This window comes from Rattus norvegicus, chromosome 10, assembly GCF_021556685.1.
Source record: "Rattus norvegicus strain SHRSP/BbbUtx chromosome 10, alternate assembly SHRSP_T2T, whole genome shotgun sequence".
NCBI classification, from domain to species: Eukaryota; Metazoa; Chordata; class Mammalia; order Rodentia; family Muridae; genus Rattus; species Rattus norvegicus.
The window spans coordinates 112,952,170-113,425,275 of NC_141543.1; the positions used below are offsets into that span (position 1 = coordinate 112,952,170).

At 45.4% G+C, this 473,106-nt stretch overlaps 8 protein-coding genes and 4 long non-coding RNA genes across 40 annotated transcripts; 5 read left to right on the forward strand and 7 right to left on the reverse strand.

Moving 5' to 3' along the window:
* Positions 1–1,109: 1,109 nt before the first annotated feature.
* On the reverse strand, positions 1,110–2,952 carry LOC148003221 (uncharacterized). The gene is made up of 3 exons (XR_015632357.1): positions 2,903–2,952; positions 2,570–2,652; positions 1,110–1,927 (listed from the first exon to the last, which is right to left on the reverse strand). It is a non-coding gene; the product is annotated as an uncharacterized LOC148003221 (long non-coding RNA).
* An 846-nt stretch (positions 2,953–3,798) lies between these two features.
* On the reverse strand, positions 3,799–33,892 carry Wdr45b (WD repeat domain 45B). Of its 4 annotated transcripts, none has more exons than XR_015630833.1 (11): positions 33,726–33,892; positions 28,327–28,401; positions 17,282–17,383; positions 15,009–15,096; positions 13,624–13,718; positions 11,783–11,973; positions 6,850–6,901; positions 5,946–6,047; positions 5,407–5,528; positions 4,939–5,063; positions 3,799–3,996 (listed from the first exon to the last, which is right to left on the reverse strand). XR_015630833.1 is itself a non-coding variant. In NM_001039587.1 (11 exon segments), coding segments are annotated over 10 exon segments (1,035 nt in total). In that variant the 3' UTR covers positions 3,905–3,996; positions 4,939–4,956.
* A 2,066-nt stretch (positions 33,893–35,958) lies between these two features.
* Rab40b (Rab40b, member RAS oncogene family) lies at positions 35,959–63,549 on the reverse strand. The gene is given in 6 exon segments (NM_001107076.1): positions 35,959–37,141; positions 37,606–37,828; positions 38,511–38,588; positions 39,302–39,362; positions 42,317–42,377; positions 63,295–63,549. Coding segments are annotated over 6 exon segments (840 nt in total). The 5' UTR covers positions 63,440–63,549; the 3' UTR covers positions 35,959–36,869.
* LOC148003222 (uncharacterized) lies at positions 43,480–46,531 on the forward strand. Its single transcript, XR_015632358.1, has 2 exons — positions 43,480–45,575; positions 45,682–46,531. It is a non-coding gene; the product is annotated as an uncharacterized LOC148003222 (long non-coding RNA).
* Positions 63,550–92,939: 29,390 nt separating the features above from the next.
* On the forward strand, positions 92,940–101,786 carry Fn3krp (fructosamine-3-kinase-related protein). The gene is given in 6 exon segments (NM_001107077.3): positions 92,940–93,119; positions 96,657–96,808; positions 97,317–97,408; positions 98,430–98,512; positions 99,611–99,733; positions 99,980–101,786. Coding segments are annotated over 6 exon segments (930 nt in total). The 5' UTR covers positions 92,940–92,978; the 3' UTR covers positions 100,319–101,786.
* A 3,532-nt stretch (positions 101,787–105,318) lies between these two features.
* On the forward strand, positions 105,319–120,684 carry Fn3k (fructosamine 3 kinase). 2 transcript variants are annotated; one of them, NM_001109051.2, is given in 6 exon segments: positions 105,319–105,533; positions 107,917–108,068; positions 109,881–109,972; positions 110,897–110,979; positions 119,277–119,399; positions 120,312–120,684. In NM_001109051.2, coding segments are annotated over 6 exon segments (930 nt in total). In that variant the 5' UTR covers positions 105,319–105,392; the 3' UTR covers positions 120,651–120,684.
* A 1,490-nt stretch (positions 120,685–122,174) lies between these two features.
* On the forward strand, positions 122,175–281,337 carry Tbcd (tubulin folding cofactor D). 5 transcript variants are annotated; one of them, XM_087569203.1, is made up of 40 exons: positions 122,175–122,415; positions 123,847–123,897; positions 129,497–129,594; positions 130,576–130,677; positions 131,261–131,407; positions 131,776–131,831; positions 140,475–140,533; positions 145,538–145,670; positions 160,330–160,375; positions 163,220–163,352; positions 166,072–166,214; positions 167,449–167,509; positions 168,443–168,517; positions 171,943–172,037; positions 208,901–209,057; positions 217,774–217,831; positions 224,392–224,421; positions 228,463–228,548; positions 239,175–239,255; positions 240,728–240,801; positions 241,566–241,683; positions 244,195–244,255; positions 245,329–245,351; positions 249,780–249,811; positions 256,258–256,320; positions 257,068–257,144; positions 258,448–258,529; positions 260,627–260,745; positions 262,891–262,985; positions 263,614–263,754; positions 268,660–268,743; positions 269,660–269,818; positions 269,892–270,030; positions 270,276–270,397; positions 271,903–271,980; positions 274,679–274,768; positions 275,441–275,528; positions 276,094–276,203; positions 277,742–277,826; positions 281,089–281,337. In XM_087569203.1, exons 8-40 carry the CDS (start codon positions 145,572–145,574, stop codon positions 281,104–281,106), a joined length of 2,922 nt encoding a protein of 973 aa, XP_087425329.1. In that variant the 5' UTR covers positions 122,175–122,415; positions 123,847–123,897; positions 129,497–129,594; positions 130,576–130,677; positions 131,261–131,407; positions 131,776–131,831; positions 140,475–140,533; positions 145,538–145,571; the 3' UTR covers positions 281,107–281,337.
* Znf750 (zinc finger protein 750) lies at positions 179,403–188,357 on the reverse strand. The gene is given in 3 exon segments (NM_001430277.1): positions 179,403–180,947; positions 181,062–182,673; positions 187,747–188,357. Coding segments are annotated over 2 exon segments (2,133 nt in total). The 5' UTR covers positions 182,489–182,673; positions 187,747–188,357; the 3' UTR covers positions 179,403–180,241.
* Qtgal (queuosine-tRNA galactosyltransferase) lies at positions 280,379–340,870 on the reverse strand. Of its 20 annotated transcripts, none has more exons than XR_015630848.1 (14): positions 340,716–340,819; positions 338,802–338,918; positions 338,615–338,714; positions 321,637–321,701; positions 315,009–315,074; positions 309,961–310,056; positions 295,905–296,000; positions 295,018–295,142; positions 290,363–290,437; positions 288,467–288,602; positions 288,282–288,350; positions 287,863–288,096; positions 283,893–283,986; positions 280,379–282,042 (listed from the first exon to the last, which is right to left on the reverse strand). XR_015630848.1 is itself a non-coding variant. In NM_001443686.1 (14 exon segments), coding segments are annotated over 13 exon segments (1,149 nt in total). In that variant the 5' UTR covers positions 340,764–340,828; the 3' UTR covers positions 280,379–282,042; positions 283,893–283,905.
* A 1,111-nt stretch (positions 340,871–341,981) lies between these two features.
* LOC134480642 (uncharacterized) lies at positions 341,982–348,847 on the reverse strand. Its single transcript, XR_015632359.1, has 4 exons — positions 348,601–348,847; positions 348,214–348,283; positions 345,497–345,682; positions 341,982–344,223 (listed from the first exon to the last, which is right to left on the reverse strand). It is a non-coding gene; the product is annotated as an uncharacterized LOC134480642 (long non-coding RNA).
* A 20,800-nt stretch (positions 348,848–369,647) lies between these two features.
* LOC134480728 (uncharacterized) lies at positions 369,648–370,980 on the reverse strand. Its single transcript, XR_015632360.1, has 2 exons — positions 370,836–370,980; positions 369,648–369,890 (listed from the first exon to the last, which is right to left on the reverse strand). It is a non-coding gene; the product is annotated as an uncharacterized LOC134480728 (long non-coding RNA).
* A 132-nt stretch (positions 370,981–371,112) lies between these two features.
* Positions 371,113–385,230, forward strand: Metrnl (meteorin-like, glial cell differentiation regulator). Of its 2 annotated transcripts, NM_001014104.1 has the most exon segments (4): positions 371,125–371,490; positions 376,471–376,856; positions 383,610–383,669; positions 384,684–385,230. In NM_001014104.1, coding segments are annotated over 4 exon segments (936 nt in total). In that variant the 5' UTR covers positions 371,125–371,320; the 3' UTR covers positions 385,004–385,230.
* Positions 385,231–473,106: the final 87,876 nt, after the last annotated feature.

The following is a 473,106-nucleotide window of genomic DNA, read 5'->3' on the forward strand; positions in this document are numbered from 1 at the left end:
GGCAGAGGCAGGTTGATCTCTGAGTTGGAGGACAGCCTGGCCTACAGATCAAGTTCCAGGAATAACCAGTGCTACATAATGAGACCTTGTCTAGAAAAATTAAAAGAAAAAAAAATAACACTAAGACCTTGGCTGTAACACTGTGAGATACAATTTGAAAGTAAGTAAGGAACCTGGGAGGCACAGAAACGTGTGGCTTCATTCCACACAAGCTACTGAGCTCCTTGTGAAAGTGCTCCTGACATACATAATAGCACCCAACCAGGTCAGAGCTGCTTACCAATGCTGCTGCTTTACCCTGTCCTACCCGCAAAGCACTGGAGAGCCAGTGAGAAGGCCCATCATTTTTACCTTCTAGTACAGATTCAAATTCATTCAGATGTAAACAGTTTATGAACACATAAAGTCAGCAAGAGTCACATGCATTGGTGTTTTACCAATGTATGTCTATGGGTGATTGCCGGTTCCCCTAGAAGTGGAGTTACATACAGTTGTGATCTGCCCTTCGGGTGCTGGGGATTGAACTTGGGTCCTCTGTTAGAGCAGCCAGTGTTCTTAACTGTGGAGCTATCACTCCAGCCTGAGTCAGTTGTTTTCTAGAGTAGTGTTTTGGGTTAGCAAGAAAACAATGAATGAAGTGACAACTGGGTCACTTACTGTCTTATTCAGGACCGGTTTTTTTTTTTTTTTTAAAGGAAAGCATCTTTTTTTTTTTTTATTTTTATTTATATGAATACACTGTAGCTGTCTTCAGACACACCAGAAGAGAGATGGTTGTGAGCCACCATGTGGTTGCTGGGAATTGAACTCAGGACCTCTGGAAGAGCAGGTCGGTGCTCTTAACCACTGAGCCATCCCTCCAGCCCCTCAGGACCGGTTTTTGAGGGGTTTTTGGTTTTGTTTGTTTTATGTTTGAGACAGGGTCTCATAGCCTAGGCAGGCCTTTTACTTCCCCAAAATTACAGGTATGTACTCTGCCTGTAATCCAGGGTACCACCAAATCATTGTACAGCACTAGGACTTGGAACTCAGTGCCTTGTGTGTTGTGTGCTGGCCATTCAACCAACTGAGCTACATTTCTAGCCCCAAACCAGAACTAAGAAAAGTGGGGGTTGGGGATATAGCTCAGTGGTAGAGCGCTTGCCTAGGAAGCGCAAGGCCCTGGGTTCGGTCCCCAACTCCGAAAAAAAAGAACCAAAAAAAAAAAAAAAAAAAAAAGACTAAGAAAGTGAGCCCAGCAATAGTACATTCCTGTGATCTCAGTGTTTTGGAAACTGAGGACGACTGCTGGAAGTACAGGCACGTTTAAGCTAGAGATCAAGAGTCCGTCTCAAAAAAACTGGGTGGCTACAGAAGGAAGGTGGGTATGGTGCAATCCCAGCACTGAGGCATCAAAGGCAGGAGAACCAGGAACTGAAGGTCAACCTCTACTACGTAACAGCCCATGCTATGTGAGACAAAAGCTATGCAGTTAAGAAACAAACACCCAACTATTTAATGCAAAGCCTTATAAAACAGGCACAGAAAGCAGTAAATACTTAAAGTTCACAGATGGCTACCATTCATGTTCAGACAACCTAACCTATTTACACATGAAGAACTTACTCTTCAAAGACTGGAAGTGGACCAGGCTAAGAGCAGCGTCTGTGGTCTCAGGAAAGGCAAGAGGGAACACTGGCTTTGGGGCTGAACTACATAGGAAGACTTTCAATAAATACAGTTTAAAAAAAAATGTTTCTGTCCATAGTCTGGTCCTACTGTTGAGGTTTAAAGGAACAAAAGAAAGAAGCATCAAAGTTAAAATCCCCTCTGGAGCCCTCTGTGGTGCACACAGCCTTGATCCTATTACTTTCAACACTCCAGAGGCACAAGTGGAAGGTTCCGAGCTGGATATCAGCTTGGTCTACACAGGTTTCAGGACAGCTTGCTATAAATAATAAAAACAAACATGAATAAATAAATGTATAAGAAAGAATCGAGTACCTTCACACCCAGCAGTTACAGATCCTTTATTACAAAAATAAAAAAAAAATAGCCAAGTGTGTAAGTCTTTGTGCACAAGTATTTCCATCTTAACATTGGTCATGCTGGCAAAGTGCAAATATCTTTGTGCAGTCACAGTATTTCTAATGTCAGAACTTGCTTTTTTTTAAAGCAGTGTTTGGAATGTGAAGGCTCAAGGAATTCATAGCCATCTGTAGTCACATCATAGTTTAAGCCCAACCTGGGCTACACAAGACCATGTTCTCAAAAAATCAGTACATAATTAAAATTCTTATATTAAGGTCTTGGGTCTCTTCAAGTGGTGCAAATATGGGACAATTCTACAACATTGTATTTCTCTTTGTTCCTCTCTAGTTCAAAAGACCTTCATATAGCCAGGCATGGTGGTACACACCTTTAATTCCAGCACTCTGGAGGCAGAGTAGGGTGGACCTCTTGAGTTTGAAGCTAACCTGGTCTACACAGTGAGTTCCAGGACAGCAAGAGTTACACAGAAAACCCGTCTTTAAAAAACAAACAAAAAAAACCCTATATACTTTGTGGAAGTCAATCAAATGTTTCTTACAGGCAACTGCTTCAACTGTATTATGGACCAGGACTATGACCACCAGGCTATAAACCATTTTTCTTCTTAGAGGCATCCTTTGCCTGCAGAAAGAAAACATTAAGCAAGAACCTTGGGTCCCACATTGATGTTGGCCAAAAGGGCAGGAGGAATGACCAAAGATACACCCAGGGCCAGTGTCACATAATGGGGAGGTTCACTCAGCCACGTGAGTCTGTGGTTTCTAAAAAGGTGAAAGGAATGACTTGGCAATTGTGGCGGGGTGGGGGATGGTGGGAGTGGGGGTGGGGGTGAGGATACTTGCTAAAAGGACCAGTCAAGGCAGAAACCAACCGCAGCTTTGCACATCCATGTCCTGGAGGACCTCAGATACTAAGCCACACCTAGGAAAAATAGCCAATCAGGAGCGTCTGGAATCCTTGGAAAGGCATTCACTTCTTTCCCTTTTTGGGTCAAGGCCTACATAGCAGTGGAAGTTTGAAAACACTGTCTGTTAAAGCCCTAAAAACCTACAGAACCTAGCAGTCCACCACTTTTTCTGTCTTTACCTAGAGACAAGCTCAAATCTGGGGAGCAGGCAGTTCTAGGAGTCTCCTCTTAACACTTGCTCTGCCACAGGGAGCAAGGGCACTCACTGTCGCTACACAAGGAGTAGGAGCCTGGAAGATTCCTTACAAGGTGTGTCCAAGCGGATACCAACTTCAGATATTGAGGGAGTCCCAGGGATGGTGTGGTCACCTGCTGTCCACCCCGCAGTCCTAGTTCTGAAGCACCAATTCACATTGTGGGAAGACCCACTCCTCTATGGATTCTCTCTGAGTACCTTCAGGCACACTGCCTGCCTCCCAAAATTGCAAAATATAACACAAAGCAGTGACACCAGCCAATGACTATAGATGACTGTCGTACAGTATCTTCTAACAGGGCAGTATGCTGATAGGGTGCACAACAATAGCAGGGGGAAGAGATACCAAAGACAAAACAAAACACCTAAAAATCACGAGTTGTTTCATCTGTACCTGCTCCCTGGCTGACCCTAAACCTTACAAAACCATCCAGCTTCTCTTTTCAGTGGCTATGCTGACAAGGCACCCACATAACAGGACACTCTCCTACTAGGTCATCAGCCTATAGGTCTTGTCCTACAGCAAGTACAGGACCCCCAACCCCATTATATACAGGAGGAGAGAACATGGGGTTTCATTACACATGGCTCTGCTCTTTACAGATAAGAGTACAACAAAATTAGTCACTTTTATTTCAAAGAAAACAGTACAAACAAGTGTGCAAAATTAAGTTTCATGATTAAATACACATAAGGTAACATGCATACTTGACGTCAAATCCACAGTTAGCCGATTACAGGAGCATAAAGGAACTGGCAGAACTGAGAATCTGCTGCTGTGCACAATTTAAATGTTTGCAACCTGAAATCAAAACCGCAAAACTGAGCTTCTTAGAAGATACGTAAAAAAAAAAAAAACAAAAACAAAAAAAAAAAAACTAAACATATACCTCAAGTGGTACAGAAACACAGAATCTATAGTCTGTGTCAGTACCAGGATGTGCCTGCCATCCCCAATGTTAGTGTGTTCCTATGGATGTTGGAGAGATGAGACAGGACAGACGCCACAGGCCAAGGTAGTACCCTCCACACCAACGGGAGCTAGAGGCACATGGACACTGCATGAGAAGGCCCCTAGGTAAAGTAATGCTTTCTTCTGGGACTAATTCTTAAAGACTATGTGTTACTCTGTTCCGTAAAGGTAGTGGGAAAGTTCTGTTTTAACCCAAACTAAGCCAGGAGACTCTGCCCCTCCTTGCAGCCTGAGGACTGTGCCTCAAATGGGTGCCACAAGCATTCTGCTCTCTGGAGGTCTGGGATGTGACGCATTCTAATGGCCAAAGTCAGAACACCCCAGTGTGTGCTCTGAACAGCGCTCCTCACGTGTGGCAGAGGGTGCTCTACCAGACAAGCTGGTAGTGTTCTCTGATTGGAATTGTCTAGTGTGTGAGCTCTGACACACTCATTCCTACAAGCTTCCGTTGATTCATGCTTGGACAGTCCCCAGGGATGCAGGGAGCCTACTGGCATGAAGGTGTGGTGCCACTAATGCTAGCATCAATCACAGTTGAACTAAAGGGTAGTGGCCAGCAAGGGCACAGATGTCCACAGCCACGGAGTGTCTGCAGAACCATGATGACGATCCTTTTAATATGGGAATGAGAAGCCTTGCTCAGGAAGGCAGACAACCACGTATGGCTTCGAGACCAAGGTCCTTGACAGGGTCCTTGAGCCCCTCACCCACAGGCCTGGGGCACTGGCACCAGCCCCAGAAATCCACAGGGCAGCTGGATGGTGGCATCACCTGCACTCACAGGTACAGTCACAGCTTGTCATCGGTCATCTCCAGGAACTGTGCACACACGTCCCGGACACACTCACCCTTAGGACTGAACAGGAACTTGTAGTAGCTGCCATCTGCACAGATAGCTGGGAGAGGAGACCAGATTGATACATAATTGTTACCTCCCACAATCAAAACCAAGCTAGACCCAAGAATCCTAAGCACAGGTAGCCAGGAATTATAGCCTGCCAAGATACATGCTCATCCAATGAGGGTTGACTTTGGAAAATAGCCTTGGGTCATCTTTACAATGCCCAGATCTGCTCTTGAAGCATTCCTGGAAATCTGGAAGGCAGGTACTAATAGCACCCTGACACCTGGAGGCTTTGAGTAGGACCCAGCCCAGCCATAGAAGGAAAAAAGGGAAATTTGAGGAGTTGGTGCAGCCTGAACCACATGCTAAGGCCACCCACAAGATGGACCACTTACCAATGACCGCATTGGGCTCTGTTCCAAAGGCACAGATGCATGGAGATCCTGAAGGAACCTGAAACTTGGAAAAACTCCACTTGGAGCTGAAGTATTTTGGAAGGAAACTGGCTGATGCCAAGCTATAAAAACAAGAAGAAAAGAAAGGATTTACATTCACAAAGACAATAACACAGAAATCAGTGGCTTAATTCCAGAGTGCTGATAAAAATTTTAAAAAGTCTTTTACAGTTCAGAACCTTTTTAAAATATATATACTAATTTATGTGTATGGGTGCACATGTATCTGTGCAGCACATGAATGACAGGTGCCCAGAGAGGCCACAAGAGGATATCAGATCCCCAACAGTAGAGTTACAGTTGTGAGCTGTCATATGGGTGCTGAGATTAATCTAAATTCAGTTTCAAACCCCACAAACACCAAATTAATAAGATATAATAGACTTCAACCTTAACCGACATTCGATTTGTCCTTGTAAGAAGGCCAGATAATCCTCTAATTTTGGGCTGTCCCCTACTACAACATTCCTAAAACCCACCTAGACTGTTTATTCCTTTTTGGATCTTCAGCTGCAAAAATGTGCACAGTGCCATGATCACTGGACACACAGATGAGAGAAGCATCCTGATTGAAGTTGATGCTGCAGAGAAATCAGATGGGCTTGGGTCAGATAGAGAACCAGACATCTACCTCTCTCGCCCTGAATACACACAATGTACTAGCCCACACCCCTGGTCTCAGCATTGCCATAGCAAAAGCAGTGACTTTAAGCATCCTTTGTGGATCCAGGATCCAAGCCAAAAGTCCAGAACAATCTGTTCACCAGAGCCCTACAGGCACTACAGCTGATAGCTATGTGCCAGTGAAAGGGATGGGGTTCCTGAGATGACCTCCATGCCAGTTTCAGGAGGTTCAGGTAAGAAAGGCATACACTGCCATGAGGAAGTGGCTATCAAATGTATTGTAGTAGGCCATGGCCACATGCATTCTGTACTGACAACAGACATGCAGGAGAGGGCACTGCACACAAGGGCCAGGGCACACAGGTTAGTCAACCAAATCGGCTTAATACCACAGGCCCGGGATGGCCAGGGTGGTGTCAGGCTCTTGCTGGACACCTGGAAGAAGAGCTCGCCTGGCTGGGCTGCAGCACCACAGACAATGTGGGACCTCACAGACAAAGCATTCATTCTCGAAATCAACTGGCTACAATAATTACAGACAAATCAGCAAGGCCTCTACCATCAAATACCACAGAGAACAAGCTGGAAGAGGAGAGATGGACAGAATGTGGCTGCAAAAGGAGAGGGAGGGCCACAATGTTCCACCTTTGTGCACACTTCCCAAAACACAAAGTAAAGTGACTAATAAAAAGATGAGGCCCAACAACCCAACAGGCTGCACCACCACCCTGGTTTTACTATTCCGAGTGAAGTCCTTACCAATAGATATTAGCTGCTTGAGATCCTCTTCGTAGCTCCTGGATTAAATGCCCTGATGAAGTATCAAATATTCTTATAAGGGTCCCCTTTGAAAAACAGTGAAGTGTTTCATTATCAACAATTTATAACTCATCAGTCTGAAATGATTTATATTAAGACCCCCTGACCCCATCAGCCCTTTCTTAATTCACCCACATCACCTAAACTCAGTAAGCTTTTCTCTGCTAACTCAGGCACTACAGAGGAGTCAAAGACGTTTGTGAGGAGGCCTCGCCCATCCCTGCCTCCTGGCTAATGTCATCTCAGACAGGAATAAAGTATTCCTCCTCTCAGGAAAGTAGGCAAGACAGAATAAAAGGCCAGAATACCAATGCATTAACCTGCCTGAGGAAAAATTATACTCAGCTCAAAACTTTTTTTAAAAGTTTCATTAAAAGTGAAGACTCCTTAGTCAAGTCTGGTGTTGGGATAAACATGAGTAGTCAGTTTTTGTTGGTAATGACTTGGTAACCCTGTATTATATATAACAAGCACATCTGCCAGTCCCACTCCTAGAGACGCAGCAGCATTCCCGTGCAGAACTAGAAGGGAAGCTCCCCTGCTCTCAAGCTGACTAAACTTCTAGATAGTGTCCTAAACAAACCATAACCCTGAAATTCACTCGATCCATCTGACCCAGCAGACATACTGCTCAGTCCTAACAGTGATAATGCTGTAAGGACCAAGTTTAACAAGATAAAGCCGAAGTAAGTCCTGGGAAAGAAAGCATTATTTCAGAAGCCAATGTCAAAACAGTGTTTGTTTAAAATAAAGTTGTTGTTTAAGAAAAAAAAGCCAGGTGTGGTGGAGTGTGTTTTTATTATTTGGAAAGCAGAGGCTGGTAGATTCCTGAGTCTGAGGCCAGCCTAGTTTATGTAGTGAGCCCCTGTCTCAAACAAAAATGAAAACAAACCCCCAAACAACAACAATCCCCACTCCAGAGAAGTCAGAACAACAACATCCTTGTAGTTTACTAGTTTGTTACAGCTAGAGCATAGTTCATAACAAACAGGTGAACATCTCGTGTATTTACTGAATTTTTGTGTCCATGAAAAGGTTGGAGCCAGGTGTGACACCAGGTACAGAAGACCCCAAGTTCATGGCATGCCAGGGTCACACTCAGTAACTCTTGAAATCAAAACAAAACAAAACGCTCCCCCAAACGACGGAGTTCTAGGTAAGTCTACACAGTGAGCCCCAGGAAAGCCCGGAATAGATACTGACACCTTTTCTCACCATAAAACGACTCTGGCAGCATAGTTCAGTGTGGAGCATCAAGTTGTTTTTCCGGACAGGTAGCTGTGGCTTGCTGCCATCTAATCATCCATCATTACAATTAGGAAAATACCAAAATTCAAAGTAAAGTTTGTAATGAACACGTCATTTTATTATCATTAACCATCGAGTTGGGAAGGAAATACAAGTCAGACCATCCGAAGCCGGCACTGGCAGTTCAGCTCAGTGGTGGAGTGCTTGCCTGGTCTGCATGAGGCCTGAGTTCTATCTCTATCTATCACTGAGGAAAAAAATATTTAAGTTACACTGGTAAATCTCCAGAGCACTTCTGAGTTGAGGAAACAAAGAGAAAAGGAACACGTATATCCCGTCTCTAATGAGATCCTGACTGGCGTTGCTAGTGTGGCTGCGCTGATTAGGCGGGTGTCCACACCTGTGTGGACACTGGGAGGCCTGAGGTCGTTAGTTGCCTTCTCTACCACCCTCAACCTTAGTGTTTTTAAAAACATTTTTGAGATTTATCTCTATTTTATGTTATTGTGTTTTGCTTGCATGTCTGTCTGTATGAGGGTGTCAGATCTCTGGAACGGGAGTTACAGACAGTTGTGAGCTGCCATGTGGTTGCTGGGAATTGAACTCAGGACCTCTGGAAGAGCACCCAGTGCTTTTAACCGCTGAGCCGTCTTTCCAGCCCCCTCAACCCCATTTTCTAAGCAGATTTCCCTCACTGAGTGTGGGCTCATCATTTCAGCTACAATAACTGGCTAGCAAGTTCCAATAAGGGGCTGGGGAAACAGCTCAGTTAGTGAAGTGATGTATGAGTATGAAGGCGAAAGTTGGATCTCTAAAACCCATTTTTAAATGTGTAATAACACCAGGGATGTAGAGACAGAGGGATCACTAGAGTTCGCTAGTTGGTCAGCTTATCCTACTTGGTGAGTTTCAGGCCAATAACAGACCATCTCAAAAAGCAAGTATCTTAGGGTTTTACTGCTGTGAAGAGACACCACGACCAAGGCAACTCTTATAAAAAAGAACATCTAATTGGGGCTGGCTCAGTTTCAGGGGTTCAGTCCATTATCATCATGGCAGGAAGCATGGCAGCCTGCAGGCAGACAGAGGGCTGGAGGAGCTGAGAGTTGTACATCTTCATCTGCAGGCAGCAGAAGGGGGACTGTCTTCCACAGTCCCCACTGAGGCTCTGATTCCCCACTGAGGGGAGCTTGAGCATAGGACCTCAAAGCCTGCCTACACAGTGACGCTCTTCCTCTAACAAGGCCACACCCATTTCAAGAAGGTCACACCTCCTAATAGTGCCACTCCCTATGGCCAAGAATTGAAACATATTAATCTATAGGGGCCATACCTATCAACCACAGCAAGGTTACTTGGAGAACATCTAAAGTTGACCTGTAGCCTTCACACATGCATGTGCACAAGATCACCTACATACACATGAATAAGGTATGAGAAGTTGAAAATGGAGAATCTAAGAAGAAAAAGGATATGAAAAAAACCCTTTGCCTGATGAGTCATCCCATCCACATCAGTTTTTTCTTTAAAAAAAAAAAAAGTCGGGCTGGAGAGATGGCTCAGCGGTTAAGAGCACCCGACTGCTCTTCCAGAGGTCATGAGTTCAATTCCCAGCAACCACATGGTGGCTCACAACCATCTGTAAAGAGATCCGATGCCCTCTTCTGGTGTGTCTGAAGACAGCTACAGTGTACTTACATAAATAAATGAATTAAAAAAAAAAAAAAAAGTCAGGGTCTTATATGTACCAGTCAAGAACTGGTTCTCTTATTTCCACCTCTTAAGAACTGAAATTATGAGAAAGGGCGTCAGTATGTAGCTCTTGGCCTGGCCAGTCTAGGACTCAGCAGTACAGCAAACTAACCTCAGACTCATCCACCAATGCTGAGATTAGAGTGTGCCACCATACTAGCCATTCTTTAAAAAGATGACATCCTATTATATAGGTCAGGCTATCCTAGAACTTTTTATAATCTCACTGCCTCAGCCTTTCAACTGAGTGATGAGAAATAATGGGGTTGTAAACTTGCAAACTTGGCATTTTACTTCTCTCTCCTTTGCTTTATTTCTTTTGTTTTGGAGACAGGGTCTCATTACGGCCTGAGACTTGCTATATTTAGACCAGGCTGACCTTGAACTTCTTAAGCTCTATCTGCCTCTGCCTCTAAGTGGTGGGACTAAAGGTGTGCACTACCATAGCTAATACAGTTCTGGAGAGCACAGTCAGGGATCTGTATATGTCAGACAAGCATTCTATCAGCTATGCTACATCCCCAGCTTGAAAAATCCTATTTCTAAATTTAGGTAAAATTCTACCTTGTCACCAGGTGGTGGTGGTGGTGGTGCACACCTCTAATCCCAGCACTTACTTGCAAAGCAGAGGCAGGCAGATGTCTGTGAGTTTGAGGTCAGCCTGGTCTACAGAGTTAGTTCCAGGGCAGTCAAGCCTAACAGAGAAATTCTGTCTCAAAAACAAAATAAAACAAAACCCATGTCTGTGACTCTAGTACTCAGGATGCTGAAGCAGAAGAACTTCAGAGCCTAAGTCACCACAGACATCTATAGTATCTGAACTTCACTTTGAGTAGCAGTATTTGCAGGTACCCAGGCCTCCTGTAACCAGAACAAGCAGCAGGACTTGCTTTTTCTCTGCTGCTGGTCTATCCGTCAGCAATAGCTTAGGAAACAACTAGACAGGGCAGATCACGACTGCGACCTGTTCTCCCAGTAGGCTGTCATCGATACACAATTGGCATGTAGGCTTGCTCCAATTAATTTCATACAAAGTGAAAGATACTTATTGTCAAGTGGAAACCACAGTAAAAAGATGCCAATTTTCAGAGACTTGTGCAATAGTCAGCAAGTAAAGCAAACTTGGCAACCAGAGTTTAATTCCTGGAACCCACACAAATGTAGAAAGAGAACCAACTTCACAAAGTTACCCCCGAGCTGCCCCCCAACCCAGCCACATAATCTAACAGCAGGTGTACATGACCAGCTTTCACTTCAGACAAAGTGAAGATAACACAGTTGCAGGGGCTTGAATAAGCACCACCCCCCCATAGGCTGGGATATGTGAACACTTGGCCCTCAGCTGCTGTTACTATTTGGGGGTATTATGGAATCTTTAGGAGATGGAGCCTTGCTTGAGGAAGTACCACTGGGATCTGTCTGTGATCTCTCAGCTTTCCGGTCGAGCCGTCTGCTGCCAGGCTTCCCCTATTACTATGGATTCCCACCCCCAACCCCCAGAAGTAAAAGTAAAAAATTCTTCCACGTTGCTTTTGCATATGGTGTTTTATCATAGCAACAAAAAGTGACTAATACTTCCGATTTTAAGGTTGTGATAATTCAATGAGGTAATACTCCTAGGCAGGTGTGAAAGATACTTCTGAAGTGTCATCAGACAACCAAGACTAAGGCACTAAGTGGCCTTGAACTTAATACCCTCTCTGTCTCGGTCTCCAAGGGCGTCACTACACATGCCCAGGTCAGCGCTCTATCTTCATCATGCTTTAACAACAAACTGGTTTGTAAAGAACAGGAAGTCAAGCAGACTGTCTGAAGGTCTGGCCTAGTCCCTGTCCCATGATCAGATCAGATTCGCAGAGACCCCTGCACTTACTTTTTCAGATGCGGTGGCAATCCTTGTTCCCTGCAGGTTGAGAGCAATACAGCTCAGGACACCCTCGTGTGCGGGGATGTCCACTGGTGGCTTTTCAGTGCTGGCCAGGTCCACAAGCTGTACATGGCCAGTGTGAGTGCCAGGGAAGGCAAGGAGGGAGTTGTTACTGTTGGGACACAGGACACAGAGGCCTATGCAAAGACAAAGAAAACTGGTTGGGAGATGACAATGGCCAAAGCTTGATTTCCACTACCCAGTCACAACCTGACTATCTGTGGAGTGCATTTGCCTTGGGATTGTTGTCACTGGAAAGAATATCAGGGCTGACAAGCTGCTACTCATGAGACCTGTTTAAAACTGGGAACATTTGCTAAACAATTTACTACTCAACTTATTTATCTGGTGCCTGTCTTTCGTAATACTATCTACTGAGAATACAATAAAAAAATTACAAAGTTTAAAAACTATTCCACTAGCAATAACAAAAACCCTTAAAATACTTAAGCGTCTAGAAAGAGATGTACCACAAGATGCAGAGAGGTCCAGACACACCAGTCAAGGCCATGGCTGGAAAAGCCTGCTTTGCCTATGTCCATCTCACCCATAGTCTTCTTTTTTTTTTTTTAAAGATTTATTTATTTATTGTATATAAGTACACTGTAGCTGTCTTCAGACACACCAGAAGAGGGCATCAGATCTCTTTACAGATGGTTGTGAGCCACCATGTGGTTGCTGGGATTTGAACTCAGGACCTCTGGAAGAGCAGTCGGGGCTCTTAACCACTGAGCCATCTCTCCAGCCCTTTTTTTTTTTTTTTTTTTTTTTTTTGGTTTTTTTTTTTTTTTTTTTTCGGAGCTGGGGATTGAACCCAGGGCCTTGCGCTTCTTAGGCAAGCGCTCTACCACTGAGCTAAATCCCCAACCCCTCACCCATAGTCTTCGAAGAGACACAGCTAAAACTTCAACACACAGGCTGGCAGGGAGAGTGAGGAGGAAGAATAGAAGTACTAAAAGACCAAACATTTTGTAAAGACTGGGAGGCTGACAAGACATAATTTAAGATTAACTTTAAAGTTTCAGCAATCAATCATGGCATATGGGTCATTGGAAAATAATGGAGAGGTCAAAAGAGACTTTTGATTCTCACAGAACAAAAGGGAGTAATGTAACACAGAACAAACACCACACGGAATCAGACACAATGGTCCTCAGTAGGGTGGGGCACAGTCTTTGTAAAAATCCCTCTACTCAGAAGGCTGAGAGGCAGGGGGAATTTGAGTTGGAGCCAGTCTACGTTGTGTATTCAGAGAGTTGAATGTGTGCTTTCTGACTGGTGGACCAGCTACTCTGGAAGATGAGTCTCAAAGGTCAAAACTGGCCTAAGCAGCCTAGTAAGACTTTATTCAAAAGGGAAAAAAAGGGAGGGGGGGGAGAAGAAATAAAAATATAGAGAAAGAGTAATGCAATTTCTCACAACATCACAGAGAGAGAAAAAAATCCACAGTTTTTACAACAGTATGAGGATGACAACTGAATACACAACTCCAAAGAAAGGAAGCAAAGGCCACAGCTCAGTGGCTCCCAGTGTGGCTAGAGTTGGCTCAAAACTGCTGGGGAGGAAAGGAGCAGAGAGAGAATCCCTCCCTCAGACTGTAGCAAGGCTGTGGCTTCAGAACTCTCACTAAGGGAGCTCAGGCAGGCAGGGAAGCAAAGTGTGTACACGACAGAACCAAAGTTCCATTGCTCACATCAGGGTCCACTAGGGGACAGGTCCCCCGGGGCCTCGCCTTTATCCACATGGACCCATTTCCCAGTGCTCGTCATCCTCTCCAGACTTCTCACCTTTAGGGTTATAGCAGGTTTCAAAGACGTGCAACTGATGGGGATTGTGTGTAAATGTGAATACCTTAATCATCGAATCCAAAACCACCACAATTCTGAAAAGAAAAATATAATCAGAGCTCCTCTTTGCAAAAGTAAAATGAGCATTTTTGTGATTTCCATTCCCATTAACACAGGAAGTACCCCATACAACAGGAAGTGCCTCATACAACAGGGGCTGAGCTTTTTAGTATTTTTTGTTTTTGTGGTCAGGGTCTCACTCTGTAGCTCAGCTAGCTAAAATCTCAAACTTGCCGTGGTCTTTTGCCTCTAATTCCTGATAGCTGGGATTATAAATGTATACCAACACATCTGCTGTATTTTTTGAGATAGGATCTCACACAGCTCAAACTGCCAAGTGCCAAACAAGCAGTTGAGGGTGGCCTTGAACTCCTTATCTTCTTGCCTTTATTTCCCAAGTGTTGGAATTATAGATGTGTATCATCACTCCTGTTAGAAACAGATTCTAAATATGGCCAAGAAGACCAAAGCATAAGGGCTGAGCACAGCCGAGTGGGCCTGTCACCTTGCAGAGGTCAGCCTCAGAGGAACTTTGAGTTTAGAGAAACATGATATCTCACCAAGAACATTAGCATGGTGAGTGAGACAGGTCACAGAAGTGCCCTCTCATACTCTTTTTTTTTTTTTGGTTCTTTTTTTCGGAGCTGGGGACCGAACCCAGGGCCTTGCGCTTCCTAGGCAAGCGCTCACATACTCTTAAAACATTTTTACAATTAAGAAAATTGTGCCAGGAGTAATGGCGCATGCCTGGATTTCTCTTGACACTTGGGAACCTGAGGCAGAATAGCAAGGCCAGCTTGGGCTACATAGTAAAACCCTGGTTCAACAAAATAAACAAAGAACAAAATACCACCCAAAAGGTTTTCCCGTAGATCACTAGTTTGGGTCAGTTGGTTGGGCCTTTAGGCACTGCTCTAATGAACCTGAGGATGCCTGAGCAGCAACAGCGCTTACATAAACTTAGAAATCTTAAGACCCAAGTGATGAACCTCTGCGTCCTCTCGGTCGGTAAGCAAACGGGGCAAGCTGGACACCGCACTCTTAAGATCAGTTTCCAAGTTCTCCTCTACTTTCAACATGGGACACCCACATTTGACACAGTTTGCCTGATACCTGAGGTGGTGGCTTCACATGCAGACCTATGGACATCCCCCAGAATATCCTCGGAAGAGTCTAGAAGCCAATCAAATTTCCAGCCTTCCACAGGGCAAAAGAGAAAAACTTTTCCCTGCTCTGGGTCACAAGCTACAGTTACTAACATTTTAATACACGTCTCTGTTTTTAAAGAAATGAAACTGTTTTTAGAAAAGTAACACCAAACCCACCTATCTCTCCGCAACTTGACAGCCTTGACCTCTGTGGAGAATTCTATCTCGATGACTGTCTTCTTCTTCAGATCATCCCAGATCATCACTGAAACACCAGAAGAGTGCATGTGCTGTCACAAGTAGCCCACAGGGCCAGCCTGCATACAGCACGTGACACATATAAGCAAGCACACCCAGAAGATATAACCGGCAATGGTGGGATACCATTGGCTAGGTGGGGCTCACCCTTACAACCCTCTCCTACTCACTTAAGCCCCACTCCTAATGCAACAGACACAAGCATAACTAAGATCTTAGGAAGCCAACCTGTCTTACACGCTTAAGCACAGCTTCACCTGATTGAGCTAAAAGCAAACCTGACTACAGTTACTAAGTGTTTAAATGCCAGAGAGAAACCTGTGTCAAAAAATGAAAAGTGGGGCTGAAGAGATGGTTTATTGTTAAGAATGCTTTCTGCTGGGGTTGGGGATTTGGCTCAGTGGCAGAGCGCTTGCCTAGGAAGCACAAGGCCCTGGGTTCGGTCCCCAGCTCCGAAAAAAAAGAACCAAAAAAAAAAAAAAAAAAAAGAAAAAAGAATGCTTTCTGCTCTTCCAGAGAATTCAAGTTCAGCTCTGAGCACCCATGTCTGGCAGCTCATAATCACTTACAACTCCAGCTCCAGGGAACCCAAATGTTCTGTTCTGGCCTCCTCTGACACCCACAAACGTGGTGTACACTCTAAACACATACAAATAGATTTAGAAAACTTGGCTGGGAACATACACTGTTGAGTATTGTCTAGCATGCTTCTTGAGGCCCCACGTTCATTCCCAGCACCAAAGAAAGGGAAGTGTAGGGGAGAAAAATGAGAAGGGAGAAAAGGAATGGCAGGTGGCAAAGAGAAGGTTCAGCTGGTAAATGGTCCTTGCCACTAAGTCTGATAACCTGAGTTCAATACCTGTAATCCACATGGTGGAAAGAGAACCAATTGCTGAAACTTCTCTCTTCCCCACCCCATGCATAAATAACTAGTAATTTTTAAAGCCTTTAAAAATCATGACAGGTAGTTGGGATGTAGGTTCAATTCCCTGTACCGCACAGAAAAGGGGAAGGGGTAAGATCTCCAACTCATAGTTACACTACTTTTCTGTTTTCATTTCTCTGCTCCTGATTCTAAAGGCAGAACCGCAGGGTCAACCTCACTTGAGTGCTGAAATTTCCCATATTCACAGAGCCCTACTGGGAATGTTAAGCATCAGACCCAGAGTCACCTATGTCTTGTACTCGGTCCACTTTCTTTTCTTTTTGGGTGCTTGGTAGTGGAACCAGAGCTTCAAGAATGCTAGGCATGGGGGCTGGGGATTTAGCTCAGTGGTAGAGCGCTTACCTAGGAAGCGCAAGGCCCTGGGTTCGGTCCCCAGCTCCGAAAAAAAGAACCAAAAAAAAAAAAAAAAAAAAAAAAAAAAGAATGCTAGGCATGCATGCACTACCCCTGTGAGCTACCCTCACAGACTCACAATCCTTTCCATTGCTTTGACATCAAGCCTGAGCTATTCCACTTCTCTACTAGGTGCCAGCTTACCCTCCCAGTACACCCTCAATTGACACTTAAGTCTCCACCATCCCTAAGGTATGTTACACTTCCTTCTCAAACAACCTTCCACCTTCCCTGTGCTTTTCCTTCTTTCTAGGCCTCTTTCCCCTCAAGCTTTCTTCCTTTAAAGGAGATTGGCTATGTCCACTTCCTCCTTCAAACAAACATCAGATTAAACCCAACTAAGGGCATGACGTCTACAGTGAAAAGAAAGAAAAGAAAATACACCTCTCGACTATAATTTCCTCCACCATATACAACGACAAATCCACACCAATACTGCAACCCATGCACCCTCGGCCAACCTGGCTCCTTGTCCTATATGACCAATGAATTAATCTCACTAAGCCTGTGGCTTTCAGCAGGGGAAAGAAACACCATTTCTAGACCTTGGTTTACTCTGAACCTTGACTTTCAACATACCTGCCTACAGGTGAAGCACATCCACACACACTCAGGAACAGCTGACATCCAGCCTTCTCACCCCTCCACACTTTGTGGAAGCTTCTTTCCCAGTGGTTAGCCCGCGACATCTCAAAGGACTCATAGAGAGGCTCTCATATGAGTGCAGACATGGGATGTTCTATCATGGTCAGGATACTGCTGTGTACATGACGAGGTCTTTAAAGACGGACTACTGTACCTTTGTTGGGAGGGTATTTCGGGCTACTGTACCTTTAAAGACGGACTACTGTACCTTTGTTGGGAGGGTATTTCGGCTTTTTTCCACCACCAACTAAAGCTAAATAGTTACAGCGAAATAGCATTTCCACGTGGCCAACTCCTCCTTCTAAAAATTCTGAAATGATAGTTTTTAAAAGAGATAATTTAACAAGTTAGAATGTTATCAAATAGAAAATGTGAAACCATACAATATTCAGCATTTCATTATCTTATTAGTCACTTATTTTCCAGATAAGAGTCCCAGTGTAGTAGCCCTGGCTGGCTGGAACTCACCAAGTAAATCAGACTTGCTTATAACTTATGACCTGGCTGTCTCTGCCTCTGAGTGCTGAGACTAAAGGTAGGTATCACCACACCTGACCTAGCTAGCATTTCATTCTTAAATTACTTTATGTGTATAGGTGTTTTGTCTGCATGAGTATCTGTGCACCACGTGTGTACCTATTGCCCACAGAAGCTGGAAGAGGACATAGAAAACCCTAGAACTGGAGTCAGACGGTTGTGAGCTGTCATGTGGTGCCAAGAATTGATCCTGAGTCCTCTGGAAAGGCAGCAAGAGTTTTTGACTGCTTAGCCATTCCTCTAGACCAGCCTACCTCTGTACCAAGTGCTGGAACTAAGGCCTGTGCCACCACGCATAGCATATTCTATTCTTCACCATCAACTTGTAGCCAATACCATCTGAAGTAGAGGACTTGAGGAAACCAAGTAGCCTACAAAGTAGACTTTCTGACTTCTCTTAGCTTTTGTCAGTGCAAGCATTAGTCTTTGGAGAGTTAAACAGAAACTCCCCAGAAACTAACTCAGTAAAAGTGGAAAATATCTAAACTCACGTGTGTACGCCTGTGTGCGTGTGTGTGTGCAGGGGTGGGGGTTCAAAAAACAAAACAAGGGGTTGGGGATTTAGCTCAGTGGTAGAGTGCTTGTCTAGGAAGTGCAAAGCCCTGGGTTTGGTCCCCAGCCCCGAAAAAAAGAAAACAAAACAAAACAAAAAGGGCAGGGTGTCACCTCACAGTCCCTGAACCTCACACTATGTAGACAAGACTGGCCTTAGAACTCAGAGATCCATCTGCCTCTGACTCCTGAGTGCTGGGGTTAAAGGCATATATCACTATATCCTGCTCCCAAATCCATATTTTAAGATGCAACAAGGTCTATAAGTGAAGAAGCACACAATTGTGGTGTACACCTGTAATCCCAGTACTCAGGAGGCCGAGGCAGGAGGATTAAGAGCACAAGATAGATCAGCTGGTTCAGAGTTTGCCATGCAAAGCCTGACAATTTGATCTCAGAGTTTGAGCCCCAAATATACATAAAGGTAAAAAAAAATAGAACCCACAAAACTCTCCTTACATGTACACCATGGTATGCATGCAAATGAATACTGGCATGTGCATGCACACAGTAAGTAAACGTAAAAGAGTAAGAATGAAATGCAAAGCTAGCCTGTACTATATGCAAACACTGTTTCAAAAGTAAGTAAATAGCAAGTGAAAGCAGCTAAAAGCCCTAAGGCAAAGGCTGTCAATTAGTGACTTCATTGTAGTAAGAATTCTGCAAGTTTGGCTTCTTTGAAAAAAAAAAAAAAAGCCACACAAATATTATAAGCCTACACCTTCATTTTAATCTAAGGAGTGGGGAGATATAGGACTGCTTCAAACTGTCTGCAGCAGGAGACTATGATTTGCCTCGTGCTCTAGCAGAGGCATGGTTTTATACCAGCTGCAGACAGTTTCTGCAACTGAATTCTGGGAAATTTTCAAAGGTTATATAAATGATAGAGCCCGGATTTGGGGGCGGGGGGGGGGTCGGCTGTGGTTTGTTAGTAGTAATGCTCAAAGAAACAAGAAAGGCATTAGATTCACATACCTTCCCCACCCCTCATCCTCCATTTTCTCCTATCTAGTAAAACCAGGAGGATAAAGGGTAGGGGAAAGAAGAACCAACAAAGTAGCTAAGATTGGCTACACTTCATGTGTTGGGATGTTAATGTGCAAGAGAATTCTAGCCATTTGTTCTATTGAACATGTAATGTTCAGAACATTCCAAGGGCTAGATGCAGCTCAGGGAAGAATGCCTTACTTTGTATGCAAAGGGCCCTGAGTTGGGAAAAAAGTCGGGTCAAGGAAAATACCACAGAATTTCCCATACTCTCTTCTAGTACCCAGAGCCCTGGGGACAAACTCGCTCCTTCTATGGGAACTCATGTAACTCAGTATGATCACTAGCACAGGTCTCTCTAGTCTGTAACAGATTATAGCACTTGAGACAAGAGAACACACTACCAAGAGCAAGTCAGGAACAGTCAGTTCCCTCCAGTCAGTTTCCAAAAATGAGCTAAAAAAACAAAAACAAAAAACCCCCCAGCTCTCAAGTTCTAGTAATAACGCCAGAAAGGACTTACAGTTAGTATTATCCACAATAAAAAGCATCTTTTCTCAAAGAAAATTTAATTGTTCTCTGACACAAGCTCCTTCAAAGTAATTTGGGGTCTACTAAGACATGTGTGCTGTGCAGATTCAAATGGCAACAGACCGGATCCTCAAACACTTGAGAACAGAACTACTACTACTACTACTACGGTCGTTCATACCTTTAGTCCCATACTCTAAGGCAGAGGCATGTGAATCTCTGTGAGTTCAAGGCCAGCCTAGTCTTCATAACAAGTTCCAAGACAGCCAGAGCTACATAATAGACACTGCCTTAAACAAACAAATACACACACAAGCAAGAAAAAAAGAGTCCATCAATCCTGCTTTGTAGTATATATCCAAAAGGACTGAAACAAAGAGGTATTTGAATGCCCATATTCACAAACATAGCAACACTGTTCACAAAAGCCAAGTATTAACTCAAAGTCCACTAATGAACTGTCTTTTGACAGAGCTACAGCACAAGTGGACTTGGAGAGCATTTTGCTAAGTGATAAACCAGGCACAAGCTAGTGCTGCAACTGCAGGATTGCCTACAGGGAGCCTCTACAGAAGTCAGTCAGAGACAGAATTGTTAGCCACCAGGGAGGAGAAAGTAAGATCTATTCTTACTAGATGAAAATGTTAAACAGATCTCTAGAACACTGAACACTTAAAAAAAAAAAGACTAATTTAATAAATTTTAAGATCTTTACCCATGATACAAACAATAAGATGTTCTACTTAAAAACTTATTAGTCCCAGGGCACCAGGAGAGTGACTCTCTCCTCAATGCTGACTTTAGAAACAAAGCAAATAGCAGCAATCTGAGAATTTTATCAAGATGGAACCAGTGTATTCTTTAGTTTCTGTTCAAATGGAAGAGAAGTTTAATGCTGTGTGACCTTAAACTCATTGGTAACCTTACTAATGCACTTCTCAGCATAAACCTGTTCAAGGGCTAACAATACCAAGTCATTCGGTAAGACACGACTCCATCCAAGGATAAAATGCAGAAGTGCTGGTGAGTGCAGAACTTCAGAGCAGTGACTCAGAGTAAGACAACTCTCCAGACTGCAGTCTCAAAAGCATGAAAGCTTCCTTTTGGAAGGAAGATCTTTACTAGAAGCTTGTAAGAAGTTCTTTTTAAACACTGTAAAAGTATCTTTTATTGCCTGTATTAATTGTCATTTCAGAGGTCTACTGCCTCCATCTGCTAACCTGAGCCTAGTCCTGGAAGCTTCTAGCCTCCACGCAATCTTATCTGGGTCTAGAATGTTTCAGCCTCAGACTTACAACTGTATAAGCTTCCTCTTTCTAGCTCTCTCGGAACTCTGGCTGGCTGGTCAACTCAAGTTGTTCTGTCTCACACTCCTCTCCAAGTTCACTGATTCAATCTGGCTTCTCTCAGCTTCTTCTGAACTGCTCTGGTTGGCCTCGAACTACAATCTGTTCCAATCTTCTGGCTCCTCTTCTCTGGCTCCTTCTGTCTCCATCTGTGTCCAGCTTGTCCTCTCTCTGCAACTTGTCTCTGAAGGACTGTCCCACCAAAACTGCCTCTTTTTTCTCCTCTATGCTACTCTCGGTTAAGTAACTTGTTTTCCTTCTCTTCTTGCCAGAGTTGGGCATATCCTATTCTGTCAAACCTTTCTCAGATTTGTCACTTTGTCTGCCACTCAATTAGACATCACTTTCAAATTAGATGCTTTCTTCTTTCTTCTACAAATTAACTTTACCTTCATTGTTTGGGACTAAAGGTGTGTGCTAAGAGTGAAGTTGCACCAACAACTAGAAACAGTTTTTTTTTTTTTTTTTAAACAAACAACATAATCCTGGGGTTCACAGTGTGATCATATGTTTTGCAACAAGACACATTTTTACTTTTTTTTTTTTTTTTTTTTTGAGCAGGCTCTCACACTGTAGCCCAGGCTGGCCTGGAATTTACTATGTGGTGCATGCTCTCTCAAACCATCACAACAACCTAAAAGTATTTTTACTTCTTGCAGATCAATCTTGGCATTTCTACTTCAGGAACATACAACTGTAAAGGCTGCCACAACCAAGGTATTTAATGTTTTAGTGAAGGTCATTCAGCAGCTATCTATCTCAATTTTTTTTTGGGGGGGGGGGGTTCTTTTTTTCGGAGCTGGGGACCGAACCCAGGGCCTTGCGCTTCCTAGGCAGCGCTCTACCACTGAGCTAAATCCCCAACCCCCCGATTTTTTTTTAAATTAGAAACTATTCCAGGTAATATCTTCATAGAAGTGTCTTAGTGTCTTTCCCCTACTTTTAGTGTCATGAACCATCATCACATGCACCCTAAAAGTATTTTTAATGTTTTAAAATTTTGGGCTGGGGATTTAGCTCAGTGGTAGAGCGCTTACCTAGGAAGCGCAAGGCCCTGGGTTCCGTCCCCAGCTCCGAAAAAAAGAACAAAAAAAAAAAAATTTTTTATTGGCAGTTACTTTCTCCCTGTGCCTTTTCAGAAACAAAATAATCTTAACAGGAGTATTTAATTAAAAGGTAAAGGGATTGGGGAAACCTGAGTTTAATCCCAGCACCTATATAAAAAGCCATGTCTTGTGAGGGAGAGAAAGAAGAATCCCGGGAGGTGGTCAGCCCGCTAGACTATGCTAAACCCCAGATATCACTCAAAAGAGCAAGGTGAACAGCAAACTGAGAAATTTGACCTCTGACCTCCACAAGCATACAAGCACATATGCACTACCCCACCCCTTTGTGTGTGTGTATGTGCACTTCTGGCTGACAGATGGAATTTAAAACATCAATGTTATCTTAGTCAGGGTTTGTATTCCTGCACAAAACCTCATAACCAAGAAGTAAGTTGGGGAGGAAAAGATTTAGTCAACTTACACTTCCACACTGCTAGCAGTTCAGTATCAAAGGAGTCAGGACAAAAACTCCTACAGGGCAGGAACATGGAGGCAGGAGATGATACAGAGGCCATGGAGGGGTGCTGCTTACTAGAATGCTTTCCCTAGCTTGATCAGCCTGCTTTCTTACAGAACCCAGTACCACCACAATGGGCCGGACCCTCCCACCCTTGATCAATTGAGAAAATGCCTTACAGCTGGATCTCATGGAGGCAGTTCCTCAAGGAAGGTTCCTTTCTCTGTGATAACTCCAGCTTGTGTCAAGTTGACACACAAATTCAGCCAGTACAAATGTTAAGTCACCAAGACCTCAGACCTAAGAGTTAAAATAAGAGGCCTGGGAAAGTGACACCAGCCTGTTTGAAGCAGAAGGATCAAAGTTCAAGGCCAGCCTTAGCTATATACTCAGGAGTCTGAGGCCATCCAGGTGTACACTGTGAGATCCTGACCAATAGATAATAATCAGGGTTGAGGGTGTGGCTTTGTAAAGAGTTAGTGGTGCTTTATATGTAATGCGCGATCTCCAAATCCACAAATAGACTGCATAAATAGCTGTATGTTCACTGTACTTGGGGGGTGGGGGGAAGATGGGGGAATAGTGTTATATGGCCAATTCCAGAGGGCAGCAAAAGGGAAGTTAAGGATTTTTGTGGGACAAGTAGAAGCAATTTAAGCTGAAGCTTCATCTACCCAAAGTTGAGGAAGATGAGTCCTTGTCACAGAAGATCTTTCATCTGACCCTACTGTCCCTAAAGTAACAGCATGAGGGTCTCCCAAAAGAAAGCCTGGGGGCTGCCTTCTAAGCCTCTAGGAGGCAAGATCCAGAGACAACACTGAGTATTGCCAAGAGGTACTTCTGCTTAAGAACTTAAGGTACAGTAAGAGACAACACTGAGTATTGCCAAGAGGTACTTCTGCTTAAGAACTTAAGGTACCAAGAATCAGGATCCCTATCTCTAGTCACCAGGGCATGGGTTGCCTAAGGACATGCCACAGAAGTTCCCAGTGACCAGAACTCAACACTCAGGCAAGAAGTGTCTGAGGTCTAGACTCCCAATAGCATCTACTTTGGAACAAAGTGCTGGGATGAGAAGTGGACGTCTGTCTGTACAACAATCTCACTTCATCTCCTACTTCACTACTTTTACGGAGTTATTTTTTTAATGGAAATTTTAATTTCTCATCATGAAAATTATCTCTGAAAATTATCTCTTATTCCTGTTCTCATAGAACAGTACTGACTGAGACCTGTATCTCCCTTGAGGTGTCATGGCCACCTCTCTTCAGGTCAGGACGCAGACCAATCTTGACATTTCTACTGCAGGCACACACAATTGTAAGGTGGGCCATACCCAAAGTAATTAATGTTTTAATGAAGGTCATTCAGCACCTACCTATTATCTTCGATTCTTTTTAAATTAGAAATTGCTCCAAGTAATATTTTCATACAGTGACTTAGTCTTTCCCCACATTTTTCTTTAGTTGAAATCCTTTAAGTAAAACTGTAATATCAACCAGTTTATATAAAATGAACCCACACCTCCAAACTAGAAAAGGTTCTACAAATTGAAACTTTTACCAGGTTACAAAACAGTCCACTCTACCACCACCACCTGAGTTGTGAACCATCTTCACATCATTCTCAGCTAAGCAGTTGGCCCATGGCCTTTGCTTCTAAACTTCCAATTTCTCTAGTACCTTCCTTAAAACATTGGGGATCTTCATTATGGCCCAAGGTGAGAGCAGGTGCACTGGGTACTATAGTTAGCATAAGGTCTTATAACAGGTAACTGAGTTGGGCAGTTTATGCATCTTCTCCATGTATCTCCAGCCCTTAGCATCCAAAGACCAACAGATACCTGACAACAGAATTAGTAGTCCTCACCTGTATAAAGAGAGAAAGTGACAACAACAGCATGCCTCTGACTGCTTTAGCTAGGAGAGGCATGTGTCACACACATTCCATTCAACTTTGCATGTTGTGAGAGAACTGAACTTGCTTCCTTTCTTGCTTCATTTACTTGGTTTTTCTTTTTTTTTTTCTTTTTTCTTTTCTTTTCTTTTTTTTTTTTTTTTTTTTGGTTCTTTTTTTCGGAGCTGGGGACCGAACCCAGGGCCTTGAGCTTCCTAGGCAAGCGCTCTACCACTGAGCTAAATCCCCAACCCCTACTTGGTTTTTCAAGACAGGGTTTCTATGTGACAGTCCGGGCTGTTCTGGAACTCACTTTGTAGATCAGGTTTGGCCAGAAATCTGACTGCCTCTGCCTCTAACCCTAACCCTGAGTGCTAGGATTAAAGGCATGTGCCACCACACCTGGCAAGAATTGTGTTTCCTCAGGAAGAATTTTTTATAGTTTATAGTTCGACAGCTAATGGACACAGTACTTCACATCTATCATCCTCCAGTGTCTTTTTTTAATGTTCTCAGTGCAAGTGTGATCCTACAACATTAAAGTGGGAACAGGACAGGATCTGTTTATAAGCTCCAGGCAGCCCTTCCCTGAGCTTCTCAGCCTTCCTGAATTAGACAGCTTGCTCAGATGGCTAAGCATCTCTTAATCAGAAGACATAGGACTAAAGCCTGGAGTAACATAGAAAATGCTGCCCCCAACTTGAAGAGTTGTGATTTTCAAGAGTGCTTCTCTTGCCCCTGCTTCCTGTGTGTGCAGTGGAAAGAGTTACACTGGGAGACAACACAGGGCTCGGACAGAGGACAGTTCTGTACCAGGGCTCACTCCCACACACTACTCAGAAGACTGTGCCGCTGAAACCCCCAAAGCACTATAGGGGGGCTGAAGAGATGGCACAGCAGTGAAAAACACTGGCTGCTCTTTCAGAGAACCCACATTTGCTTCCCAACAGGCACATGGCAACTTACAACCATCTGTAATTCCAGTTCCAGGGTCTCCAACACCCTTTTCTGACCCTTGCAAGCACCAAACACATGGTAGATACACATATATAAGAAGGAAACAGTAGTATGTGAATGCATTATATATGAAGCAACACACTACATGACTGTGGATCATACTAATCTTAATTTTAGTTCTGGTGTCTACGCAGAGCTAGTTTTATGTCAACTTGACAGAAGATAGAGTCACCTGAGAGGAGGACACCTAAATGGAGAAAATAACTCCCTAAGATTTGGCTGTAGGTTGGCCTGTAGGTCAATTTCTTAATTAGTGATTGGTGAAGAGTGGGAGGTCCAGGTCCAGCCCATGGGTGGTACCATTCCTGGGTTCTATAAGAAAGTAGGCTGAGCAAGCCATGGAGAGTAAACCAGTAAGCAGCACACAGCCTCTGCACCAGCTCCTGCCTCCAGGTTCCTGCCCTACTTGACTTTCTCCCTTGGCTTCACTCAATGGACTGTGCCTTGGGATACATAAGCCTTTCCTCCCCAAGTTGCTTTGCTTATGGCGTTTCATCACAGAATAAAAGACAGTAGTTTTTTCATTTGCTTATTTTTGAGACAAGGTCTTGTAACTTCAATTTTTTTCAAAGTCTATTTGTAACGATGGTTCTTCAATGGTTTAACCTCCCTTCTAGCCCACCACACACCAGAAGTAGTGGAAAAAGAAAGGATATGGGGGAAGTGGACCTGTTTAGACAGGGTTCTTTGGAGTGAATCCTATCTGCGTTGTCAGGAAATCAGTGGTTCAGTTCACAGGAATCAGCAGCTGTGCAGCTCGATCCACTCACAAACGCCTAACAGACACACCAGCAGTCCAGGATAGCAAACACAAAGCAGCAGCTATGGCACGACCTAGCAGAGACAGCCAGGTCTCAGCCTTGGCACAAGTCAGCAGGAGGGACCAAAGCCAATAGGAACACCAGGAAAAGTACTCAGCTATGCCTCTTTCAGTGAAGCAAAGATCAGAAAAGACTCAAGACCAACAAACATTGAGAAGCTAGCTCTATAAGCAAGCCTAGTTCAGCTTTCTCCACTGTCTGTGGTGTCCTATTTATATCCTTCCAAACATCACATGTCCTCCACAGGTCTTGTCTCAGCACATGTGTCCATCTCAGCTGACATCACTGACAATCAGCCTGAGTCCAAAGAAATGGTAATACCACCACCAGACATTTTTTAGTGCAGCCCTCTTCCTCTCTATGGAGTCCCAACAAATGGAGCACAACTATGCAATGTAAGGCAGACCAATACATGTGTGTTGTTAGCAAAGAATCCTTCATCACATGTCCTTTCACGTGTCTGCCTCAGAAGAACATCCTTTCCTCCGTGTCTACTTTAGTGAAACATTCCTTCGTGAGTCTGCCTTAGCCTCTCACCTATGTCCACTTCAGGAAAACACTCCTTCATGTGTTTGCCCCAGCAAAACACCATCCAACACAACTGACTGTCCAAAGAACCCTCAGGTTTCCACTTCAGGGTTTCACTATATCCTTGCCTGGCCTGCAATTTACTATGAAACAGCCTAGCCTCAAACTCTTTAAGAGATCAGCTGTCTTCTGCCTCCTGGATGCTGGGATTATAGATATGTGTGACCTCAGCTCAATGGTGGCTTCCTTTTACAGAGTTAAAATAGTTCTGGAATTAGAAAACTTGAAGCCCAACTGTGGGGAGAGGGGTTGTTCCTGTTCACTTTCAGCGGCTTACGTGACATTCGTTCACTTATAATTAGTGCTCTACTATTCCAGTAGGCGAGAACTAGAAACTGCCAAGTGTTAAAGAAAAATAAGAGAAACACATTGAAAAGACTCTACTTATAAACAGTAATCATAAAATTGAAAAGCACAATTATTTTACTCACGCACACAATTTCTGGTTCCAGTTTCAAAATTTTTTATTTTATGAAAACTCATGTTAAGGAGCTAAAGAGATGGCTTAGTAGTTAGAGGACTGGCTGCTCTTCCCAAGGAGCCTGGGTTAATATCTAGCATACATATGGCTCATAACCGCCTACAATTCCAGTTCCAGGGGATTTAACACCCTCTTCTGGCCTCTTGCACACCAGGCAAGCATTAAGTACACAGACATACACATGCAGGCAAAACACCTTTTTTGTTTGTTCTTTTGAGACAGGGTTTCTCTGTACAGAGTTCTGGCTGTCCTAGAACTCATTCTGTAGGCCAGGCTGGCCTTGAACTCACAGAGATCCATCTGCCTCTGCCTTCTGAGTGCTGGGATTAAAGGCGTGTGCTACCCGGCCACTTTTTAGTTTTAAAGATTGAAAAACAAAACAAAACATAGACACTGAAATAAGCAGGAAGAAGTATAATTTATTATAAATAAAATTTTCTTTTTTCAGACTGTTTTGTTATGAAGCCCTATTTGGCCTTGAACTCAAAATCCTACCTCAGCTTCCTGTGTGCTAAGATCAGACCACCAGGGTTATAGATATGTGCCACCATACCCAGCTATTAATGTTTTGTGAGCGCTGGACATTTTAAATTCATTTAAGAGTCCCATACACTGAAATGAAGCCCATGATCTAGTTTTTCAATAATTTTACAATCAGCAAGAAAAGCATGAAAGAAAGTGCCTCGCAATAAATACACCTCATTCTTCCACAGAGGTAGCAGGGGCTGAAGATGTGAAGGAGAAACATGAGAATTTACTGAAGAATACAGTCTGGCCACACTTGTCGCCTAACACAGCCAGCACACAGAACTCCTGTAAAGACCCGCACATCTGCACCAGCAAAGGGGCAAAATCTCCTTCCTTCTCAGTTAAGGCCCTCTCTCTAGACTAAGGGCTACTATGGGGACCCAGGAGATGACCATCATTCCCTTACCTTGTTTCTCCTTTTCTTTGAGCGGATCGGTGTTATAGACTCGGAATCCATTCTCCATTCCACATGCAAAACACCCTAAAGCAAGAAATATGAAACAAACATGTTAATCCCCCACTGCTACCAACAAAAGGAGTCCAGGAAAGCTTCCGTCACATGTTCAAACCATGCAGTGTGCTGCATACTAAGTCAAAGCTAGTTCAGAATATCATTCCCTGGGATGTACTCTGGACGGTCATTTAACATGCAGCTTCACAACTGAAGGATCCTGTTCTGACATTCCCATGCTCCAGGTTCTGCTTAAACACTGGGCATAGATAGCACCTACTTCTCACTAAGGACAGACTCTCACCAGAACCCCCTTTCAGTCAAACACAGTGCTTGAGAAGTGTGTCAAGTATAATGAATGGGTCCTGAAGAGGCAGTGACAAAGTTCATGTGTAGAGGTTCACAATAAATACACAGTCCTGGTTACTGTGGACACAACGTTAGGTAGGGACATGTGTCATGGGGACTCTAAACTGGGGAAGGAGACAAAGGCTGCTCTTTTCCACCTCCACCGTCATCTCTTAGAAGGCAGTCATGTAGTCTCTCATGACTGCATTCTGGGGTTTAAAGGATAGAAAAGCCATCTGAGGTGCTATTGCTCTGCTCCACCCCTTCACCTCCACAGCCATTTTATATCCTCACTCTTCCAAATGGGAAAAACACATCCAATTCACCCCATGAATTGCTCAGATTCCTCAAACTTCTGTCCTAGTCACGAGCAGTAACTGACTTAGTGACTGGGAAGTGACTGTTCCTAGTCACATATTCAGACTGTCAAGGTCCAAAGAAAAAGCATTGCTAGGAACTGGAAAATCATGCAGCTTTCAAGATAATATGGTGGTGCTTATAATCATAGGACAGAAACCTACTTCTGTTCGTATTTGGCTAAGACAAGAAAAACCAAATTCTGCATTCTTTGTTTTGCTTCAAGTCAATGTTTACAAGGCTCGGCTTCTCCCGGCAGTTGTACATCAGCTTTTAAGGAACACAAAGGCCCTCTGAGGTGCTCTACCTCATCTCTTGACCTCTACAGACAGGTTTTGTATTCTCAGTCACTTTCCAAGTCACTTATAAAACAACAGATAGAGATCCAAAGACTATAACATTTGTGAACTGAAGACTAATTTTTAAATCAACTCTTGTGCTCTAAAATGTAGTTTATCTGGCCCAGAATCTTAAACTCTTAAGTACTATGTTATCAAATTGTACTAGCTTATAATATCCTCTTTATGTTAATGGATCATGTAACCCACAAAGACAAAAAGGAAAATAGAAGAAAGGAGGAGAAAGTGAGAACAGAAGAAAATGTGGACATCTAGATGAGAACTCCTCACCGGAAGGCAACAGGAAGGAATACAACAAGTACCTCAGAAGCTAAACACACGTTCACCCAAACACATGCTCTATCAAGTGCAGCACTGACACCGCTATACCCATGGAGGGTGAGCCCACAAGTACCAACACCAATGGTAAAACAGCTAACTGCACCATATTCTGACAAAGAAACATCATGCACTGATAAGAACGATTTACCAACAAACTAATCAATTCAAAAAAAAAAAAAAAAAAAAAACCATACCAAACCAAAAACCCTCACTGAAAATACAAAAACAAAACCCAAAAATAGACTGGAGAGATACCTCAGAGGTAAAGTAATTTCAACAATTTAAAATTATAGGCAAATAATTTTTTAATGTGTCTGTGTGCTTGTCAATATGTGCGTCATGTGCATGCACTGCCTGGAGAAGCTGAAGAGGGCATCAGATCTCCTGGAAATGGAGTTAAAGAGGGTTGTGAACTACCTGATGTAGGTGCTGGGAACCAAAACCCCCATTCTCTCAAAGACCAGCAAGTGCTTTCAACAACTAAGTCATCTCTCCAATCCTTGCAAACGTATTTCACAGTGATTTCTGGGGCTAGAGAGGTATCAATAGTAAGAATGCTTCTGTGCAGGTATGAGAAACTAAGCTCATAGTCCCAGAACCTACATAAAAGCCAATACAGTCCCATGTACCTAAAATCCTATCATTGAGGGGCAGAGATAAGTGAGTCCCAGAAGTCTCAGAAGCTCCCTAGCCAGCTAGAATTGAAAGGGTAAGTTTCAGGTACCGTGAAAGACCCTGTTTCTAGAGATTAAATGGTACTGTCCACCTTTGGTCTGCACCTGAGTGTGCCTGCATGTGTACCTACACACATTATCATATATAAGGACACGCATGCATGCATACACACACACACACACACATACACACACACCACACACACACAGTAATTTCTAAACTCAATTTTGTAACAGGTGTTTAAAACACCAACAGAAGCCAATCAGTGGTGGCATAAGCCTTTAATCCTAGTACTTGGAAGGCAGAGGCAGGAAGATCTTTGTGAGTTTGAGGCGACGATGCTGGTCTACAGATTGAGTTCTAGGACAGCCAGAGCTACAGAGAAACTCTGTCTCAAAACAAAAACATCAAATCTAAAAATCAATATACACAAAACCAAATTGTGACTGACTCAACTGTTTTGATGATCATTCATACTATAAGGCTTAACTATAGCCAGAAATGTTAATGCAAAGTCTTTGTCTTTTTGAACTGGGTCTTGTTTAGTCCATGATGACATTGAAACTCCTGATCCTCATGTCTCCACTTCCCCACCATTCCTAGTTAAGGGAAATACTAGAGCCCAAACCTATGACCTCATGAAAGCCAGGCATGCACATTCCTGTGAATGTCTGAGTAAGGCTGGCCCCATCAGCTTGTATGTTTGAATATCTGTTGCTTAGTTGGTGAAACTAGGAAAGATTTAGAGATAAGACCTTGTTAGAAAAGGTGTGTCACTCAGAGCATGCTCTGAGGCTCCAAAAGTTCACACGATTCTGTTTCTTGCTGGTGAACAGATGTAAGCCACTGCTCCAGTGACATGCTTGCTTCCTCACTGCCATTATGGCCATGGACTCTAACCCTCTGAAACTCTAAGTTCACAATAAACTCTTGTATAAGTTGACTTGGTCATGGTGTCTCATCACAACAGAAAAGTAACTAAGACAATTTGCTGGCTCGAGAGCTATTTTCTTTCTTTCTGTCTGTCTGTGCTCCCCTCCCTTTGGTTTTTGGAAAACAGGGTTTCTCTGTGTAGCCCTGACTATCTTGGAACTTATTCTGTAGACAAGGCTAGCTTCAAACTCAAAAGAGATCTGCCTGTTTTTGCCTCCCCACATGCAAGGATTAAAGGCATGCACCACCACATCTGGCTAAAAGCTCATCTCTTATGAAATTGTGTGGGGCTGGGGATTTAGCTCAGTGGTAGAGCGCTTACCTAGGAAGCGCAAGGCCCTGGGTTCGGTCCCCAGCTCCGAAAAAAAGAACCAAAAAAAAAAAAGAAAAAGAAAAAGAAAAAGAAATTGTGTAACAATTCTGTAAAAAGTTTGACTATCAAAATTTATTCAGGGTTGGGGATTTAGCTCAGTGGTAGAGCACTTGCCTAGCAAGCGCAAGGCCCTGGGTTCGGTCCCCAGCTCCGAAAAAAAAGAAAAAAAAATTTATTCAAAGAGTTACTGATACTGATCTTCTCCTGCTCCTGAAAATTCAGAATGTTCAGTTAGATGATGCCCCTGGGCATCTCACCCCTCGAATGCTAAATATAATTGTTCCTTTACAGTCCCCACAATGGGACCAAACCTAACACTGCACTCACCAAGCCAAAAATCCCATACTGCTCAAGGCCACTGTTCTTGAATCTAACTGCTCTCTTCCAAGAACTGTCTGTGCCTTTACAGGACAATAATACTTTTGCCTGTCTCCAATCTAAAGGAAGGCTCTCCACACTTGTCACAGGATATGTACATTCTCTACCTCTTACCTTGGTTTACCTTGGAAATGTTATAGCTGTCCTACAAGTTTTAATTATATTGAATGCATCCCTCAAGCCTCAAATGCCTAGCACATGAACTCCAAGTAAATATATACGGATGAGATACACAATAGCACTATCACTTAAAATTATTTTTTGTATGCCCCAGCACCTCAAAATAAAATATTTAAAACTATCCTGAGAGGGATGGCATGAGGATGGTTTGGTAGTACAGAAGCAGGAGAATAAGCAAAGTTTAAGGCCAACCCCAACTCAAAAATCAAAACAGCTTGGTGGTGAACATTTTTAAGGAGGTATAGGAAATTCCAGGCCAGCCAGAGATACACAATGCCAGTTGTCTCAAGAATGAAAATAAACATAAAAAAAAAAATCTTCTCAGCCAGGGGCAATGGAATCAGCAAGTAAACCCACCTGCTTCAAAGGCTGTGGCAGAGAGATCCCTGGAGCACAGCTCAAGATAAGCCTGAACAAGAGCAAGATCCAGTCCCAACAAGAACAAAATTCAAGTTAAGTTCACTTTCAGAGACAATTAGTCTTACACTTGCTTAAGTCTCTCAAAATCTTATATATGAAAGCTAAGATGTTAAAACTCTTAGAAGCCCAGAGTATCAGCCTTTACACTTTTTCCTCCGCTTGGGAAGATTTAGAAAAGGGAAGTTAGCCGGGCATAGTGGCACACTCCTCTAATCTCAACACTCAGAGTCAACAAGAGTGAATTGCAGGACAGTTAGGGTTACGCAGAAAAACGGCTCGGAAAAAGCAATAAAATAAAATAGAAGGGGGGGGGGGGAATTGGACATCTGAGGCGGGGGTGGGGTGGGGGAAGGTACAATCCCCACCATGAGGGGTTCCCGCTCACATCTTGGAGCACAGAACTCAGCAAGAATACCTTCTCCAAGACCCAAAACTCAAGAGGCAAGAGGCAGTTCCCGAAAACGCAAATCATATAAGTCCTTTCATTCTACCGAACAGAAGAAAATACTAGAGGGAGGCGGGGAGTGGGTGGCGAGGTGTACTGCTAGGACACGCAACAAGATGAAGAACCTACACTTTACGAAGATGACGGCCCACAAGAATCATGACAAACTGCCACCCCACGATGGGCAGGACCGGCTACGCCACCCGCTGGCAACGTAATCGCTAGAGACCCTGACGCTCGGCAGTAAGCCGGCGGGTTCTAGGTACCCGGTAAAAAAGTGACACTGCCCGCCGACCCCGGTGGCCGTAGCGCGCGGAGGGGTGGGGCGGGTGGTACTCCCCATTTTGGATGCCCGGGCTAGAAAGGAAGGTCTCCCCCAGGGTGGTTAGGAGATTTCCTGAAAGAGCCGCCAGAGTGAGTCTGAGATCTCTGGGCGTGACCGAGTCTCCGGTTAGGGCTCAGGGGACACTCGCGACAGCTCCGGGGCCCTGTGGTCGCGGCAGCGTCTGGTCCGGTTTCCCGGAAGGGCTGCGGTTTTGCCACAGAGCTGGGCCCGGGGTCTCACCATGGTCCTGGTTGAAGCCGGCGTACAGCAGCCCGTTGCCGTGGGGGTTACAGGGCAGGAGGTTCATGGCGCCGTCGTAGGGGTCCGTCGCTCCTCAGCACCGCATACCGCTCAAAACCAGACGATCTATCCGGTCGCGCGGCGCTAGGGCCGCCGCGGCCGGAAGCGAGGGTCCTAGGGGCTTGCGTAGTGCGTGTGTCGTCAGTGCTGCGTCGTCAGTGCTGCGTCGTCAGTGCGCGCGGACCCGTGGATGCGCGTGAGCGTAACTAGCAAGCGCCGAGCGCCAGGCACGTCCAACCCTGGGTAGTAGGCGGCGAGAACGTGCCGAGCATTAGGGGCGGGGCATGACGGAGAAGAGAGGAAGCTGCAGAGGGAGGTGAGTGCCCAGGCACTCACACAAGCAGGGAAGGTCTGACAGGACCAAGGACAGGGAAGAGAAGAGATCTCGCCAACACTGCTGCCCACAACAAACAATCTTCCGGAACCCTCGCCACGTTCCCACGATTCACATCTTGTTCGACTAGAAGCAGCCTCCTTGTAATGGTATCTGCATTTTCCAAGGGACACAGTTTCCCCAAGAGACAAACACAAGACAGTCTATCCCCTATGTCTTCCCGAGCTTTCCCAACCATCTGACACGTTTTCCCACAGACGCAAATTCCCCAAGAGACATCACCCTCTTTTTTAAGACAACAGTTTAATAGGACACAACCTCCCCGCCCCGAGACTGTTGTTTGGGGTGCCCTGGTCACAGAGGTCCAGACTCCAGTTTGACCAGAGTCAAACTGAATGACTGAGGAAGCTAGTGCTTCCCTCTCTACTACCATTCATTCTCCGGTTCCCCTCTCTCCTCACTGGCTTCTCCCCTTACCTCTTTACCATCCTTTCTCCCAACTGAAGACATGTAGCATCTTAGAAGTATTCAAGAAGCTGAAACAGAAGGACCTATCTGGCCTGGCTTAGTCCCACACAGGCCACGATCCATCCCAACGACATTGAAAAGGGGAGGGAAAACCACTTCAGGGACTGTCCTTAGTTATAAACCTAAGAAAAGGCAGCTAAAGCTTGAATGTTCAAGCCCTAGATGTTCTCACCATCTGTGAGAACATTTGCATAACATGGTAGCTGTAAAGGTCCTGGCAGGATGTCTTCATAGTTGGCTTCTGTCAAGGAGGCCTTGTTCCTTCAGGTTTCATTGGCTTACACACTCACCTGCTTCTCTGTGGATTCACCTCATCGCCACAGAGCTGGATAACCCCAGCTTCCGGCCTTCAGTGGCCCAGATGGCTACACTCCATCTTCTCTAAGGACATTGTTACTATGTATCTTGAACCTCAGAAATTTTTTTCTTTTAATGTATGTCTTTTTTTTAATTTGAACTTTAGATTTATTTATTTGTTACTTATATGAGTACACTGTAGCTGTCTTCTGACACACAAGAAGAGGACATTAGATCCCATTACAGATAGTTGTGAGCCACCATGTGGTTGCTGGGAATTGAATTCAGGACCTTTGGAAGAACAGACAGTGCTCTTAACCGCTGAGCCATCTCTCCAGTCCCAGAAATTGTTAAAATGTTTTAAATCACTAGTAAAAAAAAAAACTTAGAATATCTGAGCTTTACCTTATTTCAGTTTTTGTGTTGTTTAATTCCTCATATTGTCTAGTTTCCTAAGCAGCAGGACCAGAAAAAAGACCTGTACTTGAGCCTTTGTAATGCCACCAACGTGGTGGGGTTTTTTTTGGTTTGTTTGGTTTTTGGGTTTTTGTTTTGTTTTTGTTTTTTGTTTTGTTTTGTTTTGTTTTGTTTTTTGGAAAGAGTGACAAGGACTTCATCTCTAGAGAAGTGCCTGTCCACAGTTCTAACAAACCTCTGACACTTACCAGGAGAACATGAGAGAGTGTTGTCTTTTAGTACTTCCACTTTATCTTGTTGAGACAAGGTCTTACTCTCTAACTCTGGAACTCTCTCTCGGTGTAGTTCCAAGTTGGTCAACATATTCCAGCAATATTGTTTCAGCCTCTGAAGAACTGGGATGATAGACATTAGTCATGACACCCAGCATGACTGCTTTCTTTCTCTTGCATTTCCTCTCTGGGAAGAAATCCTTTCCAAAGGTGACACAGGACAAAGCTTAGCTTTGTGGTAAACATCATGAAGCAGACAAGGAGACAAGTGGAGAAAAGAAAAGCTGTGATGTACCTGGATCTAGAAAGAGATACCATGACTCTGTCCAGAGAGGAGCAAGTATCCACTTTATTGAGAAATATTTCCTTAAATAACTGTTTTTACTTCTCTGTTACTGAAATACCTTTCTCCTTGCTAATCCGTTGAAACAATGCTGGTTGTGTTCAACATAATTGGAGATATCTTTGGCATTTTCTTCCCATAGTTTCACAACTTGTAGGATACTTTGTACAAAATATGTAGTTTACAGAAAAATATGAATATAGATTACTTATTAATCTCAAAATGTAGTAAACAGCATAGCAAAAACTTTATCAAATCCATGTCCTACCCAAATAGGACAGACCTGTTGTACACAATCTGTGCAGTGGCAGCATTTTTTTAATAAGTTGGGGCTTTTACATTAAAATGTTTACAAAAGGCCCCCCTTGTAGTATCAGTAATGCTAGACTATCTGATTATCATTGCTTCTGAAATTTCCTTGAACATCTATTCACTACACACATTTTATCAGCCATATAAAAGCGGAAAAAAGTTGCACAACAATCATGATTAAAAAGTAACATCCATAATTTCATATTATCAGGAGTAGAGCAGAATACTAATTTTTCCCTTTGCACACACAAGTCTAGAACAAGAGCTTCATGCACATCCACACAAAAGTGTCAATCACAGCGCACTGGGCATTCATACCACATTGGTGGCATAGGCATTCCAAAGGAAGCAGCGTTGTTGCTGTTAAAAGATAGAGACTGTGTTTCTTGAGTTTGGAAAAGTCTGTCTCCAGACTCTCCCAGAGAGCCAGTCCACTTTTAAAATTTTGAGGCAGAGTCTCAAAATTGCCCAGGCTGGGCTAGAACTCACTCTGTAGCTCAGATGGGTCTTGAGCTTGTGATCCTCCTGCCTCAGCCTCTTGAGTAGCTGGGATTACAGGCCGCTGCCACCAATTCCAGTCTCTAAGAAATTTTGCAGCTGTTCCTGGCACAGTTTCTGGGTGGACTCTGGGGTGGGCGGATGGTCCTGACTTTTCGGAAGCTGTTCCTCTTATGGCTGGAGTTGGCAGTGAGGGAGTAGGAGCGGCCATGCATCATCCTGGTATTCAGGCCGTTGGCCATAGAGAAGGACTTAAGGTGGCTTCTTAAGGCAACAGGGAGAGGGAGCTTGTCTACCAGGTGCACAGGTGTGCAGGATACCACAGCACGGCAGCAGAGGTCTTGCAAACTCAGTACTTGGAAAAGAAAAGAGAACTGCTTACTTTATGTTTCCTATGATTAGGGATGGCTACAAGGGGGAAGAAGCCTCACATCTGATTGCCTCCCTCTAGGAACTAGGAACCTCAAACAGGAAAAATCTTATCATGAGCTTTCTTCCAAATCTGTAAAAGTTATTCCTTTCAAATATATTTGATTGTTGAAGTGAACATTTATTTAGTGCACACACACGTGTTATAACTATACATATGGAGATTAAAAGCCCTCCATGAAGGTTTCAGAGATCAAACTCAGGTTGAGACATTGACAGCAAGTACCCTTACCCACTGACCCATCTCATAACCCTTACATACATTTGATTTCTGAGAATGGCCACAGAAGCCTTGAGATAGGCCCTAGGAGGCAGACAATTATGCAGGATATAGAGCCACCTCACATCTGATGGGGCTAAAGGAAACTTATACTGGCCCTCCTATCATACCTTTGCTTGGCCTCCAGAGACGGTCCATCCCATGCCGCAGCAGCACTATCCTTGCCAGCTCCGTGAAGGACTCTGTAATGTTGAAGTTGCACAGAGGGCTAACTTCAAAGAAGGTGACACCCAGGCGCTCAGCGTAGGCCTGGGCCTGCTCGGTGGGTACCTGCCGCTTGAATGCCAGGTGTAGCCGGTTTCCCACCAAGATTTTAGGAACCCCAGGGGCATGCTAGAGCATGAGAAAAGCAAGGAAAATGGGTTGAGTGGTATGGCCCTGCAAATTCATGCCCACCCAGAACCTCCGAATGGTACTTTATTTCATAATATGGTCTAGTAACGTAAGATGAACTGACTTACTGAATTGGAGGGGGAGTTATTCTAAAGACTGGTGTCTTCATAAGGCGAGGAGAGGACACAGAGGGGGCACAGGGAAATGTCGCATGACAACGATGGCAATAGAATGAAGTGACTGTCAAAGATAGCTACCACTATCTTTGGGTCATCTACCACTATCGCTGGGACAGGCAGGAAGAGCACAGCCCTGAAATCAACTTCTGTCCTTGAACTTGAAGAAAATCAATGTTGTTTTAAAACACTCGACCTGTGGCCCTTTATTAGGAAAGGCACAAGACTCTAATCATCGCGCCTGATGCTCCCCACTAGGTCTCCAGGAATAGCTGGGCAAGCAGTCGTCCCATCCCTGCCCACCCAACATCCCACCAAATGGGGGAGGGGCAAGCAGAAGAACCCACACGCCTGAGCAGAGGCACAGCAGAGCCCAGTTTCCTGAGCCTTGAAGGTCCTGTGGTCATGCTGCTGGGTCCACCCATGAGGAAAAGCATCCTCTCTACTGTTGAACCACTGGCCAACAGCCACGTGGCTCAATCCCTGGTCAATATCATGTATCGTACCTCATCAATCTCCTTAATCCACCGATTAATGCCATCAAAGGACCATCGGTTGGCAATGTCATAGACCAGGATCACACCCTGGGGGAGAAGTCACAAAGGTCAGCACATGAAAGCAAGCTTGATCCAGAGACTTGGCGAGACATAACTAACCAATCGTTATTTTTAAAAATCAAAGCCAACATCTCATTGTATAGATGAGGCCGGCCTGGAGCCCAGTTAGATCCATCTGCCTTTCTCTCTCTCAAGTGCTGGGATTAAAGTCTTGCACCACTGTGTCTGGTCCCTAACTAATCATTTTACTTATCTCCACAAAAGCATGAAATGTTGACTTATCTGTTCTCTGTGGGAGCTACATTATTATTTCCAATGATGTTTCATGCACTCGCTGATAGATTCTCAACTATCAGATTGAGCTGGAGGCTGGCACTCATCCACAAGCTGCTCCGGGGCATAGGATGTGGGGACATTGCCACCTAATGCAGAGTGAGTCCCCCTCTCCATAGAGTGGACACATGGACATGCGTACACATATTCAAGAAGCTCAAGTACACATATGCACATGCACGTACACACACATGCAGGCACTCACGGGAATGCATGCCCACACACAGCATCCAGGATGCTGAGAGAACGTAAGCCACCAGGTTACAGTGTGTGATTACACCCACGACAGTTTATATACACGCTTAACTGCCTCACCCTCCAGCTAGCCATAAGGGAGATTGCTAAGTAAAAACTTATAAACTTATTCTTCAAAATCAACTTGCTCCCAGGTGTGGGATGCTGTTTACCTGTGCACCTCTGGAGTACGAGCGGAATATGGTACAAAATCTCCCTTGCCCGGAGGTGTCCCTGAAAAAGATGTTGGAGACTGTTAAGCGGGAATTGGTGTTTCTTCCCAATAACTACCTTCTCACTTTGGAGCCATGGCCTCATTTTACAGCCTTAGAGTTGGTGGCCCTCACCTCCCAGTCCATGACAAAGCCACAAAGCCATCCTGAATCTTCTGGTGTGATCCACATATCCTTCTGGGCTCGTTGTTGTTGTTTTGTGTGTGTGTGTGTGGTGTGTGTGTGGTGTGTGTGTGGTATGTATGTATGTGTGTGTGGTGTGTGTGTGGTGTGTGTGTGTGGTATGTGTGTATGTGTGTGTGGTGTGTGTGTGTAGTGTGTGTGTGGCGTGTGTGTGTGTGTGGTGTGTGTGGCATGTGTGTGTGTGGTGTGTGTGTGTGTGGTGTGTGTGGTGTGTGTGTGGTGTGTGGTGTGTGTGTGTGTGTGGTGTATGTGTGGTGTGTGTGTGTGTGTGTGGTGTGTGTGTGGTGTGTGTGATGTGTGTATGTGTGTGTGTGTGATGTGTGTATGTGTGTGTATGTGGTGTGTGTGTGTGTGTGGTGTGTGTGTGATGTGTGTATGTGTGTGTATGTGGTGTGTGTGTGTGTGGTGTGTGTGTGGTGTGTATGTGTGTGTGTGTGTGTGTGGTCATGTGTACATGTGTGCATGCAAGTGTACATGTGCTACCATGCCTAGCTTTTTTTTTTTTATGTTTTGGGTTTTTTGTTTTGTTTTGTCATTTTTGAGACAGGGTCTCTCTGTATAACCCTGAATGTCCTGGAACTCGTTCTGTAGACCAGGCTGGCTTCGAACTCAGAAATCTACCTGCCCCTGCCTCCAAAGTGCTGGGAATAAAGGCATGCACTATCACACCTGACTCCCAAGCCTAGCTTTAATATTTACTTACAAAAGTCTTTGTTTTTATTTATGTGCGTCTGTGTGTCTATGTGAGTTTTCAGGCACTGCGTGTATGCTACAGAGGCCAAAAGAGGGTGTCAGGTTCTCTGGAACTGAGTTACTGGTAACCTTGAACCTTGTGTGGTGCTGGAGACCAAACCCAGGTTCTCTGGAAGAGCACCAAGTGCTCTTAATACTAACCTATCTCTCCGAGCCCTAATATTTAAAAGTCAAACTAGAGCCAGGCAATGGTGGCACACGCCTTTAATCCCAGCGCTCAAAAGGCAGAAGCAGGATGATCTCTGCGTTTGAGGTCAGCCTGGTCTACAGGGTGAGTTCCAGGACAGCCAGGGCTACACAGAGAAACCCTGTCTTAAAACAAAAACAAACAGACAAAAAACAGAATATTTTTCCAATGATAGGGAAGATCCTTCCTTGTCATCCAGTTGCATCATAAACAGATCCTCCAGATATGCCCCTAAGTTGATCAACACAAGGAACTGGCAGGACTTCTGCTCTGCAGATGATGACACACAGGAGTATGGTACTCAGAAGGCTAGATCAGCATGCCAAGAAACTCCCAGGGAAAAGGAAGGTTCCCAGGGTGGGTTCCCGGCATTGCACGATGATGGTGGTAACTCTCTGGAGGGTAGATTGATATACAATCTGCCCATACTGTTAACACACACACTTCGGCATTACTCTTGGGAATGAAGAGTTTTCCCCACCATGTATACCAGGCATGTCTTCACAATGCCCATGGAATGGATATTTGTTTGTCGTAAATCATCTCTGCTTGGTAACTAACTCAACCCATGAGAGGAGTGCTGCAACTCAGGAAGGGCAGCCTGAGCCGGAGGCACTGACTTTTGTCACAGACACGGGAAGGACCATCCCACCGTTCTGAGAAGTGAAGTAATCAAAGATTTCAAAACCACAGGAAGCCATTAGAAAGTCTGTGGCAAGACAGTACCATGGAGTTGTATCTGCTGACCTTGCATGATGCTGTTAATCACATAGGCCCATGAGAGCCCTGCACATAGCCACAGCGCCCTCCACAGACATGGGAGGATGCTGGCGGAAGCCTGGCCTTGGATGTTAGGAAACTCAAGTGGAAGTGTTGACTGCACAGGGGTCAGTGTGGATACAGCAACTGATACCACCTGAGAGAGGCCTCACATCATACAGGGATTGCGTTTTGGTTTTGTTTGAAATTTTATTTATTTTTATTTTATGTATATGGATTTCTGCCTGCAATTGTGTCTGTGTACCACATGTGTGCAGTGCTCACTGAGGCCAGAAGAGGGCATCAGATCCTCTGGAACTAACGGTTGTGAGCCACCATGTAGGTTCTGGGAATCAAACCCAGACCTACTGGAAGAGAAGTCAGTATTCCTAACCACTGGGCTACCTCTCCAGTTCCTGGGATTGTTTTTGAGCATTTGAGAGTTTCTGAGGCCTCTGGAACAGTAAAATGGGCCTGGCTTCCTTAAAAAAAAAAAAGTCATCAGGAGCTGGAGACCCAGGAGAGACCAATTCCACAATGAAGTTAGGCCATGCACACAGCTACAGACTCAGCATCTTTGGGCAGAGCCAGCAGAGCTAGAGTCACAACCTCAGAGGTATCTCCCCACAGGTCAAGGGGGCTCCGGAGGGAGAATGAGCGCCTAATTCCCAGGCTTAGGGCAGGCGTAGAAGCCAGAGCAGAGGGAGTGGTAGCCTAGGTGGTCAACAAACCCTCTGCCCTTGGCACTAGGGCACTCTGAGCTCCACGTGGTACAGTGAGAACTAGAGGTGGGAGAACTGGGCTGTCCTGGTCACTCTACCTCTACCAACACCAGGTGAAGTGAAACAGGAAGCAGGACAATGAGGTGTCGTCTATCAACAAAGGCTCTTTCTTGGACACAGCTCAGCCCTGGGTACACATCCCCTTGAACAATGGGGTAATGGGCTTCAGTGGACCCAGACAACTGTGTCAACACCTTTTGAGGAAAGCCACCCGCTCAAGCTGGCGCCAAGGGGCATGGCTCCAGGGCCATGGCAGGACATCCTGACTAGAATAGCCCCCGCCCAACTCACCAAAGCTGCAGTTTCACCCTTCGGCCATCTAGCAGGATGGTGGTCGTCTTGTGATCAATTCCTGCAAAAGGGTTGAGGACACTTTAGGTTTTGGGCTGGATGTATCACCCATAACAGAACTGTGAAGCACGTGAAACTCTTGCGCTGATAGAGAAACAGGTTTCCCACTGCTTTGCTCCAAGTTGACAAGCAGTCATGTGAGACCCTGAATATGTATCTCTGAAGATTCCCTTGGACGCCAGACTCACCCACCAGGGGATAACCACTCAGATTCAAGCACTGTGGCATCCACGTTGGCTGCATCAGCTCAGTGTGTCCCAACTGGTTATGCTGGGCCTTCCTTATCCCCTACTGCTGTCTCGAAGATGGGCTCTGACCTAGTGGGCCTGCGCTCATCCCACAATGCTGACTTGGACTTCCATTCTCAAGAACTACACTAAGTCTTCACAGAGCTGTGTATGGCCTGGTGGCTGATGGATTTGCTGTAGTGCTGTAGCCATTTGGGCTTCGTATTCTTTATCTGTCCCTCCTCACCTCTGCCCTCTGTTCTAACCACCCCACACCACACACAAAAGCTCATCTCAGCTATGTCGGAGGGAACAAAGTTAAAATAGCAGCTCTGGCGGCAGCAGTGTGTCTCATGTAGTCCAGGCTAGCTTCATATATTCCTTAGCTTGCCTTGAACTCCTGATCTTCTTGCTTCCCAAGTGTTGAAATTATAGACGTGTCCCACCATAGCCACAAAATTGTTTTGGTTTTTTTGTTCGCTTGCTTTTTGAGTCTTAGTGTGTTGCCCAGGCTAACTTCGAATTTACAGCAACTCCTACCTCTGCTTTCTGTGACTCTAAGCATGTGTCTAACCACATTTTAACTTTTATTAATCATCACTTTACTATATTTCTCCAAATTTCTAGTAACATTCTTGTGTTCTTGATTTCTGAGTTTGCAGACTTAACTGACTTCCCACTGTGAGAAGTAAAAATGTAATCTTCTCCACGCCTCTAGCTATAATTCTGTCTCTTCTCATGCATTTGCACAATGACAAACATGTCCCCTAGAACAGTTAGGCTGTTAGGCTAGCGCTAGACCAGTGAAGCAGTCCACACTCTACTGTGCTATTCTTCATGCACGAGCTTTTGAGTTTTTGCTTATTTTTTTATTTTCATTTATGTATGTGTCTGTATGAATGTCTCCTCACCCACAAAGACCAGAAAAGAGGTGGAAGGTTGAGAACAGCCTAATGTGGATGTAGGAACCGAACATGGATTCCTTAGAAGTCTTCTGAAAGAGCACCACGTATTCTTAACTGTGTCATCTCTTCGGCCTGAAACCTTTGCTTGACCTAGAGTTAAACAGTGTCTCTGGATCAGTGAGATGACTTTCCACACAGGCCCTGGGTCTGATACCTGGATCTGATGTTCATACACACACATACTCAACTTCCTGCTTACTTATATCAGTCATCAGAATCTTCCTGCTTGGCCTAGGCTAGGAGCCTCGCTGAGTTTGGAGTTCTTTATGACTTCCTTGGATCTTCTTTGAGAAGGATGCGCAGAAAGTAAATGTGGAGCTGTTGGGAATATCCTTAGTTTGTCCTTACTCATCTTTGAACTCGGTAGGGATTTGAATTAGGTAAGGAATACTTTCCTTTCAGAAGTATGTTTCTGCTGATGTACAGATGTCAAACTGGTCCTCCATTCTTCAAACACAATCTGATTTCCTCTCAGCCAGAGTGCAAGACTGATCTCTCCTCCAGCACTTGGTAACTTCACACTTGTGCTTAGAGGGAAGTTTATCATGTTGACTGTTCTATGGGTTATTTTAATCGCAGGCTACAGATCTTTCCACTCTGAGAAGCATTCTGGTTATTTTTAATTTTTTTTTTAATTTTATGTCTGTGTGTGTTTTGCCTGTGCACCACACACATGCAGTACCTATGGAAACCAGAAGAGGGCATTAGATCCTCTGGAACTCAAGTTCCAGCTGGTTGTGAGCTGCCAGGTGAGTGAGGGAAATTGAACCCAGGACCTCTGGAAAAGCAGCCAGTTCTCTTAACTGCCCCAGAAACATTCTGTTTTTTGAGTCATTGTTTTTTGAGACAGGGTCTAAGGTTGCTCTGGCTAAACTCAAATTCAAAATGTAGTCAAGGGTGATCTTGAACTCCCAATCCTCCTGCCTCTATCCTCCACGTGCTGGGATTGCAGACTTCTGCCATGCTTGAATTAAGAAGCTTTCTTGGACTGTGTATCTGTATTTTCCTTCTGGAATATCATCAAGAAGATGCTAAACACTGTGAACTTGTCCAATAATTTTTTTCTTATTTTTCACATTCCCCCCCTCTTGTTCTCAGTCTTTCTCAAATTTTCAGTTTTATCATCTATCTTTCCTTTGAGATAGTTTTCTTTCCAGCTACTACTGTTTTCAGTTTCCAATATCTGTCTTGATTTTTATTGGACACAAGAGAAAAGCCAGATACCTACGAGTTCTGGCAAAAGACTGAAGAGAGGGACACACTACTTGTTACATGGTCTATGTGCCGCCATCACTGACAACATCCACCAAGTTTAGAGGCCCTGGATCGGCTTCCTCCCTAGGTGGGATACAGGAAACATGAGAGGCAGCACAACACCCAGGCTTCCTGGGATCCAGCCACTTCTGGATCAGACCTGACTTGCTTGGTGGATACATGATGTAGGAATATCTTTTTTGGTTTAAACTACTTTAGAGTTAACTTTTCTGTTCACCAAAAATGTTCAGGGCACAATTCCTGGAAGGAGGAAAGGAAAGAAGAAGATATGGGGAGAGAGAGAGAAAGAAGGGGAGGAGTGTGGGGAGGAAGGAATGGGAGGAAACTCCTAAGCTGGGAAAACCACCAAAGATACACTGGAAGATTCCCTACATAAAAGTCCACTGACCTCCATAAACAAGAATTTAGAAGAAAATCTGTCTAGGGGGCCGGGAGGTGGCTCAGCACTTCAGAGTGTCTGTTTTAAGTCTGGCTCCAGGATATCTAACAATCTCTTTGTTTCTGGCTTTTGTTTGCTTGCTTGCTTGTTTTGCGGTTTTGTTTTGAGATTGGGTAGTTCTGGATGGCATAGAACTTGCAGGCCAGGTTTGGCCTTGGACACGCAAAGATCCACCTGCTCTGACTCCTCGAATGCTGCGTAAAGGTGTGTACCGTCACAGTTAACCTCTGACGCCCTCTTCTGGTCTCTGTGGGCATCCACACTTGTGTACACATCCACCCACATCCACATAAGTAACATTTTTTTTTCTTTTTTTTTTCGGAGCTGGGGACCGAACCCAGGGCCTTGCGCTTGCTAAGCAAGCGCTCTACCACTGAGCTAAATCCCCAACCCCATAAGTAACATTTGAAATAAGAAACTTTACTACAACAACAAAAACCATTTAACCCAGACTTCCATTATTAGGTTTGCCTGAACAACCTGCTCCCAGATGACCAGTTCTCAAAGGGCAGGGGACAGCAGGCTTGACCCCAGAGCTCTGAGGACCGTGAGTGACTTTCCCAGCATCTGCGTTCTGGGGAGGAGGTCCCCATGGACCCTGCACTTCCTCTAAGGCAGTGAGTGATTTGCTCTTTCTTCAGAGTTATTTTATCCTCACTCTGGATGCTGTCTGTTTTTCCCACCCTCTCCGTAGCTAGGACAGGGCTAGGTCGAGCAGGACAGGGCTAGGTTGAGTACTTTCTCAGAATACTGTGGTTATTCATAACGGAAACACCATAATGCTGCTTCTGAATAACTGAAATCTACATCTCACAGCTCTGGAGAAGGGAGCAGAAGATCAAGTACCAGGGGACTCAGGTCTGGAACGTGTGGCCTCCTGGTTCCCAGCGGTAGTGTCTCTCAGCCCAGGAAGACAGGGCGTTTTCCAGATTCTGTTTGTAACTCATCAGGGTGACTTCACGCCCACCACCTAACCTCCCTACATCCTACAATCATGATTTGAACATACAAATCTGGGAGAAGGGACACATTCAGTTTGTTGCCTGTGGGATGGGGAGATTGTGAGCTTTCACCCCACTTCTACTGCACAGAAGCAAGCCAGTTGGTCAGCTAGCAAAACCCACCCATCAGGGTTTGCAGGTCCTGCTGTAGTATCATAATGACCAAGGCGCAAATGTAGCCAGACTCTCACACCAGCAGCTTCTTCTTTTTTTTTTTTTTTTTTTTTGGTTCTTTTTTTCGGAGCTGGGGACCGAACCCAGGGCCTTGCGCTTCCTAGGCAAGCACTCTACCACTGAGCTAAATCCCCAACCCCCACCAGCAGCTTCTTTACCTTCTCCTGGGTTCAGTTTTCCTGGCTAGAAGTAGAGACACACCTGCCACAACTCAAAGGTCCTTGTCTGGGGTGGGTACAGCCATGTTTCTTCAGGGCCTTAGGTAACACCTAATATAGGTGGCCTCTGGTGGTCTCCATATTCTACCCCGTGTGCAATCATGTCTCCTCCAGGATGCTCCTGGGGTGTCCATCATCCCCTGTGCTCTGATTGGTTCTCACTCATCGTCTCTGTGGGCTTGTCACCACATCCTTGGCTCTGCTCGCACCTAACAATTCATGTCACTTAACTTTTTCTCTGACTAGGAAGTGCTATAAAATACAAAGTCATTAGGATGAGTCACAACTTTTATTTTGAACATATAAGGTGCCCTTTAAATGTTTACATGGCCAACGTTGGCACCTATGCCTTCTGGCCTGCCTTTTAACCTTCACAGAACCCATTTTCTTAATAAAAAGAAAAAGGAAAAATTAACATCCGACTGTCTTTGAACTAATACTTGAGGTGGACTCTGGATTTGGCATCAGCCTTGGTTAACAGAATTGATCACAATGAGAGTTTCACAAAAAAAGATCTCAAGCCAGTAACTGTTGCCATCACAAACTAGCGGGAAGGCAAAAGGCCATTGACCAAGGCCAGGGAGGGAAGTTCCCCAATGGGGGCTGCTCAGGTGCTACTATCTGAGGTCAAGTTAGTCTACCTTGATGCTCTATCACGCTGTAGACCTGTGCCCTATGGGTCCTGTGGTATCTAGCTTGGGAGCACTCTATCAGCATTCCACAGCTCTCTACACCCAGGGTCTCATCCACACGTAGGGAAGAGGCAGAGGAAACCTAGGCTGCAGGTTTCCTGCCCAATCATCCATCACTTGAATCAATCACACATGTATACTGGACTTCTAGGGTCAGAGGCCTGGCCCCTGAGAGCGCCTGAAACCCCTTTGCGTAGGACACACCTACCTTTTTCAGAATCCCTGATGCTTTGATGAGGCCTTTGCCTTGCCGTGGTGCTATGCCTGCTTAGATCCTGGCACCTGACAAGGGTCTGTGGCTCATCTATAGCACCTCCACAGAGTCTGGATGTCAGGCCCTGGGAGAAGCTACCAGTCCTCTGTTAAATACTATGCATTTCTGTCTGTCTGTCTGTCTGTCTGTCTGTCTGTCTCTCTGTCTCTGTCTCTGTCTCTCTCTCTCTCTCACACACACACACACACACACACACACACACACGCACACACGAGACACTAATGTTTCTGATTCTGTCATCGTTCAAACGTGTTGAACGTGACTAATGCACTCGCCTATCAGAACATGATGACTCAGTGAGTGAAGGTGCCTGCCAGCTGTACTTGATCCCTGGGGCAGCACTGGTGGGAGGAGAGAACTGACTCCTGCAAGTTTTCCTCTTACCTCCACCAGTATGACATGGCATGCAAGAACAAGTGTGTGTGGACATATATAATAAATACTAATAAATAATATGATTAAAATAAGGGGAGCTTCTAAAACAAAGCATGTCAGAGTGTTCACGGAATGAGCCAGAATAATAGGGTTATTAAGAGAAAGATAATGTTAACCTTAAAAGAAAACCCCTCCCTCTCTCTCTCTCTCTCTCTCTCTCTCTCTCTCTCTCTCTCTCACACGCACACACACACACACACACACACACACACACAAAAAACCAGACTATTCTCTACACACTTAGATAAGTAAGTGATTTAGTAATCTATTTTGACTTCTCCTCCAGCTGCTTCCTTCTATTTCTGGAAGTGAGCTGCCAGGAATGTGCCCCTTCATACAAGAAGATCACTTATGGTGAAAATATTGATTAAATGTAATTTATAACATGTTTATTTCTGAGCACCTTACCATTTTTTTTAATGGTTTTTGGAGACATGGTTTCTCCATGTAGCCCTGACTGTCCTGGAACTCTGTAGACCAAGCTTTGAACTTACAGAGCTCCACCTGCTTCCCCATAGCCCTGAGTGCTGGGATTAAAAGACATGCCTGGTTGGAACCTAGCTCAGAGGATGTAAAGGAAGCTCTGGTGGCTGTGACTACATTCAATCCAAGGATAGCATGTCACCGGTCTGTTCTATAAGATAGGTTAGGAAGGCCTGAACAGGGAGCCACCTTCCCCATTAACCTAGAAGATGCTAGGGTCTAACTGCAGAGAATCATGATGTCAGGACCCTGAACTTCAAAAGGATCCTGGGATTAGGAAGGTCAGGTGACTGCAAGTATAAACGCCTGTCTCTGTCTTGCCTTTACCCTTGCAGATAACTAGAAAACACGAAGGAAATGGGCTCCCATAGAGCACACAGGAGCAGTTGTCATGGTGTTTGTGAGCTGTGAGCTGACCCTAACGGGCTGAGAGCTGTGTGATCCAGAGAACAAACATGAGCATGAAGCCTAGGGAGAGAAATCCTCACAGGAGAGGATTTCTACAAGGCATAGAACACCCCCTTCTCTGGTACTCTGCTGGCCCCTTAAGGTACACTAGTTCAGTGTACATCCTGAGTCTCTGTGCTGAGATGGACATCCTGTGGCCATGACTTCCTAGAACTAAGACAAGTCATGGGCTAAGTTATAGTGCTCCAGGCTTGACACAGCTCAAGTTGATCAATTTCCCACCACTGTGCTTTGGCCCTAAAGTGAGATGAACACAGCTGCTTACCTCACAACACCCAAGAAATAGGGAAGAGGAGGAGCCCAGGAGAATGTGTAGCCTCCAAGGGCATGTTCCCATGTACCTACTCTCTTTAACCAGGTCCCACAGTCTCTACCACTTCTTAATAATGCCATCAAGTTATGAACCCATCAAGGGGTTAATCAATCCATTGATGAAGTCCAACCCTTCAAAATCCAGTGACCTCCTCAAAGCCTATCAGCAGGCAAACAAGCCTTTCTCAATGACCTTTATAGGACATTTTGCAACTAAACCCTAACAAGGATTTGAGCTCAGTCTTGTCCAGCATCTTAGTCAGCAAGGAATCAGTTCCTAGAGCTGGGTGCTCATGAGGACCTCAATGTCTTCAGGCTCTAGGCCTGGTGTTCTTCCATGGTCTACACAACCAGGGACACACTTTCTAGATAGGGTAAAATGCTTCTTTATGACCAATTTCCCACTAGGCTCCCAGGTCAAGAAGTACCTTCATTTCCACCGACTGTCATCTCCTCAGGGAGAGGCTGTGAGGCTTGGCCATGTGGAGGACCAGACTACAAGGCTCCACCCTTACTCCAGCTCCTTGTATGTTTCCACAAGTGTCTATCTAGTAAGCAGAGCTGGCCAGTCATTGGAGTACCAGCCATAGGAGCAGGGGAGAGCCCCAGCAGCTGCTTCCAGCCACACAGCCATCTTCTGGAAGCAACAAACATATAATGAGTGTGGATATTAACATGGTGGTGCACATTTGAAACTACAGCCACTGGGAGGCTGAAGCAGAAAGCTCTTGAATTTGAGGTTAGACCACAGTCTGTATAGTGAGACTCTGTCTCAAACAGCAAAAACAAGAGCTGAGGATATATCTCAGTGGTAGAAAGTTTGCCTAATATGGAAGAGGTCCTTGACTCGGTCTCCAAAACACACACACACACACACACACACACACACACACACACACACACACACACACACACACACACGGGCACTATGAAAAAGCTACTTTGAAACAAAGTAATATTTTTAAAAAATTAGTTAAGTCACCAACAATGTTACTTCCCACAGACAAACCACTGGACCTTCTAGACACAATGTTATTTCCCACATACCAACCATTGGGCCATCTAGATATTTTCTTGCACTTCCACCCCATTACCTCTCTATATGGTCTCCCGGCCACAAAGTAAGATTATATATAGATTATTATATAGGAGATGCAATTTTTAACATTACAAACATAACATTGTAAGAAACTGATACAACTTGTAGTTCTAAAATATACTTTCTTTTGTTTTGTTTTTGCAGACAGGATTTTTCTGGGTAGCCCAGGCTGTCCCGGAACTCTCTCAATAGACCAGTCTGGCCTCCAAATCAGAGCCTGCCTCAGCCTCCCAAGTGCTGGGATTAAAGATGTGTGCCACCTCTGCTCAGTTTAAAATATACTTTCTTATAGTTTGGGTAATATTCTTCAATTTTTCAAGGCAACAGTAACTTTATAATGCAATTAAATATGTGTTTATATGTAGATATACATGTGATTGTGTATCTGCATATATTTTGTTTTAATTTTTAAAGGTTTATATCTTTATATATTTTATGTATGAGTACTTTGTCTGCATGAATGCTTGACCACCAGCAGTATATATCAGACCCTATTATATATATATATGGTTGTGAGCCACCATGTGATTGTTGGGACTTGAACTCAGGCCTCTAAAGAGCAGAACTTCCAGTGTTCTTAATTTGTGAGTCACCTCTCCAGCTCCTCTCTATATAAGTTGAATTTCCTCTAATGTAGTGAAGAGTAGTGAATGGGTAATAATGTCAATTATTAGAAATAAAAGGCTATTAGAGATAGTAGATAAAACTGCTTTCATGTGGGGCTGGAGAAATAGCTCAATGCTTAAGAGCCTTGGCTTCTCTTATGGGGGACTTTGGTCCAGCTCCCAGGACCCACATGGTGGCTAAAAAATTACTAACTTTAGTTCAAAAGGCCTGACACCTACTTCTAATCACCATGGTCACTGGATACACACAGTGTACAAACACATGTACAGGAAAAAGACCCATGCACATAAAATAAATATAAATAAATCTTTTATAAAAGTTATTTGCACATCTATCTTTCTTCTTTGCAGTTTAGAAAATGTTACTGGAAAGACTGGATAAAGGCAATGAAAACAGATGACTGTGGCTAAGCTCCTGTGTCACCTGAGGTGACACAGTCACCATATGAGCAGGAGAGCCTAGCAGGAACACTCCAGTGGTGAGAGCCTTAAGCATGAGGCTTACTCTGGAGAAGGTCCTGGGAGAAGGAAATCCCTTAGTAAGGTCCTGGTCAGCGGAGAACCACCTGGCCAAGGGGTCCCAGTACTAAGCTGTAAGAAGAAGTGGTCTTTTGGGGATCCAAGTTCTCAGTTCTGCTTTCATGAGAGGAGTAAAACCTGGCTGAGGGTGTAGCTCAGTTGGCGAGGTACTTGCCCCAGCATGCACAGAACTCTGAGTCTGATGCTCAGCCCTGCATAAACCAGGAATGGTGGTCTATGTCTTATGCTTCCAGCGCTCAGGAGGTAGAGGCAGAAGCATTCTCAGGGTTCTCAGGCGTGGTACACATGCCTTTGATCCCAACACTCAGGATGCATGCCCTTAGCTGCATAGCAAGTTCTTGGCCTGCCTTGTATAACTCTGTCTTTTAAAAGGGGGAGCAATATCCCTTTTCGGGGTATTTCCACATGCGAATGTTACCACTCTAGATTTCCTGTCTTCCTGGATTTCCGGAATGTAACCTTATCTGGAAATGGAAAATAGGGCCTTTTCAGATGTAGCCAAGGTAAGGCCATGATGAGTTAATGTGGGCCCTGCATCCAGTGCCTGATATGCTTAGTAGTATAAGAGTCGTAGAGATCTGGGAAAGCCATATGACAACGCAGGCAGAGACTGGAGCCAGCCTGCCTTATGCCAAAGAACTAAGGATTAACAATACTAAGAAGTGGGGTAGCAAGGAAGAAGGGTCCTCCCCTCAGGCTACAGGAGCAGGGCTATCTGACACCTTGATTCTTGGCTCTGCTTTTAGCTCTTGGAGAAAACCATTGCTGTATTTTAAGGCCTCATTAATATCACTTGTCACAGCAGCTCGGGAACCCTTCCTCCACTGGCAGCACGTGAAACGCCCACCTCCCCCCCCCCCCCCAACTCCTTCAGCAGCCTCAGGCTCCAGGGAAGACATCACAGGCAAAGGACACTGAAAACACTCCTTTGCAGGTTCCTCCCACACCAGCCATTTGGCCTCCACATGTAGTCTTCTGGTATTGATTTCTGCACCATGCTGAACTGACTCTACCCAAACCCCACAGTCAGCAACCTCCCCAACATACACTCTGACTGGAGAAACCAATTTCATCTCTGGTTAGATGTCATTAATCTAAGAGAGAACTGTGTACTATTCATAGTAGTCAATGAATATTTTCCTGTCAGGATAACACACTTTTGTATTAATAATTAAAAGTCTACATGTCAAGGCCAATTACTGCTTAATATGGGTATTTATGAGTCTTTCTCTCTAAGCCTGCCTTTTTATTTTTAATTAAGCCAATCAAACCAATCCTATCACAAGCCACAATATAATTAACAGACTGTTAATTCAAATGTCATGTTTGGAGGAGGGTAATTAACCAGTAACTGCAAGAGGTTGGAATGCACAGTACATACAATGTAGCAAACGTTTGAGATCCATTTTACCTCAGGCCCAAAGCTGGAGGAGCATTTGTGAGGGCCTATGTAATTCTTTACCAACGACATTATAGGATTCTTCCTAAGACATGACCGTCAGCATCTAGTATCAGGTAGACCCTGGTGAGACCATAGCATCCTGGACTTTGACCTGGCTGTCAAGCTCTGGTACTAACACACCAAGGGAGCATCTCTCTACTTGGGCCCCTGATGGTGCAAGTATACTCTTGTCACCCTCTCAGCTGAGGCTAGCGACAAAAATTATATGTCAGTGTCCTTGTTAGTAAAGGGTTCAGGACTCAACTGTGACCTGGTGGAGGTTTGAGTTGTATACAATATGTTAAGAGTTTAAAATCAGTGTGCTGGAGAGCTGGCTCTCTGGTTAAGAGCACTGGTTGTAGCTTGGCAGTGGTGGTAAGTACCTGTGATTCCAGGACTCAGGAGGGAGAGGCAGGCAGATCTCTGAGTTCGAGGCCAGCCTAGTCTACAGAGTGAGTTCCCGGACAGCCAAGGTTACACGTAGAAACGAAACAAAACCAAACAAAACCATACAAAGCAGAGGATCTGGGTTCAATTCCCAGCACCTGTACGGTAACTCACAACCATCTGTAATCGCAGATTCAGGGGACTCAATGCCCTCTTCTGGCCTCATCAAGCACTGCATACTTGTACACAGACACACATTTGATGTCAAACACTATTACCCACCGAGCCATCTAGACAACCCCAAAGTCCAAATTCTTATTTCCTGGATGTAAAATGTCTAAGATACCACAAGATCACCACAGTTCTGGCCATGTTCAAACAGTGGTTCTTCGTGTAGATTGTTACAGCATATAGGAGGAAAAGCCAGACTTGCAGGAGACTGTCCATTTAGAAGAAAGCAACACTAATGATGCCTACGTACATGCTGCATGGCTGCACCCTCGCAGAAAATCTCAACTCGAGTTCAGTTACTCTCCCGAGACATTTTGGTAAGGTACACAATAATGGTTTCCTGTCTGGGTGTCAACTTTTCAATGAAGTTTTAATTGTGGCGAAGAAGGGAATTTAAGATCTACACCAGCCGTAGTGGCACATGCCGTTCGTTAATCCTAAAACTTAGGGGACAGATGCAAGCAGATCTCTATGAGTTCAGGGCCAGCCTAGTCTTCACGGTGAATTCCAGCCAGGGTTATGCAGTGAAATTCTGTCTCAAACTAAAACAGCAGCAACAACTTAACCCTCGACAAGAGTTTAATATCACAGAATGCAAACCCAGTTAAGAAAAAAAAACAAACCCAAAGCATACGGCCATATTCACCCATAAAAGAAAAATAATTCTGTAGGCTGGTAAGATAGTTCAGTGAGTGAAGGCGCTCGTCACCAAGCCTAATGCCTCAGAGTCCATCCCTGGAGTCCACATGGTGGAAGGGACAGGATCAACTCCCATACATTATCTAATGTCCTTAACACACATGCCCTGGCATACATGAGAAGTAAATCAAATGTCAATAAAGAGTCATGCTGTGGGAAAACAAAGCTAAAACCATCCTAATTACCCCGAAGACCATACACATAGTTCCATCCTGATGAACCTCTGTAAATGTCAACAAAACTTTTTAAAAATTACTTAGAGGGTTGGTGAGATGGTTTGGTTAGTTACGGGTATTTGTTCTTCCAGAGGCCCCAGCTTCAGTTCTCAGCACCCACATGGTGGCTATACAACCCCGTGTAACTCCAGTTCCGGGAGATCCAATGCCCTCTTGTGATCTCTGGGCACAGCAGGAATGTGGTACACAGACATACATGCAGGCAAAATGCCCATATACATTTTTTTTTAAGAAGAGAAACCTTTTGTCCATTCCACAGGGGTCAACAGTATACCAGGTATACTAGACACCTTGCTGCTTACAAAACAAAGGGAAACACTCCACTCTATCAACCTCACTGTCCACTATCTTGGAGACGGTGTAGGCCGGGTGGAGATGAGACGACATGATGCGGACACCTGGAGATGGTTTCCTGGATTCCCTGCACTGATGCTTTGCCCACACCTCCAAGTGATAAAGAAAAGGCCGGTGGTGAGGCCCAAAGTTCATCACAGAATTCTAAACAGCCTTAAAAGGGTAAGACCAGACTGAGACAACACAAAACATGGAGACATTCCATAAACATTTTTTAAAAATAAGACTTGGAGTCTCATCATCTCAGGCTACCCTTGAACTTCCGATCTTCTGCCTCTACCGCCTGAGTGACAGGAAGTGTGTATTAGTACGTCTAGCATACGTAGTGTTGAGGATTGAACCCACAACTTCATGCATGTTTAGGCAAGCATTGTATCTACACAGCCAGTCCACATACCAAGTCCCATATAAACTCTTTGGACATTTATTTTGAGGCTGGAGTGATGGCTCAGATAAAGACTTCAATGCCCGAGTTCCATCCCCAGGATTCACATAGTGGAAGGAGAGAACTGACTACTAAAAGTTGTGCTATACATATGAGATGTCGCATGTGTACACACTCACAGGCATACGCACACACACATGGGAGAGGGTGATGCTATGTTTGAGCACTGCCTAACACTCAGGAGGCCCTGTGTTCAATACCAGTACCACAAAAAAGACGCAAAATGCAGCTTTATTGTTTCTTAAGCACACAGAGGCATTTCTGAACGTTAAAAAATTGCATTTAAAAAATTCATTTTATGCTTATAAGTGGTGCCACTGCCGGTAAAGCAGTAGGAAATCAGCCTCTCCTCAGGGAGCTTCTCCAGAGAGCATGGGCTCTGGTTAGAACTCTTGAGTTCACGCTAGGAGGCAATGACTTTATACAACATGTTTTAAGCCTTAAAGAGGTTGCCATGGGAAACCAGCAGGGTAGCTCTTTAAGTGAGCTAATGTACGGTTGCTGGCGGAACAGAAAGATGAGGAAACACACGGGTCTGGGAGGAACATTTGTCAGGAGCACAAAGAAAGGGGAAAAGGTTACAATTGAGTCACAGGGTATAGAAGCCTTAACTCTCCTTGCCTGGCGGAGAGAGGACTTTCCTGAACATTATCTCTTAGAGACAGAGGTGGGGACCTAGCACAGCCTGCTGAGCCAGCCTGCCTACCCACATCCTTTCTCTTCCACACGCCATGTGACCTTAAGGGCATTATTCACCCTCCGATAATATAACTTCGTCTCGTGAGATGACTCTTGCACACTTTCAAGACACGGAAATTATTATTACCTCTGTATTATTACACAGAAGTGCTTCTGTGTGCTTGAAAACAATAAAGCTGCATTTTGCATCTCTGTCTGTGGTACTGGTATTGAGCACAGGGCCTCCTGGGTGCTAGGCAATGCTCAAACATATACACGGAGATTTTCCTGAGAAAAACAGCTAGAGATGTAACCAGGAAGATAGGCAGTCAGAAAACATGACATGCCTGATTGGTTGCCTGGAAACATTTGGGAAGCAACAGATGTAGTATCCGGGTCTGTTTAATCTACTACCCTTCCTCACCTCTAATGAAATTCACGAAATGCAGAAAAGCCCTCAGAAGGTCACAAGCTGCTGTGGGAGGTGTCACCAGCTGGGACAATGAAGAAACCTGTGTTGGGATGGGTATGAGAAGAAACGTGTTGTGGATACTGACCCTCTTCAATTCCATGCCTGCTTGGAAAAATGAAGAACATTCCAGAAGGGCTGAACTGGAGACATGTTTGCTAGACCGGACTGAGAACCCTGGGCGGGGGGCCAGTGCAGGAGAAAAATCACCATAGTCACTACAGGAATGGAAGATAGCTCCCCCAGGAAACAGACACCATAGTAAGGCTAAAGGACAAAGGATAGTAAAATGTCCAAGATGACAGATGGGAAGGTTTATCCACGCACGGTTAGGATAAAGAGAACATGCACCTCACAGGAATCCTTCAGCAAGACAGGAGGAGATCGCATGACTGACACGTGCTCAGGGGGAGACAAATGGACTGCTGTAGTATGAATGAATGTCTGCAGTGGCCTACACGCTTAAGGTTTGCTCTCAGGGTGACAGTTTGGCAAATGGTGGAACCTTTGAGAGGGCTGCTGTGAAGCCTTAGGTCACAGTGGGACCTCAGCCCCATCTTCGTTCTCTGTTCGAAGAGCTACAGGGCTTTCCTCCTTCCCCTGCTCACATCATGATGTATTTGCTGCCTTGCACCAGGCCCCAAAGCACAGGATCATGAGTAAAACCTCCAACACTGTGAACTAAATAAGCTTTTTTTCCTCCCTAAAGTGAATACCCCAGATATTCTTCAAAGAAACGGGAAGTTGGCTAACATAAAGACCAACTGCTCACACCCAGAGGGTACGTCAAAGGCATGCCTGTCAAAGATGTAGCACAAAGGAAGAGAGTCGTCTCTCCAACTGTATAGCTGTCAGAAAAGTAAAAGCTGGATGTTGGTTCCTGTGTTCGTTGTTCCAGGTTTTTCTGTTTTTGTTTGTTTCGTGAGCTTAACACGAGCTTGAATCATTTAAAAAAAAAAGAGAGAGAGCCTCAACTGGAAGAATAATTCCATTCATTAGGTTGGCCTGTAGGCAAACCTGTGAGGGCATTCTCTTGATTGACGGTTGATATGGAAGGGCCCAGCCCACTGTGGGTAGTGCCATCCCTGAGCAGGTGGCCTCTGTATATACAGAAATCACATTGAGCAAGCCGGTCAACAGTGTTCCTCCATGGCGTCTGCCTTCATTCCTGCCCTAATTTCCCTTCATCATGCACTGTAAGCTGTAAGATAAAATAAAACCCTTCTCAAATTGTTTTTGGTTGTGACGGTTATGACAGCAAGAGAAAAATAAACCCAGGCCACATTCCAACCGGAAGGCAGCCATCAGTATCAAAGGCAGAAAACAGAACTTTCAGAGGGGAACATAGTCATTGTTTGGCAATCGGAAGGCACTTGTTACACGCGACTCCGTTCTAACCGTGAGACACCGGCAATTTGAATTATGTTAAAATTAGAGTCTTCTGTTTGTCCAAAGTCACTGCTAAAGACTGACAAACTGGTACACAGAAGAGAGTCGCTATGTGCAAGTACCTGACAGAAAGACTCACGGGCAGATTATATTTTTAAACACAAGACCAAGACCAAAGCCAGACAAGAAAAAGACAAAGACTTGAATATTTTATTAAAGAAGAAATTTAAAAATAGAAATGTGTTCAATCTCACTAGCCATCAGATAAATTAAGAATCCTAAACAAATGCTTTAATTTTTTTTGTTTGGTTTTGGAGCCCTGATCTCATGTAGTCCAGGTTGCCCTTAAACTTGCTACATATCCAAGGATAGTCTTGAACTCCTAACCCCCGCCCCCCACCGCTCCAACCTGTTCTCTCAAACGCTGAGACTATTGATATATGACATCTAGTCTTTAAAAATAATGAATCTTTTTATGTGTTTGGGTATTTTGTCTGCACACACACACACACACACACACACACACACACACACACTACATGCATGCCTGGTGACACAGATCCCCTGGACCTGCAGTTACAGACAATTATCCGTTGCCATGTGGGTGCTGGGAATTGAACCCAGGACCTCTAGAGGAGCAGCCAGTTCTCCTAACCACTGAGCCATCTCTCCAACCCCTTGCTTTGTTTTTTAATATGGTGTTGAGGAGCAAGTCTATGGCTTCATGTGTATTAGGAAAGCACTCTGCTAAATGAGCGACATCCCCAGCCCTTCCAAAAGAAATAATAAGAGGGGCTGGAGAGAGGGCTCAGCACTTAACAGCTCATGGTGCTTTTGTAAAGAACCTGGGTTTGGTTCCCAGCATCTACATGTAGCTCACAATTTTCCATAATTCCATTCCTAGGAGATCCAACATCCTCTTCTGAAATCTAAGGACACTGGCCATGTATGTGGACTATCTACATACAAGAAGGCAAACTACAAAAAAATTTTTTTTAAATCTAAAAAACTAAACAAATTGGAATAGCTAAAATGTAAAAGGAAAGTAGTAAGTGTTGGCAAAGGTACAAGTGGTAATTTACAGGTACAAATGTAAATTACAAAGTATTTAGGAGTAAGTACCAAAGTTAAATGTATGTGTAAGTGTCCATATCTGTTTCTGTGTGTGTGTGTGTGTGTGTGTGTGTGTGTGTGTGTGTGTGCGCGCGCGCGCACGCTTATGGCAACATAGATGCACATATGGTAAGCACATTCTGTCTGACTAGGCTACACACTCAGCCCTATACATGTCTCAAGCTCAGCACTGGTAGCATAAATAAAAAAGACATATATTATGTGGGTACAGCAAAGAAAACCACTGTAACCAGTAACTGGAAACCACATAAATTCCCATAACCAGGAGGATCAGCAACCATAGTGTGGCCATACAAGAGATTTACAGATAATGAGAATAAACAGCAATGACCACATATACAGTGTGAGAACCTCACAAGCATACAGGAGCAGGAGAGACACTCGGAGGAGCACACACTGTGAAATTCTCTTCTCCACAATTCCACCCAGGCAAGAGTGATCCATTCTGTCAAAATCCAGGACTGTGATTATGCTGAGGGTATGCTGTGACTGGAAGAGGAAACATGGGCTTCAGGAGCCTGGCGGTGTCATGTCTTAATCTGGACTCTAGTGACATGATATGCCAGGTTTGTGGAAATCCACTGAACTATGTAATAACAGAATGTGCACCATTCTACATGTATATTTCACTTCAAAAAGTTAAGAGGAGGGCTGGAGAGATGGCTCAACGGTTAGGAACACTGACTGCTCTTCCAGAGGTCCTGAGTTCAGTTCCTAGCAACCACATGGTGGCTCCCAACCATCTGTAATGGGGTCCGATGCCCTCTTCTGATGTGTCTGAAGACAGCTACAGTGTACTCATATACATTAAATAAATAGATGTTTAAAAAAAAGTTAAAAGGGAAAAAAAAAACATGCCAAAGGACCAAGGACCAAAAAAAAAAAAAAAAATCCACTCTGACCACTTTGACAACAGAGCAAGTTAATAAAACATTAAGTTGGTATAGTACGAATTCAAAGAGGTTTTCAAATCTTGGAGTTACAGTTGTGAGCTGGCATGTGAGCGCTGGGAATTGAACTCCAGGACTCTGGAAGAGCAGTCAGTGCTCTTAAGCACTGAGCCATCTCTTCCCCTCCCCCTTTCCTTTTAAAGACTCATTTATTTTTAATTTCTGTTTATGAATGATCTGTCTGCATGCATATATGCACAGCATGTACATGTATGGTGCTTACAGAGGTCAGAGGAAAGCACCAGATCCCCTGGAACTAAAGTTATAGGCAGTTGTGAGTTCCAAGCAGCAAGTGGATGCTAGAAGTCGAACCCAGGTCCTCTGGAAGAGCAGTGAGTGCTCTTAACTGAACCGTCTCTGCAGCACCTCAAGGAAATTTTTAATGAAATGTAAAAACTGAATGAAAAAAGGAGAAAATGCCAAAGGATCTGAAATGATATCATTCCTGAATTAACAACTACAGAAACAACTGTACACCGCTTACTAAAATCAAAATGCTCAACAAAGGAGGACAAGATACTCATGAAAAGCCAGGTGAAAGAGACAAAAACAGAAAGAGAGAGAGAAGACTAAAACAAGGAGAAAGAGGTGAGTGCTTACGGAAAATACACTGTGATGTCTACCATAAACGTGCAGGGCAGAACAGCAGACCTCTTGTCAATGTGCATGTTGAATCCTCACGATGTGTGAATGTTAGGGTACTTGGCAAGGAACATTTAAGATTGCAACGGAATGAAAGGAGATACTGTCCCAGATTGTTGATGTGGACAAAAATTATCACTGTGTCCTCTGAAGTGGAAAAAAAAAAAAAAGGAGGTAAGAGAGCTCATGCTAGAGAGAAGGGACCTGAGAAAGATCACTGGCTACCAATGTCTCTGAAGACAAAGAAAGGGGCCAAGAACCCTGGAGTGCAGGGAGGTTCTGAAGGTTGGAAAAGACAAGAAGGTGCTTTCCTAGAGTTCCATGTAGAAATGAGGTCCTACTTACACCAAACCGTGTAAAGAGTAAATTTCTGTTGTTTTAAGCCAGTTTGCAGTCATTTTTCGTGTAAAGAGTAAATTTCTGTTGTTTTAAGCCAGTTTGCAGTCATTTTTCGTAACAGAAATGAGAAATTAACACAAAGCAATGGGAGATATTTTGTGGACCTAAAGCAAATTCCTCAAAACTAAGAAAGTATTCTTTTATCTAGGAATTCAGAATATATATCAAAATTTTTGAGTCATGGCCTGATTGAGCAAGGTAAGGCAAGGAAAAACAGTCTTCAAAAGATTCCTAAAGAAAAGGCAAATCGCCCATTTAGAAAGTCAGATGACATGATGTTTTCACCATGACAACATAAGATACCAGAAAGACAGTGAACGAGTTACCAGGTATTGAGGGGAAAAGAGCAGTATAGTCTAAGAACACTGTGTGCAGCCGAAGACAATGTGTTTTCAGAGCAAGCAACTTGAAAAGGTTTTTAAATTGAAAGGTGAAGCAGCATTGTAAGGAACTCAGGAGTAGCTATAGTTAAAAGAGTTAGCCAGGGGTTGGGGATTTAGCTCAGTGGTAGAGCGCTTGCCTAGGAAGCGCAAGGCCCTGGGTTCGGTCCCCAGCTCTGAAAAAAAGAACCAAAAAAAAAAAAAAAAAAAAAAGAGTTAGCTAGCGCTGAATTCATTTAAATACTGCAGGAGTACAGAGCACTGATCTAATATCTACAAAACAGAATTAGTGTTTCGAACCTCTGCAGTATGGAAATTGCAAAGTGGGTTACAAAACCCGGACATGGATGAAGAGAGTGGAGCATGAAGCTGTGAACACCTCACTACCAGAGCACGGAGAGACCCTCCCCGTGACACGTCACAAATGATGACCCAAGCTTCTTAATGTTTGTCTCTCCTCTACTTGTTTATTTTCCTGCTCTTTATCTCTCCTCCCTATTTTACTCCCTTCCATTCGGTTTTGTTTTCCCCAGACAGGGTCTTATATTGTAGCCCAGGCTAGCCTCAACCTCACAGCAATTTTCCCCCCTCTGCTTCTCGAATGCCATGTTTACAGGTGTGAGACCCATACCTGGCCTGCTCTTCTCATGGTCTTTTCTTAGCCCTTGAAGAAATAGGTAGTAAATCAAAGGCCACAAGTACGGCATCAGTCCCCTGCGATCTCTTACACCATGTTGACAACAGAATACATAGGAAAGCAACAGAAGTGCAGTGGCCTTGCTCAAGCCAATCAGTAGCAAGTCTGTTCACACGTCATTAACACCTTTCTCTCTGCCCACATCAGTCATCTACTGTGAGACTCACCTCCCCTTTTGGAGCTTGTTAAACATTTTACTCTTTTGCCTCTGCTGAAGCCCGAGCGTCATTGAGCACCGGGACCTGGAGACACGACTGTGTACACGCCCTTGCTCTCTTGTCCAACAGAGCTACACCCTAAAGGAAAGGTCTAAATCTGTGCTGTCCAGGCTGGCAGTTACTGGCATTGGACCACACAGTTTTAGGCCCTTGCTAGACCTTGTGGCATTGCCAGGGGACTGGAGATGCAGGAAGCAGTCTTTAAGTCCGGAGAACAGAGGGTGGCAGGCATCTGGACAGGGTCTGTATTAGAAAGGTGGGTTGAAACCCCCACAAATGACACAATAGGGAGTCATAGAAGTCTGTACACAGCCACAGTCTGAGGGTTGGATCACTACGTGACTATTCTTGGATGTTATGCTCAGGATTCTGCCACTCTGTCTCCTTCCTCTGGGGTGCAAGGTCTCAAACCTCAAGCTTCTAGGACACACACAGCTCGCTGCCCTGGAGCCTGAGACACTTTGGTCTCACCTGTGTCCAGTCTCCTGGACTCTAGCCTTTTAACTGGGTTCCTTCCTACACCCTAGCCAACTCTACAGGGTCACTTAGACTCCTCCTCCTGGAAGTCCTGTCCATTAGGACACAGAGCTTGGTGCTTGGAATCAAAGGCTGGAGTCTAGTCTTTCTACTCTCTGCTTGCAGTCCCACGCACCAAAGGTTATAGCCTCCGAGACTGTTGTCTCCTCTGCTCCATGGTCCGCTGCCTCTCTGCCCACGCCTCCCGTAATCCCACGCACTTCTCCCAAACACGTCGCTCGCACCTGCGATCTCCCTTAACGCCCACCCTGAGCCGCTTTGCGGACTCCGCCCACAGAGCGCAGTCTTCCCCAGCATGCGGGACCTAGCTCTACCCAGCCGCTCTGGAGACTAAACCCACGCTGGAAAGGCCGCTCGCACCGACACCCCAGCGCTGCAACTCCGGGTGCTACAGCCGCGCTCACCCGCCGGGTGGCCGTAAGGAGATTCGGCTGCTCCGTCCTGCAAGCTGGCCAGGATCTCTCCCTTGCCCACGTCGCTGTCGCCCACCAACAGGAACTTAAGTAAAAAATCGTAGGCCCGCACCGGGCTGCCCAAGGAGCTCATCATGCCGGCCCAGCCACCCCGCCCATGCCGGCCCCAGGCTGCGCGCAGGCGGCGGAGGGTCCCCGAGCGCCGCGGGTCCCTCGAACGCCCCACCGGCCGGGGGCGCTTGACAGCTGCAGAGCCCCGCCCACCTTACCTCGCCATTGGCGAATCTCAGTTGCTGAGGTGTATACACATGCTCATTGGTTAGCAAGCTCGCCCATCTATTTCTTAACGCCTCCGCACCACGCCCACCGCCACTCTTGGGAGGACTTGTTGCCTAAGCCAATGGAGGTCCTAAGGCCGAGCCAGAAGAAACAGAAGGCGGGAGAGGTCTGCTTCTGCAACCAATAGAAGACAGGCATGGCGATGAGGGGCGTGGCTAGTGTTTACTCCCTCCCCTGTATTAGTGCATAACAGGAGCTGGCTCCAGATTGGTGTGGGAAGTGTTTGAGTCCCTGCCTGGTTACAAGAGCATACAAGAGCAGCTACACAGAGCTCCGAATGCTAGTGTGAGACCTTAGGTTACATGTGCGTGTATCCATGTAGCCATCGGATGTAACTAAAGTTACAGGCAGTTGTGAGTTTCAGCACAGTGGACACATGGATAAGTGCACCTCTAAAGGTGTCTGCTAGTGGGCGCCTCGAGGTCTCTACGGGTTTTTGTCCATACATGTCAGTGTGTGTGCATCATGTGCCTGCGTGTTTGTCGGCAGAGAGCACATGATAGGGGCCTACCTGTCTTTGGTCTTTTTCCCGCGGTGAAGCAGTGGACCATCAACAAGGCCTTCTCTCTGCTCAGGAGCATCTCACCAGTAGGAACTAAGTTATTTAGATAAATTGTAGTTTAGCATCTCTGCTACCTACATCTTTTTGCAATCTGAAGTGGAAGCACCTCTTACACTGGTACCCTCCTCTCTGTTAAGAAGCATATATTTCTGTATAGAAAAGAAAAAGCGGGGTTGGGGATTTAGCTCAGTGGTAGAGCGCTTGCCTAGCAAGCGCAAGGCCTGGGTTCGGTCCCGAGCTCCGAAAAAGAAAGAAAGAAAGAAAGAAAGAGAGAGAGAGAGAGAGAGAGAGAGAGAGAGAGAGAGAGAGAGAGAGAGAGAGAGAGAGAGGAGAGAGAGAGAAAGAAAGAAAGAAAGAAAAACAGTGGAAGGAAATTATAAAAGCATTTGTGAACATTGTTCTAAGAGTCTTGGCTGTGCTGTGATTCAGACATGGCTGGTTTGGCTCAGAACAGGTTGATCTCAGAACAAGGTGACTGCTGCCTCCCAGAAGGACCATTATCCTTTCAAAAAGAGTTGATGATAATAAGCCCTAATTACAAGATACGGTTGCCAGTTTAGAATGGGTAATTGAGATAGGGTTTTTCCAGACAGGATTTTTCTGAGTAGCCCTTGCTGTCCTGGAACTGGCTTTGTAGACTAGGCTGGTCTCAAGTTCTATCTGCCTCTGCCTCCTGAATGCTAGGATTGAAGGCATCAGTCACCACTGCCCAGATAGGATGGATGATCTGGCTAAGCCATTTTTGACCCAGAAGGAGACTGACTCAAAATTACACTGTTGCTAACCAAGATTAAACCTTAGCTGTAATTATTTCAGAGCACCACATCGCAACACTGCCTGAGAGCCCTTTAAAGTGCCTGTGCCCAGATGCCCAGATAGCCTCTCCCTACTGTTTTGCCAGCTGAAGTTGCACCAGAGCATATTAGATTCTACTTTGCCCTTTTCTTTTCCTTTTTTTTTTTTTTTTTTTTTTGGTTCTTTTTTTCGGAGCTGGGGACCGAACCCAGGGCCTTGCGCTTCCTAGGCAAGCGCTCTACCACTGAGCTAAATCCCCAACCCCACTTTGCCCTTTTCTGTCACAACTCATATCTCACCAGCCTGTCAGTGTCAGCTACATGAGATGACAGCATTTGAGGTAAGAGTTTAGCCAGGTAAGAGTTTTGCCTGTAATCCTGTGATTGGTAATCTCAACTTGGTAGGATCTGAAATCACCTAAGAATTACACTTCTTGGCATGTTTGTGAGGGTGTTTCCAATGAGTATTGAGGGAGAAAAGATTAAGTAGTTGCCATTTTACAAGAAGATTTACAGATATTAAGAGGTACAAAGAGAAACAGTATCACTTGACTGCCTTCTTTTCATCCTAAGTATATACATTGTTACCACTGCTACCTCCACTACCATCTACCAAACTCCAGCTTCCTGACATGGACTGAATACTGGTAGCTTTCCAGGAATCTTCCAGGTCTTCAGCATTGGCCCTGGAGCCGAGTCATTTTGCTTCCTGGGCTGATTAGCTATTAGGTTCTCACCCTCTCCATCATGCAAGCTCTATTGTATAAGTCAGTCTTATAACTCACTCCTTATTAAACACACACAGAGAGACACACACACACACACACACTCACACACACAATTAGTTTTGATCCTTTGAGAATACTGCCTAATACAATCCAACGGTAAGGAGGCTGAGGCAGAAGTATTGTGCATTGAAGGCTAGCCTGGGTTAATTAGGAGGCCAACCAAGACTACACAATGTGACTCTGTGGCAACAAAACAAAACCAACCCCAACACACAAGAATTTTACCTTTTCTACTTGCATCCATTCTGGTATTATTTTTTATTATTATTTCTAAATGTATGTGAATGTATATCTGTGTGAGTGTACATTGTCATGTATGTAGGTGCCCACAGAAGTCTGAAGTTGTCAGATCTCTTGGTGACGGAGTAACAAGTGGTTGTGAGCCATCTGATGTGGGTACCAAACTTGGTTTCTCTGGAAGATCAGCAAGCGCTCTTAAATGATGAACCATGTCTACAGCCCCTAATTTGGACTTCAAAATGTTCACTTTGGTTTACCCATTTATTTTTCAAAAAGTATCAGTAACTGACTGGTTGGTTGATTCAGGTGTTGGCAAAGCCACTATTTAAAAAAAGAAGAGAGGCCCAGGATGTAGCTTAGTTAGTAAAGAGCTTGCCTATGGTGGTGGTTTGAATAGGAACAGCCCTCATAGTCTCCTGTATTTGAATGCTTAGTCACCAGGGAATGACACTATTTGAGAAGGATTAGGAGGTGTGTCCTGGTTGGAGGAAGTGTGTCACTGGGGATGGGCTTGGAGGCTTCAAAGCCACACCCAGCTTAGTGTTTTGTCTCTCCCTGTGTCTGCCTGTGGATCAAGAGATAACGCTCTCAGATACTCCTCCAGTGTTATGTGTGTTATCATACTTCCCGTCATGATGATAATACACTAAGTCTCTGAAACTGTAAGCAAGTCCCCAATTAAAAGCTTTCTTTTAATAAGAGTGGCTTTGGTAGTGATGTCACTTCACAGTGATAGAACAGTGATTAGCGCGCGCGCACGCGCACACACACACACACACACACACACACACACACACACACACACACGGGTTTGATCCACTGTTTACATGCCTGTAATCCTAGTACTCAGAAAGTGGAAGCAGGGAGATCAGAAGTTCAGGGTCATACTTGGCGACGTATAGATTTTTAAGCTGTCTTTGACAGGGTCTCATGCCAAAAACAAAACAGAATTTTTTTTTTTTTTGGTTCTTTTTTTCAGAGCTGGGGACCGAACCCAGGGCCTTGCGCTTCCTAGGCAAGCGCTCTACCACTGAGCTAAATCCCCAACCCCAAAACAGAAATTTAAAAGAATAGAAGATAGTAGAATTTTGTTCCTACTCTGAATCCCCCTCACAAAAACAAAAAAACCAAACACAAAAAAACCAAACACAAACAAAAAAACCCAAAACCTCTCTGAAAATAGTTGGTATTTATCTTCCCATCTTTCTGAGTTCTCATATTCCATTTTGCTGTGGCTCTTTGCCATCTCAATAAAATGGGGGCATTCTCCTGCTCTGAGTTTCTTACCCTGCATAGCTGATTTCAGGGAGGTGCTAAAGACATGGTTTAGTGATTCACAGCACTGGCTGACTTTCTAGGGGTCTTAATTCCCAGCATCCACACGGTGACTCACAACTCTTTGTAATTCCGGTTCCAGGGGATCTGATGCCCTCTTCTGGTCTTTGTGGGCACAAGGCACACACATAGTACACAGACATACATGCAGACAAAACACCATTCACATATAATAGAATAAAAGTCCTCAGCTCACTTCTAGGACCCAGTGACCTCTTCAACCCTTCCCTGCTGTGGCACAGCACCAGAACACTTGCCTCCTTTTCTTCCCGTGGTCCATGTCATAGCAGTCACTTTGAAGCAGGTCTTTACTCAGCTGAAGCGTGGAGACTACCACCTGAAGGGAAAATCAAAGATACCTTGATATACTAAAGGACAGGTTCTGGGCCACATATGTGTTCGATATTTATGGTTTATATAAGATAACATTGAATTTGGATAGGTTCGATAAATCTCCTATATGCGTAAAATTATCTTTAGATTACTTGCAACACCTAGTACAATGTAAGTGCTAATATTAATATCAGCTCGATTATTTGTAATAGTTGTTCTTACTGTTTATAGAATAATGGCAAGAAAAAAATATATATAAGCACATTGTAGCTGTCTTCAGACACACCAGAAGAGGGCATCAGATGCCATTACAGATGGTTGTGAGCCACCATGTGGTTGCCAGGAATTGAACTCAGGACCTCTGGAAGAGCAGTCAGTGCTCTTAACCTCTGAGCCATCTCTCCTGCCCCATACTTTTTTTTCATCAACTATTTTTAGGCCACGGTAGATTGAGTCCACAGGGCAAAATCTACGGATTCAGAGGTCCAGCTGAAATGCCGGAAAATGTGTAGCACACCTAGATGGCCATTTTTCACCCCGAGATACTTATGAGGCCAAACAGCACACCCACCGAACAAGGAGGCTTATATCACACAGCAAGCGTTCCCATCCAGGAAGCCCATAGCTTCATGAAGGGTGCCTCTGTAACCCGTAATTTCGATAACTGTATAAAGCCCAGGCAGAATATAGAGAGATGGATTATATCACTAGCAAATCTGTTCAATCCAAGGCTGGGCTTCCAGCTCTGTACACCTCTGGTTACTAAAAATATTTTTTCTTGAGGCCAGGGTGAAATCTCCCTGAATTTCTGCCTGTGTCCTAGTCAGATCTGAGAACGTAGGCTCTAAGTAGCAGGAGTTACACAAGGACGACAGAGCGAACAACAGAAAAGGGTATTTTCTACTTCTCATGGATGAAATATAGCAAGAACATACATATGATGTTGACACTTTGGAGGTGAGGGGAGGGAAGAATGACTAACACAGTATTTTAAGTTTAAATTTCTGTGCTCGAGAGTTCTATAAAACAGAAATGCCTCTAACCTATGGGCACTGCTTGTCCAAGGATAAGTAACTTGCTAGAATGCTGGGGGCTGTTCTCATATTTGCCTGGTCTTATACAATTTTTACAAAACATTGTTCATGTAAGAAAACAAACCGTGTATTTTCGCTTCTGTAACCAAGCTTGCTTGCCCCTGATTGGACGTAGTCAGGATGTGTGGTTGATTGCACACAGGTGGGACATGTGCTTGATTACACATAGGCAAGAAGTAGGTCAGGCAGTGTGCTTGCTCTGGTAGCACAAAGGCAAGAAGTAGTTAGCCCTGTGAGTTTTGCTTTTATAAGCTCCTGACTAGTGTAATTTGGTATTACATGTTGGGAATCCTGAATCTCTGGGGCAGACCTGGTGCCAGTACTGAATAAAGCCTCTTCTTTGATTAAAATGTATTCATGGTCAGACTGGGGACTCTGAACAAACCCAGACCCATAACAGTTTGAATAAGATATCCCCCAAAGTCTCTGGCATTGCACACTTGGTTCCTAGATGGTGGCACAGTTTGGGAAGGTTTAAGAGGTATGGTTTTAATGGAGAAGGTACGTCACTGGAACAGGAGGTCTCACGCCATAATGAATTTGCTCTCTCTGCTTCCTGCTCAAGGTTCAGAAGGTAGGCTCTCAGCTCCCAGTTCCAGCTGCCTTGCTTCCCCAGCATGTCAGATTTTTATCTCTCTGGAATGAGTTGTAATCCCAACAAGTCCTTCTTCCTCTACATTGCCTTGTTTACGGTATTTTATCATAGCAGTGGCAACTAATGAGAGTAAATAATACAGTCATTGGCCTTTTTTGTTCGTTTATTTTGTTCTGCTTTTTCAAGATGGGGAGTGTTTGTTTATGCAGCCCTAACTGTCCTGGAGCTTGCTCTGTGTGGATCAGGCTGGCCTCGAACTCATACACATCTGCCTGCCTCTGCCTCCTAAGTGCTGGGATTTAAGGTGTATGCTACCATCACCATCACCCAGCTTGCTTGTGGTTTTCAATATTCACCTTCATCAGAAGCTCAGAAATCCTAAACAATTCACTTAATAAAATCCCTAAAGTTAGCCTGTTAGGATTATCAGCCTCAATAAGCCCTTGACAGAAAGTTTTTAGAAGCTAGTTTTCTGAAAGCCAGGAGAGTTCCTTCTTCACGGCAAGTAGAGGCAGGAACAACCCTGAATTATAGGTGTCAAAAAAAATCAACCGATTGCATCATGGACCCAGGAGAATGGGCACCATGTGTGCCATTTCTAACTTTATTAACTACTTTAGGCATCTTCCTGTGTTAAAAAAAAAAAGGTCATTGTTTATTCTGAAGCCAAATAATCTTGTCCGGCCTTGCCTATGATGGTGAAAATTTTGGATTTAAGACTTACCCACCATGGTGGATTGAATATGCTTAGCCCATGGGAAGTGGCACTATTAGGAGATGTGGCCTTGTTAGAGGAAGCTGTAGAGGTAGGCTTTGATGTCATTCATATATATATATATATATATATATATATATATATATATATATATATCATAATGTAGAATTCTCTGCTCCTCCAGCACTATGTCTGCTTGCCTGCTGCCATGCTTCCCGCCCTGATGATAATGGGCTGAACCTTTGAAACTGTAAGGCAGCCCCAATTGCATGTTCTCTTTTTTTTTTTTTTGGAGCTGGGGACCGAACCCAGGGCCTTGCGCTTGCTAGGCAAGCACTCTACTGCTGAGCTAAATCCCCAACCACTGCATGTTTTCTTTTATAAGAGTTGTCTTGGTCATGGTGTCTCTTCACAGCAATAAAATCCTAAGACACACACCACGTCTAAATGGACCTCCCAAGAGAGACACTAGTGTTTTAACCTTCGATATCTGTGAATGTGATGTTATTCTGAAACAGTATTCTTGCACAGCAAATGAACAAAGATGAAGTCATGAGGGTGGACTCTAATTCAAGTCTGAGCGTGAAATGATTTCAGAGGCCTTTGTAGTTCATGGACCATACTGAGCACTAAGCTACCTACCTACCTTTCCATCCTCTGGGTATGGAAATGCATGTACTGAGATTCCAGCATAGGGGCTAGGAGCTGGAGCTTTTCAAGATCTTAGAATCCAGGTCTCTCCTCAAGGTCTGCCACTGTTCTACCGCAAACTTCCCATCATAGGACACAGAGAAGCTCATCATTGCCTTAGCCACCTCTAGCTGAATTTTTCTGAATTTTGCTGCTCCCAAACACATGTATCAAATAGCCTTATAATTTCCCTGGGAGGGAAAAAAAGTGTTATTATTTTGTTCTTTAAAATTGATTACTAGGGCTGGAGAGATGGCTCAGTGGTTTAGAGCACCGACTGCTCTTCCCAAAGTCCTAAGTTCAAATCCCAGCAACCACACGGTGGCTCACAACCATCTGTAATGACATCTGATGCCCTCTTCTGGTGTGTCTGAAGACAGCTACAGTGTACTCATATATAATAAAATAAATAAAATGTTAAAATTGATTACTAAATGTTAATGTGTTTTTCACTTTTAAAATTAATTAATGTAGGCATCAGATTCACAATCAACTTAGCTTAAGGACATTTTTTTTTTGTCATGCTAGCCCAGAGCCTCACAACATGTGAGGCCACCATTTTGCTACTGAGTCACATACCCAACCAAACAAGACTCACTTTTTATAAGAATGTCTGAAATCCAGTTAGACCAGCACCATTTGTTGAAGATGCTTTCCTTTTTCCATTGTATGGCTTTGTGTGTGTGTGTGTGTGTGTGTGAAAATTGAGTATCTGTAGGTGTGTGGGTTTATTTTTGGGTCTTCAATTCAGTTCGATTGATCAACCTGTCTGTTTCTATAGCAATACGATGCATTTTTTTTTTAATTTTTTTTTTTGTTCTTTTTTTCGGAGCTGGGGATCGAACCCAGGGCCTTGCGCTTCCTAGGCAAGCGCTCTACCACTGAGCTAAGTCCCCAGCCCCTTTTTTTTTACTGTTGCTCTGTAGTACAACTTGAGGTCAGGGATGGTGATACCTCCAGAAGTTCTTTTATAGCTATCCTGGGTTTTTTGTTTTTCCATATTAAGTTAAGAACTGTTCTTTCAGTGTCTGCAAAGAATTGTGTTGGAATTTGGATTGTAATTGTATTGAATCTGTAGATTACTTTTGGAGCAGAAACTGAGGGAATGGCCAACCAATAACTGGCCCAGCTTGAGACCCATCCCAAGGGCAAGCGCCAATTCCTGACACTATTAATGTTAATCTGTTAGGCTTGCAGACAGGAAGCTAGCATAATTGTCCTCTGAGAGGCTCCACAGAACAGCTGACTGAAATAGATGCAGAGGCCCACAGCCAAATACTGGATGGAGCTGAAAGAGCTGAGGGAAGGACTGAGGGCCACGGAGCGGATAGGAACATCACAGGAAAACCAACAGAGTCAACTAACCTGGACCTGTGAGGATTCTCAGAGGCTGAACCACCAATCAAAGAGCATACATGGGCTGGACCTAGACCACCCCACACATATGTAGCAGATGTGTAGCTCAGTCTTCATGTGGGTCCCCCAACAACTGGAGCAGGGGCTGTCCCTAAAGCTGTTGTCTGTCTGCGGATCCCTCTCCCCTAACTGGGCTGCTTTGCCTGGCCTCAGTGGGAGAGGATTCTCCCAGCTTTACAGAGACTAGATATGCCCAGGGGGGCCTTCACCCTCCCAGAGGAGAAGGGGAAGTGGTGGGGGGAGGGACTTTGTGAGATGGGAACCGGGAGAAGGCAGTACTTCGATCTGGATATAAAGTGAATTAATTAACTAATCAATCAATTAATTAATTAGTGGAGATTAAAAAAGAATGACTGAAATGTCTTCTGATGGAGAAGGCTGAGGGCTACACAATGGGAAGGTTTAGGAGTGTCAGAGTCTTGCTTGCTCCTCCTGCCGTGTCTTCAGATACTAGATCCCTCTTGGAAGAGACAGCACAGCTCATAGGTTTGTGTTGTGAGGACAAAATAACTTGATTTGCTCAAGCTCCATTTCCAAATACCCATTAAAGATCCACTGCACTGGTGGTTTTCCTGTGTGCCTCCAAGCCAGTCAATGGCACTGGGTCGGGAGGAGGTAAGTGGTGCTGGTCATCAACCAAAGGAAAAGACTTTATTAGGCTCGAATCCTTGCATTCTCTGAGTGCATATAAATGGAATTCCCACCTAAAGATATGTTCAGGGCTTGGCTGGTTAGGCCTAGAGAGGAAGAGGCTCACTGCTGGGAGAGACTGGGTGGCTATGCTAGAAGCCTTTCCCAGACTGCCAGTACCTTTGACATCTGCTGTCCCCTCACGAGAGCTCCAGGTTATCTCTCTCTGAGTGTCCCCCTCAGGTACCACTGAAGGAAAGCCTAGGGAACCAGGAAATTACCTGTTTCCAAAGGGCCCAGGTTGCTCACGCTGCAGGTCTAAGAAGACTCCACTTTCAGACTCTGAGCCTAAGTGAGGAAGTCTCATCTCTCAACTCATGTGCCTCTCGGTGAGAGAGAGCTTTGTCAACCAGAACGCTTGAGAGTGGTGCTTTGCTCTGTCCACTCACAGTTTTGAGAATGTGAGTGTGATGGCTAAAGAAAACACATTTTGTGCTAGGTATCCATCTTGGTTTCTAATAGTCATTTGTCTCTGACAGATACGTTCCCAGCAATCCTGACTCCTTGACGGCCATGACGATCTGCTTGTCATGCTATGACAAACTGCTAATTATGGCTTCTGTAACCTGCTTGTGCAGACAATCGAGGACCATTTTGAGGTGACCTTGACAATCTATTCTTGGCAGAGCAGAACAGGATTTTTGTCTTTAAAAGCTCTTCGTACGGTGGCGCATATCTTTAATCCCAGCACTCAGGAGGTAGGGGTAGGTAGATCTCTGTGAGTTTGAGGCCAGCCTGGTCTACAGACCTAGCTCCAAGACAGCAAAGGTTACACGAAGAAACCCTGTCTCAAAAACAAAACAAAACAAAAATAAATAAATAAATAAATAAATAAATAAATAAATAAATAAAAAGAAATCTTTACAATCATCCGCACAGCACATCTCTCATTTGGGTTAGAGATTGTGGCCCTGCTAGTAGCTTTAATAAATTTGGCTAACTATAATTTGAATAAGTTTGAGCATGGTTTTTGTTTGTTTGTTTTTTGTTTTTGTTTTTGTTTTTTTTTATGATCTTGAACTCCAAACAGTTAGGATCTGTTAGCTCAGACTCGGGAGCACAGCATGGATAGTGAAGGGAGGACACTGTTGTGTGCAGCTGGACTAAGGCAGAGCCTCCACCACTGTTGATGTCCTTACCTGGTTCTTATTCCACTGCACCTATTCCTTACCCTTAAGGGATCCTTATACCTCCATGTCCACTGAAGCCGACCAAACTGTGATCTTTCCACTCACAGGCCACCGCCCTACTCCCTGAAACTGGGCTCGTTGGCCTGCTTGATGCTTCAGCCCCATTCTTCTTCATTGACAACAACATGTCGAGGATACCAGAAAAAAATGTGTTTCTGGAACACTCTGTGTCAGTTTAGTACTCCATGCATAATAGGCCAGACTCTTGTTTATAAAAGCTTGGCCTTTTCCACCAGGTCCATGCCCACGTTAGGGTCTTTAGGAGCCTGAATGCAGTGCTTGTTCTAGGAAGCCATACAAGCGGCATCAGCATACAGTGCAACATGTGTATTTCCAGAGGGCTAGCTTGAGGACACACGATTTTCCTTGGGATAAACCTTGACTTGTCCTCCACACTGACTGCACAGCTCTGAAAGGTTTGAGGTTTTGCTTGTCTATCAGACTCAGCTTTCAGATTCTGTGGGTCTTAACTGCTTACGTGCGACTTGTGTCTGACTTACCAGTGTCGTTTGTGTTCCTACCCCTACGTACCTCATGAATGTAGGGTCTCAGAGGCCTTTCAAGCCAGCCCTTGCACCTTTCTGGATCTCTTAGTGAGCTGAATGAAGCATGTGTTGGCTTCTATTTATATAAGGGTCCAGGAACAGGGTTATGAGTTCTGGGTAATGGTACAGAACATGAAGCCAGAAGCTCTCAGCACTGAGAAGGGGAAGTAGCAGTGTCTCAGGCTAATCAGAGCCCAAACTTTAGAGGTACTGTATATAACATACCTAATTTTACAATTAAGCTGCTTTTTATTGAACTCCAGACTATGGGATACTTAGAAAAGTTAAAAGCAATTTGTGTGCATGTGTGTGTATGTATGCATGCATATATGTGTGTATGCATGCATGTGTGTTTGTGTGTATGTATGCATGCATATATGTATATGCATGCATGTGTGTGTATGAATGCATATGTGTGTGCATGCATTGTGTTTTGTGTGTATGCATGCATGTGAGTGTGCATGCATGTGTATGTATGCATGCATACATGTGTATACATGCATACATGCGTGTATGCATGTGTGTGCATGCATGTGTGTATACATGCATATGTGTGTGTGCATGTATACATGTGTGTATGCATGTGTGTGCATGCATGTGTGTATACATGCATATGTGTGTATGCATGCATATGTGTGTATGCATGCATATGTGTGTATGCATGCATATGTGTATGTATGCATGCGTGTGTGTGTGTGTGTGTGTGTGTGTGTGTGTGTGTGTGTTGGGGGAAATATCTTGGCAATGGAACCCTGAGTCTCAAATGTGCTAGGTAAGGCAAGTACTGTACTACCAAGCTACAATCCTATGCCAGTAAAATTAACAATCAAAACCCATACAAATGTCTCTTTTCTCTTTAACCAGTCCCCCTTCCTTCTCATAGGAACCATTCTTAGGGGCACATCAGAATGCCACTGGAAATATCTAGTTTGAGAGCTTTCTTATACATCAGCTATTTTCATTCTATTTTTCCAGGGGCTGTGACTCCTTAGCACTGTTGGAGATTACTTGACAGGGTGGAGGTTAATATCCGATACTCTGGGGGAGTTGGGTAGGGTCATGGATAAGGGCCATGTCCTCTCCCAGGACTTATACAAGTCTGCTTATTATTAACCATAAAACCTCTACAACATCTATAGTTGCCTTTACTTTCAAGACTAGAGACAACTGTGGACACCAGGGCCCCAGTCTGTCTAGGGACTCCAGGAGAAGGTAGATGACATATTAGATTTCTCTAGCTAAAGGATAGAAAAGGTATCCTATTCACCTTATCCTGGCCCCTTGATGCTCCTCCAAGGTGCTGATTGTCCACTCTGTCAGTCCCTGTGGAAACAACAGTATCTGCTACATCTATTTTTGTCTATTTGCATAACCGGTGGTTGGCTTTTTGTGTGAAAGATTTGCAATATTTTCTGGAAATAAAAGAGAGGTTTTTGTCAAATTTGTTCCTGTTGGTGTTTCCTTAAATGAATAGATTCCATCAGATGTGAGGTGTCAGGTCCCAAGTGAGTTCTACCAGGTCGAGATGCATGGCCCACAGATGTAGGCATTCCAGGAAGGTGCAGGGTTTCTATGGGTGATAAAAGCCATTTATAGAACTATTTGCTGTGCAAGGAACTTGTGATGGAGGAGCTAAAGAGGGTCATGTCCTCAAGAGTTTTTCCCGTGGTGACTGAAAGAATTTTCCATAACCACTTCCTGTATTAGAGACCTTGTTTCTGACACGATTCCAGAGCTGAGCCCTAGGACTTGTCTTCTCAGGAATAACCCTGGCCAGTTTTGGCACGACCATAGTGGGTGTCCCCAAAGACAGTTCAGGGAAGGTTGAGATTCCTGAGACCACAAGCTACTGTGATCCCAAACCCACCCCTCATAAAATGTACTGCCCTCCCACGGTCAGATCGTATGAATGCCAATGTTCCCCCAGCAAGAGGAGACGACAATTCCACAGATATCAGAGTGGAGAGCAAAGGCGCTTGCTTCTATGAAACCGTGGTAAATTTACAACGTTTGCAAGTTTGAGGGTAACGGATGAATATCAGAAGCCTCTGTTAGGGCCACTCCTGGTGCTGGGCAGCTTGTACACAGCAAGCCATCATTTCTCACCGATCTGCAGGCTAGAAGCTCAAGGTGAAGGCAGGCTTGATTTCTGGTAAAGCCTGTCCTATCAGCTTTTAGATGGTGTTTTTTCTATTTTCTCTTTACAAGCCTCTCTCTCCCCTTTCCCAGAAGCTTCTCTTTCTTTTCTCCTCAGTCCCCTTCTATTCTTTTTCTTGTTTGGGTTTTGCCTTTTGAGATAGAGTCTTACAATGCAGTCTAAATTTGCATGAAACTTTGTCTTCTATCTTAGCTTGCCAAATGCTGGGATTTACAGAAATCTGTCTCCTTGCCTAGTTTCTCTTCTTCTTCCTGCAAGGCCACTAATCCTATAGGATAAGTCTTCACCATCAGGACCAAATTAACTCCATTTTTTTTTCTCAAAGCCTCCCTCTACAAATACACTGAGGTTACAGCTTCAATCAGATTGATTTTTTTTTCAAGACAGATCTCTTCATGTAGCGCTGGCTGTCCTGGAACTCTCTCTGTAGACCAGAGTGGCTTCTAACTCACAGAGACCTGAATGCTTCTGCCTCCTGAGCACTGGGGTTAAAGGCGTGCACCATGTCCCCCACCCCCAGGTACTTCAATGTGATTTCAATGAAACGCAGATATTTTGTCCACAGAGAGGCTAATGGTGTGAAAGGATTATGAGATCCACTGAGAACAGGAAAGGTTATGGAGCCTGGAGCACATCCTACCAGAGACCCTGGGCTGGGAGGTATATGCCACTGTCCAGTCAGCATGCCTTTCACAAGGGTACTCTTTAGCTTTTGGGACTATCAGAGGGCATCTATTTGAATCCCAGCTTTTTTTTTTTTTTGACAACAGGGGCAGATGATTCTAGCTGGATGAGGGAGCTGAACTATGCAGGAAACTGAGTAGCAATCCTGGCCTCCATAGTATATCCCCTCTCATCAGTGGTAACCACCAAAAATGTTTATATAACTGTCAGGTGTTGGGAACAAGACACCAACCATCAGTGGAGAACTGTAGGATGATGTCATCGTGCAGGTGTAGGCAGGTACAAGATAGAACAAGGTCTGTCATTGGATGAGAAGGAAGGATGGGTGGGAGAAAAGTTTTAGAGAGGAGGATACCGGAACCAAGGTGAGGGAAGAAGCAGCTGAGAGAGAACATGGAGGTTGATGTTAAGATTCCTCTCTGCACATTTACAGGTTGTTATGAATATTCTTAAGGAATGAATGTGTACAGGATTCTGTGTGTCTAGGTGGGCAATTATATCTTATCAATTGGATCAGAGGTTGTTGTGTTGTGTGTTCTTTCACGTGGTGATTTAAGTTCAAGAGAGCATGTGGTGGCTGGAGACACTGGGCTGCCACGGAATTGGGATGTGTATGTCTGGCATGGTGACAATTGCCTTGGGAACTAGATGAGTAGAGAGATTATTGCCAGGCTCAGAGAGAAGCCATCGTAGTGTGATATGGGATGGAGCAGAGTGGGTGAGACGCTTTGCTGACTGAGATGAAGGTATCTACCAGATATCTTGGGGCACTGTAGTGCTGGATCTAGTGCAGGATAAAATACAGCATTTTTAAAAATAATTTTATAGTAACAGAGAAACGCTGGTTGAGAACAATTTGATTTGCATATGACACTCCCTTATCTAAAAGGCCATTCCACCCTCACAGCACAGGATCTGTTCCAAGTGTAGGCTTTTACCCTGGTGGCTGTTGGGGAGGAGTAATATTTACTTTCTCTCTCTCTCTCTCTCTCTCTCTCTCTCTCTCTCTCTCTTCATATATATATATATATATGTATATATACACACATATATGTGGTATGTGTATGTATATATACATACATACATACATACATACATACATACAATGATGTATATATTCTTGCCATGGTGTGTGTGTGTAAGTCAGAGGACCATTTGAACCACCAGTTTTCTCCTACCATTGTTTCATGAGTTCCAAGAGCGGAAGTCAGGTCCTGACTTGAGGGTAATGTTTTATGGTGACAGCTTCAGTTTGAGAAGATGGGAAAGTTTTGGAGAAGATGGTAGCAATGTTTGCTCAAGGATGTGGATGTACTTAATATCACTGAAAAGTATACATAAAAATGCTAAACTGTCAGATTTTCTGTTTCATACATTTTGGCTCAACTTTAAAATAAAAATAAAAGAAAGCTGGGATTCTGATGGCTGGAGAGTTGGTCTGTTGCTTGTATTCTAATGCTAAATACTGGCCTCCAAGGCTTGGCTATGAGAGAGTCTGTGAATACCCAAGTTCAAATCCCAACCCCCCAAGTTATTCCTGATTGGTGAGTAAAGATGCCTACAGACAATAGCTAGGCAGAAGAGAGATAGGCAGGGTTCTTGGGTTCCCGGGCTTGGGATCTGGGATCTGAGGAGATTCCGAGTGGGAGAAGAAAGAAGAGAGAGAGGAGGAAGCTGCCATGGGATAAGTGAGTTATGAATACAGGGCCATGAAGGCTTGCCAATGTGAGTTAAGAGCAGCCCAGATGAAATATAGCGAGATATAATTCGTGGTTATTGATGGGGAAATAGATTCTAATCACATAGAGGGTAAATATCTGCCCAGCCCTAGTACAAATTAAGGCTTATTATAATAATAAAAGTTGAGTGTCTTTTATCCAGGAACTAAATGATCAAAGGCAGGGCAGAGCCCCCCATTTAGATTAAGTATTTTCTACAACAGGTGGCCACTTTCTTCTTTTAGTTTGTACTAAGTTGCAGAGTCTGTAATGGCTGTTTGGGGTGGAAAATAGAGTGGCTAATGGACAGGGTATCCTGGCCTGGATCACCCTTTGTACCTCTAAACAACCCTCAGGGTGGGGACAAATTACAATTCCTACTGACACCAGAAGCAACAGTGGCTCAGAGAAGCCAAATGGGTAGAGGGCCACCAGGGTTCCATTTCTAGAACTGGTTGATATAGCAAGTTAGCTTTGCCTTGCATGATAGTGCACACCATTAACCCTGACACCCAAGAGGCAGATGTGTGCAGGTCTCTGTGAATTGATCCTGATATATATATCAATTTCAGGGCCAACCAGGGCTATCTAGTGAGATTCTCTCTAAACAAATAGCCAGGATAACTTTAGCTTTGTAGCAAAATATATCTAACATGAAAGTTTACCAGTCAAACCTTATTTTTTCTGTGCTGGGGATTCTATCCCAGGACTTTGCATATCCCAGGCAAGTGCTTTATCACTGAGCTACCTCCCCAGCACATTTTAACACTGTTTAGTCATACTAAGCACATTGTGCTATTATGTAACCATTACAACCAGCAGTTTCTAGAACTTGTCCATCTCCCCAAGCTGAAACTTTGTATCCACTAAACACTAACTGAACAGTTTCCCTGCACCAGCTCTAGTAGCCCCATTCGACTTTTCACCTGGAGTGAGTGCTCACTCCAGGAACCTGTATCTGGCATTTTGGTTTGTTTGTTTGTTTGTTTTTTTCCGGAACTGGGGACCAAACCCAGGGCCTTGCGCTTCCTAGGCAAGCGCTCTACCACTGAGCTAAATCCCCAACCCCGGCATTTTTTACTTAGCATGATATCCTCAAGGTTTATACAGGTCAGAGTTGGCTTCTTCATATAAGTATGTTTGTCCATTTATCATGCATTCAGCTGCTAGGACTATCTTGTATAGGTTTCTGTATGGATGTTTTGCCTTATCATTTATAGGAAGGGGTGGAATTCGAGCTCACACAGGAACTATTTGGCTGTTTGAGGACCTTCAAGATGTGGGTTGTATCTCTGGAGAAAACTTGCTCTGTAATTTGCAGAGCAGTGTGTGTGTGTGTGTGTGTGTGTGTGTGTGTGTGCGTGTGTGTGTGTTCTGACACCATTCCCCCTTCTCTGCCTAGAGCACAATTTCAGGCAGGAGGTCCCTTATTGTAGAAAATGGAGAAATTCCAGGCCATGTGCAAGAAATACCTTTGCATAAAGTGAGATTTTCATCTCCATTGACTATAAAAAAAAGTATCCCCTTTGTAGTTTTCTCTGGTGCCAAAATAAAAATGTATCTAAGAAGTGCAAATACGGATTGACCATATTTATCTCAAAGGGCTTGTACAAACAAACTCACTCTATTTTCTCTTCCCTTCTGAAGAGAAGTAAATAGAAATTAACAGCTGGGCGCAGAGTGGGTGTGTGCTGGCTGATGACTCACCGAAATTCATCACCATACTCCAGTTGCTCTCTCGCTATAGAAAGAACATCTATTTTAGGCAAAACTAACCTGTGGATGCCCTAGAAGTACCAGAGCCCTGCCACAAGATCCATTTTAATGTGAAGCTGTTTTCAGAACTATTGCTCCCTGAGCCCCATCCTGCCCCTGCCAACACTTCTCATACACAGCTAGGCAGCCTACCCCAACCCTGCATTACCAGGGCAACCGATCCTCCATCTGAAAGCCTACCTTCAAGTTTTCTCTACTTGGTTTCTGCCCACAGTTCACCCTACTCCACCCATGCTCCTTTCAAGCAGAGCAGCCCAGGTGGGTCCAGAGCCTACTAAAATTGCCCAGTGCTCTGAAAGCTTCTCCTATGCCCCACTGTACCTCTGACTGACATTCTGCAGCTACCGGATAGGGACTGCCCCTATGTGGCCCATCCAGATGTTGCTGATATCTGCTGTGGACCTCATAGTAGTAAAGGATTGGCTGGAGCCCCACTGCAGAACAATTATCGAGTGTCCATGATCCCTACAGCCAACATGATGTCCCCAGATAGCCAGAGTAATGAGGTAGACACTGGATGAGATCTCTTCTCTATAGATTTGCATGGTCAGGGAAGAGTCTGCTTCAAGCATGTGTGTTGTAGTGCTTGTACTACATGCAAGCCCCTGTCCCCAGACTCCATTATGTATCCTCACAGTGGCTGGCTTTGCCCCTGGTACATGGGCTTCTGGCCAAGTGTTCTCCAGCATCTCCACTATAATCTAACTGAAACAGTGAACAGTTTTCTCTTGTGAGAAAATACACTTGGGGGACCAGCAAAACAGCACAACGGTTTGGTAAAGGAGCTTGCTGGGAAGTTGATGATCCTCAGAACCCATGTGGTAGAAGAGAACTGACTTCAGAGAATTGTCCGCTGACCTGCATGCACATGCTCACCCACTCTCCCACACCCACCATAGTTAAAGATATGTAAAAACAAAATGTATCTTCAGTACATTTGGTGTAGAGACTCATGGCAAAAAAATAATTAGCCATCCATTTCATACCATATTCTCCAAGGCCCAGGGAACATCAAAGAACAAGACACGGAAGAGTCAGAGGAAGCAGGGAGAGTATTGTGTAGTTTTCTATCTTAATTAAAACATTCCCTCCTGGAAGAAAAGAATGGGGAATCCCAAGACTCATGAAGTTCAAGAGGTTTGAAGACCCAGGAAGCTCATGAAGATTGAAAGCGTCACAAAGCCCCTTTCAAAGTTACCTAAGCAGCTAGCATTTCTTAGTGGTAGAAGAGACTCTTCTGTGGAGCTGCCTGCTTGCTGGGCAGGGAACGTCACCGATACAGCTTTATACGTCATGTGGAGTAGCTGTCTCTGAGACACCCAGGCACCCATTAGCACTCCACGTTGCTAAGGACAGCAACAACCTCTTTGTTTCACTAAGCAAGACATGAGAGGTATGGAAAACTCTATTAATTAAGGTCAAAGTCCACCATGACCAGATAGCCTCTGGGCTCGGCACAATATTGGAGACTCCTTTCATTAGTGGGCTTTCCCTTCTCTGACCTTGTCTAGGGAATTCTAAACCCTGACACATGCCTCTACGTGAGGCATGTCACATAGTCAGTTAGATTACAGGGTCAATTAACCTGTTCAGTCAGCACCTGAGATGCCTGAAATGCTCTCCCATGTTAAGTAGCCATTTTGGTATTCTAAGCCCTCAGCCAGTGACTTTTGCCCATCCTGGATGTCCCTACACTCAGTCCCCCAAAACTGTACAAGTCTTGAATCACCTCAAGTAAGGTTGATCTGCCTACTAACAAGCTGGTCCTGGTGTGGTCACTGCCCCCCATGCCCTCATGGACCATATCAGCTGATCCACGAGAGAAGGGAGACCCATGGTGAGGAACCGCTGTTTTGGTCTTTTAGCACCTAATGTTGAGCAAACAGACATTTGTTTACATCTCCTGGGAAAGGTCACTCAACTCCAGATTTGAGAATGTTCTGGGGCACCAACTGGAGCCGGCCAAAGTCACCAATAGTTTGAGACTGGCTGTTTGCATGGAACTTTTTAAAATTCCCAAACAAAAGGAAAAACTCAAAACAATAGAGATGTCTTTACTCAAACAACTGTAAATTTTTTTCCTCAGGAATGAATAAATACAAATGATTTATCTGACAAATCATACACAGTCTGGCTATGCATAAGTGTTTGAAGATAACATCGATGAGAAGCACAGGATGGATTTGCATATTTAGGTTGGTAAAGTGGCTTAGAGGGCAGTTGCTTGCTGCCATAGCTAATGACCCATCTTTGATCCTAGGACTCACACAGAGTGAAGGAGACAACCAACTCCTCAGTAGTTGTTCTCTGAGTTCCACATACAAGCCACAGCACTAATGCACACATGCATACGCACATGCTACACATAAATAATGTGATAAAAAACTTTGAAAGGAGCCGGAGAGATAACTCAGTGGTTAAGAGCTTGTATTGCTCTTGCAGAGGCCCTGTTACATTCTCAACATCTCTGTAGTACAGCTCACAACTGCCTGTAACTCCAGCTCCAGGGGTTTGGGACAGCCCCGACCTCCATGGGCACGTGCACTTACATGTTCCTACACAGACAGATACACGCAGCTAAGATAAAAATAAATGATCACGGGGGTTGGGGATTTGGCTCAGTGGTAGAGCGCTTACCTAGGAAGCGCAAGGTCCTGGGTTCGGTCCCCAGCCCCGAAAAAAAAAAATAAAATAAATGATCACAACCCTTCTTTTAAAAATTGAAAAACAACTTATAAGGAAAATCTGCTCAAAATATATTGCATGACATTTTCTTTTCAATAAAAAATAATTTGGGTTGGGGATTTGGCTCAGTGGAAGAGCGCTTGCCTAGTAAGCGCAAGGCCCTGGGTTCGGTCCCCAGCTCCGAAAAAAAGAAAAAAAAATAATTTATGAGCCAGGTATGGTGGCACGTGCCTTTATTCCCAGGGCTAGGGAGGCAGAGGCATGATCTCCATGAGTTTAAGGCCAGTCTGGTCTACAAGGAGAGTTCCTGCACAATAAGGGCTATTACACAGAGAAAATTCTATCTTGAAAAACAACAACAAAAATGCAAAGAAGCACAAAGTATGTGTGTGTGTGTGTGTGTGTGTGTGTGTGTGTGTGTGTGTGTGTGTGTGTGTGTATTTGTAAGTTTCTTGAGACAAGGTTTCTCTGCATAGACCTGGTTATCCTGAAACTTGCTCCTCAGACCAGGCTGGTCTTGAATTCAGAGATCTGCCTGCCTCTGCCTCCTGAGTGCTAGGTTTAAAGGTGTGTTCAATTGCCACCTGTCTAGCCTTTTTTTTTTTAAATGATGAAATGTACTATGTACTTGGGGAAGCACATGATCACACATATATGTATCATTTTTTTTAAAAAGATTTATTTATTTTATGTATACGAGTACACTATTACTGTCTTCAGACACATCAGAAGAGGACACCGGATCCAGTTACAGATGGTTGTGAGCCACCGTGTGGTGGCTGGGAATTGAACTCAGGACCTCTGGAAGAGCAATCAATGCTCTTAACCATTGAACCATCTCTCCAGCCCCATATGCATCATTTAATAGAGAGTTATAAAGTGGCAACTTCAGTGATAAATCTCTGTACCAGGTCGAGAAATACAAAGCCAGAGCTGCTGGATGGTTCAGTGGGTAAAGACATCTGCCACCGAGCTTCATGGCCTGAGATCCATATGGTGGGAGGGGAGCACCGATTCCCCCAGGCTTTCCTTTAGGATGGTAGGAAACAGCATCATTAGAGATAAAGGCAGTTAACTTCATGATGGCCAATATCTCTGTTAGTCCTTTATCTTTTGGCTTCCAGAGCAAACAGATGTTAATGCCTTTTGACATCTTTGCCATTCATATTACAGACTTCCTTTGCTTTGGGTATTTTATTACTTTGCTGCTATTTGTCTAAGAACGGACATCTTTTAATTTGCTTTATAATGTTTCTGTAGGGCTAGAAAGAAAGCTCAGACATTATTTGGATTCATTTCCCTGTACCCACTTCTGAAGGCTCGAAAAAGCTTGTAATTCCAGCTCCAGGGGCACCAACAACTCTGGCCCCGGCAGGCACTGGCTCTTTTAAGCACATGTGCACATACCTCCACACAGATTCTCTCTCTCTCTCTCTCTCTCTCTCTCTCTCTCTCTCTCTCTCTCTCTCTCTCTCTCTCTCTCTCTCCTATTATCCTTGCACCTAGGAGACTCAGGCAAGGAGGATCAATGTCAGTTTTTTTCCCCCCGAGGGCTTAAACTATGAAATGTTCTATTTTAAAAGCAAAGCAAACGCACCAACACACATCCAGACAGCACAGCAAGCATCTATTGGGTTTTATAACTGTCAGCTAAAAGCCAGAACCGATTTTAGAACTCCCACTGCTCATGGTGACGTGGGAACAGTCTGTGTTTGCAGCTGAGTGGAAATGCATGGGAAGACAGAGTGACCGTAGACCGCACTTTGAGACCCTTTTACTCACTTTGTGTGCTCTTGTCCTGACTTTCTGAATTAGCCAGCAGGTAAATGTACAGAGAACTTAACATCAAAGAACACTTTCAAAGGCCAAAAATAGATTCAAGATCGGGGATAAAGTTACCCTCGATTTCTGGGGGTGGGGTGGCGGTGTTCTTAAAAGTCAGACCTCACACATTAGCAGACACTAAATTTAGTCACATGTGCTTTTGGTAGAAAGAGGAACCCTGATTTACAGAGGCTGGTTCTTCTTGATATATGGGAATTCTCACAATTTGCCTTGCCATTTTCACCTCAACCGGCTTCAGTCATATTCTGCAGGTCCTCCTCAGTAAAGTTCTCCCTGAAGTCCTTGGCCACACACTTCAGATTTTTGAATGATATTTTCCCAGTCTCATTATCATCGAAGAGTTTGAGGACTTTCAGGAATTTTTTTTTTTTTTGGTGCTTTTCCCTGAACATTTTCCAAGTCATCACTGTCAAGAAGTTACTAAGGTTCATTTTTCTTGTTCCTTCCTTATCAATTTCACTGATCATTTTCTGGGTTTCATCTTTCTTGGGTTCAGACTTAGGGCCCTCACGGCCACTCTTACTTTTCGATGTCTATAAGTCCAGGTCAGTCAGTATCAAAGAGATCAAAAGCTGTCCGAATTCTCTGTTTCTGCTCTTAGTAGGTTCAGGCTTAGGGCTCATCATTTTCCTCTGGTTACTAGATGTCATGAAATTCGAGACTGTTAACGGATTGAACTTCACGACCTGTTGTTAAGGCAGTGGCAAACGTGCTATATGCTACGTTGGCTCTTTTCCCACTGCTCCATGCCCCGACTGACTTCCTGTTCCATTCCAGTCATTTTCAGTTTGTGTCTTCCTTCCGTTTTCTGGAAGTCCACTTACATCTTTACAAAAACCTTCGTGTTCTGTTCTTCATGTCTTTTAACCTCTCCCTCAATTTTCCTTTCAGTTTCTTTATGCCACGGTATCAGTAACTTTTCTCGCCTCTTATTTAGTGATTCTCTCCTCTTCTGTGTTTAATTTACATATAGGTCTATTAAGATTCCATTCTGAGCTTGGCAGTGGTGAACAGGCAGAGACGGGCCAATCTCTGAGTTCGAGGATAGCCTGGTCTACAGAATGAGTTCCAGGACAGCTATCTAGAGGAACCCTGTCTCCAAAAACTGCACCAAAACAAAACAAAACACCAAACAAAGAGCAACCAAACAAAACCAAGCCTGCCCCACCCCACAACAGCCATGGATTTCACTCTGAAGCTGGGCATAGTGGCACATGCCTCCAATACCACGTTCAGAAGCAGAAGCAGATGAATCTCTGTGAGTCTGAGGCCCGCTTAGTCTACGCAGAGAATTCCAGTCCACCCGAGATCAGTCTGCCCCCACCTTGAGATTTCATTATGCAACTGTTGTTTTTAACTTAGACAAGCTTCCTTTTCATCGCCTGTACCAAGTGTCTTTGGCCCTTCTTCCTCCCTATAGATATTCTCAAGCTTGACTTTAAAAAATTATTTATTTTTATGCATATGAGTGTTTTTCTAAATGTATATGAAGCACACACAGGGAGACAAGAAGAGGAGGGGGTGGATCCCTTGGAACTGGGGTTACAGTCTGTTGTGAGCTGCCATATGGCTGTTGGGAATTGAACCTGGATTCTCTGACACAGCAGTAAGTGACCTTAACCGTTGAACAATCTCTTAAGCTCCCAGTTTCTCTCTCTCTCTCTCTCTCTCTCTCTCTCTCTCTCTCTCTCTCTCTCTCTCTCTCTCTCTCTTAACATTAAAGGCACAACTGACAACTGTCCCATTCTGCCCATGTGATAATGCCAGCACCTGTCACTATCCATGACCTACTCTCTTTCTTTGCTGTGTTAGTTGACTTGAGGTGCCATTCTACTGCCAGACTTAAACAACAGAAAGTTGATTTCCGAAATTCTCGAGAGCGAATGTCTGAGATCAGAGCAAAAGGGGAGTTAGGTTGGCCAAGGGATCTCATGTTTCTGGCCTGTGGAGAACTGATTGCTTGCTATGTCTGGCCATGGCTTTTTTCCCCTGAAATATGAAACACTCATATACACTGAGAGTAGCTTTCTGGTGTCTCTATTTATGGAGTCACTCGGTAATCCTCTTGGAGTATGGCCCCACCCCATGAGTTCATTTAATATTAATTACATCCTTTAAGGCACCATCCCTGAATCGGTTATGCTGGGATTAATGACTCTATGAATTCTGAGGGAACACAAAGCATTCAGTCTACAGCTCTTCGGTAAGTCAGTCTCTTGAATGGTTTTTCAACCCCCATGTGGCATTTAAGAATGGACTTTGGGGGGTGGTGGAGAGATGGCTTGGTGATTAAGGCTGCTCTTCTAGAAGACCCAGGTTTGTTTCCTAGCATCCTCATGGAGGCTAATAACTGTCTGTAACTCCATTTCCTGGAGAACCTACCACCTTCTGATCTCCATGAGCACCAGCCATGCACATGGTGCACAGACATATATGCAGACTAGACACACATACATATAAAATTAAAAAAAAATACAGTTGGGTGTGCTGGTGAGTGCCTTTAATCCCAGAACATGGGAGACAGAAGCAGTTGGATCTCTGTGACTGCAGGCCAGTCTGGTCCACAGAGTGAGTTCCAGATCACCAGGGCCACACAGAGAAACCCTGTCTTAAAACACTAATAAAAAAACAAATTAATGAATAGACTTAATTGGATAAAAAAAGGACACTGGACCTGGAATACAAACTGTTCTGTGATTATCACTTTGGGCCAGAGTATCTCTTTTGAAAGCCCAGAGCTGGCTCCTTTATTCTGCGTGTACATGTGTGTACATGTGTGTTCCATGGCACTAGGGTGACTCTATTGAGTGTCTTCCACAAGGCGGGGACAGAGCAGTTTTATTTCAGCAGTACAAGAGCAATGTATGTAGACAGTTGCCCTGAATTTGCTGCTGTGGTGGGATCTGCTGGCCAGCAGGGACTAACCAAGGCTCCTGCAGTTGAGGTCGCTTCCTTTCCTGTGTAGTTGAAATACTGCTTCATCCATCATTCAGCCTTGTTGTCTTGCCCATCATGACTCTGATACCAAGAACAAAGGGCAGAAGTGTTTAGTGCCCTCCTCTTGGGCTGGCAACCTGCATATAATATTCTGCTTAATAGTAACAAACACTCCAATTTAGGCATGTTGGCACAGTCCTGTAATCCCAGCACTTGGTAGGGACAGGAGGAGAAGGAGTTCAAGGCCATAATTGGGTATAGAGCATGTTAGAAGCCAGCCTGGGATACAAGAGAACTTGTTTCAAAAATATATTAGTATATAAAATTTTAATAGTAACTAATATGAACATATATATGATATATTACACACACACACACACACACACACACACACACACACACACACACATATGGGGACAGGTTCTTGCTATGTGCTTTCAATTTACTGCAATCCCCCTGCCTCAGATCCTAAATATTGAGACTAAAGGAGTGGACTATTGTGCCCAGTCAGCTCTGTCACTTTGGAGTCACTCTCCATTTTCGACTTTATTGTCCCTGAATTATGTAAAGGATTTCCACGAGGTCTAGTGTTTCATTCTCTCTGTGCCTAAAATTTAAAGTACAACTTGTGTTTTTATAAATGTTAATCTAAGTAGTAAGAGTCTAGGTTGCAAATCAGGTTCAGGATTGCACTTTACCTTCTTATTGCTCACGTAGCCTTTTGGAGTCCTAGATTTATGGGACAGTTGTTCTCCCGCCATGTGGTCACCTCGAACCCATCTAGTCCTGTACTCTTACCTAGCCCCGTGTTTGCTAAAAACAGAATACAAAGAGACCTAGCTTTAAATTTTTAAAAATCATTTTATTAGTATGAATGATTTGTCTACATATATGCGTACCCCAATCGTGCCTGATGCCCACAGAAGCCACGTGTTGAATCCCTTAAAACTAGAGTTACAGTTGTGAGTTGTCATGTAGGTGCTGGGAGTAAACCCGGGTCTTCTGGAAGAGCAACCAAGTGCTCCTAACAGCTAAGCCATGTCTCCAGCCCCCTAAATACAGCTCTTGTCCCCATGGCAAGAACAGTCTTTCAAAATTTTGACATTTTACTCTGGGTTTCTATCACCCAGATACTAAACGTTCATTCCTCTCTGTTCTTGTCAGCTCTTTGATGGGACGTGTTTTTAACTATTTCAGCCAGCATTTCTAGATGTTTTCAACAGAAGGTTAGATTAAACAATCTGCACACTTTCTTCAATTGTTCTTATTCCTTTACACTTTCAAGGTTTCATTCATTCGCTCATTTTACCACATCCTTATTGAATGTCCACTTTCTATTTTGCTAATCATTGGGAAATGATGGGGAACAATGTGGTTAACTATGTCCACTTGATTGGGCACCGTGGACCAGGTATTTGGGGTCTTCGTTGGGGTTTTATTGCTGTGAAGAGACACCATCCAATTCTTATCAAGGCAAACATTTAATTGGCACTGGCTTACACTTTCAGAGGTTTAGTCCTTTATCATGATAGCGGGAAGCACGGCAGCATGCAGGCAGACATGGTGTTTGAGAGGCTGAGAGTACTGCATCTTGATCCAAAGGTTTCCAGGAGGAGACTGGAATTCCCACACTGGGAGGGTCTTGAGCATAGAGACCTCACACACAGTGACACACTTCCTCCAACAAGGCCATATCCCCTACTAATGCCACTGCCAAAGCATTCAAACACATGAGTCTGTGGGGGCCAAACCTATTCAAGCCACCACATTTGGTTAAGCATTTTTCTATTGGGGGTTGTCATCTACCGTCCCAGGACTTGGAAGGCTGGGACAGGATTTCCCTGACTCTGAGGCCAGCCTGGGATGTATAGTGAAACCCTATCTCAATAGTAATCTTCCCTATTCTACCCCAATCCATAACCAAAACCCAAAAATGTATGTATGTTTGGATCCTGTTAACATTTAAGTCAATGGGTCTGGAGTAGGCACATTTCCTACCACAGCCGTAAGCCAGCTAGAGGTCTTAACAGAACAAATCAACCTTCCACGAGAAGGAAATTTTTGGGAGGAAGGCAGTGACTCAGACAACATCTCTTTATCTCCAGCCTGCCAGAAGATCCTATTGATTTCAGATTTGCAGTTTCTTAAGTCTCTTTCTTTTTTTTCTTTTTTTTTTTTTTTTTTGGTTCTTTTTTTTTTTTTCTGGAGCTGGGGACCGAACCCAGGGCCTTGCGCTTCCTAGGCAAGCGCTCTACCACTGAGCTAAATCCCCAACCCAAGTCTCTTTCTTTATATCTATACACACATACACACATCCTGCTGCTTTTTTCCCCTCTGAGCAAGACAGATTATAATCTGCCTTGGAGGAACTGAAGTCTGGCTGAGACCCAAGCTAATCTGATAATCACATACAATTCAAAACTCCCGTACTGGAGGCAGCATGCACCAGGGCTTGCACACTTAAACAGTCTGAGTCCTGCACTGCAAATCATTGTCACAGGCCTGGAAGCTTGGACAGACTGAGAGGGGAGCTGAGCTGACAGACTGTAGCATTGCTCCTGCCGGGGCAGGGGAGAGGTTTCCCCAGGGAAAACATTGTAGCTCTGCTCTACCAGGAAAGTTTCCTCAGGTTTGCTCCACAAAGCCATACTGCACAACAAACCTCATAGAAGATACTTATTGAGAGGGAAAACCCAGGAGGGAGGCTGCCTCTGCTTGAGTGAGAAGCAGCAGGGAGCTGAGCAGAACACAGGCTTTATATGGTGTTTCTTGGGGCAGGGGTGGGGGCTTTTCAGGGTGGCCTGGGGATTGGTGAAATTTCTGTGACCTAATCTTGGGGCAAGTTTAGAGATTGGTGTGACTTCATGTTCAGGGTTTGGTGTTTCTGTTTCTTGGCCCTGGTCTTGAGCTTGGAGTCAAGTCAGGGTCAAGGTATTTTTCCCTTTGACTGTGGTCCTTTTATTTATTTATTTATTTATTTATTTATTTATTTATTTATTAATTATAAATACACTGTAGCTGTCTTCAGACATACCAGAAGATGGCATCAGATCCCATTACAGATGGTTGTGAGCTACCATGTGGTTGCTGGGACTTGAACTCAGGACCTCTGGAAGTGCATTCAGTTCTCTTAACCACTGAGCCATCTCTCCAGCCCAACTATGGTCCTTTTATTTAGGACAAGGGAGGGTTCAATACTTACTACAGATAGCAGAGTCAGGACAGGCAGCTAGAGGCAAGAAGGCAGTTCTGTTCAATAAGACTAGGCAACTAGTTGTTGGTTCAAATTTCAAGTCTGACCCTGTGTAATTTATTTAGGCATATTTTAGTAACAGCACAATTTAGTGAAAATTTCCTGGTGACTAACTCAATCTTGTGTGCACAATAAAACTCAAGATATGAGTATGTTGAAACTCTTTGTCTCGTACATGTGACGTTGTGAAAGTCAAAGTTATGTTTTTTCCAAAGTTATGTTTTAAGTTTTAATTACTATGCCTAAGAGATCCATGAAACAAAAATGCATCTAAGCCCCTTGCCCAAGGACAAATACTTCTTGAAATATTAGAGGCTATTGTTTATGGGAGATAACAAGTTTATTTGACCCAACTATACCAGATCACACGTGGAAGGGAGGTATGTCAGAATATATGCTTGCCACTGATTGGATCTGACAGGAAATGAGGTGAATTGTGGGTTTTTGCCTTTTTAAGCCCCTGCAAAATATGACTGGGGTCATTGCCCTGGGAACCGGGGCAAGGATCTGACTAAAATACATGCACTGGGGCAGTATTTAAAAGCATTAAAGCTTGCTTGAAGTTTGGCTTTAAATTTTGGCAGTGGTCTTATTCTTGACCTGTGAGATTAACATCTTAAAGATAGGCTCTGTAGATTGACAAACTCATGAAAAGGATTTGGGGAAGGATTCGGTGTGGTCTCAGACACAGATAGTGCAAAGGTCACCGGGCTATTAACCACCTCTGTTCACAGGCTATGCATTCTTTTCTGTGAAGGAACAACCCTGTGTGTTACATTCCTGGTTCCACTAGTGCTTACTTGGAAGCACAAGGACCTCCATACCTCCCCACAGGAGGGCAGGCCTCCCTCCGGGCGAGGGAAATTGTCCTGCGACCAGCACATCCCGGAGAAGGGATGCGTCATCCTCTGCAAAACCCTAGAGGCTCAGCTTCACCTCACTAATGCTTCCACAGACAGAACCCGGAGGGGCCGGAGCAACGTCCCTCTGTCTACACAGCTGTCTGGGAATTGTTTTGAACCGGTTTGAATTGAGAGTTTAGCACACCAGAGCCGCAAGGTTGGGCGCCCCACCCACTCACCCGGCTCCTGCCCCCTAGCAGCCAGAGAAAACTTGGCAGCAGTCGCTGTGCCTCTCAACCAATCCTAACCTGAAAGGCCACACCCCTCCAAAGGTTTTCCCGCCCCTTCCTTCTTGTCACCCAATCCAGTCACTGGTCTGAGTCTGCCCCGCCCCTCAGCGGTACCCGCTTCTGTTCCAGGCCTGAACTGGGTTTGCTGCGGAGCTGCTTTCATGGAGACCCTGCTTAAGCGGGAGCTGGGCTGCAATTCAGTCAAAGCTACGGGCCACTCAGGAGGCGGGTGCATTAGCCAGGGCCAGAGTTATGACACGGACAAAGGACGCGTGTTTGTGAAAGTGAACTCCAAGTCAGAGGTAGGGCCATAGGGACTGGGTGAGGGTCCAGCTCGTTGGCCCGAGGCTAAAATGGGGCTGTGGTTTGGGATCAGGGTGTGTGAGATCCTGAGCTGGCCCTGGTTGGGTAGAGCTAGAGACTCAGTCTTCAACGACAGTCTCTGGCCGCCGTCCACGCGTGACCGCCACAGCCCGGCGGTTTCACTCTGGCCTCAGGCTTCCCTTCCCTTGCCCGCTGTACCCGCTATGGCAGGTGCGGTGCGTGGTATTCAGAGATTGCGATGCCCACTTTTTTTGAGAAAGCCTTCAGGTTTGGCTAGTTTTGAGAAACGTCAGAGTACACGTGTATATCTGGAGTATATTTCAACTCGCAGAGACTAAAACTCAGATCCAGGATCTTAAAGGATCAGGATAGTGCACTCACCCCACCATGTTCAGTTTGAGCGTGAACTTTTTCTGAAGCGCCCAATGGAAGATAGGGTGAACGCCAGGGCTTCAGTTGTGTGCCTGGTTGCTGCTGTCCCTTTGTCACTGTAAAGCTGTTCACTCCAGGTTTTTGTTGGAAGGGAGGTGGATGGCTTCTGTAGAACTTGGCAAAATCTTTTTAAACGAGACTGAAAGTATTTATCTTCTTGTCAAACCCAACACCTCACACACCTTCCAAGTTAGAATTGGTTTCTGTCACCAAGGCTGACTTCCAAACTTAAACTTTTTGTTTCTGCCTCCTGAGTGCTGGGATTACAGGTTTTTAGCCACGAGCCTAGCTTGCATTTCTGGTCATTTTTCTTTCACATGTGAGTCTTTTTCATTTGCCTCTCACATGTGTGTTAACCTTTGAAATATCATTATTTTCTCAGGATTTGCCTCAACCCCTATTTTCAGACATCAGTTGAAATCTGTCAACTGCCCTTGAATTTATACTAAAGTGCCTTCAGCAGCAGACTTCATGGTCTCCTCCATGTTCTACAGCTGGACTTCTCTGTTCTGGTTTTGCTTGTTGTTTTTTTTATATAGTATCCTTCCTTTACATACTCCTTGGTATTTCCACCTTGTTTTTAATTTGAGATGATCGTTGAATCCGGGGTCTTGCACATGGTAGGCAAGTACTGTGTATCATGCTACCTTTCAAACTAGTAGTGGTTTTTTTTTTGTTTGTTTGTTTTGTTGTTGTTGTTGTTTTGTTTTTTGTTTTTTTAAGTGTTTTCTGTTGTTTGGGGTTGAGTTCAGATTCTTTTCTTTTCTCTCTTGTTCAAATTTACTTGTTTTTTGTTTGTTTGTTTGTTTGTTAATTTAATTTCTTGAAACAGGATCTCACTATGTAGCACTAGCTGACCTGGAATTTGCTACATAGACCAGAATGGCCTTGAACTCAAAGAGATGTGCCTTCGTCCTGTGAATTTACATTTTCTCTCTCAGGAAGTGGGCTTTGTTTGTTTGTTTTGAGGCCCAGTTTCCATCTATATGTAGCCCAGGCTAGTCTGGAACTTAATCTGGAATCCTCAGCCTCTGGAATGGTAGGATCACACACATTAGCCAGTATGAACTGCTGGGTTTAAAGACAATACGAGTGCATGTATATGTGATGTAGGATGGGAGTGTGGTACGCATGGAGACCAGAGACATCAGATCCTCCTGAAGCTGGAATTACAGGTGGTTATGACCTACCTAATGTGGGGGCTAAGAATTGAACTCAGGACCTCTGCAAGGGCAGTGTGCACTTTTAACCACTCAGCCATCTCTCCGGCCCTACTGCTGGGTTATTTCCCATTCAAAGTCTGTTTTCTATTTTTCAGTCTTCTTTTTCCATGTGGTCTTTTTCTCGCTTGCTCTGGGCTATATAGCATGGGTTATGCAGGTGTACTGCCCATAAGACGATCGTCTGCTGCTTGTTAATAGAACCTTTGTGCTAGAAACACAACTTTTCCGTGCTCTAGCTTCTATGAGGTAAGACTTTGAAGACTACCTGGCTTCTCTTTTATGCCTTGCTAGATTCTACCTGGCTGATTGTTCTTATTAGACTCTTGCGAACTTATATACTTGAATTTTATCTCATTTTTAGATTGTTTCCTGATTTTTTTCCCCACAATGATCCATCTGAGGCTTAATTTTCCTGTAAGTCTATTTAGGAATAGCTACTTTCTTAGCTGGACTCTTCAGACCACATAAGCAGTAAACGACTTCTGTGAAGGGAGCCGTGCTTCTTAATGGCTGCACAGTTTCTTTATAAGACATTTCCTGCATCCTTTTTTTTTCCGTGCTGCCTTTTTTTTTTTTTTTTTTTTTTTTTTGGTTCTTTTTTTCGGAGCTGGGGATCGAACCCAGGGCCTTGCGCTTCCTAGGTAAGCGCTCTACCACTGAGCTAAATCCCCAGCCCCCCCGTGCTGCCTTTTAATGTAGTCTCTGTCACCAGTACCTTGGCAAAAGTCTAGCTTCTCCTTCATATTCTAAAAGAGGTCGGTGTGGAAGTTCTGTCAAGGACACAGTTCTTATCTTCCTTCTCGGAAACTTTGGCTCTCTTAGTGAGCAGTTATAACATTTGTAGCATGTTTAGAATGGGCTGTGTGTTCGCTGCTACCTCAGAAATGTAGTTTCTCTCATTTTATAGGTGAGCCAACTGAAGCAAAGAAAGCTTAAGTAACTTGCCTGAGACCACAGAGGTAGTAACTATGGGTGTAAGTAGAATCTCCCTGGCAGCACCGTTCAGTAGGACGGGTGATTACATTTTGGTATGTTCACCCTGCCAAATAGTATACACGATGAAGGTATAACAGATACACCAGACCCCAGATCCCACATGACTGCTGTAAAATGATCACTCAGCATTCAGAAGGCTGAGGCAGGAGGATTATGAGTTTGAGGCCAGCATGGACTACATAGCAAAACCCTGTCACGTTAAAAACAGCAATAAAACAAAACAACAAAAGCCAGGAACACAAAAAAGCATGTCCAAGCAGGCAGAATAGCTCTGTGCTGGTGGAAGCCAGGGTAGAGACATATGTCTCTGGGGATGGGTAATGGCTGAACTCTTTCTGTTGGTATGTCTCAAGGCAGGGTTTCTCTGTATAGCCCTGGCTGGCCTGGAATTCACTCTTGTAGACCAGGCTGGCCTCAAACTCAGAATTGCGTGCCTCTGCCTGCCGAGTGCTTAGGGTTAAGTTGCTATTACCACTCAGTGGTATCTGGACTCAATCTCATGATGGTGATGCTTCAAGATTGATTGACTGGTGCACACAGGAGGCAGAGGCAGGCAGATCTCTATGCGTTCGAGGCCAGCCTGGTCTACATAGCAGTTTCAAGACAACCAAGGTTGCATAGAGACCTGTCTCAAGAAAACAAAAACCAAGCCAGAAAGCAAGCAATCAAGCAAACGCAGCCCCACACTGCAAAGTATAAGCTTGCTTATGTCTGCGTGACTTCAGCACTTACGGCCTCTGAGAAGTCCTGACCATTTCTGTTGAGTCCTCTGGCTAGCATAAATGTGGCTTGAAATTGTAAGGCCAGAGGTAATCGTGTTCTCTCTGGTGACCTTGGTCTCCACCTCCATTGTTTGACTGACAGGCTAAAAGAATGTTTGATGGCGAGATGGCGAGCTTGACCGCCATTCTGAAGACAGGCACAGTCAAAGTACCAAAACCTATCAAGGTTCTGGATGCCCCAGGAGGTGGGAGCATGCTAGTGATGGAGCATCTGGACATGCACCATCTGAGCAGGTCCGTCTCACCCCGCCCCTTCTGGTTAAAAGCAAAGGCTTTATTTCTTCCTCTGTGTGGGTCTCTTACTTTGAAATCTTGTATTGGGGTGGGGTCCTCTTGTGGGTCTATTATTTTGGAATCTTGTATTGGGGTGGGAGGCAAGATTTTGAGGCATGGCATAAAGAGCCCATGACTGCACAGGTGACGACTCTATATTATGAATGGCACACACTCCCTGCCAGATAAAAGCCGGAGAGAGGACGCTCTCAGGGTGGGATGATCACAAAAAGACTCAGCTGCAGAGTCTAAAAGACTAGGAGAGGTGGTCAAACAAACAGAATCGAATCCTCCTGCCTCCTCTTCCTCCCAAGGATTCTTGTTGTGTGCCACCACGCCCAGTTTCCCCTCTTATTTCAGTAGAATGAACTTCAGACTCTACGTATGACTCGATTTATGTGCCTTGAGACCTTTCAGACGGATCTGTTAGCTGTGTGTCATCCGTTGAGTTCCTGCATTTTGATTTTAGCCATGCCGCCAAGCTTGGATCCCAGCTTGCAGATCTACACCTTGAGAACAAGAAGCTTGGAGAAAGGCTCCTGAAGGAGGCTGGCACTGTGGGTAAGGGGCTGTGTGAGCCCTAAGGGACCCTGTATGGTAGAGGGCTCAGGGATGGGGTAATGGTGTAGCCTGTGCTGATGCCAAAGCCAAGGGTGGTTATCCCAAAGCTGCACATTTGCAGTGCAGTGAACACCATGGGTTTGATTGGTACATCGTGTCCTAGACATACTGAAAAAAAAAAAAAACAGGAAATATTGATGGGCTGGAAGCCATGTGATGTTAGGGTCGTTTTGCATCTTACTCTCCAGAAGGGAATCTAATCAAAGTTGTTTTGGCATTCACTACAAAGTGACTCCTTTAAACATGTCTTCTCGTCCATGTACGCAGCATTCTCGAGGCTCAGAATGATAGCCATAATGCCACCCATCTAGAACACAGTGTGGTGCTAGCAGGCTGTGTACCTCATGTCCTGGCTCTGTTAGACAGAATAGCTGATAGTCAGAAAGCAGGTGATCCAGAATCTACTGCGTGCTGTTCTGCCGAAGGGTCCTGGTAGCCTGTCCATCCTGTGATCATATGCTGGTGGTACCATCAGCCTATCCTCTCATCCTGTGAGGATTAACTAATAGACCCTGTCAAACTGGCTTTAAGACCTATTGCGTGGAATTCACATGATTGGCATTTTCTTAATTTGGAGGATATACATGAAGTTGAGGCTGTTTCAAAGCATTATAGTTTTATTTGTCAAAAATGGAATGACATTGTCACTGGAAAACATCCTTTTCTGATGGATTATAGGGTTGATTTTTTTAAATTTATTTTTGACATTGTTATGAGTCCCCTGACCCCCATGCATCCTCTGGTATTTGGTTCTGCTTCTAGAATAGCTAGCATCTTGGTTATTGAGTCTGAAGACAGTGTTCTGGGTGGCCTGGGGTCTTGCTTATTTATGCGCAAGCATTAGGGGGTAAGGGCATACTGATTGCAAAACAACAACTCTGAGCTGCAAGAGTGAACCCAAGGGTCTCCTAGAACAAGGGAACAAACAAGTCACCTCTCTTTGTTTTCTTTTTCATGAAAGGGAAAGGAGGTGGACAGGCGGAGCGGCAGTATGTGGACCAGTTTGGGTTTGATGTGGTAACATGCTGTGGATACCTCCCCCAGGTGAGTGGCGCAGAGCTCACTTCTGTTTCACATGGAGAAACCCTATCTTACAAAACAAAAGCAAACAAAGATGTCAGCCTAGAACCACCTAGGAGGAAAGTCACAGTGAGGACTTACCTGAATTGGGTTAGCCTGTGGGCGTACCGCTGAAAGATCTTCTTACTTGGGTTAGTTGATGTACGAAGACCCACCCTGGATTTGGGCAGTGCCATTCCTTAACTCTGGATGTGAGTAACAGCCTACATTGTCCTCCCTGAAATGGAATATAACCTGGAACTGTAAGATTAAAAAACCCACAAAAACCCTTGGGTTGGTTACGCAGTAACAAATAGGAAAGCTCTTTGCCAAGAGGAACGCAGAATCTAGAAACTTCTAGATGTTTTATGGTGGGCACAGGGGCCATAGATTTAGAAATGTGTAGGAGGTTATTTGTAAACTTACCTCATATGGCATCTTCAGGCCCTGTGTGTTTAGGGGGTGTGTCAGCAGGCATTGGCCCTTCCCTTTTTGCCTGTAACTCATGATACATTTGTGTTCACATGTAGATATATGCACATGCACATGCGTGCTCATGTGTATGTTGTTTTGTCCTCCTGTGTCATGTCCTGCTCTGAGCTGATTAACTCTCACGTGCCTACCTTACTTCCCTCCTGGGTGGGAAGCACCCATGGCCTGGACGGCCTTCCTTGGGAGTTCTTTTGAAAGAGGTTCCGATATGACTCTTCTCCTCAGTCTCAGAACAAGGTAGAATGTGGCCAGATGGCTGTGGGAAGATGATTGGAAACAAGCCATGAGATCCAGAGGGTCAGCCAGCTCTGGCCTTTAATCCTCAGTTGTTCCAATTAAATTTGCTTTAGTTGATCTTCAGGCTTGGAGACTGCAAGCAGTCACCTAGCATACTCTGCTGACCAGTCCTCCTAGGACACAGGACCTGGCCTCATGTTGTCCAGTCATCTGTCACGTCTTTAACCTCCTGTGGCTGCTACCCCACTTCGTGCTTCCTGCAGCCCATTCTACTTTGGGATTTCTGGACACGTAAGCTCCTTCAGTCCTGATGTTTTCTGATAAGGTCTTTGTCCCTTACTATCGCCTGTGCAGGTAAATGACTGGCAGAAGGATTGGGTCACGTTCTATGCCAGGCAGCGCATTCAGCCCCAGATGGACATGGTGGAGAAGAAGTCTGGGGACCGGGAAGCTCTTGGGCTGTGGTCTGCTCTGCAGGTGAGCAGGGCCTCTGCTACATGCCCAGTGCCAACAGCGTGCCCCCTGAGCCCTGATAGAGGGGAGGCACCAAGTCCGGGATGGCATCTGAGCCTACTTCTGGATAGGAGGCATAGTGTTTGTCAGTGTCCCCATCTGCTCTCTCCAAGTCAGGCACATTTGAGTACCTGCTCAGATATGTGCAACGGCACTTAGGAAAGCATACGATTGGCCACTTTGTTTAAGGCTCCATCTTCTTCCCTGCAGTTGAAGATTCCTGACCTGTTCCGTGATCTGGAAATTGTGCCCTCCTTACTTCATGGAGACCTCTGGGGAGGGAATGTAGCAGAAGATTCCTCCGGGCCCATCATCTTTGATCCAGCATCCTTCTATGGCCACTCAGAATATGAGCTGGCAATAGCCGGCATGTTTGGGGGCTTCAGTAGCTCCTTTTACTCTGCATACCATAGCAAAATCCCCACCACCCCAGGATTTGAGAAACGCTTGCAGTTGTATCAGCTCTTTCACTATCTGAACCACTGGAATCATTTTGGATCTGGGTACAGAGGCTCCTCTCTAAACATAATGAGGAATCTTAGCAAATGAACCAGCTTCCCCCTAGAGGGAAGAGTCTCTTATGAGCGTGCGGGGTCTTCTAATAAGACAGCTCTACATCCAGATCAAGTCTTACCATCATAAGCATCACTGTGAACTGAGAGAAGTGCCTCGGGGTCAGGTGACCTGATTCCAGCTATTGGTTGAGGAGCTCATGATTCTCCACAGTCCCTTTCCTCATGAAGTCTTCCCATTTATTCCATGGCAGGACTTGCTTAAGATCTCTTGTTTCTTTTTTTTTTCCCCCTTTTTTTCCTATTCTCTCATTCTGACTGCAGTTTCCCCTCCTTCCTTCCCCTCCTCGGAATCTCCTCTGCCACTCCCCCCAGGGACATCAACCAAGCACAGCGTAACAAGCTACAATAAGATCAGGCATATAACATCACATCAAAGCTGGATGAGGCAACCCAGTAGGAGGAAACGGGTCACACAGTAGACAAAAGAGTCAGGGACACCCTCCGTTCCCATTGTTAAGATTCCCACAAGAACACCAAGCTATTCAGCCATAACGTATATGCAGAGGACTGAGGTCAGACCCCTACAGACTCCTGATCACTGCAAGCCCCCGAGTACAGTCAGTCGATTCTGTGGGCTGTAAACTTTGTGAAGTACGGGCTCTCTCAGAGGAAGGGCTATGTCATTCTGTTGTGTACATTATAAGACTGCCTGGCTAGATCAGGCCTCCCTGATGGTGTGAACAGACTTACTGAAGTTTAGGTATAGTGAGCCACGCTCTACTGCCAAGGTAGAGAACTGGAGTGACTGTTGGCGTGGTGAGGGGTGTTCCCCATGCAGGGAAGTGGCCAATGTGTCCACCTCCCATCTCTTCCTTGCACATTATTAACATTTCTGAGCCATTCACAGTGATGCTTTGTGATGAGTAGACCTGATCTAGCATGGAGTCACCTTATGAGAAGATTTGAATGATGACCAATTCTAAAATCAATGGTATTCCATTTGCTTATGTAGCACTTCTGGACCCTGCTGTAAGCTGAGCAGTCTAGAGATTGGTTTGGGGACTGACCAAGCTACCAACCTTAGGGGTAACTTGGTCTCGATTTAGGAGCCTGGAAATACTCCTGTTAGACCAACCTTGTGCTCTTTTATCTCTCTCTTTCTTTCTTTCTTTCCTCCTTTCCTTTCTTCCTATGGTTTTTTGTTTATTTGCTTGTTTTGTTTTATAAGACAGGGTTTCTCTGCATAGTCCTGGCTGTCCTGGAACTTCCTTTGTAGACCAGGCTGGCCTCGAACTTGGAGATCCACCTGCCTCTGCCTCCAGAGTGCTGGGATTAAAGGTGTGCGCCACGACCATCTGGCTTTGTGCTACTTTCTAAAGTTGTCATTCCTTTGTAACATATGAGCATCAGATTAACATTTTTTTTCTCTTTCAACATTGTAGAAATGGAAAATTTCATGAATGATGTTGATGTTAATAAATCTTTTTGCCTAAGAACTTAAATAAAATTGCAGTTGTTTCAGTGATGCCTAAAACTAGTATATTTCCACATGTATGTACTCACCATTTACCTTCGCTGTCTGCTGTGAAGAGACATCATGACCACAGCAACATTTGATTGGGGCTGATTTAAGCCTCAGAAGTTTAGTCCAATGTCATCATGGCGGGAAGCATGGCAGCATGCAGGTAGACATGGTACTGGAGGAGCCAAGAGTGCTACATCTTGATCCAAAGGCAGCAGAAGGAGACTGTCCCACTGGGTGTTGTTTGAGCAGATACAAGACCTCAAAGTCTGCCTCCACAGTGACACTAATAACGCCACTCCCTATGGGCCTATGGGGGCCAATAACATTCAAAACTTCCACACATTGCAATGCTATACAGTGATAATAAATAAGTAGAACTATGGTTTCTTTCTTTTTTTTTTTTGAAAGGTTGTATTAGTTGCTTTTCTATTGGTGTGATAAAACATCATGCCCACGGCAATTTATAGAAGAAAGACTTGGTTTAGGCATACAGTTACAGAGAGTCAGGCTCCATAATGGAGGGAACCACATGGCAGCAGGTGACAGACTTGGCTCAAACTGGAAGCCGAGAGCTCACATCTCAAACTGGAAGCACAAGGCACAAAGAGCGAACCTGGAATGGCCCTATAGCTTTCCAACCTCAGAGCCCACCCCCCAGGACTTACCTCCTAAACCTACCCAAAAAAACACTACCAACTGGTGACCGAATATTCAAACATCTGAGCTGAAGGGGGGCATTTCCATTCAAACCACCATGGGATCTCATGTAGTCTATGCTAGCCCTTGAATTCCTGGTCCTCCTCAGCCCTCTCTTTACCTCTTCTCCAGTTTGATTTCTGGTTTTGTTTACAGTATTTTCATTCACACCCATAAAGTTGACCCCAACCATCTTGCCTCTGAATTGTCAGTGCCTCTTTATAGCCCTCCCTATCCACTCGTCCTATTCTCACAGCTTCTGTCTGTCTCTCATTTGTAATCTGCCATGGCTTGCATGAAGGGAAATTCAAGGCGCTGTGAGAGGACGGGCTTTCTTTTTGAGATGACCTAGCAGTCTGTCCAGAAACCGGTGAGATATTCCCCTGAAATACATCCTTGGGACTCTTTAGACACCAGTGATACAGAATAGCATAGAACCTTCCAGAAAGAAGGGAGATCCTACAAAGAACCTACACATCCCACCCCAAACTCCCAACACTTAAAGAAGCCGGCAAACAATGGAGCCTTCTTAGTTTGAGAGAGAATGGTCTGACCAGCCTGAGATCCCACAGATAGTTTGCCAGGCAGTTACAAAGACGTTTCTGGATGGACTGCTAATGCTTCATGCTAAGGTGCAGTGGTAGGAGGGACCCCAAATGGAGACACCAGTCACATTTCCAGTAGATGGCTGTTCTGCCCCGTTCTTTGTAGTGAAATTTCCATGCTGTCAAGTCTGTTTATTTAGTGTGGCCTTGAAGAATGATAACCAGTAGTAAGGGGAGCAGAGAAGGCCTGAGTGGGTTTATGTTCGACTTGAGCCTGCAAGTTCAACTCCAAAGCCTCAGATCCGTGAGAATTTGGTGACACAGAGAGATAACAAAGCTTTCCTCTGGTCTGAGTGTGAACGCCGATGATGCATGCAGAAAATGTCCGCTGTAGCCCTTTTCACACAGATATTACTGCCTGAAGACTGCTCCCCACAGAGACTGCTCCTACTGAGATCAGTTAAGCCTGCTTTCTCCATTTAGCTGCATACCACAACCCTGCCTACTCGTTCAGCTGTAAATAATAAACACACTGATATTCTGGGATCCATCAGAGAGTCCAGTACACCCTTCCCAGCTTTTCTGTGTATCTGTTTTTTCTTCTTTCCCTCACTTCCCTAATTAGGTCAGTCCCTGGAGCCATGGAAGATCCAGCACAGAGGGAAGACATGGAAATGGTGCTTGGCTTTAGAGCCAGGTTTAAAAAGACCCTTGGGGTGGAACCCTGGCTCTGAAGATCGCCACTCTGGCCTCCATGATTGGGAACAATCAAACCACCTTAGGAGGCCGTATCAATGTTCCTTGCTTGACAGTGGTCGCTGAGCCCCAGTCCCAATCATCCCACATAGGTATCAGATACAGGAGTTATTAAAGAGCCTCCAGGGAACCCAGTCTCAGTTTGAGCCAGGGACAGGTCACAAGGACCATGGGGATGACCAGCATGGACAGGTTTTGCCCCTCTGAGGTATATCGGAGCTCCTCAGATAGGCATGTTTAACCGCAGCCTCATGCATATGTTATCTCCTCAACGTGAGGGCGGCCGACACAGGAGCAGTTGTGGAACCTTTCAGCTGGCAGGCCACGAGAAAAACATTGAGCAGCATGGTACAGCCAGGTCTTCTATGACACGTGCTGGGAAGAGTCTTGTCTCACTAGGGCCTGAGAGTAGGATTCACAGGATGGAGCCCCAAACCAGACTCGGTTTCGTATATTTTGAGTTATGTCTCAGCACTAGGTCCGGTGCAAGTTAACTCCTCTATACTTTAGTTTCATCATAGAGAAGGCAGGGGCTAATTATAGAATCCTCTCAGGATATTTGTGAATTTAGCTGACATTTACTTGTGCCCTGGCGCATACAGAAAGCTCAGCAGCAGTGGATCATCCACCCCACTAATCTTCCTAGTCCCTCTATAGTCAGCTGGAGACAACACAGGACAGGAGAGCGACCAGCAGCTCATGGTGGGGGCTGGGGTTTGAGGTAACCTCTCCTGAAACACTCGAGGGTTAGCCCAGGTTGTCTCCTATGTCAGTCTGTAGATGTGTTCTTACATGTATATGTGTGTCTGCCCATGTACCCATGAGCATACATATCTGCTTCTTTCCTATCATGGCTGTCTGAGATCCAGAGTCCCACCTACCCTGGGTGGAGTAGGCTGTTGCTATCACAACTCCCAGAGTAGCCTCTATCACTCAGCCCTGTGGCATTAAAAGGTGACACTAGGGCCTAGCCAGAGCACCCCCATGGCTAGGACTCCACCCTTATCTGGACAGCTAGAGCTTCTCCACAGGGTATCTGAGTCTCTAGGCTATGCCTTGTGTTACAGGATAAAGAAGCCCTGACCCAAATCTTCCTGTGCTCACTTCTGATTCTCCCAGTTGTGCAGAGAGCACAGGGTGGACCCCAGGTGGGCACAGTTGTTCTGAGACTTCACATGTGCTCTGTGAGGACACTCACTTTCTGTCTCGTGGCTTTACAGAACACCCAGGACATGGTCTGGGGTCCTGTTTCTCTAGGGTGAGTCGAGTTGGAGGAGAAATTCTGGAATGAGCCTAGTAGGAGGATGTGGAGAGCTTTTGCACCCCTCCTTCTCCCACAGCAGGTGGAGATTGCCTTGGAGAAATAGCAATTCCTCCCTCTCTTTCTCCTCCCGCCCCAACCCTGGAGCCGGAGAAGCTTGCAGGGATAGCGCGCACCCGAGCTAGCTAGGAGCCAGTAGGCTGTGTCACACAGTGTTTTGACAGCGCTCCGCCCCGCCCCCCGGCCCGCCTGCCGCGTGTTTCCTTCTGGTCCCCAGCACCCCTCCTCTGCGTCATCTCTCCCGCATTCTGGTCCTCAACTCTCCATGGAGCAGCTGCTGCGCGCCCAGCTTCACACCAAGACACTGCGGGCCTTTGGAAGCTCCGGAGGGGGCTGCATCAGCGAGGGTTATGCCTACTACACTGACACTGGCCCCGTGTTTGTCAAGGTCAACCGCAGGGCGCAGGTACGCTGCTGGGTATACAAGGATTAAGTCTGGGAAGGGGAAAGAGGACTGGGAAGTGGTGGGGGAACTAGACCTGGTGTCCTTACCTTCTGCTGAGGGGTCAGCCAGCACTTGCAGGCAGACTTCCTCTTGGGACCAGAGGATTTATCTTTGCTGCATGATTACTTTCTTGCTTTTGCTCCCACACAGGGGCTTTAAAATTTCTGTAATCACTGACCGTGGGGGAGATGAGTCTCAGCTGTAAGCTGCTTCTGCCTATGTCTGGTCTGTACTCTGACCTCAGCTCCTGCATTCTTCCAACAGGTGAAGAGAGACAGGATTCCCAGGGCTAGGCTAGCACCGTTCTCACAGGCTCTGTTGGTTTTGAAGATGATTAAGATATTCCTGTTTAAGTATGAAGCCAGGCATGCATCTATACCCTATCCATAGTGACAGCCTAGGAGGTTGAGGCAGGCGGATGATGAGTTCCGTGTTAGCCTGGACTAAATGAGGAGAAGCTGACTCAAAAACAAAGACAAACAAACAAACAAATTACAACAAAAGAATGCATGACCCTGGGTTCGGTCCCCAGCTCCGAAAAAAAGAACCAAAAAAAAAAAAAAAAAAAAAAAAAAAAAAAAAGAATGCATGAGTAGCTGTAAGACAACTGTTGGCTAGCGTCCCGAGAGCAAGCTGTGAAGGTGTGACATGGGGCTCCCCCTTCTGTGGGGGGAGGACTCCAGAGGTTCTATGCTGAGTTCTGGATAGTGGTTGTAGTATCTAAGATGGCTGTGGGGCAGAAGAGAATCCTAGAGTAGCCCTTCTCAGTCCCTCCTGGTATCGTTAGAGATGGTGAAGCGCCCCATCCCCCTGCTTTCTGTGCACTGCTGGCCTCCTTTGGAGGTTTACCCTATAAGCATGGCTGAAGTTTGCAAATGCCCTCCCACAGCAGGGCGCTCAGCACATACCTCTGGGGGGGGGGGCCCAAGTGCAGGTTGGCAATTTGAATATACCTGTCTGACTTCCCATCTTGAAAATGAATGAAAGGGGAAGAATTATTTCCATGTGTGATACGTGTTTTGACTTCAGGTTTCATTTTTTAATTAATGATATTTGATTTATTTTGTGCGTATGTATGTGTGAAAAAGCTCTGGTTTGCACATCCATGACGTGTGTAGAAATCAGTGGATAACTTTTTGGGAGTTGGTTCTGTCCTTCCAACGTATTTTTGTGGCGAGGTTTTTCTTGTTTCTGCTGCCACACGGCATGTTCTAGGCCAGCTGGCCTGAAAGATTCCAGCTGTCTGCCTCCCATCATGTGGTGGGAGGGCTGGGATTACGGATGCACACACTGCCACATCTAGATTTTTATGTGAGCTCTGGAGGTCAGAGTTGGGTGATCAGGCTTGAATGCTTTTACCCACAGCCATCGACTTTTGATTTTTAAAAATGTATGATTCTATATGTAGAAGTATTCACAAACCCCGTGAATAAATGCATTTGGGGGGCTGAGGATAACACTCATAATAGAGCATTTGGGGGGGGCTGAAGATGTTTATCGTTTATAGTAGAGCATTTGCCTAGTGTGGACAGTCTCCTGGGTTCAATCCTCAGCGCCACAAGTAAACAAATAAATAAAATTTATGTTTTTAACCACAGTATGGTGAACAATATGAAAGTTTGCCTAAAAATAAATGGGGTATTTGTAGAAATAGCATAGAAACAAGCTTCTGAGTCCCAGCAAAGGCCGCATGGACAAGCTGGGCATATGGTTCTTTTGTAGTTTCTCTGGTCCTTGCTAGAACTGAGCCAGGCCCTTCTGACCTCACTACTCTGCCTTCTCTGCCTTAAAAATGACCCCAGGTAACTTCAACCATGCCCAAGGCTGCCTGCCCCCACTTAGAGGCAGAAAGGAAAACAATACCTCGGAGGACTCAGACCCAGCCTCAGACTTTTTTTTTTTTTTTTGTTCTTTTTTTTCCGGAGCTGGGGACCGAACCCAGGGCCTTGCGCTTCCTAGGTAAGCGCTCTACCACTGAGCTAAATCCCCAGCCCCAGTCTCAGACTTTTTGTCAGTTCACACTCCACTTGTGCCCATTCCTCCCATCCCCCTCCTTCGCATCCCCTTGTGACCCATGCATCTTCCACAGCAAGGCTTTGCTTGTACAGGTCTTCCCCAAAACCCCTTGAATTCTGGCATCAGGCTTGTCCTTTCAGTTCCCTCTTACCTGAAGGGGTCTCTTTTGAACCCTGGTCTCGAGGGATGGATGTGATGCTGTTTTTCAGCAATTGAAGGCATTTGGTCTTCCGGCTTGTGTTAAGGGCCATGAGTACTTTGGTTTGGCCAGCAAACCTGTTAGAGTCCAGGTTCACAGAGCTGACAGAGCTCATGGCATTGGATGCAGGCCCGACAGATGTTTGAGGGAGAGATGGCGAGCCTGGAGGCCCTCCGCAACACTGGCCTGGTGAGAGTACCTAAGCCCATGAAGGTGATTGACCTGCCAGGAGGTGGGGCTGTTTTTGTGATGGAGCATTTGAAGATGAAGAGCCTTGGCAGGTGAGTGCATTTGTGTGTGTGTGGGGGGAAGGGGGGTTGAGGGCTGGGGGGTGAGAGCCATGCACACATGCAAAGATAGGGAAAGACTGACACAAACATAGAGAGACATACAGACTGAGAGAAAGACATGCTTACACAGAAAGAGGCAGGAATAGATAGACACAGGACACAGAGAAACAGACACAGACATAGAGAAGACAGGTGAAACAGGTGGAGAGAGACTGAAATGGAGAGAGAAGGGGAGGAGAAAGAGGAAAGAGAGTGAGGGGAGAGAGAAGACTAGATAGCAAGTGAGCAAGCAGAAATGGCAGAAATGGACAGTGAGAGGGAGAGAGGGGGGAGGGAGGAAGAGGAGGGGAGGGGGAGGGAGAGAAAGAGAGAACAACACTAGGTAGCCAGAGAGCAAACATCCTTGCTGAGACAGAAATGAGAGAAATGGACACACACACACACACACACACACACACACACACACACACACACACAGAGAGAGAGAGAGAGAGAGAGAGAGAGAGAACATTCATTATTGAGCATTCTCTGCTGAGCTGCTTACATAACTCAATCCAGTTGCCAGAGTCCTTTTTTTTTTTTTTTTTTTTTTTAAGGTCTAACAATGTAGTCCTGACTAGCCTGGAACTCACTGTGTATAGCATGCTGGCCTCTGCCTTCCAAGTGCTGGGATTAAAGGCATGTCAGAACTCACCCTCCATCCCCTAGCCCCCCCCCCTCCCGGAGCTGAGGACTGAACCCGGGCCTTGGGCTTGCTAGGCAAGCCCTCTCACTGAGTTTAATCCCCAACCCCCCAGAATTCAATTTTTAAAGATTTATTGTTATTACATTGTCTCTCTCTATTAAAACGTTTAAAGATGACTTTATGTGTATGGGTGCTTTGGCAGCATGTATGGTTGTGTGCCACATTTGTATATTACCCCCCGGAAGCCAGAAGTGGGGGGTTGGATTCCTTGGACCTGGATTTTACAGAAGGTGTGAGCACCCTGTGGGTGCTGGGAATTGAACCCGGTTCCTCTAGAAAAGCAGCTAGTGCTCTGAACTGCTGAGCCATCTCTCCAGCCCCCAGAGTCAAAGACAAAGATAATTATTAATTATCTTGAGACAGAGATAATTGCTGTTTTTTTGTTCGTTCATTTCGGTTTGGATATTTTAGTTGTGATGAGGCTGTATGAAGTAAGTGACTTCGAACAAGTCCCTTGCTTTATGCTGTGTAGCGTACTAGTCCAGTTTGAGCCTAGGGAGGCTGATCAATTATCTGGCAACTTAATTATTTCCTCTACTACAGTCGTGCACGTCCATTCATTGTATAAAATATTGAAAGACGAACTCTGGTAAAGACGGCATCAGAATGTTATCAGCAGGGAGTTGCCACAGGTCATATCTCTGTGTGACTGTGGTCTCAGGGTCTCTTCTATATCCTTGTTAAAGGTGAGAGCTGAGGTTTTTTAACTCACTGGTGGAGGCTTTGTGCCACATGGCCAGTGTCTGCTGAGATGCTACAGAAAACAAGGGCTCTTACAATACTTTGGGCTTTTTTTTTTTTTTTTAAAGAAAAGGGTGGGGGTTGGGGATTTAGCTCAGTGGTAGAGCGCTTGCCTAGGAAGCGCAAGGCCCTGGGTTCGGTCCCCAGCTCCAAAAAAAAAGAACCAAAAAAAAAAAAAAAAGAAAAAAAAAGAAAAGGGTGTATTATTGTACTGTTAGAGTGCTCTTAGAGCATTTAAAATGTCCCTTATCAAAGCAGAACATGCTGTGTGGTGTTACTTGTTTGCTGTTGTAACTGTTGCTGCCTTATTTCCCCAGTCAGGCATCAAAGCTTGGAGAACAGATGGCAGATTTGCACCTTTACAACCAGAAACTCAGGGAGAAGTCCAAGGCTCAGCAGAACACAGTGGGTAAGTCCAGTTCGTTTTGTTTTGTTTTGTTTTAAACCTGGACCCAGACCACCACAGGTTGCCTTCTTGGTGGCACTTAAGTGATGTGTCGAATGGCGTACCCGCTCCCTTCACAGTGCATTAAACAGTTTTTTAAAATCTGTGTGTGTGTGTGTGTGTGTGTATGTGTGTGTGTGTGAGAGAGAGAGACAGAGATAGACAGAGACAGACAGAGAGAGACAGAGATAGACAGAGACAGAGAGACAGAGATAGACAGAGACAGAGAGAGACAGACAGAGACAGACAGAGAGACAGAGAGACAGAGAGACAGACAGAGACAGAGAGACAGAGAGACAGACAGAGACAGACAGAGAGACAGAGATAGAGAGACAGAGATAGACAGAGACAGAGAGACAGAGATAGACAGAGACAGAGAGACAGAGATAGACAGAGACAGAGAGACAGAGAGACAGACAGAGACAGACAGAGAGACAGAGAGACAGACAGAGACAGACAGAGAGGGGGGTAGATATTTGCTGGAAATAGAAGAAGAGGACATCTGATCCTTTGGAGGAGCTGCAGGTATTTGTACATTTGTTCAACCTGGTGCTGGGCACCTTTAGAAGAGCAGCAAGTACTCTTACCTTTTCGGCCATCTCTCCAGGCCTGAGTACTCTGTGAAAATGAGATGATTAAGCAGTTTTAATGGCACTGGTAAACAAGTAGAATGGACTCCTGACCAACCAGTCCTGCAGTCTGTCCATTCTTTGTCTAGGGCACAAAGTCCCGGCAAGTCTGTGTGCTGGCTAGTGCAGTGAACTGTGTGTAGTGAGCCCTCAGATCGCCTACTGTTTGAGCTATTTGTGTACGCAACCAGGCATTCTCCCAAGATCTGGTTTCCGTGAACGCTGAGTAGTTTCATGAGATCAAGATTTCTGTTGACAGGCTGTGGGGTGGAGGATGCTGAGCCCCGGGGTGTGACCAAGTTCGGCTTTCACACAGTGACGTGCTGTGGCTTCATCCCACAGGTGAGTGTTAGAGTTGGGGCCTCCCCACTTAGTGATGAACATTCCTGAAGCTCTGGTGCTGGCCACTGACCCCTTGTGTACCACTGACTCCTTGTGTGCCAGTTCTCCAGACACCAGGACCCTCGACTGTTGTTTCTGAAGGTAGAGTGCAGGCTGTGGCACTTAGGACAGAAAGCTGAAGGGAGGGCTGTTTGAGCCAAGCTTGGAGGTAGTAGACACTGCAGTCAGCTGATCAGCGTTCCAGGAGGGCACAAGAGTGGTGCAAAGTCCGTGATACAGGAGGGAACCTGGCCCCTTTAAGAATCTGGAGAGGGTAGAGTGGACCAAGCTAAGGACCCAGCCCTTATCATGCATGTGCTCCTACAGGGCTGTCTTATTGAGATGTAATTCATGTAACACAACACTCTCATTTTACAGTGTACCATCCAATGGTTTTTAGTACAAGCACACGTTAATGCAAACATCACCATTGTCTTGTGTCCAAGTTCCAACCAGGCCTGATTGCTTAGCCTCTGAGATCCAACAGTGTGTTCAGATGATATGGCTATAGGCTCATTATTAGGTCTCATTCCAGAATACTTTCACCACCAACGGCAACTCCCACAAGCAGCTACTCTCCTTTCCTTACCCTCTGGTGATCACAAATCTACTGACCATCTCTGTGGTTGTGCCTGTTCTGGACATTTTGTGTTGGTGACATTATATAACACGTGACCCGTGCACAGCCTGTTTTACTTACCACAACATTTCTGAGGTTAATATACATGTGGCATGTGAAAGAGCATTTTTTTTTTTTGGTGTGGTAGAATAATATTTCACTGTGTAGTTGGACCAGATTCTGGACTGGAATTCACAACCTTCCTGATAGTCTCTCAAGTCTTGTTATTATACCTGGTTTCATCCATTTTTAAAAAAAACGATTTATTTTATTTATGTGATGCGTGTGAGAGAGAGAGATTATATGCCCCCTACAGGTACCTGAGGAAGCTAGAGGATGGTGTCTTGGAACTGGAATTACAGGTAGTTGTGAACCACTGGATGTGGATGCTGTGAACAAAACTCTGGTCCTTTGGGAAAACAGCAATTACTGTTACCCACTGAGCCAAGTTTCCAGTCTCCATTCTTCATCATTATGGCTGAAAGACACTGCAGCCTTTTGAATCACCATCTTAGAAACTTCGGAAGATCTAGAGAAGTCTTATCACTGGGGCTGTCTACCAGCCCTACACCTACCTCAAAGAAGCCATTACTAGACCATATTTTGCTTTGTTAAGAACAATTCTGTGTAATAGTCATCCCAATTTACACCTGTTACTGCTTGAAGGGCCAACATTTCAAGTCTTTCTCTTCCTTGAAGCCTTCTCTGACTAGTTGGGCCATTGTAGGTGACGGCCAAGTTCTCCTTGGCATGGGTTGGAGGGTCAGTCTCTTGTTTGGAAATGACTTCTGGCAAGATTTTTATGAAGTCTAAGTCAGACTGGGGGATCCCAGCCAATAGGGAGCTATGAATCTAGGTCCCAATAACTGTACACAGAAGGCTTTTCAAGACTACCTAATTTCAGCCAAATCTGACTTTCCAGGTGACACCTGGCTGGAGCTAGGGACTAGCATGGCCCCCATTTCTATAGACAAGCACGGCTTGTCATCTTGAGTTACATGTTGAGTTTAAGGGCTTCTCATGGCAATGAGTCTTCAAAGATTTGGCTGATGAAGCATAGTATTTTTCTCAAATGTTCATGAGTTAAGAAGTGAAATCGTCGGGGTTGGGGATTTAGCTCAGTGGTAGAGCGCTTGCCTAGGAAGCGCAAGGCCCTGGGTTCGGTCCCCAGCTCCAAAAAAAAAAAAAAAAAAAAAAAAAAAAAAAAAAAAAAAAAAAAGAACAAAAGAAAAAAAAAAAAGAAGTGAAATCGTCTCTAGAACTTGTACATGGAGCTGTTCAGAGAGACGGAGGGCCTCTGAGTTCCCCTCAGACTCGAAGATCCTGAGGCAACTGTGGTCAGAAGGGAATCAGCACACTGACCCTCCTCATGTCTTTTACAACCCCTAACCCAGCCCTGTCCCTGGGTCACCACAGGTCTACTCCTTGTCACTGTAGATTTTCTTGTGTTTTGTGAAGTTTTGTATGAATATGATAATATAGTATGTCCCCCTTCGCCTTTTTTCCCACCTGACATATTTTACTCGGTGTCACCGTTCTGATGTGCGTCCATGTCAAATCTTTCGATGTTTATACATTGCATCCATTCGTGTCACAGATGTCAAAAAGTCCATTCCACCATATAGACAAACCATGGTCTCTGTTTATCCATTCGCCTGTTTATGGATGTCTGGGTTGTTCCTAGCTTCTGTTCTTACAAATAAAGCTGCTACGAACCTTTGTGGATTGATCTTGGTTGACTGCGTGAGACCTGAGACAGAAAACCTGGGTTGTACAGTAGGTTCTTCCCTGAGGTTTCAGGAAGTGTCCCATGGGGCTGAGAGGTGACTAAAGAGCACATACTGCTCTTGCAGAGGACCTGAGTTCAGTTCCCAGCAGCTCATGACTACCGGTCACTCCACTTTCAGGAGATCTGAGGCCTTCTTTTTGTCTTTGCAGGTACCCATACATCCATGGCACACTCTCACAGAGATGCACATGCATAATTTAAAAACAATCTTGAAGGGGTTGGGGATTTAGCTCAGCGGTAGAGTGCTTGCCTAGCGAGCGCAAGGCCCTGGGTTCGGTCCCCAGCTCCGAAAAAAAGAAAAAAGAAAAAAAAAACAATCTTGAAAACAACAATAAAAAAGAAAAATTGCCCCACGCTTCCAAAGAGGTTGTACCAGTTAAATTACCATGAACTGATATAAGAGTTCCAGTTTTCCCCACTCTGATGTATACTGGATGTTTCCTGAAGTTGTTTGTTTTTAGTTGAAGCCATCACAGCTGGAGAAAAGTATTCACTCTGAGATTCCATTTTGTATTCCCGTCATGACAGATGATTCATAAATGCACACTTGCTAACTGTATGTCCCCCCCCTCTTTTTTCCCCTTTTGAGACAGGGTCTCACTATATAATCCTGCCTGGCTTGGAACTTGAGTTGTAGACCAGGCTGGCTTCGAGCTTGCTATGATCCTCCTGCCTCTCTGCCTCTGCCTCCCAAATGCTGAGATTATAGGGGTATATTACCATGCCTGGCTAAAGCCTATTACTGCTGCTGCTGCTGCTGCTACTACTACTACTACTACTACTACTACTACTACTACTACTACTACTTCTTCTTCTTCTTCTTCTTCTTCTTCTTCTTCTTCTTCTTCTTCTTCTTCTTCTTTTTCTTCTTCTTCCTCTTCTTCTTCTTCTTCTTCTTATTATTATTATCATCATCATCATTATTATTATTAACAACAGGATTTCACTGTGCAGCCTTGGCTGTTCTGGAACTTGCTCTGTAGATCAGGCTGGCCTCAAACTCATAGATATCTGCCTGCCTCTGCCTCCTGAGTGCTGGGATTAAAGGTGCGTGCCACCATCTCCTGGCCAATTACTATTTTTTAAAAATTGAGCCTGATATGTTGTATACCTGTAACCCCAGAAGTTTGGAGGTAGAGGAAGAAATATTGGAAATCCGTAGGTATCCTTGGCTACATAGTGAGTTCAAGGTTGAGTCCTTGTCTCAAAAAAGTTCTCTTTTTAGTGTCTGGGGAGATGGTTCAGTTGATCAATTACTTGTCATAAAAGCATAAAAATGCTGGCCACAGTGTTTTGTCCCTGTAATCCCAGATCCATGGGGGCCTTGTTGTCCAGTGAATGTAGCCAAACCTTGTCTCACAGAAGAATAAGGTGGGAATCAGTAGAGGAAGGTAAAGGACGTGAATCTTCCTTTTCCACATGTGCACACATGCATGTACAGTTGTGTGCACATGTTTACATACATATGCATACACACAATAGAGAGCAACTGAGGAGGATTTTACATCAGTCTCTGGCCTTCGTGCAAGACTTCATACACACACACACACACACACACACACACACACACACACACACAAAACTACTCCCCTTCCCTCCATTGTGGGTATGATACTCAGCACCCGTGCATGCTTAGCTGTCAAAGGTTTGGCCTCACAGAGTTAACCAAGGCAGGCGGTGAAAAGGGGTATGGCAAATTGTGGACATGCTGATAGCAGCCAACAATTCCCCATCCCCTGTTGATAGAGGCGGGTGATTTGCTGGTTCAGTGCTACCGGTGAAACAAAACTTAACTATCTGGGGCTGGCAAGAATGCTCAGGGAGAAACTATGAATTCTTTTAACTCCTAAGTGTGCATACATATAGACAGACAGGTAAACATTTATATATTTGATGGATGGGGCAGAGCCCCAGCAGCCACATTTTTTTTTTTTTTGGTTCTTTTTTTCGGAGCTGGGGACCGAACCCAGGGCCTTGCGCTTCCTAGGCAAGCGCTCTACCACTGAGCTAAATCCCCAACCCCCAGCAGCCACATTTTATATCGTTTCTCTGGCAGTTCACACCTTCTTAGGCAAAAGTTCTTTATAAAGTTACCTTATAGATAAAATGTTACACAAAAGGGAAGTTACAGAAGGATGTTAATAGTAAGTTTAAAACAATGTTTCATTCTATAAGTTCATTATAAGTTCAAAGCAACAGTCTCACTGGCCTTGTTTTATCATAGTGTACACCTGTGGCCTCATCCTTGGACCCTAGAATGAAAGTTTTTCCTTGATCACAAATCTGTCCCAAGCCTATTTTTCTTCTTAGTGCAATTTATGAAAGCTCATTGTTTTTCTTATTATGCAACCTTTGCTTGCTATTCTATGAGAAGTGGGCACATTCTATTCTTCATTCTAACTTTATTATATCTTTCTGGAAAAACAACTAAAACAATCTCCTTAAACATTCCTCTTAAAATTATTTGAATCCAATCAAAATGCTATAAAGTAATTAATTCAGTTAAACAGAATTAATTCATGAAAGTTCATCTTCATGTTGATTTGCAAGAAATTTGCCCAACAGGGTGGGCTGATGCCCAGGAACCATTAGGCCATGTAATAGAGCCAGGAAAGGCATATCAGCAGAGAGAAGCAATCCTGGGGTGAAGTCTCAGGGGCTGTACCTCTCCAGAGTGCACTTATCACAGTCATGCATAACGGTGGGACATCCCAGTAAACTCCTTTCCTTGCTGTAGACTTTCCTAAATGGCGCCTGTCACTTAGCAACTCTATTGTGCTTAGCAACTAATCCACATCTGAGTCACATCCCCATTCCAAAAAAAAAAAAAAAGAAAAAGAAAAAGATTTTTATATATATAATAGCTTGTATTTTGAAACATTGCTAAATCTAGTAAATTTTGGTTGCTTTGTATTTTGGTGAGAGTGTGTCTGTATTTTCTTTTTCCTTCCTTCCTTCTTTCCTTCTTTCCTTTTTTTTTTTTTTTTTTTTGGTTCTTTTTTTTTCGGAACTGGGGACCGAACCCAGGGCCTTGCGCTTCCTAGGTAAGCGCTCTACCACTGAGCTAAATCCCCAGCCCCTTCTTTTGTTTTTTGAGACAGGATCTCTTTCTGTAATCTTTGCTGGCCTGTGGGTTGGGGATTTAGCTCAGTGGTAGAGCGCTTGCCTAGCAAGCGCAAGGCCCTGGGTTCGGTCCCCAGCTCCGAAAAAAAGAAAAGGAAAAAAAAAATCTTTGCTGGCCTGGAACTCAATATGTAGATCAGGCTAGCCTCAAATTTATAAATCTCTGTTGACACACACACACACATACACACACACACACACACACACACACGTATGTATGTATGTATTACTATTTTATTGGTTTTTTTATATCACCTTTCTTTCCAATCCTTATTCTACCCTAATCCTTTAAAACTAGGTAGGAGAGGGGTTGGGGATTTAGCTCAGTGGTAGAGCGCTTGCCTAGCAAGTGCAAGGCCCTGAGTTCAGTCCCCAGCTCCGAAAAAAAGAAAAAAAAAAAAAAAAACCTAGGTAGGAGAGAAAGAAGGTTAGAGGGGAAAGGGGGCATAGAACTCTTTTTACTGCTTCCTGCTAATTAAGGGGCATTGAGTTTCTTGGGGTCAGTCCAGTCTTTATCTTCAGGATATCTCCACCTTCCTGTCGAACTGCAACAACAGCAACCAGGAGTAGCAGAGGGAAGCAACAGCAGAAGCAACAGCCTCCACCACCTTCACCTCCTGCACCATCACCACCACAACCTCCTCCTCCTCCTCCTCTCCCCCTCCCCCTCCTCCTCCTCCTCTTCCTCCTCTTCCTCCTCCTCCTCCTCCTCTTCTTCCTCCTCCTCCTCCTCCTCCTCCTCTTCTTCCTCCTCTTTTTCCTCCTCCTCCTTCTCTTCCTCCTTTTTCGGAGTGCCTCTGCCTCTTTTGGGCTCTGGCATTGATACCTACTCCAGAATCCCACAGAATTAAACTATCTGCAGCTGGCAAAGATCACGCCCCTCATAGAGCAGGGGACAACCGTAGTTAATGGTTGTGGACAAAGTGAAGTAGCCCATCTCCCATACCTGGGATCAAAACAGAAACATATTCACACAATATGACGGTTTTAAAATAAACCAAAATTCTCACTGCAGAGATCTGCCCGCCTCTGCCTCTTGAGTTCTAGCATTAAAGGCATTGTCACCACACCTGGGTGTATTCCTCTTCTTATAGGGCTTCTAGTCCTGTCATATTGTGACCTCACATTTATGCCATTTAACCCTAATTTCTTCCTAAAAGCAATATGTCTGGACTGACCTTGAGTTCAAATCCCCGCTAACCCTGCCTCAGCCTCCCAAGTGCTGAAAGCCTTATTTCTGAAAACAGTCATCTTCAACATACAAATGTCATGGTGAAGACATAATTAAGACCTTATCAGGCTGAAAGCGAGGCTTCATCTATTTCCCCTTACAGTTCTAGAAGTCTTGTTTTCATGTATTTGAAGCTCTGTTGCAGAGTTATAAGAATTTAGGACTATCACAGAGGGTGGTGGCATATACCTGTAATCCTTGCATCTTGAACCAGAATTCAAAGCCAGCCTGGGATACAAGGTAAAACCCTAAACAACAATAACAACACCCCCCACCCCGGCCAGGACTAGTAGATCCCCTTTATTACGTGACCACATTTTCAGTATGAAACAATTTTCTTTGTATTTGATGGTTGTCTTTGCTCTGCTGTAAGTGTTGCCTGACACGAATTTCCGCTCATTTTTCTTTTTGTATTTGTCCTTTGACTATTGTGAGCAAAAATGTATACATTCTCTATCTTTTTAGTGTACTTCTGTTTTTGTGTATAACCTGATTTAGATTTAAAATTTTTATGAGTGTTCATTTGCATATATATATGTGTATATATATTATATATATATGCATGTGTATGTGCACGATGTGCATGCAGTGCCCACAAAGGCCAGAAGAGGGCATTGGAACCCCAGGAACTGAAGTTACCAATGATTGTGAGCAACTGTGTTGGTGCTGGGAACCTACACCAGATCCTCTTCAAGAGGAGCAGGTGTTCTTAATTGGTGAACCGCCTCTCCAGCCTATAGTTGGGTCTTGCTTTGATGTTCCAAATCTGTTTATCTCTGCCACTTTCTCTCTCTCTCTCTCTCTCTCTCTCTCTCTCTCTCTCTCTCTCTCTCTCTGTGTGTGTGTGTGTGTGTGTGTGTGTGTGTTGTGTGTGTGTTGAACTTGGGACTCATTCAGGCTAGGCAAGCACTCCATCCTTGAGGTAGTTTTAGTCCAATCTCTGTCATTTAACTACGGCATTTGTTTCTGACCATTTGCTCTTACATGTTTATTGTGTTTGATTTGATTCTGCCACCTTAGTATTTGCTTTATGCTTTTTTCTAGCCCCTTTCCCCTTTTTAAAAAAAACCCTGGTAGTGGTTTGAGTAAGAAAGGCTGCCATAGGCTCAATATCTGAATGCTTAGTCACCGTGTTTGGGAGTGAAATTGTTTGAAAAGATTAGAAGGATTGGGAGGCAATTGAAGAAAGTGTGTCACTGCGAGTGGGATTTGAAGTTTCAAAAGCCAATGACAGGTCCAGTCTCTTTCTCTTGGCCTGTGGTTCAGGATGTAGCTCTCAGCTTCTTCTCCAGCATTGTGCATTCTGCTATGTTCCCCACCTCAAAGACAGTGGACAAAGGCTCTGAAGCTGTAAGTAAGCCCCCGATCAAATGCTTTGGTCATGGTGTCTCTTCTTTTGGGTAAAGTGTTTCATGATTCCACTTGTATTTTCAGTTGGTTGACTACTAAGCCATCCTGGGGCCATGAGTCACATGGCCTCTCTTCTTTTTGCTCAGGTGAATGAATGGCAGGATGACTGGCCAACCTTTTTCACTCGACATCGGCTCCAAGCTCAGTTGGATCTCATAGAAAAGGACTATGCTGACCGAGAGACACAAGAACTGTGGTCAAGGCTACAGGTAAGTCCAACACTTATTTCTCTGGGAAGTGGTTGTCTCTTATGAGTCTACAACATGCATGTGACTGAGTCAGAATAGGAAAAACTGATGTTAGAATAGGCTGGTCAAGTTATAGGTATGCCAGCCAATACCTTCTTATCCTGTAGGTGGGTAGGTGATGAGACAGACCCCGGCTCGTGGATTTCAATCATTTCACTTGTCCATTCTTACCCTTTGTTCTGCTGCCAAAGACCCCAATATGTCACCCTTAATGAAGGTGCATGTTCTCGCATCACTTGTTTCAGAATGGAACTCCAAAATATTAGAAACATGATTCATCTATCAGTCCGGGGTTGTGGTTCTCAACCTGTGGGTCGTGATCCCTTGGTGGTGGGGAGGTCAAACAACCCTTTCACAGGAGTCAAATATCAGATGTCCTGCATATCATGTATTTACATTACAATTCACAACAGTACCAAAAATATAGGTATGAAGTGGCAACAAAATAATTTTATGGTTGGAGATCACCACAACATGAGGAACTGTGTTGAAGGGTTGAAGCATTAGGAAGGTTGGGAACCACTGGTCTAAGGTGAGCATGCGTCAAAGAAACGCTATTTAGTGGAAGAGGTGCATGTATGAAATAAAACAAAAGCACGGTTTACAGGGTAGGTGCCAAATTAGCTCATATTCTACAGCATAAAACCCAAACAACTCTGAGGTTTTCTATACAGCTTTCTTTTGGACTCATTTGGTAGTGACCAGAATGCTAGACAAAGTTACATTCAGGAATCAGGTGAATTTCTTCACTGGACCTGGTGGATTATTTGGTTGGACTCTGGATGAATCCATGGCTCTCTGGTTTATTTCCAAGCACTGGATAATGAGCCCATGGGTCTCCAAGTCCCATATTTACAATAATTTCTCTTCTAGGTGAAGATCCCAGAGCTGTTTTCTGGTATAGAGATTGTCCCTGCCCTGCTCCATGGAGACCTCTGGTCTGGAAACGTGGCTGAGGATGAGCAGGGCCCCATTATTTATGACCCAGCCTCCTTCTACGGCCATTCTGAGTTTGAACTGGCAATTGCATCGATGTTTGGGGGGTTCCCCAGATCCTTCTTCACTGCCTACCATCAGAAGATCCCAAAGGCTCCAGGGTTCGACAAACGCCTGCTGCTCTACCAGCTCTTTAACTACCTAAACCATTGGAACCACTTTGGGCGGGAGTATAGAAGCCCATCCCTGGGGATGATGAGGAAACTGCTCAGGTAGCAGAGGGCTGGACCTAATAAAACGTCAAACTGGATCTCTAACTGGGCTACTTTTGAGTCGGCCTCCAGAAATTCATCAAGAGGCTGCGAGGCTATGGCAGTGTAGCACTTCCCAGGGAGCTATGTATGGAGCTCAGGCTGATACCATAGGATCACTGTTCCTGGCAAGCTCCCACCTCAGCAGCTGAAGCCCCAGGTACCACAATTGAGTAGAGAAAGAAGGGTCATGCTCCTGTGGCTCTGGTCATTCAGTTGCAATCACTACCAGATCCTCCCCAGCACTTCACTTTTTTTTTTCTATTTTTTTTTTAGATATTATTTTGTGTACTCATGCATTCAAATACGTGCGTACAGGTCAGAGTACAACTTGTGGTTCTCTTCTTCCACTGTGTGAGGACCAAACTTGTCAGCCCACAACATATCTGAGAAGACTGCTCTGATACAGATTTAAGACAATAGGAAGTCTTTATTCGCTGGCCAGTGACTACACTGGGTATTCTGGATCCCAGCATAACAGTGAGCCTTCTCAGGGTGAACTTTTAACCACACACACACACACAAAAAGTTCTGGATTGACATACCTCAGTTATCAACAATAGATAGCCAGAAGCAGAACCAGAGAAGCCAAAAAGCAGTTAGCACATTCAGTGACTTTTCTGGACTGATGGACTTTGAAGGATCAAGTCTTTGTTTTCAATTTGGCTGGCGGGTGCTGAGTTTTATAGCCTAAATGGCACTTTCATCATGAAGTCAGCTGTGCTAAGGTTTGGGGGCCTACTGTTACATATTCAAGTCCCGAGGTTTAGTGCAGGAAACTTTGGACACTAAACTATCTAACCACTCCAGTCCTCCACTTTCCAGGGAGGTTTGTTCTGCCGGTGAACGCAGGGCCAGCAGTGTGCAGCCCATGCCTTTTGTCAGGACTGCTTTGGGTGGCCGTAATGGTGCTGATGTTTGAGAGGTCATGGCAAAAGCCTTCATCCTGGAGCAACACCCTATTGCTTCCTACACGCTTAAAGCATCCCTCCAACCCAACACTTGGAGGCGCTCCCAAGAATGGCGTTGCCTCATTCTTGCCCCCACACTCAAAACCCACTCCTCCCCTGCGTTCATACAACACCCTTCCATTCTGGCTCTTTCTACTAGCTCAGCTTTCATGCACTTTCCTGCGCTAGCTCAAAACCTTCCAGGTTCCCGCCCCCAATTTCAAAAACAGTTCTTTCCGTGACCTCGTCGTCAGTACGCTAAGATTTCCAACACCCGAATCCATTCTTTGCCCAACTCCTTGTAAAGAGCGGCCCGGCCCACTCCTCCGGCCACACCCTCCTTGGCCACACCCCTTTTGGGTTCCACCCACTCCACGTTGAGGCTGAAGACATTGGAAGTTTCGTGTTCCTGGTCCTGCCCTCCACTCACGTAAGCATTATTTGCAGGCTGAGCCGACTTCGCGCGAGCTGTTTTGTTGGCTTGAGCGGCCCGTAGTTGGGGTCGAAGGTCTCGGGGCGGGGCTGGCCGCTCTCGCGCTGTATCTCCTTTCTTCCCGGTTGCCGGTAGGGTTCTTACGGAGCCTGCTACTGGCACGATGGTACTGAGCAACGAGCCGGCTGCGAGCGCCGCGGAGGAGGAGGTGGAGGATGATGCGCTTGTCCGCGCCTCCACCCTGGAAGCGTTCGGCGAGAGTGCGGAGACCCGCGCGCTGCTCCGCAGCTTGCCGGCGGTGCACCGCGAGCGCGCGGCCCGGGAGGTGGCGGAGGAGCGGTTCCGCGGTGCGGGCGGGGCCCCGAGTCTCTATCTTGAGGTCCTTGCATCTGGGAGGAAGGGACTTGGGGAGCCATACCTCCTGCCTGCCCTGCGGTGCCCAGGAACTGAGCAAAGCATACTTGAGACCTCTCTGTGGATAGGGAGGGAACGAGCAGATTTGCTGAGGAAAAACCTACCAGTGCTTCAAGCAAGCAGAGAAGCAGCCTGGCATGGGGGTTTTGCTCCTATGGGGCCCCGCTATGAGACCAAGGCTCTGCAAACTCAGAGCATCAGGTTTATTTAGGATCTCCGCTCCAGGCAGGGCAGGAGAATGGGCAGTGCCGTTAGGTTCCCTTGGTGGTTCTAAATCCCCCAAGTTTAGGTAGTCGTTTGTAAAGGATACTGTCTGTCATCATTTTTGCCAATCTTACACAAACCTAGACGTATCTCAGAAGAAATCTCAAGTGGGTAATTTCCACCACCAACCAGATTGGCTTGTGGGCATGTCTTTGTGACATTTCCTTAATTACTAATTGATGAAGGATGGCCCAGCCCGCTGTGGGATGTATCATCCCTGGCCTGTGGGATGTATCATCCCTGGCCTGTGGGATAGCTGAACTTGAGCCTGAGAGCAAGTAAGCAAGCAACACTCCTCCGTAGTTTCTGCCTGTATTGCTCTAATTCATCCCTTCAATTTCCTCAATGATGGGCTGTGTAAGCCAAATAAACCGTTTCTTCCTCAAGTTGGTTTTGGACAGTTTTATCACAGCAACAGAAGACAAACTAGGACAATGTCCAAATGAACCTTTTGATAATAACAGTTTTGTACCTGAACAAAATCATCTTTGTGAATTCTTTAGCCAAAAAATTCTCTCCATAATGTCTTTTTTTTTTTTTTGGATGGCGCTCAAGGTTTTGGGAAAGACAGGGTGGGCTTAGTGGAAGGAATCTGATGTGGCAGGCGAGAATGCAGAAGCAGAGAAACATTGGATTGGGTGTAAACAGATTAATTTCTGGTAGGGGTTGGGAAGCAGGTGACCAGGGTTGGGGAGGTTGTACAGCTATTGGTTTGGTGATTGTTGGAATGGGAGGGTATCATGGTTAGCAGGGGAGGACTCAAGAAGTGGAAGAGGGTTTAACGAGTTGGGGAGGTGGAGTTGTAGAAAGTGAAGAAAGGGCTGGAGAAGAAAACCAGTCAGCATCAGAGGATGTGTGAGAAGAGGATCTGAGGGGAAGGAGTGCAGAGCAAGAGAAGAGTAGGAGGCGTGGTCACACTGGTCCTCAAGAACCTGACAGATGTTGGGCAGCTGTGTTGCATCTGTCAGCAAGAAGTCAGGTGTGTCCCTGGGTGTCCCAAGGACTAGGAAGATGCTAGCTGTCCCATTAGAGTGACTGAGAGCCAATAGGAGAGTCTCTGAGGTTCACCTGATTTGATTTTCTTGTTATTTTCCTTTTAGTAATTATGGACAAATACCAGGAGCAGCCCCACCTCCTGGACCCACACCTCGGTAAGCATAGAGACTGGCGATTGGTGGTTCAATGTCAGACAGTTGGGAAGGCCTGTGTGTACTGCTGGCACCTGCGTGTGCTATCGGCAGAAGGTGTGAGATGAAGTGTCCCCAGAGCTTTGTGCTTTTATTTTGTCTGTGATAATGAACAGCTTGGAGTTCAGATATCAATCTAGATTGTGTGCAGGTGTGTCTAAGCTGCTTTCTGCTTGTTGCTATTGAAAGAACACATCTTCTCTTCTTATGTGCGTTTTAGTCTGTTAAGTGTGAACAGCTATTATCTTCCTGGTAATTGTTACGCAGGGTCATGGGCTTTACAAAGCTCCGATTTTACCTACACAGCAGTGGATGAGGTCATCTGTCATCTCCGTTTTGTAGACAGAGCCACTAAGGCTTGGTTTCAGGTATAAGAGTGTTGTACAGGACTAATCTCAGCCACCATCTGTGGAGTTCAGCTGGGCACACTCATTGTCCCAGCTGGGCTTGTTGACTATTTACATCCCCTCACATGGAGGCAAGAAGCATCACTAGGCCCTCACCTGAGTACCCATGGCTCTCTACCACCTGTTATATGCAGCTTTGCCCTAATTGCAGTGTCCTTGGGAAGGGCCTAGACTCTAGGTTTCTCCTGTGGGTTGTGACCCCCACAGGGGTCACATATCAGATATTATGATTTATTAACAGTAGTAAAATTACAGTTATGAAGTAGCCATGAAATAATTATGGGATCACCACAACACAAGGAATCATGTTAAGGTTCACAGCATTAGGAAGATTGAGAACCACTGTAATGTGTGTGTGTGTGTGTGTGTGTGTGTGTGTGTGTGTGTGTGTGTGTGTTTATGTGTATGTGTGTGTATGCCAGACAAGATTAGGGGATGGAGGAGAGAATCCCATCTATGTTAGTGTCATCTTAATAAGCATGTTGACGTTTTTCTCTTACCCAGCTAGCTCCCAAATTGAGGCAGAACTTTTTTATTTATTTACCAGCTTTAAGGCACAACAACTGAGCAGTATTAATCTATTTTTAATCTTCTTAGCTAATCCTAGGGTGCTTACATGTACCCCTAGGAAGAAATTTTAGCAACAGAGAGAGACTTTTGTTTGCTTTTCATTGCTTTTGTTATATTTGAACCTATTTCACATTAATTACGTTTTTTGTTTGACTTTTCTCTTTTTCTGTTTTGAGACAGAGTCTTGTAGTGTAGCCCTGGCTGGCCTTGAATTCATGGAAGTTCTCCAGCCTCAACCTCCCAAGTGCTGGGATTACAGGTGTGAACTACAACTCCTGGCTTGTTTTTTTTTTTTTTTTTTTCTTTTTGAGGTAGGATCTTGCTAGGCAGCCCAGGCTAATTTCAAGTACTCTTGATAGTTTTTTTAGTCTTGTTCTGAGTTTTTTTTTTCCCTTTCCTTTCCTCTTTCTTTCCTTCCTTCCTTCCTTCCTTCCTTCCTTCCTTCCTTCCTTCCTTCCTTCCTTTCTTCCTTCCTTTCTTCCCAGGAGGATCCAACCAATTTAACCATTGTAGTAATCTCACAGTTCCTGTGTAAGGTCTGTTATCATAAGCTACATGATACAAACGGGGAAATCGAAGTACAAGTCTGAAAGGTTAAGTAAGTCGTTTCACGCCACATAGTGAGATTGCTGGCAGAAATCTGTATATCTCCTCCTCCCCTTAGCCTCTTGAAGATGAGTCCTTAGAGGGACCAGTTGCTGGCAAGTGGTTGCTGTCAGGCTGAAGGGCTGGCTATGCTGAAGGTGTCAGAACTGTAGGTGCCCTGGGGCTCTTCTGATAGTTTTGGATTCCTGGTTGTCCCCATGTAACCGATGTAGGCACTGTTCAAGGGGCGGAAGGAGCTGTTTGACCTCCTCAGGTGACAGCTTCGACCTGCTCTTATTGCCAGAGCCTCTCTGCTGTGGGGCAGAGTGTGATGCTTTCTATATGTCATCTGCTCAGTAACTGTTACCGTTCATTATCTTTTGGGAAGTAGAAATAGGTCCCTTTCTGAAAAAGGTGATGCTCGCCTGTGCTGATCCTTTTCTGTGGGTGACACTTTTTATGCCTCCGCTTTTGCCTTTCAGGGTTATGTGCAGTGTGTTAGCCATTGAGGTTTAATATATTTGAGTTTGAATGTTATCAGCCCTTTCTTTTCTTTGTTTCTGAGACAGAGTTTCACCATATAATCTAGATTGGTGTTGAACTTATAACTTTTCCTACCTCAGCCTAGTGTTACGATTATAGGTCTCTGCCACTAATTCACTCTCCTCCTTTGTGTTTGATCTTTGGTGGTAAGTCCATAATCTAATTTTTTTTATTTTATTGGATTTTTTAAAATTTACATTTCAAATGTTATCCCCTTTCCTGAGTTCCCTTCCAGAAACTCCCTATCCCATCCCATCTCCCTCTGCTTCATAATCTAATTCTTAATTGATTATGTAAAGCTTATTTATTAACTGAGAGATCTAGTAACCCTTCTCCCTGTTTGGAATACAATTTTTTTCTTTTCTTTTCTTTTTTTTTTTTTTTTCGGAGCTGGGGACCGAACCCAGGGCCTTGTGCTCGCTAGGCAAGTGCTCTACCGCTGAGCTAAATCCCCAACCCCTGGAATACAATTTTTAAACATAATTTCTATTTTTATGTTTATGTGCATGTGTCAGAATTCTTGGAGTTGAAGGATGTTGTTAGCTGTCCAACATGGGTTCTGGGAACCAATCTTAGGTCCTCTGGGAGCACAAACACTTCTAACCACTGAGCCAGCTCTCCAGCCCTGAGATACCATTTTAAGTCTGTATCCAGTACTTATATATACTGTATCCAGTACTTAATTAGCTTGGATTTTAGACCTTCAGTCCTGATTCATTTGTCCCTGTATCATTTGTTTTTGTTAGCTGCTCTGTGGTATATTCTCTCTAGCACCACAGTTGTTTATTTTGCTATTTTCTAGTCCTTTCCTCAATGCAGATAAACTTCATTGTTTCTTCTACTCTCCAGACCTGACATCTCCTTGGAGCTTTGCTCAGTACACAGATTCATAGAGAGGAGATGTTTTTGTGAGATTCTAATTTGGTTGTTATGAATAATACTGCTTGAGACCTGCATGTACCATCTGTGGGTGGATATTTTTTTTTTCCCCTTAGGTGACTCTCAAGAATGGGATTTCTGGGTTGTGTAGCAAAGGCGTGTCTTCTAATAGAATGTCTCATTATTCTGTAAAGGTTGAGTCGGTAACAATGTAAGTAGATCCCTGATACTTTGTAGCTTCTCTAGTCAGTGTTTCTGGTTTTAGTGAGCAAGTAATCTTACCCCACTGTGGTCTTACTTTGCATTTGTTAGGTTCAAATTATACTCTTTACGGTTGAGAGCCGTGACACAGCGCGGGTCTGACTTACTGAGTCTCCCATGTGTGTTTGAATGAGGCTGTTATACTGTTGGAATAAGGTGGACGATCATGTCGTTGGTGCCCTTACTGATTTTCTGTTTACTTGGTCCTGTTTCTGCTCTCAGTTTTGGCTTTGCTTTGGGGTTCTGGCATTTGTTGTACCAGTAACTGAATTGTTTAGTCTTCACAATGAATTGATTTTTTTTTTTTTTTTTTTGGTTCTTTTTTTTCGGAGCTGGGGACCGAACCCAGGGCCTTGCGCTTCCTAGGTGAGCGCTCCACCACTGAGCTAAATCCCCAGCCCCTGAATTGATCTTTCTAATTAGAAACGTCCTCTAGGTTTTGTAATATTTTTTAAGTCTCTCATGATAGCAAATACTCTGTGTTTGTCTTCTTTTTGTCTGGATTCACCCTGTCAGTCCTCATCTTTTAATAGCTAGGAGGGTATTTTCACTTAGTAATACTGTCGGCATAGCTAGGTTTAGTCAACTCTATTGGGACTTGCTTGCTTTTTCTTTATTCTGTTTCCTTTTTGGCTCTCTACACCATCACTTTATTTTATATTAATTTAATAGTTTTTGGTGTTTGTTTATATATTTATTTTGAGAGAGGGTCTTATTATGTAGCCTTGGCTTGTTTAGAACTTGTGTAGGCCAGGCTGGCCTTAAGCTCACAGAGATTCATTTGCCTCTGCCTTTGAGTGCTGGGGTTAAAAGATGTCTGTAGCTAGCTTGGTACTCTATTTTATCTTCATTATATGCTCAGTGTTTTTTTTCCCCTCCTCCAGGATTTATCATATGTACCCTGAACTCACTGCAGTCTACCCTTAAATAATGTATATTTCATGCATGGCGCAGAAGCTTTGAGAGAAGATTCTTTTGTTTCTTCCTCTTGATTTCTGTGCCACCTTGCTACCTTTGTCACAGAACTTACTTTCATATTTGTTATATATTTTGCCTTAAACACTCCATTTTTAAATAAAAGATTTACTTTTATTTTACGTGTATGGGAGTTTTGCTTGCAAGTATGTCTGCGTATCATGTGGGCAGTGCGTGCAGAAGCCAAAAGAGGGAATTGGAGCCTTTGCAACTGGAGTTACCTAATGTGAGCCACCATGTTGGTGCTGGGAATCAAACCCTGTTTGATAGAAGAGCATCTTAGCTGCTGACTCATTTGATTGATGGAAGAGCATCTTATCTGCTGACTCATCTTTTTAGTCCCTCAAAAAATTTTTTGAAGATTTTTATTTTTAATTTTGTGTATATGCGTGTGGGTATGTGTAGTATATGTGTGTGGGTATGTGCAGGTCCTTGTGGGGGCTTGAAGTCTGGAGCTGGACTTAAAGTGGAACCAAACCCTGGTCTTGAGTGAGAGCAGTGAGTGTTCTCAACTGCTGAGCTATCTCTCAAGCTGACTGATCTCATGCTCAGATTTTTTTTTAAAGAAATAAAAACTGGGGCTGGGCATAGTGGTGCACTCCTTTAGTCCAAGCATGTGGGAGGTAGAGGCAGGCAGATCTCTGAGTTCAATGCCACTGTGATCTACATAGGGAATTTAAAGCCAGCCAGAGTTATATGGTGAGATCATGTCTCAAAAAACAAACAAGACCCTAACCAAACAAAAAACCAAACCAAAACAAAGAGAAAAAAAAATGAGGAACTCTAATCTTTGTTATATATCCTTTAAAATAAGTCCTTTATAAAGCAAGGATTATGCCTTTTAACTCAGGGTGACTAGCCAGCTCCCCAATACCACCTGAGGTCCATGGTGCCCTAGGAAGGCTTATAGGACACAGCACAGAGTCTTGTTTGTGGTGAGGATATGGTTGATATAAGTGTCTCTTGGGCATTAGATTGGCAGGGAGGCCAGTAGGATAGTCAGCAGGGTGTGGCCAGAGCTGTTGTATTGCATGTCTAACGGCTTCTTTGGACTCTTCTCTCCCTGTCTGCTCTCCTGTAACTGCTCCCTGTACTGGGGTCTGAACATAGTCTTTGAATGGACAGGAGAAAGCTGTGCCCTGCATGACCCTCTCTTTCCTCTTCCTGTCTTACCGCGTTTTTCAACCTAGCCTGTTGGTAAATCAGAGCAGTTTTAACAGGCAGCATCTGTAAAACACGGTGTCAGATACCAAATTTAGATATTTTCCTGTATTAAAAACAGGGACATGTGCTAAGGTGAATTTTTTTTTTCAGAGATGGCTTTCATATCTGTTTTTCCCTAGAGTGGATGATGAACTCACTGTTGGACATAGTACAGGATGAGACATCTCTGCCCGACCTTGTACATCTGGCTTTTAAATTTCTGTATATCATCACCAAGGTAACGTCTGTATAGTGCTGCAGAGTGGACAGACACTTTCCTCATCCAGTTGCGGTAGAAGTCAACACCTTAAGTGTTATTTCTTGGGGAATGTGGTTCTTCAGCACAAGTTGTGGGTTTTCATTTTCTGTTTAGCTTGGGTTGGGTCCTGGGTCTTAGTGATCTTGGGGTCCCTAGTTAGACCAAAAAATTTCTTATACAGAAAAAAACAAAAAGTCTTGATGAAAGTGGAAGTATTTTTGCTTCTTCATTTTTTTAAAAAAATTTTTATTTTTTATTTTTTTTTAAAAAACAACAGGGTCTTACTCTGTAGCTCTGATTGTCCTAGAGCTCACTCTGTAGACCAGGCTGGCCTTGAACTCAACTTGCCTCTGCCTCCCAAGTGCTGGGATTAAAGACATGACGCAGCAATAGAAGTGCTTCTTAAGCTATAGTGTAAGGATGAATTTACTGGGGGAAGAACCTCTGGGGCTGATGGTCTACTTTCTCTAGACTTAGAGATTCGGGAGTGACTCTGTAAAGTTTGTGAGTCTCAGGGAACATGTATTAGCACTCTTACTATGTAGCAGGGCGAGCCTTTTGGCTGTTGATAGATTGCAGCTTGTTTTATATAAGTGTGAGTGGGTCCATTTGAGGTGCATAGGGGCTTAGTTTTCATAAATGTCAGAGTCGTTTTTGGACAGGGTAGAAGAGAACTTTTTAGTTTGTAGTGTACTGATATCTCTGATGCAGACACATGACTCGCTGGCCAAATTGGAACCAAGCATATTTAATGAACAAACGAGATAAAGATAGGTCTCCTGTCCCTTTGGTCTTGCTGAGTTGTGTCACTGCACAGTGACAGGATCTCCTTAGTCACTGGGGGGGCATAAGAGGATGGGCTTTGATGAAGGTATCAAGGTAGTTTTGCTGCTCGTTCTGTATTATAATTATAGAGTGTACTCCATAGTCTGTCAATTCTAATGTCTTTCTGTTTGGCAGGTTCGTGGATATAAAGTATTTCTGCGTCTGTTTCCCCATGAAGTAGCTGATGTTCAGCCTGTGTTAGATATGTTCACAGGACAGAACCCTAAAGACCATGAGGTGAGTCCTTCTCAAGCCTTCCCTGATGGCTTCCCAGGCACTGGTAACTCCCATCTTCCGACTTTCTTTAGTTTTATCTTAGGCCATTTTTTTTTTTTTTTTTTTTTTTGGTTCTTTTTTTTCAGAGCTGGGGACCGAACCCAGGGCCTTGCGCTTCCTAGGTAAGCGCTCTACCACTGAGCTAAATCCCCAGCCCCATCTTAGGCCATTTTTAAAACCATCTTTTTATCTGCTGACTAATCTTTTTGGCTGCTTTTTTCTTTTTCCCTTCCTCCCTCTCTCCCTCCCTCCCTCCCTCCCTGTCCCCATCTATCTATCTATCTATCTTTCTTTCTTTCTTTCTCTCTCTCTCTCTCTCTCTCTCTCTCTCTCGCTCGCTCTCTCTTTCTCTCTCTCTTTCTTTCTTTCTTTCTTTCTTTCTTATCAGGTTTTATGTAGGCTGGCCTGGAACTATGTGAATCAGGCTGGCTTGGAACAATCCACCTGCCTTGCCTCGTGAGTGCAAGGATTCAGGGTTTGCACTATCATGCCCAGCAGCTCTGTCTAATATTGGGATCATTCTGACTGTGATTTAACTCCGTAGACATGGGAAACTCGCTACATGCTTTTACTGTGGCTGTCTGTGACCTGCTTGATCCCTTTTGATTTTTCACGCCTTGATGGGAACCTGCCCACTCAATCTGGAGAAACACGGATGCCCATAATGGACCGAATTCTGCAAATAGCACAGGTAACAATGGTCACACAAACCTTTGGCAGTTAGATGTGCACTTGTCCTGAGACGAGAGGATAGCTGGATAAACCTTTGGAGCACACATTTACATTTGTTTCCCTGACATCACTGCTTTTAGTGATACCTCAGCTTTGAAATTGTGATCTTATGTAGAGGTCATTGCTTTAGCAATATCATTTCTCTACAGGTAATACAAATATTTGTCAAGTGTAGCAGTGATATGTAAGGGGCCTTTGGGGCAAGAGATGGTTAGAGAAACTTCATTTTACATTTAGTTTTGAATATTGCGTAACTAATGCATAATTGTAGGAAATCTAGAAAATGAAGATAAAAGTGCTAAATTGAAATTTGTCAAATTCTTGCAGTCTTACTTGGTGGTCAGTGACAAGGCGCGAGATGCGGCTGCTGTCCTTGTGTCCAAGTAAGTCTTACCTACTGTGCAGGACTGTTGACTGAGATGTGGTTGTCTGTTATAAGCCTATTCTTACATTCTGTTATGTGTTTTGTGTGTGTGTGTGTGTGTGTGTGTGTGTGTGTGTGTGTGTAAGATGAATTATTTTTAATATAAATATTAACAGTGAATTAATCTGGTGGCTATATTTCTTACCTTTGCTAGTCCCCACTAACTACACAGAGAAACTAAGATTTATTTTGAGCTGGACCTCCGTACTGGGCAGTTAAATGATTTATAGTAACCCCTCTACTAATCTGGCTACGTCTCAGCCATGATCCCAAATACTTACATGTTATTATTGACCTGGCTCATTGGGCTTCTGATGTTTTTTCTCATGGTTTCTTCTTGGACCCTCTCCTCCTCATGGCTGATCTCAAGTTCCCTCTCTTTCTGCTCCCTTGGCTGGCAGAAGCTTTCACTGTATTCTCTCTTCTGCCCAGCCATATGGTGATCAGCACTTATTGACAAGGCAGAAAATAAATGGTAAGAATTGTTTTCACAAACTTGAAATAGGAGATTCTAGATATAAGCATTGCAGTGCCGTGTCCAGATTGAAGTAAGATATGAGAGCAGAGAAGTCAGCATTTGGATAACACAAGGATAACCTTTACAGGGTGCACAAAAACCTTATGCCTACATTTCTGTTCTCAGATGAAGTTTCTTTAAGATCTTTATATATCATAGATCCTTTTGCCCTCTCTGAGGGAACAGGCAGCTCTGGTTGGTTATAGAAGACATTTGAATCAAAGGTATTTATGCTGCTTTGAGCTTGTGGGGCTGACTGGTACTGGTTTGTGGCACTCACAGGGGTCACCTGGCACCAGTTTAGGGCTTGTAGCATTCCTTAATATGCATTTGGGGCTTGGGTAGCCTGGTGGTGTTTTGGGACTCACAGGGATACCTTATAGGCCCTTGAATAGTCCAACTGGGCTTTCCTTCTGTAGTGTGATGGTCCCTTGAGGCAGCCAGCAGGAGTTATGTGTTTTTGAGAGTCACCTCCGAAGCAGTTTATGCTGGACACACATGGGTATGATCTGGAGATAAAATCCTCAGGCAGGGTTATATTGTAGTTCACTGGGTAAAATCTTAACCAGTGTCCTGTGTAGTTAAAAATGCAGGTAGGAGATGGTTTCTCTGGTGAGTGAAGGTGATCAACACAGCCTGCTTGAAATATCTCAGACATGCCAGTGGTGCATATAAAGACTGAATGAACTTGTTCTGTGAATTTGAGAATGTTAGGGTTCTTTAAAGAAATATTCTTGGAGGATCTCATACATTGGACTTCGGTCATATTGATTCCCTATTCCGCTCTCTAATGCTTCCCAGAGCCACACTCTCTTTCAGTTGTATGACACTGTTTCTGGGGAGACCTGAAGAATGGCTACCCACCCCAGATAGGGAATTCACAGTGACAGATCAAAGTACAGATCCAAACTCCAAATCGGTGAATTTTATTGGGATCATTTAGAGGAATATGGGTGAGGTGTTACTTACAGGCGTAGAAATGGCTCGGTGATAGCATCATCATCAAAGCCTACTCCAGCATGGTTGACTGCTCAAGAAACTTGGAGCAAACTCCACAGTCTGTAGGCAGCTCAGCTTGTCTAAGAATGTCTCTCAGTAGTCCTTGCTCATGTGTATGCTTGGGAAGGGAGGGCCTTAATGAATCAGGTCGCTTTCAGGGCTTCCTGAGCTTACGGAGGTCTTATGGAGGGCATGGAATGTTCACCTTCCTGTAGAACATCTTGTTGTTTTACTCCCTTTTGGCATCCTGTGCTCTTTTTTTGTTTTAGGTTTAATCACTTTTCTTTAAAACAAACAAACACCGAAAAAAGCAAAACCCAAAAATAACAACAAAAAGCCCCAAGATTTGTTCAATTTGTATTTTATGTGTATAGGCATTTTGCATACATGTGTCTTTGTACTATGTGTGTGCGTGTGTGTGTGTGTGTGTGTGTGTGCGCGTGTGCATTGTTTGTGGAGGTCAGAAGAGGTGTTGAATCCCTTGGAACTAGAGTTACAGATGGTTGTGATCCACCATGTGGGTTCTGGGAATGGAACCCTAGGTCCTCCAGAACAGTCAGTGCTCTTAACCTCAGAGCTATCTCTCCAGCCCCAACACCCTGTGTCTTGAGATACATGGTTTTATCTGGGAGGAAATTGATAGGCAAAACCTATCAATTTGTATCCTTTTTAAAAAAATAAACGATGACGACGATGACGATGACGAACCCGTGGAGTCCAGTGTGTTGGTAATCCCATGGGAGCAGGGTCCACACCCGTAAAGAGGACTGATTTTTCCCTCATCTAGGAACCATCAGCTGTCTATAGCTCCTCAGGTGTTGGTACTCATGAGCCCCTTACCCCTTCCTGTTATAATGTTGACTGGCTTGATTTATGTAGGCAGCCATAGCTACTGTGAGTTCATAAGAGGTGTGGTCCTGTCATGTCTAGAAAACACAAACACTGTGTGTGAGCATGGGCTGGGGGATCCCATCTGTGGCTGAGCACGCCATTGACACTTTGCACTTTGATCAGTTGTGAGTTTCTGTATTAACTACTGTCCATTGCACAAAGAGACTTCTCTGATGGGGTCTGAGAGCTGTATGATATATGGGTAGAGATGTGAATCTAGAGGACAGTCTGATAGTCCAGTTAGCAGGGTCATCCTTGGGCCCTGTGAGCTCGCTAGCCATGAGTCCTTGACCAGGTTTACAGTGCTAAGCATGTGTTTCCTCTTGTGCATTAGGCCTTAAATTCCACTCAGAGAGCAGTAATTCATGCCACTATTGTACCTATGTGGATAGGTTGCTATTCTGGTCAGTGTTAAAGTTCACAGGGTTCAAAGCTGGGTAGATTGTTGATGACTCTCCCACCAAACCCCACAACCTACACAGAAACTTCTAGTGCTATAGGAGCTGGCCAACAGTGGGGAAACTTCCTGGTCAATACAGCCTTAATTTCTTTATGTCCTGTGATCACTGTGTGTGGTGTCTTCAGCAATAGGGTCTTACCTTCAAAGTTTAGGTGGACAGCCAAGAGCAATGACAATAGCTTGTGTTGTTCTTACGGTCTCTGGGATACCTCTGGCCATCAACTCAAGCAGAGGCATCCCACACTTGGTATTGGGCTGTCCTAGAACTTGATGTGCAGACCAGGCTGGCCTTGTACTCAGACATCTGGTTTTCTCTAAGTTAGCATGTAGGCAGAGGGCAAATAACTCTTTCACAGGGGTCACATATCAGATATCCTGGGTGTCAGATATTTGTATTATGATTCATAGCAGTAGCAAAATGACAGTTATGAAGTAGCAACAAAAATAATAATGGTTGGGGGCACCACAACATGAGGCACTGTACTAAAGGTTCATAGCATTAGGAAGGTTGAGAACCTGAGAACCTCTGCTCTCAGTGCTGGGATTAAAGGCATGTATTGTGATTTTTATTTAGCAACCTATGACTTCTGGGAGATGTTAGGATTTTTAATGATGTGATTTTAATTTTATTTTATTTAAATTTATTTTATTTTATGAGTACTGATGAGTGTCTTGCCTGCATATGTATCTGTGCAAGGGTGTTAGATCACTTGGAGCTGGAATTATAGACAGTCGTGAGCTCTCACGTGGGTGCTGGGAGGTGAACCTGGGTACTCTGGAAGAGCACCCAGTGCTCTTACCCACTGAGCCATATCTCCAGCCCATGGTGTGATTTTAAATATATGCATAGTTACCTAAGTTAGAAACCTCACCAATCCCATCTCCTGAATTGGTGAGAGTTGAAAATTGGCTGTTAAGTCTTGTGTTGTTTCGATTAGATATTGGTGAGGTGTACTGTAGCTTTACAGGGCTCATCTCTGTAAAGTGAGGAGAGACACTTTTTGTGAGCAGTTCACAACCTTGGATGTTACGTTAGAAAGCATGACTCAGTGATGAGGTGTGAGTCCTTCAAGGCAAGAGAGGAGCCCTTTCCTCCCTTGGAATTGGCAAGGCCAGAGTCTCACTGTGCAGCCCTGGCTGTCCTGGAACTCATTATGTTGAATCAGGCTCAGATTAAAGGTATGTGCCACCATGCCCTGCTAAGGCCTCTTTCTTTTTTTTTTTTTGGTTCTTTTTTTTCCGGAGCTGGGACGGAACCAAGGGCCTTGCGCTTCCTAGGCAAGCGCTCTACCACTGAGCTAAATCCCCAACCCCATAAGGCCTCTTTCTTAAGGGCTCCTCACCTGGGAAGGAAAATCTCCAAGGGAGTCTGTGCCCCGCTTTACCAAGGCCTGAAAAGAGGACAACTTTCCAACTATAAAAGTTAACTTTTTCATTGCTGTCGGGATACCCGAGGAAAGGAAAAGGAGGAAAGACTCATTCAGACTCACAGTTTTGTAGGCCTTACTCCATGGTAAGTCCACTTTAGTCATTGGTCCACCTCTATAAAGTAGGAACAAACACTGTGGTCTCTGCTGTGTCAGAACATAGCTGAGAGGGTGGGACAGAGTTGCTGACCTCATGGTATCTGCTAAGTGGAGAAGGATGGACATAGAGACAGAACAGAATACAGCCCTCTCAGGGAATGTCCTAAGTGTGTATTTCCTCCAACTAGTAGATTAGTCTCCATGGAGCTTAGAGCTCTCATGGTCCAGACAATCACTTCTGAGACGCCCCGTCAGCTGGCGAGCAGCTTTGATCACATGATCTCTCAGGACAGTTTAGATTCAAACCTTAACAAAAGAATCCATACATTTTGAAGAAGGTAACTCATACCTTCTTTCCTGCTCTGGGTGGTGTCTCTGCGAGTGTTCTGTGTCCAGTGACCACACGTTCTGTTTGGCTGAGTTACTGCACCCTCGACTGTCCCTGGAACCCTTTATCTTTTCTGACACGGGTGTGGATATATTACTGTTACGTATGTAGATGGCCTTTTTCCTAATTGGTCACCAAGATTAGTGTGGACATTCCTGAATACTCCACATAAAACTTCACTATTCTGATTGATTTCTTGGCATGAATTCCTGTAATGGGGGGGGGGTAAAAAAAAATCAGTGTTTTTTAGGGGTTTAAAATATAGTCACTGCAAATGTTAAGTAAATTAAAGGCTGCCTTTTCAGTATTTGTCAGCTGGGTGGAACTTTGTGTTCTTAACTTTGTCAAATGAAAGTTATTGTCTATTTGAAAATTAAAAAGTTACTGTAGTAAAAATAGTATATTTATCACTGCATGTTTGTGCATGTGTGCTTGCTTGCTTGCTTGTGTGTGTGTGTGTATGTACATGAGTATTTTTACCACCTGAGCCATGTTACCAGCCTTACTGTCAACCCTGCATTTGCTGTTTGTTCTTGCCAAACATACTAATGGTGATAGCTTTATGCCAAGCTTTACTCCACAGAGTATCTTTAGGCCACAGAAGATAAAACTCAAAAACCTTTGTTCACATCTTAGGATCCTACAGGAAAAGCCATAACCCATGTAAGGCTTGTGAGTCTTAACTACTGGGAGACCCCCCCAAGTGAGGCACGAGAACGTAGTTCGATGCAAACACAAGAGGTTTAATTTCAGGCGTGTCGGGGTCGACCTTCAATCAGCCCCTTGTGACAAGGGACTGGAAAGTGACCCTGAATGGCTATAAACAAGCAGTTTTTATTCTTTTAGAGGTACAGGTTACATCTGCAAGTTTACAGTTTAAATTTATATGACATGTCTTCGAGCTCTGTCTGGGACCAGAGGGTCAGGTGACTACCAGTCAGTACATTCTGTGGATTTTCAAGAATGTCCCCACTCCTCCCAAGAACTGTGGGTGGAGAATGGAACTTGGCCTAGCCTTGACCCGAGGCGGGAACCTGGTACTTGGCCTAATCTTGACCTGAGATGTTGGGTGTAAAGTTGGCCAAAGTCCTCATAACCTACCTACTTTCTACCAGGCCAAGCCTCTTCATAGCTCTTTTACTTCAGTAAGAACTAGGGTCCTTCACTTGGAGCACCAGAGCCTCAGTGTCATTTTGTCAGTTGAGGTGAACAGAATAAGTGTTTCATTTGGTGTAGCTGGTATCCACCCTGGAGAGGCTATTGCCAGACTTTGAGACTGCATGTGCAGTGCAGCCCCTGGCCTGAGTGAGTACCCAGGGTGTTTGAGAAGACTGACATGGTCACCTGGATGGGTCCAGAGGTGCTCAGTGACTGTGTTCTTGGTTCTGAGTCACCTGTATTCCATAGTCACCTTTTTGATGGGGTAAGAGTGGCAATGTACAGTAGCTTGCTGTTCCCTGTGGAGATGCTGTCTGCCCCACTACACTAATTGCTGCCAGTGTTTTGTGCCCTTCTCTGCCTGTGGCTCTGGAACCACATGTGCTTGGTTTATTAGCTGTACTTTTAAGACTGAGCTTCCTATACACTTCAGTTTTCAAGTTTCTGAGACAATTCTGCTCATTAGCTCTTGCCTCAGTTTCCTGGTCTCTTGCTGGAATGACAAGTGTGAGCTTCCATACTTGACTTTCTCTATAACTTTTTGTCTTTCTTAATTATTATTTTACTTTTATCTTAAAATTATTATTAAAATTATTTAATAGATATTATTTGGAAATTTCGCACAAGAACACAATGCTTTTATTTAGATGACATCTACCATGCCCTCGTTTCCGCCCCCAGCTTCTCTGGGAAACGCCCCACTGCCCAACCAACCCTTCACAACTTCATGTCTGTTTTTGTTTGTTTGTTTTGTTTCTAACCCACTGAGTCCAGTTAGTGTAGCCGGTGTGTGTCTGGGTGTAGGTCGATAGGCACTGGAGCGTGAGTGACCCACCATGGGCCACGCTCTGAGAGTGGTGAGACCCTTATCTCCAGCAACAGTCAAAAGTTCCTCAGCTAAGGGTGGGGCCCCATGAGCCCCTTTCTCCTCGGTGCTCTGGTGTTGAGGAGTTTGATCTTTAGGTCTCAGTCTGACCACCACAGCTTCATGAGTACCTAACCTTGTCACGTCCAGAAGACTTTCTTTTTTTTTTTTTTTTTGAGACAAGTGTCCACGAGGGTGCTGAGGGTACCTGGAAGAGAATGGGGGACAAGAGACATGAAGAAGGACGCCAAGACAAGAGTCTGATCAAGGCGACAATTTTATTTTTCCCGAAGCCTGGATTTATACCATAACAGGGGTAACAGAGGGAGGGGGGAAGTAAGAAACATTTACCCACGCCAAGGACACAATATTCATGTGGTCAGGGAATTGACTGATGTTGACAGGATGTCAGAAAGGTCACAGGTTTGTCATATCTATTAGTCAGCAGGATGTTGGTTTTTCAGAAAGGTTACAGGTCATCACATTGGGTATCTTAACATCAGATGTTATCATATGATTATTCATCTTAACCACCACAATTGTATTAGTCTTCTGCAGCTGGCTGGGGATTTTCCATGAACCCAGTCATACTTAACGCTAACCATAATAATAACATCAATAATGGAGGGCTTCAAGGGCATCGCTCCCAACATGTAAGTGTACCACATTTTCTTTATTTTTCTGTTGTCTTATTGTTCTAGCTAAGACTTCAAATACTATTTTGATCAGGTGTGGAGAGAGTGGACAACCGTGTCTTGGTAGTGGAATTGCTTCGAGTTTCTCTTCACTTAGGTTGACGTTGGGCTTGCTGTGAACTGCCTTTGTTATGTTTAGGTAGGTCCCTGTATCCCTGATCTCTCTAGGACTTTTATCATAAAGGGGTATTGGATTTTGCAAAGACCTTTTCTGTGTATGAGATGATCATGTGTTTTTTTTTCTTTCATTTTGTTTATATGGTAGATGACATTTATTGATTTTTGTGTATTGAACCATCCCAGCATCTTTGAGACATAGCCTATTTGATCATGGTGGGTGATCTTTTTAATGTGCTGTAGGATTTGGTTTGAAGTTTTTATTGAGTATAGTGTCTATTTTGTGGAATAATTTGGGGAGTGTTGGTATTAACTCTTCTTTGAAATTCTTGTCTAATTCTTTGCAAAAGCCATCTGGCCCGAGGCTTTTACTGGTTTGCAGACATTTTTCAAGACAGGGTTTCTCTGTGTAGCCCTGGTTGTCCTGGAACTCATTCTGTAGACCAGGCTGACCTCAGACTCAGGAGATCTGCCTGCCTCTGCCTCCCAAGTGCTGGCTCTAAAGGCATGTGCCACCACTGCTGCCCAGCTAGGTAGGGAGAGTGTCAGTGACGGCTTCTGTTTCACTAGGGCTTATAGGTCTGTTGAAGTTGTTCATGTGATCGTGATTTAACTTTGCTAAGTGGTAGCTATTGAGAGAAATGTCCATTTCTCTTAGGTTTTCCAGTTTGGTGGAATACAGGTTTTTAAAGCATGTCATTGATGGATTCTCTGGATCTACTTGCTGTCTGTTATGTTCCCCTTCCATTTCCAATTTTGTGAATTTTATATTTTTTCTCCATATTTAGTTAATTTGAATAATGTTTTGTTGAATTATTGCTTTTTCTCAAAGAACCAACTCTTTATTGATTTCAGCCCCGAGTTTCATTATTTCTTGTCATCTACTTCTTCCAAGTATGATTTCTCTTTTTTTTGTTTTAGAGTTTTCATGTGTATTTCATGTCGCTAGTCTGAATTTTCTCCATTTTTTTTTTTTTTAAACATAGGTGCTTAGTGCTGTGAACCTGCCTCTTAGGACCACCTTCATTGTGTCCCATGAGTTCGGGTATGTGTGTATTCATCACACTGGATTTTAGAAAGCCTTTAATTTCTTTATTTCTGTCTCGACCCATTTTCATTTAGGAGAGAGTTGTTCAGCTTCCGTTGGGTGTTGTTTCTGTTGGTGCCTGGCTTTAATCAGTTGCTGATGGTCTGGTAGGATTCAGGGAGTTATTTCACTTTTCTTGGATCTTGGATGTTGAGACTTGCCTTGTGTCAAAGTATTTTGGAGAAAGTTCCATGAGGTAAGAGAAGGAATATATATGTATGCATGCATGCACACGTGCACACATGCACATGCACACGTGCGCATGTAAAACAACTAGCTTTTTTAGAATAGTAACCAGTTTTCTTAACTCCCTGCCAACCCTCCTCGTAGTTTCCAGCCTAGCTACGTTTTTGCTTGGATGGGAGGGTATCCTGGGACTCAGAAGCCCAGGAACCATGCAGCTCTGAGGGAAGGTGTCCCAGTGGAAGGGGAACCTGAGACATTGGGGGCGGGGGTTGAGGTGTCTGCCCACTAAAAGCCACACAGCTCTTAGGAAGCCTCAGAGGCGTTGCAGCTCCCAGGGGAGATTATGCCAGCTAAGCTTCAGAGCTTCAGAGCTTCAGCCCTGCCCCTTCTCTTCATTGCTTTTCTTCTTGGCTTTTTCTGACTAGAGAGTTACATCAGGCAGGAAATCTCAGGAAGGAGATTTATTGGAGGGTCCAGGGTGTGGAGGGATGAGTCGAGGGATGGCTGCCCTCTGATCCTGGTAGTGGACAACAGGGGGACTGGACAAGAGTCAGTGCTTATATAGGATATCTAAGGGATAGGTCTTTTCGGGGCAGAGATTTCCAGATTGAGGACTGGTGGACTTCCTGCTCAGGACTTGGTGGCTTTCCCCTTGCCCCCTTTTTCCTGTGTTGGGCCTGTGGGTTAGGGTGGGAAGTTCTTCCGGTTTCAGTCAGCTCTTGCTGAGGCAACCTCTCTGTGGGGCTGCTGTGGGGAGGCTGGAGAGGAGGAGCTGCCACTGTGGACAGCTCCTGTGTCACAGCCCCTGCAGTGGTGTTTCACCAAGCTGTAGGCTGAGGCAGGAAAAGAAGGTGTTGCCACTGTGGACAACTGTGATGGCTGCAGGCTGGGGAGATGTGGTGGTGTGGCTATTTTGACAGGAGCTGTCAGCTCCTGCTGGGGCATCTTACTGTGGAGGGAAGGAAGGGCTGGGGTTCCAGGTAAAATGTGTTTGTGGTTATTGGGAACTGACACTTAGGAATGGAGATAGGATAGGGGTCCCAAGAGGGAGGAGAGCATAGGTTCAACCAGGATCTGCTTATTTTGTCTCCTTGGAATGGGGTAGATAATGAAGAAAGGTCACCAGAGAAGGTCTACAACAGAGCTGGGGATGAGATGGAGAGATTGGATCAGGAGGCCACAGAAGGAGAGGGACTATCTGCAGACACCCTGCCTGGTTCCCTGGGAGGTGTGGGTTTTCATGGAGAGCCTGTTGGAGTTGGGGCCTGGGAAAAAGCGACAAAGGGAGGGATGGGGGTTAGGAGGGGAAGATCCGTGGGATCTATTGGAGATAGGCTTGGGAGGGCAGGGAGACTGCTGCAGGTGTTCTGCTGCAGAATTTGGGAAGAGACTGGGGCATTGGATCGGGGGTAACAGGTAAGAGGTGAAGATCTGCTTCCAGCCTACTTGGTTCCCTGGCAGATGTGGCCTTTGGGTTAGCAGGGGGTGCCTGCTGGTTGGGGGGGGGGGCTGGGATAAAGCGATGATTCAGGGGACAGAGGTTAGGAGGATAAGATCTGTAGGGTCCACCGGATATGGGGGAGGGGCAGGGAAAGCTGCAGCAGGGGTTCTGTTGCAGAGCTGGAGGTGAGACTGGGGGATTGGATCTGGAGGAACAGAGGGAGAGGTGAGAACCTACAGTATAGTTTTTAACTTTAATGCCAAACAAATCTTTTTTTGAAATTTGGTTGTTGTTGTTTTTTTTTTAACTGTTGAAGTTCAAAATCTTAACCTAAGAGATTTAACAAATAGTCATTTATATTTTTCTGCTTGTCATTGTTGTAACACAGAATTAATTTTACCTCCAATTTCTTTTGGTATAGGGCAGAGGTTCTTAACCTGTGGGTTGTGACCCCTATGGGGGTTGAACAACTCTTTCACAGGGGTCAAATAGCCGATATCCTGCATGTTAGATATCTATATTATGATTCATAACAGCATGTTATGAAATAGCAACGAAAATAATTGTATGGTTGGGGTCACCACAACAGGAGGACTGTAGTAAAGGCTCAAAGCATTAGGAAGGTTGAGAACCACTGGTGTAGAGTTTGGGTCAGGAGGGGTTTCCCTTCTAGTAGCTAACTACTAGTTCCAGAATAACTGTAGATATTTTGTATTTCCACAGACCTTTATTATTGTTTATTAGTTTGAAGTGTACATATACACTGAATTTTACAGAGTGGGGATTGTTACTTCCCCTTTGCTGTTTCACTCTGAGGCTGTGTCCCAGGCAGTCCAGCCACTAGGATTCCTAGTGTAGCTGGCTGGGGATCTCTTTGCTCTTCTTAGGTAGAATTCACAGGTAGTCAGTGAAAAAAAAGTCACGGCTGGTCTTGGTATCTTTTGCGTATCTTAGCATTTGGTAGCATCAAATTTCAGGAATAAACAGGCAGAAGCAGGAACAGGTGGTGTCCTCTTGTGCAAGCTTCTGACAGTAGTGTCGTTAGTCCTACAGGTCTCACAGTTCCTGAGAAAGCCAAGGTACTAGACCTTTAGTTTTATGAGTATCCTCACTCCTTGGCAGCAGCTGGTGTGCAGGTGTAGGTAGGTATTGGGATTCCTAAGCGCTTAGGTAATGTTCAGTGTTAAAGCTCTCTGGCCTGGGTAGTTTGAGACCCTAGGACTAAAGCCATGATGGTTCTCAGGAACACTAGTGCTTGTAGTTTTTCATTTCTGGCTCTAAATAGCCTCTGTCTTAAAGTCTCAGCTCCCCGCTCTTGTCTTCTCTCTACTTTTGCTGTCATTCTTGCTCCAGACGCGTGCTTGGCCTGCTCTGCTGCCATTTACTGTGTGATGGCCCTGTTAGAGTTGTTGCTGTTCAAAGGCAGCCATCCTTTGTTGATTCTAGTTCCCACCGCTGGCCGTCACCAGTCTTATGGCTCCACCTCTTTTGTAGTTGTCAGTGAATCTGGATGCTCTGCCACTTTTACAGCTTGGCCTACTGATGGCTGGCTCCACGTTGCCTTTTCTTTAGCTGTCAAATTGGTAGCTCGTAGCAAAGCAAGTGTGCTCTTGTTTTTCTAATCTTTAATACTGTACTTTGCCATGGGAGTAAATCTGTGCGTGTGAGTCCTGGCAGGATAAAGGTAGAAAACAAATACTAGACTGTAGTTGCTGCTTAGGGAAAGGATTTGGTCATCTCCCACTAGAGTGAAAGGTGACCACTGAGGTTAGGCAAGCATTGGACCATGTTGTGTGGAGATAGGGAATCTAAACCCTGGAGCGTGTCTTACGAGGTATGAACTGCAGGAGGTGAGTCTTTACTCGTGGGATGGTGAAGGTGCCAGCTGTCCCCTTGTGCTTGGCTGTACCTATTCTGGGAGTGGCTGGAGCGCCTTATACTAGTACCAATCAGTATGTGCTGAGAGGGTTTGTTACCCAGAGAGTGGATGTAGCTCTAACCGGCCCTCTGGGCGACTGGGTTTAGGTCCTGGTGTAGGTGGTCAGGGCTCTAGGGGGCGAGTGGATGTCATCAGAATCCTAGTCCTGACATTTCTCTGGCTGGTGCCTCATATGACTCCCTAACGGGTATTGGATGTAGAATACCCTGGAGTGAAGCCCTCTGTTCCCAGGACTCACAGCCTTCCCTTCTCAGCCTGCAGTTCCACTACTCTGAAGGAACTACCTTAGACTACCTGCTGACAGACACCGCCGTGTCCGTGTTCCTGCCTGAGACTGAGAGTCAGGGCATTCATCAAACATGCCCTGCCTTAGGTCCTCTGGTTCCTGGTCCCTGTACTCAACAGTTATGCGTCTCCTGTTAGCTCCTTTTCCCCCACACAGAGCTTTCCCACTTGACTCTGTTCCTTCTTGTTCAGCTCTCCTGTTCAAGTCCCCTTTGGGGAGGCAGCACTTTCTGTTCCTATTCTTCGATTTGTCTTCCCGTTCTTCCGTTCCCTTCCGTTCCCTTCCGTTCCCTTCCGTTCCCTTCCGTTCCCTTCCGTTCCCTTCCATTCCCTTCCGTTCCCTTCCGTTCCGTTCCCTTCCCTTCCCTTCCCTTCCCTTCCCTTCCCTTCCCTTCTTCTTCCTCTTTCCCTCTCCCTCTTTCTTCCCCTTCCCTTCTGTTCCCATCCCTTCCTCTCCTTCCCTTCCCTTCCCTTCCCTTCCCCTTTCCCTCTCCCTCTTTCTTCTCCTTCCCCCCTTTCCCCTTCCTCTTCTTCCCTTCTCCTTCCTTTCGTTCATGTATTGTCTCCATTATAGGATCTGTCTGGAGTCACTGAGTCAGAGGTCTGGGTTCACGTTGTCAGCTGGATGTTGGGTGGAAGGAAGCAGGCTTGTGCAGCATGAGGTTGTGTGACCCATAGAGGTTGTGGTAGAGAAAGGTCCTTGGGTAGGGGTTGGCTGTTGGATTAGGTTGTTGAGGATATATCTTGAGATAAAGGGATATACTTGGAAGTAGTCGGAGCCGAGAAGCAGGTAGATGTTCCCTGCTGTGGTAGGGTAAAGATGCCTATTGATTTGTGAAGCTGCCGATTAGTTGGGACCCAGGAGAGAAGGAGGTAAGGTGGTTGAGGTCTGTGAGTAACTTCTTGAGAGATCCTGATAGGCAGTCAGCTGCGGGACCATGGTGGTCAGGGACTTGATTTCCTAGAGAGAAGGAGAGTCATGTGTGCAGGCAGCTGACCTGTTCGGGGATCTAAGATGACTGGAAGGAAATGTGTGTGGTAGGTGGTGGGATGTGGGTGAGCTTTACCATTGGAATCTATCGAGCATCTCCTGTATTTGCATTCCCCGTAGGTTTATCACACGTCCTGATGTCAAGCAGAGAAAGATGGCCAGCTTTCTGGATTGGAGCCTTTGTACCTTGGCCCACTCTTCCTTCCAGACCATTGACGGTGTCATTACCATGGATGGGATGTTGCAGGCCCTGGTAAGTAAGTGCTGCCCCAGGGACAGCTTGTGGAGCTCTGGAACTGTAGGAATTGGTCAAACTGATGGTTTGTCCCCAAATCCATTCATTCTATGTTCGAGTTACTGGGACATGGTGGGATTGAATTGCATTACAGGGTTGTGATTTCATTTTCCACTGCTGTGTGCTTAGTGTAGGAGGCTGGACTGGAGTGGTGGCTCCCAGGAGAAAGCTGAAGTACTGTGTCTCACCACTAGAGGGCAGTGGTGCCCACAGAACTGCAGCCTTTAGTTTTGTTGTAAAGCAGTTCGTGAAACTAGCCCTAGTGAAAGAAGGCTTGAAACCTGTTTGGATGTGTGGGTTACAAAGTTCTAGTCCCTAAGTTTAAGGACAGACACTGGGACCCATCTGGAGATGCCCATTGTGCCCATCCTGCCTATTGCTGGTCTTCTCTGCCTGTCTGTTGTGTGGCTTTTTAGTACTGACAAGAAGAAAAGCTCTGGTGTGAAATCACAGAGGACATGGCCTTGTTAACAAGGCTAGGGCTCCTGGACCAGCATTCAGGAGTCACAGATGAACCCCTAAGATTTTGTTTGGTTTTGATGGTCAGTGCTCAGAAGGTCATGGTGCCTCTCGAGGTCTATCTCTAGGGTTAATGTTTACAAGGTTACAGACGCTCTCTGACAGAGGCCATGGTATTGAGAGTCAGTATATTTGGATGAAGGCATGGATAACTCTGTAAGGCCCTGGTCTCTAGGGTTTGGCATTCTGGAGGGTGCAGATAACCTGAAACGGCAGACTCCAGGGTCAGAAACCTCTTCCTTGTTTTTCTTTTGATTACACTGGATGAGATTTGAGAGGAGTTTTTGTCCTTGTCTTGAAGGCAAAGGAAACTGACAGGTCACTTAGAAGTAGGATCCTTAGGAAAAGTTTGAAGCCAACCAGTCATACTGGCCTCTTGGATTTGGCTTTCTGCACACCTTAATACAGGTCCTGCTGCAGGGTGGGAGGTGTCAGGGCCATGTGCCCGTAACCCTGGGAAGGGGGCATGCAGCCTGGGGTGGGAAGGCAGACACAGGCTCTGGACCCACTCCACCTGCTTCTGAGGCTGTGTGTGCATCCTGGCTGTGGGAATGAGAAATGGTTGGTATCTCTGTTTTCAGTGATAATTGCCGTTGCCTTCAGAGGTCTTCATCAAAATATGTAAGAAGGATACCTGGGAAAATAAGATGTTTCATATGTCCTGTGCTTCTACTCAGCTCTGTTAATAACAGTTTAAAATCAAGGGATGATTTGCTTGCTATGAAGACTTTGTCCCTTCAGATAGATAGTTCATTTTGTTATGTCCATAGAGTTGTGTAGCCACCATTGTCTCTCCTCAGTATGTCCTTCCACATACCGTGTAATACTCAATAGGCCAATGGCCACCGAGCTGCCTCTGTCTGGAGGTGACTTGTATGAACATTTCGCATATACAAAATCGGGTAGGATAGGCTTTTTACAGTGAACACAGAGCCTATAAGGTCTGTCCACCCTGTGGCATGTATCAGTTCTTTACTTCTTTGTTTAGGGCCAGAAAATGTTTCATTATGTGACTGGTTTTGATAGTTGTGATTAATGCCGCTGGAGAACATACAAGAGTTTACTGTATTGTTTTAAATTTATGTTTACAGTTATTTTGGGTATGTATCAGTAGGTGTTTTTCTGTTTGTATGAGATAATAGATATTTAACTCGGTGGATAGTACTAAGAGGTGTTTTGTATTCCTCAGCTCATAGTCCCCCCAACCCCCACACCTCTTTGGTAGTGCTGGGGTGGTAAGTCAATACCCTTAAACATGATAGTTCAGTTCCCGCACCCATGTTAGGACACAACTCCCTGTAACTAGTTCCGGGAGATCTGATGTCATCTTTTGGCTTCTGAGGGCACTTAACACACACGTGTGCATATACACACAGATGCACACACATATATCCACAACTAGAAATAAAGCAAAATAAATAAAATAAAAATTAGAAATAAAAGAAAGATGATGGTTGCCTCCACTTATCAGTTGTAGTAAGCACATGTGCACATACACAGAATAAGTATGAAAATTTTGTCTATTTTGTCATCTTGATGAAGTGTGAGGTTCTGCCTGTGGTAGACATCTTTGGGGTTTGCAAGTACAGCTGAATAGCTCACACCTTGGGAGGCTTTTGTTCCAGCTCTGGGGAGAGGTGACTAAAGCGGTTTTATTGTGATTTTCATTTTGATTGCAGCAGTAGAGGTTGCTGCAAATGTGGCTTACCCTGAAAGATGGTGTGAGGAGGGACGGGGGAGGACTGGGGCCGAGGTCACAGTTGTGTGACCACCATGCTGTTGGTTTATAAATCATGGTAGGTGCCGTACATCTGTGCTTTAGGCAGCTCTGGTGAGGAGGTAGATGCAAACAGTTTATTTGAAAGATTTGGGTTAAGTAGGCACTCGATATTTTGACAAAATCTTTGAAAAAAATGTTTTCTTCTTACGTTTGTTGCATGTGTAGAGACTCAAGTGCATTGTTGAGCCATCTTTTGAGCCCAGCAGCAACAACAACAATAAAGACTTCAAAACAACTTGTTGAATGTTTTCTGTGTCCCTCATAAGGTAGCAGGGATTGAACTCAGTTTTCAAACTTGGTGACCAACTGACCCAACTCTCTGCCTCTCTGCCTGACCTGCTGTCTGCTCTCCACTCACCCACCCTTACCCACCTCATTTGTTTGTTTGTTTGTTTGTTTGAGCAGGGTTTCTCTATGTACCCCTGACTGCCCTGGAACGCCCGTAGACCAGGCTGGGCTTGAACTCAGAGGTTCACCCACCTCTGCCTCCTGAGGGCTGGGATCAAAGGTGTGCGCCACCACACCTGGCTTTCTGCCCATGTACTGCACTGCGTAGCCTTGGTTTACCTGGAACTTGTAGCCCAGGCTGCCTTGAACTTGTGTTAATACTTCTGCTTCTTCCTCCAGAGTGCTAGGATTTCAGGTGTGTGCCAACACCTCTGGCTTGGCATGAGTCTTGTTGAAAGTTTTTACATCAAGAGAATACAGAAAGGTCTGACAAATGTAGCTACAGTTTGTTAATCCATGGTCGTGCTTGAGGGAAGGGTGTAAGACCTATCTAGCATGTTTTTGGGACACATGGGAGGTCAGGCATGATTAATCTCAGGGGATTGATTTTAGGTTGTTTTTGTTCAGCTGTCTGCATTCTTTCTGGGGTTAGGGATGCTGAGAAGGATCTCGCTTTATACTCAGATTAGCTTCTGTTAGCAAGGGTTATGCGTGTATCACTGTACCTACTAGCAGTCTGCATTTTTGAGGGGATTTAAGGTTTGCAGCGAGCTACTTGCCAGCCTGGTCCAGGAGTTCTGCTCTGCACTGCCGCCCATGGCAATAGAGATTGTGGCTGGCAGGGTAAACAGGCTTCCTGTGTAGGTGAAGGAGGCTCCTATGGGAGGTGGTGATAACTCGATAACTCGTGGGGCTTTAACTGACCTGAAGGCTGAGTGGAGGTCCTGGCCAAAGTGTCTGGGGTTTCCTCACTTTTTATCTGGTTTTACATTCTTTGCCTGTTTGTTCTTTTGGTCACCTGTATCTGTGTGTAGTTCCCAAGTTTTCTGTTTCTCCTTATCTGGGAGGTGCATGGGGGCATAGGCTGGGCTCAGACGCCGTAGGACAGTTGTTCCATTCCTTCCAGTTATACCAGTGGGTTGAGATTCCTTTTAGTGGCTTACACTAGCCAGGCATGTGTGCCTTTTATTTGGACATCTTTAAAGTCCTGTGTAGAGGAGAGAAATTCTTTTTTCCCTTTCTCCTAAGGTGTAAAAAAGGGTTCCCAGAGGCTTAGAAAGTTGATTCTCCTACCCCCCCAGCTGGGTGTGTTGGCAAGGGAGGAGAAGAGACCCAACTCTCTGCCGTTGGGGCAGAGTACTTTGGTGGTTTGGCAACAGCACCTCTGCTCTATCTAGATTTGCCCTGAGGATGGTGAGCAATTGTCTGACGCAGACAACTGAAATCCTGGGAAGTGGATGGATGAAACTGCTGTGGATCAACAGCTATGGTGGTCTCATCTCCTAGGGCTCAGTGCCCGGCTAGCCACCGCCCTGCCCCCCAGGTCCCCAAGCTTCCACTTGGGGCAGCGTCGTCTTCCCAGTCTCCCTCTTGGCTTCTTTTTCTCTTTTGGAGGGTCACTTGGGTCTGCTCTGGCTTCAGGGCAGGAGGAAGTTACGCTCGGTGGGTGGAGCAGTTTCACCATGGGCTTGTCAGACCTGAAGGCAGAGGGCTGGGTGTCCTGTGCATGATGAAACTTGCAGGTGCATTGTGCTTTGGGATTGCTTGTTTCCTTTGATGCACTTGGCTTCATTTTTATCCACCTGTTCATTAGTGTGGGTTAGGCGAAACAGGTGAACTCTGAACAAGTCACATCGAAACCAGGATTGATTTTATTTCCCTCGAAGCATAGTCCTCTCGCAGCACTGATGCTTAACTCTTGTGGGAAGGAAGCAAGTGTTTGGCAACTTCGTTTCTCTGGAGGCCCCTTTACTCCTAAGCGTTAGTATTAATGCAAATGGAGGAAATCCAAGGATGGAAAACATGTTTTAAAATAAAACATTATCGCTCAAATGTGCTTTACTTCTGCTTATTGGTTGATGGCATGCTTGTGCTTTTCCTTCAGGCTGGAAGCTTCCGACCACGGTGGCTTCTCTGCATTTCTTCCATGGTCTTCATGGTGGTGAAGGAACATTTGTTCCCAAAGACAGGCTGCTGGTAGGGAAGGCACTGCCTGCGTTGATTGGTGGCGGGAGGCGCTCTTTTGTTTACCATCAGTTAACACAGCATCTCCCCTTCACAGTTACTTTTTTTTTTTTTTCCTATTTTTTAAAATTTCAAAATTTGCCAGGCCTGGTAGCACACGCCTTTGATCCCAGCACTTGGGAAGCAGAGGCAGGAGGAGCTGAGTTGGAGGTCAGCTTATTCTACATAGAGAGTTCCAGGATAGCCAGGGCTACATAGAGAAGCTGTGCCCAAGCCAAAAACAAACAAAATTCAAAATTCAGAGTTTATTTTATCATTGACTAAAGGTAGAATTCTTACTGAACTTATGGTTTGGGGATATAGCTCAGTGGCAGAGACCACTCGTCTGGCATTCTTGTAGCTCTGGGTTACCTACCACTGAGAAAACCAAAAAGCCACAAAGTTCCAGCAAACCCCAGAAACCTCACAAACACAGTATTAAAACTGAAGAGAGCAAAAGCACCAGGCCCATCCCAGGCACTGCATGGCAGTCCCCACTAGACATATGTTGGAGTGTCTCTTCCTTGCATGTGGTTTAAAGGATGAAAGGGGTCAGGTGCCTCGGTACAAGTGACTGTTGACTGGACTACCTATGTGGGTAGGCATGAGGAACCAGTATCCTGGACTTGGCTCTGTCTGGGCCTTCAGCTGCCTGGCCAGGCTGTTCTGGCTTTGGCCTCTAAATAGGCTTTAGCTAAACTTGGATTTCACCTCTCCTGGTGGCCTGAGGCATAGGTGTGGTACCTTGCTCTATCTGGAAGAGAAGTGACAAACCTCTCTTGCCTCAGAGTGTGTGGAGACTAATTAATCAGCACTGGTCATGCTCTTTAGACAGAGCTTACTTAGCCTGTCATGGTCTTGTGGACTTTGGCCTCTCTTTTCGTGGGCTCTGTGGAGCCTGGTTTCTAGAGACGCTCTGGCTCGGTGTGGCAAGGGCAGAATGTCTGGGTGGTTGTGCCGTGGTGCTCAGGACAGCCCTTCTTTTCACTTTGTGTTTATACGTTTTGTAGGTACGGTGTGATGTATGCGCTATAACATTCACGTGGGGGCCAACATGCAGAAGTAACTCTCACCTTTCACCACATGAGTCTGAGGATTGAACTCAGGCTTGGCAGCAGCAAGTGCCTCCACCCAGAGCCATCTTGCTAGCCCGAAGAAGGTTTTGGGTGGAGAGAGTGTCTGACAGAATGGGGATGAAGCACTGTCTGTAGAGAATGCGGTCTCCATGGATTCAGGGAAGTGAGTTCCTGAGCCAGGCTTTGAGTAGACTCTGAACAGCCAGCTCTGGCTGTTTCTAGTTTCCTGTAGCTCAGCACTTTACCTAGGTGAGCCCTGTAGGAACGCGTATGTACATGTATAGTGCAGGCTCCACAGTTGGCAGGGAAGGGACTTTGTAAAGCACTGGCCTCATCCTCCTCTCCCCTCTGAGTAGAAAGACCACGCTATCTGCCTACCTGCTGATGTAAGCTGGGTAATAGAGGCCGAGGAGGGGAGGCCCCTCCACCTTTAGCCTTGGCTTGTGGCTTTTGCTGCAGGCCATTTGAACGTCTCACAGCTCCACCTCCCTCTTCTCTCATCTGGCCCATGGGCAGGTGTTGATACCTGGTTGCCTATACTTTCCTTGGCCTTCTCACATGCTTCCCTCAGGCCTTGGCTGGTGACATCTCATCTCTCATTTGCCCTTGATCTTTGTTTCCTGCTCTCTGTCCTTGTTCTAGAGCCCTCATTCTGTGGGCCGTGGGTTTGCTTGTGACACCTGAAGTCACAACTTTACCTTGTGCTTGTTGTCCTACCACTTGTTTTCCTTAGCCTTGTGACTATAGAAGCCTGATATGTGTGTGTGTGTGTGTGTGTGAGAGAGAGAGAGAGAGAGAGACAGACAGACAGACAGACAGACAGAGACTGCATATGTGAGAGAGACACAGAGACAATGTATGTATGAGACAAAGACAGAGACTGCATATGTGAGACACAGAGACAATGCATGCATGTGTGAGACAGACAGACAGACAGACGAACTGATCGAGACAGAGCCTAAGGCTGTCTCTGCTGGTGTTCTCCATGCCTGCTATGTTGTCTGGTTCTCATGTTTTCCTTGTCTTATCCAGATCGTCACCTGGCTTTCTGGCTATTCCTCCATGGTACCTTCTTCTTATCCCACAATTCTTGACTCTAAGTATGGTTCCTTAGTCTTTTTGCCCTCACTCAAGCCTACCTCATCTGCTATGCTTGGCTTTCATCTTCTCCTAGACGGATGACTGAAGTACATCTGTGGGGCCCTTACTATCATCATTTTTGGTTCCTTGTAGTTGTGTGCTGTCCCATGGTCAAGAGGGAACAGGGAGTGAGAAGCACCAGAGGGAGGACCTGCCAAGAACAGGTTGGGGCGTCTTTCTGCCCTCTGAGCCCAGAGGATGGCAGTGTGTAATTAGTAGGCCAAGTTTTCTAAGCCATCTTTATGCTTGTATGTGGACTAGGAAACTGGACTGATGAAGCTTTGAACATCTGTGTGGCTGGAAGCCAATGTCTGGTCATTGGAGAATCTGGGCCCCTTGTGGCCAGTGGGTTGACCACCTATATGTTCTCCTGTAGGTAGTGGGTTGGTCAGCTGTCTGTGGCTGAGTCATTCTATCACTGTGGGACAAAAAAATGTCTGTATCAGCTCCCTGAAATAGTTTCCTTTCTGTATTTCAAAAAATTTGAGCAGTTGACATTTTGTTCTAACAGTTGGTTCTTTTCCCTGTCCTGTAGACTCTGTGGTTCATGTGTATAGATCAGCTATTCTTTAGACTGGATCATTCTGCCAGTCCAGGAGAATCCTCCATCCCAACTCTTTCCTGCTGTCTTGTGTTATGACCAGGGGTCTGGAACCTGAGCATTCTGCCGAGTATCCCGAGCCATTGGAAGACCTTTGTAATCCTCCCACCCCCCGCCCCGACATAGGGCCCTTGTGTGATCCAGGCTTGTTTGGTACCAACTCAGCTTCCTGTCTCCAGCTCTGGAGTGATGGGATTATTGACATGAATCACAATGCCCTTCTTTCTCTGTCTCCGATTTCTTAGCCAGAGGCTTCGCTGTTGGCTTTATGGGTACTGTGTGTCCTGCTGCCCCTGCCTCCACGTGTCATTGGTACTGTGCTGGAGACATGGTCTTTGGTACATCTCAGCCGTTCTTTGCCTATGCTTCCTTTTGTCTCCCTCACTTCCTCACTTCCTGTGGGGCCAGTACTGACTTTGCCTGTACTGGGGAAGTTTGGGGTTTTGTCTCTGACTTCAAGTTCCTCAGCCATACTGGGCACTGCTCCATGTGCAGAGGTACTTGGTTCTGTACACATGGCTCCTGCCTTTGAGCCTGGGAAGCTCCATGTTGTTGGGATACCCTCAATCCTGGGCTCTCATAGGAGGAGTGTTACCATACCTTTTCACATTTATCAGTTGATCGAGAAATGGTTACCTTTACTTAAGAAGCACAAGAAATTGAAATAAGTAGTCATAACACAAACTTGAGGTGCTAGAGTTATCTGTCTTCAACATTTGTCCTTTTTTCTATTGTCTAAGGTCTTTCCTATTGGTGAGTTTTTTTCTTTACACTATGGTGGAGGCTGCAGTAAGTGAATGTGTTTTTGTTATGAAGACTTCTTGAGCTGGCTATGCTGGTACATTCTAGCACTCAAAGGCAGGAGGATCTCAAGTTTGGGGTCATTTGGGCTGTATAGGGAAATCCTGTTTCATATAAATGAAAACAAATCTGGACTTGAAGTTTTAGGTTTCCAATATACAAAATGCTTCGGTTAACGGTGTAATTTCTTTCATTGTGTGGTGGAAAAGGGTCTTGCTTTATTTTTTTCTAGTAAGGAAGAAACACCCTTTTTCCTGGAAATCTTGCCTCTGGCATATGGGTCAAACCTGAAACTGCCCAGTGGGTGGTTTATATCCTGAGAATTTGGCCTGATCCAGGAGTTCAGAAGTGGCCCAGAAGTAGTCAACTGTGGAGCTATTCAAACTAGAAATGTTCAGTGCAGCTTGTGGAGGAAGGGCATTGATAACCGATTTCAGCAATCTGCCTGTTAGGCAGGTGATGTCTCTGGCCTGGATGCTGCTCGTGGAGCTGGGTCCTACCCCTTATCTGAGCACTCCCTTTCCAGTGCCCGCTTACTGCTCTTCTTAGGACAGACAGCTAGTTCTTCAGGATGTCTCTCACCATTATTCTTTATAAGCCAGTAGCAGTGCTTGACCTCGATTTTCAAGGCTCTACTCTTGAGAAAGAGAGCCCCCACAATGCTGGAGGAAGGGGTTCAGGAATGAGCTGTTGTAGGTGCCTTTGCATCGGTGAAGGCAGCAGGGGAGGGTAGATCCTCTGGCCTAGGTGCGAGCCTGGCTTTGGGCCCTCAGCCTGGGGTGGTTGTGTGAGTTTTGGCAATCTTTTCCTGCCTGGGTTTTGATCTCCTGAATGACATGTTTAAAAGGGTCTTATAGTTCCATTACCAGTGGTTTGGTAAGCCTTTCATGTGGAGAATTTTCTTAGTGTTAAGACAAAGTCAAGGAGAATTGTTGTTTGCCGCATCCCATTTTGATGGCATGGGTACAACAGTGTCTTCATGAGAGACCAGAACAGGATCTGTAATAAAGTGCTCTGGTAACCTGCCGTTTTAATGCTAAGGTTTCTGAGCGTGGTCTAGTGCTGGTCAGCGAGTGCTCCCAAGGTTTCAGATTGGTGAGCTTCTTAGAGACCTGGCATTTCAGTGACAGCCACACCTGGGCTCCAGTGCAGGACCTTTCTCCAAGGGCCTGGGGTGGAGTTGCTGTTCTTGGCTTGAATTTGGCAGTGCCTTCAGGGAGCCTCAAACCAGAACCTCTTGCTTGGCAGCAGGGTGAACTCGCTTCTGTGTGGCTCTTCAGCCTGTGATTTACAGGGCTTGGAGAGCATGCCCCAGGGAGGGGAAGCTAGCTTGGGTGGGTAGCAATGGAAAGGTGTGGTGGTGGTTTAGGATGATTACTGGGAAACTCGTTTGTTTGCACCTTGCACTGGGCTAGTTTCTAGAACAACAAAAACAGACAGGGTTGCTCCTCCTGTGCCAAGAGGTGTTTTTTCCAAACTGTTGGTGTAATTGCCTTGGTGCTGCCTGTGCTTTTTAGCAGGTGGCTTTAGGTTGGTTCCTATTTCATGCGTCCACAAAAGTGGGGTGTGTGTATGAATCAGTGTGACTGTTCAAGTTCCTCTGAAACTGAGAGACGTTCTCACTGATCAGCACTGGAAAGGGGAAGTGTTATGAAGAAAGATTTTTACAATGAAGTATAGCCCATGCTGGCTATAGACTTGTGGTCCTCGTACTCCAACCTTCTCCATGTTGTGAAGATGCCTTTTATGTAAAAAGTAAAAATCCTATATTCATTTTTTCCCCCCAGGGGAAGGGTTCCCTTTCGTCAAACTTTTTTCCTGGGTGCTTCAAGGAGAGTTGGTATCTTCCTGATTTTCTCTGAGCGTGTGCTCAGAACCTGTACGGCCTTGGGAGTGACACCTGAAACTCCTCGAATGGGTCAGGGTGCAAAGAACTGGTGCTATACTCATGAAGATAAAGATTGTCTTCTGGGCCATGCTGCTTGTTTGGTTTGTGTGTTGGGGTGGTGGGGTTGGGGATAGTAGGAGGCCGACTGGGCATTTGCTGCTGGGGAGCCTGCTACATGGCTATGTGCCTAGAGTCAGGGCGACATCTACCCACTGTACCCACCTGGCCTGCTGTCTTGCACGTTGACCCCCTCTTCCCCTCCCCCGGCCCCAAGATGGGGGGCTGTAGAGGGGCAAGCTATTGATGTCTGAGGTCTCATTTCTCTTTTGGCGTGGTTTGTGTCTCACACATGGTGAGACTGTCTTTATTTACCCACTGGCTCAGGAACTGACTATGTGTGACACTTTCTGAGCCCCCTACCTGTAGGCTCCAGATTTCAGCTTGAGAGATGTTGATGGTTTAAATGTATGACTCCTGTGTAAACTATATGATGTATGATGTGTTTCCTACCTACCCACCTTTATGTTCTCTTTTTCAAAACAAAACCCAAAGACTTGCCATAAAAACACAAAAATGGAAACCATTACAAAAAACAAGCAAAAGACCAGTAAGACAGGGAATTCTTACACAAAACGGAACAAAAAGCTCATATAAATCAGCAAAACCCACATGCTGGGCATGGGGGCCTGCCCTGAAGTGTGGTTGATGTGCCCAGCGACACCTTACGGAAAAACTAATTTTTTCTTTGTCAGCGGGTATCACTTACAAATAGTTTCGTGGTTAGGGCTGGAACTGCGTCCACTTCGCCTGCTCAGTGATGGGATCTTATTTGGCTTGAACCTGTGCAGGTCTTGTATATACTGCCACAGTCTCTGTGCATTCATACGTGTGTACCTGGAAGACACAGAAATCAGCTCTGGCTTTAACTGTCTTCCCACATTGATTCTCTGTCTTGAGGGGAGGCGTTTGATAGAGACATCCCACTTAGGATCAAGTACTCCAAGTCTCTCTGTGCACGTTGTCAAGTTGCGGGCCTCTCTGTTAATACCCATCCACTGCAAGGCACTGATCAGTGTTAGAGCCCAGTGTGGCCTTAGGGAACAATTCCTAATTAGATCTTGCACAGGGAGCATATGCCAGTATTCACTCAGCAGCCACGTGGGTAGCAGTGGACCTGTGCGCTGCTGTAACTGGACAGCTGAGGAGGTGACTCGGCAAAGTGCCCCTGACTTACGTCTGTAGCTGGTGGCACAGTGTTTCATGGTTTTTGAAAAATTAGGAACATTTGTTTTAGCAATTTTTTTTAAAGCTAAAGACAGTCAGGGTTTTTAACTATTACTTTGAAAACTGGGGCTGGAGAGATGGCTCAGCGGTTAAGAGCACCCGACTGCTCTTCCAGAGGTCATGAGTTCAATTCCCAGCAACCACATGGTGGCTCACAACCATCTGTAAAAGAGATCCGATGCCCTCTTCTAGTGTATCTGAAGACAGCTACAGTGTACTTATATATAATAAATAAATAAAAATCTTTAAAAAAAAAAAAAAAAAAAAAAAACGAAAACTGGTTGAAACCTGAATGGCTTTTATAAAAAATAGGAAGCCTGTAATGTTCAGGTATATTTGTAATATAGGTAAACTGGCTCATTTTAGTTTTCTTGTTTTTGTAAGTTGTCTTTTGTTTAAGATGGCTCTGGTTTTTTTTTTTCCCTACCCATGACTAAGAAAGGGAACAAGGGCGGCCTGCACCTTTGGGAGGTGGGTACATCCCTGAAGGGGTGCTTTGGGGATTCTGGGATGCACTAGCCCTGTAAGGTGCACTGAGGCCAGTCCCATGGCTGTTCCTTGGATTTTGTTCTGCCTTGTGTTTCCAGCCATGGTCTGCTTTGCAGGGAATATGTGATCCCTAAAGCCTGTGGGGGGAGGGTTCTCTGGAGTTACAGGATACACAGCAGTTTAGAGGTAAAGGTTGATTATGCATGTGAAGCTTGACCCTACTTTTTCTTTTAACTTAATGTTTTTATTGATTCTCATTCACTTCCCAGTCCTTCCATGTCCCCCGACCCCCAACCCCTTTACGACTTCCCTTTAAACAAAGAGGAAAAAAAAAACACCAAGTCCAATTTGTGTTGCTCATATACTCACTGTAGCATGTTAACCTAACTTTTTAAAAGTGAAAAGTATCTAACTTACGTATTTTCACCCATGAGCTTATGATCAGAGTCTGAACTAATTGAATTCACAGTTTGCAAACCTGGACTGGCTTGGGGCTAGCCAACCTCTGTCCCAGATGGTCAGATTACCCAGCAGACCATGCTCTCTCCTTTCTTAATCCTGGTGCCAGAGCAGCTCCAAGGTTACAGTGTATAGTGTATTGTGTGTGTGGGGAGGAGGGAGAGCACTCCCTTCTGTTGAGCTGCTTCTCATCACTGGCCGCTCAGTGGGGTAGGTATAGTTAGTGAATGGGAAGGCCCAGAGCCCAAGGGCCCACTGATGGGTTCCTTATGGCCTGCCCAAACCAAGGCTGCCCTTGGTTGGACCTCTCTGAGGCCTATACAGGTTTGTAAGGGAGCAGTGATGGGGTCCAGAGAATTCTCTTTCTATGAATCCTGACTCACTAAGCATTTTGGGAATGACTTTCCAAACTGTGACATGGTATTTCTGAAGTGATTATGTCCTGGCTGGCCATTCACTGATGTTGAGTACGTTAAAGTGATGCAGTCTATGCCGTTGGGTCTGGAGTGATCACTTACAGACTAGGGTTGAGTTGGTTGAGAAGAAGTATAGTGTGGTTTCTGCTAAGGGGTTGTGACTGCCAGCATTTTGAGTCTGTGGTTGGTTAATCTCAGTTCCCAGGTGGGAGCTGAAACAATTGGGTTCCTTTGTCCTGCCCAATAAGACAGAGGCCTACCATTGCTCTAGTGCCTGGCACAGCTTGCACTGTAGAACCCTTGTTTCGATAGATTTTAGAGTTTGTGCCTTGTGGTGCCCCAGCTTTCAGATGAGGTTCCCCATTGTCACTACCAGTGTCCTCCTGAGTACCGTGGGGTTTGGGGACCCAACAAGCATCACAGACTTTTGTGGGTTCTCTTAATAGGCACTGGGTGGTGCTGGGAAGGGGTGTGTGTGTGTGTGTGTGTGTGTGTGTGTGTGTGTGTGTGTGTGTTTGGTGGTGGGAACTAACAGGAAGGCTCCAGTGCAGATGATAGGACCTGGTCTTGCATTTGGTGCATATGTATATATGTGTTCTTTAATGCCATTCCATGTGTCTATGTCAATTTTAAATGCTTATAGCTTGTGTGTTTAAGCTTATGTTTTACTTGCCCATTTGTTTCATGAGACAGGATTCTTCCTATGTAACTCTGGCTCCTTGGAACCTGCTGTGTAGACCAGGGTGGCTTTGAACTAGTGGTGATTCTCCTGTCTCTGTCTCTCAAGTGCTAGGATTATAGGCATGTACCACCATGTCTGCTTGTGTTTTTCCTCTGTGTAAATGTTCGGGATCAGTGTGGTACCAGTGTTCTAGTGAAAGAAAATTGGTGTTCCTGTGAGAATTCTAGTGAGGATCAGTGTTCAGTGAGGGCTAGTGTTCTAGTGGAAGAGAACTAGAGTTCTTAAAAAAAAATATATATATATATATATACATATATATATATATTCGTGTATATGTGGTGTGTATATGTGTGAATATGGGTGCATGCTATTCACAGTACATGTACGGATGTCAAGATCAAATTCCAGGAGTTGACAGAAGCGTTGTTATAATTGAAGGAGGACCAGTGTTCTAGCGACGACCAGTGTTTTAGTATGCTAGTGAGAGAGAATTAGTTCTAGTGAAGTTCAGATAGTTTTTTGCCTGCTGCCCTCCAGATGAATTCATAGTACCGTGTACAGAGACTGCATGGTGTGCAGCTACCATGACAGGGAGGGAGAGCTTGGGAGGAACTAGATCCAGTGGTAAACTGTGGCAGGGGGTAGAAGTCAGTTCTGTGAGAGTTAAGGAGGGTAAGACCCTCCTCCTGGTTTGATTAAGGTAGTGAGTAATAAGGAAAAAACTTCCGTGGCTTCTCACTTTTGTGTGGACCCTTTGATCTGTAGCTCTTGATGAGACTTTCTCATTTCTTTCCAGTTCAGTCTGCACACTACAGGTTAGGATCTAAGCTCCTCAGAGGACTAGACTCCATTGATGTACTCTTGCTATGAAGGGACCTGACAGAAGAAGATCCCTTTTCTAGACTCTCCTCTATCACGAACTGAATCTGTTGGTGTCTGCTCAGCAAAAATTCTGGAAGCTGCAGAGTTTGTTCTGATAACTTGTGTACGTTTTAAACTTGGAAATGAATTTAAAACATGCTATTTTTCAGGCTCAAATATTTAAGCATGGAAAACGTGAAGACTGTCTACCCTATGGTAAGATTAATTTGAAGGAGAGTATGTTTGTGCTGTGAGTTCATGGGTTTATAGTCACGTGTGCTGCTCTAAGAACCTGTAGCTTTGTGCATTGGACACTGTCATAGTTCTTTGACTTTGTGTTCTTTCATATAACTTCAATAAACTATTCTGCCTATTTGAGATATAGAAAATGTGTGAGATCTGGGTCTTGCAACACTCCAAGTGCCCCGACCTAATCCTAGAGGGGCCTGGTAATAGTAAGCATGGTCCTAGGTCACCTGGGAGCCCATAGCAACGGTGTTTTCCTGCGACATTCCCCCATTGCTTTTTTCCCCTCCACTTCATCCTGTCTCCTCTCACCCCATCATTTCTTCTTGATACCCTTCACTGTTTCATTCCCCGCCTTACCTTGTTCTCCTTAACCTGTCACCTCATCTCCTCTCCATCATCAACTTCCCTCTTATCACCACATCGCTCCCACTTCCTCACCTTCCTCCCATTTCCTCACCTTCCTCCCACTTCCTCAACTTCCTCCCATTTCCTCACCTTCCTCCCTCTCCCTCACCTTCCTCCCTCTCCCTCACCTTCCTCCCCTCTGCCTCACCTTCCTCCCCTCTGCCTCACCTTCCTCCCCTCTGCCTCACCTTCCTCCCCTCTGCCTCACCTTCCTCCCTCTCCTCACCTTCCTCCCTCTCCTCACCTTCCTCCCTCTCCCTCACCTTCCTCCCCTCTGCCTCACCTTCCTCCCCTCTGCCTCACCTTCCTCCCCTCTGCCTCACCTTCCTCCCCTCTCCTCACCTTCCTCCCTCTCCTCACCTTCCTCCCTCTCCTCACCTTCCTCCCTCTCCCTCACCTTCCTCTCCTCTGCCTCACCTTCCTCCCCTCTGCCTCACCTTCCTCCCCTCTGCCTCACCTTCCTCCCTCTCCCTCACCTTCCTCCCTCTCCTCACCTTCCTCCCTCTCCTCACCTTCCTCCCTCTCCTCACCTTCCTCCCTCTCCCTCACCTTCCTCCCTCTCCCTCACCTTCCTCCCTCTCCTCACCTTCTTCCCTCTCCCTCACCTTCCTCCCTCTCCCTCACCTTCCTCTCTCTCCCTCACCTTCCTCCCTTTCCTCACCTTCTTCCCTCTCCCTCACCTTCCTCCCTCTCCCTCACTTTCCTCTCTCTCCCTCACCTTCCTTCCTTTCCTCACCTTCTTCCCTCTCCCTCACCTTCCTCCCTCTCCCTCACCTTCCTCCCTCTCCCTCACCTTCCTCCCTCTCCCTCACCTTCCTCCCCTCTGCCTCACCTTCCTCCCCTCTGCCTCACCTTCCTCCCCTCTGCCTCACCTTCCTCCCTCTCCCTCACCTTCCTCCCTCTCCTCACCTTCCTCCCTCTCCTCACCTTCCTCCCTCTCCTCACCTTCCTCCCTCTCCCTCACCTTCCTCTCTCTCCCTCACCTTCCTCCCTTTCCTCACCTTCTTCCCTCTCCCTCACCTTCCTCCCTCTCCCTCACCTTCCTCTCTCTCCCTCACCTTCCTCCCTTTCCTCACCTTCTTCCCTCTCCCTCACCTTCCTCCCTCTCCCTCACCTTCCTCTCTCTCCCTCACCTTCCTCCCTTTCCTCACCTTCTTCCCTCTCCCTCACCTTCCTCCCTCTCCCTCACCTTCCTCCCTCTCCCTCACCTTCCTCCCTCTCCCTCACCTTCCTCCCCTCTGCCTCACCTTCCTCCCCTCTGCCTCACCTTCCTCCCCTCTGCCTCACCTTCCTCCCTCTCCCTCACCTTCCTCCCTCTCCTCACCTTCCTCCCTCTCCTCACCTTCCTCCCTCTCCCTCACCTTCCTCTCTCTCCCTCACCTTCCTCCCTCTCCTCACCTTCTTCCCTCTCCCTCACCTTCCTCCCTCTCCCTCACCTTCCTCTCTCTCCCTCACCTTCCTCCCTTTCCTCACCTTCTTCCCTCTCCCTCACCTTCCTCCCTCTCCTCACCTTCCTCCCTCTCCTCACCTTCCTCCCTCTCCTCACCTTCCTCTCTCTCCCTCACCTTCCTCTCTCTCCCTCACCTTCCTCTCTCTCCCTCACCTTCCTCCCTCTCCTCACTTTCCTCCCTCTCCTCACCTTCCTCCCTCTCCTCACCTTCCTCCCTCTCCCTCACCTTCCTCTTTCTCCCTCACCTTCCTCCCACTGTCTCCTCTTCCTCCTCCATCACTTTACATCTCCTTCCCATTACTTCATTCCCTCTTTGTAGTGGGCTTTCTTGGACCTGCCAGAGGAAGAATAATGAATAAGAGAATAGGCCTAGCTTAGGCTGTCACCCAGAAACCTAGCTTAGGCTAGCTCATCTAATTAATTAATCTGACTATCCTAGTCCATGTTCCATCTCTGAGACCTAGCTCTATGATCCTGTCCTAGGCTTTAGTTTTGTCTCCAGAATGCCATGATCATATTCTTCTGCCCCACCTTACTCCCTGAATGGCCTTGTAACCCAGGGTCTCATGCAGGAGATCTCATTATGCTCTCTTGGGTCAGTCTCCTGCCCCACCATTGCCTCCATTCCAGCACAGTGCTGAGTTAGCAGCACCGGTTCACTTGAATGATCTCTTTTGCCCACACTTGTCCCTGTGTCTCTCATGCCTTATATCAGGCTTGCAGCAAGATGGCTTTCCCTGTGCTCTGGGCCTTTTCTACTTTTTGCTGCATGGTGAGGACAATAAATAGGCTTCATATTAGCTGTTCTTGGCAGATAACCCGGGGAGGAAAGGGGTCCTGTGGCCAGGACTCAGGAATTCAGTGTGGTTTATCTGCCGCAGTCCTGGGCCTGTGGGATCAATGTGTTTCAGGGAAGCTGCCTCCTGACACATCAAGTCGCATGTTCTCATCCGCAGCCAACACTGTGCTCCAGTGCCTTGATGGATGTAGACTCCCTGAGAGCAGTCACACCTTACTGCGGAAGCTTGGTGTGAAGCTTGTCCAGAGGCTGGGGCTGACTTTCCTGAAGCCAAAGGTGGCCACGTGGAGGTAAGTCAGGCTTAGGACCTTGCTGTTTTCCCAGGAGGAGGGGGCTGTGTAGGCTGAAGACCAAACACTGTCTTCTGCTTTCATTTTCCCTTTGGTGTCTGAGTGTTTCTGGTTTCGAAGGGGGAGTGGTTTTCCTTTTGGCTATTTTCTGACTCAGTGTCTTCAGTTAGAGTAGCTGAAGCTAGAGTGGAGCTGGAGAACCTTTTCCCTAAGGTGCCGCTCTGTCGCACCTGCCCCTGGTTGGTTCTGGCTTTCTCTGCGAGAAAACCTACCTCACTGTTGAAGGTTTATTCTTCAGACATCTCTTTTCTGCTGGTGGACACAGACTCTTCTAATGTCCTCACAGAGCAGTCTTTTTTCCTTTTGAGACAGAGCCTTGCTGTGTAGCCCAGGGTAGCCTTGAATTTGCACTCTTCCTGCCTCAGTCTTAAGTGCTGAGATTCTAGGCCTGTGCTACCATGTCTGGAAGGTGCTGCCGATGTTGCTGTTGGTGCTGTTAATATCATTTTTGTTGTCCTGGAGCTTAAACCCAGGGCTTAATGCAAGTGTTGTGCTACTGAGCTGCATTCAATTATTAATGTGTGTGATTTGGGAAGAATTAAGTTTAGTTAAAACGTTTTCCAGTGTGTAGCAAATCCCAAAGAAATATGCTATGATTTAGAGATGTCTTACTGAAATATCCCTCACATGTTCAGTACACACTTCAGTCTAGGTCATTTTGTAGGCTATGTTCTAGCAATTTATTATCAAAACATCAAGGAAATTTTCCAAAGAAACAAAGCCAGTAGGATGTGGACACAGTGTGGAAGCCAGTGAAACCCAAGACCTAGAAGGTGATCTGGTTAGAGGCTGGCAGGTTGGAGAGGCAGCCTTCTGTTTTGCCGAGGCAGTCGGCTGATTGGACAAGACTTGCCTGTACTAGATCTGGTTTATGTGTTCGGAGGTGCTGTCAGAGACCTATACCAGATGTGTTCAATTAATACTCACAGGTAGTACAGGGAACCTTAACCTAAGGAAAATTAATTTAGTCTATATTTTTTTTTTATCACATATAATTCGGTAATCATTAGTAGAATTAGGTTTTGCTAGGCATGCTGACACACACTCCTGATCCTGTCACCATGTGAGGCAGGAGGAAAGTTCAAGGCTGGTCTCTTCTACATGGTGAATTCTAGGCCTACTAGAGCTATATATAGGAAGACCCTGTTGCTCAAAAACAATCAAACCAAACCAAAATATGACTGAATTTTTGTTTTGTTTTGTTTGAGACAGTCACTCTATGTAGCCCTGGCTATCCTGGAACCTGCTTTGTAGAATAGGCTAGCCTTGAACTCACAGAGTTCCCCCTGTCTCAGCCTTCCAAGTGCTGGGATCAAAGAAGCGAGTGCTGGCTAATGATTGAATTTTAAATTCACCCTCTTCCTAGTATTTGTTTTCTCTTCCATTTTTTTCCCTTCAGATTTTTCCCTCCCCACTTATGCATAACCCAGACTGGCCTTGAACTCCTGATTTCCTGCTTCCATCTCAAAGTGCTGGGAGGGCAGCATGTGTTACCATGCCCAGTTCCTCTTTTTATCGCTTTTATTTTTCGGTTCTTGTTACATTTCCTAGGCTACTTTCTACAGGTTTTTCCCATTGCACGTGTTGCAGTTTGGACCTCATAGGCTGTGAGTGCTAGGTGCATCCACTTTCCTGTCTGGTCTTGGCTTTAGTTTTGTTAGTCAGGTTATTTCAGTTTTCTCTGAGGCTGCAGCTGCCTTCTGCAGGACATGTTTCGCTTCTCCTGTGGATCTTACATGAGAGCGGGAGCTTCTGATCTACTGGTCTCACTTACCAGTGACCCCAACATCCCCTGAGCTCTGCATTCTCCATGCTGCTTTCCCTGGTCTTCTTGGGTCCTATCTTGTACTTTCTCATTGTGGGAGTTACTCAGGGTGTGCAGGAGACTGTGTGAGTTTTGTGTTCTTTTTCAGTAGCTGGTGCCTCTCTAGTGATCTGTGTAGCGCTTCACACAGTGACTGCTTGCACTTTTGTGCCGTGTTTATGTTGCAGTCTTGACAGTGCCTGTGGGGCAGAGGTGAAGGTGGTGCACATGATTTTCTGTTTGGGAGGGAAGCACCCTGTCTTGGTCCACATGGGGCTCTTCACAGGGTAGAGGACCAGGCAGAAGCTACTTGCCTCTTGAATTCACTTTGGAGGTGAGCTTTGGTTACTCTAGCTGACTCTTAGGAGTCTTGACTCTTGGTCAAGGCTGGGGGTCAAGACTTGAATCAAGGTGACAGTGTAGTGGTGACCATGAGTTGGGTTTTCTTGGCACTCCTTTTCTTGTTCCCAGGCAAGTGGGAGACCTGTTCAGAGCTGTAGTTGGCCTACAGGTAAAATATAGGCCCTGTGGTCTGGTCTGAGGCCAGAAAGCCAAGCAGCTGGTGAAGGCAGCCACTTGCTTGTGGACAGGGTGAGGCCCTGATATCTTTCATGTGCACCGTATGGTCAGGCTTTGCATTGCCTTCTGCAGTGAAGCTTTGCTGTGGAAGTTTCTGTAGAATCAGGGCATGTGCCTGGCCTAGGTTGGCTTTCTTTGAGGTTTGTATGGAGTGAGATTTCCGCAGGCATCATGTATGATTCTGAGGGATGCTAACTTGATGATACCAGTTACCAAAAACTTTATTTTTAGGGCCAGGTTGAATCTACCAACTTGAGATGGTTTTGTTCTGCACAGGTATCAGCGTGGCTGTCGGTCTTTGGCTGCCAACCTGCAGCTCCGTGCTCCGGGTAAGAGTGAACAGAAGCTGCTGTCTGATAGTTTGACCTCTGATGGTGATGAAGACTATGATGTCCCAGAGGGGGTGGAAACTGTGATAGGTAAGTGGAGCCTACCTGTAGCAGATGCATGCACGCCTCCCTCTGTAGTATAGTCTGGGCTTGCCGTAGGCAGGCTGCTTTACACTCAGGGCTGCTGACTTGTTTCTTCCCACCCAACCCTGTAGCTGTATATCCATGCCAACATGTTAGCTCTATTCATGTCAGTTCTTCTGGAGTCTTCCCTCTGGCCAACATTGGGACCATACTGGGCTTGCAGGGATGTGTGACCTGGGATAACCTTCTGACCACCTCTGTGCTGGTCCCCCCCAAATCTCATTTTTCTCTGTGGAGGCCTTCTCAGATGTTTGTTTCTTTTGACCGCCCCTTCTATTGGCTAACAGAGAGAGGCCTTTGCCTGGGGAGGTATCTGTTCCTTCCTGATTGTCCTATCGGGTTGGCTCCACTTGTTAGAAGAAATGCCCTTCTCTGTGATTAAAGCAGTCATTGTAATTAAATTTAAGGTCCAAGATTGAAGAGATAGCTCAGCTGTTTAGAACTCTAGCTGGTTTGGTTCCTAGCACCTATAAGATAGCTCACAGTCATCTGTAACTCGGGTTCTAGGGGATCTGACCCCTCCTGCCTCTGCAGGTACCCGTCATGCACATGGTACGTATACATACATGAAGACAATATGCTCATATACCGAAGATAGCATTTAAGATAAAAATAAGACCTCTTGGGCATGTGAGATGGCTCAGAGGTTAAAGGGACCAAACTTGACAACTCAGGTTTGATTCCTGGGATTTATGTTGTAGAGGAAGAGAACCAGTTCATAGAAGTTGTCCTCTCCTCTCCACATTCATGCAGTGGCATGCCCACATCATACCCATTCCTCCACTAATGTGAAAAAAAAATACAATAAAGACTTATTTTTCATAGATAGGGTCTCACTGTGTAGCTTTGCCTGGCCTGGAACTCTGTGTAGACCAGACTGGCCTGGAACTCAGTTGAAATCTGCCTGCCTTTGCCTCCTGAGTGCTGGAATTTCCAAAGTGCTTTGAAGAGGTTCTCCTGCCTCAGCTTCTCAGGGACTGAGGTTATGGGCAAGTGTAACCTGTGGCTGGCTGAAATTAAGATTTCTCAACACTATGTCTTCTTTGGCATACATAGAACACACAGTTCTACAGTGCATTCCTACATAGCGAAGTGTAGGATTGGTGGGATAGTTTATTTATAAGCAAAAGGACTAATATTTCATCCAGGTTGATGGTTCTTTGTGTCCTGGTTCTTGCAGAGCAACTGCTGGTTGGGCTGAAGGACAAGGACACGATAGTGCGGTGGTCTGCAGCTAAAGGGTATGTATGGATGCCCTGGGTGCTGAGGGGCAGAGGCGAGGGGCAGGTGTCGCCTCTTCATTCCTTAAGAAACTTTATGTGGGTTTTAAGAGTTGTAAATACTTTGTAGATTCTCAACTGATAGAACTATTGTCTCCTATAATGTACACTTGAAGATAATTATTGCCTGTATACATGCCTTTAATCCCAGCACTTGGGAGGCAGGGGCAGACAGATTACTCTGAGTTCAAGGCCGGCTAGATCTATATGAAGTTCCAGTTCCAGGCCAGCAGAGCTACATAGTGATATCTTGCCTAAATAAATAAATAAATAAATAAATACTGAGGTTAAGTTCTAGGCTTCCTAAAGTGGTGTGAGGCCAATATTATCAATAGTTGATTAATAGAAATTAGATGTTTAGGTTGTTGAAGAGACTCTGTGTGGTAACTGTAAAGTGAGGCAGTGCTGTTTCTTGCTCACAGGTTTCCCTGGCATCACAAGCGAAGTGGACTGCCATGGGAATTTGTATTTATGCCAACAGTAGATGTATTTGGGCCCAGTCTTTCCTGCTGGGAGGGATAGACTAAGGCATGCACAGTGAGACAGCTGGAAGGATCCTTCTCTTGGGCCTGACTTCAGGCCTCAGGCTTCCCTCTGTGCAGAGCCTGGGCTATCCAAGTGCAACAGTCTAGGTCAGTGAGGGGCCAAGGTTGGAGTTTGTGCATCTGTCTAGTAGTACTCAGGGGTTCTTATCACTAATGAGCTCAGTGTCCAGACAGATTATTGTGCAGAAAGGTGACCACGTACCTATTCACATGCCTAAGGAATCACCTGCTGTGTCCTGGGCACGGTTGGTTGCTGGGCCATGTTTGAGGCTTGTCCTACTCTGGGTTAATAGGAAACTTACTCAAGGTGGTCATGTACAGCTGATGGACTCTTGCTTTTCTTTTTCAGAATTGGTAGGATGGCTGGAAGGCTTCCCAGAGAGCTGGCAGATGATGTGGTGGGGTCCGTGTTGGACTGTTTCAGGTGGGTTATCACTCTCAAAGGCAAACCTGCAGCCTTTTGTTCTTGTGTATCAATTGAGCTATTTATTAGAACCCCAAAATCTAATTTTTCCTTGTTAAGTTAAATTTGACAATTTCAGTTATCCGATAGGTTGTTTCAATATCATTATATATCTGAAACCTTTAGAAAGAGAGAAAGTCAGTGTTGAACCCATGCAAATGAAGGTCTTCATCTTCAAGTGAAGGTTTTAGGCCTTACTGTGAGTAGCAAAGCTTCTTAAAATGAGGGGACTCTGGATACATGACTCATAGTTGCTGCTAGCCCCAGTGGTTACTGAGACTCTTGAGTGACAGGCCTGGATTTTGAGTTGTATTGTAATGAACTGACGTGTAGCCTTTCTGGACACAAATGGTGTGTGTATATGATGGCATGTGGGTAGGTATAGTCCTGGGGCCTTAGACTGGTATTGTGGACTCATAGACAGGAACACTGGTTTTGTTCCCTTGCCAGTGATTGTCCCTATGGGTGTGATAGTTTCTTTCTGGGCTTTGGAAGTGAGGGGCCATAGGCCTTATCCTACAGTTTGCATGGCCACTTGTTGCCTACTGTTCTGGGCCTGCTATTCTGTGTGGCTGTGACAGGCTGGCAGGAAGTCTGTTATCATCACTTATCACTTTGAGCCCTCCAACACTTGGTCCTTGTGTCTTTAGAGATGGCCCACCAACAGCCCAAAGTACACCTGCTTCTGAATCGGGCCTTTCATCTTGCCTCAGGCTGCTTAGTGACAGTTTGCAGTTGAGGAGAGTGTGTGTCAGAGACGGTTTTCACATGGCAGCAGTCTGTAGTGGAAGTACGAGCAGAAAACATTCTTACTGCTTTGTAGAGTGTGGAGAGAAGACAATGAGCAGAGCTTCTTTTCTCAAGGCGCTGTAGATTGTTTTAGACCTTGTGCCTGGAGCTCCTCCCTGGAAGTCATGGAATGGATGCTCTCCCTGGGCTTTGTGCTGGCACATTTAGGAAGGGCTGGGATGCCATCATTTTCAAGCCTTCCCTGTGTTTCAGGCACTGTTTTCTCCATCCCCCTTGGAATGTTTCTGCATATTCCCTCTGGTTACTTAGAACTTTTCATCCAGGTGCCCCTCCTCCCCAACTTTTTTATACATTTTCTTGCCTCCAGTTTCCCTGGCATCCCGAGCCCATTCTCTTTGGAGTGCTGCAGGGTTCTAGTGTGTACAGCTTCTCCAGACTCAGTTTTCTTCTCCTGGCTTGTAGTCTTGGTTTAATGTTGGACCCTAGCTCATTTAATCTTATGGGTCTGTTTTAATAGATGGCAGATACAAAAGTGTATCCTGTTTTTGTGTCTGTGTTCTGGAAGGAGGAAATGTGTTACTGCTTTTGAATCCTTAGTCCATTGTGGGGCAAGTATCCTGATGGTCAGGATATCGAGTCTGTGCAGAGTCTCCCAGCCGCTTCCTCCAGCCCATTGCCTGCATCCCAGCATTCCGTGCTTTCTCTCTCTGGATCCCTAGGCATGGAAACCTAGGCTTAGATTTGAGATAATGGCTTGCCTGGAGCACTTGGCCACAGTTTCTTTCTAAGCCCCTGTTGTATCAAAGGCTGGGCTTCATCAGACATGAATCTGTAGTGCTGATAGCAGCTTTCCAGGTCCAACTGCCTGAAGCCATAGTGATACTCTTGTAGTTTAGAAATGATACATTTGAGTCATTATTGTGTCGATACTGTATCAAGTTCACCATGATGATGAATCTTCATGAAAAGTCTGAGGAACCATCTCTCTCTCCCCATTTGAAATCCTGAGAGACATAACGATTTAGAAATGGAAAAAAAGATGGATATTTGGAAATGGAATCAGATACCAGCGCTTGAGCTTAGAGGTAGGAGAATAAAGAGTTTAAGGCCAGCCTCAACTACATAGTAAGCATAGTGAGCTTGAGGCCAGCCTGCACTCCAGGAGACTCTGTCTCAACTAATAAAACAAACCCTCCAAGATTTGAAATGATTACAAAGCCTCTGAGCAGACACCTGGTAAGACATCTGGCACTTTAAAAAATTGTAATTATGAGTGAGTCATACCAGTTGTGGTGAGTGGGAGGACAGCTGTATCTGACAGAAGGCCTGTGGTGTCCATTTCAAATATATTAGTGACTTCTTCCTCTCTTAATAGTTTGTGCGCAAAGTGGCTGTTGACCATACAGTTTAGTGATGATTTTCCTAAACATTTTTTTTTAAACTTTCAAATTCAGCCAGAATAGGTAAAAGCGTGTCGTTTGATTTGCTTTTTTGTGATGTGCATTTCCATGTTTATGTTGGCAACAAAATACAGAAACCTCAGAGCAGCCCTGACCAGTCTGAGAACAGTCACTCACATTGTAATAACCATAGGACACACCCTGAAGAGAACTTTTGAGTATATAGGTACATTGATTTTAAATATAAAATGTTACTTGTGAGACCCAATTTAGTTGGGTGCAAAATTGGGTTCTTGTAGTCCCGGTTACTTGGAAGGTTGAGGTTGGAGGATTACTTGAGCCTACAAGTTTACAGTCAGCCTGGGAACATAGCCAAACTTGACACCTCCACGCCTTTGATAAAGATGTTTGAGTCCCCCCCTCCCCCCTTCCTCCTTCCCTCCCTCCCTCCCTCCTTTCTTTCTTTCATTGGGATCACATATATCTTAGCAGTCTAAGCTTAAACTTCTTCCCTTCCTGTCTTTTCTTCCCAGGGGATTAGAGGCACGTGACACAGTGACCATTTTATTTTATCAGTTTTGTAAACTTGAATGTGAACACTCAAGTAACAGTGGTCACCATTTAAAGGCATCCACCTGTTTCTTTTCTATTAATGTCCTCTGAGTTGGGTAGAATCTCTGTTGACTCTGCTGTCTGATGAGAATAGGCAGAGGCTGGAGCATTGTGGTCATAGTGGCAGGACACCATCACAGGCAGGTGACTTGACTTGATGTTGTAGATGGTTGAATGTCTCTGGTCTGGTCTTTTTTTTTTATTCATTTTACGTCTTGTTCACTGCCCCCCTTCCAGCCCCTGCCCCCACAATCCTTCCCTCTCCCCTTCTTCTCTGAGCAGGTGGGGACCCACCCTGGGAACCCCCCCTACTCTGGCGTTTCAAGTCTCTGTAAGGCTAAGTGCATCCTCTCCTACTGAAGCCAGAGAAGGCAGCCCAGCTAGAAGAACATATCTTCTGGACTGGTCTTGCATTGACCCAAATCCTTTTGTTATTATTAGGTGTTGTAAAGAGTAGCATTGATGTGGCAGTTGTGTTCATATTGGGTTAGAGTGTCTTATTTGTCTAGCCAAGAAGTAACATAGTTTTAGTAAGGCTCATGGGCCCAGAAATATGAGCCAACTGTGTTTCTTGCAAAATTGTGGGCTTTAAATTTGGAGTTGACTGTAGAACTCTGGTTTCAGCTTTCAGGAGACAGATAAGGCATGGCATGGTGGATGTCTGGCACTGGCAGAGCTGGGTAGACGAGGCCTGTTGCTGCCATCGAGACTCTCAGAGGGTAAGTAACTGAAATGCATGGATCTGCATTCTCAGGGCTACTGAAACTTGGTGGGGTTCCTCGGTGCGGCTATCTGTGGACACCAGTGCTTCTGTGGAAGGCCAGGGTATATGCATATTTCTTAGGCTTCCTTCTCATGTTAGCCTTTATAATGTACTAATTACCTCTTTAGCCTATTGTAACTGCATGGCTGTATAAATCCTGTGTGATGATTTGGAGGGTCATGGACCCTGGTAATATTTGAATTTCCTGTCTCTAGACTCTTGTCTCTGTCACTCTTGAGGGGAGCCATCACCCATTGAGAGCACATGAAGCTGTACTGTCTTGATGGTTGACATAGCTGTGGCAGCAGTGGAACTGAGCTGAAAGTTAGGGGACACAGTGTAGCATGAGCAGAAAGAGCATGGACCCAGGCTAGCTGTAAGGTCCTGCTGAGGTGGAGTCAGAGACTAGCAAGACTATGGCCATGTGCCATCATCTGGTTGGCGGGGACTGTTCTTGTTAGTGGCTGGAGGTCTTGCCTTGTGTGTGGAAGGGAAAGGAGTAAAGAGTGTGCTATGGAGATTGTGCAGGGTGTGGCTTTTGTCTAGAGCAGTGGTTCTCAACCTTTCTAATGCTGCCTAACTTTAATATAATTCCTCATGTTGTGATAACCCCCAGCCATAAAATAATTTTGGTGCTACTACAAAACTATGATTCTGCTACTGTTATAAATTATAACTCACTAATGCCCAGCTGTAGTGTCAGTAATGGTACTGGGACGTAAGGGACTTCTAGAAAAGCATTCTCTTTAGCCTTTCAGCTTAAAAAAAAAAAAAAACAAAACCAAAGTTTATTGCAATAATTTACATACTTGTATAGTCTACCCACTTACACTTTATAGTGGTCTCTGACATAGTCGGAGTTGTGCAACATCAGGTAATTTATCTTCAGAACATTTTCTGTGCCTCAGGCTGAAATTCTGCATTACAGAGCAGCCACTCCTACCCTATTCCCAGCCCTAGGCACTCTGGTCCCCTGGTCGCTCTTCTATTTTGCCCTTTTCAGACATTTCATTGGACAGGTGGGTATGTGTTCTTTTGTGTCTGAACTTTGTGTGATTTTTCTGACGGTCACTGTGTGGTGCCCCATTCCTTTGCTGCCTGCCGATGGGGATTTCACCGAATGGAAGAAACCACTGCTTCGTCTATAGTCTTATCAGCTGAAGTAACCATTGTGGTTGCCTCCACCTTTGACTTTTTGAGTAATGCTGCAGTGAACATTTGTTTGATTTTCTGCGCAGACATGTGTTATTGTTTGTCTTGAATGTAGATCTGGGAGTGGAAACGATGGATCGGTTCAAGACGCAGACCAGGCTCTTCTGTTTTAAACTTTTCTTCTTCCATACGTTACATCCGCAGTTTTCCCTCCATCCACCCTTCCCAGTCACTCTTCCTACTTCCCCTCTCACCCAGGTCAACTCCTCCTCTGTTTCCTTTAACAACAAAGAAAGGAAAGGAGGAAGGAAGAAAGGGAGGGAGGGAGGGAGGGAGGAAGGAAGGAAGGAAGGAAGGAAGGAAGGAAGGAAGGAAGGAAGGAAGGACAGGCCAGGCTAGGCCTCCCAGGGATATCCACTGAACATAGCCTAATTCGACATGTTGCAAGAGTCTGGCCTATGGGGGGTGTCTCTGACTCCTTTGCCTATGCGTGGGACTCTTCGTCCTACTGGGTTGCCACAACCAACCTTGATATGAGGGTTTGGGCCCAGTCTTATTATGTCGTATGAGGGTTAGGGTTAGGGTTAGGGTTAGGGTTAGGGTTAGGGTTAGGGTTAGAGTTAGGGTTAGGGGGTCTATGTTCTATGTTCCCACCAGCCATGTGTGAGACCCCGCTTTCCTCACATTCTCATCAGTATTTAATTTTGTCTTCCCTCTTTTAAAAAAGTGTAATTACCGGGGCTGGGGATTTAGCTCAGTGGTAGGGCGCTTACGTAGGAAGCGCAAGGCCCTGGGTTCGGTCCCCAGCTCCGAAAAAAAGAACCCCCCCCCCAAAAGTGTAATTACCATGGTATTTGTTGTGGAATGCCAGTCACCTTACCATGGCTTAGTTTGTGTGTCCCGATAACCAAGGAGGAAGTCTGAAACTATTCTAAGGTCTTGCTAGATGGTGGCTGTTTTTATAGCTGGGTCTGCCTCCTTTGTTAGGAAGGACTGGACGTGGCCTTTGGGGGGACTGGGAAGGTTTCCTAGAGCATTAAGGCCCATGTGTTGGTTTAGCTCATTTCCTGAGGCAAGCAGGTCTTTGCAGATAGCTCAGCTGTGGAAACCTAGTTAACCTATAACTCGGCTGTGCTGTGGAACCTATACTAACTAGTACTGCTTCTCTTTGGTTTCCTTCTGTGGGACTAGCTTGTATAAATATCACTGGGCCATATTTCAGGACCTCAGACATCAGTGGTCCACCAGCTGGAGTGAGGATAAGCGTGTTATTGGTGTCATGAGTGAGAAGTGTCTAGCTGCTGTTTAAAACTGTAAAACATGATGTGGATTACGTTAGTCCATGATCTTTCTGTTGGGAGTTGTCCTTCTGCCCTGCATTGCCTCCATGTGAACTGAATCTCATTGACGTTCTTTCTGTGCCGGGGGCATGCTGTATTGTGTCCTGACGGGGGAAGCATCATGACAAGGTTGACAGGGGCTCTGGAACCTGTGTGAAGATGGTAACACTAATTCTGAGCATCTTAAGGATGGTTTTATGATTTTACGTTAGACCTCACACTATTCCTCTGAGAGTGGTCTTATTTGCTTACGGTCATAACTGAGGGTACCAAGCTGAACACTTGGCGTCTTTTCATATCCACCGTGTAACAATTTTTGCTAAATTGACAGAAAGCAAAAATACTACAATTCCAACCTTTGGAAATTAGAGGCAAGAGAATCAGGGATTGAAAGCTGTTCTTGGTTACAGTGAATTTGAGGTCAGCCTCAAACTTTTTCAGTGACCCTGTCTCTTAAGAAAAGCACGTATCGGGGTTGGGGATTTAGCTCAGTGGTAGAACGCTTGCCTAGCATGCGCAAGGCCCTGGGTTCGGTCCCCAGCTCCGAAAAAAAAAAAAAAAAGAAAAAAGAAAAGAAAAGCACGTATCTGTGGTAAGAAACCTGGATAAATGTGGTCCAGGAGAGGATAAAGTGTAGACAGATGAGCATGATGGTAGCCAGAACGTTGGTTTTTGTCCCAGAGGACATGGCAAGCTTCCTGGTGCATGCTGAAATTGGGGAGGAAGTGACTTTGGGGAAGTCAGATTGTCTTTACCACAGTCATACGGACAGTAGACTATATTATTGGGCTGAGTCTCAGAAGGAGCAGCTTGGCCATCTTTTAAAGAGTTGTGCCAGGTTATCTTCATGTACACACACGAGAACATTTCCATACATATCCCCCGCATATTGTGCCTCAGTTTGTTTTTTGATCTTTGCTTTGGTGGATAAAGACTTGGGCCATTATCAAAGGACCACTTAGCTTTTATTTCAGGTGACCCAGATGCTTTATTGGTCCTGGTTTTATTCCTTCTGTTTCTTTGGGGTCAGGGTTGCTCTTTGAACCATGTGCACTGTGAATATTCCATAGGGTATCATGATTAGCCTGGGAAGGCTTGTCTAAAGTTTTGGCTCTATTTTCTCTGTGGTTATATTTGATTGGTGTTAATATTCTGGTAGAGTGTATACCTGTAATCCTAATTTTGTGGTTGATTTCCCCCCCCCCTCATTTTATGTTTTGAAATTAAACCTTTTTATCTCTTTGGATGTTGGGTTAAAACCTTTTATCTCCTTTTTGCTGTTTTGCTCAATGGAGGATTTTGTGCTTGTGTGTTAAGTGCTTCTTGAGTGTGTAGATCCCTATTTTTCCTCCAAACTTGTGATGTGCTTGGCCTTCATTTCATTCTCTTGTCTCACTCTGGGAGCTGAATTTTAGCTGTGTAGTTGTGCTCCATTGTGTTCCTCTAGTCTCTTAGATTCTATTCCTTTTCCTTTATTATTTTTGTTCCTGCTCCTCATATTGGATGATTTTAGTTTCTATGTTCCGTGATTTTGCATTTTACTTGTGCAGATCTGACTATAAGCCCCTGTATTAGTTCCTTTCCCTAAAACTGTGACCAGACGCCTGACAAAAGTACATCTTAAGAGTACAGTGCATCTTGGTGGGGAAGTCGTGCCAGCAGGAGTGAGTGTGAGGCAGCCGGCCATGTTGCATCCGCAGTTAGGAAGCAGAGACAGTGTTGGAGCTCAGCTCACCTTTTCCTTTTAGTCCGGGACTCCTGGTCATAGAACTATGTGTCCCACATTTGGATGGGTTTCTGTCTTCGTTAACTCAGTCTAGAAACTCCCTCATAGACACACCCAGAGACTTGTCTCCTAAGTAATTACGGACCCTGTCAAGTTGACAGTCATCGCCCCTCTAGAGAACCTGCATTTCAACCGTTGACTTTCAGCTTCAGAACTTCTGTCTCTTTGTTGACATTTTGAGTTTGTTCAGATACGATCTCCGGTTTCCTTTCAGCACTTTAAAAGTCTTTGCTAAGTCCAAATGTCTAGGCTGTTTCAGAGTTGTCTTTTCCCCTGTGTTTGTGATACACTTTTCAGTTCTTTTCGTGCCTTACAATTTTTGTTTCCGTTGAAAACAGAATATTTTGAATATTTTAATATTTTAATAGGTCCCTCCACACAACCAGGCAGTTGCTCTTAGGATGTACAGAGGCCCATTGTGTCCACAGTCCTAGTGACTACAATCTGTCCCATATCTCAGCATCATACATGATATGATAGAGTATCTGTGAGCACTCAATCTAAGTAGCTTCCTTCCTCTAGCATTCCTCTGGTTGTGATACATATTTGATTAGTATCCAGGGTTCTGCAAAAGTTGATCCTATCAGTTTTGGCCAGCTTAGCACTTGAGCCCAGAACTCCTTTTTGCCTCACTGCATGACATCATTCAACAAGGACCATTCGGATGGCGTTATGGCATCTGTTTGGTCCTCTTAAGTAGCAAATGCCATATAGAATTAAATATACAACAGCTTTGATAGGAGCACGCTTGTGAGAGAGATGGGGAGAGGAGACAGGAAGGCTGGAGATCCCCTCTTGCTCTGATAATAACACATGTGGGATATCTGGCATTTCATGTCCCAGGCGAGCAGATCCCTGGGGCAGGGCCGTGTTGACCAATGTCTAGAACAGGTGGGCGGGGCCATGTTGACCAATGCCCAGAACTGCACTGTTTAGTTTTAGCATATGTGCCATTTTGAGCTGCCAGACACCCAAGTTTGTAAGAAAATGGAGACTTATATAGTGGTGTCTTTGACTTTGCTGCTGGGTGAATTGTCCCCTGTACTTTTTTTCTTTGAAGGAGTGTCTGTATTTTGTATCTATCTATTCTTTCCTGCCTTGTAAAAGGTGATATGGGAAGAGAACAAATCACAGTTGACCACTGTTGGGATTGTTTAAAAGGCTTTTTGTTTTAAAATATAATTTGAGATACAGTTTACCTACCTTACAGTTTGCTCATATAAAATATAATTCAATGGATTTTGGTATGTTACATTTTAATTTAAAAAACCCTCATGTTAAAAATATATAAAACAGAAACTTGTCATTTCCAGGCATTCTGCTCAATGGTATGAACTCTGTTAATGCCGTTGGGCAACCATCTCATACATTGGGTTCTAAGTCATCTATTGTTCCAAATAACCTGTTTCCCACACCACATAATGCCAGTCTACTTCCTAGTCCTATTTTTTTTCCATTCTTGGGTCTTCATGTAGGTACAAAGTGTGTACAATATTTTGCCATTTGTGGCTGGCCCATTTCATAATGTGTAAAGATCTCAAGACCCGTCATCATCGTAGCATGCCTAAGAATGTCCTCCTTTTGTAAGTGAGTGATACTGCAGTGTGTTTACTCTCCCCATGATCCCATTTGCTGACTGCTGTGGGGAGGAGGTGAGAGTGCCTCTTTGTTTTAGGTCTGTGTAGTGTGTCTGGCAGGCACTAGGATTGCTACTAGGTCATGTGTTGGTTCTGTTTAACTCATCTTGAAAGCTTGCTTTTAGTTTTGTCAGTAATGTGAATATAGAGGTAGTACTTGGGAAACAACTAAGACTCTAGTGTGTGTGTGTGTGTGTGTGTGTGTGTGTGCGCGCGCGCTCATGTGTTTTAATGTATTGTGGAGATTCCTTTTGTAGGCAGATAGAATGCCTACTCTAGCTGCCATGAGTATGCTGTCAAAGTTACCCTTGGAGCAACTGTCCATGGAGGACGGTGTTTTTCTGCAGGCTGATCACCTCCTGTTTGGAAGAGAGGTTTCTCATGCTTCATCCAGGCATGGAGGCAGCTGGCTAGGTTCTTCCTGTTTGCCATTTAAAATGATATAGGCAGTGGGTAGGGTAGCCATCATACTTCAGAGTCTCGGGCCCGAGTGGAGGGCTGAGTTCTTATGTGGGTTAAGCATGCCAGGAAGACTTCGTAAGTGCCAGGCATGGGTCATGAGCATGGGCCATAGTGTTCGGTTCCTCATTCCTCTCCTTCAGGTCTTTATTGTTTGCCAAACATTAAAAAAAAAGAGTCAGTCTGGATAATTGCTGATTTTTTATCTTAAGAGAGTAAGTTTGGATTAATATATGTGGTGGTTTGGATGGACCTAAAGGCCTTTCCTAGCTCCTTGGATGGAAAGGGCTCCTCCTGTCTTGCCAGGTTTAGCAGAGGTTTTTCCTGCTTCCATAAGTGGGAAACCTGCTGCACCGTTAGAAATGGTTTGCAGCACTGGCCTATGTATTCCATAACTGTTGGGAAAACCTTGCATCCCTCTTTTATGTTGGTATTTGAAGTTTTATATGCATCTAAGCAGTTTCAAAGTGTTTATTTCTAACAACATCTGAAGGTAGAAAGAATATTGGTAAGCTTCTCAGGGCATCCTCTGTTGGGGCTGGCTAGGAGCTGGGAATTACTGGCTGAGCAAAAGGATTTCTCAAAAAGGAATCATGAGCTGCTCCACTCAGCGCCTGCATCTGGTTCTAGCATGTGGAGTGAAAGGTTTGCCTCTGTCCAGAAGCAGTAGAAGGGCTGTTGGAGAGTGAGAGGAGTGGAGCTCCTCACATGCAGCATTAGTTGGCAGGGCTCCTGATCTTGTCCTCCAGGCACTCTGAGACTCAGGACTCCTGGATGGTCTTTGAAAAGCCCCACGGGAGATGATTACTGCATGCCTGGACTCTATGACTACTGACTTATTTACGAATCCCAGAAGCACTTTCTTCGTTTCATTGCTGTCTCAGCTGTCAGCTCTTTCTTGCTGAATACTAAGGCAGAACACTCTAAAGAATACCATAGAGCTTATGTTGATTTTTGCCTTATGTGTTCTCAACATTCACACATGAGTTTATTGGGAAATTAACATGTACAGCATTTTAGGGAGTGGAACACAGGCCTAAGTGAGAAAGTTTGCTGTGACATCGTAAGCAAATAGAATAAAGTGATCATACCTTTACCAGAAGTACACTTCCCTGGTGGAAATAAATTACTCATAAAATCGGCCGCTAGATATTTGTGGACGGTTCAGTTAGAACTAATCATAACATTTCTTATATGTAACAGTTGATGTTTAAACTGAAGATGTTTCTGGCATCAAAACACATAACTATATTTAAAAGGAACACAGTAAAACAGTATACGTTTTAGTCCTGAAAAATAGTACTTGTAAAAGGTCTTTTCTAGAAGTCTACTCAAACTGCTGAGATAGTTCTGTGTATTTCCCTGATGTGTCACAAAACAGGAAACCCCAGTTTAATTCATCCGTCTCGGAGAGCATAAGCCATTCAGTTGTTTTTTTTTTTTTGTTTTTGTTTTTGTTTTTTTTTTACAACCAGAAGTAGAAACACCTTTTAATATTTATCTTAATGTTAAAAAAAAAACAAGATTACAGTTTTTTGTCCTTTTTGAGGAGAAAAGAAAAAAATATATTTATAAAAACTGACTTGATAAGAAGTGAAGGTAAACTGTGGAAATACTGGTTGGCTCAGCACTTTGGAAGCTGAGGCAGGAAGACTACAAGTTTAATTCAGCTTGAGCAACATGGCAAAATGGTACCTTCTCCAAAAAGCAAAAAAGTTGAAGCTGCTGCTTGGAACGTGGTGTGAAAAGCATCTCTTTAGCCACAGCACCAAGCGCACGTGAGGCCTCAGGATACCCGGGTTCTTTTGCGTAGAGTGAGCACTCTCGGTACAGTGTCGTTCAGCTTTGGCTTTTTAGTTCCTTGTTGGGATTTTCCTGCATCCCTTTGACTTGTCCTCTTTTGTCCTTTGGGTCTGAGGTCACACTGAGCCTCCTGGTTCTCTGTAGAACTGAGGGTGGGCACCTCTCGATGGGTGGACTCCTGGGCTAGGCTTTCCTCATCACCCACTCGGACATTCCCTGGGCTGTAGGCTGCCAGCTGACAGAGAGCTACAGCTGCTGTCTGCTTCTGTTCATCACTGCTGTCTACCGTGTGTACATCTGGGGTTGTCCTGCTGTGGGCCTCGTCTTGCTCTGTCTCCACATGGCTTGTCCTGTCTTCAGAACCTTTTGTCTCAGTCTTTGGAGGCACAGGAGGTTCTGCACCTTGTGGTGGGCCAGGGAGGGCAGGCCTTGGAGCCCAGGCATTACAGGGATCCTTTACAGACAGATTGAGTGGCAGGTCCTGCAGCCCTGAGAAGCCCAGAGGGTCTGCCTGGGCATTGCTTGCATACATGGGTCCATAAGTGGCTGCAGGGTTTGTTTCCGGCTTCTTGGAGAGATTGAGGGGGCCTATTCTGGAGTGGTCCTCTGGGCTGGAGGGTGGGGCCTCCGTGATGAAAGAGGTACTGCTCCCTGTCTGGGCCGGAGGGTCACTGTTCACGGCCTGAAGGCTAGAAGAAATGAAGAGAAATCTTAGGAAAATGATCATGTAAAGCATTCTGAGCAAGGTCAACTTGGTGTTGAACAAAACTACATTGGAGATTTTGAAAGAGAAATTTTCTTACCTTTTTGGAGACTCTGTTCTGCTTGCAGGCGGTTGGGAGTGAGGACTTTCTGAGCCCCTCTGGACAGGTTTGAAGGCGGTGGGGCTCTGCTCAGGCTGCTGGAGTCGCTCCAGGGCCCCCGAGGAGGCCGCTTTGTTTGAGAGGTCACACAGGCCTTCGAATGTTTGGCTTGTTTGGGTGAAGTTGGTGGGGCTTGGCCTTCCTGGAGAGCCTGTGGCAGCGCTCCCTGCTCGGGGGCTCATTTTGGCCTCTTCTGCATCTCTTTGCCCATCTGTAGAAGGATCTTTTGCCTCAGGAACTGGACTTTCCTTCTCAAACTCTGTGTGTTTCCTGTGGGAGTTTGAAAGGTTTAACTCTGTGGGACTGGAGGCTGGGTAAGCCAGGGCTGCATCTTCAAGCAAGCGAGGGTTCTGATCTCGTGTGATGCCAGTGACTGATGGGAGCCTGAGACTGTAGGAAGGAAATGCAGACTCTGGTCTGTAAAATCCGTAAGGGATTTGCAGGTTAGAGTGATATTGCTGGAAAAACCTGTAGTGGTCGTAGGCTGATGGAGATGTACTCAAGTGTTTGGGGATTGGCCCAGGATGAGACAGGAAGTGTCTTTGGTCTTGGGCTCCATAGACAGACAGCAAAGTGGTCTCACACTCGGGTGTGTTCCCAGTCAGGAGGTAGGGGGAGTAGAGGGCAGCCAGCCCATGCTCTGTGTAGAAGGGAGGGGGGTACTCCGGGATTGCAGGATGCATATAGGGGGAGATGGCACCAAACCCCTTTGTAGGTGGGATTTTATGTGGAAACTCAGGAGGGAGGAATGGGGAGCCAGCTTTCCAGGGATAACCAGGAGTATGGAATGCAGACTTGGCATGGAATGAGGTGGCTTTGGTGGTAGAGTTGGTTAATGCCAGCATTTCAGGAGCCTCTGTGTCTTCTGGCCCCCTAAGTCTGTGCTCCCCAACTGGAACAAATGCTGAAGGTCTAACCCCATTGTCGAGGCTGGGCTGGGTGCTGAGAATGGCTTCTGGTGTCATTTCTTTCTGTAGGGCTGGTTTCTGGGGACCCTTGTGGGCTCCCCGAGCCTGCATTTCTAGGTTCTCTTTGGCATCCTCCTTTGCAGAGCCCTGTTGAGACTTTGGATCAAAGCTGGAGAGTCCATTTAGGAGAGACTTGGAAATGGCCGGCTTTGAGGTGGGCTCTGGCTGGTGGGTCTGCTTAGGGTCCAGCGAGCTAGATTTGGGACACTTGGGAATACGATCTTGCTCTGACACTAAAGTAATGGAGTTTTTACAGAGACCGTACTTCATGTGATTGAAAAGATGCGACTTCTCATTGCATGTAAAAGGACACTGGAAGCATTTGTACTTGAAGGGCTTTCCTGGGGGCCGTGGAATATAGTGTGGCTTTTTTGGTTTCCGTTCCTTTAGGAGGCTCATTATCCTTTGTGTTTGGACTCTGGTCTGCTCAGTGTGTGGTCACTGCTGTCTCTTCTTTGACCAGGATGTGGTGGCTTTGAAGGAGGTGAGTACTGTCTTCTTTCTTGCTCTTAGTACTTTATTTGAAGCCAGCTCCATGTGCTGAGGGCCTAACAAGGAAAGTTCCTTCCGTCTGGCACCTACATCTGTGAAGGCAGACAGAGACTGGTGTCAGGCGCAGGATTAGAGGGTCAGAGTCTACACTGTCACACTAAAGACAGACTAGGAGCCTAGTACCTTTAGAAAGCAGGTGCTACCTGCACCCCTGCTAGTCTGCTCTCCTTGCTGCCAGCACCCTGTGATATTTTTCTTAAGCCTGACCTGCAAGAATTACCTGGGGACCAAGAGAGCATAGTGTTGAAGGTGATCCTTTGAGTTTTGGGGATCTATACCCTGCAATCTGGACTTCCCCTTGGTCCATCTGTTTGGGGTTTCTGATAGGATTCTGTAACCAGAGCCTCCCTTTTGCGTGCCCTATGGGAGCAGACCCTTAGTGATGTACTATGGCATTGTTTAGCTGAAGTGCTTCAAGGCCCTGTTTATCTATGCTGCTGCTATCTATGCTGTGTGTGAATATTTAAAATTAAAAATATTTAAGACATAGGGCTTACTCTACTGCTTCTAAAAACCACAAAAGCTGATTTTATGAGCAAGTATTGTACTTTTGGGGTGGTGATGGTGGTGATACTCAGGTCCTTAGTTTCATCACTGGGTAAATGTTCTCCCACTGAACTACACCCTTAGCCCTAGTAAGTAGCATTTATGTTGGCTCAATACAAATGTGAATGCTACATTTAGGTCAACTCAGTTTGCAGTGCTGTTAGGATGATTTGCCAGTCCCCGAGTGGCTTTTATGTCCTGCCACTCACCAGTGTTTGGGAATAACTCATAGATTTGCCCCTCCCTTCCTTGGATTAAACCTTCTCAAGAGACCAGAGCAGCCGTACCCAGGTAGAGGGAGGAATTCATCCTGCCCCAGGTGCCCCTTGTGCCCAGATCTTATAGTGTGATTTCTAACCCAAAACTGAGCACTTGGTGAAGCTGCCTCCCTGAACATCTGGGGTGACTCTGGCTGGACCTTGGGTAGAGAGTGAAGGTCGAGGCCAGGTTCCTTGATTTGTACAGGATATGTGAAAAGGTCTTCTTCAGTGGAAATTATTTAAGAAAAGTTTTTTTCAGCTACAAAACTGAGTTTGTAAAAAACATGTAAAGCCATGCCCTCTAAACCTAGACAGACATACTCATCTGTAAATCTTATCTTTAGAAACGGAACTAAAGTTTTATGATTAAGTCCTCACTCCTGTGTATCTCCCCTGTTCCCAGTGTGCATGTGTAGTGGGCAGTGGGGCAGAGTGGCTCTCTAAGGAACAGTCTCTTTACTTCTACCTACATGCTTCATTCATACATCTGAGGAGGTTACCAGGTCTTATTTGGCTTCTCTCCTAATTTATTTATGTGTATTAAATATATCACAAAAGAAAACTGTATCTGGCACTGTGGTACCAGCAATTCCATCACTTAGGGTAGACTAAAGCGGAGGGTCTTAAGTTCTCAGGTTCAAGGCCTGCCTGTGCTGCTTAGCAAGTCTTTTATCTTAAAACAAGAAAAAGACCACAAAGAGCTAAAGTGCCCTGCTCCAGCTACCTTATTATCAGCGCTTAGGGCTCGTAAGTAGTCGTTTGGGAGAACAGTGAGTGGCTTAGCTGTAGTCTACTCTGAGAGTCTGCATGGCAGCGAGAATGAAGTACTGATCACAGATAAGAATGTCAGGTGCCTGTGCCGGGGAGGAAGCTAGGATCCTAGGCTCTTTTGGGAGAGGAGTATGGGAGACTGAGCTGTCAAAGCGGGTCCTGCCTGGACTTCACTTTTGCTGCAGAAGCTGAAGTGAGGACAGACGTCCTGTGTCAACGGCTGATCATATTAACACTTAGCAACAGCCTGGTGACTTTTCTTTCCCTTCTTATTAAAAGGAAAAGTGTAAAGAAAGTCTCTGTGGGTCCAGCTTATACCTGGAGTGCATTTTCCCTGCCTGTGTCAGGGAACCTGAGAAGCCTTGTCTGACTAGCTGATGAGGGCAGCTCGATAAGTCAGTGGGACCTGTGCTGGCATGCTCATTACACTCTTGATTCTGAAGGCGTGAGAACCTCTGCAAGTCAGGTTCCCATGGCTGTATAGGATATGTCATGGCACAGATCTGAGAGAGATGATTTCATCACTAGCTGGGAGCATCATGATCAGAATGATGACACTTGCAAACATTTGCCGAGTGTGAGCTGCTTCCCAGTTCCTGGGGACAGACATGGGACAATACCCCGAGTATACTGGACAGGCTAGAAGAGCCCCTCAGGATGTAAGGAAATAATGATGGGCCTTCAGAGAAGCAACCATAGTAAACGTTACTGATGGTTTTGGGCAGAAGACGTAAGCACATCACCGTGGTTAAATATTAAACATCTACAGTGTTAAATAAGTACATTGTCGTGGAAAGGTTTACTTGTCTTACAAGAGACAGGTAGTTTACAGATCACAATATGCTGTCCTAAAGAATAACTGAGAAAATGATTATTACTGAGTGTGTGTGTGAGTGTGCGTGCATGCGTGTGTGTGTGTGTGTGTGTGTGTGTGTGTGTGTGTGTGACGCTACCTGAAGTTTTGGTTTCAGCCTTTGCCTTTTTATTTTTTGGCTGCTACTACCCAGGCTAGCGAGCAGGCTGGGTGGGATAAGCAGCAACAGCTCTTGTTCCAGAGTGAAACTATTCCCGAGGTTTATTAAAACTGAAAGGGAATGGATATAGAAGCAGAGGCTCGACTATAATCGTTTCAGTAACTTTGGATAAACTGACCCCTCAGGATTTCACAATTGCTAATTAAAGCAGAGAGCTCACTGCTTGGAGGCAGGTGTAAGGCGGGCATAACTCATCTATAAAACTACTGTGTTAGAGAAGTAAGTGGGATAAAATTGATGCTTTTGTAAGCTTTTGAATGATGATGTCAGCCTGTGAGTTCTCTGTCCTAACCAAGTGAGGTTTATGACTATGAAGAAATTAACCCACAGCCATGACCGCACACAGGCACATATGTCTGTGGGCACGGAGGCTTACAATAAGTCCTGTTTGGTCAGTTTATACCTGCTGGACTTTGTACTGTCTGGCAGCTGCTGGTGTTAAATATTCCCACAAGTGCACATTGTTGCCAAAACAGGACAGCCAAGAACTTTGACTGTTTATAGTAAGTTTGGATTTGTATTCAAAGGTGAAGCTTTTCCTAGAGGCATAAGAAGGGGACATTGCTTTCCCTCTTTTGGGGTGGGCCTGTTCCCACTGTGGGAATACATCCCTGGAAGGTGCTGTGGCCGTCTGAGAGTTTGCTGCTGAGACAGTCCCAGAGGAATTCTATCTGGCACCATACCCTCCTCCCTTCTACTTCCCATATGATGGTCAGGGAGTTCATGAGGCTGTCTTTCCACAGTTCTCAAATGTGCCTCCCTAGACCACCTTGGCCCCAGACTTCCTTCTCTGAATCGTACAGTAAGCAGCTTAAGGTCTGTCAGATGTGTCCTTTTTTTTTTTCCCCCCCCCTGAAATACATCAGCTGTATGACCTGAGACCTCATTATCTCTTATATTCAACTACTTGACTTTGCATTCAGAAATGGCCCTGGACTGAGAGCGCCTGCCTCCTGCCCACAGTGTGCCATCCGGGATACCTGCCCACACACAGTGAGCACTGTGTAGTTTCGATTGGCCACAGGGCTCTGTTTGTCTTTAAAGCACTAAACTTCAGCAGTCCCTGAGTTTGGACATGCAATGTAGCTGCTGGTATCAAGGCGACAGTGAGTGGCTGGCATGTTTTAAAAGTTTCTAAGGGCCTTGCACTTAGAAATCAGACAAGAGAAACTAATTTAAAAGAACTCTGATAGGACACAATGGAGGTAATTACAGCTTTGCTTTATAGGACAGCGATGTGACGGGTTAGGCAGCTATGTTTGTCCTGTGAATTGACCTGCAAATCAAGACTGTAATATTCCTCCTGGTGGTGTCCATCTGTCTGGCACAGAGCCTCGCAGGTGGACCGTCGTGAAGGGCATGCTATAATTACAGCACTGTGATGTGGCGTTCACTATTGCGCCACTCAAGGGCACGCCACTGTCGTCTACCCACTGTGGTGTCGCAAGAACGAGATTTGTGAGTTTTACTTCATTTGAGCTTTTGCAGTAACTGGCCGCCACTCCCTCCCAAACTTTCTGTTCTTTAAGATGAAGGTGAACTTAGGACGGCCATAGCCTTAGAAGAAAGCAGTTCTCTAGAGTATGTATGTGTGGAAGAGTATGTGTGGAAGAGTATTGTGGAAGAGTATGTGTGGAAGAGTATGTGTGGAAGAGTATGTGTGGATCCAGAAAACAAGTGGGTCCTGATTGTTGGCTCACAGAGTGCACACGGCTTCCCGACCGGCATTGCACCAGAGCTCACCTAGCCTCATGCTTCTTTAACAGACCGTTTAAATTGTCAGAGCCTTTTCTAATGCTCAGCAAACGCTAGGGTAACAACTGTAGGCGTTTCTGCTTAAACGAAATCTGATTTGGTCAGATTCGCCAGATTAGTCGGTCAGTAATTATTTTCATACATATCCCCCCTCCCCTCCCCCACACATTTATAACCTTAACAACCAAACAAAACTTAAACTTTGTTGCTTTCTTGTTTTTGAAAGGTTTTGTCAAAGCAGCAGTTACTTTAAACTTGAAAAGTTTTAGATACTTAACTAGAAATGAGACCAAGCAGTTGTATAGTTATAGCTATACATAGGTGATTTTTGCCATTTTCATGTCAAAATTTATTGTAATTTCTTTGAAAAGTAGTGAACAATTAAGCAATAGTATAATTTCATCTTTTGTTTTTTAAAATAAGTTTTATAGCAGAAAGGAAGGTTTGTTTTCTAAACAAGCTTGCTCATATTCTTGGAATAATATCAGCCCCATTAGGAGTTCTGTAATTGTGGTCTGCATCCCCAAGATGCACCTGCCGGGTCCTGAGTAATCCTTAGGGAATGGAGAGAGAAAGAGAGAGAGAGAGAGAGAGAGAGAGAGAGAGAGAGAGAGAGAGAGAGAGAGAGCGCGCGCGCAGGAAAGAACAGACAACAGCAAACGATTTACCCAGACAGATTCCTCAAGACACATTACAGAGTAGTTTTGAAAGAAAACTTGAAGGAATCGTGAGCACTTACCGAAGGTGGGCAGTGCTGGGATGTGGAGTCCTTCTTCTGTGCAAGGTGCTGAGGGCTGAGGAGCAGGATCTGTTCTCACGCTGGCTCGCTGGCTCGGTGAAACTGGAGCCGGCTGTTCCAGTGGGAGGGATTTAAGTGTAGGAGTTGAGCCCTCAGGGCGTAGAGATGCACCTGATATTCCTCCGCCTGCAGCTACAATTCAAGTGTTTGCACCCACTGAGCTCCACGTAGCCTCACTGAGCAGGGACCCAGAGAATCCTCTGCCACTCCAGGTGCCCCATAAGACTCTAGGTTCACTGTGTGTGGGGTCTTGTGAGGGCTGCCCAGTTGTAGAGGAGTCAGGATCCCTGGATGCAGAGTACAGTGCTGATGTACTTCTCTCACAAGCGTTTGATGATGTTCATTAAAGATTCAGGTGTAGAGTTCGCTTCAGTACTCCAGCATATGCACCTAGAAGCAGAGAAATACAAATGTGTCTCGCCCGATACATGTCACCAAAGAAAGCATTAACAGTGTTTCACAGTGTTTTTGCTGTGAGGCCCAGAGAAGCCTCTGGCCCCTTTTGTGATTTTTTTACCCTTCTTCTCAAGGATTTCTGTCGAGGTCACCGGGAGAACTAGGGTGGCAGAGAGGGTGCTAACCTTGCTGCCTTGTCCCGGGGACCTGCCAGAACATGCCCAGGGCCTGTACTGGTTATGGAGCTGACATGTGCTGTCTGTCATTTGGGCGTAGGTAGTGTGTTCACCTTCACACCCCCTCTTTAAGCAATAACTTAGATTTTTAGTTTTGGAGCCATTTTACATGCTGCGCCCCCTCCCCCCGTTATTTACTGTAAGGCTTGTGCGGGCTGCAATGAAGGCTGGGATGTGATGTGCTGTCAGTTTGGGAACAGGGAAGGGACAGTGTGATAGTTGGCTGGGCTCTTGGTCATACCCGAGGTTGCTGGCAAGGGCCAGAGCACTAAAACACAGGAGAGGCTCCCTAAGGTTGGAGCACTGGTGCTCTCCCCACATCCATTTTAAGACTTAAGATTTTACTTGGCTTCACCTTTATGTTTAATTCTTTAAAACTTAATTTAGTTACTTTGTTTCATTTCTATGAAGAGTCAAAACCAAAGGCACAGTCTTAAAAGAACAGCAGTTCCCCTAGGATTTCCCACATCTCTAGCTGAGCAGCAAGTTACCTTACATTCTGGTTTGAGGCATTCACCAGTTTGTTACGTCAGTGGTGGTGGATGTGGTCTGTACTGGGTTCCTGGGGCAGTGCTTCTACTCTGTGGGTGTTTACTGAGGCTCCCCAGTATGGTGAAGTCTAGCTACTCTGCCACTTTATGGGACTCCACAGAAGACGATAGTCTTTGGACGCCTCAGGACTTGGAGAAAGGAAAATGGAGAGGCAAGGCTGAGAATTATCTTAGTGCCATTTCTGATGCACCTCTCTTCTGGAGCAGTTGGGGCAGACCGGCTTCTAGGAAGGTGGGCAGGAACTTACTGAATGAATGTCTTACCCTTTCCACTCCACTCTCACTCACCTTTTGCTGAGTATTTTCCACTCCTTGATTTCAGGTGTTTTTAACTGACCTCCCTCCCCCACCGCCCTTAACTCTGCTTCTGTGTCACCTCCCACATCCTCTTGGGGGCCGACTGTCCCTTCTCCCTGTGTGGGGACCAAACTCCTTGAGTCTATGCTGCCCTCTCACTTGGGCAAGTCCTATCTTTGCTTCTACATTTCCTTCCCTCTTCTCTCTAACCTCCTGTGTATCTTCTTTTCTGCATTTCGTAGTCGGCGTGGACAGAGCTACACTGACACCCAAACACTTGAGCACACATTTGGCTGAATGTTACGTTACAGTGCTTTCTTCAAAGGAGAGACCTCACTTAGCAGGTATTCTGACCTGAAGAGTGGCATTTAGTGAGCATTGTCTCTTTTGAGGCCCAGCCTTGTCACCATTTCCCTACGTGGCCTGGCATCTGTGGCCTGATGGTATCCACATGCTCTAGGTTTTGATTAGGGGCAATCTGTAGCTTTATTAGAGTGTCTTTCTCCTTATATTCTCAGTTTCCTTAACTGTATCTTCTGGCATTTCCACGAAGCATATTCCACAGTGAGGATCTCTGGTTTCTGAGGGTTTTGAGTGGCCCTGCTTTGATACCTTGTTCTAACTGCTCTGAATATTTCAGTGAGTTTCTCACAGGATAGGAGGGCTTGGGGACTCTATGTAGGGATCCAACTCTGTCTGCTTGTAGAGTGGGGCTTCTTAACTGCTGCTGGTTGAAAGAACTCTCAGAGTTGATAATAGCCAAGACCTTGGGCTTTTGATGGGTTCTGTTGTGTAGGCCAGGGAGTGGCAGTGCTTTGGTCCCTCACAGAAGGTTCATATGCTTGTAGCCTCCTAGTGGTTCTTTCTGTTGCTATGTTCCCTGTCCTCTTTGACCTCTTCCCTTATGCCTTAGAAAGTGAAGGATGGGGCTGGAGAGATAGCTTAGCATTAAAAACACTGGCCGCTCTATCAGTAGACCTGGATTCAATTTCTAGCACCCACACGGTGGCTTGAAACTACAGTTCCTGTCCCATGGGATCTGATGCCCTCTTCTGGCCTCTGAAGGTACCAGGTATGCATGTGCAGGCAAAACACACACTGATTTAAAAAAAAAAAAAAAAAAAAAAAAAGAGGAGCTCTTTTTTATGCCGTTAGTGAGGTCTGAAGCCTTATGTTTGGTCTCAGTCCTCTACATGACCTAGATGTCTTGATGAAGTTTCTGAGGAGTAAGTAAGATCTTAGGGGAGAGGACTGGGAGTGGCAGTTGGTATCTCCTGAGCATCTCCCATGTGGGTCCTTGTGCTGAGTGCTACTTGCATCATTCCTGTAGTCACGGGAACTGCTGAGCACCTGCTTCATAGAAGGTCAATGAGCACAGAGGGGTTAAGTAACTTGACCCAGGAACCTAGTCTGGTAGGTAACAATTTCATCATGTGACATGTGAGGTAAGCTGGGGTATAGAGTGGGTGTTTGGGGCAGCTGGCCCCACTGGACAGCAGCATCCCAACCGGATATGCAGACAGGTGCTGTCGGGTATGGGTAATGCCGTGACTCTGCTCAGCTGCATCAGAGACTCCTTTCCTGGGTCCCTGCGGGAACCGCCTGTGGCACGCTGTCCTGCAGGGCATGGAAGGCAGAGCAGTGTGGTTAGGTTAGCCTGGGAACTCCTCCACAGCACGGCTTGGCTCTTACTTCCCTTCCTGTCCCTTCAACATCGTCTTACCTGTGCTTGGGCTAAGCTGACAGTCCCCTGCCATGCAGTGCAGGGCTGTGCAGTGTGGAAGCGGGTCAGCAGTCTTGCCAGGTCTGTTGAGCAATTCACCCAGCAGCCTCTCTCACAAAACGTCTTTGAAGGAGGAAGGGAAGTCACTTATATTTCCAACCTCCTTACAAATAGTCACAAGGTGATTTTCCTGCAACTTTTTGTGCTCCTTTTTCGAGGAACATCTGGAAAGTAAAAAGGAAGTGGAAATTGTTCTAGTGATGTCACAAGCCTGGCTTCAGCTTCCCAGTGCTCTATAATGCCCCAGGGGCAGTTCTAGGCAGCAGGCAGCTCACTCTGAGGCTCTCTACTCTGGCCTCCCCTAAACTTGAGCTCTACGCTGGTGACATGATTGGGTCCTTGGGTGATAGGAGGACAACAGCAGTTCCATCCTGCCCAGTTCCAGATTCCTAGGGAGTGCACATGGTTCTGGGGTTTGTAGCAGCCATGTACTCCAGAGCTTTTTAAGAGGAATAAAGAGCAGAAGGCCCAGGGCCTGTCCTGAGACTTAAGAGTCTGTCTTTGGCCTTGCCTCCATGGCTTCCTTCCCATTGAAGAGGGTATCTATATTTTAGGGTTTCTTAATTGGAACTTCTTTTTGGTTAGGATTGTAGTAGTGAGAGACTATCCAGGGAAACAAATTATTTTGCTAAGCCCCTAATAGTCCTGGTCTTGAGCTAGCTCTGAGGTGATGGATGGCCCCCATCCCAGCTTGCCTTCATCTGCTTCCCAAGCCTCTCTCCTATTCCATTTGTGTTAAGGTAAGTCCGGGCTAGACTGTGGAAAGCTGTTCCTAGTGGTCTGGACACTTTCCTAGACTTGGGTTTGGCCTTAGGCACTGCTCTTGTTTTGCTCAAAGCCACAGGACAGACATGGAGCTGTAGCCTAGGGGGCAAGTGTTGCCGTTCAGTAGACAGAGCTGTTCAGAGCTTCTGTAGGCCCAGCAGGGCATCTGGCCAAGATGGGGATGGTCCACTTTCCTCCCTCTGTGCTCTTACTGCCTAGAACCTCTCCAGGATTGGCCAGATGTGGGCTGTGATCACTGATTACTGACCAATGAGGCCTGTGTCCCATCCCACAGCCTTACGGGTCCTTACCTGCCACAAGGTAGAAGGTAGTGGAGGTCAGTGGAGCCCTTAGTGCTGCCACACAGACTGCAGGACTCAGGTCTGAGCAACCTTTTGACACTGGAACACAAAGTTCTTGTCTACAGAGTTTATGCTCAAGAACCTGCAATTGAATTACCAAAAGCAATGCAAAACAAAACACCAAAGACCACCCCCCTCCAAAAAAACACCCCCAAAACCCCAACCCAAACCCAAACCAACAAAACGTCTCAGTGTTTTAAATAGGGCTGGGGCTGCACTTATCATTCTCCCACCTCCGTGGTTGTGTGTACCCCATGGGCTGCTGTTGCTTGAACATGCCTGGTGTACTGGGTTCCTTATTTTAAACAAAACTAAGACTGTCCGTGGGCTTTATTTACACTGTCACCTAGTTTGTCAATTCAGAATTAGCTGGGCAGTTCTAGTGAGGTAGGGCCAAAGTGTGTGAGAAAGTTTTACTGTTCATGTGTTCCCCGGAGAGGGCGATTGTAGAGTTAGGGAACCTGATGGCTGTGACACCACCACTTAAGTTTTAATTTCTTGATTAAGGTGATGCCACTGTAGGCTTTTACAGACTGGAGAGACTTTATTTTGTTGAGTCTGATGTACTCAGGCCCATGAGGGTGAGTGGTGTCTCGATGAATGGCACCCTGTGGTGGGAGGCCTGGCTGCACCAGAACGTGGCCTGTGGGCAGCTTGTGTAGGGCACATGCTCTCCGGCTCTTCTGCCTCTGAGCTGTGTGCAACCAGGTTCCCGTGGCTCTTCAAGAGCCCTCTGGGCGAGTGATTGAGGGTGAAAGGCTTTTTGTTTGTGTTTGTGTAAACAGTCCCTTGTTCTTCCCGTCCCTCCTGGTGTTGGTTGGCACTGATGCTCTGTGTCTAAAGGGAAACCTGAAACTCTGCGCAGCGCAGCGGCTGGCTTTGTCTTTGATTGGGAAACTCAGTTGGGGTTTGTGAACTTGGGCCAAGTCTTGAGGATTCCCACCGTTTTCCTCACCCGTCTGTTCTCCCAGGCCAGCAGTGCAGCTCTGGGGCCTTGTTTTCTGGCCCTGCCTGGGACTTGTTGGTCTTCCAGGTATAGCTCGGGACTTAGATGTCCTGGGCACATTTGCTCTGCTCACAGCTATGCACAGAAGTTAGTTAAACTGAACGGGGACAGGTAAAGTTAAAAATTGACACAAAGATTTCCTTTTTTCTCCTCGTGCTACACATACTATCACTGTAAGAAATATGATAGTAATACCCTCAACCCTTCTTCCCTGACTGGCCTCTGCAGAGTGGATTATCTGCTGTCTGCTGTGTCACTCTGTTCACCAAGCTTTATCGTCAAGGTTATTCTTTCTGTTTGGCTGCGTCCTGAGCCTCTCACTTTCAGTTTGTTGCAGTGAGAGTCTTTTACCTTTTACCTTTTTTTTTTTTTTTCAAAACATTCATTTTGATCTGCCTCCTCTTCTGTTTTCCTATGTAATGTTTTTCACTGCTTCCTTTCTTAACTTTGTAGACCAGGCTGGCCTCAAACTCAGAGATTCAACTGCCTCTTAACTCCTGAGTTCTGGGATTAAAGGTGTGTGCCGCCAAGCCTGATAATTTCATCTTTTATTTAAACATTTCATTTAGTGTTCTACAAAGTTGTTCTTTGTGTATATATGTGTGAATGCACACGTGGGTTTACACGGCATGTGTAAACACAGGAGTGAGGAGGCCAGAGGCCAATCTCTGGTGTCATTCCTTGGGCACTTTTCACCTTTTTCTTAAAGATTTTATTTTTAAGTTGTGTATATGTATACAGGTGCCTGTGGAGGCCCAGAAGAGGGTCTTGAATTCCCACCCAGCATGGGTGCTGGGAACTGAACTTGAGTCTTGTTCAAGAGTCATAGGTGTTTTTAACCACTGACCGGCTCTCTGGCCTTCCACCCTGTGTTTTGAGACAGGGTTTCTAATTGGCCCGGAGTCTCCAGCAGGCTAGTGTGACTGTCCAGTAGTCCCCCAGCTTTCTGTCTTCATCTCAGCACTGGGATGACAGCACGTGCCACTATGCCTGCCTTTTTCTTTTTAATATGGGGTTCTGGGGATTGAATCAGGTTCCCTCACTCTCTTGCAAGGCTTTCCTTTACTAATCGGACTGTCTTCTAGACCCACTGAATCAGTGACACGTGGGGGGTATAGGGTGGCTCAACCATTGCTTCTCTCTTGTTCCATCCCAGTCACAGTCGCCTAATTTCCCCAACACCGCCAGCAACTGCCGTTTACTTTCTGTCCCTGTGAGTTAGTAAGTTAGAACTTTTGAATCTGGCTTCTTTCACTGAATACAGCGAATCCAGAGCCCACCCCCATGTGTCAGAATTTCATTCCTTTTTAAAGATCGGGCACAGTGATGTTTGGGTTGTTTCCTCCTCTTGGCTGTCATAAGTAGTTTTGCTGTGCGCACATCTACAGCAGTATTGGCCGAGTGACAGTTCCCCCGTCTTCCCGCTTGGTACATACCAGATCACATGACAGTCCTGCCCACCAAGCTACTTTTCACAGCACTGGGCCATCTTACGCCTCTAGTAGTGGTGTGCCAATGTTGGGGCCTTTGGAGAAAGGAAGCCAACGTTTATAGCCAATTCGATGGGTATGGAGGAGTATGTTGATGTGATTTTGGCTTGCCGTTTTGCCTCAGTGACAATGATCTTGAGCATCTTCTCACATACTTGTGGCTGTGTATCTGTTTAGCCAAAAGTCTTTTCAATAGATACATTTCGTTTTGGCTGGATATAGTATAGTAGCCCATATGTTATCATCTCAGCACTCAGGAGAACACCCTGGTCTACCTAGTAAGATAATGTCTCCAAAGAAACAAACCTCGAACAACTAAACAAACAAAACAAAACAAACAAACAAATAACAGCCCTTACTTGGTGTATATGTATGGGTGGAGGGGATGTTGAGAGACATTTGTGTTTTGAGAGAGGGTATGTTTCTTGGATGACCTTGAACTTGTGATCCACTTGCCCCCGTCTGCCTAGTGGTAGAGTTTCAGGTGTTTACTGACATTCCTGGGGAGTGTACATAGTATGGATATAAACCCTCACTACATACATGATTGCATGGCCACTGAGGAGGCAGGACATGGGCAGCGACTTGGGCTTACCCCATGTTGTCACCAGGCAGGTGTTAGGCCATAGGGAAGCCCGGGGACACTGCTCCAGGGGGTGGGTGGGGGGGTTTGGGGGGGGGTGGGAAAGTGCAGTCTGAGGTGCAGGACAGCTGGAGTTGGTTCCAGAATCCCCAGACCTGCAATAATGAGGCTGGGGCTGTGGGGTTCCCAGGTTCTTGGACTCCCAGAAGAGCTGAGAACAGAATCTGGGCCTGAGGGCTGGATCTGGCTCAGGGGTGGGGGCTGGGGGTGGGGGAAGGCAAGGGGGGAGGAGCTCCAACTGGTCCCATGGGGAGAATCCTAGGCTTGACCACAGGAGTTTGGCTTGAGCTTGGTGTCTGTGGCTGGGCATGCACAGAGGCCTTTTATCCGAGACTAGGAAGGTGGCTTTGTAGGGGAAGGCCTTCTCCATGGCTCCCCATAGCAGATCCCTGTGAAAAGAGGCAGTCCATGGTTTTAAGGTATTTATTATTATGGTTGAAAATGGATGAGTAAAACCATACCCACTTCTCAGGGTGGGCCTGAGATTAAATACCTTTTGCAGGGAGGAGTCTCTGGGAAGGAAAGCTTATTGGCTAAGCCCTCCAGGGCTTTAGGTACCTCATTAAAATGGAGATCTGTCTTGAGCCTACAGGAGCCCACAGGTCAGGTCCTTTCCTACCTGTGGGGGTTTTGGGGTGTTACCCTTACATGACCGATGGCCACAGATCTATTGGGGGGCTGCAGCTAGTGACAGGGGCCTGGTGTCTGGGAACAGGCAAACTTGTTTGTTTGGTTCCCAGACACCAGGCCCCTGTCACTAGCTGCAGCCCCTACCATCCCTTCAGGGTCCCTGCAGCTTCTAGTCTTAGCTCAGCCGGGAACCAAGCTACCTTTCACAGCCCCACACCGTTGCTTTTATTCCCTTGACAGTATCTGTGTTAACTTCAATATATATTTACCATTCTCTGTAGTGTCTTTTGCTTGTCAGTATGCATATGAATATCTAAATACATGCACAAACGTATTAAGAATGGGCTTTTAGTTGGGCAGTGGTGGCACACACCTGTAATCCTAGCGCTCGGGAGGCAGAGGCAGGTGGATCTCTTCAGTTTGAGGCCAGCCTGGTCTTCAGAGTGAGATCTAGGACAGCCAGGGCTATACAGAGAAACCCTGTCTCAAAAAAAAAAAAGGGGGGGCGGCTTTTAACTGGGATTGGTGGTTCACACCTTTACTCTGAACAATTGAGAGTCAATTTCTATGAGTTCCAAGGGTTACATCGTGAGACCCATCTCAAAAACAGCAAAGCAGCACTCCAGACCTTTAGAATGTCTCTAATCCTTTTGCTTTTATTTGGCAATTACATAGTCAGAGTTGGTATTTTGTGTGAACTAATGTATCGTCCAGTAAGGGAAAGTGTTAGCATGTCAGGGTGGTATATGCTCCAGTTTTTACTGCTCAGGCGTCTGTAGGAGCCATGTGCATTATAAAACCTCCCAACTTGTGTTACACGGTTTGTTGTATTTATTTTCCAAAGTGGAAATCAGCTTAGGGCCAGACCTGACCTGTGATATCTGAGCATGAGTGACAGTATCTTGGCTTTGCAGTGCACTCAGGGTGCCTAACTACCCACATCTTTCTGTTATTTTAGACACTGTGGTGGTGTTTATGCCGTTGGATGAAAAAATTTAAATCTCATTTATTTTTATTTTGTATGTCTTTCATGCATGTCCTAGCACACATGTGGAGGTCAAAGGACAACTTTTTGGGGGTGTTTTCTTTGCTTGTATCATGTAGATCCCTGGGCACACATCTTTACCTACTGAGCCAACTTGCTGACGCATTGATGAAAAATAATTTAGTGAGAAGTCTTGCTACCTGATCAGAACCTTCCACTCCCTGAGCTTACTTTCACACTATCCAACCCTGCCTCCCGTGTTTTCCTAGCCAGGCTTCCTGGTGGTGGTGGTGTGTGGCCTACTGCGTTTACTGGGGAGTTGTGCAGCCGATTTTGCTGGAAGGAGAACACAGGTTCTAGCACGTCAGGCTAGCTGTGGCAGCAGGACACTGAGACTGGGCCACAGTTCCTGGTGCACTTGACAGTCATTCTTCATGTGCCCTTGTGGTAGTTCCGTGTGTTTTGTTCTCTGATCTCATTTTCATGCTTGCTGGTCTCTGTTGTTGTGCAAAGGACTGATTGTGAACAGACCGATTTAGTTCCTGATACCCAGTTGCTTGCTTTACCCAGACACCTTGGGCTTGTGGGGGTAAGGGGAGGGACTTGAGGTACATCTAGCCAGTAGATAAGAGTGGAACTCAGCTTCTACAGGGAATCAGGGCTTTGTGTTTGATCTTGAGCCCAGGTGTAGTGCACTCACATGTGGCCCCATAAGGTGATAGTGTCTCCAGGGCTGTGTCTTCCATGTACCTCAGTCATGTGTTACTTTGACAAAGTACCTGACATAAAAGATTGATTGTGGCTCAGATTTCAGATATTTCAGTCCAAGGTTGGCTGGACCCATTCCTTTGGCTCAAGACGAGACAGAATGTCATGGTGGTGCAAGTCTAAGGAGGAGGAAGGTATGGCTTGCTTCATGGTGGCCAGGAAGGAGGAGGAAGGGAGAGAGAAAAAGAGAAGGGTAGGAGGAGGCATTTGACCCTTAAAGATCTACCTCCTCACTGACCTATTTTCTCTAAAAGCTTCTACCTCCCAACGTTCCTCTTCTTCCCAATAATGCCATTAAATTAAATGTCCATCAGTAGATTAGTTCGTTAAGTCAGCACCCGTATGATCTGGTCACCTCTCAATGATTGGCTCCACTGGCAGGAAACCTAGTCTTCAACACATGAGCCTTTTCATTTGGTTGTGACACTTCTAAACCATAGCCATCCTCCTGCAGTGACTTTAGTTTTCCAAAGAAAATGAGCGCTGTGGAAAATGAGTGTTGTGGCTGCCTGTGTGCTGTTCCTGCAGATGGTAGGCATTTTCTTTTGTTTAATCCAGTCCCTGTGGTGAATACAGGTAATGGGGGTTAGAATTCATATTTGCAGATACCAACTGAGCATCCTTTGGAACTGGTAACCAAGGCTGAGTGCCAGGCAGTATGGTGGCGGAAAACCTGAGACCTACTCAGTGGGGCTCTACCCACCAGGTCATGACCAGGAAAGCTGTAGACACGTGGAATGATGACATCAGAACCTCTCCAGTTCCTTAGTTAAAGATGGGTACCAGGCTTGAGATTAAACCATGTTAGGTGTGCCCTCCATGATCCTGGGCCACTTGCTTCTCCTGGAGTCCTGTGTGTCTCTTGCAACATTGCCTTGAGTTAGGTAGGGCCCATCTCTGACACTTCAGTCTCCTGGGATCCTGCTGTCCCTGAAATACCTGTGATACTCCCAGAGGCTAGAGGCAGGGTCACTGTCCTGGGCCACTGGTGGCCTGGGCCTTAGAGCTGGGGACCCTGACTGAAAGTCAGGTAGGACTGGTCTCAACTTCCTGTGTTCCTGGTTTAGCCTTTAATCCTCCGGGACGCTGCTTTTGCTTCTTTCATGCAGCTGGGCTTGACTCTGTCATTAGCTGTGGGTGTATCTGTGCCAGCAGCACAGCATCAGCAGAGGAGCACACCCTTAGTCCTGGAGGCACCTCCTGCCTCGTGGTTATGCCATGCCATGTCCTTCCTCTGTGGTGACCTGCGGTGGTGGTTGTAAGCAGGAACTGATGGGCCCTTGCCTCTGTGGCAGCGGCTAGGGTGATAACAAAAGGAACCAATGGCAGAGATAAAGGGAGCCAGTGCTAGGTCTTGTTGGAAATGGTCACTCGGGGATTCTAGGAGTGTTTAATTGGCAAAGAACCAATAGGATCACTGGAAAAAGGACCAGTGTAATACTGAGTACTAGCCTGGAGGGGCTTGACTTGGCTGGAAGTCAGCACTTGAGTGGCTTTGAGAGCCAGTAGTTAGAGATGCTGGCTGACTGATGATGGAGAAGGTATCGAGTCTTTTTTGTCAGCCTGGTGTCTTTTTGTGTGCCTTTGGTGGGCACCACTAAACTCCTGTCAGGAGCCCTAACCACACCCCAGTGGCCATGCTTGTTGAGGTACTTGTGTTTTTGGGCAGTTGTGAGAAGCATATTCCTTTGACCTATGTTGAGGAGTCTGTGTTCTGTTTCCCTGAGAGGCTGCCTTGACCTTGCTTGGATATCCCAACTTGATTTTGCTTGGATAATACAGGATGAGGTACATGGGGGTGTTGGCGTGTTTAGTAATGGAGATCATAGAGAAGAGGAGGTGCAACTATGGATTCCCTGCTCTGGGCATGTGATATGGAGCTCATGGTGGGTGTGCATGTCCTATCATGGGCACATGAAATATGGGGTCCATGGTACTGTGTATCCTCAGTCATGGGCAGTTAGTTAGGATGGGGTCTGTGGGGGCTGTGTACATGCTCTGACATGGGACAGTATGCACATTCTGTCGAGACAAGTAGGATGGAATCCAAGGGAAAGGATGCCTTGGAAGACTTAGTCCAGCATGGACGGAAAACCCCACATGAGCTTATTGTCTTGTCTAGACCCTACGTTTAGGCCTCAGTTGTCCTATACTGGTAAAGTGGGGTTTGGTGGGAAAGGAATCGGGTGTTCCATGGATGTCTGACTTTCCCCTCCAGCTCATCTGTCATCTCTTGTTAGTCAGTTGCTGTCAGAGCACCTGACAGTACTTGGACACCATATTTCATTTGTGTCCTCTTCCAAAGACCCTTGTGCTGTAGAACAGCAACTTGCATTTGAAGATGACTCTCCATTCTGGTGAAAGGGCGGACAGCATAGACCTGTTGTGCCACTTTGGTGGTAGCTGTTACTTCCAGGGTGTGGAATATGGGTAGGAGGTGGCTACAGTCTTGAACTGAGAGATAGGCACTGCTGCCTTTGGTTAGCTGGTGTTAGTAATGCCTCCAGGTAGGGTGCTCCTTCTGGAGAGAAGCACACACCCCTGGGGAAGGTACTGGTGTTCTTCAAGGGACAGAACACTTGACTTCCCCCTTGTCTTGAAAACTCGCATGGTCACTCTTGGTATCTTCTGCCAACTCCCTGGAATATGTGGGGGCACAAGTGAACTCTTGCTGCCTGTCCTGTCACCTTAACCGTGTGTGTGGGCTCTCACAGAAGCTGTTTGATTTGCTTGGTTTTGGTTTTGTGTTTTTTTTTTTTAAAGATTTATTTTATTTATTCCATGTATGTAAGTACACTGTTGCTGTCTTCAGACATACCTGAAGGGGACATCGGATCCCATTATGGATGGTTGTGAGCCACCATGTGGTTGCTGGGAATTGAACTCAGGACCTCTGAGTGCTCTTAACCGCTGAGCCATCTCTCTAGCCCTGGTTGTGTTTCTTAAAGACAGGGTTCATTCACTGGCTCAGGCTGAACCAGAACTCACAGAAATTCATTTGCCCCGGCTTCCTGAGTGCAGGAATCACAAGTGTGAGCTGTTAAGCCTGGCTTCACGTGGAAGCTTTTCTGTGCATGCTGGGACAAAGCTGTGTGGCTGGATTCTCCCAGACATCTTTGAAATGTAGCCTAGTGGATGTTTTCTTGTTGTCCTAGATCCCTAATTGCTCACTGATGCCGTCTTCATGTCTTCCTGGTAACATTTGGAGAATGGAGAAGCAGGGCCTTTGGCCTTTCCATTCAGGCAGGTGCTAGACTGTGCTTACTCAGTATGGCTTTTCAGAGTTCTGTGCTTCTGTGCTTTTCTGGACATAGCGTCAGTTCTTTTGGGCTCCTATAACAGAACACCTCATACTGAACAATTAATCTGTAGACATAAGAAACTTACTGCTTGTACCCAGTTTGGAGCAACTAGCACAGTTGCTAGTTCAGTTCCAGATGAAGCAGCTAGCACATTGTGAGTTAGACAATGTCCCCTTACTCACACTTGGTATGTCCTTCTGTGAGGATGGGCTTAAGACCTTTATTAGGCTGCCTTATCGTACACTATTCCATTTTTTGGTGGGTTCTTTATAACCTGATCCTAGGTCACATTGTACCAACACTTCAGTGCTCATAATTCAAGACACTCTAAGGGGGATACTCTAAGTGCAGAACATTGTTTCCTCGCACCGCTTGTGTGTAGGTATTTTGGGGTACTGGGAGGGACATCGTTGTCATACCTGCACAAATACAGCCTGTGCTGGGGTCAAGGCACTGCTGGTGTATACAGGTGGTATTCAGGCTGCCCTTTGGCACTTCTTAGGTGATCTCTGTCTTGTACATCCCAGGCTTTTGCTTGGGTCTCAACTTGCTTTGACTTCAGTACTAGTCACTCTTCATTGCTTTGACAGTTTACCTGAGAAAAGTTAGGAATGAAGGGTTTTCTTTGGCTTATGATACCAAGGTGTCAGACTGTGATCAGGTGTCCTGTGGTGTGATGCAAGCCATCATGGCAAAGGAAGCTGTTCTGCTATGGTGGGGGCCAGGAGGCAAGCACAAGAGAGAGTGAAGCAAGATATGTAATCTTTTAAAGCATTTCCTCCTGACCGTGCATTGTGGGGTCTTCAATATCCATTGATAGAGTTAGCACCCTTGCGATCAGTCCTTTGATCTCAGTATGAAGCCCTCAGCAATCTCTGGGCATATACTTCATATCCAGACTGTAGCACCTTTTTTCTTTTTCTTTTCCATCCTGAAGCATTTAACAGGTTTACAAGATTACAAAGAAATGTTTAGGAAGGCCCAGTGGATTTTTCAGAATTACAGTGTTGGCTTGGGCACAGACTGTAGCTAACAGAGATTCCCAGATGAGTGCGTGTGCGTGTGCGTGTGCGTGTGCGTGTGCGTGCGTCTGTCTGTCTGTCTGTCTGTCTGTCCAACAGTCCTGGCATGCATCAGTCCCAGTTGTAACTTTGCCTAACCTACCCCCACAGCTGAGATTTTAATATAGTATCACCATGAGAATTGCATTCCCTCAGTACCCCTCCCATGTCTCCCCTCTGTCATCTACTTCCAGTCACACCCCTCAGGAGTGTTGTGTTTATAGGTGCCCATACTTCTTACCACCTGCTTTACGGATTTCGTCTAATTCTCCTGCTGATAGGGATGGAAGTGGTTATGGGCATTTCACCAATGTGTTTCTTGTCATTGTTCCCAACAGAATCCGTTGTACCAACCAGGAAGCTAATGTTGGGTTGGGCTTAGAGTTTCTGAAGGGTCCTTCCCTAGTGAGACTTCATCTAAAGTGGAACTGTCTTCTCCCGTGACTGGATTTCTTGGGTGGAAGCGTGTTTGGGATGAAGGGCACCGCCTAATTGATAACTGTGTACCTGCCTGTTGGAGTTTCTCATGCGATCTTCAGGACACCTGGCTGCGTTGTGTGAAAGATGGGCCTTGGCTCTTGGCTGTAGTTGTGGTGTTGCTGGGGCCCAGATGAATGTAGAACCTTTTTCTGGATTAAGTGTGGGCTTAATGTAATGGCTGCTTTCTAGGTAACCCCTGAAGTGCCTTTGGAGGGTACACACCAGGTGACATCTGAGACTGTGCCTTGCAGCACTGGCATGGGGTGAGTTGTCCCACAGTTGAGGGTTCTGTAGCCATAGGCCAGATGCTGCTGCTGCTGCTGTAGGTTAGGAGGCTTCTCGGGCCATTCTGACATGGTCTGTGGGAAATCAATCCAGAGGTCTATGGAGCTCGGTGTTCTATAGATCTTTCTTTCTGTCTTTAGCACATTCAAGAGGCATTTTTCTTGAGCCAGTTGAACTACATTCTTAAGGATAGTATGATGGCTGTTGGTACAAGGGGCAGGTCCTGCAGCCACACCTGATCCCGGAAGCTGGACCTCTGAGGCTCAGGCTCGGTGGGCAGGCTTCTGGGTCTGAGTGTGGCTCCACTCATAGGATGAGGTGCCTCAGAACAGTGCATGAATTTGGGCATAGCTTGGGAGACACTGCTCTCTGTGGTGTGTTTGTCTGTCCATGGCCAGCATTTTACCTATTGTTGGCCTCCTAGACTGCATTAGAATAGTTGATATTTTCATACTGTCCTCTTAGGATTGGTCACACCACTGTATACCTTCATCTCTGCAAGTTCTTTACCATCGAGTTTGAATTGGGAAGGTCGAGCAAAGCCTGGGGTTTGCACTAGACACACCTCAGGAACCTGTACAATCCACAATTGCCCAATGCATTAACTTGTTTTAAATTAGTATGGCTGAGTGGCTGTCAGGAGATGTAACCTTGTGGTGATTTTATGGGTTGGTTGTTTCTGCTTATGTAGATGATAGCTGAATCTTTGTGTCCCTGGCTTACAGGCTCTACGGACCCTGCAGTGAGAAATGTGGGGCTCTGGGGGTTAAATCACTGCTCTCACCTGGAGGCTGCTGCTTCCTTAGGCAGCCTGTGTTAAACAAACGACATGCTGTCTAGGGTGAAGGGTGTTTAAATTACCTTGCTGGACTCCCAAGTTGCCAAAAGGAAGCCCTCTGGGGTATGATATATATATTTGACATGCATTTGCAGTGTGTAATTGGAACCATGAGAAAGGTTTTTGTTCAAAGCTATTGAACAGTTTCCTTATTTTAAACCTGTTGGATCTGGAAAGAGCTGTTTCGGAATTTCTGTCTGATAATGATTATGTAAAGGTTGAAGGCAAGGAGTTTCCTGTTCCAAATCACCATCCCCCTCCCCCGAGCCCAGCTTTGTGAGTGCCCAGTGCCCTTGTAGCCACTAAAGATACTCTGACTTCTGTTTCCTAGAGCCCTGAATATCAGAGCTGGAAACTCAATGCCTTCCTTTCACATGGAGAGGCTGGACAGCTCTATAGAGCTCCCCCGCCCCCCAGAAGCAGCAGAAGTGGGCCAACCTGTCTGCGCATGCCCGGCTGCTGCTCTCACCACCTTAGGATGAATCAGAGGCAGCAGTCTGGCTTCCCTATGTTTTTGTTACAGGCTCAGTCATTGCTGTCTTTCCCACGTTGTCCTTTCTACAAATCAGTTCCTTTCCAGTGATCCATAGCATAGCATCCTGCCCTTACCAGGCCAGCCTCCGTTTAGCAGCCAGTCGTCGGTGCCATATTCTTTGTTAGCTCCTGTGTTTGCTGTGCATTTGTGGAGGATGTTTTTAAGTATCGCAGTACACGAAAAGCCAGGATGCTGTCCCTGAAGACTGCTGGCTGGGCTGTGGGCCAGAATAGGAGGAGGACAGTCAAATGACAGGCAGCATTGGCATCCATAGGTGGCTGTGGGGCCTGAGGCCCTGATGAGCTTTACGTTCTGCCTTTCTAGCCTAGAACTGTAGAAGGACACAGGCATAGGAGTCTCAGCATATTTTGACATCTGAAGGTCCTGGCTCTATCTGGAGATAGGCAAGAGGTGAGTGGGTTCTTGGAACCTGCAACTCCTGTGGCCTCTCGGTTGGGATGGGCAGTTGGAACCAGCAGATATCCTCCCAGCAGATACCCTGAACAGTAAACAGGATTACACTCTGAGAAAGTCCATCAAGACATACTGTTAGTGGATTCAGACCCATCACTTGATTTTCTTTTTTTTTTTTTTTTTTTCACTTGATTTTCTTATGTCTGCCTATGTCACAAGTTCCTGAGAAGGGATAGATTCCAAAATTATCTTACTTCAGTTTGGGGACAGAAGCCTGGGTGCCCTGGCTGGGGTGGGTACTGTGGTGTGGGAGATCTGTGTCTGGGGTTGCTCTTGTGTGGCACCAGTTTCCTGGCAAGGTGTAGGAGAGTGTGAAGTGGACATTGAGAATGCTGACACTGCCACTCGTAGTTGTCTGTCTGGAAATTGGTTTTGTCCTGTGGAGTGATAAGTTGACACTTAGAGAACACATTCAGGTTTCCCTGAGGCCAGAGGCTTGCTGGCTGGCCTTGCCCAGAGCATCTGGGCTGTGGTGCCTACTGAGCTCCAGGGAGTCCAGCTGGCAGTGACACTGCGCATATGGACACTGCCCTCCCACAGGTGCCACAGCCAATTTTCTTGACATTGTTTGCTCCCTAGTGGGCAACCCGTTAATTAACAGAGTTGTGAATTTGAGCTATATACTAGCAAACTTGGAGTAATTCCAGGTCAGCTAGGCCTGTTTCAGTAGAACAGAGGACCTTTTCAGCATAGCAGATTGGATATAGTTCTAGTGGAGATAATTGTAGTTATAATTTCTAATCTGTGGCACCCAAGGTGGTTTGCGTGTGCCTGTTTCCTGGGGTGCAGAGAGGCCTTGTAGGATAAGGGAGTCTCTGGGACTTACTCTGCAGTGGGAGTTCTGGCAGAGAAGGGGACTGTAAGGCCAGTTGGGAACTGGGTAGGAGCTGTAGGGATCTCAAGAATGATGTGAAGGAGCTAGCCGTTGTGATCACAGAGCGCCTCTGGAAGGATGGGAGGTGGGGCTGGGGCCCAGCTGTTGGAATGGAGGAGCTGCTTCTGTGGATGGGGCTGACTCAGAGCTTGGCTGTGGAGAGGCCAGGAATAGCTGGCCCTTACTGGGCCCTAAACTATGCCCAAGACTTCAATGTGGCCACTTATATGAGAAACTGCTAGGAAAATGGGCTCTGTCTTAGACATCTAGAAGCCACAATCACATTCCTAATGCTGCAATATTCAGGGACTGAGACTTGTCAGGGGATAGGCCTTATTTGGGGTTCTTAGCAGGGCCAGGCTAAACAAAGGATGTATATGTTCATTCCTCTTGCACTTGTCCTGTGCACATTTTGCAGCCTCTGTGAAATACCACAGGTATGTGAAATAGATTCCATTGAACCATAACTATTTCATATTTATATAGAAAAATCCTTAAAAGCAAAAAGGCAGGATTTGGTTTTGTAACATTAATAGTCCTTCAGAGTTTTGTTTGTTTGGTTTTTTTCTTTTTGCCTATATATTTCTAGGTCTATTTTCTGGTGGATAATTGCACATGCAGGAGATGGGCACCTCACATGCACACACCTAAGTGGTACCACTCCTCACACTGTTGGTGGACACAGGGTTGGGACTTGTGTGTGGTAAGGATATAGACTACAGGCTCTGAGGGCGGCATGCATGCAGTCCTAGAGTCAGTGTGCTCCATTTATCTTGCTTTTGGAGTCCCTGGACACTCACATGCCTTTTGTGTCTGCTGCTGGTATTTGACTAAATTCCTTGATTTATCTGTCAGCTGTGAATCTTCCCTTTATGGCCTTCAGTGCTTGTGGCGAACTCCTGCCAGTAAGGTTAATCACGTGTGAGACTCTGCATTCAAATTCCATTGTCATATCTAAAGGGACAGAGGAGCGTCCTGCTCTCATCATAGCTCTGGCAGAGTCTATAGCAATGTGTTCCTTCACATGACAGGGGCTTCCATCTTTAGTAAGCAGCTCTTCACAAATACAGAAATATACAGAACAGAATGCACAGTAACATTGGTTTTTATTATTATTTGTGTGGTATGCATTCGTAGGTGTCACTGTGTGTGTGTGTATGTGTGTGTGCGCGCTCGCGCGTGTGTGTGTGTGCGCGCGCGTGTGTGTGTGTGCGCGCGCGTGTGTGTGTGTGCGCGCTCGCGCGCGCGTGTGTGTGTGTGTGTGTGTGTGTGTGTGTGTGTGTGTAGGCCAGGGGTCAATTTTGGGTCTCTTTTATCCCTTTCTACTTTATTTTTAATACAAGGTTCCTCACCGAATCTAGGATTGCACCTGTTTGGCAAGATGAGCCATCCAGCAAGCCACGGGGCTCTTCTCTTCTCTGCCTCTCCGGTGCTAGGATTACAAGCATGTAGCACTATGTCTGGATTTTTTATGTGCGTGCTGGGGATGTGAACTTAGGTCTTCAAGCTTACGTGGCAGGGACTTTACCAACTGAGCCATTTACTCAGCCCTGATTTCACCTTTCGTCGGCATATAACTGCTGTACACAGTACTGGGTTTCAAAAGACCATTTTCATAGAAGTGTATAGTATACTTTTACTGAGCTCCTCATGGTGTTCCCTCTCCCTTTCCCTCCTGTTAGCCTCCTTCTGTTTTCCCAAGTGCTTTTGCTTCTACTTTCATGTCACGTATATACATGCTTTTTTCATGTCACGTATACACATGGTTTTTCATGTCACGTATATACATGGTTTTTGCATGAAATCTAGGATGTACAAATGAGAGAAAAACGTGATATTTATCTGGCAAGCTATTTTGCTTAATGTGTAATAATCTCCAGTTGGATCCATTTTCCTATAAATAGCATGATTTCATTTGTGTTTGTTTTGTGTGTGTTTGTGTGAGAGTGTGCATGTGTGTGCACATGCGTGTGGGAGTCAGAAGTCAATGTTAGATATCTCCTGTTGATGTCCATCTTATTCTCTGACAGGTTCTTTCACTGATCTTGAAGCTCATGGGTTTGGCTATGCTGGTTGTCCAATGAGCTCCAGAGAGATCCTCTTGTCTCCTCATTTACCAAGAGCTGGGGTTACACACCCTAACATGCTCGACTTTTATAGGGGTGCTAGAGAGCTGCCTTCAGGTCTTCATGTTTGTATTACAGACACTTTATTGACGAAACCCCTGACTTGCTTTTACTTGTGGTGGAATCAAACTTAATTGTTTAGATGTGCTATATTTCTTTATCCATTCTTCTCTTGACAGATATCTAAATTGGTTATATAATTTAGCCATTTAGAACAATACTGCAAATAAACATTTATGAATGTGCTGGGCATGGTGGCACACACCTTTAATCCCTACACTTAGGAAGCTGAGGCAGGGAGAGAGTTCAAGGGTAGCTTAGCCTGATTTACATAGCAAATTTGAGGTCAACCAACAAGAGCCACATGGTGAGACACTGCCTTAAACAGAACAGAACTCATTGATGAGCAAGTGTATCTGTGATGACTTAGAGCCCTTCAGGTAAACACTCAGGAGTGCTATAAATCCCGTAATAATTTAATGTTCCAGTATTCTTGCACACATCACCTCTTTGTGTCAACTGCTGTGTGTGTGTGTGTGAGTGTTTGTCTCTGTGTGTGTGTGTCTCTGTATGTGTGTGTGTGTGTCTGTCTGTCTGTCTCTGTGCGTGCATGTGTATCAATTGCCTGGTTGTATACTTTCACTAGAATCGGAAGAGGGATTCATGTGACTTTATCTGTTGGCTAATATAGACACTTTATATGATCAAACAAGCAGACAATCCTGTTACATAGGGTAACCTAGGGCTGGCTTTCTGCGTCTGCAGCCTCTTCAGTCCTGGAACTTCAAGGACCCCTCTCTGGTCCAGGTCTGGTGCCTCCTCCCCTCTCTGAGGTTGTTGAAGTTGAAGTAATAAGATTTGGATGGTGTCCTGTGGCTTCACATCCATCTGTCTCATTTGTGGGTGTCACCAAGACTCCCCATAAATACAGAGTCCTTTTCTATGCTGGTGTGGGTCTCTAAGGTTTGCACTCTGTTGGTATGGCCACAGGTTTGGCAGCCTAGCTGTGTGGTTCTTGTTTTGAAGAACTGTTATTTCTTTAAGTAATTCTTGGGAAACTCAAGAAATGCCCTTTCACCTGTGAGCTGGTGGACTTGTTTTCCTTTCAGGGTTTGTTTGTTTGTCTTTGTGAGTAGATTTTAACTCCTGTCTGTGATCCTGCCTCATGGTATACCATCAGATGCTCATTGTTTTTGTCTCCTGCTAGTTGTCACAGTGATCCTGAAGGCCCTTACCTACGATGAGAAGCGGGGTGCCTGCAGCGTGGGGGCCAACGTCAGGGATGCTGCCTGCTATGTGTGCTGGGCTTTTGCACGTGCCTACGAGCCTCAGGAGTTGACACCTTTCGTGACTGCCATTTCAAGGTAAAGCCTTTTGGTTGTGCTGAAGGGTAATTGTGTCACGTGGCAGACATACCTCAGATAGACATACTATTTGCCCAGAACCTGTTGGCCTTAGGTAAGCCAGTCTGTACAACTGCCAATGTAGCTGCGCCCCTCCCCTCTAAGAGGTGGACAATAAAGGAAAAGACTGCCTTATTTTGTGAAATGGGACAGGATCTGCTATGTGGGGAGATAGAGTTCCAAACATAGCTGTCCAGGGAAGCAAATGGGTTCCAGATCTCACTTCAGACCTTTCCAAATGTCAGAAGAAACTACTTGCATGGGACCAGAGTAAAGCTCAGTCACTAGAATACTCTGGAGCCATTAGCAGCTCCACAGTGTGCTGAGGACAGAGCAGATCACTGGTCTTGCCCTAGTGAGTATGAAAAGACTCAGACAGAGAGGACCCATTATCCTGTTCATGCCATGATGTGCATTTAGCTATTTGGTGTCCTCCTTTGGCTCCTCAGAATGAAGCTTGAACTCTAAGAAAGGTTACTGCTACCCCCGCCCCCCAAATTTTATGTGCCACTTGCTGAAAAGACATCTGTGCTGAGGACACACTTGTTCTGCATCCTTCCGAGGGAAAGGAAAAAGAAAAAGAAAAAACCTCTAGAAATTCAGGTAGAAGAGCTCTGGTACCATGCCTAAGCTGTGAGGTCTCTGAGGTCACTGAGCTCCTGTTAAGAGCCTGCAGACTCAGAGCTACTGCCCTAACCTGCGACCCTGCCTCTCATTGGCCAGAGGTACTGGAGTCCAGTGACTGGGCACCTGCCACACCACCTCTGAACACCTCCCTGCTCACAGAGCTCTCCAGCGCTGTTTGTTCTGCAAGTTGCTGAATGAAGGTGAGGTGGAAGTGTACTGGCCACACAACTTGGGAAGTTGAGACAGACAAAGCCTCAGGAAAAGCAGATATTTCAGCACTTCCCAGAGTTCTGAAAGTGTGGGCCAGATGCTAAGTTTCCAGGATCCCCTAGAACATCCTTATGGTGCTACTCACACCCTCACCTCATTTCAAGACTCAGCTTCAGAATATTCCCCCTGGATATCTGACTGGAACCACCTGCTCTCATAAAGGAGCCGCCCTGGACCTGTTTGATCCTATGGGGCATAAACATAACTGACGGGGCACAACTCACGGGGACATGACACATGCATGGTTGCCAGTAAGCTGTGCTGTTGGTTGTAGACTTGGCTCTGGGTGAGAAGGGGCAAGAGCCCAGCTTTCCAGGGCCTTCTGCTGAGCCTCAGGCCTGGTCCTTAGCTGTGACCTCCGTTTCCCACTCCACTGCCATGCAGATGCACCTGTTTGCTGTTTATGTGGCTTTGAGGGAGGTTCTTGCAACTGTTCCTTGTCCTCATCGTCAACTTTCTCGCTGTATATTGTGTAAGTAGCAGAAATGTTTTTCTCTTGTTCACAGCTGTCCCAGAGCAGTGAAGCTCCTTTACATTGATGGCATCCTGTTCAGTTCCTCAGCTCTGTCTGGTGGGGAGCTGCAGCCCTGAAGATGAAAAGAGGATACAGTGTTGAGTAGGAGATAGGCGTAGAGCTGGCATGGCCCTGACTTGACCCTGATGTGGCCCTGGGAGATTGTGAAGGATGGGAGGACGCTTGGCTCTGATGTGCATTTGCTTTCTGTTTCAAAGTAGAAACAATCCGGACAGATTCCATTCAGTCTAACAGTTTTGTTCAGAGAGCAGCACCCCCCCAGGATGCTATGCCATGTCCTCCCTCCTCTAATCCAGGATGTAGGAAGGCAGATGGCCTGAGGGAGGGAATAATAGAGTAAAGGGAACAGGAGCTGGCCTGCTGGCCTGGGAGCATGTGGCTAACTTCGTTTTTGTTGAGTGTGGGGACTCAAAGCCTTTCTGCAGGTTTTGAAGGCAGGAGGTACGGAGGAGAGGTCCTCATGATTGGAGGACCCTGTGGGGCACCTGGTCCTGAAGGAAAATGCAGGATTACACAGTTCCCACCAGAGTGCGTGTCTTCACTCCATGCTATAGAACTCGTGTCACAACAACGATTGATCTCTGGGTGGATTTTGCAAAGGAAACAGTCTGCGAAAAGCTTGGCTCTGAAGTTGGCTGCTGAGTCTTGGTGTTACGGTGGTCTTTGGACTCTGGTCTGTCTTCTCTAGCTCCAGCTTTTCCCACACTTAGAACAGTATGTTGAGGAGCTTCCATAGCTGCCGAAGGAACATGGTACCTTTTGCTTCAGGGTCACCATTTACTACTCAGGGAAGAAAAGGCAACTGCACATCAGAGCCAAAGGTCCTTCCCATTCTTCCCAGGTTCCTGGCAGGTCATTGCTGCCATGTCAGGGTCACATCTGTCTCCATGCCTACTTCCTACTCAACACTCTACTCTCTTTTTATACTGGGGGGGGGGCACAAAAAGGCTCTCTTTGCTGGCCCTGCACAAGCTCTTGGTCATGAGGTTTCTGTCTGAGAACTGTAGAAGGTGGCCCAGGTTGGGCTTGGCATGGTCTTCCCAGGACTTATGTGAACTGAGCTTGCTCTGAGTGTGGCATGTGCCACGGGGAAGTAAGAGGTCCTCTTCATGTTGGGTTGAAGTGTTGGGTGTGCTGTGGAGAATTTGGCTTCTGTTGAGACTTAGTGGGTGAGCACAGATGAGCCCTTCACTTTATATACAGCTCAGTCTCTGGAATGACCCTGAATTTCCTGGCCAAGGAGAAGTTGTTATACAGCCCTCTCTACCTGTAGTCTGTAAGAACTCCTGTGGGTCCACTTGTTTCTTTGGGCTTGGAGGGTTTGGACTTGCTGGCTTGTGGGACAAGCCTGAGGGGTTGCTGGGGAACTCATGTCTGTATGTTGTACACGGAAAACTGCAGCTGTCTGTTTGCAAGGCTGCCAGCCTGTGCTTCACAGCCGCCTGATTCTAAGTTGGCAGCCAGCAGATGGGCAGCAGTGCCCTTTGGAGCTGAGCTGCTGCAGATTTCTAGCTGGTTAGACAGGTTCTGAGGAACCTGTGCCTGCCCCTTCCTGGCCCATCTGACTCCAGGCATCAGCGGGGGAGGGCATCTGGTGAGTCAGGTGCGCCAGTGAGCTTGGGGCATGCACTACCTCCTGCCTGAAGCTCTGTGCGTCTGAGTATCGGTCGGGTGTGCCCTGCAGACCTGCTTGTGAGGTTCGTCATGAGTGACCATGCTTTTTAATTATCAGCTCTTAAGCCCATTATTTCTAGTACATGATAAAATCTTGGTATCTTTACTTTCACAAACTTCTCTGCGTATCTTGTACAGTGCAGTTGAGATCCAAATATAGTTCCCAGAATAAAATAGAAAGAACCAGGGAGGTGATGTGAGGAGTCTTGCTGTACCCTGGTGCCTGATACAGTGGAAAGCCACTAACCTTTGGTTGAAGAAACTGGATGAGTTGTTCTTACTCTCACAGTGTCAACTCTGCTTTCGGAGTTTTAAAAGATTTTCAAGGCATATTTTTATCTTTTTGCAGTGATTTTGATTGCCTTTTGAAGCCATCTTTCTCTGTCTTTGAGCAGAGAGGGAGAGCCAGAATACTGTTTTGTGGCACAAACCTGACCCCCTGACAAGCGCAGTGCAAGGCAGGAGTAGTAAGACGTGATGTGGAAACACGATGGGGTGGCTGTGATTCCTTCTAAGCAGAAGTCAAAATCTGATCTACAGGAAGGAAAAGAAAGCAAATTGTGTGCTGCTGCCAGAGCACCCAGCCTGTCACCTTCCAGTGATTTCCTCACCTGAAACTCTTTTGTAAGCTGAGCTCCTGTTGACGTTCACTCCGCCCAGGCACAGACCCACCTGTGCCAGGGGCAGCTCCTGACTCTCACCTCCACTGTGCAAACCGGCAGGGCAGCGTGGGCTGCCTGTGAACGGCCTGGGATTGGCTCTGTAGGATCTCTTCCTCCAGGGCAAGATTGTCCTGAAAAAAAAAAAAAAATAAGGAAACAGCAAGCGTTGCTCAAAGCTATGTCTTATTCTTCTCTCTGGCCCAGCTTTCTGAGAGGACAACTGTTGAGGAGAAGGCCAGCAATTGGAGATAATCTTGGTCTGCCAGGTCCAACTTTGTGCTGGCTTGGCTGTGACCCCAAAGCACATGGTGATTCTTATCTTAGAGAAATTCAGTAAAAATGCAGGGCTTATATTTTAATGTGATTTGAAACTAAAAACAAAACTAAGAAACCATGGAGTTTCGCAGTGACTTATTCGTCTTCTCTTTAAAAAGTTACCTCAGAATGGAAGTGCTGTTGTCCCGTGTACAGGCAAGTGTGCTTTGAAGTGCCACACAGTATCACACAAATGAAAAAAAATTAGTTTGTGGTGAACGCTGTTCTCACCGTGTATGCTGAGCCAAGGTGTAAGACTGTGGGGAAGGAGGGGGGCAGGCTGAGGCATGCTACTCACTTTCCCTAGGTTTATACCAGAAAGAGGATCCCTTCTGTGTGGTTAAATCCTGGTGAGCTATCTCACAGCTTCCCCAGAGAAACTAAGCAGGCAGACACACCCACCAACACCTCACCTCACATGGTGGCTTTCACTGTGGTGCCAGGCATTGCTCTTTAGGTTTTCTCTGAAGTGAGAGGAGTAGTGACTTTTACACAGGGTAAAAGTCTGCTATGGATGAGTGAGACCCAGGTGAAGGTTAGTACACGTACAAGCAGTGACTTAGGAAGATACTTTCCTGTTTCTATTTGACTAATATCATTAAACCCCTTGTTCTGAAATATCAGCCTTGTTCTGAAAGTAGGAAATGAGTTTTAAGGAATTTAGTCTAAAGCTAGAGAGATGGTTTAGTGGTCAAGTGCACCACTGGCTGTTCTAGAGGATTGGGTTCAGTGCAGCCCTCAAAGGGCAGCCTACAACTGTCTGTAACTCCAGTCCCAGGGACTCTGAAGCCCTCTTCAGGAATCCTCAGGCTTAGCACACATATGGTACACAGACATACATGCAGACACACACACACACACACACACACACACACACACACACACACACACAAAGTAAAAAGTTAAAAAAAGAATTTAACCCAAATCAAAACTCTTAAAACCTGTTAAAATTGGGAGGTGGTGGCACATGCCTTTAATCCCAGCACCCTGGAGGCAGAGGCAGGCAGATCTCTGTAAATTTAAGGTCGGCCTGGTCTATAGGGTGAGGGTGCTACACAGAGGGTACACAGAGAAACCTTGTTTCAAAAAAAAAAAATAAACATTATTGTATCACAAGTACATGCAGATTTGTTTTTAATTAACGTAGAAGTTTACTATTACTTAAAAAGCAGTGTTTTCCAGGTATTGTTACAGTTGCCTCAGTGTAATCTCTAAGTTTGATGAGACAGCAAATCCTGATTTGTGCCTGTAATCTTAGCACTTGAGAGGCTAAGGGAAGAGAATTACTATGAGTTCAAGGCAGCCTGGGCCACAGAACGAGCTGCTATCCTGATACCCTTTCTTAAAAAAAAAAAAAAAGAGAAAGAAAAGAAAGAAAATTATTACTGAAGCAGTGACTTCTAAGGCATTTGCTTAAGGGAAAGCTAACTTTATGGAAGTGCATGAGGCTGTTGCTTCTCTTGGCTGATACCTGTTGCATACAGGCTTTCTCTGTGCTAACAGCCCGCAGTGGACTCTGACTCCTGTCCCACTCCTTGTGGCCTGTGGCTCACTTTGCTCACTCGTACCTTAGAGAGGTCTGCATGGAGCAGCTTGTGTGTGTTCCATGTCAGAGACCGAGAGCTGTCACTAGCAATCTCACTGCAATCTCAGGGAGGAATGATTACCATGTTCCTAGGCTCCGAGAATCACAAGGATCACAGAGGCTGGAGCTTTTGGGAGCATACAGACCTGTCAGAGAGGTTGTGGGAGGGGTGGCTCCATAGGCAAGATAGGTGGCTAAGGCCTGCTGCATCTGTCTCCAACTGGACATGGTCTGCATGGGGCTTCTTGTGTTGAAGCTGAGCGCAGGAGAGATGCCTACGATTCATACATGTGGTACTCTCTCAGCCACCCACACACCTGAGAAGGATAAGTAGGGTTGGGAAAGGGCTCCCCCATAGGGGCTACCCTAACCCTACCACCTTATCAGGTCTTATCTGCAGTTGTAGCACTGCCTAGTAATCTGTGGAAAGTGCTTTAGGAAAAATTGGGCAGAGCCCCATCCCTCGGCGGAATGAAGTGAATGAGTCTTATGCTGACATCAGCCTCTTAGACAGCTATGGCTTTATCTCCACAGGCTGCACATACCATTTGGAATTTTCCTCATCCCATGCCCAGTGCCTGGCTGGGTAGAATGTGTAGACAGCTATGAGAAAGCAGCTTTATTTTCTGAATGGCCTGACTCCTCTAGAATGAACACTTGGTTGAAATTGGACTTTGGTCAGTTTGCCCGGGCAGAGTAACATTCTTTCTGCCCCTGTCTTCCAAGATGTTCCCTGAACCGTGTGTGTGTGTGTGTGTGTGTGTGTGTGTGTGTGTGTGTGTGTGTAGCAAAAACTTAATTTTTAACAGCAGTAGGTATATGGCTTACAAGTTACTAGGAAACGTGTATGCAGGCCTCAGTCAGCTCTATGATCTGAAGACTGTTCACAAAGGCTGCTGTGGTGTGCTAAAGGTAGAAACAATTTAAAAATGTTCACAATGAGGTGGGATGAACCCTCTGTTGTTATAAATCAGATTTCTCTGCTTCTCAGTGTGGCAAACTGTAATAATTACCGCAAGCCAGAAAAGTTGTGCCCCTGCCCCACTCCCATTTTCGTATTGGAATTAAAGACAGTTCTTTGTCCCCTCTCTTGTTGCACAAGTTCTCTCCTGTGGCACACACCTGCCTAGCAGGGTCCTGTTTTTTTTAACATTAAAATTAAAGTAAGTAAGTAAGTGTGTGTGTGTGTGTGTGTGTGTGTGTGTGTGTGTGTGCGCGTGCGTGTGTGTTTTGTTTGAAGATCTCTGTCTAGAGGTTAAAGTTGCAAAGAGTTGGTTATCTCTGTTACCATATGGGACCCAGGGGTCAAACTCAGGTCGTTAGACTTGGTGGTCTCAGTGCTTATTCTTGAGCAGTTTTTTTTTTTTTTTAAATCTTTTTAGACCCCAAAGACCTTCTGGTCATTTCTGTCCTCTGGTGATCCCTAGTTGGTATTTGGAGTCTAGGATTGCAGGCATCCTTCTCCCAAGTGCCATTCCATTGAGTGCAAGTCTTCAACTTAATCTGTGGAGGCTACTTAACCCTGCCCAGGCTCACAGGAGGGAGGTGGTGGCCCCAGAATGTGAGTCAGGAGGGTAGTCTGTGGTCTCACAGCTCTCTCTCCTGTGCCTGGTACACAGTGCCCACCGCATGGCTGGGAAAGTTGAAATGAGGTTGAACACCAGACTTGGCTGGTCCATGGTCCTTGCACATTGCTGTTTCCTGAGACCATCCCTGGGATGTGGGAACCAACAAGCAGATGGGGAAATACTTCCCTGCGAAGTGTTCCCCTTGGAGGGCAGGACCCGTAGCAGTAACTGGTGATAGATGCAGGAGAGGTAAGAGGCACGAGATGGGAAGGAGCAAGATTCTGACAATAATGGAGTTTGATATATAAGAAGAAGACTTAATTAAAGCCTGTTGGGTGTCTGGAGAGCTAGGAAAAGTTGGGTTAGTCTGACATTATTGCTTCTGGCTGTAGAAAGGATTGAGACTTAGCAGCTTCCTTCCGTGTGCTGTTTCCATGGTGACTGCTATAACTGGCTGCTTGCCTGATAGCAGGTTTCTTGTTACTCAATCAAAGACTTGAAGGACACCGCTTTCTAAAGAAAAGGCTTATTTTGACCTGTGGTCTGGGTCCTCCTAGGTCAAGAGGCTGCATGTAGTGTTGGCCTTCTTGCCAGGAGGGTCCTGAGCACTAATACCACTTTGAAAGGGGCAGAGAGCAGATTCATGGCGTGTCTTCTTTTGTGAAACCCAGAGGATCAGTCTTGGGCTCCATCCTCTGACCTCATCTAATCCTCATTGTGTCCCATCTCTCTCAACCTAGATGTAGACAACGCATGCCCCATCATGCCTCATACCAGGACCTGTGGGGAATGTTGAAACCATATGTTTGGGTGCTTCCAAGGGTCAAGCTGCCTGCAGGGTGCATGGAGCTCTTGCTGCTCAGTGTATAGGTAGCTGTGGCCTAGGAGTGTTGGTGTCGGTCACCCAGTTGTGACCGTCTACATACAACCAGCTCTCATCCTCTAGAACCGTTTATCATGATCCCAGCAGGCCAAAGGCATTGTTCTCCAAGGCACTAGAGGCTCAGTGTACACCATTTAAGGACATTTGTTAGGGCTGGGGCTGTCTATAATGTTTGATATCTTAGAGGTTACTAGAATCTCTCATAGCTCTAGAACTTAGCTTCCCTTCTGTTAGGCTTATTCAGGTGTCCAGCAAGTGAGCAAGTGAGTGAACGCTGTAACGACACACGGTCTGTGCCTGTGCAGGTCAGAAATCCACCTCATCGTCAGGAATCTTCCTCTGATGAGACCAGGGTCTCCTGTTGGCCTGGTGTTCATCCTTAGGCTAGACTGGTTGGGCAGCAGTCCCAGGGAACCTCCTGGGATTACAAGCGTGCACCACCTCCCCAACATTTTTATGAGGGATTTCATGCTTGCACGGCGAGCAGTTTACTGACTGAGCTATTTTCCCAGCCCTTGCGTATTTCATTTTAATTAATCGTTTTCCTTGTTTTTACAGTGCCCTGGTCATTGCTGCTGTATTTGACCGAAATGTGAACTGCAGAAGAGCAGCCTCTGTAAGTTTCCTTGTCCCCAGTGCATTCCTTTCCTGGAGGTGGGGCCGTAACTGTTGCCAGTGTCCTGTATGTGGGCCTTTGTCGATTTGGAAAACCCATACCCCGTGGCAGCAAAGGAGAGCAGATGAAAGAACCAAGTAAAACAGTCTCCATGGTAACACTTGTAGGGCATTAACTGTGGGATTCTTGAGAAGGTCAGGGTTGAATAAGCATAAGGGAACAGGTTTCTGTTCAATAACCGGACCAAATTCAGGATAGCCCGAGCTCTGCAGAGGAGAAGAAATTTATCCTATGTTTCTAACCTCCAGGACACGGCAGGATGGGTCCAGAGATGACAGGGTAGGGCACTGGCGCCTTCATGCTCTAGGAGGAGCTGTCACTAAGCTGTAGTTTAGTTAACTCTGCTTTCCTCACGACACGAGTGGATATCCCTGGGTGTGCTTCAGCCTTACAGCTGCCCGTGCTCCTTATGCTTTTAACTCAGTTACCCAGGTTCCCCGAGATCCAGTTTTTGGGATGGGTTTGGATAGAAGGAGTTTAGTAGCTTTGGGTGCCAACAGACGTGTTGGTCAGAGTCTCCTGCTCCACCTACCTGTGGCATTCTGTATCTGCGCCAGTAACGAGACCGAGTCTCATGAATTACGAGGGGAAGAGACAGTGAGAGGTTTTCCTAGGGTTGCCTGCATGTGTGCATGCGTTCGTGCGTGCATGCGTGCGTGCGTGTGTGTGTGTGTGTTGAGGGGGAGGGTTGTTGCAGCGGCTGACTCCACAGAGGTGAGGCCAGGTCCAGGAGTGCTGTGGGAGGCTGGACCCCAGAGGACCTCAGATGATAAATCCAGGCTCTGTGAGGGGTGCCATGATGCCTTAGCAGTCTGGCTGTCTTCTCCTCATAGACAGGCCAGCAGTTTAACACATTCAGGGTATCAGGAACCGAAGGGAAGTCTCTGAGAGAGGTGCAGGCTGAAACTTGCTGCTGGCTGTGAGGTGTGAGGAGTTGGGAGTGCCCATGGTTTGAGTACAGGGACTCCACATCTTTGTTTCAGGTGGTCATGGAGTGATACACTATTACAACTGCTTTGAGACTGAGGGGAAGGTCAGGGTGGTAGGCAGGTGGTGTTTGTGCCAACACATGTCCGAAATATGAAGAGGCTGTGGTTGAGATGGCAATGCCACAGCCATTCTGTGTGGATAGGAGCCAGGCCTCAGAGTAGGATGGAGAGGAGACTCCTGAGGTTCTGGAGGGGAAAGGGAACATTGTCTTGACCTGCATGTGGGCGGGAACTTGCTGTTTAGAGGCTGAAAAGTTCTTTCCTATAAGCCACTTTCATTGTATTCATGTTTTAAAATTACAAACAGGTGTTTGACTCTGAGGTAATGAAGAAGCCTTTGACTTTTGCTCTGGAAACGTGCTATACGGTGTAGTTGCTTTTTAGACTTTGAACCAACCTTTCATTCTTGTTCTAACTTCCCCTGGTGTATTGTCTCCTCTCTTCTGTTGGATTCAGTCTATTAGTCTTTTGTCTGCGTTTGAGCTAGCAACACAGAGAGGGTAGAGGTATTTATCTCCTCTTTTATTCCATAGTTTTAATTTAAGAGATTGTTGTCTTTCTACTTTAATTATTTGGTAGTATTTTCAAAAGAACCCATTCTAGCATTTTTTGTTTTTGGAAAAATTTCACGATTTTGTATAGTTTTTTTTTTCTTTTTCTTTTTTTTTTTTTTTCCGGAGCTGGGGACCGAACCCAGGGCCTTGTGCTTGCTAGGCAAGCGCTCTACCACTGAGCTAAATCCCCAACCCCTAGTTTTTACTTAATACAAATCTGCCCAGCTTTCTTGTTTCTCAAGTTAAGACTTTGCCCTGTCTTCTGTGTTGTTAAGTGAAGTGATTCGCTGCTATCACGGGCTTCAGCTGACTTCATCTCCTCTCTCACAGTGGCTCCTGTCTTGTTTGATTGTTTAAGTGATGGAGTTTCCGTCCTGTTACTCCTGCTGGCCTCTGGCTGCACTGCAGCTGCTGTGCACTCAGGCTCTGTGTACCGAGTTCCTGTACGTCCACTGCTGCCTCAGCCATGTATTTGGCATGGCAGCCAGCATATTAGAGTCACCTGTTTGAAGACCTCCTGTGGAGGGCTTAGCAAGCCCAGCCGTCCTGTGCTGCATCATAGGCTCCCGGCCAAGGGGCCGCGCCTCTGGCATTCTGGTCAGGTGACTTTTGAGGTTTTGCTGGCTCAGGATGCCTGTGGTCTTCCATGGCTGCTGTTGGCTCTTTGCCTGCATCTGTACTGAGAAGCAGCCAGGATGCAAGCACCTTCCCAGAGGCCTTTAAAACTGTCTGTGTCCCCACAGGGACTCCATGTTGTCTGCAGTGTTAGTAGAAACCCAGTGATTTCTTGGGAGGTCTTAGCAGTCTTGCCTTCATAGTTAACTGATAGACAGTAACTGTAAGTCTGATATAAAATTTTATAATAAATCTGTACTAATATGTTTTTATGTTTTCTTTATTGTTTTCTGTAACCTAAGATGTATTTGTGGGAAGTAACAATAAAATCAAAGCCCTATGGCTTTGTTTATGTGACCTGGGACAAAGTGAAACAAACAAACAAAACCTTTATAAATCATTTTTTTTAAACTTGAAATTAAACCTTATTAAACTAGCAAGAAATTCTGTGTGTTCCCTTTGAGTTCGCACTCTTTACATAGTAGACTGTAGGATTTAAACCCAGGAAAGTGAGGGATGCCTCTGTGTGAGCTCATTTGAAGGTGTAAGAGTTTTCCTAGTGAAAGGAGCTCCCACCAGGAGCTGCTTCTGTAGGCAAACTCTTGAGTTTTGCTGTCTGATGTGTGAGATGTCCATTCACCTGGCCAGAGTCCAGGAGGTTGAGCAGTGAAGCGCCCAGAAGTTCCCAGTTCTGTGGCCTTACCTTTCATTTGATGGTTGTCTCATATCCTGTTCCTGGGTCGCTTGTCTGCTGGCCACAGTGCTTCTAAGGTAATAGGGTCATTGTTTTGGATCCTCATTGGAGTTCAGTGTCTTTCTGGTGGTCAGCACTCGGGCTGGATAGTAGAGTCCTGGCATTGCTTGGTGGAAAAATTAGTTCATTGCTGCTAATGACTCCAGGTTTTTCATTCTAGACAGTATTCAGCAGGCTAGACTGCTGACTTTGTGAAGAGGCCTGTTCCTCTAAGGACAGGCAATGGCTGTGATTTTGTGGGAAACTTGGAATGAATAGAGAGAGAGTGAAGGCATGTGTGCATACATGTGTGGGCAGGGGCACACGCACACGCACGCACTTCATTTGATGTTTCATTCTTGATTCTTTTTATTTTCCTTTTGCCTTTTATTTTGACGTTATTGAGATTCCCCCCCAAGGAGTAACAAGAACCCAGGAAAGTCTGAGTCTGTTTTCCCTGACTCTCTGCTGGTTAACATCACATGTTATATATACTAAGACAACTCAGCAGCCCTGGTCAGGACTCTCAGTTGTATGTGTCCTGTGCACATTAGTTCTGTGTGGCTCCCTCTCACACACATCTGAATTGCCTACAGTCTAGGCACACAGTAGTCCTTATCACAGACATCCCTGACCGATGCTTTTAAACCATGGCTGCTTCTCTCTTAACTGCTACCAACTATCAGTCTACTTTCCAATTTTGTAATGCTGTTACATCAATAAAGTGATAGTCATTGGAACTGGGATTCTTACTGAGTATGTCCAGTATGTTGGGAAGTCCCAGGCCTTTGCTTCCTACTGTGAGTGGGTCTGTTCTCTAAGTGAGCCCTGGGTGTGAAGCCATTGACCTGTAAAAGGGCATCTGGGTTGCTGGGTTATTATGAACATCGTAGTGAGAATTCTGGAGTTTTTGTTTCTTTAGACAGAGCAATATATTAAGCATGTTTTTGTTTTAATACCAGGTTTGGGGCTGCTTTGCCTCAGCTGGCTATGACTTTTCTTGTGCTCTAGTAGAACATCATTTTGCTAGATGCAGATAGTTTCCTTGATTATATGACATTTGCAATTCTGAGAATTTTTCAAAGGCTATATAAATGCTAGAGCCCTGATGGGTGGAGTTTGTGATTGATGGTCATTCAAGGGGGTTGGTTGTGATTTGTTAGTAGTTTTTCTCAAAGAAGAAACAAAGGGAAAGAAATTAGATTTAAGGATCTCTCTCTTTCTCTTTAACAGGTTTCAGTCTTGCTTATCTGTATCATTCTCTGCTTTCTTTTTCTCTCTTCTCTCTACTTCTTTCTTTCCTATCTAGTGATAGGAGGATAAACAGGGTAGGGGTAAAAGGTTGGGAAAAAGAAGAGCCAACCAAGTATCTAGGACCAGCTGTAGAGCACTTCATATAGGCTTTCCTGCGAGCATAGTTTGCTTAGGGTATGTGCCTATCATCTAGGATGCTGACGGACAGTGCCTGTCTTTAGAATTCTAGCAGTTCCCCAGGGTGGCTGTGCTACTATGTGTTCCCCCATCTTTGCTAAGGTAAGGTGTGTGTTACTTAAGGCGGGGTTGCCTGTTTTCTTCCTGGTCACTACGCTGTTTCATTTTTGCTGATAAGTGTGTGGTGGTTTTAGTTTTCTTTTCTGTGGTGATGCCGAGTCTGTTTGAGGTGTTCATTTGCTATCTGTGTCCTCCTGAGTAAGATGTGTTTCTTCTAGTCTCAGTCATTGTCTAGTTGGATGGCTAGTTTTTGCTGAGATGGATTCCAAATATTTGTCTTTTATATTGAAAGTGTGTTTTGCAAATGCTTAGTACATCTCCATAACAGGTTTCAGTCTTGCTTATCTGTTTCTTTGGTGGGCGCTTTCAGTGTGAAGGCCACAAACCACTTAACCCTGTTTCCAGCATTCTTCTTTATTCTGTCTGTGTTGATAGCATATTCTGCAGTAATGTCTCTATGGTCTGTCTTCATATTGTGTTGGGTGATCCCCTAACCTTTTATTTTCAAGATTATTTCAACATAAATCTTGTATTAGTTTTTACTTTGAAGAAGTTCCTGCTTATAAGTGTTACATTATGTTCAAGTTGACATTGTATCTCTTTACATCACCTTTCTTTGGTGTCTGTTTCTTTCTTTAAGAATTGGCTGCGAAGGCCAGGTGATGGTGGCTCAGACCTTTAATCCTAGCACTTGGGAGGCAGAGGCATGTAGATCTCTTGAGATCCAGGCCAGCCTGGTCTACAGAGCCAGGACAGTCAGATTACATAGAGATATCCTATCTTGAAAAAACAAACAGACAGACCAAAAATAAATAAAAAATAAATAAATAAAGAACGAACGAACCAAACAAAACCAAGGACACCCACTTCAGTACTCAGCACCCACATGCTACCATCCTTAACAGTTCTAAGGGATCAGACATCCTCTTCTGACCTGCTCGGCACTAGGCATGTGTGTGGTGCACATATATACAGGCAGGCAAAACATCCACATATACGAACAAAACAAAACAAAATATAAATCTTAAAGGGAAGGGTTGCAGAAGATACAAAATATAAGAAGCAAAAAGTATCCTGTTTTTCCCTCTTCTAGTATCTCGGCCCCCACTGTGAGGTTTTGTCCTAGAGATGCCACACATTTCTGTTATGGTGCTTACCAGTCCTGTGGGGTTGATGTGTAGTTCCCAGGGTCCTGTGATTCAGTTTGCTCTTTTTCTTTGCACATATGAATGCTCTCAACCCCCTACCCTATACTGGAATATCCGCCTAGGTAAGGGTGTTTCTTCTGTTGCCTCTGCCTTACACCCTGTGCCTGTTCCCACCTCTGCTCACCGGGATGGCACATGGTGCGTGCTTGTGTAGCTTCCCTCCATCTCCGTACGAAGCTGGTGTCAATGCCTGTCTCTAGGCTTGGTTGGAATTCAGCAATGTATGCTTTGAGGAAAGTTCAAAACCCCACCAGGCAATAAGCGGGGCATGAGGGGTCATTATGTTGGTCAGACGACCCTAGGTCAGACAGTGTGAGAGACAGGGAAAGTGGTCACCAAAGAAAGAAGAGTCATCCGTACAAGGTTTACTTAGAAGTACTCAGTTTTCTTTAAGTTCAGATGGGACATTGTCAGCCCTGATTTGGTGCCTGGAGTGTAGGCCTCAGGTAGCTCAGAAAGCTGGGTGGAGACAGGATGCCTGCCCTCTGGGAGGCAGCTCTGAGGTGTTGGCATGGTGGTAAGTTGTGATCATAGAGTTCCCAAAAAAAATGGGTGGTTTAGGAATTGTCTTCTACTTACTGATCTGTGTAGTTTGTTCTCAGAGTTAAATTCTGGGACCTTCATTGGGGCATTAGTGTGAAAATGTATTCCTAGTGAAAGAAAGGCCACTGTCAGGTTCCGTCTGATCTTCTAAATAGAGTTCTTAACCTGTAGTTTTAAAGAGCACTAGGACATAGAAACAGTGACAAGCCACCCCCAGGGCTCTGGTCAGCCAACAAAGAGGACTTCTATTTAAAAAGTAAAGCCATGGGTCATTTACACCGTGCTGTGTTTGTTTTGAATTTATCGTCTGGTGTTTAGCTGAAGCAAACCTCACTCACCTGCTGTGTTTGTTCTTTTTGCTCCTTAGGCTGCCTTCCAGGAGAACGTGGGGAGACAGGTATGGCCACTTTATAAATCTTTATTTCTAAAACTTCCTGTAGGCTTGGAGGTAGGAACCCTGGCAGCTTTACTTTTATATCTTCTTGTATTGTTGGGTGTGGGTAAGGAATGAGGCTTACCTCAGAGCAAGCTAATAAATATGGCAGTTCTGATCCAAGACTCGCCATAATGCGACCAGGGAGCACTGATCCCATGTGCCTTTGAGGAGACCCTGCGTTTCAGGCAGGTTAGGATCTTGCCTCACATACTCCTGTGGGTTCTACATGTATCAGGTACTAGGCGAGTGAGTCCCTGGATCCAGTAGGCTCTGACCCTTCCCTAGCTTGTGATTTGGAGGCTGGCTCCCTTGTAGTAAGTTCTGGCCTCACCTTCCAGAAGCCCTGAAGGGCTGGAGAGGGGCAAGGGCATTGGTTTTCAATCTGTGGGTCGCTACCCCTTTGCGGATGATCTAATGACCCTTACACAGAGGTGGCATAAGACTGTCAGGAAACATTTACATTATGATTCATGACAATAGCAAAATTACAATTACAAAGTAGAATCGAAGATAACTTTATGCCTGGGGATCACTACAACATGTGGAACTGTATTAAAGAGTTGCATCATTAGGAAGGAACTACTGGGTTAGAATCTGAGCAAGGTGGCAGCTACCAAGATAAATGTAGACAGGGAAGAAAGGTCCTGAGAGAGAACAGCTAAGAATGATTGCTTTAGGGTTTTGTCTTAGGTAGGGTTTTATTGCTATGAAGAGATACCATGTCCATGGCATCTCATAAAGGAAACATTTCTTTGGGCTTGGCTTACAGTTTAGAAGTTTAGTCCATTATTGTCATGGTGGGAAAACATGATAACTAGAGAGATAGCCAAGACTTCTGTTTCTAGATCCACAGGCAAGAGACTGTGAGCCACTAGATTTGGTTTGAGCTTCTGAGATCTCAAAGCCTACTCCCTAGTGATGCACTTCCTCCAACAAAGCCACACCTATTCCAACACAACTCTTAACAGTGCCACACCCTATGACCAAGCACTCAAGCACATGAGCCCGTCCTAGCCATTCCTATTCAAACCACCACAGGTTTCTTGACAGATGGTGGCTTGGGTGCTTGTTAATGCTACAAGTGAGGAAGGTAGAAGGATGGCTGGGCACTCTAGTGATGTGCAAAATAGACTCTGTGTGAAGAATGATGGGGTTAGAGAGGTCTCAGCCAAGATGGATGTGCTCTAGGTGAGAGAACCTAGATGGCCTGTTGGGTTGAGAATATTGTGAGGACTGAAGTGTTTATAGTAGAGGATGCTGGGAGTTGTCTCAGAAGTAACAGGACTTGCCTAGTAACCCAGGGTAACTGACTCCTCTACTGGGTTGGTCTGCTTATGATGAAGGTCTTAACACCCACAAGACCCCTAAGTGCCTAGTGGAGTGGGCTCTACAACAGAGGTGTCTGTATGTATGTCTGCTCTGTTCCCTTTCTGTAGCCTAGGAGTCTGCAGGTTATGATTAACCAGTGAGCAGTTGCCATGTCTAGGACCAGCATGGGACTGCATTGTTCTGTGGCTGCTTGGAGTGTTCCTGGGACACAGCTCTGTGTGCAGGTGGTTTGCTCAGACTCCAGACTACCCTGTATTCAAGCGAGAACACTGGAGGGCAGGGTGCTTAGTCCCCTTTCTGGGAAGGAGGGACACCATCTGGCCAGGCAGAGCCTTAGCCTATTGCTCATTCTGCTTGAGTGAGACGGGTACTGCTGAGCAGTTCAGACCTGTCCTTCCTTCTTGGTCACAGCCAAACCTGTGCTCCCACTTGCTTGCCTAGTTATGTGCTTTTGTGTTCTGGTGAATGAGGCTGCAGTCGTAGTACCTTTACTTGGGTTGTGGGCTTCTCTTTCATAATGAGCGAATGAGTCTGGGGTCTTCTTGATAAATAACTACACAATCCAAAGCATCTTTGTAAAGCCAAGTTTTTTTTGTTTTTTTTTTTTTTTTTTTTGTTTTTTTTTGTTCTTTTTTTTTGGAGCTGGGGACCGAACCTAGGGCCTTGTGCTTCCTAGGCAAGCGCTCTACCACTGAGCTAAATCCCCAACCCCGTAAAGCCAAGCTTTATGTATGCAGAAAAGTGCAAAGCCACTCAATCCAGCAAGCAAGCACGCCCAGTAGGCATCCTGCTTTGTTTTAACCCCGAGGCAAGGGGTTCTGTGTCCTGCTCTGAACAGTTTGAGTGGTTAGAATGCAGACTCATATAACTTAATTGGCTAATTCAAAGTGGACCAGCATTTTGTAGGGAGAGTGGAATCTGAGCGTATGTCTCGACTTTAAGAATACACTAACCTGGGGCTGGGGATTTAGCTCAGCGGCAGGGCGCTTGCCTAGGAAGCGCAAGGCCCTGGGTTCGGTCCCCAGCTCCGAAAAAAGGAACCAAAAAAAAAAAAAAAAAAAAAAAGAATACACTAACCTGGAGGGATTCTAGACAAATGGTGTCTTTACCAATTTCTTTAAACATGGAACTTCCTCTGTCTTCTTTTAATTCTGATAGAAAAGACAGAACATTTCATGTGCATTTCTCACACCATCACACAGGAAGTGGTAAGAGCACCCAGTGTGCACTGTGCAGATCCAGCAACAACGCACAAGTAATCCCACTCCAGCTCAACTCCTGGACAACTGGCTGGTACATAAGATACCTCAGTTGATCCTTCTCCTGAGGCTGAGGCAGTCTCGCTAGTGTCTTAAGAGGACTGTTTACTGGGTGGTGTGGTGACGTTGTGAGATATTAATCATCAGGGTCTAGGATTAGCTTGTGAAAGGGTGAAGGCATTGAGGATGATAATGAAGGTAGGCTGCGTGGATGAGTTGCTTCTTCTTGCTGGCTATGTTTTCCATCCCGGGCTGGTAATGGCGGCTTTTTCTCCCTCAGGCTGTGCCTGGGGTAGTCCTAAGGGCAGATGTCAGGGAGCAGGAGGGTGGCAGACCTCAGGTGTTTTAGTTAGGCCTGGGTCTTCAGTGCCTCTGGATTCCAGATGGGTAAGGCATCCCACCATATCCTCAGACTAACCGGCTTTTAGATAGCGTTTGAGGACTAAGCTTCTGTTTTGACATTGTCTCATTGGTAATAAATCAAAAATTTTCTCCATGAAATTCAGACTCAATTTGTAGATTTCTTTGTGTCAGTTTTTTTGTATCTGGACACACACATGCACATGTTATTACACGCAGCTCTATGATGGCTGGCTGTGCAGATGGGGAGTCACCGTGTATTTGAGTAGATTGATCCCTGTTCGAGGTGTGGGGATGTGGCAGGCAGGTGGTGGTGGTGGTGCCTGTTGCTTTTCTTGGCTTTTGCTTGACAGACTTGTGCCAGCTTTGCACAGATAGGGAGCTTCATCTCCTACAGGGATGGAGCCGCCTCTGGGCCAATAGCTATAAAGCTTTCTACATACTTACGTTTGTTAAGAAAGTTATTTATATGGTTTCCAGATTGTAATATTTTTTTCACCACAAGAGATGATATTAGGTAGTTCCAATCATGTGACAGTTTTAGGGCAGGGGCTCCACAGAGTATTCTTGGTGGATGAGGATGGGGACCTGCCTCCTGTTTTTCAGTTTGGGGGACTGATGGCTGCTTTTCGTGATAGCCTTAGAGGTTGGCTATTAGCCTCATCCATCCTGATGGCAACTAGTGAGGTGTAGGCCCTAGTCCAGGTTTCAAAGCCAGGCAGGCGCTTGACTACCTTCCATGGCCTTCCTGCTCCTACAGGCTCTGGAGAGCTTTATCTTGTCTTTGTGACCATACAGGGTGACCAAGTGCCAAGAGTAACCACTTGAGGACTGTTGACATCCAGGTCACTTTTGTGGCATCTGAGTTGAAATGGTTAGGTCTGAGTTAGGAGTTGTACGAAGTGCAGCACCTGGACAGGCAGTGGGATGAACACTGACACACTCACTAGTTGGGCCATCCGTGAGCCGTGTGGCTCAGCTTCAGCCTCCCTGTTGTCACCTCAGAGGCCGTTTCTCACCTTTCAGTTTTTTTCTCTGCTTTTACTTTTTTCAGGGTACTTTTCCTCATGGAATTGATATTTTGACTACAGCAGACTATTTTGCAGTTGGTAACATTTCTAACTGTTTCCTGATTATAAGGTAAGTTTTAATGTGTGTAACAAAACTGTAATAGTCTCTTTGACTTGGGTGTCAAAAATCACCTTCTATATTTCCTTCTTCATTATCCTGTGGTCTGCATATAACTTATGTTGTAGAAAGGGAATCGAACTGAGAACAGCTTCTGAAACTGTACATCCTCCATGGTACATACCACAGAAGATGGGCACCTGCTTGTGCTTTGGTGTGCTGGCTCATATCTCCTCTGCTCATTGATCTTCTCCTTGTTCTCCTGGTTTGGTGCTTTTCTGCCTTGGAACCATTCAGAAATAGCCACAAGCACAGCTATGCATGTCCTTCTGTGCGACAGCTTTTCCACCAGGTGTCACACATATACTGATCTTTGAAAATGACAATTTTGGATTTGAAGTGACTGTGATTGAAAGTTTTTGTTGTTGTTGTTTGTTTGTTTCAATAAAAAATGTGTTTTAAGTTGAAATTATCTGATTGTTTCTCAGATGAGTAATAAAGGCATTTGAGAATTCAGGTCAAGGGATAAATATGTAACCGTTAACTGCCGTTTTCAGAAATCACATCCAATTATTTTTGCTTGTATAACTTAAATACTAGGGAGCAGTTTCATACTCTAACATCAGTGTGAAAAGGCCATGGTGCTTCATGAAGTAGTTTATTTACCTTGAATTAGGAGAAACATGCCAAGTACATTTTAAAAACATTTCTGGCCGTTATAAACCCTGGGGGTAGATTTCCTGACAGCCCTGCTGTGCAGACCATGCAGAATTTACACTTCTTCATAACCAGCCTTGACAGACGTAAAAAACAAGCAAATAATAACAACTAAAAACGAACCCAAAGGTGACCAGCCTCTTTTCCAGGAAGAATGCGACCAGACTTGCCCTCGTCTGCATGCCATTGCCCTCAGTCCAGCACTTCATGTCTCATGTCCATATTCTTTGTTCTCTGATTATTAGCATGTGAATGTTGTATATGACAGTCTATGCCTTTTCTTGGAGTTTCTTAGGTAAAATAGCTGATAGTTTGGCTTTGGCAAATTTTATTTGTTGCTAAGGTTTCCACACCAGTCTAAAACCTACACATTTTTATGTCCATTCTGTAAAAATACACGACAGAACATGACCTAACTCTAGAGTGTGGGTTCTCCAGTTCATTGGGCCCTTGTGACTCTCAGATCTGAGTAGCAGATCAGCTGCTATATTTCGAGGACAGTCTAATAGAAGGCTTTATCACATCCTAGCACCACAGAGCCTCTGGTCAGGGTCTCACCTCCCTTACTGGGATTTCTCTCTCAGCCTGGATCCTGGGGGGCAGGATTCATAAGGATAGTAGAAAATACAAGACTTCTAGAAGGCTATGACTGAGAGCAAGTTGTGGGGCCTCCAGCCAGCAGGGAGGTGAACATAGTTAGTCCTGAGGTCTCTGTGATAGACAGTTTTATGTCAGCTTGATAGAAGCTATAGTCATCTGAGATGAGGGCACCATGGTTAAGAAAATGTTTCCGTACAGAACTGGCTATAGGTAACTCTGTAAAGCATTTTCTTAATTAGCGATTGATGAGGGAGGGCCTAGTCCGTTGTGTGTGATGCCATTCCTGGGTTGGTTGTCCTGGGCTCTATAGGAAAGGAGGCGGAGCAAGCCAGTAATCAGCACCTCTCCATGGCTTCTGCATCAGCTCTTGCCCTGTTTGAGTCCCTGTCTGACTTCCTTCGATGATGAACTGTGCTGTATAAATGCAAGCTAAATAAACCCTTTCTGCCCCAAGTTGCTTTGGGCATTGTGTTTGTCAGAGCAATAGAAACCGGAACTAAGACAGTTCCCAAATGCAGTATGCTTGTTCAGCACTGCGTTCTGGTGAATAGAAATTGATATGGAAGTTAGTCCACAGGAGCAGGTGGTATTGGGGTACTGAGCTGTGAAGGGCGAAGATGAATGAAGGGTGTGAGGAAGGGAGTAAGTACCTGGTTGGTCTTCAGAGGCACTGGGCTCTCTGTTCTGTCTGTGTTGAATTTCCTTCCAGGCTTGTAACTGTCCTCACTTGGGACAGGATCCAGGCTGTTATAGAGGAGGTTTTTCTGAACCTGCTTGGTCTGCTATATTGAGTAGATTCAAAAGTGGTGGAAGGTCCCTGGGGAGACATTAGTTGGGACACTGCAGCTCACTTACCTGTCGGTTATAGTGCTCACTTTCGAGTGTTGAAGACATAAGGTCGACTGAATGTGTTCAGCGCATGTATTTTGATATATTGTGATGTGTGCAAATCTGTAAATTCACAAGGACGTAGTGAAGCCTATGGCCCTCTGTGTGCCTGTTGGGAACTGGAAGATTCTTTCACTGAACATGGTGATTCCCCATCGTAGGTGCTTCATCGTAGGTGATTTCTGGTGCTGTTCAGCTTGCCATGGTGCCTGTTGATCAGCAGTTTAGGCATTCTTGAGTTTTTATCATGATAAACAAGGCTCTTGCAAACTCTTATTTAGAAATCTCTATGTGGATTCATATTTTAATTCTCTTATGTAAAGACTAACAGGAGATATAACTTTGTATGAAGCTGGATGTGTGGTTTTGGCTTCTCCATACCTTCCTGAGGTCGACAGCAGCCAGCCTTTGACCATCTTACCATTCAGAGCATTCATCTCTGCTACTGACCCACGTTGGACGTTCTTCCATGTGCTTATTCCCTTCTATTTCTCTTTTTTGGTGATGCTCCTAGGCAAATGTAGGCCAGTTTTTTATTGAGTTTTATTTTCCTTATATTTTTTAGTGTAAACCGTTTGGCAACTGTGCTTTTTTTATTTCTGTATATCACTCGTAATAGTCTTACTAATGTGTAATTGACACATGACATGCATGCAAAGTATAAAGCTTGCTGAATCCGACAAGGACACAAAACTGTCAGGTGGGTAACCTGATAGGGTTTTGAGCATACTTATTAGCCAACAAATTCTGTTTTTATTGTAGATTGCTTTTCATTTTGTCTAATCTTTTCCCCTTAGGATGATTTATTTAGTGATTCATTCATTTTTATATCTTGTGCCAAGAAGTTCAGGGGGCTGGGAAAAGGACTCAGTGGTTACTATTGCTGTTCTTGCAGAAGATCTGAGTTTGGTTCCTAGTACCTATGTCAGAAGGCTCACAACTGCCTGTAACTCTAGCTACAAGAGATCTGGCACCCTTTTCTGCTTCCTCAGGGACCCACATACATGTGGTATATGCTAACACAGGCCACACACATGTATGGATGATTAAAAAGTTACCATGCATCAGAGTGGTCTGATGAGTCTACCTGACTCTAGCTACTCAGACTATTTCTAACCTCTAGGCCTAGGCTAGGTCAGATGTCCTGTGTTCTGATTCAGTCTGGTGAGTTCCTTGGACCTTAGCCCACTTGTACTGTCCCCACACACAGACATAGCCGAGGTTGCACGTCTTGTGTGCTGACCCAGTCTGGTAAGTTCCTGAAACCCTGCTCACCTGTGTCATTCCTTCCCCAAGGCCCATAAAGCCTTAGTCACACAGCCTGTATGCTGGCCTAAATGTGTGGCTGCTTAAAACTCTAGGCCATCTGTGTGGTTCTCACACCCCCCCCCCCCCAGGCACAGATGAATAAATCAAACAGAACCAGTTTGTTCCATTTGCATGCCTTTTTGCTTATTTCCGAATGGAAGTCATCTCTGTTGCTCCAGTCTACCCACCATGATCCACCAGTTCTATAGAAATGAGAATTACCAAGATGAACCCAAGGACACAGAATTTAAAAGAACAGTCATGAAGTCAAGCTCAGATCTTTATCAAAGGATTTGAAAAACTTAAAGACTTGTACACCCAGTTCATTTTACCTCAGAGAAGAACTGCCCACGTGATGCCCAAGAAAGCACACACGTGGCAGAAGGAAGTGAAGACAATTCAGGACTGGAAACCTGAATTCAGTAAAGAGATAGAAATGTTGAAGAGCACGCAAGCCAAAATGAAGATGGCATTGAAAGCTCAATCACTCAATCAGGAAACACAGAGGGAAGCCATACAAGTAGAGTGGGTTGTGTGGAAGACAGAATGTTGACACGAAGATAAAGTGGAGGAATTAGACCATACGGGCAACAATATGAAAGACATTTTAAATTTTTAAAATTTTGGGGGTGTGTATTGTTGAGACAGGGTTTTTCTATATAATCCTGGCTATCCTGAAAGTTGCTCTGTAGCCAGGCTGGCTTCAAACTCAGAGATCTGTCTATCTCTGCCTCCCGAGCTCTAGGATCTGTCTCTCTCTAGCTCCCGAGTGTGCGCCACCACTGCCTGGCTCGAAAGACAAAACCCAACTTTTGAAAACACTGAGGGAGCAATGTTGGAAACATAGAACATCGTGAAAGACAAACTTTTCCAATTATAGACATACAAGGAGAAGAATCCCAGGTCAGTGGCATAGACCACAGATCTTCAGAAGGTTCATAGAAGAAAATTTCCCCAAGTTAGGGAAAGACATAACCACAGAGATAGAAGAAGCACACAGACTACCAAGTAGAGAACAGAGAAGAAACTTCCCATGGAATAGTGAAGTCAATACACTAGTTACACAGAACACATAGAGGACAGTGAAAGCTGTAGGAGTTATTTATACAAATTAAATATAAAGGAAAACTGATTAGAATAATAGTTTCTCAATGGAAAAACCTTGAAATCCAGAAGAGCCCAAAGCAATACATTCCAAGTTCTAAAAGACACGGATACTAACCTAGACTTCTATGCCAGCAAACTATTTGCCATAGTTGAAAGAGAAAGAAAACTCCCCATGATATAAAAGGCTAAAGGAATGCATGTTCACTAACCCAACCTTACAGAGAATACTGGAAGAATAAGACTATAGAATGAATCAATGAAATTATAACTAGTGAAACATTAAGCCCACAATAAAACAAATCAAAATGACAGCAATCAACACTTATTTTTCAGTTAGTAGCTAAATATTAGTGACATTTACTTTCCAGTCAAAAGTCTTAGTCTAGGTGAATAGATTAAGGAACAAAATCCATCTTTCTGTTATCTGTAAGAAACTCAACTTACCTTCAAAGATACCTTAAAGCAAAAGGAAAGAATAAACAAATGGGACAAGTAGGTATTGCTGTCATCTGTGTAGTAGACTTTAAACTAAATCTATATTATAAACTATAAAATAAGTCAGAAAAGATAAAGAAGGACACGTCATTCTAATGAAGAGAACAGTTAACCAAGAAGTCATCACAATCCTGAACATAATGTTTATTATTCTGTGTGCACCTAATTTCATACTAACTCCAATCTAGTAGGCAACTCCAGTACCCTACTTTCTTCAACAGACTGGCCATACAAATAGAGGCGTCGGAATTAGGCAGCATTGTGCATCAAGTGGGCCTAACAGATGTCTCTGGAACCCAAACATCAAAGAATATTCACTCCACTCCCCAACTCATAAAGACTTCTCTAAAACAGATGCAAAACAAATCTTAGCAGGTTCAGAAGATTTGAAATAACATGTTTGTAACATATTTGGCCACAACATAAAACAGAACTTAAAAAGACAGTAAATGAATCTGTAGTAAGTACACAGACTCATGATGGAGATTCAGACTTAAAACAGACAGTAAATGTATCTGTGGGGAGCATACAGACTTGTGATGGTTAAAGAGTACATCACCGAATGATGAGTGGGTCAAAGAAGAAATCAGGAAAGAAATGAAGCAATTCTTGTAATTAAAAAGAAAACACAACAAAACGTTGGATATATTAAAAGCAGTCCTGAAAGGGAAATCGATAAGCCACCTATATTTAAAAAAAAAAAAAAAAAGAGCACAAATAGATGATTTCATGATGCAACTCAAGAATTTAGAAAATCAAGAACTAACCAAATCTAAATGTAGTAGGTGGTAAGAAATAATGAAATAATTAAAAAAAAAAAATGAGGCTGACCAAGAGCCAGGGACAGTGGAAGGAAAGAAATCCCCCAGAGTACTGTCTGGTTGAAGCCTCTCACTAGGTGAGAGGAAAGAATTCCAGCACAATTACCACTTGCTGTGAAGGTTCCCAGCATGACAACACTATTGCTTTATACAGAAATGTATGCAAAATATAAGTGCTAACAGACAGCCAGGCTTAAGGCCAACAGGTAGATGACCTAGAATGGGGCCTTGCTGCATGCCTAGGTGGGCATTTTACATTTTTACAGTAAATCTATCCTAATTTACTGCTTTCCATCGATCTACAATTTTACCCCAAGAAGTATAACTATGTCAGGTATACCTCAGGAACCTCCCTGTGGTCTAATTTGGTTTCTCACAAACAACTCTTACAAGACAACGGCATTAAAATACAAGAAAATAGTAACCTTATAAAGACAAAGGGTGTGCCTCTTCTTTGCAGACCTGTCCACATCTCACTTACAGATTTCTTTATATATTTTTCTTTGAAGGATTTTTATTTGTGTGCATGAATATTTTACCTGCATATATGCATGTGTACCATTTGTAAGGCTGGTGCATGCAGAAACAGGAAAAAGGTGTTGAATCCCCTGGAACTCAAGTTACAGAGAGTTGTAAGCTTCTATGTCGGTACTGAGAATAGACCTTAGGCCCTCTGTAAGAGCAACAAGTGCTTTTCAACAACCAAGTATCTCTCTACCCCCAAATATATCTTACTTCCTTCCAGAGCCCTTCTCTCTTAGTACACCTAAAATCTAAGTTAAAACATCTTTTAATAATATTCAACTGTGTTAAAAAAAAAACCAGAGAAGAATTAATGCCATAGAAACAAGCAAACAACAACAACAACAAAACAGTACAAAGAATAGATGTGTTTTAGAGATGGTTCTTTGGGTAGATAATGAAGACTGTGACACCCTTGACCCAACTAAACAAAAGGAAGATTACCCAAATTACCACTCACATCAAATAGGGAGACATCGCAACAGACACCAAAGAAATACAGAATAGGATAACATTTCCTGTAGGGGATACTTCAAAAGTGTATATACTCTATTAAGTTAGAAAAATCTAAAAGAAGTAGACGAGTTTCTAGACTCATCCAGACCACCAGAGTTAAACCAAGAAGAGATCAATATTTTAATAGATCCATGACAAGTAAGATTAAAATAAGCCTTCCAACTAAAACAAGACCAGGTCTAGATAGAATCACAGCAGAATTCTGTCAAGCTTTTAGAAAGATCTACAAGCCGTATGTCTTCTGTTATATGTGTTTGTCCACCATGATCCAGGCATGCAACGCTGGATCTGGAATTGCAGATAAATGTGCACCACATGTAAACTGGATGCTAGAAATGAAGCCTTGCCTGCTGTAAGAGCAGTAAGTCATCTTAACTGCTGAACCAGCTCTCCAGTTCCTAAAACTAACACTTACATTTTACGAAGCAAAACAAATAAACAGAAAAGCCGGAACAGAAGGAACAGTTTCAAACTCCTTTTATGAAACCAATATAACTTTAATACCAAAAGCAGGTAAGACACAAGAGAAAAGAGAAAAACTACAGACTAGTTTCTCTGATGACATAGATGTAAAAATCCTTAATAAAACACTTACAAGCATAATACAGGCACATACATACATACATACATACATACATACATACATACATACATACATACATACATCATTCACTACAATTAGGTTTGCTTAATCCTGGAGATGCAGGCATGTTCATCAGACATATGTCAATGAAAGCAATGAATAACATTCTTAAAGACAAAGATTACATAATCACTCAATAGATGTAGACAAGGCCTCTGACAAATCCAGATGCTTTATGATCAAAGGGAAGAGTAGGACTCGAGGGGACCATACATTAATATAATAATATTATTGTATGACAAACCCATAACCAACACCACCCTGAACAGAAAAATTTTGAAGCAGATCCATTAAAATTAAGCTGAGCTAGGACTGTCCACTATTTCCAACCCTCCTCAACCTAGTGCTTGAAGTGCTTCCTACAATAACAGGACAAGAGAATGAAAAGAATATAAATAGGAAAAGAAGTCAGATTATCCTGGGAGCAGGTAATATAAAGAGATTTTAAAAATTCTAACAGAAAACTTCTAGAAATGATCAACAGAAAAGTGGCAGGATACAATATCAACTTACAAAAGTTCGAACGAAGCCTTTCTGTATGCCAACAGCAAGCACTCGGAGAGATTATGGAAACACTCCTACTCACAAGAATCTTCAAAAAATAGCTAAGAATAATCCTAACCAAAGAAAAACTTCTACAGTGAAAATTTTAAATTTCTGAAGAGATTGAAAAAGAGACTGGAGGATAGACTGACCTCCTGTGCTTATGGATGGGTAGAATTAATACTGTGAAAATGATCATACTACCAAGAGGAATTTATAGATTCAGGGTAGTCCCAAGCAAAATCTCCATGGCATTTTTCAGAGACAGAAAAAAAAATTCTCAAATTCACATGGAGACACACACACACACACACACACACACACACACACACACACACACACACACACACACACACACACAAATCCAGACGCTCAAGGAAATGCTGAAGCAAAAGAACAATGCTGGAAGGATTTCCATACCAGGTTTCAAGCCATGCTATTGAGCCACAGTAATAAAAACAGCATGGTGCTGGCACAAAACCACAAACAAAAAGCCAGATAGACCCAAGCGTGAGTACATGTAGTTATAGCCATTGCACACTGGATAAGGTACCCAAAGCACACAGTAGAAGTGTGACAGAATCACCATACATGATACTGGGAATACTGGATATCTCCATGAAGAAGAATGGAATTAGACCATCTCTGCACAGAGACCAACTCCAAATGGATCAGAGATTTAATATGAAGCCTGAAACGCTGAAACTACTAAAAGAACAATATAAAGGTATAGGAAAGAACTCTGTGAATATGACTGTTTGCTTAGGAATTAACAGTTGACCATCGAACCTCATAAAATTAAAAAGTTTCTGAGTAGCAAAGGAAACAATTGAAAATAAAGCCTACAAAGCAGGAGAAAATCTTTGCCACCTACACATCTGGTAAGAGGATTAATAGTCAGAATATATAGATAACTAAAAAACAAACCAAGAAACAACACAAATTGAGGAATTGAACTGGAACTAACTTAGACTAATTCTGAGGAGTAGCATTCATAGTACCTGAGGGTGCTATGTAAGCTGCCAAGGGAGACAAGCAACGGACAATTCTCTCTGTCTGAAGAGTGTAGGAACCACGACAGTGATAGCAAAACACATCCAGAGGTTCAGCAGTGGCTTCCATCTTGGGTGGCTTAAGATCTCCTCAGGAGGAAGTGCTGTATCCACATCTGGGGTTAGCCAACCACTGTGGCTGATGAGGCCATGGCCTCCGGAGGAGAGCCTACAATTGCCATGTTTTTGAAGCAGTGTAATTTCCAGCTGCTTTCTAAATATCTATCTTTTTACCCATATTAGGGTATAAGGCTATACCTCTAGATAGAATTCTTACCCTAAATCAAAGAAACTTCTTTTTTGTAGCAGAGTCGTTTGTCCCAGGTAAAAAATTCAGAGAACAACTAACCACTGGTACCCATCCCTAGACCTGCAACACAGCTCACACACCCAAGGCTCAGGGAACGTCATGGGAGAGAGGGTAGAAGCATTGTAAGAGCCAGAGGACCAGAATGTCTTCTGTGGGATAGTGTGACAGGGAACTATATCTATGAGAGTTTAACAATATGATCATGTAAACAAGATCCGCTCCAAGACAACACCAGTTCACACTCCAATGTAGATGAGGAAAATCTCACAAGACCCCATCTCTAGATGAAGAGTTACAGGCAATTAATGGCTGCCAACAGGAGGAGAATCCGTCTTCTCCAGTAAGAAGCCCCCTGGTAGGTTCTCTAATCCCAAGTGGTCAGCCTTAGTTAAACATATTAAATGAACTCAGCTTGTTGTATGTATTCATACCTATGCACCAATAATTGAAGAGGCCATGAAACTGTAAGCAAGCTGGAGGGTGGACAGGAGGAGTCGTATGAAATTCTTTAAAACGTTAAAAAAAACCAAATCAAATAGAATAAAAATAAATCTTCAAAACAACAAGAACAAGAAGCCAGGTTTGTTGGGGCATGCTTTCGATCACAGCACTTGGGAGGCAGGCTGATCTCTGAGTTTGAGACCAGCCTAAGCTGCACGGTTTAGGCCAGCCAGGGGTAGGTACGTAGTAAGACCCTGGCTTCTAACGAGTCCATTGTTTCGTGCTGTTGCCCATGGCGTGGATGGCTACAACCTGCCTCTCCATCAGCTGCATGGAGTGCTGTTTCCAGCCACAGTCCCGGGTTTGCTGCTGAGCTGTGTGCGTGAATGCTTGAGGAATGCGCTTCTGTTTTGAGTATTGGAGGTGCAGGCAATGTTTGGGTCATCTGGTAGATAGTTTTACTGTGGTAGGAATGGCCAGACTATTTTTTAGCATAACTGTGTGAGTTTTCATTCTCAAGAGCACTCTGTTAAGGGTCTGGCTCCTCCAAGTTCTTACTTATTTTTAGTCTTTAAGTAATACATAAAGTAATGTCCAAGGGGATTCTATACGTACATGTCATCGTACCTGCTCATGTTTGTCCCTCTCTCTGGCTCTTAATATTATGTCTTTCAGCGTGTTTATTGCTGGCTTCCAGGAATACACCAAGCCAATGATCGACCACCTGGTCTCCATGAAAATCAACCACTGGGATGGGTAGGTTTTGTCTTCGTGACTCTCTGAAAATTCGTTTTCACCCCTCAATGGGAGGAGTTTAGTTGAGCTTTATAATTCATGAGTGTATTTTCTCTCTATAGATAAGCTATTTTAAAATAATTATTTCTGAGAAGTAATGAAACTTCCAGTTTATGTGTGGCTATTAAAGGTCTATTTGTTTCATTTCTGGAGCTGTTGGTTGGGCAAGTCTGAGATGTAATTATTTCTGAATACTGTGTTGTATGTAATAGGGAAACTACAGCCTGAGGACAGTGTAGTGCAGACAGCTGGAGTAGCCTGGTCGTCTTCATCAGTGGGCCTGCCTCCCTTCTGATTCTGCTCTCTTTGGCCCCCCTAAGTATCTTATATGTTGTAACCTGATGGCTGAGCAGACTTTAGTGGTAGTTTTCATAGTTACAGTGGAAGTTTTGGGGCTATCTTGGTATTTCATAGGTAGTTAAATGTGTCTTTAAAGGCAAGTGTGTAACTCAGATGTAAGCACTGTCAGTGTTCTGCCACTATCTCTAGGCAGGCCTGGCCAGCCAAGGCATAGAAGATGCCAGGGGAGTTAGCAATACCATCATGGTCCCTTCCATAAATCCCAGTGTCAGAGTGGTTTCTTTGTAGTCCACTAGGGAGTGTGTTTCAGCTTCCAAAGAACTAAAGCCTTAAAAGTATTTTTCATCTGCCGCCATTCTTGTCTAGCGTGGGGCTCTCTGGGGTGAAGAACCTCTGGCCCAAACCCCCATATCACTCATGCACATCCTCCTGATGCATTTTTTATTATGAAATGTTTCTCTTTGTTTCATAGATTTCTTCAAGTGTAACATGATATTGAAATGTGTGTGTGGGCTAGCATCAGCCTTTTCTCTGTCTTCCTTCCTTTGTATTTCTAGATTTATTTATTTACTTTATGGATATGAGCACACGAACACTGTCTTCAGACACACCAGAAGAGGGCATCAGATCCCATTACAGATGGTTGTGAGCCACCATGTGGTTGCTGGGAATTGAACTCAGGACCTCTGGAAAAGTAGTGTTCTTAACCATTGAACCATCTCTCCAGTGCTCAGCTTTTTCTTTAAAGGAACAGATAGTTAATGCCTTAGGTCTCTGTCTCATAAAAAAGTTATATATATATATATATATATATATATATATATATATAACTTTTTTCTTTATGTAGCCCTTAAAAATATAAAAAGTATCCTTAAATTAGAGTTTGACAAAAGAAACCTTGGGCAATTTTTGACCTGCTGATTATAATTTATCATTCTTGTTACTGCAAGTGCCAGAATTCTTTTCCTTTTTAGTTGAGTAATAATCCATTGTCTGCATCTATCACATTTTACCTACTCGTTCATCTCTTGATAGATCCTTGGGTGTTTCCATTGCAAGGCTGCTGAGAACAATGCTGGTGTGAGTGTGAGTGTGCAAATCCGTCCTTACTAACAGCTGCTGTCACTTCTTAGGGCCATCCGAGAACTGTCTGCAAAGGCACTGCACAACCTGACTTCACTAGTACCCGAGTACATGGCCACTCACGGTAGGTGTGAGTACTACTGCCTGCAGCACTCATGCATGTGTGCGTGTGTGCCCCTCCCCATGCACATACACAACAGAAGTGTGCTGTTCTCATAGTGGATGACGGTGATGTCCTATCTGTCGCTGAAGAGTAAGCTGTGGGCCAAGTCAGGGTAGAACATGATGCAAACGCAGTGTGTCTGTCCAGTGGAAGCTTTGGGTGGCATTGGGCACAGATGCTATTCAAAAAAAACAAGGAATCTATGGGTTGTACTGAATAGGTTAAGAATGATGGTGAATTCCAGGGCTGATCTGAGTTGTTGGGGCCTCTAGATTGGTTTGCACTTGGAATTGGGAGCTGTTTGTATTCTCCTCCCTAAGTGTCAGAGACTGGGAAGGAGTAATGAATAGAAGTGCCTGTCCCCTTTCATGGATGAGGGGCCTTTGTTCTACCTGCTTTTCTCAGGCGGAGTGCTGCCACCATCTAGCAGGGAGAGGTGCAGACAGGAAAGTCTGCAGACATGACCTCTTTCTCATCTGCCTCTCTCTCACTGGTCATTGGTGCCCAGATGTATATACTGATGTATATGCTGGGTATGTGTATTTATGTGTACTGATGTATATGCCTAGATGTATCTGCCGTGTCCTATCACATTGCTTGCTTGCTCATGAGGGGGCTCTGCCTATCAGAAACAGTGGTGGTGACCCTGATGGTATTGACTTCCAGAGGAAATACTTGTAAGTAATGTGTTGTTCTGTGTGTGTCTCTCAACCCGACTGTTGCAGTATTCCCAGCACTACTGCTGATGACACAGAGTCCAGATCTACACACGAGACATGGTGCCATCCTTGCCTGTGCAGAGGTCACCTATGCCCTGTACGAGCTGGCCGCACAGAGTAACAGGTAAGAGATGGCATTCGTGAAGCTAGGTAATAGTAGTGATTTTGGGTTTGAGAACAGCTTCCCTGTCCTGATTGTTGGCTGTTTATGTACTTAAGACTCCATTTTATGTTGAGGTGGTCAGTGGTTGGCAATCTTGAGGTTTCTCTGCTTCCTCGGCTGTCTGGGTTCTCCTCATCGTCCCAAAGCTATCACTCACATGACAAGAGCAATGGGCCCTGTTCAAAGGTGGCACTGAGCAGGTCATTTGTCACTGTGCATGAATGTGGGAGCAGGTGTGTGCTCACGTGCCAGAGAGCACGTGCGGAGGTCAGAGGAAACCTTGGACATCTTCTTCATGTTCCACCTTGTTTGAGACAGTGTCTGTGAGCTTCAGATGATTCTCTGATCTATACCGCCCATCTCCCTGGGATTACACATACAAATGCACTACTGTGTCTGGCTTTTCCCTGGGGATCTGAACTTGGGTTCTTTGACTCGTGTGGTAAGGTATTTTCTTGATGAGTCTTCTCCTCAGCTCTCATTTGCCACTTGAATAATTTAAACTACTTGAAAGGGTAAGTTTGAGCCAGGTGGTAGTGGCTCAGACCTTTAATCCCAGCACTTGGGAGGCAGAGGCAGGCAGATCTCTGAGTTCCAGGACAGTGGGGGCTACACAGAGAAACCCTGTCTGGAAAAAAGACAAAGAAAAAGAAAGAAAGGGTAAGTTTGGAAGTTTTCCTTAACATTCTCCCCTTGGCTGCATCTGTGATATAACTGTAACGTATAAGGTCCACACCATGCACAGTGGTGCATTCCAAGAGATGTGTGATTTCCTTACGTCACTATGCAGCCAGGTCCTCAAAAGTGAAGTCTTAGTGCCTTAGAGTCTATGGCCTTCCCTTCCCTTCGAGCTTGAAACTTGTACATTTGTCCTTTATGGTTGTGTTAGGCGGCTCCCTAGGTCAAATTGACAGCAGATGGGCACATGGACTTCATTCCTACCTGTCAGTCAGTCCCAAGGAGACTTGGTTGTCCCCTGGCCCCAGAGCACAGCTCACAGTCTATGTGGGTGGAATGGGTACCTAGTAGTTGATGGCCTTGCTCTCCTTGGTGGTGGCAAAAGGCACACGGGCCATGGCATTCCTCAGCAATGCATTGTGATGATACGGTACATTTGAGACCCATTCCCAAGTTGTTGGGGTGATATGTGTTCTTGAGGTATTAGGCAGCATGTGGTTCTGCGAAGCACTCGGGAGATTTCGGACCTCCAGGGCATTGGGGCTCTGTGTGGCTCTCTGCCTCTCCCTTAGCAGAGTAGATCTCTCAGGGAGTTGTAGTTACCACATAGCTCTGCCCAGCAGGTAGTGGGTATCAGATCCCCAGAGTGTTATGGCTATGCGTAGTTTGGCCCAAAGCACAGGAGACTGCAGATCCATAGGTAATTCACACTGCATGATTCCGTTAGCATATACATTATCTCGGAAGAAAGCAGATGTTCAGTGCAAACTGTGGTTTATCTGATAGCCTGGGTTCAGTGAGCTGCAGTGTGAGTCAGGTAAGGCACCCCGTGCTGAAAACTTAGTGCTGGGTTGGTGAGCAGCAGCCTTTCTGAGGACCACAGAAAGCACCCGCGGGAATCCACGTAACCCTGTAGGGGATTTACCTCTTTGACAGCGTCAGAAGGAGCATAACCGTGTTCAGTAAGGGACTTCTGTCCTGATCATAAATAAGGTGTGTCCTCAGCAAACTGACTGTAAGAGCATAGAGGTGTAGCACTCAGATGCCCACCTTTTGTAATAACACAGACTGTGTATGTGTGTGTGTGTGTGTGTGTGTGTGTGTGTGTGTAGGCCGAAGAGTGACATTGTGTGTCTTACCTTCCCTGGTTGCTCTCTGTCTTGTTATTTGTTTTATATTTTAGTGTCTTTTTTCTTTTTTTCTTTTTTTCGGAGCTGGGGACCGAACCCAGGGCCTTGCGCTCGCTAGTGTTTTATATTTTAAATCATATTTATGGGCTGGAAACATGGCTCAGTGGTAAAGAACAGTTGCAGAAGACACAGGTTCAGTTCCCAGTCACATTCATGGTGGCTCACACACTTGTAACTCCAGTTCTAGGGACTCTAGTGCCTTCTTCTGGACTCCATGGACATCAGTCATGTGTATGGTGCACATACATGTATGTGCTGGCAAAACCACTCATACATACAAAAAATGTTGAAATTGTATGTATTTATTTGAGAGCAGGAGAAACAAAGAGAAGCATGTGGGCCATGATGCACATGTGGAAGTCAGAGGATAACTTGGGGGGAATTAGTTCTACCTTGTGGGTCCCCGGGATTGAACTCAGGTTGTCTGGCAGCCAGTGTCTACCCAGTAAGCCATCTCTCAGCCCCAAACACAGCTTGACACATCTTCAGGGGCTGTAGGAGCACCAACAAGAAGCTGATCTTTCTGAGCTTGTGCTTTCTTTACTGTGAACCTGGGCTCCAGCTTAATCCCTATGAACGCAGCATCATGTCTCACCTTCTGCAGGCTTGTCACAGACTATCTGGATGAGAAGGCAGTGCAAAGCCTGAAGCAGATCCACCAGCAGGTTTGTGTGATCCCTCCGAACCCCCCTCCACATGGACAGGAGATGATAGCCCTATGGGTTCTTTCCACAAGCATTACTCTTGTGAGGGTTTATCTGGAGTTGGTAACTGGAAGGATTCGTCCTCTAGGGCCAGAATCCATCTTGTTGGATGGGCATCACAGGGTGGGTCTTAGAGCAGTATTGGTGTCTCACTGTGGGCCTTAACAGGAGTTCCCAGCTGAGGGATGGGCAGGTCCCCTCTGTTTGGACCAGGCAGTCCTTCTGCAGTGTTACGTACCATAACACAAAGAAAGCCTTCGCTCCTGTGGCTCTAATCTCCACTGTCCTGAAATTAATACTGAATTTTGCACATTTTGGGTAATAGGAAGAAAAGTCTGTTTTTCTGGGAGTTTGAGATTCTCAAAGCCTTCTATGACATAAAAGAAAAAGTAACTTATTTTCTCAGGAATTAAATTGTTTCTTATAAACATTTTTCTATTCCATACAATTTTCCTCCTTTTATAATAATGATCATAATGACCTTGGTGAGGCCATTTGGTTGGTTTTATATTTCTTGCTTCCAAGTGGAGCCTGGCATTCTCTTCTGGTGTTTGAAGCGAGGGTGTTAAGGGTGGGCAGCCCCATGCAGTGTCCTCCATGCTAGGATTTCCTGTTTCTGAGGAACATGGGTGGTGACAGGGCTGCTGCTTTAATGAACTAAATTATATCTAGCAAGCGTCAGATGAACTCACAACACACAGAATCACTTCTGAGTCTGAGGACACAAAGCACTAGAGACATCTGGCAGGGTTAGGCTTGTGCTTGAGAGGCTATCAGTGGGCCAGCATGAAGGGGGCCGCCCTCGTCCTTCCTGTCCGTGTGCCTTAGTTTTCTTTAGAGATTTTGCACCTGAAGAACCTAACCAAGGCCAGGCACAGTGAGGTGGGGCCTTCGTCCCCTGACCTCCCTGATTGCCTTTCTGGCACCCGAAAGCTCAGCTCTGTCTCCCTGCCACCATTCTCGTGTTGTCAGTCATCACCATAGCGTTACAAAGACTCTAACTCAAATCACCGACTTTTGGTTCTTTATTTTAGCTTTGTGATCGCCATCTCTACCGGTAAGTCTGCAGAGTTAAGACATCCTGTGTTTAGTGGAAATGCGTGTGCTCACCATCTCAATAGGTAAGCTGCAGAGCTGAGACAGCCATGCCGTGTGCTAGTGCAGCTCAGAGGACAGCTTGGAGGAGCTGGTTCTTCCCTTCTGTCTTGTGGGTTCCAGGAATTTAGTGGTCAGACTTGGTGGAAGGATCCTTTACCTACTGAGGCACTTGGCTGTCCCTTGTTGTCCTTGTAAGGAGCCATAGCTGACCGTCATCTGTCCCCACTCTTGTGTGTTCACTTCGAAGGCACACAGCTGCCACTCAGGCACGATGGTTGCAACTCTCTGGTGCCTTTAGGCTTTTGGAAGCTAAAGTCACAGGTCGTGGCACCCCATGTTTCAGTGCGTCCTTGGCAGTTCTGTGGCCGAAGACGGTTGTGTCCTGACCAAATGAGCGGGTGTTGCCTACTGCTCTTGGTGGCTGCTGGCTCTCGGGCCCAGAACCCCTGAGTGCTCTGTCTCTGCAGTCTTCCTTTTGTTGGATTCTGTGCAGGTAGGATAATATGTTAAGCCTTTCGTCTGGTTCTTTCTCCCAGTGTTTTTGAGATTCATCCATTTTACTGTATATATTATTTTCTCTCTTGTTTTTTTTTTTTTTAGATTGGGTATTACTATGTCTCACTTGGGTCTTTTAAAATATTTATTTTAATTTTATGTACAGTGGTGTTTTTCCTGACTGTGTGTTCTGTAGACAGCATGCATGCAGTACCCAAAGCAGCCAGAAGGTGTCCGGTTTCCTGAACTTGGTTGTTAGCTTGTTGTTAGCTGACTCTGGGAATTGAACCTCTACCCTCTGGAAAAGTAGCCAGTATTCCTAACGGCTCTGGGAATTGAACCTCTATCCTCTGGAAAAGTAGCCAGTGTTCCTAACGGCTGGCCCATTTTTACAGCCTTGAGAATTTATTATTATTTTTACGTCTGGTTTTGTTTTTCTGCCCCCTAGATCTGCCTGCCTCCTGAGTGCTGGGTTAAAGGCACATCCCGCCCTCATTCAGTTCTTGAGAATGCTCCATGTGTCTTGTCGAGCAGTGAGAGCTCTGTATATTGCTGGCCCTGAGTTCTGTCAGACAAGATTTCCCCGTTTCCTCTCCCTCTCTTTCGTTTCTTGCTGTGTTGTTCTTTCTGTGGTGTGGGGCTGAGCACTTACTGTCCTGTACTCTGGAAGTGGGAGCCTCACTTCCCGCGCCCGGGGTTGACTCCTCTCCAGACTTGGGGAGTATGCAGCGAAGGTGCACATACAGCGAGTTGTGCAGTGCCTGGGAGCTTCTGCGGGGCTAATATCATCCCAGTCGGGGCCTCTGGGCTTGTCGGGGCTGTCACATAAGTCTCACCATCTTAACCACTTCTCTCCGTGAGGACTTTGAAACATTTTTACTTCTTGCTTTTGCCACAACCTGGTCCTGAAACCTACATAGGTTTGAGTAAAGAGTCCTTGCTTTTCTTTTCTTTCTTTTTTTTTTTTTTTTAGCAGTAGGATGAGATGACTTGCAGAAAATTTATTAAAATAATTTAAGTTGGGGGGACTGGGAAGATGACTCAGCAATTAAGAGTGCTGCCTGCTTTTGCAGAGGACCCGGGTTTGACTCCCAGCACCCTCGTGACAACTCACAACCATCGTTAACTCCATTTCTTGGGATTTAATGCTCTTTTCTGGCCTCCGTGGGTACCCAGCGTGCAGATGGCACACAGGAATACATGCAGGCAAAACTTCCAGACGTTAAAAAAAAGTCTTTCTATTTAATTCTTGCACTATTTGCCTAAAGCTACAGAAGAGACTTTTAAATAGTACAGAATTTGGAAGAGCAATACGATTTTATTTGGAGAGCTTTTAAGCTACAAGATGTCAGAGAAGTGGCATCTCAGACCCCAAGTAGGAGCACAGGCACCCTTTGTGGATGGTGATGACTGGGGTTGCCACTGACAGCCATGTTTTTGGTGGTCAGAGTGTATTTCTTTTTCTTTTTTTCTTTTTTTCGGAGCTGGGGACCGAACCCAGGGCCTTGTGCTTCCTAGGCAAGCGCTCTACCACTGAGCCAAATCCCCAACCCCCAGAGTGTATTTCTGAGTAGCATTGGGTCAGGCTGATACTCCAGCAGGATTCTTGGCAGTGAGAGGCTTAGGGAAGACTCACCCTGTGACTGCATTTTCAGATCGGCACCACCCCTTGGCCTCTGTAGCCTGTGCCTCCCTCAGCTCTCTTTCTGCTGCTCTAAGTTAACATTTTCTTCTAGTCTTTCTAATCTTCCATTAATTGTGTTTGGTATAATTTTCCTTTTACATATTCAAGTTCTTAAGAATGTCTTCTTGGCCTTCATGTCTGCCCTCCTCCCCCTTTTCTCTCCTCTTACTGTACATTTCCTTCCATCCCTTTAGACAGTATGAGCGATATAATACCTGTGTTAATGGCCTCACATGTGATCTCATCAGCTTGAGTATTCCTGTGTTGTTGACTCTTAATTGTGGTCATTTTTCCTGGTAGTTCTCCTTTGAATTCTTGTTTTCTGAAATTTACATTTCTGGCTTTGGTATATGTGTGTGCGCGCGCGCGCACACACACACACACACACACACACACACACACACACACACACACACACACACACACACTTACATATGTATTTGGCTATATTGTTTGTTTGAACAAGACTGCATCAAAGCCTTGGGTCATCCAAAGCAGTGTTGGCCTGCTTCTGATGCACAGTCACTGTGAGGATCCTGCCTGGCCTTTCCCTCCTGGCTGCTGGAGATTGTTCCCAGTCTAAGTAGATCTGAGAGGTGTCCTGTTTTCTTCCTTCTTGTGTTTCCTCCTAGGCAGGAGTCCCTCCTAGCACAAGCAGCTTAGCGTCAACTACTGGTCCTCACCTGATCTTTATACCCGTCTGTGGCTTCTCCTGGCTACTTTGTGGGTTTTTCTTTTCCCTACCTTCTATTCCCCCAGTTTTACCCCGTCTTAGTTAGGCTTTTACTGCTGTGAACAGACACCATGACCAAGGCAACTCTCATAAGGGCTGGCTTATAGGTTCAGAGGTTCAGTCCAGTATCATCAAGGCAGAAGCATAGTAGCACCCAGGCAGGCGTGGTGCAGGAGGAGCTGAGAGTTCAGCATCTTCCTGGAGAAGACTGGCTTCCAGGCAGCTAGGAAGCCCATGCCCACAGTAACATACTTCATTCAACAAGGCCACACCTCCTAATAGTACCATTCCCTGGGCCAAGCATATTCAAACTACCACACCCCCCTATCACCAGATAGGAGAGAAAGAAAGAAGGGGAGATCTGTGAATCCAATTTCTTTCTTCTTTGCTTGTAGCTAGTCTTTGCTACATTGTGGGTTCTTTTTTTCCCCATCCTTTATCCCCCTGGTTTTACCCTCTGTCACTAGATCGGAGAGAAAGAAGGATAGAGGAGGGAGGAGGAAGAGAGAGAGAGGGAGAGGGAGAGGGAGAGAGGGAGACTGACCCTAGCACACTGTAACCACTGACCCCACCTACTGGGGCTCTAGCCTTTATATACTATCTGAAAAATTCCCACAATTGTAAATATTACACAATTGCAAAAACAATCTGCAGCTGGCAAAACCATGCTTCTGCTGGAGCAGGAGGCAAATCACAGTCAGCTGCTGGGGTCAGTTCAAAGCAGCCTGGGATTGAAACTGAAACACTTTCTTATAATATTTCTGTGGTTTTAAACAAACCAAAACGTCAAGATTTTCACTGCACCTGTGCTGTAGGCTCTGGCCTTTATGTCTTCACCTACTAACCATCCCTCTCTTTCAAGCCTGTCTTGACAGGACATCAGGATTCCGCTTGGCTTCCCCCACATCTGCCCATGGAAATGTTTGTGGCCATGCCCTGATGGGCTAGAAGCCTCTATGGCACACTTTCTTCCAGAGTCTGCTGTGCATCACAGCTTTCCTGACTTCCTAGTTGTTTAAGGCAGATCTTGTTGCCGTTTGGCCTAGAAAACAAAGCCTCCCCACACCAGTGCTGTTCTCTCTTCTGGGCATTTCCCAGCTCCCACCGCTGCATTAGGTTGGGTAGCTTCTGGCAGGCAGGGTGATGGTGAATGTGCGTGTACTACGGCTTCAGGCCATGGACGGTCATTGGCATTGTTGTGGACTGAGCAACATTTGGGATTGGTTCTGTGTGATATATTGGCGATGACCAAGTGTCCTCTGGAAGCTCAAAGGACACAAGTCTGCCAGAGGATGATCTTGTCACGGCAATTTTGGGTTTTTCCAGAAATGTAGCTCATATTTTCAGGCACTAAATCACCTAGGTAATTAAAACTGTCATAGTTTTTGGTGCCTGAAGTTGCATCTGTTGTTTAGTGGGGTTTTTCGTGTTTTATGCGTAAAAGACTTTAACTGTCTTTTTTCTTTGGTTTTCAGGGGTCTGGGAGGAGAGCTTATGAGACAAGCAGGTAGGTCTGGGGCCAGAAGCTGCTGTCCTTCACTTCAGTATTGGGGAAGAATATCCTGAGGTCAGGCCAGACCTCCCAGTAACAGGTGGTAGCTGTTCCCTTCTGTTGGAGATCTTGCTACTGCCCCTGGCTTGCTCTTGTCCCAGGAGTATGCAGACGTGCTTCCTGCACCTGGTCTAGTGTGTCTAGACTTCCCAGCTGTGGGGCTCTGATTTGTCTCCCATGCCACAGGTCAGATTCCTTCTTTATAGTAAATACTGCAGAGCGGGGAATGGTTTCTCAGATCGTGTGTTAGTGTCCACAGGGATTCACAGCATAATCAGGTGAATATTCCTAGTTCGTTGAATGTGATAGAAAGCTCAAGTTCTTGCTGGCTTATCTAGGTCTCAGGATGGCCAGTCGTTGGTTGTCCACTCCGTCACTTTCTGCTCCCTCTTTACCCCTGCACATCTTGTAGGCAGGACAGATTTTCAGACGAAGGCTTTGCGTCTGGGTTTGTGTTCCCATCCCTCTATTAGAAGTCGTGCTTGGTAACAGGAGACGACAGTTTCAGGTTCCATATCCCCCACTGCGAGGAGTCTTTTCTAGAGTCACCTCACAGATTCCTGGGAGTTTCCGTCATCCTAGGTTTCTAGGGAAATCCCAGAGATTCGCCACCACCAGCACCAATTCTAGTTCTCTCTCCCTCTGTCCCCCCACACTTGATCCCTCCTGTTCTCCTCCCCACACTCTCTGCCTCCCAGTTCCTTCCCCCCACTCCCAAAGTCTGTTCTATTTTCCCTTCTGAGTGAGATTCAGGAATTTCCCCCTTGCGCCCTCATTGTTATTTAGCTTCTCTGGGTCTGTGGATTGTAGCGTGGTTATACTGTAGTTTATGACTAATATCCACTTATAAGTGAGAACCCAATATGCTTGTCTTTCTGGGCCTCAGTTTCTCACTCAGAATGATCTTTTCTAGTTCCATCCATTTGCCTGTAAATTTCATAATGTCATTGTTTTTAATAACTGAGTAATATTCCACTGTGTAAATGTACCACATTTTCTTTATCCATTCTCGATTGAGGGACATCTGGGTTGTTTCCAGTTTCTGGCTATTACCAATAAAGCTGCTGTGACCATAGTTGAGCAAGTGTCCTGGTGGGATGGTGGACCATCTTTAGGGCATATGCCCAGGAGTGGTATAGCTGGGTCCTCAGGTAGTACTATGTCCAATTTTCTGAGGAACCGCCAGATTGATTTCCAGAGTGGTTGTACCAGCTTGCAATCCCACCAACAATGGAGGGGTGTTCCTTGCCCCGCATCATCACCAGCATGTGCTGTCACTGGAGTTCTCGATCTCACCCATTCTGATGGGTGTCAGATGGAGGGAAGGAGTCATTTTGACTTGCATTTCCCTAATGACTAAGGGTGTTAAACATTTCAAGTGCTTCTCAACCATTACAGATTCTTCTATCAAGAATTCTGTTTTTAGAATTGGGTTGTTTGGATTGTTGATGTCTAATTTCTTGAGTTCTTTTATATTTTGGATATTGCACCTCTTTTGGATGGAGGTTTGGTGAAGAGCTCTTCCCATTCTGTAGGCCGCCATTTTGTCCTTTTGACAGTGTCCTTTGCCTTTTAGAAGCTTTTCAGTTTCATCAGGTCCCAGTTATTAATTGTTGATTTTAGGGCCTGAACTGTTGGTGTTCTGTTCAGGAAGATGTCTCCCATACCAGTGAGTTCAAGGCTACTTATTCCACATTCTCCTTTCTCAGACTTAGTGTATCCAGTTTTATGATGGGGACTTTGATCTACTTGGACATGAACTTTGTGCAGGGTGATGGCTAAGGATCTATTTGCATTCTTCCACATGGAGACACCCAGTTAGACCATCAGCATTCCTTGGTCAGGCTTTTTTTTCCCATTGTCTAGTTTTGGCTTCTTTGTGAAAAATCAAGTGTCCATAGTTCTTATACAGGATTATTTGAGCTAACCTAGACTTTTTTGTTTTCCCATATGAAGATGAAAATTGCCCTTTCAAGGGCTGTAAAGAATTATGTTAGAATTTTTATGGGAATTGCAATGAATCTGTAGATTGCTTTTTGGTAAGATGGTCACTTTTACTATGTTAATTCTACCGATCCATGAGCATAGAAGCTCTCCATCATCCAATATCTCCTTCGGTTTCTTTTATCAAAAACTTGAATGTCTTGTCAAACAGGTCTGTCACTTGTTTGGTTAGAGTTACACCAATGTTCTGTCTGTGGCTATCATGAAGTGTCCAGCCACCTTGCTGAGGGTGTTTATTAGTTGAACGAGTTCTCTGGTAGAATTTTTGAAGTCACTTATGTATTCAATCATTATCTGCAAATAGCTATACTTTGAGTTCCCCCTTTCCAATTTGTATCCCCTTGATCTCTGTTAGTTGTCTTACTGATTTAGCTAAAACTTCAAGTACTGTATTGAATGGATGTGGGGAGAGTGGACCTTGTCTTGTCCTTGATTGTAGTGGAATTGCTTTAAGCTTCTTTCCATTTAATTTGATGTTGGCTATTGACTTTCTGTATATTGCCTTTATTATGTTTAAGTATGTGCCTTGTATCCCTGATCTCTCCAAGACTTTTTATCATGAAGAGGTGTTGGATTTTGTCAAAGGCTTTTTCAGCATCTAATGAGATGGTTATGTGAGGTTTTTTTTCTTTTCATTTGTTTGTCTGGTGGATTACATCAGTGGATTTTCATTCATTGAACCATCCCTGCATCTCTGGGCTGAAGCCTGCTTGCTCATGGTGGATGGCAGTTTCCATATGATCTTGTATTCTGTTTGCAAGTATTTTATTAAGTATTTTTGCACAGAAATTCATAAAGGAAATTGGTCTGAAAATCTCTTTCTTTGTTGAGTCTTTGTGTGGTTTCAGTATCAGAGTGACTATGGCCTTATAAAATGAATTTGGTCATATTCCTTCTGTTTCTATTTTGTGGAATAATTTGAGGACTATTGTTATTAGCTCTGTTTTGAAAGTCTGGTAGAATTCTGCACTAAAACCATCTGGCCCTGGGCTTTTTTTTTTTTTTTTTTTTTTTTTTTTTTTTTTAATGACTGCTTATATTCCCTTAGGGTATAGGTCTATTTAAATTGTTAAATTGTTTATCTGACCTTGATTTAACTTTTAGTAAGTGATTTCTATCAAAACAATTGTCCATTTTATTTAGATTTTCCAATTTCGTGGAGTATAGACTTTTTAAGTAAGATCTAATGATTCTTTGAATTTCCTCAGTATCTGTTCTGTCTCCCTTTCCATTTTTGATTTTGTTAATTTTGATATTCTCTCTCTTTGCCTTTTAGTTAGTTTGGCTAAGGATCTGTCTATCTTGTTGATTCTTCTTAAAGAATCAACTCTTGGCTTCATTGATTCTTTGTATTGTTTTTTTTTTTTATTTCTAGGTTATTGATTTCAGCCCTGGGTTTGACAATTTCCTGCTGTCTTTCCCCTTAGGTTTGCTTCCTTTTTCTCTAGAATTTTCAGGTGTGCTGTCAAGTTGCTAATATGAGCTCTCACTTATTTCTTTACGAAGCATTCTTTCCTTGTGTTTCATAAGTTTGGGTATGTTGTATATTCATTTTCATTGACTTTCTTTCTTCCTTCCTTCCTTCCTTCCTTCCTTCCTTCCTTCCTTCCTTCCTTCCTTCATTGACCCAGTGGTCGTTGAGTAAAGAGTTGTTCAGTTTTTCTGAGTTCATAGGCTTTCTCTTGTTTCTGGTGTTGCTGGAGATCAGCTTTAATCCATGGTGGCCTGATTACATACAGGAAGTCATTTCAGTTTTCTTGTGTCTGTTGAGACTTGCTTTGGGACTGAGTATATGGAAGAAGAGATATTTTAAGTCCTGGTGTAGTGGACTTATGAACAGGATGAGCATTAGAATCATCATATTCTCATGTGTCTAACTGTGAGGTGTGCCTGTCAAATGTTCCACAGCAATTGGCCATCAGCAGAACATTAGGGCACATATTTGCTTTCCATTTTTATATAGTGTTTGAAGAATTACAAATTATTCAGAAGAAAAACCACTAAATGTGTTTTCATTTTAGTGTAGCACATGTGAATAGACTAGCTGGGCTGTTGTAGCAGGAGGAGGAGGAGGGGGGTGGGTAAGCAGGCATTGACAGACAGGGGTCAGGGATGAGGTGAGGAGGCTGAGCCATCACTCTGGGAAGCAGGTTTGAAGAGAGGTCATTCTGGGGGAGTGTGGGGGAGGGGCCGAGGGGTATAAGGGGACTGGGTGTGGTCACCTGTGTGACTTGTGTCTGTCCTTGGTCCTGTTATTACAATAGAGGCATCATCATTTAGCACTGTACTTCAGGGAGTTTGTCCCTGGTCCTGTTGACTGTCATGAGATTCTAGGTTTGTAAACAAAAGAAACTGACACCTAAAATTCTCTTCCTTGTCATATGATGTCGTGAGTGTGTGTGTGTGTGTGTTTTTCTGTGTATTCGTGTGTGTGTGTGTTTCTGTGTATCTGTGTGTCTGTGTGTGTGGGTGTGTCTGTCTGTCTGTCTGTGTGTAAAACAAGTGGGAAAGGCCAGCACAAAGGAGAGGCAGGTGTGAGCATCTCAAGTTGGGTGGTCAGGACGGGCGATGGACCAGGCAGGCTATATCCGTCAGAAACTGACCAGTCTGAGGATGGCCCCTTCGGCTAGTTTCCCACCAGGCTCCTTATGTGGACACCTCCTGCTCTGCTGATAGTGGTGCTCAGATGTTATTGCATTTGACGCTCTGTCTTCTCTATGTGAGGTAACTCACATGCCAACTGTTGTGTTGGCATGGGTACAGTCATTATTTTCTTATGTCACAAATCAAAGCAATAGCACTAGTAGATAACTAGCACTCACCAGAACTTTAGGCCAAAAGCCCACCCAGACCTATCTTTGAGGGCAGTGGGCTTTACCAGTCTGATTCTTAGGACTGTACTGCATTGTGCTTCTGTAATGACCTTGTGCCTTACATCTGTTACACCCCAAGATGTCTTCCTGCCCTATACTTGTGGATTCCAGGTACTCACCTGCCCTACACCTGTGGATCTCTGGTGCTTACCTGCCCTGTATTCTGAATCCTGTGTGCTCGCCTATCCTACACCAAGTGCTCACTACCTTATACCGGTGGCTTCAAGATGCCGACCCCCCTTAACACTCGTGGAACCTGCATACTTGCCCTCTGTCCATAAGCCCCAGGTGCCCACCTGTCCTACTGTGTGTCTCTAGGTGTTCATCCAGGCCTTTTGACGACTCTGCAGCCATTTGAGACTTTGTTCCTTGGGGAATGTATATTTGGGTCCAGGACAGCCATTGCTTCCTAATTGGGTAGTTTTGTTTGTTTTGTTGTGGTGGTTGTTTTGTGAGACAAGACTGACCTCAGGGCCTGGATCATTGAACTGCTTTCATTGCTATTACAAAATATCAGAAAAAGCAGAAAAATATCAGAGAAAAAGGCTTATTTTGGCTTGTGGTTTAGTGGAACAGTCTTGTTGCGTGTCTTTTTAGAAACATGCTTTTCCCGGCACCATGGCTGCTCTGCCAGCCCACTCCTGGCCCCCTTTGTTCCACCTGGCTTAGCTGGGTACAGTCAGCACTGGTCTGGCTTCTCTTTCTTACCCGCCTTATGCTCCGGGTGTCCAACCCCTGCCAAACATCCCTGGCAACCCGCCTGTAGCAGAGCCGCAGGCCCTGGCTGCCTCGAGATCTTACATGATTGCAAGCATGGTAGAAAAAAATCCCTTCTCTCTTTCCCTGCATTTCTTTTTCTCCTGAGACCTGGGAGTCCCACCTGTACCTTCTGCCCAGCAATTGGCTCCTGGCCTTTTTTATTGACAAGTCAAGAACCAATTAGGGAGCTAGACCTTAGTACTAGCATTTCCCAGTACACAGACCCATCTTGGCAGGGAAACTGAGGCAGAGAGAACAGCTGTAGTTTGTAGCTGTAGGATTTTGAGGAGCTGGTTACATAGCATATGCGATTGGGAAGTGTAGAAATGGGGTGATGTTAATGTTGGTCATGGAGGGAAAACCAGGTAACGGTGCTGCCCATATTCAAGGTGGTTCTTTTCTCCTCTGGAAAGCTTCTTTAGAAACTCATAACAGACTAAATATAATCAAGTGACAATCTAGCTTATCCCAGGGCCCAAGAGAGGCTAAGGTATTCCTCCACTGAGCTGTACCTGACTTAAAGTGTTCTTTACCTTACGTGGATCTCTGTATTCACACGGGTTCTTTAAGAGGGCTCCCCAAGCTTCTGTGTTCAAGATAGGTCTGGAGTATCCATCTGGGGAGATAGCCTGGACTTGCTTATGGCCTGGCCAGCATGAAAGGTGGAAGGGAAAGTTAGATACTGCTTAAGATGTAGTGAGGTCAGCTACAAGAGTCTTTTTGGGAAAATAATGTGTTGTTTTTTTTCTTTTTCTTTTTCCATAGTGTGCATCTTAATAGAGAAATTGTCACTTTCCAGAATGCCCTTTAAAGGTGACACCGTTATTGGTAGGTGCTTTCCTCAACAGCATAGACAACATTTCCTTACACTGTTATTCGGGCTCAGAGTAAGAGATGACCTGCTGGGTGGGTGGATGATTGATTATAGTTTAAAAGATCTCAGCTTTGCTATTGTCTTGAAATTGCTGCAAACTCCTGTCATCCTCTTCCAGAAAGGGCAGGGAGTCCTTCTGGGCTCCATCATTGGCTGTGGCTCTGCCTGTCACCACTGTACCCAATCCTGGGCATTCCTCTCCCAGATAGATGAAAGTCTAGATGACCAGGTACTTATTTATTACCTCAACAGTCCTATTGCCCTACAGAGGGCAGTCCTCCCTAGGCCTGCCCTACCCCAGTCTAAAGTTACTCATTTTACTTAGCTGGAGAGAGTAAGTATATCTCAAAGTTGCGTTTAAATTGTTAGGGAACAGGAGAGAACGAGGGAGAGAGATAGGAAAAGATTGCTTGAAGCTTACAGCTGTAAACAAAACAAAAAGTTCCCAAACATGATGTTTAGTCTTTGGTTTACAGGGAATTGCATTTTCTCCACAGTGGTGGTGGCCACAGGGTATTGGGGAGCTGACATTTAGCAGCCTGAGGTGGGCTTCTTCATGGAACTGGGGCCCTTGTGTTTTTGTGGAGTCTGAAGAATGTTCTCCCGAGAGAAGCCATCTGCTGTAAGAGTAAGCAGAGGATGTTTGTTCTCAGTGCCAGCGGAGTATTCTGAGGTGGGCTGTTTCTTTGCTCTTTTGGCAGAGGGATGGCAGTGGCTGATAAATGACACTCTCAGGAGCCTTCACCTTGTTTCAAGCCATTCCAGAGAACAGATCAAGGTATGCTAAGCAAGATGTCTTTCCCCTGCAAGAGAGTGACACTAATGCTGTCCACTACAGTGCCTATCTCAGTGGCCCCTCATGCACTAACCTGACAATCCTCAATGCTATACTGGGCCTGCATGATTTGCACACATAGGCTAGAGTGACCACTGGTAACCACAAGCCTTACTCTTTCTTATTATACTTTCTGTCTCTACCAAAGCATTTTCCTCTGTTTCGATAGTCATGGTTTGCTTAGGTCATGCCCGAGTGCTGGTGAGCCGTACATGAGGTTTGGGAAGTGTTCCCATGAAGATGAGGAGACACAAAAGACACTGTGCTCGAGCAGCGAGATGCTAGCGTGCATGTCCATGCCTCCGGCCAGGTGGCCTTGCAGAAGCAAAGCTGTGACATGTGACACATTTTTTAGGTGGTAAGCTGTGATTGTTGTTTTGGAAAGGCAGTGATGTCCCAGGTGAGGAGTGGAAGCACATTTATGCTTACATGAGCCTTGCCAACCTGTGTTTCCTTCTGTTTGTTTCTTAGGCAATGATACTATTCTGTGGAAATCTGGAATACTGGTAGTTTTCCTGGTTAAATTTGTAGGCCTCATGGCTGATGTCTCAGAATTTTCTTTTAAAACACTATGCGTAACCAAGTCCCACCAGCCATGATTATGATATTCTTTGATGCTCGATTAGTGCATGTAGCATCTGTATGGTGTATTGAGGGGCCTCCCCGTGCTGATCTCCTCAGTTCCTTTCTCCTTAGTTCGGGGGAGAGAGTGAATGGAAGGCTTGAGTTGGACTCATCTACTGCAGACGGTGGAGGTTGGGATCCAAGAATCCCACGCTGCATAGTTGTCTGACACTGCATCATCTCGTTTCCATAAAAGTTCCTGGGACTGAGATCGGTTCCAAACTCTCTCTGTTCTGCACAGCCTCCTGTTTGAGATGCCCATAAAGCCTTGTATTCTGTAAACCAGGTTCCACCGGTTGCTGTTTTGAGCCCTTGTTCACATAAAGAACACTCCATCCCCACATTCCTTCTGCTGGGAAGGGAGAAGTGCTTTGTTTTACATTAACTGTGCCATTTGAGAACACATAGAAATTGTACTGCATGGAAGAAGAGTTCTCACTTTAGGTTTACTGGTGAAGAGAATCTAAAATGATTGATACATCTGACAGGTGCTGATAAGACAGGCCAGAGTATGGCAGTGACACAGTTTGATTTTTTAAATCCCTATTGCAGTGACCCAGTCGTCTGTGGCTGAGGACTTCTCAGACAGAACCACCTTTACTCATGCCCTCTTCTGTCTTAGGAGGTGGCTGTCTCTGCCCTGGCTGCCCTCTGCAATGAATACTACAAGAAGGAGCCTGGGGAGGCAGGCTCTACCATCACAGGTGAGTAGGCTGTGTGCTGGGCTAAAGCAGGGACCTGTGGTATTGACAGGAACTGGTGAAGCCCAGGAGGCTTGGGCTGAGTTGGCTGGAGAAGCAACACTGTCTGATCACCTTTCTGGAGTTAATCTCTTAGGATCCACCCAGCTCATGCTAGGCGACTGGGCTACGGGAAGGAGAGGGGAGGTCTCAGCTACACAGTAGCCTTGACACACACACACACACACACACACACACACACACACACACACACACACACACAGACACACACACACACACACACACACACACACACACACACACACACACACACACACACCCGAGCCACTTCAGGACATGTCCTTAGATCTATCTAGAAGGGTAGCTGCCTAAGGAAACGCCTTAATCTCTGAACAGGTAGCTTCACTGGGTCATGACTTCCTACAGACTCTGTATAAAAGTCTCTCGTCTAGTAATTAACATTTACTTTCTATGACTTTGCAAAAATATAAAAAAAATATACAGGAATTTGATCTTCTGAACCTGGGGGTCACCAGTTATGCTGGCCAGTGAGCCCTAGGAATCCTCTTGTCTGCCTTCCCAGAGCTGGGATTATAGGCATATGCTACCATGATTGGCTTTTTTATGCGTTGGGGATTTAAACCCAGGTCCTCAAGCTTACACAGCTTTCCTGACTGAGCCATCTTCCCGTTCCCTGGCAGACATTTCTGTTTTTGTTTTGTTTTGTTTTGAAGCCTTTTTTATTTTACACGTATGTGTGTTTTGTCTGTGTATCACTTGTGTGACTGATGCCTACAGGGGCCAGAAGAGGGTGTCATCTTCCCTGGAAACTGAGTTAAAGATGGTTGTGAGCAAATAGTAGAATTGAATCTAATAATTTTTACAGTATTTATTAACTACAATGCATTGATAGTAAATATTTGATTATATGTGATCTGTATTTTAAAAGTAGAGCAATAATTTTACATTTTACTTTTCAAGCAAAGTACTGTGCTCTATCTGCTGACAATAAATCGTGTCCCCAAATAACCCCTGGTGCGTTGAAGCATAAGTAAACTAAAAAGAGGCTTCCTCCCCTCTCCCCCACATGGCTACTGAAGTGAATTTACCCTGGTACATCTGAATTGAGAGTGTTATACTTTTCTACCCCCACATCTGAGGATAGATATATTTCTGGGGTTTCAGTGACTGGGTCCTAGCAGCCACTGATGGTCAAAGTCTGACTGGCAGGACTCAGGGATGGTACCCACCTCTTTCCCATCTTGCTGAGCTACGTTGTAAAAGAATAGAACTAGCTAGTCAGTTTTAACATTCTCCCCCTCACCCTGCTCTGATGCCCTAGGCTTGTCCGTTTCTATTTCTCCCTTGAGATCTTTGATCCTGTCACTAGTACACGAATAGCCCTGTGTGCTTGATCAGCCTCACCCTTGCACTCTCTCTTCTTGCCCCAGAACTTGGGATACTCAGTCACAGTGTCCCAAAGCTTTACTGTCAGCGTGGAACTATAGTTACTCTTTTATTAGTGGACTCTTGTTATTAGGACGTTGCATTTATCGTAAACTTTATGTTCTTATTAGGTAAAGGTGAGAGTTCTGAATGTGTCTTCTATTCTTTTTTTTTTTTTTTTTTTTTTTGGTTCTTTTTTTTTCGGAGCTGGGGACCGAACCCAGGGCCTTGCGCTTCCTAGGTAAGCGCTCTACCACTGAGCTAAATCCCCAGCCCCGTGTCTTCTATTCTTATAACTGTCTCAAATTTATTCCCCTAATAATGAAGCCGTGTAGTTGAAATTCCCTATGAAAGCCAGGTTTGGTAGTGCATGTCTGTAATCCCAGCTGAGCTATCATAGCTTTTAATCCATGGGAAGCCGAGAGTATTGGTAATTCAAGATCAGCTTGGTTTAATAGACTTTCCCAAACAAACACAAACACAAAGGGAAAAAACCTTAAAGAAACCTTAAACCACTGTATACAATTCTTTTTGTATCTTATGTATTACTTTGAAGGTAATCAGAGCATTGTCCTGGCTTACCTGGTGCATCTAACTGATATTTCTAAGGAGTCATGAGGCAGCGGCCACTTCTGAACACCTCTTTCTTTCCAGAGGAGCTGATTCCACAGTACCTTGCTGAACTCCGAAGCCCAGAGGAGATGACCCGTTGTGGCTTTTCCTCAGCCTTGGGTGCCCTCCCGTGTTTCCTTCTCAGGGGCCATCTGCAGCAGGTGAGGGTGCTAATAGCACCACAGGGGCACAGATGTGAAGGGCTGGCAACTAGCCTGCACACCTCTGGTTGGGAAGGGATTCCCGGAGGTTGCACGTGTGGCCTTGCAAGGCAGTGACTGTTGGACCTGGACTCCAGTATGTGGGCAAACCTGCTCTTGCAAGACACACTTACAGAGCTGTGCTCAAGTTTGCAGACACTGCGGTCTGCACTGTCTGAAGAAACTGTTGTTGCCTGGATGAGAAATCAGTAGCCTCTGTACAGTAGCTAGTGCCCCCAATGTACCTTCTCTTCTTACAGCCATGTCAGTTTATTTCCCTAATAATGGAGCCGTGCAGTTAACATTCCTTCTGAAGTTCCATGTATCTCAGGTATCTTGCATCCCACCATGTTTGTAGTCATGGTGGGAGGTAGGCTGGGTATGGGTAAAGGCTGCCAGCCCCATGTCTCAGCTTGGTGCCCCATGGGCCTCTGCCTGTGCCGCCGAAAATCTCATGTATCATTGTTTTGCTACCTTTTGGGACACTGTTACCTCATCATGACAATGGTAAGATGGAAAGAACAAGATGGTCCATGCTCTGCCCTGTTAGGCGCCGAGTGGACCTCTCAGCCTTACCAGGCCCCTCATCCAGCCCTTTTGATATAGAAAGACCAAGATGTATTTTCTCTTCTGGATCCACCATTGAAAGCCTTGAGTTGTGAGGCTCGTTCATTTCTTACATCTAGGCTATCACTCGGATTGACACGTGGGACACCCTCTGCCTCCCTCAGTATCCTTTCCTCACACTGTCTCGTCTGCTCTGGCGTGGCCTGCTCTCTCCCTGTTGTCTGTCCTCAGCATCCCGTGTCACCTGTCCTGTGCAAGCAGGACATGCTTCCTTCCAGTCTGGCTCTGGAGACGTTCCTTTCCCTGCTTTCCTAGTCCATTATGCTCACACACTTTCCCCGAGTTGAAACACCAGACTTGGTCCTGCCAACTCACCCCAAGATCCTCTTGCCGTCTGTCCCCCTTGCCGTACGCTGGGATGCAGTAAGACAAACATTTCACATTAGCGTCTATATAAACTGGAGTCCTTTCTCCTGTGGGACCAGACAGCGTTCGATGGAGTGCCGATCGAGCCTAGGCACATGCAGGCCTCTTTACCCCTGCACAAAGCCCAGTGTATCTGTCATAACAACTGCACTTGAAATGTGGCTAAAAATGAAACAGATTTTAGAACTGAGCTGTCACTCCAAGAAGTAATAGCAGGAGCTGGAGAGATGGCTCAGTGGTTAAGAGCACTGGCTGTCCTACCAGAAGTCTGAGCTCAGTTCCCAGTAACCACATGGTGGCTGATACCCTTCTGTAATGGGATCTGATGCCATCTTCTCTCTGATGCCCTCTTCTGTCATGAAGTCATCCATGCAAGTAGAATATTCATGTGCATGCATGCATCCATACATGCATAAGTAGAAGCAGTAGCACTGGGCTTACACGGTAGCTCAGTGAGTAAATCACTTGCTGGGCAAGCATAGTGATCCAAGTTTGACCCCTAGAACTTATGTCAAGGTAGAGAGAACCAATTCCACAAAGTTGTCCTCTAACAACCTCCACGTACAGGCTGTAGCATATTTGATTGTTCACACACACACTCACATACCACACACACACAGACACACGCACACACACCACCCACCCAAGGTGGGGTGGGTATACAAGTATTTTTGCTCATTTGTTGTTAGGCTCTGGAATACCAGCTGCCCCTCTACAAGCTGAGAACAACTGACGCAAATATCGAATGAGGCCCGATCCATGGCAGTCACTGGGTTTTGGGTGAAGCCAAGAGGAAGGTGTGGGATGATCTCTTTTTATCAAGTCCTTCCAGTAGCTGAATCAGGGCATGTCGTCTTGTGTGGGAAGTGGCTCCTGTGAGCTGCCTAGCAGTCTCCACCCATGGCTACTGTGGCCTGAGTCTCTAGAGCTACATTTCTGGCTCAAGAAGAAGTTGACAGCAGCCACGCTTGGTGACACACACTCATAGCACTCAGGGTGGTGAGACAGGATTGATTCTCAGGTTCAAGGCCAGACTGGGCTACTGACTGCAACCGTCTTAAAAATGTGTTTACTTTGTAATTGACATTCTTTTGGGGACCCTCTTGCCCTTAGGTTCTCTCAGGTCTGAGAAGAGTCACCTGTACTACTTCTCCCATGGATGTGAGCTTTGCTGAGGCCAGGAGAGACGGTTTGAAAGCAATCTCGAGGTGAGCCTCTAGGCAGGCAGGTGGGCATCAACAGGCACCACATGCGTTGTTGCTAGCCCTGGCAACATTGAGGCCTTATATGAAACCAGACAGAAACAAAACAAACCATCATGTGGACCTTGGAGCAGCACAGTGGCAGAGTTCTTGTTCAGCTTGTACAAGGCTATGGGTTCTATCACAATACTGCTGGGGATGGGGGTGGGTGGGGGAGAGGAGAGGAAAGGAACGGAAGGAGGGTGAGTGGGTGAAGACTTGAGTTCAGGTGTTCAGCAATACCTGAATCTTGTGTCTTTGTGACTGCTGTGTGTCGATGCAGTGTGTAGGGCCATGTGTGCCTCTTCTAGCTCCCCATGGTTTTGTAAGCCCAATTATTCCCCTGACTTCTCACAGCAGCATTAACTGTTTTCATCAGGGTGGAAGAAAGAGCCAGCTACCTTGCAGACTATGGGGGCGGTGAAGGTGACTTCACAGTGAGCACTATACTGCACCTGCAGTAGGATGGGTGCTCTGCCCCCCTAAGTCTGCCCCCGAGGCTCCTCTGACATGCTGAATATTCCCCTCAGCAAGATACTTGAGGTCATTGTAATGTGAAGGATGAGCTCACAGACTATGCATATTTTAATTTCAGAATTTGCCAGACAGTTGGTGTGAACACACAGGGACCTCCAGATGAAGTCATATGCCAAGAGAACATCTCTGAGGTTTATGCTGCATTGCTGGGCTGCATGAGTGATTACACCACAGACAGCAGAGGCGATGTGGGAGCCTGGTAAGGACAGTGTTTGTAGTTGACTCCCCTGGTGCCTCATAAATGTTCTTCTTTTTTTTCTTTTTTTCTTTTTTTTTTTTTTTTCGGAGCTGGGTACCGAACTCAGGGCCTTGTGCTTGCTAGGCAAGCGCTCTACCACTGAGCTAAATCCCCAACCCCTCTCATAAATGTCCTTACACCGGGGAGGCATGGCATCTCATGGTACCCAGGACAATAAGCATTAAGTCGTTGTAGAAACTCATAGGGGCTGTCTGCACTGACGTCTGAGGTGAGCAGCAATGAGATTGTGCTTTCCTGTTCTGCTGCTCAGACATCCATCATCCTTGGAGTCTGCCTGATTGTCTTTTCCTTCTCCTCCTGTAGGGTAAGGTTCTTGCCCAGGTTGCAGAAACACCTTGTGAGGTGTTAGCAAGGCTAATGCTGCTGTTGTCTGTAAACAGCTGTGCCAAGTGCCTCACACTCCCTCCTGCTGGCTATACACAATGTTGTTTAGAGTTCAGAAGGAGCTCATAGAAGGTTCTGTCTTAATGAATGTGATCAAACATGGAGGGAGTATGTTATCCCTTGAATACAATGTTCCAGACTTTATTCTTTAACATGTTCTTCCTACCTCTTCATCTTTCCTTCCTCTCATTCTGAATGACAGCCCTTGTTTCTTTTCCCATCTCCTCGCCTCGCTGGTTACCCCACTTTATAGATCACTGCGAAGATTCCCCATGTCCTCACGTTCCAGAAACTCAAGCACTTGTTCCATGCTGAACAGGTTTCTTCCTGAAGATCTCTATTTTGTTTGAGTTTTGTTATTGTTGCTCTTCTATGGTTGTGTAAATGTTAGTCTGTGTTCTACTCATTGACTCTTCCTTTATTTATTTTCTACTATGAAGCTCATTTTATAGTTTTAATTTCATTTAACATTGGTCATTAATTTACATTTGCACGGAGTCTTCCCCATGTCACTCTGCTGGCATTTCCTATAATCTCCTTAATTGTAAGTATATTTTCCTCCACCCTAGCATATTGCCCTTCAGGTCCATCCGCTGTTATGGATTGAGTTGTCTGGATAGATCTCTGTAGACTTAGGAAGGGCTTCCCTGTGGCTGTCCTCAGTCTTATCAGAGCCTGGTAAATGGAGGCTTTGAGGGACCTCATGACCATTTCCAACCTTGCCAAGGTCTCCCCTAGCACACCCGAAATGCTGTGTAAGCCCCAAAGCTACAAGGGATCTCCACCTACCTGCTCTCCTGTGGCGCCCCTTTGCAGACCCTTCTAGAATGTGCCACAGGGTTAATAGCAGGCAGTAGCCTAAGCTGGCATTGTGAACCCAGCCCACATGTGGCCAGTGACTTGGGTCTGTGATAGATAGATCGATAGGTCTTGGCAGGTCCTAGACTTCTTTTCTAAGGCCTCTGAATTTTCAAGAGACCTTGTTGACCTAGATTCCTTCTTGCAGTTCAAGACTGAAAAATTGTGACTGTTGAGTGATTTTTTCCATGGAAGATATTAACAAATATCTATTTATCCAGTGTCTTGGCACTGAAGACAAACCAGAGGAACAATTCCACCTAAGTCTAGCTTAGAGGGTCTAAGTTACTTACAGGAGCATAGGTAAGGGGTGACTTACATAGGTGACTTAAAGGCAGTTGCATCGCTGAGAAGCACTCTCTAGCAGGGTGACGGCTCACAAAAACTGCATCTCTGGAGGCTCTGCCAGCTGAAAAGTGTCATCTCCCCAGCAATTTTTACTGCTTTTATACCTAACCTCGGGGAGGAAGCTCTGTGGATCCTGCAACATTCTGAGCTTTTATTAGCTTCCTGAGCCTTATACATTTCAACAGCTTCCTGAGTCTTAAGGTCCCCCTCCTCCCTTCCAAAGCAATTTCACTTTGGAATAAATAGTTATACATAGTGTATTTCTTTGCAGTCTCCCTGGCACTGGGGCATCCTTCTGAGCAAGGCAGAAAGGACCAGTGATGGGGTTCTTCCCCAGTCCTGGTCCTTGGGACCTTACCCTTTATGGTATTTCTTCTGTATTAATTCACTCTGCAAAGGGTGGACCTCCAGGATTCTGCTCCTGGGGGTCCAGTGCAGAATTACCAGTAGTGAATGGTGCAATTCCAGACACTTTTAAAAAAAATTTTCTCTTATACTTTGAGATTATACTCACATCATTTCGCCTGTTTCTTTCCTCTCTCCAAACTCCCATAGACCCCTCTCCTTGTTCTTTCAAATCCATGGCCTCCTTTCTCATTAGCTATTGTTATGCACTCCGTGTATGTGTGTGTGCATGTGTGTGTTTGTGTGTGTGTGTTTCTCCCGCTCTCAGCGTTCCTTAGTTGCCTGTAGTTCTTTGTGTAGGGTTGAGGCCTCCTGGGCTTTGCCCACCCCAGCCCACACAAGCATGAATATTGTTGTCCTTGTTCAGCTCAGCTTCAGGCAGCGATGTTGGCGAGACTTTATAATCACCAAGCAAAGTCCCTGTCCCTCTGGTTCTCACCATGTTTCTGCCTCCTCTTCCATAACGATTCCCAAGCATGGAGGCTCATGTTGTATTGTCAGTTGGAACTGGGCTCCATAACTGCATTTTAAGAGAAGTTTCCTTGATGAGGGGTGAGGACTGCACTTATCTGTGGGTTTGAGGACCAATGTTTAGAACGTAGTTAGGGCTCATGCTGGTAGAGCAGCAGTTGTAGGTCCTCCAGGATCCCTGACTTCACAAGCCTTGGATAGTTGGCTGGATCTCCAGTATAAAACCTGATTTCCCTCTGAACAGGTATTAAATCCAGTTAGAGGGCTGCTAGTTACACACACAAAAGGAAGAGGGTGAGAAACCAGTAAGGAGTGTGAAACAGTCACATGGAGTTATACAGTGTTTTCCTCCAAGAGCCGAAGACTATCATAAAACCCTAACAAGTCACAAGTGGTCCTCTTTTGGGCTGTTGGTCAGGGTCGTCTAAGAAAGTCCTAAAATGTCATAGGCTACTTGCTCTTGATTGCCCCCCAGAGGTGGAAGGTAGGTCCCCACTGCTGAAGATATATCCGAGTGTCAGACACCAGGCCCAGAGACCTCTGAGCTGGAACCTCTGACCTGAAAGCCTCCTCCTTGAGGACTAATTTCCATGGTAACAGACGGCTCTGTGCACACTTCCACAGGAGGGTAGTAACCAGAGCTGCCCAGCTGTGCTGCTTATGAGCCATAACGCTCAGCATGGCATGATAAACCCCATGGTCACATCAGTGGCACACACATTAGCAGCACACACGTTAGCGGCACACACACATTAGCAGCACACACACCTTGTGTGTGTTTAATTCAACAGTGTCTAGAACTTTCTCAGAGATTCCAGTTTTTGAAATTCTGACCTTTTCATTTACTTTGCTCTGTAGTCTTCATATTTTTCTTACATAGCTATTATAAGGACTGCACATTTGGTTAATCTATTTTTGTTGCTACAGTTATTTTGGTATTTATTATGTTTTATTTACTGTTTATTTAGTTTTTAGCTGAATTTCCTAAATTACAGTTAAATTGCAGGGCTTCGTGTCATGTAGTTATCTTTTAGCAGGTGGTGATAGTAGCCAGCCAAATGCCACTGAAATCGACTGTGTTCTCACATCCAGGTCACTGAGAGTGGGAGGGCTTTACAGAGAGGGGCTCCAGCTCTGTACAGACTGGGTGGTGTGGAGTGGGCTCTGTAACAATGGTTTCATTAAATTGCCCTTGCTCCCAGGATTAACCTGCGTTACTGAGCATATCTGTGGTGCGTTTTTACCGAGACCTTCTGAGGCTCAGGTGCTCAGCAAATACAGCTTCTCCTTGTAGCTGGTTTCTCCTTGTAGCTGGTTTCTACTGTTATTGGGAGCCCCGTCCTGTGTGTCACGGCTTAAGAGGTGGCAGGCATGAAGGAAATGTACAAATTACCCTGACAGTGGGCCTGTGAGAACTTTGTAGTTGTGCACCTGTAGACCTTGGTACTTTTCAGGCCTACCTGTGTCCCTGGCATTCTTCACAGGTATGCACCTTGTCCCTCAGCACACTGCGCAGTCTACCATCCCTTTGTTCCTGGCACTTTTTGCAGATGTGACCCCACATCCCCTGGCGTTCATTGCAGATTTGCTCCCGTGTCCCTGTAACACACCTTTCCCAGGCTTGCTTTGTGTCCAGTCCCTCATCTGACCCTGGGGAGTCCCCTGGAACCCTGGCCTGCACTTAGAGGCTCCATAGAGGGTTTGATTGAGGCAGGGATGACCCCCGGCCTGAGGGTTTGTATCTTCCTTTTCCTAAATCTGGCTGAATGCACCTGAATCCCAGTTAAATGGCTGCCTTTGCTCTGGAATTAGACCAGTATTTTTTCTTCTTTGATATGAATTAATGGCAGACAGCTATGTTTAGCAGGAAAGAAAGTCAAGGATGAATGTGAGTGTTGCTTGCTCTGTTTGTTTGGTGAGAACCAGAAGTGCCAGCCTGGTGCAGAGAGACTACAGGAGGCCAGCTTCACAGGGGAGGAGGCTGTAGGAAGTATCTGCGATTACAGTGAGTCTTAGGCTTTGCCGAGACTTGTCCAGTCTATCTTCAGGTGTTAAGAGTGAATCCTCTTGCTTGACAGTATGAGAGACAGCACGTCCCTCATTCCCCAGTTAAGGGAGTTAAGTAAAGACTGCCAGCTGCTGGCATTGGGTTTCTCTGATGGTTTACACTACGCGATTTCTGTAATCTCTGAAACTTTCCCTATGTTTGGGCCTTTTGAAACTAAGCTTGTGCGTGACCAGTGGGTGTCTCGAGACGTTTTTCCCCCTCACAAGCTGCTTCTAGAGTCTGTGCTTATAGGGCCCAATGGGTTTGGTTGGTGGAACCAGGGCTTGAAGTGCCTGTCCTAGATTGACCTTCTCATGTCTCCTTATCCACAGGGTTCGTGAGGCTTCCATGACCAGCCTCATGGATTTGATGCTTTTGCTGGCACAGACTGAGCCAGTGCTGATTGAGGCCCACATGTGAGTATCTGAAATCAGCTGGGGCTGTCCTGGGCCTTAACACCTTCCCAGACAAACTTCTCTGACCTCTGTCCTGGCCCTCCAGAGTCTGTGGATCATGGCCATGACCTGTGTCAGGATCCATAGCATATACACACTCCCCAACCCCAGACCAGGACCTCCTTTGATCCAGCCTGTTTGACAGTCAGCTTTAGAGGGTGAGGACGTAGTGGCCTCTGTTCTATAGCTGAGGTTCATGCCAAGATGGGCTACATTATTTAATCCAGCCTCTGTGAATTTCCACCTCCTCTGCCACACTGCTTGAGGCCCTAAGTTTGCTATCTTATATGTACTGTACCTCCTCAACCTGGCCTCTCATCCTCCTCCTTCCACCAACCTGCAATACTGTTGCTTCTCACTCTTGCCCCAACAGTACATCGACGTTCACATGTACCTGATATGTAGCTCTTGAGATGTTGGGGAAGGCAGGGTGCAGTCATACCCACCCTGTGTTGGTTAGGTTTATTTTAACTTGGCACAAAGTAGAATTAATTGGAAAGAGGGACTCAGTTGAGAAAATACGTCCATGAAATTTATTATATAAATAAAATTGGCCTATAGCATTTTATTGATTAATGTTTTATGTGGGAGGTTCCATTCCTGGGAAAGTAGTCTTGAGTTCTATAAGCAAGCAGCTGAGGAAGCTAGTAAGTAGCGTTCCTTCATGGCCTCTGCTTTAGTTCTGCCTCCTGACTTCCTTTAGTGACGGAGTGTGACCTCAGACCCTTTCCTACCCAAGTTGCTTTTGGTCATGATGTTTTATCACAGCAATAAAAACCCTAACTAAGTCATAACTTGATGTGGCTTCAGCAGCTGCTGACAATAAGGTGACCACGTTTCCCCAGGCTGGCCTCATACGTGTGCCCTCCGTTTGCAGCTGTGAGCGTGTCATGTGTTGCGTTGCCCAGCAGGCAAGTGAGAAGATTGATCGGTTCCGTGCTCATGCTGCCCGGGTATTCCTGACTCTCTTGCACTTCGACAGCCCTCCCATTCCCCATGTTCCCCACCGCAAGGAACTGGAAAGTCTGTTTCCCAGGTACTGTTAGATATAGATCCCCTTGTAGCCCAGTCCCTCCAAGCATGGCCTTGAGAAAATTACTGTCTTTCAGGTCTGATGTGGCCACTGTGAACTGGAATGCACCTTCACAGGCCTTCCCTCTTATCACCCAGCTCTTGGGACTGCCTACCTATAGATACCATGTCCTGCTGGGGCTGGCCGTGTCCGTGGGTGGCTTGACAGAGTCTACGGTAAGGAGGCATCTGGCTGTGCACAGCAGGGGATGCGGGGAATTCTCTCAAGAGGGTTCTGTCCCAGATGTGTGCACTTTACATGTCCACTGTGTGACCAGCCCCATCCCTGTAGAATCCTCACATCTCTGTAGTTTGCAGTCATTTCTGCTTGACCTCAGGCATTTACTGTCATTGTAGTAGCCCTGAGGAACCAAGGGAGAAGCTAGCCATGCTGAGCCCCAATACTGCTTTTTGGGTTGCAGGTCAGGCATTCTACACAGAGCCTCTTCGAGTACATGAAGGGGATTCAGAAGGATGCTCAGGTCCTGGAGAGCTTCAGTGAGACCCTCCTAAAGGTCTTTGAGGACAACCTCTTGAATGACAGGTGAGTGGTGTCCTCAGACAGGGTACCCGAGACCTGATCCTATTTCCACAGAGCCCAGGTTTCCCTGGGACACTTTTGTCATAATAGATGAGGAGCAGGGCCCAGCAAGCCTAGCAGCTCACTCATACTCATCTTCTACAAACCCCAAGAATTTATCTCCTCTGGGCCTTGCTGGCCCCTGGGCCTGGGCATCGATTGGCAATCCCTTTCCCTTGATGCACTCTCGGCAGGAAAATGGCTTTCCTTGTGTGTGGAGATGCAGAATACCAAGTGAAGTGGAATGAGGTTCTAGTCTGTAGAAATATTCTCCATCTTTTCTTGTCTATAATAGCCCGGTTGAGACATAAGAGACCTGAAAGACAACACATGGCTCCTTGGGGTGTGTGTGTGTGTGTGTGTGTGTGTGTGTGTGTGTGTCTCAGTCTCAGTGTCTCACAAATCCTTCCCTTCTGATCCTCGGAGCCCTCCCAGCTGTTCACTTTGGCAGATAAGCAGCATAACCACCTCTGTCCTGTTGTGGGCAGGAACTGACTCACTTGAGTATTTCCTGTTCCCAGCCTAACAGACAGTGATAGTGGACAAGCAGGGATGAATCTCTGTGGATGCACATTCCCTTTCTTGGGTACTCATTGAGTAATGGACAACTGGGTCACATGGATTGCTTGTTAAGTTCTATAAAGCTGCTGGCCCCGTCTGTTCCATGGCTCGCCCACATTGGTGGTCAGTCTCAGGTGGATGTCCTGTTCGACACTCAGTTGCCCTCCTAATGTCTGTTAATTGCCATAGCTTGTTTGGTTGGGCTTTCCTCTCACTTGTTCTAGGATGGCTTCTCTATACGGGGCAAGTCTGTCAGATTTGTGGTTTGAAGGACCCAGCTACCACCTGTCCTGTGCTTCAGTGAGCAGATGCAGCTGCTGAGGGATCTTTGCCTAGTTGGAGGTCCTAAAGAACTCCTTCTCCAGAAGCTTCAGCTTTAGGTTCTATCGTCAGCCCTACAGTCTGAGCACACACAAAACTAACTCAAAACAGTTTAATTTTGCAAACGGTTGTCCAGATGTTCATGCTGTCTGCCTGACTGTCCACTGCACTTGGTTTTGCACCTTGTCAGAACTGTCAGGTGTGTAGCTGAATGTTGGGCTCTACCCGGCCATCTGCACATCTTTGCATTGGGAGTCCTGTTCTTATCTTTGCTGTAGGTAATTACTAGAGAAGCCACATTGTCTGCAGCTTTATTCTTACTTTCCATAGTCGTTTTGGCATTCTTGTAAGTGTCATAATACTGGTATGTCTGTTTCTAGGAATTTGACAAGACTATCTTGACCCTTACCCCATCTAGGAAGAGCTGTCATGGTCTTAAGGGTTTATTGTTCTTGTTTGTTTTTGTTTGTTTTTGTTTTTGTTTTTGTTTTTAACTTGTCAAGGGCTCTACCCTGTTCCTCATATGGGTGGCTCTTGGTTCTTGGGTGCTTGTGTGGGTCTCACATTTGCTTATCTCCTCCTCTCAGAGTGTCTGTATCGCTGCTGAAAATGTTGGACCAGCTGTTGGCCAATGGGTGCTTTGACATCTTTACTGCCGAGGAGAAGTAAGTATCTGCTTGCTCAGTGCTTCCTGTTGGACAAAGCCTAGTTCTCCAAATTTCAAAAAAAAAAAAAAAATTTATTGATTGATTTTAGTCTCACTGTGTTGCTCCGGCTAGCTCCAAACTCTTGGTCCTGCCCCCTTAGCTTTTCAAGTACATTCAAATCTATGGCCACCAAATATGAAGACAGAACACTTGGGTCAGGATCTCAAGACCCAGAAGAAGACAGTGCAACCTCAGGCAGCAGATATCAGGATGGGGTGAACTAGCAGCCTGCTCTCCGGGTGGGAAGGTAGACTTGGACAGGTGGGATGGTCCACCTGTAGTAGGGCTAGTAGGCAGAGAGGGCTGGAAGTCGGAGCTTGAGATATGATAAAGGCTGGGTGGAAACAGCACAGCATGTGGGCCATGCTATGGAACCCAGGAGCATGCCTGCACCCATCACAGCTGAACAGAGGCTGTGTTCAGAGGTGCAGACAGCCATGCTGCATGAGCTCTTCTGGAGCCATCTCGGTGCCAGGTTGTCTTCCTGAGTGACTGACACCATCTTGGTGATCTTTGCTTCTACGAACGTCCTGTGGTCTTCACTGAATGCTCTCTTGGTTTATTTCATGAAGATGTCTGAGCATCTGCTGTTACTTAGAAACTGCCTGGTGGCGTTGGAACTTGCTTTACACTCACTGGTGGACTCAAATCAACAGGATCTCAGTTGATCTCCTCTCCCTTCTGAGCCTCTGCTCACTCCCGTTTACTGTCTGACTTCTGCCCCATTGAGAGGATCTATGCCCAGTTTTCATATAATCTGTTCTGGCATTTTGTTTTTCTTCCCTTGACCTTGGGCAGTGTCTTTGTACTTGCGTGCCAGCCAGCATTCGTGTGAACCCCAGAGCTCCATTGTCTTGGTGCTCTGCCTTGAGATCCTGCATACATCACACACCCGGGGTGGAGGAGACCAGCTCGCTTTGCTTGAAGTCTGTAGTGTCTGTCTTTGGTTTTTAACTGTTTGGCCGGGAAGTTAGATCTGTCTCTGCTGAATGCCTAAGATGGTTTTAACCTGACATACAGGGCGTCCCTCTGTCAGCGTGCAGCACTGACTTCCTAGCCTGCCTGAGTGTCTTGAGTGCTCACAGGGCACATCACTGGATTCATCTAGGAAAATGGTCTAAGGATTTGACATCTATTTTTCTGGCTTAAAATTTTCAAAATAAGATAGTAGGAAAGTGTATAACGTTGTGTTTTTACTTCTCTGTTCTTTATGGATTTTGGATTTTCTGCACATGTGAATGGAGGGCTGCCTCACATCACATGATTGTCCTTGAGGTGCTTCTGCTTACCCTATACCTCCACTTTTCCTCTCCTTCTTTTTCTTTGGAGTTTTTTGGTTTTCATTTTGTTTGGGGTTTTTGTTTGTTTGTTTGTTTGTATGTTGGTTGCTAATAGTATATGTAGTTTTGTAAAAAATCAACCTGACAATCTGATCTTTTAACTGAGTCTGTAAATGTACTTCATTTAATCTTACTATGTTTTTCATTAAAGTAATTTTGTTTGCTCCATGTTTCTACTCTCTGATTAGCAGAATCATTTTCCTCTGTTCCATTTTTCTTCATTTATTTGAGGCTTTTTACTCTTTTCGGTGCTCTTGGAGAGTTCCTGATACAATTTCCATTCACTGTGTTTTTGTACAGTTGTTCATGCTTGAGTGAAAAAGAAAAAAGAAAAAAGGAGGACATGAGTGCTCTTAGGTACAGTGGAGGAAAAGGTTTATTGTGGATAACAGAGGCAGAGACGTCTGAGAGAGTCCAAAGTGAACATGACCTTGAGCTGGGCCATGTGAGGAGCGGGGATAGCCAGGAGATCAAGAGCCCAGGAGGGAAAAGGGTAAAAAGGGCTGGCTTAGCAAAAGTGGGTAGATTACATATGGAAGGGCGCCTTACGGGAAGGGTGAGGGATGCTGGGAGAATCTGGTGGCCAGGAAGACATGGCCGCTCACTGAGACAAGCAGAGATTAGACCTTTTCATTGGAGGGCTCATGCCTCTTGGATCAGCTTATTGGGAGTCTGTCAAGAACCCTAGTGCATAAACCCACAGGGTTGCTGGGGACCACAAAGTTGAATGTAGACTTGAAGGGACCCAACGAGACCACAGACTGTATGTGGTGTGTCTAGAAGAGCATTAGAACTGTGCATAAGCCCTATAGGAAGGCAAGCTGAGGATATACAGTCCTGTGCAAGCTGGGAATGACAATGACCATAGCTCTAAGGAATACGACAGTCATTCTGTTCCCATAAGCACTTTAGGGAGCTAGTCAGGGAAGGACTGGATTCCTGTGACTTGGACCAGCCAGGGTTGACCTGGGAGCTGCTGTCATGGGCTATCCTGGAGTGTAGCAGCCCAGAATTAGTATTATTATCGGGGCTGACTAGGACTCCTCTGTAACCTAAGCCCATCACATGTTTCTTCCCACATAGTAGCACTCACCGGCAGAGTCTTTTGTGTTGGGGTGGGTCACTTGGATATGGTCACATTGTGACTGTGCCAGGGCCTGCCTGCCCAGTTTACATCTCTTCTCTGCTGTGCATGTTGGGAACCAAAGAAAGTGGTTGGTGTCACATGTCCCAGCACTGGATGTCATGACAGTGTTCATCGTATTGCTCTGTATTGCTGTGAAAGATGTACTTATAATAATGTCTTCTCCTTCAAGCCACCCCTTTTGTGTGAAGTTGCTCACACTTTGTAAGGAAGAAATCAAGAAGTCAAAAGACATCCAGAAACTTCGGTCAAGCATTGCAGTGTGAGTTTTAAGTGTTCCTGGGTGGAGACAGAAAGAGGAGGGACTTGGTGGGGTTCCTGGTGGGAGATAAAAGTTTTAATCACAAAGCTGCTTAAAATGGAGTGTTTTCGTGTTCATTTAGGGAGAGGTCAGACCACTCCTGTCAGCTGTGGCATTTAGGGAGGATTGACCAAAATAGGAAACCTATATCTCTTATGTGTTCATCTTATACATCTGTCACTTGCTCTGGCACCTTACTGGGCCTGTAGATGCTCAAAGGCCATCACAGGAAGGAAAATACATCTATACTAGTGCAGAGATCTGGGCACATGGGCGTGCACATGCTAGCACAGATAACTGGTGATGTACTGGCAATCACATGAGGTGTACAAGCATGCATACATGGAATGCAGGAATCTGGGTACACAAGCATGCACATGCTAGCACAAAGATCTCACCACGTATGGTGAGCACATGGGAGCACATCAGCATACAGTGCACAGGAGCATACAAGATAGCGTAGATTACATGGGAGCACACTGGTGCACAATACACAGATCTGTACATAGGTAAGCACACACGTTAGCACATGACTCGAGGTTCATGTTGTGTGTTTCCTGGGTCTTCCATGTGGGTCCTTGGGTAACAGCATGAGTGTGGCACAGCTCCATGTTGCCTGTGGGTCTCCTGCAGGCTCTGTGGGATGGTGCAGTTCAGTGGTGATGTGAGAAAGAAGGTTCTTCTGCAGCTCTTCCTCCTCCTTGGCCACCCTTTTCCTGTGGTGAGTGTGTCTGCCCCACCTCAAGGCTACCTACCTGGGACCCAGGTCTGTGCTTACATGTGACCTCTAAAGATGAGTGTCTGTTGGCAGGGCTTTGATGTAAACACAGGGTGAGATGGGTTCCAGGTGTGGGCAATCAACTGGTTGGTGTTTGTATGAAAGGAACACGGTGCTGGTACCGGGGAGCATGGGCATGGGAAGCACAGCCCAGTGTTAGGATTTCCCTCTCACCCAAGAAGTACAAATCTGAGAACCTTTACAGTGGTCTTTTGAGGTAGAGTGGGATGGCCCCACAGCTCAGCCTGTTTGTCAGAAACACATTGCCAGAGGTAGATCAGATCTCATATGATGTAGTATGTCACAGGAAATAACCAAGAGACAGCGAGACAGATTCCCTTGTAGGAGTTCCTACCGCACCTTTTGGTGGGTAAGCCTGTGATGGCAGAAGTACCCGGGCTGTGGCTGAGTTCATCTTCCTCCTTTCATGGACCTTCTAAGAAAGACCCCTGGGGCTCTCTAGGTGCTGATGGCTTTTCCTCCTGTTGACCTGCTGTTCTCATTCCAGATCCGGAAGAGCACAGCAAGCCAGGTATATGAGATGGTGCTTACCTATAGTGACTTGGTAGATGCTGAGGTGCTTGATGAGGTCATGTCTGTGCTCAGTGACACAGCCTGGTGAGTAGTGCCTGCCTGCCTGAGCCTGGTGATACTTTCTCCTGTCCCTGCAGCTTTTTGATGGAAAGAGGGGAGATATTTCAAATCCTCCACCTAAGAACATCACATCCTGGGAGCTTCAGGAAATGTTTAATGTGCAATCGCTTTTCTCTTGTGAGCAAGTGGCCAGAGTGGGTCAGACCCCTGCTGGTCAGAAGTCAGTGTTTCTCAGTAACTGCCACCAAGTGGATGTCAGCTACCTACTGTCATTTTGCTACTCCAAGGGCCTTGTGGTTTTTCCTCTGTTTTAATGATCTTAGAAACTTGTCTTCAAAGTCAAGAGGTGCAGAAGGGACAGTGGTGGTGTACAGCCTGTGGGTGCTATAGGCTGGGCCTGGAAACAGTTATTTATGGTCACAACAGCAAGAACCTATGACCCGTAATCCAGATGTGGTACACATGCATGGTCCTGCGCATATTTATATACAGGTTTGCATACATGATCACATAATGTGGCTGTTCATATAGTCACACATGTATGCACTGCTAAGCACATACAGTCACATATATGGAACTAGCGCTTGTGCACAGGTGCACTTCAAGCTGGCTTGTCCCCATTCTGTAGTATTTGGGAGGCACAGCCAGGCAGCTCAAAACACTGTTGTTGCCTATCAACACTGTTCCCTTAGAACGATGGAGAGCGGGCTTGCTGACCTCAGATACTGGCAGGCCTGTTGGGATTGACCAGGTTGCTTCAGCAAGTCAGGGTTTGTGCTCTCTTCATGCGTGCCCCTCAGAACAGTGACCTCCCTAAGGAGCCCCTGCTAGGATGTGACCTTCCTGCCTAGGTAAGAGCTGTGGGGACCTGGAAGGCCAGAGTGCACTTCAAGATCTTTGCTGTCAGTAGGAACTCAACTTGGTGCCTTCTCAGGAGACAATGGCCAAACCTCAGGATGGCAGACATTACTTCCAACTTTCTAATAAACTCATCTTGAGTGAGAACAGCTGGCAGAGGAAGAACTGTTTTGTTTTGTTTTTGTTTGGTTGTTTTTTTTTTTTAAGATTTACTTTTATTTTTAACAATATGTATGCATGTGTGGCTGTCTGTCAAGGCTCATGTGCATGTCTGTACAGTTGCCTGGGGATGCCAGAAAAGGGCGTGCAATTCCCTTGGAGCTGGGGTCGCAGGTGGTTACGAGCTACCCTACATGGGTGCTAGGGACACTGCTCCTCTGCCAGAGCACAGTGCCTGCTTTACAGAGAAGCTTTTTTTTTTTTTTAACTAATTTTACATAGAGAAAAAACATGCTTAATACTTAACAGCATTACATATTATTCCAATGAAAGCAGTCTAATAAAGCGCTCCAGAAGCCCTCTCAGTCTGAGGTAGCGTTTCTTCCTCATGTCCCCAGAATGGGGTGTGTATCAGTCCTGTGAAAGAGCTAGGTTCTCCTGGTGTCTACTCTGGGTGGTAGAGTTTTGCCCCAACACCACCAGGTCTCAAGGGGTGGAGTTGCTGAGCCATGTGACACAGGGGACTCAAATGTTTTCCTCCTTAGGGACTCAGAGCTTCCCGTTGTAAGAGGACAGCGGAATCACCTGTGTGACCTCCTTGGTGTGCCCAGACCCCAACTGGTTCCAAAGGTAATACTTGTAGTGGTACCTGTGTTGCCTGTTGTTCTGAGTTCTGGTCTAAAGTAAATGGGTCCCATGGTCAGTATTCATTGCTGCCATTACTTTGTCCAGACCAACTGGGAGAGCTTCGTCTCCTGCCAGGGTGGGCACGTTCTGTGTCTTTATAGTGTGCTGGCTGCACAGTGTCATCTTACTGATGTAGGCCACAAGTTGTGTCGGCTTCTGTCTTCTAGGAATTTGGGAAGGAGGCTGTAGTTTCCTCCTCATTCCCTGCCTGGCTGTACATCCTATTAGGGGCTCTGTCCTTCTGAGGACACCTGTCCCATCAGGCCATTTCTCTCCTGTCCACTGGGGCCCCAGCCTTCTTGGCTGCCTGTGCTAAGGCCTGTCCTCTCCACTTATCTTGGCCTTGGTGTGTTTATAGTTTCTGAGGACCCTTGTCCTGGGGTTTCACTTTAAGTTGTCATGAAAGCTGTGATCTGTTGTGTCTCTGGGCTCTCTTCCTATGTTCTATGGCTCAGTCTGTCTATGAGGACTTTAAAAACTTCTATGTATCGACTTTTCATCCTAGAAATATGCGTCCAGCTTAATACTCTTAGCCTCTTTGTGTTGTGGTCTACTCTTAAGGTTATGTAGTGCTTTTGTACCCAAGACCACCAGCTGAGGGTGGCTCCACCCCCAGTGGGTTGGTCTCCTCCACATCAATCACTGCTTAAGAAGACACCAGGCAAGCCTGCCTACAGTTTAGGCTTACACATAGATTCCCAAGTGCTCTAGCTTGTGTCAGGTCGCCATAAAACCAGCCAGCACAGGCAGCCTGCTGTGTCTGAAAGCTCTGTGTACCGACTTTACATGGAGAAGTTCAGTTTACTTGGGACAAACTGTTGTGTGACGGGAAGGTCCCTTTATGCTTCCTGTGTCAGATGATTCAGGGTCTTGTCACCACCACTGTCCAGTGACTGCACTTTGGAGTCTTATACACTGGATCACACCATCAACTGTAAGTCGATACAGACTGTGTGATGGGAGAGGCATGGCTCTCACAACAGCTCATGGCGCTCACCATGTCTGTTCTCCAGTTTTATCCTGCCCAAGACTGTCTGTGCTTTAAACCCTCAGAACTAGTTTGTCAGTTTACACTACCAGCCAGGTTGGCCTGGGACTATGTTGAGGCTAAAGGGAGCTAAGGTTGATTGACACTAGGCCCTTGGAAGGTCACCCTTAAGTCCTACAGATGGAGATGCTGTCTGTGTGATTGGTCCCCAGTTCATGCACCACTTGCATCTCTGCTTAGAAAGTTCATGTGCTAGTTTAATGACTCTTTCAATTTGTTCTTCAACACCATCTTCTGATCCCCTCCCTATACCTTTACTGGGTTATAGTTGTGCTGCTGTGACAAAATACCATGGCAACAGCAACTTAAGATGGCACTTCACTGGACTTATGGTTTCAGAGGGTTAGTGTCCATAATGGCCAAGCAAAGACATGGCAGTAGGAACAGCTGAGAGCTCACATCTTGATCCATAAACAGGAAGCAGAGCTCACTGGAAATGGAATCATTTGAAACCTCAAAACCACTCCCAGTGACACACCTCCAAAAGAGCCATACTTCCAAATCCTTCCCAAACAGTTCCACTAGCTATGGATAGGGTATTCACACATGAGCCTGTGGGGGCCGTTCTCATTTAAACCACCACAGCCACCTAGTAGCTCCTGTATATTCTCCATAGCTCACCTTCCAGGTGTGGTGAGCTAAGGAAGTGAATTGAGCTTAATAATCCCATTTCCATGTCAGAGGCACTTTCTCTGAGCCATGTTTTTCTTAGCATACACACATCTTAACAAGTAGATGTGCTGATGGAATGGACAGCAGTGTGTGGACTTGCTTTTCTTCTTGGAAGGGGCTGTTAGATGTTGTCTGTGGTATAGGCCTAAGGGTCTTTCCATTTGTTTGTACCCTTGACCTTGGGCTCTCTGCCCTTACAGAACTTGAGTCCTCCAGGAGTCCAGAAGCATCCTGGGGGTGAGTGGGGGAGAGCGGAACATTCTAATTGGCCAGCCTGTCTCCAATCTCAGGCTAGGCCTGGTCCATCTAGCCTAGGAGCTAGTAGACCTGGTTCCAGTATGCCTCACAGGGGTGACTTTTCTTCCTTGCTGGGAATGAGTGGATGTTTTTCAGGTCTCATGAGGTTAACCATGGAAGCCCCCCTGACTGGTATTCTCAGGTACTTATGAGCCTTTTGGCGGACTTTGCTAGGTTCTGTGTCTTATATATGCTCTCCAGTTTCAGGATGGAGGTCTCAGTTCTCCAACATTCTGAGAAACTCTGTATCAAGTGAGACACAAGACCCATTAGCACACATTTTTGTCATTTTCCTCCGTCTGCTGAGGAATTAATGTTTTGCATTTGTCTCAAATCTCCTTTAATTATGTTTAAACTTCGGGGGGGGGGTGCATTTAGAAGCTGTGTTCCTACTCTTAACATCTCTTCTGCTCACTGTTAGTGTGATGACATCTGTTTCCTGTCACACTTTCAATGTCTAGGAATGTTATAGTCAAGATCGCGCCTTAACATCTTTATTAATTAGCATCTCATGAGTTCATGTTTACTGTATAATTATAGGCAAGTTTACATCCACCATCTTTGTTTCCTATTTGACCTTCCTGTTTAATGTTTCTTTCCCCCTTATCTGAATTTCATTTCCTACCCTGTTAACTTGTTTCACAGCTCTGCTCTTCTGTCCCCGATTACCCTGTGGCCAGCACTCTTTCTTGACACATTACATTATCCCTGGCCTTGACCTCCTGCTGCAGAGCCCTGTCTGAAACTGGTTTGTACTAACCCTGAGGTCTTGGTATTCAGCCAGCCTGGTCTCCCTGGTCAGCTTCTTTCCGTACTCTTCTCTTTGCTTTGAGTCAGCTCTGTGCCTGAGCTCCTGTCATGGCTGTGTCATGTTGAGAGAGATTTTGTGTTTATTACACTGGGTCTGTGTGCTCAAGTCTTCCCAGGGCTTCCCCCTGTAGGAGCCATAATGAGATACACAGGTGTGGCCTGGTCGCTTGAGTGGCTCCAGGAGTGGTGACAACAGATGGCGACATGGTGTAGTCTCGGTCCTTTATGCACAGTGAACTTGAGTTTACATCTACCCTGACAGGCCACAGAGCTATTACTACAGTTCAGGCTGCCAGGATTCTGGTCATGGCTGGCTTTAGCCATATATCAAAGAGGGTGGGGTGGCAGCCAGCCTGATGTTGCCATGTTTCTTTACAGCCTGTTCCAGGAAGCTGAGCCTTGCCCGCCTAGCTGGGATGCTTTGCCCTGAGGCTCCACAACAGGCTTTACCATCATGGAAACTTGGTGCCACAGACTTCTGAGAAAGGTAGCACCTGCTGCTAGATGGATTGGGAGGCCATCCCCAGAGAGCAGCAATTCCTCATGGATGCTGTGCTCTGGTGACCTGGACTGCCCATACTTTTGCTGTCACACAGATGTGCTTCTCATTAAATCATGTATCACACAGCCCAGCCTCTGCCTGTCTCTGGGACATCTGTGCAAAAGGAGCTGGAGGATCTACTGTGGGCTCCTCTTCAGGGCCTTGCTGTGTGATTTGTGTATCATGATGGGTGTTTCACACCCTGGTATAGAGTTTGAAGTGCTGGGCGGATGCAGTAACAGATAGCCTCTCACATGTTCAGCCAGCCAAGCCACCAACAATATCACAATGGTCTGAGCAAGAGATCATGAGAATCCAGCATCCCTGTGGGAATGTAGATGACAACACTGGTCCAGGAAGCCTGGATCCTTTGCACCTCCTGTCCCAGGCCTGCATGGCTGCCTGTCCTGCTGTGGTAGCCACACGCCTACCTCTTCAGCCTCTCTGTCTCTCAGGCCTGGGAAGGACTGCTGATCACTGCTTATTAAGCTGTTGAGGATGGACATGTGGCTGAAGTGGCCAGGGCCTCAAGCCAAGGCCTGTGGTGATGCGTGTTCACTCAGGGCAATAGCCTCCATCTCACGGAGCCAGAACGGAGAGCACACAGGCTGCCGCCTTTATCGGGAGCCACTTTCCAGGCCTGAGACCTGCAGGTTTGCTGTGCTGCCCTGGTGGCTGAGGCCTGGCTCATACTTCATTCCAGTCTCGTACACCTTTCTGTTGTAAGTAGAAGAAAACCTGGCTGAGATCAGCAGAGACGGCCACGTATGATACTGGCTTTGCTGTCATGTCTACTGGGAAACAGAATTAGCTATTTTTAGTATTAATTATTTTAAAACACAATTCCAGACAGGACATTTTAAGACATGGAGACCAACTGGTTTCCAACAGACCTACTGATGTCACTCTAGCAGAGTAATGTCCCTTTCAGTGAGGTTTAATGGTTGAAGTAAAGGATGTTGTTCTCAGCTAGCCCCCTCTGCATGCAGATCCCACCTTAGGCAACTGTTTCCACCGGATACCTGGTGGTCTAGAAAGACCTCAGCAGGAAGGGTTTCCACTGAAGTTCTTAGGGGGAGCCCTCCTCTCCAGGTATCACGACAACTGGTGGGGTCAGGTTGGTCCATCACGGCAATAATGCTGAGTTATATGTCAGACTCAGCAAATATGGGGGCATGTGAGTGTCTAGGTACAAAGGAGTCGGGAAAGCTCTGCAGTGGGCATGTTTGGGCAGGAGGCCAAATAGGTGTTCGCCCACACAAGAGTGTTCACTTGGCCTCCTGTGAACCTATGATTTAACAGCAGGAAGAAAGTAGTTAGGGACACTGTGTCCACGGCCAGGTTCCTAAGCCTCGTCATGAAGTATTGATAGTGGAGTAGAGTAGCTAAAAGGCCACAAGAAACCTGATAAAACCCTGGGACCTTGTAGATGGAAAAACTGTCCTCACAGGAAGGAGCTGTGGCCCTAAAGGAGTCATCCAGTGAGTCCCCCAGACTCCTATGTTGAAAAGACTAGGTAATTCCAAGACAGAAAGATACAACCTCTAAGAGGATGAGGCCAGCATCCACAGACAGGGATATCAACCCATCACTAAGAACCAAACAATAGGGGTTGGGGATTTACCTCAGTGGTAGAGCGCTTGCCTAGCAAGCTCAAGGCCCTGGGTTCGGTCCCCAGCTCCGGAAAAAAAAAAAAAAAAGAACCAAACAATATACAACAGTTTTCCAAAAGCAAAGCAATAGGACTGGAGGTCTAACATCCAAGATATGGGAAGGCACAGTGCTGGAGAGGGAGGTGCCCGGGTTTCTTAAGTAGAAAGTTGTTAGAGCTCTGAGTCTTGGATGTATCTGACTGTAACAAGTTTAAGCCAGGCACACACTCACAGCCCATCATTCAGGAGGTGGAGACAGGAGGGCTGAATTCAAGACCAGCCTGGGCTACAAAATAAACAACAATGTAACTCAAAAAGATCAAAGCCTGAGATCAATCAAGATCTTGATCTAAAAGATCACTTGAGAAGTGAGATGTATTATTAAGGGTTTTATCATTTTAATGTGAAATGTCTCTGACAGCTTCGTGTTTGAACATTTATTCCCAGTTGTTGGCACCTTTTAGAATTAGGGCCTAGCTTGAAGTGGGTCACTAGACCTCAACCTTGCTTCTGGCCCCCTCTATTCTTCCTGCTCCACTAAGATGAGAAGGTGGAGAGTTCCAGCTGGGAATGACTTCCACCATCATGCCCTCCCCACCATGATGGACCCTCAAACCATGAGGCGTTGGCTGTTTGGAATTTGGTCACAGCAATAAGGAAAGTAGCCAGTACAGATGGTTTCAGAATGAAGAAAAGCTTAGCTTAATAGACATTTCTAAAACCCAGAACTTTTTGCAAACTCCTGCTTAAAAAGTAGTTTTAAAAAATTACCAGCTAGCTGGTGAAAGTTTTAGGAATTTTGCCTAAAGTGGTTCTTAGAACATTTAAGCCTCAAGGTATGTTGCAGAAACAGATGGGTGAGAATTAATGCAGTAAGTGTGTGGGGGGCAGGGGGAGATGCTGGAGGAAGCAGAGACTGAGTCGTCTGTGTGAAAGGGAGGCAGATCAGACAGGGCTCAGAGCCTACTAGCGTTGCTGTGTACACCCACCTCAGCAGCAGCCTCAGCTGAAGTGAACGAAGTCCCGGCCTTCTTGCAAGTGTAGTGACTTCAGGTTGTCTTCAAACTCACCCCCTGTGAGGTCCTTGGGGAGAGAGGATCCAGCTCAGTCAGACTTCCTCTTACTCTCTGGGATTCTTGCAAAGACTCAGGTCAGAGGCTAGGAGTGGGTCTACCTAATTTACTGTTAGGTGGCTCATAATGAACTTAAGATCCTCTATGGATTAGGGAGGAGGCCTGAAGAGAACCAAAGGCCACTGAGGGCAGTGGCTAGTGCTGCTGTTATATAGTTTTGTTGGGTACCAACAGTAGTGAGATACTGAAAGGTGCATTTGCCACCTGGTATTGACCCTCTACAGAAGGCATTTGAGCCACTCTCAGTTGGTCCAGGAATATTTCACCTTCCTTCTGTCTATCCAAGGAATTGTACACTGGGTATCTGCCCAGCGCCCACCCTCTGATTCCTCTTACCTGTCATCTCCCAGTCCCAGACAGGAGCAAGGCCCATTTTCTTGCTGAAGAACAGCCTATCGGCAGATGAAGTCTGGAGCAAGATGTAGAGGAACTGCACTGTTCCTCCTAAGTCATCTGTCCTTTGACTAACACAAGAGGCCTCTAAACTAGGCTGTCACCCTGATTCTACCTGTCCCACTACCAGTGCTAGAAATAGGAAGTGAAAAGCATTCTACCTGGGAAATCAGAAGTGTCCACAGTGGCTGCACCTGCTGCCCTTCCTCTCTTCCCTCACCTCTCCTTTCCCAACATCCAGAGAAGCCATCAGCCTTGGGCCAGGAGAGGTCAGAGCCTGCCCCAGGAGACCTAACATTGTTAAACACATCACTACTCATGTGCTCCAAATAGTTAACATAATCCTGTGAGGATGAAAGGAGAGGGTGACTGCAGGACACAAAGCTAACTCTGCCATCGTATTCCAGTTGAAGAAGCCCAGTTATAAATGTGACAGATGAAACCTAAGTTTCCACCAGATAAGTGGTGCTCAACCTTAAGCAAGATACTCCTACAACTACAGCAAGAAAGAACTCCAAAAGGATAGAAAACAGTCAGTTTGCCCATACAGGTGGTCTTTGGAGGTGTTCAACCTGACTTCTCCTCTGGGATAAACCATAGAAATGGGAGCTCACAGCAGCATGAGTGACAACTGAAGGCTAGAGATGACTCCCACAAGCCAGGGTCCTGACATGCCAACAAGATCCAATAGTCTACACAGTGGATGATCATATACAGGTGCTGAGAAGAACCGGACATAAGAGCAAAGAGTTGGGAGTCCATACACATGAGTGGCAAGCAGACAAGTGGCAAGCTGTGTGTGCACAGCTCTTCTCTGAACAATTGCATAGGTGAGCAGTCTGCACATCTCCATGGAAGAGCATCTGCTCTGTTCTTAAGGAGGCTGTAATTCTGCTATGTGAACGCATATTGTCCGTATTCTAAGAAAGCTACTTATGAAGAGAGGTGGAGGGCTAAATGTGACCTACAGTCCGTGCTTGCCAATCTGTGTTGAGATGAGACATTTTCTCTGCATATACAGCAGTTTATTTAAATAAAAATGTGAGACAAATTCTGGAGTAAGGAAGAGTAGCTTCCCTCTGTGGTAAGGCACTGGAATGCGAATTGGTGATTGGTAGAAAGAGACCCAGGAGCAGAAATGAGCATCTCAGCCATCACATTCCCTATCAGGAGAACGGGCTGCCTAAGATGTGAGGCTGAGACGATTAGATGTGCAAAACAGAAAACTTGGGATTCCTAGTTAATCTTTCTACCAAAGTAACTTCTCATTGTATCACAGATAAAATTAAGAAGCAAAAGTCCTAGATACAGATGTGGGCAGTGCTCTATAAAGTGTCATGCATGATCAAGAGTAGCCATCTCAGAATGAATCATACTTTCACAAGGGGAAAAGTCAAATAGTGTAAGTCATTCTAAATGGCAAACATCAGTTTATAACTTAAAACTCCTGAGCTAGAGATGGCTTCAGGAAAGTGTTTGCTGTGCATGCACACATGCATGAGGACTTTCGTTCATTCTCTAGCACCATTGTAAAGGCTGGGCATGGTGGGATATACCTGCAGTCGCAGAAGTGGGAAATCAGAAACAGAAGGACCCCTTGGGCTTGCTTGTCTGCTAGTCTTGCTGAATAAGGAAGTTCCTGGTGAGAGAACCTGTCTTGATGATGAAGCACTAGAAGGCAATGAGTTTTCCCACCAGCACATACAAACACACATGCACACAAACAGAAGAATATTCAGAATACACGGTACATCACAGGTGGGCCGTCTTCCTCATTGTGTTAAGAGAAATGCTGTAATGCTGTACCAGAGGACGCTTGGTAAAGGTACAAAACTAAGCAGAGGCCTTCCACTCCCATAGTGTCACCAGCGGAATGCAGTTCCTGACCCCACACCTGCTGCCGTGTGACATCACTCTACAGGGGACACAGACAGACACACATTTTCTCAGGGGCTAGAACCAAGGCCTAACCCTGCCATGACCTGAAGTGAGGTGTCACAGACTGGAAAACATGGATTGAAACAGGCTGAAGTCTGGCCTGTGTCCTCCAGTCTCAGCAGCACGGCCCACCACCTACTATCCCCTCCATGACCTAAGAACTGAGGTGGACAGCTGCAACTGGAGGCTGAGCTGCCTTTGCTGAGGGCCTACTATATCCATCTGGTAATAGAGAGGGTGACGCCTTGTCCTGGGGCTGCTAACATTCAGTGTGGCCATGCCCTCTCACCTGGTGTCTGGACTTTGAAAGAGAAAAACTATTTAAGAACAAAAGGCATCAAGGGAATCATACACAACTTACAGTGAGATCTTTAGAAATAAGACTGCCCTGGACTCAAAGCTTGAGAAGAATGATGGGTGGCAGGAATGATTTCAGAGACCAATGGTGAGCAGGTACAGAGTAACGGATGTACAAGGCCTGCTTGGCTCTGCTGCAGGATGCACCCAGGAGCTTCTCAGTGCAGAGACCGACCCATTTACTACAGTGAGTCAGAACTGTGGACAGGAAGTAGGGCTACTGACCAGCAGGATTCTACATGGTCAGTGACCTGGAGGTGGTCACATGGGCAAGACACACTGGCCCTCCACAGGCCAATATAAATCCCTTCCAGATGGACCTGTGACAGATGCTACCTGTCGATGAACGTGAGGTTTCTTACAGGGGAGAAATTCCTATGTAGGACACTAGACTGTCATCATAAAATCAGTTAATGTCACCATATTAAAGAATAATATCTCAAGAGCCAAGTCTCCTGAGGGCATGTCTACCAGGAACTTGACCTACCAAGGACAGTGTCCAGAGTAGATAAAGAAAGTCTAGCCTTAGCCCCAGTAAGACACTTGCTGTCTGGCCATTTTCAGCTTGGCACAACTGTTGGAGACCCATTCCTTGGAGAGACTGAGATTCTTTTTTGCACTGACCACAAGTAACCTCAGTTTGCACTGAAACAGGATGCTTGGCACCTATGCCCATATGACCAAAAATGGAGAAACCAGATAAACCAAAGGAGGGTCCTGTGGCCCTACTGGTCACCACCAAGCTATTATTATATGTGGGTAAGGCTGCCCTTTGAGTAGCAGGAACCGTGGCACCTTGAACATCATGGCTGGGCTCAGAACAATGGCTTTCAGTGTTTAAAGGAAAGAGTGAAAACAGCTTTGTAAGGGTGTTACCAGGGGTGCCCACCACCACCCTGTCCCTAGGACCCACAGGCCACTCTCCAGCTGCATCCAGCCCACAGAGCAGCAGCTATGGCCTCTAGCCTAGTTCAGGGTGTCCCTATGGCTGCAAGGTAAGATTTGATTTACAGTAAGAGTGTATAGGTAGTGGGCTATGTCCCAGGGCCCGTGGTCAGGTCTTGTCCTTGGTTTTGCTCCTATGATCAGAGTGGGACAGCGGATACCCAGGAGCCCTGCAGCCATTGCCAGTACTCACCAGCTTCACACAGATGACAAAAGGTGGCTGGGCAGCTTGGAAGTGCAGGATGGGAACCTTTGGCTTGGGTCTCTCCTACAGAGATGGTGGCAGTCGTGAGTCGTTAGGGCTTCACGCAGAAGGAACTCCTTGAGACCTGTGCTAGCCATAGCCTCTGCTCAGTAGCTGGTGATCAAGTAGCAGATGGGGACAGGACACGTGGTTGCACCCCCAGGTTCCGGCAGCCCCAGCCACCTGATAGCCACAAGAACCACCAACTCACTCTGGTAGGTCAACATTGAGACCCAGACTGAAGGAATGTGTAGGTAGCCATTTCCCCAAGGAGGGGCAGAGCCCAAGTGAGTGTAAGGGAAATCTGGCATGGTATGGAAGGCCCTTCCCTGTAAGGGGCTTTGGTGCTCTGCCACATGGCTACACACCTGTGAGTCCTCGTGGCAGTAGAAGCCCTTCCTGATCTTGTTCTTGTCAATGTCACAGAAGGCCACCACCTGGGGGGGTGAACATGGGCTAGCAGTTAGGTGGGGGTGGGGCTGCAGGATAAAGATGTGATGGCATCAGGGGAGGCAGGATAGTGGTCAACAGAAAAAGGAGGAAAGTGTCCTACCTTGTGCTGGCTGGCTGCAGTCAGGCTGCGGTATAACTTACGCCCCTGCTTGCCTGCATTCCAGATGGTGAAGGACTTCCAGTGAGGAAGGATTTGTTCCTCTAGGAAGTGGACACGGTGAGTCCAGATGGTCATCCTGTAGCCAAGTAGAGAGGGGAGCTAAAGTGGCCAGATGTGTGGGCTCCAGTGCCACCTCGCCCATTAGCCCTGGGGACGTACATGAGTGCCACACCCTGTTTAGGCTGGGAGCCCACTGAATCTAAACCATATCCAAGTGAGCTCTAACTCTGTTCTTTTGCCACCTCTCATAGGAAGAGGTCACCATGAACCATGTAAACAAATGCCCTTGGGCCACCCATATTGGTCCTGCTTTCTAGGCGGGATGTAGACCTGATATAGACCTGATGGATGGCTGTGTGTTCGTTTGTTCTCTCTCTCTCTCTCTCTCTCTCTCTCTCTCTCTCTCTCTCTCTCTCTCTCCCTCTCCCTCTCCCTCCCTCCCTCCTTCCCTCCCTCCCTCTTCGGCAGCTGTGTTAACATGTATAGGGTTCATGCAAAGCCAATGGTTAGCATCTCGTATCTTTGTCACTCTTCACGTTATTTTTTGAGACAAGGTTGAGCAGGAGCTCACCAATTCAGCAAGACTAGCTAGCCAAAAAGTTCCAGGAATTCTCCTGTTTCCCTTCTCGGCACTAAGATTACAGGTGTGCGTTGCCATTCCTAGCTTTTTGTGTAGATGCTGGGAACTGAACTTAAGTCCACTGACAGAGCACCTCTCCAGGATGTGAAACTAGTCCTTTTGAGTTAGAAAGTGAAAGGGAGTTGTAGTCCACCCAACAACATGGGTCTAATTTCCCATAGTCAATACTCAGAAGAAAGGTCTGTTAATACGAAGACATTAGGAAGTAAACTTTCTGCCTCAGGCTGTCCCTTGCCTCAGACAATCCCAGAGATGTCCCTTTCTGAGCACAGACATACCTGCTCCTGCTCCCAGGCAGCAGGCCCTTTGTTTGCAGATCTCCAGGGCTTGTTTCTTCTCAGGCCCCCCTGAGCTCTACTTACCCACTGTCCCTAATCTGAGGGCCAGGCCTTCCACCCTGTCTCTCTGCCCAGACCCCTAGCATCCTGGTCCTTTGGGTGGAACCTCTTGTGTCACTACCTACATCAGAGCACGTTTTGCCAGTTCAGCATTTTCCTGAGACCTCCCAAGTTAAACATTCTAATTAGGGTTGTGCTGGGCTCAGTCAGTGATTTTTGGTAGGGGATTCCCTAGGGGTTCTGGGGAACCACATTAAGTGAATAGCATTTAATTATGAACCCCAGCCAGTTCTGCCTATGGCTGTAGTGCCCCCCTTCAATGAGAAAGTCACAAGCAAGATATACTTCAATTCCATACGTATACCTCACTGCAGCCATACCATCACCTAAGGAAATGGAAGACCCTAAGAGTGAGAACCTTGACCTCACAGGCCTTGTGCAAGGAGCAGATACTTCACCAATGTCATAAGCCAAGAAAGGCCCTTCTGATTTCTATCCCTCAGCAAACCTTACATGATGGTACCAGTCAAGCAGCATGGTGGAGCCAAGGCAAAAAAGCAAGACTTGCCTTTTGGGGCATCTGTTCTGCCTAAGTGTGGATGAGGGTTCTCCTCAGAGTGGGTGTGAGGGAAATCCAGGCACAGGCTGCTCAGACCCTATGGTGCACCAGTAGGCAAACCTCCAACCCCATCCTGGCCACAAGGGTCTCCCTTGCCTCCTGCCTTCAAGTGCCCTTGAAGAGACCTGCTAGGGCTCATGACTGCACAAACACAGGAGATTTAGCAGGGGCTACCAGGCCCCTTCTGTCATCTCAGGCTTTTCAAGGACTGCCCTGTTCAGAGGGCTGCTTGTCCTTACCTGACCTTTTGAGGACCACCTGAGGGCCTGTCTCCACAGCCTTGGTCAGTACAAGAGGTCTGCTTTGTTCGGTGTCTGATCAAGACAAGATGAACATGTGTGTATATGCATCAAAACCAGGAGTGCATCTACAATGTGCTGTGTGGTATGAGTGCACATGTGAATGTGCACTTCTGCATGTGTGTTATAGGGCATGTACACAGGTAAGTAAACACGTGCAACACAGCCCCTGTTAGAGACCAAGCACAGGTGATGTGCTGGTGACATCCTGCCCATGCCCTAGCTGGGTCTACTGGGTGTTTCTGTGGAAGGAAAACCCTGCAAGATGTCACATATTCAATCTGTGAAGTTGGTTTGCAGGATGGTGGGTTTCCCTGTACAGTGAAGTCAGCTTGGTTCCCCAAAACACTGGGCACCAATGATTTTATAGAGGAATGACCCACCGGGACTGGGCTTTAGGCCTGTAAGGCCCTTAGCATTCTGAATTTTACTAGGTGGTCTCTAACAGAGGATGAGGGAAGTTATAAAAAGGAAGGAGCATTCTGCACTGGACTCGCTTCTCCTAGGAGTCTGCCTAGAGAACAGGCCATCTGGCACCTAGCACATCCATCTCTTTTTGCTATGAAACCATCAATTTAGAGCTTAGGGTAATAGCTAAGGGAACTGGTTTTCTTGGACCTGTATGTGAGAGTTTCTGAAACTTTCTGGGAAGAGGCTAAAACATCATAGACTCAGTACTGCATCAGCTCATAGGAGTCCTGGGGTAGGAGTGGTGGCCTATTCCCAGAGGATATGGCCAATGGCCAGGAGCATCTGTAGTCAGAAAAAAAAAGGCTATAAGAACACAGGGGACAGCCTGTCAGGTACCACTGCAGCAGTAGGTCAGCAGAGGCAGCCTCAGGCTGGACGCCAAGGATTAGGTCACTAGCGGTGTCACGTCTGGCCCCCCCATCCCTACTGAGGTGCTTCTTGTTGCTATGCGCTCATCTGGAGAAAGGGTCTTATCTGGTGCTCTTTAAACCAGCATCATATGGCCGTGGGAAACAAGGTCAGAAACTTATTTCTCTACAGACCTTAACCATGATTCCAGAAGAGGGCAGGCAGCATTTGTACCGTAAACGGCTAACCATACATGATCTGAAAGATGAAGCATCAGTAAAGGTAGACGGATGGCGTGACAACATACTAGGTTCAGCCGCTCTCAAGTTTAAGGAATGTTTGGTTCCTGGAGATGCTATTCTCGTGCCCTCTGCCATATGAAGTACTCCACACATATATAGAAATGACACAAATTCAGGTCATCTTGAGCTTTAAAAATGACAGAATCAAGACCATTGCCACCTGAGGTTTGGGCAAATTCAACTCTTAAGCAAGCCTCAGGTTGTAATTACAGCTTTTATCCTGGGAGGTGCCGCAGCTCACAGCTTAAAGACTTTAATCCAACACAGAAACTTACATTAGATCACTTATTTTTGTGCTGTGGGTGGCAAAGCTTACTGTGCAAACACAAAGGAGTGAGCTCTGTACACACAGGCTGCTCTATACACACAGGCTGCTCTGTTGAGAGACATGATGAATGCCTGCTGGGTGGGCTACAAGTCACCACCCAGGTGGCTTGAGCTTCACAGACCAGCATGGGAAGGACCTCCCTTACACAAATGACCACATGATCTCAAGGCATCTCATGCTCACGTGGCCTGCACAACGATGGTGCAAGATGGTTTCACCAGCCGGTAGAATTGGCACCAGGGACAGCTGCTACGGTGCTTTGTCACACACTCTACCTCTATCAGAGGACCGTGGGAAGGGGCGCCTTCCTTGGACAAACAGTGCTGTGTTTAAGATTTAATACAGGGTGATGTAAACCATACTAGGAGACTTTTTAAACAGTTGTACTCTGTTTCACGGCACTGCTGCTCCAAGCATCATGAGACGGCAGCTGGATTGATCGGTGGCGAGCATGGCCTTCCGCTCAGTGTCTCGTACACCTGGTGCTCCAAAGCACTGAGCCTGTTTACCTCCCAATACCCAGCAGCGTCCTCCTCTGCTTCCTAAAATGGTGTTGCAGAAACGGATACTTTCCTTAGCCATGTTACAGGATATCCCAGAAAAGTCCCCTGGCCTGGCTATCTTCTGTGAATGTTCTTAAATTACTAAATTAAAACTTTTACTTTTTGGTTAAATGTCTGTGGGGTGGCTAGTATTGTTAATTCTCTGTTTTATTTTTACAACAATCTTGCTATTATTCCAGCTTTTCTTCTTCTATTCCTGGCCTCTCCTCCTTTACCTGGAGTCTCTACTGCTCCATGGCACATGCTGAAGGCTGTGGCCTATACGTTTTTCCTTTGTGATTTTTCCCTTTGGCTGCCTAATTTCCTCATATTAGATTCTTCAAGATACTGTAATGATTTCTAACTTAATGCTTTGGTGGCTGAAGGTGCAACATTTTAGTACCACCATTCCCTATGTTGAAATCCTACCCCAGAGATATTGGGGACGTGAAGCCTTTGGCAGATGGCGCCCCAGAGAGTATGGTGCCTCTCCTGGAATTTGAGAGCACGTTAGGAAGATACCACTTGTGACCAACATGCAGACCTTTCAGTGTTGGGAGCAGCCTCAAGAGGGTGGAAGCAGCCTTCATGTTAAAAAGCAATTGTGCTTATGCTAGATCAAAGCAGCCATACCTGAGCCTGAACCTGCAGTTCTGCTTGAACTCAACAGATAGAATAAATCTGGTTGTCAGGTCGCTTAGCACCGGTGGTCAGGTCACTAAGCAACCCACCCTACTGTTCCCCCCGCTGGCCGATTTACCCAGCCAATATCCTGGTCATCGAGCCAGGCCCATTCTTTGGTGGTTACCTAACCCCTCCCCACATCTTGCTTCTTCCAGTATATCTTCTGCCTGAGAAAAATTAAAAATTGTCAGCTTGATCAGACTTCTTGACTTGCTGTCCATTCTTTGCGTCTCTTATCCCCCATCCTCTCCAAGGTGAACCCCAGGCCCTGGTCGACTGCCCTGCGGGTCGGGGCATTTGAGAAACAAACATCTATGGTCACAAGCTACTAGCCTACCAGTTTATCATAGGAAACTGGGCAGCTAAGATGTACATGGCATATCCCATACAGTTTCAGCCATTTAATATGAATTAAGACAGGTTCTACAGCTTAGTACACAACTCCTAGAGCCTTGCTAGCGTCTGCAGGGCTGCTGGAATCTTCTCAATCCTTACATATTTCCTACTTGTTTGTTAAGTGATGTAAAAGACTGATTAAATCTGCACAACATGTGCATCTGTTTGTGGGTTTCACTGTGTGTTCTGAGTTTCCCACAAGCCTTCAGGACTGCTATGTCCTCTGAGCATCTTTCCTAGGAGCTGGTCCCATCAGTGGTCTGCTTCCTGACAGCAACCCTGCAAGACGCTCCTCTCAAGCTGTGATTGAAGATCAGATGCAAGGAGGGCAAGTTCTGTTGTACCTGAAGCTGAATCTTGTAAATGGTGCAGGTCCAAGGTCCAGGGACCCACCCCAGAGTCACTGAGATGCTGGAGCCTGAAGTCTGAGTGGTAGACGTAAGATACTCAGGAGGGAAGGTCCACTCAGCTCCAGCCAGGTCAGGAACATAACCACTGCCACTCTAGAGCTGTAAGTAAATTACTGCAAATCCATGGTTTGGGCAATAAGGTACTATGATGGTTTGTGTTTGCTTGGCCCAGGGAGTGGCACTATTAGAAGGTATGGCCTTGTTGGAGGAAGTGTGTCACTGTGGGTTGGACTTGGAGACCCTACTCCTAGCTGCCTGAGGATGCTCAGTCTGTTCCTGGCTTCCTTCAGGAGAAGATGTAGAGCTCAGCTCCTCCTGCACTATGCCTGCCTGGATGCTGCCATGGTCCTGCCTTGATGGTAATGGACTGAACCTCTGAAACTGTAAGCCAGCCCCAGCTAAATGTTGTCCCGTATAAAACTTACATTGGTCGTGGTGTCTGTTCATAACAATAAAACACTAAGACAGTACCCAGAGGTCCCTTCCCCCCAGTGGGGCATAGAGGGGACAGTCCCCTAGCACAGGCACAATTCACATTATAGTGAGGTGGCTGATATAAGTGTCTCACACACAGTACAGACTGAGGACTTAACAAGCTCACCCTCTTTTACCCTATCCACTTCTTTAACCAGGGGGCTAGGAGGAGAGTTGTCTAGACAAAGAAGAGTGAGAGGGGATCATCAGCTATGGAGGCATAGCTCAGGCACCAGCTGTGACAACTCCCTCCACCATGAGGGAGTTCTTCTCAGAACTCCTCTTGGGGCTCACGGTGAGCCGTGCTAGATTGGGGCAAATGAGAAGAAAGTGGGGAGAGAGCCTTCACCTCACACAATCAGGGAAACTCATATTTGGCTTTTGCAGTAATGTTTCCTGAACTCTGTGGAACATTCAGCAGCTCTGAAGGACTTCCTACAAGGGTAAAGTAGTATACTCTGACCCCTCCTTAACCTGCTCGGTGGCATGCCCTATATCCTGCCATTATGCGGCCTGACTCCACCAACCCTGGGCCCAGTCACACCAGTGACTCTCGAGTGACCTAGGCCAGGCTACACTAGCACCTCACCTATTCTTGGACCGTCCCAGATGTTTCCAGAACTTGGTATGTCCTACTTACTCAAGGACTGAATGTGTGGCTGCACACAAGTGGTATCGGTAGAGGAGCAGGCTGTGGTCCACCCGGAAGACGCCACCACCTTTCCTGAGGTGCTCATAGAAGAACAGCAGATCCTCTGGAACCCCCTGCAAAAGCCAGAGGACAATGCTCACCAAGCTGGATACTGAGCCTGACCATCAGGTGCTATGGAAGTGTGTTTTTGCTTAGAGCCAAGGATGGTGGCACTTGTGGCCCTGGTATCTGGGAGGCAGAGCTCATAGGATTGCTTGAACCCAGAAGCTAGTGCTCGACCTGGACACCACAGCCAGGTTTTGCCTCAATAAAAGGAAAGAATCTACTGACACTTAAGGGTGATGCGGGTCACCAGACAGAAACGGAGATTAGTTTTTCTCAGCAGGTAAGAAATGAATTCTAAGACAGACTGAGGATGAAGTGAAGGTAGGTTAGTTGAGAGTCTTGAGACCCTGTCCTGCCTTAAATTCCACTTTGTACACTGGAAAAGGTCTGGGGGGGCAAACTATCAACGGAAAGAACCATGAGATAATCAATCAGCGAGCACAGTGGCTTCTGAGCTGCATGATCTCGAGAGTGGAAAGCCCACGAAAGTGGAGAGAAGGGGGACGATAAACTGACTTCCCAGGAGGCCCTGAATGAGATGCTGAACCTGGGAGAGGTTGGGTGAGTCAGAATGCAAGGAAGGCGGAGATGAAAGGGAGTCACCCACAGTGTAGTCTGCTACAAGTCTGTACTTCACCACCACAGGCAGAAGGGGGGGATATTGAGCCAAGAACCAGGAAACTAACAGAGGAGTGGTAGGAAGAAGCTGAAAACCCCAGTCTAACTAGGGGAACCCACAAAGAGCCCAAATTCTACTGGTTGGCACTTACCTGTCCTCCTTCATCAAATGGCCCTACGTGGGAAAACCAGGCTCGAGAGCAGAACCAGGTAGGCATGATCACGGTGGGGCCATGGGAGGTGAACACCTGAAAGGAATTAGCACCAATGACACTAACAGAAGAGAACAGTTTGTTGTAAACAGCCCACAATCCTGACATCCATCCTTTGTGGAAATGAAGATTCAAAGTATAGACCATACGACGAACAGGTAGAAATAACCAAGGCCACTTCCAGGTCCCCAGTCTTCATTACTAAACATAGTAGGGCTCCCTCTGTTTATGAGAGACAGTGAGGCTGTCTGTATATGGGAACCAACAGTGAACACACTGCTTTTAATTGCACAAAGGGAACTCTGAAGTAGCATGAAAGAAAGCAGCAGTGACTAGATTAAGGAAGCGGAACGCGGCTCCTCAGAATGGCGTAAATATCAGAACTGACTCAAGACAGAAAACCTGAGTGGTTTTTAATGAGCTTGAGACTTGAGCCTTCCCACAGAGAAGCCTAGGCTAGGTGGCTCTCCGGTGTACACTGACAAATGCTTAAAGAACCAATACCCTCTACACAAACTCTTCCAAAAACAGTTGAGCAGAGAAGCCTTTCCAAATCACTGGATATCAAAGCCAGAAGAAAAAAACGTCACAAGAAAGCAGTGTTCCTTATGAACAGATCCAACAAAATGCTAGTGAGCTAAGTTTAGCTGTCACAGAAGAGGACCATGCCATATGAGCAGGTGGCATTTGCCCTGGGATAACTGCACTAGGAACAGACTGGGGACAAGAACCTAAATAGACGCTATAGCACTTGGCAAAACCTAGTGCCCTGCCAAGGAGAGCCTTGGGTGGTCAGGAGGAGCAGCTGAGATAATCTGCGGTAGGTGTGGTGAACACAGCACTCAGTTGAGCTCTGGGCAGCCACCACTCATAACTTTTGGGTTTGCCATGCCATTGGAACATAACCACGCTTTTCCATACACTGCTCTGCCTTCTCAGTAGCAAACTCCCGTGCATCCCTTAAAGCCCCCGACCGGCATGCTTACAGCTCCCTGGGACACATTCCCTAGGGCTTTCTGTCACTGTAACCCATCACACTCACATGACGTCACCTGTTTATGATTTGCTTTGACTGTATGTGGTCTGGGCCCAGCTTCAGCTGATCCCAGGACAAAAGACTACCAGGGAAAGAGCAGCCTGATCTTGTTGGACGTGGTAATATGCACTTATAATTTAAGCACTTGTGAGGTGCAACTTGTGAGGTGCAATGGCATGCCACGTACACACACATGAACACATGAATACGTAATAAAAAGTTTTAAACTGGGCTCAGTGGATAAAGGTCTTTGCCACCAAGCCTGAGGACTTGAGTCCAGTCTCTGGAAACTGACACAACAGGAGAAAAGTCTCTCCCAAGTTGTCCTTTGACCTCCACATGTAGATAATGGCAGGAACATGCTCACACACAGAATTAATCAATCAATCAAATCAATGTTTAAAGAATTATAAAACCAACACCTTTGTAATCTCAGCCCTGAGAAGGGTACTGCTAGAAGATCAGGAGTTTAAGGCCAACCTGGGCTAGCTACATGGTACTCAAAATACATAATTAAAAGTCAACTTAAGGGGTTGGGGATTTAGCTCAGTGGTAGAGCGCTTGCCTAGCAAGTGCAAGGCCCTGGGTTCGGTCCCCAGCTCCGAAAAATAGAAAAGAAAAAAAAAAGTCAACTTAAAGGAGACAGGAGTGAGGGAACTGGGGCATGTCTAAGACAGGACTGCCCTGGATAGAAGAAAGGTCACAGTCCTTGCAAGGAAGAGACACCTGTGCCTCTTACCTCAGGAATCTGCCCTGCTTTTAGTCTGCTTTCTCTGCTACCTCCCCAGTACAGTAGCAAGGGTCCAGAAGTGTCTTTCGGCACAATGAATACTTCACCATCACAACACTCCAACAACTCTCTATAGTGGTAGTGTCCCCTTGAGTATGAAAGTGGCTCCAGGCTACGGTGGCTAAGCAGACCTGATATCAGCGGTGACCACCTGTCTTGGTTAGGGTTTCTATTGCTGTGAAGAGGCACCAGGACCACTGTACCTCTTATAAAGAAAAAAAAAATGGGCTGGCTTACAGTTTGAGAGGTTTAGTCCATTATCATCCTGGTGGGAGCCACAGTGGTGTGCAGGCAGACATGGTGCTGGGAAAGGAGCTAAGACTTCAACATTCGGATCAGCAGGAATCAGGATGTCACTGTGAGCCACTAGGCCTGGTTTTGAGCTTCTGAGACCTCCAAGCCCACCCTCTAGTGACCTGCGTCCTCCAACAAAGCCACACCTACTCCAACAAGGCCACGACTCTTAAACGTGCCACTCCATATTGATCGATGGAGGTAGTTTTTATTCAAACCATCACACTACCGATACCACATCCCATAATGCAGAGAGCCTCTCTAGTCCGGTTCCCACCTCTCTGAAGGATGGTTCACTCCTGCTGGAGTGACAACCTCCAGTTTTGTTCCAAAGAAATGGATGTCAAAAAAAAAAAAAAAAAGAGGTATATTGTCTTTTTCTCTCTTTTTTTTTGTTTGTTTGTTTGTTTGAGACAAAGACATCAATTTCTTTCCATCTGTTTCCACAGAAGGAATAGAACTGTTTGTTTTTACAAGGAGGTCAGCAAGCTGCTTCCGTAGGAGTCAGGGGCAGATTGCTCAGGCAGTGGAGAAGGCACAGGGAAGGGGCAGACACTGACATCTTGGGAAGCTAGAATCCATAAGCACCTGGGTAAGTTTCTATGGCTACCCTCGGCATCTCGAAGGCAGCAGCTCAAGCAGGTGAGGGACCCACAGGCAAAGAGCCATGCCAGCATCATTGCTATAGAAGCCTTCTTCCCTCAGTGCCTTCAGGTCCCGCTTGGGCATCTCTCGTCCCTAAGAGTCTTGTTGGAAGAGGAAGGGATTTCTTCCAGGGTCTTATCAAGGGTTTAAATGCCTGGTAGTTCTGGTAACCACCACTCACACAGAGATGCTACATGTGGGGATGCTTAGACAAGGTAGGTCCATGTGCTCCATAACTGAGACAGACACTAGGGCCCTGGGAACCCCAAAAACATCCATCTTCAGACTTCGGGATTCAATCTGTAACCGGAAGCCTCAGCTCCTGTCTCTTTATTTTGCCTTTTTTCCTTCACACCCACTTTCTTCTTGAGACAGGCTCTCACTGTGTATCTTTGGCTGTCCTCACTATGTAGATAGACCAGGCTGGTCTCAAATTCACAGAGGTCCACTTGCCTCTGCCACCAAGGTGCTGGGACTAAAGGTGTGCACCACCACACCCAGCTCTCCTTTAAAAAAAAAAAGAATTATTTTATGTGAATGAGTATTTTGCCTGTATGTATGTACGTATGTATGTACGTATGTATGTACATATGTATGTATGTGTACCACGTTCATGTCTCCTCTCCACAGAGGTCAGAAAAGGGCATAGAATGGAGTTACAGGTGGTTGTGAGTCATCCTATGGGTACTGGGAATTAAACCTGAATCCCTTCAAGAACAAGTGTGTTTAGCCACTGTGCCAACTCTCCAGCTTCTATATCCACTTCTTGACACAGTGACTTACTGTCTACATCTTCGTCTGAATACTGGCTTCCAGGCAGTTAGAATGAGGGTCTTTTTTTTTTTTTTTCCGGAGCTGGGGACCGAACCCAGGGCCTTGCGCTTGCTAGGCAAGCGCTCTACCACTGAGCTAAATCCCCAACCCTAGAATGAGGGTCTTAAAGCCCACGCCCACAGTGACACACCCACTCCAACAAGGCCATACTGTCTCAGTAGTGCCACTCCCTGGGCCGAGCATATACAAACCATCACATTTACCATGGTTTGAAATCCTGAGTGTTTTGGGGGTGTCTTTTAAAAATAGGATAATATTGGATGCAGAATAACCTGACCTATTCATTACTTATTTATATCCCTTTTCTTTCTCTTTATTGCTCATTAGACTTTCAAGCACATTATTGAGAAATAATACAGTGGATACCTTTGTTTCCCTGTTAATTTTAGAAGTTTTTCAGTTTTCCCCACTTACTACCTAGGACACACAGCCTTTACTACATTGGGATGTATTCCTTCTATTCCTAATTTCTTTGTGGCTCTTATCTTGAAGGGATGTTGAACTTGGTCCAGGCTGAATGAAGTTGAGCACAGAAGTACATCAGTCTGTAAAATTATGCACTCACATTACTGACCACACAAACAAACATGTAAGCAATCAACACACATGCACACATGTCAGGTGAACACATGCATTGAACAGCTGGAGGGTGGTGGACTTGGAAATATAGGGTGAACCAAGTCAGAGAAATCAACAGGGTCCTAGAGATGCATTTACCCTGCAGCTCCAGTGACTCTGTCCCCCCAGGCAAGTGCTAACCTGAGAACTTGTTTCTGCTTAGAGTCTTTACAGTTTGGTTTCTGACAAGCCAGCACTTGTAAGGCTTCAAATGCTTTAGAAACTTGTTAGTTATTGGTTTTATCATCTTGTAAAACTGCCCAGTTATTTATTCTGGAACTAATCCTACGTTTTCATCTGTCATGGGGTAAAATGGCAGTGGGAGTAAACTGGGTCCCCAAAAAGGCTGCGTGTGATTCTCTCTGAGCACACATATCTCCCTTTACCTTGGACCCTGACAGGATGTAGGACAACCCTGTCTGATCATTCCCTCTTACCACGACAGCAAGCCTACCTGAGCAAGAAAGCTTGAGAGGACCAGAGGCCTTGACCAACTGGGGATCATGGATCCCTCAGGAGACAGATGTTAGGTCTATGACTCACGATGAGACGCCCAGAGGTGCCCTCGAAGAAACCCAACCTTTGGAAGCTTCAAGCATGCTATAAAGTAAGTTATCCCAGCTGGTGAGCAAGAGATGGGTGTTGGGCGCCTGGTCACTTCATGGCCTCTTTTCTACCTCTGCTACTTTGGGGACATGGGGAGAGTAGAGGACAGCACTGCTTGACTCCTCAGTGTAGTGGCTCTTCACTCTCCCCAGTCCCCAAGGAAGGCATCAGGGTACCTGGCCTGGGACCTTGAGGATCTCACAAGGCTCCTTCCTCACAGGGAGATAAAGAGAAGAAAGACCCTGCAGAATTGTGGTGCCTTCCTCAGGGTCCCGAAACACTTGGCCCAGCTCTGCGGATTACAACGGATGACAATAACCAGGAAGGGACTCCCACGTTCCCTAGCACAGGCAGGTCTTTGAGATGCAGCGATCACAAAAGTTTCTAATGATCTGTGTGCAGGTACACACACACACACACACACACACACACACCTTACACTTGAACTACACATGGAGGCACACTATCCAAATTAAGAGGCGTCTGCACCAAAGAGCACAGTCAGCTTGAAAAGACAACCAGCCCTCAGCGTGGGAGACATATCCAAATGTTGACAAAGCTCCTACCAAACCACAACAAAACCTTAGCAGCTTCAATTAAAATGGGCAAAAGATGCAATCAGGTCGTTCTCCACAGGAGATACAGAGAGCTCGACATAAACAAGAACAGCTGCTCACCTGGGATTGGCACCAGAGAAATGTGAGTTAAACCCCTGTGAGATGCACCTTACCCCCAGCAGGACGGTGCTATCAAAGCCCCCCCCCCATCACAGATGCTGATAAAAGCTGTGTAGAAATCAAAAGCCCCTCCCCCTTGCTGGTACAGCTGCTGTGAAGCATACATAGTTCAACGGTTCCTCAAAAAAATTAAAAATAGAATTACAGTATGATCTGGCAATTCCATTGTGTGGGTGTGCACCTGAGAACTGGAAGTGAGCCCGAACTCACTGTAAACTCACACTTGCAGCAGCCAGAAGGAGACAGACATGGATAAGCACGGATAAGCATGTGGCCAAGCATGTAGGCCAAGCTTGTCATGAAGTCTGAGTCCCAGAGACTCAGTTCTGACAGTTGCTGAGACATGGATGGCCCTAGAGACACGATCAATACTCTTATAGATAACTGAGATTCCAAATCTCACTATTAGATGAACTGAGAACTATACACTTAGGTTTCAGTCAGGTGTTAAAATCTCAGTCTGACTGAAAGGATCTACGAGAGCTTGTGGTGCCAGGTGGCTGCTCACTCGGGCACGTGGGTCCCTGTTTATTTCGACTTGAGCTCAGATGCAGTCACTAAATCACAGTGAGCAAGAAAGACAGCATGGATGCTGGCAGCCCATCCACAAGCAGCTTTAAATGTTAGACAAACTGACAGTGGCTTCAACACAGTGTCATGGCACCTGTGAACACTGATCACCCAGACTAGAGACCTCTCCCAAGGGTTTGGGAAGTACCTGGTTGTGAGAGGGCCCTTCTCACCACACTCAGGTTCAGAGAAACCACTCTCAAATGTTATGGTGGCAAACCTTGCCAGGCTGCCATGTTTTAGCCCTCTGTGGATGCCTTGTGACGTCATTATACACATGAACATCATGCCAATACGCTCAGTTCCAAGGACAGGGTCACCGTACCACTGAGGTCAACATGAGCATAGGAAAATACTTCCAAAGAACTGGTTTTCCCCAGCTCATGAAGATTCCACATATGGGTGGCCAAGATCAGATTTACATACTTCCTGTCTTACAAAAAGTGTCTTTTAGAAATTTATGAAACAAATGGTGGATTAAAAGGTTCTGACCATTCAAATGAGAAATGAGAGGGTCTGGCTTGCCTGTGGCAGATAGGTACCACTGGATAAGGCTTGGTAGGACCTGTGGTAGGGGCAGGACCCTGCTTATACCCTAAAGCTGATATATAAATATTTACTTTTCTCCCAATCTGGGGCTCATGAACTTTGAATGGGATTAAACTAGGTAGCCCCATCACTTGAAGGCTGGATGAAGCTACCATCAATAGCTCCAGCTTTTGGCTACAAGCTGACTAGCTGGTCACTGGCATTTCTCTCTAGGACAGTGGTCTCAGGTTACATGAATATACAGCTCTAATGTCCACCTGTAAATGTACACATTCCTGAGGGCTATCCCACTGCTGAGGGCTATCCCATTGCATTCAGCCACTCTGCAAATGCTAGGGATAATATCTCTGTCTCTGAGACAGGTAAGAAAGAGAAACATTAACACTCCATCATCGAGAACCATTTCTACCACATATTACTGCGAGGACAGAAACACAGTCTATCTTAGGGTTTTATGGCAACTCCTATAAAGAAAAACATTTGCGTTCAATTAACTGGCGTACAGTTCCGAAGTTTAGTCCATTATCATCATGGTGGGAAGCACAGTGGGGTGCAGGCAGATGTGGTGCTGGAGAGGTAGCCGAGAGATCTGTATCTTGATCCACAGGCAGCAGGAGACTGTGTGCTTGAGCAGAGGAGACCTCAAAGCCTACTCCCACAGGGACACACCTCCTCCAACAAGGCCAGACCTCCTAACAGTGCCACTCCCTGTGGGCCAAGCATCCAAATGTTAAGTCCATGGGGGCCGTACCTGTCCAACCACCACACAGTCCAAAGTGTCTTTCTGTCTCCTATCTTTTCAGTATCACCCACACACATCCAAGAACGCAGATGCTTCATAGAACAAGAGAAAGTGTTTCCACTGTCAGCCATTGTGGAAAGCAGTAAGGGGGTTCCTCAGAAAGACTCAGAATTGCCAGATCACCCAACAATATCATCCCTGTTATAAACGTAGAACTGAACAAGAGACTCAGAGGGTGCATACCAGCCACCCATGGTGGTGCTATTCACAATCACCAAAGGGTGAAGAGGACCTAAGGCCTCCCAATAATGGATAGAACGCACGGTGGACTGTTTTGCAGCTATGAAATGGGACACGACTCTGTACTCTCCAGAGTGTAAGTAAACTCTGAAAACATTACATTTAGTGAAACGAGTTTAAAATTTCAAAGAAAAGCATTTCTTAGGCCTTTGTAAAGCCACCTTATACTCAGTTACAGATAATCCTATTGGTCCATTTAGAGTCATGTGACCACATCAAGCAGCAGGGGCTGAAGGGCATCAGAAATGCTGAGCTGCAGCTCTCTTAGGGTACATGTGAACAGCACATCCTCAGCCACCTACCTCTGCAAGCTGACAGAGCTGGAAACCACTGCTAACATAATCGTACTTGAAGATGACAGAGGAAGCAAAAAACTCAGCAGAAAAAGCACGTAGCCCTAAAGAACCTCACAGAACTCCAAAGAGAGCCAGTGTCCACAGTGAAGACTTAAGGTGCCAATCCCAGCTCCTGGAGGACAACTCGGGGAGCAGGTAACAAGCACGGGGGATGCCGTTCAGATGTGTTTAGGCTCAAGCTGCACAAAGTTCATCTGTAGGGGCCTTAGGATGTCCCACAAGGCCCAGGCTGAGGAGATGTCTCAGGATTGGTATTGGAGCCCAAGTCAGTAAGGTACAGTGAGAGGCTTTAGGCCTACACCATCTGCTCACATGAGGTTAGGTAATGGCGGTCGTGGAGACGCTCAGAATACTGATGCTCAGGGGCTAAATAAGGACAGCAGAGGAGCCATAAAGCAAGTGCTCCAAACTGGGGCCTCCCAGACTTAAGAGGAAACACATCTGACCCAGATTAAGACCTTATACTTGGGTATAGCATGAAAATGAACAGGCAGAGTAAGGAGTGCAGACAGGTAAGCAGAAGCCACAGGCAGGAGGGGTATAGATAAGAGGGAAAAGTTTGAATGGGGGGAGCATGACAAGTTTGAACAGCCAGGAGGGGCATGTGCAGTTAAGAGAGAAGGCTGTGGGTCTGGAGAGAAGGCTCAGTGGTTAAGAGCTCTGACTGCTCTTCCAGAGGTCCCGAGTTCAATTCCCAGCAAACACATGGTGGCTCACAACCATCTGTAATGGGATCTGATGCCCTCTTCTGGTGCTTCTGAAGACAGCTACAGTCTACTCATATAAATAAAATAAATCTTTGCACAGAGAGCGAGAAGGCTGTGGACACTCAGAGTAGCCTTAGACGGCAAGAGGGGTTTAAATAAGTAGGAGCAATGAGCATAGACAGACAGAATGAGGACCGTGGACATGGAGCAAAGAATGTGGAAGGTAAAGGGGAGAGACACAGACAGGAAGAGAGTAGGACATAGTAGTGAGGGGAGTCAACAGCCAAAGGGAAGGGTGAAGACTGTGAGTGTCTCTCACAGTGAGACTAAGGAGCACAGGTATGGGGAGGAGGCATTGATGGCACTGATGGCCTCCCTAATGGTCCCTCCCTTCCTTGGTTACTTCTGTTTCCTCCTTCATGCCAGGGTGCCCTCCCTTTGTGAGAAATCAGATATTCCATTTTCTAGAACTGTCAGTGTGGCGGCCACAGCCTCACTTGCTCTGACTGTTCTAAGGTTCGGGTCTGAAGTTTGCTCTTAGGTTGAGTATGCTTGGCTAAGCTCATTTTATGATATAAAAGCTTAAAAGTCCATCTGAGTGCCTTGGGATGTATACTCAATTATGTGGAACCAGTATCAAAACCTACAGGCCATATAATGCCCTGGGTGAAATCCACTGTTCTGTTTTATCACAAAGAATATGAGGAGGGGAGGAGCTACCCAACTGGAATGAATGCTTTCACAAATACTATAAAAACCGAAACAAAAGACGTAGATTTCAACTTGGTGTCTTAGGAATAGAAGTTAAAGATTCTTATTTCTAAATTCTAACTTGCTGGAAGATCATCTCTAAACCAGTAACAGAATGTCCAGCATTTTAATATTTACATAGCTATAAAAATAAACTCTAATATAAAATTAAATTTTTATGGCTTTTAGATTTAGTAAGACTCAGACACTAATAAAATATTCCCGTCCTCGTTACACACAAGCGAGTTTTGAATGATCACAGGCTAACCTACTGGGAAATGGTAGTTTTCTTGGGCCTGTACCTCTTTTGCTTTATGAAACTCCCCTGAAAGTGAGAAAGATTAGCACAGTGACCTCCTTCAAAATATTCAGTGTCTGAAACTTCGCGAATGCTAACTTATTAGAATTAGATCGAAACCTCTGAGCTGTGGTAGAATGTATGCACACTGCAAGCCAGTTCTTACCGTCTCACTAAAATCTAGAAGCTTAAAATGAAAATGAAGTGGACAAGTCTCAGCCACTGGGGGTGGGGGTGGGGGTGGGGGTGGGGGTGAGCAAGAGGCCTCAGTGGCCTCTCAAGTCTACAGACAATAGGGCCCCTGGGTCACCACAACCTACAATATGGAGCTCACATACAATGCCTTCTCAGTCAGTGATAATTTTTCCTCTATTTAATTTTGTTAAAGGTCTTCAAACGAATAGAGTGGTCAGTCATGAAAAGACCTAGGCCTAGTAGTGAAACTCTCAAATCTACAAATAAAACTAAGCCTAGAAAGCTCCTTAAGGTGTCTCTGACCTTGACTTCAGAGTATAGAAATCCTTGAATCCTGACTTTACAAAGGGGATGTTGTTGGTGATTCCAGGCCTCACAGAGGGGTATCTCCAGACCGCTATCAAGGCTGAGTGAATGTAGGGCAACACCTCTGTCAGGTCCACTGTCTATGCCTGGTGTTGAGTTTAATGTTCTGGCCCTAGAATGCATTTTCATCTTCCCTTCTAGACTTGAACTGGAGGCTGACAGTGAGCTAGGATATCTCGTAGAAATGACAAGAGAAGTGCAGGTCAAGTTTCACATGATGCACAGTTGAAGCAGATGCAGAATGTACAGGGTGGGAAGGGTCAGACATCAGAACAGACCCTACCCCAATAAGGAGAGGGCTAGGACTACAGCACAAGGTCTGGAAGGAGGTAGGAAGCTGCTGACTAAGGGCACCAGCATTCCGGAAGGGCTGTTGAAACACAGAAGTGATCCCCGTGGTGGAAAAGCTGACCGCAAGCCAATATCAACCCTGATTCACTGAAAGCTGGGTCACATGGGCATTCAGCAACACAGTCTCTATTAGAACTGAAGACTCAGGTCCTACCAGCAAAGACGGAAATATGAGGAACAGAGATTGTAGCAGGAGTGTTAGAACCCCAGAGAGAGAAGGGTACACAAAGCATCATCATGATAACTTTATACATATCAGAGCATCTGAATCCTTAAAAAAAAAAAAGGTAGACCTTCCTCCAGTGATATAAAGCAGTGGAGAGTGAGGCCTGGGCATGGTGTCTCAGTAGCACACAGTGTGCTAAGGAAGCCTGGGGCCATTCGTGTTCTCTGTGCATCTGTATATTCAACATTCCCCAACGTTAGAAAACAGAAGTTTAGAGAAGGCATGCTCTGTAAACAGGAGAAATAAACAGAAGGGTCTGTAATGGTCTGTCCAGTTGTCCTTCCAGCACCTCCTAATACACGAACTACATTTATCCCAGTAGTTAACAGTTTATAAGAAGGGCAAGCACTGTGACACGTAAGGGCCATGACAGTCGGGCCCTCCCTTCTATTAAGATTGACCCTGAGCCTAGAGGAATGTCACTCAGTGGGGAAGGGTTAAAGCAGAGATCCCTAGTAGTCACCACGTACGCCATGCTTACATCTGACGCATTTACTACCGGAGTCCCTGAGCCCAGTTTGGGAGTTTCATGTGACCAAAGAGAAAGAGCCCAGACAAGCTGCTGCCACACCCTGAGGCTCTTGCTACGTATGCCATCCCGAGTCCTTGACCATCTGGGATCCTACGAGGTAGATAGGCACCCACACCACACTCTTGCAAACCAGGCCCAAGGCCTGTTCTCCTTCCCGTACTCTTGGAGGAACCAGGGTTGTCTATCACAAACAGCTTGGACTCTCAGAAAACAGCTGGTGGCCCTACCACTCAGTCTTCCATTGCCACAGAAGTATCCAAAAGGACCTGCCTACTCATGGTTGGCCCCACAAAGTACTAAGACAGTAAGTGTTGGCCTCTGAAGGCTTCTGGAAAGTACCCAGACCTCCTCAGTTTACTTTAGTGCTAACATGAGCTGAGCGGCCCATTCTCAGAAGCCTGGCCCACTGAGGCCTCAAGAGGCAGCTGGGTAGACCTCTCTGGGTGGAACAGCCCTAAAATCACCACACAGCTTTAATTTACAAAAGGAGGCATGGCTTATGACCCTAAACATTCATCTTTTCCTCACAAACACAACTGTGTTGTTGTTTTTCCATTTCCCAGAACAATGGTATGGGGACTGAGTTCCTTCTATCTCCCAGGGTCTCCTTTATAGCTCTCCAGGTCATGGACCCGTCGCCTGAATCTTATATCCTCCTCATCTTAAGTAGCTTTCCAATTTTGTGAATTGTCCACTGGTAAATTTCTGGTAAATACTTTGTGAATATCTGAATCCTCAGAAAAGGTCTGAAAAAAAAAAAAAAAACAGTCAACAGTGACAGCACAGAATCCTGTATTTAATAGTTCCTGTGTGGCAGTACATAGCTTCAAGCTCAGAACTCGGGAGGCAGAGACAGGTGGATTGCTGTGAGTTTGAGGACTGCCTGGTCTATGGGGCAAGTTCCAGGCAGCCAGGGCTGTATAGTAAAACCCCGTCTTTAAAAAAAAAGTAATAATAATAATTAATTCAATATTTCCTATGAGGATTTTAAAGCTTAAACCCAGAAGATATAAGATATGTGGCAAGTAAGTGAACCAAAGAGTGGGAATTCGGTTAATTTAATGTTTTTGCTCTTAACCACTAAGCCATCTCTCCAGCCCTAATATGTTTTTCAAAATCTTTTCTATAATTCAAGCATCTTCATTTTTTAACAATTATTTTTATATTAATTTTTCTAGTTACAATACAAAATAATAGGGGTTGGGGATTTACCTCAGTGGTAGAGCGCTTGCCTAGCAAGCGCAAGGCCCTGGGTTCGGTCCCCAGCTCCGAAAAAAAGAAAAGAAAAAAACAATACAAAATAATAGGTTTTTAAGCAGTATTTTCACACATATGTTCTTTGCTCATAGTTACCACCACCTCATTACTTTCTCTTGGCTTTCCTCTACCCAATTTGTTTATGCAGTAGCCAAGCGTATTTAAGATAACATCGTGCCTGCAATCTCTGCACTCAGGGGGCTCAGGCAAGAGGATCTTGAGTGGGAGGCTAGCCTGGGCTACATAGTAAGACCTTATTTCAAAATAATAATAATAACAACAATAACAGCAACAATAATGGTAATAATAAACTTTTCAAAATAATCAGAATTAAAACCAAAATTTTCCATATACACAAAACCTAACTCATTGTGGGATTCTGCACTCATAATGGGAATTTGCTATGGTGGATAGAATATGCTCTCAGAAGATAGGCAACAACGATGTCTAAAGCCAGCCTGATTGATACTGGGAGCATGGTGGCTTCACTGATACAGTGTTACCTTCCAGCTCTCACAGGTACAGCTCCATGGAAGACCACAGTCAGTCCAATGTGCTATGCAGGCACTCAAAGAGTAAATCTTTCCCCTCACAGCATGCAGTCCTGTGACAAGACTATGAAGCCAGGGCTCTGTGGCAGATGCTGGGCCTTGACTGCCTCTGTAATAGGAAAGGACTTCCCTAACAAGGTGACAAGACAGTCCCTGCCTGTCTGAGGGGTTAATGGACAGGGGACCACACAGAGGAAAGTCATAATCACTGCCTCCATGATGCCCACAAGTCCGTATTCAACAGAGTTGGTGAGATCTAAGGCTGCTAGGTGAGCTTATGCCTGGTCTCAACGCCAGCATGGCAGTGCCATGGTCATCTGCCATCTACTTCTGTACCCACTCTCCATCCACAGCCAGAGCCATCCTGTGTCTACTGTCATGGCCACTTTGTGCCCAACACTTAAGCAACTGTGTCTTTGGTTCTGGGGCCACTGTGGCTGACAGTGCTATGCATCTCCACTTGGAACATGTTAGGGACACATTACTTAGAGACTTAAATGCTTGCTTTGGATTCTGAGCACAGTTGGGTGTGCCCCAACTAGACAGTCCAGTCAAGAACATGTAGATGAGTGAAGATACGAGGGCCACACCCCGACTGAACGTGCCAACAAGTTGGACACGGTCCCAGGGGGCTCTAACCCAAAGCAGCTGAGTCTCTAAAAGGTCAAACACTCGGTGACTGCTACCTGTGTCAGCAGCTGATCAGATGTCAACTGGTTGATCCAGCGTGTGTATCGCTCTGTGGAGTCTGGGGGATCTCTCCTCACTTGGCATCCTATGATCTGTGGGAAACAACAGACATATTTTAAGGCTTTGTAAGTATGTATGAAATCCATGGATCGAGGGCTGATGTGAGCAAAAGTCCCTGGCATCAAGGGCAAGGGAGAGCAGGATGCCAGGCCCACATGAAGTCTATGCCTGTTCCTTGCTGCTATGTCTCCCTGCCACGTTCCCTCTAGAACCATAAGCCAAAATTAGCTCTTTCTGCCTTACGTGGCCTCGGCCAAGGTCAGGGCAACAGAAAGGTGACTGACACACTTGGTGATGGTACGCCTGGGTTGAAGTGTAGGCTTCGCACCAGGAACAAGAGTGTGTGAGACAGCAGTTGGGTTGAAATTCTTGCATCACTGGGTAGACGAAGGTCAATGAAATTCTACTTAGGGGATCTCACCATTCTGTGCGCACAAGAATAGGTAACAGAACAGAAGTGAAGCTCCTGCTTTGCCAGATGGGCTAAGTGGTTAGACTAGTATTACTCGTGGGAGCAAAGCTATCAGTTTACTGGGTCGAGAGGGTTCGGTGAGACTGTCCTTGGGATGTGGTTCCTGCCTTACAGAAAGGATGAAGGTCAGTGAGACTCTTAACTTCACAGGGTAGAAAAAGATTAGTGAGACTCTATGTAAGGGTGACCTCTCACCTCAGAAGTAGATAAAAGTCACTAAGTCACCAAGACCATTTAGTTAGGGGTGAAGCTTCCGCCTCACATGATAAATGAGGGTTAGTGAGACTATAGCTGTAGAGAGGATCCTGTCTCATTCAGTAGGTAAGAGTTCAAGGGTGTGGATTTGAAAGGACAGGAAGTGATGGGACAGCTCTGCTGCCTTTGAAACCCCTTCCTGAGCTGTGACACGATGACGAATCGTACTCTGTGGAGAGAGACTCTGGGAGCAGAGGTTGGCAGCTCCTCGACTCTTCTACACTTAGAGCTTGGGACTCACGTTTTTGTGCCTGTGTCTACCACTGAGCTTGATTTGGGGACCTGCAGGACATTCCTGACAGTGACAGCCACACACTATGTACAAGGGTTCTGAAAAGAACCATTAGCGATCTAGTGTTTATGTGTACAGAAGCCACTCACCACCACGTCTGTTTGTAGCAAATCGCGCAAGTGGAAAATAATACTATTTTCCTGCCTTTTCCTTTGGTATCCTTGAAGCTGTGCTTACTACCACTCTTTCCTCTATGCCTGTGCTCATGAAATCTAGTGGGAAGACCTCTTATGGACATTTAAGGATCCTGTAGAACTTCCTACAGTAACGTATCAGTTCCAGAACTGATTTAGGCTGCAAAGGTTCAGGAGAGAGATGATAAGAATAAGAAATAAAATAAAAATAAAAAATAAAATCACATCTAGAGCTGCTAATGATGCCCAACGTATAAAGTCCAACAACTCTGCAGTGATTCAAACAATGGGATGCAGTTCCATTAGGGGTCTCCTCTTCCCAAGTGGTTTTCTTGTAAATGGCCTAGAAGTAACAACAGGGTAGGAACGTTCTGCCAACATTCATTTCATTCCTTCTGAACAAACTAAACATAATAATCATCATAGCCACCAACCAGCAACTGCAGATTGGGACTTTGTAAGCCATGGTTTTAACCCCAGAATCATAGTAACTGCTTCTTCTCTGGCTAATTTTGTGTTACAGAGCCAATTGGTCCTGACATACTGAGTCAGGAAGAGAAAAAGAAAGGACAGGGTACTCCACCCGACTGAGGTTGGGAGGAAAATACAGCACAAGGTTCTCTACTGAAGACTGGACAGAGTATCTAAGAATTCAGTGAGGTTGAGCGAGATAAGTCATAATCTAGAACCTTAAGCCGTATATAAAATGCAAATGAAGGTGGGTTTCACTTTTAGAAAAACTGACAGTTTTATTTTTTAAATATCACGGTTTGTTTCAATGAACGTCTCCAAAAACTGCAAAATTAAGTTCATGAATGTGGCTGACTTGTTTAGTGTTGGTTTGGGGTGGAGATGAAAAACGTCTGAAAAGAATATGGCTCTTTAAAATGTCAATGCTCGTCACAAAATCCTTTACAAGCTTCTAGTGCATAGAACATTAAAATGAACTGGAAACTCTCATTTCTGAGTAAACACACGGCATCTTACATGAAGATACAGCACCGGCCTCTCAGGAGGGCATGACTGCTGGGACAGGCAGAGCGACGGTGGACCGCACCCCACAGTGAGAGGCACCAAGTAGTCACTGTTGGGAGTAGTACGTTTCTGAGGCTGTGCTTGTCTTTTATCCTCCGACTTTATGAACAACATTACCTCACTGTCAGCCACTGGGAGGAGCCTCTGGAAATCCTAGCATTTATTCCCTTTATACACAGCACAAAAAAAAAAAAAAAAAAAAATCTACCTACGGGGACTTATTCCCGACAAAGAGACCACACCAGAGAACAGTCTGTTTCCCCGTACGACGAGGATGCCTGCCAACATCTCTGGAGGCTGAGGTAGAAAACCTTGAACTGCTGGATGAGATCCAGTGACTCCAATCCTGGAGACACTATCTTTATTACTTGGTGCAGATGGAGTTCCCATAGACTCCATGACAGCACATGTTGTCAGACGCTGTTAGCCTTCTGACATCTTTCCCAATTAGAATGGGGGATGAAATAGAATATTCTGTGCTTTTGAACTAAAAAAAAAAAAGCAAAGCAATTCCTAGAGTCTGTAGTCACTAAAAACATATATTTACACAAAACTGTGGTTTCTTGGCTCTATTTACAGATCTTCATTTTCCTGACTGAAACATACCTCACAGCAGTCTGGCAGACTCCCTGGGACCCTCAGTCCCCCAGGACTTCTATAATCACAGTGAAGTATCTAACTATCCCTTCTGCTCCTGGGAGGGCAGTGTATATTCTGTCTGGATTTCCATCTGTTCTCACACAACTGCCTGCCCTAGGACTCTATACCAGAAATGGTTCTGAGATCTCCTATGTTAAAGCTGAGCATCTACCCTATGTGCAAAGAGAGGTGGCCAAAGGGGCCAGAAGCAGCATCAAAGGTAGGCTGGGTAAGATGAGCTTGGAAAGACAGGGTGATAGGGACTGATCTGGCCATATATCCTACTGCAACAATCCCCGGCCCCTGAGAGTCACAGAGCTGCCCCAGGGATAGAAAGGTTCAATCCTGTGCCTAGAAATCTTTCAAGGGCAATCCAGACATTTCCTCTTATCTTATAGGTATACTCCTCAGCATATGTGCTGGGCACATTTATATATACATCAGCAATTCCAGCTCAGAGTACATAAGCCTTCAGCCTCTGACTTGAAACAGGTTAGGCAACACCTTATCCCAGGAGAGGCAAATACACCCATGTGCCAGGGACAAGTCCTCAGAATCAAAGGGAAGAGAAGGGGAGAAATAAGTAAAAGGTGCTAGTTTTGTAAAAGCAAATAATATGCGAGCTACATTTGGAGTTCACAGAACAACGGCTATGATCATAAGAGGTTTAAATGAATGCCTATAAAAGCATCCTTCAGGGAAGGTTGTTTTATGAGCTTTTTTTCCTTTGAATAATTTGCTTATCAGAACCAGAGTAATATGGAAATAAAGGCCAGTGTAGTCCAACTTGACTTCACATGGAGTCAATCACCATGTTTAAGAAGCAGCAGCCTGTCCTGGATGAGTGGCTACATGGGAAATGGGTATCACACCATCACAAAGCGAGGGGGAGGGGGGAAAGACAGACAGAGACAGAGACACCATTCTCTCTGTTTCAAAGTAACAAATGCTTTCCAGAATGATAAATGCAACAGACAGAAAGGCAGAAGACACTAAGGGGACACAGAAATGGAAAGGAGCCCTTCACCTAGGAAGGAGTTTGCCTGAAGTCTTTCTCCAACACAGTCAAAAATTCCAGTGTAGGGGTTGGGGATTTGGCTCAGTGGCAGAGCGCTTGCCTAGGAAGCACAAGGCCCTGGGTTCGGTCCCCAGCTCCGAAAAAAAGAACCAAAAAAAAAAAAAAAATCTAGTGTAATGGATAAAAATCAGCTATAAAGGACAATTAGCTTTTTCACAGAGATTTTCAAACAAGAGGGCTAGCATGCTTAAGACCTAAGCATATTCCAACTGTGTTGCAGTTAGCCTACTCCTTTTCCAGCTGTAAAACGTCGGGTTTTTTGAGAATCTCTCCAGAGTGTAAACTTTGCTTACAGTAAAAACACATCTTAATGCCCTGTAACGTAATATAGCAAAGCAAGCTTCAACTCTTCTGACCTGTGGTTTTCCTAATCGGCCTTTAATACTGTCCAATACACCTCAGAAAGTGCATTCCAATCTCATTTACAAGAAGAAAACAAAAGAGGAAAGAAAAAAAAGAATTTCTTGGAATCCTTTAAACAATGTAACTTTAGAAGCCATCAAAGTTACATGTGTAGCTATTGATAAGACCCTTATGGTAACTAAGAAATCTATGCCCATACTTGGGGGTATAGTATCTTCTCCTAAACACTTGTCTATTGATGCCCTACCTAAATCTATGTTAAAAATCATCTTAATAAACTCCAATTCTACTTTATAGTAACTTATCCTGAAATTCTTTTCTTTGGTGAAGTTAGGAATTCTAACCTCACTTAGTGGAGTTCTCTCACAAGAACACCTCAGGCTGCTGTAGGCAGCAAGGAGAAGTTGTATTCCCAGTTCCTACTCCTGTTGCCATCAACCAGAAGCATGTTTATCTCCAGAGGGAGCCATCCTTAAGGGCTCACAAACACGGCAGTCATGAATCTCCCCCCTAATTTGACTAGCTGACTGTAAACAGATTCTTTCTAATCCCAAGGAGTACCTCTATTTTTTTAGAAATTATTGGTGCACACCTTTAATCTTAGTACTCATGAGGCAGAGGCAGTCAAGACGCCTGTGAGTTTGAAGCCAGCCTGATCTACAACCCACACTGGCATTTCATTAAAGGGGGTGGCAACACAGGGAAGGTGTACTCACGCTCGCTGGGTGCTGAACAGCGGCTTCATATTGCATCCTCACTCTCTGGGGCATCATAACATCATCCTGCATGTAGAGCACATTTTAAACACACGTGAAGGGACTCCAACGCAGTAAGAAAAGGCACGTAGCCCAAGAACACAACAAGCAATGTGACCAGTCCATTCAGATAGCCGTAAACCAGGACCCTCTTTAGTCATCAAGGAGAAGCAATGATGTGATTGAGTCCATAGTGGCTCAGGATGAAGAACAAGGGGACCCTCATGTGTCTGTGTGAAGCACTATGGTTGTCCTCAGTGGTGTTATAACATCATCCAGCAAGGCTGGAGGTACAGATTCCCTAAGACTTAGTGATTTTACCACCTGTGTAGAAAAGGTCCTCGACCCAAGTAAGATTCAAACGGCACTTTCCAGACATGGAACAGTCAAGTCGGCATCAGATGGAGAAAGAAACTGCTCTCAAAGTCCACTCAGTGAGGAACTCAGCTGCAGTTCCTCAAACTCAGTAAATCCAGGGCAAAAGAACAGAAGACACAGGATCCCGTCGCATACTTAAATCCTAACCCTAGGAAAATTTACCACATGATTTAATAAATGCACATATAATGAAAACAATAAAGAAAAGTAAGGACAGTGTGGCCCTAACTGAGGTCACTGTGAGCAGGAAGTTTCTAGAAGCAGCATCGTGGCAGGTCCCCGGTGTGTTGACAATAGGGAGCTCCTTAGATACGCTCCACAATATATGATTTTGTGAATTTTTCTGTAGTAATGTTTCATTTCCTAGATAATAAGGCATTTTCAGTGGATGAATAAACAACAAAGATTTAAATATCTGAAGGGGTGTGGGAGTAGGTGACAGGAGAAATACTTCTAAATTAAGGGGCCACTTGCTACTTTGGACTCCTTGTGCTAAAAAATACACCGATAAGGAAAGGAGTGATGTTGACTGCCGATGTGGAATATTGGAGAAACCAGATGACTGACTATTCTACAAGGGAGCCAGGCAGAGTAGAGGGCGGGAGATTTCTTAAAGAGCCTCTTAGTAGTACCACGCTTTGCGATTAAAGCCAGTAAGAACTACAAAAACACAACATGTGGCACAGACCTTTTCCAGAATAAAGGTGTGAGTCACTTTCTAGATAAAGAATCAACTCCTCTGAGGTGGTTAGTAAAGAATCATGAGATAAAGAATTGTGGGGGTTGGGGATTTAGCTCAGTGGTAGAGTGCTTGCCTAGCAAGCGGAAGGCCCTGGGTTCGGTCCCCAGCTCCGGAAAAAAAAAAAAAAGAAAGAAAAAAAGAAAAAAAGAAAAAAAATTGTGAAATGGAGGCAGTAAGAAGTACAGAAGTGCCCACTGCCAACACTTCATGCATCTGCTACAATGACACTTCCAGTCACTTCCTGCTCAGAGGGACCACAGTTTGGGCTTTTAGGGCCATACTGTCTCCTTATATATGCTCCACAATATGTGGTTTTAGGATATATGGGATTATTCCATGGGATTAGAAAGAACAGACAATATATTCTGTGTCTGTTCTTTTGTCCTGGATTTGTTGATCTGAGCTTCTGTGACTGCATTCACCACTGAGTGGACTTTGGGAGCAGTCAGAATAGCTATGACCATGTGACCAATAACAGAAATGAGGGTATCAAAGTCATAATACATTTCCATGTTAATTTGTTACAAACACATTAGGCAAACATCTTTGTTTTCTTCTCTCTCTTATTCCCCACATTACCGTTCTGGGACATCAGAAGACTCACTTGAGGGCTAGGACTCTTTGGGGAAGAAACTGCATATATTCAGTTATAAGCATCGTGTTTGAATGGTGTATCAAAACTGTACCTAACTCTGGCTGGCCCCAAGCAAGTGTTGTTGAAGGAGATGTGTATGCATGCCAGGTTAGCACAGGGTGGACATGTGATGATTAATTTTATGTGTCAACGCAACTGGCCTAAAAAGGCCGCCCAGGAAAGTGGCCTGAACTTATATCTGGGAGACATTGGCATTTTTATCAGTAGACTGATAACACCACTACCACCCCTCCCCTTCTTTCTCCCCACCCAACACCCACCCCCTCAGCCTTACTGTCCAACCTCTCTGGGCTCTGACTAATAATACACATGGAATAAAACAAGACTCCAATTTTACAGTTCAGAAATCTACGCAAAAAGCAAAAATGCTCAGCATTGCTCTCAAGAGCCTAAAGAATGTTCTAGTGTGGCTTCCACCACTTCTGCTGTTGGGAGTCAGCAACTACAATAAGAGCAAAGAGAGAACAAAAAGAATTAATACACTCATTGACCAAACTAAGGAAGATGTGGTGACTAGACATTCAATCCAAAGAGTGAACAGAGAAGCAAGTGCTAACCCTTACAGAGCACGATAACTAATAAAATAAATAAGTTCTTTGTTTTGGGAGGCCACCAGAAAGAGAAGAAAGTGGCCGAGAGACTGGAGAATGAAAAGGTCTTTTTTGTAAATGAAAGCGAGGGAGAACTTTGATAACAAGCCAGGAAGTTACTGCACCACAGAGAAGGTGATCCCTTTCCCTTTCATGGAAGCCAAGCTGACCTGCTGGCTCCTACTCCCTCTGTGGGCAGGCTCCCTGTGATGGGTTAACTAGAGTCAGCTGACATTTGAAATTCGAAATAGAGGGGCTAACAGACTAAATGCAAGATGCTCTGTGTGCATCAACCGTGAAGGCAGAGTGCATTCATCTCAGAGCTCGTGCCAAGGAATATTACCTGGGGCTTTCTTTCCCCAGTGAGAAGTAGATTTGAAACATTACCACTGGCATTTCTGGAATGCATGAAATTGCCAGAGGGGCTGAAACTCCACAACTATGAACAGGGATTCATCGCTGTGGAATGATGGGGCAGCCTGAGAAAAGAAACCGGAAGCATCACAGAAAGAGCATCGGACAGGGCCTGGGGTGATAGTCAGGGAACTTCATGCCTTTCTAAAAACTAGAGTTCAGTTCCAGCATTAATACATCAAATGAATCACAGCCACCTGTTACTGCAGCTCCTTAGAACCCAACATCCTCTTCTGGCCTGCTTGGGAAACACATAAGCATATGTACACGCACTCACACATGCACACACGCAGGCACGCGCACACACACACACACATATGCACACCCACGAACAATTTTTTTTTCCTTTTCTATTTTTCGGAGCTGGGGATCGAACCCAGGGCCTTGCGATTGCTAGGCAAGCGCTCTACCACTGAGCTAAATCCCCAACCCTGGAACAATTTTTTTTAATTAGTCAAAAGAACTGAGGAGAATAAATGATAAGTAGGTGTCCAGTGACGTCTCTCTAAGATACCCTTGAAAATGACAGGGGCAGAGAGGCCTTGGGGTAACATTAACAAATGAAGAATGTTAAAGGCCTTAGCAAAATGTGCCTGCCACAGAGAACACAGTCACCTCGTTTGGTTTTTAGATGAGATGTGGAAACTTAGGGAGAAACTTCCTATTCAGGCCTAACCCCTGTGAACTCAACTATGGAGGACAAGTGTACAAAACCCAGTCACTTCCTGAGCCTGTTCTGAAAAGCAGTGTGCAGTGCTTTTCATACGCCAAACGACTTCTTAACCCACAATACTCTGATATGTGTGGTTTCCCCTTATCATCAATGCTGTCGAGACTTGACCATGGAGCCTCAGACAGTAAGTCGAGTCTAACACCTGGTTCCCTCCTTATGTGGTACAGTCTCTGCAAAAGTCTTGCCGGTTTAACTCTAATAAGTCCTTCCTTGAGGATCTCGGATAAAACTCCTGTGGCAAATGGAAGCCACAGAATGTCAGCGTACCAGACAGGCAACTATCACATGACACTGGGTGGCGCAGCAAATTACTGATCATCCATTGCTATTCTGTGGGCCAAGCAGAATGCACTGGCCCCATGAATATTTCCCAAACCAGAAGCTCTCTACCGTATCACCTCCCTTCCTCTCAAACTATGCACATTCCCCAAACTCCCATACAGCAAGAGCATGTAAACCCTGAATGACGTTAGACTGGAGGAGACACGTGTGTGCTCCGGTTTCCACCATTCAAGATAAATCAGTCATCGCCTTGTGGTTCTACTTCATCTCTCTGTTTGTTCCTAAGAACCCTGAAGGGGATGACAGAGCTCTGTCTTTAGCTCTGTCTCTCTGAAGGACTCGCCATCCCACGCAGTCCTTATACTATCTGGAATAGCGTGGATCCCTGGCTATGGGCTCATGCCCAGTGCGGATATTACTTGGCTACAATTGGGGTGTTTCCAGGTAATCTGATAGGTGCACAGGACTCAGGGAAAAACAAAGTCTATTTTCAGTTGATGGGAAGGGACATAGTAAAGAAGGCAGGTGGACAGCCAGATCATGAGGCAGATACAGAGAGGCCCAAGGAATTCAAGTATAAGGCTTTCTATTCCCATGGGATTGGGGTGTACTACACCCCGGGACTTTCACAGGTCTACACCAGAAACTTTCTGAGCTCCTCTGTTTACAAGCAGAGGCTTCACCAGGCAGGTATGATTTATTGGTCCAATCTCTGGCCCTGGGGTTGAAAGCTAAACCCTTCTACTCTACGTCTGATTTTGGGTGACCAGCCTCATCCTTAGCAGCAGCCCATCAAATCACCTCTGACATTTTCTGGGCACTCTATGAAGTACCTCCCTAATGCCCTTGTGCCAAAGGTTGCCAGTTTAGTAAGTAGTAAGGAAGTAGTAGAAGCTTGAAGTGATGGGACCTTGTCCTAATGGAGGGAGGTTTGTTTACTGTGATCCACTTTAAGACCACACACACACAAATATGACCTTTATAACTTCCATTTTAAAACAAGGGTAAGCCCACCTAGATTACAGACAGACTCGGAAGAAATTTTGTAGTTCCCTCCCGAGAGAAATGTAACCAAAGGGACAGAAATGAGATACAAACCTCAGGTCCTAGTTCTGCCTCCCACTCCCACGTCTCTCATGAACTTCCAGAGCCAGTTAAACGCAGGCTCTGCATGAACAGCCTGTTCTCTGTTCTCAGCTTAGGGGAACAACTAGCACCTGAAGGTGGAGCCAAACCTTCAGGGTAAAGCACAGCAGAGCAGCGGTCCACACGGGGCCTATTCTGCCAGACACCTGCACTGGGCCACAAATGGTGACATTCCTCAGCTGCTTCCTAAAGCTGAAGTCAGTTCTATACGCTAATACCAAAGCTGTTTAATAAATAACCTCACACTAAAATGGATAGGTCAGATATAAAAATCACACACACGGTATGCGACAGAGACACTTCCTCATCCAGCTGGCAACATCTGTCGTCAGTAAGTTACTGACAAATGTGCTAACTCAATCCAGTAAAGATGACATTGTGCAGAACTCTGATTTCAAAATGTCAGACCTCCCAAGGCAACCCTCTGGGTCAGTTCTCCTCTTGTCCCTTGCATGGGAGGAAGGCTTCATTTCCTGGTCTGTGCATTTTCTCACCTCAGTGTACCTGGAATCATCAACCAGAAACAAACAAAACTTGCAACAGCTGCATAAGCCAATGGCTAACATTTCCATGGGCCCCGCTGTGCATGTTTCTAAGAAGCCATAAGTCCAACCTATCCAATAATTTAGGTACATAAAAGTTATATTTTTTAAAGACGGACTCTGTTTGCTTTGCTTTATTCCACGAGAGCTTTTAAGGACAGCACAATTTGTACAGAGCCTCTGTTCATCCATTACAACCAAGTGTCCTACTCCTAACCATTCTCCATACACATGACCGCTCTGTGACCGTCAGTCAGTGTTCTTCGCCAGTACTCAGCCAGCACACAGTAACCAGCTTCTAATTTCTGTCGTGATAAACAGCCTAAGGCATGACTGCACACAGGTCTTTCACTGAATATTCCAAGAGGTGAAAACCAGGAGTCAAGGCCACAGCACTTTAAGTTCTTAAACAAAACGCACAATCAATCATGCTGTCAACATGATGCTGACTCAGTCTGAAATACTGTTTACATTTTGAAAACACTTCATTGAGGCCGAGTATGGTGGTGCACACCTTTGATCCCAGCACTCGGAGCAGGAGCAGGTGGACCTCTTTGAGTGGTCTACGAAGCCAGTATCAGAACAACCAGAGCTACACAAAGAACCCTATCTCAGGGACAAAAAAAAAAAGAAAGAAAGAAAGAAAGAAAGGAAGGAAGGAAGGAAGAAAGAAAAAGAAAATACTTAACTTGCTTTGTGGGAGTATTTTGCTAATTTAATTTGCTTAGTCACAAATTTAAATTTTAATATAATTTTGATTGATTTGAATTTCTGTATAAGTCTACCTGTCACCTACCTGTCCCTCCTTACCTTTATAATGTGCTTCATAGTTTGCTCTAGCTGTCACAAACTGTTCCATTTCCTAATCCCTTAAGTATCACATTTGCTAGCATTCTGCTTATTTTTATGGCCCCTGTGGTCTTCTTACATTTTATAGGGTGTTATTTATTGTTAATTACATGCTATGGCAGCACATAGCAACAACCTATTAAACTTGCCTTTTGAGAGTCACCATAACATATCTAAAACCTTATTTTTTAAGAACCCTACTAAAATTCACAAACATTATTTGGGCAACCACCATAAACAAGATGGAGAGCTACTTACTGAATCCAGAAAGCAAAGGTAAGACCCTGTGCTCTGTGCGATCGCTTGGTTTTTAGAATATCCAACTGTTAGAACAAAGAGAAAACGTTCTCTTAGAATTCAGTTTTCAGCAGCATAAAGATCAATGTACTTTACACCCCAAGAAAGCCAAGGTCACTTCACACAACCACCCAAACTTCAGGTACAATTTTGAAAGAATAAAAGGAAGGTAAGAAAGCAAGCCCACGTTCTGTGATGATATCAGAGAACGCCAAGGGTAAGGTATCTGGAACTATATTAAAATAAAAACAAATTGTCCCTGAGGAGAGTGTAAAAGTCTGCTTGCAAGGGAGCTGCACTAAGCATACTTATGTGTGACTGGTTGGCAAATGCTTCTGTTTGAATGCTTCACGGAAGGTTAGATGACCAAGGCGAGGTGGCTGACAATGTCTGCCACATCTGAGTATGTGCACACCCAGCCCAGGTCACTGTCTAAGTATGTACTAAGCATTCAGTGCTCAGCACAGACCCAAGGGAACTTTTAGTCATGATTAGTCATCCTAAAAGTCCAGAGCTGGGGCAGCCTAAATTGAAGGTTAAAAACAAAAACAAACAAAACCAGTTACTTGACAGTGACCAGCCCAGGGTTTCACACAGCAATGAAGGCGACCCTTACTGTAGGACGGAGCACGGAGACCAGACCCGAAGAAGCAGACTGCAGGGGATACAGAACTCAAGCAAAGAGGTCTTTCAGGGCTAAAGAGCTGGGAAAGTGATTGTCTTGGATGGAGAATCCAGTTTGGCCTCTGCTTCAGGGACTGGTGATGCCTTATCCCCAGGGGATACATAGTAAAGTATTTTGCAAAATCATTCCCTTCAAAGATACTACAAGTGAATCATTAAAAACAAAACAAACAAACACTCCATGGTGGCAATTCAATGAATGGTGCCAAAAAAGCAGAAGAACTTAAAAGACAAAAATTACCACAAAGAGGATTACAGGGAGAACTGTGCTGTGATTGACACAAACATAAAAGCAAGTGTGGGGCAGAACCTTGGGTGCAGACGGGTTAGAAGAACAAATCACTTCTGGAGGAGCTGACTGTTGGGCTAAGAGGGCTGAGATTTGCCCTACGGACAAGGGAATTACAGAGGTTTGGACATTTGGGGCACTGTACAAAAAGTGACACAGGCTCGCCAGGGTGCCAAAGGTAGAGCCATTAAAGCAAAAATCAAACCAGAAGAGGGCGCTACTGTGGCTTTAAGGAGGGCCAACTCCTCCTGGAAAAGTCTACCAACACCTGAATCACATCAACCAGATGGTTACAGTCTTGATGCCCCTGAGAAAAGTACACAAAGCAAACTAGATGTGTATAGAGTTGAAACAATAAATCTCTTTGGTATTTGAAGGCAAGCTTAAGAAAGTTGGGAACAGAGTGCATGTGTGTGAGTGCGAACGAACACACACACACACACACACACACACACACACACACACACACACGGGGCAGGGGGGATGGGGAGAGAAAAGAGAGAGACAGAGACACCAGGCGGCAAGAGGAGCAATGCTATGACTGAAAATGTAAAAACAAGACACAAGACAATGGGAAGCTGCCCTATTTGCTCAAGCCTCCTAAGATCCAACCCAAACCAGCATCCTTCTGCAGGGTTCATATGCAGCAGCAGGTTAATTTCCAGCACTAATCTCTAGAACTTGGCCAGTCCAAACCAGTTAGCAATGGCCCAGATTTTAAAAAACCATAAGCATAAACAAAAGCAGAGGAGGAGATGATCACGAAAGGTAATGTGGTACCTCCTACCCTGAGACAGATTTGCAACCACAAGGAAACCCCAGGGCCATCCCTACAGAGCAAAGCAAGCATATAGAATAAACACCTCCTCAGAACCTCAGCAACAACAACAACAACAAAAGAAGTCCTTCTTCACAAGAACACTAAAATTAACAGAATTCTGTCACAAAAGTTGCTTATGAAAAGTCAGATTTTAAGAGTGAGACTGAATCCTTGAATCTGTAATGAAGGGGGTCCCAGACCACTGAAGATGCTGAAGCTTCTCACAATGAATCTTGTGTTTGGCAAAGACAAGGAATTTGCTCTAATATTACTGCCTTGAAGAAAGTCAAATGTTTGTGTGGGGGCTCCATGTTTGGGGAGGCCGGTCCCTTTGTGAGGGTAGTCGGTTGCTATGGTTCCAACAGGAAAAAACCTAGCTCCATGGAGATATTAGCATTCCTCACTCCTGGAGAGGAGCAGTCGGCTGTGGCTCATTCTGCCTTTAGCAAAAAGCCACATGGTAAAATGTATTTCTGTTGTTATATGATTATGTTATTTCTAAAAAGTGACTCTTCACCCACTACAAATAACCCGGCATTCCTGGAAACAAGATGTTTGAATTTGTCTCATGACTAAGGTAACATGTCCAGCACTCCACTGGGGTCCTCTGTTTTACACTGTCCTTGTCATAGAGTGCATTCAGACATGATATGACTCAGTGACAAGCAGTGAAAGACAAAAATCTGTTTTTAAAGTGGAGACAAGAAACATCAGTTATCAAAATGCCCTTTCCATTCGTTAAAATCCCTCTTAACTAAAGAGTACCAAAGAACATTTAGTTTCAGATTCATGTTTCAGAAGTTGAAACATACATTGTATAGTGTCCCATGTAGTTTTCTATTTCAATGTAAAGACAGTAAAACTAGGAAATAATTTCCAGAAGATATTAACATTTTCCAAATGCACAAGATGAGGACAAGTGAAGAGAGTGTTGCCATTCTTGAATCTCATTCCTCAGTCTATCTTCTTTTTTGAGACAGGTCTCTCATGAGCCTAGATCTCACTAAGCAGGCATGGCTGGCTGTCCCCAGGACTTGGCCTTTCTCCAAATATGCTACCACACCCAGATTTTTTGACACACATTCTAGGGATTAAACTTGGGTCTTCACGCTTGTAAGGCAAACACTGACAGAGCCATCTCTTTAGCCCTAGAAAGCAGTTTTATTTAAACTTTGTCTTAAATATTGTCCATGCTATTGTGCTTCCTCAAACTGCACTCCTGAGGCAACATTTCTTTCTTTCTTTCTTTTTTTTTTTTTTTTTCTTTTTTTCGGAGCTGGGGACCGAACCCAGGGCCTTGTGCTTGCTAGGCAAGCGCTCTACCACTGAGCTAAATCCCCAACCCCTGAGGCAACATTTCTTAGGATTCATCTTGAAAGACCAGGTTCAGCTGAGGCTTAGCAGCCCAATAGTGCTGACTTGAGCTTCCAACATCTACCCTGTACTTCACCCAGAACTGCAAACACGAGAGAAACTAAACATTAGCAGGAGACCACAGAGGGAAGTAACATCAGCATAGCAGGCTTTCATATTGGGAGCAGGTGAAATATAAGCTACTTTGAGAAAGCGGACAAATTACGTCCAATGTCCTGAAGACACTGAGACCCAGTATTCCCAGACTGGTGTCTGGATATTGCGGACAACAATAGACCAAAGACTGAAATGAGAACTGGGTGAACTCATGGGCGATGAACAATCAAGGCTGTCCTTGGAACAATCAATCTCTTAACAATCATCAAATAAAGCAAACATGGTAGCACGGGCCTATAATAACAGGAGGCGGAGGCAGGAGGATTACTCAAGGCTGATGCCAGCCTGGGCTATACAATGAGATGGTGATGAAGGAAGGGAGGAAGGAAAGGAAGGAAGAAGAGCAGGCTGGGGAGCAGGCTGGGCAGCGGGCGGGCAGGAAGGATCACTAAGCAACAAGGGGTGGTGGGTGGTGGATGAATCACTAAGTGATGAGAAAGGGGGCCGAGCAGGATCACTAAGTGACCCGAGGACCACAGGTCCTCTACCACCCATGCTCCTTACAGCCATCCAGACGTTACATTAACAGCAAAGAGCAAGCGCAGGAAGGGAGAGGGACTGTGAAGCACGAGGTCTGGTAACAGCAAGACCTGTCTCTTCCTCTTATTCCTTTTCCTGAGAGCCATCAAATTATTCCAAGCACACGCACACCTCCTGCTTCCTCCACCTTCCACCCACACAACTCCACTCCAAGATCTCAAAGAGCCCAGGTTTGGGGAATTACCAGTAGCAGCAGGCCCTACATATCCAGGCTGTCACAACCTGTGCCCTAGAGGGAACCCTTACCTGCTGCCTGCTGTCCTTGAAATACACTGGGACTACACAAAGAGTACCCAGTGTGGACACTGTCAAAAATGGGAACACGGTGTATGTGCTGGCTTGACACTCAACTTAAGCTAGAGTGACTGGAGGAAAGGGAACCTCAACTGAGAAAATGACTCTATGAGATTGGCCCGTGGGGCATTTTCTTGGCGGGTGACTGATGGAGCCCAGCCTACTATAGGTGATGCCAACCCTGGTCAGGTGAGAGTGGGGTGTAAGAAAGTTGGTAGTGGGGAGCATAAGAAGTCAAACCAAGTGAGCCAGGAAGTACAAACAGATTAACAGGATTTCTCCATGGTCTCTGCTTCTATTCCTGCTTTGAGTTCCCACCCTGACTCCCTTAATGATGGACTGACTATACACTGTAAGGTGAAATAAACCCTATCCTTCCCAAGATGCTTTTGTTAACGATGTTTATCACTGCGATAGAAACCTGACTAAGATAGTATGCTACTTCTGAAATGTTAGAGCTGTGGCTTTCAACCTCAAACTCATCTCAGACCCCCTGGGATACTTGCAATGCTGAAACAGTGTTCCAGATTCTGTGAGAACGTCATAGGCAGGATTTAGGTACCTGGGGTTTTAAATTATCACAGATGAAGTCAGGAAACTCACTTCCCATCTATATAAAACAGGAGGAGGCCATTCCTTCTCTTTCCCATGAGTATCTGAAAAAGGGAAATGAACTGCATGGAAGGAGAAGGAAAGAAGGAAATGGGGGAAAGAGGGAGAGGTGAGAAGGAAAGAAGGGGAAGGTAGATAGGAAAGTGCTTCAAGATGAATGGTGGACACCACCCTCGGGAAGAAATGGAGTCAACAAAGAGGTAGAAGGGAAATCATACTTGTGTTAATCACAGAGCCATCTACCAACATTCACACTCCCAGAAAAAGACATAAAATCTGAAAGTATCTACTGCCACTACAAGAAATGTTTTTGGAAATCCTTCAGGCAGAAGGACAATAGTAAGATAGAAATCTCTGTCTACAGAAAACAAAGAATGACCCTGGAAAAAGACGTATGAGGAGATTTGAGAAACACCTTCTCTTTGTTCATATCCCTTTCATATAGCTGTAAACTAAAGTAGACAGCACACTGAGGATTCATCACCACATAAGGTAAAGTGTGAAAGTGCTAGGTAGCAGTAACAGCAGAGGCCAACACGCTATAGGTCCTGACTCTGGTGCATGCATTCAAGGGAGGTGGCCAATGAGTTAAAGGCACACACTCTAAGTCCAAGGCTGACTTCTAAAACGGCAGAGCAAGGAGCTAGAGTCATGAAGAAGACAAAGGGCGCTCTATGCTAACAAGACTAAAGTTGTACTTCAGCGTGACCACATGAAGTGTTCTGCTTGTCAGAAAAGCTGTTGAGAAGCACTTACAAAACACCATTTATGGTCTCTAGAAATGAGTACTCCAAAGTATACAGCAAATGGAGATACAATTATCCAAGAAAATCTCCCCAAACCAGTGAGTACAGTGATGTCTACAGTGTAGACCAGACTTGGCTCCCATTCCTTCCCTCCCAGCTCTGCAAAGCAGGAGCCATAGGCAACAGTGACATGAGATTGTATCTCCTTCCCAGATGCAGAAGGATATCACGCCTTATCACCTTGTCATACCAACACATCACTGTTAAGCCATAATCCTTCCTTTCTTATTCTTCCCCAAGATCACATATTAATATCGACATTACAATATAAACATTCCAAATTTTGTAACTCTTTAAAACACCCAGTCTCTTTCAAACTCAGTCCCTCCACTGTGAGGTCCTGTTAAAAATCAAAAATAAATTAAATGCTCTCTTACTTCAAGAGGGAAAAACCAAGGCATAGTCAAAATCCGAATAAAGCAAAACTAAACCAAGTCCTCACCTTAGCTCATAGGGCAGGCATCCCATGGGGGGAGAGAAACTGAGCTGACATCAGGATTACTGTCCAGTTAGCCACAAGCCTTCAGCTCCTTTAATGAGTTTGGGCAGACAGAAGGTCTATTATTTCACCTGCAGCACAGGACTAGGACTGACTGGAGTAAAGGCTATCTTGGTCATGTTTTGTTGCTGTGAAGAGACACCATGACTATGGCAACTCTTATAAAAGGAAGCACTTAACTGGGTCTTGCTTACAGTTCCAGAGGTTTAAGCCATTAGCAGCATTTCGAGAAACATGGCAGACATGGTAGCTGAGATCCATCAGGATCCAAAGGCAGCAGGAAGAGAGGGACACAGTGCCTGGCTTGAGCTTTTGAAACCCCAAAGCCCAACCCTAGTGACACACTTCCTCCAACAAGGCCACACCTCCTATCCCTCTCAAGGAGTGCCCCTCCCTAATGACCAAGCATTTCAGTACATGAGCCTAGGGGGCCCATTCCTATTCAAACCACCACAATGGCCAAGGAAAATTAGAATTAGCCGAGCACAGTCCACAACGGTGCAGACCTCACATGTAACAATGTGGTGATACCCAGGCCTACATAGACTAAACAACAGCAACAACAACAACAACAACAACAACAACAACAACAACAAAATCTGCAGAGGTGATGGGAACAGGAGCCTGAGAGATTTACCACTGAAAACACTGACCTCAGGAACTGTCTCTTCAAGGGAGCCTAAATTTTACTGGATTAGTCTCTGCAGCAATTTGTGCCCCACAATGTCATTGAAAACAAACAAAACATGACAACAACATCAACAACAAACCAGGGCAATCAGCAGTTACTGGAGCTGAAGGTGTGGAAAGAGAAAGACATCCATAGTCCAGCCAAGACAATTGCCATCCCAGGTAACTTGCCTCTGAGGAACATCTCCAAGCAATGTCAGCAGCAACCAGATGCCTACTATCTACATTGCCATGTTCCAGCAGAAAACAGAAGACATAAAAAGAAACGGAGAAGCATGCCCTACACTCAGGGCAAAGGGCAGATAGCAGAATCTTCCGGTCAGAACAGCCAGACATCAGGTTTAAAGCTGAGAGTCAGAGCAGTCATTTCAAGTACATTAAATGCAAGGAAATTAATGATTACAGGTAAAGCTGCCACAATGTCATATTTTTCAAAACAGCATTCACAAAAATACAGACGTAAGAATAAAGAACCAAACAAAGTTCCTAAAGCTGCCAAGTGTAACAACAGAAATAGATTTTTAGTAGTAGAGTACACTGACACTGGGAAAATTTGGAAACTTAAAAATTGATACGTAAAGATTTTGCTACTTGACGAACTGAGAAAAAGAAGGGAAAAAAAACAGAGAATACGGAATGCTATTGAGCGTACTGTGTGCACATGGTGTATGTTGCAAGTGACAAAGAAATACGCAGAAAAATTAACAGAAGACACAATGGCTGAAAACCCCCCAGATACATTCAAAGCAACAATAACCAACATTTAGAAAGCCAAACAAACTCTAGGAATACAAATGAATCACAACATTTAAAAAAAATGCCAAAAGGTATGAATATGTCAAAAGATATAACTCTCCATACTAACAAGAAGGAAATGACTTGTCACTTACAGGGCATATTAACAGGGTTCCAGAGGAAATCAGAACAGATGGAGTGACTACATACTAAAATAGCATTTATTGGGCCGACTTAAAGAATATGTCTGGGCCCTACTGATACAGATGAGGAGGGTTGCAGCTAACCATGGGACTGAACAAGGGGACCCCAATGGAGGAGTTAGAGAAAAGACTGGAGGAGCGGAAGGAGTTTGCAACACCATAGGAAGAACAACAATATCAACCAACCAAATCCCACCAGAGCTCCCAGGGACTAAACCACCAACCAATGAGTACAGATGGAGGGACCCATGACTCCAGCCACATATGTGGCAGAGGATAGCACTGTCCAGCATCAATGGGAGGAAAAGCCCTTGTTCCTGTGAAGGCTTGTTTTCCCCAACGTAGGGTAATGCCAGGGCGTTGAGGTGGAGTGAGTGAGTGGGAATGGGAACATCTTCATAGAAGCAGGGGGAGGGGGAAAGGGTGTGGGAGAGGGGGAAAAGGGGATATCATTTGAAATGTAAATACATAAAATATCCAAGAAATATAAAATTATTAGAACAAAAAGAATATGTTTAGTTAGTCTACCGATGAAGAATCGTTGCTAAAATTCCTTCCTTGAGAAAGACATAACACCTACCACTCCTCCTAAGGTCTCAACAACAAACTGAGGTATGATTTCACCAAAGCCCACCTGAGGAACCAATGAGTTTATTAAGTTTATTTACAGAGAAATGGGTGAGGGGTTATGGGCAGGATTTGGCCTTAAAGTGGCCATGTTGGAAGGTCTGCAGGATTGACAGCTTTCCTGGGGCTGCATAGATGGAGACCCCTCCCCTGGTCCTTCCACACTATATCCTCTAACCTTCCCCCAAGACACAATGTAATTAGGACAATACTGCATACTAGTTGTTGGGGAGGGTAGCTGGATACTCAGGTGAGGGTTCCATGATCCTTCCCAACCTCTCCCCCTATGAGGGGAGGTAGATGGTCAATGGGCTCAGCTATGATGATCTTTTGGGAGCAGGCTAAAGGCCTGGGGGATTCCTACATAGTGTGAGTGTTCAGTTCACACTAGAATCTCAGAGAAGCTGGGTTTTGATATTCGACGAGGATGGCAGTAGCAGCTTCAATAGCAACAGGTAGGGAACCTGCCAGTGAGCACTAAGGATACAGGCGCCTGAAGGTCCTGCCCACATATAGGGTAGCTCTTCAAATAACCTGGCTAAGAAAATCCCTCACAGGACTGTTCTACTTCTCTGTTACTGTGATAAAGCACACTGACCAGAAGCATTTTAGAGGAGAAAAGGCTTTCTTTGATTTATACTCCCAGGTCAGAGTCCATCACTATGGAAGTCAGTGCAGAAATCAAGCACAAATTAAACCTTAGCAGGGCACTGCTTGTCTGTCTCTCTGTCTCTGTCTCTGTCTCTGTCTCTGTCTTTCTCTCTCTCTCTCTCTCTCTCTCTCTCTCTCTCTCTCTCTCTCTCTCTCTCTCTCTCTGGCTTACATTCAGCTAGTTTCCTGCTACAGCCAAAGATCACTCACCCAGGGAATAGAACCATTCACAGTGAGCGGAGCCCTCCTCCCATCAATTAACAACCAAGGAGATCCCTCACAGACAAAACCTTTAGATCGAACTGACCTGGGGAATTCAATTGAGACTCCTTCTGAGGTGATTCTCGGCAGTGTCAAGTTGACAGTGAAAGCTAACTAGGACTGAGGGAAACCTCAATGTAGCTAACAGCTGGCTTACTGTCAGAAACGAGGAGGAGGGCAGGAGCATCCCAGAAAGAAGACTGCCACCCAAGAGTCTCATTCTAAAGGTGAAAGAGAAATGAAGACATTCCCAGATAAACTAAAGTTGAGAAAAATCTGTTGATAGCAAACCAGCCTTAGAGAAATCCTCAAGTTATTAAGGCTGAAAAATCGGCAAGCCCTCAATCCACTCCAAAACCACAGTGCCAGTGAGGGCTGGACTCTTATAAAAGACAATGTGAATACATAACTTTTTTCCTTTCTTCTACTAACTGAACTACCGATTTTGTGAGGTGCCAAGTGGGGAGGGAGGTGACTCACACGTAGGTTTGTGCCCCGAGAGCCCATGTAAGAAGCCAAATGCAGTACCTGTCGCTCATTCGAGTGACGTAATCTTTAACCTTTCATGGCAACCTCCGATGCACTGCCATAACACCCAGGAAAGGCTGGGCAACCTGGAAGTCCAACTGAAGATCGCCTAACATTTCTTTTTTCTTTTTTTTCTTTTTTTCGGAGCTGGGGACAGAACCCAGGGCCTTGAGCTTGCTAGGCAAGCGCTCTACCGCTGAGCTAAATCCCCAACCCTGATCGCCTGACATTTAGGGAATCATCCAAAATGCTTCATTGTGGGGAAGAAAATGTGGGCTCCAAAAGACATGCATGTTGCTCCAGCAGACACGCATGTTGCTCCGGCAGACATGCACGATGTTCTCAGGGAAGGCTGTGGTGCCATGGCCAAGAACAGCATGATACCCAAAGCCATCCCAAGGGCATCTGGAAAACAAGTCAGCTCTTGAGCAACAAGTTGCTTCATTGCTGGTAGGAATTTGAGCTCTGTGCTGAACAAGGAAAAAGACCTCAATGAGCTCGAGCACATGCCGCTGGCCAATAAGATACAAGCTGCCACCTGATTGGGCCACTGGCCCCTGTAATGTTACTGTGGTCCCAGAACACTGGTCACAGGCCCAAGAAAACCCCTTTCTTCCAGGCTTTAGGCATTAACATTAAAATCTCTGGGGGATACTACTGAAATTTTAAGTGATAAACAACTGATAAAGACAGAGACAAAGTGGAAGTCAGCAAAGCCGTACCGCTAACATCTTCCCCTCTGGGTTAATCAAACAGCGGGTGTTTAACAGTGGCAGCACGTACGACCGCAGAGTGATTGATATCACATTAGAAACGGTATTGCTCCTTCTTTGGGAAGGTGTATATGTGACGTTAGCCTCGGGGCTATGCAACGAATACAAGCAGGTCCTGGCTTTGTCTGTGGAGACTGAGTAGACCTTCCCCCTTTCTGAAAAGGTCAACTCTTGGCCGACCCAACCGCATTTGCGGCTGCTATCCCTGTGGCTGCTGCCATCAACATCTTGCTGTTACTGAGCCCTACCCAAGCCTAGTGCCAAGGAAGAGTTGGAGAAGTCCAACGAAGATGAAGGATTTGGTCTCTGAACAACAACCACCAAAGCAATCAACCCAGCCAACTTTTGAAAAAAAAGTTTACTCCTCTTAAAAATAAAAAAGAAAAAGAAAAAAGAAATAGAAAAGCTAGATACAACGGTGTGTACCCAAAATCCCAGCACTCCTATGGCCAAATGGGAGGCAGCGAAAGGAGAATCACCCAGAAGCTTTCGAGCCAGCTAGGTTAGAGTACAAGGTAAGAACCAACTCCTAAGAGTTGTCCTCTGATCTTCATACCATTGTCATGGCATGCACATTGGCTCTCAAAACTCTTCCCCCCATCTCTACCCCACCCCACCCCACCACATCCCCAGCCCCACACACCTCACTCAACCACTGGCAATGGCAACAAGACAATATGTAAGCAATATATCATTAATATTATAACCTATAGAAATTATAGCTATTGGGGCTCAAGAGATAGATGGCTCAGCCATTAAGAGCACTGGCTATTCTTCCAAAGGTTCTGGGTTCAATTCCCAGCACCTATAAAATGGCTGACAATTGCCAGTAACTCCAAGTCTGAGGACTCTGACGCCCTCTGGTGGCCTTTGATGGTACCAGGCATGCACAAGATGCTCAACCGTACATGCGGTCTCAACACCTATACACATAAAATAATAACATGAAATTAAAGTTGTTACGAAATTACCTTCAGGAAAGAAGGAATCAAGAAATTCCAAATAAACAAAAACCGAGGGAGTTTGTGGATCTCCTACAGGGACAGAGGGGAATCCTGGGGTTAAACAGGGGCTTGAAGCCAAAGAATGTGAACAGTTCCAATCAAGGTGGGACACAGCAAATATAAAAGACTGCATGCCCTCATTCTGATCTGTATATGTTTGCATATGATTTATAAGATGATACATGGGACAACATAATCTATGTTAATAGGCGCAATTCATAATAAACCTCTGTGGACACACAACGAAGATGTAATTTTTATAACATCAAGTACGGAGTTGAGAGGTGTGAGGAACTGAAGCTAAAATGCTATTAATTCGACCTAGATTAGTGATGACTATTATAATCCCCATATTAACTAATTACAAACACATAGGAAGGAAATAACAGGGGAATCAAACAGAACACCAGGGAACAAGTAAATACCACAAAAAGGCAGAATTACGGGACCGAGGAATGAACACAAGAGAAAGAAGACATTTAGAAGTCAGAGCAGTTAATAGCAAATGTCCTCCTTGTAGGTGAAGTACAGTTATATTTAAGTAGGTTAAACTCCCCAATTAAAAAATAAACAGTGGCAGAACAATTTATTTATTTACTTATTTATTTATTTGGGTTTTTAAAGACAGGGTTTCTCTGTGTAGCTTTGGCTGTCCTGGAAATTGCTCTGTAGACAAGGCTGGCCTCAAACTCACAGAGACCCACCTGCCTCTGCCTCCCAAGTTCTGGGATCAAAGACAGGTGCCACCACCACCTGGCTATGGCAGAACAATTTTTAAAAATTACCCATCCAGGTATCTTACATCTACAATCTCAGAATTTGGAGAAACTGAGGCAAGAGAATCCCAAGGTCAGGGCCAGCCTGAGTTACACAGTAAGACAAAACAAAACAAATAATAATAAATTATAAAAATAATAATAAAAACGTCTCAAAACATAAAAATTAATAAATTTAAAAATGACTCCTCTAAATGTTGTAAGAGGTCCAGGCACACAATAAGCTGAAAGACAGCATTTAAAAAATATCCCTTGCACTAATTACAAAGAAAGCTAGGTGGCTGTGCAAATACCAAATAAAAACCAATTTTATTCCTAAATTATTTTAAGAAACAAATAAACAAAACCCAACATCATTACACTGATAAGGGGATCCATCAATCAAAAAGACAAAAATTATAACCGGAGAGCCTCTGAGTAAATGAAGTAACAAAGTAACCAACATAGCTAGACTGAAAAAAGGGAAAACTCAAATCACTGAAATACATCAGCACCAGCCTTGCCAAGGGCCCAAAGTGTTAGGGGTGGAAACTCTGGACACCGTGTGTGAAGCAGAGAAACTCCTGACACAGAAACTAAAAAGTGAGGACTCGGGAACAAAGAAATAAGCTCAGAATCCAATGGTTTCACCAATGAATTCTACCAAGCAAGAGAATTAACACTAGTCCTTCTTAAATATTTCCAAAAATTAGAATATATCCTCCATCCCCTAAGCTGTCCTAGAGGTCAGAATTCCTGACATCAAAGCCACCAAAAAATATTGTAAGAACTGAAGGCCAAAAACAACATCCCTCATGAACACACGAACCAAAAAAATCCTTAATAAAAGCCATGTGCAGCAGCTCACACCTTTAATCCCAGAAATTGGGAGGCTGAGGCATGTTAAGTTCTAAGCCAGCCTGATCTACACTGTGAAAACTTGTGTAAAAAAAAAAAATCTTTAAAAGGAGATGGAGAAATAGCTCGGTTAGCAAAATACCACCACACGACCACGAGAAACTGTATCTCTACTACCCATATGAAAGGCAGAGCATGGTGCTAAATCTCTATAATCTTAGCCCTGGGGAATCAGACAGAAAGAGCATCAGCCAACTAGTCTTGCCAAATCAGTGAACAGGAGGTTTAATAAGAGACTGTCTTAGTCAGGGTTTCTATTCCTGCACAAAACATCACGACCAAGAAGCAAGTTGGGGCGGAAAGGGTTTATTCAGCTTACACTTCCACATTGCTGTTCATCACCAAAGGAAGTCAGGACTGGAACTCACACAGGGCAGGAACCTGGAGGCAGGAGCTGATGCAGAGGCCATGGAGGGGTGCTGCTTACTGGATTGCTTCCTCTGGCTTGCTCAGTTTGCTTTCTTATAGAACCCAGGATTGGAACCCAGAGACGGCACCACCCACAATGGGTTGAGTCCTCCCTACTTGACCACTAGTTGAGAAAATGCCTTACAGTTGGGTCTCATGGAGGCATTTCCTCAAGGGAGGCTCCTTTCTCTGTGATAACTGAAGCTTGTGTCAAGTTGACACACAAAACCAGCCAGTACAGGGACCTTGTCTCAAAAAATAAGGTGAAGAATGATGGTGAATTTCTAGCCTCCACATTCATGAACATGTAGACAAGCATTCATACAACACACACACACACACGCACACAAATGTTCTCGCATGCAAACGCCTGCACACATCCAAATCAGAAGGAAAACTACCTCTACTTCTGTTAATACATGGCTCTATCTTAACCACTGAACTGAGAACGGGACCCCTGTTGAAGGAATCAGAGAAAGGACTGGAAGAGCTTGAAGGGGCTCGAGACCCCATATGAAAAACAATGCCAACCAACCAGAGCTTCCAGGGACTAAGCCACTACCCAAAGACTATACATGGACTGACCCTGGGCTCCAACCTCATAGGTAGCAATGAATAGCCTAGTAAGAGCACCAGTGGAAGGGGAAGCCCTGGGTCCTGCTAAGACTGAACCCCCAGTGAACGTGATTGTTGGGGGGAGGGTGGCAATGGGGGGAGGATGGGGAGGGGAACACCCATAAAGAAGGGGAGGGGGAGGGATTAGGGGGATATTGGCCTGGAAGCCAGGAAAGGGAATAACACTCGAAATGTAAATAAGAAATACTCAAGTTAATAATAAAAAATTTTTTTTAATTGTGCAAACAAATTAATCAAAGCTGTAAGATCTCCAGTATCAACAATAAGAAAAACGAGCAGTCCAAGTAGGAAATTAGGAAAACAATTTATTTGGCTGAGAACATACATCAATGGTGGAGTGTTTGCTTGTATATGTAACAAAGATGAACAGAAAATAAAACAAAAGGCTACAGCAGCCAAAAACATGGGACAGGCATAAGGATGACCACACAGATCAATGGAGAACGGTCCAAAAGTGAACTAGTGCATCTGTGGTTAACTGATGCCTGACAAGAGTCTCAGGACAACCATCTGGATAAAAAAGTCACGGCAGGCATGGTGGCACATATCTCTAATCCCAGAGGCCAGCCTGATCTACAGAGCAAGTTCTAGAACAGCCAGGGCTACCAGAGAAACTCCATACTGAAAAACCAGAGAGAGAGAGAGAGAGAGAGAGAGAGAGAGAGAGAGAGAGAGAGAGAGAGAGAGAGAGAATGAATATGAATGAGAATACAAGTGCAAAAGAGCTGTTGATGATTGGAGAGATGGGCTCTGGGGTTAGAGCACCAACTGCTCTTCCAGAGGTCCAAAGTTCAATTTCCAGCACCTAGGTGGCAGCTGACAGATGCCTGTGACTCACCTCCTCTTTGGCCTCAGGCACCAGGCACACTCATATGGTACACAGACATATACACCCATAAACATTAAAAAAGAAAGAATACTAAATGATATTGAAACAAGATGACACCTCTAGGTTCTTCAAAAATGATGTTTATGGTAGAGCGCTTACCTAGGAAGCGCAAGGCCCTGGGTTCAGTCCCCAGCTCCGAAAAAAAAAAGAACCAAAAAAAAAAAAAAATGATGTTTAGTCAGGGGACTAAACCTTTATAAAGATGAACAGTCCTGTCATTTATAAGAATTAACTCACAGTGGACTGAAAGACTAACTATAAGAGATAAAGGAATAAAAATCCCTAAAGTAAAAAAGGAGTGATTTCTTTCCTACTTTGATGTAGCAACGGTTGTTTGAGATACTGACGCCAGAAGACACGCCATGAAGAAAAACTAAACTGGATTTTATCAACTATGAACTTTTGTGCACCAAAGGTAATTACCACAAGAGGCTAAAAAAACAGTCCAAAGAATATAAGACAGCGTATGTAAATTATACATCTAATCACGCTCTGGTGTGCCACATAGACACACTCCTTCTATAGCTCAGCAGAGAAAAGAGAACTACTCAAGGAAACAACGGACAAAGGTGGATCCAAGGATTCATATAGCCAGAATGTGCATGCAAGGCTCAACATCATTAGCCGTTTGGAAACACAAACAAACCCACAAATACCTCACACTCGCCAGAATGGCTATAATAGTAATTATAAAAGAAATAACAGGTAACAGCCAGGATATGAGTAAACTGAGATTAACAGTTTGGTGGGTACTCAAGTTGGAAAATATAAAATTATAAGGTATATGCTCAATAAATTTGAAAAACAATGTTCATGTATTCAAAATAGTTGAAAACTCAAGTGTTCCAACAAAAACTTGTACACAAGTTCACTGAGAAGAATTTCCCAGAAGTGGAAAAAAATCTAAACACCAATCAATTGATGAATGAATAAACAAAATGGTTTATCTGTACAACGGAATTTTTCTCTAATAAGGAATAAGGTATTGGTACATTAAAATATTAATAAAACTGTGCTTAAGGAATTACAGACATGAACTACATTGGCGATCGCCTCGAACCAAGGTAGCCTATGCACTTAAGAGAAAGCCATTTATCCAAGAACAAAGCATGAGCAGATCTGGTATCTGGTTAGGGCTTCCTGATTCATTGAGGTTATTTCCCCTCTGTCCTCACAGATCAGAAGGGTAAAGGATTATTTGGGGCCTTTTCCACAAAGCACTAATCCTATTTCCATTCATGAGTCTCCACCCCCATGACCCTATCATCTCTCAAAGACCACACCTCCTAAAACTTACACATCGATTAGGCTCCACCTACAAATGGAGTGAACACAGACACAGCAATAAATCCTTTCCAAAGGAGAAACCGACTGAATGGGAGGCAGTGGTGGCAGAGGCAGACAGATCTCTGAGTTCTAGGTCAGCTTGCTCTGTGTGTGTGTGTGTGTGTGTGTGTGTGTGTGTGTGTGTGTGTGTAAGAGGGAGAGGAGGAGAGGGAGGGTGAAGGGGAGAGGGAGAAGGAGAGGGGGAGAGGGAGAGGGGAGGGAAAGGGGGAGGGAGGAGACAGAGATAGAGACAGACAGACAGACAAACAGACAGACAGGCAAACAGACAGACACACTGAGGCCCACTTGGTTCTCAGTAGGCAGTAGACCTAATCACCAAACCTGGAGATTACCAGGATGCTTTTTTTTCCACCAGTATACTTTTCTCCAGATTGTAACAATATGAAATCATTTAAGTTTGTTTGTTGCTTAGAAACTGCAATTACAATTTAATATGTTACCTCCTCTGGGAGAAGGAGAGTCATGGCCTCCTATGACTACCGAGATGCCAGAATCTTCCAGTTTCACCTTCCATTTTTCAATGATGGCCCTAGACTTGTCCTGTAAGTATGACACAGCAGGTCAGGAAACGTCCCTCAAATGTGTTCTGCAAAATATTAAATTACCCAACAGCTGGATGGTAAATACCTTGCTGGCATCATTAAAAACTGAGAGCTCCATGGTGCCTTCAAAGTCTTGCTGTAAAACAGACATCAAGCACTCGTCCAACCATTGTTCAGCATTGTGCACCGGGAGGATAATAGACTAGAATTCAGAGAAATGGGTTAACAAACAGCCATGCACAACTGCACTCCCTTCAGCAGCCATGAAATATTTATCCCACAAGATGAAGCCCTGGCTTTCAGGTCTAGAACCAGGCCTCATGATGAGGCATGCCCAGCAAACCAAAGATATCTACTTCTCTTCTCTTGGTATTCATTTGGTCCATAATATTTAATAGGTCTTAGGTATCCCTTAAGTCCTTGATGCTTTTAAAAGATGTTCCATTTATTCATCTGTTATTGTATGTGTACACATGACCATGGGGAACAAATACAGGTTATCGAGTTTGGTAGGAACTACTTTACCCACTGATCTATCTGTCGCATACCCTTCCAGATGCGGGGGAGGGGAGGTACTTAAAAGCATCAAAATGACCCCTCACTCAGTGGTGGATTCATGACTTTAATCACTAGGCGAAAGCATCATCATTCTGGTTAAACATCAATCCCCTGCTCAGGAGAACCAGACTCCAACAGAGTGACCCCTTCATAGGAGTCATCACAGGTCATCAAAGAGCCAAGCTGGACCAAGAGGGCATGTGGGAGGCCCCATTGTTCTACATTTGGATTCTGGCACCAACACTTTTTCTCAGGGAGTCTCGAAAAGTCAAAAGTTTCTAAAGGAATAAAATCACTGAAACCTGACAGCCAAAGGAACAAGAAACTGCCTCGATTTCATATAACACAGTAAGTGGTGGTGGAAAAAACAGCCACGGAAATTAGCAGTCAGCATCACCCTTGAATTAATGTGAAAAGGAAAACTAGACATGTTTCTAAGCAGGAAAACCAATAGGTAGGTGTGAACACATACATACATATATGTACATGTTACATAGCTATATACAACAAACAATAGATGTAAATCTCTACAGACAAGGCCTACATATAATATAAACAATATCTACATATAATACACTTTAAATTACTGAATCTAAACATGGCTATAAGACGCTTATAATGGAGTGCTGAAGACACAATTTACCAGGTTCTTTACAGATGAAATGCTCTTTGAGGATCGGAGGATCCAAAAGTGGCATTCTGTCCCGTTCGTGTTTATTCTGAAAGCATGCTGCTTAAAGACTTTTTATAATTTATTTGAGCTGCTAGGGATTGAACCCAGGGCCTTTCACACGCATGTCAGAGTTACACCCCAGTCCTCTGGGCTTATTTTGTACAGGAAAAGAACATTTTTAATTTTCTCAAGACCTACAAGATTTTAACTGAAGAAGGGTGGTATGACTCATATTTGTTATCAGTAAATGTGACTCGGATGCTCGAAGGTTTCAAGGTCATCCTCGGCTGCATGTGTTGCAGGCCAGCCAGAGCTACAGACCTTACCACATAAAAACGATATTAATTTCTGACGAAGGCCTTGATTTTCCGGTTTCCAATTTCAGTAAGACTGGCATGTAAAATATATCACTTGGCGTTGAGCCTGTGAACCGTACTTAATGTGTCCGGACCTCCCGACATCTAAGCCACCAGCTGGGTATGTAAGGCAGGTGTGGCAAGCAAGTGAGCGGAGCTAAGGGGGGAGGGGCGCTAGAGAGCAGGGCAGGTAGGTGTGCAGGTTAGTGTACCGTAACGAGCTCCATCTGTACACATGTCCACCTTGAACAGGAATGATAGGAACCCTCCAAGATGAGGTTCCTGAACCCGTGGCAAGCGGTTTCCTACAGGAAACCTAGCGGCTCTAGGATAACTACCGTGAAGGGAGGGAGAAACAGCAACAGAAGAAGGGACAAGAGGGCTGGGCCGTGTCTCACCCGGCCATACCTACCACTAGGGCCAGCGGGGCGCGCTTTGTGGCGTCCTCGGGTAGCTGCATAGCGCGGCTCCACTGCCCTTCTCCTACTATCGCAGTCCTGCTTAGGAGGCCAAAGCGTGCACAGCAAGCTCCGGGAGGCTGTGCACAGACTGGACCACTTCCGATTGGTCCAAAGCCACGTGGCTCGCTAGGGACTGGTGGCCTGCCCCTGCCTTACTCCGAGTAGGTTTCGAGCCTTAGGGGTGTGGGCGGGCGGAAGGGGAATAGCCACGTTTATTGGTGTAGATACGCGTCAGTCAGTAAGGAAAGGCGGTACTTCGAGCAGAGTGCCCAGTGAGGCGGCCTATCAGTGTTCTATGGATGATGGGACTCGTGGAGCAGGAGGGGAAAGCCGGCGTTCTTGGCGCCAGCAGCTAGGACCAGCAGGCTTGGGGGGGTGGGGGGTGGGGGGTGGCCAGTGCTAAGTGTGGGCGGGACCTGGCCGAGCAAAGGGTTGCGCTTCCGGAGTCCGTGGGCGCTCATGCCTTTCTGCCCTTGTAGTTCTCACTTGCCTTTGCGGCTTCTCGTCCTGCCCAGCCTGACGGAAATCATCGCAAACTGATGTCCACAGCCAAACTAATGTTATAAAAATACTTCAGAACGGGGCAACTTGTGAGGGGCTCCACCCTGTGCAAGTAGGTGGTTACTTAGAAATACAAACCCGAGCACAGGTTGGGCCTATATAACTTTAAAAAGAAAAAATGCCAGTAAGTTTAAAACAAACAGGCGACATTTCATCAGAATCGTGTTTGGTCTGACTACTCCATTCCAGATGAGGAGGAAGGAACCCTCCGGGAGAAAGGTTCACTGGTCTGGACTGGGTCTACCTGGAATGAGCCAAAGGTAGATAGATAAAGCTCAGATGGACCCAAGGCACTGAAGTGTGTGGCCTGCATTTGATTGCTTGCTGCTCAGTCAAAGCCAAATGGCTGAGTTCCTATGCCACACAGAGATTCAGTGTCCGGGGGGAGTGGGCGGGGGTGACAAGGGAAGGAAGTGTGCTATGAACTGTGGGAGCCCCACAGAACCAAAAGGTTTCAGTAAATTACTTCCAAAGGATGGTGACAGTCTCTGGACTGCATGGGAACCCAGATAGAGATAAAACACCTGATTACTTAATGTAGATAACCCATGTGTATTTCATTTCCAAAAAGAGTGCTTTTTCTAAGGGTTGGGGATTTAGCTCAGTGGTAGAGCGCTTGCCTAGCAAGCTCAAGGCCCTGGGTTCGGTCCTCAGCTCCGATTAAAAAAAAAAAAGAAAAGAAATCTTTAAAAAGAGTGCTTTTCTGACTTATTTTTGTGTCTGCAGTTTCTCTGAATGGTCATCCTACAACTAGAAGTTTATTTTAAGATGGCATGTTTTGGTCATCCACACCCTCCCATTTGTAAGGGGTAACACTGAGGTCACCCACTGGCCTTGGCACCAAGCATCCCTCAAGAGTTTTCACACTTAAAAATAGCAGGAGATGGGTGGAAGAGATGGCTCAAAGGATAAAGGCAGTTGCTGCTAACTAAGAACCCTACTTTGAGCCCTGGGACCCACATGGTATCAAGGAGAGACCCTTATTCCCACGAGTTATCTTCTGACCTCCAAAAATAGGCCATAGTGAATACACACCCACACCCCCAACATATGCACAAAATAAAAGGTAATTTTAAAATAGCAAGAGCTCTCAGCAAAGTTTTAGGCTACAGTGTTTGTCAAAATTTTGGTTAATTTATTTTATGTATATGAGTGTTTTACCTACATGTATGTGTGTGTACCACATGCCTCCCTGGTGCCCATGAAGGTCAAAAGAGAGTGCCACATCCCATGAAACTGGAATTACAGACAGCTGTGAGCCACCAGGCAGGTGTTGGGACTCAAAACCATGTCTCTGCGAGAGCAACAAGTGCTCTTAATTCCCGAGCCAACTTTCCAGCTCAGGGCTAGAGCTTATGCATTAAAATATTTTCCTCAGTAGAAAACAGTTTTTTGTTTTGTTTTGTTTTTTCTCCCCCAAAGGAAAGAGTCTGCGTTGTCCCTGGCAGTTCAGCAAAGGAACCAAGTACCCTTAGCAATCTTACCAGCTTAACTTTTGGAGATGGAGTAGTGCCCTACAGTCTGTTCTAGGCATTGCCAGACCTTTTCCTGACTGTATAAACAGGATGTTCACCTTCTTCCACGAAGCTGCAACAGAGCTATGATAGAACCTGTGCAGGACACTGGAGAGATCTCTAACTCACCTCGCATACAGAAGGTGAGCAAGTGATAGACACCGAAAGCGCTCTGTAAAGCAGGTGTGCTTTGTCTAGCACTGTGCTGCCCCTCTTACCTGGATTAACCCACTCAGGCTGCTACTCTTAAGGGCTCTAAACTAAGGCATATGGGTGTGTCTATGAGCACCTCGTTCGCAGTAAAAAAGGTTTCCTTTTAAAAAATTAGATCAAATGCAAAACGTTCCTTAGCGTCTTACAAAGCAAAGCACTGTGTCACGTATGATATTTTTGCTGAAATTGCACCTTATCTGAGAAGCCAGTAGGAAATAGAAACCATTAAATGAGTTGAGTGGAAATACAACCTTATCTTTAAGTCTGACCAAAGCAATCTGAGGATTTGTTTTCAAAGACCTAATGGTCTCTCAGAGTTAATGTGCAGAGAATAGTTTCATTTTAAATGACTTAGTAGTAAGTAGCGTTCCAGCTCCGAGAATGGGCTGGAGATAAGGAAGCACAAGTAGTTTCTACACCTTTGCAGCACATGGTGTTTGGAGTGGGCTGGGGGTGCTTGTATCTCGCCTCCTGTAATCTTTTGCAGCAAGAAAATTGCTTTTTAGACATATCCTCCAACACAATATGTGTAGACATTCTTAAAAATGTTTTCTTTAACGTATACGAGTGTTTTGCATGCATATGTATGTGTATTGTGTGTGTTAGCTGTGGAGGCCAGAAGAGGGCTAGATCCCCCAGAACTGGAGTAACGGGTGGTTATGAACCAACATGTGGGTGCTGGGAATCAAACTCAGATCCTCACAACACCAAAACACCAGCAATCTTCATGACTAAGCCTTCTCGACAGACCTAGTATTGTACAACAGTTTTCTCTGATTTTGAAGTATTCCATCCTGCAGGGAAGCTCCTTAAACCGGAAGGTAAACAACTCAAATTACCTTCAGGAAGCTCCTGAAACTAATCAGATTCAATAGTCCCCCCCCCCACTCCCACCAAAATAAACCATAAAAACTGAGAAAGTCCCTCTCAGACTAAAGGAAGCTGAGCTAAAAGAAGACTTGGACCATAATAGCTGCCTTGAAGAAGCAGAAGCCAGTCAAGCTGCCTGGAACAGGTTTAGACCAACTGAGGCACATAAAAAGAACACTCTCCAACCTGTTGGGTGGCCTGCAGGCTGTGCAGTATGCTCTAGGATCCCAGCTTTTGTGAGCTGTTATCCATGCTGGGGTGGGCCTTGGTGATGCAGCTGTCTTTTGAATCATTTTCACTCCTGAAAGAAACAATAATAAAATGCATTGGTCCACCAAATTGGACTCGGGTGGTATCTGTACTTTGGTCTGTCATGACAAAGGGTGAATCGTTAATTATGTGTGTTCCATATCCCCAAGAAAAGCTTTGTCATAAACACCCGGGAACTCCTTTTTGCAAACATTCAGAATGCCAAAGCACTGCGAAAGTTCATGGCGGCAGCAGGTGTAAGTGTTAATTCTGGGCTTTTCTACAACCCCCTTGTTCCCAAATAAATGACACAATGACCTAATAATTATCGCTGGACAGATACTCATCTACTCTAACCTGATCATGCTTGCCTGGACTACTCCCCAGACACATGCCCCACTACTTGCCATTTGAGTCTTGCCCGGGCTCACTCTGCTCCATGTGTGTCCTCATGGCTGCTCCCTTGGTGACCTGCTCATAAAGAATCCTCTTGGCTCTCCCCTGACTCCTCTGTCTCTCCTCGGGACCTCCTGGCTGAGATCAGAAGTCCAGCCTCCCCTGTCTTCCTGCCCAGCTATAGGCTGATAATCTCTTTATCATAACTATTCAGAGGTGATGGGAAAACAGTTTTTACCACCATTGAGACACGAGATGCTCTAATAATCATGACAACGCCCATGTCCAGACTGCAAGGAGATCTCTGGACATAGAAATCAGCATCTGAGATATGTACTGCACAAAACCATCCCCTAACTGTAGGGACTCTCACCAAGGTACCATCAAAGGGCCAGGCTATGGAGACTGGCACCAGAGCAGGCAGAATATAGGAAATGGGCAGGGCGTTGTGTTTACTGTATCGAAAGTATGTGGTCTCGAATCAGGGAAGAGGAACAGGGACGAGAGATGCAGATGGGCATCTGGAGGAGAGTGATACGAAACTCCTGAAGCTGTGGCTTGATGCTGCTTATACAAAATGCTCAGGGAAGCTACATATGTGTCTTTGGAGGCCTCAGTGCTAACTGCCCAGGACTTCAGGGAAGGGCAAACCATTATAGTCTGAAATGTCATGTCGCCCATGACATTTTATGGGAAGCTGGACCCCAGAGGATGATGTTAGATGGGGCTTTTTAGGAGATACTGAGCTTGTTAAATTAGTTGCCTTATACAAGACACTTAAGGGAGCTCTACATCTTCTTCGATGTGAGGACACACAAGAGGTACCATCCATGAGGAAGTTGCCCTCACCAAACACTGAATCTCCTGGTGACCATGAACTCCCGGCCTCTAGAACTATGAGAAATAAAACTCTACTGCTTATAACTCACCCAGACTCTGTCTGGTGGTGGTGGTGGTGGTGGTGGTGGTGGTGGTGGTGGTGGTGGTGGTGGTGGTGTACACCTTTAATCCCAACACTCAGGAAGCAGAGACAGGCAAATCTCTGACTAAAAGACCAGCCTGCTCTATAGAGAGTGGATTCCAGTACAGTCAGAGTTACACAGAGAAATCCTGTCCTGAAAAAAAAATAAATAAAAATTAACTTAACCAGACTATGATATTTCGTTAGAGCACCCAAACACACTAAATGCTAGTTTCTAAAATGTACAATTACATGATTCTGGTACTGGAATCAAAGACTCACTGAAGGTCTACATGGATATGACAAGGCTTGGGTGTTGCTGGGCCGACGGTGATAGTCTTCCAGGTACACCACCAGAAGAGATCAAGATGAAAATTTTAAAGCAATAACCAGATGGGCTCTCAAGACAGCTGAAGCTCAAGACCTCCAGCGTTCTTTCCAAGTTTACAAATGGGACAGACCTCAATTTACCTCAACGGAACCTCTCCCTGCTGGAGGTCTGAATACTTGGACCATAGAAAACTGCACATGGCGATCAGCACACCTCCAAAAAGCCCTCCAGTCCTCAAGAGAAAAGCGGGCTATGGCTAGACAAAGCTCCCACTTCTATGCTACCTCACTATTTTATAGACTAGTTATACCTCACACTTAAAATTTAACATCTCATTCAAGACACTATACTTTTTAGAAATATAATGTACAGGACATAGGTTTGCTGTGGACATGATCCCAAGAATTCTGTCTTTCGGCAGCACATGCTCCTAGAATCCAAATCTGGGGATTAGAGTTCCTGTAAGACACCCCTGTGATGTAGTCAGAGAGTAATTCCTGTGTGATGTGTTCCTGAATGAGGGTAAAAATTGTCGTGTAGCAGTTTGTTCCTAGATTAAAGCCTTCCATCTTGGAAGGAAACCTCTTAAGACATAGAATAGAAAAGGGGAGGTTGAAACAACCAAACATTTTATGATGGTATTCCAAGTTGTACTGCCTGGTTTTGTGTATGCGCTTGATACAAGCTAGAGTCATCAGAGAGGAAGCAGCCTCAGCTGAGGATCCAGCTGTTAGGCGTTTCCTCAACTAGTAATCAATGGGAGAGGGCCCAGCCCATGGTGGGTGGTGCTATCCCTGGATAGGTAGTCTTGGGTTTTATAAGAAAGCAAGCTGAGGGGTTGGGGATTTAGCTCAGTGGTAGAACGCTTGCCTAGCAAGCACAAGGCCCTGGGTTCGGTCCCCAGCTCCGAAAAATAGAAAAAAAAAAAAAAAAAAAAAAGAAAGCAAGCTGAGCAAGCCATATGAGGCAAGGCAGTAAGCAGCACCTCTCTATGGCTTCTGCATCAGTTCCTGTCTCCAGGATCCTGCAGTGTTTGAGTTCCTATCCTGGCATCCTTTAGTGATGAACAGCAATATGGAAGTGTAAACCAAACTTGCTTTATGGGAGGTGAACCACTCCAACCTCCAGGGAAGCTCCTTAACACAGGAAGTAAATGACTCAAAGTAGCTTTGGGAAGTCCTCAAAACTGACCAGATTCACTAGGCTCCGCCTTCCCCAAGAGTATATAAGTAGTCAAAGTTGTTGAGAGTCACCTTCAGACAAACCCAGGCCCCTGGAAGGAGCAGAAATCAGCCATCTTAGTTAGGGTTTTTATTGCTAAATTAATTTGAGGAGAAAGGAGTTTTCAGCTTACAGTTCTACAGCACAGACGCTGAAGGAAGTTGACAGGAACTGATACAGTGGCCATAGAGAAGTGCTAATTACTTGTTTCCCTAGGCTTGCTTAGCCTGCTTCTATTGTACACCCAAGGAACACCTGCCCATGGGTGGCACCTCCCACAGAAGGCTGAACCCTCCCACATCAATCACTAATTAAGAAAAAGCACCACAAATTGTCTTCAGGCCAATCTGGTGGGGCCATTTTCTTAGTGAGAATGACTCAAGCGAATGACTCAAGCTTGCATCAAGTTGTCATAAAATTAACCAGCACACTAGCTCAGCAGTCTGGAAGGAACAGAGACCAGCCCAGCAAACAGCCTGGAAGAACCAGAAACCAGCTGAGCTTCCTGGCAGAGGCTCAGACCAACTAAACTACACGGAAAGGACACTTTCTAACACGTGGAACTGCCTCCAGGTTATACAGTGTGCTACAGGTTTCCAGTTTTTCTGAGCTGTCAGTCATGTTGGGGTAGGCTTCGGCGATGTAGCTGTCTTTGAGTCATTTCCACCCCATAAGTATCCCTCACCCCTACTTCTTTCTATAAGTAACACTAATAACACTCATTAGTTCGTTGACTTGGTATCTGTGCTTTGGTCTATTGTCAGTTTCCTGTCTGGGATGAGCAGACATTTATTCAGATGTCGCCAGGGATAGTGTCATACGATAGACAGTGTGATACAAACCCATTATTGTCTCACAGCCACATCAGAGGGTCAGACTATCCATGAGAAAAAGGCTTAGACCTGGAGAGCCAGGATGGTCTGGGTGACCAGCAGCCCCCTTTTTCAGTGGTTTCCATTACTGCTACCCAACCATTATCAGCCATTATCTTTGGGGGTCACAACTTTCAACACCAAGGTTTCTAACCCTTGGTTAGAAGCCACCAGCCTTTCCCATTACCTGGCCTAGTTACTGGACTAGACAGAACCGATCTTTTTGGGTCATGACTTCTGAAGAGTTGTCTCTCTTCTCACCTGGAAATCCTGGAATCCATGGGAAACGGTTTCAGGCTGTGGTTGGAGCTTTCATGACCACTGGCAGATCCTGAGAAAGGAAAATGAAACCTGTGATACAGAACATGGATCCCAACTGTGATCTCTGCAAGCACTCGGAACGTGTCTGTGACAAAGCTATGGGGTATCCCTGTGGCCTCCTGTGATGATAAGGCTCTCTACTCAGAGCCCCACTGTAGGAAAGGATAAGTCTGCTATGGCATAAAGCAGGTAGCAAGCAGTAAGGCATTCTCTGAAGAACCATGTGTGAAGTATTTGTCTTGACCTGGATCCCAAACCCCAACCCCACAGCCATGAAAACATCCATGTGAAACCTGAGTCAGAGGCTTTTGTTCTCGGGTAACATACAAGCCGTGGTGATGCAGGAGAGGAGGTCAGAACATGTGGAGTCCAGAATAAAGTTCATTTCCAGTGTTGAACTCCAGGCCTTGTCCAATACCTAGAGTTGTCCACCTCAGCAGAGCTTGGAATGGCTGGATCTAATCTAAGCCCCTCTTGTGGCTACTGAAGGAACTACAGATGTCTTGATTCCTGGGGCCCATTTAGCCACTGTCCTAGTTAGCTTTTTACTGCCGTGATAAAACACCACATGCGCAAAAGGAACTTGGGGTGGGGCAGTGAGTAAAGGGTTATTTCACTTACATTTCCACACCACCATTACAGGAAGTCAAAACAGGAACTTAAGAGAGGAACCTGGAGACGGGTACTGAAGCAGAAGTTATGGAAGAGTGCTGCTTACTAGTTTTCTCAACCTGTTCTCTTAGATCATCCAGGACCACCCACCCAGGCATGGCATTGCCCATAGTGAGTGGGGCTCTTCCACATCAGTCGTTAATCAAGAAATCTTCTACAGACTCGCCAGTAAGCAAGTCTAATGGATGGATGCATTTCTTAGCTAAGATCCCCTCTTCCCAGATATGTATAGATTCATGTCAGGTTTACAAAAAACAGCTAGCACCACTTCTGGTAAGATAAAGACACATGGTAGGTAGGCCCTGATTGAGGAAGGAACACGACCCAGGCTGGGAAGAAGATAGAAGTATCTTGACTTGCAAAAGGAATCACCTTGTTGTGCACACAGAACCTGAGGATAGTTTGGAGGTGTTAAAGCCAGAGGCCCCTCCCGGTCTAGAAGGTCCCTTTAGAGTTGTACTGAGGTATAGCAAGCTACATTATCCATCTAACTTGAGCTATATCCTTGATAGATGGGACAGGAATGGACTGGCGTTAGCATCTTATTATATTCCGTGAGACGTCGTTCTCTGAAATGTGGGCAGGAAAATGTCTCACACGAGCTACAATAATATATGGAATTCATTAATAGGAAATGGCGCTTCGATAGAGCTTGCATGTAAGAGAGAATGCTGGGACCAACCACCCACAGAGAATGTGGATGAGAGGTGGGAGGCCAGGGATCCTGGGAGCAACTTGGTGCTTCCTTGAGGCCTCAGGAAGGGAAGCAGTGTTGCTAATGTCAAAGCTAGTTATCCTAAGAAGTGTACAGCCTCCACTCCTTGTGAGACCTCCAAGGAAAACTGCATCAGGGTCTTCCTTAGCCGTCCCTGACTTCGAGGAAGGGATTTGCTAAGAAGCACAAGCTTCAGCACCAAATAACTTGTACCTCCATTGCAGCTAGGACGGTGCCAAAGCATGACTTTTGAAGCCTCTTTTGATCCATAGCTGCACCAGATAGTGGCAAGGGTGCGACTGGACAGGAGCCTGGGGTAGAGACTGAAGCCAATGGCTTGGGACCACATGGGACCTCCTTCTCAGCTCTGTCTTGACCCTAGCTTGGCCATGCTATTGTGCCACAGAAACTCGTGTACCTTATTGCAAATTAGAACCCACCCCTTAACAAAAACTAATCACCTAAGGCAGGTGACATACCTGGTTACCATAGTGCATGGCAACAACCTTACTACCAGGAGGCAAACTGCGGTTGTTAGCCTGTATAGCTACCACTCTATCCCTTGATCCTCTCCAGGTTGTCTGTGAGCATTTCTAGTCCCTCGCTTTCCCATGGTCTTTGGTATGTTAAATAATTTCAGGTTATTCTCGGTGGTCAAATCAAGGCCGTGGAGGCAAATGTCACCATGATCACCCTGAGTCCTCAAACATTCCTGGACATTTACTCTAGAGCAAGATCCAACCAAGAACCTGGGATGCTGGATAAGTTGCCATAGAGAACCTTCCAACACACTGGGGTCACAGAGTTGATGATGTAGGCTACAACTGGCAATGTCTAGACATAAAATCCGAGTCTATCTGTGGCCGTTCTATGATAGAAAGGAAGTTTATCCCTACGGTCACTGCCACAGGAAGAAAAGATAGGGCTGCAAGGAGGACACTGATTAGAAGGCGCTGTCCCAAAGGGAGTTGTGTAAGCACAGAGAAGCTATACCAATAGATAGGTATAGGGCCAGTAGTAGACTAGGCTTCAAAAACTAAACTCAGCCTATTCAACTACAAGGGCTTCAGAAAGAACTCAGGCCTACTCACAAGTTCCTCGACCCAAAGAGGAGCCATTCCATAGTCATTCCAAGCTACAAGTCTGCTGGGCACAGTTGCCTCTGTATTTGTCCTTATTTCCCACAATTTCTAGGGACACCATTCCAAACTGCATATCTGTGCTGGCTAGTTTTATGTCAACTTAACACAAGCTGAAGATATATTTAGGAAGAGGGAATCTTAATTGAGACAATGCCTCCATAATATTGGCTTGCAGGTAAATTTGTGGTACATTTTCTTGACTGGTGATTGCTATTGGTGGACCCAGCCTATTATGGGTAGTGCCACCCCTGAGCAGGTGGTCCTGGGTGCTATAAAAAAGCAGGCTGAGCAAGCCATAAGAACAAGCCAGTAACCAGCACACCTCTGGCCATTCATCAGTGCCTGCTATCTTAATCCTGCCATGTGTATGTTCCTGCCCTGTCAGTGACAGACTGTGCTGTGGAACTATAAGCTGAAACACCCCACCCCCGCCAAGTTGCCTTTGGTCATGGTGCTTTATCAAGCAATAGAAACCCTAAGACATAAATAATATCAAATTCAGTCCTACTCAGATGAAAGTAGTCTGTGACCCCCTACCCCTACCCAATTTGAGGGCTGCTTTAGGCCACCCCACCTCTGCCATCCCCTCACCCACGCTGTCTGCTTATCCCTTCTACAGGAAGTCTTTCTATTAAGGGCCTTCCAGCACTGTCTCCAAACTGCTGGCTCTGTGGGGGCAGGGACAGGGTCTTTTTTGTGTACTGCCAAGTCCCCTTTTGCTGGCGGAGGCCAGCAATCACGTGAGCTGGTTGCTGATGCAGGTCCAGAATTCTGGGGCCAGGAAGTATAACAGGCAGCAGGGAGGAAAGGGGCTGGAGCCTTAAGACAGACTCTGGAGTATTTGGGGACTGACTCCTCAAGGAGTGAGCTAGGCATGTTCCTCATGCTCAAGAGGTCATCTGTGGGTGCTTACCAAAGGTGGCTCCATATCCAAACAATTCTAATCCCAATTAATTGCCTCCCAAAGGCCCTGTCAGTAGCAATGGAAAATGTGGCTCAATGCTGTCAACCTGAGGAGTTGTTTTCCGAGACCAGTACTTAAGTGAACCTGGGATTCTTGACTTGCACCATGGAAAAGAATCACAAAACGAGATGCTATGAAGCAAACTCAAAATTTATTAAGGAAAAGCTAACTGTTGAGAAGGTGAGGTAGGGGGATTGTCAAGTTTAAAGTCAGCTAGGGCTACATAGTGAGTTCTAGGCCAGCCTGGGGCAAATAGTGAGATCCTGTCTCAACAAAAAATAAATAAATAAACAAAATGTTTTAGTGCAGTTTTAAGTACCAGGATTAAGAGGGAGAAAGAGTTGTTAAGAGGAGAGTGTGAGTGGCTTAGAATGTTTGAGAATATCTTCAGAATCAAACTTAAGTATTTTAACATTGATATATATGTGTATATATTACATACATATATACATACATACATGCATACATACATACATGATTTTATGGCCCTTGAAATTTTATTGTTCAAGGAGTTTAAAATGTTTTGGCATTCTTACTATACCAAAACTTCTAAGGAATTGTTACTTCATAAATGATATCATAGATGGTTTCTGAGGGTACTATACAAGTATGCAGATTAATAAAATGGAAACAGGTCAAAAAAAGTCAAGGGGATCCTTTTTATATGTAGGTCAAACATCACACACACACGCACACACACACAGACATACTTGTGAAAGTCTCTTGATTCTCAGACAGCAAGGGCGAGGGACTTTTTCTCTCTCTCCATATCCCTTCATTTTCCCTGTCTTTTTTTTTCTTTTTCTTTTTTCTTTTTTTCGGAGTTGGGGACCGAACCCAGGGTCTTGCGCTTGTTAGGCAAGCGCTCTACCACTGAGCTAAATCCCCAACCCCTTTCCCTGTCTTTTTATCTTGCCTCGTTCCAGCCTCTAAATACCATTGACACATGTGTGATTTGAGGGGAGGAAGTTTCTGACATATGGATTTTGGGGGACACTAACCATGGCAGTTTTCTTGGGGTACAGATTTACACTTTCTCCTGAGATTTGTAAATGTCAGAGGCCTATAAATCATGAATGTATTAACAAATCCGAGTCATGGCTATAAATTCTAGGCTGGCACCTAGGACTTAAGGTTTCCTGGTTCGAGAAGAGGTTTTTGGCTTTGTACTATGCCTGTCAAGGGACTTGGGGGAAGCTGGGGGGATCTTTGCAGATCTGGGTATAAGTTCCACAGAACAACCCATGGACAACTGAAGGGTTTCTCAGCAGCTTGGCTGGGTTATTCCTCCCCTAGAACCGAGAGGGGCTGGCCCTGCTGCAGGTTAACCTTTGTCTTCCCAGAGCCTCCCTGATTTCCCTGGGGGCCTATGGAGGGTTAGACTCCCTGACTGCTGGAAGTCATCAAAAAGAGGCCTATGGTGAGGGGCCCCAAAATCAATGCTGGCTGGAGAGCCCATATCCTGCTCAGTAGCCTGTAGTTTTGAGTGACTTAACATCCTCTTTCTGCTTAATGTCTACTCTCTTAAATAGCAAATATCAGAGGGAGAAAGCGTCAGAGACTTTGAAATTCACAAGGAGTTCTGACAGCTACCCTTGGTTGAAATCATAAACCCTATTTCAGTTATTATTCCAGGTACTGGGCCCCAAGTTTGTGTCCCCAAGTTTCTGCCTAACTTAGCTTCCCTATAATCTGCTGTTGGGCTCATACAACTCAGGGAGACATGAAATGCATTTCCAGTTTATTTTAAGGGACACGGGAAAGTATATAGATAAGCAGCCAGATACGTACACATGTTGAGCACCAAGAACCCTAAGAACATGACCTATGACCCCACGGAAATAGGCTGCACCCCATATGTACCAATCTAGGCTCATTGTCTGGTTGGGGGTGTGGGTCCTTCTCAAAAAGCAAACATTGCTTCTGTTGTCCAGGAAATTCCAAAAGATTTCAGAGCTGAATCAGGAACTGGGACAGAGACCAAATACATATTTCTTATTATGTCATACTGGTGTCCAGAAGCTCTGGACACCCAAGGAGACTCCTACTCAGGACAACTCTTAGCAGGCAGTGAAATGTGAACTGAAGGCCGTTTGTCAAAGACGTCATCTCTGTGAGGCCATCCCTCCCTGAGGATAATTCAAGTTGTAGATGTCTTACTTTATTAGACCCACCCTTGAGAATTAGATTTTACCTCAGCAGCCTGTGACCCAGGGTCATCCAATACCAGGAACACCAAGTTTAGTCCCTACACATCCCGCCACCCAGCTGCTACTTCCTGTACATGGAACTTTAGGACATCCTCACATCCACCCCTGTGTTAATCAGTATTAATTTATTGTTTCGTGTGTATTTTGTATAGTAGAGGTGCATTGGTTCTGCAAGGGAAGCCATGCTTCAGTCTCAGGCCTTGACTCCTAGACACCCTTCCCTGTTTTAGATGGTGTATCCTTTTGGATCCTGTCCTTACAACACTACACATGTGTCCTTATCCAGACCATGAGTAACCACAGCAGGGAATGTGTTAAGAAAGACATGTTACTAAAGAACTCCCCACCTGGAGACCCAGTAAAACCCTGGAGTGGGTCTGGTCCCAAAACCAGTGTGTGCCTCCCTCCAAAGAGCACTGAGCTCTAAGGCTGCTGCTTCTCCTGTGGGGTATGAGTAATGGTGAACATGAAACCCTGGGCTTCAGACAGAGGTAGTGCTTTGTATGCTAGCCTATGAAGTTGGCAATGTTGAGGCAGAGTACCCCCTTTCTTCCCTCTCTGGATTATGAGCTGAACCCTTCAGCAATGAATCTTCATGATAAATGGTGAAGACATTGATACTGATGTCCCAGGGAAGTCCCCCAGGCAGAGAATCTCCTGGGACCTATTCCCCTCCCCTCAGGACTGTTTCCTTGCTGTGGACACCTAAAGCTATAGCATCATGCCCAGTGGGCCTCCTTGTAACTAGAGGCTAGTCAGAGGGGTTGGGACCCAACCTGAACGCCTCTTCATTCATTTGGCTACAATTAGCTCTAGTCTTATCTTGTTGTCAGACGTTGTTTGTGTCTAAGGACCACACCCGAGCATAGCAGTCACAGACTGAGGCCTAATGTTAGTCCTTTAGGAAATGAATAGACTTGGGTCAGATCAGACTTAAAATGACAAGACCTAGTAAGCCTAGAGCTTGTAGTAAGCCTAAGCTAAGTAGGCTTAGCTCTGTGTCTGGAGGCCATGGCCCTTGGGGAAGAGTCAGCTATTTTTGCCTTCTGAGGTTTAGTACTTCCTGTCTGGATGCTTTGGAAGTACAGGAAACACATGAGGTTTAGCTGAGGGAAAGTGCTTCCCAAAGCACGAGCCTTGGGTGTGTGTGGAGCGGGTATGATGGGGGAGGCTCTTTACATCATGGTGTTGGAGAACTAGCAAGAACTGGCAAGGTCAGTAGAGTCCCCTCAGGACTCACAGGAGATTATCTTCCCAAGTTCACCTTTTCCAGAGGAAAAGATCCTCAAACATTTCTTAAATTATAATTTCAGGATGGAAAATATGTCAACGTTTATGGCTGTGGAAATCACGTGTGCATAAGCAGAAAATACGCGGGAACAAAACCTAAGCGAAGCCAAGACAGATGGATAATATAATAACAGTGTTCCATACTGGGGATGGGGTGCTACATAAACTGTTGGAATTCTAGCAGCTCTGTTCACCTTACAGTACTGGCATAGGATCTTGCTGGGATCTCTGGAGCAGGCTGTTCTGGTCAGAACTATTTTAAGCAAACACCGGAAAGTCTTTTCCCACAAAACTAACATGAGTCCTGGGGCCCTGTAGCATGACTGATCTTGGACTGGATTTGGGACCTGGGCCATTCTCTTCCTACTTCCTGGTCCTCATACATCTGGTACACACAGGCACATAACTCCACATGCTGGCCATGCTAGTTTTTTTAGTGTTTTTCTATCACACCCTTTTCATCCTCCAAGAGAGAGAAGGACGTTGAAAGCTGAGCTCCTTCTAGCTGGTCCTTGAACCAAGAGCCATTGAGGACAGTCCAGCTGGTGTCTGCATCCTTTTTTTTTTTTTTTTTTTTTGGTTCTTTTTTTTTTTTTTTTTTTTTCGGAGCTGGGGACCGAACCCAGGGCCTTGCGCTTCCTAGGTAAGCGCTCTACCACTGAGCTAAATCCCCAGCCCCTGGTGTCTGCATCCTTAAGGTAACGTCTAGGAGGAAGTGAGGTTTACATATTCAGATATTCAGCACAAAGGAATATTGTGTTGGATACCCTCCTCTCGGAGGATGTGCTTTTCTCATCAGGAACTGGTAGCGTCCACCTGAATGGACTCCTTGAGCCCCTACCATGTGTGGTACTTGCTGGCCCTCCGTGACCAAGACATGATCTGTCACTTGGCCTTGGAAGGTGCCATCTAGGGAAAAGAGAAGGTGCTACCTGGTCAGCTGTGAAATTTTTTGAGAAAAGGCTGTGGCTGTGGCAATGGCAGGGCAGACAGGGATGGAATACCTGCCACCCAGCCCATTTGGTGAGTGTCACCCTAACCAGCTCCCCGAAGGTGACATTTGGCTTTCAGCCTCTCAGCTTACTCTGAGTTCCACTACACAGTGGAGACAGTGGGGCTCGTGAAATCCTGGGAAGGGTCAGAAGCAGGTGGAAGTGCACTAACTGGGCTTGGAGATGGTCAGGAAAGTGATCTGGTGATGGTGGTCACCAGCGGTCATGGCAGCCATTCTGCCCACCCTTGCTAGGCTTCAAAGAAGCGAGGATAGACAAAATCCAAAACTACCCACAAAAGGGCTTCCTGTAAACACTTTCACTCTTCTCAGGGGCCAGAGCCTCTCTCAGTTCCACCCACCCTGCTGGAGTAATTGGCAGTCCATGGACATGCTACCCAGCCCCCAACTCTGTGCTTTTTGTGAGTTCATTTTGAAAGCCCTACACATAGAGACACACACTCGGCATCCAGGATTCCAAGGCAACACACGTTAACAGGAGACCACTCCAAGGTGGATGGAAGGACCTCTTTATCTTCTAAAACAGTCGATCTTTTTCAATAGCCACACACATTTATAGGTAAGAAGAATGCTTTAGGCCTTTCAGTTATCACTACGGATGCAAACATGAATCCTATTCTTCCCCACCTTGTTTCCTGTATAACATACAAAAGTGCTAGTAGGTGTTGGGGACAAGATGTCGAACCCTGGACCCTCCAAAGAGGAAACAGACTCCAGAAGGCAATAACGGAGTGGCCATTTCTAGTGGTCACAGGTGATGTAGCATGACAAGCCAGGGAGGCTGAGTTCAAGATCGGGCAGTGGAGAGACTGAGGAAGAGGGGTCCGTGCTCCAAATCTCCAAAGAACCGAGACTCTGGCCTCACTGAGCAGGCTGAGCCTCCCTCCCCACTTCCTCTCACCCAGTACTTTCACTGTGATATTGTCACTTTACTTGAGCGTCACTGGTTACTGGTTACTTATGTCTGAGATGAATAGTTAGCTGTCAATCGTTCACAAGCCAAAACGCCCGGGTTACTCTTTTTTCAGCAACAACCCAGATCTGAGCCCAGGGAAAGCCCTCAGGTAGCGATTGTCTTCCTGGCCACTAATGTCCCTCAGAATCTGGAATAATCTATTTCCCTTTCTCATCTCTTTTCTTCTTTCCTTTCTTCCTTTAAAAGTAACTTTTCATGCTATATCCGCAAAGCCTAATCATTGTAGAAATCTAGGGAAAATATTAAAAGAATGTCGTACAAGCCAACCATCCAGCTGGTGTGGGCACACTTGGTCTTGTTATAGAATATTAATGTTGCACTGTATAAGCTCCTTGAGGTGGGTGAGTGGCCAGGCTCTGCTCCTGAGGACCTCACCAATCACTGGGTGCTCTATCCACCAGTGGCAATTAGGAAAGTTTTCTCTTTGCTTGGTGTAAACACTTCCCTGTGTCCAAGGAAGTGACCACTGAGTGGCCAGCATCACGCTGGTACTCTCTGAGGTAGAGGTATCCTCTTTAAGGCCTCAGCTGGCCCTCTCTACCTGACCCCATCCCTCCACCCTTACAGCTGTCGTCCTACAGTTTCTTTAGGCACAACCCAGCTATTGTGTCTTCCGTACCCTCCCATCCCCTTTTGGAATGTTTCTTCCTGACCTCTGGCCTCTCCACCTGGCACCTGACCAGTAGGGCCCCAAATTTATTTGCTTTTTCAATCAAGTTTGGTCTTAATACTCTTTAGATAATCAATCCAAGTGGCCACCTAATGGCACTCTGGATCCCAATACATCCGGGGCCTTTACAAATGCTGTGAGCAATTGGGGAAATGGAAAGAGAGTTCCCCATTCCCTACAATCAAGTTTTCTCTTTTCTCTGCTCCAAACTGTGTTTGTTTTTGTCTGGTCATCCACTTGTGTCCCCACCTCGAACACACACACACACACACACACACACACACACACACACACACACACACACACACTGTGTAAATGTCCTGTCTTTAAAGTTATAGTTGATGGATCTCTAAGTTTGTTATAAAGAGAGAGCCAGTCCTAGCAGGAGGGAGAGAAATCAAAGGAGTAAGCCAGCTGCAGGGCTCACTTCCCCCCACCCCACTCCTTCCTGGCTGGCACATTTCTCAGCTCCTTCCTGTAGCTTCCTTGTCTATAGCCAGGGTTCTCAAATAGTTCCTATCTTCAAGCCGCCTTTGTTCTCAGCTTTCTGGATTCAGTTTTACAGGTTGTCTATTAGCTGTGAATGGCATTAGAGTATTGTTTTATGCTGTCCCATGACAATTGAAAGCTGGCTCTGGAGTTGGGATAGGACTCCCCCTCCTCTACATCCAAGAATGCTTTTTGAAAGGTTTCCTCCGAAATCTCTGTCCCATACCAGGCCAGCTACCTGACTACGTACAGGGAAAGGAGAGCAAAACAAAATAGACAGGCCATTCCCAACTGCGACTACTGCTACTCATCTCCTATTCTTTTGGTTTTAGTTTATGATTATTGTGTAAACTTTCTGTTTCTCAAGATCTGTAAGCATATTGGGTATGATTAAAATCTATAAAGTCTGTAACAAAGAGGTTAACTTAAAACTCACAATGCCAGGGTTGATAGTTAAAAGTCTACACATAGGTGATCTTAAAGGAAACATGTGGCTTGCTGTCATCTTAACTACTGTCTCCCCATTGGGATGGAGGCAGCCACGTGGCTGACAGCCATCTTTGCTAAGGTTGGAAAGGATGGATTTTGTCATGTGACTTTACTCCCATCTTGATTAAAAGCGGCCACTTGGTAAAAGTCGACCAAAGAACCAACTCCTCTTAGCTATGAAACCCAAACCAGATGATCCTTCCACTATTTTCAAGGCTGCTAATGAGCTTCCCCCTCACTATTAGCTTCAACCCACAGTTCCTTCTCTCCCTCTCCAGCCTCTTCAGTCTCCCTTTCTCTCTCCTCAGCAATTGGCCACCCAAAACAACCCTGAAAGTGTCAGCTCACTGACAACCCTAAGTCCTCTTGTTACTTGTTCCTGTTCCACCATGGACCCTCTCTAACTCCTCCTACCTGTCCTAATGTGGCCACAGTTCTCCCCCTGTGGGAAGTTACCAGAGTGGATGCTAGGTCAGGGTACATCTCCCCTTCTCACTAAGCGAACTCTCTCAGAAAAATAATGACATCTTATACTACTAATCCCCCTACCTTCCTTAAGGAGTTTCAAATATTACCTAGTCTTACAACCTCTATGATGTTTATGTGATCCTCGCCAACAACCTCCTCCCCAAGGAATGCAGGTAAGTCAGGGACCAGGCTAGGACACATGCAGATGAAATCCAGCGAAGTAACACTGCTCACCCAGTCCGGGCTGAGTTGGTCCCAAGCCAGGATCCTGAGTGGAACTACAACATTTTAGCTAGAGACCAACTTATAACTTTCCTCCTGGCTAGTATCCATAAAGCTTACCTAGAAGTGGTCAATTATGAGAAAAATATAAGAGATCATCCAGGACAAACATGAAAACCCATCTCAATTCCTAGACCACTTTATAAAGGCCCTCCTACAATATAGCAATCTGGATCCCAAGAGTCCAGATAGGAAACAACTCCTTATGACCTACTTCTCCCAAAGTTTCCCTGACATTAGGACTAAAATACCTAGAGAGGGGACCCCTGACTCCACATGCAGAAGTCTTAGTGGTAGCCTTTAAGGTATATCATGAAAGAAATGAGAAAGTCTGAAAACAAAAATACCTGATGCTAGCTAAGGCCTTTCAGCCAGCCATAGCAACTGTCTTCTTGCTTCCAAAAAGCCTATGAACCTCTGTGTCCCTGCTCAAATGTGGTCGGGGGTAGGGGAGGAGGTGTTACAGGGCCTGAACAAAATCTTGCAAACCCACCAACCATGTCCAAGGTGCCATCAAGAGGGACATTGGGCTGCTAACTGTTCCCATGTCCCTTGCAGCATGAAGACATCAAGCCCAGACTGCCCTCTAGCAGACCTCCTAGGGTCTGGCCATGGACAACTGAGAGGGCTTGAGGTCCCAATGCCCAATCATCACTGTCTCTAACAGGGAGCTTTGGGAAGTCATCACAGTACCAGGGCAACCCATCTCCTCCCTTCTGGACACGAGGGCTTCCTACTCAGGTCTGATGGGAGTTTCAGGAACCTATCTCTCCCTTCTATTTCTCTATTGCTAGGGTAGAAAGAAGGCCTTAGCAGCCTCACCAAACTCCATCATTTAGTTGTATCTTTAGGCGTATTTCCCTACCCACTCCTTCTACTGGTACCAACCTGTCCAATCCCCTTTCTGGGAAAGGGACCTTCTAGCCAAAGTGGGAGCCTCTACACTTTTTGCTCCCCACATCTACTTGACCCTAGGCTGGTCAGCCATTTTCCTTCTCCCTTCTTCTCCAAACCACACAATCCAACACATCTTTCCTTTTATTGGTCTCACAGTTAGGTCTCTGAATATGGGATACCTCTCTACAGCCATTGTCAGTCTCCTCTTGCCGTCCATTGATGAACCCTACCAATTACATCACCCAGGTTCAATACCCACTCTCTCTCCAAAGTCTCCGGGAACTTAAGCCTCTTATTGCAGATCTCTTAAGGAAAGGCCTTTTGTGCCCCAGGTCTTCTCCCTTTAAGACTCCCATACTCACAGTTAAAACAAACAAGCAATGGAACATACCACTTGGTTCAGGATCTCCAACTTACCAACTCAGCAGTGTTTCTCCTTCACCCTGTAGTACCCAACCCCTAAACCCCCCTTTCCACTATCTCCTCAGGGACCTCTCATTTTTCTGTCTTAGATCTCAAGGATGCCTTCTTTTCCATTCCTTTTAATTTCCAGTCTCATAATACCTTTGTCTTTACTTGGACTTAACTAGACACCCACTTTTCTGCCCAACTTCCTTGGAAGTTCCTACTCCAGGGGTCCCAGGACAGCTCACATTTATTTGGCCAGGCTTTGACCTCTGTCTCACTCCATGCCTCTACTTAAATCCAAGCTTATACAATACATAAATCTTCTCTGTATTCTGTCTTTGCAAATTAGCTAGGCTGACACCTCTACTCTACTAAACTTTCAGTCTGGCCGGGGATATAGGGTCTTGCCAACTAAAGTCCAGCTGTCCACCCCTCAGGTTACTTTTCTGGGACAAGCTATTACTCCAGTTCACAAAGCCAGTCACCTTAGATAGAAACACTTAATTTAGTCCCCACCACCAAGGATGAAATTATGTCCTTCCTAGGGGATATTTGATTTCCTTTGCTCTTGGATCCCCTCTTTCTCCTTTCTTACTCACCTCCTATATGAAGTAGCCCATGACCCCTCACACAAACCCCTCCTTGCACCCATTACCAAACCCTTTTTTCAAGCTTCAACAGGCCCTCCTTCAGGCCACAGACAAACATCCTCTCAACTTAACTTGCCCCTTCTCTCTCTATGTCACAGAAAAGAAGGGATATGACCTCAGGATCCTGGATCACCTTCCTTTATGCCCATAACATATTTATAAAAATACCTGAACCATATGATCCAAGGATGAACACCTTGCCTATGTGCTCTGGCCATGACAAACTTCATTTATGTGAATCAGAGAAGTTAACCTTTAGGCCACCTATTACTGTTTTTCTTTCCTACCACCTGCCCCACCTTCTGACATACCAAGGTTACCAAACACTATCCACTTCCTGAGTCCTCTCTCTTCAGGTAGCACCAGAAGAGGACATTACAATTAATTTTCAACCATGCCCACCTCTCAACATTTCAAATCTCCTTCCCCGATCAATACAGGATATTCTCAATCTCACTCTTACATTGAGACCCTAGAACAAATACCATCTCATCCCATACACATACTCAGGGGAGCACTACTTCAGGACACCTATACTTGGTACACAGATGACAGCTCCTTTGTACACAAGAGAGCCTGAAAGGCAGGATATGTCATTGTTTTGGACACCAAGGTGGTGGAGGCACAGGCTCTTCTAGTTCAAACCACAAACCAACAAGCTGAACTAAAGGCTCTTACCCATGCATTTCAATTAGAAAAGGGACAATCCCTAAACCTTTACACAGATTCCAAATATACCTTGTATATTCTCCTCTTACAATATGATATGGAGGAAGCATGGACTATACTGATCCCATCTCTCTGTCCCCATGGTTACTCTATCTCTTCTTTCAGACTTCACCCTCCACACATCAGTTACTAAATAACACTCTGCCTGGTCACTTTGGAGAATGCTGGTTGTGTGTTCCTCTTGAGTCAAACTCATGACCACTATTTGTAGCTTTGTCCATTGGCTTTTTCCTCTCCCAACCGTTGACTAGCATTCCAGCATTTTTAGGTTATGACAATGACATTCTAATTTTAGTATATGTGCTGCCGAAGCGAGCACGACAATGACATTCTAATTTCACTAGATTCTAATGTCCAGTTACAGAAGAGAGTATGTTGCCCCTTATCCTCTACAAAAGGCTGGAATGTTAGAGATAAAACAGCTACCTATATTGCCTATTGGCACACCGGGAGGTACCTTTTAGAACCAAGCAGACCCAAATCTATCAAAAGGTAGAGTCATTAGCTAAAGCGTGATAGGACATCCAACCTGCTCTGTGAGGACAAGGAGTTATTACATGGCTTTAAGAAAGAAAAATCCTGTTCTATACAAACCACTTGGAAAACATTAGGGATAACATAACTATGTGTTACCACTGGAGCAGCAGGACTAACTTCTACTATCAGTTTTCCTCTCCATTCATCCAAGATCTCCAACAAGTGACTCAGACCATCCTTACCACTCCAGGGCCATAGGACTCTGGCCAGAGGCCTGCAACTCCCAATTATACCCTGAGAGTGAGGATCAAGCTTGCTCCAAGGACTTCAACACCTCCATTCATCAGGAAGTAGTCTAATGGTAGTGTCAACTGCCCCTCCCCTTTCCTGACCCCTTATTAAACAACCAATGAATAATCAATAGTGAACAGAAAAGGGGAGGTGCAAGGCACAGCAAGTGGCCAGCCCCACCCCAAGAACCTCCAACAACAACCCCCTAGGCCATCCCCCTCCTCTAGAATACTAACAGCTGGGCCTGGCCCCTCAAAGTAAGCAAGTGGTCAGGCCCTGCCCCTGAGGACCTTCAACCACCAGGCTCCTCCCACAGAGCACTCTAATGGCCATTCCTGGCTCCTGACCTGCTGCTAGCCAGAATACCTTCCACTCAGAGCTGTAACAGTTACATACTATATATAAAGATGTGTGGTTTTATTCTTCCTACTAATGTGGTTTCAGAGACAGGCTGCCTGGAATTTCCCCTCAACTATGCTAGGCCTCTTCATAATGCCCATGCTCTCTGAACTGACACTCTCGGTAATGGATGTATATGTGGACCACCTTCTCTTGTCAGCCCTACAGAAGTATATGTTGGCTATTCACAACAACAAGGACAGCTTTCTTTGCCATGCTGAGGCCCCACCCCTGGACTCCTCAGGCTGCCAGGCTCCACCCCTATACATCTCTGACTGCCAGGCCCTGAACCTACCAGAGACTTCTCTAACTCCCCCATCCCTTCCCTAAGGTGAGAGAGTGGCCAGGCCCCACCCAACAGAAAAAAAAATCCCACCAATCACCTAGCTTGCCCCAAGATCAGGCCACATAACCTCTCCAATCCCAGACCACCCCAAAAAGCTTCCCCCTCCCCACCTCCACCCTAAGACACACTATAGAAACCATGCCTTCTGCTCAATTCTCTGCTGCTTCTTGCCTGAGCAAAGGGAGCCACCCTCCTGGGTTTTTCCCTCCCAATAAATCCCTTGTGTGAGGTTTGTTGTACAATGTGACTTTGTGGTATTCCTTGGCTCCTGACTGCCAGGACACCTTTCCCAGTTGAGCCGTAATACAGTACACCCATTAACACTGGCTGTTCCAAGTGGTTCAAAGACTACTTGTGAGCAGAATTGTAGGGAACTCCTATGGACCTAGAGGCCCCTGTGGATATTGTGTAGCTCCCCCAACAGGGTAGAAAAGGTGGAAACACCTATGGAGAAGTCAATCTGGTGAAGGGTGAAAGAACTGTAGGATAGAAGCATGAGAGGAAGGAGTCCAGGGTTCATAGCATCTCAGGCCCAGTTGTCGTTCTCGAGGCTGAATTGACAGCCAGATGCTCAGTCCACCATCATAGCCTGAAAGAGAGGTCCACTGAGCTTTCTCAATTGTAAAAATTTACATAGGACCTGGTGTCCCTGTCCCAAATGCAGGGAGAGTAAGGTAGAGATGGAGCTGAAGCTTTGACACCTTGTTTGTAGCCTGAGACCCGTGCTGCAGCAAAGGCTCTCTAACCTGCTGTGTTGGCCTGAAGTTTCCCATATCCCTTAGTGGGTCAATGCTGAGGAAGGAGCAGGCTGCCCACTCACAGTTCTGCCATCTTGGAAGGACCCCATCAACCACCCTTGCAGTCAGAAACCCAAGGGGGTTCCTTAGCTATGTGTTTTTTGCTACTGGCAGGATACAGAGAGCACAGAAGGTATGTAAGGGTCAGCATCATCCCTGCCACCCTGTGTCCTGTAGTTCCCTTTCTCATAGCAACTACATTTCTGAGGTCTCCTCCCAGTTATTCCCAGTCCTGTTGGACACTGTAAGTGGGCTGGGGTGAAGGGTACTGACCCTGTCAAGCTATTTGGGCCTTTGGATGCTCCTTTCCAGGGCAGCCATTCCAGTGGCCTCAGGAACAAGGTGGTACACACAGGTGACATACTGAAGACAAGAGACCTGATCCAACTGACATCCTCTGAGCTCTGTCCCGTGGAACCCTCAGGACAGGAGGATTCCTGGTTCTTGCTTTGTTTGTTTCGTTTTGTTTTGTCTCATATGTGTTCAGCATGGGGTCCTACCTTGGAATAGCACTTTGGTGGCCCTCATGACTCCAGGGCTGCAGGTGTGACTTTTAGCCCCCACCCCCACTGGGCAGCCTCCAGCTGCACATTCAAGAGCCTATCTCTTCTCTAAAGACAGGACTAAATGGGTTGATAATATGGGTAGATACATGTCCCAGCAACAAATCCTTACAACCACCTCTGATAGCTGGTCTCAGTCACTGGGGTACAAATAGCTGTTGTCTGTTGGTGAGGGCCAGTCCTCAGTCTCTCAGTGTTGACCTCAGCTATGTTCAGGAGGAGAGACACCTAGTCCAGAACAACTGGGAAATACTGGGTAGTGCTTACACTCTCTACTGTTCCCCTTGCCTACATACAGTCAGCTTTTCACCTTTGACTGAGTTAGGGCTGTGCCCGCAAATGTTCAGACAGCCTTCCCAACAGGACCAAACTAATACGGTCTACCTCCCAGTGTATGGGTCCTGTTATGCCTTGGTGGGACTAGCGTTCTAGTTTAGCCTAGGTTGATTAGGCCTCAGGCACAATCCCCATCCTTTAACTCGTTACAGGCCCGCTTAGGTTCTGAAGGTACTTTCCTATCTAGGGAAGTAGACGACACAAACATAATAGAGTGAGTCTTTTCCTCAGCTATGAAGTTTCAGGAAAGTAAGGGCTTCTACTGGGTGCTAACTTCCTGCTGTGTATCTGGAATTGTTTTTGCTATTCCATAAGGGTGATCACAGATAGGTCAGGCTTAAGTTCCTCTGAGAGTCAGATGCAGATTGAGTACCTACTAGGTTCCTTGTATGGTAATATCTGTCCAGGACTGCCCTCATGCAGGTGCCAAGTGTTAGGCTCCCATGCCACTTGTGAACTCTCAAGAGGGTGCTACTGCCCTGTGGCTTCCTTAGCTGTTTAGTGGGACTAGGCTTGGTGAGGAACAGACGGATGGTCTTCAGTGGCTCCGTGTCCAGTGACATCAAAGACACATCAGTGTAATCTCCAACATCCTGAGGGCTGGTGTCTGTGTATATCTTCTTGGTTATGTCACAGCACCGTGTGTCTATGGCCCATCACCCTCGTAGACAGAGCTTCTATTGTAGTGCTTAGGGCTGAAAGGTCATAACCTCTGTGACCACAACATAATTTTGGGGATGTGTATGTGTATACAAGATTTACACACAGTTTTCTTCCTGGGGAAAGTGGACAGTCTTCACTACAATTTTCTGATGCTTCAGACACACGGAGAACCTTAGGCAGTGGCTGGGTAGATACACTGCTGTCTCCTTAAACAACAGGAAGTATTCCCTCTGTTCATTTTTGTCACTCAACTAAGAAGGTTAGACCTTCTCATTGCTGGGACACTCAGTCACACCCTAGAATATGGGCACTGTCATATGGTGACTTCACTACACTCCACCCTGCTCTCTGAGTTTATTTTTCATACCTTTTCTCTTCTTCCCGATGCTCTCAGCTACTACAGTATCTGGGGCACATAAAAACATCTCTTGGCCCTCAGTTCTCACCCTGGTGCTCAGCTCCTCTACGTCGTCTCCTGACCCAGGCAGAACTATCTGTGCCCCTAATTTCACAGGCAGCTTCTGATATAGGTCAGTTGTTCCAGGTCAGAAACCATGATAGGCTAGATGTGTGGATTAATTTGTTTTGTTTTGTTTTGTTTTGTTTAGACAAGAGTTTTTCTGTGTAGCCCTGGCTGTCCTGGAACTCATTCTGTGGACCAGGTTAGCCTTGAACTGAGAGATCCACCTGCCTCTGCCTTCAAAGTGCTGAGATTAAGAGTGTTACCGATAGCTCAGTATTCTATCATAGGTTTCTTTGCCTGGGCCTCTGTGGTCACTTGACTAACAACTATGATCTGCTTACATGTCAAGTTGTCACTTCCATGTATGAATTTTGATGTAGCTGAACCTCTCCTATGGCCACCCCTTCTCCCTTGAGAGCATCCTCAAAAGTCAAGTGCCTACACGTGGGATACCTACATCTTGCTGCCCCTTAGACTGCACCACACACAACTGCCCACACTTAACATGCCCTGTGCTTACACACTTTAGGTGCTACCTTGGCCAGTCTGCCTGGACTTGAATCTACGGCTGTGGAGCTTGAGGTCCTTGCTCTCTGGACCTGAGGAAGGTCAAGCCAGCTAAGACTCCCTCTCTCCCACTTTCCTCTGACTCATAGACAGCAAACCTGCTAGCAAATTAGGTTAGGGGGAGCTAGGTGAAGGTTGCTGAGTTGAGGCCTCCAGGCTGTTTCATGTTGTAATTACAGGTTACTCAGTGCAGTTGCTAAATGTGAAATTACAAGCGTTGGCTCTCTGCGCATCATTTGACCACAATTATGATAACTGTGTCCTTGCTAAGAGGTCAGCAGAGTAACTCAGAGGAGGATACTGGGGTGACAGATGACTTGGGGATTGGGGCTGAGCAGGGCTGTGTTCTCATATTAACACCAAAGGCCAAAGCAGGGCATGGCTGGCTAACTTCAAAAATTTCAAATGCTGGAAGAAAACAGATTTCCCCCCCGTAGGTGATTCTTTAGTGATAGTCATTTTGTGTAACAGAATCGTCATTCATAAACAATGGAGATCTCGAGATCTGGCAAAAGCTACCACTTTCAGCAGTCTGTTGTGTCTGTGGCACAAAGTCCCACTACTATGGGGAAACAGAGAATTCCCATAATGTGTCTTCCCTTAAAGGAGTGATGGCTGAATCTGTCCCTGAGAGCCTCCGATTACCGGCTCCCATCGAAGGATGAGGTACTATTCGTTGACACCGAGAACCCCGTCTCACTCTGGGAATTAGAGCTGCCCTGCTTTGGAAGTAACTGAGGTACAAAAATGGGCCCTAACACCGGAGATTGTGGAAAGCAGAATATAGTATTAGTACCTAAGCCACGTAGTCTATCACTCACAGGGACCTATGTACATGCTAAAGTTTAAAAGAGCTGAGAGATCTGGTCCCACAGAGCCTGCCCCCAGCATCTCCTTTCTGTTGCTGGGTCCCATGAACTGGACTAGCTCACACTGTATGGCAGGAAATCTCTGGGGCCAGACATACAAAGCTGACCTTGTTATTCTGGTCCTCAGATCTGTGAGGCCATATTCCTCCTCAGTCTCACATCTGACTACAGATGCTCCACCCTGAGGCTGCACTTAGAATTTATCAGAGATATTTGTATCAAACTCTGTACCAATGGTGCAAGGACCATGGCAGGGCCAATCCTCCCCACTGCAGGTCAGGAGGGAGATGCTGGAGTCCTTCTTGGGTTTAGCTTATAAAATGTTACCTGAGAAGTAGTCCCTTCCACCTTATCATGGAATAACACACACCAGGCTCTTTCCTTACAGAACTTCCCAAAGGGCCTCTGGGAAACCTCAGAGACAATGTCCAGGCCCTGGTGGGTCCATGGCAACCCACTAGGACAGTGGTTGGTAGGCAACCTGACATCCTTGACCTACTTCATTTTCCTGCCCTGAGGAGCCCTGTGTGTTGGGGGATATCTTTTCTGCAGATGTTGTAGGACAGTGGTCAGCACGGGTGTCAGGAGTTTATGAGGATCTCTCCAGCACAAAACTCCAGAAGCCAGCAGAGTGCATCCCAGTGACAGCTCTGAAAACCACCCTGTCCCCACCCTAGCCTAGGCAATGGGTCAGGGGGATGAGAATGAGGAGATGACTGCTTCAGTGATCCTACAGGAGGATTTGGGTCCTGGAAGGCAGTGACAGCCTCCTCGATGTCCTACGGGATTCTTGCAAGAACCCTGATAGACAAATAGTCATCCTTACCTTGTTCTTAATTTTTCTTGGGTTTTAAAAGGTTTACCAAAACTGAGCAGAAAATAGAGACATCTCCAGTGTCTACTCCTTCCTCCCAGTCATTAGCATCTCGTCTTAATAGATGTGCAGTAATAATGAGCTAGTATTTGTATGTCATAAACTAAAGGGCAAAGAATAGATTCCAGTTCAATCTTGCGTTCCACTGTTTTGTTTTTTGGTTTTGGTTGGGTTTTGTTTTGTTTTGTTTTTGTTTGTTTGCTTGTTTTTGGACAAATGCACATGAGCTGTACCATTCCCTGGGACAGAACCAGCTTTAGTCAACCTGAGACTGGTTAGTGACTGCAGGCCGTTAGCTCTTCATGGCTGAACTGCTTACCATCACTGCTGGCTTTCATGCTGTGGTCTGCACTGTGATGAGCTATTGTAGTCCTTCCGAGATGGATGAGACCTGATTGGCTACATGCAAACTGTGTCTCCATCTCCACAGAGCCCCTAGTAAAAGGGATTACTATCTAGAAAGTAGCCGGAGTGTACAGTGTGCAATCTGCAGGTTCCTATGCTCACCTGCTTGGGGTTATCACCTGGCTCATATAATTTCTGTGCACTGGAACCTTGCAGTGAAAGGGGCCAGGCCTATGCTGTAAGGGCCTTGAAGTTGGTGGAGCAGACCTTCAAGCTCTGAATGCACAGGTGTGTCCCTTGAGCATCCAACAGGGCCTTGAATTTCAGGGTGACATCACTTTATATGCGAGGCAGGGTTCCAGTTTTGGGTTTTAGTTGAGTACAAAGGCCTGCTCAGTTGTAAGACTGTTTCGCACCGATTCTTAAAAATGCAGGTGTCTTTTCCAGTTCCTCAAGCTCTTCGCTTCTCCTCAGCTGTTCAGTGGCCTTGAATCCACAGGTGGTGCTGGTTCTTTCTTTGTGTTGAAGACGTTGTCACTCTCCTGCTCTCAGTATGGTCACCAACTGAAAAATAAACTGGATTTCTAGGCCTCTCCTCATGGACAGAGGGTACCCTGCAATCCCTTGTTGCCTCCTGAAATGTATCCAGGTCAGTTTTGTTTGTAACTGTTTGGGGCTTTGGAGTGAAGAAAGACTGCCTCATCACCTTCTCCCTGCGTTTTTTCTTTTTTTCTTTTTCTTTTCTTTTTTAAATCAAGCTACAGGCCAGAGAAAGTGTCCCTCCACCTACCTATTTCTGTCCTGCTCCTGTGTAACTCCCCCACTAAATGTTAGGATCTCCATGACCTCCATATGAACATCCATAGAAGGAAGTACAACCCTCCTTCATTGCCAGACTGGGCTCTCGGATGGTTATTTTATACTCCTGTTGATGTTTGGAGACAATTCCAGTTGTCAAACCTGGAAGGGGCGATCCTATTGAAGTATAGAATGATGGGTCCCAAGATGAAATGATACTAAAGCCCCACACTGCCCAAGATAGGTTCCGCTGTAAAGAAGCATCCAGCTTATGACCTCAGCTTCAAGATGATACAGTGCGTATTAGACACAGAGACAGCAGGAGCCTTGGAAGTGTGGCCTGGGGATTGACTGCACACTTTAAGGCCTTTCTATGGGATGGGTGCTCCAGAGACTCGCAAAACCTCGCGGAAGCTGCCTACTCTTACTAATAGCAGAGTGTTTCTCTACCAAGGCAAATTTTGCATACAGGGAAGGGAAAGGGAGGGTGCCAGGAACTCCAAGAAGCCACCGCTCGCTCTTGAGCTGTGAGCGTCACAATAAGACCCTGTAAACTCGAGGCCACTCAGGCTGTCTGAAAGATGGAGTCTAGCTGCTGGAAGGAGCTCAGATTTCTTCACTTCATGCATGATGGTGCAGTTCCCCCAGGCCCAAACTCTCCCATCACCATCCCACAGCTTCTGTGGCCCCGCCCCAGCCCTCCTCCCTGACCTTGTTCCCGTCCTTTGCAAAGTCGTTTGTCCCACTCCAAGTTGCACTTTCCCTCGTCCTGTGCTGCGAGATGCTGCCCACTGAGTATATGCAGCGGCGTGACACCAGGGCGTTCCAGGCCAGAGCTGGCAGGACGCAGACCTGTGAGCTGACGCGCGGGGCGGAACTGCTGGCCCCGGCCGTAGGCCAGGCGGGGGCGGAGCTCGGACGAGGGCGGGGTGGCTTCACGGTTCCGCCCCCCAGCTGAGCCAGACCACGGTCGGGAACTTGCCAGCTCAGAGGTTCTAGGGGCAGCCGGCGCGTTTCTCTGGTTGCAGCTTGGGCGGCTGGGGCGGCTCCTATGGTGGGCGGCCAGGGGCTAGACGGGATGGCCTGTAGACGCGCGACGTGATCAGCTCGCACGCGGACCCACGCCTCCCGCAGCACTGCCTCAACAGTCTATTCTGTGGGTGCAGGCACGCACCGGTCTCAGACCCTGCCGGAGCATGCGGGGTGTGGTGTGGGCGGCCCGGAGGCGCGCGGGGCAGCAGTGGCCTCGGTCCCCGGGCCCTGGGCCGGGTCCGCCCCCGCCGCCACCGCTGCTGTTGCTGCTACTGCTGCTGCTGGGCGGCGCGAGCGCGCAGTACTCCAGCGACCTGTGCAGCTGGAAGGGGAGGTGAGTCTTGGGGGACGATTCCAGCGTGGACCGCCTGGACCTGGACCGGAGCCCTCGGCAGCGGGTGGCAGAGCTGGTGGTGCCTGCAGGGTAGGGACAGCTATGTTGGCCAAGTCCTGTGACCCCCGTCCCAGCTCTGGTTTCAGAACAAAAGAGTTGGTGGCATCTGGGTCCCAGCTCGGAGGACGCCCACTCTCCGCGCGCGAATCACTGCCCTAGTGGGTTTCCTGGGCTCCAGGGGCTGCAGGTTCAGTCCTCCCAACGATTGGGATTTCTGTTCCTTGAGGAAGGGTTGGGATTGTGCTCATCTAGAGGGATAGACACGTATCGGCTGCAGCACCAGCCTTGTCTTCGGGGCAACAAGACGGGGTCGACACCTGTCCCCTGCCAAATGCAGTAGGGTAGAGCCCTGCGCCTCCTCGGTGAAGGTCAAGCCGCCCTTGACAGCAGGGCGCAGGGTTCCTGTGACACCCCTCGTCCCCCATCAGCGGTGACAGCGGAGGACTTTTCGCTGTTGTTTTAACTGAAGTGTGACGTATGGAAAGAAGCACAAGTCACAAGCGTGCGCGGGCGGGGTGCCTGAGGAATAGTAGCTACTTTGGACACTGAAAACGCGCCAGGCACAGCGGCCGGCCCCCTCTCTTTTCAGAGCCAGTTTGATTCGCTGCAAGTTGCCAATTCAGCGGTTTGCATAGCGCGCTGCGCTGATGCGGGTCTCCGCTGAAAACGTGGGCTGGGACGGCGATGGGGGTCTAGTGTAGCTCATCCCACGAGAAGGGCGCTTGCGCAGGCTGGGGAAGGTACACGATCTGGTTTGAAGCACAGACTCCAGTGTAGAGAGGGCTCATGGGGCAATGCGTGTGATGGGTGATTTTGGTCAAGAGGGTTTTCTGAGAAAGGTGGATGTTGAGCAGTGCCCCGGATCTGCGTAAGCAGGGCATCAATGGTTATCTTGTACACTTACAGTGCCTGACTTTCTGAGGAAACCACAGAGACCAAAATCAACTCTCATCAAGACTCCTGCTGGAGTGCTTGGACTGAAAGATTGAGAGCTGCCTCCCGAGTGCTCCAGCACCGGTCTTTCAGGGAGTTGGAGCTTTTTCTCCAGCAGAAATCCCTTCTGCCTGGCAAGAACAGGGAGCTTGGGGCAGACAAGAGCAGATTGGATCTGGGGGAGGACTGGCCTTGGGAACGCTGGCGCCATCACAGGGCTGGCCATGAGCCTGTGATGCTAAGCTCTTACCGGGTTGCCCTTTCCCCATGGTAATTAACTCTCTCTCCTCACAACCTGCACTGCAGAATTAGTGTACTCTAACTTCAGGGCTTGGGGTGCCCTGTTCCAGCAGACCAAAACCAGAAACCGTACGCCGGCCTTGGAATGGGGTTTCTTTCAGGTTCTTAGAATACTGTGTGCCTGAAAGACGACCTTTCCCTGAGCCCAGGGATCTGTGGTGAGGGGTTGTTTTCCCCCAGGTAGTGAGGGATTGAGTAGAGACAAAGTAAAGGACACCTTATTTCCGCGGGTCCATTCTCATGTCGTTCCTTCCAATTAAGTGGAATCAAATGACTAACTACCACATGATGCGTGTGACTGCTGGGGTGGCAGCCCCCAAATTCAAGTCTGGGCATTGTGAGCTGGCTACCTGTCCCCTTGGACACCCCCTCTCCCCTGCCTACCTCCAGAGCCAGGCCAAGGTCCTCCAAAGGAGTGTAAGCAGTGGGAAGTGTCCATCCTTATACCTACCTGGCCCTTCTCCCCCAACTCACTCCTATTCTGGGATTCCTTTGACGACCTCATTCCCAGGCTCTGCAGAGAACAGCTGAAGGCATCTGGTAGTTGTAGGTAGGAAGATAGGGCTGGGAGAAAACATAATACTCCCTTTTGTTATAGACATGGTCCCCACTTATAAGTGCACTTCACAGATCAGTTGGCTACTGCCCAGCTTGCTTCTACACAGCATTTATGACTTTTTTTTTTTCAAGCAGTCTAGAACAAATCACTGGGTGGAGCAAGCCTCAAAATGTTGTATTCTGGCCTCTGGTGGGAAGGAAATTGCTCTCCATAACCCTGACCACTCCATTTAATTCATGTGGGCTCTAGGTGTTTCCAAGAAATCAAGTTGGAAATTTTGAAATCCCTTTTTCTGTCCATGCTGATTAGCCAGTGCCATAAAGGTGGACCATGAACTTTCCCACTGTGATCAGTGGGAACTCGGCAGGTGTGGTCACACCTGGCCTGTCTTGTAAGGTAGGAACAAAAGGCAGAACTTATCGGCAGAGCCTTTTGGTTACGCTTGGATCCGGAACCCTTCTAGAGACCCTTGTCCTGTCCCAGAGGCAGGGCTGTGGGCATTAGCAGTGTATCTGAACAAGCCCTGCTAGCATCCTCGAGTCCTCACAACAACCTGAAATGTATGCTTTGTCTCACGAGGCCATTAGAATTTGTGTTCATCTGGGTAGTGAGCCTTGCTGATTGAAGGACAAAAAAGAAAAGCACTGTGCTGGTGAAATGGCTTAGTAGTTAGTACAGTGTCTGTTTAGCTCATGCAAGACACTGTGTTGCTCCTGGAGACACACACATTCCCATACACACCATTTATTCAGTCTGACCTATGGTCAGATCATCCCTGTCAGCTTTATGGTGTAGACTAGGGTGAGTTCCGTCTGTACCATAGAGTTTCATCATAGTAGTGGGACATGACTGTTTTATTTTGTGTAGCTGATGCATCATTTCCATCTCATGAAGATGGTAAAGTCCTGTTGGTCAGTGATCATTTAAGATGATACGGTGCTGGCTATTTGAAATTGGGGTACTAGGTATTCTGGTGGGAACCTGTCTTGACTTCATTAAAGATCTGTCTGGCTGAGGGACCCTTTACTCTAGTTCCTGCTTGTTGAAACATGGACTGTGCACATGTACTAGCGATGTGAAAGCTCTTGTGTCAAGCGACTAGTCGTATTCTTGTTGATCTGAATATTTTGGGAGAGTGTGAGGGTACACTCTTGACTGTCCTGGGATGCACACTTAATCCTTCCCTTAGTTAGTGAAGCCTGAGTAGAGGTGGGCTCACCGGCACCTCATTTCTGCGGGTCCTCTGCCCTCATGTTGTTCTTTCCAATTAAGTGGAGTGTAGTGGGGACCGCATAATGCATGTGGATGGTAGCCCCTAGTCTGGGCATTGTGGGCTGGCCTCATGTCTCCTTGGTTATCCTGTGGAGGATAGTCTTTCTATCTCCCTCTGCTGCACCGAGGGTCAGAGCTCTGAGGTGTAGTGAGGCTTCCATGCTCTTGAATCTCAGGAAGCAAAACCTCATGCTGGGTGCTTTATATTAAATATAATTTATATTTGTAAGTTGAGATTTGTGACTGTCCTGGTGCAAGTGTCAGTTGTCCCTTGATGTTGGAGACAGGAGAAAGAGAAAAACAGTAATTAGGTTTTAGCCATGTGCCCATTTAGTCTAATTTTCATAAAATACTATAATTATGCCCATTCCTGCATAGGTGTCAGATGAACTTGTGTGAGTTTTATTGACTGTAATTTGTAAGTTTATTCTATATGTGTGTCTTGGGCAGTGCCTGCTGGCTGGCTGCTCCTGGCCCAGAGCCTTGTGGGGGTGGGAAGCAGGTCAGGAGGGGTTCACCCACAATGCTTCTCTCTGATGTGGTCTGTGGGGGTGACTTATGCTCTTAGACTACTGTAGTCCTCGTATACAAAATGAGGTTTGGGGGGCCGGAAGCATGAGTCACTAATAGTAAAGGTATGCCATGTGTTATACATTTTCTCCCTTGCAGGAAGGCTTTCTGGTAACTCACTCAGGCTAGGTTCTGGATAAAGCCTTTTTTTATTTTGCATAAAAATCCTAAGAATGTGGGTGAACCTGTCTGAGATCTGATCAGAACCAAACTCTTGTAATAGAACTCTTAGCTGAAGCCACTGGTTTCTTTCCAAGACCACTGTGGTTATGACGTAACCTTAGCAACGAGCTGACTTTTGCTTTATAGTTTGAGCAGGAGAAACTTCTGCATTTTCAGCAGCTTCGATTTTTTTTTTAAAAACAATACCACCTCACAAGGGTGTAGCATACTACACACATCCTTTCATTTGGCATATGTGAGACCAATTATTACTTTAGGAACCTTGTCACTTTAGGAATCCCATCCAAAGGTTCTCTTGTTCTTTAGGCTTCTCCCCACCTCCTGCCCCAGGGATGTTTCCTTTACCCTTATAATGAATTCTGCTTTAATGGTTCTTGAGTTTATTTTTTAGAATATGATTGGTGAAATAAGCTTCAGGTTTGAAAATGACTGACAAATGGTCAGATCATTGGCTTAAGAAAAATCAAATCTGGGGTTGGGGATTTAGCTCAGTGGTAGAGCGCTTGCCTAGCAAGCGCAAGGCCCTGGGTTCGGTCCCCAGCTCTGAAAAAAAAAAAGGAAAGAAAAGAAAAGAAAAGAAAAAAAAAGAAGAAAAATCAAATCTCTGATTTCCTGTGGCTGACTCCTCCAGCTGGTTTGGAAGCTGCTCTCTGGAATATGTGATTACATGTGTAGTGCACCCATGGCATCTCTACACACAAACTTCATCCTCCTTTTTCACTTCCTTGAGTGGTTTGAAACCTTGGCTGGTGCAGTGGCCCTGCTGGTCCGCTTTGCTAGATGTCTCAGAATACCCAGGTCATTCTTGCCTCTAACTTCCTGATGCCATTTCCTTGGCTGAGGAAGCTATGAAGACTCTGGTGCCCTGGGGTGCAGCATGGGACGTATGTAGGGTCTGGGGAGCCAGCATGGCCTGTACCATCAGAGCTTTGGTCTTGCTCAGCTTCACTCTTGGAGTAAGTCCACTGGAAGCTGTGAGAGGTGGGTTCCCTTTACATGTGTCAGGTGAGTGTGAGTGGCTCTTGAGTGAGGCCGTGTGTGGGATGATGCATGTGGGACCTTTGCTCTGAGATCCTGGCTAACCCCGCTCCCTCTTCCCACAGTGGGCTCACCCGGGAGGCACACAGCAAGGAGGTGGAGCAGGTGTACCTGCGCTGCTCAGCAGGCTCTGTGGAATGGATGTACCCAACCGGGGCGCTCATTGTTAACCTACGGCCCAACACCTTCTCACCTGCCCAGAACTTGACTGTGTGCATCAAGCCTTTCAGGGACTCCTCTGGGGCCAATATTTATTTGGAAAAAACTGGAGAACTAAGACTGTTGGTGCGGGATGTCAGAGGCGAACCTGGCCAAGTGCAGTGCTTCAGCCTAGAGCAGGGAGGCTTATTTGTGGAGGCCACACCCCAGCAGGACATCAGCAGAAGGACCACAGGCTTCCAGTATGAGCTGATGAGTGGGCAGAGGGGACTGGACCTGCACGTGCTCTCTGGTAAGTACATTTCGCAGGGCTAGCATGGGCCTGTTAACCTGTCCTGCTGCTTACTCTCAGGTAACACTGGGGGTTCACCTAATCACACTGATTATTCCCTTACCCTCTCCCGAATTCACCTCTGTGAAACATTCTTATGTCTGTGGGTTCAATGTGGCATGCTTGTCCCCTGAGTCCTTTGTCCTACTGAAGGACTGCAACACAAGAGAGTATCGGACCTTAAAACTGAATGCAGCCTTTTCATTCAAGACCCCCTTTAAGAAGACTTCTCATTGTTGTGTACCTTTAGGCCCCCGGAGCTTCTGACTTGAGGGAAGTGAGGTGGTAGGAGGCTGTGTTCCCTGAGAATGGCTTATAGTTCTGGTCCCCAAAAGGACTGTGTATAACTCGTTTGAGGTGGAGCCTCTACCCTTCCAGCGGTCACACAAACCGCTGGTTCAGGTTTTTTGTGTTTGCCCTAGACGTGAAATAGTTTTGGGTGGGGAGCAGAACTGCACGAAGCCGTGATATCCCAGAGGTTTTTTTTTTTTTTGGGTCTTTTTTTTTTTTTTTCCGGAGCTGGGGACCGAACCCAGGGCCTTGCGCTTCCTAGGTAAGCGCTCTACCACTGAGCTAAATCCCCAACCCCTTATCCCAGAGGTTTTTGAGGATGGATATTAGGATTGAGGAGGACATGTAAGGTCTCCAGGGAGAGCACAGCTGAGCCAGCTCCATCTCCACAAGATAAAGCCAGAAGCTCGATGGAGATGCCAGCAAGTACCCCACAGGGTCTGAGGTTAAGAAAGGGCGGTGTGTAGCCAGGTGCCTGCTGGGAATTGGGGTAGGTAACTGTGGGAGGAGCTCCCCACTGGGGCAGAGTAGTCAGGAACTCCTGCCACCTCACTTCCCTCAGGAGCCGATGTAGTGGCAGCTTTGGATGCTGACGGATGAGGTTGAGGCACACATTTCTCCAAAACCATGGGAAGGCTAAATGAGGTGGCATGTGGGCCTCATAACTGAAGCTGTGGACTTGGCTTTGTTTCTGTTTGTTTGGTTTTTTCTTTCTTTTGTTTTGACACAGCAGATGTTTTTCTGTGTGGCAGACGGTAGTGATAAGAACGTGTTTTCATTTTAATCCCAGGTTTGGGAATATGGGTCACTTTGCAGCAGCTGACTGATTTGCCTTGCGCTCCAGCAGAAGCATGTCTCTGCCAGGTGCAGATAGTTTCTGTGATTGTATGACGTTCGAAACTCTGGGAACTTCTCAGAGAATATATAAATGCAAGGCCCCGAGAGTCAGGGAGAGTGGTTGCTGATCATTCAAGGGGGTTGGACGTAGTTTGTTAGTAGTTGTGTTCAAAAAAGAAACATGAAGAAAAAAATTAGATTCAGAGATCTCTATCTATCTCCCTTCTATCCTTTCTCTCCTGTCTAATGACAGGGACTGAAACCTGGAGGATAAAGGGTGGAAAAAGAAGAACCCACAAAGTAGCAAAGACCAGTTACGACAGATAAATTGTATCAATGATGTGTCTTTGTGGTGGGTAGTAGAGAGGTGTCTGTCCACTTACGGTAAGGCAAGTCTCACCTCCTGTGCTCTGATCCATTAGGGTCTTATTTCTTTGCTCATAAATGAGGATGACTGATAGATCCCCAAAACTGCCCTCTCTCCTCTCCTTTACTGTCTGCTGTCTCCAAGTCCACACTTTCAGGTTAAGGGAAGGAGACCTGTAGGGGTCAGTTGAGTGGCCTCAGTTTTTCCTCGGGTTTCAGGAAGACATAGATATTTAGCTGTAGTCCTATATTCAATGTTCTATGCACCTTTCAGGCCACAGGTGAAGACAAGGCAGTGTCCCAGGTAAAATGTCATGCTATCCCTGTGCCTAGGACTTTGTTGAGTTTGAGCCTCAGGGTTCCCTCGTTATCCCAAAACAAACACCTGCTTGATCCTGGATGTCTGTGATATCAAACTTGTAGTGATTTTGCATACTTCGTCAATGTCAGACACTATATAGTGACTATCAGAATTCAGGTCAGAGACTCAGACTGGAGTGGTTATGAGCTTTGGCCCAACTCTAGCATTGTCTGAAAATGGGCACAGAAACTAGCATTACCTAGAACTGGGTCCCAACCATCCTAGGGAGCAGCACCTGAGTCCCATGGTTGAGATGGTCTCACCTGGGACAGTAGCTTTTTTGGAGAATGGGGGCTCCTGAGCTGTTAGTGCTTAAGGAAAAGGTGGATATATAATGTGAAATGTTAGTGCTGGCCATTGTCCTGCTCAGGTTGGGACAGCTTCCAAGGTTTCTATGGCCAGTGGCAGGTCCCCCCCTCCCCATTTTTTCCTGTTTTGGCCTTGGTGCAGCTTCAGAAATGAGATATAAGGCAGAACTAAAGCAGTGTCGGCAGAGAAGGAAGAGCGTACCTGACCCTGGATGGTTATGCCAGAGGCAGACAAGCTCTTAGATGAATCAGTTCTCATTTGTGCCGACTCAAGAGAACTGTGGTGCCATGGGTTGGAACCCAGACAAGAGTACATGAGAGCATGTGCGTATGTGCATGTGAGCCTTGATCCCCACCCAGAAAGGAGAGAACCTGCTGCTGCTCCAGGATAGGTCCTGGAGTGTCTACAGCGTTAGCTTCATGTTTACTTGGATAGCATAGTTGCCTTGTGACCCACATCACAATGGAAAAGACCGGAGCAGTGGGGTATAGTGCTGTTCCAGAGGCGTGCCTAGGTCATATGAGAGGTGACCCCAGCATCTGGGATGCTGGATTTGGCTGCTAACCCTGCACCTGCTGCCCCTCTTTCCTTGCTCAGAATATCTAGGCAGTGGCACTACCTCTGATGCTTAGGGAAATCTGGCAGAATAGTGAAGGCCCTACCTCTGAGTACAGATAAAACTCTTACCTGGAGGCTGACCTCTCTTTGCCCAGTTATGTAGGAAAAATGACTATGGGGTGACCAGCAAGGGTGAGATTCTCTCTGGTTCAGGGGATTGGTACAGCTGGGGTGTGTCCTGGTTCCATCCTGGTGGGCTCGTGGCCTTGGCGGCCATTGCTGTGGAACTCTGGGAGGGGGTGTCAAGTGAGGGGGTTGGTAGCAACAGTGGCATTTCAGACACACGCTGAAGAGAAGGGCAGCAGGATACTTTTGCTATTACTGTCACTGGCTCATTGGGCTCACAGGGTGGAACCTACTGCTTCTGAACGTGCCTACTTATCCTTCTAAATCCTGCTCTGCTTGTTGCTAATAGGCTTGAGACGCTACATGGAACCCCATTGCTCAGGTCCATTTGGTAGACAGAGTTGGTGTATGGGCTGTGATGGTGTGAGGGTTGAAAGCCGTGTCTTGTTTGTTTGTTCTGTTGAGAACAGGGTCTCTTTATTTTGTAGCTTTGGCCATCCTAGAACTTGCTATATAGACCAGGCTGTCCTCAAACTCAGAGATCCACCTGCCTCTGCTTCTAGAGTGCTGGGATTAAAGATGTGCACCACCATGCCCAGTGTCATGTCTTGTGGTGGAAGGGTGCATATTGTTTGGAGTCCTGTACCTTCTGGTCAGTTCCTGCCTTGGTGGTTTCTCAGGCCACTGTGATTTTCTTGTGATTATTTTTTCATCGTAATCCTCTCTCAACCTTGGGTAAAGAATGGTGTGGTCTTCACTGACTCCCTTGCAAGGTTGGAGGGTTCAGAGAACCCTTGGGTCACATTGTCCTTTGGGTGGCACCTGGTAGTGGTGATCATTGAAGAAGCCTAGACCTTAGCTCCTAGGCCACTCTGTCCAGGTATGTCTTGCTTTTCTGCTCCACTAGGGCCCTCAAAGGGCTTTGGTGTATAAGGTTTTTGCTTTGGAACTATATGTATCATTCTGGCTGTTCTCATTAGACAGTGCTGCCCATACACCAGTTAGTCTGGCTTGCAAGGTCTGCTTCCTAGCATCCAGCTATTCTTGCCTGTGTTTGCTCTTCCTGCTTTCTGGACCGTGCCCAGGTTGAGCCCTTACCCGAATCTGTCCCCAGGAGGCCTCAATCCTGTTTTCTTTATCCTCATTTAGTTCCTTTTGTATGTGTTTCCTGCCTGATTTCCAAAGTGGCTCCCAGGAAATGCAATGTCAGCATCTGCAGCCAGCATATTCTACAGCTGCTATGAACTTGAATCTGATTAATAATTCTTCCTAGATGGAGGTGCTTAGTATCCACATTGAGTTTCCACAGAAACGAAGCTCAAAATTACTTCAAGGATGCCTTCAGGTGGGCCACTAGCTAGCTCAGTTGTCACTCATGGCACCGACTCCTTGAGGCTCTCACAGGTTTGCAGGATGCCTAGCCTGACAAAGGGGCATCTCCTACAGGTAGTTGTGAGCCAGGCCAAGGACAGCTGAAGGGGGTGGTCTCTACATGTTCTCTACAACTATCAGTTGAGGTTCCAGCACATATAACTCACAGGGAGGGCAAAACTTAGGGACTTGTTTCAGGCTAAATGCCCAGGACTGGGGTCTCTGCTCTTTACCTCCTCTCCACTGGAGGAGCTGCCCTGGTTCAACTTAACTAACTCTTCAATCTGAGGTGCTTTCTGGGGACCCTTGCTTCCAACTCCCAACCCTGTGTGGCCTGAACACTTAACCTTTTCCCTAGCGTCTGCTGCCCTTCCTCCTGAAGGGGGCCTTCAGGCAGACTGTGGTCACCAGGGTCAATAAACCAGCCTGTGGGCACAGGTCAGTTACCAACTAGGGTTATATCCCAGAATACTGTTCTCTGAATCTCATGTTGCCCAAAATAGTCTCTGAGGTCTTCTGTATAGCCAAGCCCTGCCTGTGTTCCAGCCCAGCCCAGCCCATGTCTGCTCACATCCAGTATGAGTGCTGGTTCCTAGTCAGTGTGAGAATGAACAGCTACAGGAGCCACATACCTCAGCAGCTTCAGTGTAGAGGTTCAGGTGGCATCAGAGGTTCAGGGGACTGTGGTGACCCAAGCAAAATATCACAATAAGGAAAGGGGCTGCAGGGCAACCAGAGTTGAGGGTGGACATCCAAGAGACCAGCAAACTGGCTTCCAGGAGTTGTTCTTCATTCGGGTCTCCTCAGTAGAAGTTTCTGGACTGCGAAACTGGCATGGGGGTGGGAGTGTTTCATTTTCTGATGGGCTGTGCTGATGCCAACAGGTTGTACTTGTTTGGTGGCTTCTCCCTTTTCTGATAGCTAAATAGAAGCAAAAGCGCTTGCAGGTGAGTGGGTGGGTGAGTCAGCAAGTGCTTAGGCTGGGAGGCACCCCACCCCCTTTCCGAGGTAGGTGCAAAGGATAGGGCCCCAGACACACCCAGCTCAAGGGTCCATAGAGAGCTGTGCTTGATTAGGACACTGTAAACCCCAAGACTTTGTCTCAGGTTTACTCCTTCAGGACCTGAACTTCAGGCTTCTCTGAACTCCTGTTGGCCTGGAAACACTTGGCTTGCTTACCCTCCACCCACATGAGTGCAGTCTTGGTTCCCCTGGGGCTATGTCACCAGCACTTAGGGTCAGGGTAGGTAGCCTCCAGGCATGCAGATAGCATTGACTTCTTCCAGGACCGAAGAGCCCTGAGAAGAGGGCTTCCCCAAAGCCTTTGCAGGGGAATGGCTACAGGGAAATTTGTCTGAAATGTCATACCCCAGGGTTTCTGTTTTATCGGAGAACTTGGGCCCAAAGCAGGAAACTGAGGACAAAGCCTTGAGACATAACTCACAGCAGATAACAAGCTTCCATCTTCTTGAAAACTCTGGTTTGAGGAGAAGCTGCTGAGCCAGTTTCTGTTTCACACCAGGGGAAGTGGGGCTAAGGGCAGGAGGTGGCTGTTACTGGAGAAATGAGTTATGCAAGTGGTTGACCAGTGAGGGAGCTCATTCTAAGAGTATATGTACCTCTGGGCCCTCTGTAGGATGTCAGGCTGCAGGTTTTGGGTGTCTCGAGCCTGAGTCCTATGAATAAAACTCAGTTTGATGGGCTCTTATAGTATATAACTTGTCCCAAGGCTCAATGAGGCCTAGAGGAGGGGATAAACTGATGGCCCCAGCTCAAGAGCCTATACCCACAGCAGACAGATTGATTTCTCCAATCATGTCCACTCTCCCACACTCCAGTCAACACTGCCTTTGCAGATGCGTAGCCTTGGTTCTTGTAAGCCCAGGCCAGATGGACTGAGTGAGATTCTCCTTTGGGACTGTGAGCTGGGGAGTAGACATCAGGCTGCAGTAGGGTCCTACTTTGCATTAAGATACCCACACCATTTTAGGTTGTGGTTGGAAGCTGTAGGAGGGTACTTTGGCTGGGTAGTATCCACATGTGGTTTCAGCTCATCTTGGGGTTGGTTTTGCATTGTGACAGGCTTGTAAGAACAACTTTGTTTTTTATTGTTGTTTTGTTTTTTAAATGGGTAGAATTGTTTATTTGGAACTATACTAACAAAATAAGTGGGAGTGGCATGTGCTCCTTTTCCTTGTCTGGACTAGTGTTATTGCAGCTACAGCATGAGCTAGGAGGGCCAAGTGATCCCTTGGAATTAATGGCTGACTTGACAGAAGATGGTCTTCAGCCTCCTCCTTTGCTGATCACTCCCATGGTAGAGTTGGAGTTGGCCGGAGGTCTCACTTATGACTTTATCTCAAACACGAACCCTCATGTGTAGGCCAGGGAGGCAGGCCTTTTGTATTCTGCAGTGTTAGGGTTGGGAAGGGTCTGTGACAAAGCAGTATTGTCTGGGCTGTATTATTACCCTGGTTTTTTTTTTTCCTCCCCAGCCCCCTGTCGACCTTGCAGCGACACTGAGGTCCTCCTTGCCATCTGCACCAGTGACTTTGGTAAGTCTGTTCCTGTGGTTGTCTTTCCAGGATCTGAGTGCTTTCTTAAGTCAGCATTGATTTCTTGTGTGTGTGTGTGTGTGTGTGTGTGTGTGTGTGTGTGTGTGTATGGGAGGGTGGGTTGCTGAAGTTTGCTGAACCTGGCTTCACCCTGCAATTACAGGGAGCAGTGCACTGTGTACACTAAGGTGAGTCTGCATACCACGCATGCAGGCAGAGTTGGGGTTTGCATACTAGTGTGTCAGTGTATGTTCACTGTGTACAGCAGCTCACAGTCTCCTGCAGACTCTGGAAGTCCTTCAGTTCTCAGTTAAATTTCAGAAGTGCTCTGGGAACATAGTGCAGTGGGCAGCATGGCATGTCCCTGTGCCAGCCACAGCTCAGAGCTTTGCTCATTCTTCATCCAAGTGGTTGGGGTCTTGAAAGCCCTTTTGGAGTCAGGGATGTTTTCTGAGGTTGGGGGCTCCTTGCTAGAATATTTATACAGTGTTCTCCTTAGACCAGGGGAAGTCTTTGCTTAACTGTTGCCATAATAGTGGCTATATTGACCTGGGGTCCAGCTGACTGTGCTCCAACCCTCATCCAAAAGCTAAGAGCTATCCCTCGGTAGAATCTTGACTCCTTACTGCTCCACTCCCCAGGCCCTACCCAACTACCCAATACAAGGTGCTCCCTGTTGCCTCCCCTCTCATTATTCTTGCCCTTTGAGCTGCACTGCGACACCTGATGTGACCCAGAACTGCAGAGCACTTTGCTTATTTCCTTGTTCTTACCTGGAGGGTGTGTGCTGTATAGCTGATGCCCAGTGGAATGTCTTTGTCTGACAGTATCAATATCACAGACTTCTGCTCATTATTGAGCTTTCAAAAGGCTGCTATGTGACTAGAGCAGGTTCATGGCCAGTTCTGAATGCCTTGGACAGCCAGGGACATACCCAGGGCGACATGTGCTATGTGCCTGCCATTGCTGACAGAGCCCATTAGATTTGCTGACCTCTGTCTTCTTCTTCTACAGTTGTCCGAGGCTTCATCGAGGATGTCACCCATGTACCAGAACAGCAAGTGTCAGTCATTCACCTACGGGTGAGCAGGCTCCACAGGCAGAAGAGCAGGGTCTTCCAGCCAGCTCCTGAGGACAGTGGCCACTGGCTGGGCCATGTCACAACACTGTTGCAGTGTGGAGTACGACCAGGGCATGGAGAATTCCTCTTCACTGGACATGTGCACTTTGGGGAGGCACAACTTGGATGTGCCCCACGCTTTAGTGACTTTCAAAAGATGTACAGGAAAGCAGAAGAAAGGGGCATAAACCCTTGTGAAATAAATATGGAGTGACTTGCAGGGTGACACCGTACTGCTGTCCTTCAGATGAGCCATGGCTCAGTTGCTCTATCAAATCCCGATAGAGATTGCAGACTGGTGGCATGAGCCCCGCCTGGTGCTTGAACTGGGAAGGGAGGTACATGCTGCTCTGACCCCTTAGGTCCCATTCAAGGATGCCCTGACCCATTGGAAATGTTGTAAAATGCAAACTAAGTTATTATATTTTTTTTTGTAAAAGATGCCTTGGTGTGCCATTTAATAGTGTTTTTACAAAGTTATTTTCAGCCATTGCATTTGGCTTGATACATCGATGGGAGGTAGGTTGTGGTGCCCAGTGATGGCTATTGAGGTTTCCATGGCTATGACTCAGCCTTGTTATCCTTGTGACAGAAATGTATGGACCAGATACTTTTTCATTTCCCCTTCATTTTAGGTCTGCATTTTAAAAGACCATTTTTGCAGTTGAGAACCTTTCCAGACTGTATGTAGGCGGCTTCCATTCCAGAGAACAAAGACCAGGATCTGAACCCAATATTACATCCATCTTAACCCATCGGATGGGTACCTGTATTGAACCCTTTCTGCTCAGCTGTGGCCTGCTGTCCCAAGACCTTTTGTTCACTGGACAATTGTAGATGGTGCTGCCTGGCTTGTGCTCCCCCCTTGCCATTACCAGGCCACTCTTGCCTTCTGCATCTGTCCACACCTTTTTCACTGAACCAGTCTTTGACCCCAGGTTTCCCCAAATGCACAGAGCAAACCTCTGAATACCAAGGGACTAAACCTATTTAATGACCCCATTTCTTCAGACGGTGTGGGTTTTTTCTCCATTAAGAAAATCTCCACAAATTGGAGCTTAAGCAGCAGGCTTTCATTCATACAGTCCTGGAAGCCAGAACGGGTGTGAATGGAATCACATTTCCTCTGGAGGCTCCAGGAGGGACTTTAAAGCTTCTGGTGACTCCAGGAATTTTGGCTTGTGACCATTTTGCTCTGGTGTTGCTTTCCCAGCCATGTGACTTCTGCCTTGTATGTGTGGGTATGTGTCAAAATTTCCGTACTGGGAGGACACAGATCATTGATTTAGGGCCCATCCTGGCGACCTCATCTTCACCTGAAATTTACTCCATTTCCATTTAGGTCAGAGGCAAAGGCTACAATAAATATCAAATCTGGAGAGAGATTCGATGGTTAGGCACTTGCTACTCTTACAAAGGACCTGTGTTCGGTTCCCATGTTAGGAACTCAGGTAGCTTATAAAGGCCTTTCACTACAATTCCAGGGGATCTAGCATACACAAACACACACACACACACACACACACACACACACACACACACACACACACACAATTAAAAACAAACCAAAAATCCCAAAGAAGATTCATTCCAATCATAGGGAGCTGTGGGTGTGCCCTGTCCTGCTAGAGTCCTGGCGAGGACCTCATCAGCTCTTGGAGGTGCTGCCTCTTGTTCAAGTTCTGACATCTCTGTGGCCCTTACCCTTTCCTAAGGCATGTTGGTGGATCCCCTCCCCCTCCAGCTCTGGGCCTCAGGGGTAAACAGACCCAATAATTGGGTTTATTTGTTCATCAGGTGCTTCTTCCCATGAGGCTTCTGAGGCAAGACCCAGGAGAGTCAGTAAGAGTCAGATGTAGCCAGTGAGCACCAAGCTGATGTACTAGTCTAGGTGTGCACCACTCTAGTACGTGCCAACTCAGTTCACGCTGGCACAGGTCTGCAGGTCACAACAAGAAGCAGGTGCCCACGGGTGAGGATGCGAAACAGTAGTTTGTGAAGGGCTGGGCCCCACTGTGGCTGGTGATTATGATACCTTATGCTAGCAGGACTAGGTCACACAGAAGCCATGCCCAGTTGAGCCCCTCCCAGTTCCACCTCTCAGCCTACAGGGAAGCTGCAGAACAGGATTGGCGTGCTGGCCACCACCTGTCTCTACAGGAGATTGGGGTCAGCCTTGCTTGGTTCAGGTGAATGGCACCTGAACCTCTGCTTTGGACACACCTGGGAGTGAGGCTGCTTGCACAAGAAGAGAGCGAGCGGGGCTTCCCAGGTGTGAAGGTAGCCTCTTTGATAGAACCTTTGCTGGAGCTGGCAGGGCCCAAGGGCCTGAGAGGTACTGACATCACTTGTAGACAACTTATATTTAACAGATATGTGTAGGTGGACACCTGGTTCCTTGTAGGAGTTTCTTTTTCCATGGCTGAGGCTGGTTGGTACTGGGACAGAACCACAGAGTTGGGGAAGATCCATCATACTGGGTGAAAGCTGCCTCAGAGAACGTACACTATAAAGTAGTGGGAGCTACTATGACTCCATCCAGGGGACGATGTAGAAGGTCGATGACTTGAGTCAAGTCCTGCCCCCCCCCCCGTGCCCCAGATGTCACCTTCTTAACAAAATTCACATACTTTCTTGGCTCCATACTGCCCTCTTCTCACACTCTCCCTTCCTTCCATACCCCCTCCCCTTTATTTCCCTTCCCTTGTTCCAGTCCCACACACAGTCCCCAATGGTTTCCTCTCCCTAAACTGGCTTCTCCCTTCTTTGTCTCTTTCTCTTATTTCTCCATCTGCTTTGTGTCCTATTCCTGTACTGCCCTCATCTCCCTCACAGTCCCGTTTCTCCAACTGTTCCCTCCTCCTATGGCCCTCTCCTCCTGTACCATCCTCTCTGCTGCCCTTCCCTTCATCCTACTGACCCCTTGTCCCCCACCACCACCCCACCACTACCACCTGCACTGTCTCTGCCTCTTGCTAGCACTGTCCCCTCTACCGTACTGTCCACACTCCCCCAATACTGTCTACTCTCTTTGCCCTGTCCCCTGTCCCTTTACTGCCTACTCTTGCTCCCTTTCCTGTTGCCTTATCCGATGTCCTGGGCTGTGATTCTTCTACTTCATTTTCTCTTTTAAACCTGTGGACCAAACCTCACTGTTGATTACATCTCCCGTCTACCTCCCAGCTCACAGGCCCTGTTCTTAGAGTTGCTACATTCTGGTCAAGTTCTGAGAACTGTGTGGCCCTTCCCAGTTCCCCGAGTGTACTGGGAGAGCCCAGCTTCTCTGGGAGGCTATGACTTGCCAAAGGACAGCCTCCTGTTTATGGGCAATTCCTTCCATCCCCAATCCTACCAACTGGGGCTTCATGTTACAGATAGGAAGTAGAAACATCTGTGAGTGCTTGTTAGGCCTCCTCATGGCTGTGTGCCCCAAGGAGTTCAGTGGTGACTGTCTACTTCTCCTCGGCAAACAGGCAGACCCACCTCTAGTATTCCCTCTGTAATGTCCCCTCCATCTCCACCCCTCACCCCCAGCCAGTCCCTTATATGTCTTGGACCTGATTTCCTGCCTTGTGGTACCTACTTAGGAGACTGATTATGACATGGCACAGGAGTACAGCAGGACCCACCCACCCTGTGGAACACTAGGATGAGGGGAATATCAAGCTGATTATATGGGTGTCCCTATCATGCTGTGGTGGTTTCATATTGATCTGGCCCCAGGGTAGCCAGAAATCCAGGTAGGTGAACTAACCTCATATAGGCCCTATCAACCCTAGGATCTCTCTTCTGCCCGCCTGCCTGGGAGCAGATCAGCAGTTTTACCAAGAAAATATACAGCATTTTGGTCTCTCTTTTATTTCAAGATTTATTTATTTTATTTATATGAGTACACTGTCATGTTGTTGCTGGCTTCAGACACATTGGAAGAGGATTTTTGGATCCCCATTACAGATGATTGTGAGCCACCATGTGGTTGTTGGGATTTGAACTCAGGACCTCAGGAAGAGCAGTCAGTGCTCTTAACCCCTGAGCCATCTCTCCAGCCCCATTTTGGTCTCTTAAAACTGACCACAAGCTTTGGTTGTCACATTTCTCTTAGGAAATGTGGCGTACTGTGGTGCCTCTGTGGTAGAGACAAGGAATGCCTTGCTTACCCTAAGAACTTAGAATCACGGACTAACAGGCCTGCCCGCAGGACACTAGCTGTGGTGTTACCCTTGCCTCCTTCATGAGCCAGGCTGGCCTGGCCTCTGCCATTGGAGCTCATCCTCTGTCCTCAGAGACACTGGTATTCCACCTTCTAGAAGTTTCCGAAGTCTACCAGAGTGGCAAAGCCATGCCTCTGGCCTCCAGCTTTCTTCTGCCAGTCTTGCCATCCATGTTTAAACTCTGACCCCTGCAGTTATGTTGTACTGTGAGCACTCAACAGCTTGAGTAGTTTTTGACCCCACAACCCCTGTATCCTACTTCTGGAAGGTTCTGAGTACTCTAGGTCAGTGCAGAGACTTGACTGGGTCTCTGGAATATGTGGTGAGTATTTCTCTCCCAGAGTCTTTTAGTGGGGCCACGATTTCTTTTTTTTTTTCTTTTTCTTTTTCTTTTCTTTTTTTCGGAGCTGGGGACCGAACCCAGGGCCTTGCACTTGCTAGACAAGCGCTCTACCACTGAGCTAAATCCCCAACCCCAGGGGCCACGATTTCTTAAAGCAGTTAAAACCTTTCCCCAAACCTGGTTTTTAAAGGATTTTCCTCATGATTATAAAATCAATGCTATTGAGACCATTTAAAAATATATCAAAAAATGTAGAAAAGGGAGATAGAAAAGTTTCCAGATAGCATGTTCATCAAGATTGTGCCAGTGTCTTTCTAATCATGACACTCAACTCCCTATAGCTAGTCTATGGCTAACCTGTGGTCACTAGCTTTGACGTCCCCTAGTCCTGTACTTATGGGTTTCCTCGGGAGTATAGACATGAGATGGTCAGGGAGAACACACAGGTCTTCCTTAGATTTTCAATGATTTCTCTGCTTCCTGCTCTGGGACCAGTGCTTGAACCTCAGAACAGCAAAAGTTTCTAAATAGCAATTTCTGTTTCTTTGACTCACAAAAAGTTGTGTTTCTACCTCATTCTGAATCCTGTCCTTCATTTACATGGTCCTCAAGTCCTGTCCTGAGCCTGGGGCCTGACATGTAAGGGGCAGTTACAGCTGCCCATGAGGAAGTGGATTGTTCTTGATCCTCCAATGATCCTACTGCTGGCACAGGGCCTATAAAGTGTAAGCCTAGGGGTATAAGTGCTTCTGGAAGCCAGAACAGGTAAAGAACCAGGCAGGATCCAGAAACCAGGCCTGTAATACCCTGAGTTCAGGCTACTGTGGCTTTGTTCAAACTTTTGACTTCTAGAGACCCAGGACTTCCTGTCTGTGTGTAGGTCTCTGAGTTGGTGGTGATAAATTAGTCATGATCTGAGTCCTTGCCCATAAAACGAGACTCTCAAGTATTTCCTCAGCTGGGAGGACTTCTCTGGAATTCCTGTGGCTGCTGGGAGAGCCTAGCACTGAGGCCAAGTGTCCGGCAAGGCCTGAAGGGCCAGGCTGCCACAGCTCCAGAACCGCATTACCTAGAAGAACCAATCCAGGGCTTAGAGATGCTCTGATCTTACAGGTCCAGGTAAGAAGTCCTCATTAGTGCTATAGCTGTGACCTAGGCTGCAGTGAGGTGTGGTGGGAACTGATCCCAGACAGTGAGTGTCTTTCTCCAGAGTAAGTTTGGGGACAGCAATTCCTAGAGTAGGAGTTAGATCCAGCCTGGGTGTGCCCACCCCCTTGTCCACCTCTGACCACAATAAACCTATCATTACCATGGGTGGAAGATGGGTCACTTCAGATTCAGACACCAGGGTCTATGGGACGCCATTCTGTGCTTTGTAGGATGAGAATATAAAGACGGTCTGGGAGCTTTCCAGAGAGAGAGACTTGACATATCTCTGGGACCTGCTTCATAAAGGACCAGGCAGCCATTCTTGGGCTTTTCCAGTCTTTTGGTCCCAAGTACTTTCTCGATTTTCTGGGAAAAACCCAAGAGCCTTCCTTCCAGCCTCCCCACCATAGCATCTGGAATAGAGGTCTCCCAAAGAGGTTTTTAGTCCTGAGAGGAATACAGAGCCTTCGCTTCTATGGTGATGTGTGGACCTGGTTGTTACACAGTGGATGCATAGATCCCGTACCTTCTGAGGAGCAGCCAGCTTTCGGGGATATTGAGGCTTTACAGGTGAGCGTCCACCACAGCAGGAGGAACCAGACAAGCGATAATGAGAGGTTGTAACCATGGCAGGGATTTGGGAATGCAAATCTGTGGGGAGGATGTAGTCTTCAGAAACTGTGGAGAGGATGGGTCTTAGAGAAGATATGGCTCTGGGGACCTCATTGCTTTGGGTAGATGGTCCATGAGAGGACATGATTCCAAGACAGGGCTTTCCAGGGAACACACAGCCTAGACCAGCAAGGCTGCTGGAGGTAAGGGGTTGGCGGTAGGGGTTGCCCTGCACTCCTGTGTGGGAGCAGAGTGAAGGATGCTGGAGAACGTGAGGAATCCAGCATTAATAGTAGGGCTTTGTGCACTGCCACCCGGGAAGGCAATGATTTATAAAAACAGCTAAGGGTAGGTATTGGGTGGTAGGGTCACCATGGCCAGGGCTTTGGAATTTCAATTTTAGAAATCTGCTTACGAGTCACATACTTTGCAGTCGTCGGTTTGATCAGAGGCAAGATGGGAAAAAAAATGGCTAAAATCCAAAATTAACAAAAAAGCGTCCCGAGGCTACACACGAGGGGAGCACTGGAGCTGTAGATGGAAGACACAAAGAAATGGAATGTCTGTGTCACAGGATGGTGGGATACCAAGAGGCCCCGAGCACGTCAGCATTAGGATGTGACTGAGTGTGTATACATGGGTGTGTTTTTGTGTGTTGATTTCTAAATGCATCTCTATGTGTATGTCTATGTGGAGAGCATATAGTAGCATTTACTGAGGCCACAAGAGCTGTCTCAGCTCACTATCCCCTCACTAAGTGGATAGAGTCTGTGAGGTAGCACAGCCATTGTAGCCACACTACACGACAGCCTCTTCCTCTCCACTTGGCTTCACTTTTCCTCCCCTCTGGGGCCTTCCTGTGTGGCAGAGCTCATTCTGACATAACCCTTTTTGTTCTTTTTGTTGTTCATCTGAGGTTCTGTTTTCTACTGGCCCAGTGTGGCTAATCAGTTAATCTTATAAAATAATTCTCTAGGTTCTGCCCCCTGTCTAAAGGAAGAAGTCCCTACTTTTCCACGTCCACCCCTGTGTGGAGATATGGAGTGGGTAGACAAGTCTGAAGAGTGAAGAGAATTGAGTCTGCAATCAGGGCTGTAGCTTAGAGGAGGCCCAAGAGCAACTTCGAGGGACCCCCCAAGAGGACTCTGGCAAGTGAAACTGGGGTGGGGAGTGGAGACAAGATAGTAATAGGCCAGGATTCAGGAACAAGAACTCTCTCTTCTGGACTAGATCTTGGAGAGAGAAAGATTTTTGATGTGCTGTGGTGGTTTTAGAGATTTGAGGAGAGTAGTCCTCAGGATGTTCTTGGGAAAGAGATGCAGGTGTGTTGGGAGAATCTCTGAAGTGCACTGGTTCTGCCCACTCCAGGGGTCCTAAAGACAAAATGTAAGGGGCCGGCTAGACATTTGGAGTCTTGGATCACTTCTAAGCAATGTCTAGTAAGAATGGACATTTAACACTGTTAGACTATTGGCTTTTGGACAGTCAACCCAGGTGATTATTCTAAATGTGTTAAATGTTAGGCATGCATTTCTCGGATGGCTCCTCCTTTCACTTTATTTCCCTGTTTTTCAAACACGCTCCTCCAGATACCAAGAGCTAGGTTGGTGTTGTATGGGTGAGAAGGAAGGGGCACTCACATGAGAGGGGTCCTGAGGAGTGTAGGGTAACACACTACTCCCTCATCAGGGCCCTCCCTGTTGAGAGCTGGACTGCCACAGGCCTCTTTCTTTTGGACCTTCCCAACTGAATTAAAAGTCCCCAAGGCAACTTTACTAAAACTCAAAGGAAACAAAGAAACTATAGATGACATGAAAACAGTCAAGGGCACACCCCTTGTAGGCAGCTAGTGCCAGGCTACAAATGGAAGCCTGCTAAATGGTCCTGCCCAAGCCTGATATCAGGGCTACACACAATTATGCTTCTCTGGCCCTGCCACCCACTTAGCTACCAGTGTCTACTTTGCTACAGTGGCTACCACTGTGTTGGCTGACAGTCTGTGGAGGGCTATGAGTGGTGGGCCCCCTAACAGGATATTCACAGTAAGTTCTTAGCAGGGAGAAAAAGCAGTTTTGAAGTGTCAGGCTAAGTGGTGGCCTCTCATCTGGTTCAACCTTACCGTGATAAGATGTGGTGCTTCCCTTCCTGGCTATACCAAGCCTTAGGCTATAAGGTAAGCAAAGGCTGCCTAGGAAATCTCTCAGGGGCCCATTTCCCAGCCTGGCTCCTCCTCCAACAAGGTTTAGGTACAGGTTGGTCAGAGATACCTTAGGTTCTGCCCAAAGCCTGCACTGGCTGGGCTCTATGTAGGCCTCAGTCTCTGTCCCCAGAGTCTATCTTCTGACCTTGCAAGGTGACCAGGCAGTCTCTGAGTCTCTGCTATCATGTGACCTCAGCTATAACATCTGAGACTGCTTGCTGTTCCAAGGATTGTATCAAGACCTCTAAGCTCCCAGTCTTGCTCTCAAAGCTTTGTGTTAGTGGTCCAGAAGTTAGAGGAGACTTAACCCAGGCATGTCTCTGAGAGTCTCAGGCTGCAGGCAGACAAACACTGTGGCAGCTTGGTCAGAGGGATGGGCACCATTACTGAGGTGCAGCTTCTGTACTGGAGGGAGAAGGCCAATGAACCTTTGAATGCTTGCTGGGGCAAGAGTATTCTGAATGGTCAGTGATCCAGGGTATGATCAAGGGCTCATTTCTCCCAGAGCTCTGGTGGTACTTAATGAAACCTAGTTCTGCTGTCTCCTGCCTTGATACCTGTGATTTGTAAATCCTACCACCTCACCTTTGACTTGGAATAAGGGACAATGTTTGCTGAGGAAGACCAGAAAAAGACTTCTTTCTTCCTCTTTCCAGATGCTCATAGAAGTGGTAGGTAATTCTCCGTGTCCACAAAAGAACCACATAGTTAATGAACCTGTGAACCTCTGTCCCTTACGATCCTTGACCACAGGATGAGGGAAGGGGACAACTATTTTTCATTGGTTCTTGGCCACTGCCACTGACCCCTCCCAGTCAAGCCAGACAGTCAGGATTCAGCTGACCATACCATCTTGTGATTGAGCCTATAGAAGCCAATCTGATGTGGGAGCATCATGCCTTACCATCATGCTCACATCAGGGAGCAGGGCTGATGGGAGGTAGAGAGAAGGGAGAGGTAAAGAGAAGTAAGAAGCAATGGGAGGAGGAGAAGGAAGAGGAAGGAGTTAGTGGTGAGGTAAGGTTGGGAGTATGAGAGGGAATTGAGTCAGGTAGGAGGAGGTGATGGATAGGAAAGGTGAGCATTTAGGGCAGGTTCAGCAATCCTCAGGAATAAGCTCTTCTGCCTCCAGGAAGGAGCTATAGCCCTTCCTACTTGGTTAGGGCCAAGAACCAGGGTCCCTTAAGGGTTTCCTAAGACAGGCATTCTGGATGTGGAGCAGTGAGAACACTTCCTGTTCTATGAACATGCTAGTCCCCCTACTTCTATACAGGGTAGAAAGCTAGGGTGTGAACCCCTCCTTATTTAGATCAGTAGCTAAACACTGTCCAAACACATTTCTGCCCTCTGTGATGGAGGTGATCTTTATGTGCTTGCTACAGCTCAAAGAGATAGCATGTGCACTGATGCAAGAAGGGTACACCCCAAAAGTTCTGCAGAATGTAGGCTCTTAAGACCTGGGCTAGGTAGACTAGGAAGGGCCAGGTAAATCTACAAGGGTATGAGAGGAGGGGCCACTTCTTTGGATGCCTCAGGCCCAGTGGTCAGTGGGAAAGCAAGGAGCCCCAATACTCATGCTCTAATCTGATGAGTGAAGGCCTAGTATAAGGACCACTAGGACCTTCTGCATGAAGGAACTGGGGCACACAGTCATGGGAAAGATGAAGACTGAGGAGGAAGGAATTCCTCAGCCTTAAGAATCTTCATGCTGGTGACAATGTTCTCTTTGCTCCTACTGTACTATGAACTCAGTATGCATGCCTCAGCGGTTTAAAGTGGTTTCCTGGTTCTCCTCTCATGAGCCATCTTGACTGGTTACAGAACTCTGCTCTCCTTATTTCTTTCTTAACCTGAATCTGAATTCCTGAGGAAAAGCTAGAGTCAGGTGACTGAAAAGTGAGTCTCAGGTCCAGCCCTCTGTGGGACAGAGAGCCACAGGTGAGCCACACAGGGTGTTTCATTCCTTTCTCTCTCTTGGCTCTCGCACACCCTGTATCCTCTTTCCAGATGTCCCTTTCCTGATGGGGGAAAGTAACCTCTTGGAACAAATTGAATTGAGGTTAAAGAGAGCAGAGTGTTGTGATCTCTGTTCAAATGCTCTCAGCCTCATCACCCCAGGGTTCCCCTGTTCCTTTCTCTTATGCTTGGATTTACTTTTAACCTTGCAGCAGTAGGTGTAAGTGCCTTTGGTGTATGCCAGGAGCCTCTCTGAGCAGCCAGCACTGGCTTGATTCTTGGCCAAGTTTGAGAAACATATTAGCCCATGCCACCACCTTCCTGTCTGGACCTCTGAGTCTTGAGCACAGAGTAGTGACTGTGCTCAAGAGATTAATCAATCCGGGATTTCAAAATTAACTTTGTTAGGTGTCATGAGAGATGATAGGCTGCTTTAGCTGCAAACACTGATATTCTTATTTTTCTTGATTCTTCTCTATCTTTTTTATGTTTTCCTTTTTCCTTTTTGGTTAAAATGCTTCCATTTAAAAATCTGCGGGTGGCTTACGATTCTCTCAAACTAGAATTCTCAAATATTTAGTCATTTTCCTATTGTTTTATGGTATTGATTTTTAGTTCAATTCCTTGGTAACCAGAGACTATACTTGGTTTGACTTGAAGCTTTAAAATTATTAAAACTATAGGACGGGACCACAATGCAATCAGACACAAATCTAGACAGTAGGGAAGGACACATGCCTGTGACTGCTGTTTTATTTAATGTCTTCTCTGTGTTTCTAGTGTACACACTGAGCTTAGCATAGTCTGCCTTAAAGTCAATCAATATACAATTCATTATGGTAAAAACGCATCAGTGTAGTTTCATCTCTGATGGAGCATATACTATTGTTGGGTATTCTACTTGTACATGCTATATAGAATCTGTGCCTGCTATTTAGAGAATGAATATTTACCTCAAATAGTCAATTACTTGTCCAAGAACTTTAAATAATAGTGACAATCTTTTGGTCACTCTGTTCTGATGTTCTGGACTTGAGGGTTGAACGTAGCTTCCATCTCATGTGTGGGCCCAGGCTAAGTGGGGCTGCCACTGGGCTGGGAGACAGTTCTGTGGGAGCTTCTGTTGTTGGAAGAAAGAGAGGGACCTTGGGAGAACGGCACCAACTTCTTTCTTACCTGAGACTCCTTATCCTGGAACTTTGTTTTCTATAAATGCTTTTGTCTGGAGCATTTATACACTGCGGGCAATGCTTGGGTCAAGGTCATTCTGGTTCTAGGGGTCATAAGCCATGCTTTCAAGAACAGGTAGAGAACATTATTCTTCTATGGTTGGTCAGAAGGGTGCATTTTCTTTAGTAAAATCATGATAACGGGGATACCTTTGATACTAATCAGAAATAAAACTCTCTCAGAAAAGGGCACTTGTTGGCTAACATCTCAATTCTGCCGTAGTTGCTAATGGCTGTCAGTCTCTTAGTAAGCTTCAAGTCCGCATATCATAAATCCTTTTTTGAAATTGTTTCTGGGACTTCCTAACAAAGTACCAAACCTGAGAATTTCAGTGGTTCTTAGACCTGGAAGCCAGTGTGGGATTCTAGTGTCTCAGGGCTGTGGTATGTCTTCTTGAAGGAGTTGTTGATGGCTGTGGGGAGCCCTTCTGCTTGCTTCTCCTTTCTTTCCTGCTGGCATCCTGGGTACACTTGGCTCACAGGTAGGTCCCTCACTGTCACCCCTTGGATGGATCTTCCCGTGTTTCCATGTCATCTTCCCCTGTACCTCTAAGTCCACAACACCCTCTAATCCTTTTAATAAGGATATTAGTTATTTTGGATTTAGGCCCACTTCAGTGGCTTAACTTTAATTTGGCTGATTTTGCAATTGTTCCATTTCCAAGTGAGGTCTCATTCTCAGACCCTGTGAGGGTGTTTATTGCTCAAAACTCATGACACAGCTGCTGCCTGTCCAGTCCAGGCTCTGTGATATATATTCACAATAAAGAACATTTTAACAGTTGGAGTACTTGTGTTTGCTTTCTGCTCAGCTGATTTCTTCAGTATTGTGGTACTTTATTTTTCTGTGTTAAAAATTATAGGTCAGAAATAAGCGATGATAGTGACATGAGTGAAAATATGAAGAAAATATTTGTTATGTTGATTTTCTCTGACATAGACTTAGAGTTTTCACGTATTTAAAGGAACAAACCTATGTGTCTGCTTTCTGTGAATATTTCAAACACATGAGATATTCACTGTAAAGAGAAAAGATGTACTGGCCCACAGTTTTCAGAGGTTCAATTCATGGTCATCATCAGCAGATTTGAGCCTATGGTAAGACAGCACATCATTGCAGGGTATGTGAAGGAGCAAAACCCTTTATCTCATCAAACAGGCAGCAAAAAGCTACCTAAGACTTTCCCCTAGACCCCTCCAAGACTCCACATCTCTCAAGAAAAGTTCTGGCTAAGGAGTCTCAATGGGTAAGAAATAAGTGGGAGATGCTTCCCCGAGTCCCTGATTCTCCTCATATCAGCAGGGTTTCCACAGCACTAGCTCCCAGGCTAGTGACAGCTCCACTTAGCTTAGGTTCACCTTTCTACTAACAGTGCTACCCTGGCAGCCTGCTTAAGCTTCAGCACAGAGGCTGCTGGGGACACTCGTCCAAACCATAGCAGTGACAACTCAAGCATACTTTACTTTTGATAAAAGTAATTTTAGTCTGTATATGAAACACTGATTTTGCAAATCTTTCAAACCTATAGTATCATTTTTAAAGTGTTGATTGTTCTTAAACTAAGATCAGATAAAGAAAATATAACCTTGCCCAGTGACAGGATTTGTAGCATACAAGCTGTATCTTCCCTGTAATAAGTCTTTTTCTTCATCAATGTTCCCTAAGCAGGGACATCTATATTCTATATCGTATGGAGGAGGTAACTCTGCACATTGGGTCCTTGCCAAATAATAAAGTTACAAAGTGGACCTTTAGTACCACTTTGACTGATACCTGAGAGGAAAATGAAGACACAGGAAGAACCCATGAGGATGAAGACAGGCAACAGATTAGGTAGCTATGGAAGCAGCAGCTGCAGCTGTTACAGAGGCAGGTTCTTTCCCACACTGTCAATGATAGATCCCTGTCAGCTCCTTGGCTCGGACATGTTGTCTCCAGTATTCTGAGACCTTGTGCTTCTGTGGTTTTGGGCTACTTGTAGTTACTTGGAACAGTGACCCTCAGATCCTCAGAGGGTCAACTGCTACAGGTTTGGAGACTTGTCAGAGCTTGGGCTATGGACTTCCAGAACCCAGTTGTAGAGACTACGGGAGGTATCAGGATAGGAAGTGGGAAATGCTCCTTCTGGGAGAGGCCTTCTCAGACCCTTTTCCTCTGAAGTGAGCCTCTCTTGGCATGTGGCCCAGAGTGAAAGGCTTTTTTTTTTTAATCACACAGCTGTTTTGTTTAGCTGTACCCAAGTACCCAAGTATGAGCCCCTGATAAAGCAGGCCCAAAGTCCTGATGTCACATTGATGGAGACATCTCAGGAAGGGAACTTGGAATGAGAGTTTCTTATGTCGCCTCAGGCCGTATAGAGAAGAAGGCAGAATGGTCCAGATTGACTTAAGTATGCCCATTCTCCCAAAGAGGGAGTTTCTAATGTACTAGAATGAGAGGTTGTACCAGTACTATGGAGCGATCGTCAGGAGGGGCCAGTGAAGAGAAGCATCTACAAGGAGAAAGGCCAGAAATGGGTGCTGGAGATTTTTAAAATTGGGGTTTGTAATATTTAAACACATTTAAAGCATGCCAAGAAAGGAAACTTTAGAGAAGTTAAATAGTAATAATTCATTCCCATCCCAGATAAACACTGGTGGTGTTCTAAGATCCCACTCCCCAGCTGGATAACAGCTCTAAGCAACCCAGTCATGTTTTGGGCAGAAATTTTGTGATGAAGCTGATATTTTGGAAGGAGAAGACAGTCCATCGAAGGAGCTAGGGGAGGTCACAGAGTGTAGAGTGAAGAAATGTACAAGAGACTGGCACCAATGCAGGAAGGCCATGCCTTCTGCAAGCTGAGAGAACAAAGACCCTTTACCTTCTTAACCACCAACCTATAATGAGTATCAGTGGTGCCTCTCTTGATGTTGGTTGTATAAGAAGAATTCTCAAGCAAGATCTGCACCATTACTCTTATTTAACTGGGGAGGAAATCACAGCCCACAAAGTTAAGCCTTCCATGCAGACCACTGGGGTTGTTTGAATAAGAATGGCCTCCATAGGCTTAACTTTGAATGTTTGATCACCAGAGAGTATCTCTGTTTTAAAGAATTAAGAGATGCGGCCTTGTTGGAAGAAGTGTGTCAATGGGGGTGAGTTTTGAAGTTTCAAAAGCCCATGCTAAACCTAGTCTCTCAGCCAGCTGATAAGGATGTAGCTCCCAGTTTCCTCATCATCTCTCCCCGTGTGCTGCCGTGCTTCCTTCCATGATAACAATGGACTAAGCGTCTGAAGCTGTAAGCAAGCCCTCAATTAAAGGCTTTCTTTTGTAAGAGTTGCCTTTGTCATGGTGTTTCTTCAGAGCAGTAGAACACTAAGACAACCATGAATTGGTAAATGAGATACTCAGAGTGGTTATCCAGCAGTAGAGCTATTACCTTTGATTAGAGAGTGATAGAAACCGAAATAACCAACTTTCTCATTCCCTCAGATAACAGATATCAGGAGAGAGATTCCCCCTCTCTCAATATCTCAGCAGTTATGAGGGTTCAAAGACGGACAGGCGGTATGGTCTAGGAAACTCGTCATGGGGTGTTTTCCATCTAAGAACACACTGCATGCTTATTGGGTTCAGGTCTCTTCATTTATTTGCTCCAACTGGAGCTGATAAGTCTGTTTATAGAGCTCAGACATACTATCACTGTCAGCATAGTAGGAGGAAAACCTCTTCTATCCATTGATCGATTTTGCCAGGAACATCTGGGGATCATTGGACTTGATGAAGAACTCACACCATCTGTAGAGTAGCAAATATAAGTTACCCACAGCCATCAGTCAAGGACCACCATGGCATCAGGATGGGACAGATGTATCAAGGTCTTTTGAACCCTTGGGGTTTCATCTTCCTTTGGGTCTGCACTGCTCTCATTGACTGTGCCAGGTCAGTGACGTTGGTTATCCCTACCCTCAGGATTGAGTACTCCTGGATAAGGGGTTGTATCATGGACCAGGAATGTTGTAAAAAAGTCTGGGGACTTGGCATGGGACACGATGATACTTGAGACTGTATGTTGTATATCGATAACTATGCATTTGGGGAGCAGGTGAGTTAATAAGCCTTGTCAAGCACCAATTTTGTTTCACTGAAAGTGAAGGTAATAGTAAAGCTCTGAAGCCAGAAAAATATCCCAGGCCTTCAAGAGATGCAGAATATCAAGTTATCATTTCCTTAGGAGTTTGGAGGATGCCTTTGGTGGGGATGTACATGATTAGGGGCACCAGTGGTTGCCCAAGGAGGGAAGGCCATTCTAGGACTAATACTGTCCTGGCCAAACTCAACAATAGTACCTGGCTTGGGACCAAGCAGCTAGTGTAGCAGAAGGTGGCAAAGTGAACCAGGCAGACTGACTGAATAGCCCTGTTATGTTATTTGAGACTGAAAGCCGAAAGAGTGGCTCAGTTGGAGTGATGAACATCTGATCTTCTGCCCCACTCAGGGGGGAGCTCACTGCCCACTCAGGAGACTTAGGTTGCATCCAAGTCCTAGAAAATAGTAGAATGACCTCACCATCTGTAGGCTAGCAGAACTCTCATAAGTCACATGTCTAGGCATGTACGTCTATGTGTAAACATTTGTCCGTGTGTACTCACTAAGTAGGTCATGTTACATATATTAAAATAAATTTTAATTATATAAAATATATGTAGCAAAAGGTACCATTTAACCATAGCACTCAATTTGGTACCATTAAATATGGGCACATTGTGAAGTCATTGTCATTGTCTTTTCTTTTCTTTTTTTTTTTTTTTTTTGGTTCTTTTTTTTTTCCGGAGCTGGGGACCGAACCCAGGGCCTTGCGCTTCCAAGGCAAGCGCTCTACCACTGAGCTAAATCCCCAACCCCATCATTGTCTTATTTTAGAACTTTCCATCTTCCCAAGCTGAACCACATTGAACACAGACATCCTGGTTCTCCCTAAGTAGCCAGTGCTGTTTTTTCCATCTCTGTATATGGAACCACACTGGATTTATCCTTCTGTAATGTCCTTAGGACTTATCTACGTTGAAGTAAATGTTAAGCTCTTTCTTATCACTGTGAAAAATATCTGAGAGAACAACAAAGGGACAATTTGTTTTGCTTACAGTTTCAGAGGTTTCAGTCCATTAGGGTGGGGATGTTGTGCTGGAACAGTACAGCTCACCTCGTGGTAGCCAGGAAGCAGAAGAAGCAGCAGCAGAAAGGGGCCAGGGAAGCACCGATCCCCTAGGAACATGCCCCTACCCCCAGGGTTCTACTTCCTCCATTCAGGCTCCATCTAACACAAGTTCCTCTCTCCCTCTAAAATTATATCCAAATTCTGTCATGCCATATGACGTGACAACTCCTTCCTGGTCTTAGAGAGGACACTAGACTTGCTGAACCTGCTGGTCCCTCCACTGCACGTTGCACCAAGATCAGGTGCATAAGCTCCTCATCCTTGCTTGTTTTCACTCTATTTATTTCATATCCTGCAACCCTGCCATCCTCAATACAGGGTGCAGAAGATGTTTGCATGATGTGAAGCCTGTTTGTGACCTCAAGATGGAGGGTTTAGGGCAGTCATGTGATGAGTTTATCAAAATAGAGTGGGATGAAGTGTATGCACATGCTTGTATGTATAGCCTTGACTAGACTGAGATTCTGAGATTTCCCAGTGGCCACTCTTTCCCAAACAGACCCGACTCCCTTATGTTGACTCTTTGACCTCACCTGCCACACACTGTAGAGCTTCTGCACCCTCCAGACCACCGCAGACAGAGCTGTTGGAAGATTCAGGAGGCCAGGCTAGCATGTATGCTTCATGTCAGCCTTCCTTTGAAACTTAGGAAGTCTCATGATAATGAGTCAGGGAAAGAAGCCGGCTTGCTGCTAATTAGCATTTGACATTCTGTTGTCCCAGTGTGGGGTCATAAAAAGCTTATTCATGCAGCCACCCCCATGGTAGTTGCACAATCCCTCTGGCACGTTAGAAGGGAGGGAGGCAAAGGCACACAATGTGAGGCTGGCTAGAGTGAAACTGTTGGAATCCCTGGAGGAGGAGACAAAACCAACTGCCTGTTCCCTAGGGTTACCAGCATATAAGCCACTGTCTACCCGTGAAGACCAGTTACTGGTGACTCCAGAGCCTGAGATGAGGTCATGGACATATGTCTGAGGCTGACGAAGGCATGATTCCCTGCAGTTCCTTTGGGCTAGCCTTCTCTATCTCCTTGTGCCCTCTATGGTAAAGGCCATATCTTAGGCTGTTAGAGGCCAAGTTCTGGAGGAGCTTGTAGGGAGTTTTCTCCTCCAAGTGCATCTGCTTTTAATTTTGGCAGGATTTCGGTCTGAGTTTTCTGTAAAACCTAAACCTACAGTTATTGTGTTTATTCTCGACTTCAGATGATGAATTACTGGCCACTCCCATGATGGTGGGTAAAAGAATGGGCACCTCTGCCCTCTTGAGATGATCTCTTGTCTCCATCTGAGTTCTCAAGCTGTAAGCAGGCATTTTGGAGCATAATCAGCTGGGAACTCTCACTGACGCTTCTGCCCTCCCCACCACCAGGATGTCTACCTCGAGCCTGAATGGGTTAGGCACAGGCAATCTGGTGAGCTGAGAGACTGTCAGAACAACAGCGAACCTGAGATAAGTACCACCCTTTAGGCAATTAATAACCCACCGTAGTTTATGATATTATTCACGAAATAGAGAAAGAATGCAGTTCTTGTGCTTTGGGGTGGTTTAACGATATAAGAGTTCTGCTTGTGATATGGTATTGCACTTCCCTGGGGTGACTGGACTTGCTAACATGCGACTTTCTTTTTGTTTCTTCCCCAGTGTTAAAGGGAGGTTCTGGGACTTCTGGGTCCCTGAATGAAGGAGAATTCCTTCAGCTTGTAAGTGAGCCAGACAGGGATGAGAACTTGGCATCAGTGCGTCTAGGTTTGGATGTGGGTGATGGATGGGATGACAGCCCATGCCTAGCCATCAGTATTGATGGAGTAGTTCCTGAACCTGACACACTAGCCTACAGTCACTTCCAGTCTTAGAAATATCCTGGGAGAGGACACAAAGCATCTGGGACTTCTGTCCTCCTGTTAATTCTTCTTTTCCTACTATGATTTACTATAGGGGTTAGGGAAGTATCAAGATCAGGGTATGCTCTACTGTAAGTTACTTCATATGATATAAAACAATGGTTTATCAGGCTGTGCATTGCCAAAGAGAAATGTTGTGCATTTCACAAGCAGACTTTGACTCTGTTTTAAGGAAGAAGGATGACTGCAGCATGTGGGGGTACCCAGGAACTGCATAATCTCTCAGGCACCATCCATCCTGCACTGGCCCAAACATGACTTGTTCCTGGGAATAGAAAGGAAACCATCTTATAAGCTTATTGGGAAGATTTTAGGCACGTGGATGCATTTAAATCATACCGTGGAAATCAAGCCCCAAAAGTTATTGTACCTTACAGATTGGTGAAAGAGTATAATTCTCTCGCCCAGACCTATGAAGCGATAGGCACTTAACATCGCCATGGCTAGCTCCAACACCAACCTGTAACATGATATCTGTCCTGTGTGTCAAGGACTGAGGGCTACCCCACTTGGTATGGCCCCTGTTATTGACACACAGCCTTCTGGACTACCTGCCTGCCCACTTGTTTGCCCATATGGGCATGGGTCTGACCTACTGCTTCCTGCTCCTGATATCTGGTTTCCCCTTTTCACATGTTAGCTGAATTTTGCAGCTTTGCTTTCAACCCCAGCTTTAGCAGCTCTGGAAACAACTCCCTTTCTCACACTGGTCTGGTTTCTTATCTTATCTATTTGGACTGTTTCTCAGCCTACTTCTGAAGCTTCTTGAACTCTGATGTAGCTTCTTTGACTTGTATTCATTTTGTATTGTGTGCATGTGCGTGTGTGTAAGAAGATATGTACATGAATTTACTATGTGCTGTGTGTTATGTGATATGAAAATTAATAAAGGTTGGAAGGAATAAAGAACTTGCCTTTTCCTTAACAAAGCTACCAAGGCAGTAGAATTTTATGATAAATGGCTATCATTGAAACTGCTGGATGTTGTGAATTTTTTGTTATTCAGTAAATTATGACATTGTTCTGGAATTATAACTGTTTCTGGAATAGTACATTCATGACAAGAAGGGAAGACAACGGAAGAGTTCTTTAAATTAATGCCCCTAAATAATCATCTCAAGGATTCTTACTCAGAGTTCACTTCAGAAATGAGGTGGTAGTACTAGATCCAGGATAGCCAAAACCAGGGAAGAGCCTGGTTTACCTGCCCCTCCACTTGAGGTCAGAGTCAGTGCTTTCTCTGTGTGGTGAGCTGGGTCAGTAGCCTCATGCCTGAGGCCTCATAAGCCCAGAGAAGGACACTGAGGCATAAATTGGCATTTGGCAGTAGAGACAAGCCCTGGGCCCAGGGAACTGTGACAAGCAAGGGTCACCCAAGGATAGGCTTGACTGGGCCCGATTTCTCCACTCAATCTCTGTTTTGTCAAAAAGCATGAGATGTATGAGAGTAGTAGAAGAGACTTCTCAGGCTTGAAACTTGTGTTCTTCCCAGCAGTGAGGAAAGGTGGGGGGCTGGGAGTCGTGCTATATCCTGACCTTCAGTTCAAAGGATCAGCTGGCCTGGCATGGTTTCCACCTGTCACCACGGAGGGTCAATGGATGGAGCTCTGGCAGGCACAAAAGGGCCCAGCATCTTTGTCTCACCCATACTGTCTCATAGGACGTTCCTTCTGGAACGTGGCTTCTTTGACCTGGACCGTTACAGCCCCATGGCAGCACTCACTATGCCTTGACCTTGAGGGTCTTTGTGCTTTTAAGGTATGGGGGTAGGCTCCATGTTCCTTGGGGAATTGGACTTGTCTCTGCAGACTAAAAGCATCAGGGGTGGGCAATGCGGCACTCGGCAGGGTTCAGAGGTTCATTTTCTAGTTTGTTGAGGAACTTTAGATTTTCCTCTCTCCCAGTGAGCACCACCCTCTGAGTCGTCTTCTGGGGGAGATCATCAGAGAGACCTTGGTTTTGGTAATCATACAGGACTCTGCTTATCCTAGGCACCACCCTCAAGCTGTTCCTCGTTGGCTGAGTCCTCTGGTTTCTCTAGTCCTTTGTCATGGAAGCCAGGAAGTAGGTACCCATTGTATGCCCTCCTTCACTGTATAACTTCTACTTCCTGTTCTTTCTGCTAGTGTCCATTTGAATGTTTTCATGGGAACCCAACTTAGGCTCTGAGACTTGAGGCAGGAGGGTCAGAAGGTAACTGAGGAGTCTGAGTGATGGGTCTGAGAAGAGGCAAGTCAGGGTCGGGGGGAGTAATGTGGAGTCTCCACAATAGCTGATTTATCCCCTAGTCTATCCACACAGGTCTTTTAGTTGCTGCCCTAAGAATCCAGAGTCCAGGATGCCACTGGCCTTCATCTCCCTGTAGTTTTTATGAGACGTGCTTACATGCTTGGGAGACAGCAAAGGTCTGTGACCCAGCAGCAGCTGGAAGGGCCTGTCCTGCAGCTTTGGTAGCTATGGCATCAGAGTCTGCAGCGTCCCTTTCATCTCTTCAGTGCCCTGCAGCTACAGTGTAGCCAGAGGCCAGCTAGAGGATGGCTAAATCCTCCAGCAGCTGCCCAGGACTCTACAGCACCCTGGCAACAGGTCTGAGGCTGTCTCCACGGCAGCACTGCTCCCAACCCTCTCCAGCATCCTCATTAGTTTGAGGAACTGTCTAGGTTGCCCTGGAGCTGGGGCTGCAAGGCCTCTGGAGGCCAGGGGGCTCACGGCTTTTGGGGTCAAAAGTAAATTAAAGGCAGGCGAAGAATGAACATGTGGCATGGGGCCTTCAACCACCAACAGCTGTCCTGGTGGGCAAACACCAAGAAAGCTAGATAGAAAAGACTGCTGACTCTGTGAGAGAGAAAGCACTAAGCCTGAGAGAAGCAGAGACACAAATAGCAGGAATAAAGACTCTTCTCCAATGGCCACTGTGGTTGCCAGTGCCTGGTCCTGCCTGGGATTCTCTCACTGGCTGGGAAGCTGTCTTATTCAGTAGGGTAGAGATGGGATTGGGTCTTATCCCTTTTAAGAGATGGGGGGTGGAGGGTAACTAAAGTCTTGCATGACAGCATGACTGTTATCCTGTCGAGACTGTTGTCACTATCTACCCATATCTACTCTCATTCATTATACCTTAGGGGCCAGGTAAGCTCTGTATTTGGGTATCACAGTCATGCTTGGGGTTAATTCCAGGGTGTCAGATTTAGTGAGTATCTTTCTGGGAAAGACTGAGGTTTTGCCCCAGAGTGTCACCGGAGATGATCAGTAGAGGCACCGAGAAGGCCCACAAAGACCTGAGTTCTCATCTAGAAAAGACTAAATCTGTGGGCAGTGGGTACCCTGGATACAAAGGATGAAGCCCACAGTTCACTGCTGAAGGATGCAAAGAGAAATCTGGTACCCAACATCTGGAAACCAGATCATCAAGCAGAGAAGTCAACTGGTTTAGCCATCTCTGCAGGGCTGTGTGAGACGGAGCAGAGTCTCTGAGGTGTGTAAGAGGGTGGGCGGTCAAACTATTCATGTGGGTTTTCACAGGCTGCCAGCCTGAAAGGGTCACATGTGGAAGGTCACATGTGGGGAGGGGATGATCAGTTGGAGGAGAAGCAAGGGAGGCAACGGCAAGTGTGTTGGGCCAGGCGTGCGGTGAAGTGGTGGGACTGAACAGAGGTTGTTGGAGTTTAGGGAAGGATGCCCCAGCAACATGTGTCTCCTTAGTTGGCATCTGTGTTTGCCTAAGAGTGGCTGGCATTACGCACGAGAACGGCCCACAGTTCAGTCATATGCTTGTGATGTGCATCAGTCTTCCTCATGCTCGGGTACTGACTTTTTACAATTATTTGTTTTAGAAGATGCTCTTAATATTTATGTTCAAGCTTTTCAGCATTTTCACAGCCCCGACAATCCGATACTCTGTGCGTGTGCAGCCACAGTGCTGCACCAGACAGACATAGTTCTCAGGCTTACAACAGAGCCACAGGGGAGAGTCAGGTACCCTGGAGGGAGATGATTGTATGTTAAAGATTAAAGCTATCAATTTCTAGGGTGTGACAATGGTATTAAGGTCAGGCTCTTGAAAAAACCTTTGCTTTTCAGTAGTGTTTATAGACGAAATCACTGGAGTATGCTTCTCAGTACACAAGGGGAGCAGGAAGGTATAAAAGAAACAGGGCCAGGCTGATGGCTGTTGAAACCGGGTAGTGAAGATTTGGGGTTCGTTATACTAGTTATTCCTATTTTGTGTTAAATGATATTTTCTTGAATGAAAACACTTGATGACAGCATTATCCTGTAGTTTTTGGTTTTTATGCACCTGTGTGTGTTTGTGAGACAATTAAGAAACCATAAAAAATGTTCAATAAGATACACTATGCAAACAGTCCACAGGGGAGAGTGTGCCTTCCTGAGAAGGCAGCTCAGTGGCTTGTGGCCCAAGGGAAGGTGAGAAATGCTGGCCTTGGGGAGCCCGAGTCCTTCCGAAGGCCTGAGAGGGAGTCATGCAATCTGAAGTATGATCTGGCAGCAGGGATATCGCAAAATGGATCCCAGGAGACAGCTGGAAAGAAGAAATGGAAGCTGGACCAAAGCTGGAGGTGGTGTATGTTTGTATGTTTGAAGTTGCCAATCCTGTTCCGAGGAGTCCTAGGAGGAAGAACCCACAGCTCCTCCCTGGGAGGGACTTGGGGCTTGTCCAAGAATGTGACCACTGCCTCAGGCCTCCGCCCACCTATGGGGCCAGTGCCTGTGGAGTGCAGTCACCTTTTTGCCACAGAGTTCTCTGTCTCTGAGGCCATGAGGAGGTGTAGAGTTTATTTTTCCTAGGCTCTCCCTCTCCCTGTCCAGGGGGACAAGCTTACCTCCCAAGACACCAGAATCTTTTTGTTCTATTGTCCCTGGCACTTGGAGTGAAACGGTGGCTCATGTCCTCCCTGGGCAGAGAAAAGTCCACACTGCATCCTAAGACACCTCCAGAGCTACCTTTAGCTTTTTATAAAGGCCCTGGAATATTTTTTAGTGAAAAAAATGTTTTACATTGGAATTCAGAAGCCAGACACCTGCTCAAGCCCCTGGCTGGTAGAAGCCTTTGCCCACATGCTGTCCTGGCTGTCTTTCACAACACACCCAGTTCCAGTAGTCTCAGGTCCTCAGGGAATGAGAGTCCAGTCCGGCCTGGTAGTTCCAGAGACGGGCTGGGATCTGCTGAAAGGATTAGTTGCAACACAGCATGATGAGTGGGTGTGTCACATGTTTTTACCACATGCTTAGTGCTGTAAAGCTGTGTTGCCAAGGCAACAATGTGCCTTGTCAGCAGGAAGTACTTGGGGCAGTACACACACTGCAGCTTCACCCTTGCCCTGAGACTCACATCTGCAGCAAGTAGATCCTAAGTAGGTCCCCACAGGACAGACTTGGGTAGAGTGACCTGAAGGCTCTGTGCAGTCTTTCCCCAGAGGATAAAGGGGTACCAATCAGGAGACCCCACATATGCTTGCCATCTGCCCTGAGGCCTGGTGGAGGGTATCCTGTATGCCAAGCTCTCCTCCCAGGTCAGGCAGTTTGAAGAGATTGCCTTTATGTATGCTCTGGGTCACTCACATGCCCATTCATTCTAAGTACTCACTCCTGCTTCCCTATGTTCTCTAGGACACTGGGGAATAGGCAGCCCTCATCAACATGACCACTGCATGGCTGTGGATAAATCAGATTGGACCACTGTAATCATCTTCTTTCCAAGACAACTCCTCAGATAAGAGGCTGATTGTGAAGGCAGGTCTGCTCTAGCCCTCGATGGTTCAATAATCTTGCTCTTGAGTCTGACCTACATCTGTAGATTAGCTGATGGCTGTCAGATGCCATTGTTCTGGTCTAGGCAATCAATAAGGACATGAGTATATCACTCTGGGGAGTTCAGAGACTGGGGAAATGACCAGTAAATTCCTGTTCCAGGGAGCTTGGGTTTAGTGGGTGTCTTAGGGTTTTCATTGCTGTGAAGAGACACTCATGACTAAGGCAACTCCTATCAAGGACAACATTTAACTGGGTGTGCTGGCTTACAGCTTCAGAGAATCGGTCCATTTTCATTATGGTGGAAAGCAAGGCAGCGTCCAGGCAGGCATGGTGCTGGATTTGCTGAGAGTTCTCCACCTTGTTCCAAAGGCAAACAGGAGGAAACTGACTCCTCAGGCAGCCAGGAGGAGCGTCTCAAAGCCCATCCCCACAGTGACATACTTCCTTCAACAAGGCCATGCCTACTCCAACAAGGCTACTTCCAAAAGTGCCACTCCCTGGGCCAAGCATCTTCAGAGCACCACAGTGGGACACATAGGAGGACATAGTTCATCCTAGCTTGTATCCAGGAGAGAGGCTTGTTACTTGTCATTTTTATAAAAAATGAGCTCTGGTTTCATGAGAGGTTGCCAGAACTTCCAAAGTCATAGTTTCAAACTGATGACTACCTAGTTTATGCTTTCGGAAGCCTATCTATGTCTTTGTAAAGAACACACTTGATCTTTTTTTTCAAATATTTATGTGTGGGGCTGTAGGCTGTGAAAAGTATCCTGATTCCTGGCCAAGATCGATCGAAGCCTCAGGGACCCTAAGGGATGGCAGGAGTTCCCCAATCTCCCAGGATATCAGGCCCCTCTCACATAGCTACAGCCCCCACGTGCCCCTGTAGAGAGGTTTGAGACAGATCATGTAGGTTAATGCCCAAGCCCCTCCTCCACAAGTCACATAGTCTCAAGACACATCAGTCACGTAAAAGCAGAATTGTGTGCCCAAATGCATAGATAAGGTCTTCCCAAGCTCTCAGGCCAAACCAAAAAACCTAAAGTACCTATTGTCAGACCCTGACCCATTCTGAAACTGTATTTAAGAATCCTATTCAGAAGGATTAAAGGTGTGCAGGAATTACTCCATTGTCTGAGAGCTTCTGTTGTAAGAGCTGTGAAACTGCTGCTTGGGGAAGAGATCTGCTCTCCTGAAATTTCAGCCAGAAGCTCCCCTGTACCCCTTGTTGGCTAGTCAGTCTCCTGCTGGCTCGGCCCTGCCGACTCCAGTGGCAGCATCAGAAACAAAGGTGGGACAGCACCAGCAGTGGTTCCCCCTCCCTGCCCGAGTTCTCTCCCCTTCACTTGAACCCACACACCTAGGGGGACCAGAGATCTCCATGGAAAGCCTCGAGCACAAAGGCCCACATTTATGTTTGAAGACATGTGTTATTTCCTCATGGAATTCTGAAACTTTCTTTTTTGAATGCTAAACAGGAACAGTTTGTAATCTTAATGTGTTCATAAGATTTCACTGCTGATGTAAATGACATGACCCTTGAATACTTAAATATGTCATAAATAACCACTTTCCATTTACATATGCAGACCAGAGTGGACTTTTTTTGTGTTTTTAATTTGAGTCCAAATAGTTTCTGATGGCTTCTGCTTAGAGTCATCACCAGGTCTATGGGAAGATTGGGAGTCATCTATCTGGAACAAGTTTCAATCAGAATTCAAGGGTATAAATTCTTTGGTCTGGGTTTCACAGGCAAGTTCAGTATCCCGTCTAAAGGCTGATTTAAACATACTGACTTTGAATTCTTTCAAAGGAGGGAAACATGTAAGAAATGATGCAAGCAGCAGCGACGCCCTACTTTGGGGAAGTGGATGTATTAAATGACTCTGTCAGCAGAAAGCCCTTTGCCGGAGCCCTCTACCCCACCTGCTTCTCTGCACAGCAGTGGGTGTGGCTAGCTTCCTGTGTATAGCCAATGGCTCCCGCATGTCCAGAAGTGGCCTGGGATTCCTGGGGCCTCTTGCAAATACCCCAGTACTTCAGGTGCTCAACGGGAAGAATGTGGGGTGTATAGGTCCCCTCTCTGGAACTCCGTCCTCCCTGCGACAGCAGGGTTCCAAAGCCCTTTCCGGCTTCATTGCACACTAGTTTCTCAGACACCATAGCATTTTGAGACTATATTGTTTGAAAATCTGCCATCTGGAGGGCTACAGTCATTCCCTCTAGGCTTGGCAGCCCTGGTCTGGGGAAGAGGACAGAATGACAAAAAGGCACGCCTTGGGTTCAAGAGAATTTGGGGGAGACTCCAATGCCAATGGGTCACCCCCTCATATCACGAGTCTAGTTTGTGGTTGTCATGTTGGTTATTGCATTTACTGGGCTGTCCTGAAGTTCTAGGGAGAGTATGCCACGAGTTCTGCAGATGAGAGCTTGGTCTGCGCACACCTGCCACCCTTACAGCAGGTCACACAAAGCCTCCTGCTTGGGTCTCCTTAATATTGGCTTCTCAAAGCTGGTTGGTCCTAGGAAGGGTTCTTGAGGCAATGGGTTTAGACAATTGCCAGTGGAAGCCAAAAGGAGCAAGCAAATCATGGGCCCTGCCCAGAGGCTGGTTCCTGAGAAAAGGGAAGTTGCCATTTGATAGCCTTGAGGTTTACAGTAAATAGGGGAGAGGACTTTTACCCTCTCCCTAGGGCTAGGCCAAGCCAGGAAACAACTAGAGAAAATAGTGTGGCTTACCATACTTGGAGGCAGGTAGGCCTTGCCAGTTCTAAGAACTTTACCCCACAAGTTCCAGGGCAAGTCTCTTTCCTTACTTTAACATTTTATAAGTTTCTTGTTTCACAACTTTCTTTCACCTTAATAATAGACTAGCTTTGTAAGGATAGTTTTAGATTTACAAAGTGCTTGGGAAGATAGAATAAATACCACCACCCGAAAGACAGCTCCTCTCTGCTACATGTCTCATGAACTTGGTACCATTAGTGATCCATTACTGAGTACACATTCATTTGCATGTCCTGTTACTCTTTTCTGTATCTTTCTATCAAGGATCTCACACAGGATCTCACTGGATCTCTCAGTCTCTTTGACTTCTCTGTATTGGGATGAGTATGTTGTGTCCCCCCCCCCCCATCTTTTTTGATAACTTTTGGTTGAAAGTCTATTTTATTGGATACTAGAATTGCTACTCCAGCCTGTTTCTTATGACCAGTTGCCTGGAAAATTTTTTCCAGCCTTTTACTTTGAGGTAATTCTGTCTTTGTCACTGAGATGTGTTTCTTTTTTTTTTCTTTTTTTTTTTTTTTTTTTGGTTCTTTTTTTCGGAGCTGGGGACCGAACCCAGGGCCTTGCGCTTCCTAGGTAATGAGATGTGTTTCTTGCTGGGTCCTCTTTTTGTATCCAGCCTGCTAGTCTGTGTCTTTTTATTGGGGAATTGAGTCCATTGATATTGAGAAATATTAAGGTCCAATGATTGTTGCTTCCTGTTATTTTTGTTGTTAGAGGTGGAATTATGCTTGTGTGGTTCTCTTCTTTTGGGTTTTGTTTGTTTGTTTTGTTTTTTGTTTTTGTTTTTTGTTTTTTTTTGTTTTTGTTTTTTTGTGAGAAGATTAGTTTCTTGCTTTTTCTTTGGTGTAGTTTCCATCCTTGTATTGGAATTTTCCTTCTGTTAGCCTCTGTAGGGCTGGATTGGTGGAAATATATTGTTTAAATTTGGTTTTGTCATGGAATATTTTGATTTCTCCCTCTATGGTAACTGGGAGTTTTGCTAGATATATTAGCCTGAGCTGGTATTTTTGTTCTCCTAGGGTCTATATGACATCTGCCCAAGATCTTCTGGCTTTTATGTCTCTGTTGAGAAGTCTGATGTAATTCTGATGGGTCTCCCTTTATATGTTACTTGACCTTTTCCCCTTACCACTTTCAATATTCTTTCTTTGTTCTGTGCATTTTGTGTTTTAATTATTATGTTACAGGAGGAATTTCTTTTCTGGTCCCATCTGTTTCGTGTTCTCTATGCTTCTTGTATGTTTATGAGCATCTCTTTCTTTAGGTTAGGGAAGTTTTCTTCTATAATTTTGTTGAAGATGTTAACTGGCTTTTTGAGTTGGGAATCTTCACTGTCTTCTATACCTATTATTCTTAGGTTTGCTCTTTTCATTGTGTCCTGGATTTCTTGAATGTTTTGAGTTAGGAGCTTTTGCTTTTTGTATTTTCTTTAACTGTTGTGTCAATGTCTTCTATGGTATCTTCTATGTCTGAGATTCTCTCTTCTATCTCTTGTATTTGTTGGTGACACTTGCATTTGTGACTCCTGATCTCTTTCCTAGGTTTTTGATCTCCAGGTTTGTCTCCCTTTCTGTTTTCTTTAATGTTTTTATTTCCATTTTTAGATCCTGCACAGTTTTGTTCAATTCCTTTACCTGTTTGTTTTCTGTATTTCTTTAAGAGATTTATTTGTTTCCTTTTTAAGGGCTTCTACTCGTTTATCTGTATTCTCCTGTATTTCTTTAAGTGAGTTATTTATGTCCTTTTTAAATTCCTCTATCATATTCATGAGATTTTAGGTCTGAACCTCGCTTTTCAGGTATGTAAGGGTATCCAGGACTTGGTGTGGTGGGAGAACTGGGTTCTGATGCTGTCAAGTAGCATTGGTTTCTGTTGCTTATGTTCTTGTGCTTGCCTCTCACAATCTGGTTATTTCAAGTGCTAACTGCCCTTGCTGTCTCTGACTGGAGCCTGTCCCTCCTGTGTTCCTGGTTGTGTCAGAAGTCCTTGGAGTCCAGCTGTCTCTGTGATCCTGTGATCCTGAGATCCTGAGATTCCCCCTCACACCCGTCAGAATGGTTAAGATGGAAAATTCAGGAGACAGCAGGTGCTGGGGAGAATATGGAGAAAGGGGAACACTCCTCCATTGCTGGTGGGCTAGCAAGCTGGTACAACCACTCTGAAAACCAGTCCTGCAGTTCCTCAGAAAATTAGAAATGGTCCTACCTATACCACTCCTGGGCATATACCCAAAAGATGCTCTAACAAAGACACATGCTCCACTATGTTTGTAGCAGCCTTAGACAGAAGCTGGAAACAACCAGATGTCCCTCAACAAAGGAATGGATACAGAAAATGTGGTAAAGAGCACCACTCAGCTATTAAAAACAATGATTTCATGAAACTCTCAGGCAAATGGTTGGAACTTGAAAATAGCATCCTGAGTGAGATAACCCAGTCACAAAAGAACACAGATGGTAAGCACTCACTGATAAGTGGATATTAGCCAAAAAGAAGCTTGGAATACACATAATACAACTCACAGATCGTATGAAACCCAAGAAGAAAGAAGATCATAGCAAAGTGTGGATGCTACAGTTCTATCCACTAGGGGAAAGAGAATAATCTCTGGGAAGTAGAGGGGGAGAGGGACCTGGGAAGGAGAGAGGAGGGGGAGAGAAAAAAAGAGGGCCAGTTCAGATATGGGAGGAGATGGGGAAGAAGTACAAAGGGTCAGAAATTTGAAAGTAGGTGTGTAGCAGTGGGGAAGAGAGAACTGAGGGTAACCACTAGAAAGTCCCAGATGCCAGGGACCCAGGAGGCTCCCAGGACCCAAGAGGGAGGACTTTAGCCAAAATACCCAACAAAGGGGAGAGAGAACCTGTAGAGACCATATCCAGTGGATAGGCAAGGCCCCTAGTTGAGGGATGGGGCCACTCACCCATTTCAAAAATATTAATATAGAATTGCTCCTGTCCAAAGGAAATGCAGAGACAAATAGTGGAGCAAAGACTGAAGGAAAGGCCACCCAGAGACTGCCCCATCTAGGGAAACATCCCATCTGCAGACACCAAACCCAGACACTAATGCTGATTCCAAGAAGTGTTTGCTGACAGGAGCCTGATATAGCTGTCCCATGAGAGGCTCTGCCAGAGCCTGACCAATACAGATGCAGATGTACACAGCCAAACATTGGGTCCTCCAGGGACCCCAGCGGAGGAGTTAGGGCAAGGCCTGTAGGAGCTGAAGGGGTTTGCAACCTCATAGGAAAGAACAACATATCAACCAACCAGCCCCCCTAACCCCCTATGCTTCCAAAGACTAAACACCAAGCAAAGAGTATACATGAAGGGACCCATGGCTCCAGCTGCATATGTAGCAGAGGATGGCCTTATCTGGCATCACTGGGAACGGAGCCCCTTGGTCTTGTGGAGGCTTGATGACCCAGGATAGGGAAATGCTAGGCCAGTGAGGCAGAAGTGGGTGAGTGGGTGGGGGAGCACTCTCATAGAGGCAGGGGGAGGGAGGAGGGGATACGGGGCTTGTGGAGGGGAAACTGGGAAGGGGGAGGGATAACTTTCAAATGTAAATAAATAAAATAACCGATAAAAAAAAAAAAGGAAAATGAACCTGAAGGTTTACACAGCACCTTCATGGTTTAACTCAGCTCCATAAATTTATATCTTGGTGAGTGTGAAGTTTAAAAAAAAAATCATGGCTAAGACACGAAAAACTAGAGAAAGATCGTCTGCAACAGGTAGGGAGAGCATGGAATTATTTTCAAAGCTGTAGTTCCCTACACAAAGTAAGTATGGGGTTTTATTCAAGGAGCCCACACATATTTAGGTAGAGAAATAGTTTTAGGGTCAGCACATTCCTGTGTGTGCTTGTGTTAAGATCATAGTTCAAGGAAGAACGATGACCCACTTTTTAGCACGCTTCACACAAATTATGGAGTTGTAGAGTTGAAAGAAACATCTCTGAGCATGCTCAATTTTCTTCAAAAGGCTATAACTGGAAAATTTAAAAAAAGAAAAAGGAACTTTGAAGGTGTGTTAACACAGGCATTTCTCCCTAAAGGGTTCTGCTTTAGTTAATGGGTAAAATCTTAATATCCATAGGTCATTCACGTACCCAGGGGCGGTGGTACCAATCTGCAGCCACAGCTGTCCCACTTCAAGTCTAGTGTGGATATATATACAGAGAAGGCCTTGCATACCCCATCAATGGAAGTTAATGTCTGAAAACTCCCCATCTTGGACTTCTGTTCCTTCCCTATCAAAACAGCAATGTCCTTAAACTGCTTTACAGCCTGTCACATTGCAACATGCACAGAACACGAAGGTCAGCAGTGCTGTGCAGCCACGTGACCGATGCAGTTATCTGCTATTCAACAAAACGGCATGTTTGTGCTCAGTTTTATCTCATTAGGGAGTTACGTGTTCTTCATATTCAAAATACCACGTGTGTGAATAATCAATGATAAATTCCTTCAAAGGGAAAACCACAGGCCCTTCAGAGCCTGAAAGTTTCCATCTATGGGCTACAATTGGCTATGAAGACAGGGTGGGTGTCTGTTTTGAGCAGGGTAGGGTGCACTGGCCATGTTGGGTTGGCTCCCTGGGGTCAGCAGCGACTGTCTCTCACTCACTTCCTTCTGTTATTTGCATGACTCAAATGTCAGCGAATTAAAAGGAGAATCGGAGGGTAGAAGCAGTTAAACACGAACGGGATGCACTTTTCCTGGTGAATGACGCTTTGTTGGATGACATATTCCCTAAGAATGCCTGAGTCAGATCCAGACAAATGGAAGAAATTAGTCTGGGATATTAGGAGACCCTGGATGCCTTGTCTCTACAGACACACATGGAGTTTATTCTGAAACCACTTTCTCCTCCTGTGCTGATGGGGGCTTCAGGGCTCTGCTCCTCCCGCTTCAGCCCAAGGACAAATGATACTTTTGAGAGTGGACAACTAGGCTGTCATTGGAGAGAGGCCTAAGCTTTAAATAGAAGGGGAAGGGAAAACATCTATAAGAGGACAGAATATAGAGCCTGCTGAGGCCACTGGCATAAGCTCTGCTTGCCCTTGAAATAAAACTTCAAGGAAGAACTTGAGATGTAACCCAGGTCTTCCTCCTGGCTGTCACATACACTTTGTAGAATATTTACAGTGGTCCTTACTATCAGAGAGGGAAAAAACCCTATTTCTGTCCCACTCTGAGATTGCTCAGGGATGCCCTTCTCATGCTGCAAGGACCTCACAGCGAGCAGAAGATAGTCTCATACATCCGTAGGTGCCTGCATTCCTATAGGGTATCGAAGCAACAAGTAGGGTTAGTCCAAAACAGAACAGGAGGTGCCTGGGGTCCCCTGATTTTAGGACATACCAGGGGCTGAGCCAGAGAAAGTGGTTTCACTTTGAACACAGTGCCAGCGCTCTGGATATGGACAGGGATGACGGATAGGGGCTACTGGGTGAGGGGGTGAGCAGCAGGTGTGTTGGGCAGTGTATGAGGTAATTTTCTCATTTTCATGACAAAATATCGGACAGAAGCAACTTAAGCAAGGAAGGGACTTCAAAGTACAGTACATCATGGTGGGGGAAGTATGGTGGCAGGAGCATGAGGCAACTGGTTACGTGGCAGCCACAACCAGAAAGGTCAGAGACATGAATGCTGGGGCTCAGCTTTATGGTTCCTTTTTTATTTAGTCCAGAACCTCAGCTTATGGGATGGCAAAGTTAATACCCAGAATAGGTCTTCTCTTCTCAGTTAAACCTCCAAACATCCTCAAAGACACCGTCAGAGGTGTGTTTCCATCTTTACTCTGTATCCAGCCATGTACACAATAAAGATTAAGCATCAAAGAGGACCCCTGATGTCTGCTTCAGGCTCCCAAATGTCACTGGAGAGGGTGTGTCTAGGCTGGGTTTCCTTCCTCATTTCTGGTCTGCACATTGACTACATGAACCCTTAAACTGCTGCTTATTGTTCAACGGACTCTGATGGAAGCCACTAACACAGATTCAGTGTGTGCTGTTTGTGAATGTCCCAGACCCAAGACAGAAACAGGCCATTCTCACTCTGGTGGTAAAGACAGAGATGATACTTTTTTAAGCAGTGAGAGTATTCCTGCACAAAAGACCTAGGACCGCATTGCCATGGGAGAAGACCAGCTGCTACACAGTAAGGATCTCCACTGGCTGCCAAGTCTTTCACATTTTTCTCTTTCAAACACACCTATGGACAAATTGCATTCCAGTCATCTGTTTTCTCATAAGGTATCAGTTCCACTAAAATTAGGAACAAGACAAAATTATTCACTCTCTCCATACCTATTCAGTAAATACTTGAAGTCTTAGCTAGAGCAATAATACAACAGAAGGAGATCAAGGGTGTACAAATTGGGAAAGAATAGCTAAAACAATCCTGAACACTAAAAGAACTTCTGGAGGTATTACCATTTCCTATTTCAGGTTGTACTACCAAGCAGTAGTAATAAAAACTGCATGGTACTGGTATAAAAATAAACACATTGATCAATGGAATAAAATCAAAGGCCCAGACATGAATTCATACAATAGACAACTGATTTTTTTTTTATAAAGAAGCTAGAAGTAGGGGCTGGGGATTTAGCTCAGTGGTAGAGCGCTTACCTAGGAAGCGCAAGGCCCTGGGTTCGGTCCCCAGCTCCGAAAAAAAGAACCAAAAAAAAAAAAAAAAAAAAAAAGAAGCTAGAAGTATATACTGGAAAAAAGACAGCATCTTCGACAAATGGTGGTTGTCAAACTGGATATCTGTGTGTAGGATAATGCAAACAGATCCATACTTATCACCCTACATAAAACTCAATTCCAAATGGTTAAAAGCCTTCGGCATAAACCAGATACACTGAACCCGAGAGATGAGAAAGTGAGAAATAGCTTTGAACTCATTGTCACAGGAGAAGACTTTCTGAACAGAACACCATTAGCTCAAGCACTAAAATCAACGATTAGTACATAGGACCTCATGAAACTGAAAAAATTCTGTAAGTCAGCAACCTACAGAACGGGAAAAGACTTTTTTTAAACCAACTTTACATCTGCCAGAGGACTAATATCCAAATATATAAGGAACTCAAGAAGCTATATATGAAAACACCAAATGATCCAATTTAAAATGAGATACAGATCTAAAAATAGAATTCTCAATAGAGGAAACACAAATGATTGAAAAACACTTTAATGCCCAACATCCTTAGCCATTAGGGAAACGCAAATCAAAACTACTTTGGGATTCCATCTTACCCTTGTCAAAATAGCTAAGATCAATACCATAAGTGACAGGACACACTCATCCATTGCTGGTAAGAGTACTAACATGTACAGCCACTATTGAAATCAATATGGCAGAAAGTGTGGAATCAGTCTACCCCAACTTGGGCATATTCCTCCTACCACAAAGTAATTTACTCAACCACATTCATTTCTTCTCTATTCATAATAGCCCCAAACTGGAAATTACCTAGATGTTCCTCAACAAAAGAATGAATGAAGAAAATGTGGTGCATTTATACAATGGAGTATTACTCAACTGTTTAAAAAAAAGTGACACCCATAATAGTCAAAATACCAAACGCACAAAATAAAGAAAGAATATTAAAAGCAGTAAGGGAAAAAGGTCAAGTAACATATAAAGGCAGACCTATCAGAATCACACCAGACTTTTCGCCAGAAACTATGAAGGCCAGAAGATCCTGGACAGATGTCATACAGACCCTAAGAGAACACAAATGCCAGCCCAGGTTACTGTATCCTGCAAAACTCTCAATTAACATAGATGGAGAAACCAAGATATTCCATGACAAAACCAAATTTACACAATATCTTTCTACAAAACCAGCACTACAAAGGATAATAAAGGGTAAAGCCCAACATAAGGAGGCAAGCTATACCCTAGAAGAAGCAAGAAACTAATCGTCTTGGCAACAAAACAAAGAGAAGAAAAGCACACAAACATAACCTCACATCCAAATATGAATATAACAGGAAGCAATAATCACTATTCCCTAATATCTCTCAACATCAATGGCCTCAACTCCCTAATAAAAAGACATAGATTAACAAACTGGATACGCAATGAGGACCCTGCATTCTGCTGCCTACAGGAAACACACCTCAGAGACAAAGACAGACACTACCTCAGAGTGAAAGGCTGGAAAACAACTTTCCAAGCAAATGGTCAGAAGAAGCAAGCTGGAGTAGCCATTCTAATATCAAATAAAATCAATTTTCAATTAAAAGTCATCAAAAAAGATAAGGAAGGACACTTCATATTCATCAAAGGAAAAATCCACCAAGATGAACTCTCAACCCTGATCTTCGGTTGGTTTATATACAAGTGTGCAATTTCTAGGCTTGAAAGTAAAATGATGCTATCTGGTGCTGGATAGAGGAGCCTTATTTTTTATTATGGCAGCTTGCTATTTTTGTAACATGGTGATTTGGTTGAACACAATAAAGTACAGTAGTAACTGAAAAAAAAAAGATATAAAGACAACAGTCCAGATAGTCTCATATACATAGATGGTTTTCACAAACGTCAGAAATCCACAAAGTATGAGATTTAAAGTTATTTATCTTTTTTTGAGACATATCTGCTCCTAACTGTTCCCCTTTGGTGGATTTAACGAAGAATGTGAACATCTCTACCTTCAGGTGAGGAAATAATTTGTGGCTAGGCAGCCACTTGACAAAACTGCCTGTTTCATCTGCAGACTATACTGTCCAGAAAAGGACAAATTTTGCAGAATATTTGACTGATAAACTCTGCCAAGACAGGGTGATTAGCCCGTCAAAATCTCCATTTCAAGAGTCTGTCAGTTGATTTTGGGCCCGAAGACTGAAGACTTGCACTCACATGTTCCTAACAGGCGACTGCACTAGTGGAGATTTGTCTCTACAACCTCTCAGTTCTGGAAGCCATGTTAGGCTTCCTATGTGTATAGATATTTGGTCGTTCTCAGATTTCTGATGGGGTTGAAGACTGATTCTAGTTTCATAGCCTATCAGGCTGTTTAACTCTGAAAATACATATTTTATTGGATAGTTATCAGATAGTGTACAAGCTAGCAAGATATAATATAGATTTTAGGCCTTTCTTAAATAATGGATAATAATGGAATGGATAACTAAATATTCTGTATAACTGATGTAGTGTGGGACTGGGTGTTAGATATATTTTATGCTTTTAATTACAAAATGATAATAGTTGTGCTCAGCTTAAAAAAAAAAGAAAAGAGAAGAAAAGAAAAGAAAAGAAAAGAAAAGAAAAGAAAAGAAGCCACGCTATGGATCAGCAGCGGCAGTATTGTGTATTTATCTCTTATGGGTGCAGCAAACCATTTGGGAACAGTTTATGGAGCAGAAATTCCAAATTAACCCTTCACTCACTGTGTCATGATATAGAACCATGGCGGTCTCGCTGTCCCGCCGTGTTGTAAACTTCGATTCTTTTAATTGGATTCTTTAGGTTGTTTGTGCATTAAGGACGCATTAGGTAAAGGGAGTAAAGAGTGTGAAGGTGTCTTTAAAAAAAATGATGGAATTTTCCTGATATTTTTCAGCATCTAATGATATAATCATGTGACTTTTTTCAGTTTTTATATACTGAATTATATCAATGGATTTCCACATATTGAATCATCCCTTCATGTCTTGAATGAAATCTACTGGACTAAGATGGATGATGTATTGATGTGTTTCTGCATCCAGCTTGTGATTATTTTACTTTTTTTTAAATAAATGATCCTAAGAGAAAAAAAAAGTGACACCATGAAATTTGCAGGTAAATAGAACTAGAAAAAAATTCATCCTGAGTGAGGTAACACAGACCAGAAGGATAAATATGGTATGCATCTATATGTGGACATTTACCATTAAATAAATGATAATTAAGTTACAATCCATAGACCCAGAGAAGTTAGGAATAAAGAAAGAGAGTAGGGGAGACATATGACTCTCCCTGAAAGTAGGGAATAGAATAGCTTTTATGGGTGGACTGGGGAAAAGTGGGGATAGGAATGGGAGGATCGGGTGGGGAGGGGGAGGGAAGATAAGGTTGAGGGAATGTGGGAAGAGAATGTTGGAACTGAGAGGGATTTAAGGGATGGTATGCAAACCTAGTGCAGTGAAAATCCCCATATGAAGGCTATCCTAATGAGATCTCTTAATAAAGGGGGAAGGGAATCCTACCTGGCCATCTCTTGTCACCAAACAAGGTTTCCAGTACCAGGACTGTGTTGCATTCAATTGAGTTGTTGGCCAAGGAAGTCCCATGAAAATCTCCAAACAACCGAGGCTGTTGCTAATACAATGTGTTGCTGTATGAAAAATCACAGTAGGGCCCTACTGCTGAGGATAACACCCATACAACACATTGGGTATAGAGAAGTTAATATGGCACCTACCTGGAGCCTTCCCCTCTACACTTTAGTGTCTTTGCTATGGGAAGGTACTATGCAGGCTACCTAAAGAAAAATAAAAATGCTGACCCAACCACAAAACCTTTGACCTATAATCTGCTCTGCCTGTAAGATATTCTAGAGCAATGGTAGCACAGAAGTTATGTGAGTAGCCAACAAATGTCTGATTTGACTTAAGAGCCATTCCATGGAACAGAACCCATACCCAACATTGCTTGGGTGACCAAAAGCCAGAGACTATATAGAACCTAGAAACCTAGAAAAAAAACAAAAAAATTAATAAAATGACTCCTAATGGTATTCTGCTATAGTCATAGATCCGATTCTTAGTCATCATCAGAGAAACTTCTTCCTGCAGCACCAGCCATATGTCACCCATACTTCCTTCCTTTATACCTAACCTCTCTGGGTCTATGGATTGTAACTTATCTTTCCTTTCTTTCTTTCTTTTTTTTTTTTGGTTCTTTTTTTCGGAGCTGGGGACCGAACCCAGGGCCTTGCGCTCCCTAGGTAAGCGCTCTATCACTGAGCTAAATCCCCAGCCCCTATCTTTCCTTTCTTGCAGCAGGTGGAAACACAAGCAGAGACCCAGGCAGACATTATGCTAAGAGAGAGTTCTTGGAACATACCTCTCAGTGGATGTCTCCATCAAATCCCTCCATTCAGAGTTCAGGGAACCCCATGGAAGAGGAAGCAGGAGTCTAAGAGTCAGAGAGGATGGTCAACACCAGGAGAGCAAGGCCCCCTGAATCAATGGATTGAAACTTTAATGAACTGCAGAGTCTGAAGCAGCAAGCCCAGGGCCTACAAGGGTCTTCACCAGATCCCCTGCATTTGTATTACACCATCCAGCTTAGTATTTTTGTGAGACCCCAGTGTGTGAATAAGCAGGTCTCTGATTCTTGTGCCTGCTTTTAGGGTCCTTCCCCTTCTGTTGGGTTACCTTGTCCAGCCTTAATGTAATGGTTTTTGTTTCAACTTATTGTATCTTATTTTTTATGTTTTGTTGTTAACTCTTAGAAACCCTTTCTTTTCTAATGAGAGATAGAACGGGAATGGATCCAGAAGGTGGGAGAGGTGGGGAAGAACTGGGAGGATTAGAGGGAGGGAATACCGTAATCAGAATATATTGTATAAGAAAAGAACATTTTCAATAGAAGGGAGAACTGTCATACAGTAAAAAAAAAATCAAGTATAGAAAAAAACCATGAAAACATTTCGCATCTCCAGTAGAGATGTTATAGTGGCAATGGAATTTTGACAGGGCCACAGGAAACTAAAAATGCATGTCAACTCCTGGTAGGAGAGTGGAGTGAACACTGGGATGTTTCTTGGGGAACCGATCTTAACATAACACCTAAAATGGAGGCAGCAACACATTACATTGATTTACCACTCTCGTTTCTGTGAATCCTCTCATCGCTACAGAGACTGGACTGTTTAAGGTACATGCACAGGTCTCACTGCTCATCTGTTCACAATGGTATAATTCTTACTTCCCACCTCTAAAGAAAGGAGCAGGTTTCTCTCAGACAACACTCAGCTCAGCACAGAGCACTACTCAAAATCTTGATAGTGTTGGAAGGAGAAGGAACCTGGAGAAGCCCACTCTTGTAAAAGCATTGTGGTAAATAAACATCTTGGGGGTTTTTTTTGTGGCTTTTTATTTGTGGACCAACCCCTCAAACTACAAAACAAAACACCCAAACAAAGGAGACTAGTCTTACTGACTTGAAGAACCAGAGAAAATAGTTCAGAACGTTCAGACTTGGAAAGCAAGGGGATATCTGGGGACAGGGACTCCCAAGACAGCCCATCCAACACCCCAACTGACCACTGACTCGATCATTGCAGAATGTACAGCTGAAAGTCAATCTGGGGTGGACAGTTACATGTGACAGTTTTACAGGGCCACAGTGTTCATTGTCTGGTCAAACTCTGTTCTAGATGCTTCATGAAAATATGTCTTGTATGGGGTTAAAATTTAAACTGTGGACTGAAGGGAGCAGAGGACTATCCACAGTGTGAATGGGCTTCATTCTATCAACTGAGTGTCTAAAGGAGAAAAAAAGAGTTTTTCAGAGATGAAGGTATTCTGCCAGCTAATGCTAGGGGACTGGAACTGCAACCTCAGCTGCTCTTTGACCTCTGACTGCTGTCTAGCCCAGAAGACTTTGGACTTCCAGGGGGTCTTTATAATAATGTGTCTGTAGACATAAGTAAGCAGAGAGTAGGTGGATATGGGTATCCTGTTGGTCTGCTTGCCTTGGGAATACTGTATTGTGTGACTTTCAAGGTAGATTTTGGTTCCACCAAAGATAGACTCCTCTCCCCAGCAATAGTTCACTGTTTATATAACCTTGGGGATGGGCCTTAAGAGTCTTGTAATTCTCTGAGCTTCCTGAATCTGGTAGGTTTTATGAGCTTCCTTCGTCTTAAACACCTCCCTTCTTTCTATAGAAGGGCAGTTTCAGTTTGAGCTGTTGCTATCCCTCACCGCAAAGAGAGTCAGTCATTAAAGTGAACCGGTTAGCTGCCCGATAAAAACAAGTCAGGAAATCACTTGCCCTACCAGCATGAGAGCCTGAGTTTGATCCTCAGAAAAAAAAATTGAAGAAAAACTGCTTTCAGATGGTCAAATCTGGTAAAAATAGAAACTTAGAGATTCACAAAGTCTATAGAATTTAAATAGAATTGTTGATTAGGACAAATACAGGCAAGTCACACGTAAGTACACTATAGTGAAAATACAGAATACAAATATTGAGAAACTCTTTAAAGGAACCAGGGGAAATGACACATTATATACAGAGAAGCAGCAATAAGATGATTTTTTTTTTGGTTCTTTTTTTCGGAGCTGGGGACCGAACCCAGGGCCTTGCGCTTCCTAGGTAAGCACTCTACCACTGAGCTAAATCCCCAGCCCCAATAAGATGATTTTTAACTTCTCAGAAATGCAGCACAGGAGAGAGTGATGACATTCTAAAAAAATGTCACCTGCTGGGCTGAGGGGACGGCACAGTTTGTAAAGCACCTTCCACATATGCTTGAATACTTGAGTTTGGATCCTGGTACCATATACAAGCTAACCCAGTGGTGTATCCGTAACCCCAGTGCTAAGGGTCAATGGAAAGACTAGTAGATCTCTGGCGCACATTGACCATCAAGCCTAGCCAACTTAATGCATACTAGGTTCAGTGAAAACTTCTAAGTCAGAAATAAAGTAGAAATTGAGAAAGACATCTGATGTTACCCTCTAGCTTAGTCTGATAACTTAATATTCTGTATTCAGAGAAAATGTGCTTCAACATTCAAGATAAGAAAAAATGAAAACAATATGTATCCTATCTGTTAGATCCCAGAAATCAGGACACACTCCTTAAAGTTCTCTCCAGAGAGCTGGTAAGCCCGTTTCGACCTTGTGGCTCTCAGCTCTCTTCCTTCCCTTTGCCACTAAATTCCCCTTTCCTACTTCCCAGACGTAAGATTCTATAGACGTATAATTCTACTTTTATCAATACTTTGTGACTCACAGCACATAGTCTAGGTCACATGGTATAGGATCTAATCCCCACATAGATGTAGAAGAACAAAAACATTCCCTTTGTCCTGTTGGAGTGACAGCCCGTCTCTTCCTTCTGGACGTCTATAGCACGATGCTGTAACTCTCCAAATCCCGCAGGACTTAAAAGAACTGAGACTGCTTCTTCCCTTCAGGGCATACACCTTGTTATACTGATGACTCTCTTTCCTAATGCCCTCCCACTTCAGGGCCTCATCATGGCTGCCTATAACCATGAGCCTATTTTTATAATTCTAATAAAAGCCTTTCTGAAGAGTAGTTTTTTTTCAACATCCTTTTATGAGCCTGCTTTCTTTTATAAGTTATAATACTATCAGCGAGTAAATAAATGGTTGAAGAAGTACCCTATCTGTAATGGGTGCAATAACACATTGGCTTAAAAGCATGAATTAAAACAATGTCATTTGACAGAAATATTGCAAGAAGCAAGTTTTAAGAGACAGGACAGAGAGAGAGAGAGAGAGAGAGAGAGAGAGAGAGAGAGAGAGAGAGGAAGAGAGAGAGAGAGAGAGAGAGAGAGAGAGAGAGAGAGAGAGAGAGAGAGAACAGTATCAGTATATTTGTCTCCGTTCGTATCTAAAATAGTGTGCCAAGGAGGGAGAGGATCCAGACTGCTTCCAATGTAGAACATAGTTGGCCATGTTGTCTGTTGTGCATAAAAACAATGAGTGTCTAGAAGTAGGTCTGCATTCCATTGTCCCTATGCACCATCAACTCTCAACAACGCCTGTGCTTGATTTGTAGGTAAGCCACTGTGTTAACTAAGGAAGGGATGAGGTGGCACAGAGGAAAGGAGCCGGCTCTGAAAGCAACAGAAGAGAAGACAAAACGAACTGTAAGGGAGAACCCTCAACAACGCCACACATAGTAACAGGAGCACATAGTAAAAGAGCTTACAGAGGTGACTTTAAAGGAAAAGATCTTCCTGGCTTTATATTGACATCATGGGGCCCAGCCTCTTTTCTAGCCCTTGAGTGTCCCCCACCCCGACCCTGAGGTCAGAAACTACTGCAGCCCAGGGCTACTCTGATTATGACTTGGTTCTTTTGCTCCTTGCACTGAGCAGTTGAGATTCCTGGATTGGTCAAGACTTTTCTGGAGTCTGGCTTTTGCTCCTCCTTATCTGTGAATTTGGTAGGCTACTTAATCTGGAGGGGTTTCACTACATGTCTACGATAGCTCCCTTTTAGTTGATTAGCAGAACTTTTATAATTATTTCACACCAGGGGGCTCTTGATCTGTGTGGCTTCAAGTGATTGTGTTCCTGGGTTCGTGTGCCGATTGATGGTGTTGTAGTTTTGTTATTTGTTTGTTTGTTTGTTTGTTTGTTTACATAAGTTTGATACAAACTAGAGCTTTCTGGAGTGAAGCAGCCTCAACTGAGACTGCCTCCATTAGATTGGTCTGTAGGCAAGCCAACGGGGGCATTTTCTCAATTAACAATTGGTAGAGCCCAGCAAAATGTGGGTGGTATCACTCTGGGTAGGGTGGGGTCTTCATTGTATTAAAAAAAAACAAAAATAAAAAACTAAAAAGCCATGGAGAGCAAGCCATGGTTCCTCCATGGTCTCTGCTTCAGTTCTTGTGTCCACTGCTTCTGTCTTGAGTTCCTGTCCTGACTTCCTTCTACGATGGACTGTAACCAGCAAAGTGCAATAAATTATTTCCTCTCCAAGTTTCCTTCCGGCACGGTGTTTATTACGATAATAGAAACCAGACCAGGACAACTGGGTTCTAAGAATGACGTCTCTTCGCAAATCATCTCTGCTCTTGATGTCTGTCTGCTGTGGTTGCCCTTCCTGGCCCCTGGTCATTTCCTTTTCACCTTTGTTTTTTCTTTTCATTAACTCTCATCTGTAACTGCTCCTATATGTGTGTTATTATATATTTAGAAAGTATTTTTTCTGTTTTTATTTTTTTTAACGTTTAATTCTACTTCTATGCCTTGCACAGGACACTCGGGATCATGTGACCTCTCTAAGTGCTCTTACTTGCTTTGCATCTCAAGTGCTGAGCTGGTGCCCTGGAAAGTCAAGGAATGTCTCTAGGACACTCCTGTTGCCCTTGCGGGCTCTAGCTTCACTTTGTGGCAGAGCAGCTCCAAAATATTTGATAACCAAGGTTCTGGAGGTAGCCACTCCTGACCCTGGGTGACTCTATGGCTCTTTGGACCTCACAGCTCTGTCGGGGGTTGGAAGCAGAGCTGGGTGAGTCAAGCCAGGGAGGCAGGAGCGTCCACACCCTGATGTGTTTTGAATTTCAGTTTCTTCCCTCCTCAGAGGGGGCCTGGGAATCCCAGCAGATGACTGTTTTCTGACTTTGGCTGTCAGCAAGCAGTGTGAGAGTTGCTGTGGAGGCCATATGAGTCATGCCTGAATTTTTACAGTGTGGCCTGGTAACTCTTGATTAGATACCATGGACCTCAGATGCACAAGGCAGCAGAAGGAAGTCATGGCTGGTGCTGGACTAATGTGGGGACCAGCCTTTGTGAACAGCAGCCTTTCTTCAGCTTGGGGACTAGGAAGGCAGTCCATGCCATGCCCAACACCCAGGGAGTCTGCCTATAGCACCTATGAGCTCCATACGATACTCAGAAACTCTAGGTACCATCCACTTATAGCTATAGAGGAACAAGTTGCCTTCTGCAACACAGCAGGTAATGGAGTTCAGCCGAGGTCATGGACTGCCATGGTCTTATGACATTCACCCTATGTTCTCCTAGCTAGGGTCCCAGCATGCTCACTTTCAAACACTGGCTTGGGTCAGGAAGAGCTAAGCTCTGCTACAGAGTGAATGGGGGACTGAGAGCCAGTTCTCCACAGAGCCAGGTGAGGTTGGAAATGGTGCAAAGGCTCTTGCTCTACCTGTTTGGCCTCTAGGTGATATTGCAAAGAAGGTGTTCCTCGGGGCTGGAGGAGGGTAGCTTTTAGAGGTGTCACTCACACTGGAGAAACTTGCATGAAGCATGGCTAGGTCCTGGGGCAGGACATGTAAATGGAGACAGTGACGAGATGCTCCTGACTCTAGCCAGTCAGGTTACAAGCCTATCTGAGTTTCACGGACAAAGTATCACATGGGTAGTGTACCTCATTACTTCCAGAATTAATGAGGACATGAAGTTAAGGAAGGATACAAAGGTTCAAGTTTTCTGCATGTGGCTATGTACACCCATGTGTGCCTGGTGTCCTTGAGGGCTAGAAGAGAGCATTGGAACCTTGGAACTGGAATTATGCATGGCTGCGAGCTGCCATGTGGTTACTGGGAACTAACCCTGGGTCTTTTTCCAAGAGCAGTAAGTGCTCTTAATCACTGAGCCATCTCTCCAGTCCCCTGGGTTTACCTTTATGAGAAACTACTAACCCTTATTTCCACATGATTGTTCCAATTCGTATTCTCATTGGCAATGTATGAGGGCTCAGATTTCTCTATGTCTTTGCCAACACTTGTTACTGTGTCATTTTTATTGTGCTCATTTTAGTGAGTATGACATGGAACCTCATTATGTTTTGTAATCGACAGCTCTGTAACTGTTGGATGCTGAGCGTCTTTTTCTGGCCTATCTACAGATCTACTCAGACCTGTAACCCATTTACAAAATGGCTGATTTGACTTCTGGTCAAGTTTTAAAAATTCTGTCTATATTCTAAGTACAAAGTCATGTATAGTCTGGTCTTTATCTTTTCATTCTTCCCCACGAGTGACTTTAAAGTGAAAGAGTTTTTAGTTTTGATGAAGTCCAGTTTGTCAATTTGTTGTTTTTTTTTAATTTGTTGTTTTTAAAGTGGTGATTTTGACATTATAAAACATTTACCTAACACAAAGTAACAAAGATTTTTCTTCTAAAGATGTTTGTGATTTTCTTAATTTTTATTGTCCATACTATATGAAAATATATTTGATTCTAAAATATAAGTCTTGTGATCTTGCTGAACTAGGTAATTTATTTTAGGGGTATTTTTGGTAGATTTATTAGAATTTTGTATGCGAAGATAATCTGAAAATACAGTTTTAGTCCTTTTCCAACAAATATGGTTTTACTTGTTTTTTTGCATTGAGTTGAGTGGAATCTCTAGTACAGAGATCAATGAAAGCATGAGTGTGTATTGCGTTAGCTCTAGTTTTAGAAGGAAAACTTCCCATCCATCTTTAATCTTTAAGCCTTTTGTGAGATCTTGCCTTTATATAGACATCCTTTTCAAACTGACAAAATTCTCTCTCTATTCTTATTTTATAGAGTTGTTCTTATTTTATAGAGTATGAAAGAGTACTTAATGTTTTTTTTAATCTTCTGAGTCTATTTAGATGATGGTATATACTTCAGGGCTTTTGTTTTGGTTTTGGTGTTTTTGGTTTTGGTTTTTGCTTTGGTTTTCATTTTCTTTCTTTCTCTCTTTCCCTTCCTTGCTTTCTTTTCTACTTTACAAGTGACATTTTTCATTAAGTATTGAATGTTAAACCAACATTTGAATTCTAGGCTATAAGTCCTCTTAGGCTACTTTTAATGTGGCGTTGGGTTCAATTTGTTGGTTTTTATTACATTTTAATTTATTTATTGGTGTGAGTGTATGTGTGTGTGTGTGTGTGTGTGTGTGTGTACAAATACATATAGTCATGTGCGTGCCATGGTGAAGATCAGAGGACAAGTAGGAATCGATTCTTCCCTTCCGTTTTGTGGCTCCTGCAGATAGAACTTGGGCTGTTAGTGCAGCAATAAGCCTTTCTCTGCTGAAGCATCTTGCCGACACTGTTTGTTGATATTATATTTATGAGAGATACTGGACTCTGGTTTTCCTTTCTGTTAGTAAATTCTTCTATTTTCTTGACGAGTGTCTGAATGAGTCTTCCAATATTTGCTAGAATGTAACCAATAAAGCCATCTAGCTTTTTCTTACAGGATAATTTAAATTATTGCTCCTGTACTTTACTTATAAGTGTACTCTGCTTCTATTTATTCTAGAGTCAGTTTTGGTAATTTGTATTTTTCTAGGAACTTGTTTATTTCATTTAAGCTAAGTAGTTTGTTGGCATGAATAGTACTTATTGACATAAAGTTTCTTGCATTTTGCAATCCTCTTAATCTCTATTGGGTAAGAGATTAAATCTGGGATGCCCATAGTGGAAGTCCAAGTCAAGCCTGAAAAGAATGATTTTTCAAGTGAGGACCACTCAGATTGATCGTGAAGTTTCTGATTTCCCATTTTTTTTTCTGTCCCTTAAATGGTCATAGGGAAAAGTATTATTTGAACCAAACATAATCTTGTGCGTATATTCTGCTGTAAAATAGATTCACCTGTGCTTGTTAAATGGTTGGAATCATGTGACTTTGGATTTGACTTCTTAACATTATTTCTAACTAACTGATAAGGCATGGATGGAAGGGCAAGGATCCCTAGATGTGGGAGAAGCTAATGGCGTGTTGGAAGTCTTGCTTGTAGGGCTCATCTGTTTGCCTTTGCAAGAGAGAAATATTTGGACATAAAAATCTAAGATGTATACCTTATCCTACATGTTAGATGATCTAGGTGCTGGGCTTTTCAGATGACCCGAGTTTTGAGAGTCTGTGTAGATGTGAGAGAGTCCTACTGACTTTGTGAAAATCCCTCTAGAGACTGGATTAGAGACTAGCAAAGCTAAGGTAACCTCCAGGCTTTCCCACACTTCCAGGTGTGTCTAGACCTGTTCTTGAAGCCCACGCTACAAGGGAGCTTCTTGCTCCATTCCAGGATGGGGTCTGTAGGAAAGTCTGGTGTCCTAAGTCCCTTCTTAGGCCTCAGGACAATTGTAGGTCTTCACCTATTCTCTGTTGTTGAGTTAAACTTCCTCATGAACCTGTGAGGGACAGCCCAGCATTAAGGGATTGTTTCCAGTTATACCTACCCCTACCCTTTCTTAGTCATTTGTTCCTATTAGCCACTCGCTTCTCCTCTTTCAAGACTTCTTTCTTTTTGAAGGTGGCTGAACTCCTGAGACACAGAAATTCAGGTAGAGGCTCCAGGATCATCTCAGGCTGGCTCCTAATCTAGCTATATTTGGATCTAGGAGTAAGTTGGGTAGCATCTGGCCTCCAGTGACTAGTAACTTTCTTATCACAGAGTAGATTGGATCCCCTTGATATAGATCAACCCTCAGCAGAAAACAATGAATCTTGCATTCATGAGGGTTTGGATTCAAATTCTTAAGTTTTTCTGCAGAATCCATTTTTCTATCTCCTATCAAACTTTAAGTCTATGGTTAGAGTTTTCCTCCTTAAGATCATGATTATGTCTTCAACAAGGCTGAGGCTGCTGAGCTTCTGACCAGCAATGCAGTTACCCTGGTCCTTTAAAGTAAGAAGTGAAGATACTCATGACTTTGCTCCTTTAGGAATTATTTTTTTCTGTAAGCACTTATAACAATACAGAGAGTGGATCTGTCTCCTCCCACCAGCCTCTCTCTCTCAGTGGATCTTGTGCCCCTCACATGGATATGTCTACAGAAACAGAATTGAGTCTCCAGATTACCTTGCTTTCTTCCCTGAGAATGTCTTCCTGAAAACATTCCCCTGTAGTTTTTGTATGATGTTCCACAGAATATCCATCCCTTGGCATCCATACAATTCTCCTCAGGACAGATAAGTATCAGGACTCCTTGGGTTCAGGAAGTCGTCATATGTCATTGACACAACCAAGTCAAACACCTACATTGTTAGCAAGACTCACCCAGACTCAAGGGGAAGAGGAGGAAAACACCAGAGGAAAAGTCTAGAAGTGGTAGTGTTACTAGATACTGAAATTAAAGATTCATGTTTTCTGTGTATAAAAGCTGGCTGTGTACTATTATGAGATCCAAGACACAGGAGTGGCTGTAGTTCTATGTGAGGGTCGTTGACCTTTCCTGAAGCTGGGATAATGTATTGTTTACATTCTGAGGGGAGACCTCCAACATTCCTCAAATTGTTAGGAAGTGTGCAGAGATCAGAAAAGATTCAAACTTCTCCACACAGCCAGGGACTCTGGGGGCTCTATGTGAACAGCTGTGTGAGGCTTTCCTGGGTAAATAACAGTAGACAGAACAACTTGGTGGTGGGGACAGAGACTGAATAACCCCAGGGATAATAGGTCTTTCTTGGTACCAGAGAGTCAGGGTCCTGGCAGGTTGAAAAGAGTTTCTGCAAAGCGGCCCTGTAGGATTCCCCCATGGACAGCTCTTGGCTGTCAGCACCCTCTCTGCTTGTGCTAGGAGCTATGGAGACCACATGCCTTGGATCCTGTCAATCAGAGGCCATAGGGCCTAGGGAGAGTAGAAAGGGTACGATCACAGTCTTGGGGTCAGAATAGGGTATCATCAAGGACTGATATCACAAAGAACACCTGCTATTCTATACAATTCAAGACTGAGGGCAGCTAGGGAGAAGATACCTAATGAAGCTTCCTTTGGCTCTCCCACCTGCCTGAGGGCTATGCATAACCTCTACTCTTTGGACCCACCTCAGCATCAGCATGGTTCACTGCAAAGGTTTTACCATTGTGACTTTATAAGAAACACCAAATCTGAGAACCTTCCCAGCTATTGTGTCTTCTGTCTTAGTCACCTTTCCAGCCTACTATCAGGGATCACTATCGGATGTCTCAGCCCCATCTTTGTGTTCAGGCCCCTGTTTTCTATGTAACCAGGGTTTGCTGTTTCCTTGTAAAAATCATCTCCATGCAAATATTTCTATCTGTATCCTGCTGGCCATTTTGAAAAAGTATTATTAACTATCTCACTAGAAATGCTGTGTGAGAGCAGCTGGCACAGGATGTGGTCCCTACTGCTGAGGGGATGGCAGTATTTCTCTATTCCTCCTGTGGCCTAGGAGAGAGCAAGGACAACTTAGCCTATGTGATAGGTACTGCACCTGGGAGGGCCAACTAGCCACACTGCTCTGGGTTCCCCCTATGCATGGTTTCATCATGTTGACCTCTAGGTATCCATGGTTCCCGGGGAACACAGGTCCAAATACATGGCTGCCTCACTCTTGGACTCTGACTTGGCTGAGTTTTGAGACCATGAGAGTTGCTGCCCATGGAGGCAATGAGGAGATCCTGCAGACACAAGGAGTCAGTGACCTTATCTTCAAATGGTCAGGGTCAGTCAAGGGAACTCAGAACCCCTCTCTCTCCGCACAAGTGAGGAGTCAAGGTCAAAGCAGAGTACATGGGAGGTAAAGCAGAGCTAACTTTGAATCCTCACCTGTATTGTGGACCCCATTCCTTAAGAAGAGTCCTCATTTTGTGTCTCCTGAGATACTTACTCTGATTGCAACTCCAAGGTCCCAGCCGTGCTCAGCAGTTATGATTCAAGCTGTTTCTTTCCACTGGCAAAGTGGGGGCAGAGTTGGGAAAGACCCCGATTATAAAGTTACTGTACACTGGCAACATCCTAGTCCCTAGGCATGGGGCAGTCTGCTAGGACTTTTGTTCCCAATCCAAGGTTGGATTTTAGAGAATCTCAACAAAAGCTTCTAATTTTCCTGACTCCTCTCAGGGTTACCTGGTTATAACCCCTTAGGTTGGGAAGCATGGGACACTGTTAAAAGTCCCACTACCCCTTTTGTTTGCAAAGTGGATTCCTGATTCACATCCTTAGTAGTCCCCATGTCTTGCTGATGCTTTCCTCTGTTAATCCTTCAGCTCTCTAAAAGAAACACCTTCCTACCCCAATAAACACAGTATTATGGTTCCTAAGATCTGAAACAGGTGCTGGAATTGCAGATTTATTAGAACGCTGAACAGAAACTTTGTAGAGAGGTGTGATCCCTACCAGGGATGAAGGTCAGCAATTTCATGGTTTTAGCTAAGTTAGTGGTGAATCACTAGGCTCAGAACTTGGTCAGTGCCCACGGTCACTTCTTGGGACAAAGGAATAGGAGAAAACAGGTTGTCCCCTGATCACAGTTTATCTCAGATTCAGACAATCTGGATCCTCTTATTAAATATGAAAACTAACATCCCTGAGACCATTAACTAATACATTTTTAATGATAAAGGATGTTGTATATTATTAGGAAGCCCTGATATGCAAATCTGTGTTGAGATTCCTGGCTTTCTCACTGGTCCTGTCCATGCAACTGTTCAGTCACCAGACTCCTTTCTGGAATCACAGGTTTACAATGTCTAATTGTTTATATTTCAGCAAGTGCCACCGCTGAGAGTGCTGAGAGCAAAGATAAAAACAATGGCAAAGCAAAAAGAAGACAGATTTCAATCATATTTTTCAACTCACTCTTCTTTGGTCAGAAGGATGGGATCTATTCTTAGAAAATTGTCACATGTGCAGAAAGATAATAAACCCCAGCTTAAAGAGTCACACACTAAATACCTGGGTGCCTGCTTTCTCCCTCACTGCCCTGCGTTGGTCATGTGTCCTGAATCTCATGCCACTAAGTACCTTGCGTTGACATCTTCCTTTAATTTTCTGAGTATTTGTGAGATTTATCACCTCACTGAGGTAGAAGTCTTTTCCTTCCCTTCTGCCATTCTGTGTACTTACTCTGTACAATCATTTGCCATCTATACGAGCTAACAGCTTCCCAATTCATAACTTGCTTCTCTCTCTCTCTCTCTCTCTCTCTCTCTCTCTCTCTCTCTCTCTCTCTCTTTTGTCTTTCATGTTTAATTTCCAACAGGGGGGCTTGTTAGCTTTTCCCTTCATGATACTTCTCTTTTGTATGTGAACAAATCCTTCCCAGCCTTGGGAATACAGTGATGCTGTCCAGTGAGTCTTACATTAAAGGTTTGCCCTCTGCAGGCAAGTGCTCATTCATCTGGAGGTAATCTTGTCTTCTCAGATTTGTTGATAATGGGTCCAGATTCCCTTTCCTTATGTGTGTAACCAGATACTGGTGTCTCTTAAGGGTCTGCACCTCAGCTTGTCTGTGTGCCATACAGTGCAATTTCCTGGCCTCTTTTCTGTTCTACCAATCTGTTTCTCTATCTTGTACCAACACACAAGAAGTCTCCTGACTTCCTGTATTCCTATGGGTCAAGTCCTGATTCCCTATCCACACATTCAAGTATCTATGAGCATCCATGATGTGTCAGGGGAGATGTCCCAAACAATACCTGCTTCCCTGAAGCTGACCTCTAAATGGGATTGCACATGTAGGAGAGAATGAAAGTTAAATGTAATGCTAGAAGGTTCTACTGAGTACAGTAGGTGACTTCATAACCCTTTCTGATTTCAAGACAAATTTATTTAATGATTTTTAAAATGAAATTAAAGCTAACGACTCAAACAATATTTAGGACCAAACGTCTAGCATAATACAATCCAGAAATAGACCACTTTGACACCTAAATGCTAAGAAATGAGGGTACAGAAATATCAAAAGTATGCTTTCTGTAATTAATTTATGTTTATGTAAGAGTAGAAAACTTTGTAGGCATGATAAAAAAAACCTCTCACTCTTGACACAAAAGTCTCAAATCTAAACATTGGGCAGTGTTTATTGGTCTTTTAGTAGTGTGGCAGCATTCACAATGTCTGAGTGTGAATGTGTGTGCTCAGAACCAAGGCTGAAGTGAAATCATGTGATGTGGTGTGAACAAAACTGCCCAGGCTCATGCACAGTGGAGTCCAGACAAAGCTCCTTTCAGCTGATCTTCTCCCAGTCTCTCAGTTACAGAGATGTGCAGTGCGGTGTCAGTAGACGCTTGGAGATGCTGTGCAGGTCTCTGAAGTTGTTTGTCTACAGAGTTCTCATGTTTCTGCTATGCTGCCCTGGCCTCTCTGAACTCTGCTTGGCTCAACTGACCTGTGGTAGTTCTCTACCTATGTAGATCCAGAAAATGTGACTGTGGTCACCTGGTTGGTTACCCTGGTCTCAGACTACTGTTTTGCAATGTCTGTCATTCATTGTCTTAAAATCTGTGTTTCTGACCTGGTACAGTAGGATGAAGCTATCAGAAAGCATAGAATCACTTGAGCTTGAGAATTTGATGCCAGCACGATCAACAAGGCAAGATCCTGTTTCAAAGAAAGAAAGAGTAGATGTTTTCTATGCTTCCATTTTTCAGATAGAGACAGGACGGATATTTCATCCCTGCTGCAGGAGTCTCCTTGGGTTTCTTAACCTCATTTTATATTTTTCCTTTCTCTGTTTCTTTGTTCTGTATTCTGGATAATGTCTTCAGATCTATCTTCAAGGTCATTAATTCTCTTTTCAGCTTTGTCTAATTTGCTGCTTGTCTTACCTAAGAATCTGGTTTTGTGTGGCTCACTGAAACTCAGTTACTCTTGAGCCACTGGCCATTGTCTGGTCTTGGTAGTGCATTTCTAAATCTTTGGGTCTCTTACATCACATCTGTCCATCTCTCTCAATAAGAACCTCCCAGGCTTTTGACATCCTGGAAAGCCATGGACTATAGTTGCACTTTTCTCTACCACACTCTGACCGCTTCTGTCTATGTGCTTGTACTTAGAGTCTTCCTATCCTCACTGTCCTCAGTGTGACCTTGGCCTCTCATGTGGTTTTAGCCTTGCTTTTTGTGTTCAGCATCAGTCCAGTTAGTCTTTTAGCTCTTTGACTCTCCAAGTTGGAATCTCCCCGGTTACTCTCTGGCTTTTCCCTAACAATGTCTGTGATCTTTCTTTACTCCTTGCACTGGTTTTCCTGACTCTCAACCCTCAGTGGTCTTTGCTGGGGCCCTTTCCACCTCAATGTGCTTTGAAATTTCTAAGTAGTGAATTTCTAAGACAGGTGACATATTGGCTTGGAGGGAAGAGACGGTTTCCCTCCAAGCAGAGACAGATATGCTTGTTTTGGGAACGGTAGGAGTTGGAGGTAAAGGTATAGGGTTTGAGAAGGATGCTACATAGGATTGGGTTGGGGAGGATGGTACAGAGAGCAGAGGCATTGTGGAAGGAATAGAGACTTCAAAATGGGAATACTGGCCACCTATGGTGCGGTGGTGGGTGTGCATCTGTACAGGACCAAACCAGCCACAGTCAAACATTTGAGGCAGCTTATGCCACCAGGGTGCAGCTAACAAGGAGCTGAGCTGAAACTCAGCTGAAGCTGTTGATCCAGCTGAACTTTGGTTGATAGACCGTTTCACATTCAGGGCATGGCCTCCGTTGGCACAGTCATTTAGGAACTCCTGTCTCCCCTGAGCCATCTTTATCCTGGTCTCTAAGATGAGAAGCTTCTCTTCAAAGGATCAGTGCTTACTAAACCCCACTGTATGCCAGTGCTGCCATTAATACCCCTCAGGAATCACCATATTGCATCTCTAAAACCCAGCCCTCAAGATTGTTGCCTCTGTGGAGGGACATACACCAGATTCATGTTATTGGGTTTGGATTTGTGACCTCTGGACCCCATTAGGCATGTGGTGTGCACTGAGCCAGGGGTAATAGCCGTGTAATAGGTAGAGTTGTCTGTGTTTTGACCCAGGGGAGAGGCTCATGCCTGCTGCATCCTGCCAATGCACCACCCCACAGAGGCAATCTTCATGTTCTGATTCATCTGTTTATTAAACTTGTGGATTTCTGATTTGCGGTTCAGGGGCTGTGTGGGCCTGGTCTCACCAGCTGTTTACAATCTATCATCCAGCCTAGCCTCCATGGGCTGGTCACGCTGCTTTGCTCTGAGAATAAAAATCTCAGTGCCCAAACATGGGACTTGCAGCTCAAGATCAGTCTACCCTCAGCATTCACATCTCCACAGTAATGGAAGTCTGCACATTCTCCCTGGTCCGTTTGCTCTACGAAGTCACGATTATAATCAAGATAGCCTATGTACTCATAATGAACTGTCTAAAAGGGAAACCAAGAAAGGAGTTCCACTTATAATAGCTTCAAATGGTGCAAAACTCTTATGAATAAATGTAGCCAATAAAAAATCCAAACAAACTAAAAACTAAACTCATAGTTTTAAATGTACTTAATCCCTGAGTCAAACTTACCTTCCTTTGCCTTGGTTTTCATTGTTTTGACATATCCCTTCTCTTCACTGCTATCAATCCGTAGCTCGCTTGTCCCCAGGCTGTGCTGGGTGCCTTCCACTCATTAGCACCTTCACCTCTCATCAGCCTCCTTACTGGGCATCTGTCCAGTCTAAAGCCTGTCTTGAGCAACTTCCTTTCAGGCAGCGATCGACTCAACCATCTTCAATGCCTAACCTTTATCCTATTACGTGAGTTTCTGCTGCCTAGACCTAACTTCCCAAATGACCTTTGACTTCTCACCTACATGAAGTGTAAGAACTTATCTGTCCTCCACACTCTGAATATATTCCTGACAGTCCCAAACACATCATCTTCTTTCTCACTGAAATGGTGACAGCTTTGGCTCAACATTTGTACCTGCTCACACACTCTAGAGTGGGCCTTGGAATCCCTTGAAACTCAGAAAGTTCCCAGTGCTCTCTTGTTTGAGCTCCATTTTATGTGACCCAAATAGTAAGGGGACCATCTTTCTCTGAAAATCTGATACATTTCCTAATCAACTTGCTGAGACTGTGACTTAGCCCAAGAAACATGTCTGGGATTATCCTGTCCTCTGTCTCACCCTCACCTGTCAGCCTCATTCAACCTTGACCTTACTGGGCAGCGTGACAGAGAGTCACCCTATACAAAGATTTGCAGAGGCCTAAAGTTGTCTCTTAACCTGAATAAGTGAAGCAACTCCTAAATCATGATGACTGCAACCAACTACCCATCAGCTTTCTCCCAAATTCTCCAAGCTCCATAATGGAAAACTTAAGCAAAATCTCAGCATCTCCTGCCTTGTCTCCCACTTTCCCTCAGTGGCCTTTCTCTCTAAGACCTGTGCCGACAGCTCTCATCACCATACACCCAGCCCCTGCCATATTCTTCCTCAGTATTTTCCTGGTGTTATTGACTCTCCCCAAATGTATGCTAAGCCTGATGATACCTCCTTTGTCATGGTGGTGTTCTATCTCTGGGAACTCATGTCTGCCTTCACTGAGACACAGCAAGCACAGGGTAAAGCCTACTTCTAGAGTTTATACCAGAATATTCTCTAGCGCTACTTCGTGTGTGTGTGTGTGTGTGTGTGTGTGTGTGTGTGTGTGTGTGTGTGTGTATGCTGTATATGAGTGTGGTGTGTGCACTTGCCTGTACAAGTGTGTATGTGCACATGGAGAATATTAAGTCTCCTGACCTATCACTCTCCACCTTACGACAGAGTCTCTCAATGAACCTGAGGCTAGGCTGGCAGCTACAAGTCCCAGTGAGCCTCCCATCTCTACCCATTTCTCCCCAGTAGTGCTGGGGCTATAGGCACAAGCATGGCTATGCTCACCTTTTACCTGGGCACTGAGGATTCAGACTCAGGTCCTCATGCTTGTGGTGCAACCACTCTTACACAATGAGCCGTTTCTCTAAGCCTCTCCTGCTTTACCTGACTTTCTGTTCTTCTTCACTCTGCCTGCCTGACACCTGTGTTCTTAGCCATCTCGGGAATTGCTCCACAGCACGAGGGGGCTTGGTTGTGGGTCTCTTGCCCCCAACATTTACTCAGCTAAAGAGACTCCATACTTGTGGCACTCCTAGGGAGAGACTATATACTTCATTATGAGTGTTTCTCAGGGTCGTGAATTATACCAAGACTGAAGCAGAGCATTGTGGGGCAGGGGTCATATTCAAAGGCACAGCTATTTACTCATTAACTTTCCAGAGTGTAGCCATGGTGATAGCTCGTGCATACATTGATATCATCCTGCCTTGCATAGGATGGGTTGTTTAATGTGTCTCTTGGAGCTTCTTAGACCACGGAGGTACACAGGGTTACTATTGCATTATATGAGAGGCAGGACTTAGATACACCACACAGGAGCTGGGGCAATCCGGCCCTCTCCATAACAGACACTGAATGTAGTATAGTTGGCAAAGGTGACTGAAAGGTAGGAGGAATTGTCTGGAACTGCTGAATGGGTGCCAGAAGAAAGGCTCTGTTTGCAGTTTAGAACAAGAAGCCACAAAATCCCTGTGAAGACAGTGCAGAAGGACAAAGGTTGTCCCATCAGATATCAGCCAGGGTAGCTTGGGCCCAGCCTTGCTGCACCAAGGTATCTTTTTAGTATTTTTATTCTGACTTTTGAGGGATTAAGGAACTATGTATACGTCTGGAAGGCAAATTCCCTGGTGTGACCACTTCCTTAGGGCTAGCTTTCTCAGCAGGGCTCTTGAAGGTTCTGGTGGGTTCTATAGGAGTGTTTATAGCCATTTATGACTTGGGTTTGTTTCTCGGTTTGTTCTTCATGTGCATGTTCCTGGTCCTGGTCATGTGTGGTTATACTTACACATCTACAGGGAATGAAAAAAAATATGGCTACCAACAAAATGTATAAAGAGTAGATCTGACTAGGGAAAACCTCTTGTCAGCTGAGACAATATATTCACAATGTAAACTGTGCAGGTAATTCCCAGACTGCTTCTGATACTGATTCTCCAAAATATGCCTGCAAATCAACCTCAAAAGGGCTAGCCCTAATGGTGGATCACATAGAGAATAGGAAAACACAGAGTTTGGCCAACAAATGCTACAGCTAGCTTTTTTTTTCCAAACTAACCTTTTTCCCCCTTGGGGGCCCATGCAGAAATTTTTCACCCCAATTCAGCAGGAAACAATTTTACAATCATTGCCCGAATCCCTTAAGTTGGGGTGGATAGGTTTGGTCATTTGTTGTGTTATAATTATCATTTAGGATGGAAGGCTGTTTATTGTTGGTTATGGTCAGAGACTGATAAAAATTTAAAGTCTTTTTGTTAGAATTATTGTATATTGATAGAAATTTAAGTTTTTGTTTGAATTATTGTATATTAATAGAAATATAAAGTTGTTTTTGATTATTGAATTTGGTAGAAACTTAAGGTTTTTTGTTTAATTGTAGTATATTGATAGAAATGTAAGTTTTTGTTTAATCATTGTATCTCGATAGAATTTTAAAATTGTTTTGTTTGAAGTATTATATATGGATAGAAATGTAAGGTTGCCTTGTTAGATTATCTGACCATATTATACATATGCTACTTATTGAAAATGTGATGGCTCTTACAATTATTTCCATTGTGTGTAGATTGCTAATGATAGAGAAAATGACAATTCTTAAACAGAAAAGGGGACATGAAGTGGAAACTTCTAGTTTCTTTGGTAAGTCAGTTGTGTCAAACAATATTTTCCTGGAGCACACGGGTGAAAGGATGTCTTGCTAAAGTAGACATGCGAAAGAATGTTTTCCTGAAGCAGACACAGGTGAAAGGATGCTTTAATATAGCAAACACATGAAATGACACTTGATGAAGGAGTATAAATATGACCCCACAGACTGTGGGAGATGAGCACCGGGCATTAACAACACGCATGTATTGGTTTGCCTTACATAGCATTGTTGAGCTCAACTTGTGGGAATGCTACCATTAAGAGAAGTGTTCCCAAGAACTGTTTATGAGGATCCTGTGGCAAGTTGCCACTTCTGAAGCCTCATCTCAGACCAGCTGGAGAGCCTAATCTGAATCCTTCAGGATTGAACCCCAGCTGCTGAGCCGTAATTGGTGTTTGCTACTGGACTGAACTGTTGACAGTGGTTGAGCTCACCCCCAAAGAGCTATTGCTAAACCGGTCCACTTCCGCTGTATCCTAACAACTTTTCTCTTCCACTACCTACCTCTGCTGGGTGGTGGGCAAGAGGAGAGGTTGAACCCTTAGTAGGTTGCAAGTAATGTGTGCCTACACTCAGCCTGTCCTTCACATGCATGTTCCTGGTCTTTTGTCTATGGAAAGTATACACAGCAGACAAGTAAGGGTTGGGACCCTGTGTTGCCTTGTGTTAAAGATGCTACCTAAGAATTCTACCTTTATAGTAGGTGTGCTGGTTAGTTCTTTTGTCTCTTTGATCTAAATCTAGACCTACCTGAGAAGAGGGAATCTCAATTGAAGATATGCCTCCATCAGAATAATCTGTAGGTAAGTCTGTAGGGGTATTTTCTTTATTAATGATTGACATGGGAGGACCCAGGTTGCTGTGAGAGGTGCTACCCCGGGGAAGGTGGTCCTGGGGTGTGTAAGAAAGCAAACTGACCATGGCAGAGGGAGCCCACCAACAGGACGCATTCCTCCATGACTTCTGCTTCAGTTCCTATCTCCAGGTTCCTGCCTTGAGTTCCCGCCCTGACAACCTGAGAGTTGTAAGGTGAAATAAACTCTTCCCTCCCCAAGTTGTTTTGGTTATGGTGATTTATCACAGGAACAGAACTCTAACCAAGGGAGTAGGCAGAATTTGTTAATAAAGCCATGAAGCATTTTGTTTAGCCATCCTTTTTGATTTGATAAACATGTACGTATGAAAATCACAAACCAAGCACATGCTACAGTTTAAAAGTTAAATTCTGACTGGGCAGTGGTGGCGCATGCAATTAATCCCAGCACTCAGGAGGCAGAGGTAGGTGGATCTCTAAGCGTTTGGGGACAGCCTGATCTACCCAGTGAGTTCCAAGACAGCTAGGGGTACACAGAGAAACTCAGGGGATGGGGGGATCCTCATGGAGATGGGGGCGGGGCAGGAGGTATGGGATATGGAATAGTTGGAGGGTGGACCAGGAGGGGATCTGGAGTGCAAAAATAAATAAATAAACAAAACAGTTAAATTCTGTTGATACTGTTAATCAGTAGTTATCATGACCTAGTATTGCAAACATCCAAAGGAAGAAGCTGATCACAGACTCTGGTCTATTTCCCCTTTCACATGCTTTCTCTCCTTTCTCCTTATCAATGTTCAGGTCAGAACAATGAATGTTGCAGTTTATAGACCCGCAGCCTTTCAGAGTTATCCTTCAGAGTCTGTGGTTGCAACAAAGTTTTCTCTTCTTGGACATTCCATTGGATAACCTTGCAATGATACGGACCCACTGCAGTGTCAGTTCTTTCATTGTCTCCTGCCTCTGCTTGGCACTTCCTTCCTCTTATCCTAACAATCATGGATCTTTAGCCATGTGGGGTTATTTGTTTGTTTAGTTGTTGCCTTTTCCAGAATGTCATAGATTGGAATCAGACAACACGCAGTCTTTCCAGTTTGCCTTCTTTTTTCTTAATGATCAACACCGAGATTTCCCTATATTTTCTCACAGTCTGTCTCATTTCTCTTTAGTGTCCAAATCATCTGAGCCCGAATGTATCCAGTTACCCACAAAAGGGCATCTTGGTTGCTTTCAGTTCAGTAGTTATGAATGCAAAGCTGCTTTAAAATCTGTTCTGGTTTTCATGTGTGTGTGTGTATTTTGGATTTATTTAGAATTATACTAAGGGGAGAGATTGCTGCATTATATTGGTAAGAAGTATCTTATGCTCTACAAGAATCCGACAAACTGTCGTCCAACGTGGTTGTACCGTCCTATCCCTAAGAGCCACGAAGGAGAGTTTTTGGTAAGTCATATTTGGCATTCTTGGGGTTTTGGGCAGAGGCCATTTAAAAAGGTATGTACTGCTATTTCATTTTAATTTGCAATTCCCTAATGATATATGATGCTGAAGATATGATGATGTGGTTGCTGCTTGCCATCTGAATTATCTTTTCTGATGGGTCTTTTCCCCGTTTTAAAATCTGCTGTATATATTCTTACTTTTGAGTGTCAAAATGTTTTTTGTAGTTTTGGTGAGCAGTCTATCATTGGATATGTCTGTGACTTTCTCTCTTATTTTCTTGAAAACATCTGTTACAGAGTAGTGATTCCCAGTGAACCAGTTTATTAATTATTTCTTTTATGGGTTGTGTCATTGGTGTTGGATGTAAAAAAAAAAAAACAAAAACAAAAAAAAAAACAAAAAAAAAAACACTAAAAACACCAACCAAGGTCGTGTGGGTTTTCTATGCTATCTTCTAGGAGTTCTGTAGTTTATATTATATACTTACATCTTTTATATATTTGAATATTGCCTTTTCTGTTAGTGTAAGTCTGGCATATGTTTTTCTGTCCAGTTTTTGTTATTTTAAGTATGGTACTTATTTTTCTATTCACTTATTTTAATCTGTACATGCTTATATTTAAAGAAGGTTTCACATATAAAATACATAATTGTCTTCTTTTTAAAAAATATTTTCTGACAATTTCTGTTTTTAATTGTTGCCTTTAGATCATTGGTTCTCCCAGGATCATTACTATAGCTAGATTAATATCTGCAACGTTTGTGACTATTTTGTTTGATATTCTTGTTCTTTGTTCCCAATTTTGCTCTTAATATTTTTTCTCTTTTATGGTTTTAATCATTTAGAATAACTACATTTCCTCTTCGTTCATACTGTATAAGTTGTATTTTTTTAAGCTTTGGTGATTGTTCTTCATAATCTATAAATTATCTTTCAACAAACTGTCAACGCTACAGTTAGTGCAAGGGGCTTACACTAATGAAGGATTTCTGCCTCTTTCTCTCTCTCTCTCTATATATATATATATATGTATATAGATATAGATATAGATATAGATATAGATATAGATATAGATATAGATTAGATATAGATATAGATATAGATATAGATATAGATATAGATATAGATATAGATATAGATATAGATATCAGTGGTAGGGCACACACCTTTCTGGTTTAAAAATAAGAAATATGGAAGTTTTAGCTAGATGTGGCACATGCCTTTAATCCCAATATGAGGGAGGCAGAGGCAGGTGGATCTCTGTGAACTCAAGGCCAACCTGGTTTACACAGACAAAGCTATGTAGGGAGGCCTATCTAAAAATAAAGAAATGAAAAAAAGAGACATTTTTGGTTTTGCTTTCATGTACTCTTTAATGGTTCTTTTTTTCCTTTTATATCTAAGTTTTTGAACTCTATCTCTTTCTCTCTGAAGAGCTTTCAACATTATATCAAAGGCTTTACCTCCAAAGGACAATATTACAGGGCACAGATACATGGTTGGCTATTTCTTCAAAATGTATTTATTTATTTTTATTAGCAGTTGTGTGCTTTTGTGTGAGTCTGTTGCTGTGGGTGCTGAAGTTATAGGTGGTGGTGAGATGCTGGGAATTGAACTTGTGTCCTCTGGAAGAGCAGCAAGCTCTTGACTGCTAGGCCATCTCTTCAGTCCCATGGCATTTTCTTTTCTAGTACTTTTAAGCATTACACTACGCTCTGCATAATCTCTGAGATATGAGATTCTTTTTCTTGCTCCTCTGAAGAGCAATTCTTTTGTTTTTTTTTAATTCTTTAATCCTTTTTTTACAGTCCAGTCTTCATCCCCTTCCCAGTCTGCCTCCCCCTGAGTGCTCCCCATCCCATACCTCCTCCCCGCTCTTCATTTCCAAAGGATGTCCCCATCCCTGCACCCCCACCTCACCAGACCTCCCCACTTTTGGGAGCCTCTTCTCTCACCGAGGCCAGAGAGGCATCTTCTGCTGTACATGTATCGGGGCTCATCAGCTGGGGTGTGCTGCCTGGTTGGTGGTTCAGTGTCTTCAGAGATCTCAGGGGTCCAGGTCAGTTGAGCAATTCTTTTCTTCTAGATTCTTCCATAGTTTTTCCTCCTTATCTTTTCCTTTCTTTCTTATGTTTGAATATGATAGGTCTAGGCAGCATCTTTGGAATTGTTTCAGTTTGCTCTTGGTATTCATTCTCTTAGACCGCAAGATGGTAGTTTGATGTCTGAGTCTCGGCCACTATAACTTCACTCTGTAGATGTCTCAGAGACCTCGGGTATTCAGCCCTATTTTTTTTTTTTTGGTTTCAGTTTTTTTTTCTATTTTGCTTTTCAAGTTTGGTAGTTTTTAATGTCATATCTGTAAATCAAGTACTCTTCTCTCAGTTTTGTTTTACGGGCTGATGAAGTCACTGAAGGAAGTCTTCATTTCCCTTATAGTATTTTGATCTCAGTATTTTGATTACAAGTGTTACCATGTTGGGATGGCTTGTGATGTAGTAGTAAAGCAGATTCCTGTCTATCAGCACCATGGCCTCAGAGCCATACATTTTACCTCTGGACTGGGCCACCAACCAGCAGGTGTCTGGCTGAGCTCCTCGAAAGCAGCCTGACCATCCGTTGAGCCTTCTGCTGGAGTGACTGAGCAATCAGTGGGCTAGTTTGCTGGGATGAACCACTGAGGGAAGCCAAGTATTATGGAAAAATTCATGGCCTCTAAAGATGCCCTCTTTAGACATTCACCATCCACATGTTTGCTGTCTACACGTAGGGAGGGGCTTCAGCCGATGCCAGAGTAGGTCTGCTCTGACCTTTGGGGTCATGTTGATTCTTCCTGAAATTTCCTACTATTTGCTTGCTTACATTGTTCTTGTAGTTCCTGTTCTGATTGCTCCAAACCATTTGTCAAGATCGGTTCTGGGTCTGATGCAGTTTCAATTTATTAGATCTGTTTGCCTTTCTGCCTGCCTGGTGATTTTCTGGTGAGAGACAAAAGAGTGGATAGTACCAGGCAAAGGAGCTGTGGTGAATTGTCTTTAGTAATAAGGTGGTAAGGTGAGATGGGAAAGCACCAAGAATTTAATGTTTGTTGAATAGATGCTATTCTTTGACATTGATGAGAGTAATACAAGCTTCTAAGTGAATGTTTGGAAGGCCTGAGGGAGAGAGATAGTTTGTCTTTATCAAAATGGAGGTTCTAAAGGGGCTGGATCATGTAGGGGGAAAGGAGGGCAATATCTCTTCTAGCCAGAACTTCAACACCCGTTGAGAAGGATATCTGAGGACCTGTCTGGCCTGTTCCCACAGGCAGACGCTATGCCAGCTCAGGATGTCCTCGGGCTTAGTACTGACTCAGATTCCCCAGCTGTGCAGTACAAGGAGGTCAGGTACTGTCAGATCAGTTCATGTGGAGGTATCATGCCTCCAGGTCAGACCGGCACAACGACAGCTTACAGCTCTGACTCAGAAGGGAAGAAGCTGCTATTTGGTTTCTTCTTTTGTCTGGGGAACTAGTTTAAGTCATCTCACTGCCACACCCCATTCAGATATGCAAATTAACTCACACTCAGGCCTTGTGTAAAGATGAGTTGAGCCACCAGCTGTGTCCAGACTCCGTCATAATTCATGGAGAGCAGACCGTGTTAAAGAGCAAAGGTTTTTCTTTGTGTTTTTGAAAATTAAAGTGTCTTGGATTACATTTTCTAAAATGGCATACCCAGTGGTGTCCTGAGACAGATGTCTGTTTGGGTGGTGGCCAGAGTAGAGCAGCAGAGAGGGTGGAGGAAGGAAGGGTGGTTGAACTGAGGTAGGCCTTTGTGCCCCAAGCCACTATCTCACAGGTGGGCTTGGATAAGGACTCCAAACCACTTCCTGACTAGTCTCCATGAAGTCAGGCATGGAGTGAGGATGGTGGGACACCATGCTCCCCTTTCCTTCTGCCTGGAACTAGGTGGAGGCTTTCGGATGAACAAACAATCGTGTTTAGTAAGAAACAGACCAGCTTCGGAGTTTAGAATGGTATGTACTGTTTCTTACTGAACAACAGTGCTGACAAGGAGCCTATGAATGCTTTACTCATGGGTCCGGGTCAGTGTTAGAGATGTATTAGGGAACCCACTCTGGCTTCAAGGCCAAATCAGATTCCATGGGAGGTGCAGCTGCATAAAGGACCCTCACCCTGAACTCTGATGCTCAGTTGGACAATATTCCTCTCTCTCTCTGACACTTGACAAGGCAGTCCAGTTAGGGGAACTGGATCCACAGGCAAGTGAGAGATTCAGGGACTCAAGTTGTTGGGGGACCCACATGAAGACCAAGCTGGACACATCTGTTACATGTGTAGGGGCAGTGACTAGGTCCAGTCCATGTTTGCTCTTTGGTTGGTAGTTCAGTCTTTGGGAACCCCCAAGGGTCCAGGTTAATTGGCCATGTTGGCCTTCATATGGGGCTCCTATTCTCTTCAGAACCGTCAATCCTTCCAGTACCTCCACAAGACTCGCTGAGCTCTATCTAACATTTGGCTCTGAATCTTTGTGTCTGTCTTGGTCAACTGTTGGGTGGAGCCTCTCAGAGGACAGCCATGCTAGGATCTTGTCTCCAAGCTTAACCCCACTGCTAAGAGTTTACAGAGACCTGGGACAGGGTGGGGACAGGAGCTCCAGGGTGGCTATGGGGTCACTCTAACTGGCACCAAACATTATAGCTCCATATTCAGTATCAAAAGGTTTATATGGCTCTGTTCTTCCCAATTTGTTGCTTGTAACATACACCTCTCTCCTTGCATATAGGAGTTCCACTCCCTATAAGCAGCTCTCCTTGAGAGCTTTCATGGTTCTGACATCTTCAGACCTTCATCGCTTTACGTAATGATTTTATGTGTTCTCTAACCCCCATAACATAGCTATAAGAGAGATGCCAGCCCAGAATTAATTATACCATTTGCATCTCAATTCAACATTCAAAGGAAGTCTTTCTGGTCAAAGGAATATTGTCCAACTGAGCATCAGAATTCGGGGTAAGAGTCCTTTATGCAGCTGCACCTCCCCGGGAATCTGATTTGGCCTTGAAACCAGAAAGAGGCTGTACCTAGCCCTGCAGTGACTAATGTATGAGAGAAGGGTGAGAGGTGATACCCAGGGGGGCTCCCCCTTCTCAGAAGAGAAGAGGTGGGAGGAATGGGGGAAGGAGCTGCGAGAGGGGGTGCTGGGAGGAGAGGGGCCGATATGGGATGTAAAGTGAATACGTAAATAAATTTGTCTTCCCTCCTGGGTTCTGGTTTAGCCTTGACCCAGTATTTCCTCTCTATACTCCCATCCCTCCCTTCTGGAATGGTTATTTATATTCTGTGTCATTAAATGTTGAAAATATGTAATTTGCTTTTTTTGATTTTACAGGGGTTATAATTAAGAGACTTCCTTGAGTCTCAGAAAAGACTTCGGATTTTGGAATTTTAGCCTTCATGTGGAGAGTATAAAAGGTAATGGGGACTTTTGAAGTGACACACTATGAATTTTACATTATGATATGGGCACGAGCCTGTGGAGATAAAGCAAAGGTTGTAGTTTAGATGGAGAATGACCCTCACAATGACAGACATTTGAACACTTGTTCTTCAGTAGGTGGTACTGTTGGGGAGGGTTATGTAGTACAGGTTTGCTGGAGGGAGTATGCCACTGATAGGTTTTAAAATTAAAAGCTCAGCACCACTTCCGGTTCTCTTCCTCTCCCTCTTCCTCTTCCTCTTCCTCTCCCCTTCCGTCATTCCCCCTTCCCCCTCTCTCTCTCCTCCTCCTCCTCTTCCTCCTCCCCCTCCTCCTCCTCTTCCTCCTCCTCCTCCTCCTTTTGCCATGCCTCCCTTCCATGAGGGACTCTTATCTCTCTGGAATCATGATCTCAAGCCCTTTCTTCTCTAAGTTGCTTTGATCATACTGTCAGAAAAGTGACTAATAAGCCAGTCTTTCCTGCCTGGGCTGATTATGGTTGTCTCAGCCCCCTCCCTGCTGCCTTACTGTCTGGGAGTATCCCCAGCATTAACTTATCAGTGTCTGCTTTTACCACCTTCCCAGCTGCATTTAATGCTGGACACCCTCTCCCTTGATAGGACACTGCTGCCACAGTACGTGGATCCATTTCCAAGGCATGTTCTTGCCCAAAGTCCATAGAGTGACTCGTGCTTGACAACTCAGTGGTGCTCTCCTCATCCAGACACCTTTACAGGATAGGAAATGCTAGTGACACACTGAAAGCTAAAGTGAAGAACTTGTAGTGCTGAGGCGGCAGCTGGTAAAGGGAGAGATTATCTAATGAGGGCCCCTCCCACCTCCTTGTCTTTCCTTCTCCCATCTTCCTATTTCTTGCTCTAGAGGCTGAGTTCATCTGCCCCTCCATGACCCTCTTGGAAGGTGCCTACCTGAGATGAGAGCATAGATAAGTCCAGGTGGGATCCCTCGCTAGCTCTGAGGGCCACACACGTGAGTGACTGGGCAGCACCAAAACTTACCTCAGTATAACACACTTATTCATCATTCCAAATGGGTTGACACAGCCTGTCGATTCTTTGTGAAATGAAATTAGAAGAGTTTTTCCTTTGTTTTAAAGAGAACATAGTTTGTAGAGAAGTGAGGACTGAGGTAGCCAGACTGTGTTCTAAGCCTCCTAGATGCTGGGACATTAGACTAAAATGTTCCCCTAAGACCAGCATCTTCCAGTGACCTTTCTGTAGGGGAGGGACATAGTACCTGGGTTGTACACAGTTATGCCTGGGCCTGAGCCATCTGCATCCTCTCCACTCCCTTATGGGTCTCACCTTGCCTACTGCAGTCTTAGGTCTGGAGAGCTGTTTTTCCAGAAGCCTTGGGGCTCCCCAGCTTTGCTACCCATTGAGAGGCCCGATCTACAGTAAACTGGATACTTGGAGCCAGGGTGTGAACCATCTTGAGCAAAAAGTGTTCCCAGCATGCTCAGTGTGATTAATGGAGTCTGGAAGGGAGACCATTCACCTTGTGCCTGGCAGAAGAGGTAACCCTGTGATTACTATGTTCAATGAAGGAGCAGCTTCCCCGTGAGCCATGTGGGGCCCTTATCCCAGTCACTATGCTGGTCCAGCAAATTTCATGGGTTCTTGATGCCCACATGCATGACAGTAAACTTAGGACCTACTATACTTCTGACCCTACTTGAACTTCTCAAGCCTGCGGTTCAGTGCATGGCACAAACAGGAACTTCTATGGTTCAGAGAGGGGCTAAGCTAGATTGGTGAGGAAACCAGATGGCAGCTCTAGAGGTCATGGGTGATGACTCAGAGTTTTGTGTTTTCAAAGAGGTAAAGAGGGCATTTCGGCACACACAACCTGGACTTGAAAGGAGTCTGGAATCAGTAAGCTAAACTGGAACAGCCTTCCAAGGTCTTTTAGGTTTGTACGCAGCTAATCTACAGAGATGGCCAGCACATTAACAAACTCTCCTTTACGGTGGTTCGAAGGGACTGCTGGCTGTTGTACATAGTAGGACTTTCATTTTTTTTTAAAAAAATATTTTTTTGCACGAGCATGCCTGAGTGTGTGCACATTCTGAAGTGTGCATATGGAGGTCAGAGAACTGGGCTCTCTCCTCCCACTGTGTAGATCTCTGGGATTGAACTCAGGTTGTCATGTTTCACAGCAGGTGCTTTTATCTACTTAGCTATCTGAAAGGCTGAATAGGCAGGGTTTTTTTTTTCCTTTAAAGATTTATTTATTAATCATTTTATTTGTTTACATCTCAAATGTTATTCCCCCTTCCCAGTCTCTCCTCCATGAAACCCCACACCTCCCCCTCCCCTTTGTCTCTAAGAGGGTGCTCCTCTACTCACCCACCCATTCCCACCTCATCCATCTAGCGTCCCCTTCTCTAGGGCATCAAGCCTCCACAGGACCAAACATCTCCCCTCCCACTGATGCCAGATGAGGCTGTCCTCAGCTATATACATAGTGGGAGCTATGGACCGGCCCATGTATACCCTTTGTTTGGTGGTTTAGTCCCTGGGACCCGCCTTTCAGAGGACAACTCTACCAGGCTCCTGTCTGCAAGCATCTTGGCATCAGGGTTTGGTATCTGTGGATGGAATGGATGACACAGTGGGGTGGTCTCTAGATGGCCTTTCCTTCAGCCTCTGCTCCATTTTTGTCCCTGCATTTTCTTTAGACAGGGACAATTCTGGGTTAAAAATTTTTTAGATGGGTGGGTGGCCCCATCTCTCCACTGGGGGCCATGTCTATCTACTGGAGGTGGTCTCTTCAGGTTCTGTTTCCTCTCTGTTGGGTGTTTTGGCTAATGTTATCCCCATTAGTCCTGAGAGCCTCTTATATCCTTCTCGTGAGGGACTTTCTAGTGGTTCCCCAAGTACCCTACCCCCTCTGCTACCTATTTCTATTCATTCTTCTGGCCCTCTGGACTTCTTTCCTGTCCCTTCCCATACCTGGTCCTGCTTCCTTTTCTCCCTTCCCCTTCCCCTATCCCACCCAGGTCCCTTCCCCCCTCTGCCTTCTGTGATTATTTTGTTCCCCCTTCTAAGTGGGTTTGAAGCATCCACACTTTAGCCTCCCTTCTTGTTAAGCTTTATATGGTCTTTGAATTATGTCGTGGGTATTCTGAGCTTTTGGACTAATATATATCCACTTATCAGTAAGTACAGACCTTTGGGGTCTGGATTACCTCAATCAGGATGACATTTTCTATTTCCGTGCATTTGCCTACAAAGTTTGTCATCATTTTTTAATAGCTGAGTAGTATTCCATTGTCTAAGTGTACCACATTTTCTGTATCCATTCTTCCATTGAGGGACATCTGGGTTGTTTCCAGCTTCTGGCTATTATAAATAATGCTGCTATGAACATAGTGGAACATGTGTCCTTGTTATATATTGGAACATCTTTTGGGTATATGCCAAAGAGTGGTATAGCTGGGTCTTCAGGTAGAATTATTTCTAATTTTCTGAGGAACCCCAGATTGATTTCCAAAGTGATTGTATCAGCTTGCAGTCCTACCAGCAACGGAGGAGTGTTCCTCTTTCTCCACATCCTTGCTAGCACCCGCTGTCACCTGAGTTTTTAATCTTAGTCATTCTGGTTGGTGTAAGGTGAAATCTTAGGGTCATTTTAATTTACATTTCTCTGATTACTAAAGAAGTTGAATATTTCTTTAAGTGCTTTTCAGCCATTTGAGATTCCTCAGTTGAGAATTCTTTAGCTCTCTCTCCCATTTTTTAACTGGGTTATTTGATTTTCTGGAGTCTTACTTCTTGAGTTCTTTGTATATTTTAGGTATTAGCCGTCTATCGGATGTGGGGTTGGTAAAGATCTTCTCCCAATCTGTAGAGGGTCATTTTGTCCTATTTACTGTGTCATTTGCCTTATAGAAGCTTTTCATTTCATAAAGTCTCATTTGTCAATTGTTGATCTTAGAGCCCGAGCCATTGGTGTTCTGTTCAGGAAAATTTTCCCTGTGTCAATGTATTCGAGGCTTTTCACCATTTTCTCCTCTATTGGATTCAGCATATCTGGTTTTATGTGGAGGTCCTTGATTCACTTGGACTTGAGCTTTATACAAGGAGATAAAAAAAAAATGGATCGATTTGCATTCTTCTACATACAGACTGCCAGTTAGACCAGCACCATTTGTTGAAAATGCTGGTTTTCCCTACTGAGTGGTTTTGGCTTCTTTGTCAAAAATAAGTGACCATAGGTGTGTGGGTTTATTTATTACTATTGCTCTGTAGTCTAGCTTGAGGTCGGGGATGGTTATCCCCGAGAAGTTCTTTTATTGTTGAGAATTGTTTTTGCTATCCTGGGTTTTTGTTATTCCATATGAAGTTGAGAACTTCTCTTTCTATCTCTGTGAAGAATTGAGTTTGACTTTTGATGGGGATTGTATTGACTCTGTAGATTGCATTTGGTAAGCTGCCCATTTTTACTATGTTAATCCTGCTGTTCCAGGAGCATGGGAGATCTTTTCATCTTCTGAGGTCTTTCTTCAGAGACTTGAAGTTCTTGTCACACAGATATTTCACTTGCTTGGTTGGAATTGTGCCGGTATACTTTATATTATCTGTGGCTTTATATTATTTGTGAAGGGTGTTGTTTCCTTAATTTCTTTCTCAGTCATTTATCCTTTGTGTAGAGAAAAGCTATGGTTTGAGTGAATTTTATATCTAGCCACTTTGCTGAAGTTATTTATCAGCTGTAAGAGTTCTCTGGTAGAATTTTTGGGGTCGCTTATGTATACTCTCATATCATCTGCAAGTAGTGATACCTTGACTTCTTCCTTTATGATTTGTATCCCTTTGACCTTTTGTTGTCTTATTGCTCTAGGTAGAACTTTGAGTACTATGTTGAATAAATAGGGAGAGTGTGGGCAGCCTTGTCCCTGATTTTAGTGGGAGTGCTTAGTTTTTCACCATTTAATTTGATGTTGGCTGTTGATTTGCTGTATATTGCTTTTATTATGTTCAGGTAGGTGTCTTGAATTCATAGTCTTTCCAAGACTTTTAACACAAAGAGGTGTTGTATTTTGTCTAAGGTTTTTTTGGTATCTAATAAGATGAGCATATGTGATTTTTTCTTTGAGTTTTATTTATATAGTGAATTACATTAATGAATTTCTGTATATTAATTCATCCCTGCATCCCTGGGATGAAGCCTACTTGATCGTGGTGAATTATGGTTTTGGTGTGTTCTTGGATTCAGTTTGTGAGGATTTTTAATGAGTATTGCATTGATATTCATAAGTGAAATTGGTCTGAAGTTCTTTTTCTTTGTTGGGTCTTTGTGTGGCTTAGGTATCAGTGTAACTGTGGCTTCATAGAATGAATTAAATAGTATTCCTTCTGTTTCTCTTTTGTGGAGTAGTTTGAGAAGTATTAGTATTAGACACTCTTTGAAGATCTGATAAAATTCTACACTAATAGGGCAGTTTTAAGGGAAGGTTCTGGCTTGTTTTCTGTTGTGTTATTTTTTTCTGGATATATGTGAACACATGGCTCCTCATCCCATATAGGACAGCAATTATAGACCAAAAACTACAATACAAACTGAGCCTACCTCAGTGCATCTATTGGTTTTTTTACAGGAGCATGGGTAAGGATGTATTTTCAGGAGTATTGGTGACTCTAAAATAGCTACATTACCCAAACGTCTAACCCCGGCATTGATGATGATGTCTCTAAGGCTGTGTAGGTCGAGGCCTTCTTCAGTTAATTTCCTACCCTTTATATTCTCTTGCACCTCCTGAAACTATGAGTAATTGTGACAGAATTATATGTGGCTGGATTGAAATGCCGTTGTATGACAGTATTCCTCGGGAAATGGGAACAAAGAGGTCTCAGATAGGGAGCCAATGGCAAACCAAAGTCCAATTTGGTGAGCCACTGAACTTACTGGGGAACCTTATAGGATATGGGTGAGAAGTAACTTAAAGAAATAGGATGGCTCAAATCACACCACCAAATGTCTGCTACACATGATTCATGAAAGCTACCCTAGAGCTCTCTGTACAACATGAAGGCAGCTTGACAGGTTGGAGAGTTTCATCATCTTATAATAGCCTTATGAAGGGGCTTTGGGAATCTAGCAAGATTCAAGGCCTTCCTGAGTCTTATGAGTTTTTCACTTTTTGAACCTCAAGGAGCCTTTATCTAAAGTCTAAAAAAAGTTTAGATTCCTTTATATATAAAGGTCTAAAAGTTTAGACCTTTAAGAGACTTGATGAGTTTTCCTCTAGAATGGAGTTGTTTCAATTAGGAGGAAATTGTTACCTCAGGGACACAGGAAGGAAAGCATGGTTGGAGCCTTAGGCAAGGATCTCACAATCTACCCTAAACCCTTCTATCAGGGACCATTAGCAGGCATGATCTTAATGATCTTTTATGGGTAATCACAGCTGATGTAATTAAGACAGTGTCTGTTATGCTTATGCTCAGAAGACGACATTCCAAACACTTCTTTCAGCTGTGTGTGCTCACCTCCAGAACCCGAATCCTGAGCGATGGGGACATAGATTCTCCTGAAGTCTGGGAGGTCAAGTTGGTGGGTTTTCAGGTATTAACAAGGCCTGCATTTTATACCTCTTGCTCTCAAAGAACAGCCTCCTTATGTTATAGGGTTCCCAGCTACTGTGGGGTATGTTCTGGCTATCAGCACAGGATAAGAGACTGTGTTAGAGATAACCTCTTGTTTTGTGTTTTAATGGGAACTCCTGTGGTGCCCTTAGGGAGCTGTTTCTATGCTAGGTTCTCAGGTGCTTCTGTCCAGCAGTGTTGGGGTGCTCCTCAGCCCCTGAGCCCCAGAAAACCAATTTCTTTCTATGTACCATGGAGGGCAGGCCCTTTCTAGATGTGATGTTTATGATGCAGGAAGGAAGCAGCAAGATCTATATCAGAGACACTGTAAGATTGGCAGAGATGGCTTGGGCTCTGAAGCCAGCTTTAGGAATATGGTTTTCACGGGGGACTTGGACATCAGAAATTAACTGTGAAGCAGATGCTTGTCCTCGACAGCTGCCGTTTACAAGGCATGCTCACAGCAGCAAAGCATACCTCTCAGCAGTGCAAAGGAACCCCATCCTACTCCATATGTGAAAAGCCATGATCAACTCTCCTGGCTGTAGGCCAAGCTCAGTTAGTCCTGTAGTGTATGAAATTCCTTGAAGTTTTCAGGGCTTGGGTAGAATTAGCATCCTCTAGTCTTCAACTAAGCCTGCCTCCGACTTGTTCTCTAGGTTGGAAATTCATATGTTGAATCACAGAGCTTTTGATAGTAAGGTAGTAGGGGCTCAATGAGTGGAATTAGTGTCCTTGTGAAGAGGCTCCAGAGAATTCCCTTGCTTCCTTGACCAAATTAGGATACTGTGAAATGGCACCTCCTATAAGCTAAAAAGGCAGCTCACTCCAGAACCCACACGCATTGGTTCATAGCCCCAGACATACACCTTGCAGAGCTTGATAAATAAATTATTAGCATTTGTCAATGGTTCAGCTGATAATATTTTGTTATGACTGGACGTGAGTCTGATAAGACAGGAGTCTTCTCCATCCTTTGCCCTGGCCCTTTCTGACATGTCTAGGGCAAGGTTTGCGTACAGAAGTGGGAGTTCCTGGCACAGCCGGTTTTAGAGCTGCATCTGGGATGCTTGAGGCAGATCTGGACCCTTGAAAACTGCCATGTGGCGCATACCCACACTCCACCTTATTGGAGTTGAGTAGTGCCGTACCAATGTTCTTTGAGTGGCTGCAGCCCACACCCTCCTTGCACCAGGACCTATTGGAGCCTTATGCAGGGTGGCAAACACTGTACAAGGTGGTGTGTTCTGGGTGGGTTTGTATGTCCTACAGTGTACAATGTGACATACTTTATGTGTGGAATGGGGTTGGGCTCCTGGAACCAGATGTGTGCATGCAGGAACAAAGCAGCAACAGACAGCAAGGGTAAGCCTTGAGTGTCTGGAGGATGCTGTTCATTTCTTTCATAATAAACCAACATTCTGTGGTGAACCTAATCTTGGGAGCTATCTTATAAAGTGCAGGTTTCATACTTATAGTTACAGCTAGAGACAGGGTAGGGATAACTCGGTCAGGAGGCCTGGAGACTGCCTAGGGAGCAGATTTTAGGCCATCTTTCATCTGCTCATGCCCAGTAGAGATTTGGGAGGGGCTTTAGTTGGTGCTGTTTGGGTTGTCTTTACTTCTGTGATGTTTGTAGTCTATGTTCTCTGCCAGACCTAGGGATAGAAGGAGAAGGAGATGTTCCTCTAGCAGGAAATAGAGAGCAGAAGGCATCACTGACTGTAGCTCCAGATAGACAGTTGTGACCTTTCACCCCAACTGCATGCCAGGGGTTCTCTCACAACGAGGCTGATAGTTTGGTTTGGGTGCACGTGTGACAGATGCTGTTTGCAGCCTGTTTATAGACACAGTGAGGGAAGTGAAATCCCTGGACTCCTGTTCTCACCCTCTCTGCCCTGGGTCATGCTTCCAGCAGATGTAGGAGAGAGAGAGAGAGAGAGAGAGAGAGAGAGAGAGAGAGAGAGAGAGAGAGAGAGAGAGAGATTGATCTCCATTATGCAGAGGTACTATCCTTTGAAGGCCTCTCTCCTCTTTCATAGGAAGCTCAAGAGCTGAAATCATTTTGGTTCTAAGATACCCTGAGTAGGCCTTCTAAGGAGTTAGCTACAAGGGTTCACACCGTCATTTGACAAAATAACAAGTGTAGAAATCCTGAAAGAGGTCTGCATCTCTCAAGTATCGTCGTCCTCATTTTTACTTAGTTCCTCAAATATGTCATGTGATAGGAGAGGTTGGTGTTCTCCCCACCCCCTCTTAGAGAGGGTCTTTTCTATTTTTGAAGGCTCTTTACTTTTGTTGTTATTCTAAATTTTTTAAGAGCAATGTCCCATATGACCTCTGTATACTCATGGTTGAGCTCAGGAGAAAGGTTCAGGGTGGGTGGTAGGGGTGACCATGCCTTTAAGATCCATGATTTGGAGAAAGTAGGGTAGCTGGCTTTGGTTGTGAGATTTCACTCACATGTGCAGGTCAGATAGGGAGCATCTTCCTCATAGCTGTCCTTTCTGGAGGGATTCTCAGGCAGCCAGCAGCTGTCCAGAAGGCCCTACCATGTGTATGGTAGCTCTCAGCCGGGTGCTGGGTTGTATATCCTAAGCTTCCCCACACCCAGTTCTCCACTGCTAGTAAAGACTGGGTTTGAGCTGTAGGTTCCCCATGTATGTACGTATATGTTCATATGTGTGTACCTGTGTATATACATGTGTGCATGCATGTACATGGAAACCAGAAGTCAAGGGAATGTCTTCAATTGCTCTCCCCCCCCCTTTTGAAACACGGTCTCTCACTGAACCTGGACTCTAGTAAATTGACTAGCCAGAAAATTGCAGAGATCTCTGTCTCCCTATGATAGGATTTATAGGTGCACACTTCCATAACTGGATTTCCACATCCCCTTGGGTATTGGGAATTGAATTCAGGTTCTCTTGCTTCCACAGCAAGTACTTTTCAAGCTGAGATCTCTTTTCAAGCCGTCTCAGTGGTTTTTTTCATGTGGCTTCTGCCAGACAAACGAGGCAGGGCCGAGGGCTCCTTGATGCCCTATGTTTCCAAACTGCCCGAGAAGATTTAGAAGGGGTGTGTACTGTGGTATAGGCCACAAGGTGACCTCAGGTGTTCTGGGTTAGCAATTCAGCCTGTAATAACAGGATGGAAAAAAGAGAGACTCTTGGTACAGGTGATTACATGAGATTGAGCAAAACCCTAAATTTTTTCCCTCTGAATTTGACCTTGTAAGGCAAATTTTAACGAAGCAGAATCTCCTTCCTTTCACAATCCTATATTCAAATTTAATACGTGCTGGGACCAGATCAAGAATGACCATGTGGTCCTGTACTCAGGTCACCACCATTTATCAAGGTTTCACCTAGTTTAGTCTTGAAGAGGACCATCATAGCACAAATTCCACAAGTCAGAGTGTGTGGCCTGACTTCAATTCTCACCTCTGTCCGAGACTGTCCAGGGAAGCAGTGTCTCTGAACACAAGTTTATTTTTCTGAAAATTGGGCTTAGCGAAGGTATTTACTTTGTTTATTCACTGTGACTAAGAAAATGGTATGGAAGCCTTTTTCACAACTTTAATTGTACGTGGCAAGTATGGCAGGATATTTCTGACTTCTAAACCTTATCAATTTAATGTTTAGGATATACAAGTCATTTCTTCTATTTATTTAAAACAAAAAAGCAACTTCAAGGGAAAGATGTATAACTGAGACAAACAGGCAGTGTGCATGTGGTTCCTTATCTGTGGGGTTATCAGTGAAATTCAAGTTAAAATAGCAGTAAGACCAGTGTTCCTGCCAGAAGAAGCTATGATGTCTGGTGGGAACCTGCTAGAGACAGCGTGTGTTCAAAGAGCTAGACAGGACATGGATGCCCGGAACAGCACTGTGTGGAGAGCTTAAGGCTTCCAAGGGAGGATGATCGTCCTGGCCAGCATTATTGCTGAAGGCAAAAATGACATCAGGCTGGAATTCACAGAGCCTGAAGGTTCTAGTCGGTTTGGAAGGGATAAGTTCACCGTAGGCAATTTTGTGGAGCATGCTAGAAAGCCCTGGAGGATGGCTCGAGTCCTCAGGTTAACGTGATCTTGGAGTAGGGAGCATCTTGACAGATGGTCTCTTTGAAGTCTGGCCCCATCCATAGAAAAGAAAGAATGAAACTTTCTCAGGTCAGGGCCAGACAAACCTCTGGGTTGAAGGCTCCAGTTTCTGGATCTCTAAGAAAGTCTGAGGTCCAAAAAGAAGCCCTCTTCACTGTTTGAGAAAATGGCACTGACCTCAGTCTTACTCTCCTTTGAATTTGTGACAATTCAGAATAGTGGCTCAGTGTTGTCTTCTGTATCAGCTATAAGGAGCAGAGCTGGGAGAAGCTGTGCAGGCTAAAAATAGGAAATTTTTGTTACTGACATCAAAACCACCCTTAGTTTTTGTTTCCAAGCAGAAGCAGGCCATGGTAGAGGCTATGCAACTTTTGATGCTCAAGAAAAACTGTGTTTGGGTTTCTTCTCGCAGATGTGATGTGCTGTTTCTCTCCTGGAGGCAGCAAAAGTGGTATCCTCCGGTGCATTCCCAGGCAGTGGCTCCCCTCTGTTTCTGTAAACTTCTCCGAGGTTCAGTTGCTGGGGCTTTGTTTTCTCTTAGTCACTCCCGGGGCTGCCAGCTTTTCACTGCTTTTTTTCCCCTAAGAAGGTACATTGGATCCTACGGTACCACTGCCATGTTTGGATCCTATTTTGTTGACTCAGAAATGGTGTGACATTTTCTCATCCAGGCCTAATACATAGACATCTATGGGCACAGATTCTGTGGGCACTGACTTCAGGGTCTTGATAATGCTGTCGGTTCACAGGCCTCAGCCTCCTCGTCTTGTATTTATTCCACCCATGAGATGTTTAGGGGACATACTGTTAGTATGATTTGAATTTTTCCTGTTGCCATGATATCATGACAAGAGCAACTTAAGAGATAAAGGGTTTACTTTGCCTCACAGTTCATGACATATCTCATGACAGGGAAGTCAATGAAGAGAATATTGAAGATGTCAAGTTATGTCTACAGTCATAAGAGAGCAGTGACTGCACATTCAGATCCCCTTTTCCATTTAATAGAGTCCAAATGCCTTCCCCAGGGAATGGTCCCACCCACAACTGAGATGAGTCTTCCCAAACAAATTAATATAATCAATATAGTTCCCCCACGGGCACACCCAGAGTCCCATCTCCCAGATGATTCTAGATTTTGCCAAATTGACAATTAACACTGCCAGACAATGAGCATCTTTTGCTTTTTCTATCACATACCACAGCTGGTAGTGGTGGTGTTTTTGATACACGTGAATAGATGTTGAGACTCAAAGAGCATAAACAACTTGCTCAGAGCCACATGATTATGACAAAACTGAGCTAGGATTTGGACAGAGTCTGGCTCCAAATCCCAGACTTTCTCCTCCTTGCTGTCATGTTCTGTACACCAAACACAGTGACTACAGCTTCAAAAAGTACCTCCCTTCCCAGTGTAACCCTGGTTCACTGGAGCAGCCACACAAACATCCGCACTGACAGGTTTTTGGCAGGGTCCTGGGGGCGGAGGCTATGCAAGTCTCCTGACAAGGGTAAGGGTTTGGGCCCAGGACCAGAGCCAATCCTGCTTTGGGGTGACCTGGCTGGTTTGGTCTGAAATCAAACCCATGTTGGCAGAGGCTCAGATACCATGAAGGTTAGCTCAGGGCAGGGTAGTGGTGTCATCAGCCATGATTTAGCCTCCTGGGTGTCCTGTTCTTTCTTGGCTCATTTCTGTTATTGTCTGTGTCAGTCACACTCCCTTCCTTCATAACAGGATGGTAGACAAAGCTGCTGCCCTGGGCTGTCCCAGCCACTGAAAACACTGAGATAAGCCCCGCAAGGCTGAAATCCCTACGACTGCAAAGTGTCTACTCCCTAACCTTGTTCTTTGAGCCTCTCTCTCTCTCTCTCTCTCTCTCTCTCTCTCTCTCTCTCTCTCTCTCTCTCTCTCTCTCCTCTTCCCTTCCCTTCCCTTCCCTTCCCTCCCTCCCCCCTCTCCCCCTCTGCCCCTGAATCGGCTCTGGTCACATTGTGGAAGCACCCTTGATGCTTTCTTACACCCTGGAAGTCTTTTCTAGTTAAAGGTCCTTGGTTGCGTATTCCTCCGTTATCACTGAAGAAATGATCACATTTTTTCGTCTTGCAAAAGCTATACTTCTGGGACTCCTCTACTTTTCTCTCAGTTCTTCTGCCAATTTACTTATTCTTTTGTGGATTAACTTTTTCCCCTTCAAGGTGTTTTTGAGCGTAGTAGAAATAGCTAATTCATTCTGGTGATGTTTTGCTTGGAAAGCCCTTTGCAAAGCCAAGGCTACACTAGGTACATTTCCTGTTTTCTAGGTTATTGGAGGCAGTTTTGTGATTTAAAACAAAACAAAACAAAAATTACATAACACAAATTGCCATTTCACAACTTTTGACACCAGATTCTTTTCTAGTCAGCTATTGCTACAACAATGCTGTATACTACCTGCCTTGCTGATTCCACTGGTTTAGGATTTCTCTTAATTTCTGCTTCTGGCACAACATCTCATATTAGAGTCTTTTCTCTTCCCTCTTTCTAAGGAAGGGTCTAAGGAAGATGCAGAAGCACGACAGGGCAAGTTCCAGACAGAAACTGCAAGAGGTTGAGCAGAATGTGTTTTGCCTCTGAAACCTCTGCTCAGAGCAACTCCTTGTCCGTTCAACCACATTCCATTGCTTACCCAGGTCCCGTGTGCCCACCTGTGGTACTGAGGATGGGAGGAAAACAATATTCTGCTACGGGAGTGGCTGAGATAAGCCACTACAGCCACTCATTAGCTCTCCTTGAGCTGCAGTTGAAATGAAGATCGTCTTGTCCAGACTGGAAGAGCTAGTTGTAGGATTGATAGGCCATTACCCACACTTCATCTGGAAAGGTAGAGGAATGCAAATCCTGCATGGCTCCTTGAGTGTATTGTCTCATCTGACAGGATTAGATTGGGTGAGGGTGCTGGCCAAAGGACATTTGGAGCTGCCAGAAGCTGGGAGAGACAGGAAAGAGTCTTCCTACCTTGGTATTGCCCTTTTGCCCTCCTGGACTATTAGAGGATACATTTCTGAAGTTTTAAGTCAGTCAGTTTGTGGTGATTTATGTGGTAGCTGTGGGAAATTAACATGCTATAATATTTACTAGGAAAGCCCATGTGGTAGGTGTTTGATACGCATTTTACAAGTGGACCAACCCAGGTTTAGTGTCTAGGTAATTTGATTCTGGCAGAATCCAGCCTGCTGCCAGCACCTATGCATTGCTCTGAGACAGACCATGAGCAAAAGATGGGAGCTAGAGACGTAGTGGTAAGGCCTGAGCACACCGACACCTAAGGGGCTGTTAGAATAAGTAGTAAACATAGAATTTTGCCTCATTCGGCATGCTTGTCCTCAGAGAAGCAGGCCCTAAGGGCCCAGTGTCCACATGCTTGGCTCACCCTAACCCTTTTTCACAGAGACAGTGGGAATGTCCCACCATTCAGTATCAGTGCAATAGACCTCTTTTCTATTCTGATCAAGGGGCCCCAAAGTTCTGCCTTCTCCCTACATCTGGGAAAGTGTATGTTTGTTTGTTTGTTTTTATTGTATGTGCATTGGTGTTTAGCTTGTATGTGTGCTTATGTGAAGGCATCAGATCCGATGGAACTGGTGTTACAGACAGTTGTGAGCTGCCATGTGGGTGCTGGGGATTTTGAACCTGGGTCCTTTGGGACAGCAGCCAGTGCTCTTAACCACTAGACCATCACTCCAGCCCTGGGACAGAGTATGTTGGGTGGGGATATTGGAAATTTGTTGGAACTAGGGAGACAAGAAGGCCTGCCTGGGGAATGAAGAGCCCAGATTTCTGCGTTTAGCTATGAAGGACATTAAGACCAGAATGTTCTATTGTCTGTTGCATCTAGACTTTCAAGGGTGTCTCTTTTATTTTCTTGCTTTTTGATGGGAAGGTTGATATCAGTCTGCCACATTGTCATACTTGAGGAGCAAGTAACTGTCCCCTCATAGGCCTGTGAACGGAGAATACTATACATCTGGATAGACTATATCTAGAGCCTCACTTACTCCTGACTGAGACGATGAGACTTGGGATATTTATGTACTAATTTAAACACTTCATAGTTTATGTGTTGATTATGTAGCCCAGGCTGACCTTGATCTCAAATAGGCCTGTGCCTCCAGACTGTTGAAGTTTGGGAGTTTAAAACTTTTATAAACGTTGACTTAATATTACAATGGGTTAGATTTTTATAGATGCTGGAATAATGTGAATGACTTTTGTGTATAAAATTTTGGAAGTCGGGTTGTGGTCAGCATAATAATAACCTCCAAAGAAACCAACATCCTAATCTCCAAACCTGTCACTATGCTGCATTATATGTCAAAAGATGTCTTGCTGATGCAAATGAGAAAAGATGAGATGGTTCTGAAGGAGTTACAACGTTTTTTAAAAAGGGAACAATACTATTGGCACCAGACAAGACTTAAGGACAGAAGCAGAGATCAGAGGGATGAGATTGGCTTGTAAAGAGAGGGAGGGACCGTGAACTATGAATGAGATTGGCTTGTAAAAAGAGGAGGGACCCTGAAGTATGAAGCATGGACAGCTAGGAAAGTCCAGAATTAAGGTTTCACTTGAATCTTTCAGGGGGTGGGTGATCTTGCTAAATCCTGATTTTTGCCCAGAGGAGCCATTTTTGGAGTTCTGTTATTCAAAACTGTAAGACCACTTACAGATTTTTGAAAGTCATTTGAAGCCACTAACTTTCCGATGGCTTGTTTTAGCAGAAGTAAGAAAATAATACAGGGCCATGGTGATGAGAACAGCTAAAGAATGGCCCTGGAAATGAAGTTAAGAAAGAATTCATTTTCCATAGGGCGTGATGCTCTGTGTGGGATATTGCTAAGAACACTAAGATTTGATGCCCAGGCTTGGCAACTGGTAGGCCACTTAAGAGCCCAGCAAAAGTGTGTGTGTGTGTGTGTGTGTGTGTGTGTGTGCGCGCGCGCGCGCGCGTGTGTGTGTGTGTGCGTGTAAAATGGAGGAGATAAAATCTTAAGGAAAGGGTTAAGAAAAGTGTGAAATATGTGGAGATAACAATACTGTCCCCTTGACTGTTCTCAGTAAAGAGCAGAGACAGGCAGTGGCCAAGCCTGAAGGCCTTATACAGTGACCCCCTGAAGTCATGACTGGTGTGGAGGGACCCAGCTAGGGAGAGGATTCCTGTCAAGCTCCTAAGTCACAGAAGTGCTAGTCTGGGTAAGGAGATGCCTGGAGGAAACACATGGAAATCTTTTGATTCCTTCTAATTTCTCAGTGAAATGAGAAACAGTCATCTCTCTTCCACTTGCCAAATATGCTGAGCAGGCTTGAGGGATGCAGGAAGTACAGAAGCAGCAGAGATGGCTGCGCGTGCAGCTTCAGTATTATTTGGTTGGAGAAATAATACACCATCCAACTAGCTCGTTTTAAATTAGACAAACACTCCAGAGTCTGCCTGCTGCTGGAGAGCACAGCCCAGGGCTGTGTTTGGAGTGGAGCTCTCAGGGTGCTGAGGTCAGCTCTGTTTGACATTCCTGATGTGTGAAGGGCGGCTTAGAACAACAGCACAAGCCATGGGTGTGCAGCTCCCTGGAGCTATTCCAGAGGCCCTGCCTGAGAAATGTTTTAGTCTAGAGATTCCTCCCCAATTTTAAACATCTGTTGGTGCTTGTGGAAAATAAGGTTGGGATTGTTTTGCTCACAGCCCTGGAAGCTGTTTGCAAAGCTGATGATGGATGCTACACACTTTGGCTCAAGCTAAGCAGCTTGGCCCTGACCAGGCAGCAGGGTCCCACCTGTTTGTTGGTATAGCTTAGCTGTTCCCAAGATTATGCTGGGACTGAGACATATAGGACTCTGTGGTGTTCCCTGAGGTGAGCTGTACTGGCTTTCGGCTTGATACCTTGCTGCACTCAAACTGCTTTCAGTCACATGCTCCGTGCTTCGCTGCTTCCTCTTCTGTCTACCTTTGTAGAGCATTAGAATGAGCTGTTCATTTCTTACTGGTGCCCTAAGCACACGTCAAAGCAAACTTAAATTTGACTTCACATCTCCAGTAGGCCAGGCATATAAGTGTAGTATTTTACTTGATTATTTTTGGTCAAGTTAAAGCCACCTTGGAGTCCCATTTTCCCTACGATGGTGAAAATATGAAACGCAGGCATTGTAGGTCACCTTACCCTGATCCAGAAAGACCATCTAAACCCTGTGTCTCTTCTGCTCTGGCCTCCTGCTTTTCTAATTTTAGGGTCCTCTCTTTCCCTGGACTCTTCAAGTACGCTTCCACCAAAGCTATTTGTCCGGTCTTGAGGTAGATTCCCAGGTACTGGGCACTGAGCTTCATGAGCTGCCCTTCTCTATATACGGCCTCTTATCCTGACTGAGGTACCCTATGGGGCAGTGCCTTTGCCCAGTGATGTGCTGTTTATGGATGGGAAATAATGGGAATAAGCTTTGGCTCCTTAAGTGACTGTAGATCACTTAAAGAAGGTTGCTTTGTGCTTACTATAGCACTGTATAAATAGATCATTCTGAAAACCGGGAAACTAGGGTCTGGATGTGTTGTTCACAGTCACATGGATAATATTAGTAGGACAAATCCCATGTTTTCATTCACTACACAGCAGTTCTCTGCTTTTACAGAATGTCAACACGTGCATTTGTCTTTCTGTCTTTCTAAAGTCTATCTGTCCTGTTGTGCATGGTTCCTTTCCTCTTGCCCATCTATGGACAATGCAATGTCGTTCACCTTCAACTACACAGTATTGCCCACTGACCATCTGTCTTCTACAACCACAGCCTCCCTGTCAGAAGCTAAGTTCATCACTTCCTGCCCTCCAATCAACCCCAAGCTGTGAGGCACAAAAGCAACTCAAATGGCAATTTTCAATGGAGGTTGTTCTGTAGTTGGTGAGGTAGAGTTATGTAAATCAAAAGAGGAAACTCTGGCTTCAATGTCCACACCCAGGATAGTGTTAGAGGCTCAGAAGAGGAAGGACCAAGATGCTAGAAGGGGGCCCCATCCATAAGACCAAAGGTCACCCTGATGGGAACAGTAGATAGATTAGGGCACAACCACATAGTGAGAGTGACACTTGTAGATTATAAGCTCCTGAGTCAACCTCATTTCCGGGCAAGGCCTGTCCTCATGTTCCTGATTTAGCGCCCGCCTCTGTGGACAGTGCCAATGGATAGGTATGTAGGCAACAGTGGGATGGGGCTGAGGCCAAAGACCTTTCAAGGTATGTGCCTGGGTAACTTGGGGAGGAAAGCTTCATGTCATAGAGTTAATGGAGACTTTGGCCAAAGGGCCAACCACACTTGTCTACTTTGAGAATCTGACCTCAGGAAAAAAAGTCTGGTTCTATTGACAGACTCCAAGAAAACTTGGTGGTGCGATGACATCTACCTCTGAACACTGATGATAGATGTGAATTCTACAGTCCTACTAGAATTAGTGGCTTTACTGAGAAAGAATGTGCCAGACTGGTACTTTGTTTGAGTGTAGATGGACAAGGAATCACTAGCTGTAGGACACTGGGCAACTACACTGCCTTGGTCCCATCTATAAATGGTTCAGCAGCTATGGATAGTATGTAGTATCCATACTTAGGACAATGTCAGGAGATTTTGATTCAAATGCCTCTCCTTTCCCTATCTTGCTTAGTGCTGAGCCTCTATGTGGAATGCTACTGGTAGATCTGGTCTACTGAGTACCTCTCAGGAGAAGGGCCAGCGCTAGAGACATAGTGGCAGATCCCCAGGTGATATATTTCAACCCCTGCAAACACATCTGTCTCCATCCTTAAGCACTCACTGACCAAGTTATATGTTTAGGATTCTTTTGTGATGCACAGATCCTGATCTGATCCTGGCATTTTGGTATCTAGATACAGCCTAACATGCTCTGGTGTTGGGGACGAAGGCCAGTCAGTGTTCTGTGTGGGACTAATTCATCGCATATTCATATTCATATTCATATTTCTCTCTCTCTCTCTCTCTCTCTCTCTCTCTCTCTCTCTCTCTCTCTCTCTCTCTCTCTCTCTGCCCTGGCTCTGCAGCTGAGTATGGAGTAAGAAACTAGATGTCATGCATTGTTAGTACACGGGCACATGCTTGCATATGCATATATGTTCTCCTTAAACAGCTTCAGAGAAAAAGCAGCCTAGAAGTGGAGGCAGAGAAATGCAGTACGCTGTGCCTTAAAGTTCCCTCCTAGAGCTATACGGGAGCAGATAGGACATAAGGCCAGGAGAAGAGCTTCCCAAGAGTGTATGGGGATGCCGTTTCTCACATACTCACATTCCTACTTTAACTTATGTGTGTATCATGAAATGAAAACCACAAGACTTCTCAAGCATCAAGCAGGTTTGGCTAAGGTCAGAACTCTACCCCACTGCCTGTTTTGGGAGATATGGAACCCTTTCCAGTGATTGTCTGGAGCCCCAGACACTCAGGTTCTGGTCCCAAGAGGCAGAGTAAGAGACTGAAAAAAGTGTCTCTTTAGGTTACAGCAGATAATTTTCTGACAAGCTGCTGACCTTTTGTTTTGTCAATTCTTCAAGGCTATGTAGACCCTTGATCAGAGTAAGGTAAGCACAAAGGTCAGGCTTGTCTGTCCCTCACAAGGCTTTCGTCCTACACAGTTGTTAGCAACCAAGCATCTCCATTGTCTGCCTCAGGGACCCAGCAACAACAGGTTACATTATCACTAGCTGGCAAGATGGGACACATTTCCACTGTCACCTCGAGTCACTTATTCTCCTGCACATGTGCCACATCCCCTTACAAAAGTGCAGCCCCTCCTCTCCCCCCTTTTCCTCCAACCTGGCCCAGAAGCAGACTCTGTATACCCCCTCCCCAATAAACCTATGCAAGATCTGTCGTGTGATGTGTCTTTATCAATAAGATCATAACAACAGTCACTTTTTCTCAGGTCCTTGGAGAGTTGCTGTGTGTGTGTGCATGTGCGTGTGTGTGTGTGTGTGTGTGTGTAAAGCTACTCCTCTAAGAATGGTGAATGAATGTCCTTATAGTGTCTCCAACAGACATATTATACAGAGACAAAGTCCTATAACTGACTGGCCAGATGCATTCGTGTGTCCATGTTAAAGGGTGAAGGGCTCACTGGGGTGGCTCTAATGTCTCATAAGGACCACATCCGCTTGGTCCTTTTTCAAATATCACTATCTACTGACCACTATTGTTTACTCACTCCCAGGAATACAGAGCTAGTGGGCCTACATGCCTCTGAGCTCTGAGTTACTAGCAGAGCAGATCTGTTGGGAGAGGCTTGGGTGTGTCAGGAGCCCTAACCACCGGGCTGGGAGTTCTATGGTTGGGGATTGGGCCAAGGTCCAGACATAGAGAGTCTTTCCAGGAGTCATTTCCTGACAAGGGTCAAAGTCTTTGAGTTAGAAGAGGACCTGCTACCAGGGCTGGGTACGGCTATGTAGAGACCAGTTCCAGTGTAAGCTCTCTGGGTATTTAAACAACTATTTTAAGTGTGGTTCACCAAGCCTCAGGAGCCAGGAAGCAAATTCAGGCCATGTAAGGAGGAAGAGGTAGGGGGCAGAGTGTGTCAGCTATTAGCCCTACTGAATTTCTCTTGTTCAGTGTCGTGGCTAAGAGGAAGGGCTGCTTTGCCTTGTCCCATGGGGCAGGAAGTAGTATTCTCTGGGACAGGGAATCGGAGATATTCTCCATCTGGAAATGTGGAGAAATTTGGAAGCAGTTGGGTATTTTAGTTAGTTGGAATTCAGCACTGTGGGTATGAGCTGGCCGTACCACACAGAGGCTTGGTTGGGGTAAGGATGCTAGCAAACTTCTCACAAAGAGCAGTAAGCTGTGCTTGTGAGGAACCAAGATGACTTCTTTACCTGGCTCTCATACAAATAGATGCCTAGAGTCAGAATCAGGGGCCTGATGTCTCTCTCCTAACAACCTCCCGTTTCAGGCAGTGTGACCTAAGTGTGCTCTCTAACCTCATCTTGGGGCCTTCCCAGCTCTTAGTCAATGCCCCCAGCCTTGGCCCCTATAGGAAACTAGGGATGGTGTCTTCTGGAAATGACCCCAGTTTGTGGTTGTTCTTGGTAGACGTGCTCTCAGCTGGGGAAGAGAGGTCTCCCTGGGCCTTGGTTTGGGGTAAGACATGTGCTCTGTCGACATTCACCAAGTAGTACTTTGTTCTTTAACTTTCAGGCTTTAAATTTGAGGCTAGGCTTGGATCCTATCTGCCTTTGGACACTCTGGAATTCAGGGCTGACTTCTCTTAGGACACTCTAGAGAGTGAGCGCCTTATGGTGTTCTGCTCTGAGTTTGTAGAGCTGGACACCCTTACTGTTCATTACTGGGAACTCTGCAGAGAACAAGCAAACACGTGTCAGTAAATCATGTCTTGTTTAAGGAGTGGAAAAGAAAAGAATGCTTTGTAAGAAAACAGAACAGGGTAAGTAGAGACTGGGTACAGGAGAATACAGCTTCCATTGGTTGGGCTCAGTGCCAAGGCTTTTACGTGATCCTTGGTCCTCCGTGCCTAAGCCGTGGCCTGCAACTGCCGGTGGTTGTGGTAGGTAGGTGCTCCAGAGATATACAGATCCCCGTGAGAAGGAGACTTCTGGGAGTGCTCTAAGCTCAGGTGGGAACTGGGGAAGGAGAGGGTGATGATCCAATGTCATAGTGCAATCAGTTGAGCCCAGGGTCCTCCTTGGCAGTGGAAATTTGCAGTAACTGGTGGTGTAATGAGGAAAAGCAGTAGCCCCAAGCTGGGAGATAGCTTTAATGTGAGTGAAACTTGTCCCCAAACCACTCCTTCTTCTCCTATTGAGATGCCACAGCACTGATGGTAGCTCCAGCACATAGTCCCTGTGGCAAAGGTGAGATCCTGGAATGATCCATGTTCTTCCCCAGGGACAGACCCTTCAGACCTCACTCCTGGTTCTTAAGATAGAAGCCCTTTATGGCCAACCACCACCCACCCCATATATCTAGCTGTGATTTTCTCTGGCATCTGTATCAAATTACTGGTTCATGCCACAAGTAAAATTAGGGACAGAGGCCTGCCCTGGCAGAAGCCATCGGTGCTATGTACACACACCGCCCGGCCACACCATAGTGAGGAACGAATGAATGATGGAGGAGTGGAATGACACATGTGTTATGGAGAGAGGCAGAACAGGTGAGCTTGGAGCTTAAACAGATGCAGACCCAGCCCCCAAAGAAGCAGCCTGGACACTGGGTCACCCGAGATGAGCAATCTGCTTTCTAGATTAGCCTTCCCTGAAGTACCACTGTGATGCTGCTAAGGGCCATGTGTGGGTGTCAGTCGCCCTGATGTGGACTAGGTCTGGGTTGATGATGCCTAAGGATCATGTTGTCACCTGACTACATGCAGATGTTCATAGGCCATGCCACCCTGTACTGATGTGAGTGGCCTGCCTTGCCACCTGAGATGATAATGGTGACCAGGTCTGGGCTGCTGCCAAGGGCCATGTCTGGGTCTATGTTGATGTCAGTGGCCAATGCTACCACTGAAGACTACCAGAATGTCTGTGGTCTGTGCTGTAGCCTAGAGCCGTGTTGATGCTGAGGGGGTGGGGGTGGGAGGACATGGATATAGGTAGTCTGTGCTGCCGCTTGAGTCTGTGGTGATGTTTGTGGTTGTGAGGGCCAAGTTTGGGTTCATGGTCCTTTGCAGCTGGGTCTGCATTGATGTCCATGGACAGTGTTGTTTCTGAATGCCCAGCAGAGAAACATGAGCAAAGAAGACTTCTTGAGAACTCTACCTCTACAGCCCCCTCAGTCCCAATAGTAACAGCCTAGACAGGAAGCCATCAGAGAGAACTCTTAAAAACTGTGATAGTATATTTGGGGTGTCAAATGACTTCCAGCAGGGATGCAGGAGGGGAAAGACACAGTTTCATTTAGGGGGCAGGCCACCGAGAATTTGACCATGTCCCAGTGAATGAATGAATATATATATGTATATATATATATACATATACATATATATATATATATATATATATATATATATATATTTCCCCTGGGGAGGCAGTAACAAGGGTAGGAGGAGGACAGGGAAGGACCAAGAAGCAAATGTGATAGGGGTGTGTGTTGCATATGCCACCACCCTCAGCTCACTGGGTGTAAAAAGGGAAGGGAGAGAGGACACTGCTGTACAGGAGGGATGACCCCCAAGGGGAAGAAAGTCTTGGGTGTGGGGATCTAGCCTGGAATGGGAGACCCTGAAACAGTAGAAGTGAGTTGGATGGGGTGTGGGAGACAGCTTCCTGAGGAGTGCTGCAGCCACAC

Excerpts from the sequence above, each read along its gene's own strand:
- Wdr45b (XM_087573342.1), bottom strand. The coding sequence starts at position 33,792 with ATGAACCTCCTGCCCTGTAACCCCCACGGCAACGGGCTGCTGTACGCC. Across the intron at positions 17,384-28,326 it reads CAAAGAAAAGGAGAAACAAG|AATTTTTAGAAGGAGGAGTT; the intron begins GTAAGGGAATGA and ends CTATCATTTCAG. Across the intron at positions 5,529-5,945 it reads AAAAGGAATAAACAGTCTAG|CTTGGCATCAGCCAGTTTCC; the intron begins GTGGGTTTTAGG and ends TTGTTTTTATAG.
- Fn3k (XM_087573792.1), top strand. The coding sequence starts at position 105,393 with ATGGAGCAGCTGCTGCGCGCCCAGCTTCACACCAAGACACTGCGGGCC. Across the intron at positions 108,069-109,880 it reads AAGATGAAGAGCCTTGGCAG|TCAGGCATCAAAGCTTGGAG; the intron begins GTGAGTGCATTT and ends TTATTTCCCCAG. Across the intron at positions 109,973-110,896 it reads GGCTCAGCAGAACACAGTGG|GCTGTGGGGTGGAGGATGCT; the intron begins GTAAGTCCAGTT and ends TTCTGTTGACAG.
- Tbcd (XM_087569203.1), top strand. The coding sequence starts at position 145,572 with ATGGCCAGCTTTCTGGATTGGAGCCTTTGTACCTTGGCCCACTCTTCC. Across the intron at positions 145,671-160,329 it reads ATGGGATGTTGCAGGCCCTG|GCTCAAATATTTAAGCATGG; the intron begins GTAAGTAAGTGC and ends GCTATTTTTCAG. Across the intron at positions 224,422-228,462 it reads AGGAGAACGTGGGGAGACAG|GGTACTTTTCCTCATGGAAT; the intron begins GTATGGCCACTT and ends TACTTTTTTCAG.
- Qtgal (XM_087573493.1), bottom strand. The coding sequence starts at position 340,763 with ATGCAGCTACCCGAGGACGCCACAAAGCGCGCCCCGCTGGCCCTAGTG. Across the intron at positions 290,438-295,017 it reads GCCACACATTCAGTCCTTGA|ACACCGAACAAAGCAGACCT; the intron begins GTAAGTAGGACA and ends TGTCTTGATCAG. Across the intron at positions 288,351-288,466 it reads CTGCAGCCAGCCAGCACAAG|GTGGTGGCCTTCTGTGACAT; the intron begins GTAGGACACTTT and ends TCACCCCCCCAG.